General features: G+C 42.9%; 5 protein-coding genes across 7 annotated transcripts in view; 2 read left to right on the top strand and 3 right to left on the bottom strand.

Moving 5' to 3' along the window:
- Positions 1–127,387: 127,387 nt before the first annotated feature.
- ZFP36L2 (ZFP36 ring finger protein like 2) lies at positions 127,388–131,613 on the bottom strand. The gene is made up of 2 exons (XM_080684496.1): positions 131,270–131,613; positions 127,388–130,747 (listed from the first exon to the last, which is right to left on the bottom strand). Exons 1-2 carry the CDS (start codon positions 131,318–131,320, stop codon positions 129,317–129,319), a joined length of 1,482 nt encoding a protein of 493 aa, XP_080540622.1. The 5' UTR covers positions 131,321–131,613; the 3' UTR covers positions 127,388–129,316.
- A 2,143-nt stretch (positions 131,614–133,756) lies between these two features.
- THADA (THADA armadillo repeat containing) lies at positions 133,757–450,396 on the bottom strand. Its single transcript, XM_080685255.1, has 38 exons — positions 450,155–450,396; positions 446,831–446,924; positions 446,454–446,548; positions 445,275–445,405; positions 443,527–443,675; positions 443,375–443,407; positions 443,076–443,124; positions 438,858–439,045; positions 436,571–436,665; positions 435,503–435,723; positions 433,493–434,199; positions 430,812–430,963; positions 429,760–429,915; positions 428,994–429,116; positions 425,927–426,050; positions 418,649–418,800; positions 413,778–413,991; positions 411,119–411,254; positions 410,475–410,611; positions 406,840–406,998; positions 405,297–405,454; positions 398,341–398,450; positions 385,117–385,249; positions 383,091–383,204; positions 377,489–377,611; positions 370,770–370,861; positions 323,024–323,113; positions 321,536–321,667; positions 289,387–289,555; positions 231,350–231,465; positions 210,763–210,857; positions 191,197–191,576; positions 190,455–190,573; positions 190,057–190,129; positions 187,242–187,395; positions 180,464–180,595; positions 137,418–137,587; positions 133,757–136,381 (listed from the first exon to the last, which is right to left on the bottom strand). Exons 2-38 carry the CDS (start codon positions 446,904–446,906, stop codon positions 135,986–135,988), a joined length of 5,853 nt encoding a protein of 1,950 aa, XP_080541381.1. The 5' UTR covers positions 446,907–446,924; positions 450,155–450,396; the 3' UTR covers positions 133,757–135,985.
- Positions 450,397–468,337: 17,941 nt separating this feature from the next.
- PLEKHH2 (pleckstrin homology, MyTH4 and FERM domain containing H2) lies at positions 468,338–540,095 on the top strand. Its single transcript, XM_080684778.1, has 30 exons — positions 468,338–468,434; positions 475,185–475,314; positions 480,145–480,207; positions 487,003–487,152; positions 488,285–488,368; positions 488,999–489,080; positions 490,440–490,625; positions 492,837–493,795; positions 496,773–496,848; positions 498,779–498,873; positions 499,547–499,691; positions 501,828–501,964; positions 502,068–502,178; positions 502,528–502,614; positions 504,021–504,179; positions 509,977–510,057; positions 512,438–512,617; positions 513,879–513,987; positions 514,922–515,034; positions 517,881–518,060; positions 520,414–520,511; positions 521,387–521,564; positions 522,536–522,691; positions 524,450–524,547; positions 531,161–531,302; positions 533,533–533,678; positions 535,268–535,397; positions 536,140–536,226; positions 538,812–538,949; positions 539,563–540,095. The coding sequence occupies exons 2-30, from the start codon at positions 475,192–475,194 to the stop codon at positions 539,746–539,748; spliced, it is 4,479 nt and encodes a 1,492-aa protein (XP_080540904.1). The 5' UTR covers positions 468,338–468,434; positions 475,185–475,191; the 3' UTR covers positions 539,749–540,095.
- A 6,042-nt stretch (positions 540,096–546,137) lies between these two features.
- Positions 546,138–575,364, top strand: DYNC2LI1 (dynein cytoplasmic 2 light intermediate chain 1). 2 transcript variants are annotated; one of them, XM_080686448.1, is made up of 14 exons: positions 546,138–546,264; positions 548,150–548,267; positions 550,085–550,119; positions 552,413–552,482; positions 555,383–555,471; positions 558,365–558,551; positions 559,482–559,550; positions 560,462–560,539; positions 562,048–562,124; positions 563,029–563,099; positions 565,392–565,489; positions 565,895–565,987; positions 570,817–570,918; positions 573,405–575,364. In XM_080686448.1, exons 1-13 carry the CDS (start codon positions 546,257–546,259, stop codon positions 570,877–570,879), a joined length of 1,056 nt encoding a protein of 351 aa, XP_080542574.1. In that variant the 5' UTR covers positions 546,138–546,256; the 3' UTR covers positions 570,880–570,918; positions 573,405–575,364. The 2 variants fall into 2 exon arrangements, with proteins under 2 accessions (XP_080542574.1, XP_080542575.1); XM_080686449.1 differs by lacking the exons at positions 550,085–550,119; positions 552,413–552,482 and having other exon boundaries at positions 546,142–546,264; positions 573,405–575,363.
- Positions 572,602–576,716, bottom strand: part of ABCG5 (ATP binding cassette subfamily G member 5) — a 20,771-nt gene continuing 16,656 nt past the window's right edge. Inside the window, exons 12-13 of one of the 2 annotated variants that reach the window (XM_080686442.1) lie at positions 575,357–575,469; positions 572,602–574,428 (exon numbers count right to left, since the gene is read on the bottom strand). In XM_080686442.1, coding sequence (XP_080542568.1) covers positions 574,235–574,428; positions 575,357–575,469 — 307 coding nt within the window. In that variant the 3' untranslated portion in view covers positions 572,602–574,234. The remainder of the gene's footprint in view (positions 574,429–575,356; positions 575,470–576,716) is intronic. The other variant, XM_080686443.1, reaches the window with a different exon arrangement.

The following is a 576,716-nucleotide window of genomic DNA, read 5'->3' as shown; positions in this document are numbered from 1 at the left end:
AGGTATATAGTATGCACATCTTTTGGGTTTGAGACCCATAGTGTTAGGCTGTCCCCAGAGGCTTGCCTTGGTTTCCCCTCCCACTGGTCACATGAGCCTGTGATTGCCATGCTTTCACAAGCCCAGAAGTCATTCCCTGTGTAAATGTGCCCTGCCCCCTCCCTGGATTCCAGAGGGCCTGGCTTTCCTGGCTCCTGGTGGTGAAAGGAAGGAATGTTTGGGGTAAACATGCTGGATAGCACAATGGCTACAGTTCTCAGGGCCGGCTGCCGAGCCTGGGCTTATCAGAGCAGCGCTGGGGCCAGAGTGTCCGCTGGGGCTGGTGGCCTCCCAGAGGCTGAGCACGGGAAGTGGTGGCTGCAGCACATGAGTGGCCAGCTGCTCTGGCCCAGGAGTGCCGACGTGGGCCAGCCCAGCATCACACCCAGCACTTCCCCTCCTCCGCCCTTTAGCTGGGCACTGGGTCTCTCGGAGCCTCTTCCAGATTTCCCTTCCCCAAATGCCCAGAGGGTGTCCCTGTGTCAGGCAGGCAGTGGTGTGTGCAGGGCATGGGGAGGAACTGGAAATGACTTGGACAATGGCAGTGCTTGAAACACCCCCATTGTACCCCTGCCTTTGCATCTGAAGCTGCCCCGCCTGCCCATCCACCCAGACAGCAGCAGAGTCAGCATGAGCGAGGGAAGTTGTGGGACCCCCTCCTCCTAACAGGAAAGGGGAAGGAAGGTCACAGGAAGCCGGCTTCCCCAATTTCACAAGTCAGCTGCCAGCTGCAGTGGGCAGGCCAGCTGTTCCCTCCGTTCCACCACAGCCGAGCTCTTTCTCCACGCCCGGGGAAGACCCAGCACACAGTTTCTCCCAAGGTTTCCTGCCAAGGGTCTGGCTTCTGCCACCTGTAAGACAGGACTGACAATAGGTGGTTCCCAGAAGCCGGGCTCAGGGTGGGGGCCGAGGGAAGGGAGGGGGCCTTTCTCCTCTGCCCAGCCTTGACCCCCCCAGCTCAGGCCTCCAAGCTTCCCCTGTCCCTCTGTCCGCTCTGAGCTTTTGCAGCCAAGGACAGCTGGTGCCTTGACCTTTCGTCCTCACTCCATGGCCATGCTCCTAGAGCCAAGGGCCTCCGAGAGCTCGTAGGCCAGGCCTGCCTCTCGGATTAGGATCCTAGAACAGAGCCTGAAATGGTGATCCCTGTGAAAAAGTAAATGGGAACGTGTTCTCAGGAGCAAGGCAGGGAGGGAAGCAGGATGGGGCAGGAGAGAACCAAAGCAAGGACACGGCCTCCAGCTCCCGGCTGACCCAGGGAGCCATCGCACCAGGGCATTCACTCAGCCTGTGATGTCCTGCGTCAGGCACTGGCTGCAGGCTGGGCTGGGAGGTGGGCACCTGAGAGGGTTAATCTGCGCACGTTGGGCCAGGACAGGGAAGAGGAGCAGTGAGCCTGCAGCTGGTAGGGGCGTCTGGGTGGAGCACCCACGGCAGCCACTACACCCACGCCCTCTGGGTGGGGAGCCCCCAGGCAGCTAGTCCCAGCCCACAGACTTGCTTCAGCCAATTCTCCGTAGTCCCATGTGGGAAGCGCAGGAGTCCTGTCTCCAGATGAGCACACGAGGTCCCAGGAACAGGTGATGAGAGCAGCAGGGCCAGGCTGGAGCCGAGGCCACACATCCTGACTTCTGGAACAGGGACTTCTGGCTGGGGTCACGACCTCCCCTCCCCACAGAACGTCATGCTTCTGTGGTACATGCACACGTGGGTATTTTGGGGGAGAAAATCCACGAGTACCATGGCATCTCAAAGGCAGGGAAACTAAGCATGATTGTCCTCACCTAGTTATTGCCACAGACACATCACCGACCAGGTGGGCATGAAAGGGATTCTGGGCTCAACAAATACCTGGAGAAGTCTGTCTCCCTCCCAGGCTGGCCTGCATGTGGGAGGAGAAGGTGCTTCCTTTCTTTCCCCCCATCCCATCTTGGGGTGGGGCTGGACCCGAATTCTAGGGCCAAACCCCCCTGAGCTGCCAGAAGACTGCCACTTCCACACACTACACCTCAAACAACACCCCCTCAGCCAGTGAACTTCAGAAAGGGCCCTTTCTTCAGGTTGGCCTGTCTGGGCCCCCCCGATGGCCTCCCCCCACCTTGGTTCTGCAGGGCCTCTCCCCACTAGGGAACAAGCCCACCACCCTCCCTGGGCCCCCGGATACTGAGGCCTGTTTCCAGGGTGAGAGAAGGAGCAGGAAAAGGCCGGGCGGGTGCTTAGGACTCTGAAATCTTGAACTAGGGCAGCAATGGGGCAGCATCTCAATGAAGCTGCCGACAGATTCTGGGCTTCGAGCCAGCTGCACAGCAGACCTGTGAGGGGGACGGGGCTGTGCCAGCCTGGCGGGGCCGTTGAAATCAGGGCCAGGGAGCACACAGCAGCTGCCCAGCCACCGTGGCCATGGAGGTGCCCCAAAGGCTGCAGAGGCTGAGGGACATGAGGGTCCTGGAAGGCAGAAAGCCTGTGCAGTTGACAGCCACTGAGTCCTGCCAGGAGCTGGTGGAGTCTGGATGTGCATCTGAGGGAGCGGGTATCTTATTTCCGTTCCTCAGCAAGAGCCTGTCTGTGGGGACTGGGAGAGGTGCCAGGGGAGGAGTCCTCCCTCAAGTCGCTTCCAGGGACCTCAGTCCCTCCATCCTTCCTGCTCATTAGAATCACCTGGGCCTTAAAGCAATACAGCTTCTGGGCCGCCGTAGGATTCCATCACCTGGGAGGAGGGTCAAGCATCACTTACCTATTTTTAGGCTCTGGGGTATTTTACCGTCCAGCCAGCCAGAGGCAAGAACTAGTGAGTTGATCATAAGCTCCAAGAGCAGCGCCTCACTCCAGAAAGGGCTCTGAGAACACTTAGGTTTGGGAAATACCTTCTATTCTAGCTCCTCTTGGTGACAGGACACATTGGCGTCTCAGAGACCTGCCCACGCAAAAATGTCTTTGCTCTGGAAACTGGTGGTGGTTGTGTGTGTGTGTGTGTGTGTGTGTGTGTGCCTGTGCGTGGGATATTATCTCTGTTTTATAAATGGGACTCCAAGAGTTTAAGGAATTTGCCTGATGTTGTAACTGTGGTCAGCGGCAGAGAGCCAATTCAGACCCAGGGCTCCCTCCACTTCACACATCATCCACACTCAACATTCAACACACCCGAGTAGTTCCAGAAATGGGGGTCTCCAGGACTCCTCCTGGGGTCAGTTGGCCCAGGTGGGGCTGTGGCAGACTGCTTCACACAGCTCCCTCTCCCAGCTGGATTCTGGGGGCCAGGGCCCTCCTGCTTCTAGTCCAGCCCCTTGCAGAGCAGAGCTGGCAGAAATTGTCCTCACTGTGGGGGTGCTCGGAGCCCCCACGTGCCCAGATCCTGTCAGGTGGGTGCAGCACCTCAATTTTCCCTGCTCTCTGTCCCCTCTGAGGGCTGGAAGGGAATGTACAGCTTCCGAATTCTATTTCTGCACGTCAATATCCATCACCCACCTTGCTTTCCCAACACTTAAAAGTGAGTCATTCATTCTTCCAGGCGCAATGGTGGAATTGAAGACACCAGGAAGCTCAGAAGGAAGTCACGGAGGTGGTGTGATCATCCTGAAGTGGGGCTGTAGGCCCAGCACACTCCCAAACTCAGGCTGTTCTCCTGACCCCCACCGAGTCCCTGCTCCCTGCTCCTCAGGCTGGGGTGGTGGTCCCCCTTTCAAAAGAATGTCAAAGAAATTCCCCTGCGCCCCAAGTTGCTGCTCCATCAGCAGAAAGGAGTTCTTAGAGCCAGTGAAACCTGAGTCCCGGGGAGCGGCCAGGACGCAGAGCATGTCTGAGTTCTCAGAACCTGCACGGAGATGTGTGGGAAAGTCTCCTCGAGCCGGTTCCTTTTCTCAGGCTCATTCTAATTAAGATGAAACATTGCCTTTCTCAGGAGTCTGCCGCATGCCATCAGGCAGTTCCTGAGAAAGGCTTGGTGAAAACTCTCGGGCTTGCCTGTGGCAAGACTCACTCATATTGTGTCCCGTTTTCTGGGGACTCTTGTTCTAGCAACAAATCAATGTCTTCCCACGAGATGTGTGGATGGTAAGCTTCTGCTCCCCAGTGAAGTTTGTGAACTGAAGATCCACCCCATCGGCACCCACCCCCCCACAGAGGGGACTCTACATCCACCTGACAACTCTTTCCTATTCCCTGAACAGACCAGCCAAAAGGAAGTAGGACAGGCAGGCAGACTCAAAGAGGTATAAAAGGGGCCAGGGGGTGAGGGGACCAGGGGGCAGGAGAGCTGGGCCGAAGATGCCATGAGAGTGAGCAAGGCACAGGCAGAGTGACAACTGATGGTCCAGAGAGGCAGGCTGGTGGCACCTGGAATGTCTGGTTGGGGACTCAAGTGCCCAGGCAAGGATAATCTTCAATGGCAGGCTCTCCAAGGTGGGCCCAGAACCCAGAAGGGCTGGCACCCTGGCTTGGCAAAATAACTGTGCAGATGCCAAGGGCTTCTCTATGTACTTTATGTTTATTAGCTTATTTAATCTTTCTATCAATTCTGCAATACCAACTGTCACTATCCCCATTTTACAGATGAAGTAACTAAGGCACAAAGAAAGTAGATAACTAGCCTAGAGGCATCCAACTGGTATGACGCAGAGTCAGGATTTGGACCCAGGCAGTCTAGCTCCAGAGCCTGTGCAGTAAACCACTACACCACAGCTCACACACAGGAAAGAGGATCTAGTTATTGGGTGTGCAGGCTACTGTGGCTGCACAACCCCAAAACTCAGTGGCTTAAAACATCATCAATCATCTCATGAGTTCATGAATCTGCAGTCTGGGCAGGGCATGGTGGGAAAGGTTAGGTTCTATTCTGCAAGGTAGGAGCTGGGCAGTTCATCTGAGAACAGGAGGACGAACTGCAAGATGACTCACTCACAGGGTTAGCAAGAATTGACTATGGCTGGGAGCTCAGCCAAACTGAGCTCAGGCTTCCTCACAGCATGGTGGCTGGTTCCAAACTGAGAATCCCAAGAAACAGGAAGTGGAAGCTGACAGTTTCTGAAAGACGAGGCACGCCGTCACTTTTGCCATACGCTCTTGGTTGAAAACATCAGATGTTTCAGGTTCAAGGGGAGGGGATGCAAACCTCACCTCCAAACAGGAGTGTCAGAACTTGAGGCCCGTGTTTTAAACCTGCACATGGGGTCTCGGATCCAGAGGAAGGATTGGATCTCAGGAATGGGGGAGAGGCAGCCAACTGTGAGCTCTTGTTCAGGCCAGGCCAGGAGAAGGTGAATGAACCATGCCACACCAACCAAGCAGGTCTCCAGTGAGTGCCAGGCCTTGGCCCTCATGGACATTATCTCAGCTTACCTTTGCATCAACCCTTGAACACAGGTTTTCTCACTTCTCTGTACAGATGAGCACATCTATACAGAGCTCAGGGAGGGCGTAAGTCTCACCCAAGGACAGCTGGGAAGTGGCAGAGCTTTTCTAATTCCAGAGATGAACCCTTAACGCCTCTTGTGGGCTGCCCCCAGAGGTCTGACCAGGAAAGCCGGGAAGAGGCAGGAGGGCGAGGAGCCAGGCTATCGTCCCCCACCCACTCACCTCCTCCAGAAGCCCTCCCAGAGCAGGGAAGGGCTTCAGAACACCCTGTTCCAAGGCATCCTTTCCTTCTGGCGCCTCTGCTCAGGCTGGGGCACGTACAGACCTTTCTCCTGGGCCCTGTCTCCCAGTCTGTTTTTCTCAACCCTGAGAAGGTCCCGAAATCCCCTCTCTCTACTTCCTTGAAACCTTCCCTGAGGCATTTCTCCCAGTACCACTTGTGTCAGCCATAAGCTCTGAATAACTACCAGCATAAGGCCTTCAATATTTCTAATACAAGTTTTGTTTTGGAATAGTTTTATATTGACAGAAAAATTGTGAAGGTGGTACAGAGAGTTCCCATATCCTCCACACCCAATTTCCCCTATTCTTATCATCTTATGTTAGTCTGGTACATTTGTCACGATGAGTAAACTGATATAGAGGTACATTATTGCTGGCCTTGCGATATTATTAACATTATTATTAAAGTGCAGTCTACACTTTCTTCAGATTTCCTTAGTTTTTTTTTGTTCCTACTATCCCTTTTCCAGGATACCACATTCCCTTTCGTTGTCATGTCTCCTTAGGCTTGTCTGTGACAGTTTCTCAGACTTTCTCTGTTTTTGACCATTCGGACAGTTTTGAGGAGTACAGGCCAGGTATTTTGTAGAATATCCCTTAGTTGTCCGATGTTTTTCTCTTGGTTAGACTGGAGTTATGGGTTTGGGGGAGGAAGACCACCGAGGTAAAGTGCCGTTTTCATCACATGCTGTCAAGGGTACATGCTACCAGCATGACTCATCACCGCGATGTTGACCTTGACCACCACTATCAACTTACTCTGTTCTCCCCTCTCCCGCACTGTTGAAGGGAGTCGCTATGCACAGCCCACATTAAAGGAGTGGGAGCTAAGCTCCTCCTTGAAGGTGAAACCTACATAAATCATTTGGAACTCTGCACAGTTTTGCTTCTTCTCCCCCATTTATTTATTTTATTTCATTTCATAATTTAATTGATCAATTAATTGTTGAATCATTCATTTATGTGAGTATGGACTCATGAATATTTTATACTTTGGGTGATAATCCAACACTACTATATTTTGTTGCTCAAATTATTTCAGCTTTGGTTACTGGAGCTCTTTCGGTTGGCTCCTGTGTCCTTGTGACATACTCTTATTAAATTTTTTTAGCACTTCCTTATTTTCTGACACTACTAGATGCTCCAGGCTCAGCTTGTATGTTCCATGTCCCACTTCTAAAATCAGCCATTTCTCCAAGGATCCTGGCTCTTTTGATCAGAAAATGGTATTAGGAACTGAGATCTGGACACTAAGTGTGCTTGTTGCTACTGGTATCATTGCTTCTAGGCCCCCTCGGCTGATAGGGCAGGAAAATATGTGTGTAAACTAATACGTGTGTCTATCGCACTAGCTAGATATATATAGACCCATGAATATTTCGGTATGTAACCATCTGTGTCTATCTTAAGGTTAACCTGAGTTCATACAAATGTTCCCGACTCTACTTTATTATCACAAGGATCATTCTAGCCTCCTCCCTTTGCTTGTCTATAACCTCCCACTTGCCACTCCCACCTTGGGAAACCTGGCTCCAGGATCCACCATCCATTCATTGTTCAGTGCCCATACAGACTGGTTTTGAATAGTCAGCCATGGGAAACAGCTTCATCAGCTAGGGTACAGTGTTTGTGCAGTTTCATTTGCCTTTTGTCTTGTGACTCTACTCATTTCCAAAGTTACTTAAATCAAAACCTTTCTCCTCCACCCACTTCAGTGAGGTTGTTTCATACATTTGAAATATAGACAGGTTTGTCATAATCTGCGTTCCATCCTGGAACCCCCCCACCCTTCTAACTTTTTTAAAAATAGGCATACATTAAGTTTCACTCTGTGCTGTAAAGTTCTATGGGTTTTAACAAATTCATAGTTTCATGTATGCACCATTGCAATATCATGCAGAACAATTTCATCCTGCTTAAAATAACACACACAAAAAAAACCCTGTGCTTCACCTATTCAACCTTTCTCACACCCTCAAGAAGCCTTCAGCATTAAAGTATATTTACATTATTTTCAAAGTTCTTTTTCTACCCATTACCTCATTTAATCTGCAAAGCAAGCCTGTGAGCTGGGAAGAGCAGAAGAATCATCCCCACTTAATGGAGGAAGAGATGGAGGCTTAGAAGCATGAACAGGCTTGCCTTTGGCCACAGGGCCAGTGTGTGCAGACTCTACCAGGGGTGGGCAAACTTTTTGACTCGAGGGCCACAATGGGTTCTTAAACTGGACCGGAGGGCCGGAACAAAAGCATGGATGGAGTGTTTGTGTGAACTAATATAAATTCAAAGTAAAGGAGCGCAGGGGAGAGCAAGAGAACCGGATAGAACAGCCGGATCCGGCCCGCGGGCTGTAGTTTGCCCAAGGCTGCTCTAGACTGACCCTGCTGCTTTATTCCTGTGCTCCTCAGGCCAGGCCAGGTTCCCAGACCCCAGAGGAGGAGGCAGGGGGCTGGGTTTCACTCAGGCAGAAGCCTGGGCCATAAGTGAAAACAAACTGTGGGCTGATAGTGGACACCTGAGCTCCAGTCCTGGTTTGGCCACCTATCCATGGTTGGTCTTGACCGAGTCACTTTCCTTGGTTGGGCCTCAGAGTTTCCTCTTCTGTAAAGTGAGGGATGAGGTGAGGCAGCTCTTAAGTCACATTCAAGTCAGCAGGCTTTGTCTGACCTTGGGCATGAGGCTGGCTGCAGTTAGCAGGGAAGTTTGGGGGGTGGTCCAGGGAGATAGCTGAGAAGTAAGGCTCAAGTCAACCACAGAGAAGAGCAGTGGTGGGAGCCCGGCAGGCGTGGCTCCGTGGCTGAGCATCAACCTATGAACCAGGAGGTCACAGTTTGATTCCTAGTCAGGGCACATGCCCAGGTTGTGGGTTCGATCCCCAGTGAGGGGAGTGCAGGAGGTAGCCGATAAATGATTCTCTCTCATCATTGATGTTTCTGGCTCTGCCTCCCTCTCACTCTTCCTCTCTGAAATCAATACAAATATATTTAAAAAAAAAGAGTAGTGGTGGACTGAGTTGGAGTCAGAGTGAGTGAACTACTCTGCTCTTCCGTCCCAGCAAGCACTACAGATGGTAAAGCTACTAAATGCTTTGGTATCCCATTCCATGGTTTATGACAGCGTTCCTTAAACTGGGGTTCAAGACCCAATGGGTCAAGACCTGACATTTAAAAAAATTTAATGAAACAGAATAAGATAGAACGAATCAATGTATTCAACATAATAAAGATAAGTATAAACTTTTGTTTTGACTGTATATGTGTGTGGGTAATGGGTCAAAATGCACAATGTATTGGCCAGAAAGCCTGGAAGTTGCTGGCTGACAGAGCACATTTTTCATACTTATTTTATGCTTACGATACCCTGGGAGGAGAGATTATTATTATTATCTCTATTTTTCAGAAGGAAACTGAGGCTCAGAGAGACCCAATGCTATACTCGAGGTCTCCCATTAGTGAGGGGCAGGTTATGTATAAATCCCCTGGCTCCCAGACCCTGCTGGGGTCTCCTGCGTTTGGTCCCAGACAGAACTGTGACACTCGTCTAGCTCACAAAGTCCCAAGCAGTGCACCCCCTGGGAAAGAGGTCCAAGGTAAAGGTGTCTGGACACCTACACCTGGCCAGTCCCACTTCTCCTTGGCAGGTGGAGGTGTTGATCACTGTCCACTCACCATTGTCCCAGTTGAAGCCCATTCAGTGGGAGTTCAGCCAGGACCAGCTCTGCCAGGGTGGGCAATTAGGGTGGGGAAGTGAGCTGGTGGAAGAGGCTGAGAAAGGTCACAGGGGCTTCCTCCCTCCACCCAGATGTCACACACACCACACATACCACACTTAGCAAACACACTCATGAAAGCGCGCTCTGGCTGGGACTCCAGACTCCCTCAGGGCCCCACATCCCAGCCCTGAGCCGCTGTGGGTCCTGCAGTGCCTCCTTCTGTCCCGCATCTATTCCCCATGTTCTCCCGCTTCGCCTGAGACCAATGCGAGCTCACTGCGGGAATACTTTGCTCCTTTTCTTCTTTCTTGTCCCCCTGATCTGGACACCCACAACAACACTGTGTTGTCCTATGATTTATGAGCTCACAAAACTCACTAATCCCTTTCCTCAATCGCCTCGACGTAAAGAAGCCCTTGGTTTCTCTGCAGACAGGAGGGGCCTTACTTCTCCCTCAGCCACCACCACCAGGCCCTGGCCAGCATCCCTCCTGCAGGGCTGTGTGGCTTATTGGTGATCATTCAAAGTTCACCATGGCCAGGAAACCCCTGACAGTAGTGAGGAAAAGGCAAGAAAAATGAGGGACGGGCAGAATTTTTCTGCCGAACAAGACTTCCAGCCAGCCCCTTCCTGGCCCCTGGCCCTTGGTGAGGTGGGTACGTCCCCTAGGCCACAGTAGGTCTTAGTGTCTCCCAGTGACTGGGGCCTGAGGGCACTGAAGAGTCGGTAGCTGCGATGGGAACTTGTCTGCAAGCTCAGTCACCCTCCTGCAGTCACCCACCTTGACCTCACTTCAGGGCTCGCTCAAGTATCACCAACTCAGAGAGGCTGCCTCTGGTCCCTCCTCACCCAGCTCCGGACACCCCTCCCAGTTTTGCGTTTTCCCGTAGTCCTTCCTACCAGCTACCTGCTTTTTTTATTTGTTTGCCTGTAGTCTCTCCTCCTAGAACGTAGCACAGGATCCTTGTTTTGTTCCTGGCTTTCTCCCTTGTGGCCTAGGACGGTTTCTGGCATACAGGAAGCACTTTAAATATTTGTTGAATGAATGAATGAGTGAGTAAATGAATGAATTAATAAATTTCTTGGGCCTCAAAGTGGCCAAAAGGGATTCCATGGCCTGCCTGGAACTCTTGGGACATGTACTCCCAGTGAATTCTAAAAGAGGCCCCTTTGGGGCTGGTGGCTGCCCCCAAGGCTGGGACCACCTCAGAGTTTCTCCCCTTTCTGGCCGGGCCACAGTTTGCCATGAGCTGAGCACCCTGGGTCCACTCAGCCACCCTGGGTCACACTGCTGTAGGGGTCCCCCACCCCTTCTCTGGCCCAGCCCTGGACCTCTCATTCGAGAGCCCAGAGCTCCCCCTAAACCAGGCAAGAGACGTGGCTCAGGCCCAGAGTGTCTTGGTTTCCTTACACTTAGAAGGTGCAAAGACTCTGAGGTCCCCAAGGAAGGAAGGGGGAGGGTCTGAGGCACACAGGGGGCCCACAGTGGGCAGATGAGATGAACCCTGGCCATGGGCGTGATACCAGGAACAGACAGACAGGGCAGGAAGCCTCAGAGTGGACAGGCAGAGAAGGGGCAACAGAGAGGCACAGAGAAGACAGAGAGGAAGAGGCAGGCACGGAGGAAGACAGAAAAAGAATCCGAGATAGAGACACAATCCGGAGACAGCCTGGAGACCCACAGGCAGAGAGAGACAGAGGACGAGAGCGCAAAAGACGCAGAAAGGGGTGGCAGCGGCCCCGCAGGGCCGCAGCGGGCGGGCGGCTGAATCACCGCTCTGTTCTTGGGCCGCACTGAGGGGCTTTCTTCGCGGGCCGTGGGAAAGCGGTGGGCGAGCAAGCCGCCCGCCCTCCGTGTGGACGGTAATTAGCCGGATTAGGGCGGGAGCTGCGGGCCAGGCGGACCAGCCCTGGAACAAAAGGCCCCTCTTTTGCCCGTGCAAACCGCAGGGTCGTGAGGTCACTGGGCAGGGTCCCCCAGGAGCTGGTGAGGGGACGTGTGTCCGGGAGAATGGAGCCTCTGTGCACCTGGCAGAGCTGACTCTGGGGTGCAGATTTGGGGGCACAGGAGGAGAGCAGGAAGGAAGAGGAGAGAGGCCAGAGGCAGACAGGGAAGGCCAGGGGCAATGAGACACCACTGAGGGCAGAGATCCGAAGGGTCTGGTTAGTGATAGCATTGGTGACAAGGACATGCACCAGCTCATTTAACCCTCATAGCACCTCCTGAGGTGCACCTCCTAATGTCCTGATTTTACAGATGAGAGGCGCGTGTAGAGATTGTGACTTGCCCAAGGTTACACAATCAGAGGCGGTGCCTCATACATTCACTGGCCCAGAGTAGGCACATAACAATTATGTGTTGAATGAATGAATAACAAATTGGCCCTGACCTCACCCCTGTGGTCACCCATGTCCTGGGAGGTTTGGGAAGTGGGGGCTTCCAGCCTGCCACAGAGGTCCACTCCCTTCAAGAAAGCTGCTCTGAGTGATCCACACAGGGATGTGTCAGTACTAATAACACCACCCATTCTGGTCAGTACAGGGGGCTCTAGCCACTAGGGTCAGGGGTTTGAGGGATGAGGAATGGGACTGTCCATTTGGTTTTCTTTCCCACAGCCCCCGCAGAACCGTACCTCCCTCAGGGGTGCATGAAGGGCTGATGGTGACACATGGGAGTAGGAAGAGAATGACCTGGGACCTTCTCCTGCCACCGGGCCGCTCCAGCTGCTCCAGAAGGTCAAGGTGCTCTCACCAGCCGCTCCAGAAGGTCGAGGTGCTCCAATTTTAAATAAAGAGCATTCTCTGGACTGGGGGTGTCATGCCTCAGGAGCTGAATAAACAGTTCTGCTCACAGGAGATGGTCAGAGAGCACACTCTTCTCCACAGCAGCTGGCAGGTGATGGGAATGGAAGACGTGGCCAGGTGGATCTGGTGTGAGGCATTAAGGGTGGTGGGGACTGAGCTACCCAGCCAGGGCCTGATGGTGGTTTTAGAGACACCTGTCCAGAATACCTAAGGCATGGTGAATGCTTGCTTCCTGCCCTCACCCCCCATCCCATTAGAGTAGGGGACATGCTTAGGGGGGGGAGGGTTACTCAAAAGAAACCCAAGTTCTGGTGAGAAAGCCCTGTGAGGAATGTGGGAACCGTCTGGAGCTGTTACAGTCCCAGCTCAAGTTTCTGAGCTCTTCGTTCCCAGCCAGGCCCAGAACATGTAAGTCACAGAGAGAGCCCCTCTCTCCACCTCTTTCCTCACTTTGCATGTAACCAGCTTGGGTGGGGGGTCGGGGGGAGGGGAGGACCTCAGGTTCTCTCTCAGGAAACACAAGGTGGCATCTCAGTCCCTTCCACCAGTGGGAAAGGAGGAATTTCACTCCAAGGCTTATGGCTAATTACAATGACCACTTATTCAAGCCTCCATCCTGAGGAAAACCTAATTCCCACCGATCCTCCCTCCCCCAGCTTTCCACCCCATCCCAGCTCATATTCTGGGTCACAAAGAGTACTCCCAGCCTAGAGCACTCGAGGTGGCTGACTGCAGGGTGGAGCCAAGGCAGGGTGGGTTTCGGGAGGGGGCACAGAGAGAATCCTGCTCTATTCATCCATGAACTTAACATCATGGTTCTGGCACGCACCATGGAAAGATGGGTTTGTGCCTCCAAAATGCAGTCAGCAGTGGGCTCAGGACCTGACCCAGCAGCCTTCGTGTCCTCTGCTGGATGAGGGAGGACACAAGAATACACAGCCTCCTTGGCTGGATTCATAGCATCCTTCATGATAGAGACTTGGAGGAGGCAGCGGTCCATGTCCAGGGCCTTGTGAGTCCTCAGGGGACGGGCCTTGAGGCCCATGGCTACATGGGGAGAGCTTTCCTATACAGCTGGGACCTGGCCCCTTTGGATGAAGATGTGGGGAGTAGAATTCTCAAATTTGCAGCCCATCAAAGCTGAGCAGAGTAGGAACTACACTGAACAATAAAATCCAAAAGGTTTGGTCATGCAGGGTGGATAGGCCATGTTTAAGAGATGAGTCTGAAGAGAGTTCAATGTCAGGTTCTGCTTATGAGGTCCAAGAAATCAACTGCCTCAGTACATGTGAAAAACTGACGGGTTTGGGGTAGTCAGCTTAGTGGCAAGCAGCTGTGTGATGAATCTGAACAAAACAGTGGTGTCATCTTCAGGGGCATTAAGGGAAGTCTTGTTTTATGGGATTTTTTTTTGTTCCATTAATTTCATTGAGGGCTTTCCTGTGGATCCATTGACAACTTGCATCAAAACCCTGTGGGGCTTGTTAAAAATTCAAATTTCTGGGCCTGCCCCAGATTGTTCAACCAGACGCCATAGGGACGGGCCCCGAAATATGCATTTTCTACCACCCCCCAGGTGGTTTTTGAGACTATTTTCAGTTCTACCTCCCTCTTTAGCCCATGCTGGGCCTTCTTGCCAGGACTGCTCTTCTCTTAGCAAAGTAAGGGGACTGACTGCCTGCCCAGCAAAACTTCCCTCTACACTAGAAATTCCCCTGGTGGAACTTTGCTTCTGTGGGTTAAGACCCTGCCCCTAATGGCCTCATCAGTGAAGATTTTAGAAGACAGCTGGCTTCGAGCAAAATTGTGGTGGGGGCACCGGGTGGAGACACAGGCTGAACTTCCCAGACAAAGAACAAGGCTTAATCATACTGCCTCAGGGCCACGATCCAGCTCAGCCTGAAGCCGTGGACAGACTAAGAAATAAACCATTTGTTCCTCGCAGGCGTGGGAAGCACTCAGGCTTTGGAGAAGCAGCCTGACCTGAGTGTAAATCCCGCTCAGGCCCTTAGCAGCTGTGTGACCCCAAATATTGACTTCAACTTCTCTGAGGCTCAGATTCCCCCTCTGAGATAATGGCACATTCCTTACCCAGCTGTTCTGATGAGTAGATTAACAATGGGTGTTATTGTATGTACATAAAGCCCCCTGATGCTTCTGCACACAGTAGGTGCTCAATTCATTGCTTGTAGAATGCATGAACGGGTAAATAATGAATAGATGGGTGGGTGTATGGGAGGATTGGTGGATAAGTGGATGGATGAACTGATGGATGAACAGACAGTAGACAGATGGCCTCTGTGAATTCTTTCTTACTTATAATCAGCCTCTGCTTCTGAATTATGTATAGTTTTCCCACCCAGTGTGATTCTCTGACATCTCACAGATGTCTTGATTTGGGATCCAAGTTGTGCCTCCTAGGAAAAGCCCCTCTCATTTTCCCATCCCTCTTCCCCCTTGTCCTAGCCCCTCTCCAATTGCCAAGGTATGCCTGTCTGGCACTGGGTCTCAAATTCCATGCAGGGGCAAATCTCAGGGCACAACCTTCCTCAGGTTCCCCGGCGTAGGCCTGCAGCATGCTACTGAATCCAGCTTAGTTCACCTTTCTGGCCAATCTCTGGGAACAGCCCACCTTCGGGCTGGTTGGGACTCGCCAAGGAAAATCACCTTCATGAGGCACAATCCTGCCTTTCTGGAACTTGGACTTGAGGAGGAAAATAAGAGATAGTTAGTGGGTGGTAAGTGCTGAGTATAAGAAAGAGCTCCCAGCCAGCAGAATTAGGGAGGACTTCAGGAAGGGGGTAACATTTGGATCGTAAAGGATGGATAAACTTGGATATGCAGAGTTCAGGGAAAAGCATTCCAAGAAGTGGAACAGTCTACACAGAGGCCAGAGAGGGCAGAGTAGGGATGGTTCTGTCTCACAGGAGCATGGGTGAGAGGGAGGTGGATTAGGAGAACTGAGGCAATAAGGTTGGTTTGGAAAAGGTTGGTGCCAGTGTAATGCCAAGCTGAGATGTATACTTGACTCCCCTCAAATGAATCAGGCAGAAACAGCAGCTGTGGTCTGGGTGTGGTCCCTCTCCCTCTCCCTCTCCCCCCAGACCCCAACCCCAGCCTCTCTCTGCACCTTGCTATGTGTTCTCCCAACAAGCATTTGTGGGCTCTGGCCTGGGTGCCTTCAGTGATTCATGGTGGCATGGTAGGCCACCCTTCGGGGCCATCTACCTTTACAAAAAGGAATGAATGGAGGGAGTTCGGGCCTTGTGCAGGCTCTTAGGGGGGTGGGTGGTCTGCTGGGGCCATGTAAGGGTGAGGGGTTTCTCGGCCCCAGGCACATGCAGCTGCTTCTTTGGTGGTGGTGGTGGGTCACCCCCACTCCTCCCACCCCCTGCAGCCTGCAAAGGGTGGGTCTTGCCCCTGCACTTTCCCCAGCTAATCCAAGCCACACAGAGAGCAGCCAGCCCGCCAGCGGGTCTTGTTTCACTGGAATGTTGGCATCAAACTTGAGATCGGAAATGAACTCATTATCTGATTATTTTTATTTATGAACATTTAACTGCTCTGGGAGAGGTCTTTCTTGAAGAGTCTTCTCAGTGATGAGTAATTCTCTCCCCTTCATTTTCTCTCTCTCTCTCTCTCTCTCTCTCTCTCTCACACACACACACACACACACACACACACACACGCACACACACGCAGGCAGCCACATGTTCCAGCAGAGACATTCCTTCAGGTACCCACCTAATCACATGGAGACACATGCTCTGGGTCTAAAATGCTCTTCTGAGGGCGGGGACCTTGTCTCTTTTACTCACAGCAGAATCCCTAGTGACACATAAGAGGCAATCAGTAAATATTTGCAGAATGAATAGCTGAGTAGATGCACACACGCATTACTCAGATACACACAGACACACATACACACACGTATGCACCCATGCCAAGCCACTCTCCCTCCTTGGAGAACAACAAAGTCAGAGAATCCTTAATTCATAGTCTGAAATCTTCATACCATGAACCACACCTGGTATTAGTTGAGAATGCACTTTCTAGAACCTTCCACTGGAGATGTTCTCACCAGTTCCAGGAGGCCAAGGCAGCACTCCCCCTGACCTGCTAAGGCCTCACCAAATGCTCAAAGCCATCCTTGCCAACCAGCCTTGGCAATGTGAGACCTAATATGAGTCTGGCCAAGAAAGCCTGAGTTGATTGTGCAGGGAAAACTGTCTTCCAGGAATGTTCTCTGGGGGCTGCCCCCACCCACCCATGGCTGGCTCAGCAGCAGGTCCCGGCATAGTGTCTTGGGCAATGCCAGCCCCCAGGCTCTGTCTCTCTCTCTCCGGCAAACATGACCATGACTCAGGCTGTCCAGGGCCTGTGACTGGCCCAGAGGCAGGGCTGGTGGGCAGGCAGAGGTGGAGAGGCCCAGAAAGGTGGCCTAGAGTCTGATATCAGGGTGAAGCACTTGGCAGGACCCTGCCCCGGACCCCTAACTGTCCCTAAATGACTCCCCCATAGAGAGAGGGAAGTCTTCTATGGTCGAAAGAGCTCTGGACTAGAGTGAGGCTCACCTGAGTTGACCTCCTTGCTGGCCACATACTAACCATTTGACTTTGATCAGCTCAATTAACCCTGGTGCTTAATTTTTGCCAGCATCTTGGACAATCAGATTTCTCCTGCTTCAATGCCCTAGGTCCCACCCTCTCCTGACCTCCCTTCCAGCTCCCAAAGGAGAGCCCACATCTTCCCCTAGCATTTAAAATGACTATTTAAAGGTGCAGAACCCTTCAGTGTGGGTTGTTCAGTTCCTCACACCTAGCAGTGTGTTAGAGCTGCCTGGCCTTCCCAAGACGCTGCATGCAAGAGGAAAGAGGGCACTGGGAGAGGGGGACAACTTGCTTTCCTAACATTTCTGTGTCCCAAGGCCTAGTCAGTGAGAAGAAAGGACTGTAACCTCTTAAACTCGAAGTCACCCAGCAATTCCACTTCTAATTATACACGGAGGGAAAGCAAATGTATGTGCACACAAATACTTTATTCATAGTACCTCCAACTGGGACACCCCAAATATCCATCAACAGGAGAATGGGTACACCAACTGGGATGTACTCATTGTAACAGACACAGTGATAAAACACAACAACAAGCTTCAGCTACACACAACAGCATGGATGAATCTCCCAGGCATGACTCTGAGTAAAATAAGCCAGACGCAAAGATAACATGTGATACCATGTGTAGAAAAGGTCAAGAATGGGGGAAATGTATCTATGGTGGAATTTACTAGAGAGGGACATAGAGACCTTCTGTGGGGCTAAAATGTTCCATATGTTGATCTGGTGTTTTGTGGACATGTATGGTAATCCAACCAGCTGCACCCTTAAGATCTTGTTAACTCGACTGTATGTAGGTTATATTAGGGGAGCGATTCAAGTCACAGGGGTCTAAACCATGCAGAAAGGAGGAATTCTGAAGGGGACTCACATGTTTTTGGAGTGGAAGGCCAGGGGACAGGAAAAGAGGGAAGCCATTACACTAGCGGAAAAGAGGGGGCTCAGAGAGACTTGACAAAGAAGGGATTGCCATAAAGAAGTGGGTAGGAACCTGACCCTCTGGCTGGCCCTGCATGTGCCAGCCAGATCAGGTACCTTTCAGTGGGTCTCCTGCACAGGCTGGTGCATTGCGGTTGGGACCTATGGTGGAGGCTGATCTCAGTCCATCTGTCTTTTCCCCCTTCCCGTCCCCCCACCCCCACTTTTTTTTTCCTGCCCATAGCTCTGGGGCAAAGAAGGGACTGAGCCCCCAAGTCTCTCTTTTAGCCCCATTTAATAGATAAACTCAATCTGCCCAAAAGTGCTTAAATAAAAGGTGGAAAGGAGCAAGCTAATTCATTCTGCCTTACTTTATCTGAAAGTCTTGAACAGAATCTCTCATAAGAAAGAGCATTCTAGAAACTTGTATGCTGGCCCACCAACCCTCTGGACCTCTTGATGGTGATGTGGGCCTGTGGATGGGCAGGAATGTATGTCTAGGGGTGTGTCTGCCTCTGCATATTGTGTTTCCTTATAATGGGGTACTCTGATTTTATCTTCACACACTCCAATCCCTCCTCATTATGCTCTCTTGCCCTGTTCAGCAGCCCCTACCCCTCCCAGACATGGGAACCTGGTCTTCCTGCCCTGACAATGGGGTCTGATTATCTTGTCATAATGATGCAGAGAGACTAAGTCTTCATCCCTCTTGGACTTTTTTTTATGGAACCCAGAGGAGGCAAAACTTAATCTCAAGGCATTGCTTTCAAGTACCATGAAACTCAAAATCTCTTCACACTATGGGCCTTAAAGGCTGATCGTAGGTAGCTGGTGGCACTTTGAGGACTTAGGAGTTGAAGGGCATGGCACACCCCTATTCCTAGAGCCCCAACATCTATCTGAGTGACCAGGTGAGTTCAGTGAAGAGAGGCTGCCAAGCCTTGGGCAGCTCTGGACACATCTGCCTCTCTAGAATAATGGAGGTCATAAGGGGTCAATGGCCCAGGCATGGGGCTCTGTTCCCCCAGGCCTGGCCTTGTCCCCTTTCCTTCTCTGGGCAGCTCCTGCTACTGTCGGGCTGATTTCCTCACATAGCCCACAGCGATGTTCTCATCCCTCTTCCCTCCATCCCCTCCCAATGGCTGACATGTATGCACATTTACTACAGAGCCTGGCAGGCACTGTGCAAAGTGAGTCAGGTACCTACCAGGTAGGTGTTACTCGAAAGGTGAGGAAACCTCAGTTGAGCAATTGAGTGATTTCCCTGAAGTCAGGCAGCTGGTAATTGGTGGAGTCAGGATTTGAACCCAGGTCACCAGACTCTAGCCTTACTAACTCCTGACTCGGAGCCCAGTCCAGCTCGTCTCTTCACAAGACACTATAGAGGGTGGTGGTCAAGGGCACAGGCCTAGAACCCAGGTTGCCTGGTTCATGTCCCAGATCCTTCTCTTTCTGGGTGGACGCTGGAGCGGGTCACTTGGCCCCTCTGTAGCTCATTTTCCTCATCCCTATCATCTGAACGGGGATCAAATTGGGACCACTCAGAGTGCTTGTATCCAGCCACCTCTCTAAAGGCTGACTTTGGCTCTGGCCCCACACTCGGTCCAATCTGTCCAGGCTGAGAGCAGGTCAATGGTACAATGCAAGGCAACCATTTCTCGGGCTTGCTCCAGAGGGCTGTGAGACCCAGGACTGAGTAAGAAACCCAGCCCTCCCCAACACAATGGCCAGCACATATGAAGCCCTGTGCCAGGGATTTTGGAGCTCACTGCCCATGCTCCTCCAGCCCACTCAGCTCCTACCCATCACCCCAGCACTCCCCGCCCCCCCCCCCAATCTGCATCTCCTGCACCCTGAAGTGTACTCTGTGTAACACTTTTTCCTGGATTTTGTATCCCCAGCTAGGCTCTGAACACCCCAAGAGCAAGGTTCTGTTTTCCCCATCCTCGTTTTCCTGATGGCTCAGATACAGGCCAGTGCAGACACCAGGTCCTCAATACACACTTGAAATGGATGGAAATGGGTTGGCGTTTAGATGCTACAACTTGGAGTTGCTGATTAAATACTGAGCCTTACTAGAGATGGGAAAAGGAACAGTCCGCGGTGGGTGGATGTGGACTTGAATGCAAATAAATGCAAATCATAGTGCAATGATATACAGATGTGCATCCAGGATTTGTGGGAAGGAGTCCCAGGGCTTCAGAATCCTGGTTCTGGCGGGCTCAGAACAGCTCCATGTCTGCTGGAGATGGTTTTGCCTCAATGCCGGGAGCAGGCCCTGCAGTACTGGTGGAAGCCATCTGGGGATCTGCTCCCACCCACCAGGGCAGCCTGGCACATGGGAAGTGCAGAAAGACAGAGACCTGCCCTGGGGAAGGGCTTCGGGTGTAGCCAGAGCTGGGAACCCCTGGGTTCTGGGGACACCTATGGGGGAGCACAGAGCGCTGGACCAGGAAGGAAAGACCACACCTGGTGTCATTTCCGAGTTTTCACACTCTATCCCAGATCTCTGCTGTGATCACAATTGGGGAACCTCTGGCTGCCTGCCACTCGCCACTACCACACCCAGCCCTATGCTGTGCTGCCCACCTAACCTCAGCCCATACCCCAAGTGGGTGGGCACGCCATGGTAACTGGGACTTCCCCACACTGACGGGCACCTATTTGACCAGGCACTGTGACTGTGACTGTCACAGTCAAGGACACTAAGTCTCAGAAAGACTGTGAGTGGCCCCAAGATACCCAGTGGGTAAAAGGGTAGACCAGATCAGTAATTAGGTCTCCAGAGTTGGGGACAGGGGTGCCATGGCAGTTTGAATTGGTAATGTCCCACACGGCAATCCAACCCCAAAGGTTCCTCTCCTTCGGGTAAGTCATGGTGTGGAGGGAGTGAGGATAGGGCCAGAGACGTGGTGTGACGAGAGCCAGGCTGGGCCAGCAGTTGCTGAGAGCCCCAGAGCCTGGTAATCTTCAGGGGGTTTTGCAAGGCAGCCTGAAGCCGGGGTTCCCACAGCAGCAGGTGGGCATCCAGCAGGCCAGGCCAAACAGAGCTGGTACCAACTCTCAGGGGGCTGGAGGTGCCAGCTCTCAGCCACCAGCCAGCCAGCCAGCTGGGGAAGCTTAATTAGAATTCCTCAGCCCTCCAACCCATTTCCTTCCTGGTGAACAAGACAGCTAATGGCCGGGCTGGCAGCTTCAGGCAGGGCTGGGGGTGGAGCACAGAATCTAGCTGCACCCACCTGGACTTGCTCAGGAAGCGGCCCCCAATGTGACCCTAACTTTCCCTAAGTCAGAGACCATCTGCCTATCTGTCTGTCTATCCATCTCCCCAGGGGCCAGGAAGGGGGAGACTGGTGAGTGCAGACAGACAGACACAGGCTGTGGGAAGCTTCGATGATTAATGGGTGATGAAAACCAGGCTCTGTCAGGATGAAGGTGGGAACAGAGAGAGGCACAGAGAGGCTGTCTGTTTTCGGCTTGGCTCAGCTTTGAGCCCACAGCCCGAGGGAGGAGGGTGGAGGCAGCTGAGGGCAGTGCCCAGCCCCAGCTTCAATGTCTCAGCCCGGGCAGTGGGCCCCACTCATCAATGCCTGCCTGGCACTTCCTTTAGCTTCTGCCCCGAAAGGCAGCGCTGCAAGGAGTCAGATTTGCTCCCAACCCCAAGGACTCCTCCGTCCCTTCATCTTCCTCCTTGCTGTGGGGCTGACTGTCCCCGGACCTGGAGCTGAAGCTCCTCTGGCCTCTCAGCCCTCAAACACATGACAGCCCCAATACTCTGTCCTGCCCCCAAGCCTCCCCCAGCCTGCCTGCCCTGCGCCTGGCGTTCCACCATTCCGTCCCCAGGGTGAGGGTCTGCCCTCCCTCACGGACACTGAACTGGGAGAGTCTTTCAGAGGCTCCGCAGTGTAACCACCCTGGGATCTGGCCAAGCAGGGCCGAGAGAAGGAAACAGGATACAGAGAGAGGAAGTGGCTTGTAGAGGTGGAGCACAAAGGCAAACTTTGCTGACTGAAGACTTTTGCTGCTGACGGACCAGGCCTGCCTGTCATCAGAATAAAAATTATTTCTGCTTGTCAAAAATATATTTCCAAGCTGGCTGTTGCATTGTGCTAAGGAAGGCCATATTTATTTCTTCCTTCTTGCCTACCAGGTACTCGCGTATTTGTGGCTCACGCATCTCAGAAACTGTCTATCTGAAGAAACTTTTATTAGAGCTTTTTAATCAATAAAACAGAAACATACCTTCCTCTTTGCCAACATTTCTGGACCCCCAGGGATACCTGGCTATGTGTCCAACAAATTATTAAAGGAAGCAAACGTTTTAAAATCCCCATCCCAGCCAGTCAGAGAGTGCTTTTCACTGGGGTTGGGGAAGGGTGCAGCCGAACTTGATTGCTCCTTGCATCCCAGCTCCTGCCTCTTGCCTTGACAGAGTCCAGACTTGTCATCTGAGAAGAAGGGGGAGGACGAGGTCACTGCCCTTCTCTTGTTTCCGCCCAGATATCTGCTCTCCTGCGGGGAATGCAGGGCTGGGGCAGCTTCCCAGCCTGCAGGCTGCAGCATGCAAGAAGCTGCTGAGCCCCAGCAGCTGGGGGTTCTTACAAAGGGGAGAGTAGGATGCAGCTCACACCCCTCCCCCTGAGAGGAAGATGAGGCACCCTAGGCCAAGGGCCAAGTGGCCATTGGTTCATTGGTGACTGTTAAGCTGGGGTCTCGTGCAAACTGGGCACTGCACTTACCCTGTCCCATTTGCAAAGCGGGAGTCATCACAGATCTCGGAGATGAAATGAGAAAGTGGGAGTGTATTCATTCCCTGTTACTGCGTAACAGATTACCACACAGTCAGCAGCCTAAAACACCCGTTTTATTGTCTGACAGCCCTGTAGCCAGAAGTCCAGGTGGGTGCAGCTAGATTCTGTGCTCCAGGTCATGTCAGGCCAAAATCAAGGTGTGAGCTAGCTGCCTGGGCTTCTCTCTAGAAGCTCTGGGAGGAAAGTGCTCCCAAGTTCATTGGGCAGCCGCAGAGCTGTGCCCCTGCGGTTGTCGGATTGAGGTGCTGTTTCCTTGCTGGTTGTCTTGGTTCCTGGAAGCTGTTCTCTCTCGGGTCCTCTCCACCTTCAAGTCATCGAAGGCCCATGGAATCCCCCTCCCTCCCGTGCTTCAAATCGATGGTTTCCTCTCCAGCCACGAGCCAGAGAAAACTCAGCTGTTTAAGGGCTTATGTGATCACACGCGGCAAACCTACTACGTAATCTCTGCCCCCACCCCTTTTTATTTTTTTGCTATGGCCGTAGTCAATCTACAGCTGAAATTTTTATTGAAATGAATCAATATATTTGTTTACGACAATTTTAGTTCAATTTTCTGTTTCTTGAAGCCAAAGCAAATAAATTGTTCTATGTATCATATCATAAATTCCACTTCAGTTCCCCACAACAGACATCTGAAATAACCTTGAAACAAGCCCAAGCAATTTAAGTTATAAGGTCCTGAAAATCAATAGCTAGATCAACATTGACGAAAGATGGAAGCCCCTCGATAGGCAAATTTAATAGAAAAGTGGGTGGGTGCCAAATTAGAACTATAAGGTAATCTCCCTTTTGATTAACTCAAAGTCAACTGACGCATAATCTTAATCAGGGTTTTAAATCCCTTTGCCATATGATGGGTGTCACAGAATCAGAGACTTGATATCGTATTCAGGGATCAGGGTGGGAAAACTTGGGGGCCATCTCCAGAATCCTGCCTACTTGTCTAAGTACTGGACTCGACTCTTAGCATGGGGTTTCCTTCCCTCTGCCCAAGTGTTCAGAGGAAAGGGTGGCAGGTGCTCAGCGGCTGCTTGGGAACCCCCAGCCCCTGGGGGTTGCCTCCTCCTCTTAGGCCAGCCTCTGGGCTTTTCAAGACCTGAGGGGGGAGTCCTGTGTCAGGACCTCTGGGACTTTGCTGCTGTCCCATTACCTTCTTCCTCCCAGAGCTTCAGCCACCTCACGCCACCCAAGTCTCTACTAGGCCCCACCCTCCCCTTCACACTCTCTCAGCACTGCACCACCCACATGGTCCATGGTGGCCATCTACACTGGCCTGCCCTCTGCCCGCCCGGAACCTGGTCTCTACTGGTCCCCACTCCCTTAATCTGCTCTCTCCCCCTTATCCCCTTCTAGGCCATATTTCCCAGGCCTTACGGGGAGAGCAGGGATGGGGCCTGGCACATACCCTGTTATATTACCAACACCTGGCCCATTGCCAGGAGCATAGCGGACACTCAGCAGACATTTGTGTGGTTTTTCTGGGTTCGAGTATCTGTGGGGTCCATTTACTAAAGTGCTTCTCTCCCTGTCCCAAACCAAACTTATGTCACCACCCACCCTGTAGCAAGGAAAGCCCCATATCACACTCCCTCAGCCAGAGGGCAGTGACCCAAGCAAGGGGCTGAGTGTGTGGGCCCTTCAGGATGCAGGTGTGGGGGCCGGGGGGAGAGAGAAAGACTCGGTGTTCCCTCTGGACCATGGCTGGGGAGGGCAAGAGTCACCACACACAGGCTTCCACCCCTCTCCAAGCCTGGGCCTCGGCTCAGTGATCTCTCTAGGAGTTCATTTGTGCCGGCCTTAATCTCTTTTCATTTCATTCCTGAATCTGGGCCTGTGTTCTCATCCCCAGGGACCCACCCACTTCCTCTTGGGAGTCCAGCCGAGGACAGTGTGGTTGGAAGAACGTTCTAATCCCAGCTCCAACGCGCTGAGAGAAAAAGATGACTAAAACCCCTGGAATGTGGAGCCTGATGCTTCCTGCAAAGCATTTTGAATGAAACACTAACCAACAGCTGCAGTGCACAGAATGGAAACTCAGGGACGTCATGGCTCCGGGTCCTCAAATAGCAGGGTTGTGAGCAGAGCAAGCTCATTACTGCAGCCCAGCCCAGAGAGAAAGGGAGAGGGAGAGAGAGATAGAAACATCAATGATAGAAACACGCCCTTCGTGCCCACCCCTCCCTGCTCTCCTTCCAGGAATCAGGCCTGTCCTGTCGTGCCAAGGACATCGTGCTCCTGTTGCTCACTTATTCCAAACACCCTGCAGCCCCCAAAAGCCCCATGCTCTCTGTGGAGAGTGATCAGACCCCCTCCCCACTCAGCAGTCCCCTAAGGCATCTAAGACCTCACAGCCCCGACACCTGCCCTCGGAGAAGCAGGTTAGCACATCCTGCAGCGCAGTCCCCTTCCTGGAATCAGCCCCAGGCCACGTCTAGCAGTGCCAGTCAACTAATGCAAAGTGCCCGGCAGTTCCAAGGACCTAAGCACCTGGAGTCAATGAACCTCCCCCTTAGAACACTTCCGTTAAAGCAGCCCCATTCCAACAGCTCCCAGTCTCTGCCTTGCAGTTCCAAATTCCAGACTCTTAGGAGAAAGAATCTGATTGGCCCGGCTTGGTTCAGCTATTCCCTCCATACTCATCAGCTATGATGGAAGTGGGGAGGGGGAGAGAAGAGTCATTTAGTACAGAATGTACACCATAGATTCCACTGTTGAGCCCCTCACCATAAGTATCATGGGCTTCTCAGAATCCAGACCCTCTAATTGTGAGCTGTGCAGCCCTCCAAGAGTTGCCTACAGAAGTTCCATACAGCCCTAGCCAGTTTGGCTCAGTGGATAGAGCACTGGCCTGCAGACTGAAGGGTCTAGGGTTTGATTCCGGTCAAGGGAATATGCCAGGATTGCGGGCTCGATCCCCAGTAGGGGGCAAGTGGGAGGCAGCCAATCAATGATTCTCTCTCATCATTGATGTTTCTATTTCTCTCTCCCTCTCCCTTTCTCTCTAAAATCAATAAAAAAAAATTTTTTTTAAAAAGAAGAAGTTCCATACAATTATCAAGGATTTGTCATCCCCAGGAAGGCCAATATATTCAACTAGAGGCCCAGTGCAGGAAATTCGTGCACTGGGGGGTGTCCCTCAGCCCAGCCTGCACCCTCTCCAATCTGGGACCCCTCGAGGGATGTCCGACTGCCCGTTTAGGCCCGATCTTACCGGTACTGCTGGCTCCCAACTGCTCACCTGCCTGACTTTCTGATTGCCCCTAACCGCTTCTGCCTGCCAGCCTGATCACCCCCTAACCACTCCCCTGCCAGCCTGATGGATGCCTAACTGCTCCCCTGCCAGCCTGTTTGCCCCTAACTGCCCTCCCCTGCAGGCCTGGGTCCCCCCCAACTGCCCTTCCCTGGAGGCCCGGTCCCTCCCAACTGCCCTCCCCTGCTGGCCATCTTGTAGCAGCCATCTTGTGTCCATATAGGGACAGCCATCTTTGACCACATGGGGCAGCCATCTTGTGTGTTGGAGTGATGGTCAATTTGCATGTTACTCTTTTATTAGATAGGATGACCTTCCCACAAAATCCTGAGAGGCTATCTGATCCAACCGGTCAGGAAAAAGATTCCTATAACTATTCATCCATTTAGTTTCACTCTATATGCAGCAGGCAAAGACACTTTCGCCAAGGTCTTATTTATGAACTCTTTACCAATAGAAAGTCAATTATTCATGTTCTCCTTTTTGGGACTTGTGTTTCTGACAGCCTAGAGCAGCCATGCAGCTCTGTAGAGCTATTCAGAGGCCAACCTATGATCAGAAATTCATTGGGTCGGGCTGGCGTTACTCAGAGGTTGAGCATCGACCTATGAACCAGGAGGTCACGGTTCAATTCCCGGTCAGGGCACATGCCCAGGTTGCAGGCTTGATGCACAGTGTGGGGTGTGCAGGAGGCAACTGATCAATGATTCTCTCTCATCATTGATATTTCTGTATCGCTCTCCCTCTCTCTTCCTCTCTGAAGTCAATAAAAATATTTCTTTAAAAAAGAAAGAAATGAATTCTGGTAAAAGTCACAAAGTTATTTTGCAGTGTCTTGATAGGCAAACTTTTAAAATATTTTTTAAATTATAATACATTTAAAAACAATCTAACAGAAACCCATAGCCAGCTCCCCAGATACAACAGATGTTAACAATTTTTCATTTTGCTTCGGATTTCCGTATCTTTTTAAAAGACATAAAATATTACAGCTATAGCTAAGTCCCTGTCCCATATTCCTCCCACACAGATATGAGTGCTGTCCTAACATTGGTAGTATCATTTCCAAGAGTGATTTGGGTTTTGACTTTTCTTTTTGTTTGGACCTCGGATGCAGAATTGAGTCCAGCATTCTCAGTGGCACACTCTCATCACTATTCATTCCACACAAAGGCCCTGTCTTGTTTTATTTCTTTATTCCTTTGATCCTTGTTCACTGCCCCAGTCCCCTCCCCCCCCCACCAAGAAAGAAAGGCAACCAACCACATTAATATGGTTGACATCACGTCTTTGTATGTGTCCCTATAAAACATACATTACCTTTCTTTGTAGATGTACATTAGTTTATGTAAATGATACTGTACTGTATATTTTGTTGTTTCTTGCCTTCTTCAGTCAGCACTGCTTTTAAGGTCCACACATATTGTTGAGTGTACATCTAGTTGGTTATACAGCCACATCATTTGACTTATCTCATTCTTATCTCAATCCCACAGTGAGGTGGAGGAGAGAAGGGCAAACTAAGGAAATGGTTAGGAACAGGCTTGTCCTTTAGACTCTATCCCAGGGAAGAGATGTGCCAATGCCCCCACCCCAACCATGTATGTGTGCATGCACACATGCGCGTGCGCACACGCACACACACACACCTTCAGCTGGGACCTTGGCAAGCGTAGGTGGGGGAAAGCAAGCTAGGCGTTCTATCAAAGGAACATCTGTCCTAGAGCTCTGGTACTTTTAAATCCAAGTCCTTGCCTCCTTCAAGAAGCTTGCCCTGACCAGCCCATTCCATGCAGGTCTCTCCCCTTTCTGGTGACTGTGACCCTTGTTTAATTATATCCTAATATATTCTAGTCTTTCTGTTACTCTCTCCCTAATCAGACTGAAATCCTCTCAAATGAAAGGAAATCTCTTATCCTTTTTGTCTCTCTTGCTCAAGACCTGGCCCAGAGGAAATGAGGGTAGGGAGTGGAAAGTTGAATAGTGATTTCGCTTCATTCCGGCTCTGCTCCCTCTGTTTATGGACAGGCCATCTTTCAACAAACACTTATGTAAAAGGTTCTTAGAAATCCAGAGAGGATGCATATACTGTTCCAGTTCTCAGGGAGGCCTGTTATGGGGAATGAGCACATCCAAACCTGAATTTGTAGGACAATGTGGAGAATGCAAAGACTTGAGCATATACTTGGGGTACAGAGGAGGAAATTCCAGCTCAGTACAAAAGGAGGCCAGGGGGGCTCCCAGAGGAACCTGGGAACCCAGTCAGAACAGGTGCTCAGACAGGACAAGAGCTAAGTTTAGAATTAGGAGTACATGAGGGAATTATGCAGTGAGATAGAGAGGATGCACGAACTATTAGGAATGTATGCATTTCAGTTATTATGGCTGCATAAGAAATTGCTATAATTTTGGCATCAAATGACTGTTTATTATGTTTGCAAATTCTTTGGGTCAGGAATCAGGGCATAGAGATCAGGGATTGTCTCTGCTCTGTGTTGCCTGGAACCTCAACCAGAAGCATTGAAGGCTGAACTCTGGAATCATTCACTCACAAATCTGGTGGTTGGTGCTGGCTGTAGGCTGGGGGCCTCAGTTCCTCTCCACACAGGTCTCTCCATAGAGGCTAGTTTGGACATCTTCATAGCATGGCAGCTGGGTGAGTACCCCAAAAAAGAGAGAGCCAGGTGGAAGTTACATCCTTTATATGACTTAGCATCCAAAATCATATTTTGTTGGCAGAGCAGTCATAAGCCCTGCCCAGATTCAATGAGAGGTAACGTAGACCTCATGTCTCAGTGATAGAATACATATTTTGGTGCAGCCATCTTGGGAGAATACAATCTTCATGGTATCCATTGATAGAGTGGAGGGACAGTAATGGATAGACAGGCACACATTACTAGTACAGGGGGGAGGAAAGCATGAGAAAGTTTCTGGAAATCTTTGCCTTTTGCCTCCTTTCTGAACTTTCTTTCCCCTCCCTTCACCTTTCTTCCCACCCAGAACCGGGATCCAATTTCCTCTTTTTTCAAAATACAACTCAAAACACATTTAATCTCTGAGGATTGCTTTGTGGAGGAAACCTGTAGAGGCAAGTTGCCTCTGAAGTTGGGAGAGAAATGTATATAATAAAACGTCCACTTGGTATGGGATACGACTTGGATCTCTGGCTGCTGGCTGCCTGTGCCCTGCCTGTGGTAGTCATCAGCTAGGGCCACATCTAGAGTTTATGTCCCTCCCTAGTCCACACACCTTGGGGGGTTTTCAGAAATAACCATGTGGAAACCTTAATTCTGAGGAGAGACTAGCGCCCCGTGACCCAGGCAGAGGTTAAGAATGCAGATTCCTGGACCCCTTTGCAGACTAATGCATTGGAATCTCCCAGTAGCTGCTGAGGATTCTGGGCTTTGCAATGAGACTTTCAGGCTCTGGAGAACTGTCGCCTAAAGTTTCAGTCATTCTGAAGTGGGGTGAGATGTGGTGGGATCTATGTTGTTTAGTGAATAACGTGTGACAGTCTCTGGTGCTAGGTACAGAAAGGGCACAGGGTGACACAATATGATGTTTGGGGTCACCAGACATGGGTTGTCCCAGACCCTACTCGAGTGGTATAGGAATGATGCTCATGACCTCCTATCACTCATGGCCACAGAGGCCAAGACCAAACAGATAGTCCCACAGAGAGCCCATCCTCCCAGCCTCTGCATCTTGTGGTTTCAATGGCAAACCCTAGGAGAAGAGGCATGCACTTGCCAGATCTATGCTTGCTTCATGCTTGTAATGGCACATTGTTCAAAGCATGTCCAAATCCTCTTGCAGCACACTGGTTGAAAATTGCTGCTAAGAAGATATTTTTTAAGGAGATTAACATCTAGATGGGTAGACTGAGTAAAGTAGATTGCTTTCTATAATGTGAGTGGGCCTCATCTAATCAGTTGAAGATCTGAATAGAACAAGACTGATGCTCCTGAGTCAGAGAGAATTCTCCTGCCTGATGGCTTTCAAGCTGGGACATCAATTTTTCCTGCTTCAACAGCAGCCTTCCAGCCTTCAGACTCAAACTGGGACTTTGGCTTTGTAGATTTTGAACTTGCCAGCATCCATAATTACATAAACCAATTCCTTACGATAAATTTCTTTACCTATAGATATAGATATATAGATATGTCCTATCAGGTTTCTTTGGAGAACCCTGAATAATACAGATATGGCACGAGAATGGGGTGCTGCTATAACAAATAACCCAAAACTGTGGTAGTGGTATTGGAGCTGGGTAATAGTAGAGGCTAGAAGAAGAGCTTGAGGTGAATTGTAGGAAAATTTATATTGCCTTGGAGGGATTATTGGTAGAAAATAAACATTAAAGGTGATTCTGGTAAAACTTAAAATAAACAAGAGAGCTGCAGAGAACACATATGTCATCATGACAGAATGTTGGTAGGATGTTAATAACTAGAGGCCAGGTGCACGAATTCATGCATGGGTGGGGTCTGGCAGCCTGCCCCAATGGGGGCAATCGGGCAGAGCTGGCGGGGGGCAAGGGGAGGTGATATGGGAGGTTGGCTGGCTGGCCTCACCCCCTGGTTGAACTCCCAGTTGAGAGGACAATTTGCATATTAGCCTTTTATTATATAGGATATGTAGAGATGCTTGTAGTGAGAACTCAGACAGAAATGAAGAGCATGTTATTGGCAGCTAGAGAAAAGACAATCCCTGTTATCAAATAGCACCAAACTTGACTCAGTTGTGTCCTAGTGTTTCGAAGAAGGTAGATCTTGTGTGTGGTGACCTTGGATATTTAGCAGAGGAGATTTCTAAGCAAAGTATTGAAAGTAAGGCTTGGCTCTTCCTTATTGCATATGAGAAGAGAGAGAAGAGAGAGAAGAGAGAGAGAGAGCAATTAAAGAATTATTAAGAGGAAAGGAACCAGAACTTGAAGATGTGGAAAATTCTCAGCCTATCCATTTTGCAAAAAAATGAGAAAATGTGTTCTGGAGAGAACAGCAACATGGATGTGGCTGGATGATCATTCCTTAAAGAGATAACCCTCAAATTTAATCAGCCATCGCTGTTGAAGGGGGTCACAGAGATGAGATTATCCCAGCAGAAGCACTACTGGGACTAAAGGGGGTAGAGAAAACAGGATGAAGGAAGGGATCTATAGCACCAGACAATAGTGCTTCAAACATGCTTATCCTTCAGAAAAGGCAAAAATAACCTGAAGGTGATTCAGAGGTCACCCTGGGCCACCTGTGCACCACTTCCACTGCAGGCCCAGGGCACAAGTGGTTTCCTCCTGCTTTCCACCAGGATGCCACCTCCAGGTGCCTACAGGGCAAGGCCACCCAGCAGTGGTAAGAGGGCAGAGCCACTGCCTAGGGCTGTGGTGCTGATGGTATCCCAGTGGGCAGAACATTGAGCTAAAGAAGATTAACCTGGAGCTTTAAAAGCAAATGGAATTTGCCTTGCTACTTTTGGGCTTGCTTGGGAACTGTTACCCCTTTCTTCTTTGCAGTTTCTCCCTTTGGATGGGAATGTCTGTCCCATACCGGTTCCCACCATTGTGTTTCGGAAGCACATTACTTGGAGGGTTTCACAGGCTCACCGCTGAAAAGGAATTTTGCCCCAGGATGAACATACCTCAAATCTCACCCATACTGAGTTAGGTGATATTTAGTGGGACTTTGGACTTAGAACTGATGCTGGAATGAGTTAAGACTTTTGGGGCTTTTGGAATGGGGCAAATGTAATTTGCATGGGAGAAGAATATGAATTTGGGGGGCTAGATGGCAGGATGTTATGGATTGAACTGTGCCCCCCCCCAAAAAAAAAGTCATATGTTGAAGCCCTGACCACTGTATTTGAAATAAGGTCTTTAAGGAGGGCATAAGGGCGGGGCCTTAATCCAATAGTACTGTGCCTTTATAGGAAGAAGAAATACCACAGATTTCTTTCTGTCCTTGTGTGCACAGAGAAGGGGCAAGGAAGGTGCTTCTGCAAGCAGGGAAGATAGGCTCACCAGAAACCAAGTCAGCAGCACTTTGATCTTGGACTTCCAGCTTCCAGAAATAAATATGAGAAAATACATTTCTGTTGTTTAAGTCACCCATTCTATGGTATTTTGGTATGGCAGCCTGAGCTGACAATATATACCGAGTGGCCAGATTATTATGATCTCTGAATGCATAATAATCTGGCCACTCATTGTGTGTGTGTGTGTGTGTGTATGTGTGTGTGTGTGTGTATGTGTGTGTGTGTGTGTGTGTGTGTGTGTGTGTATTAGAGGCACGGTGCATGAATTCGTGCATGGGTGGAGGCTGGCCAGCCTAGCCAGGGGGAGGGGACATGGGTGGTTGGCTGGCCTGCCTGCTGGTCGAACTCCTGGTTGAGGGGAAAATTTGCATATTAGCCTTCTATTATATAGGATATACACTGAGTGGCCAGATTATTATGTGTTCAGAGATCATAATAATCTGGCCACTCAGTGTAATTCCTCACAATTGGTGTGTGAAGAGTCACACAGGTTTGGGTCTCAATTCTAGCTTTTGCTGATTTAATCATCAGCCAATATTGACATTTTACTATGTGTTAGACACTGGGTTTCAGTGGTGAGCAAAATGGTTGGAGTTCCTGTCCTCATGGAGCTTAACGTCATGTAAGGGAGATGTATCTTCATCAAATAATTACTCAAATAGACATAAAATAATAACAGTGATGAGTGCTATAGGGGGATATCATCTAATCAAGGAGATCAGGGAAATGTTCTTGAGGAAGGGACGCAGGACCTGAGATATGAAGGTTCATTAGGAGTAAACCAGTGAAGAGGCAAAGGAAGGATGGTCCATGCAGAAGGAACATCATGTGCAAAGGATGCTTCCATCAAGGAGGGAGCTGGTGGGCATTCAGGGGACTGGGAGAAAGCCGCCCTGACTGAAATGAAGAGAGGAGGAACAGGAGGTGGGGCTCAAGGAGAGGCTGATCTCGCAAGCTGGGCAGACCATGGCAAGGCTTTGTAAGAAGAGCAGTGGGAAGCCATTGTGCTCTCCTAACCAGGGAGTTGGCATGGTTGGATTTGAGTTTCCAAAAGATGCCCATGCTGCTGAGTGGAGGAAGAGCTGTGTGGAGACCAATGTGGAAGCTCCTGCAGGAATTCAGGAGAGACCTGCAGGGACTCAGACCACCATGGTGGCATCAGAGACGGAGGGAAGGGCTAGATCGGAGAGCTGTTCATGAAGGTAAAACAACTGGGCTTTGGTGCTGAATTGTATGTGGAAGATGAGGGTGAAGCCCACTCAGGAGTGACATAAAGTTTTTGAGTTGAGCACCTGGGTGGGTAGTAGTGCCATTTGATAAAGGAAAGAAGAGAGGGAGGACAAGTCAGGGGTAGGGGGCAGCTACTTACTAATTGGGTGAACTTGGCAGGTACTTTTCATACATTTTTATTGATTTCAGAGAGGAAGGGAGAGGGAGATATAAACATCAATGATGAGAAAGAATAGTTGCTCTGCTGCCTCTGCGTGCCCCACAGTGGAGATTGAGCCAGCAACCTGGGCATGTGTCCCGATCAGGAATCGAACCATGACCTCCTGGTTCATAGATTGATGCTCAACCATGGAGCCACACTGGCCAGGTGGCAGGTACTTTTAAACCTCTGCATGCCTCAGTTGCCCTATCTAAGTGCTATAAGTGAGTTGATGTTCATCGAGGGTCCAGCTCAGACCAGCTGTTCCTGTATGTCAAGTCTCTTGTCTTTTCCTCAGGGAGGTGGCAGGGACAGACCTATGGTTCCCTTTTTAAGGATGAGAAAGATGAGTCTCTGTAAGGCTGGAGTCTCGCCCGGAGTCATACACTGTTGGAACCAGGCTCATATTGAGGTAGTGGGAAGAGCCTTTTCTCTTTGCCAGGCTGCTCTTGATATCAACTCAGACATCCCAGGAGCAGAAAAGATTCATTCATAAGCTGCTCAGTCATCACTGGAGGCCTGATATGGGGTGGGGCAGAGGAGACAAAGTTCAGGTGGGAAATGCAATTGGGGTGGGGACAGAGGAGCATTGCAGTGAGGGCAGGCCCAGAGTCCTTAAAGGGGCAGGAAGTTAAACATCAAATTCATACAGTAACTAACTTTGAAAATGTAGGTGCTCACAAAGTTGATTTTTAAAAAGAATATTTTTTATTGATTTCAGAGAGGAAAGGAGAGGGAGAGAGAGATAGAAACATCAATGATGAGAATCACTGAACAGCTGGCTCCTGCACACCCCACACTGGGAAACGAGCCTGAAACCTGGGCATATGTCCTGACAGGAAATTGAACCATGACCTCCTGGTTCATAGGTTGATGCTCAACCACTGAGCCACACCAGCTGGGCATGCATGGGGAGCGTATGGCCCAGCCCAGCAGGGATTGCAGGCCCCAAGCTTGGCCTAGCTGTCCAGAGTGAGTGGGGGCTCTGCATTGCTCATTCATTGGCAGGCAGATGGATCTCCTGCAGCTTCTGGGAGGCATCTTGAGCTTGGTTGTGGGGAGTCCTTTATCCACTGCCCTGTAGCCTTTGTTTAAGCTCGGCCCTTTCCTGCAACACCCCTAGCTTTCCTAGAAACTTGGGTACAACCGATGTTTACAACCCAGCAGGCTCTGGGGGCTTGAGGAGGCTTTGAGAAGCCCCAGGGTCTTAAATTCAAAATGTTGCTGCAGGCTTCCCGCTTTCTCCCCATCATGTTCTGAGAGTTATGTGTTTCCTGTGCTCTCATGCTGCAAATTAACTGCCTTTTCACTTTTCCCACAGATTTTATCTCTCATTCTTTGTGGCTGGCTATCACGGTGTAGCAGTTAAAAGTGTGTGTGAACTTGGGAATCAGACAGATTTGCATAGGCATCGTCGCTTCTGCTCTAACTGTGTTACATAAGCCCTCTGAGCCTCAGTTTACTCATTTGTCAAATGTATCTACCTAAGATTTTTTTGTTGGGAGGATTAACTGAGGTCGTGAAGAGGTGGGGTAGACCTGCAATAAATGAAAGCTATTATTACCCTTAATAATAACTCAAAGTGGGCTGGGGCTCTTAGGGGTGGCCAGGGTCCCCACCTGCTCTGAGCCCTGCTCCTATGTCGCCAGCCTCTCTGCCTAGTTCCACTTCAGGCCAGAGCACAGTGAAAAAGTCCTGCATGTTCTTGGGCCTGTGGGGGAGCTAAATCCATGAATGATGTCTCTGCAGATGCCAGGGCCCCAGAGTCCCACACTCGCCCAGCACCAGAGTGCTGCCTGCTAGACCCTTGTCAGCGGTTATAACTTCCAACTGCCTTGCACTGCCCAAGTTTTATCAAAAGCTCAGTTGAGAGAAATAAAGTTCATGGGGGTTATTTAAAGGCCATGCATTCCAACCATTCTTCCAGATGAGACTTATCCCTGAACCGAGTCGGGCTCTCATGAAGCTGAGTTGTTCTTGGACCACATTGTTGAGCCACCACAAGATCCTTATTCTGTCCCTCCCTTATGATGGGACTTTATGGAAAACTAGAGGCCCAGTGCACAAAATTCATGCATGGAGGGGGGTTCCTCAGCCCGGCCTGCACCCTCTCCAATCTGGGACCCCTGTGGGACTGGGCCTAAACTGGCAGTCGGACATCCCTCTCGCAATCTGGGATGACTGGCTCCTAACCACTCGCCTGCCTGCCTGCCTGATCACCCCTAACCCCTCTGCCTGCCAGCCTGATCGCCCCTACCTTGCCCCCCTGCTGGACTGATTGCCTCTAACTGCCTCTGCCTCAGCCCCCACCACCATGGCTTTGTCCGGAAGGAAGTCAGACATCTGGAAGTTGGCATATTACCCTTTTATTAATATAGATGGCTGGAGGAGTCTGGCTGTAGCATTTATTGTGGGATCCTGCTGTCCCCAGTACTCTCTGCCTCACTCAGCCAGTGCACTCTATAATACATATGAGCCTACGACCTCTGTCCCCAGAGCCCAGGCTCTTGGTCCATGGACTACAGTGACATCGCTTCCTTCTATATGCCTTCACTGGAAGGCAGACAAGCTCAGGCACTGAGCCCAAAGAGGGAAGCTCCAGAGGTGGCTTGTTCAAGGTCACATAGCATTACCTGGGTCACCTTGATGTGATGCTCCAGTTCCTGGCAAAACTCTGCATCCTCAGAGATTTCTGATTATAAGCAATGTGACCCATGAAGCTGATCCCAATTCTCATTTTGCTTAGGCTGCCAGGAAGCTCAGAGCCAAATCTGGGACTCAGCTTTAAGACTCCTAGAGGATCTCTTGGCTCAAGTGAGTGGGAGAAGAACGAGGAGGACTGGAAGGGGAGGAGATGGTGGAAGGCATTGAAGCTGTGGGACATGTCCTGTCCAGGCCACTGTGGAGGTGCTGAAGGATCTGATTCATTTGAACCAGAGGGTGTGAAAAGAGAATTTTCCATGAATTTGAGAAGAGAACTGCAGCCATTGCTCAATTTGAACTTCTCCTTGTTCCCATCCCCCGCCACCAGCTCTCTGGGTATTTTCGTGATGTTGTGAAACATTGAAACTTGCAGCGTCTCCTTTCTCTTCCTCTTTGCTCCCCACCCATCTCCCCTCCCCGCCTCTTTGCCTCTCTACAGCTACTGCTTCCCTCCAACCCACTGCCTGGGTCAGAGGTGAGAGCTGGGCTGTGCACTCTGTCTGCCCACCCACCACTGGGAGACATGGAGTCTCTCTGGCTTGAGGCCCACAGCTTCGCTGCTGGAGCAGAGGAGACCGAGGAGTTCAGACCCCTCAAGGAAAGAGTAACAATAGAGCAGCGAACATTAACTGAACACTCTACTGTGTGCCAAACGTTTAGGAACCATTCTTATCACCATCTTATTTATCGTAATGAAGCCCATGCCTCAGTACCTCATGGCACATTTTCGTCATTGTCCCAGCAAGGTCCACCCATTTACCTATCTAGTCCAGGGTTTCTTGGGCAGCACTATTGACATTTTGGGCCAGATATGTCTTTGCTGAGGGGGCCTGTCCTATGCATTGGAGGATTTTTTGCAGCATTTCTGGCTTCTGCTTATTAAATGCCAGAAAAGTACTCCTTCTTCCCCCAACCAGAAGTGACTCCAGACATTGCCAGATGTCCCCTGTGGTGGCGGCTGGGAGGCACCACTGCCCCCAGATTGGGGACCACCATCCCTTTGCCTCACTTGTATCTCCCTCCCTGATAGAAACCTCCCTGACACATTAACTGGGCATTCCGTTTTTGTGTGTTCTCACAGCTCCATCCATTGCTTGCTCGCATCCGTCGTTCAGTTTTCGAATGGGGTTACCATCGTCTTTGGATTTGCCAAGGGCAGGCCTTGTGTATTCTGATATCAGTCCCGTTGGTTTGGACTTGCGTTGTCTTCCCCTTTCTGCCATCAATGAACTCTTACCTTACAGCTGAGGACCCAGAGGCACAGAGCTTTCAAAGCTAGTAAGTGGCAGAGCCAGGACCCGAGTCCAGGCCTCTGTCCCCAGAGTCCAGCTCTTGACCCCTGGGCTACAGCGGCATCCCTTCCTTCCATATGCCTTCACCAGAAGGCAGACAAGCTCAGGCACTGAGCGCAGAGAGGAGAGGGAGGTGGCTTATTCAAGGTCATACAGCGTGACCTCTATCACCTTGATGTGATGCCAAGTGGATTTAGCCTTTACTATGGCCTAGGAATGGCCAAGTGATTTTGCTGAAATGGCTGTAGGAGACTCTGGCTTTAGTGAACAGAGGAGGTGGGGGGGTCTAAGCGTGTCGTGCTGTGAGGACTCTTTGCTAGCTCTGCCTAGGGAAGGAGGTACAGGGCTCAGGCTCAGAATTGGCAAATGTCTGGATGTGGGCTGTCTGTCCTGGGCCTCTATAGGCAATAACACTCTCTGTGCCTTGGGCCCTGGCAGAGAAGTGCTGCATACCGGGCCCAGGGGATGATTGATGAACTCGGAGCTCAGGGCACAGTGGAAGGGGCTTTGTTCCCTAAATGCCATTCACATGACTGACCTCAGAGTCCTTCCCCTTTCTCTTGTCTTTTTCTCCTTCACTGCATTCACCCAGCTTCAGTTTCCCTTCTCCATTTTCCTTTTCTCAGTGCTCGCAAAGCCCGCAGAGGGCTGGGGATGCCCACAGCCTCCTGTCTCTTGTGAGATGGCTTCCAGCTCCTGGACGCAAGTCCCAGGGCCATCTCCTCGGAGGTGTGTGAGGAGGCTCAGGCCTGGCCGGGAGCAGGCAGGCTCCTCTCGTTTCATTAGGGCTTCGTCTTTGGTTTCTAGAAGCCTTTCCCACGTGGTTGTAAACCCAGGCTGCTCAGTCAGAATCACCTGGGTGACCTTCCAAACAGACTGATGACTAGGCCCAGCCTGAGATTCTGATTTCGTTGTTCTGGAGTGGGGCTTGGGATTGGTGGGTTGTAAAATCTCCCCAGGTGCTGCTGATCAGGAGTGAGAGCCACTGTTTTACTCAGAGCCAAGCGTCACGGAGGGAACGTGGAGTGCACTTTCGAGGACTGCATTTGAGTCTAAACAACCCTTACCTGGTCATGTGTCCTGAGAAAGTCCATTCTCTGTCCAGCTGCTGGGCAGAAGCCCCCTAAGGCAGTGGTCGGCAAACTCATTAGTCAACAGAGCCGAATATCAACAGTACAACGATTGAAATTTCTTTTGAGAGCCAAATTTTTTAAACTTAAACTTCTTCTAATGCCACTTCTTCAAAATAGACTCGCCCAGGCCGTGGTATTTTGTGGAAGAGCCACACTCAAGGGGCCAAAGAGCCGCGTGTGGCTCGCGAGCCGCAGTTTGCCAACCACTGCCCTAAGGAGAAATCACAAATTTATGGAATTTTGGACTTGGAAGGGACCAGAAAAATCAACCACTCCTCCCACTGACTACACCTCTTGGACCCCCTCTAGATTGGATTGTTGGGGAGACTGCATCTCTGGGGATCTCCCCACTGTTTACTGGAGGAGACTGGGCCTCTGGAGCCTGGGATGGGGAACAATGGCTAGAGCCAGAGGGTGTTGCTCTCAGCCAGACTCTGCAAGAGGGACCTCTGCAGAGTGGCTGACTTTTCGCAGCTGTTTTGCGGAGCCTGTGGACCAAAAGGGGAAGTTGGCTGCATTTAGAAAGTTGTCCACAAAAAGGAATGACGGGGTGGGGGTGAGGAGGTGGCAGGGTTGTGGAGCTAGAGGAGGAAGGTGGGCGATCTGGGAGAGATGCCAGCAGGAGCCCGAGGACAAGGGTTTGATTTGGTCCCACATGTTGTCACTTTGGAAGCTCTTGGGACTGGGGGTGAAGGTGGGAGAAAGTGAAGGGAAGGGAAAAAGAAAAGAAAGGAAGAAGGGGGAGAAAGAATGAGTTCCCAGCCAGGGAGCCTGGCTTTTTTTTTTTTTTTTTTTTTTAATTGGAAGCAAACACGAAGTGTGCTGGGAGCATGTCCAGTCCTGTCCCAAAGGCCCAGCCAGTGGTTCTCTATAGGGATGCAGGGAGATGGTGAGAGGTGCTGAGAGAGAAGGAGAAGCTCTCTCAAAACGTCCCAACCCCATGGTAGGGGATGTTAAAGGAGGAAATTCCCCCTCCCTCAATGTGGGCATAGATTTCTCAGGGCATCTTAAAATGTCCCTCTCCTAAAGCCACGAATGTATCCAACCCCTCCCTGCACAGACCTGGGGTTCAGGCCCTATGGGAGCAGCAGGAAAAATACTACCCAAGGCTCCTAGTCCTGGAGGTTGGAGGCCAGGAAGGGGTTTCAAGGACCTCATGGAAGATCTCCATGCCTCAGTTTCTCATTCCTGCTAGCAACTAGGAGGAGCAATCCCATTGCTCTATAACAAGTGCCCCAACCGCAGGGGCCAGGGAAGAAAACGGAGCTGCTGATGACCATTCTGGTCACCCTCTCCCTGCCTCCATCAAGCCCACTGCTGTCCCTTGGTCTCTGGCATCTGTAGGGTGCTACCCTCTGTTGGCCCCCATGCTGAGCCGTGTCCTTATCAGTGTATGTGTCAATGGAGGGAAGGGTGGAGATGGAGGAGATCATAACTTTGACCCAGAGCTCTCTTACAGAAGGTCCTGCCCCCACCAGAAATGCGCTGAGCTTCTTGTCACATGAGAAGAGAACTCAGAGGCTGCCTTTCTTCAGGTGTATCATAGAACTGGCAGCCAGAGGGACCCACTTTGAGGATGGGCAGAGAGGGAAGGCCTGCACTGGAATGTCTCCATGACTGAGCATCTGAAACCTCAAAGAGCCTGCTCTGTGTGCCCTGGCAAAGAAGACAACTCAACTCAACTCAACTCAAGATTCCCGCTCATTTATTATTCAATGAATCTACTGAGCACCAGATATGTCAACCACTGTGTTAAGTGCTGGAGATGTAGAAGAGAATCAGACACAGTCCCTGATGGAGGCCCTTGATAGCTCATCGTGGGTCTGTGTCTTTATTAATCCCAGGAGGTTGGCCATGAGGGAGAGTGGGAGAAGACAAGGCCCTTAACCCTGTGGTCTCTTTGGAGAGATAAGATTCACATACAGGAGAGAGAAACCAAGATGGCGGCATAGGTAAGCACCTAAACTGCTGCCTCGCACAACAATTTCAAAACTACAACTAAAAGACAGAACGGACACCATCCAGAACCACAGGAAAGCTGGATGAGTGGAAATTCTACAACTAGAAGGAAAGAGAAAAGCTCACAGAGAATTGGAGGTACGGCAAAGGGTCTTTGTGCGCGCAGAGAGGAAGGGCGGCTGAGAGCCTGGCTGACTTTCTCTGGAGGAAGGGGGAAGGAAGCCCCCGACCGCACTGAACCCCAGTTCTGACTGCACTGAACCCCAATTCCAGGCGAGCCCCTGGGGACCCATGCTCTTACTGGGGGAATCTGGACTCTCGGGCGGAGACTCGGGAGCCGGGGAAGGCAGAGGTCTGAAGGCGCGCGCGTGCCAGTGCGCACAAAGGCTGCAGAGGTTGCCACAGGCTTTTCCTAGTGTAAGGGAGTCAGAAGCACCTGACTGCACTGAGCCCCGGTTCTGACTGCACTGAACCCCAGTTCCAGGCGAGCCCCTGGGGACCCACGCTCTTGTGGGGGAATCTGGACTCTCGGGCGGAGACTCGGGAGCCGGGGAAGGCAGAGGTCTGAAGGCGCACGCGTGCGCGCAAGGGCAAGGCTGACTGGAAGCCAAGACTGTCTGCTCCGCCCTGAGACTCCACCCCATCCAAGCTGAGCACAGAGGCTATTGCAATTTGGCAAGTCTAATCCTATAAGGCTGTCTCCAGCACCGAACTTCTCCCAGCGTAGACACAGCTGATCCTTACAGCCAACTGGCCTGGAGGTCAATTCCTCCCAGTGATACCAACAACAATCAAGGCTTAACTACAACAAGGCTGTACACACAGTCCACAAAGGGGTGCACCAAGAGTGTCCACCTCAGGTTAACTGGGAAGGCTGACCCACTGGGCCATATAGGAAACCTAGCACACAAATCTACCCTACCAACTCAGGGAAGCAATGAAAATGCGGCATCAAAGAAACAGATCACAAACGAAAGAAATGGAGGAAAACAAACGACTGGATATAGAATTCAAAACCACGGTTATAAGACTTTTCAAGAATATCCTAGAAAAGGCCGATAAATATAACGAGACCCTCGAAGATATGAAAAAGGACCAACTAGAAACTAAACATACACTGACTGAAATAAAAAATATTATACAGAGACCCAACAACAGACTAGAGGAACACAAGAATCAAGTCAAAGAATTGAAATACAAAGAAGCAAAAAACACTCAACCGAAAAAGCAAAAAGCAAAAAAAAAATCCAAAAAGTTGAAGACAGTGTAAGAAGACTCTGGGACAACTTCAAGCGTACCAACATCAGAATTATGGGGGTGCCAGAAGAAGAGAGAGAGCAAGATACTGAAAACCTATTTGAAGAAATAATGACCAAAAACTTCCCCCACCTGGTGAAAGAAATAGACTTACAAGTCCAGGAAGCGCACAGAACCCCAAACAAAAGGAATCCAAAGAAGACCACACCAAGACACATCATAATTAAAATGCCAAGAGCAAAAGACAAAGAGAGAATATTAAAAGCAGCAAGAGAAAAACAGTTAATTACCTACAAGGGAGCACCCATACGACTGTCAGCTGATTTCTCAACAGAAACTATGCAGGCCAGACGGGAGTGGCAAGAAATTTTCAATGTGATGAATAGCAAGAACCTACAACCAAGATTACTCTACCCAGCAAAGCTATCATTCAGAATTGAAGGGCAGATAAAGAGCTTCACAGATAAGAAAAAGCTAAAGGAGTTCATCACCACCAAACCAGTATTATATGAAATGCTGAAAGGTATTCTTAAAGAAGAGGAAGAAGAAAAAAGTAAAGAGAAAAATTATGAACAACAAATACATATCTATCAACAAGTGAACCTAAAAATCAAGTGAATTAAAAACCTGAGGAACAGAATAATCTGGTGAATATAATAGAATCAGGGGCATAGAAAGGGAGTGGACTGATAATTCTCAGGGGGAAAGGGGTATGGGGGGTTCAGGAAGAGACTGGACAAAAATCATACACCTATGGATGAGGACAGTGGGGGGGAGGTAAGGGCAGAAGGTGGGGTGGGAACTGGGTGGAGGGGAGCTATGGGGGGAAAAAGGAGAAACAATTGTAATAATCTGAATAAAGATTTATTAAAAAAAAAAAAAAAAGATTCACATACAGGAAACACTCAGAGAACCAGGCAATGTTTACTAGGTAAATAAAGGTAAATAAATAGATGATTGACTCTGGCAACCACGTTGATGTGAAGTGATCAGGTTCAGGCTGTGTATGTCTATCAGTGTTCTGAATCTACTATTGGGCAGCCCTACTGGGGATGAGTTACTTTTCAAGCTTTGTGGAAGAATGGAAGGATTAATGGAAGGGCCCAGCTACTAACCTTGAACATAATTATCTGTTCTGACATGAGTATACTGGACTGGAAAATCTATATAGACTCTGCTGTCTTTCTTGGTTCCTTCTTCCCACTCCCCTTCTCTTCCTCCTTCCATTTCAGTCAGAGCTGGAAACCTTCCGTGGCAAAGGATTGGATGCCGGATTTGGTTGAATGCCTGCTGCTTACAAAGCACAGCACTAGCTTCGATAAGATTATAGAGATAAACAACACTGGCCTTACCCTTAAGGAACTTCCAACCAACTTGGGTTCAGAAACTGCTGTAATGGAAGATAGTGAGCCCTAGCGGGCTTGGCTCAATGAATAGAGCATCGGCCTGTGGACCAAAAGGTCCTGGATTTGATTCCCGTGGAGGGCATGTACCTTGGTTTCAGGCTCCTCCCTGGCCCACGGCTCCTGCAGGAGGCAACCAATCGATGTGTTTCTCTCACATCAATGTTTCTCTCTGTCTTTCCCTCACTCTTCCACTCGCCCTAAAAAAAAAAAAAAAAAAAAAAAAAATCAATGGAAAAATACCCTTGGGGAGGATTAACAAAATAAATAAACAAACAAAACTGCCTTTGATTACACTTTCCCCATTTTTTTTTTTTTAAAGTAGATAGTGAAAGCTGCTATGAGTGTGCATGTGTGAAGGAGGTGACAGCAGGAGAGTTGAGTCCCATCCCTGGGTATAGGATTTGGACTATCAATGCTGTGTTGTGTGTATGTGCTTCCTACTGTTGTTTAAAATCTCATACTTCAGAAAAGTTATAAGAATTTTACAAGTAATTTCTATAAGGCCTTTGCTAAGATTCAGCAGTAATTTACATTTTATGGAATCATTTGATGACAAGTTAGAGACAATTCGCTTCTTTACTCCCAAATACCTCAGTATCTATTTCAAGGACATGGTTCCATTTCATCCAGTTTCCTTATAGCTGAGCCTTCTTCTTCTCATTGTTAGACAGTATAGGATCACTCAAGTTTATTTAATGGGAGACAGCTGGCCTTTTTTCCTGCTTGATACCATGCTGCTGGCCTGGTTGTTGGGGGCTGTTTAGGTCACAGGGCCCCCCTGGGGAACTGCTGGCTTCAGTGGCTATGTCTGAGTCGGCTTGTTCCTGGACCGCTGATCTGCCTCTTTAGAGAGGCCTGGCCAAGCCTTGGCTGAACTCTCTGCTCTTTCCCTTCACTTTGTTCTTGAGTTTTCTGCACATTCTCCCACCCACAGATATGAATGGCGCATGACGCTGGCTTTCCAGTGTCCAGCATGGCCCGGTGGAAGCAGTGAGCGTGGCTGGGCACCCTCTCTGGGTCTTGGAGGCCAGCCTGGGCTTCTCTGAAAATACAGGAGGCTTCCTTTCCTGACTCACAGGGGAGCGAGGCTCCATGGAGCTGTCTGGCTCCGGCCAGGGCTGTGGTCCTGCTCAGGACAGGAGGCTTGGGCTGAGGGAACATTTTCCAGGGTATAGCCGAGGGACAGAATGTCTCTGCGAGATGGGCTGGGATGGGCAGGGCTTTGGAAAGGCCCTGCTTGTTCTGGGAGGTGTTCAGGATGCTGAGGTTTTGGAAATCTATGCTGGCTGTTCATGACTGCCCTCAGCTTGGGAGGAGGAATGAACGGGTGCCTGTTTCCTTGGGTTCAGTGGCAAAGGTGAAGCCCTGTACTGCTGACCTGGGACCACGCCCTCCACTGGGCCTGGGGAGGACACTGGCCTTGAAGGGGAGCGAAGCCTAGAGGACTGGACCCCAGACTCATGAGATGTTGGCGCTCTCCCAGCACTGGCCCAGGCACTAACCGGGGTGATCACTGGGTCTGCACTGAGGGAGCGAGGAGGAGAAACCCAGGTGAAACCACTAGACAGAACATGCTGGAGGCATTCAACGAGGCAGATCAGTCTCCTGTAGGGAGAGGCCAGGGAGGGGAGAGCTCAGAGCAGGCCTGAGCAGTCAAGAAATGTTCTGGGAAAGAGGTGAAGACTCCCTTTTCAGCAGCCCATCCCCTTCTTCTGCTCTTGCACAACCACCAGCACACCCAGGGTCTATTCTGTCACCTGGGGCGATGGGTTTACCTCCGCGGGCCTGTTCCCTCCTCTGTGCGAGGAAGTGGAGCACCTGAGCCACCTCCCTGGGCGGTGCTGAGAGGTAACCCAACATGGGTGGGCTTCAGCGCTGTTTGGAGAGCTCATGGAATACAGATGCCCTGGCCGTAGCCCAGACTTGGGGAGCCGCGTTCTTTGGGGGTGAAGCCCAGGCCTGTATAGGTATTATGAACAAGCTCCCCAGGCGGTCCTTGGAGCAGAAGCCAGGTGGCTGTGGGGTCTTCCCACGCCAGCCCCTCACTTCACTCTAGGCTCCACGGACCCAGATTCAGGCCTTTATTCCTTGGCGCATTTTTCCTGGTGTCCAGGAGGGCCTGGTACAGGTGGAGACACCCTGGCTTTCCGCGCCCCGAACCCGCCACTCATGGGCGCCCCCGACCTGGGAGCAGTGCCACGGTCAGGCCGGCCTGAATGCACCCCCTTCTCCTTCCCTAAGAACCAGCCTCAATGCCCTCCATTACCATTTCCATGGCGCTCTTCTCCAGGGCCCCATGGAAATCACGAGGCTTTCTGAGGAGCCGGGCAGCCTTCAGAAAAGACCCCGGGCCCCCTGCCCACCCGGCCGCGGGCGCGCGGAGGGAGCGCAGAGACAGAGCCGCCTCTCTCCTCGGCGGCCTCCATTCTCCCACAGAGCTGCCGCTTCCCGGCGGCCCAGCTGGCTGCAGTTTTCAGGAATAACAATATCCCCGGGGGGAGGAGCGGCGGGGTGAATGGGCGCCTTTGTCCCGGGCCCTGTGAGCCCGATTAATTATGCGCTGCGGAGCGCGGGAGCGGCGGCCCGGCCCCGCGGCTGAAAGGCCGGGCTGGGAGCGCGGCCGCAGGCTCCGCGCCACCGCACAAAGGGCCGCGAATTAGAAAACCGCCAATTACCCCGCATTTTGTATTGGCCCTTGTCTCCCTGACACTGTGGATGGCCCCTCCCTAGGCGACCGCACTTGGAGGGTTTTCAAGCCCTTTCTTGGTTACCAGGGGCGACTGGGCAGAGGGCTGGGGCTTGGGGAGAGAGGGAGGCGCCCGGTGCCGTGGGATGATGTGCTGTGGGGACAAGGGCGGGGGGTGGGGGGGGAGTGCGTGGGTACAGCCCCCGGGGGTATGGGTCTCAATTCTAACGCGTTCGCCAAAGCCGGAGTCTGTTCTGAATGCAGACTCCCTGGCCTGGCTCCAGAAGGCTCCATGACTCAGTAGGTCTAGGGTGCCCAGGAAATTGCATTTTAACAGGTAGTCCAGATGATTTTTTTAAAAATTAAAACATAGCAGTGGAATGTACAGATCTTAAGCGTGCAGTTCTACGTATTTGACAAATGTATATATCTGTTACCTACATTCCATCAGAGAGAACAATTCTATCACTCCAGAAAGTCCCGTGGGTCTCCCCTTTTCCGCACCCCGCCCCCAAGGCAACCACTGTTCTGACTTCTATTATCTATCTGTTAAGTTTAGGCTGTTTGTTTTTGGACTTCATGATAAGCAGAGTTATACAGTATATATTCTTTTGTTTCTGAATTCTCTCTTCAGCACAGTGTTTGAGATCCACCCATGTTGTGGGGATCAGTAGTTTGTTTCTTTTTATTAAATGGTTTATCTGTTCACCTACTGAGGGACACCTGGAGTATTTCCAAATTTTGGCTGTTACATGTAAAGCTGCTATAATCATTTTGTACAAGTATTTTTGTGTGTGTGGGCATATGTTTTTATGTCTTTGGGGTAAATATCTAGGAGTGGAATTGCTGGGTCATAGGGAAGGTGTTTAGCTTTAGTGGATACTGCCAAAATGTTTTCTAAAGTGGGTTTCGTATCCACCCTAGCTTGTTTGGCTCAGTGGATAGAGCAGTGGTCGGCAAAAACATTAGTCAACAGAGCAGCAAACAGCGGCTGGCGAGCTGCCTGTGGCTCGCGAGCCGCGGTTTGCCGACCACTGGGATAGAGGATGGCCCTCGATCTGAAGGGTCTCGGGTTCAATTCCAGTCAAGGACGCGTACCTTGGTTGCAGGCTGGCTCCCCAGCCCTGGTTGGGGAGCCTGGAGGAGGCAACCAATCAATGTGTCTCTCTAACCTGGATGTTTCTCTCTCTGAATCTCCCCCTCCCTTCCACTGTCTCTGAAGAATCAATGGAAAAATATCCTCAGGTGAAGATTAACAAAAATAAATAAATAAAGTGGGTATCCAATTTTGCATCTCCACCAGCAAAGTATGAGAGTTCCAGTTGCTTTACATCCTTGTCAGCACTTGGTATTGCCCATCTTTTTTCATTTTAGCCATTCTAATGGGTAGGAGTAGTAGCTTACTGTAGTTTTCAGGCGAGGTGACTGTAATTGCAGAGCTCCAATGGATACACTTGGAGAAAACTCCCATCTCATGCAATTCTTGCATTTACCTGCAAGACCCAGCAGGGCAAATGCCCTTCCTGAGGCCCACAGCTGGTTGGACAGAGACAGGATGAGAACACAGGACTCCTGACTACCAAACCAGTGTCCTCTCCTTGATATGATGCTGCCCCTTTAGCCTGCACTGTGTGGGCCTTTGAGTGTATGTGTGTGTGCGTGCGCACGCGCGTGTGTGTAGAGTGGGTTTGCTCTGCCCAGGACCATTCAGAATGAAGTTGTAAGGACACTTCTGAAGAGTCCCTGCCTACCCCCCAAGCAGCATTTGTGTCTCTCTGGGGTTGAGAGACTGGGCTTGGCCAGGTAGGTGTGGATACATGTACACACAGGGACAAGGGTAGGGTGACTCTCACTCTGAGGGTATAGATTAACCCTGAGAGTCCCTTTGCTTTAGCCATCCATAGAGGACCTTAGATATTTTCTGATCAAGCACAGAGCAGGTGCTGAATCCTGAAAGTGAGGGGGCAGGAGTCCCGGGGCTTCTGAAGTCCTCCTTTGCCTGTAAGCATTCTCCTAAGTGTGGTTTTTAAGACCCTCCAGAACTGGCCTGATCTACCCTTGTAGCCTTGTATCTGGCTGCCTCCGTCTTGAATATTGGACTCCCCAATACCAGGTGTACCAGTTAATAATGCAGATTAAGCATTAACAGTTAATAATGTGGATACAGGTTAGTAATGTGGATTGACCCTTTACTGGTTAATAATTCGGATTTTGTAATCAAAGAAAACACGATAATTTCAAGAGAAACATCAAAAGTGCTTTGTTCAAAGTAATGTCCATCGCTAGCTACACATTTCCCCATCTTTCAGGTAATTTGTGGATACCGTCCCAATAGAACTTTTCTAGTTTTGAGGCAGACCATTCAGAGACCCAATTTTCCACTTCTTCATACGTTTTGAAGTGCTGCTCAGAAAGTGCATGTGCCATCAATCAGAACAGAACGTAATCTGAAGGAGCAAGGTCTGGTGAATATGGCAGGTGGGTTAATACTTCCCAGGCAAGATCTTTTAATGTGTCTTTAACTGGTTTTGAAGTGTGTGGTGGTGCATCATCTTGAAGCAAAATTACTTTGCCGTGTCTTCTGGCCCCTTCTGGTGGTTTTATGATCAAAGCTTGGTTCAAATTGATTATTTGTTGTCGGTAGCGATCAGTATTAACGGTTTCACCTGGTTTTAGAAGCTCATAATACACCACACCTTCCTGATCCCACCAAAAGCAGAGCATTGTCTTCTTTCCGAAGCAATTTGGCCTTGCAGTCGATGTTCATGGTTGACCTGGATCAACCCATGATTTTGTGTGTCTGGGATTCTCAAAATAAATCCACTTTTTATCGCCAGTCACAATTCGATGCAAAAAAGACTTCCTTTGTGCCATTGAAGCTTCATTTTACTGATGACTTTTCAGTTTTCCATTTGTCATTCGTTCAGCTGATGTGGCACCCATTTTCCTTCCTTTAAAATCTTTCTTATTGCTTGTAAACGATCGGAAATTGTTTGCTGAGCAACGTTTAATCTTTCTGCAAGTTGTTTTTGAGTTTGACACGCATCTTCATCCAATCATGCTTGTAATTGTTGGTCTTCAAACTTTTTCGGTTGACCTGGACGTTCTTTGTCTTTCACATCGAAATCATCACTTTTAAAGCATTTAAACCAGCATTCACAAGTATCTTGAGATGGACCATGTTCATCATAAACTTCCCGAAATATACGATAACTTTCAGCAGCACTTTTCTTCAAAATAATGAATTAAAAATTCCCGCAAATGTTCTTTTTTTTGCACGAAATTAGACATTTTTAAGCATAAAAATACCTATGATGTTAACACCTTCAGAAAATTTGACATATGAAGTTTTGAAGCTTGTTGTCAATACAACAAAATAGTATACATATCAAATCACATTTATGTGTGTAACTCCATCTATTGAAAAAAATCCGCATTATTAACTGGTATACCTACTATTTTGCCCTGTGCACTCCCACCCGCCAATGCAACACCTGGCTCTAGCTTGGGTGTACCCTGCCTCCTTCCCTTCCTCCCTCCTCACTCCAAAGGAGCCCACAGCTCCTCTCAGAACCAGGGTCTGGTGAAATCAGTCAGGCAGAGAAAGGCAATTACTGTCTGATCTCACTTATATGTGGAATCCAGGAAAACAGAACTCAGAAACAGAGAGCAGATTGGTGGGTTCCAGGGGCAGAGTGGGGAGGGGGGTGAGTGAAGTTGGCCAACAGGTACAAACTTCCAGTTAGAAGATAAATAAATCCTGGGAATGTAATACACGGCGATGGGGACTGTAGTTAAGAATACTACTGTATTGTATATTTGAAAGTTGCCAAGAAGAGTACATCTCAAAAGTTCACATCACAAGGGAAAAAAAATGTAACTATGTGAAGGTGATAAATGTTAACTAAATTTATTGTGGGATCATTTCTAAATATACATATGTCAAATCATTCATATATGCCTGAAACTCACACAATGTTATATGTCAGTTATACCCTAATAAACCTAGAGGGGGAAAGAGGCGTTGATCCACAGTGAGTTAAAGATTAATTCCAATGTCAAGTATTTGGAATGCAGATATTTGGGATTAGCTCAGCCTAATGTTTTAACAATCACTCAGACTGGGGTTAGAGTTGACATCCTACAAGAGGGCACTATTTATGAAGCCTAAAAGGTTCTCATTATAATGTCCTGACTCCTGTGACAATATTCTCATGCTTACGCTTATGTATGTTCACATCTGCATTTCTGAGTTTATCCCCTCCGAAAAGGAAGAATCAGGTACCAGCTCTATCTGAGGCTCTCCCCTCAGGGCCAGCCTTCTCTCCAGATTGCCCCAGGCCCCAGTGCCTCAGCAACCTCGGGTCTGACCACACCCCACCCTGGTGGAAAAGGATGTCAGAGGGCAATGCTTAACCCAAGGGCTCAGGCAGTGCAGGTGGGAACAATCTGGGGTCTTCCCAGGGGTCCTGTTGGTAGATACAATGTGCCTACACCCTGACCCACACTCCCAGGCTGCCCATAATGTTTCCATCTGCTGTCTCCCCACTTCTAAGTATAGGTGACTGTTGCATGTACTCCATTCTAAGTCCTCTTGTGGGGTTTTCCTCTAGACCAGGTACCCTTAACCTGGGGTCCACAGACACACACCCCCAGAGGTCTGTGGATAGAATTCAGGGGTCCATGATTTTAGATAGAAAAAATATATAGCTTTGTTTTCACTAGCCCCTAACTGAAAGGTAGCATTTCCTTTCATTGTAAATAGAGGAAACAATCTACAGTAGTATTTGCAGAAACTGTGACTTTGTCATCAATAGAAATCACAGACATTTTTAGATCACATTAGAGTTGCTGCAAAGCTTTTGAAATATCATTTATACATATTACTGCTTTAAAACTATCACCCCTAAAGTGTCAATAAAGAAGCACACATAAGCCAGTCTACGTGGCTCCATGTTTGAGCATCAGCCTATGAACCAAGAAGTCACGGGTTCAATCCCTGGTCAGGGCAATGCCCAGGTTGTGGGCCCAATCCCCAGTGTGGGGCGTGCAGGAAGCAGCTAATCAATGATTCTTTCTATCATTGATGTTTCTCTCTCTCTCCTGTCCTCTCTGAAATCAATAAAAAACATATATTTTTTAAAAGAAGCACATATATTACTACATCATAAAGCTGTTTCCTTAATGCAGTGGTTGGCAAACTCATTAGTCAACAGAACCAAATATCAACAGTACAACGATTGAAATTTCTTTTGAGAGCCAAATTTTTTAAACTTCTTCTAATGCCACTTCTTCAAAATAGACTCGCCCAGGCCGTGGTATTTTGTGGAAGAGCCACACTCAAGGGGCCAAAGAGCCGCATGTGGCTCATGAGCCACAGTTTGCCGACCACTGCCTTAATGTTTTGATATGTGTATTTTTTTGGTTTCTTTTGCAGTCACATGGGTTTAATTTTATACATTTGAAAACATTATTCCAAGAAGGGGTCCATAGCCTTCACCAGATGCCCATTGGGTTCAACGGTCCATGAAAGGTCAAGTATAGAGCCCTCAGTCCTAGTAGTCCTCAGACTTTTCCAGTACGAAAACCCCAAAAGTGTCCCTCTCCTCTAGTAATTACACTTTGGCATTCTTTTAATGGAGAAGAAGCTCTCGTAGCCAAAAGCCATTATGTAATGCTTGCCTTTAAACAAATGTGCATTTATTGATCATAATAGTACCTTTGAGCTTTTGAAAACTAGTGGCCACATCTGTAGGAGAGCTGTCACTGACCAACCTGGTTTCCAGACCCTGTGCAGTGCCCCTGACCCCACACTCGAGTCCACTGAGTCAGAACATGCGGATCTACCAGGCAAGGGTGGGAGTCTCAGAGCCTGGCACCCCCGTTGCTCCACACAAGGTTGGCCCCAGGAGACACTCCACGGCACTAGCTGACTGGGGTTGGCCTGCGTTGGCTGTGCCTCGGTGGAACATGACTGGAGCCTCCCAACTTCTCCACCCACCCTCAGCCCACTGACCCTGGAGTGGAGTTGTCAGAGCTAGCAAATACAAATAAGAGTGCCCAGTTAAATATGAAGTTAAGAAAAAGAATGGACCCTCTTTTTTAGTGTAAGTATATCCCATGAGCCATTTGGGATATGCTAATGCTAAATTTTTATTTCTTATTTATCAGGAAAATCTCCCCTCTGGAAGCCTGTTTCCGAGAAGCCATTCCCCGTCACTGTCTTCGTCTCAGACCACCCTCTCCCAACTATAAAATGAGAGAACTCGTCCAGGGTAGAACTCTAGATTCCTACTTTGCTTAGAGTTAACGTCAATCAGGACTATTTACTTTAAGAAAAAAAGGAATCTTTAGCTTCTGCTTGATGTTTCCACACCCAGCGTGGCCTCCAAACCCAGCCCTCCTTGGGTAGCAGCCCGTTCCATTCATCTCAGCCCGGGAGCTCCTCACTCGCCTGCAGTTCCCACAAATCAAAGCCACAAGGACACAGTGAGAGGATCCAATGACCAGGTACCCACAAAAACACACAGCAGCAAAAGCACAAAGAGTCACATGGACACATTCACTTAAGAAAAAGGGAGGCAGATACACCCAGAGGGAGCAGACACACAGACAAACCCTCACATGCACAGAACGGAGCAAAGTCCCACTTAGCACACACCCAGCACCCCCGTCCCCACCCAGAGTGCACACCACATGCCACACTCACACCCAGACCGAGCACAAGTTATATGCACTCCCTGAAGGCACCAAGACACAGCTCATTTCAGCTGCATCCCAGCCATCCCACATCTGGGTTGTCATCCTGAACCCCAAAGGTCCAAGGCAGTTCTGGGGCTAAAGCTTCTCCCCACTGTGTCTCCTCAAGCAGCTAAAAAAAAAATAAACAAGCCAACCATCTGAAAGTGCTCCCAAAGACCATTGCTTTTCACAGTGGGCTAAAGCAATAGGTGACCTAAAATCTGGGTTCTGGAAAGAAGTCACCCCAAAGGGAATGATGATAATAAAGCAACAACCCCAATTGCCAGCGTTTCCTGAGCACCAGCTACACCCCAGGAACTATAGTAGGTGCTTTGCATGCACTATCTCATTCCACCCTCGAAACAACTGTCCGGGAGGAACTGTTATTATGCCCCTTAACAGAATGAGGAAACTGAGGTGCAGAGGAGTTAAATGAATGTTTTGGGAGAGATTTCAGCCCCTGGCTCCAGGGCTATTTTACTCCAAAGTATACCCTTTCCCCCAACGCCACTGTGGAAGACCTCAGATGTTCCAGCTCAGTCTCCATGCAGCGTGAGTACACAGATGTGCATGTGCACACACATGCACACACATGCACATATGCATACACGCACACACCCCACCCCGCAGAAGGAGCTTTGGGGCAACATTTCCATTGTGGAGAGCGCTGAAGGGGCTCTGCCCATAGAAAGGTTTCAAGCGGGTTCTGCCTCCCTCTAATTCTCCTTAAGGACCAGTTCTTTTCCTGGACAGTGTGGCCCCTATGGGGCAAGGGGGGGGAGGGGGGGCGGGCGGCGCTCAGGGCCCTCCACTAACTAGAGACCCAAGGACCTGCAGGTTAAGGGGGCTAATCTCCTCATGGGCCCCGCCCCGGGAATGAGAGCCAGGCCCCTCACAATCTGTAGATTTGTTGAAAGAGCTCTGCACAGAGACAGAGCGGCCTCTGCCCAGCTGCTGAGAGGCCACCGAGCCCACCCAGGGAGCACGCAGAGAAGGACCCTGCAGTGCCCTTAGAGAGGCTGTCTCAGGGGACCAGCCTCCGGGACATTCCTAACCCTAACGAGTGGGGGACACCCCGCACAGTGTCCACCTCTGCAGTGGGGCCTGGCTAACAGCTGTTCCCAGCTGGAGGCTCTTTATGTCCCCCACCCAGGCAGTCCCCAGGGGACAAGAGGCAGCTTTGATGAAGCCTGTCAAAGCATTCCTGTTCCTATAGCTGTTTCCTGGGAGGGCAATTGGAGCCACGATGACCCCCACATCTGTTTAAGGGGCTGGAGGCTGGTACTCGACTCCCAGGCCCGCAGGAGGGCTCCTGCAGAGGGGGGAAATGACTGTGCACTTCTGGGAGGTGCAGTTTAGGACCTTTGACTGTTAGTACTGAAAGGGGCCACTCATCCCCATTTTACAGATGACTAAGCTGAGGGTTCCCCACACAGAGCCAACTTCCCCATAGACTCTCCAGACTGGCCCCGCCTCCTCCTCCTCCTCTGGGTCATGTCAGCCTCCACGTACACAAGACACAACCAGCCCAAGAAAGAGTGTGGGGGCACATGAGAGTGTGAAGACCACGTGGAGGGGAAGCTGGTGTCTGCTGAGATGCCTGCTCTGTCTCCTTCTCCTTCACGAGCCATTGCCTCCTCCCTGGCCACTGTATTAATACCCAAACTGTAGATTTGTTAAAATTAGAGTTTCTTAACCTTGACACTATTGACATTTGGGGTTGGCTATTTCTTCATTGTGGAAGCTGTTCTGGGCATTGTAGGATGGTTAGCAGCATCCCAGGAGGTTACCGACTCAATGCCAGGAGCACCATCTCCCAGTTGTGACAACCAAAATAATCTCCAGCATTACCAGATGCCCAGTGAGAACCACTGATGTATGTAAGTGGACTTAAAGGAGCATGTATGGGTTGCCCCGTTTCTTGCCAGGGATGCACAAAAGGAGGGTAAACCTCCCCCTTCCCCTTACTTGGGACATGGGTATTCCCTCCTGAGGCTCATTGCTTCTATGGGGCAGATGGGATAACAAATGTGCCCAGGACAAAGCAGTAGGTACCAGGAGATCCTGCAAAAGGCTGAAGTAGAGAAAAGCCATTGAGGCTGGGATCCACCGAGAAAGGCTTCCTGGAGGAGGGGAAATGTGATCTGGGCCTTATATAGGCAGTCTGGGACGGATGCCGTTTGAGGAAAAAGTCTCAAGAACAGTGGAGCAGAGCCCAGGATGGGGACTTCCCAGGGAGGCCCAAAGAGAGCCTTGGAGCCTAGAGCAGGGAAACTGTTGGGGATGAATGGACAGGGGGTATGAGGGGATGGTGGCATCATCTGAGCTCCTGTGGGGCCAGTTAGGGGCTTGCTTCTCCCTGGGTCCCCAATCCAGAATGAGGCTAAGGAAATGCTGACATGAGGAAGCTGTTGGTGGTGTGGGGAAAAGTTCTGACAGGCAGGAAGGCAGGCCTGGGCCTGGAAGGCTGAGAGGACCATCACTGGATGGTGAGGGTGCTGATGAGGGAGCCCAGCTTTGGGCAAGTAAGAGACCTTACTGGCCCGTCCCTTTACCTCTTAGGGTCCACCCCCACCTAACCGCTCCTTCCACAGTCCATGTGGGATGGGGGTGGGAGGCAGCCCTAATCAAGGGGTAGCTGCTGTGCTTGGAGACGACCACCCAACTTCCTGTCTGGCTGCAGACCTTTTTCTCTTGAAGATTTCCATGGAAAGGAGTGGTGACCTCCTTGGCCTAGGAAGCCCTCTTCTCAGACAAAAGCCCTGGCTCCCCATCCTCAATCCTGGCTTCCTGAGCCACAGGTGCAAGCCCACCCTCAGACTAGCCTCCCTGAGGTCAGGGACGGCACTTTCCTATTGGTCAGCATGCAAAGTGTGGGGCTGGAGCTGCCCACAGGAGGCTTCTGGGCAAACTCGCCAGCAGGGGGTGCTGTGGACTCAGGCACAGGCTGCTGGAAGGGAGGAGACTGAACTGGTCATGAGGCCTCCTTCACCTCCTGTTCCATCCCCTTCCCTAGCCAGGCTTGCCTGCCTTGTACACAGCAGGGTCTCCACCTCCTCACAACTTCCCTGCTTAAACCCCTTTTTCTTCCCTCCTCTGGAAGAGAAAGAAAGAGAAGGAATTATCATGTCCGTTTTGCAGATGAGAAAACTGAGTCACATACATGGAAAAAAGGCCAAGGAAAAACAGCAAGATAGAATGGATAGTCTTGGCTTTGAAGCTAGGTATCCCGGGTTTACTAGCCTGCCAGTTCAGCATCTCACTCCCTGCGTGGTTGGGGGCAAAATTTGGGGTCTTGTTGAACAAGCCACTGCTTTGTGGTAAGAGAGAGGAGTGTGGCAGCCCACACTGCCTCGGGCTGAGAACAGTTCTGACACTGGGCATCATCGCAGCCCTGCATGGTCAGCACTGCCTCCTGGGAGAAAGGCTGGCAAAAGGGAACGAGGCAACCTTGCCCAAGCCCTTGTCTAGGTGGAAAGAGCAGGCAGCCAGAAAGGGGACCACCAGGGGGTTCTGAACAAGCGCAGAGGAGACAGCGGGGCTGTGCTGGATAGCTCTAGGGAGTGGAGCGGAGGGCTGAGGTCTCCGCGCCCTGCGTCACCTGCACTTTCTCCCAGGTCCCAGTAATGACTTACAAGAGTGGGAACTACGGGTGTCATTTGCTATCCTCTCATGGTGAGCCAGGCTCTGTGCCAAGCACTTGACTGGCTCAATTACCCATCCTGGGAAGCAGGTGATGGTATTAACCCATTTGATAGACGAGGAAAGGAAAGCTCAGAGAGATAAAGTAATTTGTCTGACGTCCCCAGCGGGAAAGGGGCAAAACTGGATACCGCCGGTGTTTACCCACCAAGCTCTTGGAGGGGTCAGGGTCAAGGTGGTGAGAGGAAGAAGGCTCTGTCTGTGTCTGGGTCGCTGCTGAGGCCATAGCTGGGGAGGCACCCTCAGGGTAGAGTGGACAGAGTAGAGCGAGGCACCTAGGAAGGAGCAACCCACATGTATATGCAGTCTGGGAGGCCTCCTGGAGGAGGAGGAGGATCCTCTCCAGGCTGACAAGGAGGGGAGGGGCATTCCGAACAGCCTAAGCAAACATCAGGACGCTGTTCCGGCCCAGCATGCACATGGTCTGTCCGTGTCCGCAGTGCTGGGTGTGAGGCAGGAGCTGCCAGGAGCAGAGGGTGCCATCGCATCAGCAGGGAGCTCCCTGGCAGCTGTGTGGAAGGCTGACTAGTTCCACAGGTCATTCTTAATTAAAGAGAAGGGGATCTGAGCTGTTATAGAAACTGGGGAGGGGATGGGGTAGAAGAGATGGGGGAGAGGGGATGAAGCCTCAAGATATCAAAGTGTTAGAATCTACTAGATGAGGAGGCTGATCAGATGTGGTGGACAGGAGGCAGTGGTCAAGGATGACTCAGCCTCTGGCGTGGGTGATAGGGAGTCTTACCATGAACTAAGATCTAGCAACAAAGTGCAGGAAGGGGCTAGTGATGAAAGATAAGTTCAGTCTGGAATAAGTGAGTTTGAGGTATATGTGGGCTATGTACGTGGAGGTGAGCTTTGGGCTCAGGGTTAAAGGGAGGGAGATAAGGGCTCAAAATGTAACCAAAATCAGGCTATACTCTCTCACTGAAGAAAGCAGTCTGGGTTGACTAGAATTTGAGCTTAGTCTGCATCCAAGGAGGGAACACCCACCTGATTAAACTAGGACATCCTGTGTTCTCAAACTTGAAAAAGGATCCAAGGGTCTAAGCAGACCACAAGCTGAGTTCAGCAAGGTGCCCATTATTCTCAAGGTGTGTCCTTCACTAGGAGCATCAATCGGAACTCATTTCAGGGCTTAAAGGGAACCTAAAGATGCAAGAGCAGATGTAGTCAACTGACATATGTTCTTAAATCATTGAGATGTGGCCTCTTCTCTGAAACTTTCCCTAACTCTCCTTTCTCTTCTCTATAGGACCCCGGCCTCTCGGTTGGCCAGTGAACACTGCCAAGCACTTTCACACGTATTATCTCATTGGTTCCTCAAAGGTTTTCCCCATTTGGTAGGTGGTGAAACAGAGGCCCAGCAAGACTGGGGTGTATGGAGCTGAACCCAGCTGGGCTTGCTCCCCTAAGCCTCTCGGTGGGAACACTCCTCCTTACTTGGGACAGCATTTTACGGTGTTCCAGGGTGCCCAGTGGCAGCCAGCGTTTGGGTGAGGAGGGGCGAGCAGAAGTGTGCTGGCTTTCTGGTGGGGGCATGGTGCAGAATAGCCCGGCCCAGGTGTGCTACCTGCCCTCAGGATCTGCTTGTCAAGCTGCTGGGGAAATAGGATTGACCTCAGAGGTGGGTTTTGCTTTTTTCTTTTTCCTTCTAAGAACAATTCATTTTGGCCAAATAACTAGAGTAAAAGTGACTGGTGTTGAGAAACCTCCCCCTTCCCCTTCTTGGGCCCCAGGCAGTGACATTTGAGAAGCTGTCTCCTGGGGCCACAGAAGATGCTGTTTGGGTAGTTCAAAGAGTTGGCTCTCCTCCCTGCCCAGCCCCACCCACTTCCCCTCACTGTCTCCCTTGAATGCCAAGCTTGGGCAGCCTCCCATCCTGGCCTGAGGTCCAGCCTCCAAGGCCTGGGCTGAACCTGTCCCTGTGGCCTCTACTCCTTTGCTGTCCATCTCAAATGGTGGGAAGGAGGCAGAGTAGGACAGTGTGGAGCAAAGGACTGAATTCCTCCCTTCTCCACAATGTCTCTGTCACCATTCTACCAACCCATGGCATCTTGCATGTGTCACAGCACATTGAGAAGGGTGACCAGGTGGAGGGAGAAGCGAGGGAATGCTAGCCTATGAACCAGAAGGGCTGGCTTGGGCTCCCAGGAGGCTTCCCCAAGAGACGGGGGCAGAGGACGGAGTTGGGGGACCTCTGAGGGAGCTGGGCCCCAGGGCTGGGTGGCCAGACCTCAGGCAGAGAGCCAGCAGGGCAGCACAGTCTGAGCCTGGGAGAGCCTGGGAACCCACAGGCCCATCACAGAGGCTGGGAGGCAGCTAGGCCTGCACGAGACAGAACTTAGGAGCAAAAGCCATCAGAGGGCTAGACTAGGGACTGCACCCCAAGGAACAGGCTGAACCCTCCACGAGGGCTCCATGTGGTCACAGTTAACAGCTCACCATCTGGTGGCTTGTCTCCACAGACGTCCCTCCAACCAGGGGCAGCAATTGTGGTGCTGTTAGCAATCTAGTACCTGGACGCCCAGACGGTCGCGGGCGGGGAGATCACCCACATCTGAACAAGTAGAAAGGGAACAGTATGGAGCAGGGGGGAAGGCTCTCTCAGGCCTGACTCCAGGCTGCACATCCTGGGAGGTACACTGAGGCCCCCAGGCAGCAAAGCAAGGAACTAAACCAAGCTCCTTGAGGCTAAAGGCCAAGTAACTGGGGGTCCCAATTTACCTGCCCTGGTAGCTTCTGGCAAGAGACCTCGGCCGCCTGCTTTCCCAGCCTGTGCCAGGCTGCAGGCAGCAGTGCCGAGAAGGAGACGGCAGAGGCGGTGCTGATGTCAACCAAGGAATTAAGTAAGCGGAGGAGCTGATAACATCGCCCAGCGAGGCTGGCTGTGGGCAAGGTGACTCATCGAAGACGAGCCCCAGGATCACAGGGTGGTGATTGTTGTGCCCAGTCTGTGGGACTGGGGAGGAGGAGGGGCTGGGACAGGTTCCTCAGGAGTCCTGCTCGCAGAGAGGTCTCAGAACACAGTGTCCCCCGCCTTCAGAGCTCTCTGTGGCTCAGGAAACGGCCCTCCCTCCCAATGTTGTGATTATCTTTGTCTACAGCATTTGATGCATGTTTGCGGGTGTGTCAGGGTGATTTCCCCACCCGTGTCCCTCTGGGCCACCAGGTACTAGATTGCTAACAGCACCACAGTTGCTGCCCCTGGTTGGAGGGCCGTCTGTGGAGACCAGCCACCGGATGGCGGGTGGAGAGCTTTTAACCGCGACCACGTGGAGCCCCCGTGGAGGGTACAGTCTGTTCTGCTGCTGCAGGCACCTGCAGAGCTGCCTGTCCTCGGGGAGGGTACAGCCTGTTCCTGCTGCTGCAGGCACCACAGAGCTGCCTCCTCTCCCTAGCTCCCTCAGCGGCCCTGCCGAGGGGCCCCAAACCGTTGTGTACTTCCCCATCCCCAGGGGCGCCATGGGCTCTTGGCCAAACTGTACAACTGGAGGGAACACCGTTCACTTTACAGTCTGTGTGTCAGATCACATGGCTGCGCATCTGGCCCTGACCCTTCCCTATTCTAAAGTACCTCTCACTCCCCACCTCCACCTAATGTGATCTATTTAGGTTGCCCTTAATAAGTTTATCTTCTCACCAAACTTTCCCTCATAAGTGTGTCTTCCTTTACCGACTTCATTCATTCATTCATTTCACACAAGCATTGTTACGTTTGTGCCAGGTACTATTCTAGGCAAGATAGACCCTCCCTAAGTTCATGGAGCTCACCGGCTAGTTGGTGATACATAATTGATACATAAAAGTGCAAGGGACAGTGTCATGAAGCACAAGAAAGCCAGGCCAGAAGGCGAAGGGTGATAAGGCCCTTCAGCTAGGACTGTCCAGAAAGGCTTCCCTTGGAGGTGGCCTCTGAGTGGAGAACTGCAGGCAGGAAAGAAAGGAGCCTTCCGAGCAGAGCCCTTCCTGCCAGGCATCCAGTACCACAAGAAAGGTCTCCGTTCCTTACCGTTCTGCCAGGGGCCCGTGGCATGGCCTGAGGCACTCGCTTCCCAGCTCTGGGTATCCATTTCCTCCTTGACAAACAAGAGGCCTAGTGGCACTGGCCTGAGGAACTTCTTGACAGGAACCTGGGTTGGAAGGCCAGCTCGGCCACCTATATGCTGTGTGATGTCAGGCAGGTTACTTAGCCTCTCTGAGCTGGTTTCCTTTTCTGTGAAATGCCTACACCTTGGGGTATTGTGAAGGATTAAATGAGCTCGTGGACATGAAACCACCAAGTATATAGTAGGTGCTTAATAGATATCTTCTAGGGCCACACCTGGGAGAGGAGAGGAGAAGGGGGTGGGGTGAAGAGTTGCTATTAACTGGTCCCCTTTCATAAAAAGAGCCTGCAGAGAGCAATGCTGACCTGAAGACACAATATCTGTGCTGGCTGCCCAGATGTGCAGAGAATATGGGGTCGGGGGAGCTCCAGGCTGGGACCAGGCCTCTACAGATCCAGGCCTGGGAGATGGGGATTGTGCAAGGGTCATGCACTCTGCAGCTGACGTCAGCAGGTGAGGGTGTGCTGGGGACTGCCCTGTAGGCCCTTGAACTGTCACACCACTGTGGCCCAGCTTTCAACTTCCTCTGGGGCCCAAGTTGTGCTCAGCTCCTCCTCTCTTCCTTCCTCCTTCATTCAGGCCATTTGGGGTGAGTACCGGACGTCCACCCTCAACCTCCAGTATATGTGTTCCCTGTTCAACTCAGAGCTCAAGACAGGGAGGTGCAAAGTGCATCCCAGCCCACCCTGGTCAGCAAGGCTTCCCCGGGGCCTGTGTGAGTCTGGGTTCCTAGGCCCCACTGGGCCCGCCAGGCGGGGCTGCACACAATGGCAGTAGTCAGCCCGGAATGGCTGCTGTGGCCATGCACTCAGGGGTGCAGGACCTCACTTGACCTGAATCCCATGATATAGGAGGTTTGATCCCCTTTTCGTTCTTGAGGAAACTGAGGCTCCAAGAAAGTAGGCGCTCAGGCGGCAGGGTTGACAGACATTCTTCCTGCAGGCGATGAGAGGAGCCTTGCAGGACAGAGGGGACCTGGAGAGGATGGAGGAAGAGGAAGGGTGCAGGTGGGTGGACCAGACCGAGGCTGGGAGGGGGGACCCGGCTGCAGAGGACCTCAGGCTACGGTGTGAGTCCCCCCTCCTGCCACCCTCCTGCTGCATGAGAATCCTAGGGGTGGCCTGGCACTGACTCTCCGATAAGCTCCCAGGTGTCTGAAAGCAGCAGGCTCAGTCCCAGAGGCGGGAGCTGGGCTGCAAGCCCTGACAGACCATTGCTCAGGCCTCTCCTGGCTCTGAGGCAGGAAACAATCGTGACATGTATTGACTGTTTTTTATTATTGAGTACAGCTACTGTTCATGGACAACCTGCCTGCACAGCAGGTGCTGCGCTCAGCACTGTGCATATATGAACCCATTTAACCCGCACTAAACTGAGGCACAGAAAGGTTAAATGACTTGCCTAAGGTCATGCAGAGCCTACATTCAACCCAGGATGCCTGGTTCCAGAGGCCACACACTCGCCTCCTCCTAAAAGAGGGGATTCCTGGTGCAGGGAAGGCGCTGGGCCCGGGGTTTAGGCTGGACCAGTCAGAGGCAGAGGGAGCTCCACCCTGCCAAGCGCTGAATGCCGACCCCTCCCATGGGGATGTGGTTTTGACAGGAGAAGGCAAAAGAGGGCAATGCTTCCCCCAGAAGAGGGAAATGAGGCTGGTGGCCATGCTCCGGGGTGAAGCACTGAAGGTGTAAGCTCAGGTGTGGGGAAGGAGCCCGCAGCCACTTCCTTCACCCCTTCTCTCTACCCGCAGCAGGGCCTGTACAGATGGGTGCACAGCTCTCCTGCCTGAGGCCTCAGAGCAGCCAGCCTGGTGCCCACCTGCCCGAGTGCACGCGTGTGTGCATACAGAAGGCAAAGAGAAGGGGCCTCTGCGTGTGCGCGTTTGCAGGGGACGCTGTCCCCCACCCACCGTCCTGCTGCTGTAGCCGCAGAGAACAGGATGCCCTGACTCTAAGCTGCACCTTTGGGGCCTGGAAACCACAGCCACGTCAGCAGCGTGTGCACAGGGCTGGGTGGGAGGGGGCCCCGGAGGCAGGCTGTGCAGGTGTGTGCCAACATGCACATGCAGGGCCAGCATGGGGTGTGGTTCCCACCCCAGCCACCCCTAGGGAGGAGGGCAGGTGGGGTAGAAGGGAGCTGGACTCCCTCCCCCAGGGCAACGGGAACAGAGGCCAGCCTCTCTGACCACAGGCCCTGAGGTCCCACAACTGCCCCCACCCTCAGAGAAGCAGCCATTTCTCCCTCTTTTCTCAGCAACAGTCCATACAACAACCAAAACAAGTGCCTGCGGAGCATCCAAATGGCCCCACACAGTCCCAGGCAGTCGGGGCAGCATCTGTGAACACAGCGATCCCGGCCCTTGTGTGGCCAGTGTGCTCAGGGAGGAGACGCAGTAGACGGAGTGAGTTCAGTCAGCAGTTGGTGAGTGGGCGAGGGGTGCCTCGGGAGCACAGAGCAGACAGGGCAGGGACTGAGTCTGCTGTGGGCAGTTTGCGGGGCCTGACATCCTAGGAGACAGACCCCCTATAAAGCAGTCGGACCGCCACCAAAGGGTGGGGGCTAGCACAGACTGGCTGTGGGCGGTCAGGAAAGGGAAGAGGCTGACTAGACAGGGGCCTTTTAGGATGGGAGCACATCTGAATGGGGGGGTGGGGAGAGGGACACCTCTGTTCACTCACATTTGCACACACACGTCACATGCATGTTCTCATAGACATGGTTGGTTCCCTGGGCCTGATAGCAGATAGAGATGTGTCTGCACAGCATTAGCAGATGGGAGTTGGGGGAAGGACAGAAGAAGATGGGGTGACAAATAAGGAGACTCAGAGAGAGACCCATCACAGACACAGCCACATGCAGGCCACACACGGGCCCCTCCCTAGACCCCACAGCCTTCCATCCCGATGAGGGACATCCCTTAGCAACCACAGGACATCGTGCATGACACAACTCGGCCTCTCCAAGGTTGGGCACACCTACCAACGCCACCCTTGTCATGACGGAACAGCACACATTGCTTCAGAAAAGTGACCTTCAGATACTCAGTGGCTTTTCAGAAACACATATCCTCGATGGCCTGGGCAGTATCATGAATGTTCTAGGGAACATGAAGATTTCAACCTCTTGACTTGCACGATTTTGTGGGGTTTTCTGGGTCAAGTGAATAGAAAAATCACCTCAGGCCACTCGTGGGAAGAGCTTCTCTTGACATGCACACATTCTACCAACACTCCCCGCCTCTGGCTTGCTGGCGGGTAAGGAAGGTCTGAAAGGAAAAAGAACTATCTGTACAGGGACAGGCAGCAAGGAACAGGGTGGGCACGCCTACTGTACATATCCCCTCTGCTCCTGCACACGCTCCATCATCCCATGGACTTGACTTACGAAACACAAAAACCACGTGGAGAACAAACGAGCTTTCCCGCCAAGCCCTGCTCGAAGTTTAGAACCATTAGCAAACAAAGAGTTGTTGTCTTAGGCCACTGAGTTGTGTGGTGGCTTATCACACAGCAACTGCTGACTGATACAATGGTTGAGATCGACCAGGCTGAGGTTGAACCCACTTTGATCTGCTTCTCAAGTCCACAGACTTCTCTGGGCTTCCTTACAAATGTTTCATAGTGTAACTCCTATTCTTCTCCCTGGAGAGCTGGTGAGTTTACAGTTGAGCTGGGGGGCAAAGGTTACTTAACCACAACAAATCAAAATTATTATTAGAGCTTGGAAGAAGCCACATCTGGATTCGATGTGAGGAACAGGGGGTTGGTGGGCAGGTCAGGGCCGAGAACAGGCCCAGCCTCTGTGCAGGGTGAGGCTGAGCCCAGCAGGGTGCTTAGACATCTGTTTTCCATCCTGATTCAGTAAATAAAGCTGCTTTCCTCTGCTGACCCGACAGGAAATGAGTGTCAGAAATCCGGCTGACCAGGAGTGGACCTCTTTTCTGATAGGAGCCCTCCCGCAGGCCCGGACAAGATGCAGAGTGCAGGGCCTCAAACTGCTGCATCCCTCCCCTCTGAACCGGCAGAGAAAGGAATTCTTAGGGCCTCCCTTGGTCAAGGAATCAGGTTTTCCTCAATGGCGGTTGTCTTTGCTGTCAGCTATTAGCATATCAAACGAGTACATTGGTTGTTTATTCTTTTGATCCCATGGTTCATGCATCAGTTTGCAGCAGCCAGAAACAGAATTTCTATTCCATTGGCTTAGCAAGGGGTCCTCAAACTACGGCCCGCGGGTTACATGTGGCCCGCCGAGGACATTTATCCGGCCCGCCAGGTGCCGCTGCCTGTTCTGCTTAGCAGCCAACTCATCCGGGGCCCACAGTGCGCATAGGAATTTGTTCATAGTTTTTTTTGTGTTTTTTTTTTAAATGTAGTCCGGCCCTCCAATGGTCTGAGGGACAGTGAACTGGCCCCCTGTTTAAAAAGTTTGAGGACCCCTGGTAGACAATAAGGAAAATGTATTATCTCACAGAACAAGCTGTCCAGAGGAAGGGTCGCTTCAGCAAAGGTTAAACCTGCAACTCAACACCATCATCAAGGACCCAGGTTATGTCTCCTTTTCCTTTCCCTCGGCCCTTCTCCGCATTGCCTAGCCAGTGGTCGGCAAACTGCGGCTCGTGAGCCGCGGTTTGCCGCTCTGTTGACTAATGAGTTTGCCAACCACTGACCTAGACTCTTGATTCCAATAATTACAGGCTGTTGTTGTTCCTTGTGATTAAGCCCCTATCCCAGTGGTCGGCAAACTCATTAGTCAACAGAGCGGCAAACCGCGGCTCACGAGCCACATGTGGCTCGCGAGCCGCAGTTTGCCGACCACTGGCCTAGTCCTTGGCTAGCTTGCCTCACGGTCATAACACGGCCGCCATCACCCCAGACATTACATTGTCACCCAACAATATCCACAGCAGCAAAATGAAAAACAAAACAAACAGGAAACAACTCCTCGTGTCCCCTTTGAAGATCAAGGGAAATGTGTTACAGACGTCCCCATGAGACTCCCTTACTGCTCACTGGCCAGAACTGAGCCACGTCTCATGCCCGAATCTCTCCCAAGCAAGGGTAACACCGCCACGGTTACTGCCACAGTATCAATGCTGAGCCCAGAAGGAGAAGGACAAACCTGGGTGCTGAGGGGAGGGTCGCAGGAGGGAGAAAGGCCATTGGGCAGGCAGCCAACTGTGTGTGCCGCTGCGCACCTGTTTGGACCCAGCTTTTTTACAGGTCGGGCAAGGGGATTGGAGGCTTGGTATTTTCAAAGTGAGCCAGGACCCGGACATTACGCTGTCACACAATAATACCCATGTTCTGTTACTTGACTAAACTGCCTCACAAAGTACTTACAGGGAGTATATTTTACTTAAAGTGCTCACGGGAAGGGTATAAAAACTCGGGCCTTGAGGCAGGGATGTTGGTCCCTCATCCGAACATGTGTTTCAGTTTCTGAGCATCAATGTTGGAGTCAAACCCAGGCTTAAAATCTGGCCCTGGCCCTTTCTGCTTTTCTGATTTTGTTGAAGTTATTTCATGTTTGTATCACCCTTTCTTTACACGTAAAATGAGGATAATGGGGCCCATCCCAGACTGTTGTATTAACCATACCCAGCCTGGCAGATAGAAAAGGGTCAAGAAATATTTGGGGGCAGACAGAACTGTGCCGCCCAGTTTGGCTGTCTCCTCTTACAAAGCCCCGCCCACCAGGTCCTTTCCTGAGCTCATCTCCCTCCTCCCATCCCCCTCCTCAGGCTCCAGCCTCTCTCCACGCATATCCCTCCTACCCCTCACCCACAGCACTTCCTGTCTGGGCTTCCCCACCTAGCTCCTAGACAGGTGTCCCATCCACATTCCAGATAAGGAAATTCGGTTCTTCTGTGGCTGCCCACCTCACAGAATCACTGCTCACCAAGGCCCAATGCGAGCACTCCAGGCCCCAGCTCCTCTCCATTCCCATGACGCAGGCAGGATTCTTGGTTGCAAGCAACAGAAAGCTCACGGACTCCTCGGGCTGGCTGGAGAGCCCAGCTCAGGAACCAGGGAGGACTGGACCACAGCCAGAACCCCAGCCCAAATCACACCTCAGGGCCAGACCAGGGAGGGCAGCAGTGCAACTGGCCCTGAGGCTCCTGAAAACTCTTCCTGCTGCTCCAGCAGCAGTTCTGTCAGATACACCCCACCTCTGCTTCTTTGTGTCACCTGCTTGAGATTCAGAATTCCTGGGTGAGTGTCTGACTGAACCAGATCACATGCCTGCACTGCAGCTGCAAAGGAGGCTAGGAACGTAAGGTCTGGCTTCTAGGGTGGGAGGAGGGCTCTGCCTCCCCGTGAGACTCACAAGGTAAGGGATGCTCCAAACAGATGCTGGAGAGCTATGGAAAGGATAGAAGTGCACTCTGCTGAGGGAGAGACCATTTGCTCCTGGGGGATAGGGCCCAGCCCCCACCCCAGGATCAGGAGCAGCTGTGCTCTCAAATTGGCTTCTTGAACGTCTCTGCTGATCAGACTCACCTGGACTCAGAGAACACTGGTGCTGTGGGCCCTCACCCTGGAGTCCCTGCAAAAGAAGTTTAAGGACTAACAAAGGATCTCCCACATTTCATTTTGCCAAGTAATAAAATATCAAAAACAAATAACAAATAAATCACTTTCTACACACACAATCGTTTCATTTAAAAGGGTATAACACCAATAAGAAGAAAAGGACAGGGAAGAGCATGATTTAGAATCAAGCACAATCCTTAAAGCTGAATACATGTTGGATTTAAAAACCATAACTCTCCCACACTCATATTTTTCTACTTTTGCTGGAAACTTATGAAAAGGTCATGATACAACTAACTTTGAACATGGACCGTGGACTAGATAATAGTATTGTATCAGTGCTAAGTTTCCTGATTTTGTTAACTGCAGGGGTTATGTAAGTCTTACATTGTAAGAGAATTTCCTCTTTCTTAGAAAATAACTGAAGCATTTGGAGGTAAAAGGGCATATGTCTGCCACTTACCCTCAAATCGTTAGGGAATAAATTGTACACACACACACACACTCACTCACTCACACATACACATGATAGAGATAAGTAAAAAATGACAAAATGTAAACAATTGATAAATCCCAGTAAGATCTATATCAGAGTCTTTGTAGTATTTTTGTAACTTTTTAGTAAATTTGAAATTACGTCAGAATTTAAAGTCACACAAAAAAAATTAGTAGTGAGTTAGCAGTGATTCTCAATAAGAGCTGGGTTTCAATTAATACATTACCTTCTTTGGTACTGTTTGAATTTTCATGGAAATATGTGCCGTTTGTAATAAGAAAGAATAAGACAAAAATATATATAGAAATTAAAGAGAAAAAGAAGAGGCCATCGCTAGCTTCGTCCAGCATTTGACACTCGCTGATGTGGTCTAAGCACCCACTCTGCAGAGGCGAGAACTGAGACCCAGGAAGGACTGTGGCTTGCTCAGGAGCACACAATGGATATCATCAGAGTCAGGACTCGACAAGGGCTCCTGCTCCTCCCACACGTTCCATCGGTTCCGGGATGCTGCCCCCTAATTTGGATTGGGAGCCTGAGTGCATAGAGGGCCTGGCAGAACAGGGCAGGATGTAAGGATTTGTCCCCTCGGAAAATGCCGCTACCTTTATCTCCACAAGGTCCCTTCAAGCCAAAGAGAATCAACACGAATTGCTCCCTACACATTTACTTATTCCTTAGATGCAGAAACCGAGACCCAGAAACTGAGACCCAGAAACTGAGACCCAGAGAGGTTTGGGGTCTTGCCAAGATCATACTGCAAGTTCCAGACTCTGTAGTTCAGGGACAGAATAATTGGCCAGAATTGGCCAAGCCACCTCAAGGCCAAGTTAGAGAGGAACAAAGAAAGGGAGAGGCCTTAGGAATTGGAGGGAAAGACTGCAATGTCCGGATTGGGAGATCCCCTTCCCTTACCACTCTCACTCTCAACGTGGCTTCAGTTCCCCTGAGCCTGAAAGAAGAAATGGGGTGCACCGTGTCCCACTTCAGGAGGCATCACTCACATGCAGTCTAGGAAAATGGCACCTCCTGGGTTGGGCAGTGCACAGCCTGCACAGCTGTCCATGGCAGCCCTGAGGCAGTCAGTTGTTGTTGTTGTTGTTGGGTAGGGAAGAGGTGTTTGGGGGAGGGACAGGAGTGACCGACACTGTGGCCTGGCTTAACCAGTGACTGATTCCATCCATTCAGTCAACCACTATTTATTGCCACAGATTCTATGCCAGACATCGTGCTAGGCGCTGGGACTTTCCAGGCTTGAAATAGATGTACCCTCTAGGGAAGGACGGGGCGTAGCGGTAGATGTGGAGAGGCAGTCCTCCCGGGACACAAACCCACAAACTTTCCCCTACTTCTCTTTCCCCTCTGCCCAGCTTTCTCCATCCTTCCGGCCCTCCTGGAGGAAGCCTCAGGATCCTCCCCTCTCCTCCTCTCCCAGGCGAATAGGCTATTGGTGGTGGGAGCCACTGGACTTCAGGCTACAGTGCAATTCCTTCCTCCATGTGGCAGCTAGAATTCATTCATTCATTTATTCATTCATTCGTTTTACTGCTTTTATTCCACAGGCATCTGTTAAGTGATAATATTTTTTTTAATTAAGCAGCCCGGCTGGTGTGGGTCAGTGGTTGAGTGTCGACCTAAGGACCAGGAGGTCACGGTTCGATTCCTGGTCAGGGCACATGCCCGGGTGGGGTTGAGGGCTCGATCCCCAATGTGGGGTGTGCAGGGGGCAGCCAATTAATGATTCTCTCTCATCATTGATGTTTTTATCTCTCTCTTCCTCTCTGAAATCAATAAAAATACATTTTCAAAAATTAAGCATAGCGAAAGTGAAAAGTAATTCTGCCTCCATCTTCACAGTTTCTTTCTCAGCGATACCATTCTTTCCAGTTACTAAGTCCCCTTCCCCTTGTTTCTAGGCATTTTCTAGGGTGTGTCATGTCTATTGTTTTCCTTTTCCTCAAAAGGAATCATGCAGTACACATTGTTCTGTACCTTGATTTTTTTCATTTAACACAGTATCGAGGTGTTTTTCCCACATCCGCACGTGTACACATTCTTCCATGGCCACATACTATCCCAATGTGGGGGTGTCCTCCATTTTTATGTCGCTCCTCTATTGGTCGACATCTAATCTGCCTCCAGTCTTTCATGGCCACGAACATCTTATACCACCCATCTTTGCGCTTTTCTGGGAGTCTAGATTCCTGAAGTGTGACTGCTGGGCAAAGGGCATGTACACTTGGCATTTTGATGGATATTATCCAATAGGCCCTCAAAATACTGCACCAAATCATACCAAAGCCACTTTTTTGTCTTGGCTAATCTGAAAGATGCCAGGTTCTCTCGTTTTAATTTGCAGTCTTTCTTATGAGGTATATTAGCACCTTTTTCATGTTTGCAACCTATTGTATTTCTCTCTTCAACAGTATGTGCTCCAAGCTATTTATTCTTCCAGTCACACAGGCAAAGTGTCTCGGACTTATGAAATGTTCGAGGTTCTGCAAAAAAAGTTTGAGACTAGGGGGAGAAAAGTATTGACTTTAAAATATTTTTAAAAGACTAGAAAATTGAAATGAAAACGATGTAATTTCATGTCAATCAAGCACAATCTTATGGCAAGTTCATTAACTGGAAAACCTGGAACTCAAGAACATTACATTTGAAAGCAATTTGTTGGTTTAGATGTGCTCATTTTGAAGAATTCCCAAATATGCATGATGCTTTTAAGGAAATTAGAGTCAATTTTAAGTTAAATGCATGAACTGTAATTGGATAATCTCACACTCATAATGACTTGAAACCCCTTTTTAATAATTTACTATAAATTGACACTCAGTATGGGATTAGAGTGTGCTTTCACATGTCTCATGTCATTTGGGTGGGGCCTCCAAAAGTAAGCGGGAGTCCAGGGCCAATGGTGGTTTTTATTTAAAAGTGTATAAACCTCTGACCCAGGCAGACAGAGTCTCTGCCCTCAGCTTCTGGTCCAAGAACAAGCTGGCCCTCTCAGCAAAATTGGGAGACAGTGAAAGGAATTGGATCCGAACCTGGGGCTAGCCAAGGACCCCCAGCTTCTCTCCCAACCCCCTGGCAGTCACAGAGAAGAAACCCTCTCATGGGTCAACCCCACTCCCAAGCTAGTGACAGGGCTGGACCCTGAGGTTTTGGAAAGGACCAGCCTGGAGTTGGGGTGGGGAGTTGGGAGGGCAGAGGTAGGGAGGAAAGGGGACAAATTGTCTCCAAATGACATCGTGAGGCATCAGAACAAAACGTGTTTTTCTCTTTCCTACTCATCCCTCTTTTCAAGAGAACTAGAGATCATTCCTTGAAAGGGACCATCTGGGGGTCTGAGTTACAAGTGTGAAGGTTTTAAGGCTGGGAGGTGAGCAATTCTGCACCTCCCCTCCTCCCTGTCTGCCTTCCCTCCTCATCTAAAACTGAGAGGGGAAAGGGCAGAGGGAACCTACAGGAAGTAGTATTAGGACCCTGTGTGGGGGGACGGACATGTGTGTGTGTGTGCACTTATTGAGTGCGTGTGTTCAAACAGGCAAACATATGTGTGCGCACGTGCATGAGTGTGTGTGTATGTGTGAGAGTGTGTGTGTATGTGTGAGAGTGTGTGTGTGCGCGCACACGTGTGTGAGAGAGAGTGTGTGTGTGAGAGTGTGTGTGTGTGTGTGTGCACACGTGCATTAGTGTATGTGTATGTGTATGTGTGAGAGTGTGTGTATGTGTGAGTGTGTGTGTGTGCGCGCACGTGCGTGAGTGTGTGTGTGTGTGAGAGAGTGTGTGTGTGCGCACGTGCGTGTGTGTGTATGTGTGAGAGTGTGTGTGAGAGTGTGTGTGTGAGTGTGTGTGCGCACGTGCGTGAGTGTGTGTGTATGTGTGAGTGTGTGTGTGTGCGCGCACGTGCGTGAGTTTGTGTGTGTGTGTGAGTGTGTGTGTGTTTGTGTGCACGCGCGCGCGCGCCTCCTCCCCTAATACCCTCTCTACCCCGGTTGCTGGCAGGGACTTGGAGCTGTCACGGTCAGTGAGGAGCTCTCTCTTAAGCCCACTGGAACAGGATGGCACAGTGTTGAATCGCACTTGTGCTCTTTCCAGCTGTGGGCAAGTGGCTGCCTCCTCTGAACAGTTTCCTCATTTGTACAAATTGCACACAAAACCGAGCTTGTGGGGACATGATGCAGATTAAATGGAATGAAGTCAGTGGGTTCTTAGCTCCGGGCACGGCCTTCTTTATTCTCACCTCTTAGCTGCCCTGGAAGGAGAGCAGCTGCACGGAGGCTGCGGCAGAGCAGGAGCAAGTGTTGGCCTCGTTGAGAAGGCGCTGTCGGGGTGGAAGAGGTGGTGGTAACACAGGAAAGGCTGCAGGCCAGCCTGAGAGGGCTTTGAGCTCGCCCTGGTACATGCCAGTAGGGAGCCATTGAAGGTTCTGTAGCAGAGGAGGGGCTAAAGCATGGGAGGTAGCTGGGGTCCCCCGGCACATCTTCTAAGGCCACTACCTGGATCTTACATGTGTCTGTCATTCCCTCCTCCTTCTGCGCACCCCGTCCTTCCACAGCCCGAGGAGGGGCTCTTGGGCCACAGCTCAGCTCCCACCAAGACCATGTCCGGGAGGACAGTGAGCCAAGGACAACGTATCACCAAGGACTTGCCTGAGCCTGGACTTGGACCCTTACTCTGCGCCCTCCTCGCTGAGGGACTTGGATCCCTCTGAGCTGCAGCTTTCTCTCTGTAACGTGAGCAGTGACCCCACAGGGTTGTTGGTGGGTTTAAATGAGATAATTTAGGTAAAGCACGTAGCACCGTGCCTGCGTTATCGCTGAAGCTCAGTGCACGTTGTTGTTAATTTCTTTAGAAAGATGACCAAGGGAGAGAGCGAGAAGATGAGAGTGACAGGACACAGAGCAGGGAGAATGAGGAGGGATGAGAGGCAGGGGAGGTGACACAAAAGGCAGCCAGCCCGGCTTCTGCCTCTCTGGGCAGTCCCCCTGCAGCCGGGAAAGAAGCCCCTTAGAAGGAGGAGCTGGGGGAGGGGCCCAGTCACTTGGTAAGAGAGGAGGTCATCTCTGACCCATCTCTCCTCCCATCTCCAGCCCCACCTGACCCACCTCTCAGGGTGACAGGGCTGGACACGGTGGGCCACAAGCATCCTGGAGGGTGCCAGAGCTGGGCCCCCTGCAAAGGGGGGTGAGGAGGAGCATTCCCGGGAGAGAGGAGTTAGAGCTGCAGATATGGGGTCTGGGAGTCCCACGTGGATGGACCATGGGGGCCCCAGGCACAGCCCATCCTTCTTACCCAGAGGCCAGAGGCGGCTCTGTTTTAAGTGTGGGCCTGTGCAGCAGAGAGCGGGTGGCACTGGCTGAGACAGGTTCACTCCCCCGGCAGGCCAGCTGGGCCCTCCTCAGCGGCTGGCCACCTGAGCAGGTGTGTTGGGGGATCGACAGGCTGTCACTTCTAAAAATAGAGGCTCCCAGCCTGGGAGTCAGCCAGGTGTGGCTGCCACACAGCCTCCCGAACTGGCTGCAATGCACGCACATGCCAGTTCTGGGCCTGCACAGACACACTCCAACTGCCAAGCACAGACCCCAGGGGGTCCACGGACACCCACAAAGACACACATGTAAGTTTACATGCACACATCCTTGCTGAGGCTCAACCTGGTCCAGGCCCCTGATCCACATAACACCCTCTCACCACACTCACACTCCCCCATACTAGGTACACACCGACACACACCCAGCGGCTCCTGGGTCTCCCCACGTAGAACATCAGCCTCCTGCGGGCAGCGCCCTGCTGGTTTTGTCTAGTTTGCTGTTCCTTCAGCGCCTGTAGCAGTGTCCGGCATATAGCTAGTGTTCGTATTTGCTCTATAAATAAAAGCACATATACACTCTCCCCCACACTGGGGTTAAGTTCTATTGGGCCCTGGAGAGGGCAGAACCAGGAGGCCTGGCCTTCTCTGGCCTGGCCGATCCTCACACCCAGAGGCTGGGCCAGGGAGAGGCCTTGGGTGGGGGGTCCCAGGGAAGCAGCAGAGCGAAGCCCCTGTTTGGGAATCTCTCTTTTCTACAGGAAAACCTTCCTGGGGGAGCCAGGGCACTGTGCCGGAGCTCCGAGTGGGCCAAGGGCTGGCTGGGCCATGTCCCAGGAAATGCCCTGTTTGCTCTGAGCCCCTCCCCATCCAGTAGCGCTGGGCACTGCTTCCACGGGCCTGGGATGGGCCTCCCACAGCCTGCAGGTGGCTGCACAGAGCGAGCCTGAGAAGGCAGAGCAGAGCAGGGTAGTCTGCATCCCTTGGCGGGTGGAGAGGAGCCTTGTACAGTGAGAGACGGGAGGGCCTTCTGGGAAGAGGGCTGGCATTTGAGCATCATTGGCACTAGGACTGGTAAGTGAGCACCAAGTCTGTGCTAGGACCTCAAGACGCCCAGGGGGTGAAGTGGAGGCCGACTGGGCTTGACCACCAGTAATGAGGAAGCTATACTGTGACCCAGGGGCTATTGAGGGTCAGGGCCAGGGCCAGGCCTGTGATCACAGCCCCAAATCACAGGACTTGAGAATGAGGTGCCGAGGGGAGCAGCCTGATGGAGCCGGGGGGCAGGGGGGCGGGCGGGGAGCAGGGACAGACAGGTGGCAAATGGACAGACTTGGATATATATACCAGGAGGATATATATATATATCCTCCAGAAAGGCACAGGAGGATGGGTGGGCAAATAGACAGAAATGGGTGGATGGCCACTGAACAGCTCCACCCAGTCACTCTCTGAAGCCCCACAAGCACCTGAAGACCAGCTACTCCTACCCCAGACACTTTCCCATCCCACTCCCCATCTCCTCCCCAGGCCAGGTCCCCAGGGAGGTCAACACCTGCTTGGCCTGATGCCCAGAGATGCACCTTCCATCCAGGTACAAGCCCAGATGTGGAATCACCTCCAGCTGTTCTCACTTGAGCAGGTGTTCATAGAATGGGGTGGGGGCAGGGGCCATATTTATGGGCTAAGACTTCTGAAAATAGCTCTCCCAAAGTAACTGGGGAGTGCCCAAATTATAGCAGACACGCACACACACACACACACACACACACACACACACACATACACACACCCCTCCCACACACCCCCTCCGGATATTTGAAGTCTCACCTTCGATGGCTCCTTCCAAGGAAAACCTTAGCCTGAGTCACCTTCCAGATGTCACTGCCCAACCCTGTCCCCTGCCCTGAGACAGGTTCCCTCCTCCTTCCAGCCACAGTTCATGCCTTGGGGAGGCATCCCCTCCCCATATACCGTGGTCCACACTATTCCTACCACCAGGAACCCCTTTCCCATCTCAGTCCAGGACCCCAGGTACTGGTTTCATCATTCAAGACAGAGACTTCTGTATACCTCCAGTTTAATAGTGTGACACACAGTAAGGCCTAATATGTGTTTGTTGGCTGACTTAACCAACTGAATAGCTGGATGAAATCATTAGAAGAGTAAGTCAGCTAAAAATTGGTGCCAGATGGACCAGTGTGGACTAGCTGCTATGGGGTTCCAGCCAGAGCAGGCCTCAGCCCATGGAAGGAGGATGGTGAACTTCCACAAGCACACACTCGTCACTGCAGCCACCATGGAGTGAGTCCTGTACCCTCTCTCACCCTCAACTTCCCATGGAAAACATGCACAACTGACTAGTCAGCCCAGCCCAGCCCACAGCGATGGCAAGGGAGGCCAGCAGGCCATGGAAGGAACATTCAGTCTCCTAGTCCCCTGTTCCCTCCACCCACTGACACCTGGGAAAGCCCTGCACTTTTCTAGGGCTTTCTTCAGGGCTGGGGAGTGCCAGGGCAGGCCCTCTGCCAACTCAGCAGGTCCAGAGACTTTGGATGTGCTGACGTTGGTAGCCATGCCACACCCCATGTGGGCTCAGCATTGGCCTGGGCTGAGCCTGGCATTGATTGATTGATTGATTGATTGGCATGGCATGTATTCCTTCAGGGCCAATCACACCTGTGTAGTGTTCACTCTGTGTAAGGCCCATTTCAAAGCACTTCATTTAATCCTGGCAGTGACCCTGTGAGGTCAATACTATTCTGATGCCCATTTTACAGTTGTGGAAACTGAGACATGGAGATGGATGGAGCAATTTACCTGAAGTCACAGCAGCTAGGAGTGGGCAGAGTCGGCTGGATTCAACCCCAGGCTGTGTGCCACCAGAGCCCCCATTATAAACCACTATGCTATACTATTGTCTCTTTACACTTATATTTTTAAACAAGAAAAAGCGAGTTATTTGGTTTAAGCTGCCTTTGGCTTTAGGAGCACAGACTTGTGACATTCCAGGTCATTTCCAGCCCCATGTCTGTCTGTCTGTCTGTCCCCTTTCCTCCCTACACACACACTTGCCTTATCCTCGTGCTGCCAGGCACATCCCTGTGACCTCCTGGTTCCTCCCTGGCCAGGCACCAGGCCCGTGGGAACACTGAGCTCTGAAATATACGCCCCCGCCCCCCATACCCATCCCTTCTCCACACCCAGGCTCTGCCCAGGCCAGCATTCCTGGAAAGCTCAAAGGCAGCCTCTTTCAGGGGAGGCCTTTCCCTGGGGCTGCTATGGCTGGAACTGGGATAAACAGAAGGGCCCACCCACAGCCCACAGATGCAGCACCTGGGGCCACAGAGCTTGACGTGGGCTGATCCTCTTCTCTGTGACGGGGCCTTGGCAGGCGCGAGACCCACAGAGTGCCCTTCCCATCGCAGTGTGTCCACTGGGGCTTTTTCTGGAGTCTCGGGGTCCAGCACTACCCCCCTCCCAGCTTTACTCAGTCCCATCCCATTACCAGAGCTTGCGTCACTGTATGTCCTGCCCTGTGCTGGGTGCCACAGGGCTTGCCCCTGCCCTGATGGCTCTCCCTGCTGGACGAGCCCTGCAGCCTTCCCGGGAGCTGCCCACCACACTATGCAGCCAATCCCTCAAGACGTTCCGGGCCTGTGTGCAGCCATCTGCTGACTGTTCGCCTCGGGGACCTCCACCTGCTGCTGAGGGGGCCCAAGAGCATGTCCTACCTGCTGACCCCAGGCCCCAGCTCCCAACTCGGACCTGGGTACTGGCAGCAAAGCCCCAGCAACACTGCCCCCTGCCCGGGGCCAAGTGTGGGGCCTGCCTCTCAGCACATGACTAAATGGGCTCCTCCCTGGCCCAGGCACTTCCAGCCCCTCCTCCTTGCCCAGCCCCAGTCAGAGGCCAGTCAGCTCCCCCTGCCCTCAGGCCTGGCGGGTTGGGGTAGGAAGGAAGGAGCTGTCTGGGTGCCAGGGCCTGAGGAGGCGGGCCAGGCCCTCACTGCTCGCTGACCTTCAGCAGGACCTTCTGAGCATTCTTTGATCTAGAATTGCCACACACACACACACACACACACACACACACACACACACTCCCATTCACACCCAGCCACGCTCTGACCAGCGATGAAACAGTCCAGGTGTGGGGCTGAGGCAGGCCAGGGAGGGGCCTCCTGGCCTCTCCTTAAGGAGGCCCTGGCACCTCCTGGTACTGGAGCAAGAGCAGAGCCTGCCCAGTCTGGGAGAGAGGCCCCTCCTCAAAATGGGCACCAATCACCAATTCTGGCGACTTAGGATCTCTGCTCCTTGGTATATAACCCCAACTTACAATTCTCTCTCTCTCTCTCTCTCTCTCTCTCTCTCTCTCTCTCTCTTTCTCTCTCTCTCTCTCTCTTTCACACACACACACACACACACACACACACACACACACACACACACACTGTACTCACCCCTAGACTCCTCGTCATTGGCAACCCCTCAAGGTCTCCTCCCTGCCCCCACTCTAGCCTCATAGAAAATATTAAAGCCCCACAAAGCCTTGGGCCCTGACTCAACTCCTAGCAGCTGAGATCAGCCCTGGTGGCCCAGTTTGGGGGACTTTCCCAATAGGGTCTGTCCCGATTTGGCCCCACTGTCCCTTGGCTAGGCTTAGCGATTGCTGAGTGGCCCGCCGCACACCTCCCCTGTGCCTGTACCTGTCCCTGCACCTGTCCTGGCTCCTTACTACTTCCCAGGACCTGCAGACGGCTTAGGGTCAGAGTATTTTCTTTTCTGTTCTGTTCTTTGTTTTTTGTTGTTGTTTTGTTTTGGTTTGGTTTGTTTTTTTTTTGCCCCATGTACATGCTGTTGATGGCTCAGCCCCAAATGCCCTCCCTCCTTGCCTTCCTGACCAGAAACCAGCAGTCCACAGGTCAACACTCGAGCCCTGTACTGAGAGCTTTACATGTCTCCATTCATTTGATCCCCACATAAGCCTATGAATCAAGTACCATTAATTGTACCCATTGTTCAGATGAGGAAACTGAAGGTGAGAGAGGTCATGGAATGATGCATTTCTGCCCACCTTCCCAGGACTCTCCCTTCTCTTCCTCACTGCACCTCTGCTCACTGCCCCCCACAGGAGCAACTGTCCCAACCTAGAGCCTTTGCCCCTTGCAGTGGCTTCTGCTGAAGTTGTTACTTCAGTCCCCAGGTGTTGGCGTTGGCCCTTTTCCTTCCTGAGCTCTGTGAGAGCTGGTGGGGGGCCTGGGCCTGAGTCCCTGCCCCGCCTTGCTGCCGGGCACCTAGCCTGGCAAGTTAGCAGTGCAGGTAACTCTTCGTTGCCTGGAGAAGTGGGCCACAGGGAGGATGATCAGAGCCCTCCTCCTCTCTCACTTCCCTCCACCTTCCTCCCCTCTCCTCACCCTGGCCAACCCTGTTCTGGCCTTTCCTACCAGTTCCCAGGAACGGTGGGGGCTTCTGCCTGCTCTCCCTGGCATTGCTGCAGGAAGTGGAATCTGTATGGGGCTGACCCTGGGAGAGGTGTGGGGCTGAACCAGCTCGAAGGCGGCCCAGCCTGGACCTGTTCACCAGCCTGGGCACAGCACCCTGTCACCTCTGGGTGGCCACTTCAGTGTGTTTGTACACTTGGAGGGGTAGAGGTGCAGAAGATGGAGGGAAATGAACCATTGAGCTAATACCACATTTATTTAAGAGGCACAGAGTTAAAAATAGACCGAGTGCCCAAGTGCAAGCAGCAAGCACACTGACTTCTGGCTCAGATGGGGAGAGGGATTTCAGGGGCCCTGAGAACTGTCCACGCCCTGGGGCCCTCTGCATGGGCTCCTGCTCCTGCAGACAGACTTGTGATTCTGTCAAGTGTCACACACACCCCACCCAGCGTTGCTGGTGGCACCAGCAACATGTTTTGTGTGCTTCGAAGATTGCAGGTTTTTGTAGCAAAAGAGCATGAACTTTAGACCTAGCAGGACCCCAGTGGGGGGTCACTGTATCACTGCCCTATTTCCACCCCCCATTTTGTAGAGCGGAGGACTGACGTTCCCAAAGAAATGACTGGTTCAAGGTCATGCCCAGCAAGGCAAAATCAGGTCTCTTGGCACCCAACTCAGGACTCTTTCCACTGTGTTACATCATGCTAATCATGTCATATTGCACAATGTTTGGATATATTTTGTTCTTTCGTGTTCTGTTATGTAATGTCATGTAGTCAGAGGAATGGGCTGAGGGCGGAGGTGGGGAAGTTATTGGAAGGAGAAGGTGACGAAAAGGCCATAAGGCTAAGGTACAGGCAGTGAGCCCAGACCCTCCCCCACCCAGATCAAGCCCAGCTCCCTCACCTGAGATTTCAGTTTGTAATGGGTGCGGCGCAGCACCCAGTACCCTAATTAGCCAGTGTTGACAGTTTCTGGCTTGTGTGTTATCACCTTGGGTCCACTTATCTTTATCAGAGCCAAAGGTTGATTGGACCACTCTAGCCCGTCTCAAAGCAACTCCACTAGGATTCCATGGAATGTGTATGACCACTGCAAGTAACAGCCCTCTTTCCTCAAGATAGCGCCTAGCTTGCCTGAGAGCTGCCCCTGGAGTCTTGGGTTCAATCCCCACCCTGCCCACCAAGAAGAGAGTGCAGAGTTCTCCCCTCGGAAGGAAAGTGAGGCCCACGCAAAGCAGGCCGGGCATGGATGCAGGCCTCCTGACCTCCAGCCTCAGGCACCCCACAGCCATGCTCCAGGTACCTGAACCTGACAGAACCCCTGCCAGGGGCCTCAGTTCCCGCTCCTCCAGCTGAGCAAAGGTTCCTGGTTTTATCCGCCTAAAGCAGTAGACGGCAAACCGCGGCCCGCAAGCCACATGCGGCTCTTTGGCCCCTTGAGTGTGGCTCTTCCACAAAATACCACAGCCTGGGCGAGTCTATTTTGAAGAAGTGGCGTTAGAAGAAGTTTATGTTTAAAAAATTTCGGTTCTCAAAAGAAATTTCAATCGTTGTACTGTTGACATTTGGCTCTGTTGACTAATGAGTTTGCCGACCACTGGCCTAGAGGATGGAATAGTAATGTGGCCGTCTATGCCTCAGTCCTGCCCCCTCTCAGCCAGCCTCCCCCCCCCCCCCACCGCCCCATTAGGACAGAGAGATGGGCCTGTGGGAGCACAGCGTGGGCCCTGCAGATGGCCTCTATGGCCACCCGAGGTCATTCTCGGTCTGTTGGCAACATTGGCCTCACAAGTAGGCCCTCGGGTCCTTCCTGATCCCCTCTGAGCCTCAGGGGAGATAGCTTCTCTGAGAAATGACTTAAACTTCCTGATCCTGACCTTCCCACCTGGACCCTGTTGATCCAATGATGTCGGAGAGGACCGGGTCCGACTCCCAGCTCCAGCCACTGTCCTCGGGACCCTGGGCAATTCACTTCGCACCCAGACTTCAATTGTATCACCTGTCCGCTGGGACTTGGGGCCTGAGTCCGGGTGACTACCACTCCCCCTCTGCACAGACCCCCCTGGAATAGGATCCAGGCCCTGGGTATAGCTCTTTGTGTCTCACACCTCATTGGGCTCCACTTACAGCCCCCGAAACCCCCTTAGTTCCTGGGCCAAGTCTCCAGGAAACTCCTGGGGGAGAGGGAGACTCCTGGTGAGGACGTCCTCAGAGACCTCAAGGGCGGACAGGTTCCTGCCCAGCAGGTGTGTGTATGTCCACCCACCCTCCCAGGGCATTGTCTGAAGGGGGCATTGTCCGGGGGCTGGGCGGTTGCCTTTATGGCCAGGCATAAAAGGTAATCATTGACCACATCAATGCCGACCTGCGCGTCAGGGCCCGCCCAGGCTCAACCCTGCCAGGCCCTGGATTATTTTACAGTCACATAAAAGGAGCCTCCAGACTGGCCCCTGGGGACTTTGGCCCTCAAAGGGGGAGCAGGAGGGAGCTGTTCCCTAGAGACGGCCTTTTCTTATAGTAATATTTACTTGGCCAAGGAAGAGTCCCCGCCTTTTATCAAACACCACTGGGCTTGTCTCAGCCTAGCCTGCCTAAGCCACAGAGTCCCCTCTAGCCACCCGGACGAACCCAGCACGGCCCCTGCTCAAGCTGGGACTCAGGACATATCGAGGCAATGTTCTTCCCTTCACAAGTTTCATTGCATTGAGCTGTCACTAGCCCCAGAGAGTAGGAACGGATATTATTCCCATTTATAGGTAGGAAAACGTGGTCTCAGAGAGGCGGAGTAACATGCCCAAGTCACACAGCCAGTAAATGGCAAACTTCAACAACTAACTTCCCATAGTGGCAGCAGTTTCCAGATTTGTTTGTGAATTGCTATCAGTAAAAACAGCTCTTAGCGCACACCTTTGATCTGTTTATATATCTCCATAAATCATATGCATGTATGACTGAAAACCTCTATACCAAATATTAGCAAATACCTGCACATCCTATCATTCAAAGCGGAGCAAATCAAGACAACAGGCACTTCTCGAAACTGGATTCCAGCAGGGACACCTGGGGCAGAGAGAGAAAGTAGGCATGCTGAACTCTGGAGGAAAGGTGACTATATTGGGAAAGGGCATTCCAAACAAATGCTTGAGCAAAACCCAAGAGGCAGAAAATAGGAGGAAATGTTCAAGCTCAGACAAGAACCCTGGGAATGTGAATGAGTGCAGCCAGAGACAATGCTGGAAAGGTCAGGAGGGGCCCAGAGTAGCCAGCCCGACTGCCAGATCTTGTCTAGAATGCCGTGGGGAGCCGCGGCAGGTTCATGAACGGAGCTGTGTTTTGGAAGCTGCCCTCGGGCCACACTGCAAAGCACGAATACATTCTTAGACTGATGTCCCTGGAGTCATACGGCCCTTCCGGAGGCACTAGGCTGAAGGCCAGTTAGGAGTTGCCACACATCTGTATCTTCACACACACTCTGCCATTTACCCGCTGCCCAACCTTGAGGGAGTTCAGCAACCTCCCTGGCCTTGGTTTTCCTCATCTATAAAATGGGCTAACAATAGTACGCACATCATGGCTATCGTCGCTCTGACAGCAGGGAGAATTGGCTGACGTGTCTGGTTCAGTGGCTGGCACAGAGTAGATGCCCTATAAATGGCTGCTGCTCTCACTATTAGAACACACCTTCTCTTTGCTCTGCTTGAAGAAATCAAACCAACCCCCCAATAACCTGATTCAGACCTCACTTTAGAGGACCCCAATAGACTTACTTCTTGCTCCCCTGGCTGAGCTAGCTCTGGCCTCACACCAACATGTAGCACTTAGCACATTGTGTGATAGTTCCTGACATGCAGGTCTGTCACCCAGACCCTCTCTGTGTTCTTGTACCAGACACATAGAAAGCCTGGTTAAATGTTTGTGACTCGGTTCAAAGTTGCATAAAAAGTGAAATAACATGAAAAGAGGAGGGGAGAAGGAGGAAGAGGAAGAGGCGTATTCAGAGGCACTGTGTTAAGTTCTTCACAGGCATTGTTTTATGAATCCTCTCATCTACCTTATAAGGTACGCGCACCACACAGGATATGCCGTGGTGATAACAAACATCCCAACATGTCAGTGGTTTAAAACAATATTTACTTCTCTCTGGTGCCAAATGAGCAGTGTGGGTCACCTGGAGGGTTCTGAACTCTGTTGTCCTCACTCGGGGACCCAGGCTGAAGGACGCTCCTATCAACATTATTGTTCACCATCACCATGGCAGCGAGAAGGGATGTGAGAGTTCACACATTAGCTCTTTTTTTTTGTTGTTGCTACCTGGAAGCGGCATGTGTCGGTTTTACTCAGATTACATTGGCCAAAGCAAGTCACTAGACCACATAACTTCAAGGGGGTAGTGAAGTACAATCCTGCCAGGCCTGTTCCCAACTCTGTGTCATGAAGACCACACAAGGTGGGTCAGGTCCACCCCCAGCTGTGCTAACCACTCCCCACTGGGTCACCCAAAGCCCCCTTGTGGCAAAGAGTAGACCCCTCTATCCAAAGACTATCCATCTGCCCCCTTCCCTGGAAACCATGCCTCCATAACATCAAAACACAAGAATCTGGGTCAGTCTTTATCTTCCAGGAAAACTGAACTCATCGAGGAATCAGCCTTGACTTCGGTTAGGCAGGAAAATCACAACCATATTTCACATCCAATGCCGAGACATTGTGGGTCTGGCAAGGAGCACGGGAGAGAGGGAAAAAGCCAGGGGCAGCTGGCTTGGGTTTGGAATGTGATTTATTACCAAATAATTACAAGCTATCTGCAGGCTGGGATCACACACTTGAGTTTGTGCCACAAGGAGCGTCTGCCCCATGCATTTCTCAGAGCCCATTGCCTGTTTTTTCCATCACCATTTGCAGCCGGGATTGTGTGGGCTCTGTAGGCAAGTCTGCTGTGTGTATGTGTATTTGTGTAAGTGTGTGAGACAGCGAGTCAGAAAGAGGAACATCTCTTGTATGCACAGTCCCTGGTGATGCCAAGAAGATGAAAGGACAGGTCTCTGTCTAGCTTCTCATCCCAGATTTAAGAAAAGACTTCCACATGCAAAAGTGTGTGCTAAGCCTGGCTCCCTATGAGAATCAGAAATGTTCTCAACTCCAGGCAAATTTCACTCTGCTCCAGGGCGAGTTAAAGGACATGCAGTCAGACAAAAGGGTGAGGGGCTTGAGGGAAGGATAGGGGCAAAAATAGACAGAGTTTCGGTCAGGCAAAGCAGAGCAAACGTTCAAGGTGGGAGACCAGCAGGATCCAGAGGCAAACTGGGGACAGAGGCAGGGCTTGCTGAGGGGCAGGGGCGATGGGGACAGGACAGTACCAGGTGGGGAGTGCAGGCTCTGGGGCTCTGCTGCTTACCAGCTGGGTAACCTGGGCAATTCCCCAGCCTCTGGAAGCCTGAGTTTCCTCAACTGTAAACTGAGGCTGAGAGCCCTCATAACATAGGGCTATGGTGGGGTAAGCGAGCTCAAGAGAAAAGCCAGCACAGGCCTGGCACCAAGAAGGAGTACAGTAGACCCGGCCCTGCCCTGTTCTCTGGGCCCTTATAGGGGAGGGGGAAGAGGGAACCTAATGAGTAATCTTTCCTGGCTGTCCCAGCCTGTTACTAGTGAGCAGAGACCCAAGAAGAGCGCCCTTGTTTCTGGTCCTTCTCTTCCCTTACTGCCCTTCCCTCAAGACCTTGCTAGTTTCCAGGGCCCTGCTGGCGGGGGTGGGAGTGGGGGAGTTGGAGTTCTGGAGGCATAAGAAGAAATTTCAGAACCTGCCTTTTAGGAGCTTATACTCTAACTGGGAGGCTCACTACCCAGAAAATACGAGGTGTACCAGTTAAAAATGTGGGTTGACCGTTTACCAGTTAATAATGCGGATTGACCATTTCCCGGTTAATAATGAGGATTTTGTAATCAAAGAAAACATGATAATTTCAAGAGAAACATCAAAAGTGCTTTATCCTATCTAATAAAAGAGTAATATGCAAATTGACCATACCTCTGCTACAACCACAAGCCACGCCCACCAGCCAATCAGGAGCAAGTATGCAAATTAACCCAACCAAGATGGCTGCAGCCACAGAGAGAGCAGGAGGCTTGGGTTTCCCTGGCAATGGAGGAAGTCAAGTTTCCACAGCCCTGGCCTGCCTTGACCTCCACTTAAGGCTACAAAGTTTCAATTATAGAAGATAAATCCCAGATACCAGGGCCTCCGCTTGGGTCACCGGGGGGTGTGGCTGGCCTGCAAACCACCACAGGTCCCTCGCCCATGCCACCCCACACCCCAAGGGAACCCCCACCCTGATCCAGGACACCCTCAGGGCAAACCAGCCGGCCCCCACCTGTGCACCAGGCCTCTATCCTATCTAATCCTATCTAATAAAAGAATAATATGCAAATTGACCATCACTCCAACACACAAGATGGCTGCCCCCATGTGGTCAAAGATGACGGCCCACAGGTGGACACAAGATGGCCGCCACAAGATGGCCAGCAGGGGAGGGCAGTTGGGAGGGACCAGGCCTGCAAGGGAGGGGAGTTGGGGGAGAGCAAGCCTGCAGGGGAGGGCAGTTAAGGGTGATCAGGCCTGCAGGAGAGGGTAGTTAGGGGCAAACAGGCTGGCAGGGGAGCAGTTAGGCATCAATTAGGCTGGCAGGGGAGTGGTTAGGGGGTGATCAGGCTGGCAGTCAGAAGCGGTTAGGGGCAATCAAGAAGGCAGGCAGGTGAGCAGTTGGGAGCCAGCAGTCCCGGATTGTGAGAGGGATGTTCGACTGCCCGTTTAGGCTCGATTCTACTAGGATCGGGCCTAAACAGGCAGTCGGACATCCCTCGAGGGGTCCCAGATTGGAGAGGGTGCAGGCTGGGCTGAGGGACACACCCTCCCATGCACAAATTTCATGCACCGGGCCTCTAGTTCAAAATAATGTCCATTGCTTGCTACACATTTCCCCATCTTTCAGGTAATTTGTGGATACCGTCCCAATAGAACTTTTCTTGTTTTGAGGCACACCATTCAGAGACCCAATTTTCCACTTCTTCATACGTTTTGAAGTGCTGCTCAGAAAGTGCGTGTGCCATCGATCAGAACAGAATGTAATCTGAAGGAGCAAGTTCTGGTGAATACGGTGGGTGGGTTAATACTTTCCAGGCAAGATCTTTTAATGTGTCTTTAACTGGTTTTGAAGTGTGTCACATCATCATGAAGCAAAATTACTTTGCCATGTCTTCTGGCCCATTCTGATGGTTTTACGATCAAAGGGTGGTTTAAATTGATTATTTGTTGTTGGTAGTGATCAGCATTAATGGTTTCACCTGGTTTTAGAAGCTCATAATACACCACACCTTCCTGATTCCACCAAATGCAGAGCATTGTCTTCTTTCCAAAGCAATTTGGCCTTGCAGTCGATGTTCATGGTTGACCTGGATCAACCCATGATTTTGTGCATTTGGGATTCTCAAAATAATTCCACTTTTCATCGCCAGTCACAAGTCGATGCTAAAAAGACTTTCTTTCGTGCAGTTGAAGCAACATTTTACTGATGACTTTTCGGTTTTCCATTTGTCATTCGTTCAGCTGATGTGACACCCATTTTCCTTCCTTTAAAATCGTTCCCATTGCTTGTAAACAATCGGAAATTGTTTGCTGAGCAACGTTTAATCTTTCTGCAAGTTGTTTTTGAGTTTGACACGCATCTTCATCCAATAATGCTTGTAATTGTTGGTCTTCTAACTTTTTCCGTTGACCTGGACATTCTTTGTCTTTCACATCAAAATTATCACTTTTAAAGGGTTTAAACCAGCGTTCACAAGTATCTTGAGATGGAGCATGTTCACCATAAGCTTCCCGAAGTATATGATAACTTTCAGCAGCACTTTTCTTCAAAATAAAGTAATGAATTAAAACTTCCCACAAATGTTCTTTTTCTGGCATGAAATTTGGCATTTTTAAGCGTAAAAATACCTATGACGTTAACACCTTTAGAAAATTTGACATATAAAGTTTTGAAGCTTGTTGTCAATACAACAAAATAGCATACATATCAAATCGCATATATATCAACATATGTGTAACTCCATCTACTGACAAAAATCCGCATTAATAACCGGTACAGCTAGTAAGGAATAGAAACCATGATTTGGGGCTGGAAGAGTTCAGGGCCAGGAGATGGCATCAGGGAAGAAGCAAGAGCCTGAAGGATGGAGAAGACAGGTTTGGGGGCCCGGAGGGCACTCAGGCAGTGAGCACAGCCAGAAGAAAGGCCTGGAGGGGCTCGTGGGGAGCAGTTGGGTAGCCAGTATGGGACCTAGAAACCAGAGCATAGGCCAGGCTGTGAGTACTGGGGGCACGCCTGGCCTCAGGATTGTGGGGAGGCTCCGCAAGGGCTCTGGGGCTTGGTTTGGTCAGGAACAGGGAATGCAGCCAGAGCACCTAGAGATAAGTCCAGACACACGTGTGGGGAGGGGGGTGCACACAAGGGAAGGGCAACTGTCTCTGGAGGGGGTCCTCACCTCCTGGTCTGATAGGCCTGGGGACAGGACCTCACTTACCATCCCACAGTCAGGCCCCATCTGTGTTGACAAGTGGGCCCTCCCCGCTGGCTGGGGAGCTGAGATGTGGCATTGTTAAACTGGAAGTGAGTCACTGAGCTTTTCCTTCCTTCTCTTCCTCTCCACTTTGCTTGTCTGCATATTCTCATACTCCCCCCAACGGCTTACACACACACACACACACACACACACACACACCTTTCAAAATCCATGAATCATAAGTAAGCGGTCTAGCAGCATACACAACTTGATCCAGCACACTGGGAGGAGAGGGGCTTGGCTCAGGGTTCTGGGCCGAGCGTGTGGCTGTGGGCACGTGCACACAGGTGTGGTGGACTCTCTGACATGCAGGTGTCTTGAATCTGTGAGCTCATCAGTGTGGTTGAGGTCAGGAGGGGGTATCTGTGAGGCGAGCTGTGGCATCTACATGTGTGTGAGGTTGTGGTTGGAGGAGTTTCCATGGGGCGGGGGATGCTGTGCGTTCATCAGCTGTGGGGTGTCTGTACTGTCCGCCTGTGCCGCAGAGGACTGGGCGTGGGTGGGTGGTGAGAGTGTATTTGTGCCAGAGGTGTGTCCGCATGGATATCCGCGTTGTGAGGAGGTGGGTGCTGGCCGTGGAGGAAGCGTTCTGTCTGTGTTTGTGCGGCGTTGGGGGTGTCTGTGCCTGGACAGCCAGCCTTGCCTCTGACTCTGCAGATGGTGAAAGGATTTGGATTTGTGACTGAGGCCCGTGTCGTGCCTCCATTTACATTTCCTTCAGTCTGGCGGTCAGGTGGGAGATGAACCCAAGTCAACATGGGTGGCTGTGGCCGTGGCCCATGTGGCTCAGTGGTTGGAGTGTCGCCCTATGCACCGAAGGATCACAGGTTCAGTTCCCAGTCAGGGCACATACCTAGGCTGTGAGTTTGATCCCCGGTCGGGGTGCATATGGGAGGCAACCAGTCGATGCTTCTCTCTCACATCAATGTTTCTCTCTCTCTCTCTCTCTCTCTCTCTCTCTCTCTCTCTCTCTCTCTCTTCCTTCATCTTTCTCTCTCAAATCAATAAAAAACATCCTCAGATGAGGATTTAAAAAAAATAAAACATTGGTGGCTGTGGTCAAGAGCAGTGTCACACTCACAGGGGTTCTCCAGGGGCTAGGGAAGCTCATCAGACTGAGCACCTGGCCTAGAAAAGGAGTGAAGTTAGGGCCTGGCTCCCTCCCATCCACCCTAACCCAGTCCACCCACCAGACAGACCCTGGCAGAGAGAAGGGGCACCAGGGGCACAGGGCCTGCGGGGTACCACCAGGCAGGACTCAGCTCAGTCACCCCAGAGGATGCCCCTCCACTCAGCCTGTGGGTCTGTCCCTCACTTAGGAGCCCTCCCTGCAAACCCTAGAAGGCAAGGCCTCTTTCTCCCTGTGTTCCGTGTGTAAACGGAGGACAGTGATACCTACAGAAAGGGGTTACCTGCACCCATGGTGAGCCTGGAGTCATGGCCACAGGGAGTGGAGCTCTGAGTCCATTCTCCCATCCTTCTCCCTTCTCCTCCGGGGAGAAACCATTCAGTGTGATCCTCCCCTCGAGGGAGGGGAGTAGAATGCAGGTCCTTGGGCCCTCTCTAGGGGGCGCTGACAGGCAGCTAGCATGTGCCTGCACCTGTCAACGGATTAAATGGGCAAAAGATAAAGCAGGCCTGAGGGAGAGGAAGTGGGACTTAAGGATCTGTATGATTGGGGGACTGAAGTGCAGTGGGACCTGAACAGGAGAGTTTGTCTGAGATGTGTGACTCTGTCACCCACCGGCCCTAGGAAGAGCACCAGAGGCCCCTCTGAGAATTCAATCCCAGGCTCACATGAACTGGGCCCACGGAGGGGATGGTCAGGCTGTCCCTGGACTCTTGATGAAGGCCCCACTCCTCCTGGAATGGAGGAGGAAGGGCGATGGGGAACCTGCTTTCTCTCTCCTCTGTAGTCCTCACCCAGGCAACACTCTCCCCCTAGAGCCCCTCAAGGAGTTGAAAATCCCCTACTTTAGCCCCACGAGGTGGCAGCAGACAAGGTGAGGGGACCATCCCCCAGACTGGGCCCTAAAGCGGTCACTTGAGGGACTCTTCCTAACCTGGCTGCCTTCTCCTGGGATGTAGCCCAAAGATTGGAGGGGTGGGGGTGGGGGGCGTTCTGGGGGCAAAGCCACGCCCCTCCACCCCATGTGACCAGACTCCCTGTGTGCCTTCATGGCCAGGAGGGAGGAAGCTCCGGGTTCAACTCTGAATTCTGGGGGGTGGTCCTGGTCCAAGGAGGTGCTGCCTTCCTCCAGCACTGCCCATTCATAAAGGGCACTTGTGCCCAGGCAACACCGCCCACCTGGGGCTGGGGGGCAGGGGCCACGCTGAACACAGTGCCACAGTGAAAACTGGACAAACGCGCCTGTGTGCACCCTGGCCGAGGTGCCTGAGGAAGCGCGGTTGGGGCCGAAGTGTTAATGGGCCTCCTTCCTGCCCTGCCCAGCCAGCTCCTCGGTGCTCATCCCCTCTCCCCTGTAATGCCCGCTTCCGCTCAAGTCCCAGCACACTCCCTCCATGTCCCTGGCCACAGATCTGTCCTGCTTTGACAAACATCCCTCTCAGCCTTCGGGTTTATGGCTTTTCCCTGTGCCTTTCTTCATGTGGTTGGGAACCAACACTCTGGTCCCCTAAGCAGAGGCTGGGCCTGGGGTGGAGGAGGCTGGGGCTGGGCATGGAGGCTGGGCCTGGCCAAGCAACAGGAGGGGAGACAAGAACCAGGAGGGAAAAACTCAGGAGGGGGCGCTCAGCAGGGTGAGCTCTGTCCTGAAGGAGGTCCAGACAGCTGCTGGAGCCAGGAGGGGTCCCAGGAGGAGACAAGGAGACCATTCCCGAAGGCGGGGAGGAGTGTGGAGGGTCACACAAGCCCACAACTCCAAGAACACAAGCAGAGTAACCTGTGGGCTTGTTTTTCTTTTTTGTTGTTGTTGTTTTTAAATGGAGCATTTATTAAGCACCAACTGGAACCTGTGCTAAGTAAACCCCCTGAATTCCTTATCTCATTTAATTCTCACAGAAACTCCTCATTACCATCCCCCCCCCCCCCCCATTTTACAGATTACAAGATTGGGGCCCAGAGAGGTTAAGTCACATGTGCCCATGTCACAGAGCTGATTAGTGGCAGAGCAAGGATTCAATCCCAGGCCGAGTCCACATGTTGAACAAAAGCCACTCCACTATTTGCATTCTTGTCCGTCACTGTTTAGCTTTGGCATCTGTGCCTGTGACTGCCCAGTAGAGAAGTTTCCCCCACTCCACGCAGCTGGGCCAAAGGATAGCGTGTGGCCCGCATACACACACACACACACACACACACACACAGAAGGAAGCAAAGGAAAGACATTTCTGGAGCATTTACTATATGACTGACACTGTGCTTTACAGGTTAGTATTTTCCTTTTGTTTTTAGTCTCAACAATCCTATAAAGCAGATTTGACAACTCTCATTTTTACAGATGCATCTCAGAGAGGTTCAAAGCTATTCAAAGGCAGAGCCAACACCTAAAATTGACTCCATATCACTGGGCCTGATCTGTGTTCTGGGGGCTCCAACCTGCTGGAGAGAAGACTGAGGGGGAGAGGGAGGTGAGGCCCAGCCCCCACAGCCCCAGTGCCAGCGAACATCCTCTCTGCCTGCCTTTGTTCATAAAACTGAAAAAGTGATGATGGTTTTCCTTCCTCTCTTTAAGAAAACAACAGAATCAAAACAAACAGAGAAGGGGAACTCCCCTCCTGTAGCTTTGCCAGAAATAAAAGGAAGAAATAGTTTCAGTCATGCCCTGCACCACCCTGCTGCTGGGACAGGGTCTGGTAGAGGGAGAGAGAGAACCCCTTATGAAAACCCAAAGCTTCAGCATCCCCCACCTCCTGGTCCTGACCTGAGCTCGGCCTGGTGGTCCTTAGCCCATCTGTCACCTCCCCTCCCAAGATCCCAGACACTTAGGCAGCTGCAAATTCCCAGAGGGCTTTAGTAAACCCTAAGGAAGGGCAAAGAGGAAATAGAAACATGTAGGTCACAGAAATAAAAACAGCCCCAAAATGCACACCAGTCCCCCCAAAAATGTACACCATGACCTCCCATGGCCAGTTCCTACTCAGGGCACCCAGGCCCTGTCCCATTTCTCTCTCTTGAGCTACGGGCACTAAAGCCCTCAGGAAGAGCTGTGAAGGGTCCCTTCCTTCCCACAGTAAGGTTTGTCTATACTTAACAACCAAAACAATCAAAGTCTAGGCTAGCTATGGTAATACAAAACACCCACCCCAATGCTGGTCACAGCCTTCCCATTTATCAGAGATCAGCTTGTAGTTCCATATATTTTGTGCTGATTGGTTCTTTGGGGGTGACTGGCAGCTGCAGAGATCTGCCCCCTGTGTACAGCTTGGCGGCCTTAAAGGCTCAGCAGTGTTATCCTCACTGGGCCTGCAGAAACAGGACATGAACCGGCCCATCAGTCACCTTCATTCTTTGACAGAGACTGAAAGACAAGCAGTACCCCTTGAAAACTGCCTGGCTAGATTAAGGAATTTGTGGTCTGGGTTCAAGGTCAGTCTGGAAATAGTTTTTCCTCATTGAGACTTATTAGTCTCAGCAAATACTAAATGAGTATTTAGTTATGTATTCAGAACTGTACTTGGTCCTGTGGGAAATGACAGAGAAATCTCTGAGGGACCTGGGAGAGATGGTGGCAGAGAGATGATTGCACCTAAATAATTAGAGAAGAATCTAAACTTCTCTCAGAATTGTGGGAGGTTAGAGGGAGAAAGTGCATGAGTTCTATTGCTAACTGTTTAAGAATGACTGCACAACAGGACCCTGAGCTCTGAGGACAGAGACTGTTTCTTGTGTCCTGCACTTAGTAGGTATTCAGTTGGTGTCTAATAAACGGCCACTGTTTGAGTTTCCTTATCAGTAGATAGTCAGAGGTCAAGCAAAGACTAGTCTTCTGAGAATGGGGCCAGGGCTGGGCTGAGGCTGCATCTGCTACCCCTCTGAGCAATCCCTTTCCTTCAGCACCCCCAGTGCCCCATTTTATCCTCTCTCATCTGAACACTAAGGCACTCATCTTCCTTTGCTTTCTGCCCTTATGTTATAGGCAGTTAGACACAGGCAGATCAAGAACGATGGGCCAGGTACTTAAACTCACCAGGGCAGAAAGCCCCAGCTGCCTAGCAAGGGGCAAAACTGGGAAAACAAGAACCTGGTCATGTGCTTTTGGACCCCTGATCTTACCCCTTATCGCTGCTCCTTCAGCTCAGAGCCCCTGACCTCCTCCACCCAAAAGATAACATCGAGGCCTCTGTTGTATTTCAGCTCCAGATCCAAAAAAGCAGCAAAACCAGACAAGTGACGCCATGGCAGCCTCAGGACCAGCTGCATTGACTAATGACCCCCTGCCCTACACGGACCAGTCACGACCCTGAAAGAGCACACCTGGAAAGCTGATGAATATTCTATTAAGACCCTCTCCTGGGACCTCCGCTAAGATTTACACCTGCAAGAGAGAGATAAATACGTTCAGGATGAAGGACCCAGCGCCTGCTCTTCCCCAGGGGAGCCATTCCCTTTCCCCTTCTTTCCTCTAAGGGACCCTATGAGACTTGCAACCGCGGGAGCAATGGGCAGCGGCAGCTCGTCCGTGGCTCACCCCCTGAACCTGCCTCCAAGGCCCCCCTTTCTCTGACTTCTCAGTGAGCCAGAGCAGCCCGCCTAGGCTCTCCTGTTGCTTCTTCTGTGCCCTTCCTGTTTCTCTGTCCCAAATGTATTTGTGATGTGGCCAACAAATTCTTACTTACTTTACTACACTTGGTCTCTTGATTGAAATCTTTCCTTCAAGGAGACAAGAACTGCCAGGCCGGTGTTGCTCAGTGGTTGAGTGTCGACCCATGACCAAGAGGTCTCTGGTTCGATTCCGGTCAGGGCACATATCCGGGTTGCGGGCTTGATCCCCAGTATGGGGCATGCAGGAGGCAGCCAATCGATGATGTTTCTATCTTTCTATACCTCTCCCTTCCTGTCTCTCTAAAAATCAATACAAACATATTAATAAAAAAAGAAAAAGACAAGAAACGAGGTCTCGTCATCTTGCTGGTAACATTAATACATTCTCCAAGTGACCTCGGGAGTTACTGTGCCAAAACACAGGTCAGATTGTGTACTGCCCTCGCTCAGAAGCCTTTGTTGACTCCCTATTGCCCACCTCATAAAGTCTAGGACAGCTGCCTCCCTCCCCACAATTGAAGTAAGAACAGTGATTGGGGGCTCAGGGTCTACAGCCAGGCCCCTGGGTTTAGTTTCTGAATCTACCCCTTACCAGGTGGCGACGCAGGACAAGTTACTGATATTTCCCAAGCCTCCGGTTCCTCTCTGTAAAATAGGGTGCTAAGAGTATTGGGTCACAGAAGTTTGGCCAGGATTAAAGGAGGTACATCCGGCATCGTGACACACAGCAGCTTTTCTCAGGGCAATCCTTTTCCTCAGGATGATAGTTTTGTCTTCCCACTGGCACAGGAAGCTTCCTGAGGGCAGGCACCATGTGAATGTTCCCTGCTTCTCTCCCAGGTCGCAGCGCACTGTGGTGCCATGGTAGTGTTATCGGAGGAAAGAGGTTCTTCCACGGTGTTGTGGGCTCAATAGTGCCTGTAGACCAGAGGGTAGAGCCCAGAAAGGGGACCCAGAGGTGGTGGATTTGATTTCTCCCCAGTCTGAAAACACCCTCCCCTGCCACTCCCCAGCCCTGAGCACTCCTACTCGGACTTTAAGAGACTGCTCTGGCCCTGGCCCTTTTGGCTCAGTGGATAGAGCGTCGGCCTGCGAACTGAAGGGTCCCGGGTTCGATTCCGGTCAAGGGCATGTACCTTTGTTGAGGGCACATCCCCAGTAAGGGGTGTGCAGGAGGCAGCTGATGGATGTTTCTCTCGCATCGATGTTTCTAACTCTCTATCGCCCTTCCTCTCTGTAAAAAAATAATAAAATATATATTTTTTAAAAAAGAGAGACTGCTCTGTCCGCCTCCTCCAGGATGCTCAGGTTGGATCAGGCCCCTTGGTGTCCCCACTGCACTCATGGCAGATAAGTCTTGAATAATGCACTATTATAGAGTAGTTCTCAGTTTAGGCAACTGACTTTGAGGAGCCTGTGCCCCCCTCCCCTTCTTATTCCTCTGTGGGGTTTGGCTCAGCAGCAGGCCAATGAGGCTTTGATTGAATGAATTAATGAATTTGCTCTGTGATCTTGAGCAAATTCCCTCTGTCTGGTTCTGACTAGGGGGAAAGCACTATATTTCTCAGATACAGCAAGGAAGGGTCCTGAAGGTGGAGGGGAGAGAGACAGGAAAGGAATGCAATGGTTTGTGATACCCACTATTGGCCAGATAGGATCCAGGGCAGCCACAGTGGCTCATCCAGGGAGCGCCAGCGTAGAGAATTGCTTCATCCCTGGTGGGGAGCTGTCCTACAGGATGAAGGGCATGCTCCCTTGGCAAGGTCAGTTTTTTAGAAGGAGGTGTATGTTTCCAGGCTCCTGCAGCCAGTAACCTGGTCCCTGAGACCTTCCCACAGGACCGGCCCCACCCTCCTGGCCACCAGCACCAGTGACCTTGAACCAGTTACCATTTATTTCTGGACCTCCACGTTCTCCTCGCTGCTGACCAGGGCTCAAGGTGCCATCCTGGGCTGCTGCCAGGGATGGAGTCCTGGCTGGCTGACCCACCCTCCCACCCGCTGGGGTGTTGGTCCAAGGCAGGCTGGTTTCAGGTTTCAGCTTTCAGAGTGTTTTCCTGTCTAGGGCACTTTCTATTTTTCAATACTTTTCCTATCGCAGCCAAACAACAAAAAAGGAAATGGGTGAGCTTTCTAAGGGCCCGGAGGGCGGGGGTGAGCAGAACCCACCCTGGGAAAGGCCGGAGGCAGGGCTGGTGGGGGAGAGGTCCCTCTAATCCTTCTCCACCCCCACTCCCCTCCTCGCGCCGGGCTGACTCATTGTTTTGCAACAAACAGCAGGCAGCCAGGCAGCTTCTCCAAGTCCAGCCTTGGAGCAGGCTGGGTTCAATCCTGGCCCTCCCCGCGGCCCAGCCAGGCCCAGAAAGATTGGGTTATCTCTGCCTGCATCCCCTTTGTTGGGGCGGCCACTTGCTTTACCTGGTAAACAAACTCTGGGCATGTGAGAAAAGAAGGAACCCCATTCTCTGTTATCTCCCTAGGCCCACAGACACCTGGGGCCCCTGTAGATGGATGGGGCCCGACGTTCCGAGTTCCCTCTTCCGCAAAGAGGCTCTGCCAGTGGAGAGGAGGGATTTCAAAGCACAGCATCCAGGGACTGGTGCCTGGGTTCAAATCCCAGCTTGGCCACTTACTGTTAGTGACTTTGGGCAAGTCACTGACCCTACCCTTCTGCTCCAGCCTCCTTATTGAAAAAGTCTGGATCGACGCACCTACCTCATACAGTTGTTCTGAGCATTGATGAGTTCATATTCACAAAGGGCTATATATGATTTTTTTTTAAAGAGCTCTATATGAGTGGTGTTAAAAGGGGAGGGCGGTGGCTATAAGTAATGTTAAAGAAAATAAACCCACCAGCCACGGCCAGGCTCAGGGGATTTCCCAGTCCCCCAGCGCCCCACCCCCTCTCTTCCCCCAGCAGGCAGGGCTCCTTCACTCTGCATCCCTGAGCTAAGGCCATTGATGGGCCTCAGCAGGACAGGCCACCAAGGCCCCAAGCTCCTTTTCAAATGGAAGTTGTGCAGGGGAAATCCTCCAGGGAGGTAGGCGCCAGCCTGGGAGGATCTGGCCACCTGAGGGATTGCATGGAGAGGCTTTTCGGTTTGCTGCAAGAGCTTTTGGAATTTCAAAAAGCTATCGCCCTGGACAGCCCGCAGGGGTGATGTGGGGAGGGAGAGTGGCGGTGCTGCAAGCTTGCCCTGAAGTCCCATTGTGGGGCCTGGGACCTGTCCTGCCATGTTTTCTGGCCCGATTTCCCACAAATTGCTGGTTTCTTAGTCTCAAGTCCCAGATTCAGACCCTGGCGATGACACTTAAAAGCCTCGAGCCTTTGGGAAAGTTGCTTTCTCTCTCTGCAGCTCCTTTTCCTTGTCTGTAACAAGAGATAATCAGCCCGCCTTGCGTGGCCGACGGGGAATTAAGTGAGGCAACCAACTCGGGCAAAGCTCTTCCCAGTACAGCGGTTCCTGGGTGCCCGACTCCTTACCTCCAGCCTGACTTCATTTGGCCACATATTGGTTCCCATACCCTTCCCAACTTATCCCTACCCACTGGCTTCCTGCATCCTTTCTGATGAGTCTGAGGACCTGAGACCAATCTCAGTCTCTTCCCTCCTGGTTCCCCCAAAAGTGCCAATATTGCACGGAAGTTAAGAGTGCACTTCAGAACCCAGGAGATTAGGGTTGACATCCAGTCTCTTCCACCACTAGCAGTGTGACCCTGGCTCTCAAGTCATGGGTCTTCTCCAAGCCCTGTCACTCATTCATTTACTCAGCAAATATTTCTGAGCACCCACTCTGTGCCTGACACTGCAGGGTGCTGCAGGCACAGTGATGAATGAAATAGATCTGATCCCTGCCTTCAGAGAGCTATAGTCTAGCAGGAGAGACAAATACTAAATGCATATCCAAACACATAACTATTGAGTGCTACAGAGTGAAGGGTGCTGTGGGAAAATAATATTCCCTGGATTCCTCAAGAGAAGGTATCCTGAAGTTTATGCCAGGACCTGAAGGAGACCGAGGAATGATAAGAGCTGAAGGAATTATAAGTACAGGGAGAGAACTCTGAGCAGACAACAGAAATACCATGCACAAAGGCCCTGAGGTCAGAAGAGTTGGAGCTCAGACTTTCTGAAAGGAGTCCATGGAGCGTGAGCAAAAGAGAGACTCAAAATGAGGTTGGAGAGAATAAATGGCAAGATCTGAGAGACCACAAAGACCTTGGGGAAGACTTTGGACCATTGAGTAGCTTTCAGGAGTGGGGGGGTGAGGTTAGAGTTCTTTCAAAAATGTCTCCAGAGCTGAATGGATAATGGCCTGGCAAGGATTCCAGGAGACCAGGGAGTAGGCTACCTTTCAAGGGAGAAGAGACAGTGGAGCTGGAGAGAAGGGGGCAGAGCCAAGACACGCTTAGGGAGTGGGTACAATCGGAATTGGTGATAGGGTGGTCCTGTAGGTGAAGGAGAAGGTGTCAAATATAACCCTTGGGTTTCTGATGTGGAAACTGGGAGGAGTGTAGGGCCAGTGACTGAGAGAGGAAGCCCCAGGGTAAAGGCAGGTTCTCTGGGAGGAGGGATGGGAGGAGTTTAGTTTTAGAGATGTGTGTGTTTGGAATATGTATATCAAGCAGGCAGCTGGCTACGTCCGCCTGGCGTTTAAAAGGGAGGTTTACAATGAAAATCAGAAACTGTAGAAATGGAATTAACATGGGAATGGACAAGAATGCCAGGGAGAAAGTGATTAATAATAATCAAAGGGGACCAGAAGAGCACCCCTTTTAAGTGTCGGGTGAAATTGGAGCCTCAGTTTTATCACCTGTAAAATGGAGATGATAGTACCCATAGCTCACAGCATAAGGGAAGATGATGCTATTAAGTAATGGGTAGAAGGAATGCACCCAGTGCATAGCACACAACAATTGCACGTTAATGATGGGTAGGAAAGCTGTGATGATTCGTTTAGCCTGCTATGTTCTTCATTTGCAAGTGATAAGAACTCAAACTAGTTTTAGAGAATGAGTTTATTTGAAGGCTTTGGGATATCTCCTACCATCAGAGGAAAAACTGAATCACCTAATCAAGCACAAAGGGCAGGAACTCCATCCTTCAGGAGACGCACTAAGCCTCTCATCTCTGCTTCCTGTTGAGATTGACGTCTTTTTCTCACTCATTCTCTGACTTCCCCTACGTGACAGGGGACACAGCTGCTTGCCAGGCTTGCATTTCACATCTGGCTGTTCCTTCCAGCAGACTTCTCTCATATTCATATTCTCTCTGACACCGAGTTAACAAAATCTCAGGGAAGGACTCTGAATGGTTCAGCTTTGTTCAGAACCTACCCCTCCGCAACTCAGTACAGGGAGCAAAGGGGCTGGTGTCTACAGTAATGTGGCATTGCCATATTGCGGGGGGGGGGGGGGGGGGGTTGGGGGGCTGCTAGGTCAGCAAAACAATAGGCGGCCCCTCAAATCATTCACCTGGAAATACGCTTGCAATCAAGAAAGAGGGCTAATTTAGTACCAAGGTGATTACAATCAAAACACAACACCTGGCTGTGTTGTCATTTATAGATGCCTGACACGCCTTTAATAACCCCCTGCCCCCATCCCCTCACCCCCAGCTCCCAATCTCCTGGCCTCACCAATAACCTCATCACAAGTCTCCTAGGCCCATGGTGTTTCCCCAGCCCCCTCCCTCCAGGTAGTCCTTGCAGATGGACCTCCTTTTGGCCCCACTTTGAAGGGTCCAGTGATGAATGAAGTAGATCTGATCTATTTCATGGACCTCCTGTTGGCCCTCCTTTTTCAGAGCCTTCAATGGCCATCCTAGGATTGAGGTCAGTTTCCTTGGACTGACCTCTCAAACGTTTCCCTTCTTCTGTCACCACACTTCCTATCAGTCAAGGCCCAGCTTACCCCATACCTCCTCCAGGGACACCCCCTGACCTCTCCAGCCTCGTGACCCCTCCCACTGACCTCCTAGTGACCCGCTGCAATGCTCATTGCTCACGTTAGGGACTATCTACTGCATGCCACCACTCACTAAGTTAAAAAGTGCTTTGGGGTTCTTCATCTCACTCGCTGAGTGACCCACACTGCCACAACCATTTGACAAAGAAGAAACAGGCTCAATAACTTTTCCCTGATTACAGCCTCAGTTAGTAAAGTAACCAGGACTTGAATCCAAGACTTATGACTGCCCTCAAAACCTCTGCTCTAGACCAGGGGCCAGCACACGGTGGCCCCGAGAGCCAAATTCTGCCCACAGTCTGCTTTAAGGCAACCCAAGGGCTAGAATAATTTTTCACATGGTTGGGGGGAAATCAAAAGAAGCATAAAATTTTGGTACACATGAAATTAAAATCCCAGTGTGCATAAAGAAAGTTTTATTGGATCACAGGCACACCCATTCATTTAGATGTTGTCTCTGGCTGTTTCCCACAACAATGGCAGAGCTGAGTGGTTGTGACAGAGACCAGCCTGAAATGCCAATTATTTGGCTCTTTGCAGAAGTTTGCTGACTGTTGCTTACCAAGCCTGACCACCAGCATCCCTTACCTTTGCTGCCCAGCAGCCCCACGCCTGTCTCTAGGGGCACTGCCTTTCTCTGAATGCTGACCCTGCTGGGGAACCTTGCAGAGAAGGCAAGGTGGGTTTTAGCCCTTTTTTAGCCCCCTGGATGGGACAGGCGGTTCAAGAGCTTTCTGAGAACTTCCAGAAAATGCTCCTAAGCCAGCCGTGGGCAAACTACGGCCCGTTCAGCTGTTGTATCCGGCCCGCGGAGCCAAAAGAGCGGAGGGTTCTCTTGCTCTCCCCTCCGCTCCTTTACTTTGAATTTATATTAGTTCACACAAACACTCCATCCATGCTTTTGTTCCGGCCCTCCGGTCCAGTTTAAGAACCCATTGTGGCCCTCGAGTCAAAAAGTTTGCCCACCCCTGTTAAACCAAACCCTGCTGGGGTCCCCCTGGGTGAGTCAGGCTGTCCTGCCTGGGTCAGCCTGGGAGACCTTTGTCCCAACAGGACCTGACTCATCTGGAATGAGTGGGTCTTGTTTGGTTTCCCAGGAACCACATCAAGGAAGGAAGCAGAAGGAACTGCTCTTATCCAGAAGCATGAGTCTTCGAGCTGTCCTGGAGACTAAGTGGGATCAAGAAAGAAAGCACTCAGCCTGGAGCAGGTGCTTGATGACAGACAGCTTTTGTGAGAAGGAGGATGTGGGAAATGGGAAATTCTGGACGCTCCTGGCTTTTGCTTGTTTGGTAAGGGGCTTTTGTGTAAATTAGAAAAAGGCTCCTCTTTGCCCGGCCGGCATGCCTCAGTGGCTGAATGTTGACCTATGAACCAGGAGGTCACAGTTCGATTCCTGATGGGGGCACATATCAAGGTTGCAGGCTCAATCCCCAGTGTGGGGTGTGCAGGAGGCAGTTGATCAATGATTCTCTCTCATCATTGATGTTTCTATCTCTTTCTCCCTCTCCCTTCCTCTCTGAAATCAATTTTAAAAATATATACATTTTTAAATAGATTAAGAAGGAAAAAAAGGCTCCTCTTCCCCCTGCATAGACCGCGCTGTCCACACCAGGACACCCTGGGTGCGTGGGGTGGGAGTTGTCCTTCAGCCCCCGGGGCCCACCCTCAGACCAGGCACCTTTGTGCAGTGTGTGCACTTCACAACACCGGTGGCAGCCATGCTGGGCCTGGGAGTAGGGAGGCCCTGAATGGGGTGTCCTGAATTTCCCCCCAACTTAGCCCCTAACTCCAGCCAGTCCCCAAACCCTCCTGGGCCCCCATTTCTGCTTCTGTGTAACGGGAGGCTCGTCCTGTCTCCCCCGGGGCAGTTCTGAGGATGCAATGAGGGAGCAGCTGGAAATTCAGGGAGGAGGGTTTTGGTGTTAACCCGGTGACCAAATGGAAGCTGCCATTTGAGGTCCTCCAGACGCTGCTATTTTACAGAAAGGGCTTTGTCGCTGGCGTTTTTAGACATTGCGTGTTGTAGAAAGTTTGGAAAGCAGAGGGTTCTGTTGCACATCATCTACCATGGCTAATATCATCCTATACTTTATCTTGCTTTGGGGGCGGGGGGGTGGGTAAGGGGAGACACCAGAACTTCAGTTCAGGGTTTGTTAAAAAGCAGATTCCGATCCAGTAGGTCTGGGGTGGGGTACGAGAGCCTGCACTTCTAACAGGGTCCCAGGGGTGCCCCTCTAAGGACCACACTCTGTCACAGGGCCTGGAAGACCCGGAACGGCCTGAGGAGGTGGGGCCAGGGTGTCCTTGCCCGAGTGGGCAGTGGGAGCAGTGAAAGCTGCTGCCATCCAGGGCAGGCTCCCAGGACCCCAGGGATCAGCCTGGTGGCACCGCCAGATCTGGACGCAGTGGGAGTGAAAGCCTGTGAAAGGCCCCGCACCCTCAGCAGGGGGCACTGAAGCCGGGGACACGGCGAAGGGGTGGGTTTCTCCAGATCAAAGCAGGATCCTCAGTCTTTGATTTGAAAACAAGCACCCTCTTTGGAAGCTGACTGGAGTTTGGGGCTGGCTGGCCTTGGGGCCTGGGGTGAGTGGTCAGAGGCCTCGGCTGGCGGTCTTTTTGCATAACAGCTTGGCTGCCTAACAAAAGGGCGGTCCTTGAAAGGCTGTATGGGGCTGTTAAAGGCTTCCGGCAATGGTTTAATTGGGGGCGATTAAAGTGTCCTCCCCAGGAAGGCCAGCCCTTCAAAGGCCAACCAGGCCTGGCTCCCCTGCCCTCAGCACCTTTCTCCTGGGCCATGCCCCCACATGGCAGTCCTGCCCCCCAGTCTTTTTCCTCCCCTCTTCCCTGCGGCTCCCTGCAGACCTAGGAAGTTGGCGATGGGACCCTTTGGCCAGTCTCTGTCTGGGAGGATTCCGTCCTGGCCCCTGATCCATCAGCACCATTTGTTCACACAGTTTGGTCTCGTGGCTGAGTCTGGGGTGGGAGGGCAGGAAGGCTGAGTTAGAGACACAAAGGACCCCAGAATCAGCCCACCTGGAACACTCTTGCTGTCTCTCCCCCAGGACACCTAGACTGCCTCCGGGCCCCTCCTTGAGCTCCCTTACCAGCCCCTCTCCCAAGGGCCCTGTCCTGTTCAGAACTTCATGGTCACTGTTGGGGGTCTCGTGGCCTACCACACGTTCATCGTGGCCTACCACATTAATTGTCTAGACATCTACTGAGCACACTACCTGCTGGTCCAAGGTGCCCAGACAGGGACCACGACTGGGAGGCGTGAACAGGCGAAAGCATTAAGGCGTGATCCAAGGTAAAATGATGTGAGCCACAAGCAGACACTTACCTTGGGTGGGGCTAAGAGAGCAGAGGGGCAGGGAAGAATTTCTGGAAGCATCAGGAGCCCATTTGATAACCCTGATGTTAATAGCAAGACCACAGCTGGCTTCACTAGCAGACTCTGCCCACCCAATCAACTGGGGGATCCTTGGGAGGGGAAGAGGGGTAGCAATAGTTGCTGGGGTGCATTGGTTCAGATGCTTCCCCAGAGCCCAGGGGAGACTCTCAAATACTGAGCCAATCTCCAGGAGCTGCCATAGGAGATGCTTTGGGTGCTGCTTTCCTCTCTCATCCCTCCCAGGGGTGGGCAAACTTTTTGACTCGAGGGCCACAATGGGTTCTTAAACTGGACCGGAGGGCCGGAACAAAAGCATGGATGGAGTGTTTGTGTGAACTAATATAAATTCAAAGTAAAGGAGCGGAGGGGAGAGCAAGAGAACCGGATAGAACAGCCGGATCCGCCCACGGGCCGTAGTTTGCCCACGGCTGCTCTAGGCCCATCCTCCAACAGAGGCCCTCTTCCCTCCCCAGGCCCTGCCCTCACCTCCCCCATCAGGCTTTGGACCCACATTGACGAGCCATTGCTGCTCTGAGGACAGGAATGCTGGGGCCAAGGGCCTCTGGGATTTCCACATCCCAGGTAAGGAATGTCCACCCTTTTCCCAGGGCGAGAGCGGGATAAAACCAAGCCCTGACGCCGGGAGGCAGGGAGGCTTAGGCCTGAACTCCAGGCTGCAGAAATTCTCCGTTTGACACCCTAACCTGCTCTGAGTCCTCTCTAGGGAGGTGTCCTTTACTGCCCCCCGCCCACCTGAAGCTTTCCTGTCCTGTCCCCAGAACCTGCTCTGGTCCTCAAAGGCCCTGATGGGGGAGGCCAAGTGAGCAGAGGCCCTGAGGGGGGGACGGGGCAGAGAGTCTTAGCAGAGCCTTCTGACTGCACCCCAACAACCAGGCAGGCTCCCTGACTTTGATTTTCAGCAAGTTCTGATCCCAGAGATCTGGCTGCTGGCCTTATCAGTGGTGTTGTATGGGCTCAGTAGCCAGAGGCACAGCCCCCACCTCAAGCCCCTGAAGGCTCCTGGAGGGCAGAGCAGCCTGCAGACATCATTCTCACATAAACTCTCCAGCCTCCAGCCTCTGCAGGCAGGGAGGCCCTCCAGTGAGGCTCCAGACTTCCAGTTTTGTTCACTCAGGATAGCAGCACCTGAGGGCCCCTGACAGGGTGTGTGCTGAGGACGAGGGGACAGGGCTAAGAATCAGGGATATGCACACTTGGAAAAGAGCTGTCTGCGTCCCCGTCCTAGCGCCCCTGCACCCCAGGCTCACTCCTTTGCTCTCAGGGTGGCCAACTGCCCAGGTCTCCCTGGGACTGAGAGGGTTCCCAGGATAAGGGACGTTTAGATTTAGAACTTGCACATTCCCAGGCAAACTGTCCTGATTCGCTCAGAGGGGTTTCCCGGGACCGGCTTTCAGTGTTAAATTAACACTGGGCCGCGCTGGCCACCCTCGCTTTCCCCTGTAGCCTGGCCTCTGCCCCCACAGTCCCCTGACACAGAGCACAAAGGCCACCACCAACCTTCAAACACCAGTCCCTGTGGCCTCTTCGCCCTCCTCCTGCCCCCTGGGTGGCAGGCGTGGTGGCAGGCTGGGGCTGCACCCAGCTGGCCTGGAGGGTGCAAGGGGCTGGGGCAAGGGGTCAGGGAAGTGACCGCCTTGCTTGGCCCACCCTCTCTGAGCCAGTGTCTGGGCCTGGGCCCTTTATCACTCTTCGCACTGCCTGACCGTTGACGGAGTATCTCCTCCTCACCCACCCCAGCCTTGCCCTGACTCTGATAAGCGAGGGGTCACCCCAGGAAAATAGAGGTGACGCTGTGGCCCGGGTCCTTCCCTGCCCTGAACCTCCTGCCTGACCCTTAGCCTGACCTTGACCAGAAAAGCAGCAGGGCCTCCTCTTGGGGCTCACACCCCCCAGGTGGACAGGATTCCATGCTCACTGACAGATGATAACATGGAGACAGGAGAAACGAGTGGCCTGCCCACGGTTACTCGGCCAGACCCACAGAGTGCAGGGGCTGGAGGGAGCCTCACCACACCCAAGGCTGCTGTGAGGCTGTGCACTGAGTCCAGCCGGGGAGAAGGACCCACGGGCGAAGATTCAGCACCTCCAGCTCCCTGCTTGTCACAGGCCAGCCTCCCAGGACACCCTACCACCCCAGCCCAGAGCCTCCAAGCTTGGGCATCAGGGCTCCTGTCTGTCCCTCTGAAGGCCTTCTGTATGTTCTCTCCCCCCACCCCTCCCCCCGTCACACACACACACACACACACACACACACACACACACACACACACACACACCCCGCCCCAAGGCCTGCTCTTTGCTGTGCAAGCTCTCTCTGTCTTAATGTGGTCAGGGTCCCACTCACAAGTCCCCTTGGGTTCCCAGTGCTCCAGGACAGCCAGACATTCCTAACCTTCCCTGACCACTCTAGACCCCAAACTCCACCCCACTCTGTCCTTCAGGCAGCAGCTGTGGCCGCACAGAATTCCTTGTGCTCCCCAACATGCCAAGTCCTTTCTTGCTCACTCTGACCCCCCACAGGGAAGGGACACCTTCCCTCACCTGGATCTGTGGAGAACCTGCTGGCCCTTCAAGGGCCTGCTCGCATGCCTGGACACGTGAGTCAGAAGCAAGTTCTTCTTCGAACGGCTTTAGCACTTACCATGTGCCAGACACTATGTGTCTATTTAACCCTCACAAGTACTTTACCACGATCATCTCCATGTGATACACAGAGAGGGTAACTAACAGACCCGAGGTCACGTAATCCAAACAGGTGGGGGCAGGATTTAGGCTCTGGCAGTTTGGGTCCAGAGCCTGATCTATTAGGGCCCCTCACAGGCTGTGAGCCTTTTATACCCTATCCTGGCTCTACTGGTCTAGAATCTCCTTAGGGTGGGGCCAGGGATCAGGACTGGCTTCCTAAGGAATCTTAGTATTTGCTCAGAGAGCTCAGAGAAGGACCTTTATCCCAGGCCCCTCTATGGCCCTAGAGGGAAGCACAGAATTCTGTTTCTATCACTGCTCAGGCCAATTTCTGAGGAGTCTCTGCCTGGCTTCTTTTTGGCTCTGGGGGCCTGGTCCCAGCCTGAGCATGGGATGTGGGTGGGGTGGCCAGAGAGAGGCTGGGAGCTTGGCTCCTGGGGGCCCTGTAGCCCCACACACAGGGCCTCTCTCTGCCCCTCTAATCCCTCCCTCCTAAAGGCCAGCTCCACACCCACCTCCTCTAAGCAGATGTGCCTGCTGCCCCAGGCCTGCCTCAGACTGGTCCCTCCACCATCTCCTGCCTGTCTCCTGTCCCAACTGAAGAAGGTATGGATGGATCCTCACACTGACTCTAAACTCTGCCTGCTGCTCCCTCAAACTCTGGCTGCACCTCCGCTAAAGAAGGGGCAGAGGAAAAGAAACTCTGCTTTGGGGCAGACTGTGAGGTTCCTGAGGCACCTAGAGACTTCAGTCCTCTCATGGGTGTGTCCGCCAGGCTCAGAAACACTTAGTTACTCAGAGGGTCTCAGGGCTGGGCTGGGAGAGGAGGTGCATACATGCCCAAGGAGGTGCCTGTGTGCGTGTGTGTGTGTGTGTGTGTGTGTGTGTGTGTCCACGTGCCCATGGGTGACAGTGAGTGTGTAGGTGTGATTCATATACACCCTTGTATAATCTGCTATGTGCTTGAATTCCTGGGTACCTGCCCGCATGCACACCAGAGTCCTCCCTCTGGCTGCACCCCCAGCTCCTACTCACTCCTCAGGATGCTCCCCTGTGGGCCTCACCCCTGAGGTTCGCTCTGACCCTCCAGCTCACACTGCCCTCCTTGCTAACCCTGGTCCCTGACCTGCTGACCTACATCACAAGCACTGCCCGTCTTACTGTGGTTCAAGCCTGGAGTTTGGTCACCTTTGCTTCCTGAGTGCAAGGCGGACTCCTTTTCAATTTACCCCCAACCCCCCGTTTAGAGCTGGGGACGCGGCCTTGCCAATACCCAGTCACTGCCCTGAGTCAAAACCAACTGCGTTGACAGGAGCTGCGTTTCAGTGAATAGAAGCCAGAGCACACTGGCTTTCCCCTCTCATCTTTGAAATCTTTCACTCTCTGTATCTTTCCATCTGTACTTTCTCTAACTTGTTTGCCTGTCTACGTCTTCAGCTTACGAAGTACTTCCTGGTACATCCTATCTCATTCAAATCTCCCGGCAATCCTTCAAGATAGCAATACTTATCCTCTGCGTGCAGATGAGAAAACTGAGGCTCAGGGAGGCTATGTGACTCACCCAAGGTCACATGGCCTGTCAGGGCCTGAAAGCAGGGCCTGGAATCCTCGCCTGAATGGACACCACCTCCAGCCCTGAACCGCTCCCTCCCAGCAAGTGTCTCCAGGGTCAGAGGTGATCATGACCTCATACCCTCTCTATGTCCTGAGGTCCGCGGGGAGGAGCCGAGCCAGGGCCCCCAAGGCCAGGGCCCCCAAGGCCAGGGCTGGCCCCACCCAGCCAACACTCCCAGCTACAGGAGAGGCGATGAGATCTGTGGACATTGTTCTCAGCCTGTGGTTACTGATTTGACAACAGTTCCATTGCTCTTCAGCCAGCCAGGGAGTTAATGATTAAGGAAGGAATTAAATATTAACCACCTGTCGGGCCACCGTGTGTAATGTCTGTCTGCACCTGAGCCTTTCTAAAAATACCTCCCACCTTTGGGGGGCCAGCCCACAGGGCCTCTAAGTGCTGTGCTTCTGGCCACCACCTCCCTGTGCACCCACCCTGGCCTTACCTTACCCCACCTTCTTCCCACCCATGCCCACCCCATCATGCTCTTGCATACCAAAGCAGGGACCCAAGAGATCTTCCTCCAGCTTGGCAGCCACAAGCCACACTGCTGGAAGCAGTCTCGGTGGGCTCTCTGGAGGAGGAGGATTTGCCTGGAGCTAACTGATGTGTGTTCCTGGGGCTTGGAGGGCAGCCTGGTTCAGTAGGTCACATTCCCATGTGTGATCTAGTTTATCAGTGCTCTTATCGGCTCTCTCAACTCCTTCCTCCACCTAAAGACAGCTCTGACTCTACACATATCGGGCCCCAACACCATGGGCTACAGCAAAGAGTTACAAAGGAGCGGCACCCTCCCCAGCCAGGCTTTTCCTTCCTTTCTTCCAGCAGTGATGATCTGGGCGGGGTAGGGGGAGGGGCGGGGAGGTCACCTCTAGGAAGCCTCTCAGACTAGCCTGACCCCAAGCACTGCGGGGCCTTGCTCCCCCAGCTCCCCCTGCCCTGGGTGATTCAGGCTGGCGTGGGCTGTTGCGCAGCTGCAGGAAACTAGCTGCATCTGTTAGAACCGTCCTTTGAAGTTCAACCGTGCAGCCCATGTGGCCCTCCGAAGGCTGGGGGTGGAGACAGCTCGATCACACCCAACCCCGGGCCTGCCCTCCAGGGAGCAAGCCAGCCATGGTCAGCCTCCCCACTGCAGGAACCACGGACTGTGCGACACAGGGCTCGCGCAGTCTTTCTCCAGAAAAAGTGAATTCTTTATTCAAGAAACAACCCTACCACCTGGCTGGTGTTGTTCAGTGGTTAGAGCGTCAGCCCTCAGACCGGTTAAGGGCACATACCTCAGTTGCAGGCTTGATCCCTGGCCCCCGTCAGGGTGCGTGTGGGAGGCAACCAATTGATGTATCTCTCTCACATCGATGTCTCTCTCTCTCTCTCCCCCTTCCTCCCAGTGTCTCTGAAATATCAATGGGAAAATATCCTCGGGTGAGGATTAGCAAAAAGACATACCACCCTGCTGATGAGCTCTGTGTCTGCCCATGGAGAAGCCACGGGTTCGCCTGCCCAGCACCCCTTTGAGCTTGGACTTCCCTCCCTCTGCTCTCTGCGGAACTGCATTCTCATCGCAAGTCTGGTGACAGGCATTGCTCTCCCCATTTTACAGATGGGATATTCGGTGGAAGGACTTGGCTGGGTTCAAACAGCCAGAAAGTGGCAGAGGCTGGCCTGAAGCCAACAAAATGTTAATGAACCGAGGACTGTTCTTCCCTCAGCTGTCTCAGCCCCCACTCAGCTCTTCTCCAAACTAGTCACTGATTGACTGGCTTTCTTTTTACCCCTTAACTTTCTGTCATATATGTGACATATATAATTTTTAAAAATTTTATTTTATTATTATTTTTTTTTTTTAGAGAGGGAGAGGAAGGGGGTAGGAGAGAGAAACATTGAGAAACATAGATTTGTTACACTTATTATTGCATTCATTGGTTGCTTCCTGACCCGGAATCGAACCCACAACCTTGGCATATCGGGATGATTCTATAATCAGCTGAATACCCGGCCAGGGCTCTCTCACCTGTATGGATACTTGTGCTCTTCATCCCGTAGGGCCCCTGCGTTGGACTCTTCCAAGCAAAGGTCTCCTTGTTTCCTAAGTACCAAGGAGGCGTGTGACATGGAGACTCAGGTGCTCTGGACAGGGATTTCCAAGTCCCTCCTATCACAGGACTCATCGCTTTAAGACGGGTTGTTAAGCTTCTTACAGAGACTTCTAGAAGGACCCACTGCCTTCCTCCTTTCTGCAGGTTGTAAATCATCTGACCAGACCGGCCTGCCTAGAATCAGCATTGCACCGTGGTTTCCTCACACCATCGCCTGCGTTTACAGATGAGGAAACCGAGGCTCCCTGGGTCAAGTGCCTCGCTGGCTGGACAGCTCCCAGGTGAGTATTTCAGGGCAGCGGTGGCACCAATGGGGGCTTCCAGGCTAACACCTAGGAGGTGTCCTTGGTGTCTACAGCCCCTGTCACTCAGAGCCCCCCACCCCAGCTCACCCTGACAGCCTCATCCCTCTGCACAGCACCCCTCCCTAGGCCACTGCTCCCCAAAGCTGGCCTGCCCCCTTCCTTGACAGTGGTTTCCCAGAGGACACATGGAAACCCAGGAAACATTACGTCTTAACCATAAACCGTGTTTCCATCTTTGACTCAGGCCTTCCTGTGGAAAGGAGAGAGAAGCCAGATCCTGCAGCTCACTCAGACTCAGAGGCCAAACCTCCTCCCATGGCCCCCAGCTGGGCCCCCAACCTGTCCTCTTGCTCTGCATTTCACATATGCACATAGCCATTGTCACTCACAAATTTAGATGAATTCAGTGGAGCAGGGAGAAGGGAAGCTGCATCCAATGCCCAGACTGGTTTTCAATGAAGGACTCTCAAATTTTTATTTGCATCTCTTTTGCATATATTTGCATGGGCTGCTTTGGGAGCTCTTCGTTTTCCCAAAGAATACAGAGAAGTAACGGACTGGTAGGCCCCAGGGGGCACTGAGGCCTCAGTGAGGTTTCCAAATGCTTTGGGTGGGTCTCAGGATCCCAACGCGCACGAGGGAGTCAAAAGGGGGCAGAACACAAGGTTGCATGGGTGGGTGGGGACCGTTGGAACAGTGAGAGGCCACGTGGGCTGCTCCTGGAGCTGGAGAAGTAGGAGCTAGGCACCCTGTGCTCCCACCCCCCTGCAGAGCTCTCACCCCAAAAGCATCTCTGTGCATCCCCAAAGGGAAGCCTCTAACGCCCCCCTCCCCCCCAGGGGACTGAGGCAGCGCCTTTCTAGTTTGCAAATAGCCGAACTGAGTGGGCTGGGCATTCCCTGCAGCTGCAGTCCCTGTAGCCTCCTTCCCAGCAGGGCCTGCGCAGGGGCCGACCTCCTGCTGCCCTTCCCCCTGGCCCTGCGGGGCACAGGGTATGTGTTCTGGCCTCCCCGGGGCCTAGTGCGTTAGGCCTCACCCCCACCCTGGAGCCACAGGTGGGGCAGTGGCCTGAGCCTGGCTCACCTGGCAGAGCCTGATGGTCTTGTGTGGGGAGGTGGGACTGAGCCAGGCCGGTAAGGAATGTGATCCAGGGCAATGGAGGTTTTAGGCCAATTCTAGGCCCAAAGGTCTAGGGGAGGAGAGGTAGGATGAGTGGGTTAGACAGTCCCAAAAGCCTGTGGCTTCTTCTTCCAGCACCTTCATTACCCACAGCCCTGCCCACATCAGGTACCTGCCCACCTCTGAGCCTCTGATAATGGGACATCTTTCTCTTTTTGGATGCCTGAATAACTCGGCTCATCCCTGAACATGTGACAAGAGATTCGTTCCCCAGGAAGCCAGGGGTTGCTTAAGTGTCCCCTGCCTTTCCCAGTTCCCCCAGGAAGTACTTGCCTATGTGAGCCCCTGGCCTGATCAGCGTGGGGTTTGCTGAGGGCAGGGCTGTGTTTCTGCTCTCCAGGACCCTTGGCAGGTCTGCAGCCGGGGCCAAGCCTGAGGGTTGAGGCTGTGGCAGGGCAAGTGGCAGGGGGACAAGGTGGGGCTTCTTCCCTTCCAGCATGTGTGAGGTGTGTGTCCCATCTGCCATGAGAATTAGCACTGCCCTTGTGAACCCACCTGCCCACATGTGATGAAGCTGGGGTCACCTGGGTGAAGTGGTCCGCTCGGATCACACGGGCCAGGAAGAAGATCTGCCTGCATGGGCTGTATTGGGCCTGAGTGATGTCCGAGACCTCAGCGGCCTGGCCCAGCATGGAGGCAGCAGGCAGAACTAACTGACCACTCAAGGGCCTACAGGTCAGGATTTGAGCATCCAGGTGACCCCAGGCTGAGGCTCCAATGACTTGAAGTCCTTCCCCAGCCTCGGTCCCCCCCCGCCCCCCGCCCGCCCCGCAAACAGCTCCCCTGGCAGGGCAAGTGTCCTCCCTTCCACCAACCCAACCAGCTTGGAGTTCAGCTGCAGAAACGGCCAAACGACTCTGGAACCCAAACAGGAAGCCAGGGAGAGGGGGTCCAACGGTCGGCAGGGATCTGAGGCTCCTCCAGGAAGCGTGGGGAGGTGGGAGGGGCTGGGAGCCCACCACAGGCCCTGAGCATCCCCACCCCCCTCCCTGCTGCCAGGAACCCCTCGGGCCCTGGGGAAACGTGTCCTCTTATGGAAGACGCTGTAGACAGGGTCTTCAGAGCTCTTGTGCATGAGTCACTTTTTTTGTTTTGTCATAGACTTTATGTTTTTGAGCAGTTTTAGGTTCACAGCACAATTGAGTAGAAAGTACATATATTTCCCATGATGCCCACCACACACAGCCTCCCCAGTTACCAACATCCAGCACCAGAGTGGTACATTTGTTTTAATTGATGAACCTATATTGATATCATTATCACCAAGAATCCTAGTTCACCTTAGGGTTCACTCTGTGGGTTTGGACAAATGTATAATGACATGTATCTACTACTGTAGTGTCATACAGAGTAATTTTACTGCCCCCCAAATCTATGCTCTGTGTATTCATCCATCTCTCCTCCTTTTCTTTTTTAAAAAAGGTAATTTTATTGATTTCAGAGAGGAGGAGAGAGAGAGATAGAAATATCGATGATGAGAGAGAATCATCAATCGGCTGCCTCCTGCAGGCCCCACACTGGTGATCGAGCCCGCAAACACATGTGCCCTGACTGGGAATTGAACAGTGACCTTCTGGTTCATAGGTTGATGCTCAACCACTGAGCCACGCTGGGTGGGCCATCTCTCCTCCTTAAGCCCTGGCACCCACTATCTTTTTCCTGCTTCCATAGTTTTGCAGAATGTCATGTAGCTGGAATCATACAGTCTGTGGGTTCTTCAGATTGGCTTCTTTCACGTAGCATTATGCATTTACGTTTCCTCCGTGTCTTCACTGAGCTTGATAGCTCATTTCCTTTTAGTGCTACACATTGTCTGGCTATACCAGTTTATTTACCCATTCACCTACTGAAGGACATTTTGGTTGCTTCCAAGTTGTGGCAATTTTGAATAAAGCTGCTGTAAACACCTGCATGATGGTTTTTGTGTGGGCATAAGTCTTCAACTAATTTGGGTAAACTCCAGGAGCATGACTGCTAGATCATAGTATGTTTAGTTTTGTAAAAACCTGTCAAACTGCCTTCCAAAGTGGCTGGTCAGTCTGCGTTCTCAGGAATGAATGATTGTAACTGTTTATCTACATCCTCTCCAGCATTTGCTGGTGTCAATATTTTGGATCTTCACCATTCTAAAAGGTATGCATTCATATCTTGTTGTTTTTGTTTGTTTGTTGTTGTTTATTGTTAATCCTTATTTGAGGATATTTTTCCATTGATTTTTTAGAGAGAGTGGGAGGAAGAGAGGCAGAGAGAGAGAGAGAGAGAGAGAGAGAGAGAGAGAGAGAGAAACATTGATGTGAAAGAGAACATCGATTGGTTGCCTCCTGCACATACCCTGACGAGGGCCAGAGATAGAGCCTGTAACTGAGGCACATGCCCTTGACCGGAATTGAACCCTCGACCCTTCAGTCTTTGGGCTGATGCTCCAACCACTGAGCCAAACCAGCCAGGGCAGTATCTTGTTGTTTTAATTCACAATTCCATAATGACATATGATGTTGAGCTGGGTCACTTTTAAGGCAGGTTTTTCTTTAAATAATTCTGAGATCATATTCACTTCACTTCTTATCAGCCCATCCTGAAGGCTGAGCACCCAGGATAGAGAAATGCCTGAATCTTCAGCTCTGTTCTATCACTGGCTCACCATTGGCTTTGGCAAGTCACATACCAACCTGGACCCCCAGGCCCTCCAGGACTGGCCAGCAGGTGTTATGTCTGCCCACACATCTGCCGCAGGGGTCTAGGAGGTGAAAGGACAGGAGGGCAGGACCTGGCCACAGAGCATGTTCCACCAACTTCCCTGGGAAGACGGGCCGGAGGCTCAGAAAGCGGCACGGGCAGCAGAGGGACATGCAAACTGCAGGCAAACACTCAGAGGTCCTGCTGCTTCTTGTCCCCATCGGAAAGGAGCCTGCACTCTGGGAGGTTTAGTTCAAAGGGGAGACAGGGCTCTGAAACTCGAGGGCTGGCCTGGGCCCCTCAAAGGCCAGCTGGGGGTAGGGGGAAAGGATCAGCAAGTCGAGCGTGTCCCCGCCCCCCCCACTTTCCCACTTTCCCTCTCTGGGGTCCATGGGCCCTTTAGCCTCTCCCCTCAGCCAGGCCCTGCCCTCAACAGCAAGATCCAACAAAAACCCATACCCCCTCTCCCACCAACTGTCATCGCATCCTTCTTTTTTTGACACTGCAGAAAGAGCAGAATAAATACCTCATAACCTCAAGTGCTCAGATAACATCTGCTGCCATTAAAAAAATAATAAAAGTAAAAAAAATAATAATAAAAGTAAAACTTCTCCCCTACTCCCCTTCGCCCTTTTGCAACCTCTGTCTGAAGGTAAGCAGTTAATAGTTTCTTGTGTAGCCTGCCAGAAAAAATGCCATGCCCACACTAGCACATATCAATGCATGTGCATCTGTTAAAGAGCATGCATAAGAAGAGAGGTTGTGCTGTACACACAGACCTTCCCTTGCTCTTCAACTTGACCCCACAACCCCAATGCCCTCTGATCAACACAGGCAGACCCAGTCCAGTCTTGGGCCACGTGGAATTGGCTATTTCACAGAGGTGCTGTGCTGGGGCTGGCCCCCTGTAAACAGGCCTCTACATGGTCCCCCTTTCATTAGAGCACTTGGCCCGCCTCAAAGCCCAGAATTCAGAGTTGCAATGAACCCAATGCAGGCAGAGAGCGTCTGAAGGCAGGGGGCCTGGTGGCCCTGGGCAAGGCATGCACTTTCTCTGACTCTCAGTTTCTGCCTCTGTAACACAGGTAACCCTCTCTTAAGGTGGAGGTAGAGATTTCAAAAAGGCGATGTAGTCTAATAAATGGGCTTCCTATACCCTTCTGGAACTTGGAGGCCATTTGATGAAACAAAGCTTCCACTTGGAGCTCCGGGAAACAGGACATAATAGATGAAGAAATGGAGGCACAGAGAGATTGAGGAACTTCCCCAAGGTCACACAGCTGGTAAGTGGGAAAAGTGGGTCAGACCCAGTCCGGCTGGTTCCAGACCTGTGTTCTGGAATACCAGGAGGACAGCGATTGCTGTGGAAAGGCATGGCCGTGCTGGGGTGTCCAGGCTGGAGGAAGCTGGGTGGAGAAGGAGCAGGAGGAGAACAGGGCCAAGGGAGGCAAGGGGACCTTCCAGACTGCACAGGGGGTGCGAGCTCACCCCCACCCCACCCAGGGCAGGGCAAGCGGAGCAGGCCTCAAGCTCCTCTGCATCCCTCCCTCCTCCTCTGCAGGCTCCCTGGGGACTCCGGCTCAGAGGGGTGACCCCCGGAAGGTGTGCAGGGATGCTGCCAGAGTGGGGGACAGAGGGAGGCCCTGACATTATGCAGTGTCATTGTGTGTCAGATGTGGTGGATTTTATGCCATTTCATTCTTGTACAGTAGACAATTTTACTGCTGAGGGAAGCCAGCCATTCTAGTTCATGGACCAACTGCTCACTGCAGATGGGTGATGGCACGGCCCAGTGCTTCGAGGGAACAGAGGGAAGACCAGGATGGGATCCTGGGCCCACGGGACCTCACAGGCCAGGGTGAGCAGCAGGATGCTTCCTCTGGGGGCGGGGGATGATAGCAGAGCCAGCTGTAGGCCACCTCCCCATCACCCCCCCCCCCCCCAGGCTCCCCCTTCTTCCTGCTGCCCTGCCCCGTCTTTGACTTCAGCCAGGGCCACGGCTCTCTCCTGAGTCATCTTTGCTTTCTAGCTTTCTGGGTTTTACTCACCTGTCTCCTGGTTTGGGTTTCCACTTTGTTAAGAGAATTTCCCCCACTCCCTTCTGAACACTTATAAGGACACATACACACAGGCTGCTTGGTGACAACATCTGCAAAGGACTCTAAGGGAAGGACCCCAAGGTCAAGGGAACCCTGAACCTCCCAGCTCACTAGAAGTTCCCAAGGCCAGCCTTAGCTGCAGGCCCCTGGCTTTCCTGGAGCTGACCAGCCACACCTGCTTCAGCAGTGTGCTCCGCTGCCACAGGCCCGGGTTGGTTACACTTCATGCAAAAGGCCCTGCTGCTTCATCTGCCCCTGGGCAAAGCAGTAGGTATCAGGAGCCCGCTTCTCCCAAGCCTTGGACTATCCACACGGTCCCTACAGAGCCCCAGGCAGCTGGCCTGCCCGCCCACCTTCCTCCGCTGAAACCAGCCTGAGCTAAGAGAAGGGAGAGCAACTTGGTGGGGCACCACCTGCACTGTGCTGAGGCAGAGAGGGTGTGCAGGTCTACACAGTTCTGGAAGCCTCTCTGCAAGAGGTGGCAAGATGCAGCCAGATGAAGGCCTTGGGAGGGCACTGCTGGCAGGAACATATAGGGTGGGCATGAAGACACCTGGTGTGAATGTGCAATTGGCAGGAGGGTAGAGATGATGTAATCATTCCTTCAAGTATTTGTTGAGCACTTACTATATGCCAGGCTCTGTTCTAAGCACTGGGAACACAGTAAGAGACCAACAATAAAATAAAATAAAATAAAATAAAATAAAATAAAATAAAATAAAATAAAATAAAATAAAATAAAATAAAATAAAATAAAATAAAATAAAATAAAATAAAATAAAATAAAATAAAATAAAATAAAACAAATAAAATAATAAAATAAAATAAAATAAAATAAATAAAATTAAATTAATTAAAAAATAAAATCTTACCTAATAAAAGAGAAACATGCAAATTAACCATCACTCCACTACACCCACAGCCAATCAGAGTGAATATGCAAATTAACCCAACAAAGATGGAGGTTAATTTGCATATGCAAGCGCAGAGTGGTGTGAAGCCTGCTATGAGGGGAAGGGGGGCGGCGGAGGGAGCTACTGGAGTGGTGCTCCAGACAGAAGCAAGGACGTGCCGGCTCCGGGCGGCCGGGGAGCGGGGACTTGCTGGCTCCCGGGCGGCTGGGAGTGAAGCCAGGGGCCTATTCTTGCACAAATATCGTGCAATGGGCCTCTAGTAAAATAATAAATAAAATAAAATATAAAATATAATAAAATAAATAAAATAAAATAAAAAAATAAAATAAAATCCTGACATTTTAGTGGAAGGTCATCCTGAGGTGGTAGGGTTAGCTTTACTCAAATAGCCTAAAGCTCAAGTGAATGAGGATGGGAGGAAGGAACCGTCCACTGGCCCCTCACCCTGTGAGAGCCAGGCCCGTGGCCCTGTCTCTGCCACCAGAGGGAAACTCAGCACAGATGGGATACAGGGAGGCCCAGGCAAGCCCACCTCCAAGTAATTGCAGCCTGTGCCACAGTGTTCCTCCTTAAGGGTCAGGGTTGCACTAATACCTGCCTCTTTCTGGAAGCCCTCCCTGGTTAACCCTCCCCTCACTGGGATGGGAAGATGTGGGTGCCCATCTTTCTTAGAAGACACTATCCTTGAGCTGATCAGAAATGTTTAAAAAGTCTAGAACAATACCTTTCTTCAGTTCACCCCATCACCTCTACCCACACTGCCCTGGATGAAAACACTGGCCTGTCTTGGGAAGAGTCCGGGTTAAGAATCAGTAATTTGCAGTTGCAATCCAGACCCTGCAAGATCTCGGGAAAGACATGTCTCTGGGCCTCAGTTTCCTCACCTATATAACAGCGAAAGAGGCTTGTCCAGAAATACCACTGAAGGGGCTCGGGGGAGGTGGCAGCAGCAGCAGACTTATTGACCACCAAGTGCATGCCAGGCACTGGGCCAATCCTGTCATACACAGCGTTGAATATAATCCTCTCAATAACCTCGTGAGGAAGACACAATGGCCATTCCCATTTTGCAGATGAGGAAACTGAGGCTCAGAGGGTTTCACAAGTTGCCTACAATCATACAGCTGTGTGACTCCAAAAACCCTGCTCTTAACATATCACTCTATTGTTCTGAATAAAAGATTCCATTCCATTTAGTCCAACCAGTTTTCCAGTCAACTTGTAGTTAAATGGTACCAACTATATGCCAGCCACTGGGGAAGCCACTACCTTTATGTGAGCATCTAGTAAGAGTCCAGCTGGGACATGGAAGAGACTCCTGTCCTCCAAGAGCTTAGAGATGTGGGTAGATGGAGCTTAGCTATGGGAGGTTATGAACACAGGCTCTGCCATCAGAGTCTTCCAGGTGTAGCTGGATAATTCACTGAATCTCTCTCCGCTTGGGTTCTCGGCTATGTAATGGCGGTAACAATGCCACGTTCTAGGATTGGCGGGAGGATGACATGTGATAATGAGGGCACCTCAAGGGACGGGGTTTGGCAGAGAATGGACTGCATAATTGTGGCTGTTATTACTAAAGTGAACAACTGGAGAACAAGGGACGATTGTACGTGGCCAGATGTCAGGCTGTGTGTCCAGAGGTGCCTCGGGAGTTCAACGCAGAAAGAACTGGCCTGGAGCAGGCAGGGGAGGCTTCCTGGAAGAGGTGCTGCAGGGTTGAGCACCGGGGAGCTGGCTGGGAAGGCATGAGCTGGCCTGCAGGTGAGGTGTGGGGGGCAGGGCGGAGGTGCACCTTTGCACCCTGAGGCCACCCAAGGATGGGAGCAGGTGAGCAGCCAGTGCACAGGGTTCATGGCAGGGTGGGGGCTCCTATGCCAGGCAGAGGCTCTGGGACTAAGGGAGCCCCTCGAAGGCACTTAGGAGAGGACAGCTCTCGGTGGGAAAGGCAGCACGCCTCATGCGGGGGGATGCACAGCCAATGGCAGACCCAGACCCAGGTAGACCTTGCTGGCTCCCCTCTTGGTCCTGTCCCTTGGCCCCTGTCTCCTCAGCCTCCAGGATCACGCCCTCCTAGGCCGGCCCACAGGGCTTAAGGTGGTGGGAATGGAGAACCGGAAGAGCTGCCCTGTTCAGGGTCTGCTGTTGCGGGCCAGGGAAAGGCCCAGAAAGTGTTTACATTTTCCCTCCTTTCCTTCTGGTGGCTCAGCCGGCTGGCGGTTACACCACTGCGGTTTGCTGGCCCCAGGGAGTGCCTCCATTACATAACGCCTGACACAACCGCCCCTAAGACACACACACACACACACACACACACACACACACACACACGGCACATGCTCACTCAGACTCCTGCATACACACACACACACACACACACACACTCACAGAGACGCACCTACACAGCCTCACCCCACTCCACTGACGCACTATTGTCTTGGGAGATTTCTGCTGCCCCCACCAACAGTCACAGTTAGTGGCACAATCTTCCCACTTCCTTGTCCTCAGGTGCCCTCAGGGGCAGCCTCATCTCTGGCACCAGCCCCAAGGTGGGGGAGATGGGGCTTAGCCACTGGAGGACGGGAGAACAGGACAGGAGACAGAAAGACCAGACCCCAAGGGCCAGCCCCTGGTCCGTGGACTCCAGAAATTCAGAATAGCCATACAGGGAGTGAACTGGGGTAGAAATGGTCTCTGAGGCACCCAGAGAGGTGGAGGGGATGGGCATTTAGTGCTACATTGTTGGAGGGTTACTAGGATGGCAGGTTTCAAGGTTTTATTTATTTTTTTGTGGTTGTAAACTTTATTTTAAAAATGTTTTTATTGATTTCAGAGAGGGAGAGATAGAAACATCAGTGATGAGAGAAAATCATTGATCGGCTGCCTCCTGCACACCCCCACCAGGGATCGAGCCCACAACCAGGGCATGTGCCCTGACCGAGAATCGAACCTTGACCTCCTGGTCAACTCTCAACCACTGGCCAGGGTTCAAGGTTTTCTTTGTTGTTTTTTGTTAATCCTCACCTGAGAATATTTTTCTATTGATTTTTAGACAGTGGAAGGGAGGAGGAGAGACAGAGAGTGAGAGAAAGACCAATGTGAGAGAGCACATTGACTGGTTGCCTCCTACACCCAAGGCAACCGAGGGCCTGCAACAGAGGTACGTGCACTTGACGGGAATCGAACTTGAAACCCTTCAGTCCTCGGGCCGACGCTCTATCCACTGAGCCAAACCAGCTAGGGCAGTTTCAAGGGTTTACATACACATTATCTCCACAGAAACATGGGAGCCACCCCACAACTCAGCACGCTGCCCCTAGGGATTCATCTGGTGGCAACACGCACCCCAGGGTCTGTGCATAAGGATGCCCATAGCAGTTGAGTAAGGCAGTGCTCCGGCCATCCCTGCGCCTCACACATGGAAACTATACCACGGCGAGTGAGGGCAGGAGGACAGCGCGCCCCATGCAGTGAGCTGAACCATAAATGAATGTGTGTGGGTAAATATTTATAGACAGAGCTGCGCCACCAAATTTCTGGAACTCCTCACACAAAGCGGTTACCAAGTGATCAGCTTTGCGGAATGTGACTGAGGAGGAAGGTTGGGAGGGACTTCCCTATTTGTCCATATTGGAATTCAATGTCTACAGCTGGGGTATTCAGAAAAAGCCTGCATAAGTTGGGAATAAAAGGAAAAACTCAACGAAAGGCTAGGTCTACTAAGAACTGTGCATTTTCCCCCTGGTGAACGGCTGGGCACTCTGCCCTGGCATGGGGTGCGGGCATGGGTGGCATCGTGGCCCCACCATTCATGAGCTGGGAGGCAAATGTCTTTGTTTCACTGAGCGTCACCTGTCAGATGGGAGAGGGCAGCACCACTCTCACAAGGGCTGGTGGGGTTTTTTTAGTTACTGAGGCCCTTTTAGCCAGGTTGGGGTGTGCAAAGAGGAACATGACGGTTCTCACTTTGAAGGAACTTCCAGGCTAGGGAGGAAGACAGGGGTGTAGGGGAAGGTGGTCCTACAAAGGCCTGGCCTGCGCAGGGGCCCTGGGGGGCTGGGGCTGGGTGGGTGGACGGGTGAGGTCGAGATTCAGCTGAGACTGAGGAGGCAGAGGGACACCAGGGAGCATGGAGGCAGAGCCTCAAAGAGCATGTTTGGAAGCTTTGAATTGAACCAGGAGTGAGGGAACCCTTCAGGGTCTTTGGGCGGGAGGGCATGATCACCTAAGTTTCAGGAGCTGGCTCTGGGGAATGGCGGCTGGGAGGAGGAGCACCTGGGGCGCCTGCTCACCTGCTGTCCAGGTGAGAGGGGAGCCGGAATGGCTGAGGCTGTCAAGACGGGGAAAATAAGCAGGATGAGGGAGAAGAATGCCAGATGGGGCTGTCGTTTTAGAGAGGGTGGTCTGGGTGGCTCCTGAAAAGGTGACACTTAGCAGAAAATTGAAAACAGGCCATGAGAAGAGCCTGTTTGGACAGAGGGAACAGAGGGTGTAAAGGCCCTGGCACAGAAAAGAGGCCTGCATGGCTGGAGCAGGATGAGGGAAGGAGGAGTCAGGTCAGAAAGGAAAGGGGCTGTAGGGCCGGTTGGCTGGGTCCTACAGATAATGTAGGACTTGCTAAGATTTTATTTAAAAAAATATATGGTTTTATTATGTGTTTTATTTTAAAAATATATTTTTTGTTGTGTGATTTCAGAGAGGAAGGGAGAGGGAGAGAGAGACAGAAACATCAATGATGAGAGTCATAATCAGCTGCCTCCTGCATGCCCCCCACTGAGGATAGAGCCCGCAACCCGGGCATATGCCCTGACCAGGAATCAAATCGTGACCTCCTGGTTCAGAGGCTGGCCTTGCTAAGATTTGAGATTTTATTCTCAGTGAAGATTTTGAGCAAAGAATGGCTTGAAGTAATTGTGTTTTTCAAGCACAGATGTGGAAATCTGAGTTTGCAGACAGTGTGGGAGGAAGGCAGGGAGAGAGGAGTCAGAGAGGCAGCCCAGGGCGATCTGAAGGAGCAACAGTTTAGATTCCTTTGAATTCTACTTCAGCCTTTCCCCAGCCGCTTAGCCTCAGGCATATAACTTCTCTGAGCTCAGTTTCCTTATCTTTGAAACAGGGACAGTAGTAGTCCCTCAGTCTTGTGTAGTAGATATAAAGGCTGTTATTAACATACATAAAGCTTTAGTGCATAATAGGGGCTCCATAAAGAGTCACTTTGAGGATCTTCAAGGCATTCCAGTCCTGTGGGCATGAGCTGGGGGCAAAGAGGAAGAGAAAGATGATGAAACATAATAGTAATAATAGCCAGCTAGTTCTTGTTGAATACCTTCCACCTCTAGGCACAGGGCAAAACCTTTGACAAATAGTATCTCACTTAATCTTTACACCAAAAACAAGGACAATAGATTAACCCATTTTATTTTTCTAATGAAGAAACTGAGGCTCAAAGGTCACCCAGTGGATAATTGGCAGCAAACAGGCCCCAGGCCCCACCTCTGACTCCAGAGTCCCCAGTTCTTTCCAAGGAGGGGAACCTACTGAGCTCTGAGATGCAAAGTCCCAATGAGTCCCCCTCTCAGGGGTGTTAACATTTTTAGGGGGTGCTCTGAGGACAATTTTTTAATTTAAAATTTTAATTGAAAACGTTTAACTGAAATATAGCAAATTTCAAAGGAAATCATCAGACCAAAAATAGGGTGCTCTAATACAGGAATTGGGGGGGGGGGCAGAGGGCAGGCTAGTGGTCTCTTGAGTGTTGAGCCCACTGCCCCAGCCCCATCCTGTGCCACTTTGCTCTGTTCTCCAGCCCCAGGTGCTCTATCCATCTTTCCTTTCCTCTCTGGAACCATACTCCCTTTAACCACAGGGCCTTTGCACTAGCTGCTCCTTAAAAAAAAAAAAAGTATAGTTGACAGTAGATAGAGTGTCCACCTATGGACTGAAGGGTCCCGGGTTCAATTCCGGTCAAGGGCACGTACCTCAGTTGTAGGCGATCCCCGGCCCTGGTCTGGTTGGGGTGCATGTGGGAAGCAACCAATTGATGTGTCTCTCTCACATTGATGTTTCTCTCTCTGTCTCTCCCCATCACTTCCACTCTCTAAAAATCAATGGAAAAGTATCATCAGGTGAGGATTAACAACAAAAAGGAAGTATAGTTGACATACAATATTATATTAGTTTCAGGTGTACAACATAGAAACAATATTGTTTGACATCTCTATACCTTACAAAGTGATCACCACAGCCAATTCTAGTAACCTTCTAAAAATAAGGAATGCTTCATGAATTTGCATGTCGTCCTTGTGCAGGGGCCATGCTCATATCTGTATCATCTCAGTGTGAGTGTATGTGCTGCTGAAGCAAGCACCTCGCTGCTCCTTTTACTTAGAAAACTCTTCGCCGGCCCTTTGCCTTACTGTTACTTGCCCTATGCCCTCCTTACTTCTTTAGAAGCTTCCCAGACCCTAAGCGAGGTCGGTTTTCCTGACAGAGGCTCTCTCATTCTCTGTCCTTCTCTTTCTTTTCTTCCTCTTCTTATTTTTGAAATATATTTTTATTGATTTCAGAGAGGAAGGGAGAGGAGAGATAGAAACATCAATGAGAGAGAATGATTGATCAACTGCCTCCTGCACGGCCCCTACTAGGGAGCAAGCCCGCACCTGGGCATGTACCCTTGACTGGAATCGAACCCAGGGCCCTTCAGTCCACAGGCTGACACTCTATTCACTGAGCCAAGGTGGCTAGGGCTGTCCTTCTCTTTCATACCCCAGATTTCAATTTGTGAGTATACTTAAAAAAAAAAAAAAAATTAAGATACAATTCACATACAATAAAACTCACCAGATTAAAGCACACAAGTGTACAAATTTTACTATATTCACCAGGTTGTTCAACCATCACCACTATCTAATCCCAGAATATTTTCATCAACCCAAAAAGCATCACTGAATCTATTAGCCGTCATTCCCCTTCATCCCTTAGCCCCTGTCAAACATAAATCCACTTTTTGTCTCCACGGATTTGCTTATTCTGGACATTTCATATAAGTAGACTCATATAATATGTAGTCTTTTGTGTCTGGATTCTTTCATGCAACGTAATGTTTTTAAGATTCATTCATGTTGTAATGTGAATCAATACTCCATTCCTTTTTATGACTAAATACGATTCTATTGTATGGATAGATCACATTTTGTTTATTTATCCATCTGTTGATGAACATTTGGGTAGTTTCCACTCTTTGGCTATTGTGAACAAGTGTTATTATTATTCTTTTAAGTGGACATCATAAAGCACGCATCAGGTTGAGTAGGGAAAACAGACATTAATTAAATAGTTACAAAAATCAATGCATTACTTTGGAAAATAGTATGGCAGTCCTCAAAAAGTTAAACATAGAGTTACCATGTGATCTGCCAATTCTACTTCTAGGCACATAACCAAAAGAATTGAAAACGTATGTTTACACAAAAACCGTACATGGACGTTCATAGCAGCATCATTCAACAACAGCCAAAAGGAACTTTAATGTCTATAAACCGAAAGTGGCACATCCATACGATGGAATATTATGCTGCCAAACGAAGGAAAGAAGGCTGATTCAAGCTACATCATGAAGGAAGCTTGAAAACATTATGTACACTCGATGAAGGCAGGGATGACGTCGGTCAGCTCATCTGTTACCACTGTGCGGGCTTTTACTAGGTGCTCAAGAACTGTCTGTGGGATAACGAAAGGTCAGGTCAGCAGTCCCAGCATCCCACCCCTGTGATATGTGGACTGAATCCCAGGACAGTGAGGGGGACCTGCCAGCAACTCTGAATCACACCACCTCTGGCCCTCAGCAATACATGCCTCCTGCCTGCATTTCCATCTTCACAGAGTGTTGCCCAGGGAGTCTGGGCATCCAGTAGGTGCTCAATAAAGTCCTGGCACAATGGCCCGACGGGACCTGAATCTTCAACTATAGCCAGGGGTTCAGGGAAAGAAACAGCAGGTTGGCAAGTGGGACAGGGCTCAGAGACTGCCCTGCAAGCAGCCACTCACCCATCACCACAGGAGGGTGGGATTTGGTAGGACAAGGCCTTGGGCATGCATTTCAAAGGCTTTGCTCCTCCCAGTAAAACCAGCACCGCCCCGTGGAGGGGTCGCAGGCAGCCCAGCCTCCTGCAGAGGGGGTCACTGGGAATTCTGTGTTTCATTAAATATTGCTCGGCCAGGGAGTTTTATTTGAAAATCATTTTAATTAGCCGGAAACTAGGAGTTTAATAAATGGAAAACAGAGAACGTTCCAAGGCCACAGCTGGGAAACACTTGCTTTTTAAAAAATTCCGCCTGGCTTCCCAGGCCAGCTCAGCACCCTGACACAAGGGCCCAATTGCCAGAGGAATCCACAAGGAAAACAAAGCTTATTTTTAGAGAAATATTTTAAACCCGGTTTCAGCGAGTTGAGGAGTTTTCTTGTCTGCCCGAAGTGAATATCTGCCCTTCTATTTCAGAGCTGCTCTCCCCGCAGGGCACCACACGCCTATCTGACAGCTATTTCTGCACAGATGAAAATAATCGGGCTCCTTCCTCCTCCAACCAGAGAACTGTTTCTAAATATGTCCCTCTAGTCAGACCCAGGAGGCCTGTCCCTGGCAGGTGTGCCCCACAATAAGGTGGGTTGGGGGTCCCTGCAGGCCTGGAGGCCTGTCTGCCACCCTCCCATCAGCCCTGTTCTGCCCACCGCCCTGCAGGAAGCGGACGACAGCCTGGCCATCATTTCCGCGTTTTGAAAGAAGTTTGTAACTTGAAAGAGGCCTGCTAAAAGGGGTTGCTTTTCCTCTGTAGATGTTGTTAACACCCTGACCCCCACATGGACACACTCCCATACACACAGACACATCCGGACCCAAATATACAGCAACTCTGACAGGTCCTCCCTCACACCCCACAGACCCACACACCTACCCAGACAGCATTAGCTACACAGCCACAGCCACAGCTTCAGGCACACCCAAACTCACACCCACACCCACACACAGATCCACACATGCACCTACACACAGAGCAACAGACACACCCAAGCTCACACCCATACTCACATACTCACACACACAGATTTCCACACCCACCCATAGACTCACACACCCTCTAGACATACATACTCCACACAGATCCACACACCCACAGACAGCCCCATACCACAGTACTCCCCCACGGAAACACCACACACACAGACCCCTGAGCACCTGCACAGGGTAATACTTACGAACATGTGCACACCCACCTTGACAGACAAGGACACATACACACACACACACACACACACACACACACACACACACGTCACCCTCCATATGGACACCCTCACAGGCCTCCCTCCACGCATGCACATACCCTTAGACACATACACACGCATACGCTTTCCAGGTCTAGCACAATCTGTCGGGAGAGGCTGGAAGAACACACCTAGGCAGGGGTGGGCCCTGGAGGTGCTGTGGCTTCCTGCAGCCCAGACCCCCACCCGCCTCCTTCCCACAGGGCTCCTCCTAGGCAGGCCTGTCCAGCTACCAGGCCTCGCTCCTCCCTGGCCCTCCCTCTTTTGCTCCCTCCCTCCTTGGCCTTGCCAGCAGCATGGAACTGGACCTGCCCTGGATGGTCACAGGTCTGCACATCTGGAGTGCTAACAAGAAAAAACAAACGCTATTAAATAAGATAATAGCAATGGAAAGTGGCTACAGGCCCCTGATGGAAGGTAAGCCTGGCCTGGGCTTACCCTCTAGGGGCCAAGTCAGCTCCCACTAACTCGAAAGGCCAAGGAAGGCAGAGAGACCCAACTTCCACTTTCAAGGCAGAGTCACATCTGTCCCCACTCTTGTCACCACAAGCAAAACTGCAGAGGGAGTGCCCGGGGACAGTTCCCTTCCACGTTCAAATGCACTCTAGCGGGCTTCCTCCCTGCACACACCCAGCTTGGGGATTTTAGAACTGAGCATTATAGTGCAGGGCCAGACTTGCAGCCAACAGCTATGCCAGTTAGTCCTAACTGCTTTGGGCCCTCCCAGGCCTGGCCCTTTCATCCGGGTTCCTGTGCTGCTGCAGTCCTCCTCCAACCACAATCCTCCATCGATCCCCACGGGTGGGTGCAGAGCTTTGGCCTTCTCAATAGTTTTTTGTGTCCCCCCCCCCCTTCCGCCCCCTCCTTTTATGCACTCAGCAGTAGATTCAGACAGAGCGAGTGGCAGAAAATATGTCCACGCATGCATCCATCCCTTCTCTGAAATCATTTAGAAGGTGGTACACACTAATTGGGTTGTTTAAAAAACACCTTCGTTTTCAAACAGCTGGTGGAAATGCCACCCTATTAGGGCATTCTAAACACACATTACGGGCTCATTTTCACAATTGACTACAAAAGAATTTTATCTTGAGTTAACACAGTTTTCAAGCCAGTCAGTTTTAGTTCCGCTCCCCAGCCTGTGATAGAAATCCTGGCTTGTCTTTACTTGCAATTTGTTATTTCTTGTTCCTTTAGTTTACACGAAAACTTTCCTAAGGGTGATCAAGCAATAGTAGAGAGTTTTGTTTGCTGTGAGTTCCAGCCACTGCAGAGACAATGACCTACATACCCTCCATTGATCTGTGGCAAGAGGAAATTTCTGAATGATTCCCCCGCCCCCCCGCCCCCAAGCTTTCCACACTCCACTGGGTCTAAAATACAAAACACATCAGATCTTAGCAGTTGGGCTTGCAAACAAGCCAATTTTGAAAAATAAATGTGGCTTACCCCAAAAAGAAGTCGAACATTCCAGTTGATCAAAAGTACTTGTTTAAGGAAAATAAGTTTTGGAATGAAGTGGAAACAAGGCCTTGGAAACGCAGCCTGGCCTAAACAGCACCACATTTTAGACTTTTCCTTCCCATTGCACATTCTTTATGGTGAAGAGGCCAGAGAGCCTGCGGGGTCCTTGCTGGAGACCCCTCCTTGGCCTCGGGTTTCTCCTCCCCCCCTGCTGAGGCCCTCAGCCAAGGGCCGGGCATCTGGGAGAACTTTGAAACTGTTCCCCATCCCCTTTGGCAGCCTGCGCCAAGCACCAAAATGCTCCAGCTAACACCAGTGCAATCATCGCTAACGTGAAGCAGCTGCCTAAAGCCCAGTGGGGCCCGCATACTGTCCACCCCCAGCCGCTCAGCTGTGAGACACAGGCGATCCGGCTGGCTATGCTGGGGGAGAGGGGATGCGAGTATTGGTTGATAGAGCCCAGCTGTTGTAGGTAAGAAAACTAAATGTCTTACCTACTTTGGAAAAAGTGTCTGAACTGTGCGGGGGTGGAGAAAGGTGAAGAAAAAACATGATTTATGAATCCGTTTTTTAACTTTAAAGTGACTGTAGGAAAAAAACCCCAAAACCTAAGGTTTTGTTAAACTATGTTGAGAATTAGCAAACTGGTAGGTTTTTTTCCTTTTCCCAGAGACCTGGGTTGAGTTTGCTTTCTGGCCACTGGGTCATCTCAGACATTAACCATTTGCATAAGGAACACGTGTGCTCTCACTCGCAGAGGAAGCTGTCCGCATAAACAAACATTACCCAGATATAAGTTTAACCTCTCTAATCTTCCCTCCTCTCTGGACAAGGACACAATCAGGCTTTCCAAAGTCCAGGAAAATCCCTGACCTAACCCCCACACCTCCAGTTTAGCACTTTAAGGGCCTGCAGCCCACAGCCTGGCAAGACTGTCCTCCTCTCCCCACTCAGTTCAGTTCCCTGGGCGTCCCAGCAAAAAAAATCTTCAGCTGCCATTGCAGACACGTGATCCACTTGATGACTCACAGGCCGGCCACGCCCCTTCAGGCCTCCCAGCCAGGCCTTGCCACCAGCCAACACTGGGATGCACCTTATTACCAAGGGGAACAGCTAACTAATACCCTTGACAGTCCAAATAATTACTTTTTTCAGCTAAAGAATTTACTATATAAAATGTGGAGGGGCAGACTGCTAGCTCTCTAAATCCTAGCCCCCAACCCCTCTGAGACCTGGGCCAGGCCTGACAAAATGATGGGAAGCTAGATACTCCCATTAAAAAAAAAAAAAAGCTACCTTACACGTGAATACCTTTTTTTCCCAAAAATTTTATTGGGGGGAAAACTACAAAACATTTACAGTACAATGTTTACAGTCACAATCTGTAGTGAACTGATTCCCCAAAATATATTACAACTCAAGTTGACTTGTCTTGTTACATTCAAATACCTACTTCTGTCAAAGTAGTCCAGAGTACATACATAACATAGTGCTCCAACTGTACCTACGTACACACAAACTAAAGCTACTGCTCATTCACCCGCTGTCTAGGAAAAAAGCATTCCTGCCTTTCTACATGGGAAGAAAAATAGTACAAGTTTTGGAATTTTCTGTAATCAAACAAGGCATATTCATGTAATAACATACTATTATTTTAGCACTAAGAGGTGGCCTCTTCACTTTATATAAAAAAAAGTGGTAAAAATCTTTTCCTTTTGTGCAGTTGAACCCATCCTACATTCAAATTCTCTCAAGCACTAATAGACAAAATACTTATTTGGTTGAGGAAGATTTAAGGCTAGTTCTGGCCCTTCCAAAGGCACTGTGAGACTACCCCCCATTATTGCTACATGTCTTTATACGCAGAATATGTCACAGTAGAACTGGTGGAATAAGCAAACAGAAACATCTTTTGCTAGTTTATAAAGTTGGAATGAGAAAAGCATGCCACACTTAAACCTGACTGCTAAGTATGTGGTCACTTTTTCTTTATAGTTGGATGGGCTACAACCATTATACATTCTAAGAAAACTCTTAAACTACTTCCACAGCATGTAGATTTCTGTAAAGAAATCATTCAATCTTTCAAAATTTACGTAAACAAGGAAAGAAATTAATGAAATAAATATTACATACAATCTCTTAAATTAAGATTTTTTTACTCATTTACAATAAAATAACCATGTGAAGTTACAAAAGTCATATATTACTGTGAAAACATACACTCCACATTTTGCCGATTAATAATGGCAATCATAATTTAACATAATAAAAGAATATATATCTATTGCTTTCCATCATACCTGATAAATACAGTATGAACAAAATTTTCAATGTATACTTTTCACAAGATAATAAATAAGTTAAATAGTTTTTTTCATATTGAGTTGTGGTGCAGTGGTGCGAATCAACTCAAAACAGCTAAAAATTCAGCAGTTATTCCCCAACAACTACAAACTAAGCTCTGCCCAAGGCTTCCAGAGAGAGCAGACAAAATGGTTCTAAATTAAACATCCACTAAGTAAGTGGTGGCAATGAAACCAGTAACCCAGTATGAAACTTTGGAATGCAAGGTTGTTTTTTCCAGGCACACATAACTCGGTTAAAATACAAACAAATAAACCTATGGAGCCTACTATCAAGGCATGTTCTTGGCAAAATATTAAATTTTAAAAGCTTACAGGTAACCAGGTGGTGGCTTAGCTGGTTTGTTTACACTGGTCTGAGACAAACACAATAAGGAACTTCTTTCGAGATAAGAGTTCCCACATCTGGACTGTAACTAATGCTTTTCAAGTGAGGATATGGAATGGTGGTTGGTAGCTGCTGGTGCTGGGTTGATTTTTTTCCTAAAGTCCCAAACTCATCTGAGACCTAAAAACGTGTAAGTGTTTGGTTTTTTTTGTTCTATTCGCATCACAACTGCCCAAGTTGTGAATATTTTGTTCATCAATACAAAAAGTTCGTTGGCTTTTTTTTTTCTCAACAAGAATGAAACTTCGTAATAATAAAAATAATAGAAAACAAAACAAGAGGAAACCGAAAGGGGAGGGGTGGAGGCCCCTCCTGGCACACAAGTTCGAGTCCAAGTGCTCGGTCCAGCCTGCAGTCTGCACGTGGCCTTTTTCACCCCCCACTCTCGTGTCCCCCTGCCCCTAGCTCGGTCGAGATGGCAGGGGCACCCTCCAACACCCCCAGAACCGGCCTTCCCTTCCTCCTCACTGGCGCCCTCTTGCCTCAGTCGTCGGAGATGGAGAGGCGGCTGAAGATGGGCAGGCGGCGGCCGGGGTCCAGGCTGGGGGACTCGGAGCCGCTGAGGCTGCCGGAGCTCAGGGAGCCGCTCAAGTAGCTGTCGCGGTCCGACAGCGAGTCTGGGGGGCTTGGGGGCGCGTCGAACACGGGCGACTCGGACAGGCGGCGTGGCAGCTGGTAGCTGAAGGGCGGCGAGGGCGGCGCGGCGGCGCTGGCAGGGAGGGGCGCGCTGGGTGGCGCCGGGGGCTGTGCAGGGGGCACCAGGCCCTGCTGCTGCTGGCTGCGATAGTAGGCGGCGGCCACGGCGGCGAAGTTGTGGGTCTGGATGGCGAGTGGCGTGATGAGGCTGGTCAGCTCTGGACCGAAGGCGAAGGCGTTGTTGGCGCAAGAGGCCGACGAGCAAGCGGCGCATGGAGCGCCAGGTGCCAGCAGGTCTTCGGCGCCTCCCGTACCGTACAGGAGGGCGGCTGCCGCTGCTGCCGCTGCCGCCGCGGAGGAACAACACGTCGTGGCGCCCGAGGGCGTGGAGGCCGCAGAGGTGGATGAGCAGGACGAAGCGGACGAGGAGCAGGAGGAGGCCGAGGAGCAGGAGGGTGGCGGCGGTGTACGAGACGTGGGGCTGTCGAGCAGCAGCGGCGACTCGAGGCCCCCGGGAGGCTGGTGGTGGCCCGATGGGAAGCCTGAGAAGCTGAGGCTGTGGTGCAGCTTGGGCCTCGGCTCCCGAGGGAAGCCCAGGTGCAGCGCGTCGCGCGCACTAAAGGTGCGCAAGTCCCCAGAGGTGCCCCCCGATGGCGCAGGCCTCCGCTCATCCGCATTGTGGATGAAATGGCAGCGCGGCCCATAGGGGCAGAAGCCAATGGTGTGGAAGGTGCGGCACAGCTCCGTCTTGTACTTGGGATGGCGCGTCAGGCTGCGCAGCTCGTGGAAGCCGTGTGCGAACTGGCACTTCTCGCCGTACTTGCACGTGCCACTCTCCTCGAAGGGCCGGCACAGCTCAGTTTTGTAACGAGTAGAATTGATCTGGGAGCCGCCGCCCCCCTTCTGCTGCTGCTGCTGCAGGTGCAGAAGGTGCTGGCTGCGTTCGCCATTCTCGCTGAATGAGCGGTCCCGGAATTTGTTCTCCTTGTTTAGCAGGGCTGTGCCGCCGCCCCCCGACGGCTCCTTGAGGGTGCTGTAGGAAGCCGGGCTTCCCGCCACCCCACTGCCGCAGCTGCTGCCGTTAGGCGCGCCCGGGAACTTAGGCGAGCAGCTGCCGGGGTTAGGCGCGGGGTGGGCGAGCGCGTGCAGGTTGCTGGCCGAGTGCCGTCGGAGGAAGCCCGGCGTAAAGCCCGAGCTGGGGGCGGCGGCCACGGGCGTTCCCACTGCCTTCTTGTCCAGCATGTTGTTCAGATTGAGGTTGGCCAGGGATTTCTCCGTCTGCCAAAAGGAGAGCGGGGAAGGGATAAAAAAGGGTAAAGGAGGGAAGAGTTGGGGCGAGTTGCAAAGTAACTGCCAGTCTTGATTCTTTTTTCTTTTTGCGGATTTCGACTCGGCCCCCACCCTCCACCCATACACGCGAAAACGTTCGCGTTGGTAGGAGCCGGACTCCCACTTCACGCCGTGCTGGGTTTCGACATGTGATCCTCAGCCCGTGGGCCGCTGGCTTGGGCGGCGCAAACTCAGTCCGGTAAGCCCCGGATAGCGTGGCCGCGGTCGGCCGGAGAGAAACTAAACAGCTACGGCAGCTCCCTCCTGCCCTTCCTCCCTCCCCGCTCCTTCTCCCTGCCCATGAGGCACCAACCAGCATGACTACTACAAATTTGGGGATTTTTTTCCCCAACCCCTAAAAAGTCAAGGTGGGGAGGGGCTCCCCAAAAGCCGAGGACAGAAGGCAAAGTCTGAAAACTCGAAGGGCTTCCTGCTTTGCCCGCCTTCTTCTCTCCTTGCTCCCCCGCGTACCTTGCACAAGAAGTCGATATCGTAGAAGGCGGGCAGAAGTGTGGTCGACATGTTTCTGGATCCTGTAATGGTCCGAGTTGCAGGCTGGGAGGTCCGGAGGAACCTTCGGAGCGGCGCAGCCGGACTGGAGCCACGACGAATAACGGGAGAGGGGCGGGGGAGGGACCAAAAGTTGGCAGGGAACGAGAAAGGAGGGAGAGGGAAGAAGCGTGGACTGGTTTGAGGGTGCCCCAGGAGTGCGGCGTGGGGGAAAATGAGAGAAGCAAAGAGTGCTTCTCCGCGCCCCGGGGTGCCAAGCCCACCCCCCCCCCCGCGCGGAGCCGACGGCAGCTCGCGGACTGCTGGAACTCGGGGGCAGGCGAGCTCGCGCCCTATATAGCCAGCCGCGTGCCGGGGGAGGGGACAAGGCTCACCCCGCTGGGGTCTCCAGGCAACAGGCTGCCCGCCGGCCAGCAGACGTCACATGCCTTCCCGGCCTCCCATTGGCCGCCGCCAATTTTTTTCTTCCTCGGGAGGGGCGAAGCCTCGGGGCGGGGCGCCCGGGGTGGCTGGGGAGCTCGGTCTAGTTGGGTGCTGCTGCTGGGCGGTGGGGAGATACGGCTTCCCTCCTCTGGGGCTGCACTGTTGAAAAGCCCCAGCATGTTTAACGTGGCTGGGGTCTTGCAGTCCTGGACGTGCCATTCCCCGCCCGGTCCTGCTAGGCGAAATTGCGTTGCTTTTATCTCCCATCCAGGGTTCAATAATGAACGCGGGAATTGCAAAATGCAAGAATACTACAACCGTCGGCGCGGCCCGGCTGGTTTGCAAAGGGTGCTGTGGCCGGGGGTCGCGTTGGGGTGCGAGCTCAGGGCCTAAGTCTGGTGGGTGGTGGCTTCGTCCCGACTGCACGTGGAGACCCGGTGGGGGTGGGGCGGGAGCAGCCACGCGGGCGGCCTCCGCAGTAGTCTCGCCGGGAGGAGCCTGGGCCGGTTTCTCCGCCCCCCTCCCCGCCCAGGCTGCAGTAAACAGGGCCCTGAGCGCCCGGGCAGGGCCGAGTGTCTGAGGACAAGGCGCTGGCTTTGCTAATCACATCACAAGACCTTGAGCCAGGGCCAAAGTCGCGGAGTGGCGCGGGGCGTCCCGGGCGGGGGAGTCTACTGTGAGGACGGGAGGAAAGGCAGGCAGAGCCGCGTAGGCATGGAGGCGACTTCCCGCCACCCTGTTTGTCTCCTGGTCAGTCCGGCCTTTCCCAGCCCTCCCGGGGATTGGGGTGTAGATGCCAGCCAAGCTCCCCGCCCACCCGAAGCCTTAGCCTGGCGCACCCTCCAAGCCCTCCCTGGCCACTGGGGGAGACGCGCCCCGACTTAGCTCGTTGTGGGCCCCAGGCTCTGGCTAAAGCTGCCCTCGGCCAGGCAGGGCTGGGCACCGAGGACTCGGATGATGGACTCGCCCCCATTTCCTCTCGCCAGCTCCACACCCCTAAAGCCTGTGCCGGGAAATGTTCTGCCTCCGGGTACGGGGCAGACACCCCCTCTAGCGCCCAGTGAGGCTAAAGCCGCGGACACGCAGTCCCACTCGGGCAGGTAAGAGTCTGTTGCAGGACACTTGCCGCTTCTACCTATAATTATGCTGCCAAAAAGCTGGAGCTGGGCCCATGATTTTGCACACCTGGCAGCCGAGGCTGCAACTGGGCTTAAGTTGTAAGAGTCAAGGAAGAAAGCTCCCGGACCCACACCCCCTTCCCGAATTGATCTTATTTCGCATGTGTCCTGCCCTCATTTCCATTAGGTGCTCATTTCCTCTCAGCTGACCTGGAAGGGAATGACTCCTTAGAGTTCAGCTTGAATGCAGTACTTAGTGCTGCACTCTCTCTACACCTACCCAGGGAACTAGAGTCTGGGTAGGGCAAAAACTTGAGGATCAGAAACTTAGGGCTTGAAGTTCAGATCCTGCCCCTTCCAAGCCATGTGATTTTAGGCAAGTCACATGACTTTTGTATACCAAGGACTCTTTGGTACTTGAGTTTTCTGGTGAAACTAAGAGAATTCCTGCTTTACTCATTTTTCTCACCTTTGTCAAGGTGCAAATGAGCTGTTAAAGGTGTTTAAAAGATAAATAAAATCCATCCTATTAATCAAAGCAAATTTGCATAGCATAAAAATGGAGGAAGCCAGGCCTCTGGACAATGGCCAGATGGCTAGAGGGCCGCAGAATCATGAATGCAGAGATAGGAGCACCAAATCTTAGACTCGAGGTTAGTGCCCTCAGAACAGGTGACTGCTTCATTCTTTTTTACATATATACTAGAGGCCCGGTGCATGAAATTCATGCACAGGTAGGGTCCCTAGGCCTGGCAGGCGATCAGGGCTGATTGGGGCCTTCTGGTTGCCAGCTGGGGCCTCCCTTCCCCAGCTGCCTGCCAGGGCCTTCCTTCGTTTCTCGCCGCCCCCTGGTGGTCAGCGCATGTCATAGCAAATGGTCAAACTCCCAAGGGGACACTTTGCATATCAGCATTTTACATATATAATCTTTATTGTTTAAAGTATTACATATGTCTCCCTTCCCCCCATTGACCTCTTCTACCACCGTCCCCCCAGGCCTTCACCACACTATTGTCTGTGGGTGACTGTTTCATTCTTATGACTGACCCAGCCTTCTCTGGCCCCTAGATAGAGCTGGCCTGCTGTGGCTGACACTCCTAAAACCCTGGCTGTTCTGTTTTGTTCTTTGTTGAAATGACTCCAAAGACAACAATTTGAGGGTGGCCCTGACAGTAGGGTATTCTACAGTTTCCCTGGGAATCAGGAAGGTGTAGGATAGCCATTTCCCTAGCCACTGCTATTGGAGGTGAGCAACAGGATTTCAGACACAAAACCAGTGACATATCTGTCCCTCCTGTCCTTCCAGGCTGTCCACAGCCAACCAAGATCAAATCTTAGGGTAATTCTGCCTAGTCAACAGTTATGTAGACTTGGTAGAAGGATTCTGGAGATAACATATAAACATGCTATATAGTACATGCTTTGGTACAGAGTACCTGCTGGTGTAAAACATTTTTATTATTATGCAACTGCTTGTATTTCATTTTAAAAGGAGAAAAAAAGGGAATGCTGGACTTTGCTGGGGTCAGTTTCATAATATTCTACCATGGTTATCAGCACATCATGCCAACTATTTCCTGACTTCTCACCAGCCAGGCCTTCTCAGAACAAAAGAAATATTAGGTTGGCAACCTCCCATCAAGTGTGTGTGTGAGCCACACAGATGCCTAACCAGGAAATTAATTTAGGATCACAAAAAAACACATTTTGAGCTGAATGGTGCAAAACCAACAAAAAAATCTCATATTCTCATTAAGACAAAACTTTGGACATGAAGTCAACTTTTCTCCCTCCCTAAAGAGCCATTTTTTAATACTTCTAGTGTGGCTGTATTTTTAGTATTAGGTGGTTTTCTTCAAAGAGAGACAAATTATATCTGAAATATAAGCCTTTCTGCAGTAGAAAATGATCATATCAAACTCTCCTCTAAACTGCCTCTTCAGACCCTCAAACATCAATAATATAATTCTAAGAGACTACTCACCTGAAAAGTATTTTAAAATATTTACAGATCCTAAAAGCTGGGCCAGGTTTATATATGATTGCTGAAATGGCTTTTTCAGATAACTAGGATGAAAAATGAATGTGGATGAGGCTATGACCCATCCAAGCTACGAATTTCAGGATAACTGCCTGAGGGTTACACTTACTCTGAAATAACAAATTAAAAATGGCAAGTCAATGAAAAACAGGACCAGCAGCAAAATGTATGCAAGAGTGACACCTGCTGGGTGTCTGAGGAAGAGGGCTGGGCTTGGAAAGGCAGAAAACCCTTAGGCTTGCTAGATTCAATCACTGAAATGGATCAATGTATTTTCTGGCTCCTAAATAAGAAACCCTTTGTTATTGTCACTAAGAAAATGATAGTAAACAGTGTAGGCATCAAATACACCATTTATTCTGGCTCTCCTTTCCCCAGGTTCCTTCTAACAGCCAAGAGGCTATGCTTTCACTGGGTGGCTAAATCAGGTATCCTAGCATTAGCACAAACACCTTTTTCTGGGGTAGGAGCTCTCAATGGCTCTTTTAATAATTAGAATGGCATGTGTAGGTCACTCAGGACTCACACATGCAGGCAATAAAGAAAACCCCTATTTGTATGAAGTTGATCCTTAATACTCTCAGGATCCATCCAACATTTGGAACATATTTCTGCTTTAGCTAAAATGGAATAAAGTTTAGAATTCTGACCAAATGGGCCATTTGCCAATGAATCCAGCTCCTACATCCAGCCAAAAAAAAAAAAGGCGGGGGGGAATCATATGTCAAAACCCAATTCTATGCAGTCAATTCACAGAAAATGCAGGCCGGCTATGGCTGGACATTAGAAGTCCTGGAGGATGAAAAAGGCTAATTCAGGCCCACAGGTGGCCTGCACCTGGGAACAGAGCAAATATTCAACGTGGTAGCCTCACTTCCTACAGTAGCTGCAATAAACCAGGCTGCCTTGAATGAGTGAACTGATGAAAAACTCCTCTGTGGAAAGACTGGACTCACAGAAGTCGGGGAGGTATGAAGGGCAAAAAAAAAAAAAAAAAAGTGAATTTATGTTCAACATATTTCCTGCAGGTTTAGTGGGGACTAATCCACCCTCACCCCACCACACCACCCTCACCCTCCAGCAAGTCTTCTTTCTTCAACAAGCCATTTCTGTTCCTGGAAGAGTTAACTTATTTGCTTCTGCTGGAGAGTCAGCAGCACTGGGAACTAGGGCATCTTCCCCTTCCTTTCCTTCCAAAAAGGCCAGCAGCCTCAGGCAAGCCAAGGTCCTTTCCTCCTGAATGCGCAGTCTCGTGAACTCCACTGTCTTCAGAAACGCAGCAGGTGGTGGCAGCTCTTTGAAGAGCTGGGAAAGGAGGTGGCATTGCTCTGACACTGTCCTTTGAAGATGACAGAGCCTCTCAGGGCTGAGGGGACACCAGCTGGACTTGGAGAGGAGATGGTAGAGGTTCTTGTAGAGGTATTTTACAAAGATCAGGGTCTCAGCCCAAAAGTTGATTTCTGCTTTTTCAAACAGGTAGTCTTCTTCCACCTAAATCAAATGAAAAGCCAAAAGTCAACCTTACAGGGGATGCTTGCAAGCCCCAGTCCAGATCAGAGTCCTACCAGATGCAGAAGAGGCGTGTCCCCTCCCCCACCGGAGAGAGGGCCCACTCTGGCCTGTCAACACCAGCTACACACACCACTTGCAGCCTTGAAGGTCACCTTCTATTTTCACTCGTACGTCTCTACCGGAGAGGAATTTTTTTCTCCAGACTTAACATGACCTTTGATAAAGATGTGTTTGTGGTTCCAAGCCAAGATATTTTGGGGGCCTGGTGCTGAAAAGGGGATCTCAACATGGGGGTGGGCCCTAGACATAAAGGTGCATCTAGAAATCAGAGAGGAGGGAGGAAGGGAACTCCCGGCAGCAGAACAAAAGCAAACTACCAATCACGAGATACTACCTAGTCTCTGAGTATGAAATTAAATTTTTATAATGTTGGGGATTTTCAAGGCCATTTTATCACAGAAATTTTATCTTGTTTCTCAATTTCCCATCAACAGGCTGCTTTTGAACTCTCAGCCTGCTGGTGATGCCAAGAAGGCCATCTAAGTCAGATACTGTGGATATGAAGGGAAGTTGTGAAGATGCTTTTGCTGCTTGTCTTAGTCCTTGGTTTTCCTGTATGTTGACTAGTCCCCCACCTGGATGGGGCTAATAGTTTTCTTCAGTCAGCAAATACCCTGGAAGGACCCTGATTCTCTGGAAATGTTTCACCTTCAGACCTCACCACATGGAGCCCCTGGCTCCTCCACTATTGACTAATACAATTCTCCATAATTCAACTCTCAACTTCCAAGGAGCCTCTTTTAAGTCCTCTCTCCCCATAGACCAGAACCCCAAAAGCCAGCATGAGAGCTGCCCCAGCAGCGCTCAGCAGGCTGCCATGGTCATTTGGAAAGTTTCTGAGCATCCAGAAGCATGTGTCAGCAGTCATGTTGGGCTGAGTTAGCCTATAAGTGCTGTATCCTGTGGGTTTAGAACACTCCCACCTCACCTCCACTGCCCCAAGACCCCGGACTACCTGATGCTCGCTCTCTACACAGATCACGAGGTCATCACCCTCTCCCAACAGCCATCCCAGCAGGACTGGGAGTGCAGGAGCTAGCTGGTTCCACTGCTGGAGCAGGTCACACAGCACAACCAGGGCCATATCCAGCGCGATGGAGGCATCCACCTGGCAGAAGGCAAATTCTGTGGAAACAAGAGAGGTGAGAAATGAGTGTGCTGCTCAGGGTCAACCCAGGGAGGCTCTGTGGGATTCTGGGAACATGAAGGGCCTCAGGTAACACCAATGCCACCAGCCTGGCAGGGAAGCTGGTGGGATAGACTCACTAAAGATTGTTAACCCACTTCTGAGTCTTGCTGTCTACACAGCTAGTCTCTCAGTGTGGATAGGAGCAAGCACACCTGTAGGACTAGACATTTAGCTCCCCTTAGCCTGCCTAGTGTAAATGGAAGGTTATCAGGAAACTTCCCACCCAGTGTCCCCTCTGCAGGCCTGCCACAATGCCCAAATTCCATTGGTTTTCCCCTTTCTCCAGCAGCAAATCCCACTGGGCACATACACAGAGAATCTCTAACATCTTAGCAGGGAATCAGAGAACTTGTTCTTAAAAGGCCAGTGTGTGTGTGTGTGTGTGTGTGTGTGTGTATTTCTCACACGAGGATTTTTTTCCATTGATTTTTGTTTTTTTTTTAGAGAGAGTGAAAGAGAGAGGGTAAGACAAAAATGTCGATGTGAGAGAAATTCATTGATTGGTTGCCTCCTGCATGAGCCCCAATTAGGGCTCAGGCCGGGGAAGGAGCCTGCAACCAAGGTATGTGCCCTTGAACAGAATCGAACCTAGGACCCTTCGGTCCCCAGGCTGTTGCTCTATCCACTGAGCCTAACCGGCTAGGGCCAGACAGTAAATATTTCAGACTGTCACAACTACTCAACTCTGCTGAAAGTAGCCATAGACAATATGTAAACAAATGGTTGCATCTGTGTTCCAATAAAACTTTATGTCCCAATAAAATTTGAATTTCATGTAATGTTCATGTCACAAAATATTCTTCTTTTGATTTTCCCCCAACCATCTAAAAATGCAAAAACTATCGTGTTACAGTTCACAAGCTGTACAACAGCAGGCGGTGGGCTGGGATTAGCTCAGATTTTGCTGCCCAGTCTTATAGTGACTTCGTCTTTCAGACACTCGTCTTCCTTGCTGGCTGGGTAAAGGCTGCTGAAAGAGGAAGTGGGTGCCTTGGGGAAACCATTGCTTACTTCACCATCTTGCCTGAGACAGTCCTAAATATGGGTTTGAAGGGAGGCTCAGGGTGTTGACACTTCCGCAAACAACCTTGCCCCTTCTACCCCCAACCTGGAAGAGGTCTGAAACATGGGACTGGAACCCCACCACCCAATGAACCTCTGTAGATCCATCCATGCACCAGTGCATGTCTTTCAATAACCCACTTTGGTTGAGACCTTGTCTTTCCCAAATCGACATTTCCAACTCCAGCTCACAGACCATTTGGCCCCACATTTCCAACTCCAACCCACAGATCATTTGGCTGAGCACACAGGGCTAGAAGGCTCAGCGTCTGGAATGGAAGGCTGAGTTCCCCATGGTGTGGAACCAGCCTGAGGCCTATTATGAGAGCCTATCATGCGCTAGGTCCTGACCAAGTACTTTCTCTCCAGTCCTTCAACATCCTATGGGTTAGGTATGACCATACTTCACAGATGAGGAATCCAGGTTAACACACTGTGACTGTGTATAGTCACAGAGCTTTAAGTGCCTATAAAGAAACTGAAATTGACAAGTTTCATGGTGTGTGCAGAGCATGGATTTGGAGAATTAGCACAACATTCCAGAGATCTCACCGTCTCTATGGCGAGATAAGCAGGGCCAGGATTACTCAGAGCACTAGGAGCAGAGCCTTGACTCAGGATGCACCCAAGGGACCGATGTTACCACCTTCAGAGCCCCAAATCAACCCCCAGGACACCTTTCCCTTAGTGCCTCTGCTCCCCAGACAGCTGGCTCTGCAGCCTGGAACCAGGAGTTAAACTGAGAAACAGAAAAAGGGGTGTGTATGAAGGTGCATTCTGGCTCTACGTCTGAGCCAGGTGTTGGCCCAGCCTTCACCTATAATACAATCCCTGTTTTTAGCTCTACCTGACTCCTATGTGTAGTTCTCACCTGGTTTAGAACCTATTTGGGGAGGAGGTAGAATTAATTGGCATCTTTCAAACCTCAGAATTAAACAGACACATGAAGAGCAGTACCAGATTAAACACAAAGCAGGTGCCCAGAACATTCCAGTTTATGGCTCTGAGATCAAGAAATCTTTCCTTTACCTACTGGACACTAACATAGGGATGGCCACAAAGAAAGCACTCAATAAGTGGTTAACTAGTATTATTGTTGATAATAGCAAACACTTTCCTTCTATTGAACCCTAACTGCTCCCACCACCATGAGGGAAGTATCCCTATTGAACAAAGAGGAAGCTATGCACCTAGTGGTTGGGTAAACAGGTCCAGTCCACACAGTCAGTAATGGTAGCACTGGGCCAAGTTGACCTGGGTGCACAGGCTGCCCCCTAACCTGCAGGGAGGCAGTGGAGAAACATTCCCTGCACCCTATAGAGATGAAGTCAGACTTGGTTTTATCACTTTTAATCATTTAAAAAGCTCCCAGCTGAGGGCTATATTTTGAGGGGGGGGAAAAAAAAGGTAAAAGCTGTAAGTCCTTAGTATGGTGGCACCAGCAGCAGGTCAGCTTATCTTGAAACCTTTCTGAAAGATCTGCCCTTTGACTCACCCCCCCCCTTTTCCCCACCCTTCTTTTTTATTGTCTCCTTAAGGCAAGGGCTGAAAGCCCCACAGGGAAGACAAAACCTTCATGTACCAGCAAAATCAGAACCTGCAGCTCAGGCAACCCTGCTATTAGGTCCATCAAGGACACGTGCAGTTGACCAGAGATGCCACAAGGAAGGCCAGACTGCCACACCTACCAGGACAGAGATCCTCCCTCCTGCACCATTTGGCCATGAATCATGCTTAGGAAGTGGAAGGAGAGGGATGGGAGTAACGGAGGCACAAGAGGAGAACTGGTGCGTTGGCTGCAAGTGGATCCAGATGGAATTATAACCACCCAAACACCGACCCTGCAAGATGAGGAGGAAAGGGGAAGGAAAGCTGGGAAAGGGGTGGGAAGACAATTAGTTGGATTTAGGTCTCCTGTTCAAGGGGCCAGATTCATCCCATCACATTCCCTCTTTTACTACCTAAAAAATATCCATGTCAAGTCCATGGTCTCCTAAAAGATATCCATGTCAAGTCCCTGGAACCTATGAGACAGCTCAGGCAGAACAGTCCAGATCCCCTTCACAAGGCGGTTGAAGAGTAAGGAGAGAATTTTTTCACCCAGCTATGAAGGCCAGCCAGGCTTTCCATAGGTTCACTGGTCCTTCAAGGAAGTAAGAAAGCAAGTGACCAAGCAATAAGTGTGTCTGAAGAACCTGTTGTGTGTCCAGAACAGCCAAACAATTAGAAAAATGTAACAAAACTAGAAGATTCATAATTCCAGATTTTAAAACTTACAAAGCGCCCTAACCGGTTTGGCTCAGTGGATAGAGCGTAGGCCTGTGGACTGAAGGGTCCCAAGTTCGATTCTGGTCAAGGGCATGTACCTTGGTTGCGGGCACATCCCCAGTGGGGAGTGTGCAAGAGGCAGCTGAATTGATGTTTCTCACTCTCTATCCCACTCCTTTCCTCTCTGTAAAAAATCAATAAAATATATTTTTTTAAAAATAAAACTTACAAAGCTACAATTATCAAGACTGTGGTACTGGCATAAGGACAGACATATAGATCAATGGAATAGAACTGAGTATCTAGAATTAGACCCTCACACTTACGGTCAATCAATTTTTGACAAGGGTGCCAAAAACCATTAACTGGGGGGAAAGAATAGTCCTTTCAACCAGCGGAGCTGGGACAACTGATATTCACACACAAAATAATGAAATTGGACCCCTACCTCACAACATATAAAGACATTAACTCAAACTGTATCAAAGATTGAAATTTAAGAGCGAAAACTATAAAACTCACAGAAGAAAACATAGGAGTAAAGTTTTGTGATCTTGTATTACACATGATTTCTTAAATATGACAGTAAAAGTACAAGCAACAAAAGTTAGACTTTATAAAAACTGAAAACTTTTGTGTTTCAATGAATATCATTAAGAAAGTGAAAAGACAACTCATAGACTTGGAGAAAATATTTGCAAATCCTATATGTGACAAGGGACTTGGATCTAGAATACACAAAGAATTCTTAAAACCCAATAATAAAAAGAAAAATAACCCAACTAAAACATGTGCAAGAGATCTATTAAGACTGGAGAAGATATACAAATCTTCTCCAGAGAAGATATACAAATGACCAATAAACACATGAAAAGATGCTTAGCATCATTAACCATCAGGAAAATGCAAATCAAAACTACTGGGATAACTATAATAAAAAAGACAGGTAATACGTTATGGTGAAGATGTGAAGAAACTGGAACTCTCATGCAGTGCTGGTAGAAATGTAAAATGGTGCACCCATTTTGGAAAAGTCTCAGTTTCTCCCACTCTTAGGGATACAATTCAGAGGGGAAAAAACCAACGTATGTCCAAAGAAAAACTTGTACATGAATGTTCAGAGCAGCATTGTTAATTGGAAATGACCAAAATATCCACCAACCAATGAATGGATAAATAAGATGTGTTACAGCCATACAATGGAATATTTTTCAGCCATAAAGGAATGAAGTACTTGTAAATGCTATAACACAGATGAGTCTTGAAAACATTATGCTAAGTGGAAGAATTCATATTCAAAAGACCACATATTGTACAATTCCACTTATATGAAACTAGAGGCCTGGTGCACGAAATTCGTGCATGGGGGAGGGGAGTGTCCCACAGCCCAGCCTGCACCCTTTCCAACCTGGGACCCCTTGAGGGATGTCCGACTGCCCGTTTAGGCCCGATCCCAATAGGGGTGACCAGGCCTGCAGGGGAGGGCAGTTAGGAGCAAACAGGCTGGCAGGGGAGTGGTTAGGGGGTGATCAGGCTGGCAGGCAGAAGCGGTTAGGGGCAATCAGGAAGGCAGGCAGGCGAGCAGTTGGGAGCCAGCAGTCCTGGATTGTGAGAGTGATGTCCGATCCCAATAGGATCGGGCCTAAACGGGCAGGGCAGTAGGACATTACTCTCACAATCCAGGACTGCTGGCTCCCAACTGCTCGCCTGCCTGCCTTCTTGATTGCCCCTAACCGCTTCTGCCTGCCAGCCTGATCACCCCCTAACCACTCCCCTGCCAGCCTGTTTGCTCCTAACTGCCCTCCCCTGCAGGCCTGGTCACCCCTAACTGCCCTCCCCTGCAGGCCTGGTCACCCCTAACTGCCCTCCCCTGCAGGCCTGGTCACCCCTAACTGCCCTCCCCTGCAGGCCTAGTCCCCCCCAACTGCCCTCCCCTGCAGGCCTGGTCACCCCTAACTGCCCTCCCCTACAGGCCTGGTCCCCCCCCCCCCCCTACTGCTCTCCCCTGCAGGCCTGGGTCCCTCCCAACTGCCTTTCCCTGAAGGCCTGGTCGCCCCCAACTTCCCTCCTCTGCCGGCTTGGTCACCCCCAACTGCCCTCCCTTGCAGGCCTGGTCCCTCCCAACTGCCCTCCCCTGCTGGCCTGATCGCCCATAACAGCCCTCCCTTGCAGGCCTGGTCCCTCCCAACTGCCCTCCCTTGCTGGCCATCTTGTGGTGGCCATCTTGTGTCCACATGGGGGCAGGATCTTTGACCACATGGGGGCAGCCATCTTGTGTGTTGGAGTGATGGTCCATCTGCATATTACTCTTTTATTAGATAGGATAAAGGCCTGGTGCACAGGTGGGGGCCAGCTGGTTTGCCCTGAAGGGTGTCCCGGATCAGGGTGGGGGTTCCCTTGGGGCGTGGGGCGGCCTGGGCAAGGGGCCTGTGGTGGGTTGCACGCCGGCCACACCCTCTGGCGACCCAAGCAGAGGCCCTGGTATCTGGGGTTTATTTATCTTCTACAATTGAAACTTTGTAGCCTGGAGCGGAGCCAAGCCTTCTGCTTGCTCCGTGGCGGCAGCCATTTCTGTTGGGATTTATGTATCTTCTATAATTGAAACTTTGTAGCCTTAAGCGGAGGCCTGGGCCGGCCAGGGTGTGCAGAAAGCTTGGCTTCCTCCATCACCGGGGGCAACCCTAGCCTCCTGCTCTTTCTAGCTCCGTGGCTGCCGCCATTTCTGTTTGGACTTATGTATCTTCTATCATTGAAACTTTGTAGCCTTGAGTGGAGGCCTAGGCCAGCAAGGGCAGGCGGAAAGCTTGGCTTCCTCCATTGCCAGGGAAACCCAAGCCTTCCTCCTGCTCTCTGTGGTGGTAGCCATCTTGGTTGGGTTTATTTGCATATTTGCTCCTGATTGGCTTGTGGGTGTAGCGGAGTGATGGTTAATTTGCATATTACTCTTTTATTATATAGGATGTCCAGAATAGGCAAATCATAGAGACAAAAAAACAGATTAGTGGTTGCCAGGGGTTGGAGAATGGGGAAAATGAGGACTGTCTACTGATAGATAATATGTTTCATTTTCAAATGATGAACATGTCCTGGAATTAGATAGTGGTGAAGGTTGCACAACCTTATGAATATATGAACATGTGTACATATGTACACTTGAATATGGTGTATTTTATGGTATGTGAATTACATCTGGGCTGGGGGCATGGAGAGTATGGAAGGCTGAAAAAATGGTCTCCTAAAAGATATCCATGTCAAGTCCCTGGAACCTATGAGATTACCTTACTTGGAAAAGAGGTCTTTGCAGGTGTGATTAAGTTGATGACATTGAGGTGAGGAGATAATCTTGTGTGATCTGGGTGGACCCTAAATGCCATCACAAATGTTTTAATAAGAGAGAGACAGAGGGAGGTTTGACACCAGACACACAGAGAAGGCGATGTGAAGATAAGGACAGAGGCTGGAGTGACAAAAGCAAAGAAATACTGACAGCCTCCTGGAGCTGGAAGAGGCGGGACTGGATTGTTCCCCAGAGCCTCCAGAGGGAGTGTGGCACCTTAATTTCCTGCTTCTTACCTTAATTTCCAACTTCTGCGCCCCTCCCCCCACCAGCTGTCAGACAATACATTGCTGTTGTTTTAAACCATCAAGGTTGTGGCTGTTTGCTACAGCAGCCACAGGAAACTAATACGGGGGGGGGGGGGGGATGCTAAAGGGTGTGCTGTTTCTTTTCAGAGTGATGAGAATGTCCTAAAATTGATTGTGCTGATGGTTGCATAACTCTATGAATATGCTAAAAACCATTGAATTGTACTCTTTAAACAGGTGACTTATGTGGTATGTATATGGTATATCTCAGTAAAGCTGTTATCTATAATATAAAAGCATAATATGCTAATTAGACCGGACGACCTTCCAGATTAAGCCACGGCCGAGGCAGAGGCAGCCGCTGCGGCTGTGGGGGCCGAGCCCCTTGCATGATTTTGTGCATCGGGCCTCTAGTAATAAAATAAAAATAAAACCCCACTATGTGCCCAAGTTCCTTCCAGTTGCTGGGATGAAGCCTGACCACAGTGCCTGCCTTGAAAGAACTCACAGTCTACCTGAACCTAGATAAACACACACACACACACACACACACACACACACACACACACATTCCTCCTAACGGATTTAGAAAAATGAATATAGACAACATGAATGAAAACAAATAAGCAATTTATAAGAGTTAAAAGTATGCACTTTTTTTTAAAAAAAAGAATTGGGTATCTTTCCTCTTTTTCAATTCTCTGACATGTTTTTAAAAATCGATTTGAGAGAGAGAGAGAGAAAGAGAGAGAGAGAGAGAGAGATCAATTTGTTGTTCCACATATTCATGCATTCATTGGTTGATTCTTGCATGTGCCCTGACTGGGGATCGAACCCACAACCTTGGTGTATTGGGACGATGCTCTAATTAACTGAGCTACCCAGCTAGGGCAAAGTGTGCATTTCTTATTCAGTAGGGTCATACTTCACCAAAAAGGGGTTGATAAATTAAATGAAATTTAGCTGGTTAAATCACAGCTCAAAGCTTATAAGAATACTTGCATTTTGTTCACTTCCAACCACACCAAAGATTAAGAAATGGATTCAAACAAATATTACCCTCAGGCAACAATGCCTTGAAAAAGACCTGGTTCTCCCAGGGACTTTCGGCTTGGGGAGGTGGGGAGCGGCAATCACCAGCTGCTAAGAGTTTCAGGGTGCTGCAGTGATACCCAGTTTGTGTGCAGCTCACCACCCTGCTGCTTGTGGCTCCCTCCCAAGCTCAGCGGAATGGAGTGAGGAGCACGTGGGCTTCACCCTGGCTGTTCCAGCATAACCAAGGCCTGTCCCTGGGGCCCTGGCATGTGAAGGGGCAACAGGTGAGGAATGAGCTGAGTCCAGACCACAGATGTTCTGAACAACAGCGTCTGGGCCACACTTGGCATTCCCTCTGTTTAGCAGGGATTCCTTTGACCTGAACCATGTTAGGCCTTTCCTGTGCAAGGTACAGAGTCAGCCCCTCCCTCCAAGTGAGCCCTGCCCTCTCCAGTACTTCCCCTGCACTCTGCCTGCTCCTTGGTGGTACCACTGGCCTCCACCTGCACCTCTTCCTGTAAGGTAAGTGCCTTGTGCTTTATTCCTCTTTGCAGGGTCACTTACCCCAAAGCACTCTTCCTGGAAGGGGCAATGTAACCCTCTCTCCCCATCTCCCTGACCCTGCCAAGTGAGCTGTGAAGGCAGGCAAAAGAGCCTTTGACAGAGGTGGGGTACAATGAGGATGCCTATAAACAGGACACATCCTGTGGTGGGGGCACCGGGGCAACATGACACCCCATTTCCATCAGCCTCCTCTCCCCTGCCTGGGCAGAGTTCATTCAATGGGTCTGCAGACACATTCCACATTCCTCAGCGATGAGCTCGGATCCTGCAATTTCTCTTTCCCTTTCTTTGAAGTCACTCCAGTTTTCTTTAGCTTATTTCACTACTGGAACTTCTTTCTCTTTCTTACAGGGGACTCTCAGCCTGAGCTTGAAGACTGACTAGCTCCTTTTGAGTTCTTCCTGAAGCTTCTCTGGCCCGCAGTGCCCCCACCCCCTTACTCCTCCTGGCCCCCCACTCCCAAACTCACCCCTTTCAGCTTATTCAGGGCTTGGGGTGGGAGAGAGGAAGAAACCAAATAACTGATTCATTTCAGCAGAGCTGTCATGGCCACAAGGCGCTGAGCTCCCTGAGGACGTGCCCAGTCAGGGACAGGACACAGAGCAGAGCCTCAATGGGGGCTGCCCAGCTCCCCCAACACAGTGGTGGGATATAGAAGGTCATGGGTGCAGATGGTCCCGAAGTGTAACTGAACACTAGAAATTTGAAATCGTACAAGTCCAAGAAGATCACTTTTCTCTCCTGAGGGCTTTCACTACTACCATGCCCCAGCCTTACCCAGAATCCAGAAAGCTCCCCTCCTCACTCCCAGGCCTTTACAGCTCCAAACAGAACAAAACAGCCCATGGTATATAACCAGCAAATCAAGGTCTAAATAACCCCTCAACACACAAAGTGATTTGAAGATGCATAAACAGTGCTCATAATGTTCAGTGCCTGTGATTTCAAAGTTCCTGGGAAGTTTATATCTTGAAACAAAGTTCACTCCCAGGTTTCCCCAGGCCTTTCCTATCTGTGCCCTGTGACCCGCATTCTCTAGCAGCCTCCCTGGAACTCATGTCCACCTTCAGAAGGCATCAGACACCACCTGTTGCCCCGGCCCAGGGCCAAGCCTGGGGTGAGGGGAGGGACGGGCCAGGCCACAGAAAACCTCTCTTCAAAAACAGGCCAGGGAAAAGAAAACAATTCAGAGAAAATAGGGCAGTGAGGCTCTGGGTTCTTAGGCAACGAGAAAGGAGAGAAGAGCCCACTGCTGCAGGATGGGTTTAAAGGAGCTGTAGGAAGAGCATCTTGGTGTTAGGGGTCCTGTACCAGAGGGTGGGAGGAAGGATTAGGAGGGAGAGGAACTCTGAAAAGGAGCAGGTTGTTTTTGACCTTGAGGATGTTTTGATCTTGCCATGAATGTTACTGGTAAAAACAGTCAACATAAAAGTAAGCTGACAATGGCTAAATAACACACGGTAACATTCACAGTAACTGACCAAAGTCGTCACTTTGTTAGTAACACTGAAAACTGCAAATAATGATTACAGCAGCAACAACCAGGGGGATGTGCACACATTAAAACTGACCGTCTGAAACTGGGGATGGTAAAACTCTTACTGATTAAAATCTTTGACCAAAAATCAACTCTTCATTGTTCAATTTATACATATTTACTTAAGAAAATAAGGGAGCCCCAGCCTGGTGGCTTAGCTAGTTGGAGTGTCCTCCCATACACCAAAAAGATTGTGGGTTCGATTCCCAATTAGTGCACATACCTAGGTTGCAGGTTTGATTCCTGGTCAGGGCATGTACAGGAGGCAACCGATCTCTCTCTCTCTCTCTCTCTCTCTCTCTCTCTCTCTCTCTCTTCCCTCTCCCCCCTTCCTTTCTCTTTAAACTCAATAAACATATCCTCAGGTGAGAATTAAAAAACAACAACACAAGAAACAAAAAAAACCCAAAAATTCTTATTAAAAAAGAAAATAAGGGAGAAGATTCAAAATGGTTTAACTGATCTACACAGAGAATTGATCAAGGAATTAAATTGGTTTGATGGAGTTACATAGGAAAATGTTTCTTGTGTGTGGGGGCTTTTTTTTTTTATTAATCTTCATCTGAGAGTATTTTTCCGCTGATTTTTAGGGAGAGGGTAAGCAAGGTGGAGAGACAGAGAGAGAGAACATCAATGTGAGAGAGACACATTGATTGGTTGCCTCCTGCACACGCCCCAACCAGGGCTGGGGATCAAGCCTGCAACCGAGGTACATGCTCTTAACCAGAATTGAACCCGGGACTCTTCAGTCTTCAGGCCGATGCTTTATCCACTGAGCCAAACCGGCTAGGGCAGGAAAATGTTTCTTGATGAAAATCAGTTGGTATAATTCAGATTAAAAATTTATATTTAAATTTACATAGAATTTCTGAACTGGGTCCTCACTCAGGAAGTAGTAGTTGGCCTGCTTCCACAACCTTCCTGTCCCTAAACTTAGGGCCTCTCTCACCTCTTATCTGACTCTGGTCATGCGCACACTGCTCTGGAGCTCCCTGGGCTCTCCGAAGCTTTCTCCTCTGCTACTTCCTGCCCTTTCTTCTCAGTGGCATTTGTCCTTGCCCTCACTTCTGTACCCACAGTTAGCTGTTCTGCCTTTCCATCCCCACTCACTCCCAGGTTTGCCCACACCAGTCTTCATTTAAGAACAATGGTAACCTTCTAACCAGCCTCCTTGCTTCCTGTCTTGTCATCCTCTCCAAGCCATCCTCTACCCTGTGGTCAGGTGATCTTTCTAAAGCCTCCTTAAAAGCCGTCAGTGGCTCCTCAAAGCCTGAATGTTCTAAGTCCTTAGCATGAAAGGCTCTTTCTGCCTGGCTCCCTACGCCATTGTTACAGGAATAAGTAAGACCACAGCTCTCTTGTATCACTTCTCCATCACTAGAGCATTGGCCATACCAGCCACGTGTTTTAGGTTCACACCTCCCTTCATTCTGGGCAACTGAGTTTCTTTCTCACTAAATTCTTCCCCTGCTTTACAACAATATTTTATAGGGGCCCCAAATCCTCTCAGCACCTCACCTCTTCTCCATCCCACTCCACCCCTCCCCCACCCCACCCTCACCCAGACTGTCTTTCTTCTGATTACCAGCATCTCTTTGGTGGCCTTATTCACTTCCACAGAAACTCCTGGTTCCTCAACTTTATTCCTTCGGTTTCCTTCCAGATCGAGCATAACGAGGTCAAAATGTCTTGGAGAGTAGGGATAGGGTGGTATACGCCTAACATTCTTTGCCAGAGCAGACTTAGGAGAATATCCATCAAGAAAAGACCTCTAGATCCTCAAAAAGTTAAACACAGAATTACCATATAATCCAGCAGTTCCACTCCCAGGTATATACTCAGAAATGAAACCAGGTACTCAAATGACAGCTTTTACATGAATGTTCATAGCAGCACTATTCACAATAGCCAAAAGGTAGAAACAACTCAAATGTCCAACCATGGGTGAGTACATAAACAAACTATGATATATCCAAACAATAGAATTACTCAGGCATAAAGAGAAACAAAGTACTGATACATGCTACAACATGGATGAATCATATAAACCTTATACCTTGTAGGAAAGCCAGGCACAACAAGTCATACATGATTCAGTTACATGAAATATCCAGAACAGGAAAATTCTTGGAGACAGAAAGCAGACTGGTGGTTGCCAGGGGCTAGGAGGAGTGGGAGGATAGGGAGTGACCGCTTAATGAACATGGGGGCAAGGGGGGAGGGAAGGGTAGTGAAAATGCTCTGAAACCAGATGATGGTTGCATAACATAATGAATATACTAAGTGCTATCTAATTGTATACTTTATTTTTTAAAATATATTTTTTGATTTCAGAGAGGAAGGGAGAGGGAGAGAAATACCAATGATGAGAGAGAATCACTGACTGGCTGCCTCCTGCATTCCCCCCAACTGGGGATCCAGTCCCTAACCTGGGCATGTGCCCTGACCGGGAATCAAACTGTGACCTCGTGGTTCATAGGTTGATGCTCAACTACTGAACCACGCTGGCCGGCTGAATTGTATACTTTAAAATGGTTTTATGTTATGTGACTTCCACCTCAATAAAAAATAAAAATACAGAAAAGAAAGGACCTCTTTGGGGTGGAGTCAGAAAGTGTGCCAAGAACAGAGGCTGATGGGTAATTCATTTCTGTGTCCCTGAGGCTTTAAAGAAAGGGGGAGGGGGTGGGTAAGAAATGCCTCTTCCATAAGTATGATTCCCCAGGACACATCTTTCAAAGACTAAGCTTGAGCAGGGATGTGAGGGGTGAAGAGATGAAGGTGTACATGAGGCTGGGCTCAAACAAGGACAAGTTTAGGACTTGGAGGACTAGAAAGGTTACAAGCTTTAGGAGGGCAGACCTAACAGCCACTGTGGAAGGAGCCCTTGCTTTCCTGTACCTCATCACGTTCAGTAATAAAACAAGACATTTTACATCTAAAAGCACCTGCAAGGTAAGACTCATATGTAAGTGGATCCCGTGAAGAGTTTTATGCAGAGTGGAGATCAGATCACAAAGCTGCAAGGAGAAATCTCTTTAACCAAATTACACAGACCCACTCATCTGGTTTCTATTTCATTGCCCGAGTCTGTTTTATAGTTGTGCTTTTTCATGAAAGCTTTTAAGGGAGGCTATTCCCTGACGTCATGCAAAAAACATGTCCGAATTCAATTACATTACAGAGCAGTGCTTTTGGAAGAGAACGCAGCCACGAAGCTTGCCGGTGTCCTGTTTCCTTCCCTTTAAAGCCATTCGCCTGCTTTCTAATGCAGAAGCCCCCAACCCAGCTCTCCCGGTCCCTCTATCTGGGAAATGCATGCAGCACTGTGTCCCCCCAAGAGCGGAGATGTGGGCGGGCTGTCAGGGAGTGGTGTCCAGCCAGGACATGCCCAGCACCGGCGCACAGTCCTGAGCCAGCTTGTCTAATGCTGCACACCTACAATCAAGGTGAGGGAGCAGAGCCTCCTTCTATTGGCTTTCTCAGGAATCTACTCCAAAACCTCCTTTCCACTTCCTCCTCCACCCTCATGCCTTATTCAGACTGGCCTACAGGCTCGGGGAACGGTTTTTCTTAAAAGCTGTTATGAAAAACCGCTCTTTTCAATAGAAATCTGTTCTATTGTGAGCAAATTCCCCGTATTTTTTTATTTTTTCTCTGTTCCTTTCTCCTCCTGGCAGAAGCTGCCATTCTCCTAAATTTCCAGTAGAGGCTGTTCTTTCTCTCCCTCAGTCTGACTCGGGTGTCCTGCCATTTCTAGACAATCCTCTCCCCCTTTTCACTCAATAATATCCCTTCTTTTGAAGTCCATACTAACCACCCTCCTACTCCTTTTAACCTTAGCTAGAGACTTGGCCTTTCTCATTGACACAGACTTCCTGCCATCCCACAGGTGACTTCAATATCCATGAAGATGTCCCTCCCAGTATTTGGTTTGACCATTCTTCAATTCCAACACTCTCCATCTCCAATTTCACTCTACTCCCAATAACCATGATGGCATCTGAGAATTTGTCATTACTTAGAATGATTTCAACTTCAAGATCTCAAATTCTAAGCTTTTTCATCACTTTTAAATGAACGTCATCATTGCTGACATTTATTGAGCACTTACTATGTGCAAGCACTATCATAAGTTCTTAATGATAAGCAGAGACACAGGTTAGGATATGGGATTTAAACCACATAGTCTATATATACACTATGGCTCCTATACCATATGACCCCTCTAATATCCCTAATGCAACGTTTTTAAAAAAAATGTTTTTATTGATTTTTAGAAAGGAAGAAATAGAAACATCAATCAGCTACCTCCTGTACACATCTCTCCCCGCCAGGGATCAACCCCATAACCTGGGTAGGTCCCCCTCAACTGGAACAGAACTGGTGACTTCTTGGTGCATGGGACTACGCTCAGCCATCTGAGCCACATGGCCTAGGCCCTAATACAGCTTTTTAACTTCCTATTTCTTCTACTGAAACTACCGAATCACTCTAATCCCGACTATATCCTTGACCCTGACCCTTCTCATGGCCATTGCTTGCCTCTCTCTCGCCCGCCGCCCACCCGTTTCCATATCCCTGGGTCTGTGATGCTTTTCCTAGCGCCTCCCCCCCTCCCCCCCCCCCCCGCCAATCCCTTGGTCAACTTGACCGGCTACTAGGCTCAGCAGTATTCCATAACCACCTCTCCCCAAACCTACTGTTTCCCTTTCAGCTACAGATTCTAGTTGAAGAGAGGCAGTATGCTGATTAGGCTCTCTATAAATTCATGCTATTTAATCTCAGCTGGCCTCTCACTGTCCCCTGGCAATTCTTTTCATTCATTTTTTTAGTCACTCCTAACTGAACCTCTATATAAACTGTTCCAGCTTTCTTCCTGTCCATATATCCTACTCCCTAACCACTCATTCTTACAGATAATCTTGTCTTCTACAAGGGACATTCAATATAAACTCAATCTTCTGTCCTCCCCACCTTCAGAATTTCTCTAATGATTCTTTTAAAGCATTAGCTTGAAGGCAGAACAGGGTCTAGGAAATGTGGTTTTAGGACAAAGGAGCAAAGTCAATATTTACATGAGAGATAGCCCTGCAGAGGGAGGAGAGCCTAAAGACACATGGGAGAGAAGGGCATCGTGGCGGATAAAGTTCATGGAAATGGCATAAGGTACTGCCTGAAGAATGTGGGGAGGTGAAGGAGCATTTTTTTTGGCTGAGTTGGAAGGGGGGTGATGAGAAGACAGATGAGGTTACAGAGTAATCTCTACACTCGGGCCCTTTATTTGCCTATCTCCTCCTGACTTCTAAACTCTTTGAAGATGGCTTCTCACTTCCCACTACTCAACCCTTTATCAACTCTCTTATGAGATTTTCTCAATCCTTATCCTCTTTGACCTGACCTTTTGACAGTGTTTGGCATGGTTGACCAACCCTGTCCTCTTGATAGTTTTTCCTTATTTGAGTTTCATGACAATGGAGCCTCTTGGTTTTCTTGATGGGTCTTCGTTACTTCCTTTGCTAGCTTCCCTCCCAAACTACCACAATGGCCTCCTAGGAATGCCCCCTACCTTTCATTTCATTCTCTTCCTAATCCATCCGTTTATCTCTCTCATTCAATATATATTTATTGAGCCCCTGGCATGTGCCAAGCATATGGCAGCTATTAAACTGCAACAGAATTAATCTTAATGCATAGCTCTGATCACGTTACTTATTTGTTCAAAAAGCTTTACTGCTTCTCTGGTGCAAATGGTATCCAGACTCTCTGGCCCCGAACTCCAGATTTTAGTGACATCTGTTGTTTTTGTGGCCTAACTTCCATTCACCTTCTTTGGATAGCAGTATCCCCATCTCACCCTGGAGAGCCAGCCCCTCCACACATTTTGGTCCATGTGGTTTGAGTGGGCCTAAGCCTGCCCCCGACTCCAGGCATGGACACCTGACCCAGGTCTAAGGCAATCAGGGCATCAAGTCCCCCACCTCAGAGATAAGTTCTGGGATGGGCCTGGAACCCAACCAGAGCCATTAAAAAGCAATGAGATTTTAGTGACACAGATATAGCTGGAACTGCTATAGCCATCTTCCAACTCCAAAGGAAATGAGAGCCTATCTGAAAACAGAACCACCCTAACAGCCAGGGGGAGAAATGGCAAGAAATTAGGACCTTGGGACACTGTTTGAGCCCTTGATTATGCCACATCTGAAGCCAGCCCTCGCCCCAGAATTCTCACTTATATGATCCAATATGCCCCTCTGTGCTGAAGTGGGTTGGCTGGGACTTTCCACTTTTGTATGTGACAGAGTTCTGCTTGATCCCAAGGTCCTCTGCTGCATCCCAGCTTCATCTTACTCACCTTACTCATGCACTTGAGGCTTGTACCATACTGATTCATTCCTTTCCTGAACAGGCCTCACCCTTGGTCACCCGTCTTTCTGGAGTGCTCCCCATCTTCCCTCACTGAAATTATACCCCTTCTTTAAGGTTCATTTCTGATGAACTTTCCTCCTAGTAGCCATTCTTCTCTAATTTCCCCCACTGACAAATGTTTGTTGAATAAACGACTACGTAAACAAACAATGATACCGAAACAGGGTCGGGGGGATGAGGGGAGTAGTGGTTTCCAAACTCATGTACAAACCTTGTTCCAGAACTCATGTTCATTATGGTCTTGTTTCAGGCTTGGGACTTGTTTTCTCTATCTTCCCACTGGTCTAAATCCCTGCTTCCTACCCTCCTTGGCCATTATTTCCTTGAGACACTGGCTTTTTAGAATGTTAGTAGATATTTATTTCTTAGAGAGAGAGGAAGGGAAAGAGATAAATATCAACGTGAGAGTGCAACATCAATTGACTGCCTCCTACATACCCCCCACTAGGGGTCGAGCCTGCAACCCAGGCATGTGCCCTGACCAGGAACAGAACTTTTCGGTGCACAGGACGAAGCCCAGCTAATAGAACCACACCAGCCAGGGCAGAATGTGAGTGGATATTTAAAACATAAAAAGTCCAAATTCCAAAACCAACCAAAGGAGGAAAAAAGATTTGACTATTAAACAAGTTTGGAAAATTCTGGGTTAAAGAATTTGTTTGTTTTTTATTGTAGAGGGTGGGGATGGGGGCCGGGCATGTAGCCTTTCTCCAACTTACTCATAAAACAGGTACCAGAGCAGAGGGAAGTGCCACATTCTTCCGCAGACATGCCTCAGGTTAAGGCAGTGCGAGTTATTTCATAGACACACATATATCCCCTGCCCTTTGTTCAAGGTGCCTATTTGCTCTGCACAAGTGACGATTATGAACACAGAAAACTGTTCATTGTTAAATATGGCATGCTAAGTGGTTTTGCTTTCTGGCAAATCTCCAAACCATAATTATGAAGGGGCTCGAGCTGCTGAGGAATTCTTGGGTTACCGGAGGCTTTGATCCTGCTGTGGCCTTCTTTCCCTGACACGAGTTTCCCTGGGTGTGGCTGATTTTCATTGTTTTGCGCTGCTGTGGGGTTGCTTCAAAGGGGAGGATTGAACAGAACTTCAAGGTGACCAGGGGCCTGGGCCCCTCAACAACTGCTGAGACAAGGCTCTGGTGAAATCTCTGAGCCTTCGGAGTCCCCAGTGGTTGTAACCAAGGGAATGCACAAGCTCCGTCCAAGTATCGGAGTCGGAATGATATGGCCTCTAATATTCAGTTTCCCACACACTCTGGGAAGCTCAGATTCTTAAGCCTCACTCATTATCGGGTTTCCAGCTGGGGTAAAGCCTCGGTACTAAAAGCTGACATGACTTTGCTCAGCAAAAGGCAATAGACTCAGGATGGGTGAGGCTTTGTTATTTTATTCCCATCACAGTTGAAAGATCTGATCTAAAATTCTTTGGGTGGCTACAGTCATTTGGCAAGTGTTGAACTCAAACGCACGTCACTGCCTCCTCTACAGAGTAAGGAAGATACCTCAACCTGGTCACAAACCATTAGGTCAAACTTTTGAAAGAGCCAGCCCTAGCCAGTTTGGCTCAGTGGATAGAGCGCTGGCCTGTGGACCGAAGGGTCCTGGGTTCAATTCTGATCAAGGGCACATATCTCGGTTGCAGGCTCCTCCCCAACCCGGGCCCTTATCAGGGCTTGTGCAGGAGGCAATCAATTGATGTATCTCACATCGATATTTCTCTCTGTCTTTCCCTCTCTCTAAAAATCAATGGAAAAATATCCTCGGGTGAGGATTTAAAAAAGAAAAGAGCCAGAGCCCCTTCTACTGAAACGTGATAAAATGTCAAGAGGGACATACCTATTCTTCAGCCTCTTAAGTTTCCCCCTTCTTGAAAAGAGAGACAGAAAAGAACACCTAGGTGTTCATGAGTCTATGATAGAAGGAATAAAAAGATAACCTTCAAAATAAAGTGGTAAGTTTCTCTATTTGGTAAATAAAAACAATTCTATAACAAATAGCAAATTTCTGGCTTTCCAGCATTAAAAAAATTAATTTAGCTTTTGGATTGGGGATGGAAACTTGTTCACTTTTTGACACTTGTTTTTATTCATATTTTAATATAGCTATTCTGTGAAATATGTGATTACCCCCATTTTACAGATGATGAAACTGAGGCCAAGAAAGTAGAACCGATTAGTTCAAGATAGAGATCACTATAGTCTCTCCAACATGGCACTACCCTTCAGAGGTCTTTTCCAAGATGGAAAAGCACCTCCTCGGTTACGGGTAGAGGTCCCTTTGTTGGTGGGTGGAGAGTGGAGATGGAGAAACAAAGGCAGGGAAGAGCAGACAGAAATCAGAGTCCCTCAGGGCAGCAACAAGAAACCAGAGGTTCTATCATGGTGGGAGCTCAGAGAATTGTCCAGAACCCACTTATTTTGGGGAGGGAGCCAGAATAATATCCTTCTGCTTCTCACTGATAAGTATCAGGTAGTCAGTCACAAAGATGAGAGAGGTGTGTCCACCCTGGGCAGCTGTGCCTGATTCCAAAAGGCTAGACTTTAGGGCAGTGCAGGAGGCTTCTGAGCCTCTTTCTCCCCTGAATGGGTCAACTTAGTAGGATCCTCTATTGTCCCCACACTCAATCTATTCCATTCCCACCTTCCCCGGTGGCATCTGTCTTAGGAAGATGCATATGAGCTCATTCTGGAAATGGGAGACCTTTCTTTTGCTCAAGGTGAAGGTCGATGATTCATATAGCTAAAAATGAACTTAAGGCCAGTATCAATAAAAGGAAAATGAAACATACACAAGAAGTTAAATTCCCTGCTATTTAAATTACAGAAAGGAACATAAAACCTTATTTAGTAATTATAACCAACACTCAAATATGTGAACTTTAATTACATGTTATGGACCAGTGAGAGCAAAATGAGGAAAAAGGAGAGGTGAGTGTAGCGGAAAGCCATAGACTAAAGGAGAGAAAGCCCAGAGACCGGCACCATGGCCCAAGCTCAGGCAAGTGAGAGGGGGAGGAGGTACAAAAAGGGGGGCATTCAGTAGATCTTGGGGAAGTGACTGGTAGTGCCCTAAGGGCAAGGCTTATTAGCGGGTAACTATTACTTACAACTCTTACTAATCCTTACCCTTAAACTGTCAGATGTCCCCACTTTTGGAATGGCGGAGCCATATGAGCCCCCTGGAGAAGAATCATTGGATTAAACAGAGAATGCTAAACTAAATTTGAATTTTAGATAAACAATGAATAGCTTTTTAGTGTAAGTATGTCCCAAATTTGCATGGGGCACACATATAAAAGCAATTATTTGTGGTTTACAAATTCAAATTTAACTGGGTGTTCTATATTTTTTATTTGCTAAATGTGGCAACCCTACTCCAGAGGCAACCATTCTTTGGACTGGAGCCTTAATGACCAGGCCAATATTGACACAAAGGGTCGTGAGGGAAATCAAGTTGAAGGTCATTTCCTTTGGAAATAAGGAGTGAAGCAGCACCGAGATTTTGCTAACAGGATGGAAATCAGCAACTGGGGGATATCAATTCTCAAGTCTTCCCCTCCCTACGCTGTTCATTTCCTGCTGTTTCCCTCCAGGACAGTTGAGATGGGCTTGGCCTGTCTCCCTGCCAAGGGTTAAAGAGACTTAAAAAGAGTAACTCTATACATTGGGACTGAGGGTGACCTGGCCCGTGTGGGTCTTCCCCAAGAGATTGGAGGTTCTGAGGTAGAGAGCGAACTTGCAGAACACAAAGAAACAAGTAAAAACCAAACAAAACACAGTCCATAAATCACAGGATGCTAAAAAACAGCTTAAACTCAGTTTTAGACACTATAACAGAGTGATGGTGACAGGGGCCACCACGACTGCCCTTGCCAAGGAGCCAAGAGGCCATCTTGGGGCTGACACAGAAAGAGTTGCTGCTCCTGAGTCCTGGGCCAGGGACGCTGGGGTGAAGGTTGACATGGCAAAGTAACACATGGCAACAACTGGCTACAGTGGAGACAGCATGTGCTCTTCTATCCCCTTCGCCCTGCTATGCACTCTGATTGCACACACAGCCAGTTCATGCATTTGTGCTCCTTTCCATGTCTCAGTAGACCCCAGAGACTATAATTCATAATATATAGCCTTCTTGACTTTAAAATATGATGCACTTATCCTATATAATAAAAGAGTAACATGCAAATTGACCATACCTCCGCTACACCCACAAGCCACGCCCACCAGCCAATCAGGAGCGAATATGCAAATAAACCCAACCAAGATGGCTGCCGCCACGGAGAGCAGGAGGGAGGCTTAGGTTTCCCCGGCAATGGAGGAAACCAAGCTTTCCGCCTGCCCTTGCCGGTCTAGGCCTCCACTCAATGCTACAAAGTTTCAATGATAGAAAATAAATAAATCTGAACAAAAATGGCGGCAGCCACAGAGCTGGAGAGAGCAGGAAGCTAGGGTTGCTCCCGGCGATGGAGGAAGCCAAGCTTCTGCAGCCTTGGCCGGCCTAGGCCTCCACTCCAGACTACAAAGTTTCAATTATAGAAGATAAATAAATCACAACAGAAGTGGTGGCAGCCACAGAGCTGGAGAGAGCAGGAGGCTAGGGTTGCCCCCGGTGATGGAGGAAGCCAAGCTCCCGCAGCCCTGGCCTGCCTTGGCCTCTGCTACAAAGTTTCAATTATAGAAGATAAATAAATCCCAACAGAAATGGCTGCTGCCACGGAGCGAGCAGAAGGCTTGGCTCTGCTCCAGGCTACAAAGTTTCAATTGTAGAAGATAAATAAATCCTAGATACCAGGGCCTCCGCTTGGGTCGCCAGGGGGCATGGCCAGCCTGCAAACCACCACAGGCCCCTCGCCCAGGTCGCCCCACGCCCCAAGGGAACTCCCACCCTGATCTGGGACACCCTTCAGGGCAAACCAGCTGGCCCCCACCCATGCACCAGGCCTCTATCCCATCTAATAAAAGAGTAACATGCAGATTGACCATCACTCCAACACACAAGATGGCTGCCCCATGTGGTCAAAGATCCTGCCCCCATGTGGACACAAGATGGCCACCACAAGATGGCCAGCAGGGGAGGGCAGTTGGGAGGGACCAGGCCTGCAAGGGAGGGCAGTTGGGGACGATCAAGCCTGTAGGGGAGGGCAGTTAGGGGTGACCAGGCCAGCAGAGGAGGGAAGTTGGGGGCGATGGGGCCTGCAGGGAAGGGCAGTTGGGGGGGACCCAGGCCTGCAGTGGAGAGCAGTGGAGGGGGGGGGGGGGACCAGGCCTGCAGGGGAGGGCAGTTAGGGGCAAACAGGCTGGCAGGGGAGCAGTTAGGCATCAATCAGGCTGGCAGGGGAGTGGTTAGGGGGTGATCAGGCTGGCAGGCAGAAGCGGTTAGGGGCAATCAGGAAGGCAAGCAGGCAAGCAGTTGGGAGCCAGCAGTCCTGGATTGTGAAAGGGATGTCTGACTGCCCGCTTAGGCCCGATGCCACTGGGATTGGACCTAAACGGGCAGTCAGACATCCCTCGAGGGGTCCCAGATTGGAGAGGGTGCAGGCTGAGCTGAGGGACACCCCCCCTCCATGCACGAATTTCGTGCACCGGACCTCTAGTATATAATAATAACTACTATTATTATAGCTTAAAATGGGATCATTCCATACATTCTGTTCCACTACTTGCATTTTTCAGGTAAGGATACGTCATGGATAACTTTGCATGTCAGTTCATATAGGTTTACTCCATCACTTTCAACTGCCACATGGATGTATCAAAGTTCAACTAATCCTTTGATGGACATTTAGGTTGCTCCTTTTCCTGCTATAAACAGTGTTGAAAGGAATAACCTTGTACATATATCTTTACACATGTGCACATATTTCTTTTTTCTTTTCTTTTTTTTTAATATATTTTATTGATATTTTACAGAGAGGAAGGGAGAGGGATAGAGAGCTAGAAACATCGATGAGAGAGAAACATCGATCAGCTGCCTCCTGCACACCCCTCCACTGGGGATGTGCCCGCAACCAAGGTACATGCCCTTGACCGGAATCGAACCCAGGACCCTTCAGTCCGCAGGCTGACACTCCATCCACTGAGCCAAACCGGTTTTGGCCATGTGCACATATTTCTACAGGATAAATTCCGTGGAATTACTGGATCAATTGGTATATATATTTAAAATTTCCATAGATACCATTAAACTTCCTCTAAAAATGCACCAATTTACAGTCCTACCAGCTATGATCATGCCTGTTCCTTCACAGCCTTAGCAATCTGGTAAGAGCAATGCTTTTAATCTTTGCAAGTAAGATATGGGGAAAATGACAGTGGTTGTTCTAGTTGGCATTTCTTTCATGTGTACTGTCCATGGCTTTCTTCTTCTTCTACAAAGTGCTTGATTTTATCTTTTGCCTCTTGTTCTATTATCTCCATTTGTTGACTTTTAAAGATGTCTTTGTATATTATGAGTTAACATTTGTCTAATAACTCTGCAAGTATTTTCTCTGAGGAGAGAGTTTCATCAACTTAAATCTTGATTGTGTTGTCATCTGTTTGGGCCTCAAAAGTCTTTAATTTTTGTTTTGTCATAGGCTAACTTATTTAGAAGATGTATATAAATATCCAAGTGATATTTTGTTGCTATATTTTTATTTAAAATTTTAAGTTTGCATGCAATCTGGTCAGAATGTGGGCTAGAATGGTCCTTTTATGGAATTAAAATCTTCTTGGTGACCCCAAATTTAATCAAGTTTTGAAAATGTTATGTAGCTATTTGAAATGGAAGTTTATTTTCTGCCTGTGGAATACAAGGTTTATACATATCCAAGCTATTGAATATGGCATTCAAAATTTTTAGCCTTATTGTTTGGTCTGCTTGACCTTATAAGTTTGAGAAAGGTAGGCTAAAGTATCCTACTGCGGTTGTAATTTTAACAAACTTCTTCTAATATGTCATCCTTCTTTTTTTGGGGGGAGGGGTCTATTTTGATGCAATTTTACCTGATGTTTAAAGGTTGATACCTGTTCATCTTCTTTGTGGATCTTATGTCTTTATCATTATTCAATGCTTTCCTCTATCTTCATACTTTTTTGTCTGAAATTTTAGCTTGCCTAATTATTATTACTGTTGCCACCACTATTTTCTTTTTGTTGCCATTTGCCTGGAATAGTATTGTTAATCCCTTTATTTCCAACCATTCCACCTCATTTTAGGTATAGCTCTTGCATCAAAGTGATACATAGCTACATGTGCTCCCTTCTTCCTTAGTAAGAGAACTTGTGCCTAGGCCAAAAGAACATATTTCTTTGCCCATCTTGTGGCTGAATATGGCCATGTTATTAAGTTACTAGGGGCCCCGTGCATGAATTTGTGCACCTTGAAAGGAACTGTGGGCTGCGAGGCTACGGTGGGCACAGGGGCGGGTCTCGGCCCATCCTCCGTGTCCCCACCTGGCCTCTCCCACCGCAGCTCCTGGTCCCCTCTCTGCTGGCAGCTCTGCTCCCACCGCCACCACCACCGCTGCTCCCATGCACTGATGGCGCCAGCCCTGCTCATACCCGCTGATGGCGTGGAGTGGTTGGGGCCGGTGCCAGCAGCAGGTGCAAGCAGGGCCAGCGCCGTCAGTGGGTGCGAGTAGCAGCTGCTGCCCTAATCGCCCCTCAGGAGCAGGGGGAGGTGGAGAAGTCCTCAGGGTTGATCGAGCCACCACTTGTCCCCACTGACAGCACCAAGTGATTGGGGTGTGAGAGGAGCTGGCAGCGGGTGCGAGCGTTGGGCGGGACAACGGCACGCGGGGGCAAATAATTTTCAGTAACCACCAGAGGTTCGCCCTAATGACAGCGACCGGCACCCCACCTTGGTCTGGGCACCCCTGCTCACCTGCTCCACCATCCCACTGCAGCCGATGCCCGCCATGTTCCGCACGCACCCCCTGGTGGTCAGCACACGTCATAGCGACCAGTTGTTGAGTTGTTTGGTTGTTCTGCTGTTCAGTCTATTTGCATATTAGGGTTTTATATACATAGATAACCAATGAGAGTTACACAGAAGTATGTTATGGGACTTTGGGAGGGTTCCCCAAAAGGGAGAGTGCTCGAGCTCTTTATTGCTCTCCTTCCTTTCCCTCCCTTCCTTTTCATCTGGAGAAGGATGGGATGGCTAATGCTTTTAGCAGTCACCTGGGACCAAGAGGTGACCTTGAAGATGGAAGCCATATGTCAGGATAATGAAGCCGAAAGACAGAAGGAGCCTGGGGCTTGGGTCCCTCATGACTGAGAGCTGCCAATGAGCGTGAACTCTTTATGGATTGCTTTAACTTGAGAGAGAAAGAGAGAAACTTCCACTGTGTTTAAACCACTGTTTGGCTTTTCTGTTATATGCAGACATAAGGATTTCCTAAAAGACATAACAGTTTTGGTCTTTTTTTGGGGGAGGGAGACTCAATCTAAATTAAATTAAAAATTTTTTTGAAGATTATAGTTGACATACAATATTATATTAGTTTTACACACAGAGAGTCAACATTTACATACCTTGTGAAGTGATCGCCACATAAGGAGTTATTGTCTTTTTCCCTGTTAATAATTTGAGTCTTAATTCCTATTTCAGTTATATGAGTAGTTATGTTAAAATGCTTAAAAAGCCACATTTGGACATTTATTTCCCAAGAGATATCCTTTAGTACCTGTAACTCTGAATCTGCTCTCTTGACCAACTGCATCGACATAACCTGGGAGTTTGGAAGAAATATGGAATCTCAGACCCTCCCTAGACCTACTGAGTCAGAAACTCCTTTTCACAAAAGCCTCAGGTGATCTGTGTACACTCTGCTTTAGAGGGCACTGGCGGCCCCTCCCCTAAACTATAATGATCTCCTGTTTTCTACTTGGCACCTGGAGAGGTTCCCATAGAGAGCCAAGTGACCGGGAGGGCATTCTTGGCCTTTGAAGAACTGCCCCTCAGCGCTCTAGTTTTTGTCCTTCCCTGTCCCTTCACATTCTCCACTCCTCATGTTGGACTTCCAGTTTCCTTCCTGTGTCATGGCACTCCCTGGGTACACACCAAGTCCTTGCCTAGTGGCCCACACAATAGCCACCCTCCTTCTTCCTTGCTAACAGATGTCCAATTTTGTTCTGGGAGGTAATGCTTCCAGCTGCAGGTGATGTGTCTAGTCCACCTCATTCATCTTTGCATGATTCTTCCTCTCTTAGCCTACCTTTGTAGCTACATGGCCATGTACCCAGACTTGGCCAGAACGACACAGAGAAGTATCTGCTGGGGACTTAGGGGGCATTTTTTCTTCCTGGATAAAAATAATCTTGTGATAAGAAAATTGTATGTTCTTGCTCTTTCCTTCTTACCTAGAATATTTGGGTGATATCTGAAGCCATCTTGTTTTGTTTTGTTTTTTTAAATCCTCACACGAGGACATTTTCATTGATTTTTAGAAAGAAAGGAAGGGAGAGGGAGAAACATTGATGTGAGAGAGAAACATTGCTTGGTTGCCTCCCTTACATGTCTGGACCAGGTCCGACGATCTAATCCACAACCTGGGCATGTGCCCTGACTGGGAATTGAATCCACCACCTCTGGGTGTAAGGCACAACATTCATACAACTGAGCCACTCAGCCAGGGCCAGCCACCTTATAACCATGAGACTAAGCAGGAGGTCAAAACCAAAATGCTGAGGATGACAAAGCAGAAAGACAGAAAGAGCCAGGGAATGACTGGGAATCTGTTTCTCTGCCCCGACCCCAACCCCCTCCTTCTTTCTCTTCCCATATACTCCAAATTCGTTCTCCCTTCATCTTTCCTCTAGCTGGTATAGCAAGGAATTGAAGTACTCCAGCCATTAGCTGTATTATGCTATATTCCTTAATTCTAATTTATAATAACAGCTAAGTTAAGCCTTTCATTATAAATATCATCCGTCTCCCCACCCACCAAATCCACCACTCTAAAATGAGAACAGTGGGTGTTTAGTTCTCGGAGACTGAAATTATTTCCCCCATGGATTAAAGCCAGCCAGCTCCAATCTAGGCAAACACACCCGGCCCCTCTCCTGCCTCCCAACCCCAGGTGGCTGGCCCTGGTTCTAGCAGGCCATGTAACAGGGCACTTCGTCTATTGGGATTGATTTTTTTAAAATTTCTGCGGTTTCTGGGGAGTGGATGTTGTAAAATAGAATGAAAAGAAATTGAAGTTTGAAATTCGGTGAACTTTTCCCTGCTCCTTCCATGTGAATAATGACTTGCTGATAGAAGCAGCTTTTTCAAAGTTGAAAAACAATCTAAGATTTATGGACAAGTCTGTTCAAAAGACCCAGCGCTGCTTGTAACCAAGGGGGAAACGTCAGGAGATTCCTAGATCTATTCTGGCTGGAGGAAGCGAAGGGCAGGGAGGAGTCTGGGAGGAAAGAGAAGGCAAGAGACAGACGGATGGAGGGGTTGGAACTGACTGGAGTACAGAGGAAGATCAACTCTTATGTCCACTTTCTGATTCTGCAATGACATGAACATGATAACCATGTCCAGCAAATGGTGGTGAATGAAAGAAACACTCATTGTTTTTACCTAAATGCCACGTTGCACACACCTTCTGCTAGATGGTGAGGGAGGATGGAGGGGGGTGGGGACAGGAGGATTGTACATATGGAGATGAATGAACCTTTTCTCTGAAACTGGGAATTCTGCTTCTAAGGGATCTGGCTCCTCACTATGTGCTTGGGAAATCACCAGAAAAACATTCCTGTCAATTTCTCAGAGTCCAATCTAAAACACTTGGCCAAGATTCCACTCACGGTTTGACCAGCCTCTTAACAGCAACTGCTGTCTCCCCTGTCCCTCCCGTCTCTCCTGGAAAGGCCAGGGGTGGGGCCAGGAGCACAGCTGGGAGCAGCCCTGACACTGTACATCTGGGCAGCCTCCTGGGGCTCGTGGGTGCAGAGCCAACATTTTTGAGTGTATATTTTATAACCACAGCTTCAAGTACAAAAATAGAATGTGAAAAATAAAAACAGTACTCACAATCAGAGCCTCAATCATCCTGCTGGTTAGAGAGGTCAGAGGAATAATAAAATGAGAGTAACCAAACTGAGAACTTGAAGAGCGCTCACTAGCCGTGGCGAGGCGCATTCCAGAGCCAGGCCTATGCACAGCCTTTCCTAAGTGCCGAAGGCAGCTCGGCTCCCACTTAAAATGTCTGTTATCACTTCTGTTCCCCCCGCCCGCCCCTTGAGAGTTATTTATGAAGGAAGGTTTCTCGGTCAGCCTGCCAAGCAAGGCATCTTTAACAGGGACCAGCCCAGGCAGGAGGCTGAATGAAAAGCCCACAAGGCTGTGGGCCGAGGTGCCGCTCACTTCTGCTTCTTCAAACACGCCCAAGCGGTAACTCAAAACCTGCAAACAACCCGAATCCTTTTCCAAACACAAACCGAATCCTTTATGTCAGGCTCCATATATTTTCCTAACTCCAGTTCCCCACCCCAGCCCCACTCCACAGCAGAAACCAATTTGCTTACCAGAGGAGGTCGGGGAGTTTCCCCCCTCACAGCTCTCATTTGGAACAGATTAAGGAGGAGGAGAGGGCAAGGATTTGATTTCTTTTCCTTTTCCTTTTGAAAAAAATTAACATGCAACTCTGAGGCAGAACTACCACGTTCTAGGCCTGGCTGAGGAGAGGAGGATGTCCTTTTTGGGTGGAATGGAACTGGGCTGCTGGGGAGCCCCTGCCGGCACATCCCCATCCAACCTGACCCCGAAGGCTTGCGCTGGTTCCCTGGGGGCCCGTGGGCTTGTTGTGAGGTGGGCAGGGGACCCCGACCCAAGCGGAGCTGCCCACCGCAAACCCATGTCCACACTCACCATCCAAAAAAGTGCCACTGTCCTTCAGGAGCAACATGCCAACTCAACATGACCTACTCAAGAATTTACCATGCGATGGAGGCTCCTGCCCTTAGAAAGCTTATGGCATGGATGGGATCATAACCAAGAAACACTGTAAGAGCTACACAATGTGCTTGTAAGAGCTAAAGGGAGTCTTACAAAAGAGAAGAGAATACAAAGGCCTGGAAGGTTGTGTGGGAAAGGGTCTGGGCTGAGCCTGTAGTACCAGCTCCACCCACATCAGCGGATGAGGACACGGCAGGCAGAAGACCAATGTGGGCAACAGCGTAGAGGAGGACAGGGCAGGTGTATGCAAAGAGATGGCCTCTGGACTCTCTCCTCATGTCCCGATTCTTGGGTCTCTTTTAAAGGTGGTCTCCCCCACCTCCCCATTAAAGAGATATCTTTCTAGTAACTTCTAGTAACGTGTAATGCAATTACAAGATTTGCAGTCTTATTTCCTGACTAGTGGCCCGGTGCATGAAATTCATGCACATTAAAAGGGGATTAATTAGAGGAAATAATTTAATATTGCTATTTGCCCTTTCTCTATAATATAAGTGTCAGAGATAAAAGAAAATTAGTAAAAAGTATATGAAAACCTTCCTCCTGTCAGAGTCTGGGGCTCACAAGGGGATCCAGAGTCAAGTCCCCGCCCACCCACATGCACCTCAAAATCGCGTGAGACCCAGACCCGGCTGGCCCGCCCCCCCTCATTGGGATAGATCCAGACCCGGCCAGTCCCACCCTTGTCAAGCCCTGCTGGGCAGGAGGCGTAGCCTCAGGTCCCCTGGCCCGGCGCCAGGATGGGGGGTGTGGCCTGAGGTGCCCCAGCCCAGACCAGGGCGGGAGGCATGCCTTGAGGTCCTCTGTCAAGCCCTGCCAGGTGGGGGGCACGGCCTGAGGTACCCTGTCAAGCCCTGCCAGGCAGGGGGGGGGACGCAGCCTCAGGTCCCCTGGCCCAGCACCGGGAGTGGGGCGCAGCCTCAGGTCCCCCGTCAAGCCCCGCTGGGCGGGGGCACGGCCTGAGTTCCCCCAACCCAGCACTGGGGGTGCACCTTGAGGTCCCCCGTCAAGTCCCGCCGAGTGAGGGGCATGGCCTGAGGTCCCCTGTCAAGCCCAGCCAGGCAGGGGGGCACAGCCTCAGGTCCCCTGGCCCGGTGCTGGGGTGGGGGGTGTGGTCTGAGGTCCCCCGACCTGGTGCTGGGATGGGGGGTGCAGCCTGAAGTTCCCTGTCAAGCCCCACCTGGTAGGGGGTGCAGCCTGAGGTCCCCCGGCCTGGCTCTGGGGCGGGGGGAGCAGCCTGAGGTCCCCTAGCCCAGCACCAGGATGGGAAGTGCACCTTGAGGTCCCCTGCCAAGCCTTGCAGGGCGGGGGGCATGGCCTCAGGTTCCCTGGCCTGGCAATGGGGCTGGGAGTACAGTCTGAGGTCCCCCAGCCTGACACCAGGGTGGGGGTGTGTGGCCTGAGGTCTCCTGTCAAGCCCCACAGGGGTGGGGGAGGGCGTAGCCTCAGGTCCCTGCTGATTGCTCGTTAAGGCTCCTTATGGGAACCTGGCCTCAGCTGTGGGTGCAGCCATCTTTGTGACGGAGTGATGGTCAATTAGCATATTCCCTCTTTATTAGATAGGATTATTAGATAGGATAGGGGTTTTTTTGTTTGTTTTTTTTGCATTTTGGGTGATGTGTGTGGTCCTAAGAAATGCAATGTAGGTAAGCAATTGAACTTAACAAGTTAGCGAAAAATTTTAGATAAAAATTCTTCTTATTATTTTTTTCTTATAAAGCTGGCCTTTCTTATTACTTTCTTATAACATATGAGTTGCTAAAAAAAAATAATTTGGATGCAAAAAAAGAAAACCTATTGACCCAGGGGTGGGCAAACTTTTTGACTCGAGGGCCACAATGGGTTCTTAAACTGGACCGGAGGGCCGGAACAAAAGCATGGATGGAGTGTTTGTGTGAACTAATATAAATTCAAAGTAAAGGAGCGGAGGGAAGAGCAAGAGAACTCTCTGCTCTTTCGGCTCCGCAGGTCGGATACAACAGCCGAACGGGCCGGATCCGGCCCGCAGGCCGTAGTTTGCCCATGGCTGTGTTGACCTGAGCTGGAATAACATCTGAGAAGGTAACTCCCAACAGTTTAAGGCCAGAGGCTCTAGCTTATTTATCTCTGTCCTCAGTGGTAAGCAAGCAGCTAGAACTTTCCAGCAACGCAGTCGTTAGTACCTGTGTGAAAACAAGATGATGAGAGACAGTGGGAAGTGAAGGTCCTATCTCCCCACATCCATGCTTCCCTCCACACACAGAAGGAGACTTCTTAGCTGCGCACTTGAGCCTCCTTTGCTGAGCCATGTGGCATGTGACTAAGTCCCAGCAATAGGACACCACTGGAAGTGATGTGTGTGACTTCCAGGGGCCTTTCCCTTCCCTCCTTCCTGCTCACTGGATTGTGAATGTGGCAGTGGGGGCTGGAACTGCTAACTTGCATTAGAAGAGGGACAGTGCGGAGCACCAAGAAACGTGTGAGACCCTGATAACAGTGAGCCATTTCAGCAGGCCTCTGAGTCTTTTACATGAGGGGGGAGAAACAAGCTGCGGCATTTTTAAGCCACTTTTAACTTGGGCCTTTCTGTTATAGGCGCCTAATCTATGCCCTGACTAAACAGCTCTTTCATGCATGAAACCGTAAGAAAACACTTTGAAAGTCCATTTCAAGATATGCCCAAACCAAGATCCTTGGTTGTACTCCAGTAAGTTGAGTACTTCAGCTGGAGGTGAGGCGGAGGAGTGGAGAGAGAGAGAGAGAGGGAGAGACTCACACACAAACTGCTGTCAAGGCCAGTCTTTCTTGGCCTCTGATTCTCACTTGGTGCTGCCTGCCTGTCCTACTGTGGACCAACCTCACAAGAAATCACATTTGAAAAGCTGAATTACTGAACTACAGTGAGGATTTCCTGCTCACTGAGATGGGGGAAGGAAGTTTCTCTTGCTAATCATGAGGCATCAGTGACCAGAGCATATCTCCTGAAATCCCACTCTCCTCCTCATGCGCATATGTACATCACCTCCAAATTGCTCCTGAGTACTCTTCACAAAAGCCACCTGAGAGCATACACATTTATAATACACCAACCTACACATTTATCTAAATGCGTGCGTGTGCACGCACACACACACACACACACACACACACACACACACACACACGGATAAATACCCTCCCTGGGATGCTCTGGCACCACCAGAGCCACCGTCCATCTGTTCTGCCCATAGGAGCTCCTGCAAGGTGGAGTCTTCTAGTAAACACAGAGCAGAAGGAACAAGGAAGCCCAGGTGACCACTGTGAGAGACCCGAGCATTTGGAGGGTTTTGTGGGCAGGATGAGGGCTTCACGAGCCTCTGACATCAGCCTTCACACCTCCTGGGGTAACAGCAGGATGCTGAAGAACGAGGGTCTAGACAGCAGCCAGATGTACTTTCTCAGGCAATAGCTATGTAGTGACTTGACAATTATTTGATTGTTGGGGCCAGAGGAAGGAGGATCAGCCCCTGGCAAGTCTGGAAGTGAATGGCCTTGGATGGGGAAAGGGCAGAAGTCGGTGGCGATGGGAGGAGAGGAGGGAGTGCTCAGGAAGGGCCAGCAGGACTCCTTAGTCATTCTAACCAGGCCAGGCCCATCTGGTCATCCTGACAGCCAGATGTGGTGGCCCTACTCTGGCAACTGGCTTAGGTTCAAAAAGGAAAACAGCCCATGACAGTGAAAAGAGGAACCCTCATCCTGCCGTGGCCTGCCTGAGGAAAGCGCAGGCCCCTGAGGTCAGAAAGGAAGCACAGGAGAGGGGAGCTGAGGCCGAGGGTGGGAGACTGAGGAGCACCGGGCACTGCGTCTGCCCTGACTCAGAGGGAAGACTAAGAGCGTCAGCGCCAGATGGCCTAAGCTTCAGACCGTGGGCTTACCGTCACCCTCAGGGGTCAGTCACCTTGGGCCCAGGAGCTTGGCTCTCAGGAACAGCAACAGTGGAGGCAAAATGATACAAAACTGACCCTCATTTCCTTGAGAGGAGCCTGTTGTCTCTCTGGGGCTTAGTCACTGGGAGGCCATGGAAACAATCCCAGAACCCTAGCAACCAGGCCCAGCCAGGTCCTCAGCGGCAGTGGCAACCTGCTCCCAGATTTAAGACAGGAGTATTAGTTTGCATCTGTTTTTGCACATCAGCGAGCCAGCTGCCAGTGACGCACCCACTGAGACACCGGTGCACGTCAAGGGCCTAGGCTCCCTGGTCAGCAACTGATAGGAAAGGCAATGTGGTACATGCTGACACGCTCCACTGAGACTGGGGAGGGGGTGGGGGGGTGGAAGTGGGGGGAACCAGCTCCTGCCTTGATCTTCATTTTGAAGGAATAAACGAGAAAAGAGAGAACTAGTTCCGGTGTAGTGTCTTCCTTCACCAGCCCTCTCTCCTCACTGTCTGGGCTCTGCCGGAGGTCGGCCTGGGAGTGAGTGCTGTAATTCCAAACATCTTGTGTTTCCTCCCCTGGAACCCTACTGACAATATCAGTGAACACCCAGTCAGCCCTGGGAGAGGGGTTCGCCCAGGAGGCCAGGGCTGGCTGCAGGGTGTGGTTTAACTGCTGGGAGATGCCTGCTTTCACAGAACACTCTGTTCTCTCATCCCTGGGATGTGGGGCTTCCTACAAGCCCTCTCTTCTAGGCAGGCTCCTTTCCTCTGCCTCACCCACAGCGCCCATTTCACCCCTGGTGGGTGCTCTCCAACTCAGGAGTATGGATTGTTCTGTGGGTACTCCTACATTTCTGTCACCCCCTTTCTGTAACCAAGGCGTGGGAGCAGTAGAGAGAAGCACTGCTCTGTGTCTATGCCTGGGCCTTCGACCTCATTTCCCCCCTGTAAGTTAGGGCTCTAAGCCCTCAAGTCGTGTGAGTGCCTTCCTCTAGGAAGGGGACTGGAAAATGGGGACACAGCCACCTTGATGTAGGTCTTCTGCCACCCCTGGCTGCACCCGCCCTGGCGACCACAACTTCTATTCCCTTCCCAAGGACAAGCTCTATCCGAACCCTTGGGTTCCCAATCCATCTGCTCAGTTATGATTCCAGTGTCTTCCTTTCAAACACAACAGTGAGTTTAGAAGACTTTCAACATCCCCTTTCTCATTAACTCCCAGCTCCTAGAGGCTGCTGAGAGTGCAAGGCCTTTGTCACACGGCACCTGAGCTCCAATTCTGGCTCCATGCATCTTCCACAGGATCTTGGGTCCATGACTTCAACCCTCTGGATCCCAGGCTCTTCACATTTAAAATGAAGAAAAAACCCTGGCCAGTTTGGCTCAGTGGATAGAGAGTTGGCCTTTGGACTGAAGGGTCCCAGGTTTGATTCCAATCAAGGGCTCGTACCTCAGCTGCAGGATCCCGGCCCTGGTTGGGGCATGTGGGAGGCAACCAATCGATGTGTCTTTCACATCAGTGTTTCTCTATCTCTCCCTTTCCCTTCCACTCTCTCTAAAAATCAATGGGAAAAATATCCTTGAGTGAGGATTAAAATAAATAAACAAATAAAATAAAATGGAGAAAACAGTAAACTATTTCATAGAGTGGCTGTGAGGATGCAGAGGTAAAACGAAGCAGGGGCATCCAAGGGTAATGTTCTCCTTCCCCACCCCACCACTGGCCTCCGCAGAGCGGGGAAGACGCCAGACAGAGGCCCAGGAGGAAGGAGCCCATTCTTGAGCTGCTGCCACTAGCCTTTGCCTCCCAGATGGATTCTCACTGGACCCAGAGCCCTGACTCTGCCTGATGATCCACTCAAAGGTCTTTCTCGTGCTGGGCCCATGGGCCCTCAGGCCCCTGGGGAGGAAAGTCTTGCCCAAGAAATTCCATCCAGCATGGGACAGGGAGGAATGGTGAGGGAAAGGTGGAGCTGGCCCAGGCTCTGCCACAGTGGCCTAGCCTCACTTAGATGCTTATCCACTCCTGGTTGAAGTCAAGTCTCTGGGAAGAGGTGGGGCCAAGGGCAGTTGATTTAATCTCCAGAACAAGGATCCACCACCTCAGGGGAATTTCACAATTGAATCCAAACAGCTCCAACTCAAGGCTCAGTTTGATGCTAAAAACACTAATCTCTTTATTGTGTTTAACTAATGTGAGACATTCCTCCATTCTTTCATTCAGTTGATTATCTAATGGTGATTTTTTTTTTTTTAGCATCTATTAAATGCCAGATTCCAGGAATACAGAAGCAAGCTAAACAGACAAAAAAATCATTTTGTGCTCATGGAAGAAGACAAACAACAAGATAAATAAACAATAAAAATAATAAGGTAGTGAAAGGACTATGCAGAGAATTAAACCAGGGGGTGAAGTAGCAGCAAATAGGGGGTGCGTGGTACTATAAACTGAGTGGTCAAGGCAAGCTCTCTGTGGAGATGACACTGAGGCTGAGATTGAAATGCAGAGAGTCAGCTGTGTGGACCAGGGAAGACCATTCCAAGTAGACAGAGCAGCTGGTGCAAAGGCCCTGAGGCTTGAATGAGCTTGGTGAGCTGGAGAACCCCACAGAAGGCTGGAGTGGCTGGAGCAGAGAAAGAGAGGGAGAGGGCATTGCAGGAGCCGAGGTTGGAGAGAGAGGCCGGGTAGGCTTAGGAGTGGGTTTTATCCTGAGAAAGAAGGGAAGCCAAGGGTGAATTCTGAGCAGGAGGCAACATCATCTGACCTGCTCCCTAAGAGCCCTTTCAGAGCCACGTGGACAATGGGTGGCAGGCAGACAAGGGCAGAGGCAAGAAGACCAGGCTGGAGGTTTTGCAGAAGTCCAGGTAAGAGATGATGGTGGAACACGAAACAAGCCTGGTGGACAGTCAATATATGTAAGTATTTTTTGAATAAATGAATGAATGTACTTGATGTCACCATTTTTGCTTCATATTTATTTATTTATTTTAATATATTTTTATTGATCTCAGAGAGGAAGGGAGAGGGAGAGATAGGAACATCAATGATGAGAGAGAATCATTGATTGGCTGCCTCCTGCCTGCCCCCTACAGGGGATTGAGCCTGCAACCCAGGCATGTGCCCTGACTGGGAATCGAACCAGTGACCTCTTGGTTCCTGGGTCAACAAGCCTGGTGGGCTTCTTCATATTTAAACAATAAAAGAAAAGCTGTGGACCATCTAGGGAGATGTGAGAAGAGCAGTGACGAAACAACTTAGAATTTTAAAATAGGCACAAAGAAAGGAGAAGGACAGATAAGATTAGCTGTTTCAGGAACTGAGGTCAGGCTTGGAGACAGCTTTGAGGGTACATTCTAGTGTAGTGGTTCTTAACTTTCTTGGGTTGCTCTTCTCCAGAAAAACATACTTGGCATATACATCGAAGAGTGTATCACTGAGCTTACAGGCCCTCTAAAATGGAGTCTGGGGCCAGGCTCTGGTACCGCAGAGAAGAAAAGACTTTGGAGATTGTGTATCCAAGGGGCTTAGAAAAAAACCCAAGTGAAAGGCAGAGGTAGGAGGGAGCCGCATTCAGAGAGCCGTTTTTCCAGGACACGACCTATGAACTTGCAGGAATTGAAACAAGCACAGGGCCTCCCACGGGGCAGGTGCTAGGTGGGCAGGGGGGCTGGGTGGGCAGCTCCAGAGGTTCCAGGGTGGAACCATCTGTGACTCAGCACAAAGTCCCACAGGTCCAGGGCTTGGCTGACGAGGTCACCGTGGGGCCACAGTGTAATGTCACCGTGACCCGGCCTCCCTGGCTGCTTGCTCAAGGGTAGGAGCATGTGAGATGTGTACATCCTCTCATGCTGGCTCTTTAGCTCTGTGTGGGTGACGACGGTGCACGTGTGTATGTGTGCAAGGGGGGAGGGGTGTGCAGGAGGAGCACATTTTTGGGGAAATTGAGCAAGAGTTGGGTCTTTTCTTCACCTGGCCCATGTAACTGTTTCAGCTCAGCCCACAATGCCACTTGCTTCCTGCCCCATTCTATAAAACCTCCGAGTCTCAATTTTCTACCTGCTGCTCCTGTTTCTACCCTCCCACTTCCCTGCTAAGCTCTATCATTATTCCGGAGTCTCTACATGTCCCCACACCAAGCACAGAGGCTACTGAGGTGTCTCCCAGTAAACCCGGGGCCAGGGCCCCTGCAGCCCCCGGGTGGCTCCCTGGCCCTACAGCCTGAGACTCAGACCTGATAGCTAACGGGAAGGACCCAGAGACTGAGTCACTCAGAGTTTGCAGGGAGCAATGAAAACCATTGCCCCTTGAGCTGTTCTAGCAGGGAGGGTCCATGTGCCTGTTTTGGAGCTCATTCTTGTTTCCAAGGGCACCCTAAGCTCCTTAGAGAACTTGGGACTGACCAAGGCAATTACGGTTCGGTGGCCTGCTCTGGTGAAAGGTCAGTCCATCAACACAAACTGACCACCCACTGTGTACCTAATGGAAGTCAGTCTCTAACCCCATGGGAAAGTTGGGAAGATAAAACAAAATGAAGCACATGAAAGAGAAAATAATAAAAGAGTAGAAAATCAAGGGCTATTTGGGGTGGTACAATAACCGAATGCCATAGGGATGCAGAGGAGAGGGCGATGCTGGATGGCCAGCTGTTGCAGAAAAGGTGGGATTTAATGATTTACCACTAAACACTTATATTTGGCAGAATCAGCAGGTTTTACAGGCCCTTTTGTGGGTAAGGAGCCTGCTGGGAGGGAGGGATCAGAAGGACTTGGAGCCAATACTCCAAGGAGGAGAACCCCCCTCCCCCGCACTTGCTCTTGGACGAGTCCTTGCTTCCCCTGTCTCCCTTCCTCTCCCTCCCATCTCTGTCTCTTAAGTCTTTTATCATTTTTTTGTAAGAAAGTTTCTATCTCATATGTCAATTATATCTCAATTAAAACAAAGTTTCTACCAAGAAGTCCTCTTTCTGTAAACTGACTATGGGTTTGAAGTTTGGGGGCTCCCTTGTTAACTGGCTTCTCATTCTTATCCTGCATCAGCTAAAGCCCACTGTTGGTTATCAGAAACTTTTCCCTGAAACACACAAATGGAACTGGGGGAAGGGAGGAGGCCTCCTGAATTAGGCCTCCCCAGTGGAAGGAGACCCCATGCTGGGAGGCAGGGAGTCTCCGGAGGGGTTTAGAAAGCCACACCCTGCTGCCCTGCCCCTCCTCATTCAGCTCACAGAACCCCATTCCTCTGCTAGGGGAGCATGTAGAGTTCCACCTGTGGGCCTCCAGATCTAGCCACCCTTGCAGGACACCTTAGTTCTGTGCCATCTGTCCTTCTGTACCGGAGTCCTCAAGTTTGACTGCAGCATAGCATTTTAAAGCTGCCAAAAACCTGCATGGAGTCAAAGGGCTCTACAGAAATGAAAGGCCCAGACACCCTAGTGGTAGGTAAGGTCACGGGATAAACCCCAAATTGCTGAGTTCTGGCCGTTTTCTAGCTCTCTAGAGATTTTTTAAAGGTGTTTTTTCATCTCCTTTTTCTCCAAATGCAGCCTGTTACAGTTGGGCCCTTCAGGAGTTCCTCTCCTGCTACTCCCCCAGAACTCTGTCTGCCTAACTTGAGAATCACTCAAATTTAGTGATTTAAATGTTGTCCAGGTTGTTTTTTCCTCACATGGCGGTCCTTGTTCAAATGAAACCTGACATGATATAGTGTCTAAAATAGACACTAGTGAGCTGCTTGAGTGGAAGGTGGGGGAGCCCAGGGAAGTGGGAACTGCAGAGTCCACGGCCTTGAGCGTCTCCTGTTCTTGAAGTTTGAGCTCTTTCCCCGAGCATTTCAAGGCTTGGAGTCAAATCAGAGCAGGGAAAGGAGGAAGTGGGGCCTCTCCTGGAGTCCTGCCCAAACACTTTTTTACCTGCCTACAAAGTCCAATCACCTACACTTGAGTCCTAGAAAGGCCACTTTTAAAAAATATATATATTTTTAAATTGATTTCAGAGAGGAAGGGAGGAGAGAGAGACAGAGATAGAAACATCAATGATGAGAAAGAATCATTGACTGGCTGCCTCCTGCACACCCTCCACTGGGGATCAAGCCCACAACCCAGGCATGTGCCCTGACTGGGAACTGAACCGTGACCTCCTTGTTCATAGGTCGATGCTCAACCACTGAGCCACGCCACAGAGGAGCGGGAGGTAAGGAGTGGCGAGGGTCCCACTGCTGGGGCTTTCTGAAGTCCTCTTTCAAAAGGGAAGGGAGCTCAGGTGGTGCTAAGAATGTTGCTAATAGGCTGTGAGCTTCACCTTCCGGGTGACCCCGTGGACAGCAGGAGAAATCAGGAGGCAAAAGAGATAACAAATCCATCCTCACAGAGCTATGTAAACACAGAGTTACTTCCCCTGGGCCTTCCAGAGTCAGTGACCAATTCATTCCACAAATCTATACTTGAGGCCAACTGTGTTCAAGGCGACAGGCTAGGGTGATGGACGACAGTTAATGTTTGCCTCTTCTTCTTCGACCGTTTCTAGCCTGTGCCCCCTGGGATCAAAATGGGGCCGGTTAAGGAGTGCTGGGCTCCCAGGCCAACTGTGCAGTGTGTGGGGAGGGCAGGGCAGAGCTGGACAGTTCATTCTGTTCCTACAGCAGATCAAGTTCCCTCTTTGCTCTCTCAATGTTCCTATTGCCCATCTCTCCACAGCCCAAGGAATGCTCTGTCCCAGAGCACAGTGACTTGTGGCCTCTGAGTGCCTTTCCCGATTCCCAGTAGTTTGACTTCCTAGAACGCCACAGCCTAACTGCTACATCAGTGCCAGAGGCACGGCTTGGTAGGTTTGCAACCTTGAAGTCATCTTCACTTCCCCGTGTCTTCCACTCCCCGCAGGACCAGCCCCCAAATCCTGTTGAGTCTACTAACCCCCATCACCACTGATAGTGGTGAGGACTTTTGCTACCAATTTCCAGTTGTTCTCTCTGCCTCAAAATATACCCCCCTCACCTCCAGCCCTGATCCAGCTCACACACACGTTTCTGGCAACATTACTCCTGCTTACCCTTGGCTCGGCATTCAAGACCATCACCGGTATAGGTGCCCCTGACCTCCTAGCTTTAACTCCTTCTCTACTGCCCTGGCCCTTGTCTGTGTTCTGGCCACACAAGTCCACATGCTGCTCCCCCATCAGCTCCCAAGTTACCCCAACTCCAGGTTTTGGCTCTGCTTTTCCTTCTGTGTTGAATGCTTTCATCTGGGTCCCCTTTATCCCTACCTTCAGGACAATTCTTCTCTCAGGCTGGGGACAGTGTGAGTGCAGAGCCATTTCTGTCCTCATCCAGCCTTATCACAGGATGAGATCTTACAGGCAGGGAGTCCTCCTGTTTTACTTTTTCTTAGCATGAAAAGTAAGAATTAATTTTTTCAATCAATATTTAGCCTCAAAAAAGATCTAAATATTAATAGAATTTAATAATATTATTTTACTGTGATGTTTATTAAACAACTGATTTGGGGACAAAAATTAATGACATATATTTCCAAGGAAGCCAAGATTTAATAGTGATAACTAACTTGGAACAGCAAGGAATGTGGATAATTGCCATTAGCTGTTTGATATTTTTGAGAGATGTCAAAATAAGACAATATTGTTCTGATAAATCAGCTGGGTAACCATCTGACTACAGTGAAAAGTCAGGGTGATCGTCAGTCCTCAGCTATTTTTCAGTCTAAAGCGAACAGATGCATATTTTTTGCTTAAGAAAATCAAGCTGTGTAGCCCAGCCAGTGTGGATCAGTGGTTGAGCGTTGACCTATGAATTGGGAGGTCATGGTTCGATTCCCAATTAGGGCACATGCCTGGGTTGTGGGCTTGATCTCCAGTGGGAGGTGTGCAGGAGGCAGCCAATCAATGATTCTCTTTCATCATTGGTGTTTCTATCTCTTTCTCCCTCTCCCTTCACCTCTGAAATCAATAAAAATATATTTTTTAAAAAGAAAAGAAAATCAAGCTGTGTTGAGCAGGTTCTGGCCGAGGGGAGCTATCAGGCAGCACAGGGCACACCGAGGGAACTGCTCAGTGTCCCCACACAGTGACCTTATGTTGCCGAGACCTTTGAATCTGAAGACTATGGCTTGAGTTTAATTTTTTTGGATGCAAAAATTCACTCAAAATGTGTTTAAACAAAAAAAAAAAGGGGGGGGATGTTTTTATATAATTTAGGGAGAAATTACAGGAGTCACATGGGAGGTGAATTGTTGATAAACCAGTCAGATGGTCTATCAATATATACCATGTTGGTCTTTTGTAGTTGTGGAAATGGATTAAAAAAAACATTTTATTTTGGAATAATTTCAAGCATACTGAAAAGATACAGCTATAGAAATTCCATATCTGTGTTTACTATTTATATGCACACATAGTTTTATTTTTTTTGAACCATTTGAGAGTAAGTTACAGGTGTTAATGACTCTTTACTCCTTAATATTTCAGTTGTGGATTTCCTAAGAACAATAATGTTCTCTTACAAAACCACAGTATAGCCATCAAATTCAGGTAATGTAACATTGATTTTAATCTCTAGATAATATTTCGATGTCAGTTATTCTCATAATTTCCTATATGGCTTTTCATCCCTCCAGTACAGATCTTCTCCAGGGTAACATACAATACTACATTCAGTTGCTATAGATTTCTTGTTTTTCATACCTCAAGTCCTTTTTTATAGACTAAGATAAGGAATGCAAAGACAGACGTAGCCTTTTGCATTTAGTATTCCCTCAGAGGCTTTCACATATGGAATTTCATATGCAAAGGCACTCAATAAGTGATTATTGATTTCTATTTCTTGAGAAAAAATTCAGAGAAGGAGGGAGAACATGATAATACAGTTTTACTATAAATACACTTGGAAAAATTCTGAAAAAAATAATAGTAGGGCAAATACTATAAAGATTAGGAGGGAAGAAGTCCACCTAGAATTCCACTATGAAATGGTCTTTCCCAGCTTTAGTGGAGAGGGTCCTAGAGAAATCTAGTATTATATGCCACTAAATAAATGTTAACTGAGGACTCGTCGGGTGCCCTATGTGTCCTTCTAAGGAAAACCCACAATTTGAAAAAGAATCAATAATGGCAGAATTTTAAGTATTGAGGAACTTGGACAGGTTGGGATGGGGGGGGGGGCGGAGAAGACTACTTGTACATCACAAATCGGAATGTTTTCCCATGGAGAGGCAAAGCTGATTGTGGCTATATCTGCTCTAGAGTAGTGTCACTGAGAGATTATTTAAAAACTAGCTTCTCTCACATGTGCAGAGAAAAGTACCCAGACCATTACAACGGTGGGCTGAGGTGCTGGGAAAGTCACGCATTCCAAGGAAAGCTTCTAGGGGCCGCAGCTCTAACCATGGGGATGAGGGGCCCTGAGCTGGTTACAAACACTGTCTGGCTGTTTACACTCCCATTTTGCTGTCCACTAGGCAAATTTCTTTGCTCAGCCTGTGACGCCCTTGCCACAAAATGATGTTCTTGCTTTTCTTTGGGACGGCTGACTCAGATCTTTCCTGACACCCAGTCCCAAATGCACCAGACAGGTCACCCCCTCAGATGGCCATTTGTCCAGAGGTATGACCTTGACTCCTGTCCCTTCCATCCAGCAGCCCATTTTCCACCTACAGCCAAAATTCCCTTTTGTTTCCATAGCATTTGCTATCACATACAGATAACCAGGGCCCCAGGGCTATGAACTCAGAACTATTCACCTAGGCTGCTCCTCTCCTACTTCCTGGGTTAATATCACCACCAAATGAGAAGCCAAGGGCTCTGACTGGGTAGTTCAGTTGGTTAGAGCATCGTCCTGATACCCCAAGGTTGCAGGTTCAATCCCTAGTCAGGGCACATATAAGAATCAACCAATGAATGCATGAATTGGTGGAATAACAAATCAATGTTTCTCTCTCTCTTTCACCCCCCCCCCCAATTCCTCTCTCTCTCTAAAATCACTGTATAAATAAAGACATTTTTAAAACAAGAGAAGCCAAGGCACAAAATGGAGACTCTAGATTACACTCGTCTATTTCCGTAGTGTTTGAAAACTCACGGAGGAACACAATGATGGATCTATGATGTCTGGGTTATGTAACCACACAGATAATCAAGACTTGGCCTTATTAAAAAGGCTGACAGTGTAACTGACAAAAGGCACTGTTTATTAGATTTCTATCTTTGAAAATAATTTTTCTCTATGATATCCTAGAGCAGGAGTCTGGCTAGCAGATCACATCTCGGCAGCCACCTGTTTTTGTAAATAAAGTTTTATTGGAACAGCCATGCCCACTTGTTTACCTGTTGTTTAAGGCTGCTTTCCCACTAAATTGGCAGTTTCAGAGACAGAGACAGAGAGTGAATGGCCAACAAAGCCTGATATATTCACTCTGACCCTTTACCAAAAAAGAGTGCCAACCCCTGTCTAAGAGCAATAGGCACTGTGGAAGCAGAAGGAGGTACCTGTTGACTGGCAGGTGTTCTCTTGTGACATGGCAGTCGTCACTGTTTCCGTGGCGGCATCTCTGACGGCTTGCTCCTCACTCTGCAGGAGGGTGAGGACACACCTCCAAAGGGCAAGTGTATCCTGCAGTCCTAAGGTGACAGAAAGGAGTCCAGTTACCTAGGATGCAATTTACAAGCAGGTACAAATACCACTTCAAATGCATGGTGGAGAACAGTATTTAATGAGCAACTGCCATTCCTGTTTTCCTGGATATTCCAAGAAAGGACAATCTGAGAGATAAACACTGAGAGAGAGAGAGAGAGAGAGCCCTAAGGGGGAAGGTTTTAAAGTGTCTTTTCTTGGAGAAACCAAGATGGCTAAACACCTAAACTGCTGCCTCACACAACAATATCAAAACTACCACTAAAAGACAAAACGGACACCATCCAGAACCACAGGAAAGCTGGCTGAGTGGAAATTCTACAACTAGTAGAAAAGAGGAAAGCACATTAATACTCAGAGGAGCTGCAAAAGGCTGAGGTACCGAGACTTGCACGTGGAGAGGATGGGCGGCTGTGTGCATGGGTGGCTGAGTGTGCGCTGGCTTTCTAAAACGGGAGGGAGAAGGAAGCTCCCGACTGCACTGAACTCCAGTCACGGGCGAGACACTGGGAAACCAGACTCATTCGGGGGGAATCTGGACTGTCAGGAAAAGAGAAATCGGGAGCTGCACAAGGCATAGGTCCGGAGGTGCGCGTGCACAGAGAGGACTGACTGCTGAATGCATGGGAGGCTGAGTGTGCTGCTGGCTTTCTAAAGCAGCAGGGAGACAAAAGATCCCGACTGCGCTGAACTCCAGTTCCGGGCAAGTTTCTGGGAACCCCGACTCATTCGGGGAGAAACTGGACTGTCTGGCAGCGAGCGAAACTCGAGGGCAGCTTTCTCTCAGAGGTGCTTGCAGCGATTACCACGGGACACTGAGACCCAGGGGCCTCATAGGGCAGGGCTGATGGGAAACCAAGGCTGTCTGCTCCACCCTGAAACTCCACCCCATCCAAGCTGAGCACAGAGGCTTTTGCAATTTTGCAAGTCTTGTCTCATAAGAGTGTCTCTAACACAGAAGTTTTCCCAGCCATAGACACAGCTGATCCTCACAGCCAACTGGCCTGGAGGTCAATTCCTCCCAGTGATACCAACAACAATCAAGACTTAACTACAACAAGGCTGAGCACACAGTCCACAAAGGGGTGCACCAAGAGTGTCCACCTCAGGTAACTGGGGAGGCTGAGCCACTGTGCCCTAGAAGACACCTACCACACAAAGCTACTCTTATCAACTCAGGGAATCAGCAAAAATGCAGAGACCAAAGAAACAGATCACAAATGAAAGAAATGGAGGAAAACAAACGACTGGATATAGAGTTCAAAACCACGGTTATAAGGTTTTTCAAGAATTTCCTAGAAAAGGCTGATAAATTTAGCGAGACCCTCGAGGATATGAGAAAGGACCAACTAGAAATTAAACATACACTGACTGAAATAAAAAATATTATACAGAGACCTAACAGCAGACTAGAGGACCGCAAGAATCAAGTCAAAGAGTTGAAATACAAAGAAGCAAAAAACACTCAGGCGGAAAAGCAAAAAGAAAAAAGAATCCAAAAATTTGAAGATAGTGTAAGGAGCCTCTGGGACAACCTCAAGTGTACCAACATCAGAATTATGGGGGTGCCAGAAGAAGAGAGAGAGCAAGGTACTGAAAACCTATTTGAAGAAATAATGACTGAAAACTTCCCCCACCTGGTGAAAGAAATAGACTTAGAAGTCCAGGAAGCACACAGAACCCCAAACAAAAGGAATCCAAAGAGGACCACACCAAGACACATCATAATTAAAATGCCAAGAGCAAAAGACAAAGAGGGAATATTAAAAGCAGCAAGAGAAAAACAGTTAGTTACCTACAAGGGAGCACCCATATGACTGTCAGCGGATTTCTCAACAGAAACTATGCAGGCCAGATGGGAGTGGCAAGAAATATTCAAAGTGATGAATAGCAAGAACCTACAACCAAGATTACTCTACTCAGCAAAGCTATCATTCAGAATTGAAGGGCAGATAAAGAGCTTCACAGATAAGAAAAAGCTAAAGGAGTTCATCACCACCAAACCAGTATTATATGAAATGCTGAAAGGTATTCTTTAAGAAGAGGAAGAAGAAGAAAAAGGTAAAGATAAAAATTATGAACAACAAATACATGTCTATCAACAAGTGAATCTAAAAATCAAGTGAATAAAAAATCTGATGAACAGAATAAACTGGTGAATATAATAGAATCAGGGGCATAGAAAGGGAGTGGACTGACAATTCTCAGGGGGAAAGGGGTGTGGGAGGTGAGGGAAGAGACTGGACAAAAATCATACACCTATGGATGAGGACAGTGGGGGGGAGGTAAGGGCAGAGGGTGGGGTGGGAACCAGGTGGAGGGGAGCTATGGGGGGGAAAAGGAGGAACAACTGTAATAATCTGAACAATAAAGATTTATTAAATTAAAAAAAAATAAAGTGTCTTTTCTTTCTTCTTCTTTTTTTTTGAGGGATGAAGGTTTCTGGAGGCAACCAGTCACAGGCAAGGCCCCCCAGAAGGTGCGGCCTGGCTGACTAAGGCCCTGGGCCTAAGCTGTCCACAATGACTCACAATTATCAGGAATGAAACATTATGCATCAAGGGTGCTTTGGGGAAACTAGCCCAGTGTTGATATGAGTGACTGAGCTTACATATTCTGAAAGCAATTTTCAATCAAGATTACGCTTTGGGGGTAAAAATGAAAAAAAGGGAAGGAACCAGGATAAAGGCACTAGCCCATATCCATGTCTCTTTGGGTCCCACTACCAGACCACCATTACCCCTCGGCAGGGACTGTGTTTAGTCCCTTGCTAGGTGCTGCTATGGACGATGGAACCAGAAAAGACAGTGGTCTATCTCTGAGCACCTGAAAAGAATATCAAGTCAAGAACACAGGGCAATGAGAAGTCAGGGATGGAAATGTGTGGCTGTGACTCAGCACAGGGAGAGATCACAGTGGACTGGTGTAACCAAAGCAGACTTCATGAGGGAGGTGGGCAGGATCTCACAGAAAGGGTACATGTGCAGGTGGAGTGGACCAGGCTTGTGGAGGATCACAGTGGAGGGCCCGCCACTCAACATCCCTGGCCTTCAATGGAGAACCAGCTCTGTCCTAAGAGCTCTCCTTAGCCCATCTTCTCCCTATCTGTCACGGAGAACCTGGAATCAGTCACTGGCGCTTCAGTCAGACCAAGAACAGCAATGGCTTCCTCTGTGGTTCTGGTCTCTCTTTTCTGTTACAAATCTGGCTCTAAATATTACTCAGTCTTTCAGAATCTATCCATTCTAAAGTTCTCTAGGGTTTAATATTTTCCCTTTAACATGGTCATTTATGCCTTCAAGAACCTCAACCTTCCCTCTAGTCCATTTCAATTTTTCTTTTTCCTTAAATGACTTTGTTCTGTCTTTGACATGTCCCATGCACTTTCATGTCCTTTGTCTCTCAGTTTGGTACCTATTTCTCATGTTCTTGTAGGCCATCAGCCACCACTGACCTCCTTCCTTATTGCCTATAATGCTATAACCAGTTCCATAATTATGAATCATTGGCTTTTTCCCAAGACTCAGTTTCACTCAGGAATTCCATGTTATTCCACACACATTTTGCCTGATAGGAGCTAGGATTAGTTAGAGTAGCCAAAGTCACCCCAAAAATGTGCTGCAAAACATTACTCTTACTGGAGAAACTTCACCAAAGTTTATAAACCTTTGTTCTTATTCCTCTGAGCCCAATGATTAAATCACAATCACAAAAGGTCCCCTTTCAGTCCCCATTTGGGTGTAAAAAAAAGGCCTGGAAGTCACTTAGAAGAATTAAAAGGACATTTGTTTCCCAGCAAGTTCCAGGGACATGAGACTTTATTGGTCTGAACTCCAATAACACTTCAAATCTGAACCTCACCATCTAAAAGAGCAATTTTCTCCTTTATCCTTTAAATTTTTTTTTTTTTGTTAATCCTCATCCGAATATAGTTTTTCCATTGATTTTTGGAGAAAGTGAGAGGGAGGGAGGGAAGGAAGGAACGAAGAGAAGGAAAGAGGGAGGGAAAGAAAGAGAGAAACATCCATGTGAGAGAGACACGTTGATTGGTTGCCTCCCGCAAGAGCCCTGACCAGGGCCGGGGATTGAACCTGCAACCCAGGTATGTGCCCTTGACCAGGAATCAAACCCATGACCCTTTGATCCATGGGCTGATGCTCTAACCACTGAGCATATCAACCAAGGGCCTCTCCTTTATTCTGTGAATCCTTTCTCTGCAACTACCCTGAAAGCTCCTTGGATGCAGGGACCGTGGTTTATCCTCCAGGGCTGGGCATGGAAGAGGTGAACAAAAACAGAATTCCAGGAATGGATGGGAGGGAATCAGCACAATAATACAGGGACAAGATGGCAGGACAGGGCAGGGTCGGGATTGAGGCATGGCTTTAGGTTCTGGGTTTCCCCTTTTATTAAACCCTATGCTCAAAAACAAATAAAACAAACCACAATTTACAAAAATGTTAAAAAATTAAAACAAAACAAAAACCCTGATGCTTTTGAATTCCTTAGGATTTTCTAAAGCTTGATTTTCTTCTTCTTCTTTTTTTATTTTTATTGGTTTCAGAGAGGAAGAGAGAGGGAGATGGAAACATCAACGATGAAAGAAAATTATTTATCGCAGTGTCCCTTACTGGGGATCGAGCCCGCAACCCAGGCATGTGCCCTTGACCAGAATCGAACTCGGGACCCTTCAGTTCACAGGCTGACGCTCTATCCACTGAGTCAAACTGGCTAGGGCAAGCTTGGTTTTCTCAAACACCATTGATGCGATGCTCTTTCCTAATTATTACTCTTGAAGGACAGGGGGTGGCCATGAGAAAAGAGACCTGAGGGTGGAGAACATCGTTGGAAACCAACTAAGCTCTGCACATCCATGTGATTTCAAAATTTCTCTACCTTTATGTCCCAGAGATGCCTTAAACTTAAAACTAAGTTCTGCCCTGGAAGGTGTGGCTCAGTTGGTTGGAGCATGTGTTGTCTTGTGCACCAAAGGGTAGCACAAGGGTAGTTCAATTCCTGGTCAGGGCACGTATTCAGGTTTCTAGTTCAACCCCCAGGCGATTCCCAGTTGGGGCACATAGGAGAGACAAAGATCGATGTTTCTCTATCACATCAATGTTCCCCCCCACCTCTCCCCCTTCCTCTTCCTTTCTCTCTAAAATTAATGAAAATAGTCGGGCCAGTGTGGCTCAGCAGTTGAGCATCAACCCAGGAACCAAGAGGTCCCGGTTCTATTCCTGGTCAGGGCATATGCCTGGGTTGTGGGCTTGATCTCCTGTAGGGGGCATGGAGGAGGCAGCCGATTGATGATGTTTCTCTCTCATAAATGTTTCTATCTCTTTATGCTTTTCCCTTCTTTTCTCTCTAGAAATCTATAAAAACATATTTTAAAAAATAAATAAAATCAATGAAAACATATCTTCGGGTGAGGATTAAAACACACACACACAAAAACCCTAAGTTCAGTGAAAAGCACCAGCAATCTTTCCAGTCTCTTAAGCCAGAAACCTGGATGTCATCCTTGAATCTTTCTTTTACATGAACCTCAATACTAAGTCATGTTGATTCAACTTTCTAAATCCTTTCCAGCTGTCCTTTCTTTTTCCTCAATGCCACAGCTTCACACTGACCCATTCATTTCTCACCAAGATCATTGCAACAGGCTTCCCGGAAGAGGTGACGGTTAGGCCTAGTCTTGAAAGACAAACAGAAGTCAGTCAAGCAGCACTGTGTTTACAGAACTGTTCCCTACTGATGACTCATAGGGCCCATGTTGGCCCATGAGAAGGGAGAGGGAGGCAGGCACAGAACAGGAAGAGCATTATAAGCCACGTTAAAGGGTATTTAGATTTTATCCTGAAGGCAATGGGAACCCACTCAAAGGTTTTCAGCGTGAAGTGAAATGATCAGATCTGTATTTTAGAAAGACCACAAAAGCTTTTGGGAGCATAAAGAGAATGGTTTTTTTTTGGGGGGGGGGGGCAAGACAGAAAAGAGGCCAGCCCTGGTTGGGTGGCTCAGGTGATTGGAGCATTATCCATACATCAAAAGGTTATGGGTTCGACTTCTAGTCAGGGCACATACCTCAGTTGCGGGTTCGATCCCTCTTGGGCGTGTATAGGAAGCAACAAATCAACGTTTCTCACATTGCTGTTTCTCTCTCTCAAAATCAACAAGAACATATCCTCTGGTAAGGATTAAAAAAAGAAAAGAGGCCACTTAAGAGGCTGTTGGTGATCCATGATTAGAGTAGGAACCAAGAAGGGTGGGAATACACTTGAAGATGTAAAGGTATAGTGTACACTGTCATTTTTCATCTTCCCTTCTTTTTTTAAAAAAAATATATTTTATTGAATTTTTACAGAGAGGAAGGGAGAGGGATAGAGAGAAACATAGATGAGAGAAACATCAATCAGCTGCCTCCTGCACATTCCCTACTGGGGATGTGCCCGCAACCAAGGTATGTGCCCTTGGCCGGAATCGAACCTGGGACCCTTCAGTCCGCAGGCCGACACTCTATCCACTGAGCCAAATCGGTCAGGGCTCATCTTCCCTTCTTTTTCAACCTGGAGTATCTAGTCAGACTTTGAGCACATTTAGTGCAATGGACACCCCCCTGCTCACTACACTTACCAAGCACGGGATGGGGGTTGGTGAGGAAAAATGGTGTGGTGCGGGTGAGGACTTCAGCAGCGGCCAGCCTGGACTCCGTGGGAAGATGATCTCCACAAGATGAGACGACCAACTGAACCCACTGCTTCAGTTCGGGGGCCACAGAGTCCCTGGTCTGAAAGCACAAAATTTAGAGCAGTTCCAAAGATACAGTCATGAAAAGAGGGATGAGCTACATACACCAAACCGGATCTGAAAATTAGCTGTCGCCACAGTGGGAGGGAAGGTTTTTCAGTTGTTTTTCCATCTCAACTAGGAAGAAATAAGCAAGCCCAGAGAAGAAAATCTGGCTTGTCGTTCAGTAATACAGAGTCACTATAACTGGCAAGCAGTTTGAGTCTTTTCTGATGCACATCAGGTTATCAGAAAACTGGTGTATTTGACAGCTTCAGTAAAGACAAAACTTTTGGGGGAAAGACCGTGGCAACAAAAGTACTTATTGTCCCCAATAACCAGATGCTTCTATCTTTAACAAAAGAACTTCCGATTTTGGCCGAGCCTATAGGGACCCAGCTAAAGACACATTTCCCAGACTTCCTTGAATTTGGGAGTAACATGTAATTAAATTCTGACTAATGTGATGTCATTGGAAGTGGTATCGGTGCACTTTTCAGGTCAAACCTTAGGAAATAGGAGTGACCTTCATCCCCTGGGTTTTACTTCCTGCTAGCGGAATAAGGACAAGATGATGGGAGCTGGAGCAACCGGCTGGGACCAAGCTGAGGACAGCAAACACCTGCTCTGGGTCTGCTTTCACCTGGTGTAAGTCACTGTCTTTATGAGTTTCTGTTACAACATTTAAAGCGGTAATCCTATCTAACATTATTATTTAAACAAAGCCCTATTTTTTAATAGTAACAGTTTTGAGATATAATTTACCCATTTAAAGTACTATGCAATTCAGTGTTTTTTAGTATATTTACACATATGTGTAACCATCACCACAATCAATTTTAGAATATTTTCATCACCAAAAAGACAAACCTTTACACTCTTCACTTATCATTCTCCATCCTGTCACCTACTCCTTCCTCAAGCCCTAAACAAGTCATCTAATGTCTCTATGGATCTGCCATTTCTGGACATTTCATATAAATTGAATCAATACAATATGTGCTCTTTTGTGACTGGCTTCTTTCACTTAACATGTTTGTTTGTTTGTTTGTTTGTTTGTTTTTAGGTTCATCCATGCAATAGGATGTATTTTTATGGCTGAATAATATTCCATTGTATAGACATACCATATTTCGTTTACCCATTCAGCAGCTGATAGACATTCAGATTGTTTCTATCTTTTAAATTCTTGTTGTTTTTTTTACTTTTTCTAGAAAGAGGTTAATGTTGCAAATGTACTTTACTTCCCCTGTCAATTAAACTTTAAATTTTCAAAATGAGATGACTGGCTCTTCGGGTTGTCATACAACTAAACTGATGAGCATCTTAGACCTCAAGGAAGATTCTGACTCCCAATGCACAAAGAAACCCAGGTTTCCCCAGGAACTCTTTTTATGCATTTCTCTGAAGTTCTGTTAATTTTTCTCTCCCTGGAAAACTCCCAATTTTCATAAAGTATCAGTTTATTCAAGTACCAAGCAGTGTCATTAAGATTCATGTGACAAATGCTTAAAAAGGGCTTTAGATGAGAGTGATATCTTTTAGCTGCCCTATAACCACTTTCTTAGAACTTGTTTTTTTTCCCTCTGGGCTGTAATTTTTTTAGCAAATCCTTTCCCTTCCTACAAACATCCCCTATCCCAACACACACAATTGACTTTTTTTGCTTTTTGTATGCTAATGACCAGCTGGCTTTGGACCCCTGGCCTGCCTTTGAATAACAGACCAAAGGAAACCGAGTATCTACTTAATTCTCACCCTCTGGTTTTCTCTCTGAATTTAACAATCTCCTCTGTGAAGTCTTCCTCAGCTCCCAAACACTCCCTCCCTCCTCTGCATTCCCACAGTCTCCTCCCAACCAGAGCATTTAATGTCATGACTGAACACTCTTTTCTCTCATTAGACTGTCCCTCCTGTCTCTATTCATCTTTGTGTCTCCAGGACCTCTCTCAGCGCTGCTTTATTGTAAGGCATCAGAATCCGCAATGTCATGCTGACACTATCACAGTGTGGTGATGTGTGACCAAGATCCTCAGGTAATTTCACGGTGGTACTAACTGCCTTCTACGTATAATAGTTCTGTGATGTGGCACCTTTCTCATATACCCCTCAGTGTGCATGCATTTGTCTTAGGGCTTGTGCCCAGGAAGATCTTTTGATTACTGTAGTTCCACCTTACCCCCACAGGACATGTGACACAGGTGGGGCACACTGGCCTCCATGAACAGCCAACTGAGCCGTGTTCTGGGGGAAGAATCAAGCCATAGCGATATACTTTCATACTTAGTGACTATGATCTAATCCTAGTGACTTATAATCCTTGGAATTGACTTATTCAGTCCCTCTCTAAATAAAGAGTCTAGACAGAAAAATCAGGAAAAAAAGGGGTCTAGGTGTGTATATGTACATATGTGTATCGATAAGGAGGAGGTTGTGCTTTCTCATGGCCTCTAATCAAATGTGCCCAGAATAAGAGAAAAGAAATGTCAAAGGTGGTCCTCAAAAATCCTTTACAAGTTATACCCAAAGTGAAAGTCAATATGAACAATATTTCTGTAGAGGTTACACAAACATGGCACAGTGCTTCTGCCTACTGACACCTTCCAGGTAAAAAAAGAGCACAAAATTCTAGACCCGAGATCAGGGGCAGAGTTGGTCTTACCTCTTCACTTGTCCGCATGTGGTGGACAATCACTTTGGAGGCAAGCCTCAGAGCTGCACTCTGAATTTCAGACCTAGAAAAAGTAAGCCAAAAACACCCCCAAATCAAATCAAGCATATTTTATACAGAGACCGTTTTTGCAGATAGTAATCCATGTGGATGTGAAGGCTGGAAATCACCTCATAGCTACACAAACACCTCCAGAAGTAATTACCTTTTGGTTATTAACATGATACTCTGACATCTTTCTATTGCTTAGGCTTAGAACATGCTCCTAAACTGACACTGAGAAATATAAGGCCTGAGTCTTTAGGTCAGGACTGTATTCAAATTCATTACATAACTGACTGATGGGCCACTGAGGAACCCAGTTAGCACAGCAAACAGTGGGGGCAAACCTTTCATTGGAAGCAATATCCATGGTCCAGTTCAAGAACTCCTTTGGGGTTAGATGGATACAGTGTTCCGTCTGGTGAAGCCACTCACTGGGGTCCATGCAATGGAGAATTTTCAGTATCTGTGTGAGCCAGATCCATGAAAAACAAAACGAAACAAAAACCTCAGGAAAAGGTCTTCAGAAGCTAAGTGATAATCACTTACAATAAGTGGGGGGGGGGGGGGTGGTGGCTTATCTTTCAAAAAGCTCCCCTGATTTAGTTCCCTCCTAATCCCTTGGGAGACCAAGACAGGGTGGAACAGAGACACACCCGAGGTGCCCTAGTGATCTGTGATCAGAGTCTAGATGTCCAGATTCCTAAGTCAGTGTCCCTTCCTTTTGATTATACTTTCTAGGTGGCTATCTGCCCCCAAATAGCCATGTCAGCAAAGACCACCCTCTGACACGTGATGCAGCTAACTATCAATGCTGTTCCCTACTGCGTTGAGTGGCTTACTCTCAATCTGCCTCTGGTTAGTCTGTCATCAATATTATCATCATAAAACACTTTTCTTAGTGCCATTTATGCATGGAACCATGCCAAACACCACACAAGAGAGTCCTTGTCCTCCTGATGCTGAATCTCCTTCTGATTGCTCCTGGAGAAGCCAAAGCCAACCCTGCCTTCACAATCTGATCACTCCAGTAGATTCATCAAAGAGTGTGGGCGTGGAAGGGGGCAGTCAGTACACCAAAGGCTTTACCTTGCAGAAGCATTCTGGGTGATTTTCCTTCATTGCCAACATCAAGAACATCCCTCCCATATTCCACAACAAGGGTGGCAGTTCCTTCTCTCCTAATCCAGAGGCTGCTGCTGAAAACCTTTCCAACAGGGCTTCCAGTGTCAGCAGGCGCACGTCAGGGAAGGAAGACTCTAACAGCTGAGAGAAGGAGATTGGAATGTCCCATGTCTGTTCTCCAGCCTGGACTGCCAATGCCCACACTGCAGCGATGGCTAGTTTGGTGAGGCTCTGGAGGTACTGAGGTAGGCCTGGCACCGTGAAGGTATAGCGGAATCCTGTTATTAGCTCTGATCTTGAGATGATATTTCTGACTTCCTCCCATAAGCCAAGATGCTCTAGAACTAAAAAGCAAAAAAACACAGGTAATCACTTTATTCAAAGTTTCACAAAAGGACTTGGGAAAACACAAGCCTGAGGATACACTAGGTGGGACTATCAGATATCTTTTCCGAGTACATTTCACACATACTATCTAATATTAAAAAGAGTAATATGCAAATTGACCATCACTCCAACACACAAGATGGCTGCCCCCATGTGGTCAAAGATGGCTGCCCCCATGTGGACACAAGATGGCCGCCACAAGATAGCCAGCAGGGGAGGGCAGTTGTGGGCAATCAGGCCAGCAGGGGAGGGCAGTTAGGGGTGACCAGGCCAGCAGAGGAGGGAAGTTGGGGGCGATGGGGCCTGCAGGGAAGGGCAGTTGGGGGGGACCCAGGCCTGCAGTGGAGAGCAGTTGTGGGGGGACCAGGCCTGCAGGGGAGGGCAGTTAGGGGCAAACAGGCTGGCAGGGGAGCAGTTAGGCATCAGTCAGGCTGGCAGGGGAGTGGTTAGGGTGTGATCAGGCTGGCAGGCAGAAGCGGTTAGGGGCAATCAGGAAGGCAGGCAGGCGAGCAGTTGGGAGCCAGCAGTCCTGGATTGTGAGAGTGATGTCCAACTGCCCGTTTAGGCCCAATCCTACCGGGATCGGCCCTAAACGGGCAGCTGGACATCCCTCGAGGGGTCCCAGATTGGAGAGGGTGCAGGCTGGGCTGAGGGACACCCCCCCACACCCCCGAGCATGAATTTTGTACACCGGGCCTCTAGTATGATATAATAAGTGACTTGCCCACCAAGTCACTGTTTCAGACTTCTAGTCCAGAAACAATTTCTGTTTAGGGAACTCATACTATTTGGTAACTCATAATTTCCTCCCTGGGGGACAAAAGACATTCCCATGGGAAGATGTGCTCCTTGCATCCCTCCCCAACATTTAGTCAATATGAACTCAGTAACCTCTTAAATCACCAAGCCTCAAAGTTGAGCTGCTCAGATCCCCTCTACAACATCTCTTCTCCGAGGCTCTTGGTCAAACCCTACAGATCTGGAGTTCACATGACAGACTATTCTATTGTTAGTAGGTCTACTGGCCTATTTCTGCATTTTGAGGTTCCCAATGAGCCCTTTAGGCATTTGAATACAGTTATTATGTCCCTTGTGTCTTCTCCAGATGAAACACCCCTACTTCCTTCAACTATTCACCATGGGGTTTACCTTCTCTCACTATTCTAACTGCCTTCCTTCCTTTGGACATACTTCACCCCCTCTTAAGGGATGGCCCCACAGAGTGGAACATGACCCTTCGTGTGGCCTGGCCAGCAGGACTATTACTTTCCCTGTTCTGACACTAGGCTACGGGAGTTGCATCACACTGTTGACTCATGTGGAGCCCACTGGAATCACATTCTTTCTTTTCTTGGTCTACTGATGCTGTGAGTCATCTTTCTTCCACCTTGTACTCAGTGCTTAGACCTAGGCTTCTTTCTTTGTTTTAAACTCAAGTATATCCTGTTAAATTTTATCTGCCTGTTAAGTTTTATGGCCTGTCTCTTAGATTGCCAAGATCTTTTTGTATTCTCAGTTCTGATAAAAAATACTTAGAGCCTACTATGTGCTTAGAATACTGTCCTTGAGGAGTTTATAGTCTGGTGTGAGAAAGAGAAATGAATGACCAGGTAATTCCAATACAATGGTTTAAATGATAATCTGAGTCTTTAAAGGGGAAGAATGGATTGGAACCACCAAAGGCAGAGCAAAGATTCAAAGGCAAGAAATAGAATGGACCAGGTAAGATTCTTCAGACAACACAGTCATAGGGCAAACCTAAATTGACAGGCATGCCATAAATGCCTGCAGTCAAGTAAGTATTAAGAATGTGGACAGGACAGACACCTTTGACAAGTGTTCTGGTCAGTCAGCTCCCAGCCGCCCCTGTCCCCCACCCCACTCCAAGCTCTCAATTCACTAACCACCTCTCTGTGGGTCTAGTCATTCCCCAGTTATGAATCCCCCTAACTTTACCATTCTTTCCTCAGAATTTTATCTACAAGGACATCAGGATTTCATTAAATGCCTTGTTGAAATTCAGATATCTCATAACTCAGTGAACACTACTGACTTCTAGAAAATTATCATAAACATCATAGAAATGTAAAATATTAAAGTAACAGTTGGAAAAAAGGTGAAATTTTAAAAAATCATACGGGCTTGCAATAATCCTGGAATTAAAATCACAAAATATTCATGTTACACATCAAATTGTTTCAAAAAGAAGTTTGCCCCAAGAGGCAAAGTGAGGGCTCAGGCTCCAACATGACTGTGTCCCATGGAGGCCACCGTCCGCCATCTATGGCTGCAGACACACCTTTTCTTTTAACTCAGACTCTGCAGAAGTCCAAGTTCAAGAAGGAGGGCAGGCATCTTTACAAAGCAGCAGGGAAACCCCAGGGAGCCGGGGTCTTCAACCTTCGTGTCATCATCTCTACTTTCAATTCCTAAAAACCTAATTCTATTACAATTTACTAACAAGAAGACCACACTACCATGGTATGGTTTCCAGGTACCAATTCCCTATCCTTCCTACTCATTGCTGCCTGAGGACAACACTACATTAAAAAGGGATATCATTTGTTTGGAAAGGAGTCAGAATCATGGCTCCGAGATCTGCTCTTTAAAACATAATTAAAAAAAAAACAAACAGAAAGAAAGGTCTAGGGCCATTCAGAATAATTTTCAGAGGAACCTGTTAGCTGAAAGAGAGATATTCCAGGCAGAGTCTGTGGGACTCAAGCTGGGCACCCAGACTCATTTGCTTTCCTCTAGGACTTTGAGGAAGGATGGGTGACATCATCAAGAAGTCAGGGACTAACGGCTTGTCCCAAAAAAGGGGGACATGGGGTACATGCTCAGGGCTCCTTTGAACTTCTTTGCCTATATTGCCTATGAAGTTCAGTATAGTTCCATAAACATTTATTGAACATATATTAGGTACTTTAGGACGGTGGTCGGCAAACTGCAGCTCGCGAGCCACATGCGGCTCTTTGGCCCCTTGAGTGTGGCTCTTCCACAAAATACCACAGACTGGGCAAGTCTATTTTGAAGAAGTGGCATTAGAAGAAGTTTAAAAAATTTGGCTCTCAAAAGAAATTTCAATCGTTGTACTTTTGATATTTGGCTCTGTTGACTAATGAGTTTGCCGACCACTGGAGTAGACAAAGAAAGAGCTGCTAATAGGTTCTCTGAATTAAATGTGTCAACAGAGGAGCAGCAGAAAATGATCCATAAGCCAGGAAATTATCAAATGATATTCACTGAGGCACTTTCTCCAAAATGCTGCAGAAAAAATATTCTCTGTTGTGCAGCAAGACCCAAAGAGACATCGTCCTAAAGCAGAGTTTCTTAAAAGCGTCTGAATCACCAGGAGGGCTTGTTAAATTCCAGTCTGCTGCTGAACCTCACCTCCAAAGTTTTTGATTTAGGCGGTCTGGGGCAGGGGCTGAGAATCTACATTTCTAACAAGCTCACAGGTGATGCTGCTGCTGCTGCTGAGCCATGAGCCACGTTTGAAAACCAATGTCCTCAGGTGATGGTTCTTAGCCAGATGTTATTAAAACCACACATGCCTGGATCCCTCTCTGGCAGATTCTGATTCAGTTGGTTTCCAGGTGGGCGCAGACATTTGTAGTCTTAAGAAGCAACAGGTGCCCTGGCTGGTTTGGCTCAGTGAATAGAGCGTCAGCCTGCGGACAAAAGGGTCTCGTGTTTAATTCCGATCAAGGGCACGTACCTCGGTTGCAGGCTCCTCCCCGACCCGGGTCCTGGTCGGGGTGCATGCAGGAGGCAACTGGTCGATGTGTTTCTCTCACATCGATGTTTCTCTCTGCCTTTCCCTCTCTCTAAAAATCAATGGGAAAATATCCTCGGGTGAGGATTAAAAAAAAAAGCAACAGGTAATTCTGCTATGTACCCCAGCTGAGAATCACATTCCAAGATCCAACTCTCCAAGGGTTTGTAGGGTTTATGTGTGGGAAGATAGGGCTTCAGTTCCAAGCAGAACATAGCTCATCCCAGCCTAGTACCTCACCATAGTGAAGAACTAGAGAATTCACCGCACCCCATTTTCTCTTACAAGTAAAAACACGAAACCCCTGACCAGGTAGCTCAGTTGGTTAGATATGCCAAGATTGTGGGTTCGATCCCTGGTCAGGGCACATATGCATGATATGTGGAATAACAAATCAATGTTTCTCTCTCTCTTACTCTCTCTTTTCCTCTCTCTCAAATCAATTAAAAAAGTAAAAATAAATAAAATAAAAACACCAAATGAGAGGAAGTCACCAAGAATTCAAAAGAATGAATAAGCACTATAAGTACCCCTGGCAGGCAGGACTTCAATGCTGGCTCTCTATGCACAGGTTCTAGCAGTGAATCAGAAAGACCAGGCTCTGCTCTCAGGAAATCCCCATTTAAGTGGGGACCACAGAACACCCTCTCCTCAGTGCCCAGAGTGAGGGGTCTCTAGGTGAAACAGGAGGTTGGAGTCAATACTTTAACGTAAGCAGCTGCAGTGACTAACAAGGACATATTGCTTTCCTGTTGAGCATAGTGGTTTCTCAGCCCAGGAAGTACATTAAATTCATCTGGAAAGCTTAGGAAAACACTTATGTCAGGGGACACTTGACCGCATTTCTGGGGTGAGCCTGGTTTTAAAGTGACCCAGGTGATTCTGGTGCGCAGCTGAGGTTGATAGCCACTGTTTCACCAAAGGGTTTCACCACCAGGATTTCACAACCCAGAGAAATGCTGTTTTGTGTCCTGCCCTATCAAGTGCTTCAAAGTCTAGACCAACTACTTATTTCTGTTTTTATGAGTGCCTATTGTCTGCAGGGCACAAAAAAACCCTCTTTGATGGGGTTCCTCAGTCTGAGGTTTAGCAACCTTCTCCTCTAGAAAAGGATTTTTCTACTTACAATTCCAATTTCGATTGGTTTGGGTTTCTTTCTATCTTTCTTGGAAAGCCAAGTGTTCCAATGAAAGAATCAAGTCCCTCCTTTGATGATGCCATCTTATTTTTCATAAACTAGATGATTTTTGCAGATTCTTATTAACTGCAGTTTTCCCCAGCCCTTATTTGGAGAGTCTTTAGATTTCCCCATCAGTGCAGCCATTTTAGTCACCAAGTATGTGTGACTGATTCAGAACATCCAATTGGATTTCATTTCTTAAATTAACATCTTCTTTAGAGCAAGGCTATTTCTAGCCTTCAAATGATTGGCTTACTGGCTGAATTCACTTGGAAGGACACTACCTCCTGCACTGCTATGTCCTAATTATTTCAGTAGAGAAATAATTGCCAAGTTTGGAATTCAAGGACCAATAAAATGTCAAAATAACATGGCAGATTGGAATAAGTTGCCAACGTTTCATTTGGTAAAGTAGGGATGTTAAAAACCTCCCATCTATATTAATTTCATGAAAGAAGGGCTATCCTTCACACCAAAAAATAATAAACCACAGTGTCATCATAAAGAACAATTCTTTAAAGAAATTTGGCTTTAAGAAAAATTTGCTATCGTGTCATTTTGTTCAAGTTTTATTGTGAAAAATGTCACCAGGGACCAGCTTTGAAGAAGCTGAGAAAAGCTTCCTGGGAGTGATCTGTTTGCATAGCATGACCATCCACAACAGAGAGCTCCTAGGAAGAAACCGACTTTGCCGAGTGGCTCGGGACAATGTCTGTGTGAAGAAGCACAGTGGCCCAGTCACTTCCCTCTGGTCACTCAGAGGCATTATTTGAGTTCTTGGTCCTTTGGTGAGTTGCAGAATTCAGTGTTACATCTACAACCTGAACAGTGATGCTAAATGAACTGGATTTCAAAGCCGCCACGTCCTAACCAACCAGGATAGGATGCTAACATCGACCTGGCTGAAAAGGGATTTCAAAGCTGCATATGCCTTGAGCAGGGACAGTGTCCTATTTCACAAATCCTGCTGTATTATTTAGGGAAGTCTGACTCCTCCCCAGAGTGCAGGCCTGAGGGTCATTCATCTTTGATTTTCTAAACTATTCATGTAGGTTTGTTAGAATTTCTTTTCAAAACATCATCATAATCTTAAAAAATACATGTTAATTTGAACAGCTTTGACAAGGGTATTCTGGAAAAAAATGTGGATGATATCATTACCACATAATTATGGATACAGCTGAGTTTCACCAGAAGAGCATTTAATTTAGGTTAATTTAACTCTACATAAGTACTCAGCAAAGGGAGAGATTGGAAAATAACAATTAAAAGAGAGAAGGCAGTTTCACCTGGCCTTCTAATCACTGAGCATATTCCCGAAGCGTGTTTGTGCTGTCACCTGAGACCAGTGGTTCTCAAACTTTAGGGTGCTCACTCACCTCCAGATTTCCTGATTCAGGAGCAGGTCCCAAAACAATCACATGTCTAACAAAATCCCAGGTGATGCTGATGTTGCTGATGAAGGGACCACACTTTAAGAACCATTACCTCAGAGCATCTGAGATCATCATGCTTCTCAGTGTAAACATCTTGCCATGCTGAACGTGTGTAATTCTAGTGTTTATGGTACCTGTTTGTGTAGACCATGGCCCCTAATCAAAAGACAACCCTTCATCTAGTGCTCGACCAAAGAGCTCCTGAACATTATACGGTCCCTGACCTTCCCTGCTATGTCACCAATGAAGAGAGCCTATGGTTTTTGTGCTGAACTGGCCAAAATAAAAGGGGCAAGAGGGAGTAAGTGTACAGGCCCAAGGTAGCAGCACTGTCTTGGCCCAGCAGAGATGACTATGAGGGAAGCAAAAGCCCAGTGAACACAACAAACTTGTTCTATTTATAAGCAGCAATCAGTATCCATGAAGGAGGAAGAATCCCCCTTGGGATTGAAAAGTCCAACCAAACAGGAAAAAGTGGTTTACTGCTATGGAATAAGTCCCTTACTGGGGATACTGTGTGAACAGCAATATTGATTGCATCACTGAGGTGGTCACTTGCTGCTGAGGTACAGAAGAAAGGTGTTTATTCTGCCGGATGTTGCACACGCTGTTCCCTTTGTCTCAACTGAATGAATGAATGAATGAATGAATGGACTTCTCTTTTATATATTATAAAGGCTCTGAATTCTCTGATACCACTAGGCCAAGAAAACGTTGCAGCTGTAATTGTTCTGAAGTTTCTTTTATCCCCCCCGCTGCCTCTCTCTCCCAGAATCTCTACTCTTCTTTTAAAAGTAGGGGGTGAGAAAATATAAGCCAATATCACTTTTAATGCACAGGGAGATGGCCAGCTTGCTCTATTTCAAAGAATTGTAGCTCTGGTCAGAGAACTCTGTAATCAGATCCAACAAAAGTTCTTATCTGAAACGGATGATAAACTGGTTCTAAAAATATTCACAGATGATAATTTGTACACTGTGAATGTTAATGTCCTGTTATGCAATTTCTCAGTAAAAAAAATTATATCTGGGGAGAAAAGGAAACCATAGGAACTACAACAACAAAAAACAACTGATTTAATAAATTTTGGCTTCTCCTTATCGAAGGGAAATTCCATTCTTCTACTTAATCCTCTGCCCCTCCCAATAAACTGTAATCCTGACCCCAGGCGCCCTACCAGTTACAAACATGTAGAATGACCTGCTGGAAGAAACTAGATTCCAATTCTGTCTTGAGAAGCACCCTGAACTGGTAGTGGTTGTTTATTTATTGCCTACTTTTGTTTCTAGGTCTCTGAACCCCTTCATGCCCTGCTTACACAGGTGTAAACCCAAACACACACCCCTCTGAAAACATCCCCTTCTTTCCTTGCCCCCCTGCATACTCTCAAAGGCATGTATTTTTAAGCACAAAATTCCTTATTTGCTGCTGAGCAAGGAGGAAGACTATCTTGTCAACCCATAAAATAAAAACACAGTCCCTTCCGAGAGCTCACTAGGCACTGTGTGGTTCCAACAGCTTTTACTTCTTGCTTCCACCCACCATCCTATCCTGCCTCTGCCCAGCACAGGGAGGAAGTCGGGAAATACTTGCAGATAAACACATGACAACCGAAAGACATGACCATAAAATTACTTCTAAGCATACACAGCTTCTGGTTCTTTGTCAAGTGAACTGCTCCTAAGGACAAGATCGGGAAATCAGAGATTTCCCTATTGTACCTTAGACGTTCCTGTTTAGTTTACTTTTTCCCCACAAAGGACCAAGGGCTTCTGTTCCACGCACAGGCAATGAGATACAGTCTGAATCCAACCTGAGAGAAGGGAGATGGCTAGGAAGATTCCTTTAAAAAACTGGGGTTTACCTCTGTTATCGCACCTGTAATAAGAGAGAGGCTAGGACTACATATCTCAGTCCCCTGCAAGTGCTATAGTTTACAGTTTGGGAGAAACAGGCTCTAGGACTGAAGAGGTTACTGGCACCACTGGACTGCAGACCAACACCTGTAGGAACGATGCTGCAAGGTGCAGCTGATAACTGGCAAATCCAACAATCTTGTTGGACTGGGAATGCCATTTAATGTGAAGTCTGGCCTCAACATGGAGGCAGGAGTTACCAGTAAGTCAATTCTGCCAGATGAGCAGTGGAAGAGAGTGAACCTGAGAGTAAGTGTACCTGACCACGGGACCAGCAATGCTCTGTCTCCGATTCTGGATGTGATGAACATTCATTTCTTTGCTCTCGCTATCAATTTTATCTCCTACTAGCTGGTTTTTGTTTTGTTTTTTTTCAATGTTGGATTTTTCCTTTCTTAATGGTTTTTCAAGGAGTTTTCACAATGTTTTTCATGTGACCTTCACCCCAATTGTCTGACGGTATTATCCCCTTTTTACAGTTGAGGAACCAAGAGGTTTCAAAACAAAGTGATGAACGTAATTTTTGCTTCAGCTCGTGAGGATTTAATTCCTTTAGGAATTACCCTTCTGCCATAAACAACTAGAAAACTGGACAAAATGTACAAAATTGTTTTTAAACATTAGACATGGGCAGTGCAAGACAGTGATCCCTGACAGAAGGAAACAAACAAGGCAAGCCTTTCAATTGCCCCAGACTACTCCCCACCGTAGAGAAACCCTGTAATCTATGGGGCATCAGGGAGAGACTTGAGAGAGTATTACTTTGTTAATGGAGCTAAATTTGCACCAACTAAAGGCTCCTTTTTAGATTGGATCCATCTTAACAAAGCTTAAAAACAAGTCTAAGAAGAATTCTGATCAGAATATCTGAAGACATAATATTATATGATAGTACTCCTCAAATTAAGTCACAGATTTAACACAATACCTATCAAAATCCTAGCTGGTGATTCTTTTTAATATATATTTTTATTGATTTCAGAGAGGAAAGGAGAAGGAGAGATAGAAACATCAATGATGAGAGAGAATCATTGATCAGATGACTCCTGCACACCCCACACTGGGGATCAAGCCTGCAACCTGGGCATGTGTCCTGACCAGGAATTGAACCATGACTCCTAGTTCATACGTCAATACTCAACCACTGAGTCACGCTGGCCAGGCTAGTATTTCTTTTTTTGCAGAAATCGACAAGCTGACCCTAAAATCTGTATGAAAGTTTAAAGGACCCAGTTATAACAATCTTGAAAAAGAAGAAAAAAGTTGTAGGACTCACACATCCTGATTTTAAAGTTACTACAAAGCAATAATAATTAAGACAGTGTGGTCCTTGCATAAAGAAAGATATACACTGAGTGGCCAGATTAATATGACCACCCCATCAGTACTTTTTTGGACCACCTTTTGCCTTCAATACTGTGGCGATTCTTCTTGGCATTGACTCCACGAGATGTTGAAAGGTGATGTGAGGAATCTGACACCATGCCTGATGAATAGCACTGTCCAGTTCTGTGAGATTTGATGGTTGTGGAACCAGCTGCCTGATGGCTCTTTTAACTTCATCCCACAAGTGCTCAATTGGTTTGAGATCTGGTGATTGTGGGCGCCACCTAAGCAAGGTAAAGTCTCCCTCAAGTTCTTGAAACCACTCCTGCATAATACGAGCACCGTGGCATGGCACATTGTCTTGTTGGAAGAAGCCATTTCCATTGGGATACACCATCAACATGATAGGATGAACTTGATCAGCAACGATACTTAGGTATGTTGTGCTATTCAGACGTTGTTCCACATGAATTAAAGGGCCCAAATCATGCCAGGAAAACATGCTCCAAACCATAACACTGCCCCCACCAGCTTGAAGGGTTGTACTCATGCATGTGGGGTGCATGCTTTCATGCTGTTTCCGCAAAATTCTCACTCTGCCATCTGCATGATGCAACTGGAAATGTGATTCATTGGACCACATGACTTTTTTACAATGCTCGACTGTCCAATCCTTGTGTTCCTGTGCAAATTGGAGCCGTTTTATCTTGGTAACTGCAGACAGCAAAGGTGTTCGAACAGGCCTTCGGCTTCCATATCCCATCCAATACAGTGTACGGCTAATTTGCCTACAAACGTCAGGTGGTCATAATAATCTGGCCACTCAGTGTATAGATCAATGAAATAGATTTGAGAGTTTAGAATTAAATCCATGTATTTATATGGTCAATTTACAAAAGTTAACTCAGAATGAACCAAAACTTAAATATTAAGAGATATAATTATAAAACTCTTAGGAAGAAAACATGGGTACAAATCTTTATGACCTTGAATTAGGCAATTGTTTCTTAGCTATAATATAAAAGCACAAGCAACAACAGAAAAAATAAACTGTACTACATCCAAATTAAAAACTTTTTTACATCAAAGGACATTATCAAGAAAGTAAAAAGACAACCTACAGAATTGGAGAAAATACTGGCAAATTGTATGTCTGATAAGGTATTAATATCCAGAATATATAAGGAACTCTTACAACTCAGGAATAAAAAGACAAATAACCCAATTTAAAGATGGGCAAAGGATCTAAAGTCATTTCTCTAAAGAAGATACACAAAGGCCAATTAGCATCAGAAAAGATACTCAACATTATTAGCCATTAGGGAAATGCAAATCAAAAGCACAGTGAAATACCACTTCACACCCACTAGGATGACTATAATAAAAAAGATGAACAATAATAAGTGAAGTTGATGATGTGGAGAAATTGGAAACCTCATACGTTGCTGATGGGAATGTAAAATGGTGAAGTCTGTTTGGAAACAGTTTGGCAAGTCCTCAAAAAGTTAAACTTAGAGATGGCATATGGCCCAGCAATTCTACTCCTAGGTAAATACCCAAGAGAATTGAAAATATATATCCCCAAAAAAAACTTAAGTATGAATCTTCATAGCAGCATTATTCATAACAGCAAAAAGTGGAAATAACCCCAATGTCTATGAACTAATGAATGGATAAACAAAATGTGGGATATCTATACAATGGAATATTATTTAGCCATAAAAAAGAATAGACTGTTGATTCATTCTACAACATAGATGAACCCTGAAAACATTATGATAAGAGAAAGAATCCAGACACAAAAGACCACATGATGTATGATTCCATTTATATGAAATGTCTAGAATAAGCTTTCAAAAATAACTTGCTTAACTAATTTAATTGACACAGGCAACTAGTTTCAGATGATCTGTGATGAGGGGGGCTGGAATGCGGCAAGACAGGAACACACAGCAAACCTGAAATTACAGATCTGAGACCCCAGATGCTCATCTGAGCAGTAAAGTATTTTACTTCTGGGGTGGAGATGTGGGTAAAGGGGTTTTGTGACATTGTTCTGTTACAGTTCCAGACACTCAGCCCAACTCACACTATTATGAGGCCCTTAATTTTGGTCATAGAAATGGGAAGTAGACCAGGAGCCAGAAAAACTTATTTCACTAGCCAGCTGTGTGACCTTGGGCAAGTCTCTTCATTGATACAGTTTCCACTCTACCTATTGATTAAGTGGTCTCTGAACTCTAAAATTCTAAGGATTGTGGGTCTATGTACTCAGCACCAGGCTTGGAATGAATGAGGGATAAACACCACATGAACCTAGCAATTTATTAACACACCCTGTATTATTCTGACATCGGAGAGGCAGCTAGGAACCATCCGCTTATTTTAGGAGCTCACTGTCCCTGGGAAAGACACTTTTGGCAAAAGCAACAGCTCAGATGATAGTCCCAGTGTTTTGGAGAAAAAAAAACTAATTTATTGACAACAAAACCCTTTTTTTTTTTTCCTTGAAATTTCATAGCTGCAGGCCCAGAAATACAAAGTCCCCAGAAGACTCTAAAAATGTGTTCTCAATTCCCTTTTATCTCCCACCCAGAGCTGAGAGAATAGCACCAACTGTGTCATATTAAACACATCTGCATCTAACGCTGATAAAAGTGCATGACCGAGGGAACAGATACGAATTGTTTTCAATTTGTTCAGATGGGATTGGTTAAATTTAACCTAATTAGACCAAATAATCAAAGCAGGTGTTTGTAAGTTGCTAATGTTTTCATTCTCTGTAATTGTTTGGCTATATTTCCCAGGAACTTAGTTAGGTAAAGGAAGTTAATATGTATAAAAATCATTGACCTTATATTTATTCATGTCACACATATATTATTCATGTTCTAGGCAGTACAAATACAAGGCATTGTTGAATACTTCTCACAGATTTTACCACTTAACCATCATCAACATCTAAACCGGCCTTTGGGAGGGCTTACATGACCTAACCTCCATTGTATACATACGAGCAGTAATAAATGAGAGTCTGTCTTCTAATCTTACACTGATCTACAAAGCACACTGACCAGGCATGTAGACTATTTAGGAATTCTGACTTCACGCGCACAAGCTGGTAACTTGTAAGGCATTTAGAAGAAAAATATTAACAATAAAAAGTCACATTCCAATTAAAACAAAATGTTTATTGCATTTGGCAAAATGATGAGATCTGAACTATAAATCCCAACTAACAAAGAAACCACAAAATACAGTCACCAGCAGCCTGGTCTTGGGAAGTGTTTTGTGCAGTGGCTGTAGGTCCACTTTCAAAAGGAAACAGAGCAGGTGCCTGCCCAGGAATGGTCAAGTTTTCTCTTTCTAGTAACTGCTCCAATCCTGGGAACACCTCACATTACTCCAGAGACCCTCAGGATGGGAGAGAGAAACTCAGGCAAGAAGGTCACCGTAAAAGCATGTGTTCTAGAACAGCGGTCGCCAACGGGTGGTCTGCGGACCACTGGTGGTTCGTGAGGTCCAAAAGGTTGGCAACGGCTGTTCTAGAAGCTCTTGTAAAGGGGATCCCTCTCTGAGGCCTGGGGGTCCTGCAGGAGGGGCAGAAGCCTAAGAAGTTATGTCAACAAAGAGGATTCTAGGGCACCCCTCCTGAGATAGTGAGTGGTTTTCTGACTCTGGCCCTGATAGGGTTGTGAGGCCACAGTGTAGGTGGCTGGAGAGCTCAGGCTCTGCTATCTTTTTTAATTTGTTACTTGTTTTTTTTTATTGATTTCAGAGAGGAAGGGGGGAGAGAGAGAGAAACATCAGTGATGAGAGAGAATCATTGATCGGCTGCTTCCTGCATACCCCCTACTGGAGATCAAACCCACAACCGGGCCATGTGCCCTGACCGGGAATCCAACCATGACCTCCTGGTTCATAGGTCGATGCTCAACCACTGAGCCACACCAACTGGGATCAAGCTCTGCTACCTTACCACATATGTAACATTAGGCAGTTTTCTCTGTGCCTCAGTTTCCTCATGTCTAAAATGAAGGACCATGCCTGGCTGGGTGGCTCAGTTGGTCACAGCATCATCCCATACACCAGAAGGTTGCAGGTTTGTTCCCTGATTAGGGGGAGTACAGGAGGCAACCAACTGATGGTTGGTTTGACTCTAAAGTCAATAAACATATCCTTGGGTGAGGATTAAAAAAATTAAAAATAAAAATAAAATAAAATGGCCCTAACTGGTTTGGCTCAGTGGATAGAGCGTCGGCCTGCGGACTGAAGGGTCCCGGGTTCGATTCCGGTCGGGGGCATGTACCTGGGTTGCGGGCACATCCCCAGTGGGGGGCGTGCAGGAGGCAGCTGATCGATGTCTCTCTCTCATCGATGTTTCTAACTTTCTATCCCTCTCTCTTCCTCTCTGTAAAAAAATCAATAAAATATATTTAAAAAAAAAATAAATAAAATAAAATAAAATGAAGGGCCACTAGTACCTCCTTCATGAATGCATGCAAAATGCTTGCATAGTGCTTGGCATAGTTAAGTGCTCAATAAATATTGGTCATATTATGATCTCTACAAGAAAGATGACATATATTTTTAATTTTTTAATTTATTGATCTTTAAAAAGAAAGAGGAAGGGAGAGAGAAAAATATCCATTTGTTGTTCCACTTATTCATGCATTCATTGGATGCTTTTTGTATGTGCCCTGACTAGGGATGGAACCCACAACCTTGGTGTATCAGGACAACATTCTAATCAACTCAGCTACCCAGCCAGGGACTATGAGAAAGATGATATTGGAAATGTTTCCTGAAAATGAGAATATGATGGGCATTCAATATATGTTTCAAATGTGATGTGGAATAGGATGGACAAATCCTTCTCCACCTAAAACATTTCTATAAAATTATGTCAATTCTTTACCTCTTTGGGATTAACTAATCCTTTTCATATATAGTTATAAAAGAAAGAACCAGGTTGCATAAAATTAGTACAATAGAGACTAGGAAAGAAAACCCCCTCACAAACCCACCAAGAGAACTTCAACTGAAAGTCAGAAAGTGCAAATAGGTAAGAGGCTTCTTTAAACACTTGGTAAAAGAAAATGTTCAATTCAATTGATGTGAAAAACACAAATTTAAGGGGTGTGGACACAAAAGAGAAATAGAAAGTCCATCTCTCAGAATAAGAGGATAAATATTTAGTCAAGATTCAGATAGAATTTCAGTAAACAGATATTTCACTGGAAAATTTCCAACCTCAGAGCAAATAATTTGAGATGGGTTTAAACTGAGAATGAAAGCTTTCTATTCCGCATCCCTGCCCAGGCCTGTAACAGCCTCTGAGTCCTGTGGCAGCAAGGCTTTTTCTTCCTCATCCCCCCAGCTCCAACCGGAGACTATAATTTTCTTTCCAGCAGGAAACTGATATATTCTAATGATGACAGCTGGATTCAGAAGAGGAAAAAGAATACAGGGGACAGAGAGTCCTCGTGGGTTTAAATCACTTTACAACTCAAAACAAAACCCCCAGATTTGGAATTTTTAAAACCTAGTTAATGGCTGAGAAAACCTCAAATGATTGGGAAGTTCTAAGATAAAAGTTTGAATTACACAAAACACATCATTATCTTAAGCTTTTCTAATCATCTTCTCTGCCTTTCCCCTTCACTGTTTTTCTCATTGTTTATGCCCCCGGCCCTTCAATGTAGTTCTAAGATATGTTAGAGGTAGGAATAGCCTTCCAAGGTCACTTACAAAATAATATTTGAGAGGATCTGGGTTTCCTCCATGCAAAAAAGTTTTTCCTGAAAGTGATATTTAAATCTCCTTCATATTTAGATACATTTACTGTTGAAATACATGTACACACACGAACAGAATTATATTGTGTAAAATTCATACAATGAGAAATCAGAGGAATGAACCTCCCTATAAACACACCATTATAAAACAACTACTTTTAGCAATATGTTGCCTTTTACTTTAGTCTGGTCCCCCACTCCTCACCACTCACCTCCCAAACTCCCAATACCGATGACCATAATGCCTGCACATATCTCTTTGACATTCCGAGAAGGAATTTTCTGTTACATTCTTTTTTAGTGACAAGAGGAACTGAGCTTCCTAAGGTTGCTAAGAATCCTATGAGGATGCAGGCATAGAGAGAAATGTCACCTCTTCTATGAAGCCCTTACTGTCCTTCCTAGTAGAAATGACCATTCATTCTTTAGTGCCTCGACTGTATTCAGTACACATTTCCTTTCTGTAACCCCTTATTGCAACTACTTATAAGCCCAAATTCATGTGTATCTCCAGAGGTAGGTGCTCAACGTGTCTGATGCTAGTTGTCATGTCTGAAAGAAAATAAATGAACACCAACAAAAAATGATCCTTTTCTAGATCAAAGGGGCAGGAGCAGACGGAATCAACTGGATTCCTGACATTCTATGCCAGGGATGCTGTGCCTCAGTGTGTTCCTGAGAAAGCAGGCATTTCTTCTTTCCTGAAAATGTTTAAGAATAGAAGGAAAGCCCAGCCAATGTGGCTCAGTGGTTGAGTATTGTGCCATGAACCAAGAGGTCGCCCATTCGATTTCGGTCAGCACAAATGCTTGGGTTTCGGGCTCATTCCCATCAGGGTGCATGCAGGAGGCAGCCAACTGATGTTTCTCTTTCATCAATGTTTCTATCTCTCTATCCCTCTCCCACTCTCTAAAAAACAATAAAAAAGTATTTAAAAAAAGAATAGGAGGAAAACAGTGAATGTGAGGGGTAGAGCATAATTCCGCTAGGCTGCAGGGGATTAGATTAGATGCATGGTTTCCAGGTCATGATAATGATGAAAATAATATTAACGGTAGCTAATATTAACTGAGCACTTATTCTGATGATGCAAAGCACATTCATTTTTGCAAAAATCCTCACTGGAGGATACCTTTTCCATTGATTTTTAGAGAGAGTGGAAGGGATGGAGGGTGTGGGAAACAGAGAGAGGGAGAGAGAGAAACATTGATGTCAGAGAGACACATGAATTGGTTGCCTCTCACACTCGCCCCAGTGGTATCAAGCCTGCAATCCAGATACCCTTGACCGGAAATCAAACGTGCGACACTTGGGTGCGAGGGCCAATGCTTTAACCATTGACCAACACTGGCCAGGGCTGCAAAGCACATTCTTTGGCTTACAAGGTAAACTATAATGCTATGATATTATTCTGAAATCATGTTGAAATCTACACATTGAAGTAAGTGATCACCTTGGTCGGTAATATACTTAACTATTGTTCAAATGGCCTTTGAAAACAATTTATGAAACACACAAGAATAGTTTTCATTATTTTAAGCTCACAAGTTTATTTTTACCTAAATAGTGCTATCCCTCTTAATCACCATTGTATTTGACATTTGGTTAGTTCTAAAAATCTAATTCATCCTCAAAGGAGGACAATTTGTTCTACTGTTTTGTGGATGTATTATATGAATACATGCCTTCACAGAGATAGACATAGATACATACACATACATCCTGTGGTTTATGAGGGTAATTCCCAAAAGACTAGACAAAAGCAGTACTTGTCCAACAGGAATATAATATGAGGCATATATGTAATTTTGATTTTCTAGTAGCCACATTTTTAAAAGCAAAAAGAAACAAGTGAAATTGATTTTAATAATACATTTGATTTAATCCAATATATAAAAAATATCATTCTGACTCATAATCAATGAAAAATCAATGAGAAATTTAACACTTTTTTTTCATACTAGGTCTTTGAGATTTTGTGTTTAATTTTATTCTTACAGAACATCTCAATTTGGATCAGTCACATCCCAAATGCTCAAGAGCCACATGTGGGCAGTGTCTGCCATACTGGACAGTGCAGGATAAAATATTTAGAGCTATGGTTGTCATCGAGTTTGGAGGAAAGGATGATTCAAAATGGCCAAAGTCATCTTTATAGAAGAGCTAAAGGACAGGCACTTGGAGAAGAGAGAGGGTATTTTACAACATTCAAGGGTTAACCCTTCTAGACAAGAAATAATGGTACTAAGTCAAGAAAAACTTAGTTCAAATAAACTAATAATTACAGTCAACCACACAACTCTGATAGGATGCCACTGATTGGACTTGTGAATAATATGCAACTCTTTCATGGCCAAGGCCCTTTAGATACTAAGCAGAGAAGTATTATAAAGCTACATGGAATCTGGAATTGAAATACAAAAATGTTGGAAACCCAAAACAACTTACATCTGGTAACATCTGGTTTATAATCTCTGGACCCCAGTTAGCTCAAGAGTAAAATAAAGCGGACACAACCCTGAGGTGTCTTATAGCTAGGGTGACCTATAATTTATTGTGCAAACCTGGACACTTTCAAGAGTAAAAGGGGGCACTATTAATAATTACGCTGGGACGAGAGGCATAAAGGAGGACTGTTTTACAGCCATAAAACTATATGATCCTATTCTACCAAATGGACACAACAGCTACTCCTGTGCAGGGATGTGGAGCTGATGAAAGTCCAGGCATGTTCTTATTACCTCTGCATGGCCAGGGGGGCTTTGTGAGCTAATATGCATTGATCCGGGTGAGGCGGTTTCGCACCTCCCCCTCAAAGTATTTTAACTTGGTTTGAATTTGGGAGCAGGGTTCCATCTGGACAGAGCTGGACTCTGACAGCCTGAATATATTTACTGAAGACAACAAATCATTGACAGACTAAATTTAACAGAGGAAAGGCCTGGCCTGCTTGTACTCAGAGTCTGACTCTGTAATTGTAGCCTCCTTCAGACAGGCCTAATCAATTAGAAGAGGCTGATTTTAACCAGTTGCAGGCTCGTTACCCTGCATTCCAGTTTGTGTTGACGAAAATCAGTTTCAGTCTGTGGCCTGGAACTCATGTACAGCACTTCCTGCGGCCTCTTACATAAACACATCAAAAAAATTTTTATTTGGAGTTGCCTTTCTCCCTTTTAAGAAAACCACTTTGTGAATCATGATTAAAATAGAACAATTGTATGTGGATCTGGGACCCATACCAGGAAACATATATGACCCAGGAACACATATAAAGTCAGAGCTTGAGGTAGCGAGGGGTGGATTTGAGACAGTCTCAAATATCCAGGCTCCAACATTAATGAGTCCAGCTCAGTTATCTCCACAAATGGAACAGAAAGAACTCTTATTGAAAATGATGACCTTTCAAAGGAAATGCATGAAATAAGAAAAAGCCAAGGCCTTAGAAACACAGAGGGTATCTGAGTAGATTCCACACTCTTCCCTGAAAGACCACAGAAAAAGTAAACAACAAACTTCCAACTAAACTAGGACATGTTTCCTTGAGAAGCTTCTATGAGGGAACCATATGACACTATGTTTAATTTCGATGTGTGGTTTAGTCTTCACAAAAGTAGAAGGTGGGGGAGTGTGTGGTAGAGTCACTCAAAACCCCACCTATATTTCAAAGACCTGTAACCATTCCAAAATATGATATAACTATGAATCATACCTGGCTGGTTGCCTTTTGTGGGTTTGTCAAGGCAGCGAGTCAACAGGAAGAGGATATCAATATACACAGCTCTGGTCACCAAACATGGATTTTGCCTAGAAAGGTAAAGAATAGAAAAATAAATTGATATTTTCTCTCCCTGAGGCCTAGGTCACAGAAAAGAGAAAAATGGGTATTTTTCTACCAGGCATGTCATGAGGCTTAGGGAGTTACAGCAAATGTTAGAAAAGAAGAGATAATCACCAATGGTGAGAACACATCAGTAAGTCAAGTGGGAAAAAGAAATCCTAAAGCATGTGGTGAAGGTCAGGCCTAGGCGTGTAGGAAACAGATAACACTTTACGCTCCGGCTACAAGTAAAATAAACTGAAAACAAACAAAAACCAATATTGTCTCTCAGTTATCTGAAAACAAGATGTGGTGGTGGGGAGGCCCATATTCTATTATTTTCTTCTTAATGAACAAATCTAGGGGGAAAACCATTGGTTATGAAGATCACTGGTGTAGCATTTTGGAGAAGGAAAATTGCACTCACATATGACAAACCATATCTAAGGACATAAAGGAACTAGCTGAAAAACAAACACACGAGAGCATTAACAAACACCAGAGCAGACATTCCTAATAAATGGAATATTTTCTTCTCTCAATAAATGGAGCAGTTCATTGTACAATATGACCCACAGGCTGGAACAAGTGAGTGGACTCGGATGTAGAGATCTAGATACAAAAGGAAGAATGGAGTCTTTCTTTTGAGAATGGCACTGCCCTGGCCAGGTAGCTCAGTTGGTTAGAGCGTTGTCCCGGTTGCAAGTTCGATCCCTAGTCAGGGCACATACAAGAATCAATCAATGAATGCATAAATAAATGGAACAACAAATCAATGTTTCTCTGTAAAAATCAATCCATCAATTAAAAAAAAAGATCAGCACTGAAGGTCCCTGGCTCTGAGCCTCAGTTCATCCTGACCAGGAAAAGGGCCCTAACCTCCTCAGTGTACTAATAATTCGGCACAAGTAGTAAAAACAGTAGGGACAGATCTGGGTTTGAGTCCTGGCTTTGCCATTTATCTCTGTGACCTGAATCAGACTCCTGACCTGTACAATGGGAACCCTAGTCACCTCTGTGAGTTACTATGAGTATGTGGTGTGGCAGAGCAAACTGGAATGCCCACCTCGGTACCCATGGCAGATGCCCCCTAAGCGTTCAATCCCTGCCCTTCTCTGCTTCTAACATGAGACTGGGGAATGGCACAAGTGTTCTGCCTAGTGGATTTCCATTTACTGATCCCGAAACCTTTCTTCTCATTCCCTGTGAATAAGTTTACCATTTCCCTGAAGTTTATTCCCACTCTGACCTGAACTGCCCTTATCTTAGGGCTGCCATATGTTTTAGCAAGAAAAGCAATCAGATACTTTTGATTTAAAACAAAACGGTCTTGTTTCAAGGTTTGACCTGCCTCATTTCTGTCTCACTGACTTGCTTCACCAACACTATCTGCTCGCTCCCTGGCTCCTATCCTGCCATCACTCCTAGTTTATATGTATACCTCATGTTTGGTCTAATTTCATACCTGCAGCTGGTTATTTTTTAAAAATTAGTTTTAAAAAATAGGTAACACATGTGCATGGTATAAAAATAATTCAAACAGTACAAAAGGACATAGTGTGAAAATTAGGTTCCTTTTCTATGCCCTCACCCTCTACCCGTAATCTGTTCCCTAAGGCAACCATTATTACTACTTAGTATATCCTTCTAGGAACATTCTGTTCTTTAACAAGCATCTATCTAGAGCTACCCACTTGTTTATTTTTACATAAATAGCGGTTTACTATGTATAGTAAGCCTAACTTAACACTGTCAATAGGTTCTGTGACTTCAAGTGAAAGGACATTTAACAAAACCAATTTGACCACAGGATAATTGATATAAACAAGAGTTAAGTTCCTACAACATCTCGTCAACATTATAACATGATGACATTGAAGGAAACCATGGTATTTGAGGACCTGCTATACTAACTTCTGAGCATTACTTTTTTTCACTAATATATTTTGGATATCATTCTATTAAAAACAGAGATTTGCCTCATTTTAAAAAAATGGCTGTAAACGGCTTCATTTCATGGATGTGCCAATCCCCCAATGAAATAATTCAGATTGTGTAAGATACTTTGCTGAGAACAATGCTGCAATAAATATACATGTACATCAGTTTTGTGCATATAAGAGGAGAAATTCCTAGAAGCTAAATTGCAGGATCAAAATATTTGCACATTTAAAATTTTGATTGATTTTGATAAGGTGCTCTCCAAAGAGACTGTACCAATTTACACTTTCACCAACAGTGTTTAAGAATTCTAGTTTCCCCACAACCTGGCCAACACAGTGCATTACTAAACTCTGACTTTTGCCAACATGGTAAGAGAAAAATATCTCATTGTATTAAATCGCAATCAGAATTATTTTATTACTAGAGGCCTGGTGCGCGAAATTTGTGCACAGGTAGGGTCCCTAGGTCTAGCCGGCGATCAGGGCCAATCAGGTTCCCCGCCTCCTGGCCTCCATGCCTCCTCTTTCCCTCACTCCCTCAGCGCCCCACCACCGCTGCTGGTCGCCTGCCATGTTCTGCACCTCCCCCTGGCGGTCAGCACACGTCATAGTGAGCGGGTGAACTCCCGAGAGGACAATTTGCCTATTAGCCTTTTATTATATAGGATAAGTGAGGCTGAATGTCACTTTACATGCTTTTCAAAAAAGATACTTCAAGTTTTTTTTTCTGTGAACTGTATCAAATTCCATGTATATTATGTTGTTGGTCTTTCCCTTATTGATTTGTAGGAACTCTTTGTATATAAGAAAATCTACTTTGTCACATATGTTACAAATATGTTTTTGCAGCTTATCACTTGTCTTTTAACTTTACTTATAATTTTATTTTGTAATTCAAGAATGTTTAGTTTTATGTAGTCAAATATATCAATTTTTAAATTTGTCTCCTGAGTTTTATGTCAAGCTTACAAAGTCTAACCCTTCTCCAAAATTTTATATAAATTTCCCCCCATAAATTTCTTCTAGTATCTTGCAGTTTCATTTTGTTATTCTTTAATACTTTTACCTATTTGAATTTTTTACCCCTAATCCTTCTCCTACTTTTTATCTCTACCTAGTTACCCCCAGGTCTCTCAATCATGACTTCCTAGCCTTACTCTTCCACCCACTATGAAAAGCCCACAGTCTATGAAAACTTCTTTAATGATATCATTTGCAATTCTAGCATTTCCACTGTTTAACAGGTAGGACTTTCCCTGCCAAATAAAGGGCTACTCAGAAAGAAAGGGAGAAAACCCCTGCAGGGGTTAATGAATCATCAGATGTCTAGCACAGGGCGAGGAAATGGCCTGCAGAGAGCAAATGAAATGCCTCCTGAGCCTCCAGCTTTAAGCTAGGTGCTGGGGGGAGATGCACATGAGATAATTTCTGACCTCAGAGAATGTTGTCTAGTTATATGGAGACAACTATAAAGTCAAACTTTGGGAGAGGATATAAGGAGTTAAGAGCAACAACAAATCAGGGTGGACTGGAGAAATGGAATGGGTTTATGAAGATGTAACTCCAGCTGGGCCCTGAAAGATGGGGAGAATTTAGACAAAGTTGATAAGGAAGGTTATGTTGAGAAGGGGCAATAGATGTGGAAAGGCATTAGTCTGGCTTGGCTAGGGACCTGGGACACCAGATTGGGAAAATGAGAGGATGTATTGAGAAGGAGGGAACAAGAGCAAGGCAAGCCAGGCTTTCAGAAGGTGGGATACTTCGTGTTGGCTGGATGCTTCTCATGTAAAACATACTTCCTGCTCCCAGGTGGCCTCACAGGCATAGCTTCGCACCTGGATGTTCCTGTCTGTGGAACCATGAAGGGAAGTGTTGAGGGAACCGGTTTGATTTTCAAGTCTGATGAGGAGCTTAGCTTCCAGGAGATTTTTAGCGAAGTTAATATATTTTTTAAATTTTCTAAACGAGTAGGGGAAGGTTTGGCAAGCTTTAAAGCCCGCTGCCAGGCTGAGGTGTTCTGCATCTTCTCTGGACCTGGCACAGGCTGGCGACCTGCGACCCTGCAGGGGCAGTTCTGACTGCTCCCATAACTGTGAAGCTCTGGCCATCTGAGGTAGTCAACGAGATCATGGGAGGCTCCCTCTACTGCTGCTGCTTTCGATTCCAGGGAACAGAGAGGATCTGGGCCACAAAGGAGTCCATCCATGGCTTCTCCTCCGAGGCTGACTCAGAAAGAAATCCTGGCGCACAGCCACCGAGCATGGCTCCACCCTGGAGCCCTGCCACGGCCACAACCACAGCCACATAACATCCCCGTCTGGAGTCAGAGTTGGGCTTCACTCTGAACTGGCTTCTAAGTCAGGAAAATAATTTTTTCTCCCTCTTTTTCTCACTCTTCCTTGGTGTTTGTTCTGACTTGGAAATGGTACACTGTGAGTTCAGGGTGAGCCAGAGGTTTGTTCTCGGTCTGTCAAGCCACTTTGATGATGGGAATAAAATCCTGGGAAGAGCAAGCCAGCTGGACAGGAAACCAAGCCACAGGGTTTTGGTGGGCTTGGGGCTTTTTTCTACCCCCAAATGGAAAAACCCTGGCACGGGGCATGGTATAGTGAAGATTTAGTGTTTTTAAAAAAGCTGAAGTGGTCTGGGTCTAACAGATGGGCTGAAAAATAGCATAACAGTGGCTTTAGAAGGAGTAGCAGGAATCAGGTACTATGAGGACTGAGTTTACATATCTAAAATGAAACAAAGGGCCTGTTATGAAACTTGCTTTCTTCCACTTTTTTTTTTTTTTTTTATCATTTGTCTCCTGACAAAAATCTGCCCAAGAACCTGATTAATATGTTTCTGCCTTGGGAAATCTCTGAACTTCATTAAACCTCCTGCCCTCTCTCCTGGATGTTGAGGGGAGGCAGAAGGCAGGGCAGAGAGCAGGGCTTCCCAGACACGTCCACAATGGCCCTAGTGTCTGGGGGACAGCAGGAGCTCTTGGGAAGTCTGTGATAAATTATTCACTTCTCCTGTCCCTTCCGGAATCCCAGTGGCTGCAGAGCTTTCTAACTGAGGACCATTCATTCAGAAAACATTTACTAAGAGGAGACTAAGAGCCAGGAATAGTGCCAGTGTTTGGAAACATGAAGATGAAATGAATCACTGACACAGTCACTGCCCTCAAGGAACTTAGAGTCCTGAATAGTGTTTTTCAAACTGTAGGTTATGGTCCATTTTGCTGATTATGAAATCAACTAGTGGGTAGTGACCAGCATAAGAGGGAGAAAAGAAAGGAGGGAAGGGGAGGGAGGAAGAAAGACGAAGGAGAGAGCAAACTAGGGAAGGTAGGAAGGAAAAAATATAAACAGAGTGCATCAAACTAATAAAGGAATTGTTTCCTTCACTTATAAAGTCCTTACCAGAATGAATTTTTAATAAATTTACATGTAAATAATTTATGAAAAGCAATTAATTTTAAGTAAAAATACTGATCGATTTGTTCTAACTCCTTTATTTTTCTTTTTAAAATATATTTTATTGATTTTTTACAGAGAGGAAGGGAGAGGAATAGAGAGTTAGAAACATCGATGAGAGAGAGACATCGATCAGCTGCCTCCTGCACACTCCCCACTGGGGATGTGCCCGCAACCAAGGTACATGCCCTTGACCGGAATCGAATCTGGGACCCTTCAGTCCGCAGGCCGACGCTCTATCCACTGAGCCAAACCAGTTAGGGCTCCTTTATTTTTCTTTTCCAGGTAATAAGCCACTCTGCATTATACTGAATGGTACCTATAGGGTTATGCTTGGTATCCAAAATGATGATGGATGTGTTGAAAGAGAACATTCCTGAAATTAAATATGCTAAATCTTGAGTAAATTCCCTTTTTGCTGCATTTTTTAGACTGTTTTTAGCCTTATATAAACATTAAAATTTCAAACTGTGCAAAATTTCATGAGTGTGTATATACATATTCATATATCCACACAGCACATAGATACACATTAGGTCACATATAAGATGTATTTTTTTGTTGTGAATGGCCATTAGAAAAACTTGAAATCCACTAGTTTGGTGGGAGAAACATACAATAAACACATCATACTAGAGTGTGATGGGTGCCCCGAAGGAGGGTGGACAGAGTGAAATTAAAGATGGTGGAAGAGGAACTGTGTGGTGTACCTGGGTGAGTCAGGAAGTGACTTGGCAGAGAGCTGGAGAACGAGGGAGTATCGGCAGAGTGACCACAGCAGAGGAAGCACAATGTGGCCAAAGGCTTGGGCACATGGCATATTTGGAGAATAACAAGAAGTGCAAAGGGGAAGGACAGCAGAAAATGACAGAGGATGAGTAAAATGCCCCAAACAGGAGAGCTTAGGAGTGACCTTTAAGAGCTCCAAAAACTCCAAGGGGGTAAAGTCCCCATTGGGACCCCCTCAGCCCAATTCACATTGGAGAGCTGGGATCCCCACTCACTACTGTGAAGCATGGTGGGCTCCCTGGAAGGGACAGACTACACTCTTCCAGAAGAATGCACTGCCCTCGTCAGGCTGCTCGTGTCTGTTAAGGTCACTAAACCAAGTGACCACACCTGGACTTCCACAGAGGCAGGGTCTGAGGTCATTCCAGTCCCCAGGGAACTACTCCCCTAGAATCATGATTAGACTCATGGCTTAATTTTATTAACCTAGAAACACTGACTGAGCACCATGAGGGATATCCTACTTGGGACAGAAAAGGAGGGAGAGGACAAAGTTCTGGCTTTGCAAAGCCTATGGTCTCCTGTGTGTGTGTGTGTGTGTGTGTGTGTGTGTGTGTGTGTGTGTGTGGTGTATGTGGAGAAAAACAAAATACACAAAAACCATCAGAGGGAATGTCATTAGGGAGGGGTTTAGAGACAGGGGAGGATCTGGCCAGTGAAAGGAAAGAAGGGATTCTAGCAGGAGAGTTATCAAGAGCAAAGATACTCAGGTGGGGGCGTGCCACATGCAGGGAAGAATGATGACCAGAAAATCAAACAGGTGCAACTGCCAAGCCTGATGGCTCAGAATGACCCTGGGTCTCAAGTCCTAGCAGGAGCTCATCACAGCCCATCGTAGGCTCATCCTCTAGTCTCAGCTCTACACAGGCCCACTCCTACTCACATCTCCTCTGTTCTCAACTAAAAGGGGCAAAAAGCATGGGTAGCTTCTCACCACACAGCCAGCAGAGGAGTTACTGAAGCTATGTTATGGGGACCACCCCAGGCCTGAAACAGGATGGCAAGAAGAGAACCAGAAAAAGAGAGGCAAACTGGGTGGGCAATAGGAGAGAGAAGGCAGATGAGAAGTGGGGTGAGGGAAAGAGAAAAAGAATGATCGAGGGAAAGGGTGGTAGAGGGAGAGGGAAAGACAGTCTATAACAGGTTCCCATGAACCCTACCACTTGACAATGTCCAGTCACCATTTCCTTTTTTAAAACTCAGTCAAGCCCAGCTGGCATGGATCAGTGGTTGAGCATAGACTTCTGAACCGGGCGGTCACAGTTCAATTCCCGGTTGGGGCACATGCCTAGGTTGTGGGCTCCATCACCAATGTGGGGTGTGTGGGAGGCAGCCAATCAATGATTCTCTCTTATCATTGATATTTCTATCTCTCTCTCCCCTCTCCCTTCCTCTCGGAAATCAATTAAAAACACACACACACAAAACTCAGTCATGCCTGTCCTCTAGGAAACAGCCTCCGAGGGCAATCTGAATGGCTGACTTGACAGAGGACATCGTGCTGACCTTCCTCTGGTCTCCCAGAGATCCCGCTGCCATCTCTGTAGTGTAGGCAGCTCAAGTCTCTGCAGTGGTAGCTGTCCACAGGCCAGACGCTGCCTCTCCTTCCATTTGGTTATAAAAGGAAGAGCTGCTGTGGTTAGGAGCCAGGAGGTACGTCTTTGATGCAGGCCACATTCAGTCACACAAATGTGGAAGTGTAAACTACACAAAGAGAACCCCTCTCTCCCTTCTGATTTCCATTTTTACCACAGCCCACAGCCAAGCAACAATCATATGGCATTCTTAGAGAAACAATAGGGGATTTGTTTAAACCGAGATGCCAAATGGTCATGAATTGCAGAATATATATTTTTAAACAAGTTATTTTCCCCCACTGTAACATCCAGAATTTAGATCTACACACGGGGCCAGCTGGCAGTGGCATGCCGGGCCTGGCTGGCTACCGGGGTCTGCTCATTTACCTTGCCCTCCCTGGGGCGGGGGAATGGCAAAGCTGCATTTGTAGGTTATGCTCCAACTTCCACCCAGCCTTTCTTGGTCTGGAGCTTTTCAAGTGTTTATACTCACAACCCACACGTATAAGCTGCCTGGGAGCCCTCCTACTTGGATTTTCCTTTTAAAGTGAAGCCATGTTCGTGCCCTGCTCTGGTGGTTGACCAACTTATAGGGAATTCTTACTGAGCTGCCATGCACAAAGCAAGAAACAGGAGCTGTGAGTCTGTCCAGGAAGGAACCCAGTGTCCCAGCCATGCACTAGGGAGCACCAGTGGCTTCCCCAGGAAAAGCAGTGTTTACTCCTGGGGGATGGAGTCTGGAAACAGAGGGCCTTAACCACGTTACCAAAGTTCCGGGTTCCCCTCAGCCTGGCCCAGGCAGCCTGCAGGAAGTACTGCTTGGATCTGGGTTGGAGTCACAGCCGCTCTGTTTCCCTGGGAATGCCACTGCCCATGAGGAGCCCACAACCTCAATGCCCAGGCTTTGCCTTTCCCCCCAGTTGGGGTCACCTGCTTTTTCTGAGGGCCCCCAGGGAGCCTCCCACACCCTAGAGGCCTCATATTTTTCCATAGTTCTATGGGGCATCTTTTTCTCATTAATGTACTAACACTCAAGTATGTGCAGAGAATGAGGAAAAAGAGACCTTGTGTGGGACTTGGGATTTGTTCAAAGCCTGGGGAAACCTTTTTAGAGGGTGTATGTTTTTTATTCCTTTTATGAGAGATGCATGTTTCCCCCCCTCTGTGACTTGTTTAAAAGTAAAGTTTAATATGCTGCCAGAGAAATTGCTGGTTAATAACTTAATAAGCTATGTGCTAGGAATTATGGGAGAAAGTAGTATCCAAGAGAACTTTTATTATACAGTTTGGGGCTTGGAGGATATATAGCTTCAGTTATTATATAAAATGCTAACAGAAGCCCCCTTTCTTTTCAAACCTTACTTTCTCTCCAGGATTATAAAAAAGATAAATAAGTGAGGTGAATGAAAACTTCTAGAAGCTTCCTGAGAAGGTGAGAATTTTTTTTTAATCCTTACCCAAGGATATGTTTCCATTGCTTTGTAGAGAGAGACGAATTGGGGAGTGGGGGCAGAGAAAAACATCATGTAAAAGAGAAACATTGATCGGTTGCCTCCGGTACACGCCCCAACCGGGGATCAAACCTGCAACCTAGGTATGTGCCCTGACCGGGAATTGAACCCGCAACCTTTTAGTGTATGGGATGATGCTTCAACCAACTGAGCCACCCAGCCAGGGCAGAAGGTGAGAATTTCAAACAGCATAGTCAACAGAACTGTGCTAATGTGAACCTGGCAAAGTATACACTTGGACATTAGCCTTGGCCATAACAGTAATAATGATAATAGTGTCAACTTCACTTATTAAAAGTTTTATCTTAAAAAAAGATTCCTGTTTTATCTTTATAAGAAGAAAAATATTATTAAAGGGCATTATTATTCCCATTTTCACAAATCCACAAAGCAGCTCATACAGCTCAAGTGACCTACCCAAAATCAGGGCAACAACCAAGAATAGCATCAAGGCTTTCCAGACAAATTGTATCTGCGTGTCCCAAACACAATCAGATGAAAAGTGAGACGCTGTGCCAAACAAGTGTATTTTGGTTTGCAGCCTCATGCTCCAGTGTTATGTCCTGGTAGCCAGGCTGGTGAAGGGCAAGGCTCCGAGCACAGCTGCTTCTGTGAGGTCAACACAAAGGCCTATTTTCAACATGGCCGATGATGCTGATAAAGATTTAATTATTTGACAATAGATATTTCCATGTCTAGCTCTTTTATACTTTCATACCCATTATTCACTATGTCCCTCTCTGCCCTCATTTATTTCACACTGTCATTTTAGAACATTCCACTTTACAGATAAAAACTAAGTCCCCCACCCGACCCCAAATTATAGGCCACACATCACTGGTTAAATAGCTGAGCCGGGACCAGAACCCAGACCTGCTAATCTCGAGTGTACTCTGCCTCTCCTCAACTTCAGAAGTTGCATTCACAGGCTAGAGGCTTCCCACCCACTGAGTGCCTCTCCAAGTGACCCTCTCTGTAGTCACCCAGGAACAGAGGGCCTTGGGCTGATGAGGGTTCCTTCTGGTTCAGGGATGGAGCCCTGGAAGAAGCTCCTGAAGTTGAGTGGGCCAGTCCTTTGGTCAAGGAAGTAGGGCATCACTAGCAGGAGGACAGAAGGCTTTGGAGGGTCTCTCTCAAAGCCACTCCCTTGGCCCATTCACATAACACCAGCCCACATGCCCCACAAGCCCTCCTGGAGGTAGCCTGAAGCCTGGCCATGCAGGGCAAATATACTAAGGCTGAGTCAGCTCATAGGAGAGCGGGGAAGCAGGAGGCCAAATGAGGCCTAAAGAAGCCCTCCTGCCACGTCTGGGTGTCACCTGAAACCTGCACACAGAGTTACTGACTTCAGTTAAAGGTACTGTCTCCAAAAGACCACTAGTGAAAAAACAACTGTATGACCCAGGAGAATGAATTTATTTACATATTAGGACTTAACATGTTAGCATGATTTGTTGGTCAGATCAAGCAGCAGCCTGAGAATGGCAAGGTCTAGAGCAGCTGTCACCAACTGGTGGTCCGCGGACCATTGGTGGTCCGTGAGGTCCGAAAGGTTGGCGATCGCTGGTCTAGAGCATGAGTCCCTGCCCAAGGAGGGCAGCTCTGGAGAGAGGGCCTTGGGCAGCCCAAGGCATGGGTTGCAGTATTTTCTATGAGGATGATCAACCTGCATGGAGGAAGAAAGTGGATCAAGAGGCAATCTACATCCCTAACTTGGGCCATCTCCAGGGCCAGCCACATCTGACAAGTAGGAAGAAATCACCTGCTCCTTGTGTTTATTTCCTTATCTACAAATACTGGTTTGGATTAGATCCTAGTTTTGAAATAGGGAGTCAGAGTGCTACGCTTAGTCTCTTTTGGGGCTACCAATGGCCCCCCTCCCAGCCTGTACCATATTTCCCATCTCTTTTATCTTCAATATCTTGAACTTCCCCTTAAGTTTCTGTTTGAAGAAAGGATTCCACTGGATTAGATGATCTCTACATTCCCTTTCCTGCTATAAATTCTTGGTTCTATGGTCCTCTTGGTAATTTTGAGAACATGTATCAAGCAGCATCTCTAGTCCTATTACCTGCTGTCCAGGTAGGCAACAGGGGTTTCCAGGTTTCCCTGTTAGGGACTTCTGTTGACCACTAAGAAGGGCTAAAATTTTTGTTGGTCATGGGAGAGGCTGGAAAAATTTAATACACTCCTCAGGGTATCTTATGTGTATGGAGATAGCAGCCTATTTGCCAGTATTAGCCTGAGTTTATTGACTTCCTTTTAAGTCTTGGATCAAGTCCAAATTCCTCTGGCTGACATTTAAGGCCTGCCACAACCGGTCTCTTATCAGATCTTGTGCTGCTTGCCAAAACACACCATGCTTGTCTCCTTCAACTCTGTCTCCTCACTGGCCCACAATATAGCACATGCATTCTCTACAGTATGACATCACACGTGTTGTCCACCATCTTGAAATGCTCTTTCCCACCACTTTTGGTTTTTACAAATCACACCCATGCTCTAAGAACCATCTCAAACACTACCTAACCTAGCAAGCCTTCCCTGACTATCCAAGTCCACATTCTTATCTGAATTCTTATGCTTATTATATGTACTATGGAATTAGAACTTCTACAAGGACATCAATGTTGGTTGTTTCACATGGATAAGCTTTCTTTTCAACTAGTTTGGAACATAACTAAGCTCTGATAATAGAGACTCCATTATATATGTCTAAAGTGGTTCCCACAAGCTGAGCACTATACTAAGATTCCTTCCTGTGTACTTGGGCAATGAGACCAGCATAATTTACTTAGCAACACAGGTTCTAGACCGGTATAACCTCACTCATTCCCCAATCTAAGAAAAGTAATCTTTTCTAACAGTTGAATCTCACCAAGCCTTTAAAGACTCCTTCCTCCTCCTAGAAGACTTCCTTGATATTCCAACCCCCACAAGCTGGCTCCTGTAACATACTCTGGCCTCATGCCAGCATTTAACAAATTCTTACTTATTTACAGTAATTAGATCCATACCTGTCTTATATACTCGGTTTTTGAAGTAGGGACAATATTCATCTCTATATTCCCGACTGTGCTTTGCCTTGTACTGTTTGTGAATATGAATTGCCTTTAATTAATTGGGAATGGCTCAATAAAGGTAACCAAGCTATTGATTTATCAAAAAGATGTAACTTGTTACATGCTAAAGGAAAAACCTCCACTATATTAGAGTTTTACATAATATTATGAAAATGTGTTGAAGACACTTCAAGCCTGTACTCCCTTAAAAGCTGGGCAATGACAACATTGCACGTATCTTCCAACAGCAATACCCCATTAAGCCAAGAGCTACAAGTGGAGCAAAACAGATAATTTCTGAACTAATTACCATCTCCAGGTTAGGTGTGCAGATTTCTATATTCAAAAGTAGAAAGCACCAGCATTTGGTGCTTGATGTACAATGCATTAAAGGGTTATTTTTATTTCTTACTGCAGTGTAAAGAAAATTTGATCTTGGGCAACCTGCTCAAAGGCTCAGTTTAATATATTGACCACTTCTGACTGCTCTTAACCAACTAGTTTCCATAAGCTCAGCCTGTCAACAAGAAATACCTCATATATCCTCAAGCTTCACTTCTTCTCAAACAGCTTATTTCTTCAAGACTTGACATTTTTTATTTTTATTGATTTTTTTTTTTTTTTTGAGAGGGAGAGGTGTGATTTTGCCTGTGCCCATCGGAGATCGAAGATCGGACCTACAACCTGGATATGTGCCCTGACAGGAAACTGATTGACCAGGAATCGAAGCTGCCACCTCTTGGTACATGGGATGATGCTTCAACCAATTGAGCCTCACGGGCCAGGGTGAGACTTGACATATTTTTAAAAGGACTATGTAATGAAAATGTTTTTCACCTTGTCCATTGGTTTGGGTTAAAATATGCTAACTTAATGTTTCTCTCTGTTTTTAAAAAATACAAACAGGATCTCATTCCGAGATATCATGACCTTAAACATTCCTGCGAAGTCTGAAAGGGAAGCAAACAAATGTCAACAAGCTTGGGTCTAAAATACACCAACTTCATTTCTCTCATCATTCAAATATGCATGAGGCTCAAGGAGACTTTGAATGGGCTGAGTTTGAGGATTGAAGAGGGGTCCTAATGCAAATCTCCCTCTCCAATAAAATCTGGAGGGATTGAAAGAAAAGCAATTTTAAAAAGGGAGTGGAGGGGAATACTGGGAAAACTTTTATTTTGATAAAAAAGAAAAAGAAAGAGTAAAGAAGAAGCAAACCAAAAGCAAAACCCAACCCCCAGCAATGCCTGGAAACTTGCTATGTAACTAACCATCCCTGTTCAGACTTGCTTCCCTTAAAGTATTGGCAGGGACCACAAATGATAGCCTTAAAATGCCACATGATCATCTGAATATTTTAACAATCCTTCTTGACTGGATTCATTTCAACGGCATGGGAGTAACAGCAACCTGCAGCTGTGGCAAAGAACAGAGGGCTCTATTTCGAGTGGAGGAGTTACGATAGAGGGACTTTTCCTTTGGGAGGGGACCAGGCCAAGAGACACGAGGGATGTGGGAAGGGCTAAGGGACAGTGGGAAAATGGAATCAGACCTTAACCCCAGTATTTCTGCCTGGGAAGTGCAGTCTCTTGTGTGAATAAATCTGGTGGTTAGAAAATAAATGCTGTCTTCAGCTGTAAAGCAAAACAGAATCCTAAACCAGAACTTCTGCAGCTGGCCACAGACCCCCCTGGGGAAGAACTAGGATTGCCACACAAAAGCAAGCCCTAGCTTTGTCTCTATAAGCATTTTTTTCCATACACATTTAAATCCACAGGCCCTCAAGGGGCAGACCACTCAGCTTAGTGGGAATCAGTAAGTAAGAGGGAAAATAGGGAGAACAGATGAGAGGATGGATGAGAGGATGGACAGGGAAGGACATGCAGAAGTGACCGGAAGTCTATATACTGGGGCAATGAGGAGCTTGTGGAGGGAGTATCAGGAACACTGAGGGAGAAGCTGTAGATGAAAGGAGATGGATCATATAGTTAATAATTCTTGCAAATAAGAACTAACTTGGGGTAACAAATCATTAGGTATAGTACAAAGATTAGGTCTTCAACAAACATTAGCTCCCTCCACCATCTCTTCCCCTGCATCAGCACTGTTTTATTCAAAAACTTATTTCCCAAGGTTGCTTTCCTTGTAACCTTCGGACTTGTTCTTATAGTCCTGAGAGCCTGTTTTTCTCACCAGAATATCAGGCTGTTATTTTTCAAAATGATAAATACTTACTGCATGCCAACAAAGCACTGGTTCTACCCCAGGCACTGAGGCCACTGGGATGGCTGCCCAGACAAGGGAGTGTGAACTCCCTAGGAGAGCGCTAGGGTCATGCGGTCCCTCAATGCAGGTCATCCCAGGTGGATGGGAAAGAATTCTGGGATGACCCCTTCAGTAGCTCAGTCCTATCCTGTGGCTCCAAGCTCCAGTCACAAGCCCTTGAGAATGAGGGTGTAAAGGTAGGGAATACTTCAAAGAGGGGGCTGAATGATCACAGTACCTGGTACTCTGACCCTTGGCCCTCAAAATACATACTGTGTCCCCAAACCAGCAGCACTGGAATCGCCTGGAGCTTGTCAGTAATGCAGGGTCTCAGGCCCCATCCTAGACTGACTGAATACGAGTCTTCATTTTAGGAGATACTTAGGTGATTCATGTGCATACCACCGTCTGAGAAGCACTGCTCTAAAGAATGCTTAAGTTAACCGCCATTCAAAGCCTTGACATAAAAACACTGTCTGGACAGATGGAGGAAATGTGGCCCAATACAAAGAGCCCAACAAGGAGCAAGGAGCTAAGTCCTCAACAAATGCTTGTTGTTGTCAAGTACCTGTGTGAGACGGGCAGTTCCCCTGACCTCTCTGGGCTGCCCTTTCCCATATGCACGGGGATGGGAGTAGACTACAATAACCTTCAAGATTCTTTCAGTGCTAAAGTTCTAGGCCTATGTTTCCATTTGACAAGACTCTATTTTGTTGCCCTTGCTACAATGAAGTGGTGGTTTAAATAAACACTTGTAGTATTTAATATGCTCAATAAGTATTTGTTGAATGAAGTGATGTAAAAATCATCTATTCTATTTAAGCATCACCTCAAAAAATGAAAATGGGCCATGAACTTCCAGGACAATCAACCACAAGAGAGTATCAGATTTAAATGGTATTTTTAAGAGCAATTGACTCTTAAATAACTTAGGTAACCAACCTCAGAAATCCACCCATATATGAAACAATAGTATGGCCCTCACACTGGCACATCTGTGGAACTAAAGTTTTAATGGCTACATCTCCTGGGTAGCAGGCTAGAAAAACTGTCAATCCATCTTTCTCCAATGAATCATTGGTCTCAGAAGAAAAATACAAGTGCCCTCTAGCATGACTGCTATTTTACCCAATACTCATCCTTGACCCCCTCCCTCAGGATGATGAGAGACACAAGAATGCACAAGAAAACATCAGCGGTTCTCAATCTGACTGCATTTTAGAATCTCCTAGAGATTGGGCAACATGCCTAAAACAAAACAAAAAAAATCAAAGGACTTGGCATCTGTAGGTTTAAAAACCTCTGGATGTCTGTAAAATTAGACTTATATTAACTTCTCTTCCACATTTTATACTTGACCAATTTTCTATGATAAGCATATACAACACTGACAATCAACAACAACAACAAAAAAGAGTTAGTAGGACATGTCTTTCTTCCTGTTCATCACATCATTCATTGTATAGTCTGGTAGTCCATTTAGTTCACCACATTTATTAAAATAAAGCACACCCACACTTATTTTTTTTTCTTTTTATAACTGAAGGAAACACTAGATAACCAAATTGACATCTAAAAAATGTTAAGTCCAATATAACAGTAATTTTCTCAAAGTAAATAAATCTTTTCTCCTCTTAGTCCTGCTTGTCAGGGCTTTTATTATTATTATTATTATTGTTGTTGTTGTTGTTATTAATCCTCACCTGGGATATTTTTTCCATTGCTTTTATAGAGCGGAAGGGAGGGAGGGAGGAAGGGAAGAGAGAGAGAGAGCGAGGAAGAGAAAGAGATGTGAGACACATTGATTGGTTGCCTCCTGTATGCATCCTGTAACCCAAGTATGTGCCCTTTGGTGCCTGGGTTGATGCCTAACCACTGAGCACACCAGCCAGGGCTTGACAAGACTTTAAAAAAGTCCCTCCTATTCAGGCAGAGCCTATGATCCAGCTGGGACAGTGGAGCTGGAGCCTGCGAACAGCCAGGGTGGCAGACAGGCCGTGATCTGGGACTGTGCTGACTCCTCTTCTGGGACACCCACAGCCAGCCTCTCTGGGACAGCGGCTGACCCATTCTCACTGTTTCTGATCTGGATCAGCTTAGTTTTCCTCCAATAGATGGTAAACTGCCTTCACACCATGAGAGAGACAGTAAACTGGATTGAGGAGGGAGGAATGGAGGAAAAGGGGAAGGAAGGGACTTGCAGGATTAATGAGCTGATTTCTATAAAGACTTTGACATCTTGGAATGAAAAGCGGCCTGTAAGAGCAGAAGCCCAGTCCTCGGCTCAGGCCATGTTGCCAGCTGGCCATTCATCACCCCAAATTCCCCAACAACTCCATGGCTATTGCTTAATCACCTCATATAAATCCCTATTAATCTTGCAAAGTCAAAACAGAAATATATGACAAAAGTCTTTATTTTATGTGCCCCAATTTCAGGGTCAAAATTTTAAAAACTGAATTGGTTATCCAACAGCTCCAATGAACTTAAAAACACACTCTCTTCTTTCGGCATAAAAGGACAAATAAATGACATCCTTGCTAATGTTTTTGTACTTATTGGACTGAATGAACTCAGGCTGATGATCAAATAGAGGGGGAAAAAGGTGTTGGTGCTAACATTTAAACCAACTTTTTTTTCTCAATTAACATTAATGTTTCATAGTTTATATCAAAAGATACAGAAAGTCCTTAGGAGGCACAAAGGAACATTGATTCCTCTTTCATGTGTAAACTGTGAGGGACATAAAGGATCCTCTTCAGCAGAGGAAGCTGGAATACTGTGCACTGTAACGTCTTCCCCGGGAAAGGCAGGTGAGAATGTGAAGACAGGGTTGGCTTTGAGAAGGGCCCACTAGGACCCAGAGCTCATGTGAGCAAGGAGCTATAAGTGCAGACAGACACCTCCTGTAGCAACACTCTCAAGAGGACCTCAGGGACAGGGCAGGCGTGTGATAGACTGAGGCTTCATCACTTATATCCTGTTCTATACTTTCTTATGCAGGAACCTCAAGGTTACTGTGACAATGGTATGAATAATACAGAAAAACTGATCCATGCCTTTGGAATGCATTGTGTTCTGGCAATGTGTTTTCCTCCCAAACGTTATTTTAGGCCCTGAACACATGCTGGTTAATATGGTAAAAGTGTGTTGGGTAGTAAGAGGAAGCCTGGTGTTAGAAACCATCTACAGACCACCCACAAAGTGTAAAGTTCACACTTGGATAATAAAGTGTTGACTGTCCTGGAAACATAATAAGTGGCTTTCCTGGACTCTCAGCAAGGAAGGTGGAAACCCAGTGAATTGCAGTGATTCATGCCTTTGTTTTCTAGGGCTGGAAAATCATGGAGAAAAATCAGAGAAGATGGGTGGGGATGATGATGATGAAAAGCCTGATTAGAAAACTGCAATGGAACCACAGGGAAGGTTAAAGGAGGCCAGAAGGACTTCTCCAGCTTTGTCATCCATCTTCAGGCATTGCTCCACATGAAGGTCCATTCAGATGGCTGGCCTGCTACTCTGTCTCCTTCTTCCTATCCAAACAGAAGGAACTGGCCCATCAAGCCAGTGAATGAACAACTTCTATGAAACCCATGAAAGGGTAGCAAGCTAAGGGGGCAGAAACTCCTTCCTCAGCGAACTTTAAGAACAGGAGATTCAGTATTGTCTTGGACCAGTCAGGCTGGAAGCAGGGGTTTCAATAGCATGGTTTCTGGAGAGCCCTGACTTCCTGATAACCTAGAAATAATAGCTGGAGGGTCTGGCCTATGAATTCGTAAACACAGAAGAGCACAAATGTGACCAACAGTTCCTTGTTCTGAAAAAAGCATCTGGGGGAAGTTGTCTAGAAGCCACACAGAAGTCAAACGATACTAGGCCCATGGAAGTGGTTTATGGTGCATCAACTCCTACTCTTTTTTAAAATACGCTTTTATTGATTTCAGAGAGAGGAAGAAAGAGGGAGAGAGAGATAGAAACATCGATGATGAGAGAGAATCATTAATCGGCTGCCTCCTGCATGCCCCCTATTGGGGATAAAGCCTGCAACCTGGGCATGTGCCCTTGACCGGAATGGAGTCCGCAGGCCAATGCTCTATCCACTGAGTCAACCAGCTAGGGCCATCAACTCCTACTCTTTAAATAAAAGAGAGAAAAAAATTGGACTAAAAATGAGAGGTTAACTATCACTTTATTGGCATTTCAGACACTAAAGAATTTGCCCATCAATATCCCTGTCCAAAGCTGTAAGTGCTTAGAAAAATATGGAGACTCACATCCACACACGGAGAAATCCTTCACTGGCTCCTTTTCACTAAAGGATTCCTTTAGAATTTTTTAATGTGTGGTTCAAGTATTTCTTCAGCTACCTTTCCTTTCTTTTTTGTTTTTTAAGGATATGTTTTTATTGGTTTTAGAGAGAGGAAGGGAGAGGGAGAGAAACATCGATGTGACAGAGAAACATCAACTAGTTACCCCAACTGGGAATTGCACCTACAACCTGGGTATGTGCCCCGACTTGGGAATTGAACCCACAACCTTTTGGTGTATGAGACAATGCTTCAACCAACTGAGCCACTCTGGCCAGGGCTCTTCAGCTTCATTTTCCACCACATGTACCTTATACTTAAACCAGAAGAGTTCTTCACACTCACTATGCCACTTTATACTGCCATGTCTTTGCCTAAGATATTACCTGAGCCTAGAATGCCCCTCCCTGCCCTGGCCACTCAGCAAAATTCCTCTCATCTCTTGAAGGGTGTAATGCTGGGTCTCCCCTGTCCCTCTTTTGGGCTACTTCTGTACTTCTGTACTTACTACATACATTTATTATCACACTTACCATATGGGATGGAAATTATTTATTTACACATCTTTTCATCTCCTGGATGTAAGCTCCTTGAAGCCAGGACTAGTTCTTCTATATCTGCATCCCTACCTCTCCTAACACAAAGGTTAGTGTGTAGTCTGTGCTCAACAGTACTTTGTTGGATTACACTGAATTGCAGGCCTCATACTACCCATCACTTGCTTTGCCATATAAGGTGGGAAGCCCAACAAAAGTGAACAAAAGCATATTTTTAAAAAAATTAAAAAAGAGGCTGTTATGTTAGGCAACCAACATATTGACTCTTAATCAAACACAACATACGCAGCATGGGATGTGGTAGCATGTGGTCTTCCACTAGACTGCCTCTGCTGGAACTTACAGAGGACACACCGGGGTCCTTGCAACTTCACTGTCCGACATTGATTTGAACACAGTGTTACAGAGAGGATTTCCTATGAAGTAAAAGAGATATTCTTTCACTCCGTTTTTCACACAGAAAAGTGTGAACGTTTTAGAATAAACTAATGGCAAGGAGGAAGAACAAAATGTATCTACTCTTCTTTGCCTTGCTTATTCAAGCTACTCTACTTACTACTTAAAATGGCAATGCCCATCTCTTCTTATTCATGCCCATCTATTATCTCCCAGTGTCTGCTCAAGTCTTACATCAATCTCTACTCTCTGAGTTGTTTTGGCACCTAAGAGTTTGTACCCCACGATTTCATCAATTACTGCCTTTCATTGTTATACTTTCTAACACAGGGTTGGGCACATAGCAGTTATTAATAAAAATAAGCTGATTGGTGGAGAGATAAAAAGCCATATTACATGCCCCCCAGCCACACAGCAGCTTTAGAAAAATTGTCAAGAAAATATTTTTCTTTCTTCACCACAACCCAAAGTTCTAAAAAGATAAATACTCTAATAAGTTTAGAAAACTCATGCCAATGACGTTTAAATCTCCCACAACTAGAAACAGCAATTCTCCAATGTATTCCTAACCCCTGATAACTCCTTGCTCATGAGGGGTTGTAACATACCTCTTGGCCAGCCAGAGTTTGGCTGTGGTACAAACAGCAACATCAGCCAGCTCCTGCTGAAAGTGTGCATTCATTCTGTGTTTGGAGTCTGAGAAGGCTTGTAACAAATGAAAAACCTAAACCAAAAGAGAGAAAAAGCAATGTCTGCTGTGAAAATATATTTTTTTCTAAATGCAAGTTCCTCCCTTTTAGGTTTCCTCCAAATATTCCCCTCAAAAAAAAAAAAAAAAAAAAAAAAAAAAACAGACACCTGCAGAACGTGGCTCTGGTCTCTTTGCAAAAAGCTTGTTGGTTTTGGAGGATTTAGCAAGTGGCAAGGAACCCACGTACCTGTGCTTTGGGTTCCATTCATGATTCCAAAGAAAGGTGAGCAGACAATCATTTGATACGAGAGATTATTAGTTACAAACAACCTATAAGTTGATTTTAGCAAAGAAATGCAAACATCTTTATCTATGTTAGCAGTCACTCATAAAAAAACATACCTCTTAAAGCCTAAGTCTGAGACTCTAACTGGTTTACATGTCTGGGTTTATCGGAACAGGCTTGGCTAAAGAAACAGGCCACAAGGACACTTGCCTTTGCAAACACTCCACAGCAACGTCTGTAAACTATTCAGATTTTTTAGATCTTTGCTGAGATGTCAGGAGTGGAGGCAGCAAGGCAGACACACCCCACTTTATCACTCTTACATGACATTATATATTAGAATTAAGCAGAGAAAGACATATCCTGTTCTATCTCTAGATGTCTATATTTAGGACAAAGGCCACAGTTCCAGCAGACACATGACACGGGGCACGTGCAAGTGTGCGTGCCCACCTACGTGTGTCATGGATTCACGCTCCGATATGACATCAACGAGGCCTTTGTGAGGAGTACAAACCTGCAGAAGAGAAAGAAAGTGGACAAGGGCTCGGATGAGATCCTCTGACCTTACCCAGTGCCAAGGAGAAAAACACATGTCAGAGAAATCCTTCAGTCGCCCTTATCTTAATCAAGGAGGAGGTGGGTGAGCAAAGCAAGTGCAGATAAACACATGAAGAACTTTAAACGGCTATTTTAAAACTTAGTTTGTTTTCTTTCCCTACTGTATCCTTCACCAGAGCTGCAGAGATTCTTTCTCAGCAATAAGATTCAAGTTTTTCTTTTTCTCTCATGTCAACGAGGGGCATAATTGAGAGTTATATATGGAATGGAGTAGAGAAAAGCAAGGGGCCAAGATAAAAGAGACCTAGAGTCATCAGACCCTAAACAAGTAGGAGTTGACAGGTTTTCTGGGGTCAGACATCTGTAATTACCAACAACAAATATATACTGACCACCTTTCGTTTAGAGAAAAAATAAATTGTGATGAATTTACTGTATGTGCCCTGGCCCGTGTGGCTCAGTTAGTTGGGTGTCATTCTATGCACCAAGAGGTTCCTGGTTCGATCCCCGGTAGGGAGCATGCAGGAGGCAGCCAACTGATGCCCCCCTTCTCACATCAACATTTCTCTCTCTCCTCCCTTCTTCTCTCTCTAAATATCAATAAAAAAATCTTTTAAAAAAATTATGTAACCACTATTTTTTTTTCTAAACAGAGTAACTGGACAGGAGAATGCACACATGTCCTAATGGAAACTGAAAATGCTTTCTCTAATAATGGACCTGTTATTTCAGAAGCAACAGATCGAATATCACTGCTTCACCACACCCCCACGGGGACCCAAACCACCCGTCCTGAAGTCTGGAGAAATGGGTCTGGCTGGGGCTTCTGTTCTTATGTGGTGACTGCCAGAGTGAAAAAAATACCTTCCTCTGCCTGAATCCCACCAGCCTGAAAGACTTGGCAACATCACTGGCCTCGCTTTACTTTCCTCCACAGCTGCACAGACCCAACCACCAGGGCTTTTCATGGTGTCACAGGATCGTAATTAATCAGCAGACACCAGCAAAATACATGACTGTGGAACTTACTTGTAAAGAAAGCTGTGAGATTTTCAAATGCCTCTCATTTAGAAGCAATCGCCTCAAAAATAACTCCTGATGGATGTTTAAACTTAGTCCTATATTTGCTCACCTTACTTGGCAAAAACAAGGCTGTTTTTGAAACGCTTGGTAGCTCTAGTTTATGAAAATCAGCCTAACAGGTCCATCAATTCTGTCACCTTGGGTACACACCACACAATTGTGATCCTGGTCATTCACCAGGAACGGAGAACTCGGAGTGTGGTCGAGCCCAGGCTTGGGATAATTTGGAAACTGCCTATAACACAGGGCTGCCCTGCACTAAACGTGGAGAACCCCAAACTGCCAGAACTGAGACTGATGACTAACTGAACGCACAGGAGAGCTGCGAGCAGTCGAGTAGTCGCTTTCCGTGTGCCCAATTTGCAATGGGATTCAAACATTCCGGCCACAGATATTTATTAAAGAGCTATCACCACTATGGACTGTCCTGGGAGTCACAGCAAAGAATAGAGTCCCTGCTCCCCTGCAGCTCACATTCCAGTCCTGGATAAACGGAGAATCAACAGCTTCCCGACTCTGCCTGGCAACTCTGCCTGGCGGGGAGATACAGCCACCGCCACTTCCTCTGCTTCCTGATCTCACCCTGCACCCAGTCCAGGCACAGCAGGAGTTCAACAACCATTTGCTGAACTGATGTCAGTATCTGGTGCCTCTTCCGATACTAACTCTGACTTTAGGACACAAGCTCATGGGTTTGGAGCTGCAGTATGTGCCCCGCCCCCCCTTCGTGGGAGTGGAGACACTGAGCTGAGTAACCCGCTCAGTGGATTTCTGATCTAGTGGGGAAGGCAGGAGGCTAGATTAGTGGTAAGAATGCAGCCCTAGGGGGGAAAAATGGGCACAACACACACTTTGGAGCCAGTAGACACGGGTGTCAACCTAGTTACTATTAGGGCTTTGGGCAACTCACAGAAACAGGTTAACATCGATAATAACATCTATATTATAAGATTAGAGAGGGATTTAAAAGAATATATAGTACTTGGCACACACTAGGCACCTGGAAAAAAAAAGTTACTTCTCTTCCTTTTGCTGTCTGCTCCCTCCTTCCCAGCTCCCATTCCTGAAATAAACAGTCAGAGAAGGCTTTGTAGAAAGTGATTCATATTTGGCCTTGAAAAAAATCTTGCCAGAATTGGGAGAACAATGTACAAACAGAGAAACGTGAATTATAAAAAAAAATTTTAAGGGTCTTAAAATATTGGTATTCCCAACAAAAAGAGTAAGCCTTATTATAAACTATAGACTTTAGTTAATGAAAATGTGTCGAGCTAAGTGTATTAATTGTAACAAACGTACCCTCTAATGCAAAATATTAATAGTAGGAGAAAACTGGGGAGAGGGGACTGGGAGGACCCGCTCAGTTTTTCTGTAAACCTAAAATTGTTCTAAAAAGAGCTATTAATTAAAAATATTGGGACTGCTCAGGGGACAGCAAGTAGTTGTGCGTGACAAAAACACAGCCAGGGTGTGTGTGGAGGGTGGGAGGAGACAGAGCTGGAGGCAGATCTTAAATGCAACATCAAAGAATGTGTGTTCTGTTCTTAATAGCTTTTAAGTGATCGGATCTGTAACTTGGGGGGCAAAAGGCTGGGTTAACGGGCAACACGACCAACACTACTGCAATAGTCCAGTCAGGTGGTGAAGGGTGAAACCAGAGGCTGAAAACGAAGAGCCTTTGGACAAAAAATGGCTGCAGATGTTTTATTTGATCTGCACGATATTTTAAAACTATCCTTTATGAACTGGGAGATTTCACATCAAAATCATCCTGATTTCCAATTTCTTTTGAAAAAATCAAAACATCTGCCATCTTGGGACCACACTCCCACAGAGCCATTGGGCCTGGGCTGAGGAGCAGCAGCTGGCCCCTTTGACAAGAAATGCATGCTCAGGGTCCCCACTGTCCCCACTACTGACCAGTACCCAGGTCGCTTGGGTGGAGTGTCAAGGTCGTTTATCACTTATCTCATGCTCTTCCCCCACCCCCCACTACTTATGTAGAATCAAGAGGAAATGCAATATTTACTGAACCCAAATCTCCATCAAAAGTTAGAAGACAAAAGATGCTTCAAGAGGGCTGCATGTTTATATCCACCCCCTTCATTCACTTACTTGCCTGAAACAGACAGGACTGAATTTGTGACACCCCAACCTCACCCCAACCTAAACAATAGCAGCAGTGGAACGAAGAGGAAAGGATACATTTGAGAGATTTTGGAGGCTAAAGAGGCAGGACTTGGCAACTGCTCTAGACACGGAGTTGAAGGTCAGGAAAGAGACTCAACTCAGGCAGCTGGTGCTGGAGGCCCACCCTTCAAGACAGGGATCACAAGAGCTCATGTAGCCGTTTTGGGAATGAGGAAGGGGATTTAATGAGTCTGGTTAGGAATGTCCAGTGATAACTGCTCTAAGGAAGGCAGTACATTGTACAAACCAGGAAGTCTTCTGAGAGTGGAGAGGAGCTCTATTAATACTAGGTGTACTGGTTAATAATGTGGATTTTTTCAATAGATGGAGTTACACATATGTTGATATATATGCGATTTGATGTGTATGCTATTTTGTTGTATTGACAACAAGCTTCAAAATTTCTTTTTTTTTTTTTTACTTTTATTTTTTTTATTATTTTTTTTAAATCTTTATTCAGATTATTACAATTATTTCTCCTTTTTCCCCCCATAGCTCCCCTCCACCCCTTTCCCACCCCACCTTCTGCCCTTACCTCCCCCGCATTGTCCTCATCCATAGGTGTATGATTTTTGTCTATTCTCTTCATGAACCCCCCATACCCCTTTCCCCCTGAGAATTATCAGTCCACTCCCTTTCTATGCCCCTGATTCTATTATTTTCACCAGATTATTCTGTTCCTCAGGTTTTTAATTCACTTGATTTTTAGGTTCGCTTGTTGATAGATATGTATTTGTTGTTCATAATTTTTCTCTTTACTTTTTTCTTCTTCCTCTTCTTTAAGAATACCTTTCAGCATTTCATATAATACTGGTTTGGTGGTGATGAACTCCTTCAGCTTTTTCTTATCTGTGAAGCTCTTTATCTGCCCTTCAATTCTGAATGATAGCTTTGCTGGGTAGAGTAATCTTGGTTGTAGGTTCTTGCTATTCATCACATTGAAAATTTCTTGCCACTCCCGTCTGGCCTGCATAGTTTCTGTTGAGAAGTCAGCTGACAGTCGTATGGGTGCTCCTTTGTAGGTAATTAACTGTTTTTCTCTTGCTGCTTTTAATATTCTCTCTTTGTCTTTTGCTCTTGGCATTTTAATTATGATGTGTCTTGGTGTGGTCCTCTTTGGATTCCTTTTGTTTGGGGTTCTGTGTGCTTCCTGGACTTGTAAGTCTATTTCTTTCACCAGGTGGGGGAAGTTTTCGGTCATTATTTCTTCAAATAGGTTTTCAGTATCTTGCTCTCTCTCTTCTTCTGGCACCCCCATAATTCTGATGTTGGTACGCTTGAAGTTGTCCCAGAGTCTTCTTACATTATCTTCAACTTTTTGGATTTTTTTTTTTTGCTTTTTGCTTTTTTGGTTGAGTGTTTTTTGCTTCTTTGTATTTCAATTCTTTGACTTGATTCTTGTGTTCCTCTATTCTGTTTCTGGGTCTCTGTATAATATTTTTTATTTCAGTCAGTGTATGTTTAATTTCTAGTTGGTCCTTTTTCATATCTTCGAGGGTCTTGTTATATTTATCGGCCTTTTCTAGGATATTCTTAAAAAGTCTTATCACCGTGGTTTTGAATTCTATATCCAGTCGTTTGTTTTCCTCCATTTCTTTCGTTTGTGATCTGATTCTTTGACCCCGCATTTTCACTGATTCCCTGAGTTGGTAAGGTAGATATTTGTGCTAGGTTTCCAATATGGCCCAGTGGGTCTGCTTCCCCAGTTAACCTGAGGTGGACACTCTTGGTGCACCCCTTTGTGGACTGTGTGTACAGCCTTGTTGTAATTAAGTCTTTATTGTTGTTGGTATCACTGGGAAAAATTGACCTCCAGGCCAGTTGGCTGTAAGGATCAGCTGTGTCTATGCTGGGAGAAGTTCGGTGCTGGAGACAGCCTTATAGGATTAGACTTGCCAAATTGCAATAGCCTCTGTGCTCAGCTTGGATGGGGTGGAGTCTCAGTCTTGGCTTCCTGTCAGCCTTGCCCTTGCGCGCATGTGCGCTTTCAGTCCTCCGCCTTCCCCAGCCCGAGTCTCCGCCTGAGAGTCCAGACTCCCCCCACAAGAGCGTGGGTCCCCAGGGGCTCGCCTGGAACTGGGGTTCACTGCAGTCAGAACTGGGGCTCAGTGCCGTCAGGAGCCTCTGACTCCCTTCCACTAGGGAAAGCCTGTGGCAACCTCCGCAGCCTTTGTGCGCACTGGCCCGCGTGCGCCTTCAGACTTCTGCCTTTCCCAGCTCGAGTCTCCGCCCGAGAGTCCAGACTCCCCCCGTAAGAGCGTGGGTCCCCAGGGGTTCACCCGGAACTGGGGTTCAGTGCAGTCAGAACTGGGGTTCAGTGCGGTCGGAGGCTTCCTTCCCCCTTCCGCCAGAGAAAGTCAGCCAGGCTCTCAGCCGCCCTTCCTCTCTGCACGCACAAAGCCCCTTTGCCGTACCTCCAATTCTCTGTGAGCTTTTCTCTTTCCTTCTAGTTGTAGAATTTTCACTCAGCCAGCTTTCCTGTGGTTCTGGATGGTGTCTGTTCTGTCTTTTAGTTGTAGTTTTGAAATTGTTGTGCGAGGCAGCAGTTTAGGTGTTTACCTATGCTGCCATCTTGGTTTCTCTCCCAAAATTTCATATGTCGAATTTGCTGAAGGTGTTAACATCATAGATATTTTTACACTTAAAAATGTCAAATTTCGTGCCAATAAATGAGCATTTGTGGGGAGTTATAATTCATTACTTTATTTTGTAGAAAAGTGCTGCTGAATACTTCGGGAAGCTTATGGTGAACATGCTCCATCTCAAGACACTTGTGAACGCTGGTTTAAACGCTTTAAAAGTGATGATTTCAATGTGAAAGACAAAGAAAGTCCAGGTCAACCAAAAAAGTTTGAAGACCAACAATTACAAGCATTATTGGATGAAGATGCGTGTCAAACTCAAAAACAACTTGCGGAAAGATTAAACGTTGCTCAGCAAACAGTTTCCGATCATTTACAAGCAATGGGAAAGATTTTAAAGGAAGGAAAATGGGTGCCACATCAAATGGAAAACGGAAAAGTCATCAGTAAAATGTTGCTTCAACGGCACGAAAGAAAGACTTTTTTGTATCCAATTGTGACTGGCGATGAAAAGTGGATTTATTTATTTATTTAGACATTTATTTATTTTGAGAATCCCAAATGCACCAAATCATGGGTTGAAGTCAACCATCAACATCAACTGCAAGGCCAAATCGCTTTGGAAAGAAGATAATGCTCTGCGTTTGGTGGCATTAGGAAGGTGTGGTGTACTATGAGCTTCTAAAACTAGGTGAAACCGTTAATACTGATCGCTACCGACAACAAATAATCAATTTGAACCACGCTTTGATCGTGAAACGACCAGAATGTTCCAGAAGACACGGCTAAGTAATTTTGCTTTATGATGACGCACCATCACACACTTCAAAACCAGTTAAAGACACGTTAAAAGATCTTGCCTGGCAAGTATTAACCCACCCGCCGTATTCACCATTCCTTGCTCCTTCAGATTACCACTTGTTCTGATTGATGGCACACGCACTTTCTGAGCAGCACTTCAAAACGTACGAAGAAGTGGAAAACTGGGTCTCTGAATGGTCTGCCTCAAAACAAGAAAAGTTCTATTGGGACGGTAAATTACCTGAAAGATGGGGAAATGTGTAGCTAGCGATGGACATTACTTTGAATAAAGCACTTTTGATGTTTCTCTTGAAATGATCGTGTTTTCTTTCATTACAAAATTCGCCATTATTAACCAGTACACCTACTAATCACACTGGGACAAGCAGGGCAGCTGTTTACCTCAAGCTATGGGAGGCCCTTTAGAAAAGCTGAGTGGATTTGGAGGGGTCTTCGGCAAAAGAAACAGGAGAAAGTGGTGTTGACTTAAGACAGTTGTGATTCAGTCAGAAAGAGACCAAAAGCACACAGCAAGCAACTGAGTGCAGACCAAACAGCATCACCAGGACTATCACAGGCTCAGGACCGCTACAGGCTCAGGACCATCACAGGCTCGGGACCATCACAGGCTGGGACTATCACAGGCTGGGACTGCCACAGGCTGGGACTATCACAGGCTGGGACTATCACAGGCTCGGGACCGCCACAGGCTCGGGACCGCCACAGGCTCGGGACTATCACAGGCTCGGGACTATCACAGGCTGGGACTATCACAGGCTGGGACTATCACAGGCTGGGACTATCACAGGCTGGGACCGCCACAGGCTCGGGACTATCACAGGCTCGGGACCATCACAGGCTCGGGACCATCACAGGCTGGGACTATCACAGGCTGGGACTGTCACAGGCTCGGGACCGTCACAGGCTCGGGACCATCACAGGCTGGGACCATCACAGGCTGGGACTATCACAGGCTCGGGACCGTCACAGGCTCGGGACTACCACAGGCTGGGACTATCACAGGCTGGGACTATCACAGGCTGGGACTATCACAGGCTGGGACTGCCACAGGCTGGGACTGCCACAGGCTGGGACTGCCACAGGCTGGGACTATCACAGGCTGGGACTATCACAGGCTGGGACTATCACAGGCTGGGACTACCACAGGCTGGGACTATCACAGGCTGGGACTATCACAGGCTCGGGACTATCAGGCTGGGACTGCTGAGAGATGAGGCGATCGTCCCTGCCCTGACAAGGAAGGGGCTAGATTTCTGGCCCCTGAGATGCAGGTCTAAATGAAACTCTGGGAGGATCTAAGAAAAGTCTGGAGAACCTGGAAGCAGTTACGCTCTGCCCACCCCCATTCCCACTCTAAACACAGGGAGACTCAGGGTAGTTTCCAACCATCTGTGTAAAACATGGGGTCCATTTTGGCAGCTTTGAATCTTAAAAGTGACTCCACAGAGCAAATGTAATGCTCTTTGAATAAATACCACAGGTCTAAGAAGAGTCATGAGGCAGATCCTGAAAAAACTTGCACTGCACCAGTAAAATATGTCTGGTTTATGCTGCTGGACTAAAATAGTGACTTGTGTTAGACAAGATCAAGATGATAGATGGCTGTTTGGGAATGCGACGCTGAGATGGGTTTTCCTCTTCACCAAGCATGGCTTCCAGGCAGTTTTCCCCCTTATAAAATCAACAGCAGGTGAGCGCCAGGAACCAGCAGGCTCCAGTAATAACAGGACCAGGGTAGGCAGGTCATGAAAAAGGACAACCCCAATGAGAAAAAAGACGCTCATTTCAGAGGTCAGATACAAGTGGGCGAATGTATCGTAATCATTAATAATCCCAAACTCTGAAGAGCAACAGACCTATCCACGTTTGCAACTGTATTTTTTTAAAAACAAATTCTATTCTTCTTTTGCAGCATGCAGCCTGGGGACGAACACTTTTGTCCCTATCACATTCAGCCAAGTATAAAATTTCTGCATCTGCTATTTTGCCTAGCTTCCCCCCCCCCCCCCCCCCGCCCGGCCCCCACTTTGCTTCAACCCTCACAACTAAGTCAGAGCCACATTTTTCCGAGCTCAGTGTTTACACAGGATTTTATTTCGGCTGGTAAAACATCTGTATTTTTTCAGGGACTTAAATAAATGATCTATGCCGGGAATGTACAGTATAGGGTGATGTCAGGCCCCCTTTTTTTCTCGACTCACTGGGCAGAACAGGCAAACATTGTTTCAGCCTGTCGCTGGGAATGTGAATATTTATCCTGTCGACTTAATTCATACAAACAGAACTAAAGGCAGGCAAGCAGAAGTATTTTATGGCTTTAAGTCAGACTGAAGGGGGGCAGTGGTGTGAGTAGGGGGATGACTGAGGGAGGAATCTAAACTTTCTAATTCACAGAAACATGCCTAATCATATAACTGTTGGGAAATGGAAATGGATACAGCAAAAATCATTTAAAAGGCAGACTCTGTGGTGTGTGTGTGTGTGTGTGTGTGTGTGTGTGTGTGTGTGTGTGTGTGTGTGTGTAGGTGGGAAAGCAAGAGAGAGAAGTTTTCTAACTTATTTGTCATTTCTAATTATTAAAATGTGGGTTAGAATTTAATTGTTCTCTGCTTCAGGCATATCAATCTTATCTCCAATAGGACCACAGGCTTCTCAGAAGCATCCCTCTTTTCTCTTACTTCCACAGTGCAGGGCATGGTGCTTGTTGGGTATATGTACCTGCCTAGGTCATCTGTACAGAGAGCTCAACATAATCTTTTTATTAACAGCCCCACTGTTTCCAGCCTGGGAAGGTCAGTGTGGACTGGGGGCATGACCTAGGATACTTAAGTTACTCAACCTGGTCATCCCTACAAGAAAAGGCTCAGTGGGCCTGTGCCATCCACAGGTACCCACCAATCTAAATTCATGCTGGAGTGCAGGCCAGGAAGCATTTCAAGTGGTTACTCCCCAAACCTCAACCTGTTCATCAGATGAGAATACATCCTTAGAAAGGTCTGGGTAAATTCCCAAAAGGTGACACTTGGCTGTGCTGGAAAAGGTCACTAACTACAAAGTGTAATTACTTCCTAGCTGACTCTGGTTTGGGGAAAAGAAGCACAGGAAATAAGCCACAAATATCTTTAAGGGCTAAAATCTACAAAAACACAAAGTCTGTAGGAGTCTGGAAATTTACTTTGTTGTCTCAAATACGTTCCCTCCTTTCTATTAACACTCCCACAGTGCTAGTTCAGGAACCCAAAGACCTTACACCTCTCTGATGGAAACAAGTTAACTAACTGGTCTTTGCCTCTAAAACTTATTTTGCAGATGGCTGCAGAGAAATCTTAAAACCAAGCCCCAATCATATTACTCCCAAATTCAAAATCCTTCAATAATTTCCAACCTCCTATAGAATTTGCTGGGCACTAAAGGCTCAACTCCCCTTTCTACTAGTAGTTTTACTCCCTACTTCCTTCATGTATCTATTCTGTGGCCACTGGGGCAGACAACTTCCCATTCTGGACAACTTACAAATGTTTTTCTGTGCAGGATGTTCCTTCCATTTCTCCTCCATCCTCTCCAACTCTGCCTACTGACATTTCATTTCCGCTGTAAGGCCCACCATAAAACCTTCCTCAGCTTTCTTCAGTTGCCCCCACCCCCAACCTTGAGTTACTTTTTTTCCTATTCAGCTTCAATTACATATACTAATATTATATATATATATATATATATATATATATATATATATATATATGTATATATATATGATAATCCTGTCATCATGGTTATCAATCTACAATTTCCCTGTATAGCTCTTTGAAGGAAAGGACTGTGTCCCAGTTTTCATAGCCCCTGGACCCCAAGGATAAGTAGCTTTGTCTGTCAGACCAATGGGCTCAATAAAGAGAACATTTATTGACTTCTAATTCTACCCTGCCACCTTGCCAGTAGTGGTAGAAGCAGAACCTGTATTCACACCAGCAGCTGTGGTACTAAACCTCTCTAAACTCTCTCCACACAAAAGGGTTGGGGGGAATACATAGTATTAAAAAGAGAGCATTATGCTAAGTGAAATAAGTCAGTCAGAGAAAGATAGATATCACATGATCTCACTCATTTGTGGAATATAATGAACAACATAAACTAATGAACAAAAACAGATCTAGAGACAGAGAAGCATCGATCAGATGCTCAAACCTCAGAGAGAAGGTAGGGGAGGGTGGGGGTAAGGGGGAGAGATCAACCAAAGGACTTGTATGCATGCATATAAGCATAAGCGATGGACGCAGAGAACAGGGGGTGAGGGTGAGGGCAGGACTGGGGGGGTGGGTGGACAATGGGGGAATAAGGACACATTTATAATACCTTAATCAATAAAGAAAAATATATATTAAAAATAGTCTTTTAAAACGAAAAACAAAAAATAAAAAGAGAGTGAGTATATGCTTCGCCTGAATCACCTCTGGTCCGGTGCTCCAAATTTTACAATTCAATTAGGAGTCTGGCACCCAGAAGAGGCATCAAGGGCCCTGAGCTGTTGGGTTTAGAACAGTGGTTCTCAACCTTCCTAATGCCGCGATCCTTTAATACAGTTCCTCATGTTGTGGTGACCCCCACCATAAAATTATTTTCGTTGCTACTTCATAACTGTAATTTTGCTACTGTTAATGAATCGTAATGTAAATATCTGTTTTCCGATGGTCTTAGGCGACCCTGCTAGCAGTTCTCAACAGGTTGAGAACCGCTGCTGTAGAACCTAAGACCATCGGAAAACACAGACATTTACATTACAATTCATTAACAGTAGCAAACTTATAGTTATGAAGTAGCAACGAAAATAATTTTATGGGTGGGGGTCACCACAACATGAGGAACTGTATTAAAGGGTCGCGGCATTAGGAAGGTTGAGAACCACTGGTCTAGAAAGTTATGTCAAAAGTAGTCAATCTTAACCCAACATACAAACAAAGACTTGCATTTAAAGAATTAACAATTTACAAAACACTGATTTAATACCTGTTCTAACTAAAGAGCTCCTAACTTTAGAACAGTGGTCACCAACCAGAGGTCCGTGGACCACCGGTGGTCGATGAGGTCCGAAAGGTTGGCACCCACTGCTTTAGAACACAGATACATTTCTGAAAAGCTACGTATAAAAAACTTTAAATTACAAACTATTTAGTTATAGAATAAATCCCAGTTTAAATTCCTTAGGGGAAGCTTTATTATCTATGATAATTCATCTTTTCTACATATCTGGAGCTTTACCTATTGAGTTTCCTTAAAGACAATATTTAGATCAATAAGAAATTCTTTAATGTAGCAAAACTTATTAATGAAAAATAATAGATAATTTGTTCAGTCAAGATAGTTAACTTTAAAGCAATACAGAAGGAAAGAAGTTGACTGTAGTATGAATGAAACAAAATTAGTCAAGAATCAACAATTACTGCAGCTGAGTGATAGTTAAATACATGGGACTCATTACATTATTCCATCTACATTTGTGTAAATTTAAATTTTTCTATATAAAAGTTTTAAGAAAGATTTAGAGAAGGAGAGGAGAGAAAGAGGAAAGAATGCAGCTATAGGACATAGAGATGAAATCAATATTAAAAAGTTTATGATCTAGTGCAGGGAATAAGATATGTACATAAATAACTAAAATTCAAGGTAGAAAACAGTAAGTGCTATAAAGAGAGATAAAGAATAGAGGGGCCAGAAATAAACTTGCTAGAAATACATTAGGTGATAAAAGTGATATTTAAATAGTAGTGAAAAGATAGATTTATTCAATAAATCGTATTAAAACAACCAACTAGTTCTTTGGGAAATAATATGGTTAGATCCCTACCCAAAGTCTTGCATTGAAATAAATTCCAGATGGAGAAAATAATCAAATGTGAAAAACAAAACAAAACCAAAAAAAACCCACTATAAAAAATGCTAGAACAGGAAAATGTTTTATAATCTTCAGGTAAAAATGGGCTTTTTATAAGTCTGTCAACATAAAAACTGAAAACTTTTGTATAGTAAAAACTAAAAGGAATATTCAAAAGTAAAGGGAAAAAGGGGTAAAATATTTGCTAATTCCCCTAAGGAACAAAGCTCTTGCAAATTAATAACAAAAATGAAAGTAATTGAATAAAATATGGCAGGGAGTTACAAACTTTCGCCATTCATAGCACCCTTAGCACCTCAATAATCTTTTCATGGTACCTCTAGGCCAAAAGAAATACCTAATAGTTCCATTTATTAAGTAGTTAGGTCCAAACAACCTAATGAGTATTTATACCCTAACAACTTAGGAACTGTTTGAAAAAATAATACACATAAGTTGAAAGAAAAAATATTTTGATTTAATTCCTTAATAACCACAAATACGTACTAATGGGATATGTGTGCCTGTTGGCTACTCATAACTTCCCAAGCCTCGGGATTGTTGGACTCCACCCTCATTCCTGTTCCATATTGATTTTCTCATGGTACTTGCTTTTTATAGCGGCAACTATCAAATACTCAACTTTGCAAAGATATATAGCATCTTCAAAAGGAATGCAGTGCAAGCTAATGTTGATAAGTGTAAATCGCTTCAAGCTAGTAGTTCTCATAATATTTCGCAGATGGTAAACATCATTGTGTTCCTCTCCCAAATTTAAAATATCCCACAGAGCTTTGGCACACACTTTGGGAACTGCAAATATTTAGCAAAGAATATAAACAAGCAATTCACAGATGAAATACAAATATAGCCAATAAACATATGAAGACATGTTTAACTTCATTCATGTTTAAGGAAGGGCAATTAAAACAATAATTTAAAAACAACAACATTAATTTGTACAGAATTTTTCTTAAAAATTAGTAGGTAGGACCCCCATCTAATAACTAGGTAAGAAAACAATACTCTCATTCATCATTGGTGGGAACATAAATTGTCACCTTTTTTGGGGGTTGGGGAGATAACCAGCAAGGCCATCTTGTTGCACATACAGAATTTTTTTTTTTCTATACAGTGGTCTCCCTTGGAGCTAGACAAAGTAGCAACTTGGAAGTCATGCACTTTCTTCAGTGTAACACCCACTTCTAGGAATTTGTCTCACAGAAAGGGGTATGGGCAAAGATAATAGATGCCCAAGGATGATCTTTAGTAGCACTGACTCTAACAGGAAAATTCAGAAACAACCAATACAGGACCAATAGAAAAAACTATGGGATATTTCTACAAGTATCACATCACAGAAAGCCAAGCTGTACAGCTATTAACAAGAATGTTGTAGGTTTATATAGACTAACATGGAAATATCTCTAAGACACACTGATAATTAAAAAAAGCAAGCTGCAAAAATAGTACAATCCCATTTTTATTGGTACCAAATTATTAACAGAGAGGGTGGGATTTTTTTACTTGGTGATTTTTTTGGGGGGAATGGGCTCCCATTGGTCAAATTTGAGATAATTTTATTATTTTTAATTTATATTTATTTTTTATTAATTAACTAATTTTAAATTTTAATTAATGTTTAGGGGTGAAATTTTGTTGCATTTTTCTATAATTTAGAAAGTTTTACAGTAAAAAAGCATTACTTTTTTTAAAACATTTTTTTGAGAAATAATTATAATCTATAACAAGTTGCAAAACTAGTAGCATTGTACTTTTTAGTCATCTTTTACCGATTGTGACTTCTTATGTAATTGCAGTACCATATCAAAACCAGAAAATTGACATAGGCACATTACTATTAACTAGGCTACCTACGCTATTCAATTTTGCCATTTTTTACATGTATTCATTTGTGTGTGTGTGTGTGTGTGTGTGTGTGTGTGCAATTTTATCCCATGCATGGATTTGTGCAACCACCACGACAATCGAGCATACAGACTGTCTTATCACCACAAAGGAAGAATGCATTATTTTTGGAATCAAACAATAGAAGCTAAGTAATGTTCTTTTTATCATGTATTCCTTAACTCCATACTCAGTATTAAAATTCACATACAAATTATTGGGACAGGTGGCTATGTGGTATTTTTCACTAAGAGATAGAAATCAAAGAAAAGGAATGTTTCAACGACCCCAAGAGGAAGTTAGGACTTCCAAGGCTTCTCCTGGTCTCTTCCTTTGACTTTTCAGATTTGTACCCAATGAGGTTTGGAGAGTGTGTCCGAGGAGAGGCCCACTGAGGGTAGAGAAGGCTGGCCACAGGGGTAGCGGGTAGCAGCATTTTCGAGAGCTGCAAGAAAATCATTAGTGTTGTCCCTTCAGCAAGCAAAGCCAAAGGAAATGCAAAGTTAATATGTTAATTTGTGTTTTCCAGATTTTAGAGTTGCCATAAAATCTGCTTTATAGAAGAGTTTGACCAACAGAAAACTGTTTGGCCTTCAGGCCAGTAACCCACATTACTTGGAGCTGCCCAGTGAGGGGTTTGGGGAAAAGGGCCTGCAAACCTGGGCCTGGGCGGCAGCCAGGCTCGGAGTCAGCGGCTGACAGCACATTGTGGCAACAGAGTCCACTTTCTGAAAAATGAACATGGAAATTTTTTTTTACTCTGGGTTGCAGCTTATTTCAAAGGTCATCAAAGTAAACAAAAGGAAAAGACTGTGAATCTTTATAAGTCCAAAAGTGACAACTGTTTATAAAGCAACAGTTGGTATTTTCTCATGGAGGAAGGAAAAAAGATTCCTCTAAGCTCCAGGAAGGAGATTTGGGTGGGTTCCCCTCCCCTCTCCCCCTCCCCCATTTGTTTGTTCATTTGCCATTCAGCACCTCCAGCAGTGAGGTCCAGGAACATCTGTTGCATTCATTTTATGTGGAATTATAGAAGTCTATTGGATGGCTGGGATTTGTGAAATAAACCATGTCTTAAGCAAAAGCCTCTATAGCCCTTATTGATAACTGCCTTCTGCAGTGCTGCTGAGGACGTGGGATGCCCGAAGTCATACACAGTAAGGTCTCTCTGAATCTGGATTCCAGTTTCCTACTAGGGCAGTGGTCAGCAAACTGCGGCTCGTGAGCCGCAGCCGCGATTTGCCGCTCTGTTGACTAATGAGTTTGCCGACCACTGTACTAGGGCAACTTTGTTCAGAGAAAGGTGATTTCGTGAGGTCTGACTGAAACAAAAGCTCGTGAAACCAACCCTTATTTAGTTTCCTCTGATCCCTGGGAGTGATCAAAACACCTTTTTCACTTAGGAATTTTCTTAGTTGAGCTGACAAACTCTGGACAATCATCATGGGTAAACTTCTAACTGGATTTCATATCTGTTATCAGATATATTTCAAAATAATGAAACCAGATGGCATTAAAATAATAATCAAGCCCTAGCCAGTTTGGCTCAGTGGATAGAGCATCCGCCTTCAGATTGAAGGGTCTCAGGTTTGATTCTGGTCATGGGCACTGTATCTCATTTGCAGGCTCTATCCCCAGCCCTGGTCGCGATGTGTGCAGGAAGCAACAAATCAATGTCTCTCTCTCTCTCTGTGTCTCTTCCCCCTCCTTCCTTCCACTCTCTCTAAAAAAATCAATGGAAAAATATCCTCGGGTGAAGATTAACACAACAAAAATCTAAAAGGTACTTTTTACATGGGATGCTGTGTTCATTAATCGTGTGCTTCCCAGTCTGTTATAAAGACTGCATATTATTTCTGCTTACCCAGTAAGGCCCAGTTCATCGGCTCCCTCTGTGAAGTTCTCCTCGACAATTCTAGGTTGTGGAAATCTCTCCATCCTCTCATCCCATAGTATTTATTATCTGAACCACTCATTTGGCACCTAAGATATGTTGCCTTGATTGCTATTTATCTTTTTATGTAAACCATGTTGTTTTATCTCCTACAGAGCCTTACAGGAATGCAAACGTTTGTTGACTTGATTTTAAATTTAAGTCAATTACCATGTGGGCTGAGATAAACAGTACTTTCAAGGCAATAGTTAACTCAATATAGTGAAAGTAAACACCAAGACTGCTTGCAAATGGGTTGGCTTACAAACATGACCAATGAAGGCAAGTCCTTGAGATTGGAATATGTTTGTGGTGTGGGCCGACAGCCTGCTTTTCCTAGCCTACTAACATGTCATGTTATCTACATGGGTTCATCCTCCTCCAAGCTCATCTTGAGGAAACTCATAGTCTTCCCTCTAAACCTACTTCAGTTCAAAGACTGGCGCCTTTACGAAACCCCAGGAGTTGTTATGCTTATTTGTTGAATAAATGGCTGAATGAAACAATGGCTCCAAGTAACCATCTAAAATCCATTTTGGCCTATCCCCTTTCACCGTATTGCTGGAAGGCAAGGAGGATTCATTTTAGGAAAATTCTAAGAGAACAAGTCCTCCCAGCCAAATATTGGGACTGACTACAATGGGACAACAGGATATACCCACTTGATTCATACTGAGAAACATTAGTCTTTAGACCAGTGGTTCTAAAAACTGGGGTGATTTTACCCCCAGGAGACATTTGGCATTGTCTAGAAACATTTTTGGTTGTCTCAACTGAAAGGGGGTGCTACTGGCATCTAGTGAGTAGAGGGCAGGGATGTTGTTAAACATCCTACAATGCCCAGGGCAACCCCTCTCAACAAAGAATTATCCAGCCCCAAATGTCAATAGTGCCGAGGTGCAGAAAACCTGGCTTACTGTAAGAGCCCAGACTTTGTAGTCAAGACCTAGCTGGTGACCTTGGGAAAATTATTTTAATTTCCTCATCTATAAAATGAAGCTAACAATATAATTCATCTCATGAGATTATTGTTAAGTTTAAAAGATAATTGATGTAAAAGTACCTTGTAATTACTCTCTAAAGATTGGCCATCCTTATTAATGGACGCCTCATGTGTCATTTTAATTTTTCAGTGCACTTTAGGCATCTCTCTGTGTTGGTGTAGAAAGGAGACTCACCTCACTGCCTCCATTACTCTGGGGTATCTATGTTTTCCTATCTATGTTTATTTAGTTCTCAGTTATTTAGAAGCTTTCTTACTTCTCAGTGGTACCTGCTTATTATGTCCTTTGTTTGGCACTTGTTTTTGCTTGGCCACTGGACTTCACCTATTGCAGTAATGTTCCTTAGCTATACTTTTTTAATGGTCTCTGATGATTTTTCCCAGAAATAGTACTTTCTGACTAATCATCTTACTATAGTTCATAACAATGACCAAGGATATGGCAAGGATAAATTAATGATTATCCTTCAGGTGCTGTGAGAAGTGTAAGCACAGTCCTTGTTACCAAGTTTGCCCTTTTTGTCATAAGCTACATTTTCTGCACATGTGATTTACATTGAAGAGTAAGTTGTGCCATTCAGTGTCTCAGAAAAACAATCTGGTAACCCTTAAAGATATCAGCTGACAGTTATGACCTCAAGAGGTTTATCCTTGATACTCTTTCCAACAGAGCATGCTCCGTTAATTCACAAATCCAGAGGTAGGATTTCCAGCTCCATTTCCTGCCTCAGAGAGGCAACCATGTCAAAATAAGCTAAGTAAATGCATTCTTATTTTCCTAAAATTTCCTGAGTGACCCAAATCAGGTAACACTTTAACAAGTACTTTAGCTTCCACCACAGCATGTGTTGGGTTAATCTGGCCAGTTGGCTTGCATTTTAGTCAAAGGAAGCAAAGCATCCTTCCTGTGTATATTAGTCTCATAAAACGGATATTTGGATATTTCATATAGCAAAGCCTATGGACTTATATTGTAGTCTTTTCTGAAAGGTATATAAATGTATTTAAAATTCCATAGGGTCTTGATTTTTATAAAAAGCAATATAGTAGTTAGTCCCAATCTTCTTGAAATTAGTGGTGAACTCTTAGTAGAATGAATCATATCTCCATAACAGGTAGAATCTTAGCTAGCAAGAAAATAGAATTTACTCAGAAACCTTTGAAGTGGCTAACTTTCTGAAGAAAGTGGAGTTTTACTTAGGAAAAAGTCACAGATACAGAGACCAGGGTGAATTTGAAGTTGCATACATACAATTGGTAGTTAACCCTCTATAACCACCTGGGTCTTCTTATTTCTCACACCTCCAAACAATTTCAGTGAAAAATAAAGGATATTCAATTGTTTCAATAGGATTAGAGTATGAAGATGGGTGAAGAGGGGAGATATCCACAACATAGTAGCAGAATGCAACGAGAAAATATTAACTTAATGCTTAATACCTCTTAATACTGGAGGAAAATGAGGCCAAGACACAAACCATTAAGATTCCCAATGAAGTTAATAACTAAAACAAGAAATTAGGATTCTCTATATTTCTATGGAAAAAATACCATAGTTTCTCAAAATATAAAAAATAATATTACTGTATGATCCCACAATTCCACTTCTGGGTATATAGTCAAAAAAAATTGAAAGGAGGGTCTCAAAAAGACATGCGTACATATATTTCACAGCAACTTTATTTACAATAGCCAAAAGATGGAAGCAACCCAAGTGTCCACTGACAGATAAATGAGTACACAAATGTGGCATATTACATACAATGGAATATTACTCAGCAATAAAAAGGATGTTTTGACACAGGCTACAACATGGATGACCCTTAAAGACATTATGGAAAGAGAAATAAGACAGTAACAAAAACCAAATATTGTATAATTTCACTTATATGAGTGAGGTCAAGGACACTCAAACTCATAGAAACAGAAATGGTTGTTGCCAGGAGTTGGGGAAAAGGACAAATAGAGAGTTACTGTTTAATGGGTATATAACAGTAAGTTTCAATTTTGCAAGATAAAAAAATTTTGGAGATTGGTTGCACAACGATGTGAATATAGGCATGGGCAAAAGAAGGTTTACAGTTATGGGTACAGAGTTTATACTTGTATTATTTATTAATTATTATATTATTTATTTGTATTACAACCATAAACCTCCTTTTGCCCTCCCCTGTACTTAATGCTACTGAACATTTAAAAATGGTTAAAATGGTAAACTTTATGTGCATTTTATCACAATTAAAATTTTAAAAGTTTTTAAAAGATGTCCTACATTCAAGTCACCAATATTCATTATTGTAATGTATTCAGTATCATTTCTGGGACATATTTTACATCCTCCAATTTCAGAGGTCCTCCATCTATTAAAAAAGCCTTATGATATAAATGTCTAATCATGAGGTTGTACACTTGAAACTAATATAATATTGTATGTCAACTGTAATTAAAAAAATTTTTTAAATAGCCTTGTGAGTGAACTACACATTTACTTTAGAGCACCAACTTATTGTGAGACTGCAGTAATTAGATGCCCTTAGAATCCCATTTGACTTCTTTTAATCCTTAAAAAATTAGCATCAGGTGCTAATTAAAAATAGCAAAGTCTATCATTAGAGGCAAGCGATCGGTTGTACTAATTGTAGAGGAAGGAAGACTTTTTATGTACACTGAGATACTGGAATGTCTGAGCAGATTGTAATAACCTGTTTTATTGCTTTTCTAGTGTACACTGCTTTTCCAGTCTCTCTACAACACAGCGAGGAGGGGGACACACCACCATAGACTAATCTCTCAGACAAAGTTTAATTTTTAAAAATTTTCTCCATTGCAGACTATTTTAAAAAGTATTATGCTTACCAGAGAAGATGTGGTTGAGACTATTTTTATGATCAGTATGTTTCTATACGTCACAAGAGGAGATACAAAAGTTTGTTTTATATCATACACTGTGCTGAACCTTAAACTCTACCTCCCATGCAATATCCTACTCTTTGCTCACACCAAAAACCTGTTCAACATTTTAGCCCCTTTCATTATCCCCGCTCCACACCACCTTTTTAAACCTGTTGATAACTGTATCTTTCATTTAGCTATGCTGAAATCTGTTCAAAATTTCACCAACTCACAAACTTAAATTCCATCAAGATAGTCCTTTTCTGTTCTTCTCCATCCTCCCAATACTTATCCAACCTGATAACACAGGTCAGAATATCTATGGGCTCTAATTCACTTATTTTCATTTCTACTTCACTACAGCAAAGACACCTTTCCCAATACCTCTAGGCATCCAGCCGTAAAACTGAAATAATATAACCAACTTTCCCTCCATTGCTCTAGATGAGGATGTCATAAGGACTGTTGACCTCCTTGCTCCTTATAAAATGTGTTGTGCACAGTTATTATTGTTATCTCTGTCCCGGTTTCCCATGACTCTTACTTCATGCCCCTGATCCTGACCACAAAACACTGTGTTACTAAACAGCTCACTCAGTCTCCTGCTTCCTCCATTCCTGCCTTGGGTCAGCCTTGCCAGCTGCCCTTTAAACTTGGAAGAGTCTCCCCTCACATCTGCCAATTTGCTATTTCAAATGCTTCCTTCTTACTCATGTCTGCCTGCCTGCTCTCTACATGCATGGCCAGGCGCACCCTTCCTAGAGCAGAAGAAAGTAAGTGATGAAATGAAACCCAGAACACTTTTTTGCCCATTAAAAATTTGAGCTTAGAAATATCTAGACTTTCTTATTGCCCTTCATTGTCTTTTTTTTTTTTCCAAATTTTTATTAAGGTATTATATGTGTACATATCTTACCATTGCCCCCCACCCCCACCCCACTCCCATACATGCCCTCACCCCCCAATGTTTTGCATCCGTTGGTTACTCTTATATACATGCATATAAGTCCTTCAGTTGATCTCTTATTTCCCCCACCTCTCCCTAACCTTACCACTGTAATTTGACAGTCTGTTTGATGGTTTACTGCCTCTGTAACTATCTTTTTGTTCATCAGTTTATAATGTTTTTCATTATCCCCAAATGAGTGGGATCATGTGGTATTTTTCTTTCATTGACTGGCTTATTTCACTTAGCATAATGTTCTCTAATTCCATCCAAGTGCCTACAAATGGTAGTAATTCCTTCTTTTTTACGGCAGCATAGTATTCCATTGTGTAGATGTACCATAGTTTTCTGATCCAGTCATCTGCTGATGGGCACCTAGGCTGTTTCCAAATCTTAGCTATTGTAAATTGTGCTGCTATGAACATAGGGGTGCATATATCCTTTCTGATTGGTGTTTCTGGTTTCTTAGGATATATTCCTAGGAGTGGGATTACTGGGTCAAATGGGAGTTCCATTTTCAGTTTTTTGAGGAAACTCCATACTGTTCTCCACAGTGGCTGCACCAGTCTGCATTCCCACCAGCAGTGCACGAGGGTTCCTTTTTCTCCGCATCCTCGCCAACACTTGTCGTTTGTTGATTTGTTGATGATAGCCATTCTGACAGGTGTGAGATGGTATCGCATTGTTGTTTTGATTTGCATCTCTCGGATAATTAGTGACTTTGAGCATGTTTTCATGTGTCTCTTGGCCTTCCTTCTGTCTTCTTTCGAAAAGCTTCTATTTAGGTCTGTTGCCCATTTTTTTATTGGATCATTTATCTTCCTTTTATTAAGTTGTATAAGCTGCCTGTAGATGTTGGAAATTAAACCTTTATCAGTGATACCATTTGCAAATATGTTCTCCCATACAGTGGGGTTTCTTGTTGTTTTGTTGATGGTTTCTTTTGCTGTGCAAAAGCTTTTTATTTTGATGTAGTCCCATTTGTTTATTTTCTGTTTGGCTTCCATTGCCCTAGGGGCAGTATCACTGAAAAAGTTCTTTTGGCATATGTCTGAGATTTTGCTGCCTGTGGATTCCTCTAGTATTTTTATGGTTTCCCGTCTTATATTTAAGTCCTGTACCCATTTTGAGTTTATTTTTGTGTATGGTGTAAGTTGGTGGTCTAGTTTCATTTTTTTGCATGTATCTGTCCAATTTTCCCAACACCATTTATTAAAGAGACTGTCTTGACTCCATTGTATGCTCATGCCTCCTTTGTCAAATATTAAATGCGCATATTGGTTTGGGTCGATATCTGGATTCTCTATTCTGTTCCATTGATCTATATGTCTGTTCTTGTGCCAGTACCAGGCTGTTTTGAGGACAGTGGCTTTGTAATACATCTTGAAATCTGGTATTGAGATCCCTCCTACTTTATTCTTCTTTCTCAGGATTGCTGTGGCTATTCGGGGTCTGTTTTTATTCCAGATGAATTTTTGGAGAGTTCTTTCTAGGTCTGTGAAATACGCCGTTGGTATTTTAATGGGGAGTGCATTGAATCTATAGATTGCTTTGGGTAGTATGGACATTTTAATGATGTTGATTCTACCAATCCATGAACATGGTATGTTCTTCCATCTGTTTACATCTTCCTCTATCTCTTTTTTCAGTGTCCTGTAGTTTTCCGCATATAGGTCTTTTACCTCCTTGGTTAGGTTTATTCCTAAGTATCTTAATTTTTTTGGTGCGATGGAAAATGGGATTGCTTTTTTAGTCTCTCTTTCTGTAAGTTCATTGTTGGTGTATAGAAATGCCATAGATTTCTTGGTGTTAATTTTGTATCCTGCTACATTGCCAAATTCATTTATTAAGTCTGTTAGTTTTTTGATGGAATCTTTCGGTTTTTTTATGTACAATATCATGTCATCTGCAAATAAGGACAGCTTTACTTCTTCTTTTCCAATTTGGATGCCTTTTATTTCTTCTTCTTGTCTAATTGCAGTGGCTAATACTTCCAGTACTATGTCAAACAGGAGTGGTGAGAGTGGGCATCCCTGTCTTGTTCCTGTTCTTAGGGGAAATGGTTTTAGTTTTTGCCCATTGAGTATGATGTTAGCTGTGGGTTTATCATATATAGCTTTTATGATGTTGAGGTATGATCCTTCTATTCCCACCTTGTTGAGAGTTTTTATCAAGAAAGGGTGTTGGATTTTGTCAAATGCTTTTTCTGCATCAATTGATATGACTATGTGATTTTTATCTCTCAATTTGTTTATGTGATGTATCACATTTATTGATTTGCGGATATTGAACCATCCTTGCATTCCTGGGATAAACCCTACTTGGTCATGGTGTATGATCTTTCTGATGTACTGCTGGATCCTATTTGCTAGAATTTTGTTGAGGATTTTGGCATCTACATTCATGAGGGATATTGGCCTGTAATTCTCTTTCATTGTGTTGTCTTTATCTGGTTTTGGTATTAGGGTGATGCTGGCTTCATAGAAGGAGCTTGGAAGTGTTCCTTCCTCTTGAATTTTTTGGAATAGTCTGAGGAGGATAGGTTTTAGTTCTTCCTTGAATGTTTGGTAGAACTCTCCTGTGAAGCCGTCTGGCCCCGGGCTTTTGTTTGCCGGAAGCTCTTTGATGACTGCTTCAATTTCTTCCATAGTTACTGGCATGTTGAGCTGTTTAGATTCTTCCTGATTGAGTTTTGGAAGGTTATATTTTTCTAGGAATATGTCCATTTCCTCCAGGTTGTCCAGTTTGTTGGAATAGAGTTGTTCGTAGTATTTTTTAACAATCCTTTGTATTTCGGCGGGATCTGTTGTTATTTCACCTCTTTCATTTCTGATCTTGTTTATTTGGGTCCTCTCCCTTTGCTTCTTGGTGAGCCTGGCTAGAGGTTCATCAATCTTGTTTATCCTTTCAAAGAACCAGCTCTTGGTCTTGTTGATCTTTTGAATTGTTTCTTTGGTCTCTATGTCGTTTATCTGTGCTCTGATCTTTATTATTTCCTTCCTTCTGCTTACACTGGGCTTTTCTTGTTGCTCTTTTTCTAACTCTTTGAGTTGTTGGGTTAGGTAATTTATTACCCCTGTTTCTTGTTTTTTGCAGTAGGCTTGTAGAGCTATGAACTTCCCTCTCAAGACTGCTTTCGCTGTGTCCCATAGATTTTGGATTGTAGTGTTTTCATTGTCATTTGTTGTCATGATGTTTTTTATTTCTTCTTTGATCTCTCTGGTAACCCAGTCATGGTTTAATAGCATGCTGTTTAGTCTCCATGTGTTTGATTTCTTTGGGTTGTTTTTATTGTAGTTGATTTCCAGTTTTATGCCACTGTGGTCTGAGAAGATGCTTGATATGATTTCTATCTTCTTGAATTTGAAGAGACTTTGCCTATGTCCCAACATATGGTCTATCTTTGAAAATGACCCATGTGCGCTTGAGAAGAATGTATATTCTGTGGCTTTGGGGTGAAATGTTCTGAAGATGTCAATTAATTCCATCTGGTCTAGTGAGTCATTTAGGATTGATGTTTCTTTGCTGATGTTTTGTTTAGAGGATTTGTCCAATGGTGATAGTGGGGTATTAAAGTCTCCTACTATGATTGTATTGCTGTCAATGTCTCCCTTGATATCCTCCAGGAGTTTTTTTATGTATTTGGGTGCTCCTGTATTGGGTGCATATATGTTTACCAGAGTTATTTCTTCTTGTTGGATTGCTCCCTTTAGTATTATGAAATGGCCTTCCTTATCTCTTGTTATGTCCTTCAGTTTGAGATCTAATTTGTCAGAAATAAGTATTGCTACCCCAGCTTTTTTTTCAGTTCCATTTGCCTGGAAAACCTTTTTCCATCCCTTCACCCTCAGTCTGTGTGCGTCTTTTTTTCTGAGGTGGGTTTCTTGTAGATAGCAGATATATGGGTCGTGTTTTCTTATCCAATCTGTTACCCTATGTCTTTTGATTGGGGCATTTAATCCATTTACATTTAAAGTTATTATTGATAGGTACTTATTTGTCGCCATTCCTATTCTTTACCCCTGTGTTACTTCTTCACTTCCTGTTTCTTTCTTTCTTTCTTTCTTTTTTTTTTTTTTTACAGTAGACCCTTTAGCATTTCTTGCATTGCTGGTTTGGTGGTAATAAATTCCCTTAGTCCTTTTTTGTCTGTGAAGCTCCTGATTTCACCTTCAATTTTGATTGACAGCCTTGCTGGGTACAGTATTCTTGGATTCAGCCCCTTCCTTTGCATGACTTTGTATATTTCATTCCATTCCCTTCTGGCCTGATGAGTTTCTGTTGAGAAATCAGTTGCTAGTCTGATGGGGGTTCCTTTGTATGTAACTTTCTGTCTCTCTCTTGCTGCTTTTAAGATTCTTACTTTGTCGTTGGTGTTTGCCAATTTAATTATAATGTGCCTTGGCGTCGGTCTTTTGGGGTTCATTTTGCTTGGGACTCTGTGAGCTTCTTGGATTTGTGTGGGTTTTTTCTTCCCTATATCTGGGAAATTTTCTGTCATTATTTCTTCAAAGAGGTTTTCTATTCCTTGTTCAGCTTCCTTTCCTTCTGGAACCCCTATTATGCGGATGTTGTTTTGTTTCGTGTTGTCCCAAAGTTCCCTTAGACTCTCCTCCTGCCTTTTAATTTTTTTTTCTAGAAGTTGCTTTTCTTGGGTATTTTTTTCCATCTTGTCTTCTAGCTCACTGATGCGGTCCTCTGCTTCTTCTAGTCTACTCTTGATGCTTTCTATTGAGTTCTTTACAGCAGCGATGTCATTTTTCATTTCTTCTTGGTTCTTCTTCATTTCCTCTTGGTTCTTGCTCATATTGTCGAATTTGTCTTCCATTCTTTTCAGCCACCTTATGACCATTTCTCTGAATTCTTTCTCTGGCAGGTTGCTTGCCTCCATTTCGTTTACTTCCTTTTCTGGTGATGCCTGCTTTTCTTTCATATGCGGGCTGCTTCTTTGTCTCCCCATGGTCTCTCTTCTCTGGGTGTCTGGTTATGTAGTTCTCTCTCTCCTGGGTTGATTTAAAGGCACAAAATACAGCACTACCAGGTACAACTCACAAGGCACTGAACAGGAATGTATTCACGATATTAATAACCTCCAATAAAGGTGACCACCAGAGAAAGGCAAATTAGGTGATAGGAGAGAAAGAAGAAGAGGAAAAAAGAAAGAAAGAAAGAAAAAAAGAAAAAAGGAGTGTGAAAATGAAATTGGGAAAAGGGAAAGTAAAGAGAAAAAAAAAAGTAAGAGAGACAAGAAATTGACTAAGAGAGAAAGGGGAACAGACTATATATATTGGGGATAAAACTCCAATAGAACAATCACTAATCCCAGCAAATGCCAGCAACAAGTGCCTGGGGATTAGTGCAAACTACAACACCAAGTAATATGGAGTGAGGCAAGGGAAAGCTGAAGCACAAAACAAACAAAAAAATAAACAAAAGAAGAATAAGCAAAACAAACTCACAAAAAAAGCGTAAAAATTGGATATAATCTACATTCAAGCAAACAACAACAAAAGGACAGAGATAAGGACAAGTTTATGGATAACTCAGACAGCGAAGGGAGAGGTGTATGTGGACTTGGAGCAAGGTATTGGAGATTAGATATGTAAGTAGGGTGAAATTTTAACAAGGGGTAAACAGAAAGAATAGGGAAAATCTAAAGCAGTAAAAGGGTAAGACAAACAGGACACTGAAAAGGGGGAGGTTAGGAAGAGAGTGATGGCCTAAAGGTAGAGTTGAGATAGAGTAAAACGATGCTAAAGGAAAGATAAAAAATAGAATGTAGAACCCTAATCCCAAAATAAAATGAAGAGAAAATAAAATGACACTTTAAAAAAAAAAAAAAAAAGATAAAATAGCAGTAGTAATAATACGGATTGAAAATAAAAATGTAATCATTAAAAAGGTAAAATCAAGTGATGAAAAAAGAAAAAAAAGTTTCTTGATTAAAAGATGCAAAAAATGAAAATTTAAAAAAAATAAAAAAATAAAAAAAAATAAAAGGTAAAAATAAAATGTGGAGTAGTGAAGGTCATTCACTTCCTCTGTTTTTCTGTTTGGCACGCCTGTTTCTCAGTCCAGACAGTATTGCAGTTCCCTGCGATCCACTGCTCTTCGGTGTTGTAAGCCAGTCCTGATTTTAAGCAGGCGGTGTGTCTTAATTTCTCGTATTCCTTTATTTTTGATTACACAAGAGTCAATTTGTGATTCAGCCCCTGGGTGGCAGTGTTTCTGGATTGACTTCCGGGTTTATCTATGGCCTCTCTAGGCAGTGTTAGAGCCTTCTTTCCCTGTGGCACTCGCCACGGGCCTGTGGGAGTGGTCTGCCTCAGAGCTGACTCTCTGATGGTCACTCCCCGCTCCGATCCCCAGGTTCCAGAAAAACAACCTTCCCCTGCAGTCTCCCAGGGTGTCCCCAACTGGGTGATCCTATGTATTGGGCTTAGTAATCAGAAGCAAGGATTTGAAGAGGAAAAAGCCCAAGTGTGTGAACTCCGGGACTGCGAGTAAGCCCAGGCACCCAGGGAGCGCACGGGCTGCGCGTAAGTCTGGACTGCCTGAAATTCTTAGGGTGTCCCTACACTTCAGATCAAAATGGGTTGCTTTTTAGAGTGCCCTTCTCTTAGCAGCTCTGAGGACCCCTTTCCACAGTCACAGATCACGCCAGCCCCTACAGCCACGGATTTTTCTAGGCACAGACTTCCCTGGTCCTCCAGCTCCCGCAAAACGCGCGTTCCTCTCTCCCGCCGGGACCAGAGACCTCACCTTATCCCAGGCGAAATCTGACCTTTCCGTGGTGGAGTGTAGAGCTTCTCTGAACCCGTGTGCTTGCGCCAGTTGGGGAGCGTTGTTCTGGGGCTCGCAGCTGTTCCTGGGGTGCCGCAGTTGTGGATTCTCAGGCTTCAGATAAGCTCCACTTTCCGGATCAAGATGGCGCAGACTCCGCGTCCAAGCCCGCAGCTCCGGGAGGGGACCCAGCCGCAGTTCGTGCTGCCAGGTCAGGGGAACCCCGTTCAGCAGTCCCCCACCTCCTTCTGGAATTCAGCTGTCTCCCAACCAGCCAACAAACTCTCCTTGCGCGACCCTCAGCTGTTCTTTCTTTCTGCTCCGGGACAAGGCTCGGAACACGTCTGTCTATTCCGCCGCCATTATTCCCTCCGCCCTTCATTGTCTTTTAACTTCAAAGGCAAATTACCTAGAAATGTATGATATTCTTCCCTGAGGGTGGTGGGCGGGGTGGCGGGGTGGTGGTGGTAAATCTCTGTTATCTCCTGGACCTGACGAAAGGACCACCTGTATCTTATAGTAACTCAGTTTTATACACTGAATCCTTCCTCTCTTCCACTCTTAACCCATATTTTCCACACTTGCCTCACCATCAGAATCACCTATTTGCTCATTAAAAAGGCAGATTCTAGGGTCCTATCTCAGATCCATACACTCAAAATCTTTAGGGTAAGAGCTTGGAAATCTGTATTTTAAACAGCAGCCCAGGTAACTCTTGTGTCAGGTAAGTTTGGGAAACATTTGACAGCCTATTAAATCAGCCTGTTTTTGTCAGTGTCTTAACAACCAGAGGTCTGAAGGTATATGTATACAGCCAGATGGCCTGAATTGATTAGGATTTAGTCATGAAGCTTCTACCTATTCCAGCCATGCTAATAATGTGGCTTAAAATTAATACTCTGTAATTCTGTATTCTAATTTTTCTGTTTTAGATTTGTTGCTTATTTTTCCCATGTCATACAAGATTCTGGTGATGAATTTATACTGCTTTATATCCACCCCAGTGCTTAATTAGCACAGTATCGAGCATTTAATTGAAACTCAATTAAAACATTACTGATTGATCAATACAGGCGCCACCCAACTTAAAAAAAAAAAAAAAAGCCTAAAAACTCCATGTCCTGAAACCTATCTGAGTAGCACAGCCTCCTTCCCTCACCATCAGGTCAATGAGAATGAGAATGCAAATTTAGGTTTGTCTCTTGGCCTAAAAGAGCAAAGCAATTATTCAGTGATTTGGCCAGATTTCTAGAAACTATTATTATGCCTTGTCTGACTGCCTAGATTTCTCATAATTGAGTCAACTTCCTTTCATCTCTCAAGGAGTACTGCTTTGAGTTCTTTCCACCATCATGCTGGGGAGATCTCAGTTAATGATTTGCATCTGATAGCTTATCATAAAAATTCAAGTAGCAAGCCTGCTTTTAGGCACGGACACACAAGGAAGAAGTTCAAGGATGCTTATTTTAAAACATACTTATTCAAAACATGAAGACCATTCTAGTTTAAAATATAAATGTCAATAGAAAGAAATGTAGGACTCTTTCTAAAAAGTGCAATATTACCAATTATGTAATGTTCAGAAAAATAAAGTTGAGCAAACAATAGAAAGCCAATTTATTCAAGAAGTTACCATTGAAAACAAGTTTCATTGGGGGCGTGTACCACAGCTGTGTTCAGCATTCCATTTTTCAATAGGATGACCCCATCTTCCATTAAATAAAAAGCTTAAAATGTAAACAATGAATGGCCTGTCTGATGAAATTCATCCCTGAAACTGAGCAGATTTCTAAATCAATGCATAGACCAGGCTATTTATAAACTCTACTTCCCATCAACCTCAGCACTATGTCAACTAACAATAACAAGTTAATGTTTTCCAGTAACCTCCACTGTGCCATTTAATTGCCAGCTCTCAGGCCAAGGTAAACTCTGCAGTAACAAAAGAGCTAACATCACAATAAAAGAATGAGATTAATGAATTTACATTTCTGCTTTGAAGTGAATGTTGAAAATCATGCCCATAACATATCCTTTATCAGGCATGAGCTTTAATTGTGCCAAATAGTTTTAGAGTGATTTGAAGGTAAAGTTTAAAAATATTCTTTTTTTTAATTAACCACAAGCTTCAATCCTTGGAGAATCTTTTTTTTTTTTTTTTTTTTTTTTTTTTTTTTAAATCAAGAGCCTCCTCTTTGTAGTATTATAGAGAGTGTACAAGTCCCCAAATTGTCAAATACAATTTCTAAACCTTGGCCACCATTCTTAAAAGTTTTTTTTTTTTAAATTGAAATATCACTTAACATGCCCCAACTGAAGTGTACAGATTGATGAATTTTTATACATGCCCAAGTATATAGTTTTTACTTGTAATAATATAACTCAACAAATGCTTCCATTACATAAGATTATTATCATGTTTGTTCTAAAATGTACATTATAGCATTCTTTTGCATTGTGGTTAAAAGGAAGCATTCATTCTCTTCCTTCTTTTGCATTGTGGTTAAAATGAAGCATTCATTCTCTTCCACACTGACTTAAATGTTAACAGATATTGAGTAATCATAATAGAAGAATTAGAGGCACTCATTTTTTGTTGAGGGAGGGATGAACCTTCAAAATATAAAATAAGAAAATGCTCTTATAAAAAAAATGAAGACAAAAGAAGAAAAGCCTAATTTTACACTTTTTACTACAAAGGGAAAGATCATTAACTATGATTTTCAAACTCTGATTTTTTTGTAAACTTCCCCCTGAACTCAACTCCTCAGTAAACAAAATGAGTTAAACCTTCATAGTTTTTCCAACTAAAACAGTTTTACAGTCTGTAGATCAAATCATTTTGGTCTGTTTTCCAAACCTCCACATACAATTTGATCACTTAATTGCTAAGGAAGTCCAGTATCATTTCCCTGTTCTAGTACACTGAGAAATCACTTGTCATTTTAGCAGCTATAAATATGTGCTAATTTCCCCATTATTAAAATATCAACTCCACAAGCTAGTGATGGATTATAAAACCCAGGCCCAAGATATACAACTCATCCCAGATTTCTGATGGTTGAGATAACTCATCCCTAGGTGTTGGGTTTTTGTCACACTCATCCAAACACATTCTCTGATCTTTTAATTGCCTGTTGTCACCTCCTCCATAATATAAATTTCTTTCTTAGTAGGCTACAATAATGATGTGCTCAGCTAAACATATGTGTACATATCAGGGGCAAATATCTAAGAAACATCAACACTTTCTGGATACAGAATAATTGTAAAAAGACCAATTTGAATTCATAAGCAGTCTTTTTAAACAAAAATAACTTTTAAAGAGCTGCTGATCCATTATTTAAATATCATGAACTACACTAAAACAAACAACTATCAAGTAGTATTTCTGTTAAACTAAATAAATTCAGAAGATTCATTTGTAATGAACATTCATGAAGGAAGGTAAATTTGTGTACAGTTTTAATGCCAGAAGTATAAAAACAAAATTCTAAAATAGTAAAGCTCAAATTAATGCAATTTTCTCTTTAATCTAGAAAAATCTCACTCTTTTTAATGAGTAAAGTGAGAGTTGGCATGGCCATTAAACCTGGAGTTCTAAAGTCAGGAGTTTCTAACCACTCTGAGAACTTTGTATTATAGGGTGTGAAGGTACTCGAATCTTCACCAAATCAAGACAGCTGATAGAGGGGAGTTTTCTACAACACAAGTTTTCTTGTTCTGCAGTGCAGCTGAAAGGGCGGGGATAGACCGACTCCATGTTCCCTTTGTTCCATGTCCTCCACCTCGTGGAGTCAGGTTCCCGCCCTAGAACCTCTCCAAGAGCCCAACCCACACTTTTGAATTAGCCAATAGAAATGCAAGAGGAAAGTAAGCCGCGCCCTGCCCCCATGTGCAACCTGACCCCGACCAATCAGCAGAGGCCACACTACCTCACCCCTCCTACCTCGCCCAGGCCCCCTATAAATCAGCGTGTTTGGGGCCTGGAGCTCTCTCCCTGCCGCTGCGTCAGCGAGTGTGGTGGACGGGGAGCTCAAGCTAGCTCAATTAAAGGCTCTTTGCTTTTGCATCGGACTTGGCTCCCTGGTGGTCTTTGGGGATCATGAAATCTGGGCATAACACAGCATTCCTATGTTTCATGTCACCAAAAGGAAATGGGCCATCCATATTGTATCTCAAAGTGGCAGAAAGTTCAACTTCCATTATGACAAAAGTAGAGCACTGGTCCGTAAGTATTTAAAATTTCCATTAGATTATCACAGAAACAGTTATTTCTAATGCTATCAATAGGAAAACAGAGAAAAAGAAGAGAACACTATTACACCCTTCAGATTATTAAAAAACAGTATTATGCTAGTTCTTTCACTCAACAAAGCTTTATTGAGGGCTCAAGGTCAAATGCTATGGGGTGGTGTACAAAATAATTATGTCCATTCTCACTACTCTTATTCAGTATTATACTGGAGACCCTAGCCAGTGCAATAAGACAAGACAAGGAAATAAAAAAGCAAACCGGTAGGAAAGAAAAAAATTAAACTGTCTTATTCATAGATGACATGATTATCTTTGCAGTAAAATCCTATAGAATCCATTTTAAAAAGACACAATAACTAACAAGGTTAGCAAGGGCTCAGAATATGAGATCAATATTTAAAAATCAACTATATTCTCTAAAGACTAGCAATGAACACTTGGAATCTGAAATCTAAAAACAAATTATCACTTCTAATAGTATCAAATGGTATCTGATAGTATAAGTATAAAAAATGTTTAAGATTCATCATCCAAGAATTGATTAGGCCTGTATTCAGCAAACTTTTTCTGTAAAGGACAAGACAGTAAAGTAGGTTTTCTGGGTCATATGGTCTCTGTTGTAACTATCCAACTCTGGCATTATATTGTAAAAGCAGCCATAGAAAATATGTATATAAATGGGTATGAATGTGTTCCAATAAAACTTTATTTATAAAAATAGGAAGCAGATAGATTTAGTTTGTAAATCAATTTGCCAACCCCTGATCTAGAGATAAACTTAGTGCATCTCCTTATTTACTACTGATTAAGGTCCCAGACTTAGAGAAGTTACTTGTGAACTTGTAGGCTTTTGTTGGGTAGACACACAAAAAATTTCAGTCCAGTGGAACAGATAACCCCAAAGATTTATAATCTGTTGGACGTTAGACGTCTTATATCTAATCCAGCAATCTTATTCTTACCTTCTGTTACATTGCCTATAAATGCCATAGTTTTTCAGATACTCTTTGAACCTATCATAACATCTTACCAATTCCCCTATTAATTAATGAGTTAAATATGTTTTACACATGTTCATTTTATATGTGCCTGAAAGTGATTTTACCTTTATGAAAATTACACTTCAACAATGTCAATTCTCCCCTATTGCTCTAAAGAGTCAATGCAATTCTAATTTTAAAAAATCAAAATTTTTATTGGAAATGTATTAAACCCATGTTTAAATGTGGAGAAAACTGGTATCTGTATAATATTCAGTCCTATAAAAAACATGCAGCATCCTCAGGTAAAACCAGGATAATTAAGAGAAAACACATTACAAAGGATCTTTATTAGAAATGAAAATTAGGTGACTGAGTACAGCATAGTGTAGAACTGAGGAGTATATGCTCTGAAACCCTGGATCAGTCACTTTCAGCAGTGTGACCTTGGGCAAGTTATTTAATCTCTCAGAGTTTGTTTGCTCACTGTAAAAGAGTACTCACTTTCTAGGATTGTTATGAGGACTTAGTGAGGATTATATGTAAGAGTATAAAACAGAGTAAGTATAAGTGAGGACTAACAGTATTACTACAAAGTGAATACTAGTATATAGAAATCAATCACTTTCAAAAGTAAAAGAGCACAAGTCAGAAGACAAAACATAAGAAAAGTACTAATGATAATAGTAACAAGAAATACAAAAGAGAAATACATAATCTACACGAAAAATCTTTAAAATATGCTACTGAGGACTGTAAAATACAAATGAATATTCTTGAATTGGTCAATAACATAATAAATATGTTATGAACAGTTGATAATTTAATGTATGAATTTAATGTGATCCCAATTAAAAATACTTATATATTGGTAGAATAAAGGATGGGTGAAGTAGGCAAGTTGATTTAAAGTTCTTAGGGCACTGAAAAAGAAAAGTAATGAAGGGGAGTTAGTCTCCACCAAATTATAAAACATTATAAAGCTACTGTAAGCAGCTGGTGTATAAATAGACAAACTGTTCAATGAAACAGACTAAAAACACAGAAAATCAAGGCAACTGCAGTTGCAATTTAGTGTATAACAAAGAGCCTTTCTGCCAGAAGAAATAGGATGTATTTTTCAATAAATAAATTTGGGACAAAAAAAAAACACCTCACAACGAGAGATTGACCAAGATGGCGGCAATAGGTAATCACCTATACTTGCTGCCTCTCACAACTACATCAAAACCACAACTAAACGGCAGAACAACTACCACCCAGAACCGCGGGAAAACTGGCTGAGTGGAAGTTCCACAACTAGAGAGGTGAAGAAAGCGCATTGAGACTGGTAAGAGGTGTGGAGGCCCGGAAAGTGCTGGCACCTGGATGTGCTGTTCTTTTAACCAGAAGGGAGATACAAACTCCCGCTTGCTTTGAACTCCAGTCCCAGGTGAGACTCTGAGGGACCCAGGCGCATATGGGGAGAAACTGGACTGTCTGGCATCAGGACAGGAATGCAACGGCTGCTTTCTCTTAGAGGTGCTCGCAGCGATCACTGTTCCTGCATGGGGGCGCTGGATGCGGAGAACCGGGGACTTCTCCCGTTCAGGGCTGACTGGCAGCCATTGCTGTTTGTTCCACACTGGTGATTCCCAGAGACTCCGCCCCACCCAATATACAACCCCACCCAAGCTGTGCACATCGACTTTTGCATATGAATGGCCTGTCCTTTCGCCTAAAACCTGTCAAACTGCAGCTGGGTCAGAGAGCCCCAGAGCTTCCAAAAGAAGGCCCAAGACCCGGCAGCAGCAGCAGTGGCCTTGCTTCACAGCTGGGCACTTCCAAACCCCATACAAAGAGGAGGAATCTGCAGATGTCTCTGTAGTCTTGCTGGGCGGCCCCAGACAGTGGCTGACCTTGCACCTCCTTGGAGATCCAAGAGCCAGTGTACCCAGTGATCAGAGTGAGACCACACCGGATTACAACTCTTCACATCCATAAGAGACACACTCAAGGGGCAGACTCAGAGAGCACCAAAGCCCCACTGAAGCAAGTCCTGCCCCATAAAGGTGTCTCCTGCACAACAGATCTTCCAGTGTAGACACAGCTGGTCATCACAGCCAATTGGCCTGGAGGTCAATTCCTCCCAGTGATACCAACAGCAATCAAAGGTTAACTACAATAAGACTGTGCAAACAGCCCACAAAGGGGTGCACCAAGAGCGTCCACCTCAGGTGACTGGGGAGGCTGAGCAACTGGGCCCTATAGGACACCAACCACACAAGGCCACTCTATCAACTTAAGGAGACTTAACAGCTACCCAGTACATAGAAACAAACACAGGGAAGCAGCCAAAATGCAGAGACAAAGAGACAAGTCACAAATGAAAGAAATGGATGAAAGCAAAATATGGGATATAGAGTTCAAAGCCACAGTTATAAGTTTACTCAAGAATCTTATAGAAACTTCCGAGAAATTTAGTGAGACCCTCAAGGATATGAAAAAGGACCAATCAGAAATCAAGCATACACTGACTGAAATAAAGAATAATAAACAGAGATTCAACAGCAGACTAAAGGATCCCAAGAATCAAGTCAAACATTTGAAATACGAAGAAGCAAAAAACACCCAACCGGAAAAGCAAAAAGAAAAAAGAATCCAAAAATATTAAGATAGTGTAAGGAGCCTCTGGGACAACTTCAAGTGTACCAACATCCAAATTATGGGGGTTCCAGAAGAAGAAGAGAGCAAGATATTGAAAATCTATTTGAAGAAATAATGACAGAAAACTTCCCCCACCTGGTGAAAGAAATAGACTTACAAGTCCAGGAAGCACAGAGAACCCCCCAAAAAAGGACCACACCAAGACACATCATAATTAAAATGCCAAGGGCAAAAGACAAAGAGAGAATCTTAAAAGCAGGAAGAGAAAAACAGTTAGTTACCTACAAGGGAGTACCCATATGACGGTCAGCTGATTTCTCAACAGAATCTATACAGGCCAGAAGGGAGTGGCAAGAAATATACAAAGTGATGAATAGCAAGAACCTACAACCAAGATTACTCTACCCAGCAAAGCTATCATTTAGAATTGGAGGTCAGATAAAGAGCTTCACATATAAGAAAAAGCTAAAGGAGTTCATCACCACCAAACCAGTATTATATGAAATGCTGAAGGGTATTCTCTAAGAAGAGGAAGAAAAAGGTAAAGATAAAAATTATGAACAACAAAGTGACAACAAATACATATCTATCAACAAGTGAATCTAAAAATCAAGTGAATAAAAAATCTGATGAACAGAATAAACTGGTGAATAGAATCAGGGGCATAGAAAGGGAGTGGACTGACAATTCTCAGGGGGCAGGAGGTGTGGGAAGTGCAGGAAGAGACTGGACAAAAATCTTACACCTATGGACGAGGACAGTGTGGGGAGTAAGGGCATGGGGTGGGGTGGGAACTGGATGGAGGGGAGCTATGGGGGGAAAAAGAGGAACAACTGTAATAATCTGAACAAAAAGATTTATTAAAAAAAAACAAAACACACCCCCACAACACAATAGCTCTTCATTAATTTATTTTTTATTCTGCCTGGTAATGTTAAGTAATTTTCATAATAGTATTTTAATTATATTAATAATTATAAAAGATAGTTCCCATTTATTAAGAAACTATACTGTGACAGCCACTATACTGGAAATTTGTACATATAACATCTCTATTCCTTATATCAACCTTGCAAATTACATATTATCATTATTTTATACACTGAGTGGCCAGATTATTATGATCTCTGAACGCATAATAATCTGGCCACTCAGTGTGTGTGTGTGTGTGTGTGTGTGTGTATTAGAGGCCCAGTGCATGAATTCGTGCATGGGTGGGGTCCGACCAGCCTGGCCAGGGGGAGGGGACATGGGTGGTTGGCCGGCCTGCCTGCTGGTCGAACTCCTGGTCGAGGGGACAATTTGCATATTATATTAGCCTTTTATTATATAGGATATACACTGAGTGGCCAGATTATTATGCATTCAGAGATCATAATAATCTGGCCACTCAGTGTAGATGGTTAAGCTTCAATTTCAAATTTAAGTGATTTGCCCTGGCCAAATATCTAGAAAGTGAGAAAGGAGTATGTTGATCCCAGGCCTGCCTAGATCTAAAACTGCTATCCAAAAATAATCTGGTTTGTCAATGAAACTCTAAGAATGGAGCAATAAAAACAGTTCTAGATTACAAATTGTGCATACCAAGTAGAAATGATGTAACTATAATGAAACATAGCATCTTCTCAATGATTTTTAGTTTCCAAATGGTAAATACTCTCGGGTCTGTGTCTTATTTATACTCTATCATGGTAGCCTGGCATTTCAGTCATTGGATGATATCCAAGGTGAATCTACCTTATACCAAATTCTTTCCAATAAAGAAGAGCGTTAAAGTGGAGTGACAGTGAACTAGAACATAATTTTACACTGAGGAAAATTTTGTAACTTTATTTTCTATGTATAAGGTCCCAATGTGGGAAACGGAAAATCCGTATGCCAAAAAAATACAACGCTGGTTATTTTGACTTCCCTCCGCTGGGCAGTAAACCTCTTGAACTTCTGTCTATTTTTGGAATTTGAGGTATCCCGTTAATCCCATTACAGAACTGCTGATGGTGGTGAGACAGCAAAGGAAAGTCGGCACAGGGCCTGTACCAGTCAAGTCTCCAAGAACAGGAATAAAGCAAAGCACATGCAAGCAAAAGCATTTTGCAGGAAATTTTGTGAAATTGGTGTCAGTGTTCACAGCCCAACACAAGAAATGCCACCCAACTGCAAGCTGTTTCAAATTAAAAGGGGCCCCTGAAGCTGGGTCAATGCTGTAAACTCCCGGAGCCAATATTTACAGCGTGGATGAAGTTGTACTTGTAGAAAACAGCACAGCCCTTCTCTGTCTATCCTCTCTAAGGGTTCTACACATAGTCAGCGATACTCTCTTCTACTATTTGGTGTGAATAAAGAGATAATGCACAAAGTGCAGAACTTCTTCTGTTGAGACTGTCAGGTACAAAGACCCTACTGCATACACTCTGGAAGACCCCCTCCCTTTTTTTTTTTAAAGATACTTCTGATTATTTGTTTTCTATAAGCAGCTGAGATAACTGAAACAATTAAATATTTTTTTAATTTTTTTCAATTACAGTTGACATACAATATTAGTTTCAGATATACAACACAATGATTAGACATTTATATAGCTTACTAAGCAATCACCCTGATAAATCTAGTACTCATCTAGTAACATACACAGTTATTACAATTTGTTAAAATGAAAATCACCTCCTCTTCAAAAATGATCTCCATTTTGCTCAATGCATTTTCAAAGTCCTCTTCCATTCTAAAGCTGAAAACACACAGAACTAATGTCCCTGCCCCAAATGAATGTGGTGTTAGGGATTTGCAGGGTGCCCCGAATAATGATAAATATCAACATTCCAAGCATCCAGTCTTAGTACTGAGGGCCATGTGTTAAATTAGTGATGCCTAAGTCTATCCCATTTAGAAGCAAAGCAACCAATACCTACTCGGGGTCAACAGTGAGGACTCTGCTGCTATTTTCCAGACAGAGGCCCAAATGCCACATTCAGATGGAGCCAGATGTCAGTAATTACTGACATTCAGAAGGGCCCTTTCAGAGGCCCTGGCAATCTAGATACACACAGCATGCTTACCCTACTTATCACTACTCTATGAGGAAGAAAATCTGTTCTTCTAAGCAAGAAGACTGGAAAGTAGCATGCTCTAGAGCAGCAGTCACCAACCTTTCAGACCTCGCGGACCACCAGTGGTCCGCAGACCACTGGTTGGCGACCACTGCTCTAGAGTATGCTTTAGATATACCAAAAAGTTGCAGAGAGGGTACAAAAAGTTTCTGTACATCCCTCACTCATTTCTCTCACTGCTACCATCTTATGTTACTACTAGTCCTGGTGAATGAATTCGTGCATGGGTGGGGTCTGGCCGATCTGCCCCGATTGGGGCCCATCGGGCCAGACCAACAGGAGGGAGGGGCCGCAAGGGGGAGAGGCCACAGGTGGTTGGCCAGCCAGCCCCGCCCTCGATTGGGGTGTTGGGGGCCTGGATCAGGCTGGTTGGCTGCCGCAGTGTGCGTCATAGCCACCAGTCATTCTGGTCGTTCCACCATTCCAGTTGCTGGGCTTTTATATATATAGATGGTACATCTGTCACACTAAGGAAGTAACTGGTACAATACTGTCTATTAAAGTGCATACACTTTATTCAGGTCCCACTAGTTTTCACCTAATGTCCTTTTTCTGTTCCAAGATCTCATCCAGGTTAGCATGTTACATTTAGTTCTCATGTCCCCTTAGGCTCCTCTAGTCTGAGACAGTTTCTCAGACTTTTTTCTTGCTTTTGATGATCTTAACAGTTTTGAGGAGTTCTGGTCAGAAATTTTGTAAGAAATTTGAGTTTGTTTGATTTTTTTTTTATTAGACTAGGATTATGAGTCATTGGAAGGAAGACCACAGAGGTGACATACCATTTTCATACCATAAAAAGGGTGCATGCTATCAACATGACTTATCCCTGTTGCTGTTAGTCTTGAGCACATAGCTTAGAGGTAGTATTTGCCAGATTTCTCCACTGAAGTTAGTCTCCATCCTCCCTCTTTCCACACGCTCAGGAAGCAAGTCACTGTGAGTAGCCCACTCTCCAGGGATGAGGGAAAGGAGGTCAAGCATCACTTTCTGGAGGAGGGAGGGAGTATCTACATAAATTATTTGGAATCTTTCTGCCTGGGAGATTTATCTCTTCTCCCCCATTGATTTGTTTGCTTATCTATTTTTTTATTTATATCATTATGGATATTTATTTTATACTTTGAGTTATAGGCTCTCTACAACATCCTGGGAAAGGCTTATTTGGACCATCACTTCATTTTTTTTCTTTTTCTTTGTTAATCCTCACCGAGGATATTTTTTCCATTGATTTTTAGAGAGAGTGGGAGGGGGAGAGAGAGAGAGAGAAACATCAATGTGAAAGAGACACACCCATTTGTTGCCTCCTGCATGCACCCCGACCAGTCCCGGGGATTGGGCCAGCAAATGAGGTACGTGTCCTTGACCAGAACTGAGCCTGTGATCCTTCAGTCCGAGGACCGACACTCTAATCACTGAGTCAAACTAGCTAAGGCTGGACCAGCACTGCTTACACACACACACACACACACACACACACACACACACACATATGAGTTGAACTGGGATCTTGTGAAAATGCAGATTCTGAGTCAGCAGGTCTGGGTGGCCCAGGTTTCTGCATTTCTAACCAGCTCCAGGCCGAGCTGATGCTGGTCTGGCATTACACTCTGAGCAACCAGGCTCTCTAGACTGTGCCTGACCTCCTCGGGGAATGAGCACTCACTCCATTCCACAGCAACCCATTCCACCTCGGAAGGGCCAGTCAGGAGAGAAGAAAAAAAAAAGTTTTCAACCCGCAAATCTATACCAAATACCGAAAAATAGTTACTTAAATACGAACTCTGAAGCAGACTTCTTGGTGTTATTTTTGTTATTTGTTTTAAATTAAATTATAGATGTTTTTAGGCTTCCACTCCCAGTCCCACCTCTAATACACACATAGACCACCTTTACCTTCCCTCAATGAATTAAAAAATAACTAAACTCATTGTGATTGATGCAAGAGTATCTAAGATAGAGCTGAAATGCACAGACAGCTGGGAATTGTGTGTCTTTCTACTCATTCTGTGCTCTCCTTCAGGAGGGAGAGAGGGTAAAAATTAGAGCAACAACCAGGAAGAGAAAGCCAGGACAAAGGAAGGTTAACAAAGTAAATCACACATTTATCCAGAATACAGGAAGTGATATCTTAAAGACACATTTTTAAAATAATATGATCTTCCTCCCTTCATGAGGCCAAGGAGGTCTTAGGAAGGCATGGAGTGCAAGAGCCTCACCACTGTGTAGAGATCGCAGCCTGCAGGGTACCGGCTTTCATGTTCTTCAGAAATCCACCACCTCGTACACTTCACCTGGGGAGGCATGGTGTGTAGTGCATCTCTAATTCACTATCAGGGCTTCCTTTGAAGAACATGCAGTCAAATTTCTAGCACTTTAATTCTAAATGCACACACACACAATGAGTGTATGTTCAATCATAAATTACTATCCTGTATTTCTGTTCTCTAAAAAAAAAAGTCTGAAAAATATAACCTGTTAATTAAATTTTCTCTCAAGTAGACTGATCAATGAGTACTGCTTTTCAGTATAAAAAGAACAGATTGTTAATTGGACTAATAAATGTTTCACATGCTTGAAAAAAATCAATTATAAAACAGGAAACTGCAACTGTATTTTAGAAACATGTTAGATATAAAAATCATTATATACCCTGTAATCCAAGAAGAAAGGAAAGGCATAAAGTCTATTTGCTATAAACTGACTTAAACTTACAAGTAAAACCTGTCTTACCATTTACATGGAAAAAAAATCTTTTTAAAAGGCTTAAGTAGTGAATAATGGAAAAAATGTCAAACAGAACGTTTGAAATGTTAATTATATTGCTCTCTTTGAAGATTAACAAAGGTGATGGATTTTTCTGGCACTTGTAGACTCTTCAGAGTCACAATTTAAAAAAAGAGAACATTAAATCCATTTGATATAAAAATAACTCTGAACATCTTTAGTTGCCTTTTGGGAAATATGATTCTGAGGAACTTAATGAAAAATGTCCCCCTCACTAGCAATTGTACTTCACTAAGATTAAAAAGGCATTAGGGGAATGACCAAGATACTTGTGAGTGTAGAGGATCACCTCTTCAATATAAACATGGGTCCAATACTAAAGCATCTGACACCTGTGCATACCTAGCACTCTCCAGAGTGCCGTCCTTTCAAGTATAGATCACACATCCCTTCAGAACAAGAAAAATAAGTGGAGGGTGAAGCAGAAAAGCAAGAGTCTTCCTTGACTTGGCAAAAGAAGTGAATGAACATATGGAGATTGAGACTAGCGAGGAATCCCCAATCGCATACTGCACTCAAGAGTGATCATGGAACTCACCTGCACACAGAGAAGGTCACAACCAATGAGGCTTTAGAACAATTTCAAAAGACCCCCTTTCTGCCCTAAATAAGAGTCCGCCCCTCCCCACACCTCTTCTGGAGACAGAAGATCTGGCCATTAGTGTCACTTGGTTTTATCTCATTTTTCACAACTATCCCAGAACACTATTTGCTTCTCCATTTTACAGAGGAGGGAGTGAAGGCTAAGAGATCTCAGCAGGCAGTGGAGCAGGCAATCGAGCCCACATAGTCTTACTCTAGAGTCTTTCTTCTCAAACACTGTTATATTACAACAGAATTACTAATTGGGAAAAGCAATACAGATGACACACAAGAAAAAAGATGAAATCTAATCATCTAAAAGCAGAGGACAGGCTATGGGACCATGGGTGGGTGGAAGGGGCCCAGAGTAGCCAGGGAGTCAGAATGGTCGGCACTACTCTAGGAGCTGGACACATATGTAATTTTGTTGAATAAACTCATTATTATCTGAATGTCCAGTGGAGCACAGAAATAAACAAGGAAAAGAAGAATAAGAAAGGCATTTATATGAGTAACTGTATGCCAACAAATTGGACAACCTAGAAGGAATGGATAAATTCCTAGAAACATGTCTAGACACCAATCAAGAATGATTCAGGAAGAAATAGAAGAATGAAACAGACCAATAATGAGTAAGAAGGCTGAGTAAGTAATCGAAGACCTCCCCAAAAGAAAAGCCCAGGGCAGTTGAATTCACTGGTAAATTCTATCAAACATTTAAAGGAGAATTACTGTCAATCCTTCTCAAACTTTTCCAAAAAGAATTGAAGAGGAGGGAACACTCTCCAACGCATTTTATGAGGCCAGTATTACTCAAAGCCAGAGAAGACCCTACAAGGAAAGAAAACTACAGGCTGATATCCTGATGAGTATAGATGTAAAAATATTCAACAAAATACTAGGAAAACAAATTGAACAGAACATTAAAAAGATCATATATGATGATCAAGTGGAATTTACACCTGGGATGCAAGAATGGGTTAACAAATGTAAATTAATAAATGTAATATATTACATTAATAGAATGGAAGATAAAAATCATATGATCATCTCAACAGATGAGTAAGGGGGAGGGAGGGAAAAAAGGAGGGGTAAAGGAAGAGAACAAAGAAAAAGAAGGAGAAAGGAGAAGGGGGAGGAGAGGAAAGAGAAAGAGGCGGAAGAGAAAGAGGAGGAACAAGAGGAGGACAATGACTCTTTTGAGATTCCCAGCCTGAGTGATGTATTCCCCTCCTATTTCCTTATTCCTATGCATAGCTCATTGCAGTCTGTAGAATTATAATTTGTTCATGGGTCAGGAATGGTTTCTTTCATGGCCACTAGTATTTAAAAGAGCTGCATCACATCTTGTCTACACAGGATCATGGAGAAATTCCATAGATACCCTGAACAAAGGTTCTCAACCAGGGGTGATTCGGCCTCCCAGAGGATATGGGGAAATATCTGGAAACATTTTTGATGTCATAGCTGAGAGGGTGGGTACTAGCATCTGTTGGAGAGTTGCTAGCCAACATATTACAATGCACAGTACAGTCCCCATAACAAAAAATAACCAGGCCACTGCCATGGAAGGACAGAGTGAAGGGGCTAGAGATGTACAGTACAGAGAAAAACAAGAATGTCATAAACAATAATATGGTTTAAAATAGAAAGTTTTATTACTTATTTAAACTTTCCTTTAGGCCCATGGGCTGATTTTCCTTCAGGCCTCTGGGTGGCTGCCAAATTGTCTGGCTATCCTCAACCACAGTGCTTTTAAACAGCCAACGAGTCCTCAGTCACTGAAGTATCTGGGGTGCTCTAAATAAATCCAAGGGCTATGCAACATGTACACATGCTATGCAATCTCAAAAATGCATCCTCAATAAAACAAGGAAGTGTTGCGTTTTTCCTGTTAGTTTGGCAAGTCCAAAAACACACAACAAATAGTGCTGTTTGCATGGGCTGGAGACCCACCAAACAAAGTGCATCATGTAACAGGACCACATACCATCAGATATTTTATAAGAATTCTGGGAAACAACAGGAGCCCGCTAGTGCATCCACAGCGTGATGTTTTGTTCTGCTGTGTTTTGAAAGTACACTCAGAATTATCTTCAGTCATAAAAAATATCAAACAATAAGGCTAGGAGGGGGTGGAAAGCAGGTCTTCCAAGATGAAAAATGAACTGGGAAAAGTGCTAGATTAATCTATTTAGGAGGATCCTATATCTCCCTTTCAGTTTATGAACTTCAGATCCCCCCTTCGAATGCTAAAAGACTCCTTTGTCTGGGACAGTGTGACAGTGTTCCCTTCTTGATTCATCAGGTTTCTGATGGGGTCTGAGGGAGGGAGTGTAATTCAAAACAAAACAGGTGCAAGGAATAACAACCCAATAGGCAGGAACTCAACCCTTAAAAATCAGAACTAATCTCAGCTCTTATAATCTTTAATATAATCTACAGGAAGATAGAGAACACTGAGCAGAGGATCTTTTGTGGAGCATGTTCATATACAAAGTCAAAATTGCTGAAAATTGACTTATTTCTCCTTTATGCACACACTCACATATCAATAGGAATCCTCACAATTTTTACAATCATTTCAATGTTCATTAGTTTTTTAAAGACACAGCTTCCTTTAGCTCAAAGTCTTTCATTTACCACCTGTATCAGTGGACTTCACATTTTGGATCACAAACCAGTATCAGGGGTGGTGGTGATGGCAACAGCCGATGCAGCACCAAGTAGTAATAATAGCAACTAACATTCACTGAACATTTACTACCAGGTGTACCGGTTAATAATGCGGATTTTGTAATCAAAGAAAACACGATCATTTCAAGAGAAACATCAAAAGTGCTTTATTCAAAGTAATGTCCATTTCCCCCATCTTTCAGGTAATTTGTGGATAATGTCCCAATAGAACTTTTCTTGTTTTGAGGCCAACCATTCAGAGACCCATTTTCCACTTCTTCGTACGTTTGTTTTTTTTTAAATATATTTTTATTGATTTTTTACAGAGAGGAAGGAAGAGGGATAGAGAGTTAGAAACATCGATGAGAGAGAAACATCAATCAGCTGCCTCTTGCACACCCCCTACTGGGGATGTGCCCGCAACCAAGTTACGTGCCCTTGACCGGAATCAAACCTGGGACCTTTCAGTCCACAGGCTGACGCTCTATCCACTGAGCCAAACCGGTTGTGGCTTCTTCGTACGTTTTGAAGTGCTGCTCAGAAAGTGTGTGTGCCATCGATCAGAACGGAATGTAATCTGAAGGAGCAAGGTCTAGTAAGTATGGCGGGTGGGTTAATACTTGCCAGGCACATTCTGGCACATTCTGGTTGTTTCATGATCAAAGCGTAGTTCAAATTGATTATTTGTTGTCAGTAGTGATCAGTATTAACGGTTTCACCTGGTTTTAGAAGCTCATAATACACCACACCTTCCTGATCCCACCAAACGCAGAGCATTGTCTTCTTTCCGAAGCAATTTGGCCTTGCAGTCCATGTTGATGGTTGACCTGGGTCAATCCATGATTTTGTGCATTTGGGATTCTCAAAATAAACCCACTTTTCATCACCAGTCACAATTGGATGCAAAAAAGACTTTCGTGCCGTTGAAGCAACATTTTATTTTTAAATATATTTTATTGATTTTTTACAGAGAGGAAGGAAGAAGGATAGTCAGAAACATCGATGAGAGAGAAACATCGATCAGCTGCCTCTTGCACACCTCCTACTGGGGATGTGCCCGCAACCAAGTTACATGCCCTTGACCGGAATCGAACCCGGGACCCTTCAGTCCGCAGGCCGACGCTCTATTCACTGAGCCAAACCGGTTTCGGCTGAAGCAACATTTTACTGATGACTTTTCGGTTTTCCATTTGTCTCTCGTTCAGTTGATGTGGCACCCATTTTCCTTCCTCTAAAATCTTTCCCATTGCTTGTAAACGATCGGAAATTGTTTGTTGAGCAACGTTTAATCTTTCTGCAAGTTGTTTTTGCGTTTGACATGCATCTTCATCCAATAATGCTTGTAATTGTTCGTCTTCAAACTTTTTCAGTTGACCTGGGCGTTCTTTGTCTTTCACATAGAAATCATCACTTTTAAAGCATTTAAACCAACATTCACAAGTATCTTGAGATGAAGCATGTTCACCATAAGCTTTCCAAAGTATACGATAACTTTCAGCTGTACTTTTCTTCAAAATAAAGTAATGAATTAAAACTTCCCACAAATGCTCTTTTTTTGCCACAAAATTCGACATTTTTAAGCATAAAAATATCTATGTTAAAACCTTCAGAAAATTTGACATATGAAGTTTTGAAGCTTGCTGTCAATACAAAATAACATACATATCAAATCGCATATGTATCAACATATGTGTAACTCCATCTACTGAAAAAAAATCTGCATTATTAACTGGTACACCTGGTATATGTGGAGACCTTGCTGAGCACTAGCCGTGTATTAGTTCATTTCATCCTCACAACCAACTTCTCAGGTAATTTTACCTTCTCATTTACAGAGGAAGAAGTGGAGGCACAGAAATCAACTAGACCAAAATATCACAGCTAGCAAATAACAGAATTAGGATCTATAAGGAAACAAACTTAGCTCTTATTCATTACATAGAATGACCTCTTTGAGCACATGCTCCCAGCTTTTATACATATTTAAGAAATTATATACTACTCTATTCACATTATACATCAGATACAAAATAATAGTTAAGAGGATGAAAGGAAAGAAATAACATGCCAACATTTTCTGCTCTACGCATTACTGTCTTGCACCCTGCATTTGAAGTCCACAGGCCTGCAGAGTCCAAATGTCTTGGCCTGGCATTTGTGGTCTCACATGTTGACCCTTGCCCACTTTACCAACCACATATCCCATCTGTTCCTGACACACTCCTGGAACCAATAGACTGGTGTACTCATTGTCCCCTGCAAACACTTCTGCATGCCCTGCTCTGTGCCTCGGTTCACACCAAGTCCTTTGTCTCAACAGCAGAACACTAGTTTAAAGGTTTATCCCAAGACTCAATGTCCCCACGAAGCCGCCTCTCGCTCTCCCCTCAGATGTGTGTTCTCAGCCACTTGCCTGGCACACAGCACAGCCAGGTATTTCTGTGTACTTGTTTATGATGTGGTAAGCTTGTTTTTCACCTCAGCTCACAGATCTCTTGAGGGCAGAGATTGTTACATATTAACTTTTCTCGGTATTCTCCATGGTAGCTGCATAGTATTATGCACGAATAATCACTCAGTAACTATCTGCTAAGTAAAAGAATATACAGGTACAGACAATTAAAGGAGAGGAGGTGATGTGATGAACACTTTCCTGAGCTCACGGGAACCACTGACTGACTCACTATGCTTTTTTGGCGAAAGAACTTCACACAGTCCCTAGTAACCTCCACGTCTAGCATGGGACAATACTGAGCACACCAGTTTCCCAAGCAATGACATCCTTCCTGGCCTTGTTTATCCACTATTGCCAAGTCGGTGGACACTTCTCCCTGGTTAAAGGCAGTATCAAATATACAGACATGGAACCAACTCAATTTCAGGAGAAATGATGTTTATTCTTTATTCAAAAAAAAAAAAGTTTTCCTTTGTCTTTTGGTGGGATTTGCTCAAATGTTACTTTTTCAACTATTACTATTCTGACACCTTATTTAATACTACCACCTGCCCCCTTCTCTTATGAATTTCTGATTCCCCTTATCCTACTCTACTTGTTCTCTTTGCCCACCGCAATTATTACCTTATAATAAATGTAATTTACTCATTTATTATCCTAATATATAAAAAGCCAGGGGCTGTCACGACCGAAACAACCGGACAGACGACTGAACACAGGCTGCGTGGGGCAACAAGGCTGGCAGGGGGGTTAGTGAGGGCCGACCAAACCACTGAACAGCAGGCTGCATGGGGTGACCAGGCAGGCAGGGGGGTAGTGAGGAACAACCAAACGACTGAACAGCAGGCTGCGTGGGGCAACCAGGCCAGCAGGGGGGTTAGTGAGGGACGACCAAACGACTGAACAGCAGGCTGCGTGGGGCGACCAGGCCGGCAGGGGGGTTAGTAAGGGATGACCAAATGACTGAACAGCAGGCTGCGTGGGGCGACCAAGCTGGCAGGGAGTTAGTGAGGGACAACCAAACGACTGAACAGCAGGCTGCGTGGGGCAACCAGGCCAGCAGGGGGGTTAGTGAGGGACGACCAAACGACTGAACAGCAGGCTGCGTGGGGCGACCAGGCCGGCAGGGGGGTTAGTAAGGGATGACCAAATGACTGAACAGCAGGCTGCGTGGGGCGACCAAGCTGGCAGGGAGTTAGTGAGGGACGACCAAACGACTGAACAGCAGGCTGCGTGGGGCAACCAGGCCAGCAGGGGGGTTAGTGAGGGACGACCAAATGACTGAACAGCAGGCTGCGTGGGGCGACCAAGCCGGCAGGGAGTTAGTGAGGGACGACCAAATGACTGAACAGCAGGCTGCGTGGGGCAACCAGGCCAGCAGGGGGGTTAGTGAGGGACGACCAAATGACTGAACAGCAGGCTGCGTGGGGCGACCAAGCAGGCAGGGAGTTAGTGAGGGACGACCAAACGACTGAACAGCAGGCTGCGTGGGGTGACCAGGCCGGCAGGGGGGTTAGTGAGGGACGACCAAATGACTGAACAGCAGGCTGCGTGGGGCGACCAAGCAGGCAGGGAGTTAGTGAGGGACGACCAAACGACTGAACAGCAGGCTGCGTGGGGTGACCAGGCCGGCAGGGGAGGCATTTGGGGGTGACCAAGCCAGCGGGGGGGGGGGGGGGAGGCATTTGGGGACAACCAGGCCAGCAGGGGGGGCAGTTGGGGGTGACCAGTTGGGGGCGACCAGGTCGGCAGGGGGGCAGTTGGGGGCAACCAGACCAGCAGTGGGACAGTTCAGGGTGACCAGGCCAGCAGGGGGGGGGGGCAGTGAGGTATGACCAGGCTGACAGGCAGAGGCGGTTAGGGGGGATCAGGCTGGCAGGGCGGGCAGTTAGGGGCGATCAGGCAGGCAGGCAGGTAAGCAGTTAGGAGCCAGTAGTCCTGGATTGTGAGAGGGATGTCCGACTGCCGGTCTAAACCGGCATTCAGACATCCCCTGAGGGGTCTCGGAGTGGAGAGGGTACAGGCTGGGCTGAGGGGACTCCCCCCCCCCCCCAATGCACAAATTTCATGCACTGGGCCTCTAGTGCTTATTATAATAAAGTAGCATAAATTTTATTATAATATCATGTACTACTGCCTGTCTCCCTGCGTCCAGAACGTAAGCTCTGTGACAGCGGGGATGAGAGCCAGGGCCTGCCTCTTGTTCTGATGTATTCCAAGCACCGAAAACAGTACCTGGCATGTTGGTGCTCAATCAACAGCTGTCAAATGAACAAATAAACAGACCACGTCAACTTTCATTTCACCCCACATTTTGAAGGCCCCAGAGAGTCATTCTTGCCTAAAAATTTTCTTTCCCTCACCCACAGAAATAGTATAGTTTAGTGGTTGACTGCACAAACTTGAAAGCTTTGAATCCCAGCTCCACTTTTGACCATTTCTCTTTCATAACATTGGTCAAATTTTCACCTCTCTCATTCTCAGTTTTCTCATCAGTATAATGGGAATAGTAATAATCCCAGAAGAGTCTCCATAGGCACTCAATAAACACACACATATTCAATAACTGGTGTGTGTATATATGTATGTATATATATAAGTATGTATGTATGTGTGTATGTGTGTATATACATATATTTTTTTCACCATTACATCCTCTACTTTAATTCTGAATAATACAAAAACCTGGGGACATATGAACTGACAAATCTCTAAATTCTACGTACCCTGACTGATGCTGTGAGTTCAGAGAATCACAGCACAGCGGGAGGACACTGGCCAGTGACAGCGATGGTGCACTGCAGCCATGCTCTGGCCCTTGCAGCTAAGAGCTGTCCTCCAGACCTGGCAAGCGCTCCCTAAGAAACACAAACCAATAAAAGCCTTCCGATATTTATAAGAAAGGGATTAATTCATCTTCAAATGTAGCTTTTTAATTAAAAATGACTTTTCTAGGCTTATATCCAGAAAAAAAGAAATTGCCAAAAAGTAAGGTTTAACAGGGTTTAGTCTTTCTTTCTTTTCTTTTTAAAAGCCCAGTGCTTCCCAATTCTTTTCATGTCAAAGCACACGTATAAAATAATCTTTCTTTGGCACTCTGGGGTAAACAGATGCTGCCACTCCCAGCTGCAGGTAAATGCCTGGAGCCCCCAGCCCCCTAAGCCCTGGGAGCCGAAGGAATCAGTAAATACTTGGTGCATGCACAGCCGCAGCATTGAAGAAGCTCTGCTTTAGCCCTTTTCGGGCTGGGGTCTTCCTAGCAATCAGATTTTTCTCCTTTCACACGAACACAAGTCCTCAAAATGAAAAAGTGAATCCAGCCACTAGTCACAAGAGTGAGCATTCTCTTTATGACTCACCTCAGAGAAAGAGCACACTGACTATTTATAACTTCCAGCATCAGCATAATTCCAGGCTTTTGTTTTTGACTTTCCATCCTGAAATTATATTTTCTGTGTATAAAATAAACAACAATGGAGATAGGCCAACCTAAGTCACCAAATGGGATCTGTCAAGTTATGTTCCACTTCTAGACAGCTTGAGTATTCTACTTTATGTTTCACAATTTGGTATCTTTAAGAAATATGAAAAAGATATTGAAATTCTTTAAGCACAAGGTGCTGTCTTAAATGGTCATATTTTTAAAAGATGGAATTGATTATTCTTTTAAATTATACTTATAATCGTAAGTTCTGTTGCAACAATATTGGTTTAAATTTTTTTTTTCTAAAAACATTCCTTTCCTTATTTAGAAAACTGCAATAGAATTTCTACTTAAGGCTACCGCTAGCGCTGATTTTCTATTTGCTTTCGCTGCTGCTTCTCTGTGTAGCAGAGAGTGAAAGATGGCTGGTCTTATCCCTCCATTTCTTGACCAGTGACTCCTTTAGATGACTAGCTGGCCGAATCGGCCTACCTTCCTTTCCTGGTTTTCTCCTTTCTTTTCCACAAAGGCAATGCCAACATCTGCCTCTGTTTGTGTCCTCTTGCTGTCCTTCCCAAACCATTACCCCTGCTCCCACCCCTAAAGAGACCCTAACTCTAGCCCTACTGCAGAGTGTAACTGGTGTTACAGACTAATGTGGAAATCACTTTCATTTTTGTCTTCTTTTATGCCAGATGTCCTGTGTGGTGGCTTTAGATTTTGCCTCATCTTCATTTGTTACTCATATGCTCCCTGGTCCCTGAAGGTTTAGTTGGCTCATTTGGTTTCTAACCCACAACTCCCCATACTGGCATGTGAGAGCCATGCTTAGAACAGGGCAAACATATTATAGTGTCCACTGAATTGAATTCAATCTTGACTACTTTTTCATGGTTGCATCAGCTCCCAGACCTAGAATCTACAATTCCTGCAGGTGCCCATGTTTCAGAGGTTTTGTCATAACCCTTAAAGATGACAGAAGGTATAGCAACTGTGAACTTGGCTATAACCTAGCTCCCAAGGCAGGACTCCATATTTCTAGGTGAGGGGTATTAAATGGGAGACTTAAGAGAAGTGATGAGAAAGAGAAGAGCAGAGGGAAGGAAGGTACAGTAAGTGCTTTTTAATAAATTTTTAAAAATTACTGATTTTTAGAGAGAGAAGAAGGAAGAAAGAGAAACATTGATTTAAAAGATATTTTTATTGATTTCAGAGAGGAAAGGAGAAGGATAGAGAAATAGAAACATCAATGATGAGAGAAAAATAATTGATAGTTTGCCTCCTGCATGCCTCCAACTGGGGATGGAGCTGGCAAACCGGGCTTGTGCCCTGACTGGGAATCAAACGTGACCTCCTGGTTCATAGGTCTATGCTCAACTACTGAGCCACACCAGCCAGGCAAAAACACTGATTTGTTGTTCCACTTATTTATGCATTCATTGGTTGCTTCTTGTATGTGCTCTGACTGGAGATCAAACCCAAAACCTTGGGGTGTCAGGACAATGCTCTAAACAACTGAGCTACCCAGCTAGAGCACAATAAGTGCTTTTAAAAGTCTTTTACCAGTTGTAGCTGCTGGGGGTTTCACTGACTTCCTCTGTCCCTCCGTATAATAACAATGGACTTTGTTTCCAATATTGTAGCATCATATCAAATTAGATTTAAGGAGACCAATGGAGTGACAAGGAATCGAAAACAGAGTGAAGACAGATTCTTGGTTTGGTTTCCCTAAGCATCAAAAGTTGGATTCACATTGACTATCAGAGATGCTGCACATTTTAAAGAGAAAAAGAGCTCCAGAGTCTAACATTTTCTCTCTTCCCCGGGCTACCTCTGCGACTTCACACAAGTCAGTCTCTCAGGCTGATCTGTTTTCTCGTCAGAGCCTGGGCTGGGAGGCTGGAGGATGCGCGCGTGCGTGCGTGCGTGCGTGCGTGTGTGTGTGTGTGTGTGTGTGTGTGTGTGTGTGTCTGGCAGGAATAGCACCTACCTTGCTGGTTGCTGAGAGCTTTAACGAAATCACATATGCAATTCACGTGGAACGCAGGAGGTGCTCAAAAGGTTCCTTTTACTTCTCTTATGGCAGACTTTCCAAATGCGTGGGCCTGGGCTGTCTGAAGTGCATCCCTGGCTAATATTTCATGTCAACCCAAGTATGCAGCTCTGCTGCTTAGCTCCACGGCCAGGAAAGTGGGACCTTTTCCACTCAGAATTCTAAAAGTGCAGCAATCAGGCTCCAAATTTGGGGAGAATAAAAAAATTTTAGAAAAGTGTTCAACAGATTCTGCTGGTAGAAACTGAGAAAGCTTAACACCAGCAAAGGGATGTGAAGAACTGTGGTGATTAGTTGAATTAACTAAAGAAAAAAAGAACACCTTTGCCTAGAACCGTGGTTGGCAAACTGTGGCTTGCGAGCCACATGCGGCTCTTTGGCCGCTTGAGTGTGGCTCTTCCACAAAATACCACGGCCTGGGTGAGTCTATTTTGAAGAAGTGGCGTTAGAAAAAGTTTAAGTTTAAAAAATTTGGCTCTCAAAAGAAATTTCAATCGTTGTACTGTTGATATTTGGCTCTGTTCACTAATAAGTTTGCCGACCACTGGCCTAGAATGTTCAGATAAAATACAAAAGTGGCTTTTCTGCTTTTCACAGTAGCTAAATAGCCTCAACTGCCCACTGTACCTAACCCATATACAGGAACATAGAGAAAGAGCAGGGACCACCTTTTTATGTTTATACCATCAGAAAAAGAACCTTGACAGAAAATGAAAAAAACCCCTCAAAATTCAAACTTTTACTTCAAATGGCATATATTTCCTTATGAAACACCAAAAGGCGAGTTAAGTACCCAAGAATCAGAATGAATCTTTCCTTGTGGTTGCTGGCCAAACTCTTCCTCAACATAAAAGAACATTTTTTGACTCCAGTGTGATTTCTCGGGACTGATAAGTCACCTAGTAATAATCTTAAGGCCCCAACACGCAGAATTTTGGCAACAAAAACAGACAGTTAATTCTATTTAAAAGACAGGGTAGCCCTGCCAGTGCTGTTCCCAAATGAGGTAATGTCCATGGCTCTTATCTAGCCTTTATTGAGATTTAATGTCATTTACCACTGGCTCTTGTGAACCTGCTGCATAATCTCACCTTCTCTGATGTGCGTTACTTCCAGTCCATTTCAACCTTGCAATTAGGAACCTCTGGTTTTTAAAATGATTAAGAAATGAATCTCATGTGTTTTTATTTTTTTGCATGTCCTATAATTTGAATCTTTCTTCTGTATCCCCAGAACATTGAGAGATCGGCATATTTCTCGTTTTTAAGGTATACTATAAAAATACTTCTGAGGTTTGATATATTTATGTAAACATTTATCAAAGTAAAAATGTATAATTCAAGAAAATGTTATGTGAAAGAATTTGTTTTCTGATTACTATATGATTTCCTGCTTTTGCAAAATCAACAATTTTATATTTATTTAGCTGGCTCTGAAAGTCCCATGGAGATTATCATTCCTTTCAATGCCTAACATCACTTTTCCAGGTGCAGGCCTTTTACTGATTCCAAAGGTGGCTTTATGTGGAGAAGGAATCCATAAGCTGTAGAAAGGAAAGAGGAAAAGAGCCCCCCCGCCCCGCAATCTTAACCCCATAAGCTTTCCCCATAAAGAACAACAGGGTGAATGAAACAGAACTATTACAACACAGATGAGACACCCGAATGGACATGACAAAAAGATTTTCACATGCTTCTGACTTCCTTTCTTCAACCAGAGTATAAACCAATCTTGGTAAAGACAGGAATCTATTTGACAAACATAAGCACAATACCCAACACCCAACCCCCATACTGTTGTTTTTTTCCAACAACCCTGCATGTCTCCAGTACTCAGGAACAGGAGCAACAGCCACAACCACCCAGAATCAGAGGACTTTTACCTTCCCATACTGTTTCATATTTTATGTGGCAGAAAAAGTAAATTTGAGGATGTCAAACGCAGCCCAGAGACAGAGAAAATGACCATGTATTATTGCTGGGCAGACTGGTGGTGTGTGTGGGAAATTTGGCCGGGAGGCCCATTTGAGTAACTGGTGAAAGAGCCAAAGAAGCAATTCCAACCTCACCACTTCTGACAAAGTTCAGCCAAGAGTGGATCTTCAATAAAGAAAATCTGATGGCTAATTCCCCTGAACAATCTGAGCCTTCCTTGTAACTCAGCTGCACAATCGTGGGATCTCTGAGAAGCCTGTTCTGCATTACTCATTATTGCCAGCCCCTTCCCTTCAAAGAAGCAGCAATCTGATAGCATCAAGAGATCTAACTTGTATGGGCCTCAGAGTCCCATCTTTAAAGCCAAGATAATAACTTCTGCTCCTCTCTTTATCACAGGGATATAGTGAAAACCAAGAAAGATGAGTGCTTAAGAGTTTATACTGAAGAAAGCACCAAAGTCTACAATGTATGTAACATAGCCCAGAGGATCTGATCTGGGAGCCTCAGGGGTCATACATTCTTTTCAGGAGGTCTGCAAGATTAAACATTTTCCAAAATGATACTAAGACATTGCTTTCCTCTTTTATTCTCATTCTTTCACAAGTGTATAGTGGAGTTTGCCAGAGGCTACAGGTATGTGACAATGACATCACTCTAATGACTAATGAAATGTGTACTTGTAAGATCTTGTGTTTTAAGATTTTGTTTTAGTTTCTCATTAAATATTGATAGACAAAAGCTCTTTGGTATCCTCAATAACTTTTAAGAGGTTAAAGAAGTCCTGAGAGCAGTTTGAGATCTGCCAACCTAGAACTTCAGTCTCACCCAAACTTGCAGTTCTCAGATGGGCTGACTTCTCACCCACCCTGAGCCTTTCTACAAGTTGTTCTGTCTGCATGGGAGACTCTTTTCCCCCCTTCACTTGACTAACTTCTGCTCTCTGCTTAGATGCCACTTTCTCGGGGAAGCCTTCCCTGACTTCCCCAAGACCAGTTAAGTGGCCCAGCTATGTGCACCCCTGGAATTTAGCACAGAACATTATGGTTGCCCATTTCTTGGTCTTCTCTTGGCCTTGACTCCTTTAATGCAGGAACTGTTTTGACTGTGACACAGTAGTCTGTAAGAGGCATTCAGTGAATACTGTTGAAATTTATCAAACAACTAAGGAAGGAAGGAGATAAGATAGGTTTTTCTTGCATTCTCACCTAGAGGGAATCAGTTACTAAAAATATTAGTTTTCATTATAGCACAGGCTCATTAAAACTATGGTAATAACAGTAATAACTATCTATATATCTATATTTTATTATGTACCAGGTACTATGCTAAGAATTCTAATCACTTTATATAGACATTAATTCATTTAATCTTCACCAAATCCCTATGAAGTATACACTACTATTATCCTCATCTCAAAAACAAAGACACAAATGTGCGGGTAGTGCACATCTAGATTTGAGATTTATACTCGGACAGCCTGGCTCCAGAATCCCATGTCATTGACCTCACATGTCAGCAGTGTAGACCTCTAGCTTATAAGATACATTGGAATATCAAGGCCATTTCTCAACTCTGCTCACAAATCAGAAACATGACCTAATATTTAAATCCCACTCCCAGCCATGGTGAGTGACTACAACAAACACGTGGACATCAGATCTCCTCACCAATACCACCTGTCCCCAAGTTTATAGTTAGGGTTTAAGAAGAAGTTTCAATAAGAAGTCTATTTATTAAAAATAGAAGTCTCCTTTGTAGCATGGAGAAAATAGGAAAGCAGGGTCTGATATTTCCATGTACAACTCTCCTTGTACTTCTTGGGCTAATCTCTCTTTCAAGGAATGCTCACAACTTCACCCTGAACAAGGAGCAGCTTGGAATGTTCCACAGGCATACTTGATAGAAAAGACACAATTTTATCTGGTTCAGAAAGGTAAGTTCAAATGGGAAAGCATACTGTAGAAAACAGGATTTAATGCAACAGATGACCTGGTAGAATTACAGTGTGACACTGTATTCATGATTGTAATGAAAAAAAAAAAAAATACACCTAGGAAATCCTTGTTCTTTCAGCAATATAAAAAGTTCTATGAATAAAGTTAAAAGCTTGTGCAATAAATATTCACCTGCTAACACTATATGAGAAACCAAAGTTCATCCTGTGGTATTTGACAGAAGTCACACAAAGCAACTTTACTTACCTGGAGAAGCGTCCCATGAATATGGTTTTGCCGGAAACACTGGTCAGTGCAATTGGGGAGTTTGGCCAACAGAGTTCGGATGGTAGCAGGGATTTCGTCTCTCATAACAAATGGAACCAAGGCACGAGCTGCCATTTCACGAGAGCGGTAGACAGGTGAGTTACCACATCTGGAGAGAAATAAAAACACAAGACCATTCAATACTCACTTTCACATCTGTGCCTTTGTATGTGCTGATCTACCTAGCTCCGGCTGGGATAGTGAAGGTGAGGGGGTAATGGAATTGCTCTTTACTCCAAAAGATGGTGTGTTTTTTTTTTTTACTTCCTTTATTCCAAATGATTTTGTGTGTGTGTGTGTGTGTGTGTGTGTGTGTGTGTTTAGTTCTATAGGCAACTTTGCTTTTCTTATAAGTATCATTAACATCTATGATTCTGTCACAGGGATAAATGAAGATAGGCTTTGGGAATAAGACAATAGGCAAAAATGGCTTATTCCTCAGCAAGCAAACAAAAGCACCATGATAAGTGCCATGAGAATGACACTGTCGTCTTTGAGGAGCCTATACTGTAGTTGGCAAGATGAGAAGTACGTTTGAGAGTTGAAAGATGATCAAAAGCACAAGGCAGTACTGGAAAAATGATAAGCAAGTAATCTTGACATTATGGCTACAAGAGGATAAGATTGTGGGTTGTGGTTCTGAGAAAAAATGTAACTTAGAAAATCTAGCATAATTTAAGCACACCAAAAGAAACCAGGCAATTGTTCTACCAGGTACAGTGGAAAGCAAGGGTAGATGCTCTAGGTATAGGTAGATGTGTCTGGTTGAAGCAGAGACTCTTAAATAACAGTGGAACTTAAGGCTGAGAGGTCGGTCACCTCAGACTAGGGAGTGCCAAATGGCAGACTATATGATCTGAACTTGCCAAGAGAACAAAAGTGGATCCTCAAGTCACCAAATCCTTGCCTCTGGGCTAACTCACACTGAAAGAGCTTGCAGAGAAACCACCAGCTCCTAAATAAGTAAAAGTCATGGACAAGTGGTATTTTGAGATTCTACAAAAGTCATTGGAAAGGCAGGCCATCATCTTAGGGCCTCTTGACTTTGTAAACACTCAGAACCTGAAAGTCCACAACCATTTTGCTGAATCTATGCACTTGAGAGCCTCCCAGACACAATCTTATTTGAGAGGAAAGCCCAATGTAAGTTCTAGCCGAGAGAAGTTCTTGATTAGACTGCTCAAGACTTCATGATCATTCATCCAATTAAAAAAGTAACTCAACTTAGAATCAAGAAATGTCTTGGATGCCAAGACAAGGATGGCAGAGGAGAGCAGGACAAAGAGATGGGCTCTTGTTTAGTTTGTTTGTTTTTGTTTTTCTCAAAGTTAATCAGTATTCCAAGAAGGAATTACTGGTAAAATCAGAGCCATTAGGCCCATGTGGCCGGTTATGCTTAGCATGTAGAGGAATAAAGGCCTATGACTGAAATGCTTCTAACACCTATCACCGACATTTATCTTATTAAGACAATAAAAGTACAGTTACAATTTCTATATAAATCGACTGATCTAAACAGAATTTCATCATGGGGAGTAGGGGGGGAGGAGGAGGTAGGGAAAGGAGAGAAAGAGATGTCAGGTAAGTCAAAACACTGTCACCCTCCCCACCAAAAGTGTAGGTCCATGAGAGAGGTCAATCAGCCCACACTTTCAGGTGAAGAGCTCCCCTTACACTATATTACGGGAAGACAGTGAAGGCTAAGGTTACAGTAGGTGAGATTTCCCAATGGTCTTTGACTAGGTTCTGCCAACTCTAAAATGATTAAATGTTTAATCTGTAATTGGCAAATGCAGTAAAATGTTTGCTTTGGCCCAAGGGAGGTTAGGAGGATGAGTAAGAAAACTTCATTTGACAGAGAAAAGAAAATACTCTGAAAATGCTTTGAGATTTAATTAGCCAATGACCTCACTCAGCACAGTCATTTGTCCTAAGCTTTCCCTTCTGTCTGTCCCCCACTCCTTCAATACACACATTTTGTGCTATAGTGTGTTTTATGTTACCGAAAGGGCTCTTGTGTATAAATGTTTCTTTTCAAATACAAATATATCTGACATGGTTACAGATGTTTAGTTTCTAATTAGTAGTAACTGTACACTAAAGAATGCCCCTCCTTTTACTCCTGACCTTTTACAAATGATGATTTCCCAAAGGAATCTGGCATCCATTCAGAAGAAAGAATGGAAAGTGGGAAGAGAGCCAACAATTTCTGCTTTCGGATACCCTGTACTAGGGTACTTTCCAAATGCACACAATCAGGTTAAAGAGCAAAACAAAACCTCCTCACAAAAAAAGTAATGCAATTACAGAAACAGAGAAGAAGCCCATTTTAAAAGTAGTATTTAATTAAGTAACATTCATTATAAAGCAATGATTAAATGTAACTTCAAACTTCTCTCTATTGCAAATTGTTTAAATGGAAGGGTAGATTATAACACACACAGCAAAAAAAAACATTTCCAGGTTACTGTTTTGTCAGCTATTAGAAGCAGGGAGGGGTTCTGATGGGATTTAGCATTTCTCCAGATATATGTGCTAGAGTGTAAGGGGATAAACACTGTCTTTTTAACCCTAACTGAAATATATCTGAAGCTAAACTCTATTTTTCTCCTGGGCAGAGTCTAGCAGTTTGATTCAGGAAATCTGCCAAAAACCAGGCAGAGATGCTCTTCAAGAACATAGAAGCCAGTGGCTCCAAGGACGGAAAATGAGAGCATTTTAAAATGGATTTAGCCTGCTGTGAGCACTGAGTTTTGTGACTCAGACAAGTCATAGCAATTTCTCTGGGTCTCAGATGAGCTGAGAGTGGTGGCAGTAATCTGTAACCAGTGCTCGGATGTGATAGCTACGAGAACATCCCAAGAAGAAAGGTGTTTTGGAAATAGAAAGTTTTTGTAGTGTGCTGTGCCTCTGTCCAGTACAGGATCAGCAGAGCCTAGGAACTGCAGGCCTCAAAAGTGGCCCCAACAGGAGAACTGAGACTGTGGTGTGAATGCTGCACCATTTCAAAAAAAATTATTAGTCAATTATAGTTTACATACAATAGTATATTAGTTTCAGATAGACAACATAGTGAATAGACATCTGTATACCTGATGAAGTGAACACCCTGATGGGTGTAAGAGAAGACAGCAAATTCATGACACAAAGACAGGAGATTTTTTTTTTGGCTCCATTGAAAGTGAGGAGGAGGAATCTCAAGCCCTTCTGAAAAGAAGTGGAAGAGCCTCTATTTCTCCCAGTCTTAATTTCTTCTGGAAAATAAAGAAAAAAAAAATGCCTGGCAGGCATGGCTCAGCTGTTGAGCATCGAACTATGAACCTGGAGGTCACGGTTCGATTCCTGGTCAGGGCACATGCCCGGGTTGCGGGCTCAATCCCGTGTGGAGCATGCAGGAGGCAGCTGATCTATTATTTCTCTCTTATCATTGATGTATCTATCTCTCTCTCCCTCTCCCTTCCTCTCTGAAATCAATAAAAATATATTTAAAAAAATAAAGAAAGTGGACGTGGAGTCTTAAAGTCCTTTTCTACTTTTACCATTGTTTGAAAACATTTTCCTCAGTAGCTCTAGCTGTGCTCGAGGCCTGAAAACCAGGTCCTCCACAGGATCCGAGGGACACCTTTGGACTTCAGGAACCTGAAGATCCCCAGGAGTTTAGAATGTAGTATTCTGAGCAGGGAAAGACTACTCTTCTGAGATCATCCCCCCATTCCATTCAGCTTCACAAAGTGATGGCTAAAGTTCCCCCCCCCCCCCCCGCCCCCGGTATTTCCCTCTTATATTTGCCCTGAGAATCTGTTCCAGTTTTCCTGAAATGTTTCACAAGTAAGTGGGCAGAACTATTAAACTATTTCACAGACATCCCCAAAACTGGCTCTGCTCACCCATACCTGTAGGTTGGGCATGGAGACATCTACTGAGGGCCTAGCACAAGCATGCACTGGGTTAAACACAAGAGAATCAGAGAGAGAAATCACTGCCCAGCCACAGGGAACCTACAGGTAGGGGAGAAGATGCAGTCGATCAGCCAATGCTGTGCAGGGGCATGCGAAGTAAACACAAGATGCTGTAGAAGTACTGAGGAGGGACCAAAAGAGGAGGATGGGTGGGCTGGGAGACCCCGGGCAGCTGTGACTAAGTGGGGTCAGGCAGAAAGAATACTTGGGTTTGGCGAGAAAGGGGTGTTCTTCCCAGGCCTGTGCCTTTTCCTACATGAACCCAAACTGCTCCTCAGTGCATTTAATCAGAAAGAAGGGAAGCGAGGTTTACTAAGTATGTGCCAGGACTGCTTACCTACTTTAGACTATTTCACTTTGCTAAATCTTCACTACAAGGTCATTATCATCATCCTATTTTAAGATGAGGGAAGTGAGGTTCCCAACATAAAACTAGCAAGTGGCAGGTCCTGCTTTCTAATTAGGGTCTGTCCACCTGCTTTCTAATTAGGGTCTGTCCACATGCAAAGTTCAGTCTAAGAATTCACAATGCAGTTGCCTCAAAATCCTCAGAGCCTTAGAAAAACAAACTGCTTCCCGAGTAACCTGTTCAACCTAATCACCCTGAGGTGTGAATGACTTCTGGAAGGAACCCATCTCTTATTGGTAGATTGTGAAGCAGAACAATAAGATGGTGCTGATAATAAACAATATTTACTGAGCACCGACAGGGGCCAGACTTAGTATTAAAAGCTTTGCATGTAATACATCATTTAATCCTCACAACAAGGCAGAATGGCTGAGAGATCACTTCCAAGCAATGTGGGGAGGTATTTTTGAACTGAGTGGACTCTGTAAGAGCTGGGGGCCTTGAGTAAGTCACTCCTGAGTGACTGTCTTCAGAAAAGTCTCAGAATTGCTTCAGGATCCAGCCAATAACTCCCTCTACTTTCCCTCACTGACATAAGCCATGTTCCCCCACTTCCTCTACATTCCCAGACCCAGCTCCAGTCCAGATCCCCACTTTGCAGAGGTCAAGCTGTACCTTCCACAAAACAGATGTCTCCAGCTTCTGCTGCTAATGAAAATGATCATCTGCGTTCTCTAGATGCCCCTACATGACCAAGGGGTTAGCATCTTGGGAGCTGGCCTGAGTTGGAAGACACTGTCTGACCTACACCCAAGCCCCTGACTGAATTTACTCACAAACACCCTGCCATTACGATCTGCTTCTCGTATAGCATGCCTGTCTGCTCATGAGGAATGACAATCTTCAAAGTTGAGACAACTTTACCTTGCAGGTTATCTCTGAAGGCTGGGTTAGCAGGAGTGGCTGGGGCCTCAGGTTATACTATTAAGATAAAAAATCTTTCTATATATGTTTTGTCACATTAACTATTATTTCATCCTCAGTGCCGTGCATATTGTAGTTCACTCTTGCTGGGATGAATGTCCTTTCACCCTTGTACATTTTGGAACTCCTCTTCATCCTTTGAACTCTGCTCAGGTATCACTTCTTTGGGAAAACCTTACTGCACCCACTCTGGTGAGAATCAATCACTTTCTTTCCCATCCCTGTCCCTGCAATTGCATATTTAGATCTGTCAGAGCAGGGAACACATCTCATTTGCCTTCCCCACAGTACCCCTCGGGCCTCATGCTGGCTCCATCAAATCTTGAGAGCAGAAACAAGGTCTTTATACTTCTGAGTAAAATAGAACATAGGACAGGAGTTAAGAACATGTTCTGGAATTCAGCAGACCTCACTTTAAATCTAAGTCCTGTCACTTACTAGTGTATGACCTTGGACAGGTCAGTGAAACACCTAGGTTTTTAATCTATAAAACGGGGAAGAGTAATGATCTCATAGGGCTGTTATGATGCTTAAAAGAGATAACACATCCTATCTAATAAAAGGGTAATATGCAAATTAACCATCACTCCGTCACAAAGATGGTGGTGCCCATAGCCACAAGATGGCAGTACCCAGTCCCCTCAGCCCGCCGGAGCCCCCCAGTCCTGGGGGACGGCCGCTGAGAGTGGGCAGTGTGAACGGCCTGGTGGAATGCGACAAGGCAAGCATTCTGCCCCCACAGCGAAGCAGCCGGGTCCTCTGGGCAGCGCATGCATATGGCCTTCTACATGGAAACTCGGCAAGCACGCCACGTCTGGGCATACCTTAGGCTTACTGCTTAGGTTGTCTTTCCTCCTGTGTCTAAAGGGGGCTGAGGACCCGCCGTTGCTGGGTGTTGCTGTCCCTGGGACCGCTGCACCACAGGCTGCAGGGTGCTGGAACCCTCCGGAACTGGGTGCTGCTGTGGGGAGCAGTGCCCACTCTCTGGGATCCACCTGGGCCCGGCATGTTCAGGGGAGGCAGTTGGGAGTAGACAGATCCTGGGCTTGGGGAGTAGGGCGTGGGGTAGGGAGCAAGCAGGAGGAAAAGAGGTCAGGGCGATTCATTCCAATGGATCTCACTCCAAGGCCTCATTCAAGGGCAGAAAGCTCTCCAGTGACGTCAGAGCCTCGGACCTCGCCTTGGGATTCTCTGACTCCCCCACCCTTAGGCTGCAGTTCAACAACTTCAGGGAGGGAGGATGTTTGAGAAACCAGGCTGTCTGGGTGGAAAAGAGCGCGGGACATCCCTCTGTTCGCTTCTTTTTTCTCTTTGTAAATCCCATTTCCAGTTTCCTACACTCTTTTTAAGGGTGACCTGGCTTTTGACAGCAAAAACAGACTCCTCTACAGTTTCACAGCAGACCTCATGGACTGAACCTGTTGCCTCGCCCTCAGAAACCAGCAGGTGTATACGTCATGTTCATGTAAAAACATTCAAACCTGTAGAGAACTTTTATGAGTTTACTTGAGCCAAACTGTCCACACTTGCTGGAAAGCAGAATCCCAAGGGGTTGGGACAATGATCTGGAGAATGGCTGTTTTTTGCTTTGTTTTATTCATTCTTTTTTTTTTTTAATTTAATATATTTTAATTGATTTCCGAGAGGAAGGGAGCAGGAAAGAGAGACAGAAACATCAGTGTGAGAGAATCACCGGTCAGCTGCCTCCTGCACGTTCCCAACTGGGGATCAAGCCCACAACGAGGCAAACATCCTGCCACGGCTGCGGAGAGCCTCTGGGCCGCAGAGAGCCTCTGGGCAGTGGGCGCGGAGTGGCCAGGCCCCGCAGAGAGCAGAGAACCACGAGTAGTGGGCCTAAGACGTCAGGGCTCCAGGATTGGAGAGGGCTTCCCTGAGGGCTCCAGATTGGAGAGGGTGCAGGTCAGGCTGTGGGACCCACCCCCCATGCATGAATTTTGTGCACCAGGCCTCTAGTATAAAACATAATGCCTATGAGTTAGTGATCAATACATCACAGTTATTATTGAATCTGGTAGGTGGAATAACTTAAACTTAAAGCTTTAACAACATGTACAAACTCTCTAGTGTTCGCTGTCTCAATAACTGGCCGAGGTCACAGGGCCTTGATGTACCAACAGGCTTCAGGAGCTCACCAAAACCTACTCTTCCCCTCCCCACCAACAGAGCTGGAAAGGAGAGAAAGAACATTGAGTTTCTTTGGGGCCAATTGAGTGTGAGACCCTCTGCCTTTATTCTTCAGGTCCAGGGCCCACATCCTATTTTCTGCCAATTCTAATGCTGTTTCACCAAAGATTTCTTTTTTCTTTTCATTGTATGTTGTTCCTAGTTTCAAATTTTGCCTTCAGGAAACATATATATGTGTGGACATGTGTGCATGCATCAAAGAGAGAAACTGCTAAAAAAAATAAGTTCGTAGTAGTGAATTTGAAAAAGCAGACATTTCAGTGTGTCCTGAGACTATTAAATATGTTTTTGTTACAAATGTGGCATTCCTGAAGTCCATCTTCCACATTCTCAGGTGAGCTCAGTGCCCATCAAAGTTGCCAGATTCTCTACTTGTCCTTCCTATACCAATTTTCAGTTCATCAGAGGACCTACCACCACCTGAACTACGTGTTCCTTTTCCTGCAACTCAAAACCACTAACACTTAAAAGTTGCATTTACTGTAATCTTGCTCTCTGCATAGCTCATGGATTTCTTTATTCAAATATATTTCTTGGAAGGGTAATAGGTTCAGGACTTTTGAAGTCTGATTTTTTTAAAACCCTTGGTTTGGGTAGTGAGGGGAAAATAAGAGCAGTCGACAGTGGCTAAGCTAAAAACTGCATATTTCCAGCTTTCACGGACAAAAAAATATATATGGATCGTCAAGTAGAATGTTTAGTTTAAATGTCTATGTACTGGGCAGCTCAAAGCAGTAATTGCTCTTTGCAATTCAACTCCAAGCAACACGTTAAAATCTTTTTACAAAATATTTTTATGAAGAAAAGCCAACAATAAGCCACAAGAGAACATCTGAAAACTGCAGTGTGGAACCACCTGAGACAGTCCAACCAGAGTCTAATCCATAGAAGATGCCTCCAAGTCACCAGGGCTCCATCCAGACTGACTAGCCACAGGCTGTTCGTCCCAAAGTGGTGAAAATGGCAACTGCCAAGAGCTGGGAATCAGCCTCCATCACTTTGACATCCCTCAACTTGTCCCTGTAAGACCTGCACACAGCACTTGGCCACATATATGGCAAGGACATGGGGTCATGGATGCAATGGCCACTTGCATTCACCAGTTCCTTTAGTGTTACAAAAAAAAGGAAGGGAATTTTCCAACAGGGACAGGGGAAAGTATCCAGGACGGAACTTACTTTAAAAAGGTCTTTGAATTGCCCTAGCTGGTTTGGCTCAGTGGATAGAGCGTCGGCCTGTGGACTGAAGGGTCCCAGGTTTGATTCCGGTCAAGGGCACATGCCCAGGTTGTGGGCTCGATCCCCAGTAGGGGGCCTATAGGAGGCAGCCGATCAATGATTCTCTCTCATCATTGACTTTTCTCTCTCCCTCTCCCTTCCTCTCTGAAATAAATAAAATAAATATATGTATTTTAAAAGACCTTTGAATAATGCTCTTTAATTACTTAGAATTACAAACATGTCAAATAAATGAAAGGATGCATGATTTCTAGATGCTAACCCTGGTTAGTAGTACTTGCTATCAAAATATAGAGATGAAATCAACCTAATTGTCTAGACAGCTAGAAAGAACATTGTTTCCCCTCTGGAGCACTGAAATATGGTATACCTTAACAATGATTCTTTCCTGACTCAGAAAATCATGAAAAAGACTTTATAGCATCATAACTCCGAGGACTTCGGAAACCCTAGAGGTTAAAAGGAAATTATTAATTTCAGTCTTTACCCCAAGTAGAATGGAGTATTATAAAGTGCAAGGATACAAATATCTAGCATAAACGGTATAAAACTTCCTCAGCGATGAAAATAACCACTAGATTGAGTTTGAAATTTTGGCATGAGTTTCCCTCCCGGTCAATCTGTGGGTTTTCTCTCTGCCCCTGGATCAACAAGCCGCATACTGGTCGATTGGTCTCCCACAGGGCCGCTGGGAAAGCATTCTGGGTCTGCCCGCAGGGCTCTGGGGCTGGGACAAGCTGAGGGCTGGGCAGGAGTGAAGGCTGCAGCTTGAGCAGACTGAGTGAAAGGGCTGCACATTCCTCTCAACAGCAAAGCCCTCACATTGTTTCTGCTCTGGCTCCACAAAACACCAAGAGATGAACACATTCAGGCAGCCGCTGATGCTTTAAAGGGGTTGAATGTAATACCTGGCCTCAGCATGTCTTTCCTTGCAGAAAAGAAAACAGTCCTGAACGTGCTGGGTCTCCTTGTGGTGATGGCTCAAAGGCCAAGTTCTCGAAGTGATTTCATTCTCAGTTGAAATTCATCCCACTGACCTGCAGAGCATGTGACTCCAGATTTACAGTGAGTGGTTTTCAGTTCACAAACACAGGCTGGGTGGTCAATTTAAGAAACTACACAAAGGTATAGATAGAGAGAGTTTACCCTCTTCTTTTTAGAGGGAAGGTTTAGAAAAAAACGTTTGGGTTTTTTTGGTTCCGTTTTTAAAAGTTTTTGTTTGTTTATTTTTAGCCTCCAAATGTTCCAGAACGTCTGATAGCTCTCTATTGCCACATTTAATACAAATTTCTCATTCTGGCAGTTAAGGCACTCTAAATCTAGCCCAGACTGGCTGAACAAATCATCAGATGCTGAGTAAGCCTTTCTTAGACCGACAGAACTTGACTTTATAGGTGACAATTTCTGAAAAGACATGAAAATCTTGTAAAAACTAAGCAGCCTGTGACTCAAGTGAGTGCTCAACATACACTGATGATAATTTTAAAGTAAACACTTTAAAACATGAACGATTTTATGAACTTCCATTTGACAACAATATGCTACTTTTCTGAAAGATTCCAATACCCATGTTAAAACCCAAGAAAGGAAAAAGGGATTGCAGGTAAGAACATTTTCTGAGTGTCTGCTACATGTCAGGCAATGTGCTAGGTGCTTTCAACCATTTTACCTCAATTCTAGTAGTCAAACCCTTTAAAGTAAGTATGCAAACATATGTAGGATTTTGTCTAGTGGGGACATGTACAGAATGTTTAGTTACCAAATAAAATGTAACCACAATCAAAGTGCTTTGTGAAATTTCTTTCTGTTATACTAATGGCTGTGCAAACCTTTATAAGCAATGTATCCCACTAATTCCAATGGTTAAAGCTCATATTTGTAGATTCCATACACAATGAATTGGTGGCTTAACTATGTTTCCTACTGCTCTAACTAGTGTTTAACCAAACAAGACCTAAAATTTTATAATGTGTTACCTTTAAGATAGGCAAATTAGTCACCAAGATATAATAACTGACCCAAAGTCATCCACCAAAATTGTAGTCTTTGTAGCACAGCCACCCACCAAAGGTTGATGAAGCACCCATGTTAGACTGAGATAGGCTCCCCAAAGACCGTGGCAGTATCTTCTGCTGTCCCCCATCAATATCGATTACCTGGATCAAATCATCAGCAATCTTTCAAAGTACAGTATTTATTTAAAGACAAGTTCAAAATGTCCAAGAATAAAAATCTTTAACATTTTTAATGACAAGAAGAGACACATACAGGTCCGTACATTGGCAGGATCTTTATGGGCTTAAGAAAAAATAATACACATAATCACCAGCTTTAGATGACTATTTTGGAGGAGTAAATCTGAAGCAGAAACCTTACATGGTCCCTTTGGTATGTCTTTTTTTAATATATTTTTATTGATTTCAGAGAGGAAGGGAGAAGAAGAGAGAAAAAGAAATATCAATGATGAGAGAGTATCATTGATTGGATGCCTCCTGCATGCCCCACACTGGGGACCAAGCCCGCAATCCAGGCATGTGCCCTTGACTGGAATCAAACCTGGGACCCTTCAGTCCGCAGGCCGACACTATTTCCACTAAGCCAACTGACCAGGGCCCTTTGGTGTATCTTAAGCGAGGCTACTTTTAAAACATCCTCAAATCTAAATATTAGCATCTAGCAATGTGGCCACAAGCAAATTACATAATGTCCTTTCATAGCCTCATCTGTAAAAGATGATTGGAATAAGTGATCTCTAAGGTCCCCTTCAATAACAAAATCCTATAATTCAATGGACATTTAAACATTCTAGGAAGACAGCTATCTCTTTTATTTTAAAATATCTTTATGTCCTTTCTTGACTTGTTCCATCGCTTAATCTAATAATATTGATGCCAATAATAAAAGTTTTATGTCTAACACTAACCACACTCAATTTTTCTATGGTTGAAGTCAATTTTCTCTAGTTTAAGCCTCTCTAAAGTTGGAGAACAAATGACCAGTGTTTTCTACACACAGGAAAACCCTTCATTAACTATACTGGAGTCCTGTCATTGAGTCACCCCTTAAGCTTCCCTTTTGTGGGCTAAAACAACCCCAACGCCTTTAATCATGTAGAACCTCTTCTCAAGAATCTAGTTAATTATTTTGCTTCTAGAGAGAGTAAATGAATCCTCCCAATATTATCAGTTAAAGAGATGATTTGTGCTACTGCAGGATGAGAGAAATTTGAGCATTTCTTTTAATTTGATTACTTTCCAGAGACTGCAATTCATTTTTGCTAAAGCTAATTAATGCCTCTGAGTCACCCTCCTTAGATTTCATAGCAACACTTCAAGCTAAAATCAGAAAGAATGAATTTTAAAAAACAAAGTACATGGAAAACTTTGGAAAATTCCAAGAAATTGTGTTTTTGGCCTGAAAAAATTCACAAAAGAGCAATGAATATTGAGATGTTAGCAATAGATCTGCCACAGGGAAGATTCTTTTCTCAAATTAAGACTGCAATTAGGTACATTGAGTTGTACATCAGCATGCCTATGGCATCCAAACAGACCACTGCCAGCCCTATTTTTAAATACCTTCATGAAAGGTTTTACATCCTCATTTGGTTACCCAATGCCCACATTAGTGTCGCAGTAAAAAAGTACTTCCTTAAGTATAATTATACTCTCTCTTGATGCAACTTAAATTTGTTTTTCTACATGCCAGGGAAATAAATGACTATGTCTAAAACAATAACCTTTTGACTTGTGTCCAGAATATGTTCTAAATGATATGAAAACAACCCAATGAAAAAATTGGGTCAAACTTTGAACCAACACTTAAGCAAAAAAGATATATGAATGGCAAATACTAAACATATGTAAAGATACTCAACATCCTTAGTCATTAAAGAAGTTCAAATTGAGACCACAATGAGTTACCACTACATACTCACCAGAAAGATTAAAATTAAAAGGACTGAGCATACCAAGTATTGGCTGGCATATGGAACCATAGGACTGTTCATCCTCTGTTGGTGGGAATACAGAATGATACAGTCACTTTGGAAAATAATTTGGCAGTTTCTTAGAAAGTTAAATGTACACTTTCCATATAACCCACTCATCCCACTCCTCTGTGTTTACCCTAGAGAAATAAAAACATATGTGGAGACAAGACCTGTGCATGAATAATTCTAGCACCTTTATTTCGTGCCGGCAGCGGGAGGAAGGAAAGCCCCGATAGGCCCTGATCGCTAGCCAGGCCTAGGGACCCTACCTGACAGGTCCCGGATTGCAAGAGGGCACAGGCCGGGCTGAGGGATAACCCCCAACACACGAATTTTGTGCACTGGGTCTCTAGTTTTCATATAAGGGACTTGAGCATCCTCAGATTTTGGTACCTGAGGGGCTCCTAGAACCAACCCCCCATGGGATACTAAGGGACTGTAGTTAAGTTTTTGGGTAATCAAAAGTTATATGCATTGCCCCTGACCCCTGCATTGTTCTAGGGTCAATTGCAGTATATGAATTCTAGAAAATACAAATTAACCTATAGTGACAGGATGGAGAACAGCCATTGCCTGGTGATGGGAGTGGGGATGACAGAGGAGCTCAAGGAAACTTTTCTAAGTGATGGATTATGATATGTTCACTATCTTGACAGTGGTGATGGTTTTATGGGTATATAAACTTATCAAATTATACACTCTAAACATGTGCAATTGATTTTATATCAATTACACCTCAACACTAATATTTTTAAGAATAATCTCTTACACACATTAGAAAGTTATTAAGTTGTACATCCTGTCTTATTTTCCCTTCTTAGCCTCCAGCGCCATCTCCAAAACATCCCAAGTCTCCTCTTCCTAAGATTAAACAAGTGTAGCTATTTCCTTTGAATTTTTATGACCAGGATTAACTTTTCCTTGTGCTTTCTTAAAAAACCAAATCAATAAATATTTAGGTTGTAACAAGTAATCATAAGAATTTTTTAACCCCACCCCCTTTTTTCAGGACAATGTCCAAGTTTTCCACATGTTCTTCTTTTTTAATATTGTTGACACTATTACAGACGTCCCCATCCCCCTCGTCCCCCATTGCTCACCTCCATCCAACCTCCTCCACATGTTCTTCTATGATAGGCTCAGAGACATTAAATGATGTGGCCAAGCTCACAAAGGGAGTGAATGGACAAGCTGGGATTCAAAGTCAGGTCTATCTGACTCTAATGTCTGTGCTAGTTACAAAAACCAGTGTGCCCCAACTATAAGAAATTTTGAACAACAATCACATGTATTAAAAGAAATTCAAAAGATTGAACCAAAGTAACATATTAAAAGGAATTCAATTTTATTACTCTTATGTACCCTTGACAACTCAAATCATTTGACCAAGCAATGTTGACTTTGTTGGGTCAGCTTCAGTAAACTCATCTGAATTTAGCAGGAGGATTTTCCATTTGAGTATTCATAGATTATTTCCTCCATCTTTAGTAGATTAAACCTGCTTCATAATATCTTTTATTTTTGCTTGTTTTGGTAACTGGCTTATTCCACGGTGAAAAAGTAATTTTCAACTCATCCCAGTTTGAATCATACTGAATTCTGAAAAAACAGAAACCAAGTTGGTGTACTATTATTTAATACATCCAAATAAATGCACAATGGAGACAGTTGTGCAAAGTTTGAAGATGAAACAAACTGGTCACCATACACATATACCCTACCACTAATTAAAAATATACTAATGTTACAAGTATACAATTTCAGTGGTGGTGCTATCTTTGTTCAGAAACAAGGTACATTACTATATGGCTGAAGCCCTCCAGCCTTTAATTAGGTTACTGATTATAAGAAGAATCACATTACCTGGATTGTGACTAAGGCTTATTTAATACATTAATTTCATGATAACTGTATTTTAAGATAGGGAACATGTCAATAAAAACATCTGGTCACGTCCTCCAACATGTCCATGTAACATTTACTAGGAGAAAATCACTGCTAATTCCCACTGCTACTTTTAGTGGCAAGAGATATTTTATACTATATTTTAAGCCTAAGTAGCACTAAAGAGAAGCTTCACAGAAGGTATACACATATATATAAAAAAATAAGAAAATCATTAAGTTACATTCGTTATTTTCATTTGAATTCAATTAATAAATTTAGCTTTAATTCAATATCATCTTACTCCCTAGCTTCCCTCCTTGCCCATCAATTTAAAAAAAAAAAAAAAAAAAAAAAAAAGGCCAGTGAAAATTGTGTAAGTCATTCTTCAATCATGACAAGGACATAACCCTTCAACCTAAGATTAAAAATAAAATGCTATGTGTGAAATTCAATACTGCTTAACTTCTGGGTGCTAAGGTCTAATAAATATAACATTTCAAAAAAATTAAACAATCTAGATAATTTCTGGCCATTTTCATGATTTTATCAGAGGCGTTCTATGGCTTTGGCTACATTTGCTAGTGTTTGGATCCTGGGTAAACTGGTAGAATTTGGCATCTTTCAGTTTATAATCAGTATCACCAGTTCGTACAAGGCACAGAAAAGTTCTCTACTCCCCTATATACTTCAATGCATTTCATTTTTTATTCAAATGATTATTCTGACAAAACCATTAGTCAAGAAGAAAGCAAAGAAACCTTATTTTTCAAAGTTGAGATTTTAAAGACACACCTTTTACACCAGACTGCTTTACCTATGCTATTTCTGGCAAAAATCTTTATTTCCTACAAGAATACATTCTTTAGAAAAAAAAATTCCAATTTTTCTTACCTATGAGGTTAGTTAGGGCTTGTTTTTACTGGTTTCACTCAAAGTGAGCTTTTTTATTTTAAATTTACCTTAGCTCTTCCTAAGTTCCTATATTTTCTTGCCTTTTTAAAGGAAAATACTAAATTTAAATATGAGAAAGGTACTGCTAAAACCATGGTGAACGTTTCACAACTGCCTTCAATTGATGGTAGGAATAAGTACCACAGGGGTGCACAATCTTAAGGGAAAAAGATGCATCTCCCAGTCAGAGTTCTAAGTTCAGAGCTTTCATGATTAACAAGAAAAAAAGTTTCCTTATTTGGGATAAGGCTAGTTTCACACTTTCTTTTTTCTATCCTAAAATTCATATTGCAGCTAGGTCACAAGGTAACATGTTTGCAGGGTTTGAGAAGTTTCTTGGCTTAGCGAAAAAAGTGCAATGGTCTAGTCCTCAAAAAGGTTCCCCCCTACCTAACCCTCCAGCAGAGAAGTTGAAAGAGCTAGTGGAGTCACTGGTCAAGAGTTTTATAGCAAAAGTGGACTGGGTGGAGGACAGAAGCTAACAGGAAAACAGAAGGTCAAAGTCGAGTTTAATTTGGTAAAGCAAGTTGTGCTTGGACACTTAATAGCTGCCAGATACCCAAGATTAGCGTAATTTACTTAATGCTGCTTCTAGTCATGGAGGGTTTCAATGCCACTATTTGAAAATCAGAGGAATAATAGAGCTACTATTCCAGTCATCATGAGACCCTATTCCCCTTCTCTTTTGTTACATTCATGGAAAAGTGTTTATAGTTGTTTAGAATTAATCATTTTCAAGACAGGTCTCTTTTCTGATCCCAAACTTCCCAATGTGCCCACGATGGCAGCAAAACAGTCTCTTCATCTTGCATTAATTAAGGTTCTCTGTGCTCCCAGTCACTCGTTCTTAAAAGGGTACATAATGCCTTATGTGCAAAAGCAACCTCATTCAAAATAAAGGAGACCACAGAGCCCATTCCTACGGTGTTTCCAGCTCTGACCAAAGTACTGGAGCTGCCAAGAAGCAGGTATTTATTTATTTATTTATTTTACTTCATGGTAAAATATGCATAACATAACTTACACATTCTTAAGTGCACAGTTCAGTGCCATTAAGTACATCTACCAAGCAGTTTTAAAGCATTTTGGACTCTGGCCTCAGGGTCTAGAAACCCAGTCATTCACTGGTTGATACTCATGGCTTCACAGAGATAAATGTCATTCTATTTCTAGGTAATCTTTTGGCTAAGTATTCAAAGTCAGGGTTCATTCAACACACTAGGTTTTGCATACTTTGAAGTGAAGAATGAACCACCCCAAACAAGCATTTGTCCATTTCCTTCCAGATGGAAGACAGAAATGTTGATAGTCTCTTCCTTGCCATTAAACCTTTCAGAAAATAAGGAGCCTACTATTCCCTGCCCTTTGGGATTTTCACAAACATCAGGCTGTGTAGTTCAGAACACAGACAAGAAGCTCTCCAAGGAAAACATGCCCTCAAATTAACAGGATCTAAACAAAGCTGTGACTAGGTAATTAATGGCAGGGATTGGACTCTGCTCACTTGCTTCTCTGATAGCAATCTGGCATTTTATCAGGAGGGTCTTTTATCTGGAAGGATTCACTATGTTCTGCTGCTGGACCTATTCTGGGAGAGAACAAGGACAAACTTTCATCGTGGAAAGGAAACGGAACCACATCTAGAAGAAGTAAGAAAGCATTAAAGCTGTAAATAAAGACCTCCAAGTCTTTCCCTGCCAGAGGGAGAAGGCAATGAAAACTAAGATGTCCTCTCTCACTGAAAGCCTGAGAGCAAGTTCTGGTGGGGACAAAGCCACTGTAGTCCTCACCCAGGCCATACATGTGATGGTGGCAACTTGCTTTCTGCCTTTTTAAAAAACATATGAAGTTTTATTGATTTCAGAGGAAGAAAGAGAGAGAAACATCAATGATGAGAGAGATTCATTGATCGGCTGCCTCCTGCATGCCCCCGACTGGGATCGAGCCGCAACCCAGGCATGTGCCCTGACTGGGAATCGAACTATGACTTCTTAGTTCATAGGCTGACGCTCAACAACTGAGCCACGCCAGCTGGGCTTGCTTTCTGCCTTTGTCCCAAGTTCTGCACCCTCTCCCCAAGCCCTAGCCTTATCCCATCTCTTACCTAACCAGTGTCTTCCATTTCTTTCTGTCAACACCAATGAAACCTAAACTAATTCATACAGTGGTATAAATTAGTAACAACAACTTAGAATGATATACCTCACAGTGGGATTCCCATTTTAGGAATCAAAACCATATAACTTAAAGAATAAAGTATACCCATGAAACTTCAGGGTTCAGCTCAAAAAAGAGATAGCATCTGAGAAAACTGGGTGGGTAGAGCGCACCGTTTAAGACCTCTCAAATCATTTCATAGAGCTTCCAACTATCCCAGGTGAATGGCTGCAGTGGGGTAGAATCTGGCCCTCTGAAAGGTTTCGTTCCCAAGGGGAAAAAGGGACTGCTGTGGGAGTGCATAACAATTAGTGGTAGAAAGCATTCCCTATTCCCCTTTCAAACACGGCCACTCCACTCAGACCTCGTAACAACATGTCAAGAATTGGTTATGGAAGGACTCAGGAAAAACAGGGCTTTGAGTTCTCCACCCTACTGAGAACCCAGGAATATTTATCCAAGGTTGAGCCAGTGACTGGCCAATTCCAAAACCCACAGCCTGGGGCTTATAATCCGGAGTACAGATTGTCCGGTAATGCTAGTGTCCTGGAAGGCTGTATAGCAATCCTGTGGAGCCTCCTAGTTTCATATGGAGGGCGCTCACGACAGTTTGCAGTGGTGCAGACAAGCGAGGGGTGGGGGTAGGGAGAGGGGTGGGTGGGGGAGGCACTAGGAAGCCCCTCTGCTGGCCAGCTTTCATTGGGGGAATTCTATCAGCATTCTAAAGCTGCTACTTTAGGGACGTGTTCAACCATGCAGCAGAATGCAAATCCCTTGCTAGTCTTTTCAAGTTTTCCCTAAGTCCAGTTCTCATTCTGGCTGTGAATTAAATTCTGATGTCTTAAATCATGCCGGGAAAAAATGGGTAAGAACTGATTGAATTATATTAATTATATGGCATTGAAGCTCAGTAGACAACAAGAATTACATTTCTTAAGTTTCTGTTCACTAGACTTATGCAGGTTATAATTAGTATTAAGTAAGTTTTACTTTTCATTTTAGCCAAGCTGAAAAGAAGCTGAGCCTTAAACTCTGGCTTTACAAGAAAAAAAAAAAAAATTCTCCTGGAAAAGAAAAATGAATAAACAGTCAAGCAAAAAACAAACCAACACTACTCACCCATTACCCCAAAGGGCGGCTTAAAGAACTTACTTGGTTTAATGTTTGAAAATATTTTCTACCCACAGCTTTGTAAATTATTTTCTTGTCTGTGTGACACATCCTTCAGTAACAATTCAGCTTTTCCTTGGCGACCTAGATATATTTCCAGTTTCTACCAAAACAGATGGCCTTTTTCTGTATAAATGTAATAATCAAAAAGGAGCAGGCTTGTTTACACAGTAGCAACCTTCGTACAAGTATATATTTTGTTAATCTCTGGACGTTGTAGAGACCGAACACAAAAATCTCATTCACGTGGGCCCGTCTAATTTTGATTATGTGAATATTCAGACCAAGGCTGAGCTAACCTTTGGGACTGAGAGTTTTTATTTAAAGTTAGGAGAAATGTGGCCCTCTCTTGGGAACATGAGGACATGAATATCCCAGAGCAGGAATTCTTCCTGGGGCACATCTCACATCAGGGTTCCACCCAGCAGGTTTTGGCTAGTAACTTGGGTAAGTGAAGGAGGGAGGTGGGACTGTGCCCATGAAAAATATAAAACTGAGAAACAAAGGGGTTTTCAACCCACCTCAGAGGCCTTGTGATATGAACTATCAACTAGTATGTTAACCAGATGCTACTGTTAACCACCCATTAGAGCAGTTCCCTAAAGTTACTATACACAATTTGGGGTAATGAAACTTTTATTTCATAACATTCAGTAATTTGAACACTTCACTGATTCAGACTTGCCTTTTTTTCCAAATAAGTTTAGGATTACCATATAAGACAATTTTTAAAAATTTCAACATGTATTTATATTTTTGTAATTCTGTTTTTCTCAGAGTAAAAAGGATGCTCAAGTAAGCTGTGTGTGAAAGTACTTTGTAAAGAAAGTACTTTGTAAGCTTCTAATTCTTATATAAATGTTTGTTACTGTTATTTTTCTTTTTCCTTTCACCAATTCTGAAGATTTTCAAAATTATGTGAAGTTTCAACAGTGGAAAATTCAGATGGTAAAGACAGATGGAAAGTATATTTTCTAATAGTTTTAAAATTATGCATAAATGGTAGCCCACAAATAATCTCATGAAGATTCTGTGCTTCTTGCCTGGCCAGCATGGCTCAGTGGTTGAGGGTCGACCTATGAACCAAAAGGTCAAAGTTCGATTCCAGTCAGGGCATATGCCCTGGTTGCAGGCTCAATCCCCAGTCGGGGGTGTGCAAAAGGCAGTCGATAATGATTCTCTCTCATCACTGATGCTTCTATCTCTCTCTCCCTCTCTCTTCCTCTCTGAAATCAATGAAAAATATATTTTGAAAAAAGATTCTGTGCTTAACCTTGACATATTTTCTTTTTGCTAAAACACAACTATGCAATGACCAGTTATTTCCTATTATAAAGAAAAATTCTTTTGTAAGAAATTCTCAGTATTTCTCAAGAATCTCAGAATTTCAGTTGAGCCAGTTTTATTTAGCAACCTGTCACAACCATTTGTGCTCAAATGCATGTTTTCTTCCTTTTCTACTAATTTCAGATTGTAAAATGAGACCACTGCCAAAGCAATGCCCAAGGGGGACAGTGGGAGAGATATCTCAAGAAAGCAAAGTAAGACCAAATGTTTGTTATTTAAAACTGCAGGTTAATTTTGGCATGTTCAGAACCAGCTAGTCCTATTTCATGGCTATAGCAAACAGATGCATTAGAAGGGCCTACTATAGTGTTAAGCATTAGCACAGCTAAGGGAGTGGCCAGAGCCTGGGTTCTGGACTGCCGGGTTTGAACCCACCTTATCACTTACTAGTGGTATGACCTAAGGCACATTTCTAAACTTCCTAAGGCCCTAATTTGCCCTCTCTGCAGAATGGGAATAGCAACATTACAGTGTTGTCATGATAATTAAATTAGTATGTATTAAGTCCTAAAATAGTGTCCAGCCCATAGAAAATATTTGCTAAGTATTATCACTTATCACTAATTAGATGAAAAACAAATTAGAGCAAAGAAGATAGGGACCAAGAAGCAGTATAGCACAAAGGACACCGTATTATGTCAAAAATCTTATCTGATTCTCCACTATGTTTCTATCATGCTTGACACATAATCAGTGTTTGCAATAAATCTCTGTTGAGTAGATGAATAAATGAATCAATACCTGACTCCTTAATGAATTATTTTTTGACTGGAGAAATATTATGGGCCTTGGCTTTTCCATCTCCAACGAAAGGTACTTGCCACTTGCCACCTCAAAGTGATGATAATCAATATAAGAAAAAAGCAAATAGTTTCAAACTTATTGGCCTTTTAAACCAAAAGTCAATGGTTTTTTAAACCAATGCACCTTTATTATTGGGTACACATGAATGGTATAGGGGAAAAGGGAGGGGGGCAGTCCTATGTGATACCCTAAGTCTTCATTCTAACATGTTTCCTTTCAAGAAATCCTCTGACTACAGTTGGCCAGGTAGAATGTGATGTTAGACATGTGCTAGGCCCTAAGAGATGCCTGCTCAAATCTCAGTGTGCAGAGGAATTACCTGGGGGCTTATTTTGAAATTGCTGACTTTTAGGTATCTGTGGGACATGTAAAAGGAGCTGTCTAAGGCCCTGGCCAGGTAGTTTAGTTGAAGCATCGTCCTGATACGTCAATGTTGAGGGTTTGATCTCTGGTCAGGGCACATAGAAGAAGCAACCAATGAACACATAAATAAGTGGAACAACAAATCACTGTTTCTCTCTTTCTCTCTTAAAAATCAATTTTTAAGAGATTTGTCTGATAATAGAAAGTTGAATGATTCTGTACAAGTTCTAGTTCAAGAACTGACTCATTAGTATATGTGAGTAGCAACTCTGGAAAGTGCATGCAAAGCGAAAAAGAGAGACTGTGGGGCAAAACAAAGAGGTGCACCAACATTTGGAAGACAACAGGTGGAAGAGGCCCTGCCAAGAGGAGAAAGACACAATGGCCAAAGAAGGCCACAAAGAGGGTGTCATAAAAAAGGGAGTGTACAACAGTGTCAGATTCCAGAGAAAGATCTAAAAAGACAAAGGTTAAAAAGCATTTGATGGCTTTTGTCACTAGGAGGTCACTCCTATTTCATCTTTGTAAGTGCAGCTTCAGTGAAGTGGGAGAAGAAGTATCCAGGATGTAGTGGTTTGATGAACAAATAAGAGGGGAGAAAATGGATACTATACCATAGACAACCTTTTCCAAGAGTCTGGCTAAAAACAAAGGAGAGAACTAGGGTGGTAGGCAGAGTAGGTGTCATGGAGAGAGTCCATGCCTAATGGTCTATATTTTCTCTTGTAAATAAGAGGTGATGAAAGTAGGGGCTTTGGGTTTGGGCAATGAGACAAATATTTAATGGATAGAAGAAATGGTGATGAAGAGCACTCATGAAATAAAGTGAAAGATGAAAATAAATGAAGAAGAAAATATGTGTAATTAGTTTGGAGTGGAGACAAGATGAGCAGTCAGGAGTCTCAATGTTAAGGTAAGTAAGAAAAATAAGACACAAAGTGAAAAGTAGTATCTTGTGCAGTTGATGTGACTAAAGAAGCTTGTTTGAACTAGAAGATTATAAACAGATTGGTAAGGATTAAGGCCCAGAGAAGAGGGAGGGGAAAAAACTGTGCCAGTCAGTGAAAGATAACCAAAATGTAACCAGACAATTAATGGGTCCTTGCTACCCATCACTACTTGAGCCAATTAAGCAGAGACAGGGTGGGATCATATGAGTGTTTATTCCAATACTGCCAGCAGTATGGGAGAGCAGCAGGTCATCCACAAAAATGTGCTCTGCCCCCCACCATAAGCCAGCTGCTTATATTGGGTAGAAGGACAAAGATTTGATGGGAAGTAGGCAAAAGGGTATGCCAAATGGGCAGTTTCCAAGTAATGCAGGCTGCAGATTTGCAAAGGCCTGTGGGTATGCAAAGGCTTGGGGTCTTCAAAGGCTCTGGTTTCTGCAACAAAGTTGTTAATGGGCAGCTCCTGGATGGGGAGGATGGGCCACGTTTTCCAGGTGAGCTCCCAGGTCCCACATGCAACTCCCAGCCAGATTAGAATGTGCCTTCTTTAATCAGAACAGAACAATCGCAGTTAACAGAGTATGATTAGTATTTCTTACAAGTAGCTGGTCCCCAATATTTTATTTCTGCCCCTATCAAAAACATGCTGTCATTATTTTTCCTTGTCCTCATTTTAAATTTATAATAATTCACCTTCACCTTCTTATTCTATTCCCTGATATTTTCTACCTAAAGAGAAAAAAAAAATATATATATATATATATACATATATATATATATATATATATATATATATATATATATATATATATATATATTATCTTAAAATATTCCCTACCAGGTAAGATGAGATGACTGCATGTTAGCTGGTATTTGGGACTTGGTATTGTCAAATCCTTCAATTCAGCATTATTCAGCTATAATGTTTGAGAAAATAACAAAGACTAAGGAAATAGAAGTTCCTTAGGGAAAATATTTGGCTTCTTCTGTTAAGCACTAACCCATTTATTTTGTTAATTTCCTGGGTCACTCTCGATTCAAGTGGAAGCAAAGCTCTTTATGATGACCTCCAAGTTATGAATTATAAAACTGGCTTGCACAATCTCCCCCTTGTGAGATCCCACTGTCTACAGAGTGGACAGCATGGCTTTTCTCTCCTCTCACATGAGCAGCTAACCTGGGGGATTTCTTAATGTCCTCCAGATGCAGAATAATGCCCATATTCTTTTCCTGCCTTGCCACTTGTGAAGTCCTCCTGAACTTCTCCAACCCCTTCTCCTTGTTCCTTGGTGTATCTGTCACATAATTACGTGGTTAATATACAGTATGTCAGGTTCACAAGCATGGGTTTTAGCTCACTAATCAGTAACTTCTTCAAGGATAAAAACCTTTTTTCTTTACTTTGCATCATACCCAAGACCAAACACTAGCTAGGTATACAGTGGATGTTTTACAACTACTTGATTAATCTATTAACTGACTGGATTCTAAGCTTTAGAGTGAATGGCATCAATAGGACATGGATTATCATCATTGTCAGAAATTTCACCTAAGAATGAGGCTGTTTGCAGATTAAATCACTTGTTCTAACATGACCTGAACTGGCCTATTAAAGTAACAGATAACATTGAAGAAAAGCTGGTCCCTACAAGTTTTATTTTTCTAGCTTGCTTTGTCATTGCATTCCATATGAGGTGAACTCCTCATTCCTTTTACTAAAATGTATTTAGAAAATGGTCTTAAAGAGATCTGATACCACAGATGAAGTCAGTCAGGCCCTCTTTAGGTACTGAGAGATAAAAATTAGTGACAGATGATGGAGTATCTTTTTATGCCAGAACTCTTTGCAAAAAAAAGCCATTCAATACAGAAAATATGATTTCATTCCACAGGATGAACCTCAGCTACCTCGGATGGAATTTGGAAATTCAGAGGGCCATGAGCACAGCCCTCCAAATGAAGTGCTAGCTAGGCAGGGCCACAGTAAAAAGGAGAGCAAGTAGGTGGCTGCCCAAACTAAGATTTTACCAACATTAGGAAACAATCTTCCAATCTCTGCTGTTAGATCCTCCCTTATATAAGGCCTACAGTTATACCACCCGAGTTTCAATGTTTTATTTCAAAATGTCTCTGTTATACAACAAATAGCCCCAAGCAAAGTAATGACTAGGGTCATTTACATATGTGTATGAATGCAGGGAGTGGGCACAGGTTTGGCTTGTAGGCAAAGAGGGAAATTTAGCAGCTAAAAAACACTATGGGCAGAACTAATCATCTGCACCTTGACCTGGTATCGGAGTCCACTAGTAAAATCAAAGGTCAGGGTTTCCACAACCATTGATGGAATGTCAGGTCCCTTCTTTCAGGATAGTATAAGAAGGCCTAACCTTTAATCCCGTTCCCTAAGGCTCATGGAATTTAGCACCACCGGAGGGCGGTGTTCCTAGGCTGGCTAGGCGGAGGAAGACCAGCGAAGCCCTATTCCCAGCTGTTTCTACATGTAATAGCTAGGCTTAAGGATTCCTGTACTCTCTCTCTAGGCACTTCAGTTCAGGAAGATTCTTCTGGAAGTTTGGACAACAAAGAGTTACCTATTTTAATCGCTTTCAGACAAGCATCTCTAACTTTTCTCAAAGACTCAGATGTTCCTTGTACTTGTCAGAAAACAAATGTGGCTTAAGCCAACATCTGGAATGGAGAAAAATATAGCAACAACAATCAAAAAAGATAATTAAGTTAATAAGGAATGCTTTTCAGACATAACATCCCATAGGCCAAAAGAAAAAAAAAATGTTTTCAGAACTATCCAGAACAAAGTTATAGAAGTTACTTAGGAGCTAGATTTAAGTGGATTAACTGCAGAAGGGCACCATGTAGGACCAGACCATTGTGACCTTGTGGGCCATGCCAAGAATGGCACCCCAACTTCTTTTCTCTGGGAGAAGGAAGAACTCATAACAATGTACAAATGTGTGTTGCAGGCTTAGAAAAGTTTATCATTTCATTCACTGCACATTTAGAATCCAGTAGTTGTTCAGCTGCTCTGAAATAAGGCATTTCAAAAAGATGCCTTGATGGTCATCTAGCTCAACCTCAGATGCATTGCCCAACATGTGATGAGTTTTCCTTGAACACTTTCAATGACTGGCAGTATTATGGAAATCTTTTTATTCTGATGAAGAATGTTAACTTTCACAAAATTCTTTATATTGAAATCTGAAATCTATCTCATACTTTCCCATTGGGAGCACAAGACAAAAATTATTTGCCTTCTGCCAAATGGCAGCCTCTCAAGTATGTAAAGACCATTACCATGTTGCCTCGAAGTTTTTTCCAGCCTAACTATTTCCAGATGTTTAGCTTCCTCCTCATCTTGGTCACCTCCTCTGTATAAATACTAATTTATCAGTGACCCTCATAAAACGGGAAGCATAGAGTAGAACATAATAAGCAAAATGATATGGGTTTACTATGACCAGCAGAGTTGAGAGGGACTAAACCCTTCACTATCTGGAAACAGCAACTGTGTCACATTGCCTCCTTAGGGCTCACCAGAAAAATCCCATTCCCCAAGATTTTTAAAATAAAAACTGCTTTGCAGCCAGCCAGCCCCAGTCTGTATGCACACAATTTTGATTTTTCCTTAAAAAATCAGAATATGAGGCTGTTTGCAGATCTCTGTTAAATGTTATCTTGATAGTCTCTATCGATCTCGTCTTCCAAGGCTATTTCAAATCTTATTTTTTAATTATGAACTACATTAGACATATCAAATAAAAGAGTATGGAGAATACGACAATCAACCATTTGCCCAGAACCCAGCTTAAGAGCACATCAAAGAGAACTGAAGCTCCTAGTATATGCTTCCTCAATTTCATCCTCCCCAACCACAGTGATAATGGCTACTAGCCTAAATTTGTGTTTGTCACTCTCATGCTTAAAGGCTATTTTGAATTTTTACTCCATGACCTACTATATTTATGTTATATACAAACCTGATAAACATGCCATCTAGTCTGTCTTCATTTAAGTAAGTATTTTAAGTGTTGAATAAGGCGGCATTGTCTTCATCTATCAGATTATTAATGCCATTAAAACAATGAGATGACTCAGGCATGACTTATTCTTAGGGGATTCTTACTAGCCCTCAGCAAAATAAAGTGTGAGGCACTCACAAGTAATGCACTGAACAATCCAGTCTAAAACAGTTAATATGAACTGTTGTTTGGTCACTGATAAAATATGCCTTTTCCTCTCTCTTTTGAAAACCATTCTGCAAGCTCCTAGGGTAACATTCCCACCCAGCCCACATTTCCCTCAAATGACTGGCATTGTTCTACACTCACTTGCTTGGAGGCCATAAGTTATCTGGGTGCCAGGATTTGCCTTCATGCATAGGAGACAGTGCTTTTTCTCTATCACCTCACTTACACCTGCCTTCAGGGCCTTCCTCTCAGTTGACTGGCAGAGACAAGCCAAAGCAGGAGTTTAAAGTCTGCCCTCTTTCAATCACCATTATATGCCAACCCCATCCTTTCTCTAGAAATGTTCTTAACAAGCAAACCAAGGAGCTTTTATCTGCTATTTTGCAAGCAGGATTACCCCATTATGCAGATTGACAGCCCCTATTCATGCTGCATCAACCCGGAGTCTTTTCCCCACATGTTTTGGCTTGTTTATAATTCTATGACTTTCAACAGAAAAATGGCACCTCCCTCCCTCTTCTCTTCTTATCAATCCAGACTCCTCTGCATTGGTTCTAAAGCCTGTAGCAGGGTAGCTACGAGGTGGGCCTCCAGAGCAGTTCACTAGACAGCAGGCAGGAGAGAGGAGTTCAGTCCAGGAAGGCCAGGTCCGAGGCTCATGAGGCCAGAAAGGACCTACATAATATCGAATACCTTAATTTGATAGAAAAGGAAACAGAGGGTCAGAGAGGTGAAGTCAAAATAAAAGTAAATGTCAGAGATCATAATGGAACATAAGACTCCTCAAAGGCCAGGTAAAACACAAAACCTAGCCAACACAAAACCCTTTCTATATAACCAGTGGAATATGAAATGTGGCTCCAATATTGTAGGACTAGAGTCCCTTAAGTATTTTGAAGATACACAGACCTGCTAAGACACATGCTGTCTCAAATCACAATGTTTCATTTTGAAACCCGAGCTAGGCAGAGAAAGGTACCAAAAAACAAAAACAAACCAAAAAAACCCACAGCTGCTTCTGCATGGAAAGAGATTAAGACTTATTTGGAGAGAACAATCACTGAGCATATAAATTACAGTATGATGCAATAATGACGAATAGCAAGATAAGAGGTTTAAGTAACAAATGCTACAGCCATTCAGAGGGAGAGATGATTAGAGCTGAGGTGCAGAGAATGAAGGGCATGTCTTCCTTCCCAGCAGTGTCTCCACATTGATTTCTCTATAAAGCAATTCCTGTCTTCTCTTTATCTACAAGGATTCTGGGAAGATAGTCAATAGAAAGGAGAGCTCCCAGTATTACAATCACAAATGAAGGTAGAAGCCAATTACTGTCTACTCCAAAAACCCCCAACTCTACACTGTGGAAAACAAGTTCTTTCAACTTCATAACCTGGGTAATGAGTAAAGTGATAATCCTTGAATTATGTAACTTTCAAGGAAAACAAAACGAGAGTCAATGTTATTTCCCAATAGCAAAGTCTTAAAAGGCCTAATTACTCTTAGTTTTTGTACCTAACCCCTTTTTAAGACTGGTATAATCACAAAATAGTTTAACAAGATATAAAACACATATTTTCCAATTTTTTGAAAATTGTTGACTAGATTTTTCAATATCTCAACTAAAAAGTTTTTACTGCCTTGGTCCCTGTGGATGTTTTCCATCACCATGTGTTTAATTGAGACTGTATTATTACTTGTACTTCAATATTTTTTAGAGAACAGAAAAGAAGATTTCACTGAAAATTTATTTAATGTAAACAATGACTAAAATGATTTGGTGAAAAACATTCTGAAGCAATTTTGCAATGGAAATAAGCAGCAACAAAAAGGGGGGGAGGTGGCAGGGGGAGATCCTTTTAAAAGCACCCAAAAAATGAATAAAAGGCAGTTAAGGGACTGATTTATCCCACAGATATTAATCTGATGCTGAGAATTTCTGTCTCAGTTGATACCCTTACAAACACAGATACCACTGGTCTAGGGAGGTAAGCAGCCTTGTCCAAGTATCACAGCAAGTAAGTGGCAGAGCTTGGTCAGAACCAGTTGTCTTGAGTTCAGGGCCCTTGCTCTGTTCAGGACCTCATGCTGTTACTAAGGTTTGGGCATATTTGATTTCCTATAGCTCTTCAATTAAACTTGAAACTTGCTTGTGAAAGGGAACTCAAAGGTGTATGTCCAGAGATATTTTGGTCTCTAAAAAGCCCCAAACAAGTGGGCACTGGTGAGTTGTACTCAGGGAGCTGGTCGGGGTCCCTTTTAAAGCATGTGTAGCTTTGTGGTATTTGACTGAAGGGTGAACTGCTTAAATTGAAGGCATCATGTTCATGGTAAAGTGCTGTGTTTCTGGATCCAGCATAGCATCAGGGACATAAAGTATACTGGATCGAAAACAAAAACTTACAAACGAAACACTGGGATTAGCATGATCATTTCTGTTCCAAGATGATGCAACAATCATAACTGCACACATGCATAACTTTAGAAAATCCAAATCAGAAACTTGTAAGATTTAAGTCAACAAAGAAAATCAACAGAGATTTAAGTTTATGCTAACAAATGTGGGATAAGGAATAAAAATACTAATAATACTTACAAATATTATTAGAGAGGAAGGAAATGGCAAGTAAGTAGACATAAATCAAAAGGAAATAAAAAGCTGTCGTTGGGGCCTTTAATCTTCTCATTATGCAATTCACTTTAGCATAGCAACCTTTGTGCTACTCCCACCATCTGAAAAATTTCTTTAGCTAAACTCAGAGTATCCAAGAGCCTGATTATAGCTCTTCCAAGTACATAAATTAACATCAATGCCACAAAAATAAAACATCGCCCATCCACTTGTGCATCCATCCATCTTTTCAGCAATTATCCCAAGTCAAAACAGCCTAATGTTTACTATGACTAGACCCACAAAAAATACCTAAAATGATGTTTTATGGTCAATTTTTCTCTTTCTTCATGAATAATTTTTTTCAAAAGCAATTTAAATCAAATGTATACAGTTTTATCAAGTTCACTATTCTATAAAAAAATCTGTTTATAGTTTATGGCTCCAGTGTGACTGTGAACATTTTAGGGTAGCACAGGGTTGTCTCTGCAGTAAGTTGATGAAACCTAAAACTGGGTTTTCTAACTAAGTTTAGGATATTTCCACTGAACCAAAGAAGATGGTCAAGAAAGAAAAGCCAGCCTTCCTCCATACCTGGCCACAGACCAACCTCATTGCCCAAGGCATCCACAGATGTGAGCCTGAGAGAATGGTGGCATCCAATCAAGCCACCCTCACTACTGAAAAAGCAAAGTAAGGAGCAGACCGCACTGCTGGTGGGGACATGACTTCTACATCCTGAAAACAGCCTGTACTCAAATCTACTAACTCTGGATATAGGCTCCTTCATTGCTCCAAGCAATGAGCCTACTCAGAGTAGCTAAAGCTCTGGGCTACACAAAAGGGAACTGGTTATTTTGGTGTAGTAGAAAGAGTACACCAACATTCTTGATAAGTCCTGCACACTTGGGTCAATATTCCAGTTCTCGGACTCCCTTTGTGAACCTCAGTTTCCTCACCAGGAAAATAGGGGTGATAACACCTCTTTCAGAATCACTGTAAGCAAAATGTCTAGTTTTAGAAGCAAAATGTCCTTCTAGTTTATTAAAAATCATCTCTGTGTGTATGTGTTGGGGGGAGGTGGTTCTGATAATATTTAGGTTTAATATTCCAGATTTAATCTTACTGCTCAAAGTGTGATCTACAGACCAGAAGCATCAGCATTCCCTGAAAGATTGTTTGAAAGACAGACTCTCAGATCCCACCCCAAATCTACTGAGCCAGATTCCCAAGTCATATGTTTACATCTATAAGTTTGAGAAACACTATTCTATAATACACATGAACATTCAATAAACCAGAGCCTCCTGACACTCTAAGGTATTAATTGTGGCGACTCGTGCTGGTGGTGGTGCTATGAATCTTTGTCAGGTAGAAAGCAACTAGCAACCCAGGCCTTCTCACTGGAAGGATGGGATGATGGTATGCTCCTTACTTTGTGCCTTTTGAGTTTAAAAAACAATGCATTAAAGTACACTGGGTTTCAGCTAATACTGAAATCTTCTCTATTAATGTAATCCTTGTTATATGTAATAAGTTCCCTGAACATAATTAGTAATATGAGCCTTCTGACTATATGATAAATGAACAAATAACAGGAAGGATACCTTCAATGTAGTAATTTCTAGTTTCTAGGATGCAACAAATAACAGATTGATTAGTAAGAAGGTTCTACAAACTGAATGTTCTCAACACAGGATGACAAAGTTCTAAAGCCTACACTGTGCCTCTGTGCATGTGTCTTTCCCCTCCCATCAACTTTCTGAAACACCTCTTAGTTCTTTCCAGTTACATGTGAAAGTACAAGTTTTAAATGCTCCTGAAAGTAAAATTATGACTCAAATTTCTAAAATGAATCACCAAATGCTGGATAGGGAAGCTGGTAACTTTGTGTCTCAGGAAACAAAACCCAATCTGAGTGAGTCATCTCTGTGATCACAGATAACACAGCCACAGCTAGGGCTTGGCGAAAACAAATGGCGATAGCAACCACATGTCAGAATCTCATGTTTAATGGTTTCTCACATTTAAATGCATCAGTCAGCTCTGTGAAACCAGGAAGTGGAACACAGGACACCACATAATAACAAAAACACTCTCGTGAGTTTGGTATATTTTATCCTTCTGCTCTAAGTCCATTTCAGTTTTTGGAAAATAACTCAAATAAATGAAGGTGATGTTTTGTCAAGAGGTAAGTATAAAAGAATAAGCTAACTATTATGATAGTTTCTGAAATATTTCATAAGAAAATCTCAATAATTTTTAGAGGCCTAGTTACTGAAGCTGTTGATCCAAAATGAAAAAGTTGGCAGATGACTCAAAAAGTGTAACAGAGGAAATAGTAACAGGAAAGCCTGCTATCTTGTGACTCCATGCACAATCTGTATGCATGGCTCTTTCTCAGATACTCCAAGCTTGAAAGAGAGGACAAGTGCATAGTAAACTCATGCTATATGGCTTTGCCATCTAGATGCTCCTCCTTGCACCCACTAGGAAACTGCTACAAGGTGAAGAGCCAGAGGTCCTCTTGAAGCCCTGGAGAGGGGACATATGCCAGGACCAAGCCTGCCCCATGTTGGTCAGGCTCAACACAGGGGTAATGCAACAGCCAGGCTATGCTTTTCAAAAGGGAGCACCTCCTATCAACACCACACACCCACTGGCAGGTGGACTCCAAGGAAACATTATTTAAACAGTAGATGTAAGCTCCCACACCCACAATATAAGTACTTTCCTCTGAAATACTGGAGACCAGTTGGGGGCAATGGCAATATTCCCTGTTCCCTTCCTTCACTAGACACCCTCCAAAGTTAAAAAAAAAAAAAAAAAAATCAGTAATTTCTGAAATAAGAACAAGGTAAAATGCCCCCATAAAGCCCCCACGGCCACCCCCACTGTTTCCACATAGCATCCACTACCTCATAATGAAGGGGATAAAAGGTGCCATGCTGAGTGCAGAATAGGTGCCGTCCATCGGGGAAGGGTAGAGTCGCCCCAACACCAACAGTAATAGAAACATGCTGGGCTGACGGTTTAGTTCTCCTATGTCACTGAAAAAAATCATTGCACATAAAAGATTTAAAATTTAAGAGGTGCTATCTTCAACAATTTTTCTCATTAAATAATTATGTGTATAAAGTGAGACTCTCTATGATTAAGGGATAGTTTTCCTTTTCCATCTCCTCCTTCCTCACCACCCCCAACTCACTTAATCTATTCCTAATATGTAAATGAAGAAGAACTGCCAAAGCCATGAATTGGGCTTTTGCACCCGATTCTCTTCTCAAAACTAACCATTTAATAATTCAAGTCTGCTGTTTTTATTTGAGCTGTTCATACAGGACAGGTGCCTGTTCCAGAGAATGAAATGTGAAATTTTCAACATCCAAATGTACTTAAGAAAGCATGAACAGTCACTTACTAGGGCCAGAAAAGCCCATCTGCACAAATTACTAATGAGGAAATGTATCATACACAAAAGTAAAATTCATTGATGTTATTTTATTTTCCCATTACAGACAACTAGTACAAATTCATAACAAGTGCTAGAAGAATTAAAAAGATGCCCATACTAAAAATTCCACCATCAGCTACAGAATGTGATTGGAAGGACAATGGTGAACTTCTCCATCTGCCTTGATTAGCCTTGAAACCCTCTTTATGGTTTTGTGTTTCCAGGGTCACTGGCCATCTTTGTTCAGGTATACCAGAACCATTTCTGATCATAGGTGACCAGGTCAGTCAGCTAACTGCTGTAGTTTCACAATAGTCAGCCATAACAGGCCAGCAATAGAAAAAGAAAGGTGTGCATTAAAGTAAACTCAACATGTAAACACACACCTTTTTAAGTAATTTAGGAAGAAAATGATTCTTAACAGAAGAAATCACCATGTGCTTCTAGGAAGCTAGTTCCTGTATAACAATGGAAACAGGATTTTAAAACTATAATATCAAAATGGGATTTTATACAACTTTTCATGTATAAATCTACTAAAGAGACTCAGGCAACACCTATATATATAAAAGCCCAGCAACCGGAATGGTGGAATGACCAGAACAACCGGAATGACCAGTGGCTATGACTCGCACTGTGGCAGCCAACCGGCCTTATCTGGGCTCCGATCGGGCCCCTCCAACCCAATTTGGGGCAAGGCCAGCTGGCTAACCTCTTGGGGCCCCTCCCGCCTGCTGGCTGGGCCCAATAGGCCCCCATCGGGGCAGGCCGGCCAGACCCCACCCATGCACAAATTCATGCACTGGGCCTCTAGTGATGTAATAAAGAAGCACTTTTAAAAAATCCATCTAAGTTACAAGGAAGAAGTTGATTAAAAACTGTTGCCTGGAGGGAAAAATCTCCCTTGATTCACATCTTGATTTTACTTTGCCCCACCCTATTCTCGCCTTACCTGTCCACAGTATTGGATACAGCTTCCAACTGCTTGAGAAGAAAAGGGTAGAGTTCCGGGAAACGAGAAAAAAATTCACTCCCTGTCATTCTGTGGAGAGAGAAAAAGAAAGAGAGGAATTACTATCATTATTTCCTCTAATATAATAATAAAGCCTCTTTATTTTTTAAAGATAATTGAAATTATTTATTTAGATATTCACTTATTTTTAATATATTTTTATTGAATTTATTGGGGTTACACTGATTAATTAAATAGGTTTCAAGTGTGCAAGTCTATAATGCATCATCTGTATACTGTATTGTAGGTACACCACCCATAGTCTAATCTCCTTTCGTCACCATTTATTCCTCCTTACCCTCCTGTACTTACCCCAACCCTCTTCCCTCTGGTAATCACATTTTATACTTAGATATTTAATGAAATAATGTTAAAAACAAAACCTACATATGAAGAATCTAATAATCAGTGGAAACAATACATTTAATTTTGATTTGGGAAGTGCTCTTAATATGTGGAAATTTATCTCAAAATTTAAGATTATGTATATTTACAAGTATTTGATATTAAATACTGTCAGGGATAAATACATCATTTGTAAAAATTCCAAGTTTCCAACAATTAATTTGGACTATGAATGCAGTCAACAGCTGGTTGACTGAGACTGACTCAGTTTCATTAATAAGGGAAAGTCTAGAACAAGGTTTCTCAATGACCAGATAATACTTTGTTGTAGGGGGCTGTCCTAGGCACTGCAGAATGTTGAGCAGCCTTCATAACTTCTATCCCTTAGATGCCAGTAGTAATAACACTGCCCCCCAACAAAGATAATAAAAACGGTCTCTGGCCATTGCCAGATGCACCTTGAGGGGAAAAAAAAACTCCAGATGAGACCCCTGGTCTGGAGTATGGTTATCAGAAGTATGAGCTTGGTGTGTGAAGTTCTGAGGGTCCAATCCCAGCAACCACCTGTGAGGACTACCTTTTTCATCTTAATTAACACTACTCTTAAATTCTGACAAGATCCTAAAAATAGCTCAAACTAAATACAGCATTTAGTTAAATACTCCATCTCCATATCTATAAAAAAAACTACTCTGAAGGGGTGGCATAAATATTCCCTAACGTGCCCCCTCCTATCAACTCTATATGTATGCTCCTACTAATGGAGACCCAAAACATCATATATTTAAAAATTGCAGTGTATTTTACACATAGCAAAATGTTCAAATCTTAAGTGTACCATTCAATCCGTTGTCACAAATGCATACACTCATGTAATTCAGACCTCTATGAAGACTCAGAAAAGTTCTATCATTTCAGAAAATTCCCTTGTGCCCCTTCCCAGTCAACTCTCAATCCTCAAAGCAATCATGATTTGATTTCCATGATCATAATTTGGTTTTGTCTATTCTAGAATTTCATATAAATGTAATAATACATTACATAACTTTTTGTGTCTGGCTTTTCTCACTCGACATAAAGTTTATGAGATTCATCCATGTTATTCAATGTACTAAAAGCTTGATTCTGTGTTTGCTGAGTAGTATTCCATTATATGAATATGCAAATTTGTTTACCTATCCTCCTCTTGACAGACATGGATTGTTTCCACTTCTTGACTATTATGAATAAAGCTGCTATGAACTTTCCTCTATAGGTGTTTTTGTGGACATGTATTTTAATTTCTGTTAGATAAATATCTGAGAATAAAACTGCAGTATGTTTAATATTTTAGGAAACTGACAGTTTTCCAAAATAGTAACGATAGCATTTTACACTCCCAACAACAAAAAGAGTTCTAGTGTCTCTGCATATTTTTCTAACATTTGCTACTGCCTTTCTTTTTTCCATTTTAGCCATCTAGTGGGTATGGAGTGGTATCTCTCTGTGATTTTGATTTACATTTATTTGATGATTAATGATATTAAACATATTTCCTGTGTTTTAGTCATTGGTATTGCCTTTTGCGAAGTATCTATTCAAGATTTTTGCCACTTTTAAATTACGTTGCTTGTTTCTTTTGCCATATATGCATGGACTTTCTCGTAGTCTGTGGTTTGCCAATTTATTTTCTTAATATATTTTGATGAACAGAAGTTTCAAAGTATTAATGAAGTCCAAATTGGATCAATTTATTAATTTTATGATTCATGCTAGCCAAAGAAATATTTGCCTTCTGAACATCACAAAGATATTGTTTTCATATACAAGTTTAATAGCTTTATGTTGAGGTCTATGATCCATCAAAAATATGGTGTGAGGTAGAGGTCAAGGTTCTTTTTTTCTACATTAGTGTATCGTATTTTTAATAGAGAGATGCCATAAAAAAAAAGACATCAGTCTTAAGTAGGAGAGATTATATTATAAAGTTGAATTTCTCCCCAATTCAATGCAATTCCAATAAAAATAATAATATTTTTTTGTGTGTGTGTGAAACCAGATTCTAAAATACATAAAGATGCACAAAGGGCCAAGCAAGAGTGGCAAAGATAATCTTAAAGAACAACAAAGTTGGAGGTCTCATACAATCAAGTAGTTAGAATAAAACTTTAGTAGTAATTAGAACACTGTGGTGACAAATAGGTCAATGAAATAAAATATAGAGAGCACAGCAACACACCTACATACACACACATATGAAAACTTGATTTATGAAAGACCTGGCATGCAGATGCTAGTACTATGAAAACCATACATGCTATAACTAATTATCCACACAAAATTAAAATTGGATCCCAACCTCCAACAATATACAAAATTAAATTCCAGTGAATTCAAGACTTACAAGTGAAAATTAAAATTTCTAAACTCCTTAAAAGACAATAGAGAATAGAATTTATTGAACAAGCCCCAAAAGCATCAACTAGTAGGTGCACGGGACGATACTCAACCAACTGAGTCACACCGGCCAGGGCTGAACATTTTAACTAACTGTTTTGTACTTAGTAGCTTGATGGGTTTTGACTACATCTTTTAAAAAACATTTTGTTCAAGTTATTTTGTCCATACTTGATAGGGGAGGACCATGAAACATTCAATGTGCACTGTCAGGGTTTAAATAAAACCAAAAATATTTTCTAAGGAGAACTTGACCTTATTCAGGTACTATGAACATATAGGAGGTGCCTTTCTAGTCTAGCATTCTTAGCTCCACAATACTGTTAAGAAAATGTTGATTCAATTTCTGCTTCAGCTCTTAGGGATATGCAATATTAACAATTCTTGTGTATTATGAAACAGAGTCTCAAGAGGCAAGGCCTATAGGAAGATGTCAGAATTATCTAAACGGAACTCAAACTTCACTCACACCTGATTCTCAACTACATGAAAAGTTCTACAGCACCTTAAATCCAGATCTTAGACTGCTAATATATTAATACCAGCCTTCAACTAACAATATCTACACTTTATAGTTAAACTGAGTGAAAAATTAGCACTTTTGGTAGTCTCTCTATATGGAGGCAGTTCATAGGTTTGGGGCTGCTCTTATAGGTCTGTAATCTAGCCTTATTTTAAAAGGCCAAGGTCATGAAACCATTTCAGTCCATATTTGAATCTCCCTCCTCTGCATCCTGGGACATATGAGTTTTACCTCTCACTTGCTACTTAATAAAAGCTGTAATGTAAGCATATTTCTCTCAAGAAAGTAGCAAATATATTTTAAAAATACCTACATACTTCATGTTGGGTACTGTGCTAGGTCCTATGGGAGATACTAACAATATGACATAGTCACTGCTCTTAGAGCTTAAAATCTAGTTAGGAAGACAAGGCATATACATCCTATATAATAAAAGCCTAATATGCTAAGTATCCAGTTGACTGGTCTGCCATTCAACCAATCAAAACGTAATATGCTAATAATATGCTAAGGCCGCTCAACCACTCACTATGACATGCACTAACCACCAGGGGGCAGAGAGTCAACTGGTCGACCAGTCGCTAAGACATGCACTGACCACCAGAGGGCAGACGCTCCAACCGGTAGGTTAGCTTGCTGCTGGGATCCAGCCAATCAGGACTGAGAGAGATGAATTGGACACACCCTGGAGCCCTCCTGCGGTCCCTCTCCGTTGGCCAACCTCCCGTGTCCCTTCCCAGCCCCGATTGTGCACCAGTGGGGTTCCTCGGCCTGGCCTGCTCTCTCTCGCAATCTGAGACCCCTCAGGGGATGTCGGAGAGCCGGTTTTGGCCCGATTCCGCAGACCAGGCCAAGGGACCACATTGGTACACGAATTTGTACACCAGGCCTCTAGTTCAATATAACCAATAATGTAAGGCAAACCAGTGTTAAGGGTCAAATGAGTAATCCTATATAATAAAAGGCTAATATGCAAATTGTCCCCTCGACCAGGAGTTCAACCAGGATTTCAACCGGGAGTTCAACCAGGGGGCAGGGCCGGCCAGCCAACCACCTGTGGCCCCTCTCCCTGGTCAGCCCCACCCCAGATAGGCCTCCCCATCCCGATTGGGGCGGGCTGGCCAGACCCCACCCGTGCACAAATTCGTGCACAGGGCCTCTAGTGCTTACAATAAAAGTACAGAGTTGGAAAAAGTATCATTGGGAGCTGAAGAGGTTAGGGAAAGTTTTGTGGGAAACATGGAAACCAAGATGAGTCTGGAAAAATTGGTAAGAGTAGATTAAAAAGGAGAAGACAGCATGGAGGGGGTGGGCAGGTACAGGAACAAGTGGGTAGATAAACTGGCTGGATAAAAAGAGGACTTCATAATAAGAGTAGGATGGCATATAATTTTTTAGAAATTTGAATGCCAGACTAAGCAGATTTATCTGTGTCTTACAGGCATTGAAAGTTTCTGAACAGAAAAGAGATGTGACAAGAGCAGATAGACTAGACTAGGGAGTAGAAACATAGTGACCCAATGGACATTCACTAAATGTGTACCTGTTAACTGCAACTAGAGCATAAATATCTATAGGTAAGGGACCATATCTACTAGTATACTTCCTTACATCTCTCTTGATACACAGCACAATACTATGTAAATGTCCACTGACTGGTAAAAAAATTTTTCTTCTCTGGCAAATATTGGTAAATAATATTAGCCAGGTGGAGGGAGGAATCTAATATAGTTAACCTCAAAACTATGCCTTATGCCTTTTTTCTTCTCTTAGTAATTGGTATCCACCCAAGTGCCATCTAACTACCCACCCAATTTTCCAAGCCTGAAACTCCCACGTATACAGTCAACAGGCCACTCTTGCTGTTTCTACCTCTGGAGTATCTATTGAATCCATGTCTCTCATTCCTCCCTGATGCCACCCCAAGTCTAACTTCTATTATCTCTTGCCTAGATACTGTGTCAGCTTCTCACTCTCTTTGTTCACATCTTGCCTCCTCTTAGCTTTCTATTGTGACAAGAATTCTTTTTCTGAAATACAAATCTAATCAAATGATATTATGAGATTAATGGCTCCCTACTGCTTTTTGAATCAAGACTAAACTCCTTAGCCTGATTTACAAAGTTCTGCTTAATTTGACTCGCTTGTCCAGTCCTAGACATATAAATTTGGGGGGTGGAATTCTATCAATATTTAATACTTTTCTAGTCCCCAGATCTTGGCAAATGTTGTTTGTACTTTCTGCTAGGAAAAGCTTCTTTCCTTCATTATCCCAGACTAAGTCCAAATAGTCCTTCAATTTTGGGCTTTGGATGACTTCTTCAGGGATACTTTCCTAATGTCCCAAATATGGGTTGGGTGGCTGCCATTGGTCTTACACTACAACCTATAATCACCCCATCACAGCACATGAAGCATGTCATACATGGAATTCCTCACTTAATTTCTTATTTCTCCCACCAGATTATACATCCTGCATGGGCAGAGACTATGTCTATCTTATTTTTCCACATTATCTCAGGTGAAAAGTATGATGCTCAGTTCACAACTCGTGCCTAATAAATAGTGAATAAACAAAAGGACATAGTCCTTGACATAGTCAAGGAAAAAAGGAATTATAACTTAAAATGGTGACAAATTCATAATTTCTTAAAGTGCCTCCTTAGCTATATCTGAGGACATTCAGAATCACATTTGACTTAATAAATTGAATATCCTGCCAGGACCTGAAAATTTTTTAAACACAAACATAAAGCTTATCTCACTGGTTTGCAAACAGTTCAATTCTAGCTCACCCAAATAAGCAAACAGGTTGATATGCCACCTGCACAGATATAGCAAGCCCTGGGGGTAAATTCTCCAGTGACAGGCATTTCAAACCTGTTTATCTATGAGGCTAAAAACTAGCCCAGCAACTTTATGAAAACAAGGGAAGTGGTAGCCAAAAGGAAAAAGCTGAACCTCTTCTAAGTTCAGGCTCCTAGGAAGACAAAAGGAGACCACCAAAAATTGTGAATGGGATAAGACAGACAGACATAGGTGAAAACAAACAAGCCAGGATAGAGGGTGAGAATAAAGCAGCTTTAACTTGGGACTGTCAGGCTAGACAAAAGCTGAGTTAGTCCCTGACCATCAGGTAAGATTATACAATTGATGAGAGGCCCTTGAGGAAACAGAAGCTCCTTGAAAAAAAATCTACTTGTCTAGCATCAAGAATAAGGTACCAGCAGCACAGAGTGGCCGTGGGCTCCACCAAAGCACTCTTCTGCCCGATGTGCTCAGTGTTGGACACCCCCGAGCCCAGCCAGGGCAGAGAACAAAGTAGGCAGGCCATAGAGGTTTCCTGAATGAATGAAAGTGCCTGCCTGGCAATCATTTTGTTTTATTTAAAAAGTTTGTGTGTGTTTTTTTTGTTTTGTTTTTTATTTATTTATTTATTTTTTAAATAAATCTTTATTCAGATTATTACAATTGTTTCTCCTTTTTCTCCCCATAGCTCCCCTCCACCCGGTTCCCACCCCACCTTCTGCCCCCACACTGTCCTCATCCATGGGTGTATGATTTTTGTCCAGTCTCTTCCTGAACCCCCCCCTACCCCTTTCCCCCTGAGAATTATCAGTCCACTCCCTTTCTATGCCCCTGATTCTATTATATTCACCAGATTATTCTGTTCCTCAGGTTTTTAATTCACTTGATTTTTAGGTTCATTTGTTGATAGATATGTATTTGTTGTTCATAATTTTTATCTTTACTTTTTTCTTCTTCCTCTTCTTTAAGAATACCTTTCAGCATTTCATATAATACTGGTTTGGTGGTGATGAACTCCTTTAGCTTTTTCTTATCTGTGAAGCTCTTTATCTGCCCTTCCATTCTGAATGATAGCTTTGCTGGGTAGAGTAATCTTGGTTGTAGGTTCTTGCTATTCATCACTTTGAAAATTTCTTGCCACTCCCATCTGGCCTGCATAGTTTCTGTTGAGAAATCAGCTGACAATTGTATGGGTGCTCCCTTGTAGGTAATTAACTGTTTTTCTCTTGCTGCTTTTAATATTCTCTCTTTGTTTTTTGCTCTTGGCATTTTAATTATGATGTGTCTTGGCGTGGTCCTCTTTGGATTCCTTTTGTTTGGGGTTCTGTGCACTTCCTGGACTTGTAAGTCTATTTCTTTCACCAGGTGGGGGAAGTTTTCTGTCATTATTTCTTCAAATAGGTTTTTAGTATCTTGCTCTCTCTCTTCTTCTGGCACCCCCATAATTCTGATGTTGGTATGCTTGAAGTTGTCCCAGAGTCTTCTTACACTATCTTCAACTTTTTGGATTTTTTTTTCTTTTTGCTTTTTCGGTTGAGTGTTTTTTGCTTCTTTGTATTTTAATTCTTTGACTTGATTCTTGTGTTCCTCTAGTCTGTTGTTGGGTCTCTGTATAATATTTTTTATTTCAGTCAGTGTATGTTTAATTTCTAGTTAGTCCTTTTTCATATCTTCGAGGGTCTCGTTATATTTATCGGCCTTTTCTAGGATATTCTTGAAAAGCCTTATAACGGTGGTTTTGAATTCTATATCCAGTCGTTTGTTTTCCTCCATTTCTTTCGTTTGTGATCTGTTTCTTTGACGCCGCATTTTCACTGCTTCCCTGAGTTGGTAGGGTAGATTTGTGTGCTAGGTTTCCTATATGGCCCAGTGGGTTGGCCTCCCCAGTTAACCTGAGGTAGACACTCTTGGTGCACCCCTTTGTGGACTGTGTGTACAGCCTTGTTGTAGTTAAGTCTTGATTGTTGTTGGTATCACTGGGAGGAATTGACCTCCAGGCCAGTTGGCTGTAAGGATCAGCTGTGTCTACACTGGGAGAAGTTCGGTGCTGGAGACAGCCTTATAGGATTAGACTTGCCAAATTGCAATAGCCTCTGTGCTCAGCTTGGATGGGGTGGAGTCTCAGGGCGGAGCAGACAGTCTTGGCTTCCAGTCAGCCTTGCCCTTGCGCGCGTGTGCGCCTGCAGACCTCTGCCTTCCCCGGCTCCCGAGTCTCCGCCCGAGAGTCCAGATTCCCCCCACAAGAGCGTGGGTCCCCAGGGGCTCGCCTGGAACTGGGGTTCAGTGCAGTCAGAACTGGGGCTCAGTGCAGTCAGGAGCCTCTGACTCCCTTCCACTAGGGAAAGCCTGTGGCAACCTCCGCAGCCTTTGTGCGCACTGGCATGCGCGCACCTGCAGACCTCTGCCTTCCCCGGCTCTTGAGTCTCTGCCCGAGAGTCCAGATTCCCCCCCGTAAGAGCACGGGTCCCCAGGGGCTCGCCCAGAACTGGGGTTCAGTGCAATCAGAATTGGGGTTCAGTGCAGTCAGGAGCTTCGGACTCCCTTCTGCTAGCGAAAGCCTGTGGCAACCTCCGCAGCCTTTGTGCACACTGGCGCACGCGCCTCCAGAACCCTGCCTGCCGGGGCTCCCCCAGGTCTCCCCCGGGTCTCCGAGTCTCCGGGTGCCTTTCTCTCTACCTGACAGTCCAGACTTCCCCTGTATGAGCCTGGGTCCACGGGGTTTCGCCCGGGACTGGGGTTCAGTGCAGTCAGAACTGGGGTTCAGTGCGGTCGGGGGCTTCCTTCCCCCTTCCGCCAGATAAAGTCAGCCAGGCTCTCAGCCACCCTTCCTCTCCGCGCGCACAAAGACCCTTTGCCGTACCTCCAATTCTCTGTGAGCTTTTCTCTTTCCTTCTAGTTGTAGAATTTTCACTCAGCCAGCTTTCCTGTGGTTCTGGATGGTGTCCGTTCTGTCTTTTAGTTGTAGTTTTGAAATTGTTGTGCGAGGCAGCAGTTTAGGTGCTTACCTATGCCGCCATCTTGGTTTCTCCTGAATACCAGATTTTTTTCTGTGTATGTTTTTTTTAATTAGCACTACTTATTTGTTGAGGAAAATTTTGATAATAAAGAACATTGCAAGGGAAAAAAATCTAAAAATCACCACAAACTCACCACTCAAAATAGCTGCCAGTCTGTTGATGTCTGTCCATCTATACTTTTCTCCCCATTATACATTATTCTATAATTTTTTTACACTTAGCAATATATCAAGAATACTATTCTATATCAATCTGAACCCATTTTAACGTAGCCAGTGTGATACACTCTGTGATTCTCCTATGGCTGAACATACACCTGGGCACTAACCCAGAATGACCCATCTCCATCTTGGCTAAGCCATGTGTGGATGGTAGTCCCGACTCCAACCACGTCCAGAGCCATTGGCAATGACAAGAGTCTAGTTTTAGAGCTTTTTGGTAGTCTTTGAATCCAGCCATTTTGGTAGTCTTTGAATCCAGCCTGCCACCTAACACATTTTAATCTAACTTAGCCTAGAAAAACCTTCACTTGAATCAAGCTTCTATTTCTCTTAGAGACCCTGTCCTAAGATCGGCCACATACAAAAGGTTGAAATGCCAGAAGCACATGTTTCTGAGATTAACAAAAGCATCTGGATGAAAACTATCATACAATGAGAAGAAGCATTTGGTGAAATATGCTAAAAATAAAAATAAGATATCTCTATCCCCATTTCCTACATACACATTCCCTATCATTCTCAATCATCTCAGGAATGGGGATCAACAGAATAATGCACAAAGATATAAAAAGAGAAAGCTAACAAAGGCAAGCACAAACAGGCAGGAGTAAGGAGCTACAGAGTAGACAGTGAGGAGCTGCATAGCTTGTGCCTGTTTTTTTTGTCTGTGTGTTTTTAACAGAATTTATTCACAGGCCATGGAGCAAACACCATAAATCTAGTCATTAGATGAAAACAAATGCTGAAGACAAAAGCCTGGAGGTTTTCAGATTGTATTTCAAATGGGAACCCAATAAAGTATGAAAACCTAGTTACTCCCCAGATTGTGGCTTATAAAGCCACCCAGAGAGAAATCAGCTAAGGGCCTATATCTCCTTGCCACAGTGATTACTGATAAAAACAGCAAGCTTCATCTTAAGAAAAACAGTACCCCCAAATGGAAACAAACCTACAAAGACGACTAAGTGCACACACGTGCACACACACAAACACACACACACTTCAAAGGGTGATCAAATGCACTAATAAAATAAAACAACTAATAACAAAGAAATCTGGTTTTGGAATTCCACCGGGAGGCCCATCTCTGACTCTATTCTAGAATCCTCTCCCCCATCTTTGACACCAGCATTTCTCCCTAGAGTAGTAGCAGTTATAAAAGAGTAAGTGATTGGACAAAAAGATGTCAGTGGTCCCAGAGTCAGAATCTCACAACAAGCACCTGTAATCATTATAATGGTTCTACTAGGAAGTCCTGTAATTAAATTTCAGGCAAAACCTGTAGGAAGTTAAAGTACTAGTAAAGAAATCTTCTTCAGGGCCTCTGTTCTAGGTGCATGACTCTGACCAGGTCTCGTGCAATCTCATTTCCCTTCTTATCCTCTGTAGATAGCCATGAAATTCCTGATCTGTTGAATGCTTTTCTAATCCCTCCTTTCAAATAAAAAAACTAACCATCACTATACTATACCCTGGGAAGGTGAAAGGTCTTGGTTCTGGAAGTGCACTGCCATCCCGCGTGTGAAACCACTGGCCCAGGGTGGGCCTAGAAGTACATTTCCACTCATCACACAGCCAGTTGGTCAGTAAATATATCTCTTGAATTCCTCATGTGTGCAAGGTCCCATTCAGGCAGTTTATATGGATACTAGTAGCCCTGCTCACAAATCCGTGCACCAGTAGCTCTCTGCGGGGCCTGGCCGCTCCGCGCCCACTGCCCAGAGGCTCTCCGTGGCCCAGAGGCCCATCCGTGGCCGGGCATGGAACGCTTGCCTCATTGCCGCAGCAACAAAGCAAGCATTCTGCCAGGCCGCACACGCGGCCCACTCTCAGCGGCCATCCCCCGGGACTGGGGGACTCCGGCGGGGCTGAGAGGACTGGGCGCCGCCATCTTATGGCTATGGGCACCACCATCTTTGTGACGGAGTGATGGTTAATTTGCATATTACCCTTTTATTAGATAGGATTTTTACACCAGAATTTTTTCCTTAGAAAATCCCATCATCTATAAAATATCAGAATCAGTCTACCTCCAATAGTTAATCAACAACCAAAGGACTTGTATGCATGCATATAAGCATAACCAATGGACGCAGACAACAGAGGGTGAGGGTGAGGGCAGGATTGGGGGGTTGGGGGAGTAATGGGGGAGGATAAGCACACATTTGTAATACCTTAATAAAGGGGGGGAAAAAAGAGAGACCAAAGAAATGATAACTAAATGTAATGCAAAATTCTTAATTGGGGGAGAAATTGTTACAAAGAATAGTTACTAGGACAATAAATAAAATTTGAATATAAACTGTATATCAAATAATAGGAAAAAAATCATTTTCTAAGCAGTTTGTGGTAGAATGTTTCCAAAGATGGCCACAATTTCCATTGCCCTCCCCAAGTGTACATGCCTCCCTTCCTTCAAGAGGTGGGCTCTATTTCCTCTCCCTTTCACTCTGATCTAGCTTTGTGACTTCTTTAATCAACAAAGCCTATAGACGTGATGCTGCGCCTTAAGCTTCAAGAGAAATGGCAGCCTCTGTATTCACTGTCTTGAAGATGTGACTACTCTGCTAGAGAAAGACCCCACTCCCCCAGTTATTTATGCCCCCAGGAGATGGTCTGGATGTGAGTGAGAGCATCTTGGTCATTCCAACCCCAGCTGAGGTCTCAGATAAATAAATGTAACTACCTGCGTGACCCCAGATGATACCATATGGTGAAGAACCACCCAGCTGAACCCAGCCAACCCACAAAATTGTGAGAAATACGAAATTGTTATTATTTTAAGCCACTAAATTTTGGGGTGTTTGTTATGCAGCAACAGGTAACTGAAACAGAATATTCAAGGTACTGAGTTAGAGTTAGACTATATGGAAAAGATAATACTAACTAAAAGGGATACTGACAGCAGGAACACACAGTTTAACTACTATATTTATTCTCTCCCAGTTCTGGGGACCAGAAAGCTGAAATAAATATCAATGGTCTAAAATCAAAGTGTCAGCAGGGTACCTCCAGAAACTTCTAGGGAAGTTTCTGACCCTCACCTATTCTAGCTGGCATTCTTTGGCTTGTAGCTGCATACTCCAATCTCTACCTGTGGTCACACTGCTTTCTCCTCTTTTGTCTCTCAAATCTCCCGCTATTCCATTCTTATTGATGCATTAGGACCCAACCAAATAATTCAAGATAACCACTCCATCATAAAATCCTTAATGTAATCATATCCACAAAGATCCCCTTTCCTTCCAAGGTAACATTTACAGATTCCAGGGATTAGGACCTGATGTCTTTGGGGGATCATTATTTTGCCTATCACAACTGTGAAAACATTCAAAAGTTAAGACTGTAGGGGGCAAGAATGAACATAACTGTTTTATTCCAATTCAGTTGGTTTTCAAACTTTTAAAGCAAAACGAAACAAAACAAAACACAAAAAACCACTTTCTCCCCAATATAATCTCAATATTTTAAAAATAAAAACAAAATAAAACCAGAACTGTTCTGGTTGAAACAGGGTTGAGGTTAAGTGGTCATCAGTTTGGCCTCTCTCTCATCCTTAGCAAGCACAGCCCTGACACCCATGAGCTCCAGACCAACACCTCCTTACTTCCTATTATTCCCATCTTTTTGTCTCTCTAGTTAACCAGCACATGCCAACCATCACTGCCCACTGTTCTCTACAACGGTGATTTTATCTTTTTCATAACATTAATAGTTACTGTTGCTTTAATTAAAACACTAAAGGCCCAGTGCACAAAATTCATGCACAGGAGGGGGGTCCCTCAGCCTGGCCTGCACCCTCTCCAATCAGGGACCCCTTGGGGGATGTCCAAATGCCGGTTTAGGCCCGATCCCACGGCAGTCGGACATCCCTCTTGCAACCTGGGACTGCGGGCTCCTAACCGCTTGCCTGCCTGATCACCCCCCAAGGCCCCCCCTGCCGGCCTGGTCGCCCCCCAACTGCCCCCCTGCCGGCTTGGTTGCCCCTCAATGCCCCCCTGCCAGCCTGGTCGCCCCCAACTGCCCACCTGCTGGCTTGGTTTCCCCTCAACTGCCCCCCTGCCAGCCTGGCCGCCCCCCAACTGTCCCCCTTCTGGCCTGGTTGCCCCCTAACTGTCCCCCTGCTGGCCTGGTTGCCCCCTAACTGTCCCCCTGCTGGCCTGGTTGCCCCCTAACTGTCTGGAAGTAAGTCAGACATCTGGATAATGTCTGGTCACCCGGTCTAATTAGCGTATTACCCTTTTATTAGTATAGATGTTTCAAGTCTGTGTCCTCTTACTATGAAGTTAGTTCCTTGAGAATAAAAACTTGCTTGCTCCTGATCTAACCCCAACACCATGAATGGAACTAGCACATGAAGATACTCAGAAAATATCTGTCGCCTTCTTACTGTTTTCTTAGAACTCCCTCCACAAGTCTCCCACCTCAATTAAGGATGGGGCCATCTTCCTTTTAGCCACAGGGGTCCTGTTCCCATCAGCCTGACTCTAAAGATTTGTACAGGATTAAAGAAACTCTTATTTGATAATTCTAAAGAGCATCATATAAGCATTAACACCCTAGTCAAGGACATGCATTAAACATCCAAACAGCTCAAAGAGTGCTGAACCTGACTCATCCAAAATGCTAGAAATCACCTAGAAACTACTCTTTTACTCATTAATATTACTAATTTAGCATAAGGTCCAATATTTCAAAATAAGCTTTTGGTTTCTATCTCTGTAACACTTTTGTTCAATGAACTCTGTCAAGATCCTACTCTAAACCTTACAGACATTTCCATTAAGGCTAATATTAATTTGCCAATTCACAACATTAAAGCAAGGGGAAGGTGCCAACAGTTCCAGACTTCAATGAACATATTAGAACTAGAAGGACTCTTAGAAAAAGTCTAGTAATCTTTAATTTTACAGATGAGGAAACTGATACTCAAAGGAATTAAGTAAGTCTCCCAAAGATCAAAATACTAGTTGGGGAAAGTATAGGGCTAGACTCCAACTCTCTTGTTTCCCTATCTAGCCAGTAGAGTTTTCAGGGTTTCTAATATACAGGTAATCTAACCATCCCTATTCTAGGCATCCACTTGACAAGCAGAAGACACAGAGGTCTAGGCTGGCTAGTTTTCAAAGAAGCTCATGCTGGGGTTAGATAGGGATCCTGGTCAAGTCAGGTTAAGGTTCCAACCTAATTCTACTTCCATATATTGAGCCAGGCACCCACTAACCTTAAAGGGAGTACATGAGCAGGGAAACTACCAGCTAAATTAATCTTTAAAAATCTGTCCATCTGCTCTTAAAAAGTATTTCTGGATATCACTGGACCACAGATACTAAGTATCAAGTTTCTCCTATATTCAAATGAAGAGAAGCTTACTAACACAGTACCATACCCCTAACCATCCCCACTCTTTCGCCAGAAGAGAAAAACAAAAACAAACAAAAAAAAAACCTCTAACTCCCATGCAAGTCAAATTAGTAAAGGACAGTGTGTGTACTTGTTCTTATTCAGACTCAATGCTTCCTTTTCCCCAGTGAACCCATGTTTTTTGTAAGTTTGTGAAAACTCAGGCTAAGACTTATTTACATGAAAAACGAAAACAAAAAACAAATAACAAGCAGTCACCAGGCAAATGTTACACTCCCAATTAACACACACTGTTGTCCATAACTGGTATGATGTAATATCCGGTGCCCAATTTCCCAAATTCACAGCTGGAAGAAATGAAATAAGACTCAGAACACAAAGTGTGATCTGCTGCTGCAGAACTATGGAAAGGAGTCCATTTAGCGGATGTTCATCGCAGACTGAAGGATTTAGTCTTCTCTCCGAAAAACTGCCTGGAAGTACTAAAAAAAATGGGATAATTTTCAACAGATTGGCTGGATCTCCAGACGGAGAGGAAAAGCCAGCGTTTGGCAGAGTTGTGAAAGGAACATTTTGGACATCTTAGCCATTTATTTTTTGGGGAGCCAGAGAACTAATCTGGAATAAGTGTAACTCATTATTGTTATTATTATTAAAAACCTTAACCTCTGGCTCCTGGGGCTGGCAGCAGGAAGCATGTTGGTTTCTGTAGCAATGCAAGTGAAATTTATTAAATTAGACATTCCAAGATCAGGGTCCTGTGCTTGGTGTTCTCACGAATGCCGATTTTTTAAAGTACTCTGAAGTTAGTAGGCTGCCACCTCTTTGCAGACCCTGGAAAGCCATCTGCTTGGCCCTGGGAGTAGCCTGTACATTGAGATCACACAGAGACAGGTTTTCAACCTGGCTGGGAGCCATTCCCTTCCATGCATGTTTCCCCCTAACAGCCAGGCCCAAATCCTTCCAAGGCTGAGGCTGTGTTTGTCACCTCGACTGTAACTCCTGCATGTCTAGTAGAGGAGACAGACAGCATGCACTTCCTACATTTTAAAAAATAAATAAAGGAATATATCATGCCTCTATTCTTCCCCTCTTTTTAGTTGTATTCTATTAATTACAATTAACGTATGTTCATTTTTAAACATCAGGTAATACAAATAAGTAGTAAAAGAAAATTTACCTTGCTCCACTCTAGAGCTTTTCTTTATACATAAAAATGTTAAACTTATACATATAATCATAGTTATTCTGAAGGAGTGACAAATCTAGCTGTGCTAAATAAAATAAATATTCTTCAGCCACCTGCTTTAAAAAAATATTTAGGTGCTTCACTCATTTATGTTTTGAAAGTAGAAATAGAAAAATCTAGTGTTTCTGGTACTTAATTTTTAAAAATATTTTGGAATAAAAGTACATTTTCATTATCTTATCTCCACATGTGATAAATAAAGTCTAGCTAACTAAAGACTAATAGGAAGAAAATCATATTCCATCAGAATATTGAAGCAAATGCTCTGTTAACTTCTATCATCTAACTCTGCTGCCATGTTGATCCTTAATTCTCTGTTTGGGAGCTTTTTTCCCTCTCCACAAAACATTCGAAATTTAATGAATGTGTCTTGGTATGGACAATTTCTTATTTGTTGTACTGAAACTTGTATCCTTTTAGTTCTAAGAAATTGTCCTGTGCTATTTCTTTGACAATTTTCTGCCCTCACTTTTCTCTGCTTTCCTTTCTGAACTCCTATAAATTAGGTGTTGGACTGGCTGAAATAATCTTCTAATTTCCTTTTTTTCTCTCCCATGTTCCATCTTTCTTGTTTTCTTTAGTTTTACCTCTGAAGGGCTCTTGTACTCTGTCTCCCAGCCTATGTATTGAAATGTTCATTGGATTATCATATTTTTAACATGAAGTTCTATAATGTGTCAAACAAGGGTTAGAAAACAGGCCAACAAGAAGAAGGCACAAATGAAGACCACCGTGAATAAGCAATATAGCAGAAAGGCATTTTATTTAAAGGATCGGTTCTTACATCCACTGAAGCTTTTCATCATGTAAAGCTAAAGAACACCAACTCTAAGTGCAAAATGTTCTACTTAAAAGATTTTCTCCTTCCTCCAATTTGGCTATGACTCCAAAGCAATGGAGACAAAATAGTTATTAAGAAGGCAGGAAATCCTTCCAGTTAACCAATTTTTACATACTGTTCCTTATGGTCAAAATCTTGCCCACACTGTGGTAACTCCTTTTGACTTTGCGACCTTATTACTAAGACTGTCAATTATGTTCACCATATTTGAGCAGAGGAGCTGCTTGAATGCCAAAGACTACTCTAGAGAGCTATTTAATCTAAGATACTTCCAGTAAATATCTGAAGTATATAAATACCTCCAAGTCAAGTCTTTAAAATGTATAAAATTCATAAATGTTAAGGCAAATGCTGCCTTAATTATATAATTATATTTAAAGTAAAATAATGCTATTAGTTTAGACAAACTAAGGCAGTTCAAATATTATTTATCGGACTACATTAAGCCTATTTTCAATAGTAAAATATTTTTTAATAGTATGGACAGCATTTTATTTTAGAAAAGGCTGCTACTACATCATAAAGTCAAATTTAAAACCATAGATAAACCATAGATTATTTATTCTGTGGTGGAATGAGAATGAGAAAACATAATGTAGCGAGACAACAAAGGTTTGGAATTGGTCAGACCAAAGGAGCTCTATCTATTGCCAGTGTAACCTTGGGTGCATTGTTCAACCTTGCTGCATACCTTTCCATTTTGTTTTCTATAAAATTGGAGTAATAGTGCCCACCTTGAGGAGCTACTGTGAGAAATGAGATAATACCTGGACAAATCTAACACTGTACCTTCTCAACAAATTACACACATTGTCCTTTGGCCTTGGCTCCTTTCACCTAGCCCTCTTTGTCCCCTCCCACTTTAAAGAGAAGAGGAAAGGAATAAAGGGGAGATTATGATAAATTGCCATAAAGATCAAAATACTCTGAGTTCTAAGATCCACGAGTACCAGAGAACATAAGCCACTTTCACTCCTACTATACCAATAGCTATTAAAAATACATTAAGTGTAAGCACTAAAAACATGATTAAAATTTAGGTTTGGCATAAAAAAATTTTTGCCAAGTATCATGAATATGTTAACACCTATACTTAATTATGTATCTACTAGAGGCCCGGTGCATGAAATTCGTGCGGGGGGTGGGGGGTTCCCCTCAGCCCAGCCTGCACCCTCTCCAATCCGGGACCCCTCGGGGGATGTCTGACTGCCTGTCTAGACCGGCAGTCAGACATCCCTCTCACAATCCTGGACCGATGGCTTCTAATCGCTCACCTGCCTGCCTGCCTGGTCACCCCTAACTGCCCCCCCTGCTGGCCTGGTTGCCCCTAACTGCCCCCCACTGCCGGCCAGGTCGCCCCCAATTGCCCCCTCTGCTGGCCTGGTCACCCCCAACTGCCCCCCACTGGCCTAGTCACCCCTCACTGCCTCCCTGCTAGCCTAATTGCCCCCAACTGCACCCCCTGCAAGCCTGGTTGCCCCCAACTGCACCCCCCCCGCCGGCCTGGTCACCCCCAACAGGCCCCCCTGCTGCCCTGGTCTCCTCCAACTGCCCCCCCTGCCAGCCTGGTCACCCCTCACGGCCCCCAACCCCGCTGGCCTGGTCGCCCCACGCAGCCTGCTGTTCAGTTGTTTGGTCATCCGTCACTAACCCCCCTGCCAGCCTGGTTGCCCAACACAGCCTGCTTGTTCAGTCATTTGGTCGTCCCTCGGGCCAGCCCTGGGCAGCTGGGCATCTGACATCAAGGGTTGCCTGCACCTCGGGCTGGCCCTGGGCGGCTGGGCAGCCGCCATCCAAGGCTTGCCTGTGCCTCGGGCTGGCCTTGGGCGGCTGGGGGGCTGAGGGGACTGGGCACCGCCATCTTGTAGCTGTGGGCACCGCCATCTTTGAGGGAGTGACGGTCAATTAGCATATTCCCTCTTTATTAGATAGGATAGGAGCCAAAGGCCAAGAAGAAAGCTATAAAATGGGATGGATGGATTCATATCGGTAGAAAAAATATGGTTAAAGTGTCTAAACACACACACACACACACACACACACACACACACACACACGATATGTTTAAAATGATAAAAATAATGGTATATAATGCTGATCTCACACTTTTCCACACACACATGATAAGAAAACAATATTTGCTTTTTATGTGCCCATACTAGTACATCATAACTGAACCTACAACACAAATTTCCTTGGAAAAGAAAACCATATTTTTCATAATTATTTGTGATTACAATTGACTGGCTAGCAATTGAGTCTGTATGGAAAAAGTTTAAAATCACTCTAATAGTTTTCTAAAAATTCTCCAAATTTTCCAGAAAACAGGGAACCTACAAAAATGATTGATGTAAAGACTAAATAAAAACAACAAATTAAAGGAACAGTCCCTGATAGTTTTCATATGTAAATTTTGGCATTCCATCTTATTTTTAATTAATTCCATTAAATTGGTGTTTCATAGGTCAGAGGATTTTATGACTGCACACCAAAAATGTTGTTTATAAAGCCATTTACAGGGAACTGCCCACAAGTTTTTTCTAATACATTTTTTCCTTTTGCCCAATTTAAATTGTTATTGCTTCATTTTTTTTCCTCCTTTAAGTCCAATGTTGGTCTTTTTATTCACTTCCACTTCCTTTCCTTGCCCTTCAACAAAGCATAGTCCATCATATACTCTATTCCATCCTTTTTTAGAATTTATATAGCACCAAATTACTTTAATCTGCATGTACACTAAGGAAGAAAAGGAAAAATAAAAACAAACCAGGTGGTAGAAGATAAATATTCTTACATACTCACAAGGCCTCACTTCCCACATGCTCCACAAAACTCATAAATAGGGTAGCCAAGGTTTATTTATAGTAAGGACCAAGGGTAACACAGGATAAAAATGAAAATACAGCCAGAGAAGCCTCATAGCCTCCTCTGGCCTAATTTAAATGGGGTTACTCAAGTTCATAGATTGGTAATGGATGATGTTGCAAAACAAGGATGAATCAAAAGAGTCATCACTAAAATACTGTTTTATCTAAGAACGGATATATCATGTGTTTTGCCCTGAAAGATATGACTCACATGGAGCCCACGATTCCTTTCCTTTTTTCCCTGAAATTGGAGCAAAACCAAAAAGAGGTTGGGAGGGGGAACCACATACCTAGAGTCCCACACCACTTCAATGGTGGTTTCAATTCTGTTATTAATCAGAAATGTGACTTACATAAGTCACCTGAGTCTCAGTTTCCTCATCTATTAAATAGGGATAATTATACCTAACCTAACTACCTCACATGGTTACCATTAGGATTAAATGAGGTAAGAGATTGGAAAGTACTTTGAAATCACCATGTTCTGCTGATTCCACCTCCCATCTCTCATTTCTATTTACCTCATTCAATCTCCATTATCACTATTCTAATTCAGATCACCAACATGTTTTTCCTAGGCTAGATCACTGGTTTACAATACCAGACCACACAGGTGCCCAGCCATTCATGAAGAAAATTAGAAAAACCAGGGCAATGTAGTAAATTTTAGATAAAGCTAAATGTATTCCATTTAAATACCTAAAATTTATTAGAGATTCTCCTGTGTGTGTGGTATATTGTGGGTATGAATGTTGAGCGGTCCTTTATATTATGAAATAACTAGTGCCCTGCACACACACCCATGGGCCAGTAGCTCGCTACTGCCCTCCAGTAGCTCTCCGCCTGCTGTCCCCCCAACACCCGACCCCCCCGCCTCCCCCATAGCTTGCTTCCCTGCCCCCTCCTGTAGCTCTCCACTGCCTGCTTGTAGCCAGTAGCTCGCTGCCACCCTCCTGTAGCTCTCCACCCACTGCCCCGCCCTACTGCAGCTCCCTCTGCCACCCCCCCTCATAGCTTGCTGCCCTGCCCCCTCCTGTAGCTCTCCGCCGCCTGCTTGTAGCTCACTGCCCCACCCTCCTGCTGATCCGTGATCCGGTCATTACTTGGTCGGTCGTTCCGCTTCACGGCATAACGACCATTTCCATATTACATCTTTATTACATAGGATTCTGACAGGGTATGTTTTTTAATGTCCTTACTTAACAAAATGAAAATGTTAGCAACTCTATTATGTTGATCCTCAAAATTAAAAACAATTTTTTTGCTAGTTCATGAAATCCAAAAGTCTGAGTACCGCTAGACTACATTATCCTAGCAAACAAAACTATTCCTATAAATTGACCTCCCAGTCTTCGCATTTATTTCCAATTCAGCTACAGTGTGTTCTCTACACAGTAGTCAAAATGATCAAACTAAAATCTAACCCTATTATACCTGTGCTTAAAAATGCTTTCCTTGCTCCCACGTCAAGTTGGCTGACCAGGTCCCCACCTCATCTCATGCCACCCCTCTCTTGCACTCTGCACAGCATCATGCTTTGTGATGGCTCACTTTCACCCCCACACTTGTGCACAGGAGCAATCACCCTCTTATTTCCCAGGTAAACATTTCCTCTCCTTCTGTTCACTCCTTGTCTTTCTTGCTCTGGGGTGTCTTCCTTGATTCCCCCTTGTCCAGATCACATGCATCCCCTATGTGCTCTTACAGCAACTCTTGCTTCCCTCATTGTACTGGTAGAACTTCATTCATACGTTGATAAATATTTACTAGGTTTCTGCTATGTGTCAGGCACTGTTTTAGGTGCTGGAGATTCAGCAGTGAATGAGACAAAGACACACACCCCAAGTTGCTGACACCCTAGTAAGGAGAAATGTGCTAGAAATTAAAATTCAAAATAACAGAGAAGTTAAATATCTGGTGATTGCTCATCATTGTATCCATTGAACCTAGTGAAATGCCTGGCTCCTAGCTGGTGCTAAAAAATATTTGTTGAATGAATAAATACAGGAGTGTCAAAAAGCGCTATACAAATGTGAAGGATTGACTTCAGTGTGCATGGGTTCATACTGGCTTGTTAAAATCTCTTCTCAGAGTCTGGCCAACATTTTCAGAAGCCTTAAAAACATGCTGTGTCAGTTATACAAGGGCATTCACTACTCTAAGACTTGGTTTTATACTTGGCAGAAGCAGTAATTTTACCAGTAATTTTCAGATCAAATGAGTTAAGCACTGAAGTCTCGAAAGTCCCAACTTGGCATAGTATGCATCTTCCTCAAACTCAAAACACAAAAGTAAAAGAAAGCCAGTCCCTTATAAGGTTCAGACACCAGGACACTTAGCTTCATGCTACATCTAAAAGGTTAATACTGCAAAGTCAATAACTACCATGAATAAGGACCTTGTCGGATCAGTGGCAAGTCATAATCCTACCTGAATTATCACGTGAAGTGAATTCAAGTCAAGAAAGTAAACATTTAATTAATATTCACTTGCCTTTGGTTCAAGGACGGTCTTAGAAATAAGCTTTCTTTTAATTAAAAATAAAAGTAACCCAGAAAGCTGAAATAAGATCTGAGGAACACTCAGTGTGGGTCAGCTAGTCAGCATAAGAAAGAGTTGGCAGTACCCAGGTGAAACTGCTCCAGGGTGTGACTGTAACACCATTCTGTTCATGAAAAGATTTGAAAAATAGATTTTCTGGACAGAACTGAGCCTAAAATCTCCACTACCAAGCTGATGAGCCAAAAATTAAACCTGGTACAAAGGTACCCAGTGGTTCTGAAAATAGCTTGCTGCCTTTATATACTGCAAATATATCAAGCCTTTGGCTTGAGACTTGTACCAACAGACAAATATGTATTGAGCATTATGCTCAATAGTGCTCTGGAGGACACTAGCACACATAAGATATAATTCTAAGCCTCAAGGAACTTAACATCAAGTTTAAAAAAACAAGACGAATATTAATGGGAAAACAAAAGCAAAAAAACAACTACAATTGAAGATTGGCATGGTAAGAGCAATAGAAGTGGTATAACCTTGCTCCGGAGGCTAAAGCAGAGGGGAGAGCCTACAAAGGGATACTCAGCGAAGGCCAGTTTCATAAGAGGTGAGGCACCCAGGAGGCTGGCAGATCTGGAAAAGCAGAGGAAGAGAGGTCCTAGTCTAGGGGAAGCCTGGCCTTGAAGGACAGCTAGGAACCTTTCCCAGGAGTGAAGGAGGAGGAAGAATGTGTGTGGAGGAGAAGGGGAATGAGCACTGCGGCATGGATAGGTAAGGCCTGCTGGGACAATGGAGAAGGCGGAGGGAGAAGCTCCTCTAGTAGACAGGAGGTTGGACTGTGGAAGACCCTGAATTAGGTAAGCTAATGAATTTAAAACTTATTTCTCAAGTACTGGAAAGCCGCCTGAAATTTTGACAAACGAGTAACATCATGAACTGTATTTGGGTCTATCCTAAACATTTTCACATAAGTCTATCCTCCTGCCCACGCAAAAGAATTAAAAAGAGAATTTTTCTAAACAATGTTCCAAAAAGTTTAAGAACCAGCATATTTTCATAGACATTTAAATTAAGTCATATCACTGTGGCTAAGTTTTATATCATTCAGTAAATCACATATCCTTGAGGAAATGCATCAACCATGCAAGGTGCATTTTAAGCAGCCCTCAAAAATGACTTTTGAAAGGCAACCCAGCCCTAACTACACCTCCCCCAACCTGATTAGGGTCTTTATTTTGCTTTAAGCATTACAGATTTCCTCATGTACCAGGAAAGAAGAGCTGTTAGTCATCAATATGGATGGTGTGTGTGTTAATAGGGGGCTTTGTTCAGAAAATTTAATTATAGGTTTCAGCCTTGGATGAATGTAAAATAAAAACACTGGAGGGGACTTTCTCTCTGCTGATTGGCCAGCTGAGTAGTATCATGGACTTTCCTCTCCAACTTGTCTCTGAGCGCATCACTTGGAGAAGCAGTTTTTTCCCTGATGTGGGGGGCATGGCTGACCCGAGTTTACTCCCACTTGCTTCTCTGGCCAGACTGGGGCTGCCTTGTACCACTCAACTTCCAACAGAGATTCTGCAATCAAAAGCCTCAAGATGCACTAATGTAATTTTGGCAGTTTCATAGTTTTTAGAGGCTTCTGCCTCAACAAAGGCAACGTGACTGCACTTGCTTGCGCTGGCTCCAGGCCATCCCAGGGCTTTACCACCTTTGACCCCCAAAGCTGTGTAGAGGGAACACTGAATATAAAGCCAGGCTTTCATCTATCTTCAAGTTTATGAAATGATTTTACTCTGGCAAGTGATTATCTGGGGAAGACTGCTGAATCAAAGGTCTTCGGGGCTGCATTTTATACCTTTATTATCATAGAGATGTGAGCATTTATAAACTATAAACAAGGAACCAAATAAATAGCAATAATACCAGCTAAAGACACTGGATTTTGGAAGTTTTCTGAGTAACAACAAAGCAAGGAGAAAACTCTGGTTAATAAAAGACCTGCTTTCTAGACCTTACTAGTAGGACATATTCAGGCACTCTTCAACAGAAAATAGAAGACTCATGTCAGTGTCACAGAAAGGAAAGTTGCTGACCAGGAAATGTCCATAAAATCAATATGAAAAATATAAAGAGAATTTTCCCCAACTAGTAGGAGGAACAACGCCAAGTGCCTGAAAATCTCTAAATCCTCTCCAAAAGCACTATAAGTGATGGTAAAATTTGTAGTTTAAAAAAAAAGTAGCGGAAGCTTTTTAATTTCACAGTAAAGTAGAAGTCAGTTAATTGAAAGATGAAAAAACTGAACTCAATAGATCATTTTGGAAACAAGACCAAAGGACTTTGGTTTCTCTTAATTTCTTCCATTCTTCCATTCACTGAGCCCTCTTACTGTTAGAGGTTCTATGTTGGGCATTGTGGGGGATACAAAGAGGAATTTAGCTTTTTGTTCTCTCCAGTTCTGGGGAGAAAACCCAAATCAAAATCCTAAAACACACAACCACAAAAACCTGCCTTAGACATGAAAAGGCATTTCCAGTTCAAAATGCACACAATGATTATTTGGACAGGGACATGTGGTAAACATTTCCTAGGGAAGAAGCAAAGGAAAAAAGGTCAAAGGTAGAAGTCAACTGAGAAGAACTGCAACGTCTCAGCAATTTACAAAGTTAAAGGATAGCAACAGTTTGAAGGGTGGAGATACGTACACCACCTCCATTCATTATAAACTGAGATTTAAGAGAGAATCTTTTCCTTCTCTGGGGTGAATACCATAACATCTGTTCTCTTGTCATAACAGCAACTAAGTTAATTTAAGAAAATATTCTCTCTCTCTTTTTAATGCTGTTGGTGCATAATTACATTTCTCCTGAGCCTTGGTTTCCTTAAGACGTGTTTATTCTGCACATCTGCTCTCCCCATACCTGATTACACAAAGGTATCATAAATAGCAAACCAACAGGTATAAAGAGACCAGCCCTCAAAACAGATCAAAGCAAACAGCCCGTGGAGTCCTTTGGAAATCTTGGCTGGCAGCTCTTGTAAATAAAAGTGCTTCTAAAGCAGAAAGCATTCAACTACCGTATTTATATAGGGCGTGATTGACAGGTCAGTTATTAACTTCATAAAAACACAGGCAATGTTAACTAGCAAGAATGTTTGTTCTAGCTGTTCTATCTGAAGGAAAATGAAATCCAAGATAGAATGGCTTGCTCTCTGTTTCTTTTAAGTATTTATTTTAGAACCATGCAGTATAAAAGAATGTTTTTTCAAGTCAGTGAACTTAAGCTATTTTGCTTACTGTTCTGGAATTTAAGTATGTTGTTATAATTCTTTAGAAAACAAATGTTACATTTACTAAAGGCAAATTCCAATGGTGTACCATGATCTTTTCAACCCCTTGAAAAATTTTTATTCTTTTGAATTACTAAAATTTAAAAAAAAATTACATTAATGTAACTAAAGTATATCAAATTGGAGAATCCAAGAACAGCAAGGTTCCTGTCCAATGCTCTGGAAGAAGGCATGTGTTCCTTGAATTGCTTATGGTAGCAAGTTTAAAATTTGCAAAAGGAGATAAGAATAAACTGGCCTGCATTTATTAATATTATTTTGAGGGCTTTTCTTCACTAGTAATACATTCTATTATGTATGATCATTTACTTCAATTTACAATGTAGTATATTTTATTTTTAAAACTGTATCAAAAAATAACATCAGTTGTATGCAGATTTATGGTCAGGAAATCCTCAAAATCCACTTTTGCATGCAATGGTTTCATCCTTAAGGCTTAACATGGTTGGGTAGCACTCACCACCATCCCCGTGGAAAATACAAAAGTGTCAACCTATGTTTCTCTAACTTGAAGAGCAACTTCTATAATAGTAGCTTTCAGCAACTTTATGGCAAAGAAATATAAAAATATTGCATTTAGCCAATCTATAATCTTATTATTTTTTGAAATAATTTTTTAAGAACAGAGAAGTAGAAAGAAAAGGTAGGATGAAAAATATTTTTTTGCTTTTTTGAATCCATCAGCCAATACTTTTTAAGACTGAAATTATATAAAGTTGGCATTTCCCGACCAAATAAATGTTTATGAAGTCGACCATATGTCTATGTGCATATTTGTTTATACATATTTAATACCCTGAGGCCTCAGAGTTTTCCCCTATAAACATAAGTTTTGTTAAATGCCTCTTGAATTAAATTAAAAAGGCTAGTTGTTAATCAAAATGTTTCACTCTCAGCAAAGACTGTTATCATATGAGCTGAATACCAAACACAGGAGCAAATCAAAAATCCCCAGAAAATTCATCCTATTCATCAGTACATTTAACGTACCACACTCCTGCCTCCTCCAGCATTCCTACAAGCAACAGTCTTTCAAGAACACAGAATTCTCATGAAATAAATACTCAGCCTTAGAACATGCCTGGCCTCCTCTACATCCACCCCTCCCCCGCAGGACAATATTTTCAAACTAGAATATTTGTTTTGACAGACTTCTGCTTGCTTAATTCTTTGGCAAAGTATTTCTTGTGCACCCCAAGCCAGTAATGAACATTTTGCCAGAAATATGCAACTTTTGGCACGACAAGAATAGGGAAGAAAAAAAAAGTCAACCCTGCCAGCAGAGACTTCTAGAATTGAAGATAAAAGCAGGCACACTGAATGAACAGAATCCTTTCCCTAAACATATTATAATTTCCTCGTTTTCCCTGCTTCTCACTATCAAGAGGAAAACCTTCATTTGGCAGTTTCACATACCTTCTCTATACTATATAAAGCAATGGGAAACTATTCCCTAAATCTTGGTTTCTAATTAAGGAACTACTTATCCAAATGAAAAATGTAGGTTAGCTAATCCTACTCAGAGAGTAAATCTCCAAAACAATTTCTTAATAATAGTTTATCAGGAAAATTAAAATCCATTGAACTTGTTTAATCCAGTGGAATACTTCTCTTTCATGATTTCTCCAGTTACATTTAAGGACTTAACACTCAAAAACTTAACAATGCAAGATGGCTCCACCTTCCCTTACTGGGTTCAGAAGGTTGGGCAGGATATCACACAGCTCTCTCCTCAGAGAGCTTAGGGGTGGGTGAAGTGCCTCTTTCTACAACTACACAGATTCTTGGGAGAAGGAATAACCCACAAAGTAAATTTCCTGCATGGGTGGAGTCAGGTACTTTCCAAAAAAACAAAACAAAACAAACTACTCATGGATCTTGAAAGGGGAGCACCAGGGAACAGACAAGCATGTCTCAAAAGAATATCAGATTATTGACATATTCAATCTCTTCCTCCATGTGTCACTTAAACAGTGATGCCCTCAGGAATCTTCACCTCTTTGGGTTATCCCATTCACTCTCCTGGCACATAAAATATCACCTATACACAGATGACTCCTTCATCCAGTCCAGAACTCACTCTTATGCTCCAGACCCAGTATATTAAACTCCTTGTTGGTATGGTCCATTGGATGTCCTTCAGGCATCTCGAAACACAAGCACAAAACTGAACTTGGAATCCCTCCCCAATCTCTTTCTCCTCCTAAATCTTCACTCAATCACTGAGCCACATGGCCAGGCACACCTATTGTCTTAATATCTCTAATTAATAACCCCCTCTATCCTACTTGCCCACCCCATTTCTGACCTGAACTCCCTTCTCCCCACCCAGTCCATCCAGTTTCCCAAAGTGTGCTCTTTAAAACATAATTCTTCGTAACATACACCATAAAAAAGGCCTTCATGACTCAATATTTTAAATGATCAACCACTGGAGAGTCACAGAACATATCAGTATATTACATCTTCAAGACATCCTACATTGAAGGAACATGTTCACACCAATCTTTCACCACCATCATCTGTCCTTCTGGCTCCCTCTTCCCCTACTGTTTTTCTTCACTTGGCTAACCTGTACTCATCCTTCACGCTCAGGCCCAGACTCTTATAGGAAGTTTCCTCTGACAGTAGATTCTCATCCCTACTCCATGCTTCCAGATCGCCCCTTGTATGCCTCCATCCAGAACACTCAATACTAATGGGGTGTCATTTGCAGAATGTCTACACCGCTTGATTGTGGGCCCCATGAAGGCAAAGACTTAAACTTATTTATCTCCCAATGCCCAGCGCATTATCTGGCTCATAGCAGTGGGTTTACCACACTGCTGAGTAAATGAATGATAATAATAGCTAAATGTACAGATTTTTACTCTGTGCCAAACACTCTGCTAATCTTCTTGCATGTATTTACTCAACTTACTCTACTCCCAAGCCCTATCAGGTAAATGGTAGTATTTTCCCCATGTAATATGAGGCAACTGAGGCAGAAAAAATGGAAGTGTCATTATTCTTCCAATATGGTCTTATTTTCTTATCTCCAGCAGGATAAACATGAGTAATTTTGCTCTACTTAGGAAAGTGGATGTGACTGAAATCTATCTGGCAGAATTTTTAGAACTACTGCATATTACAAAACAAAAAGCTTTAGTATAATGGGAAAATAACTGGATTAGGAGTCATATCTGAATTTGAACACAAGCTCTGCTTCATATTAGATATAAGACATGTAGAAAACTAACAATCTAAATTCCAAGTGTGTTATTTAGAATGAGGGCAATAATACTTATCTTATGCACATTCCACCCAGGATTACAAGAGGTAAGCATATGAAGATCCTTTGCAGCTTTTATATTATAAAGTTGGGTATGCTGATGCTACTATTATCATGAACAATATAATGGGATGTCTGACTCCCCACATAGCAAATATTTTAAGTCAATTACAGTGTATCTCCAGTTTTATTTCCTTTGTGGATAAACTGGTCCAAATAATTGAAAAATTTTCAACTCTACATAGAGATTTCTACTGAAAGTTAAAAAACATTCTACTAAATTGAACCAGTTAAACTCCATCTGCTTTAGGGCACACAATATAAACTAGAAAATAAGAAAAACCATTGAGTATTAATTTAAAAAAGTGACTAACTTATCTGTACGGTAGAGACTATCTACACTCTCCTGTCACTAAAGGAATCTTATATAATATAGCCAGTGCTCTCAGCCCCACAAACTATGAACAGCTCAGTAGATAAATCTCAGTAAGCCTCCACATCAAACAGACTGGAAGAAATCAAAAGACCGCTGAGCTAAGCCAGACCAGGCTGATATTTTGGTTTATTGGTTAACTGTTATGCTTGGAAAGGCATAAAGCTTAATTGCCAGGCTTGAGGTGTACGTCAAAAATGCCTGACTTAAGTAGAAATTCTGATCATAGCATCTGTCACTAGTTAAAATACATGGAGATCTTTATCCAGGATATTTTTTGTTGTTTATATTTTCAATAAATGAAAACAACGCAGTCACATGGTGACTAAATATGAATCACTGTTTCAGCTTTTTGAGACAGTTTGGAAATCCCAGGTGTAAATTAGGGAGTAACACTGTTGTTAATCCAAATCATGTGAACATTAAAAAGGGGGAAATCTGGTTTAGTTTATGACTTCTTGTGGTATTAACCAAAGGTTTCTCACAAATACTAATGAATACAACACTTTGAAACACTATATGGAAAAGTAAAATCTGGTGGGGTTATTTGGATATTTTTACCATTTTCTCCTGAATAACTAACTCCATTTGGCTGAACAAGCAGCAAAACTAAACATTTTATAAAGGCCCTAGGATAAGGTAATTTCTCCGAGTAAAATCCAGTAAAGATTTTAGTGAAAAATGAAAAATGAGGTTCTCATCTCTGTTTTGTCCTCGTTTTCACTGCTACTCAACTATACTCATCCAATCAGTATTTACCAGTGCTTTTTTTAGGACATGAAAAAAACTTAAAACACAATCCTCCCCTTAAGAACTTGGAATTCATTTGAGATTACATAACTAATTCACAAGAAGCAATACCAACACAGAATGAGATAGTCCACATTATCTGGGGTACCTCAGGAAGAGTCCTAAGGAAGGGGAAAACAATGAGTGCTGGAGGACCAGTTTATCCGTTCAATTAATTTAAAAACAATTTTCACTAAAGGAAAGCTTCCTGTATACCAAGTTTCACTGCACCAGGCCCTTTATAAGCATTATCACATTTACTCCTCACAACTCTGGAGGCAGAGCCTATCCCCAATTTATGATGATGCTGAAATAAAGAAACTGAGGCTCAAGGGACTAAATAACTTGCCCAAAGTCAGAGCCAGAAGTAAAATCTAGATTTCCTCAACGGAACATATATTTTCTTAGCAACATCAACATATTGTTTCTTTCCTTCCCATGTAAGGCACAACATTTACAAGGCACAGGGGTAAAAATGGGGCATCAGACAAAGGCCCTGCTCTCAAGGAGCACAGACAGGTCAGGAAGACTTCCTAGAGGAGAAAAGATTCAAGCTGGACTCAAAAGATTGGAAAAATCAACATAGTGTAAGTAGAAGAGAAGGGACAAGCATTTCAGGAGCAGAAAAGGCATGAACAAAAGCAACACAAAGAAAAATTCTAACATATTCAAAAGAAAAGTAGGGAAATTAGCTTGATTAGCGTATATGTATTTGTTGGTAGTTGGTAGAAGTTTAATAAATATTTTTGGGTTTGAATAATAGAAGATAAGGTTGAAAAGGGTGGGTCCAAATTATATAGGGCCTTGGAAGCTAACCTGAAAAAAATACAATTAACCAACAAATAATGTGGGCAAATGTTCAACCTCACTAGTAATAAAAGCAATATAAATTGAAACAACATGGCAATGTTCCCTCTCACATTCTCTTAAACTTCCATTTAAAAATAATAATACCCATTAATAGGATGATTATACATGCTGGTAAATTTGTAAATTGATATCTTCTTATTAAAGAGAAGCATGGCTATGGCTATCAGTTTTGTGGAATGCTTATATTCTTCAACCCAGTATTTCCATTTCTGATAATTAATCCAAAAAACATGGGCAAAGCTAAAATACAGGAGGATATTCTCTACACCCCTTTTTATAATGTGGAAATGATAGATGGAATGTAAATGCTCAATGGTAGGCAGTTGGTTAAAACAAAACAAAACAAAAAATGGTTTAACAAAAAAGGAAAAGACCAATTAAAGGGGTATAGACTTTAATAGGCAACATAGAGCTATTGAAAATTCCTGAGCAGGAAGGTCACATGGGAAGACTTTTTCAAGATGATCCATTTATCAAAAAAATCTGACAATCTATATATATATAATATATAAAAGCCAAGTGACCAGAACAACTGAACGACCAAACGACCAGTCACTATGACGCACACTGCGGCAGCCAACCAGCCCGATCGGGGCCCCGATCAGCACCCCCCAACCTCCCATGGCCCCTCCCCCAGCCAGCCCCACCCCTGGTCGGCCCGCACCCACCCCGATAGGGGGTGGGGCTGGCCAACCTCCCGCATCCCCTCCCTCCCCCTCCACCGGCCCGGCCTGATCAGCCCCCATTGGGGTGGACCGGCCTGACCCCACCCGTGCACAAATTTTTGCACCGGGCCTCTAGTATACAAATAGAATCTGAAGACTATACCCTGTTACCAAGAAATTACATGTAGGAAAATCTATCTACAAGCAATAATCCTGCATATTAAAATACTTTGCAAATAAAGTTACTCACCACATCATTATTAATTTTTTAAAATCTAGGAGAAAAACTAAATATTTACTAGTAAGAGAATTACTAAGTCAACTATGATAGGTCCTTTATAAGGAATGTTATTTTAAAATGCTAGGATGATATTACATACAAAACCTTGAAGAATCATTAAATTTCAATTTAATGGTGGGTGGCAGGGGCAGGAAGAGATTTCTAGAGAAAGAAAACTCCACAGAAAATGCCATGAATCCCATGGAATTCAATTCTCATGGGTTAGCCAACCAGTTTGGCAGTGCATAGCAGCACAGTTTTGAAGGCAGTCAGAGCTGAAAACAGGAAGGATGAAGAAAAGCAAGTATTTAAGAATGCTGTGTCCATCTGTGGAAAGACCACAACTTATTCATAATCACATGGCAATTGACATACATTTTTCCAAAGACATAAATATTATAAATGGTGGGACTTAGCCCACAGATATCTATTTACTTCCCCAATGACACATTATACATTTACAATGATAAAAAGTCAAAACCTATGTTATTGCAATATTAGTAACTAATCAAAACAAGAGAACATCATTGAAAGAAAAAATCTCTTTTATTTCCCTAAAATATTGAAGCTTCAGGAAAAATTGGCTAATCCTATATAATAAAAGACTAATAGGCAAATTGTCCTCTCAACCAGGAGTTTGAATGGGAGTTCGTTTAGGGGGCGAGGCCGGCCAGCCAACTGCCCGCAGCCTCTTCCCCCAGCCGGCCCAGCCTGATTGGCCCAGATAGGTGCCGGCCGGCAGGACACTATCCATGCATGAATTCATGCACCGGTCCTCTAGTAAAAGAATAAAGGAGACAGACATTGACTTATGGTGCGTTTTTGAGGGAAACTGGGCATTCACCACTTTTAGAGGCCAGTGATACTTTTTATTAGTACACGGGATTTTATTTCCAAATACAAGTGGAGAAAGGGAAGTATACTGCTCTCACGTTTATTGGTCAGGATCTGAATCATTTATTGCCATACAGATAGAACAAAGCAAGGTAAAGAAATGGTCAGGTGAGAAAGAAACCAAGATGGTGGCATAGGTAAGCACCTAAACTGCTGCCTCGCACAACAATTTCAAAACTACAACTAAAAGACAGAACGGACACCATCCAGAACCAAGGAAGCTGGCTGAGTGAAAATTCTACAACTAGAAGGAAAGAGAAAAGCTCACAGAGAATTGGAGGTACGGCAAAGGGTCTTTGTGCGTGCAGAGAGGAAGGTTGGCTGAGAGCCTGGCTGACTTTATCTGGCGGAAGGGGGAAGGAAACCCCCGACCGCACTGAACCCCAGTTCTAACTGCACTGAACCCCAGTTCTGGGCGAGCCCCTGGGGACCCACGCTCTTACGTGGGGAGTCTGGACTCTCGGGCGGAGACTCGGGAGCTGGGGAAAGCAGAAGTCTGAAGGCGCGCGCATTCCAGTGCACACAAAGGCTGCGGAGGTTGCCACAGGCTTTCCCTAGTGGAAGGGAGTCGGAGGCTCCTGACTGCACAGAACCCTAGTTCTGACTGCACTGGACCCCAGTTCCAGGCGAGCCCCTGAGGACCCACGATCTTGTGGGGGGAATCTGGACTCTCGGGCAGAGACTCGGGAGCCGGGGAAGGCGGAGGACTGAAGGCGCGCGTGCCAGTGCACACAAAGGCTGCGGAGGTTGCCACAGGCTTTCCCTAGTGGAAGGGAGTCAGAGGCTCCTGACTGCACTGAGCCCCAGTTCTGACTGCACTGAACCCCAGTTCCAGGCGAGCCCCTGGGGACCCACGCTCTTGTGGGGGGAGTTTGGACACTCGGGCAGAGACTCGGGAGCCGGGGAAGGCAGAGGTCTGAAGGCGCACACGTGCGCGCAAGGGCAAGGCTAACTGGAAGCCAAGACTGTCTGCTCCGCCCTGAGACTCCACCCCATCCAAGCTGAGCACAGAGGCTATTGCAATTTGGCAAGTCTAATCCTATAAGGCTATCTCCAGCACCGAACTTCTCCCAGCGAAGACACAGCTGATCCTTACAGCCAACTGGCCTGGAGGTCAATTCTTCCCAGTGATACCAACAACAATCAAGACTTAATTACAACAAGGCTGTACACACAGTCCACAAAGGGGTGTACCAAGAGTGTCCACCTCAGGTTAACTGGGGAGGCCGACCCACTGGGCCATATAGGAAACCTAGCACACAAATCTACTTTACCAACTCAGGGAAGCAGTGAAAATGCGGTGTCAAAGAATCAGATCACAAACAAAAGAAATGCAGGAAAACAAACGACTGGATATAGAATTCAAAACCACCGTTATAAGGCTTTTCAAGAATATCCTAGAAAAGGCCGATAAATATAACGAGACCCTCGAAGATATGAAAAAGGACCAACTAGAAATTAAACATACACTGACTGAAATAAAAAATATTATACAGAGACCCAAAAACAGACTAGAGGAACACAAAAATCAAGTCAAAGAATTGAAATACAAAGAAGCAAAAAACACTCAACCGAAAAAGCAAAAAGCAAAAAAAAAAAAGTCCAAAAAGTTGAAGATAGTGTAAGAAGACTCTGGGACAACTTCAAGCGTACCAACATCAGAATTATGGGGGTGCCAGAAGAAGAGAGAGAGCAAGATACTAAAAACCTATTTGAAGAAATAATGACCGAAAACTTCCCCCACCTGGTGAAAGAAATAGACTTACAAGTCCAGGAAGCGCACAGAACCCCAAACAAAAGGAATCCAAAGAGGACCACACCAAGACACATCATAATTAAAATGCCAAGAGCAAAAGACAAAGAGAGAATATTAAAAGCAGCAAGAGAAAAACAGTTAATTACCTACAAGGGAGCACCCATACGACTGTCAGCTGATTTCTCAACAGAAACTATGCAGGCCACACGGGAGTGGCAAGAAATTTTCAATGTGATGAATAGCAAGAACCTACAACCAAGATTACTCTACCCAGCAAAGCTATCATTCAGAATTGAAGGGCAGATAAAGAGCTTCACAGATAAGAAAAAGCTAAAGGAGTTCATCACCACCAAACCAGTATTATATGAAATGCTGAAAGGTATTCTTAAAGAAGAGGAAGAAGAAAAAGTAAAGACAAAAATTATGAACAACAAATACATATCTATCAACAAGTGAACCTAAAAATCAAGTGAATTAAAAACCTGAGGAACAGAATAATCTGGTGAGTATAATAGAATCAGGGGCATAGAAAGGGAGTGGACTGATAATTCTCAGGGGGAAAAGGGTAGGGGGGGTTCATGAAGAGACTGGACAAAAATCATACACCTATGGATGGGGACAGTGGGGGGGGAGGTAAGGGCAGAAGGTGGGGTGGGGACCGGGTGGAGGGGAGCTATGGGGGGAAAAAGGAGAAGCTATTGTAATAATCTGAATAAAGATTTATTAAAATAATAATAATAAATAAATAAATAAGAAATGGTCAGGTGAGATTTCCCTGCCTAAATGGCAGAAGCACTGGGATGTGGAGGAAGGGGTTTAAAGAGGATGTGTGCTTGAAGAGTGTAACAAAGAGCTTTGCTAGAGCTGCAAGTGTGCAGTGGCATGAAGTGAGGGGATGTGAGTAGTAGCACACAAGCTTTCCACAAGGGAGAGGAACGGAGTAAGCAACTTAGGGCATTCCACTTTGCATTACAGTTGAGCTCAAGTCTTAACTTGACTGTTTTTCAAATATTTAGACCACATTTTACAAATGTTTGTACTCCTCAGAGCTCAGAACCTCAAATCAAGTAAGTGTATTTGATGAATGAATGATGAAGGGGGGAAAATGTTGGATCACCTAAACAAGGCCACCACTTATCAAAAATGGAACCAGTGGCCTGAGGGTACTGATTGAAGGGGAACAAGTGAATTAAGGGGGGAAGTACGTAATTGACCATTTATATGTATCTAAATCAGTTGTTCATAAATTGAGTGATCACAGAGATAAATGGAAGAATGATAAAGATGTGCTAAGAGCAATGGATTGCTGCAGAATATGCTTATAGAGCAGAAAATTCTAGACCTCAAAGATTTTAGCAGCTGGGTCAGACTTACTGATCCTTGTCATACATAGCTAGTCTGACCACATCTTCTGTCCAGACCAGCGGGTTTGCCCTAACCCAGACAGCCCTATGTTCCATTATAGAGGCAGTTTGTACAGAACAGAACGGTAACAGTTTGGAGGAGAGAAAAAAAAGATAGAAACTTGGCAGAGAAAGAAAGAGATTAATTTGAGTTCAGAGGCCAAAAAGTCACATCAAAATACAATGCTCAATTTAAATGGAATAGAGATTTTTGTTTCATAAATCAAAATAATTAAGTGCCAATTCCACTAAATTTAGAAAGGTCATTTGACTTCAAACCATTTGGACTTAGAATAACAAAATTCAATGTTATAATTTGTGTGTGAATCATAGTTCATAATAAAAAACTATGTGAACATTTGTTAGCTTGCCAGAGATTAGCTATGAACCAGGGAGACATTTCATATTACATAGCAGCAGTTTCTGACTTAGAAATTGATTATATCTTATTCACAATACCTATTTTAATGCTCTACAAAGCTTCCCCCATCCCCTGCCCCCATTTGAAGACATATACTTTGTTATTGAATGCAATTTTTACAATGCAAACTTGCATACAGGAATTAATTATACAAACCAAATATCCAGATACTTGTATGTCTTCATATCTTTTTAAAAATTGCATGAAGAAATTGAATAAAAAAGGAAAAAATACTTTCCCATTAGGTTAAAATACTACATATATTTATTACTTATCTTCCTTTTAAGCCATTATTCTTAATGAACACATTTTCAAAGTTCTTGAAATAGCCTAGGAAAATGTAGCAGCAGACATCATTAGTCGCCTATTACATATTATTTCCCCCATCTCATCCTTCCCTTTAACAGTATTTGACTTTAGTTGGTTATTCACCCCTCTCTGATTATGCTTCAGGGAGGGGTAGCACCAACCCCAAACCCAAATGGAGAATCCTGATTAGTCCAAGATAGTATTTCTTCTTTATTCAGAACTTGGTAGGTCCATTTCCCTCATCAGGGATAAGTAGAGGCATGCTAAGGGGTTCACTCTAGCCAAAAAGATGTGAAGGAAAGTAGGGTGTGGAGTTAAAAGCATGGAAACATATACAGGAGGTGCTGTTATTACTCTTAAAAAGAAATAGAGATGCATAAGGCCACTGGAAATTATGCTTTGACTCTGTTGCATCTAGATGTGATGGCTGGAACTGCAGCCATTTTGTAACCATGAGGAAAGCTTGCTTGGGGCCAATGCCACCAAATCAAGGAGGGCACAGTAGAAAAATGAAAAGAACCTGTTTTTTTATAATGTCATCAACTTAATATGAATCAATTCCCCATAAAACTTGTTGGTTATATGTAAAATAATTACCTTTTCCTTATTATTTAAATTTTGATTGAAGTCTTCTGTTACTTGTAGCCAAAAGCATCCTAACTGCTACAAGTCTGAATTATTTCAAGCCTCTGTTTATTTTTATTATTTTTTAAATGTATTTTTTATTGATTACAGAAAGGAAGGGAGAGGGAGAGAGAGAGAGAGAAACATCAATGATGAGAGAGAATCACTGATTGGCTGCCTCCTGCATGTCCCCCACTGGGGATTGAGCCCACACCCCAGGCATGTGCCCTTGACCGGAACAGAACCCGGGACCCTTCAGTCTGCAGGCCAACGCTCTATCTACTGAGCCAAACCTGCTAGGGCTCAAGCCTCTGTTTAAATACTAACAAATGGAGCTTTTATTTGGGAGATGAGGGACAATAAAGTACACTGCTTAAGTTACTAACAACTCTTATATACACAGTTCAAAGGTGCAGAACTCGGCCATACTAGTGGATCCTAAAACCTTACCTGTATTTCAAAGCTGGTTACTATTCCATTGCCCTCTTCCTACCTGCTATCCCAACACACATACGCACACACAAACACACATACACATACACACACACACACACACACACACACACACATCATAGTCTAATGGGTTTGGTACTGACCTTAATGATCAGTTCATCAACAATGTTGTAGGGCCTATTTCCCCCATATCAATAATCAAGTCTTTGGGAATGAGGAATTTATCTTCTTCAAACACAGGGGTGGGGAACGCCCAGCCCGCAGGCCATATAAGGCTGGCAAAACAATTTGGTCTGGCCATGCCAAGGCATTATGGGTGAGTTAATTAAATGTTTGAAGAAGTATAACAGGTTAATTTTTAAGTTGAATATTTTGTATGGCCCGTGAATGATGCTATAAATACCCAAGTGGCCCTGTTAACAAAATGGTAGGAGACTCAAATGTAGAATATAAAGTGAATTCTCCTAAAGAGGCACTTTAAATATCCTAAAACCTAAAATAAATTTTTTATTGATTCAGATTTATTGACTACTACCAGATATGTGTGTGTGTGTGTGTGTGTGTGTGCGAGAGAGAGAGAGAGAGAGAGAGAGAGAGACAGAGAGACAGAGAGAGAGAGAGAGAGAGAGGATGGTCTTTGATGATGTCATCAACTTAATATGAATCAATTCCCTTATAAATTTTTCTCTGACAACTTAGGATAATTTATAGTCTATTTAACTTCAAGTAGAACTAAGCCTTTCTGTTGCTGCCAATATATATCTGAAATGAATATTTTCCCTTCTCACAGATAGATGGTGCTGCTCCTAAGGAATGGAAACATGCCTCTCACATGCCTTAATCAGTACCTCACAAGCTGCATCTGATGGAACAAAAGATGGTAATAGATGCTCTTTAAGAAAATTTTCCATGGTCAAATAATTTGGGGAAATGCTGCATGATATTGAGCATTTGTCCCACTCTAGAAGAGTCACAAAACACACTATCTAGCATATTAAATGTTTTCAGAAGTTCTGTTATAAAGAATTTTTAATCCAGTATTTCTGAAACTTACTTGAGTCTATTTTTCACTAAATATTTTTTAATATTGAGAAAAGTAGTAATCCTTAAAACGTAAGTCTTTTTCCCCTTTAGTATAGCTACTAATCAATTTAGAAGTTAACAAAAATAAATAAATGCTGAAATAATTGCACCAACCTGGAACCAAGCTATAAACAATCTACAGAGTACAAGTTATTCATAAGTAAGTCTCTTTCAGGGTCTAACATCACATCCTCCAATCTCACCAGCCAGCGCCAAAGAATGCATTCACTTCTCAAAAGATTTCTAAAACAATGCTTTTATCATGGAACACTCCAATACAAAAACTTCTAATCTATTCCTAATGTCATGTAAACTCCAAACTAGCCTCCTTGGTATGTCTGATACAGCCTCAGAACCTATTTCAGCGCTTACATAGAGTAGGTAGTCAATGAATTCTTGTTCTAGGAAGAACATGAATGAATTAATATTTTCATAATGTCCTCTCTGTCTAGTCTAGTTTATTTTCTAACTTTCTCAGACATATAAAATGTGTGTTCCAATCTCTGTATCTGTGTTCATGCTATATAATCTCACATGCAACCCCTACTCTCTACCTATCCAAATCGTGTCCGTCCTTTCAAGTCCAGACTAAGTCCTGATTCTGCGTGGAACCTGAACTCATCCTCCTCTGACCCCGTATTCCCAAACAGTACTAAAGAGTTGGTGCTCATGTTTTCTTAAACTAGTTCACATGTTGTTCTTATCTCTCAATAAGTGATAAACTCCTTCAAATCCAAGACCATGTCATAACTACTTTTGTACATATTAGAGTGCCAAGGTACATAATATTTGATGAAAAATCTCATTGATTATATTTTATAAAAAAAGTTTGGTGTGTAACAATAGTTGGAAATTGCTGTAATTTCTAAACTATACATTACTAAAATCAATAGTTATAAGGACCAAGTTCTGCATAAAGAAGAAATACTATCCAAGTTCTAAAGAAACTGTTTCCTCTGGATTTAATCTCTTTGACTTCATTTTCTCATTTGGAAAGTAGCTCTGTGGTATTTCTCTACAAGTATTGAATGAGCAACAAATACAGCCTGTAAACCTCCTGATAAATGAAGACTATCTCACAGTCCTGGAAGCAATCCTGACGTCTTCAATTATGTAATCCTAGTATTACATTATATTAGTCTGGTTCATATAAAATGTAAGCTACAAAAATACCAAAGCTGAGAAAAAATATTTACTCATGCTTTTACTAAGAGAAAGAGGATACATGCACTGCCAAAATTCCATAGAACATGCTCAAACTAAAGCAACAATGCCTTAGTTATTAAAGAAGGCAATGGCCTGAAGCAGTACTTAGAAAAAAAGAATACTTGGTTCATGCAAGAGTCAATATTTAAGGACACAATGACTAATTCTCACTTCAAGTTCATGAACATATTTTTTTAAGAGATTCTTTTTGGTTAAAATTTTTATTTGTGGTTTTCCTACCTGTGATCCATGAAACTAAGAATGAACTTGAAACATGAAACTCTCCAGTAGGCCAAAGTGTCAGCATAGACTTAACTCATATATTGAACCTCTTAACAAGGGTTACACAAGACTTGTGCTTTACTTCTTAGTTTCCAAAAATTCTCAATTATCTACCCTGCCTAAAGAACCAGATTGAAGGTTCTATCAACAACTATGGTAAATGATTGAATGACACCTCCAGATCATATCAAAACACTGGGCTCTTAACTTAATTTTAAATTGTTCAAATCCAAACTAGTATTATTGTTGCTAATAGAAACTGCATTTATAAATAATCAACTAATTTAAAAAAATGTGCTAGTTGAGCTTGCTGTAAGATAAAGGAACTGTTAATTAAATTTATTTCCAGCACTAGATGTGTGACTTCAATCATTCAATGTTTCTGCACCTCAATTTTCGCATCTGCAAAATGAGAATGGGACTAGATGGCTTCTTAGAGTCTCTCAAACATAAAACTAGTAATCATAGTTATTACCAATTTTATTAAAGATATGAATGAAAAATATAAGCAAAGACTTGGGAAAACATTAGGTTAACCCTGGAAGACACTATGCCATTGACAAGGATTATCACCAAACTCCAAAATTCTCTCCCCATAGCACCAAACTATCATCAAGTACAAGAATTTTACAGAGGTCAATGTCTTTCTGGCCACACCAATATCCCCTCCACCCATATCCTATTGGAATAATTTAATTCATACCTTACATGCCAAGGAAAAAACTAAGATTTCTACCTTCCTGGCTCTCTAATATGGCATTAGAAACCTGGTGACTGGCTCCTCCCACACATTTTCTTTGCTCCTCAGACAAAGAACCTCATGGAGGAAGAGAACATTCTTAGGACAAAATGCACCATCCACAGAAAGGGTGTTCAAGTCACTTCAAAATAAACTTATCCATTGGTCCCCTTCCTCCAAAAATCAACCTGCCATGTGGGAGATGGGAGATTTTTGATACACAGTGAAACTTTAGGTAAAGTGGCTCATTTCCCACAGAACTGGACAATGTAAAAATCTAAAGCCAGACTCTAAGAAGGTGACTCACTGCTCAGGAGGGGCTGTGAGTGCTGTGTGCAAATCGCAGATACTCTGCAGATGGAACTGGATTTATGTTCTAGTTATGCCACTTTCTGGCTGTATGACCTTGGGCAAATAACTCAATCTCATACCTGAGTTTACCTCTGTAAAATGAGGATGACTATCCACTCCATAGGGCTTTGATGAGGCTAAATTAGACACCCATAATGGCTCTGGCATGTGCCAAGCACACAAAGAGGCACTAAGGATATGCTACCCCCTTCACAATTTCTCCCTTTCTTCTGTATAAGCAGAACAGAGCTCCAACGTAAGAGATAATTGCCATATTCTTCATTAGACCATCCGTTTCCCTAGGGCTGAGAGCATGTCTAATTCATCTTTGGATCCCAGTGCCCAGCAGAGGGCTTGGCCCAGATTAAACACATAATTAATGCTTGTTAAATGGAAAAAATGAGAATCCTTTAGGTCTGAGGATGTTAAGATTATCCTGGCCACAGTCAAAGAAAATTCTGATTTTCAGTTTGGCCAAATAGGCACTTGCTACAAACTACTATGTTGTTCAAAGCAAAAAAAAAAAAAAAAAAAACTACTCTGAACTCTAATAATTACATTCTCTAAAATACAGAAACCCAATTGCCCTATAGCTCTCAATTTTAGTTTTGAGAAACCAATTCTTCCCTAAACAATGGAGTGGGTAACCACAAAAATTTGTGGAATCTCTCTCTTCCTTGAAAACATGAAGAACAGAAGAGAAGCCAGTCTGTCTGGATATTGCTTCAAAATCTGTCTATAAACAAGGGCTGGACTAGCCCTGGCTGGGTGGCTCAGTTGGTTGGATAGTGGTCATCCCGTATACCAAAAGGTTGTGGGTTCGATCCCCAGTTGGGGTACGTTTAAGAGACAACCAATAGATGTTTCTCTCTCCCTTCCTCTCTCTAAAATCAAGAAACATGCCCTCAGGTGAAGATCAAAAACAACAACAAAACAGAGGTTGAACTAGATTAGATGCCCCTCAGAAGATCCTTCCACACCTATACCACTAAGATAGTAAAAGAAGTAACTAAAATAACTGTCATTTCCCCCCCCCCCAAAAAAATAAAATAAATACAGTTTAACATCTCCTAAAATAGTCATTAGAAATAATTTTACTTGTACTTAATGATGCTTTTACAAACATCCTAAGCTATTAATTTGAATATAAGCTTTCTCTAGCAAGATAAAATAGACATTGTACTTAACAATACAGAAAAGAAAATTATTATTCTTTTGTTCCTCTTTTTTAACCTACATGTTTCCATGTACCCCAAATCTTCTTATTCCAAACATTATAAGAACACTATTTCCTCCCAATGCTCCCTCAACATTCCTGTTAATGAATTTATAATACATCCATTACTCACAGCACATTGTACAGCTATTATATGTTGTCTTCTATTTATACCTTTTTTGTTAAATAACAATTTTTGTTTCCCTGGCTGAAATGTAAGCTCCTTGAGCAAGTTCCAAGTTTTATATTTCTCATGTACTCCTTTATCGTGCCAATATTGAATTCACAACACAATCTTACAAATTCATATTGGCTGATGGATTGATTTAAAATGAAGAGAGAAGGCAAAAGCTATAGAACACTGCACACTAAGCTCCTGTATGAAGCTTTGGCAAAGTCTAAAATAAAGCTTTCAGACTGCTACTTATTGATATTGGTCATTAACCCAGGACTAGATTAGTTGAAGGTAAATACACACAGGGACAAAAGGGAAGACCTGGAATTAAAGATCACATTGCCCTATAAGGAATGAGGATCTATCAAGGTGAGCCCACTCACCGCAGATGGAGGCTACTGGGGAAAGCCCAGCACACTCCCAGATTACAGAGCTGTGCAAGTTCAATTCTACACAGTCTTGATTAATCATTGTTCAGGCCAAGTCAGTCAGGTGATAATAAAGAGAAAGGAATGGAGCTTTAGAAAATTAAAATGTAATAACATCATTTAAAACAAACCTGCACAATGTAGGTTTTCTAATTCTTCTTAATCCAAAGCACACATGTAGAACAAGACCAATGCGCTCTAGAGTTCAGTCATTCTGTGTGCACTCAGCATACTTAAAGACGGGACACAGAATCCCTGCTCCTTTCTTTATACGGGAAAAGGGAACTTCTTATCCCTACAACGCGGCAGCTACTATTCTAGGCGCTGGGAAAAGAGCAGCTTACCAAACTAGCAAGTCTAGTAACAATTACAAAAGCCTTCACTATTTTACAGAAGAACCATCAAGGATAGTCCGAACCTCTTAGGAAAAAAATCAAGGCCGAGAGGTTAACTAACTTATCTCCACTGATTATCAGGGCTATATGGCAAAAAAGGCAGGAATAAAAACAAGAATTCTTATCTCTTCTCCAGTAATGAGATTTACTTATTCATTAAGCAAGTATTCCTGTATGCCTATTATTTGCCAGACAATACCCTAGGCACCAGGTATACAGAAATGTGTAAGATCCTGACCTTGATCTCAGAAAGCAGTGTAACTGTAAGACAATGAAATGAGTACCATACAGAAGTGGTAATGGCGGGGGGGAGGAGGCGGGGAGCAAATTATATCTCTAGTTGCATAGGGCTTCCAATATTTTAAAAGAAAATGAATTGTTAATAATTTATTTTATTCTCACCACAGCCCTATGAGTATAGAGCACAGATCTCATTACTTGGGTTATATAGATGGAGAAACTGAAGTCCAAAGCGGATAAGGGAGTCTATTAAGGTCATTTCCAGTGGCAGCAAAATGCCTAGAAACCAAGTCTGTTTACTCCTAGAGATTTTTTTTTTTCACTAGATAGGAAAGGCAGATGTCCTTTTTATGTCCAGTTCCCTGCTGGCCAACAGCACACATTTGCAAGACTGTGTGCAGAGCAATCTGTGGCTGTGGAAGTAGACTTAACTGTCTGTGAGGTCTCATCAGCCGAGTTAGTCATTCGGTGGTTGAGTAACCAACCAACAGGACATCATTATTACTAGCATTCTTAAAGTGCCAATTATACATACACACAAAAGATGGAAAAGGTTCTGCCCCTCAGGGAGTTAATACTGTAGGGAACAGGCATATAAACACTTCAACAAAAAGTGACATAATTAAACAAACTACAACTAGAAGAACCATTACAAATAATAGCAAATTTAAGAAACTAAAGGTTTTGCAGAGCAAATCTAGCAGGTGCTGCCAAAAATATACTCTTTAAGGGTTAAAAAGAACAGAATCCTTGCATACATAATAGTGTATACCAATAGTTAGTTTATTGAACTAAAGGCTCTTACCAAAAATGTTCATTATATTTAAAAAATTAACTTCTTAATTCCATTTCACTTTTGAACTTTACTCAAAGCAATTATATGAATACTAGAGGCCCGGTGCACGAAAGGGGGTGTCCCTCAGCCCAGCCTGCACCCTCTCCAATCTGGGACCTTTCGAGGGATGTCCGACTGCCTGTTTAAGCCCGATCCCACCTAAACGGGCAGTCAGACATCCCTCTCACAATCCAGGACTGCTGGCTCCCAACTGCTCGCCTGCCTGCCTTCCTGATTACACCTAACCGCTTCTACCTGCCAGCCGGATCACCCCCTAACCACTCCCCTGCCAGCCTGATTGATGCCTAACTGCTCCCCTGCCAGCCTGTTTTCCCCTAACTGCCCTCCCCTGCAGGCCTGGTCACCCCTAACTGCCCTCCCCTGCAGGCCTGGTTACCCCTAACTACCCTCCCCTGCAGGCCTGGTCCCCCCCAACTGCTCTCCCCTGCAGGCCTGGGTCCCTCCCAACTGCCTTTCCCTGCAGGCCTGGTCGCCCCCAACTACCCTCCTCTGCCGGCTTGGTCACCCCTAACTGCCCTCCCCTGCAGGCTTGATCGCCCCCAACTGCCCTCCCTTGTAGGCCTGGTCCCTCCCAACTGCCCTTCTCTGCTGGCCTGATTACCCACAACTGCCCTCCCTTGCAGACCTGGTCCCTCCCAACTCCCTTCCCCTACTGGCCATCTTGTGGTGGCCATCTTGTGTCCACATGGGGGCAGGATCTTTGACCACATGGGGGCAGCCATCTTGTGTGTTGGAGTGATGGTCCATCTGCATATTACTCTTTTATTAGATAGGATAGAGGCCTGGTGCATGGGTGGGGGCCAATTGGTTTGCCCTGAAGGGTGTCCCGGATCAGGGTGGGGGTTCCCTTGGGGTGTGGGGCGGCCTGGGCGAGGGGCCTGTGGTGGTTTGCAAGCCGGCCACGCCCCCCGGTGACCCAAGCAGGGGCCCTGGTATCTGGGGTTTATTTATCTTCTACAATTGAAACTTTGTAGCCTGGAGCGGAGCCAAGCCTTCTGCTTGCTCCGTGGCGGCAGCCATTTCTGTTGGGATTTATGTATCTTCTATAATTGAAACTTTGTAGCCTTAAGCAGAGGCCTGGGCCAGCCAGGGTGTACTGAAAGCTTGGCTTCCTCCATCACCTAGCCTCCTGCTCTTTCCAGCTCCATGGCTGCTGCCATTTCTGTTTGGATTTATGTATCTTCTATCACTGAAACTTTGTAGCCTTGAGTGGAGGCCTAGGCCGGCAAGGGCAGGTGGAAAGCTTGGCTTTCTCCATTGCCGGGGAAACCCAAGCCTCCCTCCTGCTCTCTGTGGCCGTAGCCATCTTGGTTGGATTTATTTGCATATTCGCTCCTGATTGGCTTGTGGGTGTAGAGGAGTGATGGTTAATTTGCATATTACTCTTTTATTAGATAGGAGGATTTCATTCCCCTCTTTCTAGGAAAGTTATCTACTTTGTATCCTTTCCTAGTTAAGAGTAATGAATTTATAATAGAGATTCCCATCAGCATGCTTAGGCAAAAATATCAAAACAGTGTGGTTTCACTGCTCTATTCTTCCACCCATCTTCAGATACAACTGAAATGAAATGAACGTGATCATTTTCTCTTGTACAGAGTCAAATTTATTTACACAACCAAGAATCACTCACATCATAAAAGCGGAAAAAGAATTTTCTCACTTTCAAGTTGTTTTAAACATTAATTTCACTTGTTTAATAACCTAAGATCGTATTTTATTTATACTACTATTATGGCCTTATAATATGACCAAACTGTTTTAAACGTTTTGGAATTTTATAGATTAACAAAATAAACAAAGCTAAGTAAAGAGAAACAAATATTAGTGATTTCAAACTACTGACAGAAAGAATTTCTCTAGGAACCAGCTAAATAGTAAAAATTATAATCATTCTTCATCATTATTTTAAAAACACAACTTGGTTAAAAAATATCTCTGATATTTGCTGAATATACCCAGGGAATTCATACTTATAGCCAGTTGCCTTCCTTTTAAATATTTAGTGAATTTTATAGGGTGATAAGTAATAATTTAAATAACAATTCAAAACTAACAGTAGGTTTCAACAGAATTACCAATAGTGCATCATAAAATTATTTCATGATATGTTCTAATTCCTAAGACTTAGTTCCATCACAAGAAAATACGTTTTAATAAACAAAAGCTTAAACCCTAAATTAAAAGTGTGATAATCAACATTTTTAGGTAGGAGAGAAATAAGGCCTGATTTATTTCTAGATCAAGAGAAAGAACACTGGACCAAATTGGATCCTGAATGAAGTAAATATGCAGCGACAGCGACATCTAGTGTTAACAACTGTAAGCCACTAGACTACCACTAACCTAAATGCTAAAGAAACCACTATTCAAAGCTTCTCCTCTTTAAAAACCAACAAACAGAACTTGTACATCGTATCTAAAAATTACCCTTCATCAAAGTATTTCAATATATTTCCTTCCAGACGTTAAAAACCTTAAGCAAAAAACATCTCAGAGGGTTAAGATAACATGAAAGTCCTAAAAGTGAAAAGCATTATTTATTCTGTATGGCCAATATCTGTAACAGCTCCTCTTGGTTACAGAGTTTAATGCAAAGTTAATCTGGAACATGTTACTGATGACTGTATCATAAACATTTAAACTTCCAGCTATAAAAGCAAGATATTGCACAAGCTAGTACTCAATGACACATCAAGAAAAAGCAATTTAGGACATTTCAGGAATAGCTGAAGATGCAAAGAAATAAAATAAAAAACTTTAGCTGTTGCACTGAGAAAAGTTCTACATTTCAGTCCCTGCTACCTTGCTATATTTTCATTGCTTTGAAAGATCTACTTATTAAAAAGTAGATATTTTTGCCTAAGGTCTTAGAAATTGGCAGTGTAGGTTAATTTACTATAGTATTTTCATTAGTTTTATGCTCTAGATGATTCTATAAAAGTAAGAAAAATTCTAAAAATTATTTTTGGCCTGGAAATATTTTTTTAAAAGTAATGTTAGCATTAGACAGAACTTACGTATTTTTTTTGAAAAGTTCCTCCTTTCCCCTTTTAACTCCAAATATTCTTGTGATCAAGGTACTGAAGAGAAGTGTGGATGAATTTCTCACCTAATATAAAAAGAAATACACAATAAGGGTTAAGAAAGATTCATGGCATGAAACCAACACTTTCAATGTTCAAACTAGACATTCAAAATCATTCCTCCATTGGCTAGTGCAGGGCTAAAGAAAATATAGTTTATGTTCATAAAAATAAGACAATTTAAAAAACTTTACAGTAAATGACTCAATGACTTCATCTTAAACTGAACTCTATAATCCAACTACTTGCACACACATAGCTCTTTCAGATACTTATATTACTACCAATTGTTTTCATTATTTATTTTTATTTATATCACCACATAACACTTCTTTAAAGAAGCAATTCATTTTCCATATCCTTTCTGTAACCATTTACCATAAGAGAATATTTATAAGGCCTAACTAAAAGAATCCACATTAGTGCTTGCTTAGGCAGCACATATACTAAAACTGGAACGATACAGAGAAGGTTAGCATGGCCCTTGCACAAGGATGACACACAAATTCGTGAAGCATTCCATATTAAAAAAAAAAAAAAGGAATCCACATTACTAATATGGCCAAGATAATATTTAACATCCAAAATTTTGTTTACTAACACCACAATGCCAGTAACCTAATAGTTATTTTAACTATAAAATTATCTGAGACAACAAGTTAATAAAAATAGGAGAAAAGAACTATCATTAATAAATATGAATTTCTTCAAAATGATAATAGAACATTATCTATTTCCAAACCAATGTATCAAAATGCTTTGGTATATCATAAAAATATTTTGAGTGATTGGGCTTCTTCAATTACCTTGCCAAATCAGAGTAGAGATGTACAAATATGTAGTGACTTTACTACCAGCACCACAGAGAATATTCAAAATTAGAAGACACAAACTTACTGTCAACACAGAACTTATATTCTAATAAGACAGGTGTCTCAAGCATATGGCACGTTTCAAGAGCAATCTAAGAAGAAAGGTAATTAAAAGGAACAAGGTAAGATTTAGAAAACAGCTTATGAAACTCCGCAGTCAGGGTCACAAACTCAAGTGCTGTGAGGAGCAGCAGAGGACTTGGTCTAACGAAGTCACCATTCAGCTTCAGCTGAGCTGTTGCCATGAGGGAATGTAAGCCCAGTGTTGCTCGATTTTTTCTTTTTCAAGAGAAGCCAGAAACCCCAATTTTTATGTGAAATCTCACTATTTTGAAATGTTGGCAACAAATTAAAGGGGGGGAAACCATCGTGGGAGCCAAATAAAACACAGTTGCAGACTAGATTTGACCAATCAGCCACCGGTTTGCAACCTCTCCTCTAGAAGCTCAAGAGTGATTCAATTCATGCCAAGTAACTTTAGAAGTGGACTACATATATATTGGCACAATTCATACCAAAATTACAATGAAACCCTAAAACTGAATGAATTCACTTGTGTCCATTCAATAGTCAACAAACATTAATGAAGTCCCTACTACGTGTCCTGCCTAATATCCCCAAACAACAAACCAATCTGTCCTGTCTATCAACATCACCTCTGTCCCAGCTGAGGTCTTGATGATCTCTTACCTAGTCTACTGATTTAGTTTCTAAAGAATCATAGGTTTAAGATGAATTGGTCGTCTAGGACCCCGTCTCCTCTGAGGAATCACACTAACTCCATCTTGCCCTAAACCAAACTTTCTGACAAAGGCTGCCAAATGCAGGAGTGTTAAAACAGGAGTGCATAGAGGCTGTGTTACAAAGTGAATGGGCACCTCCTCATTAGGCTGGAGGCAGGAGTCACATAATGTCATTTAGTAATATTAACATGGATCAGCCCTCCGTGTGCAATCACTATTGTGATAAGGTCATTTATACACATTACACTTTCACGAGCCCATACACCAACTAAGCGTGAATTAGGAAAAAAGTTCTCTTCCTGTGAGTTAATAAAGTAAATAAAGCAAAGGCATGTAGCCTAAAAGGTAGAGTATGCCTGGGTTTCAGTGCCACACAGCCCTCAGCCTGGCATCCTTGTGGTAACTTTACAGCTACCACAGGGCCTGGAGACACTTGTGCCAACAGAGCACAGAGGACATGTGGCAGGGCTACCGGGAAGATCTGAAAGGCTCTTTTTCCTCTGAAACCCACTGCAAAATGTGAAGCAGAACTGGCCTGAGGGAAGCAAATGAAAGATACACCAGTTAGAAATAAAAACCCAATGTGAGTCTTAGAAGGACTGTAAGGTGGCACACTCAGTGGAATGCTGGGCAAGCTGGAAAGAGGCGTTACCTGCCCAGCAATGAGGATGCAGCGAGAGAAGCTTCGGTGTTCGACAGTCACTGAACACAAGAAAGGGAATGCCCAGAAAATCTGTTTCCATATATGTGCACCTATAAGTTACTTTCTGTTACCTAAATTTTTAATTAAACTAGCTTCATCTCTAAAATATATAAAAGATTATCGGTTGTCACCATCTTTACTAATTATTTCCCTATTCTGAGCCACCATCACCTCTTGGCAGAACTATTACAATAGCTTTCTGATTGGTCTTCCTCCTTCCCTCTTACCATCTTATAATTGAGTCTCTACTTTTAAGCACATCAATCAGATCCTATTACTCTCCTACAATGTGCAAAGTTTTTCAACAATGTGGGAGCCACAGTTTCCAACTCCAGGTCTGTCCCAACTACACCCACAGAGGCTGTGGCTCAGCCAGTCATGTCCAGACACAGATGAGATGCTACATCAGAGGGAATAAAATCTGGCTTCTCTAGCAGCTGACCAAGGGTTGTGCCAACACCTGCCCCAAGTTGGGTTAATGCCCCAAGGGGTGAACTTTGACCAATAAGAGATAGATGAGACTGTTCCAAGAGGTGTTAAGTTTCACATGGCCTGGCTAGAAGATATATCACGTGACTATACAATCAGCTCAGTCTTCCTGCAAGGTTCAGGCCTGCTTGGTAATGTCTTTCCTCTTTCCTTGCCTCACTTCCCTTTTTCCTTCATTCTTGCTGCTTTGGGTTTGTACCATTCAATAAAACCTTAGCACCTAGGCTATATCCCCAGCTCTCTAAGGGACCAAAACCCTATAAGGTAGGTAAGATGCACCTTCTCTGTATTCCTATAACACCCAAAAGTTTCCCCTATAACAGCACAGGTTCTGGAGTCCGAAAGATAATAGTTGTGTGCCCTTTGACAAAGTTATTTCACCTCTGAGCCTTGTTTTCCTTATCTGTAAAATGGGAATTAAAATAATACAATCTACCTCACAGGGTTGTTCTGAGCATTAAGTGGGATAATCAATGTAAATGATGCCAGGCACATGGAAAATACCCAATAAGACAGCCATTATTATGATTGTCTTACTTATCCCTCTTTTTCTAGTGCTTAATATATCATCGGCAACACCTAGGTGTGCTTAATGCTGATATGTTTACAACAATACATTTCCCCTGTATTTTAAAAATGCCTAATAGGTGGTAAAGATCAAGAAATTTGTATGGTCTCAATACAAAAGACTGAGGAATCTGTAAAAAGAAATTATGAATGCTTCCTAGAGAATGTTCCTATACTACAAAACTAAAATTAAGTTCATTTTACTTGTGCTTTTTCCTCTTTAACTTGTCAGAAAAAAATAATTGTCATGAGTACAGGTGTAGTCACCACATTAAGATATATTCCTGATAAAATGTGTACAAATAAGATTTCTGTAAACCAAACATTTCACAGGCATTCAGAAAAAAAAAATCACTCTTTAAATGACTTCAACAGAGAATGCTATGGTAAATTGCTTTGTAAAATGAAGACTTCTTCACATTCATTATGTTGATTTACAATTTTGATATATCTTAGGTTTTCATAAGGAAGAAAACATAACAGTCAATATATTAAACAAATATATTGGATGTATTAAATAAATATATAGATCATTATAGTTAATTTCTCTAATAAAGCCAACAAACTGAACTGAAACAAGAAGATTCCTTTATAACCAGTGTTAAAAAGGAAGATTTCCCCCAAAATAAATATATATATATATAAGCACTTCATATATTTATGCAGTCTTTCATGCATGTATACATATGTGCATATGAATACTACACATATGTGTATACTACACACATAGAAAAAAGAGGAAGAAAATGCATCAGAATGCTAATAATGATTACATCTGTATATAGTTAAAAGGTGACTTGTGCTTTTTTATGCTGTCCTTTATTTTCAAAATTTCTGTAGTGCACATGTGTTACTTTTAAAAAGGTCTCAAAAAAGACTTCTTAAATAAATGAAACAATCTGATACTTTCAGTTTTGCTAAAAAGTTGGAAAAGTCACCAGGTTTCACTCTCTGAAAAACCTTTCACAGAGAACATTTCTTTGTTCACCTTGAACTAATGGCATGAAATAAACAATACTGATATTTCTGGCAATCAGTTTTATGATCTCTATTGTTCCTGATGGTCAAGCCACATTCCTACCTCTGTGATTCAACTCACAGCACAGAGGTATTGCTTCGCTTCCTGTAAATGCATAAGGTAAACACGGTGTCCTCCAGCATAGTTAGGCAATGCTGCTAGACAGAATTCAGACGGCTTCTTTATTACAGGAAGATGCACAATTTTCCAGGCAAGAGGTGGCAACCTTGAGAATCCCGCTTTATACTGGGTGTCTGTGCCTTTGCCTATACTGCAGTACAATGACTCTCAATTAGAGGCATATCATAAAGTTATGAAATGTTTGTGTAGCTAATTGGAAAGCTTGCCTTCCTAGAAAATTCTTCATTCTGCAGGTAATGTATTAAGGTCTAGTTTCTTTTTTTTTCTCCTTTCCCCTTGCCAGTCTTATTTTAAAGCCAGATGTCAAACACTTACAAGTGATAGATTTATCTCCTTTATTTTAGAAGGCATAATGATACAGGATAATAAAATCATGGTGTTTCTCCCAAGAATCATGAAAAAACATGTAAAAGGTTATGTCCTTAAATCCAACAACTAAGCTGGCTATTGTCCACTATCTTTAGAGTTCTGAATCAAAGTTTCTGGAGTGCAAAAAAAAAAAAAAAAAAGAAAGAAAAGTGACTCAGTATTTAACCTCACCCATTTTCATGCTGTGTTTTTGTTTTTCACCTTTTGATGGAGTATATTTATAGCAATCACTCAACACACTGATACCCAGAGCCCACAGCATCCAAAAGAAAGACATTAAGATACTGAGCCATTTTGCTTCTAGCTCAACATCACTAATCATCAGGGAAATGGAAATCAAAACCAGAATGAGCTTCCACTTCACACCCATTTAGAAAGATTGCCATTTAATAAAAATTAAAAAATTAAAAAACACCAGAAAATAACAAGTGTTGGCGAGAATGTAAAGAAAATGGAACTTCTGTGTATTGCTGATGGGAGTAGAAAAATGGTGCTGCCACTATACAATATAGTTAAACATTCCTTAAAAAGTTAAACATAAAATTACCATATGATTTACATATAAAACTGAAAACAGGGACTCCAAAAGATATTTGTACACCAATGTTCACTGAAGCATTATTCACAAAAGCCAAAAAGAAACAACCTAAATGCCCACCAACCAATTGATGAATAAACAAAATGTCATATATACATACAATGGAATATTATTCAGCCTTAAAAGGAATGAAATTATGCTACATGTTACAATATGGCTTAACCTTAAAAGCACTATGCTAACTGAATAATCCAAATACAAAAAGACAAATATTGTATGATTCCATTTATATAAGGTACCTAGAATAGGCAAATTCATAGAGACAGAACGTAAAGCACAGGTTACCAAGTGCTAGGGGAAGGGAGAGATGGGGGTTACTATTTAATGATTATAGAGCTTTGGTTTGGGATGATGAAGAAGTTCTCAAAATGGACAGTGGTGATGACTGCACAACCTGGTGTATGTAGTTAATGTCCCTGAATTGCATACTTAAAAATGGTTGAAATGGTATATTTTTTAAAAAGGGATAGTTGAGCCAAAACCGGTTTGGCTCAGTGGATAGAGCGTCGGCCTGCGGACTGAAAGGTCCCAGGTTCGATTCCGGTCAAGGGCATGTAACTTGGTTGCGGGCACATCCCCAGTAGGAGGTGTGCAAGAGGCAGCTGATCGATGTTTCTCTCTCATCGATGTTTCTGACTATCTATCCCTCTTCCTTCCTCTCTGTAAAAAATCAATAAAATATATATTTAAAAAAAAAAAAATAAAAAAAAAAAAATAAAAAGGGATAGTTGATAATTTAAGCAAAAATAATAACAATATAGTATGGGTTTACAACATACATAAAAGCAAAATTTATAACATCACAAAGATTGAGAGGAGAAACATGGAAGTACGTGTGCTAGGTTCTTACACTTTAAGTGAAGTGGTATAATATCACTTGAGGGTAGACTGTGATGTTCAAGATACAGACTACAAACCTTAAAGCAATCACTAATATAAGAAAACAAAGTTATGGCTAATAAGCCAACAAAGGACTAGAATGCAATAATAAAATACCAAGAGTGAAAATGTAGCCCAATCCAAGGATTTAGCCTTTAAAGAAACTCTTTGATAAAATGTAGTACATATTTTTACCATTCAGTGAATGGTTAGTTTATTAAAACCCACTCAGAGTATAATTAAGTCAATGAAAATAAATGGCAAAAGTACTTACTGCCCAGACTGGTGATGTAAAGCCCAGAATTGCAGCCTTAGCTCCGTCAGCAACATAAGGAATAATATTTTCTCCCAGACGTGTATCTCTGAACAAGGCTCTAAGAATATTTAAAGCATGAACCTAGAATAAAAAAGTTCAAAATTAGTTGTGGGTTAAAGACTGTGGTAATTCTAAATACAGGCTGTCCCCCCAAAAAATGTATACACACTTTGAATAATTATTAAGTTCAATGGGTTAGATCTGAAAAGAAATATCAATTGAGCTATCAGCTTTAAAAGTGAGTACATACCTAACAGCATAGCTTCAAAACAAAAAAAATTATGAAATTTAAGAAACAATCCACTAATGAAATAACAGATTTTAATAAAACAAATTATTTTAATAATTGATAAATCAATTTTTTCACACTTAGTAAATTTGAAGAATGTAATAAAAAAAGCTTGATCCAACAGACATATGTAGAATCCTACACCTAACAGAAACAACATACTTTTTCACGAAACATTCATTTTTTTAAATTACCTCAAACTTAACCACTAATACAGTCTCAACAAATATCAAATAATTATCTTATAGATTATGCTCTGATCACAGTGGAATAAAGCTGAAAATTTATTTTCTTAAAATACTTTTAAAACTGACATTTTAAAACACTGGTCAAAGAAAAATTTTTTAATACTTAGAACTGGGCAATAAATGACAGTGCTACACATCAACACGTGGGATGCACATTAAGTGGAACTTAAAAAAATTAATAATGCTTCTATTAAAAAAAACTGAACATGAATATGCTAAGTTTCATGTACTGCATAATGCCACCTTATCAAGACTGGAAGTCATAGCAGATCTCCCTAACACATTGAAACAAACCCAAACAGGCAGAAAAAATGGAGAGATAAAGAAACAAGCTGCAAATGAAAGAACAAGAGAATTCTCCAGAAGAGCTAAATAAATGGAAATAAGCAATTTATCTGATATAGAGTTCAGAGTAATGATGATAAGGATGATCACCAGCATGAAAAAATATATAGAAAACTATGAAAAACAACCACTTACAAATGAAAAACGACATAGCAGAAATAAAGAATACACTGGCCCTGTCCAGTGCTGCTAAGTGGTTAGAGCATCGGCCCACACACCAAAGGGTCTCAGGTTCTATTCCTGGTGAAGGGCACATACCTGGGCTGGAGGTTCCATCCCCAGCCCTGATCGGAGTGTATGTAGGAGGCAATGGGGCTATGTGTCTAACACCACATGTTGATATTTCTTTCTTTCTTTTTCTTTCTTTCTTTCTTTCTCTCTCTCTCTCTCTCTCTCTCTCTCTCTCTCTCTCTCTCTCTCCCCCCCCCCGTCTCCTTTTTCCCCCCTCCCTCCCTTCCTTCCACTCTCTCTAAAAATCAATGGAAAAAATATCTTCAGATGAGAATTAACAACAAAAACAAAAATACACTGGGCCCTGGCTGGTTTGGCTCAGTGGATAGTTTTGACCCATGGACACAAGGGTCCCAGATTCAACTGCAGTCAAGGGCATTTACCTTGGTTGCAGGCTCAATCCCCAGCCCCAAGTAAGGTTGCATGTGGGAGGCACATACCTCGGTTGCAGGCTCAATCCCCAGCCCCAGGTAAGGGTGCATGTGGGAGGCAACTAATCGATGTGTCTTTCTCACATCAATGTTTCTCTCTATGTGTCTCCCTTCCTTCTTCTGTCTAAAAATCAATGGAAAAATATCCTCGGTTGAGAATTAACAACAACAAAAAAATGCACCAGATGGAATAAACAGCAGATTAGAGGAAGCCAAGGATCAGATCAGCAAATTAAGACAGGGATGAAAAAAATCACTCAATCAGAGAATCAAAAAAAAAAAAAAAATTAAAAAACAGGAGGACAATTTAAGGGAACTGTGGGACAACATGAAACATACTATGTACATCATAGGAGTACCAGAAGGGGAAGCAAGTGAGCAAGGTATAGAGAACCTGTTTGAAGAAATAATGGCAGAATACTTCCCTAACCTGGTGAAGGAAAAAGTCAGCCATGTTCAGGAAGCACAGAGAGTCCCAAGCAAGAAGAACCCAAAAAGGTTCACACCCAGACACATCATAAGTAAAATGACAAAAATTATAGACAACAAGAATCTTAAAGGCAGCAAGAGAAAGCAATTTGTTAGCTAAACTCTACCGGCCAGAAGGGAATGGCATGAAGTATTCAAGGTAATGAAAAGCAAGGATCTGAAATCAAGACTACTCTATCCAGCAAGGTTATCATTCAAAATAGATGATGAAATAAGAGTTTCCCAGACTAAAAAAGGCCAAAGGAGGTTATTACTACCAAACCAGCATTGCAATAAATGTTAAAGGGACTGCTGTAATGATAAGAAATAAAAAGAGAAACACAGGCATAAAGAATAAAAATGGAGAGAAACCAAGATGGCGGCATAGGTAAGCACCTAAACTGCTGCCTCGCACAACAATTTCAAAACTACAACTAAAAGACAGAACGGACACCATCCAGAACCACAGGAAAGCTGGCTGAGTGAAAATTCTACAACTAGAAGGAAAGAGAAAAGCTCACAGAGAATTGGAGGTACGGCAAAGGGTCTTTGTGTGCGCAGAGAGGAAGGGTGGCAGAGAGCCTGGCTGACTTTCTCTGGCGGAAGGGGGAAGGAAGCCCCCGACTGCACTGAACCCCAGTTCTGACTGCACTGAACCCCAGTCCCGGGCGAAACCCCGTGGACCCAGGCTCATACAGGGGGAGTCTGGACTGTCAGGTAGATAGAAAGGCACCCGGAGACTCGGAGACCCGGGGGAGACCCGGGGGAGCCCCGGCAGGCAGGGTTCTGGAGGCGCACGCGCCACTGTGCACAAAGGCTGCGGAGGTTGCAACAGGCTTTCCCTAGTGGAAGGGAGTCAGAGGCTCCTGACTGCACTGAGCCCCAGTTCTGACTGCACTGAACCCCAGTTCCAGGCGAGCCCCTGGGGACCCACGCTCTTACGGGGAGGAATCTGGACTCTCGGGCAGAGACTCGGGAGCCGGGGAAGGCAGAGGTCTACAGGCGCGCACGCGCGCAAGGGCAAGGCTGACTGGAAGCCAAGATTGTCTGCTCCCCCCTGAGACTCCACCCCTTCCAAGCTGAGCACAGAGGCTATTGCAATTTGGCAAGTCTAATCCTATAAGGCTGTCTCCAGCACCGAACTTCTCCCAGCGAAGACACAGCTGATCCTTACAGCCAACTGGCCTGGAGGTCAATTCTTCCCAGTGATACCAACAACAATCAAGACTTAACTACAACAAGGCTGTACACACAGTCCACAAAGGGGTGCACCAAGAGTGTCCACCTCAGGTTAACTGGGGAGGCCGACCCACTGGGCCATATAGGAAACCTAGCACACAAATCTACCCTACCAACTCAGGGAAGCAGTGAAAATGCGGCATCAAAGAAACAGATCACAAACGAAAGAAATGGAGGAAAACAAACGACTGGATATAGAATTCAAAACCACCGTTATAAGGCTTTTCAAGAATATCCTAGAAAAGGCCGATAAATATAACGAGACCCTCGAAGATATGAAAAAGGACCAACTAGAAATTAAACATACACTGACTGAAATAAAAAATATTATACAGAGACCCAAAAACAGACTAGAGGAACACAAAAATCAAGTCAAAGAATTGAAATACAAAGAAGCAAAAAACACTCAACCAAAAAAGCAAAAAGAAAAAAAAAATCCAAAAAGTTGAAGATAGTGTAAGAAGACTCTGGGACAACTTCAAGCGTACCAACATCAGAATTATGGGGGTGCCAGAAGAAGAGAGAGGGCAAGATACTGAAAACCTATTTGAAGAAATAATGACCGAAAACTTCCCCCACCTGGTGAAAGAAATAGACTTACAAGTCCAGGAAGTGCACAGAACCCCAAACAAAAGGAATCCAAAGAGGAACACACCAAGACACATCATAATTAAAATACCAAGAGCAAAAGACAAAGAGAGAATATTAAAAGCAGCAAGAGAAAAACAGTTAATTACCTACAAGGGAGCACCCATATGATTGTCAGCTGATTTCTCAACAGAAACTATGCAGGCCAGATGGGAGTGGCAAGAAATTTTCAATGTGATGAATAGCAAGAACCTACAACCAAGATTACTCTACCCAGCAAAGCTATCATTCAGAATTGAAGGGCAGATAAAGAGCTTCACTGATAAGAAAAAGCTAAAGGAGTTCATCACCACCAAACCAGTATTATATGAAATGCTGAAAGGTATTCTTAAAGAAGAGGAAGAAGAAAAAAGTAAAGATAAAAATTATGAACAACAAATACATATCTATCAACAAGTGAACCTAAAAATCAAGTGAATTAAAAACCTGAGGAACAGAATAATCTGGTGAGTATAATAGAATCAGGGGCATAGAAAGGGAGTGGACTGATAATTCTCAGGGGGAAAGGGGTAGGGGGGCGTTCAGGAAGAGACTAGACAAAAATCATACACCCATGGATGAGGACAGTGGGGGGGAGGTAAGGGCAGAAGGTGGGGTGGGAACCGGGTGGAGGGGAGCTATGGGGGTAAAAAGGAGAAACAATTGTAATAATCTGAATAAAGATTTATTTAAAAAAAAAAAAAGAATAAAAATGGCCCACCCGGTATGGCTCAGTGGTTGAGTGTTCATCTATGAACCAGGAGGTCATGATTTGATTCTTGGTCAGGACACATGCCTGGGTTGCAGGCTCAATCCTTAGGGGGCCTTGCGGGGGGGCGGGGGGGGCGTGCAGCTGATCAATGATTCTCTCTCATCATTGATGTCTCTATCTCTCTCTTCCTGAAATCAATAAAAATAAATATATTTTAAAAAATAAAATGGCAATAAATAAGGACCTATCAATAACCTTAAATGTAAATGGATTAAACACTCTAACCAAAAGACATAGGGTAGCTGAATGAATAAGAAAACATGACCCACCTCATAACAAAAGACTCATAAAGGATAAAAGTGAAGCATTTACTGAGAAAGACTAGAAAAGAAGTATCTTGCAGGCATTTACCATGGTGGAGTGGGATGGAGTGGAGCTGTGAGGAGTACTTAACCCAACTTCAAACACTCACACACACACACACACACACACACACACACACACACACATACTTGACCCACGTTTAACATAAATAAACGGTATAAGCATTAGCTAAAATTAAAATCTGAATATACCAAAAGTCAGACACTACATTTTAGGGAAAGATCCAACTGCTCAGTTACAAAATGTAGATCAAGCAACATAAAATTTTAAAGTGAAAGCACATTCATTATTAAATTTAGAGATGCAATAGTATTACAAAATATCCAAGTTGGATGTTTTCAGAAGAGTTTAAAAGTAGTTCATTTTGGTCAATATATATATATCAATTAAAACAATAGTTTATTTTGTGGACAGAAAAACCAAAATAAAACAAAACAAACAAATAAACAAATCAAAATAAGCTTCAAATGTCTGTCCTATCTTCAGGAGTTCTATATCTTTAGTGGATAGGTTTTTCTCTTTTTAAGTATAGCAAAGATTTAAAACCACTGCCTTCCTTGCAGCGTTTGTGTACTTCCATTATTACCTGGGGGACTGTACTCTGTGAGTCATCAGTAGGCCCAGCCAAAGAGATTAACTCTTTCATTGTTGTTTTCAACAAATCCATTTTGCCTTTCTTAGGTTCAGATGCCAACAGTGCCTATAGAAAAATAAGGCAAAAATTAACAAGCCTCTTATTTTGCTACTTCCCAGAATCAATCCCAAGATGCAAAATCCCCTGTATAAAAACATGTGATATCAAGCAAATTCATTAAGCCATGTGTCCTTGAGCAAGTAGTTTAACCTTTCTATCTCCCAGATTCTCCAACTGTAAAATTGGGTAAAGGTGATATCATGGGAAACTTCTAGTTTGCTTGTTAATTAATATAATTCTAAGAAGTTGAGAATGGCTCTTGTTGACAACTCTTTTAGGACCATAATTAGGTGGCAGGTCTCAGATAAAATAAGCAAGTCAGTTTTAGTAACAAATTTCCCCAACAAGAAAATACTCTTTATTCAAAAACAAAAACAAAAAGCCTGGCCGATATGGCTCAGTGGTAGAGCGTTGACCAATGAGCCAGGCTCGATCCCCAGTAGGGGGCATGTAGAAAGCAGCCAATCAATGATTCTCTCTCCTCAATGATGTTTCTCTCTCCCTCTCCCTTCCTCTCTCCAAAATAAATAAAACACATGGAAAAAACACAACCCAAACCTCAGGATTAAATTTATTTTAAGAACTTGGAAATGCCCTGGAGATTGATCAGTTATTTAATTCTTCACACAAGAGTCTCTATCTGGAGGACTACCAAATTGTAGCATTGGGAATGCCACAGGACAAAAGAAAATACTATAAACTTGAAAGGGGTGCTATATGTGAACTTTCAAGAGATGCTTATTTATTTTGTGTTAACATTTTGCCAATGTTCAATTAACATAAAAATAGGGTATCAAACCACTTGAGACAATAAAAAGGAATGAAGTACTGATACATGCTAGAACATGGATGAACCTTGAAAACATTATGCTAAGTGAAAGAAGACAGATACAAAAGATCACATTATACGGTTCCATTTATATGAAATGTCCAGAATAGGCAAATATACAGAAACAGAAAATAGATTAGTGGTTGTGGAGGGTTTCAAGTAACAGTTGTATTTCATAGGCATGTAGCTATGGCTCCCAAGAATGAAAAGTTTCAAGCTACTCAGTTTCTCCTGATTTAGTACTGTGAGGACTTTGGTTTTTATTCTTTGGATTCATGAAGGTGATAGTCTCTTAATTTCAGCATTATGGAAATAAAGTATTTTCCTTTCCAATAGCAATACCTGGATATTCTGTAATGAAGCAATCTTTAAGGTATAATATTAAGTGAAAAAAGCAAGGGGCAAAACCATGTATATAATATGCTTTTGTTTGTGTTAAAAAGAAAACAGACACCCATTCTCATATGGAGAGGGGTTCAGGAGTCAGACTGCCTGGGCTCAAGTCTTAGTTCTGCTCCTACCTCTGTGGCCTTTGGCAAGTCACTTAACTTTATAAGCTCCAGTTTCTTCATCTATAATATGCAGACAATAACAGGACCTATTTCGTAGGGCTTGAGGAAGGATTAAATGAGATAATATGTGTGAAAAAAGTACTTACAAATGTTAGCGACTATTAAGATTTACTTTATACATGGACATTTTATGAAAGGGTTTAAAAGAAATTGGTTGCCTTAGAGTCTTAAGGGTCTTGAAATGAGAGAAAGACTATGTTTTTATAATTCAAAAAAAGGTAACGTGTACTTCCTGGAAGTGAGCAATGAATGTGCCACAGTGATGTCATTCTACTTAATGAACAGGCAGAAATCTATACCATCCTCTGTTCATTTCAAGGCTGACCTCTTCAAGGGTTTGTTCCAAGAACAGATCTGTCCAGGTACATACTGTCCACACATTAAAACAAAGCTACAAAGACTATAGTACTAAAAAGACAGAAATGTCTCTTATGCAATGCCCCCTCAAATGTCAAGTGGGTCAGAATATGCTATTATCAAAAGACAAACAAACAGCTATGGTCCTGCAGATACGTACCTGTATGTAGAAAGGAATTCCAGCACTGCGCCTTGTAGCACAGAGTTTAGATGAAGGATCACTGCATTTAATTTCCTCTAAAACATTCCATAACCACTGTTCTGGTAGCTTTTGCAGACTCACATTAGGGCATCTAAAAGGCATAAATAAGTGAACATTTGGAATTTTCATGTACCAAAAGTTAGAAGTACAATCTATCCTATATAATAAAAGCCCAGCGACCATAAAGGCAAAAAGACCAGAACTACCACTTGACCAGTCACTATGAGGTGCACTGACCACTTCTCAGTCCCTTTCCCCAGCCAGCAGGCTCCAATCACCGATGGCGAACAGGGACTCAAGGTGGGTGGTGGGGGATGTGGGCGGTGCCAGGCCAAGGCCCCCACCCCGCTGGTCGCCCCACACTCAGAGAGCAACCAGCGTCGGGGGTGGGGCCAGCAAGCGGGCGGGAACGGCCGACCTCTCGGTCCCTCCCCCAGCCATAAGGCTCCCATTGCTGGATGGCAAACGGGGAATAGGGGTGGATGGCGGTGGGGGGCAGGGCCGGCTGCCAGCAGCCCGGGAAGATGGCCCTGATCGAAGGCTAGGCCTAGGGACTGTACCCATGCATGATTTCATGCGCCGGGCCACCAGTTAATACATATTATCACTGTTAGAAAAGAATACACATCCTTACATTTGGAGGGAGAAAAACTAAAAAATGTCTCACTTTCTATTTTTCTGATTATTATGGGTTTTAGGATTTGAAGCTATTGAAGATTCTATTCTTACAAAAGCATAAAAAGCATGTGTCTTATCTGCAAAATAAGCTTTCACACTGAGGCTTGTAACAACACTCAAAATGTTCTAAAGATGGTTGTTAATCAAGCTCTCACAGATGTTCTATAGTACTGCAAAACTCCAGTATCCACAGAGAGAACATAACTGTATATTTGATGGTAATTCATGTTCTATAGTTATAGAGATTATACATATTCAAAGAAAATACATTTAAAGTACATTTTAAGTATATCAGGGTTAATTTACTCCACAATGGCTAAGCAGGAAAAAGAAAAAAGAGAATTTAAGCAAAAGTCATCTTTTTGTGATCTACCCATTCACCCACAAAAAAGTTGGAGACACAGAGGTGAGTGAAAACTACTTGATCTAAGAGTAGGGTGGCTTTCATATACCTGTATTTTCTTCCCCACCACAGGACCACTGGCAATGTAAGACTGGCTTATAGATAATGCTGCAGTCTAGGGTCAAGTATCCTATAGGAGCAATTTACCATGTAAGGGGGAAAAGCAATAGCAAAAGATGGGGATATTTTCCTATTTTCGTATCAAGTGCACTAAAATATCAGTACAACAAATACTAGTTCAGTCATACTCCCCAACACTGTCACAGATCCAGCATATATAGGTTCTACCAAAACCAACCAATTGGAGAAGTTGGGTCTGGGATCAGAGTAAGCCATTTCACCATGAAACATCCTTCCTTCCCTGAACTTACAATGGCTCTTGACTGTTAACAAATCTTGATCTAACTCATTTTCCATCTTGTTCAAATCTTCTAGCTTGAAAGGTTGCCTATGACCTGGCCCACATCCTTCTAGTTGAATCTAACCTTAAAAGTTTTTCCAAATTTCTACACAGATCTTTTGTTCTAGTAAAGTTGTACACTTTACTGGTCCCCATCTCTCCTCTCCATATTCCTAACTCAGCATTTGCTTATAGTCTACACACTTATCCCTATCATCCAAATTGGAGAAACTTCCTCCAAATATTGCATTTCACAAGAACCTTTTCTTTCTTGAAGCTTCAATGTACTTAGAGCAACTACTAGGCACAAGGTGTACAAGGGGTCAGTACAGTGCCACAGAAGGGGCGGAATTTGTGCTGGACTTTGAAGGATGTGTGGGCAGAATGGTAGAAGGCCCACATATGTGGGGTTAAGGAAGTAGGAGATGAGATGACTGAGAAAATACTTTATGTAAAGGCATAGAGGCAATTCCCTAATTTGGATTCTGGGTTATTATAACTATAAACAGTTAACCAGCCCTATTCATTCCCTTGAGTGTCGCATACCAAGACTAAATGCTCCTTGTTAAATTGGGGAATTTGAAAACAAAGGTCAGAAGAATGTTCACCAAGGTCAAGGCTGGCAAAGTGCCCTCCACAGAGCCCTCTCTGCCCATTGCCAAAGATCCAGGAACCTCAGGAACTCTGGGAAATGCTCAAGGCACCAACTTCTACCATCCAGTCCAAACTTTCGTGTTCTGCTTTGTAATTCCCCTGGATCATATCAGCTTTTATGCAGAATACCTCAGTTGACTGGTTTCCAATTTAGACTCTGTGTTGGACCTTATTTCTATGATTCCCTTGATTCCTAGTTCTGCATCTCTCCCAGGCCAGTCCTGACCCCCCAGCCATATACAAGAACTGGCCCAATAATAGATATTCCTTAAAATAACTTTAGAATATTCAAGAAATAAATGAAGAAATAACTTCTATTTTAAAAGAGCAAGAAATTATCAGAAACACACAGTACTCAAGAACAAGCCCATACGACAATAAAGATTCTGGAAATATTTGAAATGAAAATGTACTTTCAAAAAAATAACAGGTAAGATGAATTCTAGAGAATAACTTAAAAGATAGTTTTCCGGAAAATGCACCCAAAATAGTACACGGAAAGACAAAAATACAAAATATATATGTGTGTGTATGTATGTGTGTACTCAAACTCCCTTAGACAACTGGGGACCTTAATTACTGTTAATAAACTGTTTTCTTACATTAACTAAATGACTCACCACTGCCTACAGAAATTATTTCACCTGCAAACAAAAAGCATCTAATATATATTAAACATGAAGTACATTTAAAGCCAAAATATGAAGCAAAATTCCCAGAAAATCATTGAGACTCAATTGCCAGAAAACTAGTTATGTATAACCTCAATCTGCCAATATCTTCATTTCCTAAATAACAGTTAATTTACCAAGCTGTTATCACTAAAGGCTTTTAGCACAAGAAGGAAGAAAATCTCTTCCCTTTCCCATAAACAGACCTTCATTTTATCAGGTTTAAGAGAAACTCCAAATGAAAATTCATTATAATAAATAAGTTATTTGGCCCTAACTGGTTTGGCTCAGTGGATAGAGCATCGGCCTGCGGACTGAGGGGTCCCAGGTTCGATTCCGGTCAAGGGCATGTACCTTGGTTGCGGGCACATCTCCAGTAGGGGGTGTGCAGGAGGCAGCTGATCGATGTTTCTCTCTCATCAATGTTTCTAACTCTCTATCCCTCTCCCTTCCTCTCTGTAAAAAAATCAGTAAAATATATTAAAAAAAATAAGTTATTTGATGGAGAAAAATAAATATCAATAAAAACAAAGCTTTTTATCTACTGATTGATTCTTAATAAACTTTTACCTTACCAAGGTCCCTTATTTCTCCTGCCTTGTTTTTCACTTGTTAATCATTAAAATAGTTATAAATAATGCAAGAGAGAGTTTGTTTGTTTTGGGACAAAACCAGAATATGTCCCAAATCTATATATATAAAAGCCAAGTGACCGAATGACCGGAACAACCAGAACGACCAGAATGACCGGTCACTATGACATGCACTGTGGCTGGCCAATTGGTCCGATCGGGGGCAGGGCGGGCAGCCAACCTCCCGCATCCCCTCCCCCCAGCTGACCATGCCCCAATCAGCCCTGATCGGGGCGGGCCAGCTGGACCCCACCTGTGCATGAATTGGTGCACTGGGCCTCTAGTCTTGATATAAAGTAAATGATGTGTTTACTCAAGCTGAAGATCATCAGTCATCACCATCACTATCTGAATGAGCACAGCTATAAACAATACTTTAAAAAATAACAAATTCTCAGCCTGGTTTTTCAGAATAATACATTTAGAGTCCTAAAACACTGCATATCACATATCGGAGTAAATGACACACAGGCAATCAAGGGGGTATATAGTATTGGTCTGATATACAATACATAGATGTAAGAGTTTTATTCCTTCATATAGATGAAAATAGAGGACACTGAAAAACATGTCATGTGGCTGCGGACAAATCACTTGATTTCTCAGTGCCTAATAATAATGAAAATAAAAACTATTATTAAAATGTTTTGAAATTCAATGAGATATTATTACCTGGGTTACTCTAACAGATAGAGAAAACAATGACCCTAAACTGTTTAAGTACCCAAAGCTCCTCATGAGAATATCCCCAAAATACCTCATCATGGCCCCACACAAGCCTTAGTCCTTGTTCAGGCCTTCCTTCATATGATTCTCTTAGGTCTACAGTTAAAGTTTCAAATATAGACCTTAAAAATTGTCTCGAGGTTCACGGCAATTCTCACCTACCACATCATTCTCTCAGTGGCCAAACAGGATGTTTCTAACACTGCCTCTGGCACACAATAGAAGTTGAAGAAATATATGGTTGTGTTATTAAATAAGGGCCAGCTAGTGTTGGTGCCAGCTGCTGTGCATTCGCTGTGCCTTCAGTTAGGCCAGTGGTCGGCAAACTCATTAGTCAACAGAGCGGCAAACGGCGGGAGCCGTGGTTTGCTGACCACTGAGTTAGGCAAATGATTGCAAAACCAGGTGTAAAAAAGGAAGGCTAGAACTTGAAGGCTTCGCAATGGTAAAGTCACTGTGCCTATAAAAACACAATAGCCTAACCTAGAGTTGTGACTAGTCAATGAAGTTCTGTTTACACCCCAGCAAGGAAAACTTACTTTATAAGGAAGTGATTTCAAAACTCCCGAGTTGCTGGTGTTTATGATAAATGAAGGAACTCAGAGGTAAAAATGGAAGCAGACAAGGTTCTCCAAAACAATGCAAAAAACTCTAGTTGTTGGTTTTGGTTCCTCATCACACAATCCAGGGGTCGGCAAGGAAAAGGGAAAAGTTCCTGAGTAAGGCAGGACTTGGTTCTTTGTGCCAACTCTATGCAGTCACCAAGCACAGCCGTGGGGAATTCCAACCCTGCTTTTGTGAGTGCCTCTCCACTGAAAGAGCAGACATCCTCTTTGTCTGAAGACTCCTTTGTTTTATTTCACTCCCATGTCAAATTAATACAAAATAAGCAGTGTCTTCAGTCTCTGAGTACATCATAAAAACTGTAACTTTCTTACAAGGGATTCAAGGTTCTTCATAAACAACTCTCACTAAATGTTATTAATCCACAAAATACTCCTAAGAGATTAGTTTACCAGTTCTAAGGGAAGTTTACTAAAAAATGTATCCAACTTCCCTCAATCTTTCATACCCCAAATCCCCAGACTCCCCAAATCAAAAAACTAGAAAGCAGTATTGTATAATGAATGAGCAGAAGGCTGAGCTGAAAGTAGCCTTGGAAAGCTAAACCCTTTAGTTTATCAGAGGGTACAGCAGGCCAGAGGGGATAAATGGCTCTCCTAGCGTCAAAAAAGTTGGTAGATGGAACTCAGGTCTAACTTATATCTCAATATTCTTTTCTCTACACTCCAAGGGAGATGTGGTTAAGAGGGGGGTGGTAGGAATCAGACCACTCTGGTTTTCTTGTTCATCACAGACAAGAACTTATTTGAATATATGCATAGCCCATGGACACAGACAATAGTGTGCTGAAGGTCTTGGAGGGGCGAGGGAGGGGTGGAGGAGACCAATGGGTTGGGGGAAGAAATAGCAAAGGGGACTGTAATACTCTAAACAATAAAGATAAATTTAAAAAATAAACTTAAATTTTATTTTATTTTTTCAAAAAAGAAGTAGTAGAAATTTAAAATAACAGGGGGTCGGGGTGCTGATAGAAAAGAGGCAGAGGGTTTTGTTGAGGGTTGTTTTTTCCCCTCTTTGTTAAGTGCTATGACCTGTTCCCTAGTAAAAGCAACAGGAATGAACAGGCCAGACCAGGCCAGGCTGGGGATTAGGCCTTTGTACTGTCTTGAGCAGATCACTAGAGCAAATTATTGTTCCATAAACAGATTAGTCCAATTTCTATCCACAAAGCTATCTCACTCATAGTGGATAAGCATTCCTAAGATAAGCATAAAACCACAGACCAAAATCAAATTACATATTCTGTATACCCAACTAATGGGTCATTAGACTATTTTGTGCCAATAAATCAGGTTCCCTGACTACAAAGTGGTTTTTGAATGGCTTCATCCATTCACCTAAGTATGGTAACACAGAGCTATTTTTTGTTGAGTTCTGATTAGTTGTATTACTATTGGTAATTGAGAAATGTTACCATCATTTCTTAAAACTCATTTGGTATATTATTTTTCCTAAATTAGAGATTTTTCCTATCTCCAATTATTTCATAAGCTCAATTCTCCACTCCATTCATTCTTTAGTCAAGTATTATGTTTATTATTTAAAAGCCCAAGTTTATTATTTCAGTTAAAATAAACAGTGACAGATGTGAAGGTTGTGTGACTGTGCACACACATTTTAAAGCGAACCCTGAAGCCTGGAAAAATTTTAAACCTGAAAAATGATTTGCCCAAATGAGATCCAATGAGAAAGTTACATATCAACAGAAGCCGTCTTTACCTCCCTAATATCGAGTATTGTTGAGGTTTACTGCAGGCTAAAACATCACGGGGGTATTTTGAAGCCTTAGCTACAGGTACAGGCAGTAATGATGACCAAAATCTAAATTGAATTACCAATCAAAAGGCCATGGAGGGAAGAGCAAAATATGGTAGATTAAAAGAGGTGGTTAGGCCAGGCCAGTGTGGTTCAGTGGTTGAGTATCAACCTATGAACCAGGAGGTCACAGTTTGATTCCCCGTCAGGGCACATGCCTGGGTTGAGGGCTCGATCCACAGAAAGGGGTGTGCAGTAGGCAGCCAATCAATGATTCTCTCTCATCATTGATGTTTCTATCTCTCTCTCCCTCTCCCTTCCTCTTTGAAATCAATTAAAAATATGTATATATTTTTTAAAAGTGGTTAGAAGAATGTACCAGATTGTTGATTCTCTTAATATTTAATACTAGTAGCCCTGCGCCCAAATCCGTGCTCCAGCAGCTCTCTGCCACCCTCCTGTAGCTCTCCACCCACTGCCCCACCCTCCTGTAGCTCCCCCTGCCGCCCTCCCCATCCCCCCCTCATAGCTTGCTGCCCTGCCCCCTCCTGTAGCTTTTCGCCACCCGCTTGTAGTTTGCTGCCCCACCCTAATGCAGATCCGTGATCTGGTCCTTACTCGGTTGGTTGTTACGCCTCAAAGCATAATGGATAATTAGCACATCCTCTCTTATTATATAGGATAACCATGCCCTGAGATCAAATAAAAAAAAATTCATATTAAAAACTCTGGGACTTTACTAACAAAGCTAAGATAGAGGTCATTTATCCTATATAATAAAGAGGTAATATTCAAATTGTCTGTCATGCCCTCGCACAAGATGGCCACCCCCATGTGGTCATAAGATGGCCACCACAAGATGGCCAGCAGGGGAGGGCAGTTGTGGGCAATCAGGCCAGCAGGGGAGGGCAGTTGGGGGGGACAAGGCCTGCAGGGGAGGGCAGTTGGGTGCGACCAGGCCTGCAGGGGAAGGCAGTTAGGGGTGACCGGGCCAGCAGGGAAAGGCAGTTGGGGGTGACCGGGCCTGCAGGGGAAGGCAGTTAGGGGTGACCGGGCTGGCAGGGGAGGGCAGTTGGGGGCAACCGGACCAGCAGGGGAGGGCAGTTGGGGGCAATCAGGATGGCAGGGGAGTGGTTAGGGGGTTATCAGGCTGACAGGCAGAAGCGGTTAGGGGCAATCAGGCAGGCAGGCAGGCGAGCGGTTGGGAGCCAGCAGTCCCGGATTGTGAGAGGGATGTCAGAGGGATGCCAATAGAGATCAGGCCTAAACCGGTAGTCGGACATCCCCCGAGGGGTCCCAGATTGGAGAGGGTGGAGGCTGGGCTAAGGGACACCCCCCACCAGTGCACAAATTTCATGCACCAGGTCTCTAGTTAAAAATAAGGTTCCTTTGTTATTGTGTCTAAATGACTCAGTATTACTATGAGAACTTTGAAAATGAGTATTCAAAGTTCCAGAAAGAAGGTAATATCTCACTCAATTATGAAATGGGCTTAAAAATACAAATTCAGGGGTCACAAACCAAAAACACTAAGATTTAGAATTTAAACGTTAAGACATCCCAGTTTTCCCAATCATTTTCATCCATTATAGAAGTGAAAAAATATAAAGAATTTTCTTTCTATATAAAGAATTAATATGGCTTCCCAGAGTGACTCATCATTTAGTTATTCTTTATTTAATTAATATTACAAATAAAATCCATAGGACATTCAGAAATAAAAAGTTCCTTATTTAAACACATTTGCCAAAGGAGATAAGAAGAATAAAGGTTTAGACAAAATGGTATATTCTTTCATTTAGAGTTGAATGACTTTTCCCCCAAATCTCATACATTAAATTCTACATTTATTTCTTGCTCAATTGCATATTCTTTAAAGACTTGGTCTTTCATTCTCCAATAAGGTAGGGTATATTTTTTTCGTTATTACATTTCAATTGTTCATAAGATGTTTTCTGTTGGATTTATTTGAATTATAGTAGCTATAATTAACTGAGGAAAGTTTCAACACATATTTAAATTACCAGTGTCCACCATAATTGTTGACATCCATGAGTCAGCACTAGCATTTTATGACAAAAACTGCTAAATGTCAGCAGTTCATTTTTTCAAGCCAATAATGTGAAAATGATTGTAATTACTGCAATAAATATTTGTAGGTTAAACTACATTTCAATTAGTAGAGCAATTCATATATATGAAGAGAAGACAATATCAAGTATTCACAAACCTCCCTATTAGATTTAGAATTGTAGTCAGTAATTTAGTCCCCTTAAAATTAAGCTTTGAATACATGGTTAGACAAATGAACACTAGATTCCCCAGCTTACCACCCCAGTTTAGGATTCTGTCTTTCATTAGAAAAACAACTTAAAATACTAAGGTCACAGAGAGAATTAAATAAGCAAGTATGAATTTCATCAGAAACTTGAATTTAGAGTTATGACTAATGCATTTAACGATTCCAATCAAATGTTTAGGCTGGTAATTCTGTTTTTAAAAAGAGAATATGAATATTTTACCAAATCCTAAATAGAAAGCACCATATAAGAAAATCAAATTCTAGAAAATTAACTCAATATATTGTGTGTGTGTGCATTCAAAAAAATTTCCAGAAAAAATAAGTGCTTCCCATTCCTACTTATTCATAGATAATTATTTAATAGTGAATAGTTAATTAGTTCAATAGTGAATTGTTTAACAGATTGTTTAGTAGTAAAGTCAGTTTACATTTGATGACATTTTGAATAATCCAATTAAAACCAATTCAAACAATGTGGCTCATGTTTAACTCTTCAGTTATTTATCCATTAATTTCTTTAAGTGCTTCCTTTCTTAACACAGCTGTATTTCAAGAGGTGACCAGCAGTTGGCCTCCATTTCAGTGGATTTGCATTAAATGTTGCAAATGTTTTAAATGTTGTATGCCTAAATAACTTTTTGTTAAGAGCTTATAAAAAGCTTTCGAAGGGTAAAAAAAACCCCACACATTTCCTTTAAAAATTAATAACGAAACAAAAGGAAGCCACACATACTGTGAAGATGTTCTCTGCAAAACATTCTGTTCAGCAGACCTGAAATGTCTCCAGAGGGATCAAGAACCACTTTGTTTGGAAGCAACAGTTGAGAACTCACAACAGTTGGTTAAAATCCAGTATGATTGGCTGAGATATTCCATTTATTTGGAATGCCTTCATCTGTACCATTCAACCAAAAAGTATACTTGCCCCAAAGTCTCTGTCTTTGGTCCTCTGTTCTTTTTTCTTATATACCCTCCCCTATTAACTATGATGTTTATGGTGACAACTCATAAATCTACATCTCTGTTTCTGTTATATAACCCAAACTAATCCCCTATCTCCAAGTTCTGACAAATATTTCCACCAGGATATGCCATCATAATCTCATACTCAACACACACAAATTTATTCATTTTTATTAAACTAACTCTCTCTTTCAGTTTCCTTATCTTTGTTAATATCAAATCTACCTTTCTAGTCACCAAGAATTAAAGCACAGGAACAAGTGTGGACTGCCTGGGGACCTCCATCACTCACATTCAGTTGGTTCATGTAGCAGTCTGCATTTTACAAAGTTGGGCACTACACTATCTCCAACCCCACGTGCATTTCTACAGTATGATCTTGCCACTTCGCCATCAAATGGTGGAGTCTAATTCCTCTCCCCTTGAATTTGGACTGAACTTAAAACTCACTTATTACCGAAAGAATGTGACTGAAGCAATGCCATCAGACTTCCGAGGCTAGGTCAGAACAGACCATGCAACTTCTGCCTGATTCTCTTGGCATACTCTCTCTGGGGGGTGTAAGCTACCCTATGAGAATTTCAACTACCCTAAGACTGCCATGCTGAGAAGCCACATGTAGTCTCAACTAGGCCCAATTTTCTATCCCACCAATCTTCTTATCTTGTTCAAATGTGCTGGTCTCACTTTCCTGATTGGTATTCAGCAAACACACACCCGAACATATAGCAGTGTTGGATGCTGATGGCCAGAAATGTGAATAAAGCTGTCTTGGATGCTCCTGATCAGCTCATTTGCCAATTGAATGCCATCAATTGAACTCGTTAAATACCCTGAGGAGAAGAATCACCCAGTTGTGTACTCCTTAATTCCTGACATGTAAAATCATGAAATATAAAATAATGTCCACAGCTCTCCTTCTAAGCAGTCAATACATCATATGTAGAGCTTTTACTGTGTGGGGCTGAAGGTTAACTGAGACACCACTTCTTTACCTCCATTGCCAGAGCCACCATCACAGAGGAGCTCTCATCAGCTCAAAGCTAGATTGTTACAACTGATTCCAGGTTCTCCTCACTACAATCTATCATAACAATCCATACAACCTAAGACCTCCAACAAAGAAACTACTTTACACAGGAACACCACAACCAACACAATCTCATAATGGTGTACATTTGTAGAACATTTTACAATGCAAAAGGGTCTTCATAAATATCTATTTTATTTTATGTATACAACAAAAGCCAGAGAGAGCCCTGGCCGGTTTTTTCACTGGTTAGAGGGCATCAGCCCTCGGACTGAAGGTTAATGAGTTCGATTCCTGTCAAGGGCACATATGGTTGCAGGTTCCCCAGTCCCTGCAGGGGTGTGCGCAAGAGGCAACCCATCGATGTATCTCTCTCACGTAGATATTTCTCTCTCTCTCTCTCTTTCTCTCTCTCTCTTTCCCTTACATCTCCCCCTCCTTTCTCCCTTACATCTCTCTCACCTCCTTCCCTTCCACTCTCTAGAAATCAATGAAAAAAATATCCTCAGGTAAGGATTAAAAAAAAATAAGTCAGAGATATATGTTAATAGAGCAATATTCTTTTCTTTACTATAGAGATGAAGCTTTCATACAATTTCATTGCCAATAAACGGCATGAATATAAACACAACTAAGAGCTTGTGTCATATACATTACTGCTATTTCTCTATGCTACAAATGCCTCCCTTCTATTATTTGTTTCAGATTTAAAAATATTCAATATCTCTCTCCATCCCTATTACAGCACACCTACTTTCTAGATATCCATAATTTGGCTTCAATCTATCCAGCTGTATGATATTGCCTAGTAAACTCCACCACCCACCATTACAATAAGGTCGGCTTATTTATTCACCTAACAATATGCCATGCTGATTCTAGCTTCTGAACATTTGCTCACCAAGTTTCTTCCTTTCTCCTATCTACTTAATTCTTACTCATCCATTAGCACAAATCCCACCTCTTCCGTTAAGCCCTACCAGCCTATCCCCATTACTTTCTCTCTCTGATATTCCTACAGAATTTGTAAATTTCACCCCAATATTGATAATTATATTAGATTGTTTATCTTAGTCTCACTTTCCAGGTTGGTATTCAAGCTAACACACACCTGTACATACAGCGATGTTGGATGCTTATATCCAAAGTCTGTTCTGAGCAGTCAGTGCCCATGAAATGCCATTTGTTAAGTATTTTGAATTTCATCCTGCTTATTTCACAAATTAAACCATAAGCTCTTTGAGAAAAGGAAGCTTGTCTTATAAAGAAGTATTATATCCTCCAAACCAAGCACAGTACTAAGCATACAACTAGTGTTCAATATATACTTATTAATTGATTTTAAGAGAGGAAAGTGTGTTGTGTTGTGAGAAAAAAAAATATTCCTAGTCATGTCTACACTGGAAAGAATAAGTTGAAAAGGTAATAAAGTATTTTCAAGATCAGTAGTTTAAAGTCAGGAACATATTTTAGCATATCATTTAAAGATATTCTGTGCAGCCCATAACTGCCAAAATGTTTTATAAATGTTTTTACCAGGAATGTGAAAAAAAAATGTGTCAAAATATTCAAGGATAATCTAACAGCCCAAAATAAAATGTTTGCTGAGGCTACAAGGCTGGCAGAACTCTTCTTCATTTCAAAACGTTTCCAGGCAATGGAAATGTTTTCCTGGAAAATACTACCTCTCACTTAGAGAACACTTGCCATGAACACTTAGTCATAAAGTAATTTAAGGTTTCCTCAGAAGCTATTTGGAGGAAATCTAGTATATGAATGAATGAAATTATCAGCACCTATAATGTAAAAAAAAAAAAAAAAAAAAAAAAAAAAAAGGCTAAATATATGAAATCTACCTAAGTATTTTTCCAAATAAGAGGGAAAAATCTTTTATACTTTTTGGTCTACTACTATTCTTTAAAAAGTTTCCTATAAGATAAAACTACCAAAAAGAAAAAAAAAAAAGAAAAAGAAACACCCATAAAATCCTTTCTCTGTCTGTAATACACAAAAATCCAAAGAACTGGAGGGCTTATTTTATTGCACATACCAAGCAGTTTTCAAACAGACAACATAGTCATTTCATTTAAAGAAAAGAAATGGTAACTTCAAAGCTTTTTTTAGCAAAATCTTTGAGTTTGCTTCAAATCACCTTTCAATGAGAGAACAACCCGGTTTGGACATTTCAGTAAATCATCTGCAGTAAATCATACAATGAAACCTAAGAAAACAATTTCTTCCAAGAGTTTAAACATCAAAAGCCACATCTACATTCTACTTCAAGCACATGGTTGGGACATTTAGTCTTTTTAAAATGTACACAAAAGGATTTGTTTTGTTTTACCTGTTTAGTATTTCAGTGAGTTTCACAAAGCCCGTATAAGCCAGTTCAAATGCTCCTCTGTGCCTGGACTGTAAAAGGTGTTGTTTAAAGTGTTCTCCTATTTCTTTTACCTTTTAAACAAAATTTAACAATAAATAAATGTTCAGTTTATGCTTACATTTACAGGTATTTTATGTCAGTAATATCATTTAGAACTCAGAGCTAGATAGATGTCCGTCCATAGCACTTACTGTGTGACAGGTAGTATTTTAAGCATTTTTATATAAGTTAATCTTCATAATAATCCATGAAATAAACACTATTACCTCTATTTTACAATGGAGAAAATGAGGCCCAGAAAGGCCAAATAACTTATTCAAGGTCACACAGCATGGAAGTGTAGATCTAGTACATAAACCTTGGCAGTCTGGCTCCAGAGTTGGCAATCTTGAACTGCTATATTAGAACTGCCTCCCTATGCCAGCCTCACAAATCTGACAGTGTTCTTTGTTAGCACATATCACTCAACACCAACAGCCAATCACACAAGGTGACAATCCTCACACACGTACTGTGGTTAGAATACACATAATGAAATTTACCATTTTTACCATCTTGAAGGATACAGTTCAGTGGCATTCAGCATATTCACATTGTCGTGTAATCATCACCACCATCCATTTACAGAACATTTTCATCATCCCAAAATGAAACTCCAACCCATTAAACAACTCCCAATAAATACCTTTTAGAGATACACAAATGTGAATGGCAAGATTTAGTGCAAAGGACTGAAAATTGACAGGCATCACTCAGTCAGAACCATGGAATTTTCCGAAAGGCTACCCACAGCTTTCCTATATGTTGCCCCTCTGCATGCAAGGTTAGACAAATAACAAATATGACCATTTATTTTAAAAAAGACATGACTAACAATTAGTTGTTGATGAGGTTTTGTACTGTTAAACTGGTTAGGCTGGCTGTATTTTTATTAACATTTGGTGGGTATTGGCTTCAGAAAAACCAGATTTTATTTTATTTATTTATTTATTTATTTTAATATATTTTATTGATTTTTTTACAGAGAGGAAGGGAGAGGGATAGAGAGTTAGAAACATCGATGAGAGAGAAACATCGATCAGCTGCCTCCCGCACACCTCCCACTGGGGATGTGCCCGCAACCAAGGTACATGCCCTTGACCGGAATCGAACCCGGGACCTTTCAGTCCGCAGGCCGACGCTCTACCACTGAGCCAAACCCGTTTCAGCAGAAAAACCAGATTTTAAATAAAACTTCAGCACCCTGCCGAATGCTTAGCAGATTAGTGCAAGGGGAGATAGGGCAGAACAAACCAAGATGTCTGTCCTCACAGTGCTTCAGTTCAGAGGAAACCAATATGCTGGGGGGTGCCCCCTGGAAGCTCATTCATTTCATTTCATTTCATTTCATTTCATTTCATTTCATTAGAAATGAAAGATTCTTCTGTACTGGAATAGATTATTAGAAGTAGCTTCATATCCAGACGTCAAATAAGATATACTTGAGTGGACCACAAAGGAAGAGGATAACTAACATGGAAAGAAGCTGGGCGGCTAGACTGAATGAATAAACACTTATTAAGTACCTGCTCCCAGCCAGACACTTGACTGGATCTTTTTACATGACCGAATACAGAATACATATGACAGGGTTAGCAAATCTGGCTGAATGGCCTTGAAGTTTTATGCCAGAAAACAGTGAAAGGTAGGGATGCGCCCCATTACTAAGTGCAGAAGGCCGTGTGGCCTAAGAACAGTTGGCCAGGCTCACCCCCTTCCACTGGATAATGAGACTACAGGGAACACAGCTGGTGCAAATGACTTAAAAAGTAATGACAACAGTCAGAATAGGAAACGGAATCTTTATATTTAATTTTAAAAATGAAAAAATCCTCTGAAAACTTTCTATTAGATGCCACTAAGGTCTTATTTACAGTTCATAAAAAGCTTTCTTTTAATGTAGATGATGCCTTTACAAAATATTTTAATAAATAACATGGATATCGAGATTTTTGAAAGGGAATTAAGGTGAAAATACAAAAAAGGCCCTGCTTTCTATTCTTAAAATTCAATTCTAGCCATTGTCTTTTTAAGTTTAGCAGCTCCTGCTTTCTAATTTTTCATAAAGCCTACTTCTATAGGCATATTAATATGCTTTATGGATTTACAAGGTGTGAAATTCCACAGGGAAGTACTGCTACATGTCACGATTCTAGGTATCTACAATTCACCAGCGGTCTACTTAGGGGAGCTAACTGCTCATCTAGAGCATAAAACTCACAAAGGACAAGTGTAAATGTATTTTTTATTTGTCCTTTATATACACCAGTAGAAATACAGAAGAAAGATCAAGGCTAATTCCACTCATTATAAATTAGATAAACCCAAGAGGATTTAAACATACATGGAACGTTTTATGAAAACACTGTACAGTGCTTAAGACCCTAGACTCTGAAGCCAAGAGGGCTGAGTTCAGGATCCCTACTTGGCCTCCTTACTAAGGCAACTAATTAAGTAACAGTTCCCTGGTCTGTGAAACAGGGATAACGCTAGAACCTACTTCACAGGATTATTCTGAGAGAAAAAGGAGATTATACATATGACATTTAGCAAAGTACCTGACACAGAATAGCAAACAATAAATGACCATTTTTGTTTTTATTTTGTATCATCAAAGAGTATTGCTTAATTCTAAACCTTAATTTAAAGTCTGACTTTAAGCCCTAGCTGTTTTGGCGTAGTAGATAGAGCATCAGCCTGAGGACTGAAGGTGCTGGGTTTGATTCAGGTCAAGGGCATGTACCTCGGTTGCAGGCTCCTCCCCAACCCAGGCCCTGGTTGGGGCGCATGCAGCAAGCAACCAATCCATGTGTTTCTCTCTGTCTTTTCCTCTCTCTTCCACTCTCTCTAAAAATCAATGGAAAAATATCCTCGAGTGAGGAGTAACAATAAATAATAAATAAATAATAAAGTCTGACTTTAAGTCACAGCCACTTCTTATAACCTTAGAAATATTAATGGAAGTTTCTAATTCCACTTTTGTTTATAAACAGTTTATAAAAGTTTACACTATAGTAAGATAATTAATGTTTTAAATGGTATATTTTTCTACTATAATGATTTCTTACTAATATTTGGGATTTCTTCAATGCCTAAATATTGTTCTCTTACATAGTAACAACAAAGATAATAGTTTTCTGTTATTCAAACATCTTCTTACCAGAATGTTTGTTCTTTGATTTATAGCAAATTCTTAACTATGTGCCATTTTAACTGCTGCCCTTTAGGCTGACTTTCTTCAATCCCCTGTTATATTTCCAAGCTCTTGAGGTCAGAGAACCACATATTATATTTCTTTATGTTCCCACAGTACCCTTGTAGTAAGATAGTCAATAAAGAGGTGACTAAATATTGTGCTTAACTTCATTTCACAGCTTAAAAATGTGAACCTGCATTCAGTACAATTCAAGGGATACTTTTTCATAATTTCTTTTTTAAAAATCTGGGCAAAGAAAATACAAAAGGCAATTTCTTAAGACTTATGAATGCTAATAAACGCTTCCCATTTTGAGGTCCATTACAGAAAACCTAAAACAGTAACAAAAGACCTGAGGGAATGTATAAACCCACTTAGCCATGTACATCATGAAAATTACAAAAGAATTTAAAATAGAAGTTTAAAAAAGACCTAATTTCTAGTAGTTGATCGTTATTTCTATTCATGTGATTTCTGTGGTAATCATTACTACCAAGGGGAAAGCAGCCAGAGAAATCTATCCAAAAGCTTCTTTTTAGGAATATTAGGGGAAATATATGTATATGAATTGATACTCTGGATAGAGGAAGTTGTTTTTAAAAAAAATCAGTAGGAACTGGGTATCTGATATCCCCTGGAAAGAGGACCAACAAAATGTATCAAGCAAAAACTCCACATCAGCAAAACATCCAGCTTGAAACCTAGACACACACCAGTCAGGAAGTTGCGAGATAAGGTTGCACGTACCGCTCATTCTTGAAGGGTCTCGGCTTACATCCCTCAAAGCTGGTTTTATCTCTGCCTCTTGTACAGGGACATTATGAAAGAACCTTTCATTATGTGATTACCTCGCAGGAGGAAAGTCAGACTGCCTCTGAATGAACACATTTTCCTCTTGGTGAAGCTGCAGAGGACACACTGCTTCCCAAGTGACTTAGGGAAATGAATCATTTGCTAAAAAGTTCAGTAGCAAGTTGCCTGACTATCCTGTTGCTTGCAAAAATTTGGTTGGGTATGGGAAGTGGGAAAATTAAATTTAAAGAAAAATTAAATGAGCAGGTCCGAACAAAAGCAGCACTGTGCCGTGTCAGAACACAGGCTGGAAAGGAGAAGAATTGGGTTCCTGTCCCAGAGCTGCCACAAACCAGCTTTGTGATCTTAGGCAAACCAGGTAGCATCCAAGGGCTTCAGTTTCTCCTTGTACAAGGGAGCTGGATAATATCACCTCTGTGATCCTTCCAGCTCTAATAGTTTGTGAACACAGCACTGAATATTCAGAATTACAATGAGCTCCAGTTCTTGTACAGCAACAAAAATCTCCGCATTGTAATCTTACTACCTGCTGGCCTATCATAAACCACACTCACATACGTGGTATTTAAGTGGTCCCCTCCTTTAACAAAGGGCCATAAAGATGGCCATAAAGGAACTGGGCTATAAAGGAAATCCTCTGTCAACTACACTCAAGACATCAAATTACAACAGAATTATACTAGTTTTTCAAGAGTGAAGGGTAAGTGGAGAGTAGAGAAGCAAAGGCTGAACATCAGTATTTTAGGATGTAAGGAACTGCCTCCTTCATCCACTGAGAGAAAAGCAGATCACAGTTATTAATGGTCTCGGGAATAAGAAATCCAAATTCTACATTCCCTCCCACAAAGGGTAGCATTCTGCCTACAAGCCACTTCACTGCCTCTGCTCTGCGGGTCTGTTCTGGTCACCCTCAGCGAAGGTGTTGACTTTTAAATTCTTAGTTTTGGCACTAGGTGCACAGAAGATCTAGTGTTGCCAGGGCAACTATGCCCTTGGAAGGAAGGTGGACCTTAGGCATGGCCCAGACGCTCCAATGTAAATTACATTCTTCTCAGCCATTTATATTTTTTAATTTGCAAGCATTTTAAGTACACGGGAGTATTTTTAATTTAAAGGAATTTCATAGAACAAATTTTATGTTTAAAAGCAGGACTCTTCCAGTAATATGAATAAAACTAATTTCTTGAAGACTTTGGGTTTTCATTGACTAAATATGCTCCTAAAGTGAGGTATTTCTTTCAAGTCAGCATGACCAAGAATGAAGTTTTCCACAGAAGGCAGGGTTTCAATGCCAGAACAGTGCTATCATGGACATTCTTGATCATTCATCCAGTTAATTCTTCTCAAACCTATATAAGTGAGGTCACCACATAAACAGCAACATAGGAAAATGACTAAACCTCATTAGACTAGAAACTAATATTTTACCGAAAAACAGGATGCAATTTTTTTTTCAAGAAAACAGTCTTTCAAAGAGTTCTTTGGTTTATAAGAGCCTCTTTGTTATTATTGCTGCTGTTCTTTTACACACATCTCTTTTATTGTATATTAACCCGCAATATTAACATGGTTATTCCACGTAAATTAAATTCATAAGATCTGGGTGCTACATAAAAAACGTCAAGGCAAAATAATTTTCAAAGGAAGCTTTCAGGTCTTTCTCAGTTACAGTAAAAGCAAAATATGTTTCCCTTGTTTTTTTGTAAACACTATCCAACAAACCCAAAAAACTAGATGTTTTAACTAGTCCTTGAAAAATTGAGACTCTAGCATATGTTTACTGTTTACTGAGATGGTGACCATCAGTGAAGTAATCATTAATCATAGCTGGGTTCCTCAGCAAATACATTGGCATTGGCACTACAGCCAATCACCAACATGACTGCAAGTAACACTAAGACACTAACACCTATTTGATTTGGAAAAGAATAAGGAACATAATGATGCTGGAAGTGTACTGTCCCCTCTGCCATTCTCCATCTCAGGGCCTTGCAACATCATCACAAGCCCAGCCGCTAACCAGATGTAAACACATGAGCCTAAGAGAGTGTGAGAATAAAAATATTAGCATTATTTCCATGGAACTAGTCACACGGTTATTATAGAAATAATCAGCATTAGCACACTACAATGTTTGTTTTGTTCTCAAATGTTGTAACACCCTAAGGGCAAAATTATCTTTATTTGAAAAAGGTTAAAAATGAAAGTACATGTTTTGTATCTTTGCTAGAAAATGGTGGGAAATGGATTTGTTGAAACCACATGGAGAGGAAAAGGGAATCAATTAAAAGACAGAAATCTAATAAATCTAAAATATTTCCAAATGAAATGCTTATCATAAGCAAATTTCTTGTAAACATTGCACTCAAGTCACTTGAACAGTCCCAGATGGTGAACTAACTTTGTGGTCTTAAAATAAAAGTCAGCCAACAAGCCAAAGTGACTAAAAATTTATTATCAATGGAGTGGGAGACAAGAGATCCACAATCAACCAATGTATTACTATTTTTTCTTTGCAAAATTTAAGAGGTTTGTGGAGTTTTAATAAATAGACAATTTCATTTAAATTTAAATTTGTATGTGTTAATTAAAATTAAAATAATAATATTGAAGCTAAAAGTGAGGTGAAAAATCTATAGTTATTTATATAACTTTAGAAAAATAAAAATGTTTGTAAAAATTACGTAGTTTTGAAATGTATCACAAGGTCTAATTCTTAAACTACCATAAACTTTCTTCAGTTGATATTTGTGTGACTTTATTCAAGAAATATTCATAATTCCTTTTTTTTAAGTTGAGTTATAAATAAAAATTTGTGATCTGTGCTTTGACCAGAAATTTTACCAGGTGAAATAAACATCTACCCTACCTGCTCCACCGTCAATAATCCATCAGGAGATTCTGGCACGGACTGCATGGGTAGAAGCTGGCACAGTGTGCCTAGAAGTAAAGCAACTTCCTTCATACTTCTCCAACAGCATACCAACACCATCTGAGCAGTTACATCACATGTTTTTCTGTCTTTACCTAAAAAAAAAAAAAAAAAAAAAATCTATTGCAACGCTTGATTGCTCACATGCAGGTTTCTTAGAACAAACTTATTCATAATTCCCCACGAATAATCTGCTTAAACAAACCAATCTGTCATAAATTATATGTATTCAGGAAAAAATAACTAACATTTGTTGAGCATGTCCTATGAGTAGGAATTGTGTTAAGTATTTCTTTAAAATACCATTTTCAAAATAAATTAAAAAATACAATACAATATTGTTTCAAAACTTAAGTATAACCTTGGAAATTCATGAAATAAGTTCTGTCACTCAGTCATCTATAAAATATGACTATAACAATTATAGTTAATTACTTATTTTGGTGAGGGTGGTTGTTATATCAGTAAAAGAGTAGGATAGGGCTATTTAAATCAAAGGAAAATACAAATTCACTTTCAAAATACATTTAAATTCCATGGCAAATAAACTATAATTATCCTTACTCTCTTTTCCTAGTTTGAGAAATATTTTAGTACTCACATTAAAAAAAAGTCAAAGACAAATTATTAAATTTAAAAGGTAAGTAAACAAACAATATTTACAATGTAATCCCACTTGTGTTTTTAGAAGCCCACTAAACTAAGAGGATAAATGTACACATACATAAATACATAGAACATGTCTAAAAGGATATGTACTCAAAGGGAAGAAGTGGGATTAGGGATGAAGGAGGACTTTAATTTGTTTTAAATCATATTTACCTCTGTATTGTTTGAAATTAATATAATAAGCAAATATTTATGTTATTTTGTGTAATTAAGAAAAAAATACAGAAATTTTTATAAGACAATAGCCCCATCTAGTGGAGAATGCAGAAATGTGTAATAAATCGCTAAGATAATATTGCTTCTGATGATTGTTTGTAGCATTATAGAAAATTATAAAATAACAACTTATGAGAAAATAAGCAGTAAGAACTGTAATTCTGAAAGCTTGGTACAACAGAGCAGCTCACATTTTATTGAATAATAAGGTTTGTTTCCTTTAAAAGGCTGCTTGACTATAAGGACTCACAACAGACAAGGAACCATAGTGGAAGAAGCCGATTGCTGCCCAAACCCGAATTCCCAGTGCTTCACTGCTCTTACATCACCTGGCTGTCAGGACAGGTTTTAGCACTCAAAGGCTCTCTGTTGTAGCAACTTATATATTGCTCTAAGGCACACCATTTTCTGGTAAAAGTTTTATAAACTCATTCCCCAAATAAATCATTTATAAGCTAAAAAAAAAGACTTCATTTTCTAAAAATGCTCTGTACATATTTGTAGCCTCTGATTTACTATATAGAAAGAGAACTTTGTACATTTTTTTCTTTGAAACTTAAACATTGATTACAATACTGATTTTTATATAAGCTACCTTTGATTTCTGCAGAAGTATCAATATTTGGTACATTGGCATTCAAGTCCTCCAAGTCAAAGCTATCATGTTCTTTCAATATTTTGGCTTGATTGAAATAATCATTAGTATCTCGTGGCTGAATCTCATTCAGAATCATCTGTAAGCGGCTTGCTGACTCTGAGGGAGAGAGATGACAGTACATAAAACCCCAGTTCAACACCACATGCTGATTTTCCTTGGAAGTATTTGCCCTAAAAAATATTGTAATTTTCAATACTTGATAATGAACTCTATTAGAAGGGACTCACAGGATGGATTATGTGAAATTTATTTATATAAGGTCTCAATGACACCAAGTGTACTTTTAATATGTTGTATAGAGGCATCAATTGGCTGCCTCCTGCACACCCTCTACTGGGGATTGAGCACACAACCAGGGCATGTGCTCTGACCAAGAATGGTTCATGACCTCCTGGTTCATATGTCAAGGCTCAACCACTGAACCACAGCGGCCGGGCCAGAGTGTACTTTTAAAATATGGCAAATATAGTAAATAGGTTGAAAAAGCGCGCGCGCGCGCGCACACACACACACACACACACACACACACACACACACAGACCAAACACAACAGAAACTGTCCATAGGACAAAGGCTGCCATTCCATTCACATCACTTTTCTTAGTATTGTCTAAGAATCTCAATATGGTGCTCAATCATGTGAAAGAAAAGCAATAAACTTTTATAAATTTTATTTTTAAGAGGCTGTTTTCCCTATCTACAACACAAGTTGTCAAAGTTTAAAAGTAGGAAGTTTAAAAGACATAAAGAAACCCCACAACCAACAAAAACAATCTTTTATAGCCCAGGAATATCATAAAGACTTCAGATTTGACTTTAAATGCATTATGTAAAATACTGCTTCCTAAGTATGATTTACAGTCCTCGTATTATATTAAACTTCATTTTTATTCCCTACGCACTCACTGGATCAGGAAATGTAAGCTCCATGAATGCAAAACTTTGTTCGCTGCTGAGTGGCCAGAGCCTGGAACAGAAATTAGCTCATGGCAGAAGTTCAGTAACATGAGCTGAAGGAATGAACTGATGACTAGGTAATAAAGAGTTAGCCCGGTCAGGGTTTTAAAGAAATAACAGGTAATCATCTGAAATCAAAGAGCAAATCAAAGAACAGGTATTTACTGTATACCTATTATATACACTTATATTTTAGATATTATGGGAAATACAAAGACCCAAACTACTATCATGATGATTCAACCAACATCTTATGTTCTCTTGTGGTTTCCGTGAGATTTTGCCAAAAACAAACAAATTTTGACAACCATGAAAAAGTAACAACTGGACCAAAAGAAACCATGAAAAGACTAAGAAAAAAGAGGGATTATCAGAGTAAAAATTTTAAGAACCCTGCTATTCAATTTTATTGGCTTTCTGGGGAGATTCATTTCAAGGAATTCAGAATGCATGGCAAATAATGTGTGTGGCGGGGGGTTGGGGGAGAGGGAGGGAGTGGAAAAAACCACAGGAAAAAAACAGTCAAAATTAAGAAAAGATCAGTGCACCACAGAAAAATTTTTGAGATCAACAGATATTTTTAAATGTTAATAACTATAATTTTAGCATACTTTCCAGGCCCTACCTACAATAGGTGACAAATACTCAAGATTTCTCATCCAGAATATACAGGGTGGGGCAAAGGTAGGTTTACACTTGTGGGTACATGAAACAGAGCTTATTCTTGTATTATTATTTATCCTTTTATTATCTTCCATACAAACTACTGTAAACCTACTTTTGCCCGTCTCTATACTGTTACTTGCCTGATTCAAATATTAGTTATCATATGGGGTGTTCTTTATTCCTATGTACTAAGTAGGAAAGTTAAGGCATCAAATTTCTGTATTTAGACTATCAGCTAAAATAAATAAATAACTATGTCTTAGTGTCATGAACCATCAATCTAACATTTCCTATGCAAACACACACATCCAGGTTAAAGTATCAGCCCAAGGTATTACTTTGTATGCTGTGGTATGTTTATGATATATTCAGTGTGTTTTTAATACAAGGCTCACAGTTGTACTCTAAAATGCATTCAAACTTAATATTTTAAGAGACCAAATGTAAATTCACTTCATGATTTTCTAGGTGTTAACAACCAATCCCTTCTGACCCTTGTAGTACAGGAATATTATTATATACTAGAGGCCCGGTACACGAAATTCGTGCACTCTGGGGGAGAGGGGAGGTCCTCAGCCTGGCCTGTGCCCTCTCGCAGTACGAGAGCCCCCGGGAGCCCGCGGGGAGCGGGCCTAAGCCAGCAGTCGGACATCCTTAGCATTGCCATGGAGGCAGGAAAGGCTCCCGCCACAACCACTGCACTCACCAGCCATGAGCCCAGCTTCTGGCTGAGCGGCACTCCCCCTGTGGGAGCACACTGATCACCAGGAGGTAGCTCCTGCATTAAGCATCTGCCCCCTGGTGGTTAGTGCACATCTTAGCAACCGGTCATTCCACCGTTTGGTCAATTTGCATATTAGCACTTTATTATATGGGATAACCTAGGACATCCAAGGCACTGAGTTTAGTTTCTATTCTTTCAGGAATTATTAATTCGTTGATTTATTCATTATAACAAATATTTATTGTGTACCTATTTCTACTAGGCACTATGCTAAACACAAGGGGAAAAAACAAAGAAGATCCCTATTAAATTATAACAACTCCATGAAGAAGCACTCTATGGGAAGTAGAGAGTAGGAAGAGACAAGGCTGGCAAAGTTGCAGGAGCCAAACTATTACATGACCTGTCTTAGATCACTAAAGTATTTTAAATAAGGGGGCTAGGGTGGGGCAGGGTACAAGGGTCAAGTAAAGGTTACGTGTGACATGATGAATTAAATGATTAGGAAAGATTACTTTCAGTGTAGCAAGAAGGAGATAAGAGTAGATGTGGGGAAACCAGTTCAGAGGCCCCTAGTACAAACAAGAGAAGATAAAAGCCTGGAGTAACCGTAAGAAGATACAGATAAAAAGAACAGAGATTTGAAAGATATTTAAGGGAGCACTGAAAGAATGTAGATATAGGCTAAATATAAACTCACAAGATGTCAAGCAGCCCTAGGCACCTAACTTGCATAAATAGACTTTTGGTGGGGCCATTTGCAAAGACACAGGGGTTGGGAGGGAAAAGACAGATGAAAGTTCATGATATCAATTGGGGGCATTTTGAGTATCTCTCTTTTTTTTTTAAATTAAATGGTCTTTGCCCATTTCAGATTCCTAAAAAGTTGCCTTCTCTGATTGAACCCCATCAATTGCCACCTCCCTAATGTATACTGCCTGCTCTCCCAGTCCCAGCAATTAGCTAGTAGATTCTGTTCTGAAATGACAATAATAGAAAACCCAATTTACCCCAGGGGAGGAAGCGCCTTACTCATCACCTGGTTATCATTTATTTATTTAGGTTTTTTTGTAACACTTAAAAATATTAGTAAAAAGGCAGAAATATCACTAATAATAATTATTTTTCTCCCTTATTTACCATGTACAACTCTCAAAATAAATGATTAGGAAAAAAATTTAAAAGGAAAGAAAAACATGAATTTGAGCTTTCTTTGTTTGCTGACCTGAATCAGTGTCCATTGGGATGAGGCCTTCTGGGGATGAGCTCTGAATGATGGGAGCCACCACAGCAGAAAGACTGTAGGACATCAGAAGGAGCTTCTGCACCACAAGTCTCCATTCACTCACCAACTGCAGGCTGCTGCAACAAGGGTGTTAGGGAAATTTATACTAAAGCAAAAATCAGATTCTATAAATAGAAATTAATAGATAAAAGGAGTTGAAAGAATTTGGGTTTCAAAATTACGCATTCTATGAAATATTTAAGAAATAAAAATGTGGCCCTAGCTGATTTGGCTCAGTGGATAGAGCATCAGCCTGCGGACTGAAGGGCCCCAAGTTCGATTCTAGTCAAGGGCACATGCCGGGGTTGCAGGTTTGATCCTCAGTAGGGGGTGTGCAGGAGGCAGCTGATCAATGATTCTCTCTCATCATTGATGTTTCTATCTCTCCCTCTCCCTTCCTCTATGAAATCAATAAAAATACACTTAAAAAATTAAATTAAAAAACAAAAGAGAAATAAAAATGTGTGTATATATGTACATTTTTAATTATGTGTAAGGCCATACATTCCTTTCCCAGGACATATTCCTATAAGAGTTTGAAGCCCAGAAATGAGTGTTCAGGAGAGAACTGTGAATACACTTACTTTAGAGGTAATTTCTGCAAAGCCCTTGTTATACAGTGAACTCGCCCATACATTGGAAATGAAGCTGCTGCCTGAAGCAGAGAATTTTCGGCCTGACATACTTCTTCCTCAAGATTTTCCAACAAGCATTTGATAACTAGAAAAATTAAACAAACAAAAAACACACAAAGTAATGCAAATTTAAAAAAACACATAAATTTGTGAATAGCAAAACAGTTCCCATGAAAACACCCAACTCAACTGATCTTTATAGGAGAGGTTTTGAATTTAAAAAAAGATCTTTCAGGGTAGCCACCCTGTTACCCATTTCTAATTAAGGTAGAACCGAGTGTCTTTCCCTGATTTCCTGGATCCATTTACAGCATTCACTATGAATCATTCCTCCTAGAATCCTCTACCTGGGGTATTAGACTCTAGGCCCGCCCAGGTGCCATGTGCTGTTTGGACAGCAGATTTTTTAAAAAAATAATAGCTTTATTGTGATATAAATCATATATCATATATACATTTAAAGTGTACAAATCAGTGTTTTTTAGTTTATTCACTGACATGAAAAACCATCACCACAATCAATTTTATAACATTTTCATCCTTCCCCATCAAAAACCCCTCACCCATTACCAGTCACTCCCCTCCCTGCACCTCTCATCTTCCCAGCCCTAGGAAACCAAGGATCTATTTTCTGTCTCTTTAGATTTGCCTATTCTGGACATATCATATAAATGGAATCATATGATATGTGACTTCTTTCACTTAGCATAATGTTTTCAAAGTTCATCCATGTATCAAGATTTCATTTTCTTACAAATGAATAATAAATAGTCCATTGCATGGATATACCACATTTTGTTTATCCTTTTATCAATTTGTAGACATTGGGTTGTTTTCACTTTTAAGCTATTATGAATAGTGCTGCTATGAACACTGTGTGTATGAGTTTTTGTTTGGACATAGTTTTCATTTCTCTTAAGTATGCATCCATTATGAACTGAATGTTTGTATCCCCCCCACCAAGAAAAATTCCATGTTGAAGCCCTACCCCCCAATGTGGTGGTATATGGAGGTGGGCCTTTAGGAAGTAATTAGATTTCCATGAGGTGATGAGGGTGGGGCCTCCCTGGTAGGATCAATGTCCTTTTAAGAAGAGGAAGAAAACCTGCTCTCTCCCCTCCATATGGGCACAAAGCAAGAAGGCTCCTGTCTGCAAGCCACGAAGAACATACCCACCAGGAATGGAAGCTTCCAGCACCTTAATCTTGAAATTCCCAGCCTCCAGGACTGAGAAAAATAAATGTCTGTTGTTTAAGGCATACAGTCAATGTAGCTTGTTATAGCAGCCTCAGCTGACTAAGACAATGCCAAAAATTGGAACTGTGGAGTCATATGGTCACGCTGTATTTAATCTTTTGAAGAACCTAGACTGTTTTCCAAAGTGGCTGCACCATTTTACATTCCCAGCAGCATTTATGACAGACCCACTTTCTCCACAACCTCATCAACACTTGTATTATAGTCATCCTACAGGATGTGAAGTGCTTCCTCACTGTGATTTTGATTTGCATTTTCCTAATGGTTAATGATGTTGAACATTTTCTCATGTGCTTATTTTTCATATTTGTCCTTTTTTGCCTATTCAGAATGTTCACATCGGCATTATTTATTTTAAAAAGAGAAGTCCATCAACAAGAGAATGCATTAATGAACTTTAGTAAATGTATATAATATGCAGTATTTATATAAAATTCAAAATCATGTAAAAGTAAATACTATATTTAATGATATATACACAGGTGGTAAAACCTTGGTAAAAACAAGATGAAAAATTAATATAAAACAGAACAGTTATTATATGGTGGGGAGAAAGAACTAGGATAAAAGAGAGCCTTCAAAGGTGTGGCTGCTGGTGTATTTAAGCTGGGTGTTACCAAGTAGCTAGGGAAAAAAACTTGTTAAATTTTTTTAATTATTACTATTTAAATCCTGTATATATTTACATATTCTTTGAATATTTGAAATATTTCATAAAGGTTAAAAATGTTGGAGAAAATAATTTTCAACTCTATCTGACCTCTCTTAAAAAAAAAAAAAATCCCTACCTGTCCTTATTTCCAATACAATTCCAAAATGAAGATTTATTAGCCTAAAATTAAGTACATAAATCCCAAACAAATATTTGTTGAAAAGCACTATATCTAAACCAACTCGGGCCCTGGATTTTAGAACTAGCTATATGGAAAGAATAAAAGCAGGTGCAAGACAGGCAGTTAAAACATAAACCCTGACAGCAAAGGAACTCTCTGTTCTATATAGAAATAGCAAAGATGATCTGGATATAGGCATGGCAAAATTTCTTTCAAAAAAAAAAAAAAGTACATTTTTAGTAGAGAGTTTCATAATAGCTTTACTAATGTATATTTGTATATCTACTTATTTAACATGAACATCTGTTTAAAAACAAATGTTAGAGCTAAGTAAACTGTGCATAGAAGAAACTCGTGGTATTTTTATATGCTAGTAAACTACTATGCTGATAAACTCTTAAATAAAATAAACCACAAAGAAATGTTTAACCATTAAATATTCTAACCAAATGAGTAGTGAACGAGTAAGATATTGGTTTTGATAAATAAGAGCAAAAGGTCATTTACTCAATACAAACCCATCAATGTGTTCCTTTCTACCACAGCAGCAGACTTATCTCCATTTCCACATGCAGCCTGCTGAGCTTTTAAGTAGGCTGACAGAGATGACGGCAGGGCATTCTGACAGATTAAGAAGTTCAGCAGGTAGGAAGCTGTTACACAGTCATATGGTTTGGTGCTGGTGCTGAGCGCCAGTGCGGCCTGGAATAAGCCTTGCAGTTTCTCTGAATCCTAGAATAAAGCACAGATTTGGTAACTGTCACTAAAACATTTCTTTAATTTGAAGGAATAATACATATTTAAAAACAGGGCCTGCCACATAACTCAATAAGAACATCAACTTCCTTTCTCCCTAAATATAGGTTAGAGTTTTTATCACAGTAATTAACGATTATTATTAATCAGTTCTAGTGATCAGGGTCTCGAAAATAGTATCAGTTGGGAAATTCAAAATTGATACAACTTTTTAAAAAAGTACCTCTTTTTTAGCAAAAGTTTATGTTTTCCTATACAATTCTGCTATGACTACAGCCAGATCATTTCCATTATTTCTAGATGGAGCAGAGTTCTTTTGTATCCAGGTGTGTTTTACCTGGGCAGCATACCCTGCCTTCTTCCTTCCCCCTTCTCATAGAGCTAGTTTGAAGGAGGAAACTACAAATCCATACAAAAATGTAAAGCCACAAGCCTATTCCTGGCAAAGATCCATGTATAGGCATGGAAAATAAGCAGACAAGCCTCCGAAATTCTGCATCAGCTCTCCCACACCTATATCTCATATACAAATCCACTCACATAGCTCATGATAAAAAAAAAGAAAAAAAAAAAAAACAGAACAAAGCATGGGAAGGCAGAGAGCTGAGGACAGGAGATGTGGTCCTAGTCCCAACTCCAGGGTTGACATGGTGCCTGTTCACCATGCTGGAACTCAGGGTTTCACTGCTCCTAATATTGATTTGACTAGGATTATTCCATAACTGTCTAATATAGGGAAAAATCATTATAAACTTAATTTTGAATTTCATTATATGCATTCATAATTACTGATGTCTAATGTACTAATTCAAATATCGGTTTATTTCCATTTAATTCTTTGCCTTTTGATACGTTTAATTTTTTATGACCTAAAAAACTTAAAAGATAGTGGCCAAAAGCCACTATTTGAAAGGACCAATTAAGCATATAAGCCATTTTTTGCAACTGACAATAAGTCTCTGAATTCCTTAACTAACCAATTAGTAAGAACACAATGGATAGCCTTTGATAGCCTTTGGAATATAAAATATCTTTGTTCTACCATCTGAGGTCAATCAAAATATGATATGAAGGAAGACCTTGGATATGTAGCTCTACTATATGTGTGTGTGTCTGTACATATACACACATATATACATATACTAGAGGCCCCCTTCATGCACTGGAGGGGGGGGTCCCTCAGCCCGGCCTGCCCCTTCTCACGGTCCGGAAGCCCTCAGAGGCGGGAGGCAACTGGCGATAAAAGGAAGGTGACGCCCCATCACACCTCTGCTGCTGCCACTGCCAGCAGCACAAGCTTCAGCCGGCCCTGGTTACCTGAGCCTCGGGCAGCCCTGGTCGGCTGGGCAGCCGCCATCTGAGGCTTGCCTGCACCTCGGGCCAGCCCTGGGCGGCTGAGGGGCTGAGGGCGGGTCTGGCCACATGGCACGCCTGCCACGCCTCCCCCGCCCCCAGCACAGAGTAGACTGGGCGCCACCATCTTGTGGCTATGGGCGCCGTCATCTTTTGTGACGGTGTGACAGTTAATTTGCATATTCCCTCTTTATTAGATAGAATAGATAAAAGTCCTTAGAGAGTTTAGATTAGCATTCAAGAATGTTTTAAAGTTAACTACATTAAAAATTAATTATATATTAATATAAAGCATATCCAAAGAAAGACTTTGGAAATATCCTATATAATAAAGAGCTAATATGCAAATGGTAGTCACATCTTCATACCATAATGGCTCAGACATTCAACACTGGGGAGAGAGGAATGGGGACCAGCCAGGCACAAATGAACTCGTGAGAGAGGATTGGGGACCATCCGGGCACAAATGAGCTCACGAGAGAGGAATGGGACCAGCCAGGCTGTGGCCTGGGAGAGGGACAAGCTGCCTGCTCCACGGTCCTGGGTGCCAGCAGCTGTGCGTGTGTCTGTGGCCCAGGAGAGGGACAATCTGCACGCCCCACGGTTTCCGTGGTCCTGGGCACCAGTGGCTGCACCTGCGGCCTGGGAGAGGGATAAGCCACCCACCCCATAGTCCCGGGAACCAGTGGCTGTGCCTACACTTGCAGCCTGGGAGAGGGACTAGCCACCCGCCCGCAGTCCTGGGCGCTAGCAGCTGTGCCTACGCCTGCAGCCCGGGAGAGGGACAAGCCGCCTGCCCTGTGGTCCTGGGTGCCTGTGGCCAGCCAGAGGAAGGGAAGCCTGGGTCCTGGGTGCCTGTAACTGGCTGGAGGAGGGAATCTTGGGTCCTGAGTGCGGTGCGAGGCAGAGGCAATTAAGGGTGATCAGGCCAGCTGGGGAGCAGTTAGGGGCAATCAGGCCAGTAGAGGAGCAGTTAGGGGCGATCAGGCAGGCAGGCAGAGGTGGTTAGGGGCGATCAGGCAGGCAGGCAGGCGAGCAGTTATGAGCCAGTGGTCCTGGATTACAAGAGGCAGTCGAACATCCCTCAAGGGGTCCCAGATTGGAGAGGGTACAGGCTGGGCTGAGGGGATTCCCCCCGCACCCTGTGCATGAATTTCATGCACTGGGCCTCTAGTGTAATTAATATTTTAATATCTTGACTACCTATTCCTAAGATCACTTTACCAATATGCAAACCAGACCAGATATTAGAACCACCCAAATCCTACAGCAAGCCACATGAACTACTAAGTTTTCTGAATTCTGCAATAGTATCTAAAGACCAAGCACACGTTTATCAAATTAGAGATACAGAGGCCCCCTAAGGATCCTTCATAATTCACATAAGGACCAAGTCTTTCATATAGATGCAATAATGTACCTTCCCCACTCCAGATACTCTCAAAATATTTGCCAGGAATGAGAAATCCTATATAATAAAAGCCTAATATACTAAGTGTCCAAACATTTGTTCAACCGTTCGACCAGTCTCTATGACACACACAACCACCAGGGTGCAGATGTTCCCACCGGTAGGTTAGCTTGCTTCCGGGGTCCAGCTGATTGGGACTGGGCAAGACAGGTAGACATGCCTGGAGCCCTCCCCGGTCCCTCCCCAGCCCCAATCATGCACCAATGGGGTCCCTCAGCCTGGCCTGCGCCCTCTCGCAATCTGGGACCCCTCGGGGATGTCCAAGAGCTGTTTTCAGCCTGATCCCCGCAGGCCAGGCCTCTAGTAGTTTTATAAATATGAATATAAATGTGTATTACAAGTCTAGTGTGATGAAAGAAAAATAAGGAGCAAGGAAGAGGGGCGTGTGGGAGAGGAGAAAGTGGAATGAGAGAAAGTATCTTCTTTAAGATCTCTGTATGGTACAAAAGTAAGAAGCTGAAGCACCAAAGAAGCTTCTGCTCACCAGAACACCTGAAAGACCACAGGGATAGGTGAACACTGGAGAGCAACTCCAACATGGATTCAAGTTAGAAAAAATACGCTGAGATCTTGCAATGCCATCTAGAAGCCATGGGACAGACACCTTGTAACATGTGCTCCTACAGAATCCACTGCATCTACAAGCTGCCATGCCCTAAATATAGCCTAATAGCTGGAGCGGAAGGCTCCAGCTGCAGCCCCTGCAGGTGACCTTGGCCTTTATACAGCTCTAACAGAAGCCATAACAAAGCTCTAAAGCCAGTGACCCCACAGCTGCTGGTGAGCTCACAGCTCTAGAATAAGCCTAAAGGGCAAAGCAGAACCCTGAGCTAGGGAGCCCCTACAGACCCATCCCCATGCTGTGACCTCATTTCCAAGCCTATCTTTGGTTTCCACCCCAAGGTGGGAAGTGCAAAGTGTGAGGAAGAGAGTGGGGGCTGGGGATGGAGTCGAACTCCCAGGGAGAGAACTGGTTGTTAACCTCAAGTACTCTGAGTTTCAGTCTCAGTTTAGTTATTGCTTGTTGGAAGATCAGAAACGTATTTACTACCTCACTTAACACTCAGCTTCCCAGTCTACTAAGCAGGGAGATTATCTCAAAAATTTTTACTCCAGTTACTGTAAGTGATGTGTTTTGATCAAATATTAACATGTCCTGCCGAAACCGGTTTGGCTCAGTGGATAGAGCGTCGGCCTGCGGACTGAAAGGTCCCGGGTTCGATTCCGGTCAAGGGCATGTACCTTGGTTGCGGGCACATCCCCAGTGGGGGGTGTGCAGGAGGCAGCTGATCGATGTTTCTCTCTCATCGATGTTTCTAGCTCTCTATCCCTCTCCCTTCCTCTCTGTGAAATATCAATAAAATATGTTTAAAAAAAAAATATATTAACATGTCCAAGGAAACTGGAGAGACCACAGTTAACTGAAATCTACCAATAATCTCGTAAACAATAAAACCTACTGCCTCCTACACCTCCTTTTTTATCAAAACAAAAAAACAAAGCTCACTGATTTGGACTTTATTTTCCTTGACAATACTTCCTCCTCCCCCACCATGGATCCCCACCTCATCACCCCACAACAGTAGATGTATTAATGATAACTGAAACAGCCAGAAGATATAAGAAGGCAGATGCAAAAAGCCTGGACAATCCACTGACTGTTTTAACTGTTGCTTTAAACCAAGTATGTCAAACTCGTGGCCGGCAGGCTGCATGCCTCCTTTAAACCTGCTGGCCACGAGTGTGACATGCTTGCTTTAAACAGAAAGTTTTCATGCATACACATTTACAAAGGAAAAATCCAAATACCTGAAATTGTATAACTGTTTTTGGTAACTTCATCAGAAGATCAAATGCTAAAAGTTTCACTGTTTCAAAAGTGCTCGTAAAACATTCCATTAGTGTTTGGAAACGACCAACATCAATATCATGACTCAGCTGATACACCGTTTGGACTTGACCTAAAAAAAAAAATACACAAAAAAATAAACGAACATTTAAAAGTCAATTAAAAGAAAAAAAAGTCAACATTTTCAAGTTATTTGGACAAATTTATAGAAAATTCATACTTCATACTTTACTCATAATAGCATAAAAGAATAATTTTTCCATTAATTTATTTCATAAAATGCTAAAATAATAGGAAGTAAAAAATTTTTTAATTTGTTTAAAACCACTTCATTCTCTTTCAAAAGGTTACATATTATATAACAGACAACTAAGTTATATTTTGAATAAATAAAAACCAATAAATTAAGAATTACATCTTTTAAAAAAATCTTCATAAAACTTCTTGACCTAGGAGCCAAAGTCCTACCATGTCTTAGTTGAACTGACACTGAATAATTAATATGACTTAGCCTAATAGAATTACTGGGCATCAAAGATAAAGAAGAAATCTTTTGGCCATTCAGGCAAAAAAAAGCTAAATTCAGCCACAAAGTGGAAAAACTTAGTCTGGCTGCACTCTTCACCAGAGCAACATGTAGAGCTAGAAGACAGTGAAGCAATGCTTAAAAATTTCTCAGTGAAAGAAGGCGTGACAAAAACCTGTATATCAAAATCCTAATTCCAGTATCAAGTATAACAGCAATATAAATATTTCTCAATGTGCAAAAAATTAAGAACTATGTTTCCCCAACTCTTCCCAAAGAAAGACTAATGTTAGCCAACCAAGAAATGAACAGGAAAACTATCACAAAAGAATGATGGCAGTCACTGAATTCATTGAACTCTAAGATCAAGATGGAACAACTATGGCAAATAATGGGTTTCATAGCAGAATGTGAAGAATATTTAACAGCATTTAACAAATCAACCCCTGCTAATAACTGGAAACATTCCTATGATTACTTAATTTGAAGAATGTTGTTCAATATAACTGCTTTTAATTTAATCTTTACTCACAAGTTAATATTACTCTGTGAAACAACCAGAGCAAGAAAATGAAGTTTTTGTCACTTCATTCACACCTCTGCTCAAATTTGTTTCTTCTATTCAAATTCAGATACCTCTTTTCCCTTACTCTTGCCTGATTATTCTGGCTAAAACTTTGACTACAATGGGGAATAGCAGTGGTGAAAGTGAGCATCTGTGTCTGGTGCCTGATCATAGGAGAAAGGCTTTGTCTTTACCAGTGAGTATGATATGATGTTGGCTGTGGGTTTTTCATGAATGTTCTTTGTTATACCTAGGAAGTTCCCTTCTAGTCCCAGTGTGCTGGGTGTTTATCATAAAAGGGTGTTGAATTTTGTCAATACTTTTTCTACATTAATTGAGATTATCATGTGTGTGTGCATTTCCTTTGTTCTAATGTGGTGTATTACATTGACTATTTTTTTATGTTGAACCACCCTTACATTCCTGGGATTAAATTCCAGTTACTTAGTCATGGTATATAACACTTTTAAAACACTGTTAGATTTGGTTTGCTAGTACTTTGATAAGAATTTTTGCATCTATATTCATAAAGGAGACTGGCCCACAGTTTTCTTGTGGAATCTGTCTGGCTTTGGTATCAGGGTGATGCTAGCCTCATAGAATTAGTTAGCAGATGTTCACTCCTCTCCAATTTTTTGGAAGCATTTGAGAAGGATTGGTGTTACTCTTTCTCTAAACGTTTGGTAGAATTCACCAGTGAAGCCACTGCTAGGCTTTGTTGAGAGGCTTTGTATTACTCTATCTCTTTACTTGCTATAGGTCTGCTCAACTTTTCTATTTTTTTCTTGAGTCAATAATTTTATATTGCTAGGAATATGTCCATTTCATCTAGGTTATTTAATTTATTGGAAATACAATTGTTCATAGCATTGTCTTACAGTCCTTTTTATTTCTGAAAGGTCAGTGGAAACATCCTTACTTTCATTTCTGATTTTAGTTATTTACACCTTCTTTCTTTTTTTTCCTAGTATAGTCAAAACTTTGTCAATTTTGTTGATCTTTAAAAAAACCAACAACCCCAACTTTTGGTTTAGTTTAGTCTCTGTACTGTATTTCTATACTCCTAATCTTTATTATTTCCTTCCTTCTGCTAGCTTCCAGTAAGGTTTGCTCTTCTTTTTTTAATTCCTTGAGGTACAGTTAGTTTATTGATTTGAGATTTTTTTTTTTTAATGTAGGCATGTACAGCTATAAATCTCTCTATGAGCTCTGCTTTTGCTTCCTCCCATATGTTTTGGTACGTTGTGCTTTTGTTTTTATTCCTCTCAAAGTATTTTCTAATTTCCCTTGTGATTTCTTCTTCACCCACTGGCTGTTTAAAGGCTCTAGTCAAATATGAAGCCTTCTCTGTATGAAACGGCTAGCACTCACATCCTCCCAGGCAGTCCATATCTCCCTCCCCTTCTCTTCCTGAAATATTTTTTCATATACTTATCCCCATCTGAAATCCTACCTGTTACTTGATAACTTACTGTGTGACTCCCTTCACTAAAATCTAAGCTCAAAAATGGGAAGCACTTTGTTTTGTACACTGCGTATCCATGGCTGCATCCTATCTAATAAAAGAGTAATATGCAAATTAACCATCACTCCACGACAAAAATGGTGGCCCCCATAGCCACAAGATGGCGGCGCCCAGTCCCCTCAGCCCCGCTGCTGGAGTGTCCGGGACTGTCCGCCAGAGCAGCAAGGCTGGATCCGCAGCCGGAGGGGGCGGATCCAGCCTCCCCGCTCCACCACTGCTGCAGCATCTGGGCCTGTCAGCCCCGCGGGGGTTCGCGGGACCAAGCGGCAAGGCTGGATCCACCCCCAGACATGGCAGACAGAGCCCGGACAGCAGGGCTTGGGGGCTTCCTTAGCACGGCGGCAGCAGGGAAGCTCCAGGACCAGCAGACAGAGCCCAGAAAGCAGGGCATGGGGGCTTCCTTAGTGTGTTGGTGTTGGCAAAGCCCCCAGGCCTGGCAGACAGAGCACACTGCAGGGCACTGGGGCTTCCTTCGCATGGCACATGGTGGCGGCAGGCAGAGAACGGACAGCAGGGCATGAGGGCTTCATCTCCATGGCTGCAGCGAAACCCCCAGGCCCCGCAGAGAGTAGAGAACCATGGGAGTGGGCCTAAGCCATCAGTAGGACATCCCCTGAGAGCTCCTGGATTGTAGTAGAGGGTGCAGAATGGGCTGAGGGACCCCCGTACACGAATTTCATGCACCGGGCCTCTAGTGACATATAATAACTAAATAAATATTTACTGAACCAACACCTTTACTCTAATTATGGAATCAAGTTTTTCACCATAAATACTGTGATATTTTATTGAGTAAGAAAGATGCATGTGCTTATTCTTCTTGAACTAGGACATACTTGAGGAAAGGAAACCATGTGACTAATCCCAAATCACAGACCTTCTATAAAATAATATAGAAACCCACATTAAACTTCTTGTGATAAAGATGAATAACAAATTTACATTTCCCATCCAGTATTTCATGGTCATATCCTTTAAAGTTAATGGGTATAGTGTGGCTTGAACCATTTGCATTACCCTCACATTGTTTAATTAACAGAAATATTGTGATGTCAGTCACTGCCCAATTATATGTGACTCATTCATTAGGAATATGACTCAGGTTTTTCATTTTTAAAGTACATTTATGTATGTTAAACTACTCTCTCAATTGAAAAATTACCAGCATAATTCAGCCCAGTGTTACTTCCCCTACACCTAGGTGCAACTATACAGAAAACTTTTTGCTAACTGGATAAGCAATCACTTGTAGGTAAAACTTCATTTTCTAAGTTCAGTTGCAGTACAATTGAAATTCTCTTAACTGATGGATGCCTCTATATACATTTTCTGAGGCTGTTGTAACAAATTACCACAAACTTGGTAGCTTAAAACCACAGAAATCTATTCTCTCACAGTCCTGGAAGCTAGAAGTACAAAATCCAGGTGTTGTTAGGGCCATGCTCACTGTGGAGGCTCAAAGGGAGAAGTGGTGCTGGTCTCTTTCAGCTACCGGTGGCTGCCAGGATTCCATGGCTTGTAGCCATAGCTCTCCAATCCTACTGTCACACTGACTCCTCCCTGTGTCAGATCTCCCTTTGCCTCTCTCTTATAACAACACTTGGGATGGCATTTAGGCCCATCCAGATAATCCAAGGTTATGTCATTTTAAGAACCTTAACTTAATCACATCTGCAAAGAATCTTCTTCCAAGTAAGGTTCACATTCATGGATTCTAAGGATTTGATGTGGATACCTTTTGGAGGTCATTTTTCGGCCTCCCACATCTACTCTCATCAGGTGATCAAATTTACCATCATGAATAATGGAACAAACCAACATTATGTACCTCCTGCTATGATGCCCTGAGAAAAACATCACATCACCTATGAGATATTCGTACCAAAAATGCAAAATCTGAGTGAATTCATGAGGAAACAACAAGACTGAGATACATTCCTCCAAAATGTTAATGTCACGAAATAAGACGCTTTCCAGATTAAAGGAGGCTAAAAGAGATATAACAACGAAATGCAATGTATGATCTTGAACTAGTTCCTGGATTACAGGCAAAAAATTATTTTTCTAAAAAAGGCCACTTACTGGGACAACTGGCAAATTTTTAATATAGGTCATATGTTAGATAACAGCATTATATCAACATTAAATTTCCTAAACTTGAGCATTGTGTTATAGTTAGAAAATTAATAAGAGAGATAGATAAAGCAAATATGGCAAATTCATGAATAATGTCATTTTGTTCAACATCCTTTCTTAATAACATTGACATAGGGGCGGATTTAATTCCCGGCAAAGGCCACTTTCTGTGTGGAATCTGCAAGTTGTCCCCGTGTCTGCATGGGTTTTCTACGGGTAGCCCAGTTTCCTCCCACATCCCAAAAATGTGCATGTTCGGTAACAGCTGTGTCTAAATTGTCCCAGTCTAAGTAAGTGTGGGTGTGTATGTGTGTGCTCTGCAATGGAAGGGCATCCTGTCCCTTGTGCCCTGAGCTGCCAGGGTGGGCTCAGGCCACCTGAGACCCTGACTGGAATAAATGGGTTGGAAAAGAATTATCTTTTTTTTGTTAGTCTTTCTTAAATGTAGATGTAATCTCACATTTATTTCAATGCTTAATATTAGAAGTGTTTCAGGTCTTTTTTAAAAAGTTTGGTGATGTTTTTGTGGCCAAAAGTACGCTATAGAAACTTAACTCTTGTTTATATCAATTAGCCTGTGGTAAAATTGGTTTCGTTATACGTTGTTTCACTTAAAGCAGCAGTTTCCAAGAACCCATTTATATATTAACTAGAGGCCCAGTGCACGAAATTTGTGCACTGGAGGGGGGGGTCCCCACAGCCAGCCTGCACCCTCTTGCATTCCAGGAGCCCTTGGGGAATGTCCAACTGACGGCTTAGGCCTGCTCCCTGTCTCCGCCACTGCCGCCGCGCTTGCCAGCCATGAGCCCAGCTTCTGGCTGAGCGGCACTCGCACTGACCACCAGGGGACAGCTCCTGCATTGAGCGTCTGCCCCCTGGTGGTCAGTGCATGTCATAGCAACCGGTCGTTCTGCCTTCGGGCTGAAACCAGCTCTCCAACATCCCGAAGGGTCCCAGATTGTAAGAGGGTGCAGACCAGGCTGAGGGACCCCACCAGTGCACAATCGGGCCGGGGAGGGACGTGGGAGGTTGGCCAGCTGGGGAGGGACCGTGGGAGAGCTCCAGGGTGTATCCAGCACATCTTCCTCAGTCCCAATAGGCCAGACCCCAGCAGCAAGCTAACCTACCCGTCGGAGCGTCTGCCCCCTGCTGGTCAGTGCACGTCATAGTGACTGGTCGACCAGCCGAATGTCTGCCCCCTGGTGGTGAGTGCACGTCATAGCAAGCAGTTGAGTGGCCTTAGCAAATCATTAGCATATTACACTTTGATTGGTTAACCGGCCAACTGGACAACCGGACACTTAGCATATTAGGCTTTTATTATATAGGATGGAATCATATAAACAAGTGATAAATCTAGGTAGAGGGTACACAGTTGTACATGGAACTATTCTTGAACCTTTGCTGTTGGCTTGAATTTTTTTCAAATAAAAACTTGGGGGGAAAATGGTTTTCTTCAAATGAAGCAAGCCTGTATTAATATCAAATAACTCTGCTCCCAGCTAAAAAAGTATACTTTGCTAAATATTTAAATTTAAAAAAAAAATCCAACGATATAGTAAAGTTCTCTGATCCTCTGGCCATTGCTTTCCAAAAAGAAGCAGAGCAGGATATTTTTCTGTTTGATCACAATCAAGAAGGACTGAGCACAAACCAGAAGTACAGATTAAAACATACACAAACTCATGCACAGAGATAAAAAGAACTATGTCTTGCCCTATCCAGTTTAGCTCCATGGATAGAGCATCGGCCTGAGGACTGAAGGGTCCCAGATTCGATTCTGGCCAAGGGCACATGCTTGGGTTGCAGGCTCGATCCCCAGTGGGAGACATGCAGGAGGCAGCCAATCAATGATTCTTTCTCATCATTAATGCTTCTATCTCTCTCTCCCTCTTCCTTCCTCTCTGAAATCAATAAAGAAATACATATATTTTTTAAAAAAGAACCATATCTTGTCAAAAAGGAAAAAAAATAAAACAACTCAAATGGAAGTTCAATGTTCAGCTGAGTATCCCTCAGAAGGAGAAACAAAGGGCATCATTAAATCAGGATGCCTGGAAATGACATCATCCTATAGTCTTTCTGAAACCAGATTGAGACTTACTAAACAGATAGCATGTAGAGGGAAACCACATTTTAACCACAAAGACTCACTGTAATACATAAGAAAAAAAATTTTTTTAACTTAAAGAACAGATTGTGCACTAGATTAGAACACCAACGTATAAATTGGGGCACAATGAGAACATAATAAGCATAGTTCATGAAAACTATAGTTTTGGTTTGGCAAATAATAACTACAGTTCCCCTCATGTGTCTTTGATTGACAAATTTAATTATGTCCACATAAGAATTATATAGTGAGAATAAAACTTCTCATAAGAACCTTAAAAGGCAACAAACTCAAGCTTCAAGTAAAATAAAATGTTGAAAAAATGTGTTTTGCAAATAAAAATATACTTTCCCAAACATTATTGAAAACTTACCTTCTGGGACAGGAAAAACTTCAGCTATTGAGCCTAAAATGGTTAAAGCTGAAAATCTAGTTGGGTAGGAAGAGCCAGGAAACAATGCTTCAAAAAGACTGTTGCAAATGGATGACATGAACTTCTAAAAATAAATTACAATAAGTATAATTGAGTTAACTCACAATAGGTTATCACCAAAGTTCCACATTTAAGAATGGGGTTTTTTTCTTTTAATTAAGGAAAAAATATTTTTAGAAACAAAACTAGTTATTCACTTCCCTTAACACTTCTGATTGACACCCTTGACCATGAGCTATATCATGACTGTAATGAACTCCATCTTTGTAGAGCCAACAAGTACAAATTCGATGTTTCACACAAGAAAAAAACCACACATTTTTAGTGATGCATTCAGGCATCAAAAGTATGTGTACATTTTAAGTTTTAAAATGATCCCCCCGATAAAGTCTGCAGAGGCAAGATTTTTTAAAGGAAAGAAATGGGGAAAAAATGGATACAGAGGCCAAGAAGCATTGAACAGACTGTCAAACTACAGCGGGAAGGCAGGGGAGGTTGGGGGGCGGGGGCTGTAAGAGATCAACCGAAGGACTTGTACGCATGCATATAAGCATAACCAATGGATACAAGACATGGGGTGGGGGCAGGTAAAGGCATGTACTGGGGGATAGGGGAGGTCGGGGGGAGGTCAATGGGGAAAAAAAAAAGGAGACATATGTACTACTATTTGTAATACTTCAAACAATAAAAAAAATAAAGTAAAATAAAATAAAATGTACAACTACATATGCAAACACTAAAAAAAAAATTAATAAAATAAAATAAAGTAAAATGACCAAAGAAATATCCAATACATGTTACCTGATAAATTTGGTAAATGTAATACTTGATAAATTTAGCTATAATGACATAATTCATTTAAAAATCCAACTATTCTGTTGTCTTCTGTCTGCCCTTTTTTTTAGACTCCTGCTCTACCATTCTGTTTATACAAAGATAAAAAATAAAAACTTTTAATAAAATGCAATTTTCAAACAAAAAGCAAAGTGGGAAATACTTTATCCAGGATAAAATCTTCCCCCTCTAATTAAAAGGATAACTTTTTTCTGTGTAAGATCAAGAGAAAAATTATAAGGAAAAGTTGTGATTCTGAAGCATCTAGTATAATACTATGCCCTGACGACATATATTTGTAACTGAACAGATATAAGCAGCTCTACTCTCAACTGACTCTAGACAGGATCCCTGAATTCATTTTTTTGGTCAAGGACATACAACTCTGGAGACTTACCCTCTAGGCCAGTGGTTCTCAACCTTTCTAATGCCGCGACCCTTTAATACGGTTCCTCATGTTGTGGTGACCCCCAACCATAAAATTATTTTCGTTGCTACTTCATAACTGTAATTTTGCTACTGTTAATGAATCGTAATGTAAGTATCTGTGTTTTCCAATTGTCTTCGGCTCTACAGCAGGGTTGCCTAAGACCATTGGAAAACACAGATATTTACATTACGATTCATAACAGTAGCAAAATTACAGTTATGAAGTAGCAACGAAAATAATTTTATCGTTGGGGGTCACCACAACATGAGGAACCGTATTAAAGGGTCGCGGCATTAGAAAGGTTGAGAACCACTGCTCTAGGCCCTTACAGGCCCTAAGTAAGAATTTATTAGTTTATTAGTTTCAAAGGAATAGGGTAGTTATTAAAAATATCCTAGTTAAACAAGTTTTAATTATAAATGAATAGTAGATTAATACTCTATCTAAAGACTAGTTTTAAAAATATATATATCCATAAACTAAAAAAAAAGTACATACATGAAAAATCAGAATATCAATCCATAAAATACGTTTTGTGTTTCTAAATACCTAATTTAGACAAATGTCATTTTACCCTTTCAAAAAGAAGCTAAAGAAATGTGTTATCTTATATCATCTAGCAGTAATCTCAGAAAGGCTAAAAAATAACTCTTACACACACACACAGCAAGTGCTCAGTATCTATACTCTGATCACTTTTAATGACTGCCAGCAAGGCTTTTTAGAGTGACTTAGAGTTCACAAAGAGCTTTCTCATTTAGTCATCAAAACAAACCTTTCATAGTGGTTACTAATCCCACTTACAGTTGAATAGACTCTAAGTAAGCCAACTAGTCAATGGCAGAATTAGGACTAAACCTATGTGCTTTTCCAATCTTCATTATTGGGATTTTACAAAGATGAAGCTGATTTCAGCCTTTGTATAGGAATATTCTTCCTCGGATTATTTTGTACCTTTTAATACAAAATTGAAAACTAAGGCCCATCCGTAACGTTTAGAGTAGGTACTCACTATGTTATAGCTCCAATGTATCAATTTACTATGCTTGTTTCCCTAAATGAAATAAAATAGATGAACTCTGTCCTCTATCTGGGTCTTAGAAAAAAATAAGAATCTACTTCTAAGAGGCTAGATTTGGAGTAAGAAACCAGTGGTGGAAAGTTCATTCTGTTCTGATGGACAGAAATTAAAGGTTGTCAAGCTGAGCCCTGGCCCAGATTGGGGCTGCTGTACCTGGGGTTCCATCCAACCCACTAACACCGTATCCTAAAAGTCAATCCTACTCCTCAAGCTCACTCCAAAATGGGACAGACAGAAGCTCCATAGCTGGACCATGAGCCAGGAGTCACTAACACCAAGCCACCGAATGTCATGTTAGTATATAAAGAGAGGAGGCCCAGACTCAGCAGTCTTCTGCCCTGAGGAGGAGTGCAGGAGTTCAGGGCCAGCAGTTACCTTTCTGTTACAGAATTTAATCCATCTGGCCCACATAAGCTGTAAATGATTGAGGCTAGCTCATTAGTGTTGTTTTCTAACAGACCTGAAGTCCAGCACTAGTTCCACAACTCAGGCGACCTGAAGAGAACTATGAAAGCACCAGTAGGAATATGTAAAACCCAGCTTGAATAAAAAAGCACATAAATACTACTTACCAAGAGACTTCCATTTATTTCCCTTTAATACATAGTCATCATTGTTCTGGGTTTCTTAAGAATCCATGTGTCTAGAAATATATCACCTACCTTATACTGATGTAAAGAAACAGAAGGGTGCTGTTTGGTTAACTCATTCTCTGGTTCATGTTTGGATTTATTTTGCTCCAGTTTATAAAGCACCTGAGAACTTTCCTGTATCCTACAAAACAACTTTTGAGAAAAAGAAAAATAAGGTGTATGTGAGCCATGTTAACTTTAAATGCCAAAGGAAAAACTTTCTAAGTTCTTTAAACTAAAACTTCAGGCAAGGAAAGTACTGGTTTTTAAACTCTTAATATTTACATGGTGTCTCTTTTAGCATTTACATTGTTAAAACCAAAAACAACATTACACTGCAAACCAGAATACATATCTTTAAAACACAGTTCTATTTCCTTTAGGTCAGCAAGAACCTAAAGAGGATATATTCACTTCTATATTCTACCAATTCTTTACCCCATAAAGTATCGCATGATTAATTCAAGCTGAATTATTCAATAATGACTATTTCATGAGGTGCTTTAAAAGTTTTCTTCAAATAACTTATATCCTAAAAATTCATCAAAGGGTTTTTGTTTTTTTTTTCCTTTCAAAATAAAAGCTCCCGTTTGATTTATTACACCAAAATTAAAGATTTTTCACTCTGGACTTTAATCCCAAATGTAAACTGTTCTATGGAAGGGTCATGAAGAGATGTGGTACTATAAGCCCATGACCATTATTCCCACACTCTCCCAAAATCTGCGCTCTTTCGAGAAATGATTTCCAGAGCAAGGTTCACCACTTTCCTATACTTTCTGATGAGAAATTCTACCTTTTTAAGAAGAGAACAAATCTGTTGCCGCACTCCTGGGGACTGACTGTTAAGATTGTATGTGATAAAGAATTGAATCCACTGCATTTCTTCTATGGAAACAATTTCTGTGCTTCGATTACTTTCGCAAAGCAAGCCTAGTGTATCTATCCGTACCTAAAACACATCAAGCAATAACATGTTAATTTTTCAATGAAATAAGTGAAGCCTAAACCACTTGACACATTTCATTTTTTACATAGACTACCAAAGGAAAAAAAAAAAACAGTAAACCTCAGTTTACCCATATGTACTTCAGAAAGGTTTCCTAATCCCAAAGATCCTGTGGTTATTGCCTATGAAATTATTTTATCAAATGTGTAGACTGGATATTTATTAAACAATCTGAAAGATTCTTATTCGACAATAATGTCCAACTTCATTCTCTTTATTCTATTTCCTCAGTGACCACTTTACCCCAGGACCCTCTCCCCGACTCTCAGATTAGTCATGTACACCTTACTCCCATTCTGCACACTCATCTCTGTTTGCATTAATTTCACTTCCTTGCTAAAGGCTCTGGCTCCTAGTTACCAACTGAATGAAAACTGAAGCCTTCAGCCTAGGATTGGAGGCTTCCATAAAATGGACAAAACACTTCACTCCTACCAAACAATTTCCTTAATCATCCTCCTGTCCTTGGTTGTCATTCTGTGGGCTGCTCCAATGCTTTCTCTTCTAATCAAATTCATCACTTTCCTAATCAGCCACCAATGCTCTGATCAGTCTATTCTCCTCAGTTTCCCAAGTCCTTACCCATAAAGGCACTCTTTTATCTGTATTTTTTTTTCTAAGAGTCTCTAGTTGTTTCATGCAGGTTTTCTTATTCCTTCAACTAAACTCCAAGAAGCCTGAGTACAAGGTCTTCACTTTTCATTCTCTATTCATCATCCTTATGAACCCCTTAAAACAGTGATGAGCACAACTTAGGGGACTCCGTATTGGATTGATAAATGAATAAAAAACCAGGGAGCTACTATATGTGTGAAGTGCTAGTTATTCTGTTTACTTACTTGGCAGTGCTGATGAATTAAGCCCTGCTTTATTTTTGCACTGGACACAAGATTCCTCCAGGCATCAGTTGCAGACTGAAGATGTCCATGAGCTCTAGCTGTTCGCAGACATGCCATCAAAGCTCCCAGAGCCCCTTTACTATTATATGACCCTAAAGGTGGAAAAGATTGCTCTTGTTTCAAAAGCAGTAACAAAGACCAGTACTGTGCTATGTAAATACTACCACAATTTTCATGTTTATAACTAACATTATATTTCAAAAATCATGTTTAAACTCAATTCTAGCATGAGTTAAAGTTCCTATTATAAAATAATCATTACTTAAAAGATTTAATAGTTCTTGTGTCAATTCCAAATAACATAATCCTCTTATTGTTAACTTTAAAAAATCCTAATTTCTGGCTAATATTTTTACCTTTACAGTTAGAAAACATATCAGGAAGTGAATCAGGAAAAAAATAATCAGGTGGAGAAATATTTAAAACAGTAAAAATAACTGAATGACTTTCAGCCAAAAACAGGAAAAAACATTTGTTTTATTTCTCTAAAGATAAACACTGAACCTCTCTGCATATTTTGGAATTACTGATTCCCCCCCCCTAATAAAGAAGCTAAAAGGAGGATCACAAAGAACATGATGCTTTCAGAGACTAGGACATCAGCCATTACTAAGTGGACAGGGAGCTCTGGCCCACAGGACACCTTGAGATAAAAGTCAATCCTACCTTACTTCAGAACATATTCAGTCTGGACTTCAGATGACTTCTCAATAAGGCAAGAAAAATTACTAAAAATTATAAACAATGACTTATTTTTATGTATAGGAATCAGACTTTTCAATTATCTCATAGTTACTCTTTGAAGTATTGAAAGTTTTTAATTATCTTAGTTGTAAATATTCTTAAAATGATTGGTGTAGGGTGCCATATTCCTGCTTTGCTAAACAGAATACAATAATACTAGAGGCCCAGTGCATGAAAATTCATGCACTGGAGGGGGGAGTCCCTCAGCCCGGCCTGCCCCCTCTCACAGTCCGGGAGCCCTCAAGGGCAGGAGGCGACCCAGCGATCAGGAGAAGGCAACGCCCCATCACAACTCTGCTGCTGCCACTGCCGGCAGCGCAAGCCTCGGCCAGCCCTGGTTACCTGAGCCTCGGGCGGCCCTGGGCAGCTGGGCAGCCGCCATCCGAGGCTTGCCTGCACCTCGGGCCAGCCCTGGGCGGTTTGGGGGCTGAGGGGACTGGGGGACTCCAGAGGCAGGCACATGGAGCAGCTGGGCCTGGCCTTGCCATGCACCTGCCACCCCAGCAAAGCTGAGGGGACTGGGTGCCGCCATCTTGTGGCTATGGGTGCCGCCATCTTTGAGGGCATGACAGTCAATTAGCATATTCCCTCCTTATTGGCTGTGGGCGCTGCCATCTTTGCAATGGCATGAGGGTCAATTAGCATATTCCCTCTTTATTAGATAGGAGGATTAAGATTTGCATGATGAATCAGGATCATAATTTTAGATATTAATTACTGAATTGTGCTGTAATGCAGTGACTCCTTCAGAGTTACAGAGATCCATGGGATGCTTATCCCTATTCTATATTATTACAGATGGCTGTTTCCTGAGGTCATGCCTCTGAATGTTTTGTCTTTTTCCCACAGGCAAAAACTTGCCACAGCCAATTTACCTGTTTAACCTTGTCAAAACAGTTTTCAGTTACTGTTTTTATCACTTCAATATTTATGTAAAACACACAAACTTTTACTCCATTCTGACAACCAAGTAACAAATAAGAACTTGACAAAAGAATTTAAAACCTAGTACAGTAGTCCCCCCTTACCCACAGTTTCACTTTCCACAGTTTCAGTTACCTACGGTCAACCATGATCCAAAAACATTAAATGAAAATTTCCAGAAATAAACAAGTCACAAGTTTTGAATTGCACACCATTCTGAGTAGCGTGATGAAATATAGCACAGTCCCACTCTGTTCAGCCCAGGACGTGAATCTTCCCTTTGCCCAGTGTATTCACACTGTGTACCCTATCTGCCCATTAGTCACTTAGTGGCCAATTCAGTTAGGACTATTGCTATATCACAGTGCTTGTGTAAAATAAGTAACCTTTATTTTACTAATAATGGTCCCAAAGCAAAGAATAGTGATGCTGGCAATTCTGCATGCCAAAGAAAAGTCGTAAAGTGCTTTCTTTAAGTGAAAAAAAATAGAAGTTCTTGACTTAATAAGGAAAAAGATCGTATGCTGAGGTTGCTAAGATTTATAGTAAAAATGACTCCATGAAACTGTCTAACTTATAAAGTAAACTTTATCATAAGTATGTATGCATAGGGAAAAACATAGTATACATGGGTACATGGGGTTTGGTACTATCCATAGCTTCAGGCATCCACTGAGGGTCTTTAAATGTATCCCCTACAGATAAGGAGGGACTACTATAATAAAAATAAAAAAAACACCTCATAATCATAATTGGAATCAATCCTTAGCCTGTAGAAATGACTTGAATCAAAAAACTCTATTCAGCTATGTACAGTAACATTTGGTTTCAATCTGAAATCCTTAATGTTAATATCCTTCTTTACTAAATTTGAATATAGTCAATATCTGCCTGGGTAACTACATTTAAGAATCCTAATTAGAAATTACTAAAACAAAAATTCATTTTCTTACCAGTTTTAGCATCAGCAGAAGTCTGAAGAATCTTTACCATGTAGCTTAAGCTTTCAGGGTTGCAATTCAATAATTTTGGCAAGTAATAATCAATCACATAAGATTTTTGATCCAGACTTCCTTCACACAGTATGTGAAGAAGAGGAGAAACCCAAGTCTCATGCCACTGATCAATCCAAGTACTGTCGACAGCCTGAGATTTCAAATGACTCTTATGATTTTTAAACATGGCTTCTAAGAGGTCACTTGCATAAGGTACCAGTGACTGGTCTCCCATCACCTCTAAGATTTGCGATGGAATAGTTTTAGCTAATGCCAAAATATGTTCAGTTCCTATGCAATCTACTAAACAACCAAGGCATATGTACTTTCCTTTAATATGCCATTCCAATCGCAGAAGACTCTCGGTCAGTTCAAAAATGAAATGATCAGCAGCCAAATCTGATTTTTCTAGCTTTGACTCTGTAACAGTGAGCTGGTGCATTTGGAGAATGTTTCTGAATATGATTTTGGTTTGGTGTCTCAAAGCATCCAATGGATGTTCCCAGTGGGTATAGACATATTCCAAAAGTCTTCTAGCTATGCTTGAATTCCCATTCAGACTGTCCTTTAGGCTTGGGGAACTTGATTCAAGAACATGTATGGCTGAGTTAGTCCAAGATGCCAAAATTCTAGACAGAAACATTTCTAGAGTTGATTCCTTGATCCTAAAGAAAAATGAGCTGTATTATTATAAAGTGACTAGTAAAAGAAATTTCATGTTATAAACATTCAAACTTTAAAGATATAAAATACAAAGAATAATCAGAAAATTCAATCATTATTAAATTTACAACAAAAATTATAAACAAGACCAAAAAAGACCTCAAATTTGTATCTAAATCTATTCATCTTGTAAAATATAATCTAAAAAAAAAAAAAAAAAAAAAAGACACAAGGAAACTTTTGGGGGGTTGATGTAAATATTCATTCTTTTGATTGTGATTATTGTTTCACAGGTATTTTAAAACACACTGAGGAGCTAGGGTTGGGAAAAGTTAGTTGGAATGGGGTTTCTGAAAATATTCTGAAGTTGATTATAGTGATAGTTGCACATCTTATGAATATATAAGAAAACCCTACACAAACCCTACAAATTATATCTCAATTAATCTGGTATAAAATAACAAAATGAAGAATAAATTTTAAAATATGTACGAAATTTAAAAATATGTACAATTTAAAAATACATATAGCCCTAACTGATTTGGCTCAGTGGATAGAGCATCGGCCTGAGGACTCAAGGGTCCCAGGTTCGATTCCGGTCAAGGGCATGGACCTTGGTTGCAGGCACATCCCCAGTAGAGGGTGTGCAGGAGGCAGCTGATTGATGTTTCTCTCTCATTGATGTTTCTAACTCACTCTCCCTCTCCCTTCCTCTCTATAAAAAATCAATAAAATATATTTTTAAAATAAAATAATAAAAAATAAAAATACATATAAACTGAAAAACATGTAGTTTATTTTAGAACACTGTAGTTTTCTCCCTTTATCTACATATTCATTATTATCAAGCTGTATCTATGGTTTGACATGTGAAGCACATGAACACTTTCAGGCATTATGGCAAAAACATCAAAAAATAAAATATAATTCAATGAAGTCAAAAGACTGGTGAACAGTTCTTGCTCAGGTGCTTCTTGGAAATATGCTCTTAGCCTAAAGCATTTACTTTTCTAAAGCATTCACTTTACCCATTCAAGAAATGAGGTTTCCTATCCTAGCTATTAGACATGTAAAGATCACACTGAATTACCTATGATAAAGTTGTTTATAAACTATAATGCAGTATACATAGAGAAACATCCACCCAACATCTCATTTTTTCTTGTTCTACTTTCACACCCACTTCATTCCCTTTCGATTTAGCCAACCACTTTTCATTGAATTACTAAGTATGCTGGCTCAGTTGCCATCTTTTAAATGTCTGAAAAGCAAAATAAAATATGAGACACCAGCATCAAAACTCACTGTGAACTCAAGGTGAACAGAACATGCACAGTATCCAAGAGCAGGGCCTCCCCACTCGGGCCCATCCTCCCATCCTGCCAGTCCAACATGGTGAGTGTCCCCTGACACAGGAACAGGAGAGCTGACTCGGAGACATCAGCACGACAAAGGCTCCTGCAGGAGTGCACAAACCACTCCGGGGCGCTCGTGCAGTCCACAGAACAGAGAAGCAAACTACTAATCTGAAAAATATAACAGAGCTAATACATGTAAAGCCTCTAAAACTTTTCAGAGATATTTCAAAATAAAAATCCAAAATTCTCTTTCCCCCTAAACAACCTAAGAAATGAACCTAAAGGTGAAAAAGCCACAAGTGTTAAGATTATTATAACAATAGAAAACAAATAAAATCTAAGTACATGAACCATTTTGCTGATTTGGTAGAGCACAACACATCGCCACCTGTAGGTGGCTGAGCTTAACTAATGCTTTTAAGAGGTGATTTAGAAAGAAAATTTTTAATTTTATCCAATAATTACTGAGTGATCTCAGAGCATGGCACACATCTATTTTGCATAAAGTCAGGCAAAGAGCTAAAATAAGTTTCTAGACAATACAGTTAAGAAAAAAACTGCTAGTAGTAAATATAAGGATTATGGCCCAAATTATCAAATTATACTCTCCATATGATCAAGTTCACCAAACAACTGATTATAGCATGCTTCCTGCCTGAAATACAATACTTGGGTTATTCTTAATAAAAACTCATATTTATAAAAAACTTATTACTATATATGTGTACATTAACCTCTGAATATTTTATAATACTGAGAGAACTGAACAACCAGCTCTAGAAAAAACTAGGATACATATAAAAATATTGACAGTGATTATCTTTGTGAGATGGATTTATAGGTAACTGTTATTTCTGCTTTATCTGACTTTTTGCAACTGCCTCTTACATATGAGAAAAAGGTCATCAGAAAGATTGACTGTGCAGAATAATTTTAATTCATTTCCTTAAAAATATTTTTTAAACATGCATCAAACTACCAATAAAAATTAATTCTAAAAAGGAGATGCACTCACCAAGTCAGGAATCTTTTCAGGTGGGTGAAACATAGCCTTAATAAAAAGAATAACAGCTAATCCAGATGTACTATGAATTGTCCGCAAGAGGTCATCTACTTGGCAAAAAAGTAAATAGCATGTATTAAATAATGATGGATATTTGGTACAGTAGAAAGAGCAGATGCTGCAGAGTAAGAGTCCTGGGTACAATTTCCAGCTTGACTACTTCCTAAGTGAATAGGCCTTAGAACTCAGCTCCCAGGGACTCAGCTTTCTCTTCTGTAAAACTGGAAAATATAACTCCTATCTGACACAGTTGTTATAAAATTTAAATGAATAAAGAATATAAAGGCTTTATGCTCAACACATACTCAATAAATGGGATTCCTTCCTCTCCCCTCTAACATCCAATCTTTCTTCCTCTCCATCTACAGTCTCCCAACACATCTAGCAGCAACATCACCTGTCCCCTCCCCTCCACCAATGCTTCTGCATCCCAAGCCCCATTACATTACTTTTTCTTAGTCATTTCAGAGCTTGTGTAAAGAGCCTGCATCAGTGCTAATTACAAACTTTGCTATTGTTGGCACTGCACCCAGACTATCTTGACTTGCTCTCTTCATTTTGTTTTCTATTACCCTCTGGTTTGTCAGAAAGTATACTAAATAATATGGTGAATTACTTAACCTGTTGAAAGATTATAAATACCCACTATAAGTTGCCTACTAATTATCCATTATGTCCTTTATCCATGTTAACAGAACTATGACTTTGATTGAGGCATCCATGTGCCCAGCCAAAGGCAAGATAATTGCTTCCTCAATCTTCCTTGCAATTAAAGGTAGCCATATGAGGGTTCAGGCCAATGGGAGGTAAGCACAAATCTCTTGGGTAATTTTGATTTCCTCATTAAAAGCAAAGATGCAACTGGCCCTCCTTCCTAACTTAAACAGAGACATGCTGCCTGGAGCTACAGCAGCTATATGGCAACCACGAGGCAGCAAACATGTGGAGGAAAGCCAACATGCTTAAGAGCCAAAAAGCAGAAATGTGTGGGTTCTAAACTGTCTACAGTAGTTCTGGATCACCTGCTCCTGAACTTCTTGTTATGTGAGAAGGAGGGGAGGCACATATGCTTAAGTCCCTGAAGTTCAGTTTTCTGCTTATAGCTAAACACTTTACTGATACAGGAAGCTTTATAATCCTTGGGAAAATAGCATTGATTAGATGCCATCAACTTTTCAGAAAAGAGGCTGTCTGATATTAAAATCATGTCTTCTCTGCATTTCACCAAGTAGTCATTTTTTTCAGGTTTAACAAATTTCTCTTTTAAAAGCAAATATCCTCAGAAAAGATGTCTATGAATTATGTCTTAATAAGAATAACTTTCCTTTTATATCCTTTCATAATAATGATGTCTTTAGTTTTTAAAGAAGTTTTATTGCTCAAACGTGCAGCTCTAAACACTATAATTTAGTCTTGCCCAATCTTTAAAACTCTGATATGTGTCTAAGTGTCTTTTAATCAACATGTGCCCTCTCCACCCCTTTCTTTTTGTTACAATTTCTCTGAAGAACTCTGGCCTCCAGACCTGTTGAGTTACCCACAATCTGGATATTGCATTTGTTTACTCCTGAAGTTCAACATGTTCCTCTGTAATTCCTGAAAATTGGAAGGTGACCTAGAAACAGGACCAAGTCCAATCCCTTTGGTGGTAAAAGGAAGACTCTAAAGGGCACATTGTGTCTGGTAATAGAATATTCTAACTCTATCATTTCATTTTATTAGTTGAAATACTCTAATAAGAAGACATGTCTTCTCACTAACTATTTGATTTCCCAGAGGTACAGTTCACATGAACAGAAGCAACATATGAATATACTAGTAAAGAGACATAATGACCAGCCGCACAATGGCTACTGTCACTAGCTGAGATAATACCTGCTGCTAAGGAGAAATGTGTGGATTATACCAATCTTTCCATACCTTCCTTCCAAATTTGGAAATTTCTTCTCCAAAATTTTCTTTTGCTACTTAAAGTCTGTGGCCTTTCAACACTAAGACTGTTAGGTTTTCTTCTTTGTATACAATACATGCACACACTTAGAAAAATCCTTCAACCTTATCCCTTGCTGAATTGGCATATTTGAAAGAAAAAGCATTAAAGCCTTGTAATCCCAGGCCTTTCCCCACTTTGAGGAGCTGAGGAAGGAGAAGTTCTACATCTCTGTTAAGTATTATATATTTCATATCATTATTAGCAAAAATTGAGTGACAATTATAATCATCATTTTTTTACACTTACCATCACTTAAAAACTTGGTAAAAATACTCAGCAGTTCACACATACTCTGCCATGTGGGAGAACTGGAAATGCTTGAATTAATTCTCTGGAGGCCTTGAACTTTCTGTACTAACATTACTGAAACTCTAATGCCTACCAATAAGTCATTCATCAACTGTGTTTGAACAATATGATTTCCAGCAAATTTTCTACAATGAAGAAAAGACATCATTACAAAAGAAAAGTCAAATTAAAATGTCACCATTTCTATCACTCTTCAAAATAGCACATTCCTCAATCAAAGGGCCAAATTCTATTTTAGATTATAGCAGACATTTATACCTTTCTCGTCTAGTCTCATGTACAATCCAATTATGTAGACATTTATTGGAAACTTTCAACACTCTTAACTTACTGCAACATTTGCCTCTTTCTCAGCCAATGACTAGCCTCACTTCTCTTTTTTAGAGTAAGAATAACAAATTAAAAATGAATAACAAATTATAAACTTCAACACTCCCTCAGCTTTGATATACTTTCTTAACCTGACTTTCTCCTGCTTCACCATCACTTCTTGGCTAGTTCATGCTATTCTTCATGACCTCTTTATGTTAGAGCTCTCCATGACTCAGACCTTAGCCCTCTTTTTTGTCCATCTAATTCATTCCCCTGATGCTGATCTCATCTAGTTAATTCGTTAGCTTTAGATTATAATCTATATGCTGTCAATTCCCAAATTGTTATCTCCAGCCCAGACCTCTCCTTATAATTCCAGACTTGTATCTGAAGTTTCCTACTCAATATCTTCACGTGGATGTCTAACAGACACCTCAAACTGCATGAACCTATCTTCAACTCCAAACCTGTTCCACCTGCTGGGATCTCTAAACTACAAAAACTTTGTAATCATTCTTGACTTCTCTCTTCATTCCACCCTGTTGGTTCTACTTTCCTTCAAAATATGCCCAGAATCAGACCATCTCCACTGCTACTTATAGCCTAGCCACTCTCATCTCTCCCTTGGGTTACTACAATCGCTTCCTAATTGGTCTCCCAGCTTCTATCTTTGCTCCTCTCAGCCAATTCTCAGCAGAGCAGAACACAGAGTGATATGAAAACAGAAGTCAGGGAAAACAGTTTGGGGGTTTCTCAAAAAGTTAAATATAGAATTACCATATCACCCAGCATTCTACTCCTAGGTATATGACCAAAACAACTGAAAATAGGGATTCAAGCGGACTCTTGTCTACCAATGTTTATAGCAGCATTATTCACATTAGCTAAAAGATAGAAATAACCCAAATGTCCATCAACAGATAAACAGATAAACAAAACTGTGATATATGCTAATGTATATATGTGAATATTATTCAGCCAAAAAAAGGAATGAAATTGTAATACATGTTATAACATAGATCAGTGGTTCTCAACCTTTTTAATGCCGTGACCCCCACCCATAAAATTATTTTCGTTGCTACTTCATAACTGTAATTTTGCTACTTCATAACTGTAATTTTGCTACTGTTCTCTACAGCAGCGGTTCTCAACCTGTGGGTCGCTACCCACAGGTTGAGAACCGCTAGCAGGGTCGCCTAAGACCATTGGAAAACACAGATATTTACATTACAATTCATAACAGTAGCAAAATTACAGTTATGAAGTAGCAACGAAAATAATTTTATGGGTGGGGGTCACCACAACATGAGGAACTGTATTAAAGGGTCACGGCATTAGGAAGGTTGAGAACCACTGACATAGATTAACCTTTAAAATATAATTGAAATAAGCCAGACACAAGAAGACAAATACTGTATTCCATTTTTGGGGGGTATCTCGAACATGCAAATTCAAATAGACAGAAAGTAGGATGAATACAGGCTTCTATAGGTTATGGGAAGGGATAAAAAGACAGTGAATTCTCTTTTGGACACATTGAATTTGAGACACATGCAAAACATTTAAGTTAAGATAGATAACTGACTATATAAATCTTGCTCAGGGGAGAGAGCTAAGTTGGAATGATAAATCTGGAAATCATAAGTACAGAGATAATAGCTGATATCAAAGAAGTGGATGATATTAAATAGTCTAACAAAGAGAATTAAAAGGACAGAACCCACATTTAAGAGATAAACTGAGAAAGAAGAGCCTAAAAGGCAACAGAGAAGGAGCTCCTTCTTGGTAAGGCAAAAGGAGACCTTGGGTTAAAGACAGCCCACAAATATTACTTCTACTCTCCCCCAGAACCTCCCTGAACCAACACCCAAGGTATTTAAAACATAAAAAAATATAAATACACAAGAACAACAAATAGACAATCCTATATAATAAAAAGGTAATATGCAAATTGACCATCACTCCAACACACAAGATGGCCGCCCCCATGTGGACACAAGATGGCCGGCAGGGGAGGGCAGTTGGGGGTGACCAGGCCTGCAGAGGAGGACAGTTAGGGGCGATCAGGCCTGCAGGGGAGGGCAGTTGGGGGCAACCAGGCCAGCAGGGGAGGGCAGTTAGGGGTGACCAGGCCAGCAGGGAAAGGCAGTTGGGGGTGACCAGGCCCGCAGGGGAGGACAGTTAGGGGTGACCAGGCCGGCAGGGGCAATCGGGCCGGCAGGGGAGCAGTTAGGTGTCGATCAGGCTGACAGGGGAGTGGTTAGGGGGTGATCAGGCTGACAGGCAGAAGCAGTTAGGGGCAATGAGGCAGGCAGGCAAGCGGTTGGGAGCCACCAGTCCTGGATTGTGAGAGGGATGTCCGACTGTCATTTAGGCCCGATCCCACTGGGATCGGGCCTAAATGGGCAGTCAGACATCCCTCAAGGGGTCCTAGATTGGAGAGGGTGCAGGCTGGGCTGAGGGACACACACCCCCTGTGCACGAATTTCGTGCACTGGACCTCTAGTGAGACAATAAAATAATTGTAGAAGCTACAAAGCAGATGGATAAGTGATAACTAACTTAGCAAAATCAAGAAAAGTAACTACTAAGCCAGAGAACAAATCCAGAAGCAACCTGATTTGCAGGCCCAAAAGCCGAAGAAATTGTGGGCACCAGGGATTCCTTGATGTGGAGGTAAATGTAGGGCTGAAAACAGGAAGACTGATAAATTTGGTGAAATAAAATAAAAATACTGGATCATACCTCCAAGCCAGCAAACAACTGGTCTACCTCTAGAGACTGTAAAACAACAAGTATCTGGACAGGAACACAGCACACACAGAAAAAGTAGCAATACCATCTTGCAAACAGAAATTAGGTAAATATATGCAAAATAAATGCCAAATGCCAGGACTTCAGTTTTCCGACCCAGTAATCAGAATATTAAGCCAATGGTTTTGAAGATTCTTCCATGGTGAGTCTCCTACCCATGCCAAAAGACCTAAAGACACTGACATTAGGGGTTCCCCAAAGAAAGAGCCCAACTAGGTTAACCCACATAAAACCTGTAATCAACCATAGCCATGTACAGAGAGATTCAAATCAACTCTCAGTGCCCCATTCTTAAATATGAGTGCTCAGCCTAGGATCACTGGACTTCTGAGGGAAGCTTCTAGCAACAAATATAGTGACCAAAGCAGCAAACAGAAAAAAAGCAACTTGGAAGAAATAGAAGCTATGTAAAGATAAAATATTTTTAAACGCTGTCATTAATATCTTCAGAGAGATTACAGAGAGTATTTCATCCACAAACTAAGAACAGAATGCTATGAAAAAGAAACATTCAGGTAGAGGAAAGAGTTCTTCCCTTTCTGCTCTGGCCCGTTTTTCTCAGTGGTTAGAGCATCAGCCTGTAGACCAAATGGTCACATGTTCAATTCCCTGTCAAAAGCACATAGCTGGGTTGCAGGTTCGATCACCAGCCCTGACTGGGACCAGTGTGGGAAGCAACCAATCAATGTGTATCTCTCACAATGATGTTTCTCTCTCTCTCTTCCTCCTTTCCACTCTCCCTAAAAATCAATGGAAAAAAATACCCACAGATGAGAATTAACAACAAAATAAATAAATAAATAAATAAATAAATAAATAAGTTCTTCCCTTTCTCATTTAGTCTCATAGTAACTTATATTTTTAAAAATTAAATGTCAATCCTCTAAAAAATGAATTTAAATAATCTGGTCTAACATTTATGGAGAGGGATAGAAAGGAGCACATTGTAGAACTTTTAAAATTTTTCCTTTGCACAAAGACAATGTACAACTGCAAGTATGCACAAGCATGCAAACATGTAACACTTGCCTATTTTCTTCTGTGATTTCAATTAAACTCTTCTGTAGAAAATGAAGCACTGAAAGGAAAAGAATATAATGACAAAACAGAATTTACAAACTTTGAACTTTAACTTCAGAACAAGAAAATATTTTAAATCACTGTTACCTAAAATGATATCATAGTATAGAAGCAGAAATTTGAAAGAAACATGATATACCTTAGTTATCTGCAGTACTCTACCTACTGCCAAGAACTTAAAGAACCTGTTCCAAAATGACTCATACAAGCAGTCACCTCTCAGAATAAAATAAAATAATAGGACTTACCATTTTTAAGAAGATTATTAACACTTGTTATACCTGTGAGAGAGAAAATTAACACTGGTAAGAAGTTTCAGCACCAAAATTAACATCACTTAAAAACAATGATGTAGTGACTGGTGTTAACCAGGAAAATTACTAGGAAAGAGCTGGCTTACCCAACTTAAAGTTCTCCATACAGGAAGATATATTGTCAATCACTTTCCTATAAGAGTATAGATCAGTAGTATTCAATTCTTCCTGAAGACGAGAAGTAAAACTTTGTATGGCCTCAGTAAGAAAAAATTCAGGTAGGCAATTTAGTGAGCTAGAAAAAGAAGCAAATATTAAAAACCTTGACAACTCAGTAGTATAAGGATATGTGAAGAAGGAGAGGAATCATTACACATGAAGGAATTATTGAACCAGACCTTCACAATACTGCCAGAAAATAACTTAGACTATCCTCAACAGAGTAACCAGAGTGATATTACCAAAACATCATATTATTCCTCTACCTGAAATCACCCAATAATGTCCCACCCAAAGCAATAACCGAAGTGCTTGCAATGACTTATAAGACACTGTTGATCTGGTCCCACCATTACCTCTCATCTTGATCCTTGTTCACTATCTCTAGCCACATGGCCTTCCTTCGTTCCAACAACATGCCAAAGCCTTTGCTCTTGCTATTTCCTCCACCTGGAACAGTTTTCTTCAAATATAACCAATAATCATTCCCTCATCCCTTCTGAGTCAATTTCAAATATCACTCTATCAATAACTGAGCAAAGATATCTAAAGTGACCACTATGTTTTAACTCTAACCCTCATCCCATCCTTGGGTCTCCCTTTCCCTCTTCTCTGCTTTATTTTTCTCCACAGCACTCATACCACCTAATCCTATATATTTTGCTTCTTTATCTTGTGTATTTTCTATCTTCCTCTTAGAATGTAACCTTCATTCTAGACTTATTCACTATATCCCCAAAGCCTAGAACAGCCGTGGGCAAACTACGGCCCGCGGGCTGTATCCGGCCCGTTCGGCTGTTCTATCCAGCCCGCGGAGCCGAAAGAGCGGAGGGTTCTCTTGCTCTCCCCTCCGCTCCTTTACTTTGAATTTATATTAGTTCACACAAACACTCCATCCATGCTTTTGTTCCGGCCCTCCAGTCCAGTTTAAGAACCCATTGTGGCCCTCGAGTCAAAAAGTTTGCCCACCCCTGGCCTAGAAGAATACTTTGACACATAGTAGGTGATCAGTAAAAATTTACTGAATGAATAAATTAAATTAAATTTTACATCAATTAATCTAAATCAAAACCAGTAGGCATTTTTTAAAAATCTGGCTAAACAGTCCTGAAGCTTTTCTAGAAGGAAAAAAAAATAAAAAATGGAAATATTCTGAAAAAGAGCCACTAGAGCAAGCATGTCAAACTCAAAGGCTAACACGGGCCAAATAAACGAGGTATGCAGCCCGCAGACCGCAAGTTTGACATGCTTGCAGTAGAGGGATGACTTGCTCTGACATATAAACTACATTGTCAAACTATAGTAAATAGCCCTAACTGGTTTGGCTCAGTGGATAGAGCATCAGCCTGTGGACTGAAGGGTCCCAGGTTCGATTCTGGTCAAGGGCATGTACCTTGGTTGCAGGTACATCCCCAGTAGGGGGTGTGCAGGAGGCAGCTGATCGATGTTTCTCTCTCATCGATGTTTCTAACTCTCTATCCCTCTCTCTTCCTCTTTGTAAAAAATCAATGAAATATATATATTTTTTAAAACTATAGTAAATAAAAGTGTGGTGTTGCTGTATAAACAAATAATCCCAGTGTAAAACCAAACCAGGGAAAGAATTTTTAATATTGGTTAATTTTGATCAAATTGAACATTTATATGGCCCAATTCCCTTCCTTTTTCTCCTTACCTTGCCAAGACTTTCTTCAAGGGATTCTTTATACTCAAAGAAAGATAAATGCCTGCTAAAATATCCAGGCAACTTCTAATAGTGGGATCACACATGCCATTTTTATCTGCCTTCTCCAGTAAAGGCACAATCTATAATCCAAAAAATTCAAAGTCATAGTAATTTTTTAAAATATCAAGCATAACAAAGTAACATGGATTCAACTACTCTTTTAATTCTCAATTATAATGTGAAACTAGAGGCCCAGTGCACAAATTCGTGCACGGGTGGAGTCCGGCTGGCCTACCCCTATTGGGGCCGATCGATCAGATGGGCTGGCCAGCCAGCCGGGGGGAGGGGACATGGGAGGTTGGCTGGCCAGCCCCACCCCTGTTCAGGGTGGGGGTGGGCCCATCGGGGGTGACTGGGGCCAGGGCCAGCCGGGGGAGGGGCTGCGGGTGGTTGGCCAGCCGGCCCAACCCCCTGGTCGAACTCCCAGTCTAACTCCTAGTGGAGGGGACAATTTACATATTAGCCTTTTATTATATAGGATATTTTCTACTCTACACTGTTAAGGACACTGATTTAAACACCTATTTCAGTATTTATTAACCTTATTAAGATGCCCCCAACTCCTACTTTATTAACATTTATTAACATTAATGTTAACTCCCAATAACATTTATTTTACATGCCCCCAACTCCCTCCCACTTTACCCTCCAGACCCACCTCTATTGAGAATTAAAGACCTGTCAATGGCTTAAGGTGCTGGAATTCTGTAGCACAATTGAAAACCAATAATGCATTTAATTGCTTTCCAAAAAAATATTATGCAAGTTCAAATGGTAAATCCTAATATTGAAATATGAGTAAGGACAGTCTTTACATTTTAAATTAACTTTTTAATGTGCCTGCTAAACAAGTTTTGAAGATTCTGATTAACAGAAATCATTTTCTAAAAATTTATCACCACAAAAGGTATGTACAGTTTTCATATTATCCTATCTACTTACAGCTCCAATGGTGATAGAAGCCTGAGTATGGCTTCTGTTGCTACTTTGAATAAAAAGACATACAATAAACAGAAAGAAAAACCTATTATTTAATATTACATTGATATTAAATAATCAGGACTCAAAACTTTTCAATTAATTTTAAAAGTCCATAACATGCATCCATGAATATCAATTCCGCCTTACCTGTTTAATGTAACGGATTTGTGACACTCCATCGGTGAGTTGTACACAATGTAACAGCAAAGAAGCTAGATTTTCTCTTTCCACATCAGCCAAAGCTATGTAACATACACACAAAAAATTTCTTTGGTGATTTAACAGTATATGGATATGAGTTTGCCTTTGTTATGCATTCTATAAAATTTAAGTATTTATAAACCCAAAACACCAGGCAGAACTTAGCCTAAAACAGAATTTTAGGAAAACCATTTTACATCAAAAACTGAATATAAAGAACATGGAAAATATAAATAGCAAGTCTGCACATTAGGTGATATGAAGTCCCAGACATAAAATACTCTATTTGCAACCTAGAAAAGAAATAGTCAGAAATCACTTACTTCTCAAAGTTTCAAGGTCCTGATGACAAATGGTCAATGCTGTAACTTGTATTTCTTTCTTCTTCTTTACCACCATTTTGAAAGAAAGGAGTCACTGCACAAAAGAAGAGTTTAAGGCATTGTCCTAATGCAGTTCCTGAACCTTAGCACCATGGACATGTTAGGTCAGATAACTTTTTGCTGTGGGGTTGTTGTCCTGTGCACTGTAGGATGATTAACACATCCCTGGCCTGTACCGGTAGCATCTTCCTCACACCAAGTTGTGACAACCAAAAAATATCTCCTGTTATTGCCTCATGATTCCCTGGGGAGCAAAGCTGCTATCGGTTGAGAACCACTGGTCTAACGATTTCTGCTTTGAAAAAGAAAAACTTTTTTTAAGCTCAAGAAGAGTTTATTATTGTGTACAGTTAATTTTACCTCCTATAAGCCAGTCTTTGTATATTAAAATACAGCAAGCCTTCACTTTAACAATAACAAAAGAAACTAGCATGGTTTTCCAAAAATAAAGTGTATCTAACTAACCTCAGTAACTTCTTAGACTAACAGATCAGGAGACATCATAATACACTGTATCCTGATTTGTGCAAAGTATTTAATAAAGAAAAATTTGCATACTGTCCTTGTGAGTTTGCTTTTAGTGAACAAACAGAGTTTATTTTAGTTTCTAGGGTTCATCATGGACTGAACAAATGTACTTGAAAAATACACAATAATCATACCATGCCATCTGGAGAGAAGTCACTAGGGAAATGCCACACAGGGCTCTTTTCCTGGTGCAGTTAACATTTTTAGCAATCTATACGATGCAGACATCAGAGGACATAACATAGTGAATTTATAAAAGAATGTAATGTTAATTTATAAAAGATACAAAGCTAGGAGGACATGTTGGATGATGGGATCAGGATTAAAAAACAGCCCAATGAACTAGAATAACTTTACCAAGATGAACTAGAAATAAATGTAAACTGCTGCATTTAGATTAGAAAAACATAATATAGAAATGCAGAATGAGGGTGCAGGAGGAGGTGAAATGTGACTTGAAACAGTTCAATATGTTGTTTGAAACAGCTCAATGTGAGCCAACAGCACAATATGACTGCTAAAAAGCACATTAGAAGTCAGGTGGATTAAGGGAGTGCGTGATCCCTTGGTCATCCCACAAGTCAGGTGACATGTAGAGCATCAGGTGCAGTGATGGTGGCCCCATCTTAAAGATCCATAATAAATAATGGAGCTTCCAAAGACCAACCAGACTTCTGAAGGGCCTAGAAAGCACCGCCTTCAGAGAAGAGCTTAGTTAACCAAAGGTGATCTGGAGAAAAGAGGACAGGACAAGTGTCTTAAATGGCTCCTGGACTGGTTAGGAGAAAAGGGGTGTAGATGTCTTTTGTTATAGATCAGAAAAAGTACAAGCTTCAGGGAGGCAAATTCCAGCTCAATTCAAAGGAAGACCTCCATGTTCCAAGTATGGAATGGGCTGCCTTTTCAACAGAGAATTCCCAAAACTGGGAATGTCCCTTTTCATTTGGACTCCTGTTATAGCCTCCAAACTGGTCTCCTCACTTCTACCCTTGCTTCTGAAAATTCCATTCTCTTCACAATCGTCCAACCAATCGTTTTTAAAAAATCAAATCTAATCTAATTACTCTCTCCGGCTTTCCAAAGGCTTCCAATTACACATAGAATAAAATCCAAACTTGAAATTTTGGCCTTCAACGACCTACATATCTGGTCCTGACTTTCCCTACACTTCAAGTTAATCTTCCTTTCACCATCTCAGGGGCTCAGCTCTTCCTGCTACTCTTATTCCTACCTAAGGGGCTTTGCATGTCCTGATACCTCTGCCTGTTAATGCTCATTCCACCAGATCCTTGTAAGGCTACTCCTTCAGGTCTCTTCTAGAATAACCCCTCCTAAGAGAACTCTTCTGTGACCATTCTATCTAAAATGGCACCATTCCTGCCCCTGGTTGGATAGCTCAGTTGTTTAGAACATCGTCCGATACTCCAAGGTTGTGGGTTTGATCTCTGATCAGGGCACATACAAGAAGCAACCAATGAATGCATATGTAAGTGGAACAACAAATTGATGTCTCTCTGTCTGTCTGTCTGTCTCTCTCTCTCTCTAAAAATTAATTTTTAAAAAGTGTTTAAAGCTCTAGCCAGTTTGGCTCAGTGGATAGAGCATCGGCCTGTGGACTGAAGGGTCCTGGGTTCAGTTCCGGTCAAGGGCACATGCCTGGGTTGTGGACTCCCTGGTGGGGGGCATGGAGGAGGCAGCCGATCAATGCTTCTCTCTCATCATTGATGCTTCTCTCTCCCTCTCTGTCATCTCCGAAATCAATAAAAATATGTTTTTAAAAAAAGGTGTTTAAAAATAAATAAAATGCCACCATTCCTACTCACACACAATTTCCATTACTTTTTCTTCATAGCACTTACTACTACCTGAAATTACACTGACTGGATTATTTGTATATTGTCTGTGCTCCGTAGTAGTAAACTTCATGAAAGCAGCAACTTTGTCCACTGTTTTAATTCTCAATTCCTAAAACAGTACCTGGTGCATATTAGGGTGCTTGATAAATATTAGGTAAAAACATGTGAATTAATTAACAGCGATTTATCAGAGATGTTCTAGAAGTGATGAATGCCTTTAACGGCAGAAAGGTGGACTACCTAGTATCTAAAGTATATTCTACATATAAGTGACAAGCTAGTCCTACACTAATGAACTATGGTCCATTTGCAAAAGAAGATATCAATATAGCAATGGCATGTAAAAAGCCACTTAACAGAAAATAGTAATAAAAATGGAGATCATTGGTCAAAGTTTAGAAGGGACAGAGACAAATAACTGGGGAGACTATTCTCTGGTAAATGGGGAGCAAGTGTGCAGCAGGATTTGATCTTGGAAACTTCGAGACTATACAGAAAAAAAGCGACGTGCTTATGCGTGCTCAATGGATGCCTACACGTTTGTCCGGATGAACGGGCCTCCCGCGTAGGAAAAACCCCACGTCCACCGTAAGGCACTGCTTAAGCGGCCAGAAGATGCTCAGCAAATTATACTCCTGCTGGGTTCCCGTGGCAGCTTCCCTTTTCAACGCTCCTTCACTCCCATCTACATCTTCCTGGCTGACTCCCACAAACATTCTCTAGGCAATTTTCGAACCGTGTGGAATCCGTGGAATGACAGGTGAAAAAATATATATATATATATTGGTTAAAATGCTGTCTCCCAGGAAACCTAAGCGACCAGCAGTTTCACGACACCATATTCTCGCGATGCTAAAGAACGGGAATTGATGTCAGTCACCTGGTGGCCCCTAAACCAGCGATGGAGAGTCACGCGCAACTGCGGGTCTGGTAGACAGGACGCGTGAGAGCCAAACCTCGTGCCCGTGGGCGTCGGAGAAGAGTCGCCTCCGCCTAGATGAGTCCCGGAAGCTCGTATAGTTCTACGGTGTTTCGGTGGCTCTCAACGTGGTCTGTCCACTACCGGGTCGCGGCGACGGGAGGGAAGCTGGAGGACCTGTAGGAGGAGTCATCGCGAGAATTGAGCTCATGGAATCCTCCAATCAGGAGTCCGGAAAGGTCGTGATGTCACCGGGGAGCGGATGTCAGAGTGGGGATCTCCGACTTTTAAGAGTGCGCGGTACCTTACCTCGGGGGCTGGGACTAGCCAAGCAGGTTGGAATCCGGCCCACCTCAATCCCCATAGGGCAGCTTCGACAGTGGTTCCCCCCCGCCCACATCCCAAGTGGTGGGAAACACCTTTTCCTTCACGCGGACACTCCACCCTTCTCCCACTCGGCTTGCTCAACGCAGAGAGGGGGAGAAAACTGCCTCCACGAGGAGCCTAACAACGTTAAAGCCTGCAAGGCGCCGCGGCCAGCTGCTCCCTCAGCCTTAGGAGGATCCCTCTCGTGAACTGCACCCGTTCACCCCTTCCCCCACCCCACGGGATCTAGCACACAACATTCCCCAGCGGCCCTCCAGGTCCCAAAAAGGAGTTCTTACCATTTGCAACAGCATGGATGGAACTGGAGAGCATTATGCTAAGTGAAATAAGTCAGTCAGAGAAAGATATTACATGATCTCACTCATTTATGGAATATAATGAACAACATAAACTGATGAACAAAAACAGATCCAGAGACACAGAAACATTGATCAGACCATCAAACCTCAGAGGGAAGGTAGGGGAGGGTGGGGGTAAGGGGGAGAGATCAACGGAAGGACTTGTATGCATGCATGTAAGCCTAACCAATGGACACAGACACCAGGGGGGTGAGGGCATGAGTGGGTGGGGGCGGGTAATGGGGGAATAAGGACACATATGTAACACCTTAATAAAGAAATTTTAAAATAAAAGAATTAGAAAAAAAAAAAAACCTGCAAGAGTAGGTAGGGGGTGGGGCAGGATTTGAACTGCAGCCAGAATAAGAATTTTGACGAAAATTAGAAGTATTGAATGAGCTAACGTACGCCAAAGTGTATTGATTCATTCAGCAAATAGATAAGTGCTATTGTCTGAGTGTTGCCAGACGCTTGCCTTGAAAGTTACCCACTATTTAGAATGCATATTTTACACAGACCTTTAATAATAAATACAAAAAATAGGTGCCAAGCACTACCCTAGGAGCTGGGATGGGGGAAAGATCTGGAACAAAGCTGATGCTTTGTTCAAATGCAATTAATTTGCAAAACAACTGAGAAACATTACAGTTCCCCCAAACCTTTAGTCACATTGATGATCTTAAATTTTTATTATTTCCTGAATTTTCTTTCACCTCTTGTTTTTCTTTGTAGATTTGCCACATTTGTATGTATCACTATAGAATACCTTATTTTGTTTGATTTTGAGCTTTTTTTCATGGAATCGTTTTCTCTGGAACTTCCTTCAGAATTACTTTTGGCATTCATCCACATAAAAGCAAGCCTCTGTATTTCTTTCATTTGCTGTTACCTAGTATTCCATTGCTTAATATCCCACATTCATGTATCCATTCCTCTCCTTTGGAGATTTGGATTGTTGATGAATGTGTGCAGAACTTTCTCTACAGCATTGTTTTTATAATATATATTTTTTTTTTAACCAGGACAGATAGTAAGAAATACATTGAGCCAGACCAGCATGGCTCAGAGGTTGAGCCTGGATCTATGAACCAAGAGGTCAAGGTTAGATTACCCGTCAGGCACATGCCTGGGTTATGGGCTCAGTTCCTAGTAAGGGGCATGTGAGGCAGCCAATCAATGAGTCTCTTTCATCATTTGATGTTTCCGTTTCTCTCCCCCTCTCCCTTCCTCTCTGAAATAAATAAAAATATATTTAAAAGAAAAAAAAATACATTATACCTTGGACCAAGTACACATAAATATTTGCATATATACAGCTATTTTGTTTTGGGAGAGTCAGCAAAATTATGCTCCAGAAACCGGTACTGTCTTTGTCAGCAAATTATTTAGTACAGGTTCACTGTGGGAATTTTAATAATTTCACAAGCCAAATATCATACAAAATAATATCTCTTAATAAACCAATTTAAAAAATAACATACTCCAAATAAATGACAGGTTAATCACACTATTGATCCAGACAAGGGAAGATGAAGGGAAAATGTCCACATTTAATATGAGGTGTACCTTTTATGAGGTAGCACTACAGGAAAGAAGGCAACCAACCAAGAGCTGATCTCAAGCTGTCAGTGCAAAAGTACTGCACTCGGTGGCTAAAGAAAGACTCCCCAGAGATGTCGTGTGATCATCTTATTTGGTACCAGGGACTTCACAGCTGTGATTAAGGATTTTGAGATGAGATTATCTTGATATATCCAGATAGGCCCAAATACAAGGGGGCAATTTGGAAGTTAGACTGCAGTCCCTTATTTTGGGTTGGATCACTGGGTGCCTGGCACAGTCCACACTTTTAACCAGATTTGAACAGAAGAAGAATGGCCACTTGGCCAAAGTGAACGTGTATGAAGTGGTAGGTTTCGTGTGTCCCATGGTTGCCGAAGCTCCTCCCCTCGATACAGTGCCTGGTGAGGTCAGACTCCACTAGTTGGGCTGCAGTTGTATTTCTCCAGCACCTGAGTAGCAAGCTGCCTGCACATCCTCGACACGTACACATTTTTTATCACAGCCTTTCAGTCACCCGTGGTTCTGGTGGGTCACGGGCCAGCTATGGTCTCTTGGGGTGAGGGTACTATGGCTCAGGCCAAGTGGGAGCTGCCTCTGCTACTGTAGCCCAGGTGCTTATAAGCCTGGACCAAACCTTCTTGGTCCTCTTCCTACTTTGGACAGTGGTGTGGGAATGGGAAAATTCCAGCAGTGAAATGACCATCCCACAGCAGGGAGAAATTCGTCCAAACTCAGCTACTTATTCCTGCTCTCAGCACAGATAAGCAAGAAAGGCAGGAGTTGAGTATTCTTGGAAGAAATACTGTATTGTCTGCACCCCAGCATGCAGGAAAACTTTGTGCTGTTCCAGGAGTAGGAATAAACTTCAGAGGGCCTTAGACTGGAGTGCACATGTGTCAGGACATTCTCCTTTGAGACAATCATTCACACTAGTCCCTTAGGTAAAGTTCCTATAGGACTCTATCCTTGTCCCACACCCAGAGCTGGCCTGAACTTGGTCAGAGCCACATGTGGTCCCTCCTCTTAACCCCAGTGACCTTCATTTACTCCTCTCAACAGACCTGTGAATCATATAGGACTGGGAGTCTCATTTTATTGATGAAACATGGTCAAATGGGACAAATGGCCAGTGTGCAGTGGTTCTGATGCTTAGTCCAAGGCTCTTTCCATTATATTCCAAACTCCTCTTTTTATATGCAAATGAGGACAAGCATATGGTGACACTTTCCTACAAAATGAAATGATGCCATAATTACAAAGAGTTTAGGAATTAATGGTACTAAATGGGTTTAATGTTAAATTCTGAAGTAGGTGGCCTAGGGTCAGATTTTCCAAGTGTCACCTCTGCCATCTGGTGGTCAAGTGACAATATAACTAAAACAACTGGGTACTGATACTGTCATCTTATAAAAGTTACGCATGACCCCGAGGTAGGGTGAATGATTTGAATATGAGGCTCTGACTTTTAGGTCCTGAGATGACAAAATAAAACGTTAAATATACAAATAAAGGTCAGAGGTTTTTCACAATTATTACTGCTCAGGATGAGGAACCTCATAGTTTACAATGGAAGAGTCCCTTCATCCATTTATTCAACAAGTATTTATTAAACATTGTCTTAAATTGGTTCCCCAGGAAGCAGATTCTAGGCAGAGATTTGCGTGAGGGAGGGCTACTGGAGAGCACCCTTGAGAACAACCCTTGTAAGGGATTGAGGGAAGCAACTGGTCAGAAAGGTTAGAGCTGGGATGAATATGTCACAGAGGCTTTAGCCAATCCTACTGGGAGCTCTGGAGTTGACTTGGAAGGGACAGAACCTCTGTCCTGCATCAACGAGTTATTGGATCAGACAGTAAGCTCTAACAGCTGACACTAACAGCATCTGGGGGAATGAGTGCCTTGGTCTTAAAGGGGGTGAGGGGGCGGGGATCGGGCAACACATCACAGCATCCAGTACAGACCCCTGCTATGTTCTGGGCCCTGTGCCATAGTCTAAGGATACAATGTTGAACAAAACAACATCTAAGTTTTCAAAGTTACCCAGGGGTGCAGAGTTGAAGAATCGACAAACCAACAAATGTTTTAAAAACCAGGAAATAGCCCCAGCTGGTTTGGCTCAGTGGATAGAGCATCAGCCCTCTGACTGAAAAAGGGTCCTGGGTTCGATTCTGGTCAAGGGCATGTACCTGGGATGCGGCTCGATCCCCAATAGGGGGCGAACAGGAGGCAGCTGATCGATGTTTCTCTCTCATGGATGTTTCTCTCTATCCCTCTCCCTTCCTCTTTGTAAAAATCAATAAAATATATTTTAAAAAACACACAAAAAAAAAGGAAACAGAAAATTATAGCTAGAAAGTACTTTCATAAGCTTAAACAACAAAGAAAAATCCATGCCTTTTATTTTTTTAAATATATTTTTATTGATTTCAGAGAGGAAGGGAGAGATAGAAACATCAATGATGAAAGAGAATCATTGATTGGCTGCCTCCTGCACACCCCCCACTGGGGATGGAGCCCGCAACCTGGGCATATGTCCTGACTGGGAATCGAACCGGTGACCTCTTGGATCCTGGGTCGATGCTCAACCACTGAGCTACACCCAGCTGGGCCATGCCTTTTATTGATGGCAATTAAGAAGGCTGAAAATATTTGGGGTGAAAAGTGAGTTCACTCTCTGCTGGTATAAAATTGAAGAAGAAGAAAAGCCATCCAGAAACAGTTCTGGAGAAACTTGCCTGTGAAATACAACCAAAGCAGTAGGAGATCACCCCTGTGTTCACCTGTGAGGTACTGTGGATCCCTTCAGCTCTCCCAAGAACAGGTGATGTGGCTTTACCTCTATCCTGGGATCTACACGTGTTCTCAGCTATTGGGATGGAGGGCGGCCTATAGGCAGGGGCATGCTGGATGCTGGTCTTTGATTGTGTTCCCCAGACATAGCATATTGGTACAATCATGCAGAGCATCTCCTTGGTGCTTGGCAGGGTGGGGCAGGGTGGTCTTGATGCTGATTCTGCTCCTGGCCATTTGGTGCCCACAATCCAATCCCATTGTCCCAGCCCTTTCCTCCTGCACATTTGCTTGTCTCTCCTCTTTCTCCACCTGTGGAATCTTTATTTCATCTCAGAGAGAAGTACTTGGATTTGCCTGTTACCCCAGCCTGCTACTTATGACAATGAACTCTATACCTTGAGCCTTTAGGGCAGGGGTCCTCAAACTACGGCCCGCGGGCCACATGCGGCCCACCGAGGACATTTATCCAGCCTGCCGGGTGCTGCTGCCTGTCCTGCTTAGCAGCCGTCTCGTCCTGGGCCCACAGTGCACATAGGAATTTGTTCATAGTTTTTTTTTTAAACTATAGTCCGGCCCTCCAACGGTCTGAGGGACAGTGAACTGGCCCCCTGTTTAAAAAGTTTGAGGACCCCTGCTTTAGGGCTTACATATTTGAAATGCACAAAACTTTCTCTACCACAAATTTCAGAAAAATCATGTAGGACTTAAAAAGCCCAAAATTGCCTTTCTTGCCCCCTGGTTTAACTGTGGTGTCCATTCTGAGGCAGGAGAGATGGAATTGTGCTACAGGTTTGGGTGGGGCAGAGGACCATCATGGAAGTACCTGTTGACAGTCCTAAAATCTCTTCACAGCTTCAGATGCTGGCCTTCAAACGAACGTCTCCATTTGGATGTCCTTCTTCAAACTCAACCTCTTTTTGCCTTGCTTCTACCTAACTAGAGTTTCCTTCTGAATTTTCTATCCCAATTGGTGACCTGAGCAAGCGAAAACTCTGAGAGTTTTTCCCTCCAACTCCACTTCCAGCTGACTAATCATCAAGTTCAAGATAGCCCCCTATTTGCTGTTGCTACCCCCATTTCAAGACACTGTTAACAACCTCCTGACTTGTCCCTATAGAGCAGAGTTTCTTGCCCTCAGCAATACTGACATTTTGGGCCTGATAGATAATTCCTTGTTGTGGGTGCTGTCCTGTGCCTTGTAGGATGTTTAATAGCATCCTGGCCACCATCCACTAGATGTCAGTAGCACTCCTTAGTCGTGACAATCACAAATGTCTCCAGAACAGTACTGTGTTGAGCCACATGGGGACCTGAAGCAGAAGGGAAAATGTGTGCCCTATATACACTTATCAAAATGTCCTCTCATATTTTGAACCAAGTGTAAAAGTTAATGAAAGTTCCACAACAACAACAAAAAGACTGAATTCACTCCATGCTGATGTAAAATTTGAAGGAGAAAAAAAGACACCCATAAGCCATTCCAGAGAAACTTTGCAGGGCCCAATACAAAATGAAAATACAGGGCTCCTTCTTCAAAAATTATGAAGAATTTCAAGACAGTGACAGGAGGGCATTAAACTTAAGTATGGGGCCCTTCTAATCATGGGATCCTTTGGAGTGGGGACCCCATTTAACTGCATGGGTCTCACACCCATGAAGCTAGCCCTGAACCCCACATTACCCAATCTGTGTGATAGGAAATGGGACAGCTTTGTAGGCCTTGGGAACCTTACGCTGATTGGAAACAACTGTTCTCATTGCACAATAACACAGAGTCTTCAAACAAACAACATTGTGAATTTTTGGCATTAACTTTGATTTTTAAAAATCTTTCATTAAACACTGTTTATCTTGATTACTGAGGATTTTAACACCCTCTTAAGTTTTTGCACCCAAGGTGAGTTCCTCCCCAATCTGCGCCCCACTCCAGGCTTTTCAAATGTTCCCTGCTGATGTAGAGCAGTGGTTCCCAAATTTTGGCCTGTATCACAATCACTTGGAGGGCTTTTATAAGAGACTGTGTGACTCTTAACACAAATCTGCTGTCATCATCTTTAGAAACCTTCTTTAATCCCCTAGACTGAGCTAAGTGACTTTACTTTAAGCTCCCATTGCACATTGAGTATACCTCTCTGCAAGCATTTAACTTTGTATTGAAATGATCTGTTTTGTGAATGTCTCCCTCATCAGATAGCAGGATCCTGGAGGGCTAGGGTTATCTTAATTCCTCTAGTTTCTGTTACAGTCTGTGGCAAACAAGTGCTCCAATAGCATCTAATAAACTGAGCTGAAAAAAAAGAATACAACCTCAAGTGACAGTTAGGGATGCTGGTGCACAGCCAAGTCTTCAGAGTCTTGAGGTTTGAGGGTCTGGCTGATAGTTTTAATTGTTTATAAGAATCTAATGCTTTTTTAGGCAGAATCAACCCTTAATATGTTATTGGTAGCCTCATTGATACAATATTTACGTAAGCTAAGAAAGCAAAAGCTAGAAAAGAAAAATGTGAAGCATTAGTTAGAAATAGTAAGAAATGCAGTCAGAAAGAAAAAGCAACAGAATAGAATGATCTAGAATGACACAGGTAGGAAAAGAGCACAAGAGAAAACTGAAATTCAAGAGTGTATTTTTCCACTAAAAGATAATTTTTATAATGTTAAAATTCTTCAGTAGTATCTATTATACTGGAAATATTTTAATAAAGCAGTTGGTTTCATTGCTTTAAAATAGGTTTGAAGACTCCTATATAATAAAGAGCTAATATGCTAATTAGACCAAATAGCTGAACGACCTCCCGGATGTCCTTCTGGATGACCTTCCAGACGAAGCTGGGGCTGTGAGGGCCGAGCCCCTTGCACGAATTTCGTGCATCGGGCCTCTAGTCATTTTATAACAGAAAAGAATAGCACTAGACTTCAAAGTACAGAGCTACCATATGAAGCTGTTTAAGTTAAATGTTTTTGGATAGTTGGCTTCTGATGTCATGGAAAAGATGAAATTCGCAATCCCTCAAAGGAGAGCATGAGCTGCAATCTGCCATGGAAATGTTGGATATCTTTTAGGACAAAGTAAACCAAAATTCTGGCCTGAAAGTATTACCCATTAAATTTAAAGAAAGGAAGCCTCATGGCAATGATTGAAACTTCAATATCTCTGAGAAGAAAATGTATTTGTAGTAAGTTTCCAAGATAATGAATTCCATCATACATCTTCGATGTTTTCCACACCTTTTTAAATACACATATTCTTGTTAGGGAGATTGAATGTAATCCGTCTCATTTAAAATTATGACTATGCATTTATGAAATAAGATGTCGGTAAATACAGAAGTGCTACTTCAAGGAAAGACGTGCTGCCCAGGCTGCTTAGAATTTAGTGAGCAGACAGCCTCCAGCTGTTACTCCCATCAGGGTTTCCCTAACCTGTTGCCATGCCCAAGCACACACCCTTCCATCCATTTACTGATAAACTGATGGCATTCTGGGTATGGACTTCCCATGGCATTTCTTGAGGCTTTGGGGAGCCAATATCACAGTTCTCTCTCCAACTTACATCCTACCCTTCAAACAGGAAGTTGGCCCCTAATAAATATCATGCATGCCAAGCCCCATCTCAGTTTCTGCTTTCAAAGAAAAATAATTGGTGACAAATATTAACAAGTTTATGAAATGAGACACATTGTGGTTCTTCACTTCTTTTACTAATCAATTAAGAGCTAGAATACAGGTAGATGGGTAGAAGGATGGATGGATGGATAGATAGATAAAATAGATATATCTACATATCTATATTAGTAACAATTTTTATTTATTTTCTTAATTTTTATTTATTGATTTTAAAGAGAGAGAGAGGAAGGAGGAGGGAGAGAGAGAGAGAGACATGATCTGCTACTCCACCCATTCATGCATTCATTGGTTGATTCTGTATGTGCCCTAAGTGGGAACTAAACCCAAAACCTTGTTGTATCAGGACAACACTCTAACCAACTGAGCTACCCACCCAGGGCTATAATAATTTTTACTCTGCAGTTATTCTTTCCTTGATGTAGAAGAACTGGGGGATTTTCCAGTCATTGTCTTCTCCAAGTAATAGAATTGGGGAAATTACATTTAGAAGCAGTATTAATCATTCACTCATTCATTCAACAAACATTTAGTGAGTGCTTACTCTATGCCAGGCCCTTGGGTTCCTAGTGCTGAAGGATTCAAAGTGTTAGAGAGTTTCTCTCCTCTAAGAATTCCATCTAGTATTGAAGAAAAACATTGCTAAGGGCTCCAAGGGAGGAAACCACTGATTATAATACATTTACCTTTGAATAAACTATAGCTTTCTTAATAAAAACCAGAAAATTGTATGTATTACCATTGTGTGTGTAATTACCATTGCATTTTTTAAAGTATTATTGCTCTAACTGGTTTGGCTCAGTGGATAGAGCGTTGGCCTGCAGACTGAAGGGTCCCGGGTTCGATTCCGGTCAAGGGCATGTATCTTGGTTGCGGGCACATCCCCGGTAGGGGGTGTGCAGGAGGCAGCTGATCAATGTTTCTCTCTCATTGGTGTTTCTAACTCTCTATCCTTCTCCCTTCCTCCCTGTAAAAAATCAATAAAAATATATTTTAAAAAATAATACAGTATTATTGTATCTAGTGTAATGAAACATTATATTAATCGCCATATTTAACCAAAGTAACCAACTTTTCTTTTCTTCAGACACAAAAGAGAACTGGAGAATTAAAAAACAAAATCTGTTTACCTGTTTTTTTCTCCTTCAGCACTTATTTCATACAATTTTAACAATTAACTAAATTGCGTGTGTGTGTGTGTGTGTGTGTGTAATATCATTCAATATATTTGCATGTTTTGTTCATTTATTGTCCATTTAAACAATAAAGGGCAACTTAAAATTATGTTTAGTGACCAGGTTTTGTATTTGTTTCTTTTTTTAGAAACTGTCTATGTATCCAAAGATTATTTCTTAATTAATTTAATCATTTGTCTAAACTTTTAAAGTTAAAGATCTGGAAATTACTATAATTTAGTTGACATGTCAAATCCTTGTGATTTGTAGCATTGTCAGGAATGCGTAAAATTAAACCCTTTGAACAGATATTCATTATCATCCCATTTAGTTGAATACAATTTTATACATATAATTTTTTACTTAAAGCAAGTTATGAAAACAGTGGTAATTTATTTAATCCCTAAAACCAATGTAGGAAATTTAAGAAGTTTGAATCAAAAGAAATTTAACCCTGGTCTTGAACAAGCCAAACTATTGTGTTGACATTGTTTTTATATGGTACTAGAGGCCTGGTCACGGGTGGGATCCGCCGGCCAGCCCTGATGGGGGCAGATCCGGCCGGCCGGCGGAGAAGTGGGGCTGCAGGCAGTTGGCTAGCTGGCCCCGCCCTCGATCAGGGTGGGGGTGGCCGATCGGGGCCCCTGTCAGGCGGTTGGCCACCGCAGTGCTCGTCATAGCGACTTGTAGTTCTGGTCGTTTCGCCATTCTGGTCACTTGGTTTTTATATATATAGACACTAATTTTTTAAGACTAAATCATGACAAAACGTCTTTTATCTTAAAACTAAAGCCTTTTCTTCTTATCTGGTAGCTGTTACGCAGGCCATTACATAAATATACTTTTTAGTGTCAACAAGAAGAAACACAGAATAATAACTCTTTTCTTTCTTTGACTGCTTATCTGGACTATATTCCTAGAGTGAGCATATAACAACTGAATGCCTCTTTAAAATTAATTAATCTTTAAAATTTTCCAAGAGAAGGACAAGAAAGAGCAAAAATGTGAGGGAGCCAGCTTCCAACAAATATGAAATTGTTTTTGTAAAAAGCTAATTGTGTTCTCTCATCAAGGAGTGGGAAGAAAATATAAATATAGAAAAGTACACTTTACATATATACACCCAAAAGAGAGTGGCAAGCAGTTAGTTTTGACATAACTTGAATCCTTGACAATTTTATCAAGCCATCAATTAGAGCATCAAGATTTCAGTAATCCCCAAAGTATAAAAACCAAGGAAGGGTTGTTTCTTAGGATAAACAAAATTTTCTTTCTTTTTGGCAATCTCCTTAAAAAGTTTTCTTCTTCTTTTTAATCTGAGGCACTTCTTGCATGAACACCCTTGTTCATGTCAAAATTTCCCCAAAGTGGCCAATGCTTTCCAAATGGTCCTGGTGAAATTGTGCCAGTCAGAAAATTAAGTGTACAGGTAGCCTGGAAGAGGTGTAGTTTTATATTGAGAAAACCCTGGAGAACACAGTGGTCTAGAAGAATGGTGCTTGGTTAACTTTCTGTCTCCAGAGCTTGACTAAAGCCCAGTCATCGCTAGTCCAGACCTGAACAGAATCTCACGATTTGGTGTGAATGAAATTAAACAGAGCAGTTCTCAGGAAACAATGACAAGACTGAGAGAGATGTCCTTGTAAGATTTGTACAAGAGACCCAAGGAAAAGCTCATTCAAACTTTTCGAGCTGGTCTATGGAGACCTTGGAATTCCTTAGCCCTGGAGCCTTGCTCAAAGATGAACTTATTAGACCTCCTCTCCCTGCAAATATGAAATTGTTTTTATATAAAGCTATTTACATTCCCTCTGCAATGAGAGGGAAGAAAGTTTAAATTCTCTCCCTGCAGTTCTCCTCTTGTAGACAAACAACACGCAAAATAATTTTGCCAAAGAACAGTACAAAACTGGTTATGTTTTCCCTTAGAGATTCCTCAGTCTGTTCCATGCTTCCATGTCTCTGGATCCACTCCGTTCATCAGTTTATTTTGTTCATTAGATTCCACATATGAGTGAGATCATGTTACACTTGTCTTTCTCTGACTGGCTTATTTCACATAATACTCTCCAGGCCTCCCAGACCCTTATGTTCTCCCCTTCCAATTAGTTGTTAGACCTTGTAGATTTATGATTTCTTGAAAGAAGTTGAGCTACAGCATATAGATTGCTGTGAAGCCAGAATTCCCAGTTCTACTATTTAATGTCCATGTAACCTTGGGACAGCTATTTAACCTCTATGTGCCTCAGTTGCCCCATATGTCAGATAGGAATAGTAATTGCACCTATATCACAGAGTTGTTAGGAGATTGTGTATGATAAAACATTCAGAACAGTGCCCAATGCATTGTAAGTGCCACCGGTTGTTTACTATATGTATCTATTCCACCCAGCGTCTCTTAATTTCCACCATGATCTCCATTTCATTTTCACTATGAGCATCATACTTCAGATCTTCATTATTTCCTGAGCCTCTGAACTTCTCTTCCCTCTCCAAGCCAGTCTCTCCATCATGCTAGATAGAGCTTCCTTAAGCCCAGTTCTGGCCACCCATTGCTTCTGTTCATCAACACCAGTCCCCAGATGCCACCATCTTTCACCAGGAAGACAAATAGTTCCCCAACTGTTCACACTGAATCTACTCTTGCTCTTTTCTAATCCATTCTCTGCCCTCCTGCCACATCTGACCTTGTCACTATTTAAAACACTTCAGTGGATTCCCAGTGCTCTTGGAATAATGTAGTCACAACCTTGCTACTCACAGCGGGTCCCTGGAACTTGTTAGAAATACAGAACCCTGGTCTACGGCCATACCACCCTGAACGCGCCCGATCTCGTCTGATCTCGGAAGCTAAGCAGGGTCGGGCCTGGTTAGTACTTGGATGGGAAAAATACAGAACCCTGGTCCGCATCCCAAGCCTATTGAGTCTGAATCTGCATTTTAACAAGACCCCCACTGAGGTTTCAAAAGCCCTGTTCTTTAAGGTCCCAGACAGTCTACCCCTTTCTACTGCAGCCACCTCCTGCTTTTCTCTTCTCCTGCCCCTTGTGTCCCTGCCTCACTGGCATTCAGCCCCTCCAATGTCTCAGGCTTCTCCTCACTGCAGGCCCTGGTAGCTTTTGTTCCCACAATCTAGGATACTCTTCCCATTATCCCTTTGCTTTGCCTGGCTAATTCCTTCACACCTCAGCTCAACTTTTTTCTCAAAGGCCTTCCTGACTCCTAGGACTGGGCCAAATCCCTTTATTATTCGGTTGTAGAGCACCTTGTGCTTTTCCTTCAAAACATCTAATGCAATTTGTAATTATATACAGGGGTGGGCACGGGAGGTTTATAGTTCATATGGGAAAAGACACACAGGTTATGATTATTACAATAGCTTTATCAAAAGAGAGACACAGCACACTTAGGTGCAATCTCGTCATAAGTGCTCAATTTGCCAGCCTTCATTGTTTACACATTCTTGTGGTCTTTGAAAATAGAAAAAAAAACAAACCTGAATTCAGTGACCTGCTTGGGTTAGCCCCACTGCCTCCTGAGGTGGTTGAATTCAAACCTACTTTTGCCCATCCCTGCATGTATTTGTGTGGACATTAATTAAAATGCATATTTCCCCCTAGACCGCAGTTCCCTGAAGACAGAAACCATGTCTGGCATTGCTCATTTTGTATCCCTCAGAACCTAGGACAATGCCTGGAATATTATATGTACTTAATAAATTATATCTCCCTTGTCACCTTCATTCATTCATTTAACAAATATTTATTGTGTACCTACTACATGCCAGGCATTGTGCCATATATGCTGGATATATAGTGAAGAGGAAAACCAGACAGTTTCTACTCTCATTACAGTCTAGTGTGGGGGCAAGGAGAGGGGGACAGGCAACCAAATAATCAGAAATAAGTATAATATTACAGCTGAGGTAAATACTATAAAACAAAGGTGCATAATGCCATTAACATTCATGAGGGCTGGTCAGAGATATTTTCCAACTGCTGCTACTTAATATAGAAAACATAAAATTCAACATGTAGTTTTCTTTTTTCAGAACACCTTTACTGAGATATTTCATATAACATGCAAATTACTCATTTAAACTGTACCTGTCAGTGGCCTCTGGTATACTTACACAATTATGTAATCATCAACACAAGTTTTAGAATGTTTTTGTGTTCCCCAAAGAAACTCCTTTCCCGTTAGCCATCACTCCTATCCTTCCCAGCCCCTCATAACCACTAATCTACTTTCTGTCTCTATAAATTTGCTATAATGGACATCTCATGTAAATGGAATCAGACAAAATGTGATCACTTATGACTGGCTTCCTTCATTTAGCATAATATTTTCAAGGTTTATCCATGTTGTAGCATTTATCAGCACTTCATTTCTTTTTATTGCTAAATAATATTCCCTTGTACCATATATTTTTCTTAGCACAGCCAGAAACAGGATGCTGCTCCGCTGTATTCTTCACAGCCAAACAAATTCCATTTGTCGTGTTTTTCTAGAAAAAGGTGACAGTAAGAAAACGTTGGCTGAGCCTTGCATGGGTGGTAGCAGAGTTTAGAAAGCTTCTTTTCATGAGTGACTTTCTTCACTCAGCTCTCTTGTCTATTTAGTATTCTGACTCACCAACGGAAGTGATTCTATTTTGGCATTCTTTCTCTTTCTCCTGCTCTTAGTTCTTTGGTCTCTACTAACTTGCTGTGTTAAATGATGCAAGTTACTTAAACTGTGTTTATTCAATTCCTGTGTGCTCTGTAAAATAAGCCCTGTCCAGCTTGCTTATTTGCCAAAGCTGTTTGGAGACAATTTTTCATATGATATGCATCATCAGCTCCCATAGAAGGCAAAAGGAATTTGATGTGTGGGGGCAGTCTGGGATCCAGTCCAAAATTAGTGCTCATCTGGAAGAAATATGGAAGCTTGATACTCGCTTACTGGCCTTTTAGTCATATTTACTTATTGCCTTCTCTGTAAGGAACTTTGCACATCTTTACCTCTTCGTGCTTTTTCTATATAAGGTGAAATGAGCTTTAGGAGAAAAAAAAAAAAAAAAGATTGTAGTGGAAAAAGCCTCTGACACCCTCTATTGGCCAACTGTGAACCAAAGAGAGTAATTTGACCTAGTTTTGTGAACCTCGGAAGGATTACCCATAACATTCAGAATTCTGTCTCTCTCTCTCTCTCTCTCTCTCTCTTTCTCCCCCCTCCCTTCCTCTCTCCCTCTCCTTCTCTCTCCCTCTCTCTCTCTCTCTCTCTCTCTCTCTCTCTCTCTCTCTCTCTCTCGTCTCTCACTCTCTCCCCTCCCTCCTTCCTTTTCTCCCTCCTTCCCTTTCTCCCTCCCTCCCTCCAGACCCCAGATTGGCCTCTCCAGATCCCATTTTGGGAAGTAAAATCTAATTAGACTTAAATTATCACTCATCTACTTGTATAATTCTCTGTGCTGGCTGTTGAGAAGGATGCAAAAGGAAGAAAATAAATTTCTAATTTCAAAGATCTAATGGAGCAATAAAAGGCACTACAAAAGACAGAATGAGTTAAGTGCCAAGAGGAGTAAAAACCTAAGTGCTCAGGGAGCAGAAACAAGAGAAGAGGTGGGGGTGAGAAGCATGGCTGCCAGGAGAAGATGATTTGAGCTGTGTCTTACAAGAGGATAGTTAGAACTTCTCAAAGCAAACATAGGCAATAGTAGATACTCGGTATACCGGTTAATAATGCTATTTTTTTCAATAGATGGAGTTACACATATGTTGATAGATATGCGATTTGATATGTATGCTATTTTGTTGTATTGACAGCAAGCTTCAAAACTTCATATGTCAAATTTTCTGAAGGTGTTAACTTCTTAGATATTTTTACGCTTGAAAATGTCGAATTTCATGCCAAAAAAAAAAAGAGCATTTGCAGGAAGTTTTAATTCATTACTTTATTTTGAAGAAAAGTGCTGCTGAAAGTTATCATATACTTCAGGAAGCTTATGGTGAACATGCTCCACTCAAGATACTTGTGAACGCTGGTTTAAACGCTTTAAAAGTGATGATTTCCATGTGAAAGACAAAGAACGTCCAGGTCAACCGAAAAAGTTTGAAGACCAACAATTACAAGCATTATTGGATGAAGATGCGTGTCAAACTCAAAAACAACTTGCAGAAAGATTAAACGTTGCTCAGCAAACAATCTCTGATCATTTACAAGCAATGGGAACGATTTTAAAGGAAGGAAAATGGGTGCCACATCAACTGAATGAGAGACAAATGGAAAACCGAAAAGTCATCAGTAAAATGTTTCTTCAACAGCATGAAAGAAAGTCTTGTTTGCATCAAATTGTGACTGGCAATGAAAAGTGGATTTATTTTGAGAATCCCAAATGCACAAAATCGACTGCAAGGCCAAATCGCTTTGGAAAGAAGACAATGCTCTGCGTTTGGTGGGATCAGGAAGGTGTGGTGTATTATGAGCTTCTAAAACCAGGTGAAACCGTTAATACTGATCGCTACCGACAACATATAATCAATTTGAACCACGCTTTGATCGTAAAACGACCAAAGTGGGCCAGAAGACACGGCAAAGTAATTTTGCTTCATGATGACACACTTCAAAACCAGTTAAAGACACGTTAAAAGATCTTGCCTGGGAAGTATGAACCCACCCGCTGTATTCACCAGACCTTGCTCCTTCAGATTACCACTTGTTCTGATCAATGGCACACACACTTTCTGAGCAGCACTTCAAAACATACGAAGAAGTGGAAAATTGGGTCTCTGAATGGTCTGCCTCAAAACAAGAGAATTTCTATTGGGACGGTATCCACAAATTAACTGAAAGATGGGGGAAATGTGTAGCTAGCGATGGACATCATTTTGAATAAAGCACTTTTGATGTTTCTCTTGAAATTATCGTGTTTTCTTTGATTACAAAATTCGCATTTTTAACCAGTAAATGTTCATCCACATTTTTAACCAGTAAAGGGTCAATCCGAGTTTTTAACTGGTACTGCAGAGCACCAAACGCAGAGCATTGTCTTCTTTCCGAAGCGGTTTGGCCTTGCAGTCCATGTTGATGGTTGACCTGGGTCAACCCATGATTTTGTGCGTCTGGGATTCTCAAAATAAATCCACTTTTCATCGCCAGTCACAATTCGATGCAAAAAAAGACTTTGTTTCGTGGTGTTGAAGCAACATTTTACTGATGTTTTCCATTTGTCTCTCATTCAGGTGATGTGACACCCATTTTCCTTCCTTTAAAATCTTTCCCATTGCTTGTAAATGATCGGAAATTGTTTGATGAACAACGTTTAATCTTTCTGCAAGTTGTTTTTGAGTTTGACATGCATCTTCATCCAATAATGCTTGTCATTGTTGGTCTTCAAACTTTTTCGGTTGGACGTTCTTTGTCTTTCACATGGAAATCATCACTTTTAAAGTTAAACCAGCGTTCACAAGTATCTTGAGATGGAGCATGTTCACCATAAGCTTCCCGAAGTATACGATAACTTTCAGCAGCACTTTTCTTCAAAATAAAGTAATGAATTAAAACTTCCCACAAATGCTCTTTTTTTTGGGCACGAAATTCGACATTTTCAAGCGTAAAAATATCTAAGAAGTTAACACCTTCAGAAAATTTGACATATGAAGTTTTGAAGCTTGCTGTCAATACAACAAAATAGCATACATATCAAATCGCATATCTATCAACATATGTGTAACTCCATCTACTGACAAAAACCCGCACTAGTAACCGGTACAGCTAGTAAATGCTCCAAAAGGACTTCTCTGGGTGGGGAGGTACACAACAGCCTTCGCTGCCTGAAGATCAGCTGTGAACAATAAAGCTGAAAAAGTAGGATGGAGGCCTCAAATTCGAAACTAGGGAATCTTGTTTTGGATGATTTAAGCAAAAGAAAGGCAATGAGGTTTCTTGGGCGGGGGTACTTCAAAACTTCAGGACACTTAAGCTGGCGAAAGGGTGGAGGATGGAGGGCCAAGAAGAGAGACGTCAGGCTGGGCGATCAAACAGGTGGGTGCGGGGTGGAGGCAGAAGGAATAGAAAGGAGGTGACCGTCACCACAGGGTCTGAGCTCCAGGTGTGGCGAAGGCTAGGGTACACACTCCCGGACAAAACTGCCTCCCGCTCCGGGGACCGGGAGGAGTCGAAGTCATAGCCACACCTCCAGGTGACGTCGGGCGCTCGGATGCGACCTCCGATGGGCTACTCCGGCCGCCAGTCCCGGCAGGAGGCGTGCCCTGCCCCCGCCCGCTCCCGGCTCGGTGTGCGGCGGGCCGGGGTGGAGAGCCCCTGGAGCCCCGCACCAGGCGCGGCCGGGACTTCGGGCGCGGCCGCTGGGGACCCGTGACAGAGGTAGGCTGATGGGAAGGGCGGGGGGCCAAGAGGCGACCTCAGTGCTTCGGGTGCGCGGGTATCCCCGCCCCCTTGAGAGCGCGCGTTCCCGGGGGGCTCGCTGGACGGAGGATGGGGGCGGCGGGCGGCCACCCGGGGGATGGAACCGGCTGGCGCAAGACTCGCCCCCGCGCCTCCCGCCTCACCCCTCCCCATGTCTCCCCACTCCCTGCTCCCAAGACTGGGGTCTCCTCTGGGGGCGGTGGCTCCTAGCGCCCTGGTCTCCCGTGACATTTTGTTTGCAAAAGTGGGGCCCGGGTTCGTGGCGTGGAGCCGACGATCAGGGGGACGCACCCGGGAGCCCCGCGTCCTTGGCAGAGGGGCCCACGCAGTTAGGGATGCTTCGGCTCGGCCTCGGCTTGTGGGGAGCCGCACCGTGACCGCCGGGACGAAACTTCTCCAAACTAAAGAACTGTTTTCTACACCTGGAGTTGCCGGAGTAGCAGAGTGCCCTGAGGTGACCTACCACGAAACTGCGCTGTCCCCCAAGTCCTCAAACCACTTGGAAAAAAAAAAAAAAAAAAAAAAAGACGGAACATTTAAATCCTAGATTGTGATGTGCGAAACGCCGTGGAAAGAAAAGTTAAACCTTTTACGCGGTACAAGTCCCAGGGCTGTGCTACCTGCAGGTCACTGCTTTCTTTGTGACAATGCCCGTCGCAAGCCTGGACCGCACAGCGGTGTGTGTCCCCCAGGAGCCGCGGGGCGAGGAGCACGGCTGTCCTGGGTCACAGGTTTTGCCCAAGTGGGGCTGGGTGGTGGTCCGGAGGCTCCTAAAACAAGGCATGCCTCCGTGTGGTCAAGAAAGACATCTTTTCTGCTTCAGAAAAAAATAATAATAATAAAAATACACAGTGACCTGGCCAGGTTAAGCTGTTCCCTAAGAGGAGAGAATGAGAGAGTACGAGCGGCCACCCTGAGCTTCATCGGGGTAAGCCTAAGTAGGTGAATTGGTTCTTTTTCTTTCCCTTTTGGGATTTGGAAGAGAAACAGGAAGTCCAAGATTCAGAGAAAAAGAGCTTTCACTCCACAATTGTCAACAGTTAATTTTGTGTCAGTAAATATTTCCAGAAGTCACTGGGGGCATTCGGAAAGCCAAGGCATTTTCCTGTCCGCTGCAGTGAAGAGAGGGTCACTCTCCAATTCAGAATCTGGTAATGACTTTTATTTAGCAAGTGAGTACAGCTCCCAAAGCTGTACAGTTGGTTCTGTGAAACCAGCGGTAATGGAAAAGGATGGTGGACATGGTTCAAAATGAGAGTCTTTGCTCAAAATGATGCGTTCACACAGCAGTTACTTCACACTAACTGAAATTACAGAATGAAATGAAGAATCAGGTGTCTAGACCTCAGGGCAGACCATTAGCCAGCCAATCTAGTTTTGAAAAAGTTTTTTTAATTATGATCTTATTAATAGGGAATGCAGACGTTCAATGCCAACAATATGTTAAGGTTTTGCTACTTCGTTATAAAATAGGTCATTAGCATAACCAAAGATATGAATAGGCATGTTGAACATAGAGTTTATATATGTTGTCATTTTCATAGCAAAGTACTCTTAGAAAGATATATGTCTGATTCTTGTCATATTTGAGGTTAAGAATTACCTCTAAATTACTTGAGTTAATGGTGAAATTCTTGACAGGGATAACTACAAACAATGGATCATTAAATGTGTAAATGTTGACCTAATCTATATCCACTTAAACTGTTACTTTTTACTCATTGGTAAATACAGTATATGCTCTTTTTAAAATTGAGGTATAATTTACAAACCATTCAATTTACCCTTTTAAAAGTATACAGTTCAGTGATTTTTAGTAATTTCACAAGGCTGTGCAACCATTAGCACTAATTCTAGAGTATTTTCTTTACATTTTTTTATTGATTTCAGAGAGGAAAGGAGAGGGAGAGAGAGATAGAAACATCAATGATGAGAGAAAATCATCCGTAGGCTGCCTCCTGCATGCCCCCTACTGGGGATGGGGCCAAAACCCAGGCATGTGCCCTGACCCAGAATTGAACTGTGACCTCCTCCATAAGTTGATGCTCAACCACTGAGCCATGCTGGCTGGGCTAATTCTGGAGTATTTTCATCACTCCAAAAAGAAACTGCGAATGGATCACTATTGCCCTTTCTTCACAGCCCTTGGCAACCACCAACCAACTTTCTATCTCCTTGGATTTACCTATTTTACATAAATGGAATCACGATATGTGGCCTTTTGCATCTGGCTTCTTTCACTTGGAATTTAGGGTAATGTTTTCAAGATTCATCCATTGTAGCATGCATTAATACTTTATTCCTTTTTTGTGGTTGCATAATATCCATTCATCTGATTATGGACATTAGATTGTTTCCACTTTTTGGCTCTTTGAATAATGGTGCTATGAACATTTGTGTACAAATTTTGGTGTGGATGTATGTATTCAATTATCTTGGGTATATACTTAGTATTGGAGTTTCTGTGTCATATGGTAATTTTATGTAAAAAAATTTGAGGAACCGTTAAAACTATTTTCCAAAACAGCTATGGCTATACCATTTTTACATTCCCAGCAGCAATGTATGAGACTTCTACTTTCTCTATATCCTCACCAACACTGTTATTACATGTCTTTTTTTATTTAGCCATCCTGTTGGTATATTTTGGTATGTCATTGTGATTTTGATTTGCATTTTCCCTTATAGCTAATGATGTTAAGCATCTTTTCAAGTGCTTATTGGCCATTTGTATATATACTTTAGAGAAATACTGTATCTATTTATATTCTTTGCCTACTTTTTAGTTGTTTTTGTTAAATTGTAAGAGTCCTTTATGTATTCTGAATACAAGTCCTGGTCAGATGTATGATTTGCAAATATTTCTTCTGATTCTGTGGGTTATCTTTCACTTTCTTGATGGTGTCCCTTGAAGCACAAAAGTTTAAAATTTTTATTAAGTCCAACTTATCTATTTTTCTTTAATTACTTATGCTTTACACATCATATCTAAGAAACTGTTGTCTATCTAGAATGTTTTCTTCTAAGAGCTTAGAACTTAGGGTCTTATATTTAGATCTTTGATCCACTTTAAGTTAATTTGTGTATATGATATAAAGTGTGTGGTGGGGGAGGGTCCAAATTTTTCTGTTGCATGTGGATATTCAGTTGTCTAGCACCATTTTTTAAATTTTATTTTTATTTTTAATTACAGTTTAAATTCAGTATTTTTTTATATTAGTTTCAGGTGTAGGGCATAGTGGCTAAACAATTATATACCTTACAAAGTGTTCTCAATATTTCCAATACTCACCAGGCACAGTATTTCCTATGCTGTACTTTACATCTCCATGACTATTGTCACTACCAATCTGTACTTCTCAATCCCTTTACCTTTTTCACCTAATCCTCAGCCTCCCTCTAGCACCATTTTTTAAAAAGACTACTCTCGTGTCCCATTGAATGGTCTTGGCACCTTTGTCAAAACTCAATTGAATGTAAATGTGAGGTTTTATTTCTGCACTCTTGATTTTATTCCATTGATCTACATGTCTGTCTTTATGCCAATACCACATAGTCTTCATTACTGTAGCTTTGTGTTAATTTTTTAAATTGGAACATGTGAGTCCTACAGCTTTTCAACATTGTTTTGGCTATTCTGGGTCCCCTGAATTTCCATATGAATTTTAGGATCAGCTTGTCAGTTTCTGGAATTTTGACAGGGATTGTATAGAATGTGTATATCCAATGGCAAGTATTGCCATCTTCACAATATTAAGTCTTCCAATCTATGAACATGGGCTGTCTTTCATTTATTTAGGTCTTTTTAAATTTCTTTCAGTGATGTTTGGCAGTTCTCACAGTACAATCCTTACACTTCTAGTGTTAAATTTATTCTTAAGTATTTAATTATTTGTGATGCTATTGTAAATGGAAGATATTCTTGATTTCATGTTTGGATTTTTCCTGGCTAGTGTATAGAAAAACAGTTGATTTTTGTATATTGATCTGGTACCTGAAACTTTGCTGAACTCAAATGGTTCTAGTAGGTTTTTTTGATGGGTTCTTTAGAATTTTCTATGTACAAGATCATGACATCTGAAAATAGAGGTAGTTTAGTTCTTCCTTTCCAATCTGGATGCTTTCTATTTCATTTTCTTGCCCTGACTAGAACCTTCAGTACAATGTTGTCTACAAGTGGTGAGAGTGGACATCCTTGTCTTATTTTAATCTTAGGTGGATCAGTCATTTACTGTTAAGTTTGATGTTAGCTGTGGGGTTTGCATAGATGCTCTTTATCAGGTTGAGGAAGTTCCTTTCTATTATTAGTTTGTTGACTTTTTAAAAATATGTTTTTAATTGATTTCAGAGAGAGGACAGGAGAAGGAGAGAGAGAGAAACATCAATGATGAGAGAATCATCGATATCGGCTGCCTCCTGTATGCCCCCTACTGGGGATCAAGCCTGAAACCTGGGCATGTGCCCTGACCAGGAATCCAACAGTGACCTACTAGTTCATGGGTCAATACTCAACCACTAAGCCACACCGACCGGGCTGTTGATGTTTTTATCATGGAAAGGTGTTGGATTTTGTTGAATGTTTTTCTGAATATCTAAATGATTATGTGTTTTTTATCTTTTATCCTATTCATATGGTGCATTATATTGATTGCTTTTCATTTGTTAAAAATAGGTTTGTTATTTTTAAACTGTAGTAATTTTACAGTAAAACATAAACAAGTTATTTTAAATGTAGAGCGAAATTAATCAACATGAAATACACTCTTCTTGTTGTTTTAGAAGAGTGTCCCTACACTTTTGTGCAATGATATGAATGGCTCAAGACTTAAGGATGTCTTTTCAGGACTGCCTTTTATTTTTAATATTTCATCCACATTTTATTTCCTTGTCCACTCTAAAGCTAATGAGGAGAAAAATGAAGTAGCAGTAGAATTGAGAAAAAGTTTGTGATTGACAGACTGCATTATTTACTCCTACATTATTGATAGTAAATTTAGTGTGGGTAATGAAAATCAGTTTTGTTTTATTTAAAATCAGGTCATTAACAAGGCTAATATCTTTAGGAAAAAAACTCAGAAAACAATGGGGTGAAGCTTCTATAAAAACAAAATAAATGAAAAGAGCATGATTTCCACGGTTGTGGTGCCCTCAATAAAGTTGTAGCTTTTGTAGGACAACTTTGTTATATTTATTTCTAAATTATTGAGTGATATAAGTATTAAGGTGAAAACTGATTTAAGCATAAAACAATATAAATATTTTTAAATCCTCACCTGAGGACAATTTTTATTGACTTTAGAGAGAGGAGGCGGGGGAGAGAGAGAGGGAGAGAAACATCCATCAGTTGCCTCCTGTATGCCGCCGCCCCTTCCCACCACAATCGGGGATCAAACCTGCTACCTAGGTATGTGCCCTGACCAGGAATCGAACCTGCAACCTTTTGTATAAACAAACTGAGCCACCTGGCCAGGGCAAGCATAAAACAATAGTTATGCTAGGAAAATAAACTTTTGTGGGTTTAAAAACTGGTTTAAGTTAGGGGTTATATTACACTAAATATTGGGAAAACAAATTGGTTAATAGGTGAAGGAGACATATTTTTGTAAAACAAAAGCGCAGAATAGTACGCCTGCAACTGCAGTTCTGTCCTTGGGTTCTGAGAGTTTTGCTGTCACATATAGTCCATGACAGGCTTGGTTTCTTCAGGAGATTCACTTCTAATGCAAATTTTGTCCATTATTAGCAAGACCAATTCAGAAATATATTATTACCAAGCTATTTATTAAATGGCCTCATAAAACATTGAACATTTCAGACTACTTTCATGAATCCCAGAGCCAGAAACAATCAGGCTTTCAAAATCAAGTACTATTTTTTGCTCTTTAGAATTTCAAAACCTTTCCCTGCCTCCTGGCTTCTCTCCCTTACTTCTCTCTTGGATGAATCTCCTCCAAAAGGAAAGTGAATAAGAAACTGATTCCAGATTTATTTACTTAATTTAGGTGGTTCTAAATTTTACATTTATATGTTTTCTCTTCTTGTTCCAAATAAAAATTATGCAAACTTGTCCAGGGTTATAATACTTTGCCCAGTTAAATATGCCAAAGGATTTTTGGCTTGAAAAACAGCCTGGACCTGGACAAATTTAGGGTGGTGATAATAATTATAATATAAGTCCAAGCCTTAATTGTAGCACCGGTATAAAGCTTCTTTAGGTAATTCTGTCATGCTACCAATAGAATCAAACTGTAATAATTCTGTAAATTTAAGAGTGTGATAAAATTATGAGCTGATAGATTTTTAAAATCTTACCTGTTGAGCAGAGCTAAAATAATAATAGTAACCTATGTGTGTGGTGCTATTTTACTGTCCAAAGTGCTGTTAAAAAACTGCACTATTTAATTTGTCCCATGAAAAAGAATGATTTTTTACTATCATGTCCCCCTTTTTCTAGATTGGATAAACTAAAACAGAGAAAGATTAGGTTACATAGAAAATTTAATTAATGCAGTTAGGCCTCCAACCCTGGCTTACCGTATCCAACTAAGTCCTTTCCATGTGCTATCACCAGTTCTGGAGTTTATCTTAGAATTTGAAACTTGTATCTGGGTATGATTAGATGGTTATTAGAATGTGTACATCAGATGGTTTAATGAATTACCCTGAATGCTAATTGGTATTATGCCATTTGAATGCTTTCTTTTATAGAATAAATATGGCAGAGCTTTCTGAGACTGAAGGACCAGTAGATTGGAAGGAACGATGCGTAGCTCTGGAGTCCCAACTCATGAAATTTAGGGTTCAAGCAAGCAAGATAAGAGAGCTCCTAGCAGAGAAGGTAAGCTTTTCTCCTTGACCTGTGTTATTAAACAGCAGCGATGTGGGCCCTATATCATTTCTATTAAATAATCTCAGTACTTTTGGGGATAAACACTTGACGCAAAATGACTATAATTTAACTTTTTGTCAGGGCTTTGAAGCCATATTTGGTCTAGTCTTTTGCCAGTCTTAGAGTAAATTAAGACTAAAACATTTCATTGCAAATACTAGTGGAATATGTAAGCATTATATGTATTTGATGAATGTAGATTGCATTTATTCCAGAGAGAAAAGCTATAATTTATTTGATTTTACTAGAGAAGTGTGACAGCATTTTGATCTACTTAAATGTTTAGGAAAGTTATGTTTAAAGTGATTATAGAAGAACGTTCCCTATTGATAGTAAAATGTGTTTATACTGTATTTGGAAAAATACAGTATTTATATTGACTAACTATATATCACTAAACTATCATCTCAGCTGGAATTTAAGATAATTGTATACGTTTCTTAATAATTCTAATCATGTAATTAAAATTTTATTTATGTCACAAGAATTTAGGGGGCATATATGTGTATAAAATGAATAGATAAATTCATTCATTTGTGCATTCATTCATTCAAAAATATTCATTGAGGGCTGACTATGTGACAGACACTGTTCTTAATGCTGCAGTTACAATTATGAACAAGACAAGCTGTCTTCCTATTTCCAGGGAACTTGGATTCTAGATCTGCACTGTCCAATATGGCAGCCACTAGCCACAGTGGCTGTTGAGCATTTGAAATAAAGCTAGGTAAAATTGAGATGTGTTGCAAATGTAAAACACACACCAGATTTCAAAGATTTAGTATGGAAAAAAAAGAATGTAAACTATCTTACATTCTCTAGCAATAATTTTTATATTAATTGCATGTTGAAATGATAATTTTTGGATATTGGGTTAAATAAAAAATATTAAAATTAATCTTATTTCTTTTTACTTTTTTAATTTTACTAGCAATTTTAAAATTGTACATGTGACTCACATTATGTACTAGTATTTCTGTTGGACAGTGCTGTCTAGGTGAATGGATAAATGATATTAATGGTCATTCATAACTGATCAGAGTAACTTACAGGTGGTTTCTTCAACTGTAGTCTGCATAATCCTTTTGGGATGGAGAGCTGGTACAGGTAACAGATCTCCAAAAATGATCATCTTAAATCTTCCTTTCACTGCCAGCTAAGAATCTCTTAGCACAGAGTTATTCTAATGATATAACTACGTATCACAAAAACTCAAAACATCATTCAGTTTAATAGCATCTTAAATTTTTGTGCATTAACATCTTTTAGGTCCAAAGATTAAGATTATGCCATTAGTACCCAATATCAATTTGCTTTACTTATCTCTATTATAATCAAAGTTGTAACTTGAAGAAAATACCAGTTGAATATCTCCAAGTTGGGGGAGCTTATCCTAACCAAAGTTAGTGACACATGCTTTTGTCTTTTGCTCCTCTCTCTATAAAAAATCATTTCTTAGGTTGCACTGTGATTTATCTGGTATTTTCCACAATTCTAATCACCTCATACAATGACTTTTGTCAAGATTATAAATTATATACGTGTTGGTAAACCTCATTCCCAGGTGTTGCCTTAGCCTCTCAGCAGTTAGCACACTCTTGACTCCTCAAAATGTTCTTGGTTCTCTATGGACTAAATAGAAGTTATGCTTATTTGGTTTCCAATTAATTGACCTTTAAATTTTGAATTTGATGGCAGCATTTGTTCTGTTTTTTTTTAGAAGACTTGTAACAAAATTATTTTAGTGCCCATTTTTTAAACGTTAGTGTTGTTTTCTCTACAAGTAAAATTGTAAATAGCTTTTGATTATTAATTTATGTTATTAGACTTTATTTTTTTTGTCAGTGGATGAATTTTGAGAGTAATATTATTTCAAAATTGCTATTTTAGTTGTGGGGTTTTCTTCCTCTTTTTTTTTTTTTTGTCTTTTGTATCTGTGACTTAAATCCTTTGCCAGATCTAAGAGATGGAATTACTCAGTTGTGTCTTATACAGTGGAAAGTGGATAAGTTTGCCAAGTTACTCATGGTTTTCCAGTAAATAGCTTCAACACCAAAATGGAAATAACGTTTTTCACAATATTTTCTGTTATATTCCATTATGCAATATTTTTCTCTGGATTAAAAATTAGTTTTGGTACCCACCCATGTTTTAATAAAAATACCAAGTATTTGTTGATTTCTTATATGCTTACCAACCTGTGGAGTAATAAATTTTATTGTTCCCATTTTACTGATTAGGAAACTGATATTATGTGCCAGGCAATCTTCTAAGTGCTTTATGTAAATTAACTTTTTAATTATTACATCAACCCTATGAGATAGGTACTGAATTATCCATATTTGCATAGGAGGAAACTTAGGCACATAGCAGTTATTTAGCTTGCCTGTGTTTGTGCCAAAAAGTAAGTGATGAAGCCAAGATTTGAAACTTGGCATTCTGCTTTTAGAACCTAAATGCTTGGCCATCACCCTATATGGCCTCTCCCATCTAGTTTTATTACCACATTCCTTGCTTTCTCTGACATACTTACCCACTCATCTATTCAATCTTCTTTTCAGCCATGCAACATATAAATCCATCTCTGCTTGGGGGTCGGTATCTGTGTGTTAGGCTGTGTGTGTGTATGTAGTATTAATGATTTACATAACATTGCATATTTTTTCAAAGCAAACCCTATTGCATTGCTTCTACATGCCAACCTGAGTCAAATGTTGCATTCCAGAGGCCAGTCTGGTCCCATTCATAACCATTGGTTTTATGTTAGGACCGTCTGCCCCACAGCTTTTCCCTACTAGTTCTCCACACCTTCCCCCCAAATGGATGCTGGCCCAAGGCTGAGGATTCTTGAGAGAATACTAATTTGATTCTTTAGCTCTTTGCCAGGAATTCTAGCCAACTTTTCTTTTCTGCAATAGTTTTTGATTCTTAGTTCTGTTTTATTGGCACAGGCTATGGCAGCTAACACTAAATGCTAACTATAGTTCCTAAGCAATTAGTACAACCATTAGCTAATTTAAACCCCTAAGTAACCTGATGAGGAAACTATTGTGATTCCCAGTCTAAATATGTTGACATTAAGACTGAGAGTATTTGAATAGTATGCCCAGTATCACACAGCTAGAAATTGAAGAGCTGGCGTTAAACCTCAGATCTTTCACACTTTTCTTGTGATGCAGTTTATAAATAGAGTGCCTGGCACATAGAAGTAACTCATTATTATTTTCCTATATCTTTCTAAATGAACACACTGGCTAAGTGTGCAAGGAGATGATTTAAACAAATGTAATTGCCAATTAATAGGAGACATCTTTCTAAATTTTTAGAAAAGACATGTGAGATGATCTCAGTGTTTTTTTATAATGAAAGGTGAATTTCAGTTATATACCGTATACCTTATTTTTTTTTTTTTTTTTTTGGAGATGGAGAATACAGGGGATTTTTCTTAAAAAGAATTATTTTGTATTTTTTTAATCATAATTTCTAAGTAACTTAGAATATTGAAGTTTATGAAGAAAAAGGCCTTATTGAAGTCTTGGGCAAATACTGCTGTAAGTGGGAGAGGTCTTTAAAGGAATTTAAGGAATGGTGTTGGAAATATCTCTAGTATGCCAAATATAAACTCTTCAGGGAAGCTGAGATTTAAGTAGTTTTCCTACTTTACAGTATTACTAGTTTTCTGAGTCAGGGAGGGAAAAAGGCAAGTTTCATTTTAAGTTGAAGTGAATGTTATTTCCTATGGGTTAGATTGGAAGAATTTCTCCTTTGGGCATCAGCGTGGCCCACATCACCTCATGCTGCCTTTGGCTGAGACAGCTTTACTGTCTGGTTTCTGGCCACTTGACCTTCCTTCTGAGACTGTGATTCCCCAGAGGTGGTTTAGAATTCTCTCCTGGGAATGAGGAGCCTGTGGACAGCAAAAGGTTTGCTTTTCTTATGACCACGATTACCCTATTTAAATTCCACATCTCAGTGTCTCTGTTGCCTCACCTAATATTTCACAGTGCCTAACAGAAATTATACGTATACTAACCATAAGACTTTGCAGGCTAATTTATATCATTTTGAGCTACTGACTGAAGATATTATTTTTTATAACAAAATGGTGATAGAGTCTTTTATGGGTTCTATGGGGGGAAAAGTCAGGAAGAAAGCTACTTGGGGGATTGCGGTCTATAGCAGTAAGTATAAAGGTCCTAAAGTGTTCCGTCTAAGTAGCCAGTCTACAATACTCGAAACACTAAGCATTAATGGCTGTGGTGTTATGATCTAAGATCAGTGGCAGATTTCCTCCTGCCATTTGCTGCTGTGTCCACTCTGGCTACAGAGGGCACTTCTGTAGTAATCAAAACGGTAGGTTTTGTTATCGTATTAAGTGGCCTGTTCATAAAATACTTATTTTTGTCCAATGTCTAATATGGGCAGCAGATCATTCAAGTGTCTTTTAGTGACTTAGTGTGGATTGCTTATGGAATTAGCCCGAGCTTTACATCATTAAAGTAAAAACTTACATGAGTATTTCCTGCATTGCTTTATTGTTTTGCAAATTTACTTTCCAGCTTAAATGATTATGAAAACAGTCACTCAAAATTAAAGTATTGCTTTTCTATAAGCTCATTTTAAAGTGTCCTAAGCTTTATTGGAGATACTTACATGTGTATTTACATTTATGTAATGTGACACATTGCTTAAAAAGTTGATGACATTGTGAGATTTCTAAGTGCCTTTCAAAAGGCAAATATGAGCTTCTGTATTTTTTCTATTTTCCTCATTTTACAGATGCAACAGCTTGAGAGACAAGTTATTGATGCTGAACGTCAAGCAGAAAAAGCTTTTCAACAGGTAGGGTATAATTTTAGTTAAAAAATGCCTTTTCTGCCTCTACTAATATCAACATTGTTTTGCCCAAAACAGTCCTCAAACTAGTCTTCTGCCCTCCTCTACATAATATCATTTTGACTGTTCATGAGCTTGATCCATAGAGAAATGGAGAATCTCGCTTTATTTTGCCACTTAACTGATTTTCAAAAGGATAAATATACTTCTGTTAGGAAGTTTCATCTTACTTTTGAGAAAATCAAATATTAATTTTATGGTAATCCTAATCAAAATGAAGTTTTGTATATAAATAATATTCAAAGCAGCTTTATTTATAGTAATAAAGAGTTGAAAATAATATGAATGCCATATCATAGAAGAATAAAGGAGTGAACTATATCCACTCCATGAAGCATTAAACAACAATTAAAAATAATATAATAGGTTGGCTGGTGTGGATCAGTGGTTGAGCGTTGACCCAGGAACCAAGAGATTGAGTTTCGATTCCCAGTCAGGGCACGTGCCTGGGTTTCGGACTCGATCCCTAGTAAGGGGTGTGCAGTAGCAGCTGATCAGTGATTCTCTCTCATCATTGATGTTTCTATCTCTCTCTTCCTCCCCCTCTCCCCCTTCCTCTCTCTGAAATAAATAAAAATATATTTTTTTAAAAAACTTTAAAGATAATAATATTACAAAGAATAGATATTACTAATATGGAACAATGCTTAGAATTATATTAGGAAAACTACATACAAAATTTTACAATTAATATGTTAATAGGTGTGGGGAGACAAGTCAAATGCTTGATAAGTCACTTAACCCTTTCTGGGTCTTGCCAATAGCAAAATGAGTGGTTTGGATGAGGCCACCAACCTTAAAGTTTGTCTAATAACTTTAAATCCATAGCTTCACATTTTATGAAAAGATGTCTATCAAATTCAGTCAAGTCAATCATTCAAAATTATTATTCTTCCAAGAAGTTTATATTAAGTTGCTTATCTTTGCTCTAAGTTTATCATGTTTCTGTCCTTCAATTTAATAATAGTATTATCAAATTATGTTTTCACCTAAAAGATTTAATTTCACACAGTGGATTCTTTTAGTGGCCTGACAAGTTTCCAAGGAAACCCAAACTAACCTAATCCTTAGTTTTCTTAAATTAATTATTCTTGAAAAGAAATTTTTTAAACTTTATTATGCCAAATGTCAACCCCTACAAGAGTAGAGAATATAGGTAATGAACACCCAATACCAACTTCAACTGTTAATTAACTCATGGTTACTCTATAACTCCATCCACTTTTCCCTCCTCACCCCCACACCAGGTTATTTTGAAACAAATCCCAGACATCTTATCATTTCACCCATGAGTATTTCAGCAACTAATCTAAAAATGAAGACTTAAAAATCTTAACTACAGTGCCATCATCACATTAAAAAAATTACCAATAATTCTCTAAAACCTCAACTTTAGGTATTGGTAGAAGTACTAGTAGTAATGGTAAGGATCTTTGCTGTGCTTGATTTTTATATTCATTATTACTATTATTATTATTATTAATTTTAGAAAGAGGAAGGGAGAGAGAGAAACATCAATGTGAGAGAAAAACACTGTTCTGTTGTCTCTTGCACGCACCCCAACCAGGGATTGAACTCGCAACCTTGCGGTGTAAGGGACAATGCTCCAACCTACTGAGCCACACCAGCCTGGGATTATATTCTTTAGCTGATAGTAATATCTCCCCTTCAACCTAAGTATTGGTTAAAAAGGCAATAATTAACATTCTACACTAATAAAAGAGAAACAAGCTAATTGACCGTACCTTCGCGACGCCCACCAACCAATCAGGAGTGAGTATGCACATTAACCAAACAAAGATGGTGGGTTAATTTGCATATGCAGGCGCCGAGCAGCCGGGGGTGGGGCGGGATGCAGGCGTTCCACACCACCCCAGCCGCTCAGGGCCTCTGGGTAGCATGGGAAGGCAGAAAGACGGCTCTGGCCAGAGCGAAGGTGGTGCCGGCAGCCAGGGGAAAGAAGGCCCATTCTTGCACGAATCTTGCACAGGCCTCTAGTAAAAGTATAAAAGGTTACTTACAGTCTATGAAAGACTTTTATTTTTATGTCACTCTGTCATTCTACACCAAGGGCTTTGTTTTTTTCTATAGTGGGTCCTGTATGTATGTCCCTGCTTAGCCCCACACCTTGCAGCACACATTTTGTCCGCCTCTCTGGCTTTCATGTCTACCTCCTTGTCTTCTCCTTTCTGACTTTGGCCTTTCCTCACGACATCTCTCTTTACCTCTAATGCCCCTGCCTGTTTCTATATGTCTCTCTATCAGATAGAGATACCTTTCCCTACCCTTTCTTTCTCCTCTTTAACTGCTCATACTATAGGGAAAAAGAAAGAAAGAAATTGAGAATGGCTTTGTTTGCCCTTTCTTAAGTTGAAATACTTTACATATATGGCACATTTATTTAGCTCTGAAAATTAAACTAAACTAAGTACATTTTTTGTGTGACTTTCAGGGTTTTTTTTTTCCTTTGATTCACTGGATCTTAGTAGAAATAAAGAAACCCCATCCCCAATTCAAGGGAAGCAAACCATGGCAGTTTATAGCCATTAGGCTCATCTACTGATTTGATAAGTTAACAGGAAGAATTTCTTATTTGACGTTGTCCTTTGAGGATACCAGGTGTAAAGTTACTTAATTCTTTGTGCTACATTTTTAAGCAATAAAACATCATAGTTGATTATTTTAGACATACTGCCTTAAATCAATTCCCACCCCTAAAAAAGGAGTAAGAATTGCAAATCTCCCAGTTTCTATACAATTTAGCAAAATCTGTATATATTTCTTTTTGTGACAACACTTTAAATTTATTCAGTACCTATTTTTTATACCTCCAATGGAATTTTTTTCTTAAATACTGCATAATGAATCTAAAAGTTAACAGGAAATATAAACAGAGCAGATGAATTCTCATGGACTGATTATAGCACCTTGCTTTGGCCTTCACAAGATTAAGTAAATATTATGAAGTTAGGACAACTGAATCCTTTGCTATCTTTAACAGTTTCCATGGGACTGTGGCCTGTTCGCTGTTTATGTTGCTTAAATTCAGCTTGTCCTTTGTCATTGAGCCATATCCTAAGACTTAAACTGTATTTATATTAACCAAAAAGGAATGTTTCACCACTAAAAGCAGTAGTCAGCTGAAACCAGCTCAACTGGACACTTTTTAGCTTTGACCATTTTTCTTCTTGTTTATTCATGAGTGGCATCACCTGCAAAACCATTAAATACGTGGGCTTTAGGGAAAAAATCACATATTTCCCCAGAGGCTTATTGGCAGTCTTTATACTTAATGCTGTAGAACATTTTTATTGTTACAACTTTTGAAAGCAGTGTGTGCAGTTCAACCCACTACTATTTATGAGTATTCTGTGAGACAGAAAAGCAACAAGTAGCACATTTGGAAGATAATGATCCACAGGATTCATTCCCAAGTACCTGATTAGCTGTGTACTCACATCTACTACACGATTTTATGCTAACCAAAGAGGGGTAAATAATTTCCCCTGTAGAAGTTTGTGTTTTCCTTCTGTCCTGAGTTCAATCACTTGCCTTTGTTTGTGGTTTGTAGGAGCTGGATTTAAAGTTCCCTGTGACCATTCTAACATGTGGGCTAATCTGCCTTTCTGTAGAGTCGGTTCTTAGTATCCAAATCATTTTTGGTTCCTAATAAATGATTACTACTCTGTCATCCCAATCTCCAGGGCCTTGCAAGCATTTCTTTAACAACCAGTTTGAATTCATATATGTTTGTTACTGGCCAATCTCTGAGTAGTTAAAATTTTTATATGGTGCAGATTAAATGAATCAAAAAAGAACCGGGCTATTTTCTGTGGACTTGTGGTAAGATATTTTGAAAGCTGCTTGGTTTTCCTATAAGCCTTTTCTGTAGAACTCTTATTCATTAATTATCAAGGACGACTGATGAATTCTGTGGAACTCGGTCTTAACAGGACCATTTAGCAAGTGGGTTGGCTGGAACTACTTTGTGATCCCTCTCCCTAGGCGACGTTGCCATTTTTGCCAATATTTTCCTTGCCTGGGAAAGTTGTTTATCTGAAAGTACTAATTAATTTATAGAGTTGCACGTGCCAAAGATGCAGCCACGGAGCTCTGACCGTTGCATTCATAAAACGAGAACGCCTTTCAAACTGAACATGTTTTTTCAAGGAAGATGCATAATCCCAAACCAGAGTTTTCCTAGGCAATAACAGGACAGTTTTATGTGGCAGCCCAAGGTCTGTAGGGAGGCTTGCTCTGACTCAATAAAAAGAGACTATAGGTATAGGCCTGGTAATATTTATTTCTATTCTTTTTTAAAAATATATATATATTATTGATTTTTTTACAGAGAGGAAGGGAGAAGGATAGAGAGTTAGAAACATCAATGAGAGAGAAACATTGATCAGCTGCCTCCTGCACACCTCCTACCGGGGATGTGCCCGCAACCAAGGTACATGCCCTTGACCGGAATCGAACCCGGGACCCTTCAGTCCGCAGGCTGACGCTCTATCCACTGAGCCAAACTGGTCAGGGCTTCTATTCTTATTCAGTTATTTTTGGTTTTCTTTAGGCTTATAGGCATGGAAAAATTTCTTTCCTTCTAGGTTCTTTGGCTGATCTACTAATTAAATTGGCGTAAGACAGATTTATAGGATAAAAACCCCAAATTTAATTATTTATGTATGGGAGCCCCATAAAGATATGAGACTCATAGAAATGAACAAAGCAGGTAGCTTTCATACCTTTTAGACGAGAGAACAATAAATTTGTGAAAAATTGACAAAACAAAGGGGGTTGCGCTTCACTAAATTTTTGAAGAAGTAACAAGACTTGTTTATATAGTTTTCTCGGCCCTAAATTTCTTATTCCGATGTTAAGAATGCCTTCTACCCTCCTAATACAGGGAAGGTATCTTTCAAACGGGAGATTTGTTTCCTGCTTTGGGGGAACCAAAGAAGGTCAGAGTGTCCTTGTACTGGCTGTTTCTCAAGTAACTTTAATTCAAATCATCAATATGCCAAAGAGGCATGTTTGGGGGAGATATATTCTGCTCCCCTTTAGGTTATCATCTATTACTGGGTCCCTGGAGCAGATATACCACTTTGGACTTGGACTCTGCTCTTCTCTCTCTGCTTCCACAGCGACAGGATGTCCTGTGCAGAACTGGCTGTACCATCTTCAGATCGACCCTAGATAGTCACTGTCCTCCTCCAGCTATTTTTCATGACAGCGTCTCTAATGTAGACCTGTGTCCTTGACTATTGGTCTGCGGTTTCTGCAGAAAGCCTGCTATGTTATGTTAAAAAAAAGATCTAAACCTTAAGGTAACTTAAAATTGTCTTTTGGATAGTGAAATACATTTTTTATCTTTTTAAAAATCTACTTTTATTTTCATACTTTTCAGCCATGTGGGTGGTATTTAAATAGGACACTTTTGGCATTGGAGTTGAATTTACATTTATATGCTGAACCCACAGATGAAATCTTGTATTCATGGTTAAAAAAACAAAACCAAACTAACCTTAAGATCATCCTTCCAGATGTTAAGTATTTTCAAACATTTAGTAAGGACTGCATGACTTTTTAGAGGTGTTTTTAATAGTTTAAGGTTTTTCATCGTAACTATAACCTTTAATTCCTCAAATGCTTTTGCATATTTATCTTCTTGGCCCCTATAATCTGAAACATTGCTAAAACTACATTCTTACTTATTTGGAGTATATAAATTAAAAGTCTTAATATCGTAGAAATTGCCCAGCACTTCATTTTCTTTCTTACCATCATTAACACTCACACATCCCTTCTATGATTTCATATGCTCAAATGTGTTTTGCAAAAGATATAAGCAGAGCCAATATATTTTAGATATTAAACTTGAGGCACCACTGTACCCCCAGACACACTCTTTTCTCTTGTTCTTTTTTTCCCCATTACCCTTATCATCTTGTGCAACATACTGTATAATTTTTACACCTTTATTATACTTGTGATCTCTCTGACCCAGTAGACTTTAATTTCAATTCAGGCAAAGTCTTTAGGTCCGTTTTATTCACTGATGTCTACCCAGGTCCTAGAACAGGCCTGGCAGAAGCAGGTATTCACTGAATATTTGTTAAATTAGTGAATCAGTAAGCCTCACTTGACATACTCTCCTACCTATATCTTGACACTCATTTTTTAAAATATTTTTTATGATTCCATCAGTGGACCTTAAGGTTCTTTTGATTTCCTTTTGCTTTCCATTATGTGTGTGTGTGTGTGTGTGTGTGTGTGTGTTTTCTCATCTAAGTTTAATTTTCCCCTCAAAATGTGTTATTATGCTAGGCCATCCAATTAGAGTCTTTACCTCACCACTCACCTTCTTTTCTTTATATTCCTTTAAACTTTGTTTAAAATATGAAAAAGTTAGGGCTGGAAACTTCCTGATTCTATACTCTTATGAAATGCATTGCATATTATTATTGTTCTACTAAACATGTACATTACTTTATATGATAGCAATATTCTGAAAATCTCTAACATACCCTTTTGTACCTCAGAGTTAACACCACTTGGCAAAGTAGTCTTCACACTTGATAATTGTTATATATACACGATATATTAAAATGTGCTGTGCAGTATTTTCCTTTTATGATTATACCTTTTAGGAACTTATTTAATGTTAAAGTAGAATTCTAAATTTAATACTATGATAAATTAAGTTCATGCCTGATTTTATTATTTATCTTCTGAACTTAGGTACAAGTTATGGAAGAGAAATTAAAAGCAGCTAATATTCAAACCAGTGAATCAGAGACAAGATTATATAAAAAGTGTCAAGATCTGGAGACCCTGATACAAGAAAAAGATGACATCATACAAAACTTGGAACTGCAACTTGAAGAGCAGGTTAGGAAGAATTTGATCATTAAACAGTTCTAAATCTATGCATTCACAAAGATTAAAGAGACAGAGCTTGAACTTCTAAATTTTGGTCAGAAATCTTACTCATTTGGTCAATCCATAGAATTGCATCACATTTATTGGTGAGAGGTGAAAGTAAAATGGCATTCACCTTTAAGTCTGGGGTAATTCTGAGACACTTTTTGTATGTGACAATGCTCCTAACTATAAACGTTTGAGTGTAATGTTTAAGTTGAAAACACTTGGTTATCAGCAGGCATTTAATGTTTCAAATAAATCTTTGTTTTAGATGGTTTAGGGTGTTGGGAATGTTGATGGATCATTATATTTTAAATATATGTTTGTGGCTAATCTGCTTAGAAATGTGCATACTGCTTATAAACCACTTTATTGAGATCAAGTATTATATTTAGTTCATTTTAAAAGTTTATTAGCAAAACAAAATTGCATTAGGATTATTTAGCATCATTTAAATATGACCACTATGAAATTGTTAAATATGTTAAATTACTTATTTTCAGCTTTTTTTTTTTCATTTCTGTGGGGATTGGTATTTTATTGGGCCAGTGGTTTTCAGCCTTCACCACCCCTGTTCCCACCAACTGTAATTTATACGATAGTCACATTCTCAGTAGTTTTGTGACCATAACTAGTTTTTAAGGTTGGTAAATGTAAGCTAGCGCTTTTTGATCTTCATTTTTTCTGGATCTTTAAAAACTAGTAGTGTTTGAGGGGAAAACAAAGCCATGCCCCAGAGGATATTCTCTTCTCCCTTACCTGGTTAACCACCCGCCCCCCCCTCAATTGTTGTAAACCCTAGACCATTCTGAGAAATGGTTTCTTTTGTTGAAAAGTTCAGTGGATGGATTTCAGAATATTATCTTTCAGAGAAAGAGAATAGCAGTTGTTAAAACTAGTAATATTTGCATATGCCATTATGGTTTATTATTTTATCTGCTGGACAATTATCATTTTTTACTCTATTTGGTAATTTGAAGGTAGAAGTATTAACTTGGAAACAGGTTTTAAGTGGATTTGCCTTTTTCTATGTATGATAGAACATTTTTAGACCTGTGAACTTATATTTGAACTAAACAAACTGTTAATGTTATTTCAGAAACAAATAAGGATACAAGAAGCTAAAATAATAGAAGAGAAAGCAGCTAAGATCAAAGAATGGGTAACACTTAAGTTAAATGAGGTACTTACTGTTATATTTTGCCTTTTCTGTACCTGTTACTTCTTTTAAATAGATAAGTTATCAGAATATATGATCAATCTCCGTGAAACAAAATTCTGATCAGTTGGTTTGGCTGCTGTCTTTCAGTAAATGTGAGATAGGGAGCTTTCATTTTGATGTTCAATATATTTCTAAAATGAAAAATATTGATAGGCATGGTAATCAGTATAAGTAGCCTCATTCTAATTAGTACTTTTTAAACTATTTCATTAATTTTAAATAATTATAGAGCATGTGAATGTCATAAAATTGTGTTCAGTATCTAAGAAGTACACATTATTTAGCTTATATGGCAGATTAAATGCTAAAATAATTTGGTTTAAATTAATTTTACAGTGTAAAGGCATAGGGGTTGAAAGCACTTAAAACTCTTAGTTTTAGAAAAGGTTAATATTGAAGCCATAATTATGTAGATTGATAACTTATGCTGATAAATCTATCTGATATTTGCTTATCATTTCTTTTGTATTTTGCTTATGTGTAATTAGGTATTAACATTTTCTAAATATTATAACTTACTAGTATATTTTAGAAATATATAAAAAATGTATTTTTATATAAAATATAAAAGAATACCATATGTCCTTTTAGCTGGAATTGGAGAATCAGAATCTTCGTTTGATCAACCAAAACCAAACCGAAGAGATAAGAACAATACAGTCAAAACTACAAGGTATGAGTACTTTGACTAAAATAACTCAATTGATTTTATTTGGTTATATACAATTTTACTATTGAGCACTTGAAATATGACTGGCACTACTAAGGAACTGAATTTGACATTTTATTTAATTTGAATTGATTTATATTTAAATAACCATATGTCCATATTAGAAAACACAGGTAGATAGTAGCAAGTAACACAAAAGAGATAATACTAATTTCAACGTTTATTTTCAGATATGTTTGCTTAAAAAAAATTTAGTCGCTCTGGCCTGTCTTTCTCAGTAGTTAGAGCACCGGCTTGTGCATTGAAGGGTCTTGGGTTCGATTCCTGGTCAAGGGCATGTACCTGGGTTGCAGAGTGGGAGGCAACCAATTGATGTGTCTCTCTCACATCGATGTTCCCCCTCCCTCCCTCCCTTCCACTCTCTAAAAATCAATGGTGATTAATTTAACTGTCAGCCTTTCTCCCTTTCCCTGAGGTCAGATGTAGAGGGTGAAGAGTGAGACTGAAATTTCCAACCCTCTAATCACTTGGTTGTTTCCCCTGGCAACCAGGCCTCATCACTAATCATCAGGGAAATGCAAAACGACAATGAGATCACACCACATACCTGTCAGAATGACTATTATCAAAAAGACAAGAAATAACTAGGTGTTAGCAAGGATGTGGACAAAAGGGGACCCTTGTACACTGTTAGTGGTAATGTAAATTGGTTTAGCTACCATGGAAAGGAGTATGGAGATTTCAAAAAATTAAAAATAGAACTACCATATATGATTCAGCAATTCTACTTCTGGGCATTTATCCGAAGAAAATGAAAACACTAATTCAAAAAGATATGTGCACCCCATGTTCATTGCAGCATTTTTACAATAGCCAAGATATGGAAACAATTTAAGTGTCTATCAATGGGTGAATGGATAAAGAAGCCAAGATATATATATTATGTATGTGGAATATTACTCAACCATAAAAAGAATGAAATCTTGGCATTTGCAACAACATGGATGAACTCGAGGGCCTTATGCTAAGTTAAATAAGTAAAAAAAGACAAATACCTTGTGGTCTTTTATATGTGGAATCTAAAAATAAATAAAATTGGAAAACCAAGCTCATTGACACAGAGAACAAATTGGCGGTTGCCAGAAGTGAGGGATGGGTGGTGGGAGAAATAGGTGAAGTTGTTGTTGTTTTTTTTAGTTTGAATAAATTGAATAATAAAAGAAAAAAAGATGACCCTTAGGATTTTCAGGCTTTTACTCTGGCATAAGGAGTGAGTTGTCCACGTTTTTATGTGCTTTGGTTCTGTGTTTAACAAGCTGTTGTGAAAAATTCAGGTCTTGATTTTGATTAATGACCTTGCAGAAGTTCAAGGGAAGAAGTCCTCCAGTGTTTCCGCACCAAAGCTTTCGGAAGGCCAGCGCCTGAGCAGTTTGACCTTCGGGTGCTTTCTGTCCCGAGCGAGGAGTCCTCCTCAAGTAGTGAAATCTGAGGAAATGAGCAAGATACCGTCTAAAGAAGCTGAGTTCACGGGAGGGAAAGACGTAGAAGGTAGTTATGAACTAGCAGAATTTGCTTTGACATTTTTTAAAAGGGAAAAGTTCTTATATAGCTTAATTTTCCTTTTTTAATTTTTTCATCACTCAAAAGGGTAAATATACAAAATCTATCTGAATGATTCATCCTAGTTTCCTTATTTTTTTTCTTGACAGGTTCATGTCTTATGAGAACACTTTTAAAGAGCAGTTCAGCATTTGAATGTGTATCTAGCTATGGTGTTTTTTGTTTTTTTTTGAGAGAGAGTCTTTGCCAGTGAGGCAGAGGAGAAACTGATTTTCCCCTCTTGGTACTTCTTCCTGCAGTAGGAAGCAGTGATATTTAAAATTACAAAAGGTTTACAGCCCAGCGGGCATGGCCCAGTGGTAGAGCATTGACCTATGGACTGGGAGGTCACGGTTCGATTCCTGGTGAGGACACATGCCCGGGTTGTGGGCTGTATCTCAGTGTGGGGCATGCAGGAGGCAGCCCATCAGTGATTCTCTCTAATCATTGATGTTTCTATCTCTCTCTCCCCCTCCTTTCCTCTCTCTGAAATCAATAAAAGATATATATATATATGTATTTTAAAAAGGTTCACAGTTGTACCTACATGGTACTTGTTTCAGCTTAGAGTTTCAGATTAGAACTATGAACTTTCTGTTCATTATTTATTTTAAATATTTAAAAATTTATTTTAAATATGTAAATATTTAAAAATTGTCATAATATTAAATATGACATTGCAAATTTTTAAAGAAAAAGAGCATCAGGGGACAATTTTTGTAACTGCTTTGATTTTCCCTTTATTGCTTCAAACAGAAAAATATTTGCTTAGATGTTGAAACCCTGAACCTTTGTGCAGATTTATATTGTTCTTTTCGTCTTAAAGCCCCTCTAAATTTTGCTTTGTGGTGCAGCTGCTGGCTTTGCACCTAGGATGACTTTTCCCAGGTATTTCAGGGAGACTTGAATTTGCATCTTCTCTATTTTCAGTTCCCACTTTGCTTCCCCCAAAGGAGAAAAATTATAGCCCTAAAAGTCTATGCTTGGTTATGAAATTCTGAAAACTACCTGATGTTTTTTCAGTTAGAAGGCTCCTTTGCTACTCACTTTTATGCCATTACTTGCATTTTTGTTATTGTTGTTTGTTGAGAAGGCTGCCTGTACTGAAACTGTGGTTCATTTGCAAAGTGATTTAACAAAGTGCCTGATACCAAATTGCAGAGTTTATTTGTTCAGCCTCTATATCCTTAGTTATAAAGGTCATACCTGTGTTTCTGTTTTCTAAGTTTATTTTGTACTCTTTGATCTAAAATTTTAGTTCGCTGTTTCTGAAGCCAGTGGTTTATTCTGTTAATTATGTTATAAACAAAATAAGCCATATCTAAAGACATTGTAGAAGAGTGTAATTCTTATAATAAAAACACATTTTGAAGTTATGATTAAACCAGAAGTAGAGGGAGGAAAGCCTTTCTCTGTTTATGTTTTCTTCATGGTTTTGCATATTTCATGTATTGAAGTTTGGAAACCAAGTTTGTTATTTAAACTATATTATGTTTAAATTTACTTAGGATGATTTTGAAATATAATTGAAAGAGGGTTGTCATTCTCTTTGCTTCTAAAATCGATTTAACAGTATCATTTCTTAGTGGCTGCTTTCTTTGATAGGCAGTGTTGCCCTATTTCACGTTTTGCTTCTTTATTTCTCCTTAGACTATTGTCAGTTTTCCCCGCAGCATGTTTATTTGTAAAAGCAGTTTCATTTTGATACTATGCTATTGAAGTGTTAGGGCTCCATGTTTTATATAAGGCTTATCGTTTCCAAACTTGGGTTTAAAAAAGTCATACAACTAGCCCTGGCCGATTTGGCTCAGTGGATAGAGCATCAGCCTGTGGACTCAAGGGTCCCAGGTTTGATTCCGGTCAAGGGCATGTACCTTGGTTGCGGGCACATCCCCAGTGGGGAGTGTGCAGGAGGCAGCTGATAGATGTTTCTAACTCTCTATCCTTCTCCCTTTCTCTCTGTAAAAAATCAATAATATATATATATATATATATATATATATATATATATATATAGTCATACAACTAAAAAAGAATAATGTAAATTAACTTTATTCTTATGAAAACTCCAGTTTTTACAATGTAGTTACATAAAGCTAAATGCACAGAAAGATTATATTATTAAAGGCAAACATGCCAATACGATATATGCTTTTCTAGAAATGGAAATTCCAGAAAAGTCTGTCGATAACCGCATTCAAGAAAACAACCGAGGTCAGAGAACTTTGCGTCAAACGCCTTGTGGCTCAGAACAGAATCGGAAATCAAGAACAAGCTTCACTACAGAGGGCGGCATATCCCAGAATTCTGGGGCTCCCGGGAGTGACTGGAGTTCCGATGAAGAAGACGGGAGCAAAGGAAGATCCAAGTCCAGGTACACGTCCACCCTTTCCAGCCACACGTCAGAGGAAGGGGTCCAGTGTAGCAGGATGGGCAGTGAGACCTATCTGACAGCGTCCGATGACAGCAGTTCTATATTTGAAGAAGAGACTTTCGGCATAAAGAGACCAGAACACAAGAAGCTGTATTCTTGGCAGCAGGAAGCACAGTGGAAAGCTCAGAATAGTCTTGGAAAGGGAAATCCTGAGTCAAGTAAAAAGGAGCACGATAGTTCCTCAGATGAACTGAATAAAAAATTTCAGTCTCAGAGGCTAGATTATTCATCGTCATCGAGTGAGGCCAACACCCCAAGCCCTATTTTGACCCCAGCGTTGACTCCAAAGCATCCTAACCTACTGCCTGGAAAAGGAACCCAATTAGTGCCTTCATCCAACCTGCCACCCCCTAAGTTAAGGATTCCTAATGTTTTCAGTATAAGTGTAGCACTGGCCAAAAGGCACCTAAGCCAGCCACAGTTAAGTTCCGATAGGATGTTTGGTACAAACAGAAATGCTATAAGCATGATCCGGCCGCTGAGACCCCAGGAAACAGATCTGGATCTGGTGGATGGCGACAGTACAGAAGTTTTAGAGAACATGGACACCAGTTGTGACGATGGATTGTTTTCCTATGACTCCCTGGAGTCCCCGTGTTCAGATGACCAGGAAAGCTGTGACTCAGCAAAGAAGGCGGCGTGCAGCAAACCTCCGACTCCTCCCCTGCACCGTTTTCCCTCCTGGGTAAATTGTATTGCTGTGTGTAACACACGCACACTATTTTTTTTTTCTTAACACTCATTTTCAGGTTTGACTTCTTTTCCTGTTTCTTTTCAAATCTACCTATGTTCTGATCATTCCCTGTTTTCAGAGCAGAATTTCCCCTACTCTTTCTCACTGAGTTCTGAGTCAATGAGAAGTAAGACAAGGGTAAGACAGAAGGGAGAACAAAATATTACCTTTATTCTGATTAAACTGATTTTAGAGAATTGGTGGGCAGATGAGCTTTCTAATACCGGACCTTGGAGCTAGCTGATTGATTCACCGCTGTTGCTGGACCCCCTATAGGCTGCAGCCAGTGAGGCCTGCCCCTCGGAAACTTACAGCCTAGAGCAAGAACAAATGGTTGTTCTGAAGAGAAAGGAGAGAGGAAGGTGCTGGACTCTGCATGTCCAGTTTCTCCTTCTAAGCTTACCAATCACATTAAACCACTCCTCCTCCTTGGGGAGGGGAGAGTGAATAGTTGGGAAGAGATCAGGAGTGTTGAATTACTGGAGCTCCCTCCACATTTAAGAAAACATCTGAGGTGGAGAAGAAAGGTTCCTTTTTAACTGTATAATACTTGTGGGTGAATTCTCAACCAGGACGCTTCACTCTTATTGGCCATCAGTTTTTGAAGTTAATTATTTAATTGATTGGCTTTAAGAGGAATTTAATTTTACTCTTTATGAACTTATAAATCCATTCCTTTAACCAAAAGCATCTTCCTAAATATCCAGAATAGATTGAAATTCTTCCACTGAAACACTGACAATTAATACAATAATTAACCCATCAATTACATGATTTCTTAGGAATTGCTAGATTTAAAAATTCTTCCTATATTTGAAACAAAGTGAGATGATCTGTTCTGTAGATTTAAGTTTTTCTTCCCATTTTGACATAATTTAACCTGTGGCCTCAACAGAAACACCTGGGTTGCAGGAATTTTGGGTTTTTGGAGTCACGTTCTGTTATTTTTTTTATTTAGTGAGAAATGCAGTTTTTAGCAAATTAAGGTGACTGTGTTTCCTAATATAAATTCAGACCTTGAGCTGTATATGCTCTTATTTACTTTCAGAAGAACCTTTCATTGTCCATATGAAACCACCTGCAGTTTATTACTAAATTCTGGACAGCAAAAAAAAAAGGGGGGGGGGGATGTTATTGGCATGAGAATCTCTGGAATTCCAAATATGTTACCCTTTAGGCAGTGTGCTTTTCTTATTATGTTGAGATTTCCAGAGATTTAGGTTAGGCTTTCAAGTTTGTTTTAGTTGGCAAACCATTTTACTTTTTTTTTTTTTTTTTTTTTTTTTTTGCCTTTCTTGCTTTTCCTTGGCTGCTGAAACTTTTCAGTCCTGAAAAAGTACTATTGTTTTTCACAAACCCTTAGGCAGACTGGCCAAGTTTGAGATTTTATTTTTGTTTATTGGTATTTTCAGGTTTTACAAAAAAGAGATGTATTCCAATTACCTCAATTTATCAGAGTTTATTTTAAGGATTTTTTTAAGAGTTTAAGACATAGCCCATCCTTATTGAACTTGACTATCATTTAAAATTCAGTAATCACTCTAGGGGGACAACATGTGATGATTGAACAGTACCTCTGATACTCAACTGCTTAGAAACTGGTGACATCATTGCCCCTGGTCCAGTGGCTCACTTGTCCTCTCCTGTCTACAGCGTGTCTGCTTCTCTCACCACTACTAACTACTCCTTTTCACTCTCCCATGACTTCTCACTGCCTCACATCTCCTGCTTACTATCTTATCCTATATAATAAAAGGCTAATATGCAAATTGTCCCTTCAACCAGGAGTTCCACCGGAAGTTTGACCAGGGGGCAGGCCAGCCCACCAACCACCCGCGGCCTCTCCCCCATCCGGCCCTGCTCCCAGTAACGCCCCCCCCCCCGACCATGATTGGGGATTGGGCCTGCTGGCCAACCTCTCGTGTCCCCTACCCCCTGCTGGCCCAGTCCGATTGCCCCGATCAAGGCGGGCCAGCCGGACCCCACCTATGCACAAATTCATGCACCAGGCCTCTAGTTTTTATCTACCAGTATCTTTCTGTTCTGCCAACTCTACCCACAATCACACTCTCAAAGAAACTGCGTCTGAGTCATTCAGTCAGCCACCCTTCAATCCAAAGTGTCTCAGACAGTTAGAGATTCTCATGCCCGTGACCTCACAGGCCCCTGGCTAGCACAGTCCCGAACAGGACTGCCTTAGGTGCCTACTGTGCTATGGTCCAGACAACTGTGTCCAGATTAGAGTCCCTTTTCTCACAGTGGGCAGGGTTAATAACCTTCTTAGTACCCATTTCAGAGCTATCTGGAATGAAAAAGAGAAAGCAAAATAACCTACTTTTGGAAGAAGATATTATACACTCCATTACAATTCTCACATTTACTATTTGACCTTAGGTGTTTCTTCTACTTCATTGAAATATGAAGGTAATAACACTTAATGCTACTCTGTGATTTCTGATTTAAAGTTTTTTCTTTTTTCTTCAACCATGTTCTAGAATGGTTGAATATTAAAGGCAATATTTATGTGTGGTCAATGATTATGAATGAATTCTGGCTTCATGTTACAACTATTCAAGGTTTTCCATTTTTTGTTTTTGTTTTTAACCATATTCTAGAATGGTAGGCTATTAGAGGTAGTGCTCATGTATAGTCAGTGATTGATTGTGAGTAAGCTTTCTATTACTTTTTTCCTATCCTCAAAAGAATTTACAATACCGAGCAAAAATTTGGGAACAAAGATAAATAATGGAATTATTAATGGATGGAAAAAACCTCTGCAGTGCTATTCACAGTGGCATATTTTAGTTGGCAATGGTGACAGTTTTATAATAATGCTGTACTCTAATGAATATTAAATGAAAAACATGTGTATTGAAAGTAATCATTTCTTTGCTTTAAATATTCAGTTTAAACTTCTCTTTTACATTAGGAAAGCAGAATTTATGCTGTGGCCAAATCAGGCATTCGAATGTCTGAGGCCTTCAATGTGGAGAATGTCAATAAAAGTAAGTAATTTTGCATGCTATCACATGAATGAACCTTGAGGACATTACGCTAAGTGAAATAAGCAGTCACAAAATGACAAATACTGTATGATTCCACTTATATGAGGTATCTAAAGTAGTCAGATTCATAGAAACAGAAAGTAGAATACTGGTTATTGGGAGTTGGGGGAAGGAAAGGGAGAATAGTTGTTTAATGGGTATAGAATTTCAGATTTGTAAGGTAATTTTATCAAGATCAGATTCATAACAATGTTAATATACTTAACATTAACTGAATTGTACAATTAAAAATTGTTAAAATGGTAAATTTTATGTTATACTTTTTTTACTACAATAAAAAATGTTAAAAAATAAAAATAAGTGATTTTGTACTGCTGTTTCACTAACCAAGAAATTCCTAAATGTCTAAATAATAAAATAATAGAGTTATTTCACATTTCAGAAAATGATTTCTAGGATTGCTGATTTATGTTTTAAAATTCAGTATAGGGGCACATGAACATACAGTTCTCATGTACAGAGTACCTCATTATGTTTTTATCTGAAAAAGGCTAAAGCAAAGAAACTGTGGAGTTTCAGCTGTTTAAAGGAAAAATATTGGTCTCTATGTTCTCTTTTTCCAGAGTTTAAAACGCATTTCTCTCTTTTCCTCCCTCCCTCCCTCCCTCCCTCCCTTCCTCCCTCCCTCCCTTCTTCCTTCTTTTGCTCCCTCCCCCTCCCTCCCCCTCTCCCTCCCTCCCCTCTCCCTCCCTCCCTCCCTCCCTCCCTCCTTCTCTGTCTCTTTCTTTCATCAAAAATTTATTATAGAGCCCTGACCGGTTTGGCTCAGTGGATAGAGCATTGGCCTGCAGACTGAAAGGTCCCAGGTTCGATTCCTGTCAAGGGCATGTACCTTGGTTGCGGGCACATCCCCAGTAGGAGGTGTGCAGGAGGCAGCTGATCGGTGTTTCTCTCTCATCGATGTTTCTAACTCTCTATCCCTCTCTCTTCCTCTATGTAAAAAAATCAAAATATATTATAAAAAATTTTATTATAGAGGCAACACATGCCAATTATATAAAAATAAAATCACAAAAACCTGTCTGGAATAAAAAGAGAAATTTTCCTGTGGTTCCTTCTACCTATCCTACCACTAATCCATATCTCAGAGATAACCACTGATACTCTATTTCTTTCCAACTATCTCATGTTCTTACATTTAGGAAATTGTATTCTAACCTTTCAACATGAGGTTCACCTCATAAAGGCCTAAGAATGATAATGTTTTAATACCATGTCAGTAATAATCAGAGAATATCTTCATAGGCTACTGCTCACTGAACCAGTCAGCAGATGTTTGTACTTATTTCTGCCCAGACTGAGCTGGATGGAGATGCCATAGAAGTAAAAGCCATGATCCTTGCTCTCAAAGAGCTTACAGTCTAGTTGGGGAACCAGTACACATCTATATATATAAAAGCCTAAACGACTGTTACAACCGAATGACTGGAACGACCGGTCGACCAGTCACTATGATGTGCACTGACCACCAGGGGGCAGACACTTAACACAGGAGCTGCCCCCTGGTGGTCAGTGCACTGTCACAGCCAACCTCCTGCGGCCCCTCCCCCCAGCCGGCCAACCTCCCACAGCCCCTCCCCAGTGCCGGCCTGATAGGCCCCAATCGCCAGCCAAGCCGGGGGACCCCACCTATGCACGAATTCATGCACCAGGCCTCTAGTGAGGAAATAATGAACCATGTAATAGAGTGATTAAACATGCAAATGCCATAATTCTTAAAGTAGACTATATAACCAATAATGATGTGTGTTAATCCAATTTCTCTTTTAATTGGAAATTTTGTTAATTCACATTCATAAGAAATAGACCTAAATGCTAGTTAGAAGGTTTTGTGTTATTTTTAAAAAAATAATTTTGTTTTCTGTTTCAGATTCTGTTGCAATGCTTTCCTATACCACATCAGGACTCTATACATCTCTGATATACAAGAATATGACAACTCCAGTGTATACAACATTGAAGGGGGTAACTCATTATTGTTACTGTTAAACATGTAACAATATAGCATAAAAAGATAAGAAATGAAAGATCTGGAGAAGATATTTGTTCTTATCAGTATTAGAGATCTGAGTCCAATTTTGTTATGTCCCATGTGATATTCCATCCCCTCCACGGTTTAGTTAATTGTCTAAAGGAAATATATTACTAATGATGCAATGAAAACTAATTTAGAAAGATCTTTGTATCACTGCCAGGGCTCCCCTCCCTTGCTTAAAGAACCTTATTAATATAAGTATCACCAGGTATTCATGACCTTATGTTTTCAGGAATCTTTTATAAATCGCCAAATGCCTTGCTAATTAGAATTTGGGACTTAACAACATGACTTTGATAATGGCAAAACATATTCTTTCATTCCTTTAAAAACATGTATTCCATGGCTGCTTCTGGTAAAACATTCTAGCACCTAGGATGGTGCCTGATACACTGGCCCTGGATCTGGGAGCCTGAGCTTTGTTCCCCAGCAGTGCCCATGCCTAGTTATTTGACTGTGGACAAATCCTTTAGTCTCCTTAGAGAATGAGGGGATTAGCTAAAATGATCTTTTAGGTCCTTTATAGATCTAAATTTCTGTTCTTCCTAAAGAGAGAGGTGACTGTAGAGATGGACACATAGAGGTGATTCTGCTTTTCTGTAGAAGGCGACCCAAATAAGCAGCAGCCCGTTCCTGGACGAGTCCTCTGGATCAGAGGAAGAAGAGAGTTCCAGATGCAGCTCCCAGACGTCAGAGTCTGACACGCGCAGCCGGAGTGGGCCAGGCAGCCCCAGAGCCATGAAGCGAGGTGAGCGAAAGGCTTGGGCATACAGGGCGACTCCAAACCATTCAGAATACTTCATGGGACTTTTATCTCTGTAACAGAATATTCATGGGACTTTTATCTCTGTAATAGGATATTTTAAAAAGTCAGAGCACTTACTTTAAACCACGGTGACGGGAGAATTAGCCTGGGACTAAGACACTTACATTCTCGATTCTCTTCGTGTTTCCAGACAAGCCACATAGACTTTTTTGTTCAGCCTTTTCTTTCATGTAAAAGAGAGAACACTTTATTATGGGAGTAATTCATTTGGATAATTTATGGGATAGATTTATTTAAGCTCAATTTGTTACACTGCTAAATGGCAACAAACACATCTAAAAATCTGGTGATTAATCTGATAGTAAGATGGAAAACAATAAAAAGTTTACTTTAGATATATTTGTGATTTTTAGTGGATTTGAAAGAAATTTTTGGCTTAGAAAGAGGTTACAGAGAGATTTCATCACACTAAATGGTGTTTATATTTACAAAAACTTTCACCATGATATGTTTGTTGGTTTTCAAACTGTGTTCCATGGAACCCGTAGGTATTCCCAAACGCCTCATTTTCAACTGGAGTCGTCAACTTTCATAGGTTTAGTATTTTGGGCTTCCACTGGTCTCTTTGCTCATACCTTGACTTCCTAACCCACCCTCCAACCCCCCAGCTAGATTTAGGTTATATCACACTTTTACTCAACACTGCAAGGACTCATAATGGTTATAAGGTGTCTTTTATGTCCTTCCTCTTCTCCTTTTTTTCTCCTCCTTCACTCAGCTCTGGCCACACTGCTGTTCCTGGAACATCCCAGGCGCGCTTTTATGTCAGGACTTTTGCACTGGTTGCTTCCTCTGCTTGGTCAGATGTCTGTATGGCTGACTCCCACTCCTCCTTCAGTGCCTGTGCAGACACTGCCCTCTCAGTGAGATCTGTGCTGACCACACCATTCTGATGCACTCCTTTGCCTTCTCCATCTGCTGGACTCTGAAAAATTCCTTCAGTCTGCCCTACAGATCATTTTTCCACAGGACTTAGTGCCTATTTTTTATCTGTCTCCCTCCAACTAGAATCTATGTTCCACGAGGGCAGAAAAGGTTCTGTTTTGTTGTCTGTTCTATTGCTAGCACCTAGGATGGTGCCTGATACACTGGCCCTGGATCTGGGAGCCTGAGCTTTGTTCCCCAGCAGTGCCCATGCCTTGTTATTTGACTGTGGACAAATCCTTTAGTCTCCTTAGAGAATGAGGGGATTAGCTAAAATGATCTTTTAGGTCCTTTATAGATCTAAATTTCTGTTCTTCCATTAAAAGAAAAAAGACATTACTGTAATCACAACTAATGATATAGTGACATTGTTCTAATGTCCCTTAAATGTTAATATTTTTAAAATTGGCTATATACTGTAATGAATAATGACCTAAGTCCTTGATTTTATTTAATATATTCAAAATCTCCATTGTAGTGACCCTTCAAATATAACTTGCAATTTTCAAGTCTTTTTCTAAAAAGCCAAGTGAGTTATTGTGAAAATGTTCCCTGGATTTTCTTTTATAGCCCCTGGCAAATGAAATAGTCTGTTTATGTCTTTAAATCATATTGCTTCTCTTTTAAAAATATTTTAAAAATCTATAAACTAGTATTATTGGACTTACACAAAAAAATTCTGAAATTGTGGAGTGTTTGTAAATGTGAATTACTTTAAAGGTGATTACAAAAAGTAAATGTGATTGTGAAAATCTTAAGGTTAAATATTTGAAAAAGAAAGATTAAATATTTGTTTGCCTATATATAAAAATATAAATGCACAAATTTTAATCCTTAATAAAAGATACATTTGTAGACTAATGTATATATTTTATATATGCAAAAATAGCTTTGCTTTTAATCATTTTAAATATTCATGTTCCTTTGACTTCCTTTAAGACTTGCATGTTAATCCTTACCCTTTAGTTCTGTTTTCTGCTTTAAAAGTTCTTCATGGCCAAAGACATGAGACTAAATCTAGCATAGGAAGGCTTACGATTTAGGAATAGCTGTATCCTTAAGAGAACTCACAGCCAGCATTTGGACCACCCAATTATTAAATATTGACTTTGATTTATTTCTTTATTCATCTAGGTGTGTCTCTGTCTTCTGTGGCTTCTGAAAGTGATTATGCTATCCCCCCAGATGCTTACTCCACAGACACCGAGTGCTCACAGCCAGAGCAGAAGCTCCCTAAAACCTGCTCATCTTCCAGTGATAATGGGAAAAATGTAAACACTGCATTAGGTTTTGTACGTTTTTTAAATTAATAAATCTGTTAGTTGGAGCTTCCAAAGGAAACTGAAATGCTTTTTTAAATCTCTTTTTAATTAGGAGCCACTGGAAAAATCTGGCTATTTATTAAAAATGAGCGGTAAAGTGAAGACTTGGAAGCGGAGATGGTTTGTTCTGAAAGGTGGTGAATTACTTTACTACAAATCTCCGGTGAGTGGAAAGCGCTCGCTATTTGGTTTCAGAGAGAAAGGGAGAGGCAGAGACAGTAAGATCAATGATGAGCGAGAATCATTGATTGGCTGCCTCCTACACGCTCCCTCCTGGGGGTCAAGCCCTCAACCTGGGCATGTGCCCTGACCAGGAATCAAACCTCGACATCCTGGTTCATAGGTCAATGCTCACCCAGCTGAGCAGTGCTTGCTATTTGGAACTGAATTCCTCAAACTAGAATTCAGATTCCTGATTGAATTTCTTCCCTGTGATGTTATTAATTAAAGCATTTCTTATTATTACTACTACAGGTAATAACTTTGTTTTTGGTTTTCTTCCTTTCATACAGAGTGATGTAATTAGAAAACCCCATGGCCATATTGAACTTAGTGCATCCTGCAGTATTTTAAGAGGAGATAACAAACAAACAGTCCAGGTACTTTTTTAAAAGCTATTTTTTTTGTATCATGCAAAACTCATTTCTCAATTATTCAAACTAATAAGAGGAGATTGGATATTCACTATTTTGTAAAATTTTACTGTGGGTTTGATGACTCAAAATTTATGGAACGCCAGGAGTTCTTGGTTAAAACCATAATATAAGCTCAGTTTCTGTTAAGTAACTCTCCACTACTTCATTTGCCCTTTATCACTTATACTGTTCTTTTTCTATACTTAATCTCCTAGCTATTCTCAGCTCTCAAACTGTCTAGCTATTTTAGGGGAGGGTTATCGGATAAATGAAGATGTTAGTAGTTTAATGTATATTAAATTCAGGAGTGTTTGTATTTAAATACAGAACCAGAAAGTGACAGTTCTATGAACTTCAGATGCTGTTGACACCTAAATGGGAAGGATATTGGTGAGCGGTGGGGCTGTATTAGTTCCCACTAAGTTACACCATAGAGGAGCCACTGACCATTTCACTCACAAATAGGCCAGTCTTGACAGAAACCTGTTACATTTAAGACGTAGGCTGTTGAGATAGTTTGGTATATGTTATTTAAATTCAGACACTTTGAAATGCCTTTAATAATCATTATTATCTTGCTCCTTGAACATTTCAACATTTATTAGAAAGTTACATTATCAGTGTTTCCAGTGGATAATACCTGAGAACTGTCCCAAAACGTAGAAAGGAGAAATCATGGAAGCTTTGTCTTGGAGCATGGCAGATAAGGGTCGTTTGTAAGCTTCTTAAATATCTGTAAAATTTGACATATGGTTAATTTGAGTCTGAAAAATTGGCAAGTTCATAATGTCTGATCACCTGTTAGTTCCGAGAACTCTTATGTGCAAGATTTTATTTTATTTATAATTGATTTTTTTTCAGATAGGTAGATTTCAGAGAGGAAGGGTTCAGAATTGAACCCAGGACCCTTCAGTCCACAGGCCGACGCTCTATCCACTGAGCCAAACCAGCTAGGGCGATTTTTTTCGTTTCTATAACAACTCCTGGCTTGGTTGAAAATGTGTTATTTTAGTACAGTCTCTAGTTATTCTGCTCCTCACTTCAACAACCAGGAGCCTATAGCACATTTAAAGGGAAATGTTTTGAGTAAACAAGATAAATCATCACCTAAAATTTTAATACTATGAAAAGTTTAAAGTAAACGTAAGTTGAAAAAAATTTTTTCAACAGAATGTTAATCACTGTAATTCTGACAAAGTGGTTAAAATATGCTAAATTACTTATGGAGTCATTTATTTCCCACCTGGGATTCAAGGTTTAGCATGTTTGTTTCCATGTTAAGTAGCAATGTTTAAAGAATGGACAAGGAAGTGCAAATAAGCCTAAATCTTCAGCGTTCCCTTTCCTGTCTCTTTCTCATCCCATTCCAGTTGACCACTGAAAAGCACACATACTATCTGACTGCAGATTCTCCCAATATATTGGAGGAATGGATTAAGGTGTTACAGAATGTTCTTCGAGTACAAGCTGCCAACCCGCTTTCCCTGCAGCCTGAGGGCAAACCAACGGTGAAGGGCCTGCTCACGAAGGTAGGAGGCCTCTGTGTGTCTGGCAGGGTCCCACCGATCGGAAATAGTGGGTGTCAGAGAATATACATTGAATATTTATGTTATCTTGGGGTGGAGAAGGGTATTTTAAATAGAATGCCAAAGACCAAAACCATAAAGAGGAAAAATGACAAACTTGACTACTCTATATAAAAATCTAAATGTTCTTACTCTCGAAAATTCTCTAGGCAGAATTTTTGAAAAGGTGTTTGAAAAGGTAAATGAAATGGCTGAAAAACAAGCTTTTTCTGATCAGTAGGTAAAGGATACCAATGGGGAAGGGACAAAGGACACGAAGGGAAAGAAGCAGAGCTGGGAGAGGTCAGGTGAAATACACATGCTCCATAGGATGTGGAAAGACATTTTACTCTCACTAATAATGTTCTTTAAAAAGCACAACTTGAATAGATATTTTTAAAAATCTGGTCAAAGGGGGACATTTTTAACATTATGAAATGCAGTATTGACACAAATTGAGACATCTGCTAGTGAGAGAATTACTCTAGAGGGCAATTTGGCAATGTCTTGGCCAAACTGTTTATTCAGTAAATATTTTTGAAAGAACAAATGAATGAAAAAATATTAAATCTTTCAAAAATATATATACATACCATTTGATTCAGTAATCTCAGTCCAAGTATTTTATGCTCAGGAAATGGTCTTAATTTGTAAAAGATTTAAGTATAAGGATGTTCATCACAGATAGATGTTCTCTATTAAAAAGCAAGATATAATTAGCATATACTGCAACGCAGATCTTAAGTGTAGAGTTTGATGAGTTTTGACAGATATAGAACATTTCCATTACCCCACAAAGATTACTTGCATGGCATAGTTTATAATAAAGAAAACTTGGGATCAACGTAGATGCAGAGTAGGGGGTAGCTTAAATAAATATGTATTTAATCAGATAATGCTTTATTCTGTAGTCCTTTTAATTGTTAAGAGTATTTAATGTTACAGAAATATGATGTGTTGGGTGATAAAACAAGTAGAGTAGTATTATATTCACCAGAATGTGTATAATGCTTTAAAGCACAACTTTTGTTAAACATATTCATAGAAAAGAAGGCAGCTATTCTTACCACCAATGCTGCATGGGAAATTTACCGATGTATATTGAATACGTGATTTTATTTTATTTTTGCTTAGTTCTGTTTTCTAACTTTTTAATGAGTAAGTTTTGATTTATGCTAAAAAATACTATTTAATTTTTAAAATTCCAGTTGGTTTTGACAGATATTTACTATCACTTTTAGAGAAATACAATAAAATATTTATACACAAAAATAACCTCTACAATCATTCATTAGCCATGTGCTTTGTTTATGTAAGAGGTGAAAAATGTAGATGTTGTGATGAGCTATGCCACCATGTAATCTATACTTAATATTAATATGGGAATGTAGGTGGGTGTTACTCAGTAATATTTACAAAGACTGACCAGCTATTCCAAAAGTAACAGGATCAGTACATTCAACAAAGAAATGAATGACCAGTGTGTTTTGTTTTCAAAATATTGCATTATCATAAAAATGCTTTTTCAGTTACTGATGGGTTAGAAAACTCCCTGGTACTGTGAAAATATATTTTCCAGTGAACACAGTGCTACTTTAAATCACATTCTTATTTTAATTTATAATGACTAGTTGTCCCCGTTTATCAAGGACCATGTGTAGCAAGCCCTTAGAGTTTAATATGATTCCATGGCCAAGGGTTTGTTACTTACTCCCAAATTAGTTTGTGTTTTTTGTTTGTCTGTTTTAATCAGCATGACTTATTAATTTATCAACATGGTTGATTAATTTTTGCTCATATTACATTTCTGCTGTTCTCTTCTTCCCATTTCACAATTGCATTTTAAATAAGTAAAAGTTGATGTGATTAGCAGATGACTAAACCATTATGGTTCATAGACAGGGTGCTAAGTAGGTTTTCTTCCTACCAGTTATGAATCCTTGACCCCCATGTTTTCACCCTCAGAGCCTTGTAACAGAAAACGTCCCTCAGTTACTCTTGGTGACTTGTTCTGAGCTCACATTCAGGCTACAGTTTGAGATACTGTGGAGCAGCTTTGAGTACCTTAGAGGGGAACAGGTTTTTCCAAGTTGTCCCATTGCTGTTAAGTACAGAAATATGTAGGTAGATATTAAGAACTTGACTGATTTGATTCTAGATATTTCACTCTTGCAGCTTTTACTGCTTAGGATGAAATTTTTTTTTACATAATAATTCATTTATTTAAAAAAATAGCCCAGCCAGCATGGCTCAGTGGTTGAGCATCCACCTATGAACACTCGATTCCCATTCAGAGCACATGCCTAGGCTGTGGGCTGGATCCCCAGTGTGGGGAATGCAGAAGGCAGCCAATCAGTGATTCTCTCTCATTATTGATGTTTCTATCTCTCTCTACCTCTATGAAGTCAATAAAAATATACTTTTTAAAAAGCAAATGGAGAAAAATTTTGTTGGGTGGATTTGTCAGAGCCATAGGAATAAAATGTAATCACAGGTCTTGGAGCAGGAGCTATTTTATGATCAAACACAGGATCCAAGGTTGGTGGAGAAGGGAGGGGGAGGAACTGATAAACTGAACTAAAATGGGAGGATTAGGGGGCTCAGTTTTGAATGAAGTCAAAGAATTGGAGTGGTGTAAGGAGAGAGGGAGGTAGAGGGAGGTTGAGATCAGAGGGTAGAATGTAAATTTTAGAAGTGGAGCATACTAGGTGTGGCTGAGGGGATGGATGTTGAAAATGGAGGGATAGCAGATGAAGAGAGCAAGGAACTGTGGGTTAAGGATATAGAGAGGCAGTGTAGCAGAGGCTAAGGCAAGAATATGGGCATAAATCCTGGCTCTGACACTTGCCACTGTGTGACCGTGAATAAGTTACTTACAGGCTCTGTGCCTTAGCATCCTCATTTGTAAAGTGGGGATAATAGTGCCAACCTCACAGGGTGTTGGAAGGATTAAATAAATTATTTAAGCAGGTAACGTTCTTTAGAATAGTGACTGGCACATATAAACACCTCCCTCCACTTCCCTCTCTCCTTACACCACTCTTACTATCACAAGAGTTTCACCTAGATACTGAAGTCAGCAAGGCTGGTGTCAGGGTTTGTGGTGGACAAGGCTACAGGTATGAGAATATGGGAGAAGAGAGAAGACCAGGATGAGTGTGATGACAAAGGCTCATTGGGATATGATTCACAGCTTGTCTCCCAAGTTTCAAACAGAGCTGATATGAAATATCTTCGTTATAGATGCAAGGTACCTTGAAAAATGATTCTTTCAGTTATTTGGTTTCCCCAAAGCCCTGAGGTTTGAGATTGCCTTTACATTTTCATGAGGATTCTCCTAGTGTAATTTGCTTTATGAGTTTTTCAGAATAAATCAGAGTTTTAAGGTAAACTAATAGTATTCGATCTACATATAAACATAGACGGCGGCTTTAAACAGAGCTTTTTCAATGAATTGGCAAAGGTCTTCATTAATTTGTAGTTCTTCAATAGTACCCATTGTTCTGTTTTAAAGATATATCATTTGAAAAGGATGCTCTCTGCAGCCTGATGCATTATACTCCAGTTTTGATGAATCTCTTTTTTTTTTTTTTGGAGTTTGTTTAAAAGAAGAAGAAGGAAAAAAAAAAAACAAAACCCTGCATAACACAAACCATTTAAAACTTCTAGGATATTTGTCTGCAAATATGTTTCTAAATTTAATTAAACTGAAACATGTCTTGCCAAATGAAACATTCTTTTGTTTTTCCTCAAGCAGCATTTTAAATCCTTCAAACTGTGAGATGGCGGAGTTGTTTGCCTTAAACCATAACTTTGAAAGCCCAGGGGCTGGCTGCTTGTGGGTTTAAATGAAACATGTGTTTTACTTCCCCTTATGCACAGTGAGGAAGGAAGCATTTATTGAGTAACTACTATTTTGCTTTGTTGACATTTTCTCCTCTGGTCATCACAACGGCCCAATGAGGTGTCCAGTAATCCCATGTTACCCACAGAGGCCCAGAGGTGAAGTCAGTCGCCTGAGGACACCATCTGGTAGGCGGTAGAACTGGACTTTAAGCCTTAGTCCGTTTGACCTCAGAATTCAGGCCTTTTCTACTGTAGTGACTTGCCTACTGTAAAAATCTATTGTGTCAATAATTTATATTCTTCCCAACGTGTTACTATCAGAACAGTTCCTTTAAATGTAAGTCATTGCAAAGGTCCTACAAAATATATACCGCCCCCCCCCCTCACCTCCTACCTTTCCCCATGACCTCTGTCCTCACTTGCTCAGTCGCAGACACATTTCTAACATAGGGTGTTAACCTAGAGAGCTATGGATTACTGGACATCTATGAAATATGAAAACTATGAAATATACTTACTTTTGAAACCAGCATCTTGTTTTATCTATCTTTGAATCCTCAATCCCAGGCACAATACTTGACATATAGTAAACATTTGTTAAATGTTGGTGATGAGCACCAAAGCAAAACATGTCATGCGACAGGTAAATTTTAAACCGCATTTGACAGTCTAGTTCAGCCGTGGGCAAACTACGGCCCATGTGCCGGATCTGGCTGTTCTATCCGGCCTGCGGAGCCGAAAGAGCGGAGGGTTCTCTTGCTCTCCCCTCCGCTCCTTCACCAGCAGCAGTGTTAACATGGCAACGTCGGGAAACACGGCCGCAGCTCCTTCTTCTGAGTGGGCGGATTTATATCCACCCATTCAGTAGAAGGAACAACCTCTCAGTCTTCCAGAGGCTCCTTGTAATGCCCGCGGACGCGTCCCCCGACATCACCCTGGGAATGCGTAGACACGTTATCGTGGTGATGTAGGGAGACACGCCCCTGGAGAGCACAGTATCAGAGCATTAGCTAAAAAGGAGACCAACAACACTGTTCCCACTGAAGTTGATGTTTTAAAGACCAAAAACCTTTCAACCCAGTCTACATTGCCATCTACATCTACGTCCCGGGCATAATTTGGAAGTTGCACTAAAGAAAATGTTTAATTTACTGTTTACACATTTTGTTCTTTTCTATTTGTTTCAGTTTTAAATTATTTTATTATATTTAAGTTTAATTTGAAAGGCTTTTGTACCTTTCCTTTGTTAGGCAATTTTATTTTGCCTTTGCCATCTTCAATATAAGGTATGTTATTGTGCTATGATTCCTCCATTTTTTGAAGTTTCAAATTATAATAATTAGTGTTTACATTCTTCTTGTTAAAATGTTTGAAATGAATAAAACTATTGAAATTAAAAAAAAAAGACCGTACCCTTTTATGTAATGATGTTTACTTTGAATTTATATTAGTTCACACAAACACTCCATCCATGCTTTTGTTCCGGCCCTCCGGTCCAGTTTAAGAACCCCTTGTGGCCCTCGAGTCAAAAAGTTTGCCCACCCCTGGTCTAGTTGGAATATCACTTATACTTTAAGCAAACTGGATACCTATACAATAGACTCAGCAGGGGTCCTCAAACTACGGCCCGCGGGCCACATGCGGCCCACCAAGGACATTTATCCATCCTGCTGGGTGCTGCTGCCTGTCCTGCTTAGCAGCCGACTCGTCCCGGGCCCGCAGTGCGCATAGGAATTTGTTCATAGTTTTTTTTTTTTAAACTATAGTCCGGCCCTCCAACGGTCTGAGGGACAGTGAACTGGCCCCCTGTTTAAAAAGTTTGAGGACCCCATGCGAGTGTGTATGCCATACTTTACCTTAAGGTGTTAGAGTTCTGAGCTGGCTACATTCATAATTCTCTGGAATATGATTTCAGGTGAAGCATGGCTACTCCAAGAGAGTCTGGTGTACACTGGTAGGAAAAACATTGTATTATTTTCGCAGTCAAGAAGATAAGGTATGTATGTATTTTTAATATGCTAATGAGAGGAATGTCTTGTTTGTTATGTCTTACGTTTTTTCTATTACTCTTCGGTTGCTAGCTAAAAGTTTAGCCTTTGTTGATAAGGTTGAAATTTTGCATAAAATTTATTACTGAGGTAATTATATACCTACAGGATCTTGATTCTTAACTATAGGTTTTTGCAACTTTTAATTAATGCACCTTTTTCTTAGAAGAGAAAAGCCTTTCTCTACCTCACTCCCAACCATCAATTTCTTGTACTTTTGAGGTCTGGCAGACTAAATAAGATTGAGTGAAGGGAACAACAAACTAGGGAAGAAGAACAGGGAGGAAAAAGAATCCAGTCCTGTCCCAGGCCCTCGAATCCCTCCATACCATTTACCCATTCATCTACCTATTGATGTCCTGTTTATTCATTTTTAACTAATCTCCTTCCAAAAAGAACTTGAGTTATATTCACTTTCTGAGTAAAAATATAGGATATCTACTCCATGTCACCTTTGGGTTACTGAAGCTATAAAAACTGAACCAACATGGGCCAAGATGCTCACATAAAATAAAGATGCCAGTGGCACAGAACAGCGGCTTGTGACCAATTACTGTGTTAATGAGACTAAACTTCTTGGTCCAGTGACCACATGGGTCAGTTGGTTTTTCTCTGTCCCATTTTCACAGCTTGCACTCTCCGTTCAGAGTAGCTGCATTTAAAATGCATGCCATTATTTTCAGTGTTGCTCATAGATGGGAATTAATACAGTGCAGCCCTTAAAAATGATACTTCTGAAGTAAAGTAGGAAAATGCTCACATAAATGCTATGTGAATACGCACAATACAAAATTATATATTCAGTATAATCCCAACTAAATTTTAAGTCAGGAAAATAGAAGCCACTCTGTGTATTCCAGGTATAACAGCATCATTAATGTTTCTATCTATCTCCCTTCCTCGCTCTGAAATCAATAGTAGGAGATGAGATCTGAGACGTCACAGGGATCAAATCCCAAGGGGGGCTATCATAGTAAGGACTTTGGCTTTTACACCAAGTAAGGTGAGGGGCCATTGGAGGCTTTTGATCAGAACATTGGCATCATCTAACTTATGACTAAAGGCACACTCTGGTAGCTGTCTGAGGGAATAAGGATGAGACTAGTTAGGGGGCTATTACAGTAATCCAGGTCAAGGATGATTGTGGTTAACTGGTGGCAGTGGAGGTGTGAGAAGTGACCAGGCTCTGAATATATTCTGAAAAGCTTGCTGACTGGAATTGTTCACTGAAAAGGTATGGGATATAAGAGAAAGAATAGAGTCAGTAACGATGCCAAGGTTTTTGGCATAAATGGCTGGAAAGATGAAGTTCCCAGCAGCTGAGATGGGGGACACTGCCCAGAGAAGGTTGTGGGAGAGGACTTACCAAATTAAGTTTGAGATACTCTTACATGTCTAAGTAGAACTAGTGAGTCTGGAGTTATAAATGCCGGGGTAGCTAATACATGCTGGTACTAAAGCCATGAGCTTGGATGAGATCACCCATGTGAATGTGGATGGAAAAAGGGTCTAAGCACTGAGCCCTGGGCTGAGCATGAACATGTATCATGGTAAATGTTCTTCTTGGAGTCAGAATGAATATTTTCAGATTGCAGTTGCAAACCTGATCAGACATTTTAGAAGCTGCAAATCAGAAGCAGATTGTATTTTCCTGGAATAAATGTACTTAATTAAAGCAAAAGTTTTAGAACAAATATGCTGGATATTCAGCACAACAGATATAATTGTTTTTGTCGACAAAAGAGTAGGTAAAATTTAATATGCATCAGTTTTAAGAAGTTTTTCTTACCCTTACTAGTAAATTAAGATGGAAGAAATCATAGCATTGTTTTGTATTATATTATGTCTGTTAATAAATACCCTCTCAGAACACTACTCATTCTACTGTGGTTTAGGATGATAGTTAGTCACACTTCTTTGTACCAGCTACCTAATTGTGTTACTTTTTCTATAAATAGTATTGAGACTAGGTCTACACTTGTCCTTTTGATCCAGTATCTTAAATCAATCAGGGGTGGGGGATGGGGGAAGGGCCGGGTCTCAAGTGAATGTTTTGACTGAATTACATAATTGCTTGACTAAGTAAAGTAGCTTCTTGCCTTTTCCACAAAGGGTAAATGTCTAGTATTCAAATTGTTCTTTTATATTGCAATTGGGTATTTTGGTTGCGACTACTACTTTCATAACTACGGATAATCCAATTGCCTTTAGGCATTCATTTAAGAAAAGGTATGGTTCATAAAGGTAAGAATGAAAAGGAATATGAAAAATTTTACTAGGAAAAGATTTAGAAAGTGCCTTCCTCATAATTACTAATATTTACTTTAGTTGCCTTTAGGTCAGATCAAACTCTGGGAGGCTAAAGTTGAAGAGGTTGACAGATCCTGTGATTCAGATGAAGATTATGAAGCCAGTGGGCGAAGTCTGTTATCCACACATTACACCATTGTGATCCACCCCAAAGACCAAGGTCCCACTTACCTCCTGATTGGGTCCAAGCATGAAAAGGTACGTAAGGACTTAATGGTTGATTTAGAATGATGTAGATTAATGTTATTAACTACTGCTAATGATTTTCAAATCATTTTCATGGAAACAAGGAAGAAAACGTTGCTAAAGACTTCCAGCTCTGTTTTCAGAGATTCTTTACATCCTTAGAAACAAGCCTTGTTAAATGTGTCATTTTTCAGTCGTATTGATAAAAGTGGTCGCCAGGCTGAAATTAGTGCAGGTGTAGGATAAAGGAACATTACGTTCAAAACGTGACTGTCTCAGACTGGATTTTTTGGGGGGATGAATCTAAGGCCTCCAACCTTATAATTTTGACTCATTTTCAACAAAATTTTGGTTTAGATAAAATTGAAAGTCAACTGTTATTATATATGTAGTCATATATGAAAATATAAAAGTTAATATAATACAAAATAAAAAATAAAAGAGGCATCACAATTAATGGGGAAGTAATGGATTATTCAATATATAATATTTTGTGTTCATTATATATTGAGGAAATTGGCTATCTAGGAAAACATTAGTTTAGTTTGTCACCTCACACATATAGCAAAATAACTTCCAGATGAATTTAAAGAGTTAAATGAAACAATTTTTTAAAAGAGCCTTTATCTGATCTTGAAATAGAAAGTACTTTCTAAAAAAGAAAAAAAAGGCAATGTAAGAAACACTGTAGAAATGGGTGATAGATTTGACTACATAAAATTGGAACAGAAGTGGCAAGAATAGGCATCTTTGCCTTGTTCCAGATCTTAGAGAAAAAGCTTTCCATTTTTTCACCATTGAGTATGATATATCTGTGGGCTTTTCTTATATGGCCCTTATTCTATTGAGGTAAGTTTGATCTCAGTATTATTTTCTTTTTTTAAATTTTCTGGATTTCCTACATATTTCGTATGTGTTATTTGTATGCACTGGGAGTCAGACTTTAAATGTGGTAGAATTTACTGTATTTCTTAAAGGAATATTAACTGGTTGTATTTATTCTAGTCTCTTAACATTATATTACTTTAATTTTATCATATTTTTCTAAGCAACATCTATAGAACAGTGGGAAAAGTACGATGAGCACAATTCAAGTGAGCCTACTTCAGAACTGTTTGAATACGTGGCTTGCTTTTAATTATTTTTTAAAAATTAAAGAGGTTTTGTTTTTTTGTGTTGAAGTTTTCCATGGTTTATGCAAGTTGTTTTTTTCCTTAAATCACCAAAAATTATACACTGGTTAACATTCCTGTTAATATGTTTTGTTTTTAAGGACACTTGGCTTTATCATCTAACAGTGGCAGCTGGAAGTAACACTGTAAATGTTGGATCTGAATTTGAACAGCTCGTTTGTAAATTGCTAAATATTGAAGGGGAACCTTGTAAGTTCATAACATATAAGGCTTTATGGTTTGTGAAATGCACCCAAACCCCCTTGGCCTAATGGAGTTTTACTTTGTAAGTTCCTTTCCCTGCAAGCTACCCACCATTTCTCTGGCTTTGCTTGTCATGCGCCAGGATTCTCACTGTGGTTCCTAGACTCCAGGGATACCATCGTTCCCCCAAATTCCATGTCCTGTGACACCTCTGCCTTTGCTGACAATATCCCTCTGCCTTGAAATGTCCCCCTTTCTTACATTCCTCGCCAACCTGATAAAATCCTGCCTACCTCAGAAGCTCCCCAGCCAGCCCACTCCAGCTCAGCATCTGGCTCATAAAAGGTTCTTAAATGTTAAAATTACGTCCCAGTGCACTTTGCCTTTTAACTACTTCATAGCATTTGTTCCTTTGCATTGAGATTATTTTTTATGGCTAAGGTTTCCCCAGTGAGAGTCTAGATTCTGTGTTATGCTTTACTTAATTGCAGAGATCAAATTTTATTTTGCGTACCCAGCATAGGAATTTAATAAATGTTGATGTTAAGAATGACTTCAAGTTCTTCTTTATCATTCTATCTCTTCCTACTTGATTTTTCCTTTCTAGATCTTTCCGCAGCTCCTTCTCATGTATAATCATCTCCCCACCTGGGTCCCCAATCTTTAGCACATCTAAGCAACATAATAGTGCCCTGGTAGACTGGTTTCAGCCGAGAATATTAAGACCAAAGTCTTCTAGATTTAATTTCTCCAAAACAGAGACATGAGAATCCCCCATGGCCAGGAAAATGAAATGAAATAATGTTGCCAAAGTTTTTTCATGACCTTTATGACTTAAAGTTGTGAGCCAGGCCTAAATTAGCTAATTTCTAAAGGGCTAATAAATGGGAGGCCAAAATAAGTGATTCTGTTTTCTAATTCTGTTTTACCCTGCTTTTAGCCTCTCAGATATGGAGACATCCTACTTTGTGTCACAGCAAGGAAGGAATTGTTTCCCCTCTGACAACACTGCCTTCTGAAGCTCTACAGACAGAGGCTATTAAATTATTTAAGGTAAAAATTTATATGGTGTTATATGTTATTAACATTTTAATTTGAAAAAATAAACAATTTAGGCATATAAAGTTTCACTTTTCCCAAGAAAATTCAAAATGTGGTTGTTAATATTATTAAGAAAATCTACTGAAATAAAATTAGGTGAATTTAATATGCTTTCCAAGTGGGAATTTGGGATTTATTGAAATAAACTGTGTGTGGTTTGGGCAATGTGAAACACTTAATATCAGAAGAATCATCTTCCATTCACCTCCCAAGAGGAGGGATTTCTCACATCACACCTAACTCAATGTTGGGAGAGGGTCAGCACCCTTCTTCTCCAGTGCTACTCTCAAGTTCTTATTATTCAACTTCTACTAGAAACGCCTGAGCACTTGAAACGTGTCATTCAACTACATCACTCTCAGCCCATCTCTGTCATTAATCAGCGTCTGCTAACTTTTCAAATTTCATTAAGGATTTTGGCTCCCAACTCACGTACTTTCTGCCTCAGATCTTGCCATTATGCTGAATGACTTCATTATTACTTGGTGCACCAATGCAATGGTCTAAGATTCCTGACCTTTTTAATGCCAGTAAGCTTCACCTCTAGTCTATTTCACCTTCCCATTCTCCATGTCCACACCCTGACCTCACTGATCCTTAGAAGTACACCACCTCTAAAAGTTTAAATTCTAATAACTCTTTCTTTAACCATATTCTCTTAGCCTGTGAGCTCTCTTATTTTCTTACTCTTCCATTTTTCATTCCTCACTAAGACCTTTGTTTGGAGCCATTTATTTTCTTGGAGATCCAGAGAGAGCATGATAACTTCCTCTTGGCTTTTCTTCCTTCTTATTCCAGCCTAGATTACTTCCATTAATACTCATAGTTCCTTGGGACCCATAATTCCATGAACTTTTCAGCCAAACCCCAACCTAGATCAGTGCTCCTGTCTTATCTGCTGCCACATTAATCACGTGTGCACTGCTAGAGAATATTAAACACCCCTGTGGACTGGAGCCAATATAAACCTGTGGTCTTCATTCTTCAGAGTCAACTATCTCTCCTTCTGCTTGTCTTTGGTCACATTCACTCTCAAACTTCCCCCTCAATAATTAATGTTCTTCACAACAAACTTACCTTCTATTTTATTAAGAAAATTAGAGGGCATTGGTCATGAACACCTCAAATCTCTTTCCCTAGCAGACATTATCTATTTTCTCCTTCATTCCTCCAGTTTCCAAATATAATATAACTTCTATGCATTCGGATCTCAACTCTACACCAGGAGGTTGGTATTTCATTCTCCCCTAGTCTCTTAGAGTCTCAGTTTTTGTGGTTTTTTTTTTTTTGGCTTCTTCTTGCCTACATTCCTCCCATCTCAATAAAGTCATCTGCTTATTAGATAATATCAAAGAATTATTGTTAGTTTGGGGGGTATAATATAACATGGTGGTTATGGGGAAAAATTTATCAATTGTAGATCCATACTGAAGTATTTATTGGTAAAACACAACATGATATATATTAAAATACTCCAGAAAAAAAGTAGACTGGAGGTTGAATGAAACTAGTTTAGCAAAATGCTAATAATTGTTGTTGCTTGGTGATGAGTGCATGAGTAATCATTATACTATTCCTCTACTTTTGTTTACGTTTTAATATTACCATAGTGGAACATTTTTAAAAACCCACCCATAGAATACACAACTACTGAAAGCAGGAAAGACTCTACACAAATATATTTGAAAATCTGAATGAAGTGATCGACTTTATAATAAAATATAAATGGCCAAAATTAAATCCACAAGAGAATGAAAATTTAAAAATTTACCAAACTTTTAAAGTGTAGGTAATTTCAGTGCATAGAAAAAAAAGGAAATTTCCCAAATTCTGGTGTGTGTGTTTTTACTTTTTATTTTGGAAAATTTCAAACATATGTATGAGTAGAGAAACTGTGAGGTCCAAGGTACTCATCACTCAGCTCCATAGCATCAACACATGGCCAGTTTTGTTTTAGTTTCCCCATTTCCACTGCTCCCCAACATTGGAATATTTGAAGCAGTTCTTAATGGTCATATCACCAGATTCTTTATGTGAAGTATTACTTGGAACCAAACCCCAGAAACAATTGTACAAAACAGAGCATTTTGTGCAAAAACTAGTAAAATAGAACAGAATCCAGCATCATATTACAAGAATATTCTATCATGACTAAAAAAGATTTGTTACAGGAAATCAAGGATGTCTATATATTAGATGTCTATTAATATTATTTATTATTAAGTAGACAGTCATCTCTATAAATGCTAAAAAGGCATTTGACAAATTTAACATTCATAAAATAGTGATACTTTCTTAACATGATAAAAGTAAATGGTGGAAATCTTTTTTCACTGATCATTTTATGATGAAGTTCTTTGACAGCAATGCTTTAGGTTAGAGGCCTTACTGATTTTTCTGTCTACTCGTTTTCTCAATTATTGAGAGAGGAGTATTTGGAATCTCCAACTATAATTGTGCATTTGTCTATTTCTCCTTATGGTCTTATCAGTTTTTGCTTCATATATATTACTAAGCACATAATCATTTAAAATGGTTATGTCTTCTAGATGAACTGGCTCCTTTATTATGATAAAGTGACCCTCTTTATCTCTGGCAGAATTCCTTGCTCTGAAATACACTTTGTCGGCTATTAATGTAGGCACTCTGGATTTCTTTTGTTTAGTGTTACCATAATATATCTTTTCCATCCATTTGAAAAAAACACACACTATTGTTAAGAAGAGAATCAATATAATTCATGCAGGATATCTAGTCATTCCTCACCTTGACTATACCTTTCTCTTTTCTTAATCCAGACCTGCCAGCTTTTTATAAATGCCGCAGTTGACTCCCCTGCAATTGATTACCACGTATCTCTAGCCCAGAGTGCTTTGCAGATCTGTCTGACACATCCTGAGCTACAGAATGAAATTTGCTGTCAGCTCATTAAACAGACAAGACGGAGACAGCCACAGAGTCAACCAGGACCATTGCAGGTATATAGTGATACATATACATGCAATTTAAAATGAGGTTGCTGTCTTGATTGTAAGAATGATGCATATTCAACATAGACATTGGAAAACACAAAGTGTGAAAAGGAAAAATAGCTATTCATGTTTTGATGTATATCCTTTCAGTTTAGTTATATATTTATATGTTTCTGTAGAAATGTATGTGTTTATATGCTCTCACATTTTTCACATTACTAGGGTTACAGTGTACTATTTTTTTAAAAACTATAGAACATAATCATTTTTCTCCTATATTTCGCAACATTCTTCAAAACAATGATTGCATTAATATCAATTACTATACAGATAGGATTTTCCAATTCTTTTTCTTATAATAAATACCTGTGCAATATACATCTTTGAACCTAATTCTTGTGTTCAAGTCCAGTGAATTTTTTGCAATCCATCTCTAGAATATCCCTGTGTCTTCAACAATATTCAACTTAATTCTTCTTTTAAATTCTTTCCAGGTAAAAAGTGGTATTTCACTATTAATTTATGATGCCTTTCTTTAATTATTAGTGCAGCTGAGTATATTTTTCAGGAGGTTTTTAGTCACCTATGTTTAGTCTTCAATGAATGGCTGTTTTAATCTTTGCTTACTGACTCCTATTAACCACAGGATGAAACAGAAAGTTCTTACCCTACCTGGCACACAGGACCATACACAGGTGTGGATCCAGGTTTTGTGGCTTGAAGCTTATGCAGTTCATATTTTTTTACTCTTTAAGAAAAAGAATACAAAATATGTGTTACTTTTACCCATTTCAAAAGAACATATGATCATGTCAATACAATTGATAGCGCTTTTCCCAGGGCCGTGGATGGAGGGGTTCTGTGCATGGAGGGGTTCTAAAGCTGAAGCTTCATTTGCATCAAAGGCCCTTCATAATGTGGCTCTAGTGGCCTCCTCTTTCTCCACCTCATTTTACGTATCCTGCCTCCAGCATACAGTGAAGCATAAACACTGCCCATTCTTGAAACACACCCTATCTGTGAATTATTTCTGACCTTGCATCTGACATTATCCTTGTTATTTGGGTTCCCTTTCTTTCTTCCCCCTTTGCGGTCCAGCCCTAGCAACATCTCTCCTGTGAATTCTTCCCTGACTCCCACAGTAGCTAGACATTCCTTCCATTGGTTATAGTTTTAAAAATTATGACATGGTATTAACCATGCTATATTATAAATTACTGTTTTATATATAATGCCTTCTCCTAGATTGTGGGTAACTCAGAAAGAGCAAGGACAGCGCTTTGCTTTCTCCTCCTTTTAAAAAAAAATATATAAAAATTGTATTTACTTAGAAGCATTCAGAATGTCAGCAAAACAGCTGCAACTTTTTTTGCAATTATAGAGTGGTGTTCAGTTAACAGAACAACAATTATTTTGAATAAGCTGCATCAGAGACAACTGAAGATGAAAAACCGACCACCCCCATATATAACTAATCTGTGCTGTGCACCAACAAGAACCTGTTTTAAATTTCCATGCCAATTACAACCCCCATACTGTAACAGGCAAGGTTAGTGGCTATTGAAAGTACCACCAGGACAGGGCTAGCTAAAGACACATTCGGTAGTGTGTCAACTATACAAAAAAAGACACTGTACAGTTTAAAAGCAAATCTTACACAGCCTTACATTTCAATTTCTTTTCTTTAAAAGGAGTGAATTGTGTACAGGTCTCCTCCTTCTTTTTAATATAACAGTTTAAAAAGTATTGAAGCTACACTTGCTTGATGGAAAAAATAAAATAATACAGAACAGAGCAAAGGAAAAGGAAAAGTCACATATAATCCTATTACCTAATCTCTGTTACTATTTCTATATTTGTCCCTTATATATGTATGTATGTGTGGGTACATTGGTTTTGTTTTGGGGTATATGATTTTTTTACTGATTTTCAATCTGTCCTTTCTCAAAAGCCATTGCTTCTATTTCCATGAATGAGTAAATACATAAATGAACAAAAAAGGAGCAGTGTTCCTAATCTTTGATGTCAAAAGGATTATCACATATCCACATGTCTTTTGGTATCTCAGTTGTAGACAACTATATACATAACGAGATGGGTTCTGGATCTGACCCAATGTGGCCTTTTAAATGTTTTTATGTATTATAAATGCTCTAAGAAGATAATCTATATGTGGAAGAAGCAAACACATTTGGGGTCAAGAAAGGCTACAAGCTACTGAACTTAATAAAACCTTGAAAAACAAAAAACAAAAAACAAAAAGGGAAGAAAGACTATCAGCTCTGTCCGTCACACTGGTTCTGACTTGGATCTCTGGCTGCCCCGTGGCGTCTAACCTAACGCTGTTTCTCTTTGCCAGGCCTGGCAGCTCTTGGCACTCTGTGTTGGGCTCTTCCTTCCCCATCATCCTTTCCTGTGGCTTCTCAGGCTCCACCTTAAGAGGAATGCAGATTCCAGGTGTGCAGAAAACTAGCCAGCTGAACCGTTTATGTGGCCTCTGAAAGTCTACAGCAAATCATGAGTATTTAGTAACCTGCCAGGTGGAGAATGTGTGAAGCAAATGTTGGTACAGAGAACCTTGGTTACCATTTATGTGGAGCTTGGGAAATATTTCCTTTGCTATGCTGAATCTCTCATGGAAGATTGCAGTGAGAGCTTGAAACCTGATAAAGACTATTTTTAAGTGAAAAGTCTGTGTGTATTTCAATGATGAATGACTTAGTATCCGTTATCATTATAACAGCAACTACTTTGCTTCCTTAGTTTTCCCTATTACTATTTTTCTCCACATTGAATTTTTTTATGTGGAAAATGCCCCTGATGTTCTTCCCTCCTTTCATACTTGTGTGTATTTGAATTACTTCCGAATTTTTATTTCCTTGAAGAAAGACAGTTAAAACCCATCTGTCACAATGGCTTTTTACATTGGGACCCAAGGCAGCCAGCCAAGGGTTATCAGGATCATTTTGTCCAAAAGGTTGATGCCAGGTTGCTTAAATAAGCCCTGGGACTCAGATAAACAAATAAACAAGCACAATGAGACAAGAAACAACTTGGAAGCAGCCGAAAAATATTCTCCAGTTCATAATACGTTTTGGGGACTCTGTAATCGAGATCGTGTGACTTGAGTTGCAATCAGTGACAAATCACCCAAAGAATGAGAAAAGTTACAGAGGTTTAATAATACCATGCTAAAAGAAACATTACTGTCAACATTAGCATAATACATTATAATAATATATATCAAGGAAAGCTTTCTTAATGATTTCATATATATTAGCTTGTCTTAATTAAATTTATTCTTAGGCTTTATCTTAAGTTTTGTGTTATAGGACAGAATTCGGAAAATATGCCATTTATTGCCAGCGATGTGTAGAAAGAACACAACAAAATGGAGATCGAGAAGCCAGACCCTCAAGAATGGAAATTCTTTCAACTCTTCTTCGAAATCCTTATCATCATTCTTTGCCCTTCAGTATCCCTGTGCACTTCATGAATGGGATATATCAGGTGAGCTAGACTTTCTACCCTGAAGAAAACATGCTGAACCTGAAGTCCTATGTGCAACCTCTGGGCAACAAAGAAATGAGACTGTACACCTACCTGGTCAGCAGCTGGCAGTGATAACCTTGCAAATATATTAGATCTTTTATCAGAACTGCTGCATGTTTAAACAGCTTTGCTAAATAAAAAGGATTCACACAAAAAAACAAAGCTACTTTGGTTGAGGTCAATTATTTCCTGCTAGGTGAGGAAATAATTACTAACATTGGGTGTGTACAAGTTCAGTCGCTTTAAAGTCTCCAAATCTCAGGAATTGTCTGGGAAAGCTTATGGCCCTCCCAACTCTCAGATCTAGATGTTCGCTTATTAAGTGAAGCAAACATGTTCCAAAGCTAGCAGTTAGTCTTTGCAGCCATACGCCTTTTATCACAGGATTCAGATACTCAACTGCTTATTAAAGAAACAAACATTAAAGGCATAAAAGTTCATTTGTTTTAAGTACATTTCTTGTTTATTTTTTTCATTTGCTTGAAGATTACATAGTGCAACTGTCATTCTTGGTTTGCTTTTAATGGGTAGGCATAATATCTCTGCAAAATGTTTACAGCTGTGAAATAATCGGTCTCTTTTTAATTCAGTTGGCTGAAGCCAAGATTTCTGAATTCTTACAGCAAGCTAATGACTAAGACAACATTAATTTCTCCAGTGGGTGCTTTGGGAGTTAAAGCACCCAGATATATATATATGTGTGTGTGTGTGTGTGTGTGTGTGTGTGTGTGTGTGTGTATCTATCTATCTATCTATATATATATATATAGATATAGATATAGATATAGATATAGATAGATAGATAGATAGATAGATAGATATATCACCATTAATCATGCATCAAGTGTGAGGTGTTTCCCCCCCTGAAACCTAAGTTTGAAATGTATGTACTTTTTCATTCAGAGAACGACTTTGTTATTTCTGTTTAGGTAGTTGGATTTGATGCATCCACCACAGTGGAAGAATTTCTGAACACTTTGAACCAGGATACAGGAATGCGGAAGCCAGCCCAGTCTGGATTTGCCTTGTTCACCGATGATCCTTCTGGCAGGGATTTAGAACACTGTCTTCAAGGAAACATCAAGGTAAAACGAAGTCCTTTTAAGCGACAAAGAAGCTACTATTAGCTATTTGCAACAAGTTTAATTCAGGAGTTTTCAAAAAAATTTAAGCAATCTAATCTCCACAATGAAACACACTTGCAGGACTTTATTGAAGCCATAGAATTATTAATACACAATCTGCGCGCACACGCACACGTTAAATAGAGGGAAAGGATTAATAACAGTAATAGTACCCTAAGTATTAGGGTAATATGGCTGGAAGTGTGGAAACTCTAACCAAATGGCTTTCTATTTTATTCAGCTACTCAGCAATATTTATTGTGTCCCAGGAGCTGGACTGGATCCTGAGGGAATACAAAGAAGGATCAGAAATAGTCCCTGCCCACAGCACACTTAAAATTTGCTTAGAGGAGAGCAGCCTTATACACTGTAACTTTGCGGTCGGAAGTGATCAATGTTTTGAGAGTGCTGTGAGCATTCCACTGAGCGGAGAGGTTAAGCTCAGCATTGGAAATGAGGGAAGATCTGAACTGGGCTTTGAAGGAGTGGTGGAAGATGGACCTGTGGGAATAAAGAAGGGATTCCAGACAAGAAAGATCATGAGCAAAGACAGAATTGGAAGACTTTTAAACAGTCTTTTCTGGGTCTTAGTAAAATAACTTTAATAAAGTTTCTAGTTATGGCAACAATTAGAAATACAGAATTACAGAACCGGAAGGAACTTGAGAGAACAAAAATTTGCAAATGAGGAAACTGAGGCCCAGAGGGGGAAATGATTTACCTTTTCCTCACTTTATATGGTTTTTGATTGCTGTTGGGAATAAGTGCCTTGTTACGGGGTGAAGGTGTTTCTGGGATTTGGAGATGACAGAATTGGGGCAGAGTAGGGGAAGAACTAGATTTATAAATAATAGCTCACAAGTTTAGAGTGTATGCAGCATCAGTAACTCACAAAGCCTGCTCCACTTGCAAAACAACCTGTACAGAATATGGTTTATACTTAGTCCAGTAGGCATGTTGGTTAATAGATACAGTTTCCCCTTCATCCCTTTGCTGTATCTTCTACTGCATATTAAGAACTCTAGATGAATGAATGTCTTATTTCTCCTCAGCTCCAACTCTATCCTGTTCAATTCAATAAAGCCAAATGTAAATTTTGAGACAGTCATTTCTAGAACACTATTGTTAATAAATTAGTCAAGAAGTAAGTTAGTGTTTTTGGCTGACTTGAGCTAAGTAAATATCAGGGGCTTTGTTGAATAACTGCTTACCACATCTTTTTGAGAACTTGTATTTACCAGTATATTTCTGTAAATGGTCAGTTAAATAAACAAACATTTATTTAGTTCCTGAAGAATTTTTGTTCTTTCCCAGTCAAAGAATGTTAAGATTATATTCCAGATTTCTTTGGTATGACTTCATTTATTCCAATCTTTATAAACTCAGAAGGTAAAAAAGTTGCTTCTTCAGTGACTAAATCACAAAAATATTCCTGGAATCCTCTTGTTTCCAATCTCATGCAGTCCTTCATTAAGATTCTTTTTTGAGTAAAAAATGCATTGCCACAGTCCAAAGTTAATGTGTGTCCAAAAGGATGTGGACCAAAGAGCGATTTATAATTAAATCCTAAACTCAAGAGCTTCACATAAGCTTGAAACAAAAAGCTTTGGTTTTATCACATTCCTTGGAGATTTTTTTTACAGCATACAGACATGCTTGGCTTCAAAATATGCCAATTTGAAAAGTATGATAAATCTCCATTTTTCACTTTTCTTCTAGATTTGTGACATTATTTCTAAGTGGGAACAGGCTTCCAAAGAACAGCATCCTGGGAAATGGGAAGGTACGAGAACTGTTCGTCTAACTTATAAAAACAGGTGTGTAATGCCATCGCCAAACGCCCAAGTAGGAGTATACACATCTTCAAATCATGCACCTATAAGTTAACTTCCTACTGAAGAGCCTTAAAAGTTATATTTATCTGTATATTTGTTCTATAAATTATAACTCTACCACAGGAAGAAAATTTCGCATAAAATTTTATTTCTAATTTTTGTCCTTTAATGTCACGAATAATTATATTTTATAAAAATATGCATTTGGACAAAGATTAGAAGAAAACTACAGGGAAAAAAATAGCTGCTGTCTTAGCCTAGGTTGAATTTTTCACTTTCAAATTTTTCTTTGACACTATTATTATATTTTCCATAAAGACTAAATAATACAGATTTGTAGTAAGAAGAAGTATTTAAGTTACCCAAGCCTTTAAAAGTGATATATTCATATTCATTCATTCTAATGCTTTCATATTCTCGCTCTCTCTGTATTAATTGAGTTTCAGCTACAAGCCAGGCACTTAGCTAGATGCTCCAGATAAAATAATAATGAAACCAGACACAAACAGTACCTGAACTTTTGGAATTCACAGGCTAGTGAGGAAGACAGTAGTTAATCATACAATAACTCTAATGAACATACAATTACACATTAAGTTCCTTGAAAGAGAAGAGTGTGGTTCTGTGAGAGAGCGTAACTACAAGCCTGACAGACACTGGAGACATCCGGAGGCTTTGAGGAAATGATGCTTATGTCCAAGTCAGAAGAGGCTGGGAGCGTTAAAACGGGTAGAGAAGAATGTTCAAAAGCCTGTGGACGGAGGTATCTCAGGTTTTCAGAAATGGTTAAAAAGCCAGTGGGGTTAGAGCATATACCTTCTCAACGGATACGATTTTAATATACTGTGGCATATGGTCAGAAACCAGCTTTTCTCTCTTTCTCTTTCTTTTTTAACATCTTCTTTGCTTCCATACATCAGCAGAAAGTGGTACTTATTAAGCAGTGTACACTGATCAGGTCACATTAACTATATATATATATATATAAAAAAAAAAAGGAATCTGAAATATCAGACCATGAACCTCGTGGAATTATTGGTGTAGGATTGACTTCTTTCAGAGGCCTACCTTTGGAATGTAAGAAGTGAAGGCACTAATATAACATAAATAATGTACTAGCCTTTGATCCAGTCAGGATTTCTTTTTCTAATAACGCTGCCACAGAAATACCCACATAAGTGGGCACGAGTATTCCAGTATTCCCAAGTAGCTTCTTTGCCATATTTTTTAGAATAGTGAAAAATTAGTGTGTGTGGCAGGCAGTGGGGGGCTGTGAAAGGAACAGTTAAATAAATGTGGTGCCTTCATATTTTGGACTCCGCTTATACAGTCAGCACTAAAGGCCACACACTGTGTGAACAGGCTCCTTTGACCTGGATAACGGTGGTTGTGAGCCATTGGAGCTTCTCTATTCAGGGGCTCATGAGCAGGAGATCTGAGGACACAGATCTGACTGTTAAGCTTTGGTATCTAAGGTTTAAAACTCATGCTTTTCTGGAGACAAACAAGGTTACTTAGATAATGGAAAGTAATGGGCTGTCCTCCTGGAGGAGCCTGTTTCCACTGATGACAGCCTTTATGTGTGGCCCTTGGGTGACTGGGAGAGCAGCAGGCTAGCAGACCTGGCGCTCCCAGGTGGCTGTTCTAGTTCTGTGATGGCTGGAGCAGTGATTCCCATCGTGTGGGCCTGGGACCTGCAGCTCCAGCATCCTGGGAGCACATTAGAAACACAAATGATAAGGCCGCACCTCAGCCTTAAGGAGTCAGAGTCTCTGGAGTGAGACCCGGGAGTCTGTGTGTCCACAGTTCTGCAGGTGATCCTTATGCAGGCTGGGTTTTGAGGAGCACTGATGCACAGGCCCTCCTTGCTGCCCCTGCCTCGTGATCTTACCTGGAAGCAGGGCGTGAGCCCCTCGACCTGACCTGCTGTGATTCTTTATGTAGAAGAGGTTCAAGAATTCTCCTTTGGTTTTGTTGGCACCAAATGGCATTTTCATCCCTAAGACTATTTCTAATAATGCATACTTTATGAGTGTTTATTAAATACATGCTAATTCTACCTATGCTGGCTACAGTTGGGACCAAAATTAAATTTGGTTGAAGTGGAGAAAGATGTTCTGGAAGACACAGATAAGAATAATGCCCCAAGTCTAGTAAATACCACTCGAAAGGACAGAGAGAGTCCTGAGTAACACATAATAAAGATTGCCTTAAAAAGAAAAGAAGAGGAGAGGAGAGGAGAGGAGAGGAGAGGAGAGGAGAGAAGAAACCTCATGATAGTAGCTTTGACATCAGAATAAAAGCAATTCAACCGAAAGGTTTAATTTTTCACGGAAGTCTGAAATGGCTGATAGCCACAGCTCTGAGACAGTACTATGTTTCTAAATATGGTCTTGCTTTGCATGCATGTGGAAATAGCCTTAGACAATGAGCCCTGATTTCCAGTGGCACAGTCAGGAAGGGAACTCCTGTGGCCTATCATGCAGCAACGGACAAGGATCCCTGCAATAAAAACTAAAATACCAGCTCCTTATCATGGAGTTTTCATTTATATTTAGGAATGTGAGTCATGGACTTTTAATTGTTTCGTTTCAGAGGTTAAAGATCTAATTCATAGGTTTTAAGCTTGTTCTCAGAGATGACCATTTGTAAACTAATGTTTAAATTCTATTCATATTTAGGCTGCTTATTTAATTTGTTCCTCACTGTGTACTTGACATTGTAAGGTCAAGCCATGTTTTCAACCAAACGAAACTGGCAAGGGCCCTCCCTAAGGAGGACAGCTCCTCCTTATCCCCTCGTTGAAATCAAAGATCATTTTCCATAGTCCTTTGTCGTTAGTATTTTCCGGAGAACAGCCTGACATTCCCATCTCTGCCACCTTTAGCTGATTGTCAGAGGCAATTGACAATCTGCTGATAACACTCTACTAAACCTGCAGCTGTGACCCCCTTCCCTGTCCCCATCCCCTTCCTGCCTCGATGGCCACCACTCAAATCCCTGCTCGGAAGTCAGCACGCTGAAGCCTTCCTCTAGTTGCCACCACAGCTTTTACATGTATGTATTATACTCAAGGTAAGAGCAGATCTGGATGGAGCATTAACTGTGTGGCCACTCTGATCCAAGAGTTTTACCTTTGCTGACATTTAACTACAGCCGTTGGATCTTAAGCCAAGAAGCATCTTGACAGGTCATCTAATTTAGCCCATTTTTTCCAGCTATGATAACACCACAAAAATTCCAGCATGAAGAGACTCTTGTCATTCTAAATACCTCTAAAGAGGAATGCTAATAATAATAATAATAATAATAATAATAATAACCAACATTTATTGAGCAATCTAGGCCCTGTGCTGAGCTCTTTTCATGTGTCATCTCGTATAATCCTAACAGCACCCCTACGAAGTAAGTTTTATTATCATCTCCATCTTACAGGTCAGGAAACTGAAGCTCCAGAGAGTGAAGTCATTTGCCCAAGGCTACAGAAAAGGGGATTCTTTCCGGCTTTTTCTGCAAATGATTCCCATATTTAGTGACTCCCACTACCATTCATTTATCCATTCCTGCAGTAAACATCTGTTCAGCGTCTGGTGCATAGACTTTCCCTCCCCTGCAGTTGGTAGGGAGAGACAGACACAAAAGCTTAGCCATGTGATTCATGCTGTAACAGGAACGGTGTGGCAGAGTCGTGAACATGGTCTCTGGAGAGACACTGCCTGGGTTAGAATCCTGGTTCCCCCGCTCACTGTGTGGCTTGGAGAAAGTTACTTACCATCTCTGTGCCTCACATACCCTCTATGTGAAATGGAGATGAAAACAGTACCTCCTCTAAGGTTGTCTCAAGGACTAAATGTCAGCAAAGGTAAAACTTTTGGATCAGGGTGGCCACACAGTTAATGCTCCATCCAGATCTGCTCTTACCTTGAGTATAATACATACATGTAAAAGCTGTGGTGGCAACTAGAGGAAGGCTTCAGCGTGCTGACTTCCAAGCAGGGATTTGAGTGGTGGCCATCGAGGCAGGAAGGGGACGGGGACAGGGAAGGGGGTCACAGCTGCAGTTTTAGTAGAGTGTTATCAGCAGACTGCAGTGGATGGAGGAGGGGAGGGAGGTGGAGAGTGAAGGCAGGCCCTCAGTAGGTTTACAAGATGTTGAGAAAAAAGGCAGTAGGAAATAAATGCTCTGAGGAATGAAATAGGGAGCCGGTTGGGCTGAGAGCTCTGCTGAACTTGGAGCCGTATACACAGGGATAGTGGTCCGCGTCCACGCAGTGATGTGATCTCCATCCCGCAGTATTCCTCTTCCTGGGTGTCAAGTGAGGAGGAGGACATTGGGGGTTCCCCTGCCAGCTCATCTGCACCCTGCCTGCTAGGGCAGAGGCCACTCTCTCTGCTCCAGGCCTTGGGGACTGGGCACCTGGTCATCTTGGGAAAGACTCAGAGCACATTCTCCTGGCACCTTTCCCATTCAGGATCCGTGGATTTGAGTTTCTGGCTTGGTCGTTTTTGTGACTCTTTAGTATTTTTCTACATTCTTTCCAAATTGCTCTATGATTGTCGGAGCACAAACTGTTTCATCAGGGGCTTCAGCCTATGAGTCCTACACGTTGTATTTCTACATGTCTGGGATTGATTTCCCCTTTTTTGCGTATGGTGTTTTATCCTCCCTTCCCAGGTTTAATTTCATCTACATGCCAGAAATGATTGAAAATACATGCTAGCCCTTCTTGCCTGTAGTCATTTGTACATTTGCCTCTTCTTTCCCCTCCTAGCTGTTACACCAATTCAAACTTTTATTAACAGCGTTCCAGTGGCAACACTTAGCTAAACCCTGGTAGATGACAGTGATGAATAAGACATACTTCTTGCCAAAACCGGTTTGGCTCAGTGGATAGAGCGTCGGCCTGCGGACTGGAGGGTCCCGGGATCGATTCCGGTCAAGGGCATGTGCATTGGTTGCGGGCACATCCCCAGTGGAAGGTGTGCAGGAGGCAGCTGATCGATGTTTCTCTCTCATCGATGTTTCTGGCTCTCTATCCCTCTTTCTTCCTCTCTGTAAAATACCAATAAAATAAATTAAAAAAAAAAAGACATACTTCTTAACTCTAGTGGAGACAATAAGCTATGTACAAAGATCTTTGCATGCCACAGAGGGAGAGCTCCCCCGCCCCAACTTTATTCTCTGTCTTATATCACTTTGCTAACATCATTTTGAATTTAGAATCTATTTCTATCACCCAGGCATACTCTTCTACCAGTTAACAATTTCTCCTCATGCAGTTACAAATTAAAATAGGGCTTAGGATTTATGTTTTCAAGAAACCTCTCTGAATGACTGCCCAGGACAGTGATTCTTAAGCTGGGATGGGTGGAAAGAATTTTCAGAATCCTGGGGAAGAAGGGCTTTTCAAGGTACCCGCCACCCGTGCTTCCTCTGACCTGCCGCCCTCCCAGCCCCTGCTATTTGAGATAATTATTTCGAGAGATACTGTACTTCACGGCAGTGTGGCCTCTCCCTCAAGCGTATCGGGAGAGAAAGGCTGAAAATTCAGGGAGAACCTAACAAATGCTGGATCTAAATCCCTCTTCCTGCCACTGTGTGGTCATGACAGGCTTAACGTATGCCAAGGTGCTGCTTACCACCCCCTGCCACGTTTACTGCACCCCATGCCTGACCTGCAGCCCGAAGCCAGAGCCCCAGAAATCTCACATATAAGGCAACAGCATAGTGATAAAGAAGGAGGCTCGCCCTGACCGGTTTGGCTCAGTGGATAGAGCGTCGGCCTGCGGACTGAAGGGTCCCAGGTTCGATTCCCGTCAAGGGCATGTACCTTGGTTGCGGGCACATCCCCAGTAGGAGGTGTGCAAGAGGCAGCTGATCGATGTTTCTCTCCCATCGATGTTTCTAACTCTCTGTCCCTCTTCCTTCCTCTCTGTAAAAAAATCAATAAAATATATTAAAAAAAAAAAAAAAAAAAAAAGAAGGAGGCTCACTGCATTGATGGAAGAGCTAGGCAGACAAAAGCCATCTTAAATTTCAACAGCTGGTAATAACATGTAACCTATAGTTGAGCTCCTAAAACTGCTGATGAGAATGTGGCCAAAAACAAAAAAAAAAGTCAAAACATTTAAATGGACAAATATTATCTTTTGGATTCCCCAGAAATCTGCCCCCCACCCCGCTCCAATGTGATGTTGTTTTTGAATTGAAGCCTGCATTTCCTATTCCCTGGTGTGTCCAAGGTACTTAGGAGATATCACGAGTATTTTGAAAATGGGGTTTATACAGCCCATTGACGAAGGGTTCATTTCATTCCCCGAAAGAAAGGGCACATTTAATTTCACTCAGTGCCTCATTTCCTTCCTCAGTAACACTTCAGGATTTGGTATTTCGGGGCGTAGAAAATAGCGTAAAGTATCAGAGAAGTGTCCCTCAACCTCCACCTCAAAGCAGTTTTTCCTCAGTTTGCTGAACAGAAACAGAAGCCATTAACAGATAGTAATGCTCGAAGCTTACATCACGTAGACAACTGTTAGAACACCCTCCTTAATGAAAAATTTCCTTTTTTTTTTCCTTTTTCTTTTTTTTTTACAGACTGTATTTCTCCATGCAAGCTCGTGGAGAGACTGATAGAGAGAAGTTGCTGTTAATGTATCAGACAAATGACCAAATAATAAACGGACTTTTCCCTCTGAACAAGGACCTGGCATTGGAAATGGCGGCCCTTTTAGCTCAGGTATCTTCCGGGGTATATAGAGTAACATTTCCTAAAGATAAAACACTAATTTCAGCACTGACTTAAGTGTAGTAAAACGATGTACCTTTAGTAATCCTTTAAATTCATTTTGCTGTGATTAACACCTTAAACATTGCAGGCATTTTAATTACAGTTTGGCTCCAAATTGCTGACAATTGCAGTGATGTGGAATGAGACAGAATTCCATAAAGGGACCCTCGTTGCTTAATTATCTTAAAGTAAACCACGAGGCTTTGCAGTTAATGCAGGAGTTTGATGAGTGTAGAGCCGTGGGGCTAAGGACGCCATGCTGACATCACCCTCTCATCTAATAGGAATCAGTCTTGCTGATATTCTCTGTCTTAATTAGAAGCCCTGGGGCTGAGCGTTAATTGTTGTACGGAGTGTCTGGTAAGGCATGGTGTTGATGTGGGGCATACTGAGCATGAGTTAATTTTCAGTTATTCTCTAAACATTGTGCTCATTCTGTGCCACACAGTACACCAGCCTCAGAGCGGGGAGGCACTAAGCTCAGAGATACTGCTGTAGGGTTCCCTAAAAGGCATAGTTTCCTAGAACAGCCTACCGTTTTTATAACTATTGTTTGCCCAGCTGCCGCATATTTGGGGGTTAAATCCTGGTCTGGGGTTGCACAGGTAGCTGAGCTGAGTACTACCTGGGGACAGGTGGGGACAACTAACGCTTGCTCTGAGGAAACTGTGTACTGGTGAGGAAATTAGGAAGGATACCTGACCGGATAGGAGAGGGAGATGACAGCTGAACAGCAGAGTCAGGCTAAGAAACCAACAAATAAGAGGCTGGGTCTAAGAACCTAGACAGTTATAAGAATAGACTGTAAGGGTGAAGCTCAGCTAAGGAATTTAGACAGTAACTGATCAGATTAAGAGCTAAGGCCGAAACCGGTTTGGCTCAGTGGATAGAGCGTCGGCCTGCGGACTGAAAGATCCCGGGTTCGATTCCGGTCAGGGGCATGTACCTTGGTTGCGGGCACATCCTCAGTGGGAGGTGTGCAGGAGGCAGCTGATCGATGTTTCTCTCTCATCGATGTTTCTAGCTCTCTATCCCTCTCCCTTCCTCTCTGTGAAATATCAATAAAATATATTAAAAAAAAAAAAAGAGCTAAGTAAGGGAAGCCACGGGGGTCAGTATCTCAGAGGCTGTTGTACTAACAGCTTACCTGGAGGCCAGTGACCTTTTTGAAATGGAGACCTGAGACTTCCTGTACGCCCATCCCAGTCTTGTCGGAGCCCTCCACCTGCCTGTTGGGGAGTGTTACAGATTTGATGTGAGTGTTCTTCTATAGGACATTCACCTGAATATTCCCACCCAGTTCGCTCCGTGAGCCCTCCTTTGGTACCACATACTAGGTGTTTGACTCAGTTTATCACAAGTATTTATTAATACTTCAGTCTCCCTACTAAACAGTTAACTCCCTGAGGATAAAACCGAGGCTCAACCTTTTTCTCTCTCACATCACTTAGCACAGCACCTGACATGGAAAGGGGACATGGTGTAGGTCTGGGTGAATGAATGGGTAGGTGAGTGGCTGGAGACATAGTTGGTAGTTGGATCGGTGGGCAAGGGATGGCATCTGTGTAGATAAAGATTAAATAGTCTTTCATTCGGGCAGAAAGGGGCTCTATTCCCAGGAATACTAGAATAATAAAACGAGGGGATGAATACAGTAACATTTATGGAGGAAATCTAGGAAGAAATGAATGAGAATATAGTTCTTACTCCCATTATATTCAGTAAAGACCCTTAAAAAGTTCGTAATACTTTTTTGAGATTTCCCTTAGCTTTATAACTTTTTTCTTTCATTTTTAACTTCTATTATTATCAATTAAAATGGTACCTAAAAATGAAAATTTTTCCTGTGCTGTAACAGGCAATAGTGGAGTGATGTGGCCTTTAGCAAATACTATTTGAGGGTGATATTAACCTAGCGTGGTTAATGTAGATATAGAACTGAAATGTTTAAGTTATAGATTTTTTTTCAAAATTAGCATTCAGATGGAACTTAGATTTTAATAAAAATACATACATATGATTATAAATTCCATAATCACACAATCGTGACAAATAGATTTATATATATTATGTGTAATTATATGTTATATTATAAAGAATGCTTAGAAAGAATAAAACTGATTTTCTTTTTTTAAAAACTCTTATCCTTTGTTTTCTCTTCCTTTGTATTTCCAATTAGGTGGAGATTGGAGATTTTGAAAGACCTTTTTCAACCCCAGCAGGCCATGTTACTAATCAGTGCAAAGCAAACCAAACTCTAAAACAAGTCATAGAGAAATTTTACCCTAAAAGGTATAGAGATGACTCCTCTGAAGAGCAGGTAAGGTAAGGAACCTCTTGTAACTCCTAAAGGCAGAGTCACACTTGTTCTTTGGTGATATTTTAAAGATGAAAAAAATTGTACATGACCTTTTTTTTTCAAGGCTTTTTAATAATGGTGAATCCCAAGAGATTATAGATCTTTTTATTTATATGCCTAAAAACTTTAGAATCTAGATTTAAGAAATAAAAGAGCCCTAACCGCTTTGGCTCAGTGGATAGAGCGTCGGCCTACGGACTGAAAGGTCCCAGGTTTGATTCCGGTCAAGGGCATGTACCTTGGTTGCGGGCACATCCCCAGTAGGAGGTGTGCAGGAAGCAGCTGATGTTTCTCTCTCATCGATGTTTCTAACTCTCTATTCCTCTCTGTAAAAAATCAATAAAATAAATTTTTTTAAAAAGAAATAAAAGAAAAAATTGGTCAATAATATGTTTAATTTGATGAAGTGATTACCAAAAGTTTTTTTTTTTTCATCTCTTAGGGTATTTTATTATGAACAAATTGGAATAAAAATAAACTATCATCTTACATAATATTGTTTAATATAAACCTTTAAATTAAACTCAGCTAACTTGGAATTTTGATTTTTGAGAGCATGTAAAGAAGAGCTGTAGATTTAAAAATAGAGGAAATCTAGTTCACAATGAATTTTTCCAAAATAGGGACATTTGAGGTGAGTCTTTTCTCTATGTAGAAGAAGTGGTTTAAAAGAGGTTTTCCCACCCTGGCCGGCTTAGCTCAGTGGATGGAGCAGTGGCCTGCAGACTGAGCGGTCCCAGGTTCGATTCCGGCCAAGGGCACATGCCTGGGTTGTGGGCTCGATCAGTGATTCTCTGTCATCATTGATGTTTCTCTCTCTCTCTCTCATTCTCCCTTCCTCTCTGAAATCAATAAAGAAATATATTTAAAATAAATAAATAAATAAAAGAGGTTTTCCCTGCATCCAGCATTTCTACAAGCCAGGGATGACAATACCTAAAATTCCACTGTTAGGAATTTATTGTTTGGTCTCAACTTCTTATACTTTTCTTTAAAAATGAAAGTTATTCCCATGAAAAATTACCTGTTAAAAGAATTTACACTGAGATTTTATATTAGCTAATCAGGATTTTTTAAAAATATATATTTTTTATTTCAGAGAGGAAGGGAGAGGGAGAGAGATAGAAACATCAATGATGAGAGAGAATCATTGATTGGCTGCCTTCTGCAAGCCCCACACCTGAGATGGAGCCCACAGCTTGGGCATGTGCCCTGACTGGGAATCGAACCACTATCTCCTGGTTCATAGGTCAGCACTCAACCATGCTGGCTGGCATTAGTCAGATTGTTTAAGGGTACCTGCAGTGGGTGGGAAACAGGAAAGCTAGGTCATGCTGAGAGCACTAATACTGAGGATTTGGTGAAAGGAATACTACAAAAAGTACAAGGGGTAGACTGTGGTTACATGGGAGTCACAAAATAACAGTTCCGCCTAGGTTGGGTCTAGGTATCCCAGTTCTGCCTAGGACTGGCTTAAGAAGAGCCTTCTCTAGGAGGACTATCCACTGTTTATATTTTGCTTTTGTTTTTTTGTTCTTTTCTCTTTCCTTTTTAGGCAGCTTTGCCAGCGACTATCAACCAGATGGATGGCCCTCCGGGGACACAGTGCTGCTGATTGTGTGCGAATTTATTTGACAGTAGCCAGGAAGTGGCCATTCTTTGGTGCCAAGTTGTTTCTTGCAAAAGTAAGAAAGATGGAGGATAATTCAGTTCGGTTAATAAAACAGTGGTAACCGTCACCCCAGGTTTATAGGTTCGGTGTTTAAAAGGAAAATAAAGAAATTTCCAATAGTTTAAACAATAAGTAAAAGGCAGGAAAGCCATCAGCTTCTCTATCTTTTCCCCTCTGCTCCACTTGGCCCTCCCTTAAGTCATTTCTTACACTCACTAGGCTCATCATCAGACTGAAGACAACAGCTGAACTTAGCTTTCTTCTCTTCATTCCTGCAGCCATTCCCTCAGCTACTCTCTCACTCATTTGCTCATTTATTTTGTGTTTTATGAATTCTGTTTGTCAAACACTGAGCTAAGCTCTAGGGGATACATAAGCTCATGGTTTCAGCTGGGTTGTACTCAAACTTCCAGGAACTCACAATCCAGTGTTGCAATGGCCCTGGGAACAACTGCTGGCCAAGAGTGACCTGAGCAGAGTGCTGCAGGAGCACAGGATGGAGAGACTGACCCTGCCAGCGGGGGGAGCAAGTAGCTCGTCCCAATGCACACATTAATAAATGGAAATTTTGGATCTCAAACCCAGGTTTCCTGATATCGGATTCACTGCTCTTTCCATTATGCCACACTGTCTCCTCCTCCCCAAGAGAGATTTTTAATGGTTGTTGTTTGAAATGTTGCATTACCTTTAGCTGAAAAATATTTCTGTAAATTTGCTTAGCATTTATTACAAAGTGTATTTTCACTTCTTCATAGCCCATAACTCCATCATCACTTGGAAGTACTTTCCTGTGGCTGGCTATCCATGAGGATGGTTTAAGCATCTTAGAATACAACTCCATGGTAAGATTAAATCCTGAAGTTTTGCATTGAGTCTATTGCTCAGTGTACTGTAAACAGAAGGTAATGATATCTTAGTCTGATTTTCTTCCTAATACTATATAATGAATAGTCATTTTATAAATATACAACTATGATTACAGCTTAATCTTTTAAAACAAGATTAGACAGGTTATATACGGGCATAGCTCAGAGATATTGCATTTTGGTTCTAGAACACCACAATGAGGCAAATATCACAATAAAGCAAGTCACACAAATGTCTTGGTTTCCTAGTATATGTAAAATTTACGTTTATACTATACTGTAGTCTACTAAATGTGCAATAGCATTATGTCTAAAAAAACAATGTACATACCTTAATTAAAAAATACTTTATTGCTAAAAAATGCTAACCATCACGAACGCCTTTAGTGAGTAATAATCTTTTGCTGGTGGAGTGTCTTAGCTTCAATTTGAATAAAAATCTGTGAAGCACAAAAAGGTATGCCTATACTGTGTATGAGAAAAATATCAAGATACCATGACTGAATTGTAATCATGGTTGTATTTGTAAAATGACCATTTACAATGGTAGGAAGATTGCTTCCTGTGTAAAATGAAAAAGATAACATTAAAATAGAAACTTAAGTTCAGTTTCCCTAAGGCTTCTGTAAGGATTTCTGTTATTTCCTGTCATATCACTTATCAGTTTACTTGTGCCTATACAGTATCTTAGACCTTTTTCTGTGATTATAAAGTCAAATAGGCTTTCTATGTGTCATTTATTTACTTCATATGTATCATATTACATAGTAAAAATGTTGTGGTTTTTTTTTAAGCTGGCAGGCAGGAATTGCTACATTTTACCTGGTAGGTATCCTGGGCTCTCCAACTGTGGATAGTTAGTGATCACGAGAATTTATTGGAAACCAAACTATTTTTAAGTGTTATAGTAACTGTTTCTCCTTATAATCGCTTTAAAAAATGTTTTGGAAGGAGTTTATGCTTTTGAATGCCTTTTAGTTCTTGAATGGATAACTTGAAGATAGATTCTAAAATCGGATTTAAAGTCACCAAAAAATTGTACACCATTATTGAGTTTTCTTAGCTAAGAAAACCAGTTCTCTAGATCCTGGGAGGTGGGTAAAGAGGCCAGGAAGTGGCCATGTGTGGGCTGAGCCTTGAGCCAGTTAGTGCTGGAATGGTCTGCTTATTCTTGCAAACTAATCATTAGATGTGCAGATTCCTTTCCTTTGAGGCTGTACATCTTTGAATAATATTTTTTAAAATTGTTTAAGCAACACATTAGGAAAAATATGTGCTGCATATGTGATAAAAGGTTGGTATCCTTTATAAACATGGGTGTCTTAATAAAACAATAAGGAAATGTCCCGGCCAGTGTGGCTCAGTGGTGGAGTGTTGAGCCATGAACCAGGAGATCACTGGTTCAGTTCCTGGTCAGGGCACATGCCCGGGTTGCGGGCTTGATCCCCAGTAGGGGATGTACAGGAGGCAGCTGATCAATGATTCTTCTCATCATTGATGTTTCTATCTCTTTCTCCCTTACTCTCTCTGAAGTCAATAAAAACACATTTTAAAAAACAAAAAGGAAATGATCAACACATCAATAGACAAATGGTCCAAGGCGATTCACAGAAGAAATACAAATAAATGTTCAGTACATGTATTTTAAAATGTTAATCTCACTAGTAATCAAATAAATTCAATTTAAAACAGTGAGATTCTACTTTTCACTGGTCAGGTTGACAGAGATTCAAAAAGTGATATTTAGTGTTAGCAGGACTATGGTGCTGGGTACATAAATGGGTATAACCTTTCTGGAGGAGTCTGGAAATATTCTAAATATTGTCCTTATTTTCTTGAGATAGCAATTCCAGCCGTTGAGGTTTATAACCAAAGTAATAATTACATATATGTATTACAAAATATGTTGGAAAATATGCATTGGAGTGTTGCTTAAGTTAGTGACAAATAAAAATGATTTAAATGTTCTGTAATAGGAATTAGTTAAATAAAAAATGGTCTATAAAATAATTTTAAAGATGTTATTCAAGTACATTTGTTGTCATGGAAAGATTTTCACAAAATGTAGTTAAATTAAAAAAGAAGCAGTGTGCATGATATTATTTCTGTTTGTGTAAATCAAAGTATGCAAATCAGCATAAACCACATGGATTTGCCAATATTTGACATGTTTTACCTTAAAAAGTATCCGTTTCATATGGTTAAGCCTAATACATATATATATAGACATATACAAAAATATTAAAGGACATATACAAAAATATTAACAGTGGCTTTCCACTGGATGCTGGAATATAGACGCTTTTTATTTTCTTCTTGTATTTTCTCATTTTCCTAGTGAGTTATTTGTTTCAAAATCAAAATTTTTTTAATTATAAAGGTAAGTGATGCCTAAATAAAATTAGTATACTTCTATTTTGTATCACAGTAAATTTTACTTTAGGAAAAATGTATTATATCACAATTAATTAATATCAGGATTTAATGGAGATATGCTATTAGTCACTTCTCATCTTTCTTTGAAAATAACGAGTGTATAACATGTTTACTTCTCTTTGAAGAGGTTAATAGTCAGCTATGTGTACAAGAGTCTAATGACATTTGGAGGATATCAAGATGACTTTATGATAGTCATTAACAATACACATTCAAAGGACAAACCAACAGAGAAATTACTTTTTGCCATGGCAAAACCCAAGGTGAGTAGAATTCTTTGAACCAACTCTTTATGCTAGTGTTCTTTCATACTAAAACATTTGCTGTGCAAAGACGAAGTTCCAGATGAGAAAACAGACTTCACTTACAGTCAAACACCCTAGTTCCAAATTCGGGCTTACCTCATCTTTTTAAAGCCTTGGTTTCTTCATCTGAAAGTTAAATGATTTGATGCTACCTTTTGTTTGTTTGTTTGTTTGTTTAAGAATTAAATAAAGGAATTGTATTTAGCCCAGTGCTTGCTATCCAGAAGTTTCCAAGTAAGTGACCTTGGTGTAAGTTGTTGTGAGGAACTTTATATGTATTATCGTATTTACTTGGAGTAATTCACTTTACCGACCCATTAGTGGGAAGATTAAGATTTTATAATTAAAACACACCTGTTTCTTTACTAGTTTTAGCAAACTAATGTCTCTTAACTAAATGCAGTAAGTAAACTTACATGCTAACATGTAAATACCTCATTGTTTGATCTGTATAAACGGGAATGCTGGTAGCCTGGGCACTTGCAAATAGAGACCACCCATAGCTAACACTTTCTTTTAGAAATGATGAGAACTTCTCAGGTGCATAACAATTCTATTTTTCTTGTTTTAGATTCTCGAAATCACTCTTTTGATTGCCAGTTACATAAACAACTTCCATCAGCAAAAGGCTGCGTTTCACCACCTCTCTGCTCCAGCGCTGCTCTCAGCCCGGAACCAGGGACCCCAAGCCAGGACGATGGGAAGCCATCCCCTTCTCTCAAGCAGCAGACCAACCATAGGCCCCACTTTACTCTGAAAAGGGGGCAGGGGGCGCCTGAACATTCACTCTCTGTCCTCTAAGCAGTGGCTGCATCAGCTCCAAATAAGTTTATATACCTGGCAACATGGCCCCCACATAATTGTATTCCAGAATTTAAAAATAATGGAGGTTATTTGTTTTATTTTATTTAAAAATAGTCAAATGAATACTAATAACACATAAAACACAAAATTTGCACACATACTGGATGTTCTCCTGGATTAAATGGGTTAGAATTTGTAATTTTTTTCTGTCTCCCTTCTCCCTTGCTATCAGACACATCATGCAGTATGGTGTTTTTTCTTCTTCTTTTTTTAATTTAATAAATCTTTATTGTTCAGATTATTACAATTGTTCCTCTTTTTTCCCCCATAGCTCCCCTCCACCCAGTTCCCACCCCATCCTCTGCCCTTACCCCCCCTCACTGTCCTCATCCATAGGTGTGCAATTTTTTTTCAGTCTCTTCCTGCACCCCCCACACCCCTTTCCCCCCGAGACTTGTCAGTCCACTCCCTTTCTATGCCCCTGATTCTATTATATTCACCAGTTTATTCTGTTAATCAGATTTTTTTATTCACTTGATTTTTAGATTCACTTGTTGATAGATGTGTATTTGTTGTTTATAATTTTTATCTTTACCTTTTTCTTCTTCTTCCTCCTCTTAAAAATACCTTTCAGCATTTCATATAATACTGGTTTGGTGGTGATGAACTCCTTTACCTTTTTCTTATCTGTGAAGCTCTTTATCTGCCCTTCAATTCTGAATGATAGCTTTGCTGGGTAGAGTAATCTCGGTTGTAGGTTCTTGCTATTCATCACTTTGAATATTTCTTGCCACTCCTGTCTGGCCTGCATAGTTTCTGTTGAGAAATCAGCTGACAATCGTATGGGTGCTCCCTTGTAGGTAACTAACTGTTTTTCTCTTGCTACTTTTAATATTCTCTCTCTGTCTTTTGCTCTTGGCATTTTAATTATGATGTGTCTTGGTGTGGTCCTCTTTGGATTCCTTTTGTTTGGGGTTCTCTGTGCTTCCTGGAGTAGTAAGTCTATTTCTTTCACCAGGTGGGGGAAGTTTTCGGTCATTATTTCTTCAAATAGGTTTTCAGTATCTTGCTCTCTCTCTTCTTCTGGCACCCCCATAATTCTGATGTTGGTACACTTGAAGTTGTCCCAGAGGCTCCTTACACTATCTTCATATTTTTGGATTCTTTTTTCTTTTTGCTTTTCCGGTTGAGTGTTTTTTGCTTCTTTGTATTTCAAATCTTTGACTTGATTCCTGCGATCCTCTAGTCTGCTGTTAGATCTCTGTATAACATTTTTTATTTCAGTCAGTGTATGCTTAATTTCTAATTGGTCCTTTTTCATATCCTCGAGGTTCTCACTAAATTTATCGGCCTTTTCTAGAAAATTTTTGAAAAACCTTATAACCATGGTTTTGAACTCTATATCCAGTCGTTTGCTTTCCTCCATTTCTTTCATTTGTGATCTGTTTCTTTGTCTCCGCATTTTGGCTGCTCCCCTAAGTTGATAGAGTGGCTTTGTGTGATAGGTGTCCTATAGGGCCCAGTGGCTTAGCCTCCCCAGTTACCTGAGGTGGACACTCTTGGTGCACCCTTTTGTAGGCTGTGTGCACAGTCCTGTTGTAGTTAAGCCTTGATTGTTGTTGGTATCACTGGGAGGAATTGACCTCCAGGCCAATTGGCTGTGAGGATCAGCTGTGTCTACGTTGGGAGAACTTCTGTGCTGGAGACACCCTTATGAAACAAGACTTGCAAAAGCCTCTGTGCTCAGCTTGGATGGGGCGGAGTCTCAGGGCGGAGCAGACAGCATTGGTTTCCCGTCAGCCCTGCCCTAATAGGCCCCTGTGTCTCAGTGTCCCATGGTAATCGCTGCAAGCACCTCTGAGAGAAAGCCACCCTCGAGTTCTGCCCACTGCCAGACAGTCCAGTTTCTCCCCGAATGAGTTTGGGTCCCCAGAGTCTCACCCGGAACTGGAGTTCAGTGCAGTTGGGAGCTTGTCTTCCTCCCTCTTGAGAAAGCCAGCCGCGTACTCAGTTGCCCGCCCTCTCTGCACACGCGCCTCGGTACCTCGGCCTTCCACAGTTCCTCTGAGTCTCATTGTGCTTTTCTCTTTCCTGACAGTCCAGTTTCACCCTGTATGAGTCTGGGTCCCCAGAGTCTCACCCAGTACTGGAGTTCAGCGCAGTCGGGAGCTTTTTTCTCCCTCCCGCTTGAGAAAGCCAGCCGCGTACTGAGTTGCCAGTCCTCTTGGTGCACGCGTGCGTCTCAGTACCTCTGCCTCCTGCAGCTCCTCTGAGTCTCAGTGTGCTTTTCTCTTTCCTTCTAGTTGTAGAATTTCCACTCAGCCAGCCTTCCTGTGGTTCTGGATGATGTCCATTTTGTCTTTTAGTTGTAGTTTTGAAATTGTTGTGCGAGGCAGCAGTTTAGGTGTTTACCTATGCTGCCATCTTGGTTTCTCCTGGTTGTTGTTGTTGTTCTGCTTCTTCTTTTAAAAAATATTCTGGCAATCTTTAGAAAGGGAGATTCCAAACTCTTATTTGGCAAACCAGTTGAATATTTGGAAATACTGCCAAAAAACAAAGTACTGTAATTAAATGTATTTTAATTAATGTATTTGGAAAGAAATGGAGTGCACAGTGTAATAAACAGCTGCAGGATGGTATTTATGTGTAAATTTTCAGAGCAAGTTCAGTAAATCTTCTGGCCTGATGAATCATTGTGTGAAAAAACAGGAGTTAGGTAGCCAGAACTTCCTATGTGATATTAGGAAGTATACACCGTCAGCTTTTCAGATCACAAGAGTGTAAAATTTAAAAGGAGACAGTGATTCCTAACATTCCTTGGTTGTCAACAGAGTCTGAGTTTACTGGACTGTTGCCCACATTTCATTGCATTGGGTGCTGGGCCATCTTGACCTTGCTTTGCTAAATAATAATATCTTTGAAAACAAAGACAGTTCTTAAATTTTTGCCTCATATGGTCCTTTTTCATTGTAGTTTGCATAAGAAAAGAGAAAGTAATAGTTCTGTCAAAGGAGGTGAAATTTCAGTTGAAAGAGCCTAGAAATATATTCTTTTACTAGGTTACATAAATGGTCAGTACATTGTAGTATGTGTCAGGACATAGTAATTAGTATTCTTGATAAATATGAAACTGTGATAAGACATGAAAATTATAAGATGTTTAATTGTGATGGTAATCAGTATACTTAATTTTATTTATGTGTAGAATATTTGTATTTATTTTTTGACATATTTATCACTTTGTGTATGGTATTTTTATTAACCAATAAAAAAATGTTATCTGCTTGAATTAATTTGTTGGCAGAGCCTTCATATTTTCTTCTTTGCTGCGTTCTCCCTATGGCAGTATACTATTCTCATACTAAGCCTTTTACAAATGTTCCATCCCATACTAGCATCCCTAGAAAGGACAGAGCCAAGATGTGTGCTGCTTAAGTAAGATGTTGCTTTGTTGGTAATGACAAAACAAGAATAGCAACAACAACAAACCATAGAAAGAGATTTCCATTTACTATTTCCCCTAGCTTTTGAGCCACAACCACTTATTGTGTAAGCAACTTAGTTTTAGAGAATAAACTGGTTACAAGTTTGGGATGCCTCTCAGGAGGCTTTTTGGCGGGGATACAATAGAGTTTTTTAAGTTCCCAGAAAACCATTTAAAAATCATTAGTTGGTGAGCCAGAGGCTTGGCAGAGCTGTTAAATATGTGTGAGAACTTTATTCCCAGGCAATAGTTAGTTCACCATTTGGTAAGCAACCCTAATTCTTCTAATTTAAACAAGCTGTGAAGGCTTAGCTTACCAGGGGTGGGCAAACTTTTTGACTCGAGGGCCACAATGGGTTCTTAAACTGGACCGGAGGGCCGGAACAAAAGCATGGATGGAGTGTTTGTGTGAACTAATATAAATTCAAAGTAAAGGAGCGGAGGGGAGAGCAAGAGAACCGGATAGAACAGCCGGATCCGGCCCGCGGGCCATAGTTTGCCCACGGCTGGCTTAATCCTTAGTACCCTAGACTCAGTATTAATTTTTGATAGAGCAGAGATAAAATATTTTGATGGAAAGAAGTCAATTTTCTGTAACTGATGATGTGAAAATTTCATTTTCTGGGAAATTACTTATATAGACACTTAAAAATTAAAACTATGTTATTATGATTGGCTACAAGAGAATAATGTTCCATGTTTAATTGTAATATGTGTTCTCCTATCATTTTCTTACCTTTCAATCATAATAAATGACTTATAAAACCCATTTTGAGCATTATTTTTTGAATAATCTTAAAGAAGTAGCTAATGTTTTCATTGTCAAAACTGAGGTGTACTCATAATGAAAATGGTAGTTATTACCTCTTTCTCTTGTATTCATGCTTTATCTTTCAGTGTTGCTTTGTTTTATCCATATAAAAGGAAGCTGTTTGGGCAAGTTATAATTTTAATACATGTGTATCCATATTGACACATATACAATATGTGTAAATCATGGGCTTCTCCCATGATTTCATATTAACCCCTTAAGGGAGCTTATTGCATATAGATGAGTTGAATGGACTGTTTTCTAAAAATTTATTTTTAAGGGTTCTGGGTTTTGTGTATGTGTGTGTCAGAGCTTGGAAATCAATTTAACTCTCCATTTACAAGAAAAGTTAGTCACAACTTATAGAATCTTTGTTCTAAAATTGTGTATATTAGTTGGTTGGTTGGAATTTTTTTAATAGAAAAAAAATAAAAGGTGGTCAGGTTCCTGGAAGAACACATTTAACCCATAATTTTACTGAAGTATAATCCTGAAGCACTAACCACCATGGATAACCATATTTCTCCAGAAAAAGGCTGTCAGTGTTCCTGGGATGCCAAGAACACATTTCACCCATTCTCCTGCCCTGAGCTGCCAGGGAATTTGGACTCCCTCAATGCAGTCTCTGGGCTGATGTCTGTGGAGCCAAGGCTTCAGGATTGTAGGGACTGAAATGGGGGGGAATAGGGAGCAGGAGTAACAGAGAAGTTTCTCTGCCACATGGCTCATGTAGAAATTGCATCTCCTCTCACGTTTCTCCCCTACTCTCTTTCCCCTAAAAGAAGAAAGGGGTTTTACTGATGCATGAGTAATTTCAAACTCCAAATTAATGTAAAGTCCACACAAGAATATTTAGGGTAAAGTGAGTTTCATACCATATTTCAGTGGAACCAAACCTCGGGCTTTTCTTGGGTATTTAAGTGGGAAAGTGGGAAGGTCAGTCCTACAGTGGCCTGGGCAGAGGCTGGGGTGAGGAGATGGGATAAACACTGGCTTCATATTATAATTTTACCTAAGTTGAACAATCACAATGATTCTGAAGGCATATTTATAATCAACATCAATCCAAAAATCTTCATCATATACTGTAAGTGAGGTCCAGTAATAGGCAAGAAACAATAAATCTTACTAAGGCAATATCTATTAGCAAATAACTCCAAAACAAGACACAAATGTTCACAGTGTGGCTGAGTCAGGATTTATATCTAGGTCTATCTCACTTTAAGGTCCATGTTCCTGAACATTACGCCATAGAAACTGAGCCAGTGGCAGAAGGGTGCAGGGAGAGTATCTCCTTCAAATATCCAGGACATCTGGAAAGCCTGGGTCTACTCAGCATTCAAGACAGATCAACTACTGCCACTGCCATGAATGTTCCACCAACAGCACTGGGCATAGTCACTTATTCTTATGTAATTTTGGGGACTTCTGCAATAGTTTATATCACTGGCTACCTTTAGGTTATTATAATTACTATTGTATATCTTTCTCAAGGGTAAGGATCTTATCTTACTCATTGCTTCATTTCTTACTCTGTGCAGCACACAGTTTTGCATATAGTAATAACTCAATATTTATTATTGATTTGGAGGTAAAGTAAATGAAATGTTGTGGAATGCATTGACGTTATTAACTTATTAATAAATAGTGTGCTGTTGCATAAAACCTGAAACAAATAAGTAGAAAGTTGGGAAATACAAAAATCGTAATATTCTTTGCCGCCAGTAAATCACTAGAAAATAGCTCGGGAGATTTCTAGAGAGTGGAAGGGAAGGAGGAGAGAGAGATGTAAGGGAGAAAGGAGGGGGAGATTTAAGGGAGAGAGAGAGAAGAGAGAAAAGAGAAGAGAAAGAATTCGGTACTCAATAGAATTTTTTTTTTTAATGAAAGAACATTTCCAGCCGAGAACTTTTAGATCAAAGGGTTTGTTACCACGTGTCACTTCGTTCTTGCATATTCTGGAAGATGAGGCTGAGCTTGAGACTTGAAAAAGAACACTGAGAACTACATTTCCCATAAAGCCATTCTTCTGCACGCAACCCAGCCTGTGACGTCGCTCCCATGGCAACCGAAGAGCCTGCTCGCCTGGGCCCACCTCGGAGCTTGCGGTCTAATTTCTAAACTGGGCCCTACGCGGAGCTCGGACCCTGGGGCTGCAGAGTCACTATGCCCAGGTATCCCCGCATCCCTGCTTGCGCCAGGCTTACGCTCCCCTCGATAGCCCCCCCTCTTTCCCACCCTAGCGTGGAAGGGGTGGGGAGGGAGAGGCCGTTGGGGGTATATTTTGGGAGGGGAGCCCACGCGGGACCAGATAGTGGGAGAGAATTACAGGTCTGTCCTGTTTGCAACCCGTACCTGATGGGCAGAGACCCGTAGGAACTGCGCTTGCGCGTGTGGATTCTGCCGAAAGTTCCACAGGTAGAAAGGACGAGATTTTGAAACATTCAACTCCAACCATGCACTTAATAAAAGTTTCTTGCAGGCCAGGGAATGCCCTGGGAGCAGGGGTTCAGGCGGTGAACTAGACCACAAAGCCACTTCCTTGGGGACCCCCTCCTGGTGCAGGGGTCCACAACAACAGTAAACGAGGGGGAGCTTGCGGAAGCACCAAGTGCACGCTCATGTTTAAAAGCGGGGGGGAGCGGAGCGGAGGGGATATGAATGACCTGTTAAATACATTTTAGCTCTTCGATTCTGTGGTGCCAGTTTTAAGGACCTGTTCTCAAGGCCGCCCCTGAACCTTCTCTGAACAGTTTATAAGGTCGTGCAGGAGACTGGGTTCCTGGCGTCCACCACAGAGCAGCGCGAATCGGGTTTTCTCCCCTTGTGGATTGGCAGTGTGGTCTCTGGAGGCTATGAATCTTGTGTGAAAAATCGTCAGTTTTCCAGTACACGTATCATTGGTTACCATTTTAAAGTCCTGGCTGCAGTTATCAATTTCCACCCGTGGCAGAACTGGTCGCAGCACCTCCTTCTCTCCTCTCTTTGGGAAGTTGGAAAGCAAATAATCACGCTCTGAGAGAATGGCATGTAAATAAAGAGCAGACAGGCCTGGACTGAGTTCCAGGGGGCTCACCTGTGAAATAAATGTGTGAATTTTAGTGCAAACATTTAGGGACACCTGTTTTAGCTCCTTTCTTCATCCTGGGTTCTTGAATAACAATTATTATAAGCTCTTAATAATTATACAGAGGCCAAGCCCTAAACTAAATGACACTTTTTAATAATCAATCATGACAATCTTATAAGGTTGGTATTCTTTTTTATTAGCATTCTAGAGATGAAGAAACAGGTGAGCCTGGGGACCAGCACAGAAACCTGCAAATATTAGGTGCCCAATATTTGTTGAACTAATAAGGAATGAAGGATCCAGAGAAGTTGGCTAATTTGCCTAAGTTGGCATATGTAGAACATAGCAGATTCAGGCTTACAACACATCAGATCTTGCTCATTCTTTTCAGTCCAATACTCCATTTTCCATGTTAAGTTTTAATTTAAAAAAATGTTGTAATCATATTTATGTAAAATTATATATGTGTGTAGAGATATGAATGAAAGAATGATTTTCAAAATGTGATTTTGGGTGATTTTTTTTCTTCTTTATATTTTCTGTATTAAAAATAAGGGAATCCTGAGCTAAAAATACAATTTAAAAAATAGGAATAGTTGAGGGAGCAGAGATAATTTGGAATACTGGTTTTACACCTTCCCCCATTTTCCTAGATGTTGTTTTTCAAGTTGTATATTTCCCAAAGTTGGATATTCATATGTGTCTGAGAAGTGAACACATACAGCTTTCAGCCTTGCCTGGAAGCCCCAGAATAAGAAACCCTCCAAGTCTGGTGCGAAAGGCTCTTCATATCATGTTCAGCTTCTTTGATGAACCAGTACAAAGAAAATAACTAATCCTCAGCAATTTTACCAGTTTATTGTCCTCCAGAAAATAATGTTGATTCGTTCTATAAATTTGACTGAAATAAAAGTTCTCTGAGCTTGAAATAAATATTGAAAAGGAGTCTTCTTGTTTCTCTGAATTTTGTTTTTCTGCCTCTCATTTAGTGAAACACTCTGGGAAATTGCAAAAGCTGAAGTGGAAAAACGGGAAAGTAACGGAAGTGAAGGCGATGGAGTTGAAATTGGAGAAAAATCTGTTTTCTTCATTGGCAGTAAAAATGGGGTAATTTTTCCCAATTTTTTCCAAGTATTGTGATGATTTAACAATTAGCGGTAAAATTTATATTAATACTTTGATAAAAATGTGGATACTTCAACTCTTGAACCATCTAATGAGTCTCTGGCCTGCTGGTTACATTGGAGCTGGTTATGCCCCATATGAGGGTGTCCTGCTTATGGGTGAGTGGGTACTCACATCTGGCCTGAACACTTGTCATTGGTGTGCCATGACGTGGGCCACAGCAGCTTGGAGGAAGGGGCACTTGTTTCTAATTAGACTGCCCAGATGAGCCATCTCTTCCCAGTTTGCACAAAGGCACCATAAATACTAACCTGATGACCACTTGTACAACGGAAATAAGCATATAGATAATACAAACATGACCTATATAGGTATGGTATAGTTAACCTTCACTTAACTGGGGTCACAGAAGTTGAAGGAAACGTGGAGATATTCTAGTTTTCTACAATAGGGATACTTAACCCTGGGGACCATAGAGGTACTTCTTGGGGTCAGTGAACTCCCTAGAAATGTATGCAAAATTGTGTGATTGTGCATCAGTGCATTTTTCCTGGGAAATTAGAATATCCCAGCATTCTAACACCTCCCGAAAAGGTTAAGGGCTATTGCAAACAGTGGTTTTAGAGTTTGAACATCTCCAGCAGTGGGGGAGTTCTCTTCCACAACTGTAGCCTGTTTTGATTTTTGTTAACTCCGAGTTATTAGAAAACTTCAGTTTGTAACGTCCACCCATTGGTCCTAATTCTGACCCATAAAACTATGGGACTAAATCAAATTCCTCTTCTATTTGCTAAATTTTCAAATGTTATAAAATGGCTCGTCAAATAGTTAATGGCAACCCACATGTCTCCCTGAGTATCTGTTTCCGTATTATCTTCATTTCATTCAGCCGTGTCTTCTGTGTCATGGACTTTATGTCAGTCATGGATTCTCTATCTGTCATGATCTCAGTAACTCTTAACTAGAATTATTCTAATGTGTAATTCCCAGGATGCAACAGAAATTTTGAGGTTTTGTTTCATTATAATAGACTAGAGCAGGTCTGCCAGCTTCTCTTTTTCCAGATGCTGAGCTTTGGTTTTATTGTATAGGAAAATTTAAATGGTGATGGGAAAAAAATAAAGAAAAAAGAGAAAAATTTAGTAATCACATAACCCTATTCACTAAGGTTGAGCTTGAGATGTGAGAGTCTTTCATTTATGCTATTGGTTTTGTCCTTAATTTCATTAGATTGGGCCCTTTTTTACAGTCTTTTGTATTTTTTAATTATATTAAAATAATTTATGTATGTGGTCCTAAAAAAATACTTAGAATAAGTATATCCTCTAGAAATAAAACAAAAAATACTCTAACCAAGTATCTGGATTGCTTACTTTGAACATATTTGCAACATGTCCTTTATTTGTATGTTATCTTTTTTCTTTATTTCTACTTCAACAATTAGAATTCAAACATTTTAGAAGACACTAATCATCAGCTTAACCAGTAATTAGCATTGATGAGTAAAGAGAAAATTTAAGACAGCTGACAAGTTGACCACTAAAGTGAGGTATGATTTGCTAGTATTTGTCATCCAAGTGACTTTATAATTATAATAATAGCAGTGTAGTTACACTGTGATGGAAAGTTGACAGTTAACTTTTTCCACTTATCAAACTTGGGAACATTTCTGAAAGTTTCTAGTTTCCAGGTAATTTATCATTTAAGTAATTAAAAAGCTATTTTGGGCCACAACTATGAACAATAGTAAAATTTTACATATGGATGACATTAACAGTATTGCGTTTTTAAATTTCTAGGGCAAGACTACTATTATTCTAAGATCTCTTGACAGGTAAGTGTTATGTTAACGTTTAAGACTACATTTTTTTAAAATATATTTTATTGATATTTTACAGAGAGGAAGGGAGAGGGATAGAAAGCTAGAAACATCGATGAGAGAGAAACATCGATCAGCTGCCTCCTGCACACCTCCCACTGAGGATGTGCCCGCAACCAAGGTACATGCCCTTGACCGGAATCGAACCCAGGACCCTTCAGTCCACAGGCTGATGCTCTATCCACTGAGCCAAACCGGTTTCGGCTAAGACTACATTTTTTGCTTATTCCAGTTGCATAAGGCAAGTTAGATACTAAAAGACATATGGAAGGAGAACAGTTTTGAGGCACAAACAAAATAATTCTTAGTAAACCCTTAGTATGGTCTTTAAGACCTTCTTTGAAAAATAAAGCCAATAGTAACTAAAAAAAAATTATACAGCATTAATATTGGATTTCCCTATTGGTGGAGAAATTAACATGACTACACAGCCTATGCTAGTACTTCCTTTTTGGCTACACTGCTGTGGTATTTTAATTGTTTTTATTCTATCTAGTCCATGATTATTTGAATGTTAGTCATAATCTTTAAATTACTCATGGATACCATGTTGAAGCAGAATGTTGGTCCTCAAACTGTACATGTTACCATTTGTTTTATGTACTTCTTAACCTTCTATACTGACATCAGATTAAGATTTAGGATTATAATTGCTAGATATTGTGGGAAGATGATAGGAAAGCCTCCAACCAATTTGGGGGGATATTTCTCTGTTCCTTTATACCAATGCCTTTCTTATAACTTCTCCAAAAACATCAAGAGAAATGGAATTTGGTCTTAAGGTCACATTAAAGAAACATTCGTTTGCAAAATATGATTCAAGAATACAATTAATAGAATGTTGGCTTTGTGTAATTCCTCGTCAGCAGAATTGTTTCTTAGGAGAACCATCCACCGTGACACCTACATCACCCTTCCATCCCCAGGAACCAAGGCTCTTTTCAGGGCAGGGGTGTTTCTCATTACAAATATGCCATCCAGCACAACATCAGCTCAGGACATCTACATTGAACTGAAAATCATGAATTTGGGTTCCTTGATAGTCTACTTAGAAAAAGAACAGTTCTTCAAATTGTAGGTTAAACATCAGAGTTTTAAAATTTTGTCTTAAAAGCAGCGTTTTGTTTCATAAAGGAAATTCTTATCTTACAGGAAATAGAACCAAATATTATTCCATATATATATGAAAAAAAATACATGCAGGAATGATATACAAAATATTCAATAAGCATAAATATATAAATCACAATATAAAATTATTTTTATCCTCCAAATTAAAAATAGTTCAGTACTAATATTACTCAGCATTAAAAAGGAATGAAATCCTACAACATGGATGAACCTTGAAGACATATGCTAAATGAAATATGCTAGTCACACACAAAAAATACTGTATGATTCCACTTATATGAGGTATCTAGTCATTTATAGAAACAAAGAAGCTTACCAGAGGCTGGAGGGAGGAGAAAATGGGGAGTTGTTTAACGAGTTTGGAGTTTCAGTTTTGTAAGATGAAAAAGTTCAGAAGTGTGGTTGCACAACAATGTGAATATACTTAACATTACTGAACTGTGCACTTAAAAATGGTTAAGATTATTAATTTATGTTATGTGTTTCTACTAGAGTAAAACAAACAAACAAATAAATAAACTATAAAACTTCTTACCAAACAATGTAAGCTGTAGTGTAAATAATTCATAAGATGATTTTAATATTTTTCAAATCATTTGTCGATGTTTAGGAGTCACTAATGTCATTTGTTTGTAGCTCTCAATAGGGTAAATGTTGCCTGCATTTGAGCTGGGATTTAAGTTGGAGAACTGTATTTAAGTCTCCACTGATGTCTTCATTAAATTGATAGTCATTAGGTTCCCCGCTCCCCATAGCAAGGCTGAGCATGACCCTGATGTCAGTGCTTTCCACCTGGCCTCGATGCGGAGAGCCTGTGCCCTGACAGCCATCAGCACTGCCAGCCCCACTGCCTTCTCTGCTGGCCCAACAGTATCTCTAGGGGCTACCAAGTCATGCAGGCACTGTGACTCACCTCTGCAGCCGCCACCAAAATCCATCAGGATGATGTTTTGAAGGCTTATTGATTTTTTATATAATTTTAAAATCATTTTTACCTCAATGCTACTATACAAGGTAACTTCTCCACTAGTAGATTAAAGTTTTAAGAGGAAGCAAAAATTTATCGAGTAAGATGATAGCATAAAGAAATAATGGTAATACTATTTTTATTGTACAGGGATGAACCACCAAAACCAACCTTAGCCTTGGAGTATACATATGGAAGAAAAGCTAAAGGGCATAACACAGTGAGTGTCTTTTTAGGTGATATTGCTATGCCCACAGACGGAGAAGTAATGATGCTGACTTTGTTTTACATTTTCCATCTTATCTACAATCAATAAATATATCAGGCTATACTTCATGGCTATGTACTTTTAAATTTCAAATGCAACTCAGCAGATACGAAGCTAACCCAAACTGAAAATATCTTAGCCTTCTCATTTGTTGTGTCTTAAAATGCTAGCATAAGATTCCTTTGTAACTTTATTGTATGGTTTTGGGGCATAATTTATTAATTGTATTAATGTGACTTTTTCTTCTTTCAAATGAGACTATATGAGTTACCTTCTGTGTCTCCCCAAAAAATCTTCTAAAAATGTTTGACCTGTGGAATATTGATGAAAATATACTGCTCAAAAAGCAAATTACTAGCAAATATATCCTGAAGTTGGTCAAACTATTTTAGACTGCAGGCCCTAATTGGTTATAATCCTATTTTCACTTGTTTTCATGTCTCTTCAAAGAAAAGTTAGAAATTTTTCAGGATAGAGGGAGATTTTATAGCATTTTTGGAGTCCTCACAGGAAAAGAGGCCATTTCTTAAATAAAGTTAACTGTATGGAAGAACAATCTAGAATAGATGGTCCCACTTCTGTAGCACAGGCAAATTTTTATAGATTGACTTAGTCCAAACTTTGATCATTAGACAGTATGTAAAGAGTTAAAACTACCTGATGCTTCTTCCTGAATTCAGCAATGAGAGTTGGTTATTAAAACTGAAATTAAAAAGAAAAGAAAAAGTAAGATATTGAGATACAGGAGAACTTTATTTTTGTTACTCACATGAGCTTTGACATGAGTGATAAACTTAGAAATGGAAACTCTGAGACAACTTTCATAATCTTAACTTTTGAGGAGAGCTCTAAAAAGTCCTTTCATCAAATTGTAAATCAATTAACATTTCAAAACGACAAAATTACTTCCCCCACAAGCATTAATAATTCAGATATCAACAGCAAAAACAATTTTAGTGATTATGAGATGGTGATTTGTCAAATATATATATTCATCTAAAACAGCCGTGGGCAAACTACGGCCCGCGGGCCAAATCCGGCCCGTTCGGCTGTTCTATCCGGCCCGCGGAGCCGAAAGAGCAGAGGGTTCTCTTGCTCTCCCCTCCGCTCCTTCACCAGCAGCAGTGTTAACATGGCAACGTCGGGAAACACGGCCGCAGCTCCTTCTTCTGAGTGGGCTGATTTATATCCGCCCATTCAGTAGAAGGAACAACCTCTCAGTCTTCCAGAGGCTCCTTGTAATGCCCGCGGGCCCGTCCCCCGACGTCACCCTGGGAATGTGTAGACACGTTATCCTGGTGATGTAGGGAGACACGCCCCTGGAGAGCACAGTATCAGAGCATTAGCTAAAAAGGAGACCAACAACACTGTTCCCACTGAAGTTGATGTTTTAAAGACCAAAAACCTTTCAACCCAGTCTACATTGCCATCTATATCTACGTCCCGGGCATAATTTGGAAGTTGCACTAAAGAAAATGTTTAATTTACTGTTTACACATTTTGTTCTTTTCTATTTGTTTTAGTTTTAAATTATTTTATTATATTTAAGTTTAATTTGAAAGGCTTGTGTACCTTTCCTTTGTTAGGCAATTTTATTTTGCCTTTGCCATCTTCAATATAAGGTATGTTATTGTGCTATGATTCCTCCATTTTTTGAAGTTTCAAATTATAATAATTAGTGTTTACATTCTTCTTGTTAAAATGTTTGAAATGAATAAAACTATTGAAATAAAAAAAAAAAAGACCGTACTCTTTTATGTAATGATGTTTACTTTGAATTTATATTAGTTCACACAAACACTCCATCCATGCTTTTGTTCCGGCCCTCCGGTCCAGTTTAAGAACCCATTGTGGCCCTCGAGTCAAAAAGTTTGCCTACCCCTGATCTAAAACTTGCTTTAATGACCATCTGTCTCTTCCAAGTTCATGGTTAACAGATACATTAAAAACTCATGTGATTCTTTTTCACCTATTTTTTTCCTCTAAACGTTGTGCTATCAAGTTGAGCTTGTCCATATTCATTCTAGAAGATTCATGTCTTTCTAAATGTAATGTTCCCTGAGTGTTCTACCTGGAAGCCCTTTGTCAGCTCCTCACAGGGTTGGTATCCTGAAGGCGACTCAGCATCAGGCCGGAAGCGGAGATGTCATTGGCTAGCAGTCTAGGGAGCTTGTCATGGTCTTGTTTGCGAGCTACTTGGCTGCCTAGCCCTTTCATCCCCTCATACTTAAGAGTCCTATAAAAAGGGAAGCAGCTGTTTACTGCCAGTGAGAGCCTGCCTGTCAGATACCCCAGGGGCATGCGGCACAGATCCTTGCTCAGGTCACCCTGGTCTGCATCAGGGACTGCCATCTGTCTGTCCCATCCCCCATGCCCTACCTGTATGTCTAATTGATTTTGTGAGCTTTTCCATCCCTACATCAGGATGTTTTCCTATTCCACGATTTTATTTCTATCTAGAATCATAACTGTTTTCCAAAAGATAATACCAAACGTTTTCAGCTACTTATTTTTATATCACATTTGAGTGTCTGCTACATGTGCTATTTACAGAATTAGGGCACTGTTTATGTCTTCTGTTAAGGAATTATTAGAATTAGGGCATTTACTATATGTGTACATTTATATTCTTAATGCTTCATCTTTATTCTGGAATAGATATTTTGTTGCATTTTGAGGGATGGGATAGACAAAGAGCAAAGTTTTGACTGCCAAGAAAGGGTTGATGGAGGACTACAGTATTTTGTATCCATAATTATTACTGACTGGTGCTAATCAAGTATAAGCATTTAAAATTCAAAAAGATGTTAATTTGAAGAAAAAATACCTGTGTTGTGTGTGTTTTTTTTCAGCCAAAAGATATTGCTCACTTTTGGGAACTAGGTGGAGGAACCTCTTTATTGGACTTAATCAGCATACCGATCACAAGTGACACCTTAAGGTAAGTGAGCCAGCTCCGGGAACAGTAGTTAGGAAGCACCCAGTCAGTCCTTCCCATGGGAATATGAGTAGACTTTTGTGAATCAGAATTTTGGGGGACAGTTTTACTAGTATGTTGCTGAAGGCTTATGCTCACTTCCTTTCTATGTGCTTAAACTGTAATGCTTCAAAGAGAGTTAAAAAGAACTAAGGCTCTGGCCTTTGCTGAAATGATAGAGCTGGCATTCCACCTAGTAACATATTTTGCAAACCTGCAAACAAACAAAAATATGTCAAATAATACTCGGGCAATGAATTCACTTTGTAAAAATGAATTTGCAAAGCTTAATTCTTTCCTGTACCCATCCAAGTGTGAGCTAGCTCTGCCCTGAGTTTTCTCCTTTCGCTGGGTATTATATCTGCCTTTGAGTTTAATGCTAATTAATACTGTTGATGCTTCGGCAAAGGGAAAACGATAAGTTAGAGCAGGGAGAATGTCTCTCTATTTGCGATCTTAAAGAAATAGAACTTTGGGTAAAACCTCAAACTCTTTGGTTTTCTTGACAGTGTCCCTACATATTGGCCAAATCAGATGTGGAAAATTGTGACATTTCTCACTATGTTCATGGGAACCATCTGAGCCAAGGGAAACAAAAAATTTGAAATTTGAAATATCTTACTTTTGTCAGGGTTTAACACAAATGGTTGCTTGATACATGGACCAAATACAAAGGACCTGATATTTATTCTATTTCAGCCATTAACATATTTAGGGTATAGAATTATTTCTTATTAACAGGACAATTGTTTTTCCATAGCTGATTCTAGGTAATGTGGGCTTTATTTGTCCAGTTATTTTTTTGCTTTTAAAAATATGTAATTTTAGTGTATGTTCATATAGAAAACTGGGAAAAATACTGAAAGGTACAAAGAAAGAGCACCCATCTATACTAATAAAAGCCTAGGTGGCCCTCGCACAACGCCCTCACATCATCACAAGATGGCCACCCCCACGTCATCACAAGATGGCTGCCACAAGATGGCCGCCACAAGATGGCCGGCAGGGGAGGGCAGTTATGGGTAATCAGGCTGGCAGGGAAGGGCAGTTGTGGGCTATCAGGCCGGCAGGGGAGGGTAGTTGGGGGTGAGCGGGCCGGTAGGGGAGCAAGTTACACGTCAATCAGGCTGGCAGGGGAGCTCTTAGGGGGCCATCAGGCTGGCAGGCAGGAGCAGTTAAGGACAATCAGGCAGGCAGGCAAGTAAGCAGTTAGGAGCCAGCAGTCCCAGATTGTGAGAGGGATGTCTGACTGCCAGATGTCCCTGCAGGATTGGGCCTAAACTGGCAGTTGGACATCTCCCGTGGGGTCCCAGATTAGAGAGGGTGCAGGCTGGGTTGAGGCCCCCCCCCCCCCCAACCCCAGTGCATGAATTTCATGCACCGGGCCTCTAGTAATCACATAAAAGAATAATCACTATTAACATGTCAAGGTATTCCTTTCAGTGTTTCCAGTGTTTGTAAATATATTTTGTACAGATTTTAGATGTTTTTATGCACATTTAGATTTTGCTTTCTCACTTATAACCACCTTTTCCCCATGACTTTACTCTTCAGGAACATGGAATTTTACTGCTATCTAGTTTTCTATTTGTCCCCCTTTAACAGAGAAAATGAAGCTGCCTGGGAGTTAGGGTAGCTATGCAGGGTAGTGTAGTAGAGAAGAGCTGGCAAGGGTGGGAGGAGCTGAAGGAACCTGAGCTGCCAGTTAGTGTGGCCTGAGGCTGAAAGGAGTTGGGCTCTCATGGGGTTGTGAGCGGGCTCCAGTTCTGACCCTGACTGTCGCATTACCTTGTTACATTACCTCACTCGCCATTTCTAGGCCTAACAGGGTTGGGGCCCAATGGGCTTTTGGAAATTCTGATTTCTGTAAGAAGCCAAATCTTTCCACAGCTTCTTTAATACCTGACCTTGTGAGTTCTTGCTCTTCCTTTCCCTGGAACCCCACAGCAGCTGGGGCCTGCTTTAGGAGAGAGGAGGGGTCAAGGTTATGAACACAGAGAAGGGGAGCCATAGGCTTAGGTCCAAAGTAGGTTGCTGAGTGGTTAAAGAATTCATGGAAAACATTTCACTCCTCATGTACTTGCAAATCTCAGAGTGTTTTGTGACTGGAATTAATTTGACACATAATTTTCTTTTATTGGACACAACCCAGCAACTGGAAAAAATAATATTTCCAACTGTTATTATAATTGTTTGTCTTTAAAATGACTGTTCATAAAATAGTTACAGATGCATTGAACGTTTCCACAGACTTTAGATAAATTGTAATAGAGCATCTCCTGTGGCCTGATTCTCTGTTTTAAGAGGTTGGGTTGTTTTTGCTTTAACATTTTTAGCTGTCATTTGCTATGAAGATAAAAGTAACACGAGTATTTCCAATGCATTGGAAACACAAATTTTAATCTTTGGAAAAATTGAACAATTCATTTCTCTTTTGCTTAAAACAAGGTCCACCAGTAAATCTGTTTTCTTCTCCTTTACCTCTTGTGCTGCTGTTATTATTATTTTAGTTTCCCTTCTTTGGAACACATAGTAAAATTGAATCTAAACATGCATTGTTGGACCCAATTGCTTGCAAATTATTTGAACCAAATTATTATTAGTTCAAACAAAAATTCCAGTGCCACTATTAGTTATAACACTTACACATCACTAAAAAAAGCACTCAAATAAGTAAGGCTATAACTTTGGTGCGTTTTTTGTTTTTTGTTGTGTTTTTTTTTTTTGTCTTAGAAAATTGCTATGTGTTTTTCTTTCTTAAGCTATCTTATTCTTAGATAATAACTTTCAATATAGTAGGGTTTCACAATGGTAATTATTTTGAGTCTTTTTTGAAAGATTTTTTTTATTTCTTTAGGACATTTTCTATTGTTCTTGTTTTGGATCTTTCAAAGCCTAATGACCTTTGGCCCACCATGGAAAATCTGTTGCAAGCCACAAAAAGCCATGTAGATAAAGTGATAATGAAACTGGGAAAGACAGATTCCACAGCAGCTTCTGAAATGAGACAGAAGATACGGAGTAACATGCAGAAGGACCATCCAGTGAGTTGTAGCTGGGATTATTCTTGGAACCTTAGCCTATACACAGTTAAAGAGAACATCACAACAGCTTCTTTAGATTTTTGTGCATGACTTAAGATTCATTTGATGTAGATGAACCTGCTCACTGGAAAATTATAGCAATTTTATAAAACCTCAGTAAGAACATATCAAGGAAAAAGATTTCTTATGTCTTCTCAGACATCTTCTGTGACTGTTATGGCATATTACACCAATCTAAAGAAATAGTTTTAAAGTAGTAGTTTGATATTGATTTTATAAAATCAAGATTAAAAACCAAATTGTATAAATGTCACCTGACAAGAAACTAAAGGAAGCTACAAATTTGAGCAAGGGTTAGGGTTTCAACAGCCTTCACTGTCGCTCTATATTTTACATTCCTTCAGTGTCACATAGTACATTTATCATCTGACAAGTAATTACATTATAAAGTTGCAATGGTGAACAACACAAGTTCTTTAAATACAGTCATGAATATCATCTTCTACAAAGCTAAGAGCAGGATTTTATATTGCCCAGTTTTTATGAATGTGTTTTACATAGGTAATATCAAAACAAAACTGATAGCTTATGGTTCCCATGTATGCAGTATAAATGCTACTGCAATAAATAGTTAATACAAAAATAGCAAGAAACAAAAAGGAAGATGACATGTTACATAAGAAAATAAAAGGGCAGAACACACAAAAAGAATAAATCTTTTAGTAATTTTGGGAATTGCTGTTTATAGTTTTATACTTGAGATATACAGTTTATTAAGTGAAGGATAATTATTGGAACAACCTTTAATGTCAAGCAAGCACAGTCAACATCTATGAAGAGACTGAAAATGGTATCTTTTTGGAAGTAAATAGAAATTGCTGAATATACAATAATAATTATAGTAAATCAATGAAATATGTTTGCTAACAGGATCGTGAATTAATTGACCCATTTCCAATACCTCTGGTCATAATTGGAAGTAAATATGATATTTTTCAGGTAAGCTCTTGCACTTCTAGTTGAGTTTGTTATACAAACATGTCTATGCTTTATGGGAGAGGAACCAAAGTAATAATGATTTGCATGGTCTGTTCATAAGATTCCCTTTTTCATTTTATAAGAATGTTCATCTAATAGAAGATGTTATAAATATTTGTAACAGGTGTTTTTTTTTTTATCAGGCCAGAAAAGAAAAATAAAAGTGTGGGAGTTTGGGAATAAGTTAACATATAAAGTGGTTTTATATAAAACATTGGTTGTCTTTATATTTTGATAAGCACCAGTATCAACTTCATTTGTAACACTGTTTGTGATATTGGAAAAAAATAGGATTCTGTGATAAAATATTTTAAAACTTTCTAAAAAAAGCAATAGTAAAATAAGAAAGTATCTCTCAGAGGGAGAGATCAAGGAGTCACACATCTTAAAGATTTTAGAAAAGAGGATATAGTTGGGAAAGCAAAAATAGGAAAAGAACAACAAATACAGTGGAATGGGGATAAGGTAGAAGATTTAGAAACTGAATCTTGAACCCAGTCACCAAGGGATGGGACTTACTTCCCAACTTTTAAATTGAAGAAAGATGAAAATTGGTTTCTTCTTATCTTTGCTTGTCAGAGAATCCTTAGGGTATTCCACACTATGGAATGTGTGCTGATTTCTGAATTCTATTGAGCTGTGTTTAAACAAGGGAAGATCTGACAGCTTTAGCTCTAGAAGGCTGCAGCTATTGTTCAGCTCTCTATAGAAACAAATACCAAGGTAATGGAATCCTGCTCCTGAGGGTGTGTTCAAAAAATAAACGAACAACTAAGAAATAATCTATATCTACATTGAATAATTTATATCTTCATGCTGCAGATATTTAGTTCTCTCAACTCATTTTTCATTTTAATAACATATTTCTTTAGGATTTTGACTCTGAGAAGAGAAAGGTAATATGCAAGACACTTCGATTTGTTGCACATTATTATGGAGCATCATTAATGGTTCGTACATTTTCTATCCTTTGGGCTTGAATGGACAGTACCAAATTTGGAAAGGTTAGCAACTTCATGCACAGTCATGAAGACTAATGCTTTTACTAATGAACATCATCCCCTCCTTTCCTTTCCCATTGCCTCAAAACCTTCGTTTTATAATGTATCCATAGAACATTCTGCTAGCTGGCCTGACATTTCTTTGGTGCAAAAGATCTGAATTGCTTATATCTATAAACCCCAATCTTAAAGAGACAAATTATTTATTTATCTATCTATCTATTTATTTACTTATTGCTTCCCCTTAAGAATTAAATCTGTATTCTCTTAAAAGAAAAGGACTAGACCATGTTGTCTCCAGGCTCCTCTGAGCGCTCTGATTAAGAAGAAAAAAGAGATCATACGAATGGGGGGCCGGGGGGAGAGGAAGTATCTTTTAAAATAAAAAATGCTTTTATATTTTATTGCATTGAAGGATATAAAATAGATAATGATAATAATTATAATAACCAATATTTCTTGAGCAATACTTTGTTTCAGGCCCTGTGCTAAGCATTTCACATTATTCCCTCTTCTAATCCTCCTAACGCTATGAAGAAGGTACTGTATTTGTCCATTTTACCATGGAGGAGACTGAGACTTAAGTGAGATTAAGTGACTTGTCCAAGATCACACATCTAGTCAGTGACTTCCCTGAAATATCAACCCACCCAGCAGGACTCCCGAGTTCATCTTTTTAACCTTTGCAACAAACAGCATTTTTTTTTAAGTTTAAAAAAGAACACATTGGTTCAAGGTTGTTTTTCCCACTTTCATACATCTTAGTCATTATTATTTTGGCTTAGTGACTTTTGGTATTTTAAAAAATGAAATTTAGACTTAAAAGATTTGTAGGGTAACCATATGTCCTGGTTTTTACCTGATATCTCAGCTTAATTATTAATACTACCCACTCACTTTCATTCTCTAAAATGTTCTGGTTATGTCACCCTAGTTACCATACCACCACTGAGAATATTCAGTTGCTTATTTTGCAAACTCCAAAGGCAATTCAAAAGAGAAGTTAAAAGTTTGTTTTAGTGAGTATCAGTATTATTAGACTGGTCTGTAGCTCCCATGTTAACTACTTTGAAGGCAGTAATATGTCCTTGGGTGGAAATATTATTTGTGATGTAAACCTTCTGTTTTTTAACCAACCAGATTGCATTTTAGCAGTAACTATGACCCATACATGGGAGTAGCTAAAATGTTTAGTGCATAAATTCAAGTTCTTTCAATATTATGTACTCATGAAGTTTGAAGAGTCATTAAAATGAATTTATCCACATTTCTTTTTTTTCCTTTATTCAGTTTTTTTTTTTTTTTTTTGTCTATTCAAACATAAGTATTTGTTGGGCAAATAAATAGTAATTCACTCTGCAATCTGTACTTGTTCAAAGCCATATTTATGTTATCTGTTTCTGTGATTTGAAAGCAGAGTATAAAATTTATTCTCCTGATTTTTTTTTTTTTTTTAGTTTACAAGTAAATCAGAAGCTCTATTACTAAAAATACGTGGAGTTATCAACCAGTTAGCATTTGGTATTGGCAAAAGGTACTGTTAAAATACTTTTTTTATATCTTTTTATTTTATTACTAGAGGCCCGGTGCACAAATTTGTGCTTGGGTGGGGTCCCGGCTGGCCGGGGGGAGGGGCCGTAGGTAGTTGGTGGGCTGGCCCCACCCCCGATCAGGGTGGGAGGCCAATTGGGCTGGGCCAGGGGCTGCAGGCAGTTGGCCAGCTGGTCCCGCCCCCAATCAAGGTGGGAGGGGCTGATCAAGGGCAGGGCCGTGGGGGGAAGGGGCTGTGGGCGGTTGGCCGGCCAGTCCCGCCCCCATTGTTGAACTCCGAGTCAAGGGGACAATTTGCATATTAACCTTTTATTATATAGAATTTTTGGCCAATGTTGTTTCATCTGACTATTGTTCTCACTAGTCTTTTGTTTCTTGACCCGGAAAGTGCCCCAGATATCTGTTCTTAGATAATTTTATATTACCTTTTGCTTCTTCTATTCTTTAAATATTTCTCAGTTTGACAATTAAAATGTTAGAGAATACTTAGTTTGACACTTGAATAAAATGATAGTATTATACTTCCTTCCCTGATTTCCTTTACTTCTTTTCCCTCATTTTAGTAGCCTTCCTTCTATGATCACTTTCTGAATTGATTATAAATGAATAAATAATATTTGTACATAATTTTCTTAACCATGCTACTTTTTTTGGTTTTGACTTAAGGTAATTTGTGTCTGTCACTTTTTTTCTCCTGTAAAACCTTCATTAATGCTCTACTTTAATTTTTGAAATCACTTACACAAATATTCACTCACTCATTTGGGGGGGGCAGTGCTTTCACCAGTGGCTAGATATAAAACTTGCTCCTTGTATTTATAGTAGAGTGTGGCAGGATATTCGATTGCTAGAGTAAATTAGATTCTTTTTTCTTCTTATCCATGTAGCAAATCAATATGTGTGGATCAGAATAAACCACTGTTTATCACAGCAGGATTGGATTCTTTAAGTAATATAGGTTGGTGAACTTACTAAATTTGTTCCATCTTTTTTTTTAATTGCTTATTGATTTTATCCTACTCCATGTTCACTTCATCTCCAGCATACCAGCATTTCTTGTTTCATTATCATTGCTGTAATTTCTTATTATTTACTTGTATTTACAGTATTGCTGCATTGACATATTTGTGATGGAAGGGATGTTGCCACATGAGAGACTGGCTTCTGATCTCTATTCCACTAAAAAGTTTGCATGTGTTTCCTTTCCCTCACCTATTTCTAGGTAATTTTAAATTTTAATTCCTTGGATTTAGAAGAAAACCAAGAACATAAAGTGGTCAGGAAATTCAAAACTATATATTATGGGCAATGATGAAAATAAATATTCAAGTGATAGAATAAATAAAAAAGAATACAGTATTAATTAAGTACCCCTTAATTTTTCATTGTGAAAATAGCTGGCCTCATCTACTGGGATGTGTTTCCTAAACTTATAGATGCCCTAGGCCAGTGGTCGGCAAACTCATTAGTCAACAGAGCCTCAATTTGCCGACCACTGTCCTAGAGAAATGAAAAATTGCATTCACATAAAGTCTGTACAAGAATGTTCATAGCAGCTTTAATTGTAATAGCCAAAAACTGGAAACTACCCAGATGTCATTCAACAGGTGAGTGAATAAACAAACTGTGGTACATTTATCCCATAGAATACTACTCAGCAATAAAAAGGAACCAACTATTGATATACAGAATTTGGGTGTATCCCCATAGAGTTATACTGAATGTAAAGAGACAATCAGAAAAGGCTACATACAATACGATTGTATTTATATAAAATTTTTAGAATGAGAGTTTTACAAATGGAGGTAAGATTAGTAAATATCAGAGGTTAGGGACAAGACTGTGGGTGGAGAGGTAGGAGGAGAGAGATTGGGAAGGAGGTGAGTGATTACAATTTTAGTGAACAACATAGATGCTGAAACATAATGAAAAAATCTCATAGGTTGAAAAAGTACAAAAAAGTGTCCCAAAATTTTTTTAATTTCCAAATTAAATTATGCAAGCAATACATAAAGGCCTTCTCCTTATAAAACATTAAAATCTATACTAATAAAAGGGTAATATGCTAATTAGACCGGGAGACTTTCCAGACATCCTTCCGGACAAAGCCATGGTGGCGGGGCCAAGGCAGAGGCGGTTAGGGGTGATCATGCCAGGAGGGGAGGGCAGTTGGGGGCGATCAGGCCAGTGGGGGAGGGGGGCAGTTGGGGGCAAGCAGGCTGGCAGGGGGAGCCAGTTGGGGGCAAGCAGGCTGGCAGGGGGGCAGTTGGGGGAGATCAGGCCGGCATGGGGGGCAGTTGGGGGTGAGCAGGCTGGCAGGTAGAGTGGTTAGGGGCAATCAGGTAGGCAAGCAGGTGAGCAGTTAGAAGCCAGTGGTCCCGGATTGCGAGGAGAATGTCCGACTGCCGGCAGTCGGACATCCCTCGAGGGGTCCCAGATTGGAGAGGGTGCAGGCCGGGCTGAGGGACACCCCCCCATGCATGAATTTTGTGCAACGGCCCACTAGTGTAACATAAAAGGATCAAGTTTGGTATGTATCTTTCCAGATCACTTTCTATATATGTATATGTGGTATAAAAATATGTTTTAACTTAATGGTATTATTCATTTTGAAATTTGTCTCTTTTACTCAATATGCCTTAATGGCTTTTCAATATTATGCTGTATATAGATTTGTTTGGTATTTTGACTGCTGGATAGTATTACACAGTAATTTAGTTTACTATTCTTCTATGGATGGACATTTTGGTAGTGGCCAGTTTTCCACTAATATAAATGATGCTGCAGTGTGAAATATTTAATACATGTATGCAGGTGTTTTAGGGTAAACACCAAACTCTAGAATTGCTTATTAACAGGGCATGACCTTTTTTGGTACTTTAATGGTATTTAGCAGTGCCAAATTACCCTCCAAATTAGCTGTCCCAATTTTCACTCTAACCAGCAACACATAAGAGTATGTTTCCTTGCAAATTCACATGCACGTGAGAATATCAATCTTATATTTTTGCTGAGCAGCAATTGAAGTGTAGGGAAAGAGTATTACAGTTTACTCATTATTGTCTCCTCTTCTTCTAGAACTGGAACCTGGCTTGCTATACTGGGTTGGGGTAAATTTTAATTGTGACTGTAATAGGGAGATGGACATGAATGATCTAAGATTTATACTGTTTTTAGTGTCATCAGTTTTATTGATCGAGTTTGAATGTTTTAGTCAATGCAGTTATTGGAGCAAACCTTCCCATTTTAGGGTCTCCTCCTGTTCCTGATAATGACCTTGGAAAGTTTCATGCCCGTTCACCAATGGAGTTGTGGAAAAAAGTGTATGAGAAGCTCTTTCCACCAAAGGTATCTATTTCTAGTTCTTTTAAAGCAAGAATTTTTACTACTATTCAACAGTCATTGGGAAATGTTCCCATGGGTTTATTATGATAACTTCGTTTTCAACTCATGCTCAAAAATTCAACAGTCACTTAAAATCTATTGTATCTGTTGAGACGCTGTGGGGTTGAAAGGTGGGTTATGACACAGTTCTTGCTCCACTTTGAAGCAGAGCTCTCTGGCTATTAGACAAGGGAGACACAATCATCTGAGAGGAGAAGAAGGAAAAAGGGCCTGGTAGAATTTGAAATGGCCCTCAGTGGTGATGATAAAAGATCATAGAGAGCCTACATGGCTGGCTGAGGAAAGGACGTGGATGTCAGATGGTTTGGGGTTATGGGCATGAAATGATTTGAAGTATTGTCATTTCAGAGTACTGACACACTAAAAGATATCAAGGACCCTGCAAAGGACCCTCAGTATGCTGAAAGTGAAGTTGATGAAATGAGAATTCAGAAGGATCAGGTATTACCCTAAACATTCATTTCATTTTGAATTATCAAAGAAATACCTGTAGACTTCTATATATTTTTCTCAATTTATTTACTTATTTTTTTACTTTATAATTATTTAAATAATATATCTTCACTATAGAAAAATTAAAAGTCTCATATGAATCAAGAAGGAATTAAAAATCACCTATCACTCTACCACCCAGAAATAACAATGTTTACATATCTTTTTTGGATTTTTCAGTGTATGATGGCTAGTGATTCTTACTTTGCTGCTGGGAAATACTTTTATAATATTCTTTTGTTTGTGGGATTATTTAAAAGAGCTTGTTTTTTATTAGGACATTCAGACATACCTATACTTTCTTGTACCAGAAAAATTAACTGCTGCCTAATCTGAAAGCACACAAACATAACTGACAAAATCCAGGATCTCTCAGGAAAGTGCTTAAAAGTGGGGACTGCATTCCACATATGCCAAGATAGTACTGTTTATGATATACAAATCTGATGTAAGGATGCAAAACTTAGTAAATTTATCATGGCCCAATACTTATATTTTCCCAGATCGCCTTTTAGTTTGATAAAATGAGACAGTGTGTGGAATCTGACCTTGTATAATAAGTAAGCTTATGTATAGAAACACTATAAATTGAATGTCCTGACAACCTCTCAGGCGGGATTTGTAGAGCTGTGTAACTTAGGCATTGTTTCAAGGATAACCTAAACACAACCATCCACTGGGTATTTTTCTCAGCATTAAGCAATACATTGAATTTAGATATAGTCCAGAAGGCTTTTGAAAGTATGTCATGAATATTTAGAGGGATTGTAGCTGTAGCAAAGTAAGAGGCATGTTACAATCCCTATCAAAATTCCAATGGCGTATTCCACAGAAATAGATCAAACAATACTAAAATTTGTATGGAACTACAAAGACCCTGAATAGCCAAAACAATCTTGAAAAAGAACACAGCTGGAGGCACTATGCTTCCTGGTTTTAACTATATTAGAAAGACTTAATAATTAAAACAGTATGGTATTGGCATAAAGACAGGCCCATAGATCAATGGAACAAATAAACCCATGTATATATGGTCAATTAATTTATGACAGAGGAGCCAAGAATATACAATGGGAGAAAGGACAGTCTCTTCAATAAATAATGTTGGGAAGATTGGATAGCCACATGCAAAGGAATGAAACTGGATCACTATCTTACACCATACAGAAAAATCAACTTAAAATAGACTAAAGACTTGACTATAAGACCTGAAACTGTAAAACTCCTAGAAACAACATAGACAATAAGCTCCTTGACACTGTGACATTAATTCAAAAAGATATATGTACCCCCATGTTCATTGCAGCACTATACAATAGCCAAGACATGGAAACAACTTAAGAATTCATTGACAGATGAATGGATAAACACACACACACACACACACAGAGGAATATTATTCAGCCATGAAAAAGAAGGAAATATTGCCATTTGTGACAACATGGGTGTATCTTGTGGGTATAGGTCAGACAGAGAAAGACGAGTACCATATGATCTAACTTTTATGTGGAATCTAAACAACAGCAACAAAAACCGAGCTTGTAGATGACAGAGAACAGACTGGTGGTTGCCAGAGGAGGGGTAGGTGATAGACCAAAGGGGTGAAGGGAGTGAAAAAGTACAAACTTCCAGTTATAAAATAAATCATGGCAATATACAGCTTTGTGAGTATAGTTAATAATATTGTGTTGCATATTGGAAAGTTGCTAAGAGAGTTGATCTTAAAAGTTCTCATCACAAGAAAAAAGTTCTGTAACTATTTGTTGACAAATGTTGACTTATAGTGGTGATCACCTCACAATATATACAAATATTGAATCATTATATTGTACACATGAAATTTATATAATGTTGTATGTCAATTATACCTCAATTTCAAAAAATGAGGGGCATGTTGTAAGAAAAGTAAAATGACCTTGAGTAACTCTTATTATGTGTTTATCTTGGCTATAGAGATTAGTTGGAAGTCATCCCTGAATTAATATTTACCTAGAAGTCAATGACTAACTGTCATTGTTGATAAGAGTATTTGTTTATATTGCATAATGACTTTTTATTACGTTTATATACGTAGTATTGTTAAAGGGCTGGGGTATTTCTGAGTATCATGAGTTTTCACAGTCAAATCCATCTTCCCTAACTGATCTAAAACCGTAAGAGTTTTGAGTGGAACTGGAAAGCAGCCCTACAAAACCTATGTCATTCTTCACTCAACTCTTGTAGCACACTGCTACCTCACTAAATTCTGTGTTCTCCCTAAACATGTATCAGTGTGTGTGTGTGTGTGTGTGTGTGTGTGTGTGTAAACTATAGGCCTACTGATTATAAGCAAGTCTATTTTTTAAAACAGGGACTAGCCCTGGCCAGTGTAGCTCGGTTGGTTGGACATGGTCCCGTGCACCAAAAGGTTGCTGGTTCCATTCCCAGTCAGGGCACATGCCTTGTTTGTACGTTTGTTACCCAGTGAGGGGCGTGCGGGATGTTTCTCTCTCACATCAGTCTTTCTCTCTTTCTCTCTTTCTCCCTCCCTCTCTCTCTAAAAAACAATTTTAAAATACTTTTTTAAAAGAATTGCAGTGTAAAGAAAACCCTCTTACTTGCTATTCCTTTAAACCATTATCACATGATTTTGAGTTCACACGATAGCAGTACTGAAGGACCCAGTGGACATGGTGAGTTCTGTGTCATACTAGTTAGTTATTCTTTATCCTCCCTCTGGCATGGTCTGTGTGACCAGCCCATTCTTCTAAGTTTGCTGACTGCAGAAGGGACATACTACTAGCCAAGAATCCCAAAGCGATGCCCAATAATGGTTGTGGCTTATTTTATGAGTTAACAATCTTTGAACCATAAGTTCAAACTAGTGAACTGAATTAACTTCATTAGAAAAAATAAAGCATGCTATAAAGACTACTTTGGAGTTATTAGTATAAAACTTCTTCCCAAGTCTTACACAGTTTTGAAACTTTGAATGTTTAAATTTTAATGAGTCTTAGACTATAGGTATGAATGAGGCAGCCTGCAATTTTTCTGAAAGTGAGAATAGGATTTTCCATTTATAGCAACTATGAACTTTAATTATGTTAGTCAAAGGGCAGTGATTGCCTTATCTTGCAGGGTAACCACGTTTTGCTTATCTGAAATAATATTTTACTTGGTACAGTTAGACATTGAGCAACAGGCAAGAAGCTTGGAGGAGGCATTCCTAGAGATGGTCCCTTTTGCATGTTGATGGTCTCACACAGGATTTCCACTCCCACTAAATTTATCTTTATTTTGTGAATTGTAATAGTTACAAAATAGTCTCAAGATGTCAAGTACAGCAAATGGAATTTAGTCAATAATCCTATATAATAAAAGCCTAATATGCTAAGTGTCCAGTCTTCCGGTCATCCGTTCAACCAATCAAAGCGTAATATGCTAATGATATGCTAAGGCTACTCAACTCCTCATTATGGTGTGCACTGACCACCAAGGGGCAGACAGTCGACCAGTTGACCAGTCGCTATGACATGAACTGACCACCAGGGGGCAGACACTTTGACTGGTAGGTTAGCTTGCTGCTGGGGTCCGGCCAATCAGGACTGAGTGAGACATGCCGAACACACCCTGGAGCCCTCCCGTGATCCCTCCCTGGTTGGCCAACTTCCCGCATTCCTCCCCAGCCCTGATCATGCACCAGTGGGGTCCCTCAGCCTGGCCTATGCCCTCTCGCAATCTGGGACCCCTCGGGAGATGTCAGAGAGCTGGTTTTGGCCCAATCCTGCAGGCCAGGCCGAGGGACCCCCACTGGTGCACAAATTTGTGCACCGGGCCTCTAGTATTGTAATAACTATGTATAGTGCCGGGTGGGTACTGGAAACATTGGGGGAATCACTTCATAAAGGATATAATTAACCACTATGCTGTACACCTGAAACTAAAACAAAATAATATTGAATGTAAACTATAATTGAAAAACACAATTTTTAAAAGAGTAACATATACTCATTATGAAAAAAAATCCAAAGATATACAAATATATATAATGGAAAATGGAAGTGTTCTGCTCTCTCTCCATCTATTTGCTGTTTTCACATGTGACTGCCATCCTTTTTGCTGGCTGGCTGTAAAGCCACGTGTGAGTGAGTGCTGGTGTGTTTAATCAGTCTTTACTGGGAGATCATCTAAACCAGCAGTCACCAACCTTTCGGACCTCACGGACCACCAGTGGTCTGCAGACCCCCGGTTGGCGACTGCTGCTCCAAAGATTACCTCTAAACTGTTTCCAGTTGTGTGTCAATATACATAGTGCGGAGAATATCTTTCTGCTTATATCCTTGTGCTCTCCTATACTATCCTATAGGATAAATTTCTTAAGGCGGAATTGTGGGTTAAAAGATCTATACATTTTAAATATTGATACTTAGCTAACTTCAAGCAGGTTTTGACAAGAGTTGAATAGCAAACAATTAAAAATAAGGCCACTTTTCAATACTTAATATATGACAAATACTTTATTAATTGAATGAACTTATATACTATATATAATTTTATCTGAAACTTTATTAAATTCATCTCTAAGTGCTGCTTATGCTACCCAGAAACTCCAAAGGCTACATTCTAGAAAAAAGTACTAAGTATAATCATTTACAAAATAATTGTCAAGAAATTTTGAGAATGATAAAGCTGTAAAGGATACATTGTTATATCTAAAACTGCTAAGGGAGTTTTAAGATGCCTAGTTTAATTGTTAAAGTTGATTTTTTAAAGTACTATAATGTATATTTTTGTTTTAGGAACTGGAACAGTACAAAAAAAGTTCTTCCAAGTCTTGGAAACAAATTGAGCTGGATTCTTGAACCTAATTCAGCTACAGTGTATTTATTTCCCAAATACAAGTAAGATTATTTTATTGATATTGGCTCATTAATGAATTCGTTCTTGTTATTAATAAATCCTAATAAAAACGTAATATGCTAAGTGTCCAACTGCTTGACCAGTCACTGTGAAGCGCACTGACCACCAGGGGGCAGACGCTCCGACCAGTAGGTTAGCTTGCTTCTGGGTCCAGCCGATGGTGACTGGGCAAGAGGGCCGGACATGCCCTGGAGGCCTCCTGTGGTCCCTCCCCAGCTGACTGGCTCCCATTGGCCCCAATCGGGACTGAGCAAGATGGCCCTGATCGCCCGATCGCCGGCCAGGCCAAGGGAACCCACCCGTGCATGAATTCATGCACCGGGCCTCTAGTAATATTAATAATAGCTCATTAATAAACTAGCTGTTGTAATAAATGAAGAAAGTTAAGACATGTAATAAACAATAAAAAAAAGAAAGATGTGTAATTTGCTAAAGAAAAAGTGAATTTCTTGTATTAGTGCCACCCTAGGATATTTATAAGTCTTTGAAAAGGGAAAAAATTGTATAACTATGTGTAGTATTTTTTTAAATAAAGAGAGTCTTCTATTACCTACCTCTACCTTGGTTAAGTAAATATATCCTTGGTTCAGCATTTATAAGTTTGTGCTTATGTGTTTTCAGGAGTATGAAAGCAAGAGCATGTAGTAACAGTTATGAATAAGGTTAAGTGCTCATAGTAGACACATTCCTTCTCTAAGGAGTTCTCAGCTGTGGCTGGTAGGAAACTGGAATTGGGTTCACTTTCACAAGCATCTAATGTTACTCTAATGGTTAGGCACAAAAAGCACCCGTAGTATTAATTTAAAATGCACATTCCTGAACCCCCACACCCAGAAATCCAGAGAAGTGAGTCTGGAATGGGGTTCAGGAAACTGCATATTTAATCAGCACCTCCAGTGATTCTGACATACATTAAGTATAACTCTTTGAAGAACAGGCAGTTTTAAGGAGATGTTGTCAATAAACAGACCAAAACTTGATGACTTGGTAATAACCAAGATTATTTCAAAGGTATAATAGCTTTTAAGAAGCATCAATCTTGCCCTTACCTGTTTGGCTCAGTGGATAGAGCGTCGACCTGCAGACTGAAGGGTCCCAGGTTCAATTCTGGTCAAGGGCATGTACCTTGGTTGCGGGCACATCCCCAGTAGGGGGTGTGCAGGAGGCAGCTCATCGATGTTTCTAACTCTATATCTCTCTCCCTTCCTCTCTGTAAAAAATCAATATTATTTTTTTAAAAAAAGCATCAATCTTACAGGTTCATGTACCTGCTATCCAAGTTCAATTTAGAGTAAGTATAATTGCTGTTATCAATCAGGAAAGGTCTTTTACTCTGTGTTCTTCCATTTCCACTGTAAAATATGTTGACTCTACCAAGCCATGCACCCAGCTTCAAATAAGCACACCGCTAACCACGAGAACACCAAGACTGAACAGCAAGCTGCCTGATTATTGTCGTGAAATAAGGTGTCCTAAACTAGGTGCAGTACTCGTGGTTCCAGCACTGTGGGGAACAGGGTTGCAGCAGGGCTCCAAGGAACCTCAGTTGAAGGAGCTGACAGGCGCTGTGCCTGGGTGTTGTGGAGAAAGGACTCCCTTTAAATTAAGTGAATGTTATGCTCTCAGAAACATCATTGACGTGGTGGGAAGAAACAGCTCATTCCACAATAGTAATAGGAATTTTTATTATATAATTTGATTTTCTTACACATCACTGTCCATTTTTGACTTAAGACACAAACTGTCACATAGTGAAAGTCATTGTGTTTCTCAGAGATGGTATCGCTAACATTTAATAGCTTGAAGTCACATGCTATGTCAATTTTCCAAGTGTTTCTGAGCTAGAATGAAATTCATCTGCATATGAATAGAAAATGTTTCCACTTACATTGTGCACCCATATCTTTAGTAAGTTGAAATCAGTGATTTCTAAAGAGGTTCCTGTGGAACTCTCTTTGAACTACTTTAATAGATTATCATCTCCAGAATTGTCTATAATTGATGTGACATATATAATCTGTGAGGCATTATGTAACTATTACACCATAATCATCAGTGTCAAAGACCTTTTATAAAAATTGACAATACGATTCTGGTAATTCACCAATGTCTCCAGATCCTTAAATACTGTTCTAAGAAATAGAATTTTACTGTGGTTTCCTTAATGAAATGATCTTTCCTACTATAATGTGAGACACTTCAAATGCTATAATTTATCATTCTTTACAAGTTAGGTCATAGTAACTGAACAAGTTCTTGTACTCTCTAAGATATTCTCACTCAGAGTTACCATGGTAACACTGAGACAGTTTTATTTCAGACTTATACATGAGTTTCTTGAAAATTGATCAGAAAGATAATCAGTCATTTCGTATATACCATTTATATACAATCTATGTACAACATTTGATCCCCAACAATATGTAATATAGGTGTTTGTATTCATCAGCATTCTTTCTCTTTACAGTTCAAGAACATGAACTCCCAGTGTGTAACCCTGTTCTTCTGAGAGCAAACGTTGTCAGTTGAGCATCTTGTCTACATGGACTTTCAATAATAGCTGCTCCCTAACCTTAAAGATGTCATTTCTCAGTGCAAACACTTTAATAATATTTACTTTTAATTTTATAAGTAAACTAAGCGGAAGTGAAAAATAGCCAGCTAATCTTTAAAAACATTACAAGAGGTGTGCCTGATGTGCTGTGTTCTCAGTTCAGCCATTCCTGCAGTTTTTCATTGTAACCCTCCATAAAATCACTGAGTGCTCTGTACCAGTGGTCTTCATCATCCAACATCTGTCCACCATCCTCTCGATGTCATCAGGTAACTCAGAACCCTCACGTGGACATGTGCACATAATTATGGGTTTTTAAGTGATAATGAAAGCATTCTTACCAATTCTGCATGATGCTTTGCTTTAACCACTCCCTTTTCTGCTACTTATTAACTATTGAGGATTCTTTTTACTGAATCCTTTAGCAAATGCAAGCATAATTTTTTAACCGACCTATTTTTTCTCTCTAAAGCAAAGAAATAGTACAGTCTCCATAACTTTATGAAGTATTATTATCTACATTTTGGACTGGCTTAGTCACAATTTCTAAATACCACATGTCCCTGCAACTTTGAATAGCATTCAAGGCCTCATGGATCCAAGGGCACAAAAGGAGTCTTAATGGTTTAAAAGACTTCAGGTGTACTGTCAAGACAGAAACACGAGGCATTTTTATTTCAGACATTCAATGCAGCCAGGCACCTCTAGGAGCTTCAGTTCCAGTCTCACAGCAATGTGCTTTACTATCTGCTAATGAGATGATCCCGTGCTTTAAAAACAACTGTTCCTAGGAGGACAAGAGCTGGGATGAATGCATACAGAATCAGGAAGTCTGCTGTGAATCTGGATGTTGCACCCGGGCTGATTCTCTCAATGAATTGGAGTCCTTGATTGAAGGCACACATTGGATTAGCTGTCACAGAACCATTTGAGCTGCCTGCCAGGGAGAAGATCGACATTGTGAGATATGGGCATGTGGTAAATACTTGGTGATTAAGAAGTAATTTCGTAACAAGTATTTACCAAATGCCTAGTAAGTGCTTAGCACCCTGCTAAGCACTCTTCTTCATGAGAGATACAGACATTTGACACAGCCCTGAAATCATTATTAGATGAAGCAATAATGAGTGTTCTGGGCCGTGGCTCCATTGGAAGTTGGAAATTGGGTTCCATTTGGGGTATATATTCATTTCCATAGCACTGATAAAAATCATAATCACTTAGGACCACTTAGCACTGAATATCCAAAGATTACTGCTGTTACCACCAAAGGTATTTAAAACAACTACTACATTCTGCCCTTCAGTTGCCTTCAGAGAATGGCCTGGATTTCCGATGGCCAGGAGGACCCTGTTAGGCTCCCACTGCCTGGCTTTCCTCGGCTCTATACTATGGACATTTGGGGAATAAGAAGCCACTGCACCCAGCTTCAACCAGCTCAGTAGAAACTGATTCCATCAGAGTATGCTAGAGTTTACTTCAGTGCATCAGGTCTGTCATTATCATCTATCTATGATAGAGAGAGAGAGACATCAATTTGTTGTTGAACTTATTCATTCATTCTTTGGTTGATTCTTATGTGTAGCCTGACCAGGGATCAAACCCAAAACCTTGGTATATGGGGACGATGCTCTAACCAACTGAATTACCCAAGCTTCAATTATTGACCTTTGACAGGTGTCTAACTTGACCATTGCTTATTTTCTTTTTAAAAACCAAAGAAAATGTTACTAAGCTTTTATTTCAAAACAAAGTTTTAAGTCTATTATTACAAAACATATCTTTTATTTTATAATGCATTTCCCTCCGAAAGTTGCTTCCTCAAAGTGATATGTACAAATAATATTCCAAAATAAAATACTTACCACAAGTGAAATTCCGTCCATAGAATTCATTGACTACAAGAATCTCACAGCAGTATTTTTGGAATGTAAAGTAAGTGAAGATTTTAAAAGGAATAGGCATTTCTTGTATGTTCCTTAAGAAAAAAAGAGATGAAATTCAGTAGGCTTTGGTAATAGTCCGGCCAAATGAAAGAAAGGCAACGCTTATTTTATGTTTGCCAACACAAATAGTTTTTCATCTCTCATAAAAATGATGCTTACTATAAAAATGTCAAACAATACTGAGAAGTATAAAGAAATACCACTACCCAGAAATAACTACTGTTCACATTTTGGTGATACATGTGACGTATGTATGTGCATTTATAAGATTTTACATAAATGGAATGAAACTCTTTACATAAATGGAATCATGCCCTTTCCTAACCTGCTGTTTTTCAACCAAACATATGTCTCATCCTTCCAAGTCAGTAGGCAGAGCATTCTAACATTTTTAATCACAGCTTGGTGGTTGATTATAGTGGAAACCTTCATTTAACAATCAATCCCCTGATGATGGATTGGTGTTTAATATTTCTGGTAAACACCATTGATATAAATATAAAAGAAAAAGCATACCTAGTGCGCATCACGTTAGAGGAGGGTTTCTGTGATTGAACATACCTGAGGGTGCTAGTGTGTGAAGAACTAAACTCCCATACAAGGTGAAAGGATGGAGAGAGCAAGCAGGGAGAGTAGTCATCCATTTGTTCACACAATTCAAATATATTTTGCAAACCTAATTGGGCTGGTCACGGAGAAGAACTATGATGATGAATGCGATACAGATGCTGCCCTCAAGGGTTGTCAATCTATTAAAAGAAGACTGCAACACGAGTCTCAAAGAGAAAACAAAGGGGGAGCTCACCTAGCCAAGGGAATGGTGGGCAGGCTTCGTGCAGGTGGCAAAGGAGACCAATGGGATAGTGAAGGGCATAGGAAGAGAACCAGGCTGGCATAGAAGCTCAGGAGTACTTTCAAGAGAGAGGAATCACAGATCTAAATTTATTGATATGGCACTGTCCACATTATATTGTTAAATGGGGGGAAAGCATGCATACTTTATCCCTTCACAATAGTATCTCATTTTTATTAAAAATTACATAAATGTCTAGCAAGATACACAACAAAATTTAACTCTGGATTGTGATACTTTAGGTAACTTTTACTATTTTCCTTACAATATTTCGGTATGGTATCATCCCCCGCCCCTGAGAACTTGCATGATTTTGTAAGCGAGAACAACCATGAAGGTGTTTCCAATTGTGTTTAAAGGAAAAGGCAGCCAAAAGCTCAAATGTTGCAGGTACTCAGCCAGGAAAGATGATGACTTGAGGGAAAA

This window comes from Plecotus auritus, assembly GCF_963455305.1.
Source record: "Plecotus auritus genome assembly, chromosome: 8".
Classification (NCBI taxonomy): Eukaryota; Metazoa; Chordata; class Mammalia; order Chiroptera; family Vespertilionidae; genus Plecotus; species Plecotus auritus.
This window is presented reverse-complemented; position numbering and strand designations above follow the sequence as displayed.

What these genes read in the sequence shown, in the direction of transcription:
- ZFP36L2 (XM_080684496.1), bottom strand. Translation starts at nt 131,320, where the DNA reads ATGTCGACCACACTTCTGCCCGCCTTCTACGATATCGACTTCTTGTGC. An exon ending in ATATCGACTTCTTGTGCAAG is followed by an intron (nt 130,748 to 131,269) that starts GTACGCGGGGGA and finishes TCCTTTTGGCAG; the next exon opens with ACGGAGAAATCCCTGGCCAA.
- THADA (XM_080685255.1), bottom strand. Translation starts at nt 446,906, where the DNA reads ATGGTGGTAAAGAAGAAGAAAGAAATACAAGTTACAGCATTGACCATT. An exon ending in TTGCAGAAATTACCTCTAAA is followed by an intron (nt 410,612 to 411,118) that starts GTAAGTGTATTC and finishes CCCTTGTTGCAG; the next exon opens with CAGCCTGCAGTTGGTGAGTG. An exon ending in TTTATCCCCTTCATTATGAG is followed by an intron (nt 289,556 to 321,535) that starts GTAGTGGATGCT and finishes ATTTCTCTCCAG; the next exon opens with ATGTGGTAACTCACCTGTCT.
- PLEKHH2 (XM_080684778.1), top strand. Translation starts at nt 475,192, where the DNA reads ATGGCAGAGCTTTCTGAGACTGAAGGACCAGTAGATTGGAAGGAACGA. An exon ending in TGCACCGTTTTCCCTCCTGG is followed by an intron (nt 493,796 to 496,772) that starts GTAAATTGTATT and finishes CTTTTACATTAG; the next exon opens with GAAAGCAGAATTTATGCTGT. An exon ending in TTCGCAGTCAAGAAGATAAG is followed by an intron (nt 510,058 to 512,437) that starts GTATGTATGTAT and finishes TATTTACTTTAG; the next exon opens with TTGCCTTTAGGTCAGATCAA.
- DYNC2LI1 (XM_080686448.1), top strand. An exon ending in ACATGCAGAAGGACCATCCA is followed by an intron (nt 558,552 to 559,481) that starts GTGAGTTGTAGC and finishes GTTTGCTAACAG; the next exon opens with GATCGTGAATTAATTGACCC. An exon ending in AGAAGCTCTTTCCACCAAAG is followed by an intron (nt 565,490 to 565,894) that starts GTATCTATTTCT and finishes TTGTCATTTCAG; the next exon opens with AGTACTGACACACTAAAAGA.